At 37.2% G+C, this 576,716-nt stretch overlaps 2 protein-coding genes across 7 annotated transcripts; one reads left to right on the top strand and one right to left on the bottom strand.

The window, feature by feature from the left end:
• Positions 1-10,037: 10,037 nt before the first annotated feature.
• Positions 10,038-150,442, top strand: P3H2 (prolyl 3-hydroxylase 2). Its single transcript, XM_019743152.2, has 15 exons — positions 10,038-10,721; positions 118,544-118,696; positions 119,576-119,765; positions 124,935-125,066; positions 126,432-126,574; positions 126,941-127,030; positions 128,733-128,773; positions 131,191-131,285; positions 136,303-136,430; positions 136,989-137,084; positions 137,595-137,745; positions 138,626-138,743; positions 139,830-139,905; positions 144,811-144,951; positions 149,397-150,442. Exons 1-15 carry the CDS (start codon positions 10,248-10,250, stop codon positions 149,487-149,489), a joined length of 2,121 nt encoding a protein of 706 aa, XP_019598711.2. The 5' UTR covers positions 10,038-10,247; the 3' UTR covers positions 149,490-150,442.
• Positions 150,443-198,057: 47,615 nt separating this feature from the next.
• TP63 (tumor protein p63) lies at positions 198,058-419,941 on the bottom strand. 6 transcript variants are annotated; one of them, XM_019743157.2, is made up of 14 exons: positions 419,701-419,937; positions 339,537-339,665; positions 338,558-338,690; positions 275,332-275,586; positions 228,563-228,749; positions 227,376-227,491; positions 226,284-226,393; positions 225,484-225,620; positions 223,248-223,330; positions 220,483-220,619; positions 208,021-208,178; positions 205,672-205,816; positions 204,236-204,329; positions 198,058-201,277 (listed from the first exon to the last, which is right to left on the bottom strand). In XM_019743157.2, the coding sequence occupies exons 1-14, from the start codon at positions 419,709-419,711 to the stop codon at positions 200,981-200,983; spliced, it is 1,992 nt and encodes a 663-aa protein (XP_019598716.1). In that variant the 5' UTR covers positions 419,712-419,937; the 3' UTR covers positions 198,058-200,980. The 6 variants fall into 6 exon arrangements, with proteins under 6 accessions (XP_019598716.1, XP_019598713.1, XP_019598715.1 ...); XM_019743154.2 differs by lacking the exon at positions 419,701-419,937 and adding an exon at positions 419,404-419,570; XM_019743156.2 differs by lacking the exon at positions 419,701-419,937 and adding an exon at positions 419,404-419,570 and having other exon boundaries at positions 225,496-225,620.
• Between the last annotated feature and the right edge of the window lie 156,775 nt (positions 419,942-576,716).

The raw sequence follows: 576,716 nt of genomic DNA, 5'->3' as shown, positions 1-576,716 counted from the left end.
GTTTGAAAGTGATGTGGAGATTATTAAGTTAATTTTTAAATATAAATTGTCCTACCCCAAAACATAAATTGGTGCAGGTCGGTAAACTACTTACATTCTGAACTCTTCTGAGGGGTAAGGCTATAAGGGAATCAGATTCAACGGAAGAAAAGAATTAAGACATTGGTTTGGCCAATTATTCATTATGTGTTTTATTTTTTTTCTCCCAGTGGAGCCATGTCATCACTACAATTTGGTCTTACCTTCTCCATTTATCAAGCGCAGTGGGAGACTAGGGTAGCTGTACCTCAACTCACTATTTTCCCTATATCCTGTACTCTCTTCATGATTCTTTCCTGTGGGTAAAGGCAGAAAGACAGAAGGAAAAGGCACATGCTGGACAGACTGAAGCGGGGAGGTTCCCCAGGGAGCTGAGGCAGATGGATCAACTCTGCAGTGCCTGGAGTTGTTATTATGCTATGGGACGCCTCAAAACAATCACACCAGTCTCCTGCTCTACTGGCTGAGGCTGGCTGATAATTCCAGGCAAAACCAACAAGCTCTAAGTAAGCTGAGACTTTTATTGACCCCAGGGGGAGTTTGGAAATTTGCTTGGGGACCAAAGTTAACTTTATCCCAGAGGTAGATACAGGGAGAGGGGGAATAATGTTTTGGGGCACTACTAGGGATGTGCTAACATCATTTTTAAAATGAAAGAATCAGTGGATACTTAGAGCTAGAAGGGATCTCAGAAGTCTAGTTCTGCAACTTCCTTTACTGATGGGGTTAAAAGATGCCCAACAAGAAGTGAATTGCCTAAGGTACCACAACTAGTTCATGGCGCAGCCAGACCCAGATCCGGGACATTCTGATTTCCTGTCCAGGGTTATTTCACGTGCACATCTCTTTTGAAATCCATTTATTTCATTTACTCATCCAAACAGCATTTTCTAGAACACAGGAACAGTGCTGAGATCTAGTAAATCTCTTTCTTCCCAAGAAGATAAGAGGATCATTGGGTATCTCTTTGCACAGGTTTCCATTGGGCAATCTGCATATGGTCAGGTACCGCTGATAAAAGGTAATTTGGAAGTGAACACAGCAGGAGCGGGCTGATGTATCAGGCAGCTTGGTTAAGGAAACTGCAGGCAGGCACCCTATCAGGCTGATGAGGAACGGGTGGTCAGGTAATCAGGAAGCTGGAATCTATTTCCAGGGGTGCCAAAATGAGTAGTGAAGTCAGAATCTAAAGTATCCAGGTATGATGAATGACAAGTTCTCCAGCAGAGCCACGCTAGTGAGTTTTATGGGTTCTGCCAATGTTTCGTTTGAATGAATTCCCTAAAATCACTAGGACAAGCAAAATAATCAATTTTAAAGACATATTTCATGGCATTTCACTTTTAATAATTTTATTTTGATCACTAAGGTATATCGAACAGTTTGAAATGTTCTGGGGAGCACACTTTTCTTTATTCAAAAGGAAAACAAAATTGTTTTTCCTTCCTCCCAACCTTTTTCATATATATATATATATATATATATATATATATATATATATCCTTTTACTCTATAATTGATAGTAAATCATACGAGTTGTTAATCTTTGTATCTACAAATCAGACTTTGGTAAAAGATGGGGCACTGATGTTTTATACATGTTTAACATAAAAAATATTATATTCTACTATATTATATTATATAATTATTTTTACTTTGAAAGCAATTTACCCTAGATTTGCCACAGATGAGGGTGTTAATGAGATGCTGAGATTTCTGGGGTGAGGGTGGAGACCTCATACTCCATCACTTTGGGGTGGGCTGCTAGTATCTATCAGACACTAGAGCACAGAACAGAAGAATCGGCTCAACAGTCCTCGCAGAGGCACGTCTAGATGCTGTACAGAGAAGTGGGGATGCCAGCGTGCAGGTACCACAGGTCAAGCCATTCATGATGAGAATGTTGTTGGAAATGGTTCAAAATAGGGAAATGGTGACAAGTGTGGGCAAAGCAAAGTAAAATAATGAGAGAGGCAGGGAACCAGCACTAGAATTTAGGGGCTGATGGTAGCTGAGGCATTACTGCCTTAATACCTGACTCTTTTTATTTCCCTCTGAGCCCACCAGAAGGTGAGTCAGGAGGCTACCAAAAGAGGGCTGGTAAGTTGGCTAGAACAAAGTCTTTGCCAACAGGTGCTAAAAACAGTTCTCGTCTGGAGACCCTAACAGGAGAAGGATGAGACTTCGGTAAGTGGGCTCTGGACTCAGATGCAATTCCTGACTCCCTAACTTATTTGCTCTGTGGATTTTTAAACTTTTTCTACACAAATTATTTGTAAAGTTGGTATAATAATAGAGCCTTAATTTCTCCCCATCGTCAACCCGAAGGATCAACTAAAATCACAAATGTTCCCAGCTCAGAATCCTCAATTAGTGTTACTTGAACCTGAACAAAGTTAAAGTTTAATGCTATGAGGAAATGTAATAAAAAATCTCTACCAGCCAAGTAATAGCTTTATATTTCTTCTTGTGCTTTCTCTATTTGGTTTTCCATGTAGGTCCCCAACAAAATGTGGAAACTACAGTAGCCTATGTTTTTGCTGGAAATGGGCACATGATATGATTCATTTAGAAGTGGTCTTCCCCATTCTTTTCCTATGAGGCTGAGGCCAGAGAGGTGAGACCACCTACAGCTCTGCAGTAGCCAGAACAGGCCCCAGTGTCAGCTTGGGGGCCAGTCAGAAGCAGGGCAGACTAGATCCAGAAGGAAGGTCCTAACTACTGGTCTGAAACACACCGGCCAGACTTAGGGACACAGAATCTGCAAGCAGCAGGATGAAATTAAGCCAGGTGTCCAAGAACAAAGCAGTCAGCAGCAGGAATGGCTGTACGATCAGACAGGGTTCAAAAGCAGACAGATGAAGCTCACTCCCAAGGAGTCTGTCAGCAAGAACTAGGTTCTGATGCAGGCAAGTTACTGGTGTTAGTGATGTCTGACAGCTGGGAACAGGGGTTTGGTTTAGGAACAGTCTCAGAGCTAGTAGCAGGAATAAGCAGACGCTCCATTTGAGAGGAAGTGAGGTGATTATTCTAAGTAATAAGTAGAATGTTGGAGGGGAGTTGCTATTTTCCTCATCTGTGTTGATGAGGGAAATTCTAGAATACTGCTTCAGAAGTTCCCTAGGTTGGCCTGAGAATGGTCAAGTTTGATTTGAGGGTGTGGGTGGCCGAGTAATAGAAAGACCATTTGCTGCATGTTAAAATCCATACTCTCCAAACTTATTTTTCAGCAATAAAGGTAATATTAGGGTATTTGTCGCTTCCATTTTGGGGTCTACTCAGGTGATTCCAAAATTGAAGTTGAAAAAAAGAGAAGTGATTAATTATAAACTGTAATATCCCCAAAACAGTAGATGAGGGTTCAGTTTCTAAGACAAGGATTTTGTTTTTAAACCAGAGTTGAAGGGCAGCAGAGTAGGCCAAAAGGAGAACACCAGAATTCAGAACATGAATTCAGAACAAATTCTGCTTTGAAGCATTCAGGGATGGAGATGGGAAGGGAGTCTCAAAGACAGGCAGGCATGGGGGTAATCTCATAATGATGGATTACATATGCATACAGAGTAATTTTCTCTCCCAGAATTTCTGATAGGTAAGGCTTTTCTCTGTATCCAGATACAGCAATCCGGCATCTCTTACGTAGGAATGAATTAAGACTGATTTACTCCCATGGTCATGACTGTTTCTACACGCACTGCATCACCTATCAAATTGAGTTCACATTTATATTCTGCCTCCAATACATATGGTTACACACACACACCGTGTCCATATTTATTCTGCTGAAAAGTTCTATGAGTCTGTGACTCTAGCTGAATGAAGAACACGAAGCAAAGTTGGTGACTAAAGAAAAAATGTGGTCTGTACAAGTTTAACCAAAGCAGAATTTTGACAGGAGCTGTGAGGATATTTTAGGCTTATAAAGAGTCAGTGTAGTACAGTGGGAAAAGCACTACATGGGCTTGGGTCTTGGCCCTGTAATTTGCAAACTGGCCTTTTGGCAAGTCCTTTCTCTTTTATAAGCCTCAACTTGCTCACTAGTACACTAATGTCTTACTCAAAGAGACCCTTCAGTGTTAAATGGCTAAATGTTTGCGAAAAGAACTGGCCTGATACCCTGCACAAAGGATCTGCCCAATTCTCTAGATGTCAATCTGCCTTGTGTTTTCAGCTTAAATTATTTGGGGAATAATAAACATTCTTTATTTCACTTTGTTGTTGTTGTTCTTCTTGTTGTTCAACTATAGTGTAAGTCTCCCAAGGAATAAAGTTAGAATGCCTCCATGACAGGACTGTGGGGTTGGAGTGTTTGTGGTGTTTCGTTTGATTTGAAATTTTAAAGCTCAATCAGGAATTAAGGTAAGTACAGGGACAGCTATTAAAGAAATTGGAAAGGAACTGACAGTCCTGGAATTTGGCAGCTCCTGTTTGATTTTAAATGTAAGTTAAATATTAATTTTTCTAAAAAAACACTCTTCCTCCAGGGAGGCCTTTTTTTTTTTTTTTTTTTTTTTTTTTCCTCTCCCTCTCTTATGTTGACAGATTGTTGGTGGCTTGCCTTTTACACTAACTTATTTGGAGGAAAAAAAAAGTCTTTAGATGATCCTATTTGTATAAGAAAAAAGTCTTCAAAACAGCTCCCTTGTTGCCAGCATCAACAGCAGCTGAACAGGGTTGGATTGTTGCATATTGAGAATTATTCCTTTCATTTCAAAGGAATCAAAGATGTTTGGAGCAAGCAAGAGCCCTGGTTACACATGATCAAAATAAACTAATATTAGATTTGCTTATGGAAAGAGCTGATTAAGTCTGCTGTTGAAGTCTGAGTACACTTTTTATTGTTCCATGAGGATTTTTCAGGAAAGATAGGAGTCAGCTTTGAAAAGCTAAGCTGGTTTGAGGAAAATAAGGAGCATCTGAAGATCTCTTTCGGAATTCCTTCCTGCTGGAGATTCCTTAAGAGAAGTGAGCATGATGATGCTGCTGACTTGTAAACAGAAGTCAAAGGAAATTCAAGCTCTGTCAAGATTCATTCCAAATATAATAAAAAAGGAAATGTCTGAGTCCCTTTTCAAGTTTTTGGATGGGGTTCTCCAGTGCTTTGGCTGTTCTCCGAATTTGTAAGGAATGGGAAACAATAGAGAAATTACAGGCTCCCAGTTCATACCTATCTTAGCAGAAATTTTTCAACATCTTACGCTTCCAGTGTCTCCTTGTCTCAAATTATCATTTATTTCTTATTTTCATGCACATTTGTTTTTTCTCTTTAAAAAAAAATACAAAGCTGCTGTCATCCAGTGCTCCATGACATTCAGCGTACACGTTTTAGATTTTGGTATATAAAATTAAGCGTACTACTCCTGCCACTGCCTATATATGTGACCTATGGGTTAGTTTCCTCATTTGTAAAATAAGGGAATTGCATAAGACTTGCAGTGATCAAACTATGTCCTATCCCAAAGTTCCTCAACTTGTACACTGTTGATACTTTAGGCTGGATAATTCTTTGTTGTGGGAGGCTATCCTGTTTATCCAGGGATAGTTAGTACCATTTGATGCCAGTAGTACAACCGTACTCCCCTCCCCTGGGTATGAAAACCAACAATGTCTCCAGGTGAGAAAATCACTAACTAAAGCAGTGGTTCTCAAACACTGGTAGGTATCAGAACCCCATGGGGAACTTGGTGAAAACATAAAGGCCCAGACTTGATTCTACTTCAAAAACCAGGGCCTCTATGTTTTTTATGAGTTTTCTCATATACGACAAAGTGTGAGAACTATTGTTCACAGGAATTGTATTGAAGTGGTTCTCAAAGTATGATTCTTGCACCAAGAGCCTCAGTATCACCAAGGAACCTGTTAGAAATGCAGATTTTTGAGCTCTAGCCCAGACTCAGTGAGTCACAGACTCTGAGATGAGTCCCAGCTATCTAAAATATGGGTCAGGTAAAGAAAGTGTGCATTTTTGGCACAGCCAGCAAGGTGTTCAGGAGTGCAAGAGTGCCAGGAAGGACTGTCTTTTTCCACACAGAGTCGATACCAATGGGCAGAGCAATACTTGGAATCAACTTCTTGTCTCTTCATGATTCTTATTGATCCAGCCCTAAAAGGTAGATCAGATTGTTGTTCTTGTGGAGGGTAGAACTGAGGGATGGCACATCTCAGACTCATGAATGCTCCACAGCACCTGGAGTTCTGACTCACAGACTTACTCTCTCAGCTCTGGCATTGATTTCTAGCCCAGCAGTTCCCAGTCTTGGCTTTGTATTAGAACCACTTAGAGAACTTCTAAAAATCTCAATGCTCAGGCCATACCCCAGACCAATTAAGTCAGAATCTCTCAGAGTCAGAGCCAGTTATCAATAGTTTCACCTTCTCAGGTGATTCCAATGTTCATACAAACTCAAGATGTCAGTTGAGCACTTTCTATAAAGTCAGGTAGGGTTTGTACAGAGGGAGAAAAGGTAGTAGGACATGTAGAAAGTTTGAAAGCACATGACCAGTTGGGGATCAGCAGGAAGTTTGGTGTAGGTGCAGCCTGCAAGCTTTTCACTCTTTGCCAATGTCAATTGCCCACTAAGTTTTCCTAGATCCTTCCACCAGAAGCCATCTTTGCAGGCTCTGTATTTCTACAGCATTTTGAATCTAATATTATGAACTACATTCATTACCTTGTGTCATGCAGGGTGTCATGTGGGTTCTCTGGTCTCCCCAATAAGACCACAGGACATGGTGAGGCCAAAAAGGAACACCCATGGAGCCGTAAGTCGTGCAGGGACTCATGCAGGGTCTCTGGTCCTGCTCCCCACATAAGAGCACGGGATATGGTGAGGCCAGAAAGGAACACCCACAGAGCCATAGATGGGGGAGTCATACCACTATATTCTCGCTGGCAGCTGGGTTGGAGACACAGGAAGCAGGAGCCACACGATCTGCAATCCACCATCCACTTGTCTCTGCCAATCAACTTCACTTGCTAACTGCAATCCGCCGTGCTAACTGCAATCTGCTCCTGCTAGCTCAGACACCATCTTCTTGCTAGCCTCCATTTTCTGCTAGCATAGCTACAGCAGTTATATTAGTGGCCAATGGCTCACTGGTTACAGCTGATGGCCATCCAATCACAGTTGATGGCCATTTACTACCTGAGTGAGCACCTTTCCACATGAGGGCAAGAGTCTGGAAACTGCACTCCTGGCTCTGTCCCCACACTCCACCCCTACAGGGTCTTGCCTCACAATCTACGTGACAAGCGTCTTCTGCGAAGGACCCTGTGTGAGGAGCCTGGAGATGAATGCAATATCCTGGACACAGCCAGTCTCTCTAGACACAGCCAGGGTTTCTCAGGGCACCACCAGTCCTTCTGGGCACAGCCAGACTTCCTGGGCTTCTTAGGGTACCACCAGTCTCCCTAGGCACAGCCAGGGCCTTTAGGGTACTGCCACTCTCTCTGGGCACAGCCCAACTTCCTGAGCACAGCCAAGGTCTCTCAGGGCACTGCCACTCTCTCTGGGCACAGCCAGACTTCCTGGACTCAACCAGGGCTCTCAGGGCACTGCCACTCTCTCTGGGCACAGCCAGACCTCCTGGACACAGCCAGGGCCTCTCAGGGTACCGCCAATCTTTCTGGGCACAGCCAGACTTCCTGGGCTTCTTAGGGTACCACCAGTCTCCCTGGGCAAAGCCAGGGCTCTCAGGGCACCACCAGTACTTCTGGGCACAGCAAGTCTTCCTGGGCACAGCCAGGGTTTCTCAGGGTACCGTGCTGGAACAACAGTGGCTCTCAGCCAAGGTGCTTACATATTCTCAATGGAGGCCGGTGGAACCACAAAAGCAAACATCTGCCTGCACCCCAACAAGGGGTCTTCAGGCACCAGCCTTGCTGGTGGCCGGGCGAGACACAGGAAGCAAACATCCGCCAGTTCCACTACATGGTGGTACGTTCCCAAGCAAATAGTCAAGCGGTCCATTAAATTAGGGATGGAACCCATTTCCCACAGTCCACAGTCATTCGCCAGGGCTGCGCATTAGCCTCACAATGTGTGCCCTCTGGGTACAGCCAGGGTTTCTCAGGGCACCACCAGTCCTTCTGGGCACAGCCAGACTTCCTGAGACTGAGTGTTCAGAGGCACAAACTGCTCCACCGCCCTTCGGAGACCTTTGGCTGGCACCATACTCTGCTCACTGTGCCATTTGTCATGCAGGATGACAGGCGGGGTCTCTGGTCCAGCTCCCCACATAAGAACGCAGGACACCTTGTATCATAGTCCTTTATATCATGTTTTTCTCCCATACAACACTGTGAGCTCCTAGGAATAAGGACCCTGGTTTATTCATCTCCCCTTTCCCCCAGAATACTTACTTTGAAAGTAGGCATCCAAAGATGATATGTGTTTAATTGACATCTATTAAATGATGTGGAAATGTCACAGAAAGTAAAGATAATCTATGACAAAGCATCCACCCACAGCAGTACTCCCTAGCCTAGTGTGCTTCACAAGTGGATTGATAACTCTTGACTCCAAAGTCTTTATCTGAAAAGAGAGACAATCTCTACACAAAAAGTATTGACAGATTACCCAACTGAAAATTCTGGAAAACTGAACATCCAAAGTATTTAGTACACACCCAGTTCCAAACTGGAATTTTTCCATCAGTGGAATGAGCCAAATGAGTGAGGTTTGATGGAGAAAAACAACAAGAGTGTGATTCTTTGGTGTGCCTTGGCGTTACAGATCCATGTCTGCTCATGGTCAAAGTGGTCAAACTCAACAAAATGAATGAAGGAATGAGCATGAAACTCTGGCAACTCCTGGGCACAGTGGTGATTCCACACAAAAGCCTTCTTTGGGAAATTCATATCAAATACATGATACATATTGTTCTTTCCTATTGCCCTTCCCTCTCACTCACCATCCCTGTAGCCAGGGACTCTTTGGTAACATTGCTGCAGGCACTAGGAGACCACAGGAATGCCTTCAGGAGGCAGACTGGTGTCAAGGGTCCAGCACGTAAGCTCTCAGGAATCCTTCTGAGCGCCAAGCAACAAGAAAGAGGGGACACCTTGGCTCAGAAGGTATTTATGAGAGAAGAGAAGCAGAGGAACAAGAAAGGCTCCAGCTAGTCCTTTGGAGTCTGGCAGCCATTTCTGTCAGCTTTCCCATTCCTAGATTGATGGCCATTGCTTAAGTCCTGGGGGTACTGGATTTATTAAATTGCCTCTTTGTTCAACTCTTACAAGAATTTATATCTGAAAACTATTTGACGTGTTGCGACATTTGTCTGCTGTAGGAGATGCGGGAACTGAAGCTCTGTTGCACAAAGTCACACGGTGGGTAAATTGACAGAGGCAGAATTTAGGATCAGCTACTCCTTCCAGCAGTTCTCTTGGTCCTGTAATAAGGCTGGCAATCAGCACTGAGACAGGCGGGCTATTTGTTGCTCCTCCTTTGCCTCTACTGGCTGCTCCAATGCTGACACACACCTACAAAAGGTGGAATAAGGCAAGGGAAGGACCTTGGAAGGCAAGGGAGGGACCCTCCCTAGAGGAAGGAGCCGTAAGCTGGGATTGCCAAGGCCAGGGGTGAGACCTTCCTTTGCCTTTTCACAGGTCTATAAATTTGGAATAATCACTTTTCTCCTTAAGCCTCTGCCACTGGGCCAACTGGCCCTCTAGTGCTTTTCTAACAGCCTGGGATGGCGTTTCAGTGCCTCCTTTGCAAACTGTGAGGTCATGTACAAACTTCAGAAAATTATTAGAGTCCTAACGTCATTAGGCCGGATTTTCTTCCTCTCCAAGAAGGGAGTAATCATATCCACTTTACAGGAGGAACCTCTCGTGTAGAGCTTCCCCCCGGGCCGGCCTCCAGCGGCGCTCGCTCTCTGGCTGGCACTTGGGCGTACAGCCTCTGGCATCCCGGCGGCTGCGGCGGGGAGCCGGCAGGGCGCGCGCTGAGCGCCGGCCAGCCGCTCGCGGAGGCTCGGGCAGCAGGAGGAGCGTGTGAGCTGTGGGCGTCCCTTTAAGAGCAGTCGGCCGACCCGGCCTTCGCCTCAGTCCTCCGAGCGTCGGCGGTCACCTGGCGCTCGCAGGGCAGCCAGATTGAGGCGGGATCGGCGCTCTCGCCCGCGGAGGCGCGAGAAGGGGCCGGACGCCAGGAGCCGGGAGCGGTTTGGGAGCGTGGCGGTCCCGCGCCTCTCTGCGGCAGAGGATGCGGGAGCGCGTTCGGGTGCCTCTGCCGCTGCTGCTGCCGCTGCTGCTGCTCCCGCCGCCGCTGTGGGGGGGCCCCCCGGACAGCCCCCGCTCGGAGCTCGAGCCCGAGCCGGGGCCTCTGCAGCCCTTCGATCTGCTCTACGCCAGCGGCGTGGCCGCCTACTATAGCGAGAACTACGAGCTGGCCGTGCGCGACTTGGAAGCGTCGCTCCGCAGCCACCGGCGCCTGCGGGAGATCCGCGCGCGGTGCGCCCGCCACTGCGCCGCGCGCCGCCCGCTCGCGCCCCCCGGTGTCGGCCCCGGAGCCGAGCTGCCCTTCTTCCGCGCCGTGCTGGAGCGCGCGCGCTGTTACCGCAGCTGCGAGACCCAGCGCCTCGGGGGACCCGCATCCCGCCACCGCGTCAGCGAGGATGTGCGCAGCGACTTCCAACGCCGAGTGCCCTACAACTACCTGCAGCGAGCCTACATCAAGGTACCCAGAGCGCACACCTTCACACTCCCATGCGGCTCCAGGTGCTCGCTCTGGAGCCCTCCCCACTTGCTCTTGTCTCCTGGCCATTGGGTCTCCTTTAACTTCTCTGCCTCGTGTTTGCGCATCTAGATATCTGGTGGCCAGAGGTCAGTAACCGATACTAGATGCACCTGAGCAAGTCTTTAGCTCTTTCGGCATCAACTTCTCCTTCAAAAAGGACTGTGCTGATAAGATGATGTTTCAGGTACCCACACAGCACTACTGCTTCCTGAGACTTTGGCAGAGCTGGGTCTAGGAGAAGGTCCCCCGCTTCATCTCTGGGTCTAGTCTCACCCCCATTTCTCTGCTGTCTCCGCCCCCATCCCTCCTATGCACTAGTCTGCACCTTTTACTCTGAAGTTTAAAAGAAAGCATTCTCAAAACAGAGCTTAAAGTAGATTTGTTCTGAAACAAATTTCTCTCTCTTTTCCCTGCATCTGCAAAAGAAAAATAATAATAAAAATAAATAAGATCAAAGGTTAAAGAGAAGGAATGCGTGGAAGAGGTGAATCTGTGTGAGGCAATCTCACTAAAGCTTCCAGTTGCTGGAGGTAAGCATTGGACTGGGTTATTGGACAGCAGAGAACCGGTTCTCTCCTCCTGCTTTTATTTTTGTGTAGTCAGCTTGCCTGAAATTAGTGTCAGAATGTATACGGTATATATTGACATCTCCCCCACATCTACAATTTTGAAGTTCTATCTGAAGGCTTTCAGCAGAGAAAATTCAGCCTGTGTCCCTTACCCCGCCTCCACTGTCACTCACCTATGTTTCTCTGAGCTTACTCTTGTCTTCCCTTGTACCTTTTTATGTCAGTATATCAGTGTCTCTTCTACAGCTGTTGGAGAAGTGGCAGCTTTGGGGGCCGTTGGTCATGCTAGCCAATGGGGCAGGCTGCATTTCTGGGGTGGTGAAAATGCACACCACGTGCAGATATCCAAATGTCTTTTGCAGCTCATCCCTCAAGGTCTCTGCCCTCACAGGTGATAGGTCTCTTTGGAGATTTGCCGTTATCAGAGGAGTTCAGGACATCACAACTGAGACTGACTTTTAACCCCAGTGTCTTGCTAAGATGCTAGAATTCACTAACCTACTTACTATCTTGGGCAAGAAACAAGGAGAAAGCTTGAATCCTTTCCAGAATTTGTCTTTACTTGCTTGTGCCTGCTGACAGATTTGCTAAGACATGTATTAAATATAAATCTGATTTCTTTTGAATGAGTGGACAGTTTTTGGTAGTCTTACAGAAAGCAGTTAATGGTAGGCAGAAAGGGGACCTTGAGTATCTGACAGCTGAAGACACACTAAGCTAGTTCCAGAGCGGGATGTGGGTGGTCCCTGTAGCATACTCTTTTCAGGCGTCTCTGATGTGAGGTTGGCTGTCCTGCTGATAGTTCTGTCACACATCTTGGGCAGATTTTCTTTCCTCAGGTCTGGAAAAGGAATGCATATTCATGTTTAGTCCTATAAAAATAAATAACTCTCAAAATGTGGGTTTCTTTGGTTCTGTAATTAACCTTGCTTCACTGTGAATGTTAACATTTATCGATCATTCTCCTACTCCTGTCCCCTGGTTAGAGGTCAAAGAAGGTGAAGCAAGCTGTAGGTTTAACATGCCTCAAGTATTTGCAGTGAATTCATTACAGGAGTTAGTCATTTATGCACATCTCTGCGGGTGAACTACTAGGTGTGGGCTGATGAACCAACAGAGTTTTTAAAAGTTCTTTTAAAAATATGTGAATTCATGAAAAAAAAAACAAAAAAAAACAAGCATTACCAGCAGTGTTTTGAGAGCAGAACAAGTCTTGTACCTTCACTTCCATAGGCAACATTTCTTGGATTCCCCATGATTGATAATCTCTTATGGGATATTTTTACCCCTTTGGAAATTTACTTTTGATGGTTGGAGTTTGCAGGAATATCTTTGTGAACAGCAAATAAGGTGTATCATGGTTCTTCGCTCTCCTCCCCCATGAACTCCATAATTTTAGCCTTTATTTGGCTGCCAGGGAATTCCCCCCACCACCACACACACACAATCTTCTGAGAGTAAAGCAAAACTCTCAAATAATGACAGAGTATCCTTGGGCTCTGACAGGTGTGGATCCTAAAGTGTTCCCTGATGATAGAATGAGGAGTTCCCTCTATGCGCCTTGATATAATCATGATCCCTCATGTTATTGAATTACTTTTGGCATTAGTGATACAGTTTGCACTTGAAAAGGATAATCTTGGACCAGACTGAATCAATGAGGATTTTGCAGCCAAGATTTGAGAACTGTAAATCCTATAGTACAGTCAGCACTATCGGGCTTCCTAGAGATAAGGAAGTACAGTTATTCTCAGCTAGGGGGTTTACAAACTGTGGAAGCTCATGGGACATGGTACTCCCACACCCACCCCATCCCCCCAAATCCTGGATAGTGAGCCACTGATGGAAGTGCATCCTTTATGCTGGTGTGTTGGAAGGGAAGAATTGAAAATTGTGAAATGTGAACTGTGTCCAGATCAGTTTCTCATTTCATAGACAAGGAAATGAAGATTCAGAGAGGGAAAGGGGCTCACTCAGTGTCACATGATTTGATTTGATGAAATGAGTGTAGGACTGGGAATTGGGAGTCTGACCTCTGCCAGTAACTGATGCACAGGCCTGTGCTATGCCCACTGCCCCATGCCGCCACTTCAGGTCCCAGGGAATGCTGCTGTCCCCAGGGCTATCCTTCTGCCCGGTTTGGACAGCTCCTTGTCCTATGGGATAACAGACACACTGCAGTTATCTTAAGGCCTGCTCTGTAGGTTCTTCCTTAAGACCTGGCATGTCAGGAATCTGTCTGGACAGCTATGAGGCAACAGTTCCACCTGGCTTGTAGCCACACTGTTTTGTTTAAAGGCAGAGTGAGACTCTTCTAAGTTTTGATTTTTATTATTTCAGATTGTAAGATACATCTCATGATTCATAGCCTAAAAACTCAGATAAAGCTTTTATCATGGTGTTCTCTGCTGGGCAACCTTAAGTGGTTTCCCCTTAACTATTACATGAAGCCCACATAGTTTAATTCAGCACCCACAGCCTGACTCCTCTTAAACCTTACCTGCCGTTTCTCCCCTCACTCTGTCACCCTCTAGCCAAAGGGAACAATGGACACTTGGTCTTAGGTATCTGACACTTTTTCACATCTGGGCTTTGTTTATTCTTCTTTGGGAGGCATGTGGGCTCTGGAATGGGAAAGATTTGGTATTAAAACTTCAGCTCCTCAATCTCTAGCTGCGTGACTGTGAACAAATTACATAAACTTTCGGAACTTTAGTTGCCCCATCTGCAAAATGGGGAAATGGTGCGACTTACCAAATTGATATAAGTCAGGTTTCAGAGAAAATTTATGTAAAGGACCCAGGACAGGGCCAATTTCTCAATAAACACTGGAGACATGCTTATTATTATTATTAGTTATAATAGTAGATTTTTTTCCTTCTTTACATGTTGAAATGGTAACTGTACTAACACAAATATACCTATTTCTATAAGGCCCTCTTTCACTTCCTGTGTACCTCCCAATAGTCCATTTCTCCCTCATCTGAATGTCCACAGCAAGGAATTTGTTCCTCTAATGTCATGTTTCATTTTTAACCTTGTTTTGAAGAAAGTTGTATATTTGCTTATTACATATGTGAGTTCCTTGAGATCAAGAATTCTCTTAGTCATTTTTATATCTCCTAAAGTAGGAGTTTCCAGATCTGGATGATTATTGGTTGGATGATTATTATTAATTTGAGCATTAAAAAATGATTTAGAATTAGAGATTTAGGTTCAGTAAGTCTGAGTTGGGTCCTCAGTGTCTATATTCCCTCCAAATTCCCTAAACAGGGGGTAGTAACAGAAAATGCACAGTATATGTTTGTTGAATGAATAATAGCTTGGTTCCTTGTGCATGAAATACTGTTGGGAAAGATTTCTGTGTTGTGGCAGGAGGTTGTCTCATACTAGTTATTTGGTATCCTGGCTGGTCTGTTGTGGGGGAAAGTTACAGAAGGACTGTAGATTGTTTGGCTTCTCACTCTTTTCTACTTGCAGGTTCTGGCTAGTGCTGCAAACCTACTTTCCCTCCCCCTCCATCTTTTAGCCTAATTTAATTCTTATTACTTAAAAGCATGCTTCAGAGAATCCTTGATGCATTGTTCCTGCTTTATGTACATTTGTTGAATTGAAACAAACGAAGAGAGAGACTTTTTATCTGTGTGCTTTATAATCAGGATTACTTTAATAGTATCTGTTTTTCTCCCACTGTGCCCAGCCATTTAAGTAAAACAAAAAACAAACTAGTGCTCTTTATATATATATATATTTTTTACTTAAAACAAGCCTGCCCCTGCATGTTTTGTTTCTGAGTTGTACTTTGTGCCATTTGACCTTTGTTTTTCTTTTCAGGGTTAAAGGAGAACAAAAAGGAAATGCAATTAAGTTAGGCAATTCTATCTCGCTCCCAGGGTCATCTCGCTAAACTCTTTTTCTTGAACCTAATTTATTTTATAGTGGTTTCTAGAAAAGAAACAAAAAGTGAGCTGAAGGAAATTTTTCACTCCTAGTCTGCTTTATAAATTTCTTTCTTTTCTAGATGAATGCCCTAACAACAAATAATTAAAACCCTGGGCCACAACTTCATGACATACATCGTTAGTTTAGAATGAAAACCTTTCCCAAATTTCGTATTTAACTCTTTTTACCTAGATGTAGACTATGTGCATTTTGTACCCCCCAATTATTTCAAATAAGAGGTTGATTTTATGTCTTCTTGAAATAGTTTTTCTGAAATCGTCCCCGTGGTTATTGCTTCAGGGGATGAGGCTTCCCGCCCCCGATTGAGCCTGTTTTGTGCCTGAATCATCAAAATCCCTGAATCACCATATTCCTGCCCCACTCCTTTGGAAGGAGAAACCTGGGAGATTCTTTGTATAGCCAGCTCTTCGTTCCTGTGTGCTAAGGAGTTAGAATCTCAATTGTTTCCTCATGAGGGGTTGACCATTTGAAGGCCCGGTCAGCTCTTTATCAGTCATCCATTGCAGTTACAAATAGCAAGTGCCACAGCGGCTTAAAATTCAATTAAATGAGAGTAGCAACTGCTTACAAGTTTTCTCCTATCTCTGTCTGGTGAATCATGGATTCCTTTACAGGTTTTAATAAAGGAAAGTAATAAATTACGTGTCTCTCTTCACAGATCCCATCTTTGAGCATCAAATGTATTCTGTCACGAATATTACTTGCTCACTGACAACTCCAAAGGGATAGCCCTGTGGAATTCTTTTGGGAATGTTTGATAAAATGTCAGTTTGTTTCATGAGTGGGGCTTGAGAAACTCTGAAAGGTGGGTGAGTTCACCTAAAATGAAAACTCATCAGATTTAGTATAATAATAGTTCTTTTGTATTGCTAAGGAATTGAGTAAACTGTGGATTTCTTAGAATCACAGATCTTAGAGTTGGAAGGGACTCCAAGAAAGCATCCTTCTCAATTCTCTCTCTTCAGGTACAATACTTGCTTTGGGGCAGTGAAGTAGGGGTGAGAGAGGGAGGGATAAGGACAGTGTTTTGCTCAAGAAATGTGGTCTAGCAAGGGTGGGGAGTGGTAATTATTGCAACTATAAAAATGCTGTGGCTTGAAGGACTCTCAGAAATCATGAAGAAGTCTATCCTTGTCACTTAATGGCTGTTAATGCTGGCCTCTGAGGTTCCATGACAATCAAGGTGTATTAGCAAGTAGAGCTGGGTCCAGAATGTAGGTATTCTAACATACAGTCCAGGGCTCTTTCCAGACTCTGTGTAATGGACGTGGATACCTCCTGAGGGGCAGTCTGGTGAATCACTGGTGCATCTGAGAACTGAAATGGACTTACTTCTTTCAGAGACGGCCAACACAAGACAGAGCTTCCTGGACTGCCCCTCCCACCCTGCATTTTCATTCACATGATACATAGGCCACTCAGCCAAGAGTCACAGTTGTCTGGTGGAAAATTTTGCATTTCTCATTAGGAAAAATAATTTCTCCTGTCTTTTTTTCCATTTAGCTTTTCTCCTGTAATTCTTTTTCTTTCCTTTAATTCATTCCTCTTTTCCTGCTGTCTGACTTCCTAGCTATGTAATTTCCATGACACCTGGCCCTCATTTGCCAAATGGTCAGACACATCTTTAAAAAAATGATTTGGGGTCAGCCTTCTGAGTGGTGTGCTTTAGTGCTGCATGTGTGAGGTTCAGATTTTAGAACTGCCGAGGGCTCCAGTATTGTTGGAAGAAGCTGATTTCACTTGACTACACTCCTTTCTGCTTTACTTAATTTTCTATACTTATTTTCCATTTTCTCTTTCTCCTCACCCATTCCTTATCCTGTTGGTGATCTATGCAGTGAAATCACATCTGAAAAGTAAAGAGTTGAGGGGATCAGTAGAGGGAAGAGAAATTTAGGTAGTGGTAGAGGCAATGTCAGATTTCTGGGTCTAATACAATGAAGGCCAGAGAGATTGTTATTTAATTTGATACACAGACATAGGCATCTATTTCTTTGAAACTCTTTTTATGTCCCTTTCCTCCATATACCTTGTGTAAGACTTGTGCATATGTTGGGGAAGATGTTCCCTTCTCCTCTCCGTTCCCTGTTTTTCTATAACTGCTCCCTGCCACATTCATAGAACATTAGTGTTCTAACCATCCCATTTTACAGATGGGAAAATAAAGCCCGAAAGAGAATTAAGTTGTCCTTATTCAGCAATTTAATGGAAGAGCCAATACTGTGTTTCCCTGAAAATAAGGCCTAGCCGGACCATCAGCTCTAATGCATCTTTTGGAGCGAAAATTAATATAAGACCCGGTCTTATTTTACTATAAGACCAGGTTTATATAATATAATATAATATAATATAATATAATATAATATAATACCTGGTCTTTTATTAATTTTTGCTCCAAAAGACACATTAGAGCTGATGATCCGGCTAGGTCTTATTTTCAGGGAAAGAGGGTATTAGAATTCAGGAACCCTGAGTTCTACTTTTGCAACACTGCTGATGACCACTACTTGTCAGACTCACTTTGAAAATACAAACTCAACAATATTAAGGTAAAACACATAGCATGCCAATTTCATTATTTGCTAAGTGGAATAGACCCTGGAAACCAAAGCTCCCATCTTCTTACGCAGTATTATTCCTTGCAGTACTATTGTGCCCACAACTGGCAAAAAACTCAGAAATGGGAACCTGGTCAATGCTGTTCCTCAATAAACCTAATGAAAATGAATGAGGCAAGGAATCTTCTCTGGAGGGGAAATAAAGGAATAAGAGCCAGAAAGAGGGAGATCCAAAATGTCAGACTTTCCAGAAGTTCAGGGCTATCAGAACAATCCTGCTGGAATTAATTATCTGCAAATAATGGATTCAGTTTTTATGCAAGTAATGGGACACTACTGAAGATTGCAGAGTAATTATCCTGGAACTCTGGAAAGGAATGGAAAATAAAGCAAAAGATATAATAAAATAAATAAATCCAAAACAAAACAGGGAAACTGTTAACAAACCCTGAATCATAGGAAAGTTAATTGAGCCAATTTCGATTTATTCTTGCCTGAATGTTAAATTTTTAGCTTCACTCTGCCAAGATCAATAGGATTGCATGAAGAAATCAACACATAATTAGGACTCCAGACACAGTGAATTACCTTAAAACCAAATTTGGCTGTTTTAAAAATGATCTCAAATGATACCATCAAAGACTGATCCAGAAGACCATGCTAATTATTTCCCTACTGAAGCAAGAGTGATTTCTTAATAATATTTTTCAGATGGACTCCAAGATCAACAATAAGCATTTGATTCTAGCTCCTGCCACCAGGGACAGAGACTTTCACAGTCAGTCATTGTTTCTATAGGATTACCAAGGGCTCAATTACACAGTGCAGTCTGCAGTTTTCAGGTCAGTAGGCATTCAAGCCAGAGCCTCTCAACCTTGCCTTATTTGGGATGAATAATTCTTTGTTGTGGTGAGCTGTCCTGTACATGTTCAGATGGTTAGTGGCGTCCCTGGCCTTTGCCTATTAGGTAGCAGTAGCAACATTCCACCATGCTCCAAGCTGTGACGACAAAAAATGTCTCTATGCATTGCAAAATGTCTCCATGCATTGCAAAATGTCTCTTGGGGGTTGAACTCACCCCATGTTGAGAACCACTGATTTAAACATTTAGCCGTGTTTAAGGTTACTGGGCATTAAGGTTAGACAAGTGCAAATCAAGGTTTTAACAATATATGCTAGATGACAGTGTGCCCACTGATGAATCATGATATTTGTGATAAAGTTTGGCTATAGCTTTTTTCCCCCGATGGGGAAATGCATTGGAAATAGAGCCTCCCCTACCCACCCCCCTCTCTTTTGTAAAACTCCTGTTTAAAATAAAAATGAGGATAGGAGAAACAGAAGTGGCAAAATACTGATAATGGTTTAAGCTGGATGATGAATACTGTGGGAGTGTGGGAGTTATGATTTTTTTTAAGTTTATTAGTTTCATGTGTACAAAACACTGTAATAATTAGACATTTATCATTTATACCCCTCACAAAGTGATAACCCCCCTCCCCCAATCTACTACCCCTCTAACATTGCACACAGCCATAACATTTCCACTGTCTCTATTCCTTATGCTGTACTCCACTTCTTGTGACTATATGTATGTGTGTGTGTGTGTGTGTATATATATATATTTATGTATTAAATGATAGTTGACATTCATTATTATTCAGGTTTAGATTCAGGTGTACAACTCAGTGATCAGGTATCTATGGCATCCCTGAAGTAGAGCCTCTTTCTCCAAGATGCAAATCACTGGACTCATATTCCATCGCTGTCCCTCCCATGTGGCTGCACTAATTCAGTTTGCAGAAAAGACCAGAGGATCTGGCTTCTACTTATGGTCTGAAAATGATAGGGCAGGTTGCTTTAGCAATACAAACTAACACCTTTCAGTTGTGAACTCCAAACTCCAGAATTAAAATGTTTATCTTTCAACTTGGAAAGTACGCAAACCCAACATTTAAAAGTGATCCACTCCAACTCTTAGTTTTTTTGAGGTTAGCTGTGTATCACATACAGAGGGTGCCAGTCAAATGTGTACACATTTTAAGAAAAGAAAAAAAACTATTAATTGTAATAATCAATATATACCAATAACAAAAGATGAATACAAGTCTCGTTTGACATCTACAATTACAAGAGGTGCTCAAAGTGGTTACCATCAGCGTCCAGACACTTCTGATTACAGAGAATTACTGCTTGAGCAACGCTGACCGAAGTGTCCACTGGTATACATTTTTTGGCACCCACAATATATTCATGGAAAGCAGCTTGACTAAAACCCAGAAGGCCAACTTACAGAAGGCTAGAAAGTGGGGGAAATAAGAGGGGATCATGGAAAGAAGAAATGACGTAGAGATGTAGAGAGAGAGTCAGAGGGTGTCTCAATGCATTGGGGCTGCTATAACAGAATGCCGTAGGCTGGGTAGCTTATAAGCAATAAACATTTATTTCTCACAGTTCTGGAGGGTGGGAAGCGAAGATCATGCCGCCGGCAGGTTTTGTGTCTGGTGAGAACCCTACTTCCTAGATAACCATCTTTTCACTGTAACCTCACATGGCTGAACGGATCAGGAAGCTTTCTGGGGCCGCTTTTATAAGGGTACTAATTCCATTCATGAAGGTTCTGCCTTCATGATCTCATCACCTCCCAAAGGCACCACCTTCTAATACCATCAGTTTTGGGGGTAGGTTTCAACATGAGTTTTGAGGGGACACAAACATTAAGATCATAACAGATTATGTGGTGGCAGTTCAAGAATGTTTTGTTTAAAAGTAATGGAATTAGATATGGAAAGGACATAACTGTAAAGATTTATGGTATATTAGAAATGCCATTTAGAAAAAGCCGGCGATTTTTAACTTTTAGAAAGAAAAAAACGAAACAGAAAAAAAGGGCTAAAATAGAAAAAAAAAATCATTTGAAACAGTGACAATAGAACATTTGGAGAATTAGTTCAATCCAGAGTATAGGATGTTTTAAGGACAAATTGGATTGATCATATTGTTTAAAAGAATATATACTATTTTGAGGCTTGAAAAATTGATATATGATAATATATGAAATGATACCTTATAGGGAATTTTACTTTAATTATAGTTACAAAATATATCACCTCAAAGCTAAGTCCAAGTAAACTATAGTTTTAGTGACTTTTTAAGTTTGTTAAGAGAAATGCCATTTTGCCATTTCAGGTTTTTTTGACAAATCCTGGGTGTAGCTCAACCTTCCCTTTTACAGTTTGCCAAGTTACTTACTCTCTTATCAAAATAACTATTGAATTATTTTAACCCCAAAAGTTAAAAGCACATCAAGAAAGTCATTAAACTAATAAAAAAATCTCTTGTATATGTTCATGAAGAATCACACTAAAATAAACACCTATATAGGACAATGGTTATTTAGTCTTTATATTATCTTCTTAATATAATTTGTTTGCAAAAGAGATTATAAAGAAACCTGAAATGGCAAAATGACACATCCCTGGAAAGATTTAAAAAAAATAAATAACTGAAACCAAACATTAGGAGTTAGCTTTGAGGCAGTATGTTTTTTATAATTATTAGTGATAATAGATACTATTTATTGACCATTACTCTGTTTCAGGTATTGTGCTAAAAGCTTTATGTAAGTTTTCTCATCCAAGTCTCAAAACAAGCCTAAGGTACAAATCTTAGTTAATCTTCATTTTACAATAGGACACTGACTTAAAAGGTTAAATAATATGTCTGAGATCATACAGCTAGTAAGTAACAGAACCAGAATCTGAATCCAGATTTTTCTGATCAGAAAACCTGAGTTTTCAGTTACTTCTCGTAGGTTCGGTTTCGACATCTAAAAGCACTGTCCTCACAGAAGGCTATCCTTTTATTAGTTGTATGACACAGAAAGCTTACCTCTATGAACGTGGATTTCTTATCTGGAAAATAGGGATGATGGTCATACCTGCTTCACAGGGTTCTTGTGAGAATTTAATAAAATAAAAGATTGGGGGCTTACCTAGGTCAGTAGGACACAGAAGTACTCGTCCCTTGCCTCATGGTTTCGAGGCAGAGAGCAAGCTTGTGAGGGAAGATGAAAAGCAAAAGAAGAGGCAACTATATCATAATACACTAAGAAGATAATCACATGTATAGAAGGTCAGAAAATGTGGGACACACAAAACAAGAACTTGACTTGCGCAGTCTGAGCTACTATCTTGAAGTTTAACTCTCTATACCTCGGAGCGCAGACTTACCAGCCTCCTTTCACCATCAGGCTAAAGCAGAAATCCTCCTCTTAATGAAAACTTGGGACTGTTTTTTTTGCTGTGTTGAGAAAAGTCCTTTTGCTCTCTTCTCCGCGACATTCTCCAACCCTCTGATTTCACAATTTCCATGAGATTGTGGCGTCTCCTTTGTATTTTCCAAAAAATGGGACTCTGTTCAAACGCATTCCAAACCTTCTCTGTTTCATATTAACAGATAAAATCTCTTCCCACAGACCAACACATCTTGGGAATTTTAAACCCCTTTAAGCCTTTTCCCCACCCCGATCTTGAGTACACATGGGAGATGGCCTCGGTTTGGAAATCAACAAACAACTCTTCATCACAGACACCAAAAATGAGACTGCTTCCTGTATAGTAGTCAGGTAATGGGAGAGGAGATGAAATAAAAACGTAGAGGGTTATGAGTGTAGGAATCAAGCAGTTTAGGCTCTGGCCCTAGTTCTGTCACTAACATTTCTTTTTAGGCCTTGAGGATTCCATTTGGACAAGGGCGACATTGGACCAGATGGTTTATAAGAGCCCTTTTATCTCTGCCAGCCAGAAATTCTAAAATACTTTAGTGGACTGGTACAGAGAGCCAACAGTCTACTTATGGAAGAGAAAAATGATGAGGTCATAATGTAGTGAAAGACAAAGTAGAATGGAGATCAAAGGAGTTTAAAAGGTCACAGGAAAGGAAGGACTTCCAGTGTGTCTGGGGCTGGTACTCGTCTTTGGACAGCCAGCCACTTTTAAAGTAAACTTGCAAGAAGATCACACCAGTATCTAATGTGGTGGTACTTTAAGAGGTACAAGATAAACTGGGGAATGTTCAGGAAGGACAAAAAGGTAAAAGACTCGTAACTATGCTATACGAGAAACAGTGGAAATAAGGGTTAGTAGCCTAAAAAGAAAAGCTTTTAAAAGAAGTCATCTTCGGAGACAGTTAGTCTTGATCTTTATGGCACCGAGGAATGGAAGAGCTAGGACCAAATAACAGAAGTTACAGAGAACAAGATCTTGGCTCAAACACAAAAGACTTTCCTAACACTGGCATCTGTTCAGATATAATAAGGAATCCCCCAAAAAGGTGTTTGAGCATGAATCGAACAAATGCTTTAACAGGGAAGTTGCATATAAGGTTCAAGCACTAAAGTGATGTTGAAATAGATAAGATTTAACCTATCTTCCAGGATCTTATGAAATAAAAATGTGTCTTATAGCCACAGATGGTGGATCATTAAAGACTTTTTCATTGGGAAAACCCTACAGCTCTCCTCTCTAGCCTGCTTCTTCATTCTGGTTATTGTGATCTTAGATCAGAGTTACCAGAACACTCTTTATAAAATAACGTATATAATATAAAAAAAAAGAAAGAGACAAAGAAAAGTACCAAGGCCTTAAAACACGCACAGGAACATATTCACGGAATATTTAGCAGTAACAATATCCACATGTATGTTCTGCATCAGTTTTCTGATTTCTGGCTCAAGTGTCTGTGAGATAACATCTGAGAAGAATTTAGTTGTGGTTACAGAGGACCAATGGGGGTTTCAAGTTAAATGTATGACAGCTGATCAGAACATCCATGCTTAGGAATTGAAAGTGGGTACACTTCTCTTAGCAAGTATATTACCACATACTCAGGAAATCCAATTTCATTTACAGAGCCTTTGCAGAGCTGTTCTAATTTGCTTCAATTATATGCTATCCAGAGGCCAATTTGAGAATCTGACCATATTCTACTTGTAGTTCATTCAGGTCTCAAACCTTTTGCCAGTGTTAATTCTGGTCATTTGCACATAGTGGGTTTGCCCAGGACCTCACATTTAAAAATGTTTAAAGAATATTATATATTCCTAAGGAGTGCCTGCTACTCCTGAGGAGGGGGAGAGTGGAAGTCCAAGCTCCCTATGCTACCAGCTGACCAAAGTTGGGGGTCGGTGGGGGGCATGTGTGTTTATTCCCTTATGTTTGGCTGGAGTAGGGCAGGTGTTACCACAATTATGTCTATTCTGCTATGCCTAATTTTCCCTTTCCCTTAACTAGAGAAAGCATATTTGTTTGTTTGTTTGCAGGGGGAGGGGGGTCACTTTTATTTTTTGTCTGCTCCCTTTGGCATTTCCAGGTTGCAAGCTTCTCCAGAGTTCAATCTGGGATGTATATGGGAGACAAAAAGCAAACTCATTCACCACTACATTCAAATGCCAGGTCCCTCGGCCAGCCTGCCTTCTTCTTGCCCCCTTTCAGAGTCTCGCTGTTGTAGTTCGTCTAGCATTTTTAAGTGTACTTAAGGGGAGGTAGGGGAGAAATAAGTTTACTCCATCTTGTTCAGAACCAGAAATCTTCATGCAGATTCTTTAAATTATAATGATGCTGATGAATACAAGTTGAGTGGACTTGATCTCAGAACTCTGGATTAACTTTGTTACCAGTGCTTTATTGTAAAACGCTGCAGAAAACCTTTCTGATCGCTAATAAAAATCTTTAGTCAGCTTTCACCACCACGACATTAAACCTCAGTAGATCAACTGGACTATGCTATGGTTCATGTCAAGTTGCTAAGAGGTGTAAATATCCCAGCACTTGGGCTGAGCTGCCACCAGTCTGCCCTTTCACTTGTTTATAGGTCCATAGAGAAGACCTCTCGGGAACACTGTGATTTAACTCTTCACAAGTAAATGAATAATTGGTCATCCTGGTCCATTTTCCCAGTAGGATAGTTAATAAAGTTTTACCTACTATGTTATATACGAGAAACCAATTTAGGAAGCATTTAGAATAAGAAAAAAACCAAAACTGCTCTTAAGGTCCCTTTTCTCTTTCCCATTGTCCCAGAATAAATACGACGTTCCCATCATTAATATCTCCTATGTTCCAGGTTGCTCTGTATGAATCTTTAACCTAAACATTCACACATGGCTGACATCACTGTTTAAGTCTTTGCACTTGGTAGGAACTCAGTATGTTCGTTGAATTTGAATCGTCACTTCTAGGGGCATGAGTTTGTCCCTATGATACTCCTTATAATTAGGCATTAAGAAATGCCAGTCTGTGCACTTGATCATAATTTTTAAAGACAGCTCTTTCATGGGGGTGCCAACTTTATAAGAGAATGTAAGATTATGAACAGGAAACAGTATGTGAGTAGAGAGTTAGGAAACTGTCTTTATTTATAACTATACCACTAACTCTGGCCTTATGATCATGGCCCCTGTATCTCCATTTATAAAATGAGGTAATTGGAACATACAACCTTGAAAGTCTCTACTAGCTTTAATATATTTTAATGTTTGGCATAATATTTCCTTTGATAAACAAACGTATTAAATGTTACTAAACTGTGAAACTTAGCCATAGAATTGTTTGCTCCTCAATTTGGTCTTAAATCCTAGTAGCTTACCCATAACATTAAAATGTTTGCTATGTAGGCATTAAAATGATAGGCTTAGGCAATATAAATTACCGTATATATTGGAAAGGAAAGCCAAATGGGCAAGGCCTTTGCAATCACAGAAGCAGTCACCAGTATCAGTGTCCTGAATATGTTGATCTGGTCACTTAATTCAAAACCCATATCTCTCTTCTCTAACTTCACTGTTACAAGAGAAAGTGTTACAGTTGCCACACAGTTCTGCAGACTCCCCTCTGAAATGATGTAAGCTAGTGGTTAAGATCAATTTTATTCGAAATTTTCACTACTTCCTGTAATGCTAAATCAAGATCAGGATGTAAGTTAACACTGGCTGTTCTCTATGAATAAAGCATTTTAGGTATTGGCATTCCGTTGAGACCTCTTATTTGAAATGCACTATTTTTTGCTGCACACACAAAAAAATCAGTGCTCTGTTATCCATTTTGATTTTAACACATCAGAACCTACTCATGTGTTCTGATTCACACAATGTGATGAATCAAGCCAGAATACCAAAGTCTTTTCCAAGATGCTTGGGCTTTTAGTGATAAATACACAAGATGTAATTCTCATCCTCTCTGGCATATGTACCAATTGTCCAGATATGGTTCTTCTCTAAGGGTTTATCCAACTATAAAACAAAATATCATTCTAACTAAATATGTGATAGTAATTGTCCTTCCCCATTGTCTGTATAGTATTATGTTATGTGACATCCGATTGCAGAGTCATTTGAAAATAGAATTTCGCCAGAAGCTCATTCTTCTTTCTTTCCAATTATCGTATATGTTATTCATTTTGAGACTCTTTTTAAAATCACAAATTTAATAGTGGTAAACAACATCAGGTGAATTATAGAAAGAGAACAAGATTCAGTGCCCCTTGATCACTGAATAGTGGTGCACAGGAAACACCCAGAGCTGTCCGGCAGAGTGCTTCTATGACCGCAAGAATGTTCTGATTATTAAGAGCATAATGGGATGTCTCTGAAAATCATAATTAAATCTACATTTCAAATTAGTGTGATATACCCGAACCATATCACTTGCAAGTCTGAAATGGTTGGCACTCCATATCATAAGCCATGAACAATTGACATATTTTAAGAAACACTGATCTAGAAAGTAAATGAATGGCCTTTTATCACCTCAGCAAATCAAAGTCTCTGTGAAGCTGGGTTAAGTCACAAGGGTGTTGTGAGTATTTTATGAGAAAAGCACCTGGCTCCTCGGATAAGCACTCAGTAAACAGTAATTGTTACTGATGTTCTGTTACTGTCATTATTTTTCTAATAGGCTGTCGATCATTTATTAATCCATCTCACATCTTGCTTTTATGAACTAAGAAGAATGGTGACAATTGTTCTTTACAGACCTCATTTTAATTTTTAATTTTGTGGTTTGCTATTAACTGTACCCTAGTGTTATTTAAAATATAAGTGGTGTACAGTCTGATTATAAAACAATAGACTGATTCCAAAGATCTCTAAAAAAGTCTTTAACTTATTTGAAGTTCAGTTCCCCTTTCTGTAAAATGGGACTACGAGTGAAATTTACTCTATCTGTAGAACAGGTTTACTGTAAGGGTTTGAAGAAAGTATTTTGAAAATGTTTAAGTTCTATACAAATGTAAAAGCAAAATAATTTTTTACTCATATAAGAACATGAATAGTTTATACAATTTTTGTACCTATAAAATTACTATTATATATATTAATAATTATTTTTTTTACCGCATTGAATTCCTCATTTTACTTGAATGATGACAATATCCATACTGGCCATAAAGTTCAATATGACCTGAGAGTACTTTTCCAAATGCTTTTGAGCTTATATAAGTCAAACATGGGTACTGCAGACATAAGAGAGCACATGTAGTGGTTTCTTTCTGTCCTTGACATTTTTAAGATCTCTGGCTTCCTTTAATAAGTTCCAGACCCGTGCATGCCTTTATCCCTGGGGGGTAGGGCGTGAGGAGTGGAAGCTGTTGCTTAAAACAACAGTTGGAACAGGGATTGTTTGATAAAGCCAATGGTTAGAATATTTGCAACTTCTTGTTTTAAATTCCTATGATAATACCAGCTTCCAAAGGTTATCTGGCAATTTGTGGGAAATCTAGCAGCCATAAAAATTGGGCCTTCGATGAAGACTTTCTAGATAGAATACATGAAATAGAAAGAAATGAAAGAATGTGAGTGTGTGAGGAAGGTTTGAGCTGTCCCCCTGGTATAGTAAGGGGGGGCGGGTCTTGTTACTTTTCAAGTCACAACAGGCATGATCATTGGGCTGAAGTTATATCGGTGCTGTGCCTTCTTAGGGTTTTTTATTTATTTTTTTTTAATCACTAGCTTGTTTGTTTTATGAGTCAGTCTCTTATTGATTTCTTTATTGAACTGTACGTGAGAAGCCAGCATTGTTATTTCTGACATTTAAATGTATGGAAAGAATCAGTGTTGGAAAAATCAGAACATTTCCTTTGTTCAAGTCATGCAGCATCTCAATGACAGAGGCAGGAGGACATGTAAAATATGTTCCAGCACTCAGCTTCCTGAGCTGGTTCTCTTTGCTTTGGAGTTACTGTGAGAATTCGAGTGGGGATGAAGGTAATCAATCATCTCTCATGTTTGCATCATGCTTGGAAACGTGTGAAGTACATTCACACACACACATCTTCACTTTCTCATGAGAGCCCTGTGAGAAATCTAAAGTTCGATGGTTTGTCCATTCGGACCCTGAGAGAATGGCAGAGCTGTGACTCAGTGGAGTTTTCTGGCTCCAAGGTCAGTGTTCTGGCCAACATGTCACAGCTGCTGTCCAGATTTGAAGAGTTCTTTGTAGCCACAAAGCTATAAACTCTAATAAGTTTCCATTTCAAGGCCCTCATGATGCCACTGTTCTGTGCCTTTATCATTTTTAATATGTAGTATTTTTAAGCCAGAGATTATAATTCAGTCATTTTCCTGTCTCTTTCATATTATGGGAGCTTTTGGCCCCATTGGGTGTCTGTACTCACTGATCTATGACAGCCGAGGAAAGGCTGGATGTGAGGATACCATTTTCAGCCAGCAGCTAGTACCGTGGCACAGATGAATGTGGGATCACCCAAAAGCTTTTTCCATATCTGAAGTGGAATCCATATCATCTCTTTGTTTCTCGAGTAATTGCCCTCTGGGTAATGTTCGAGGAGTACTCCCAATTGTCCATTTCACGTAAAGGAAATGACAGTTGTATGGACCTAGATGATTTGTCCAGTTCTTGACATATGTTGGTGTTCCGTTTCTAAACATTCTATTTGTGCTTGGTGTAAACACTGATGTACAGTGCTGGATTTCATTCTCTGATCAGCTAAAGTACTACATGATTTTCAGAATCTAAGCTAGTACATTAAAAGAAATGGTTTTCATTACATGTGGTTTTTGTTGACATTGTTTTTTGTTGTTTGTTTGTTTGTGTCTTTTATGCTATATTTACATGTCTTTCCCTTGAGTTATAATGAGTTGCAAGTGTTTTTCTGTTTTCCCCTAAGTTTCCATGTTTTCATGGACTTAGCCCTCTCTTGTTGTTCATTATGTGGCCCAAGAGAAATTTCAGTGAAATCTCTGCTGTTAAACTTTTGGATGGGATATGTTGTTCTTTCACATTGGAGAATCATAAGCAAAATGTTAAACACTGTATCATTTTGAGGGGGTAATTCTTCATGTTTTATAGACTTGGAGAAAGTTTGGCTTTGAGACACAGTTCAGCTTCAAGCTCCTGTGTATAGCTTTGTAACTTTGGGCAAGTTATTTAATGTCTCTAAGAATCAGTTTTGTCATCTGGAAAATGAGAAGAATAAGTCTCAGTTCGCCTGTCTGAAAAATTAGCAACTCCTAGAAGTATTATGAAGATTAAATGAGTTAATTCATATAAAGTGCTTAGATATGCCTCGCAAGTCCTAAGCATGAAGCACACGGTAACTTTTCTGTTAAAACTAATGGATCACACTTTGGGAAATTCTGATTCTATTGTCTTAGTAAGTTTCCAGACTTGTGATATTGATTGTGTTTGGTTGGCTGTGGCAGAATCGACTTGATGTGATTAAACAATCATGGGTGATCAGTCAGGAAATCTAAGTAATTATGCTCGTCATTCCCTTTGTAGCTGCATGACTTTGGACAAGTCATTTTACATGTTGTCCTTATGGTGAAGAAAAGTGGCATCCTTCTGTTTGGTTGCCTTACTTTACAGGATTATCTGGGGGATTTATATATATATATATATAAATTTTTAATATATATATATTAATTGTGTAAGCATTTTGCAAACTACAAAGGACTGTACTGTATACATGTGGCTTCTTATTGTCCCTACTTTCACAATTCCAATTTGAGGTTGGGCAGAATGTCAAAGGAACCCAGTACCCTACTGTTGTTAGTATATTGTACTCAGGCACAACTAAACAGTTACATCAGGGCTCTTGACCTTGAGTCAGCCTTCCCAAGGCCACCATTGTCCCCAGTTCTTATGGAACTGTGCCAGGGTTCCATGGAAATTATAGGGAAAAGTGAATCAATAGGCTGTTTTACTTGGCTGCTAAATTTGGTCTACTGTTTCATAAATTAGGACACATCTGTCTAGAATGGTTCTTGTTGCCACCAGCAACCAGGGTCAGAGAACTGAAGGACATCAGATATGCAAGACAAATGGAAAATAACTTCCCAAAGTAATGCTTTTTGCAAGAATCCCATGGCTAGTTGCAGGGCTGAAGAAAGCTAAATAGGAGACTCAAGGCTTGAGATTTCCTGCATGTGACTCAAACCGGATGTGGATATGGACATGAGGATGTGGTCCAAGATTTTGCTTTCCTGGGTGGTAGGAATAGAAATCAGTATTAGATTGCTGATTAACATTTTTTGCAAAGTATGTAGTTCCACAGTATAAACAGTGGAACAAAGATTAATTTTCCAGATCAGCTCATTCTTAGTTCTGGTTTTGTAAGATGGTTAGCCATTGCTCTGTACCAACATTTGTGGAATTCTCAAAATTAATCTAAATTACTTTGGCTTATGGTACACAGCACCATTTTTCTTCTTGGAAGCAGAGGTGATAATGAAGGAAGGATGTGAATTTTTCATCATGTAAAAGGAAAGCTAAATAATGTCCGTGGAATCTTTCAGTGAACAATATAAACTTAATAGCATTTTATCTTCCATTTTCATGGAATTCTCATTGAAGATTAATGTGATGAGTTTTGCAAAACTTTAAAAAAAGCCACCAGCTTTTCAAGCATTGCCAAGGTATCTACTGCTAATCCTGGTGACATTGATATTAAACCAAAACAAAACAAAGCAGACAAATGCTCCTTGTCGTACAGTCACTTATTTTCTCACACTCTGTCCGTTCTCACCAGTGCCATCTGCTGATCTCCCTTGACGACTTCAGCTTCCCGTTTGCGGTTTCATCACGGTCTTTGCTTTTGTCCTGCTACCAACCTCTGTGAATTCAACAACCATGAGGACATTGCTTTAATAGTCTTCCTTTAATCGTCTCCAGTTTCTTTACCTGGCTTTGCTCTTACTAGCCATCTAGTGGTTCAGAACTTCCCATGAGCCCTTCCTGCCTATCTTTTATTTACCTTTCTGTCTGAACCAACCCCGTGGCCAGTCTCTAATTGTTCACTTGTACAGAGGCATATGGACATTTGCACTGCAATAAAATTACTGTCACTCTTTTCTTTAACTTTCTATCTTGTCAGGCTTTGCAGTACTCAACCCCTGTTCTCTGAACACTACAAATGAATGTCATACAGCCATGCCTTTGAGGTCTACTACTTATTTAGTAGTGTTTTAGGGTTTGGGGTTAGTGCTGTTTAGCAGTTTTCTGCTATTGATGCTCGATATTTTTTTCTCAGAGTTCACATTCAGAATCATTCATAGTCCCCAAATCTGTAATCCTTCATTCTGTGCATGAGTTTATCTCCTATATTAGTAAGATAAATTTTAATAAGGGATGAAATTTAGGGGGGGTGTTGGGAAAAGAGAAGAGAGGAGCATGTGTGAGACACTAAGAAGGTGAAATTAAATAGGCATTTGTATCTTTTTATGGACAGGAAGGAAAAGGTAAAAGAGGGGATCAGAACTGATCCAGAGATTTGGAGCCTGGGTGACTGTGGATTGTGATTCCATGCACAGAAACAAGAAATACCGGAAAGGAAGTAGAGTAGAGATGAAAGATGTGATTTTCCTGTACCACTTCTGGTCCTGTGCCCTTTTTAAAAGTCTAATTATTTGTGCTTAATTACCTTAAATAAAACAGGAAAAAATATTGCTTGAAATCAATTAGCTTTCAAAAAAGGGCACATACCAGAAAGACTGAAAAGAGTTCACGTCCTGGCTTCCAGAAAGAATAATCCTCTTGATACGTCAAGTTTAAGTGCGCTAATGTTAGAAAACTAGAACAGCCTTCTGCCTCTGGAAAAATGCCATCGATCTTTTGCCCTTCCTCTTATTTTTAAAAATAACCATGGAAGTGAGATGCAGCTCTTAATGGAAATATTCTCTAGATTTTATGTCTTGCCTTAAGCACCAGCTATTTTGCTAAGCTGACTGTCTCCTCAGAAGGTTTTGTAAGTCAAAGATCGACAGTTGGTGACACATGACAGGGGGTTATTTTAATAGCATCTTGCTCGGACTATCCCCCTGGCCCTTGTATACTATTTCAGCAGAAACATTCCCGCTGGGTAGACATACAGTGTGGCTAAGTCCTACTGGAAAATATTTTTAGTCCAAAACCTGACTGCACAGCCTTAATGACACCTGAGATCCAGGTTGTTCCTAACATAAAGCTCAGGTTCGAGTCTCTCTTCCCTTTTCCATAGCGTTTTCTTTAACATCACAGCTTCTTTGTAGCCTACCTTCCCCACTTCCCAGAGAATGTTAACACATAAGAAACAGGCACTGAGTTTCTAACTTTTTTTTTTGCTCTCATTCTGTCAGAATGCTGTTATCCTGTGCCAGTCCGTGTATTCTTTACAAACGTCACTTGATGTCATTCTTTTCACAATGATCCAAGTAGTCTATTTGTTAGGGGTCTGGCTTCTGTCACATTTCCTTTCAAACTTTAATAGACTGGTATTTTTAACAAAAGTTCTTGCACAGGTATGTAAAGCAGTGCTAAATGACGTTTACTGACATTGAGGTGCATCTTTTCCTAACCTAAACTGTCACCGGTGCTGCACCTCTGTTGTAATATTACTTCTTTTCTTTTCTGACCAGTATTAGACTGGGAAAGAGCCTAGGAAGACCTATTCTGTTATCTCATTAACTGTGAATTTGGGAGAAGCATGACATTGGGAGTAGGTATTCATTAAATAACATTACTGTTAAGGTAACAGATATGTTCACTTTGTGTCTTCACATGGCAAAGGGACTCTTAGAACCCCTTCCGTCAGTCTGGACGCTTTACATCAGACAAGAAGGCATTTAGCATGTATGCGTTTAATGTTGTCTCTTGGCAAACATTTCCTAAAAGACAAATTTGTCTCCTCAAATGAGAATTAATACTAAAGCCAACACACATAATTTTTTGATTACCTGCTTTTCATTTATTTATGGCTGATATTTCTCTTCATTTGCCCCATAAAAACCTCAATATTTAATTTATTTATAGAGTAAGCATCATATACTAAACATGACAGAATCCCTATGTTACAGGTTCACAGTTTTGGGAGGGGGCAGGCAGACACATATTTCAGTGTAAAAAGTAGGATGTGAGAAGAATTATGAGAGTAATTGTTCAGAAAGTAGATAACTTTAGGTGAGCCAGGAAAGCTTCTCTAGGAAGTTGACATTGAAGTTACGCCTTTCAAATGAGTGAGATGTCCCCAGACAAGAGGGGTAACCCTATAAAGATTTGGAGGTGGTTAAGTGCTCAATGAGGAATTCTACTGGGTGTATAGTCCATATCCTAAGGCAATAGATGGTAAATATTTTTTTGAGACTATAATCTACTCAGTAAAAACTGCAAAAATTATATCTATAAAACGCTCGTCTATTTACCAGATTGATTATTTTGTTTTCAGTCTACTTTATTCAACATGCATTTTTAGTACCTTTTATCTGATAGATTCCAGAAGGAAAAAAAAAAAAAAAAGAAATGCTACCTTCCAAAGAAATTTCCAATTATTTCAAGTCATAGTGATATTTATTCAGGTAAAAAATCATCTTTGATCTCACACAAAATGAGAAATGTAAAGATGCTGCTGGAGCACGAAGGAGGGAGCAGTTCTGAAGACTTACCCACAAGCTTTAGATAACTCTACCTACACAGATGATCCATTGACGTCATCTTCTTTCCACTTATGGCACAGACACCAGACCACAAGTCTTTTACCTCACCAACCACTGAGACCTTGCCAGGCCCAGCAAGCTTTCCCCATAAAGGACCCATTCATCATTTCTTCACTCAGTGACTGAAATGGGATGAGGTAGCAGGCGATACTAGAGCTAAATATGGAATCGAAAACCCCAGTTGCACTCGGGTGGTAGCTATGTGGTATCCAAGTCTTCTCTTACAGACCTCACAGACTGGACACCCATCTCGTCCTGCCCAGATGATTATGACTCCACGGGACTGGAAACCCCCAGCAGGACATCCAGCACTAGTCTGCCAGTTTCTGACGTGCTTCCCCTCACATGTCTCAGAGGCCTCCACGGCTTATTCCTATAAATACTACATCCCTTCCCTGACAACATAGAAGAAGGGGAGGAAGAGCATGGGACGTAAGGTCAGCCTTTGTGACCACCCTCTCGGGTCAGGACAGACCATCCACCCAGTCCTGCCTCTGATTTGGGGGCAGGAGCAGAAGATCACAAGGAGGGAGAGATTAAGCAGTTCTTAGTAATCTGTGTTGCAGTTGTTTCAGACTACTTTGGAATTTTTAATTAACTTCAACATCTCATTCACTCAGTTGGGACCTTCTTTGGTCATTTTGTATGTGTGGTGGTGGCAGGGAGATAAAGGGCTAGAGCATGTGGTGAGATTGTGGAGCTGGAGGGACCTTGGGGAAGACTTCTGGTTCGTGTTCCCTCTGTCCTCGTACGCCCTGAGTCCTTAGGAAGGGAGCTGCAGGTCGGTGTAGGTGAGGACCAAACACTGCCTGGAAGGAGGCTCATTCCGGAACATCCCTAAATACTGTGACACTGTGTTCATGGCAGCCGTGCAGGTAAACATGCTATCTAAAATGTTTCATTTTAACAAAAATGAATTTCGTTAATAAAGTTTTCTAATTTTAATTTTTTTCTTAGTTGCTTATTTTTTTAAAAAAGTAAGAAAATATCCAAGTACAGGGATCTTTCCACTCAGTCTTTGATGTTCTCACAAGTCCATAGTGTTACTGAGAGAGGAAGAAACAATTTCCATTTACCCTTTTTCTGAGCTTGTTTCATATGTTGTGTTAATTTTCACCCCAATACTGCCATTCCCAAGTATGAGCTAAAAGAAGGGTATGATGTTAGATGCAGTTTTTATCCTTCCATCCCCAACTCTGACTCATTTTGTATACCACCAGACCAGTCATAAGGGAGATCCACATGTTTTCTTTCCACATCAGCCATGTAGAAAGAAACACAGACTTAGGGCATACATATCACTTTGCAGGTAAATGGAGAAATATGGAGCTTTTGAGAGATGAATGGATAATCTGCTCTCTCTCCCTTCCTCCCAAGACATCTCAGCAGTGTCTAATGATGCCCAGTACAGTTATTTCATTCAGTATTGCTGAGAGATGTTACTCTACAGCAGGATTATCCAGATGCAACATTAGGCATATTAATGTTCTAAGGAAACAACATTTTGGTGATTCAAAAAATTTTAAAGGGAAAATACATTTTAAGGACCTAAGAAAGAACTCCTCTAAAAATGGTTTTAACTTTTATGTTTATCATCAAATGAGACTCGAGACCTATTTGCATGTGTTCCATATGGAATTTTATGTTTGATCTGTTAAACTTTCCTTGAACAAAGTCAAATTTAAAACCTAAATCATAAATTCTGATAAAAACTTTCATGGTATAATTTATGTGTTGAAGAGACATAAGGCAATCACTTTTAAGAACTCATGAAAAACTTGGAGCAATGCCTTTATTTCTAATACTTGTTAATGTGCGAAATATAATAAGGGATCTTTCAGATTAGTTACCTATGAAACTGTGGAGTGGTCCACTCTGCCTTTAATTGACAGTAATTTGGATAATTTTTGTCTCTATTTTTTTTCTTTTACTTCTCTGCCTTTCCTCCCCACTACTTCCCTACCCAAGAATAATCATCATACACAAAACTAATAAAAACCCACAAAAATTAGCATTGCTATGGCATTTCATAGTACTGAATTTGGTATTACAAATCAATTTCTCATCAAATATTGAGTTCTTACAATTTACTCACATCTTTAATTGATATTGAAGAACAGTGTAGATTGATAAAACATTGACCTTTCCCTGAAGGATCTTATATTAAGACCAATGATATAGATATATAAACAGGAGTGATAAAATTTTAAAAAATGCATATATAGAGGTAAATTAGAGTGTTGCTGAATATGTATAGGACATAATTTGTTCTAGCTGGTGGCATTTGTAAGCCTGTGACCTTATAAAAGGAGGTGAACTTAACTGGGTTTGGATAGATGAGTACAAATTTGCAGGGTATTCAAGGTAGAATAAATACAGGGATTATCATTTGAGGTTGCAGATTTACTTAGTACTACTACTAATTTGTGCAAGCGTAAGTTAAAACGCTCCTTAACAGATCTAACCTTCCTCACAAGTTCTCATCCTTCTGAATAGTGGGGTCCGATGTTGGGCTATGGAAAGGGAGTTTGCCAATTTATGACATCTCATCTGCTGGTTTCTCCCGTTTTGAATGGCTCAATCTTTGGGGGGGAAATATTCAGCCTTTCAGATTATTTCTTTCTTCCCCACGCTTCTTTCCAACATAACATCTTGAGAGGGTATTTGAGAGGGTTTATGTGACTTTTTGGTCGCAGGTTCTTATCCTCGTAGTGTCCGCTGGATCTGACCACTGGACTGGCATTCACTGAAGTTGGTCCCACTTGACCTTTTGGGAATATGAGTTTGGATTCATGATTTCCCTAGTCCTATTTACAAAACTGTGACATCTCTACACATTTCGATCTCATTGCATGACCTCAGGCCTCTACGCAACCACCATCTTATCAATTCTGAGGTTTCTTCTATGCAAGCAGGAGTTCTGGATCCTTTGTAGGCTGTATGCAGATGAGAAAACCAGGATTGCTGCAGATTGGGAGGTAAAGAGGTGGGCATCTGGAGGCCATTAGTGACCCTAGGCAGCACCCAGAAGACACTCATGCTGTCTAGGTAGTTCTTTCAAAACAACCTGGCTCTTTCCCCAGAGGTTCCACTCTAAGCTGGCCACTCTAAGCTGGCCATTCTCTTCTCTAATGCAGGGAGAGACTATTCAGTGACACCAGTTTGGAGACTCCAGTTGAGAGATAATAAGGTGCTAAAATGTGGCTTTGGGGAATAAGAGGAGACAGTGGGATCAAGATACCTTAGGAATATTAGAGTCAAACAGATTTAGTTTGAATTTGGGGGATAGGAAGTTAAAGATGACCTCAACATTTATTGCTTAGGTGATGTAGTAGTTAGTAAGGCCATTGATAAAAATAAACATTTATAAAGAAATGAGTTTGGAGTAGAATTTAGTGAGGCCAGTTTTGGTAATTGTCTTAGTCTGTTCAGGCCACTAATAACAGAATGCCATCTACTGAGTGGTTTGTAAACTACAGAAATTTATTCCTCCCATTTCTGGAAACTGGAAGTCTAAGATCAGGGCACTGACGAATTCAGAGTCTGGTGAGAATCCACTTCCTGGTTCTTAGATGCCTGTGTTTTTGCTCAGTCTTCACATGGTGGAAGGAGTACGGGATTCTCTGGGTCTCTTTTGTAAGAGGACTAATCCCATTTGTGAGGGTCCTCCTGCAGGACCTAATCGCCTCCCAAATGTCCCACCTCTAGATATTATCACCTTGGAGTTAGGTTTCAACATATACATTTCAAGGGACACAAATATTCCCTCTTCAGCAGTAATGAAGAATCAATTTTATTCAGATCTTTTTAGTATACATTACTGTATTCAATAGAACATTCTCATCTCTCAGCCTGTCCAGGAGAAAGTATTACTCGAAATTTAAGAATCACACTACTACATATTATTAATCTTATAAAATTACTGGGAATATTTAAAAGTGTGGATTTTTAAATTTGAGACATAAGTATGGTAAGGAGGAAGTTATCAACAAAATAAAAGTACACCACGTTTTTAAGATCTATGTTAATGAGTAGAGGGGGACATTCACAAACATTAAATATACCAATGATTCAAAAGTCAGTTTTGTACATAAACATTAGTATTCTCTCTCTAGATTTTCTAATCTGTTTCAAACAAAGGGTTAAACATAATTTCTATTGGATAGTGAAAAATGTGCTACAGCAGGGAGAAATGTAGTCAGCTCCAATAAGAATAACAAGTCTAAAGAGTCATTCATTCATTTACAAGGAGTGTGTTTAATCCATTAGACTGCTGGAGTTGCAAATGATTAGATAATTTGTGCAGGCACTGCTCAAGCAATTCGGACATCAGTCATTTTCCTGCTGACAACACTTTCGTTCTCTATTCACAGCTTGTATATTTAACCTCATATATGGAGAGACTTGTAGCATCTCAGGGGTTAGCTATTTTTAAGCATGTCTGTATCGACAGACATTGGTATGCCATCATTTTGGCCTTCGTGGTTAACATCATACTTACACTAAAAAACTCCAATAAAATCAACAGGCGTCACAAATGACTACATCATTAGACAATGCTGTATAGCAGAAAGAGCACTAGGTTCTGGCTCCTTCTCCTCCTCCTGACTTACTGTGACACCACAAAAGTCACAGTTCTTTCCTGGGCCTTAGTTGTTATATCTGTGAAAAGAGAGTTTCACCAGAAACATAAGAATAATCCAATATCTGCTCCTCAAAGGTCCTTAAATAAAGTCTGCCTATGCCCTCATTTGGGATGAACGTAATCGTAACTTTTTCTCCAGAACTGCATGGTATATTTATTTTTTAATCTCAATAAAGGCTGTGAGATAATTAAGTTCTTTCTTCAGATTGTGGAGACTGTGGCTCGAAAAATTCAATGGAGAAAAAGTTGGTCCTGAGCCTGTCTGACCCCAAAGCTTGTGTATTTTGAGTTGTTTCATACTGTCTCATTAAAGGAACAGAATAAAGGCATTTCATAGAGTTGGCATATTTCTATATATTATTTTTTTAACGTTTAATAAGATGTTAACACTGCAAGACCATAGATCAGAATACCAATTTTACTTTTAGCCTCCATAGTGATTCATTTATTCAGTTGGCATTTGGCTTTTATAGTTTTCACAGTTGGGCTTTCCTCCCTTTTTAATACACCTTTTAAGACTAAGAGTAAACGTAAGCCTTCTGAAGAGATAGAGAAAATTATAACAACTTTCTGAATAATTTAGACAGAAAATAATGCTGTTTATGTTTTAGATGATGTAAAATGCTATTTACATTTAAATGATGGTAAAGGTTGGTTAAATAATTCATCAGGTAGATTGCCATCCATGTTCCCTTTGTTAGCAGAGATCTCTAATTTTGGTCATCTTCCTGTTCTGAAGGAGTTAGTTTGAAGGTGAAGTTTGTTAGCTGCGAACACATTGAGGAGGTTTTGGTGTAGAATAAAGGAAGTGAAGGGTGAGGAATTCTTCAGGAATTCTCGCTGTATATACAGCATACACAACACACTTTGTCAGCCCCTTTGAGTCCTAACCTTCTCATGGGTTGATTCAAATCCTGACTCAGCCCTTTAGTAGCTGTTTGATCTGTGCTGAGTCACTGAGGAAAGACACTCTTTAAATTGCCTTCTCATTGACAATTCAAGTTGCTTTGACAAATGCTTTTTGAATTTGAGACAATTTTTCTTTTTCAAAATAATGAGCATGGAGCACATTACATAGGCTTGTAACCTATTAATTGTTACTATAATGAAAATATTCAAATACTCATTTTAAAGATCCAGCCAGGTTTGTGGCTAGTTGTTCATTTTCAAGCAAGCTGGTGAGTAACTTTGAATACGCTACAGGCCCAGTGGGAGCCACAAGCAGGGTTCTCTTATATGGAGTCCAGCATTGCTCTTGGGTGCAAACAGCAAAGGGGTAAAAAGGTTTGATGTTAATCCAAAGTGTTTCTGGAAGGCTGTACGGTACATGATTTGAGAATGGATTGGCCTCTGTGGGTGCCTAGGGAATTTTTATACTCGGTTAATTTTAGAGAAAATTTTATTTAGAACTTTTATTTAGAGCTGCTGTTATGCCTGTGATGGGCAGGCCACACCACAATTACACATTTTTAGAAGGGAGGAGCCTTTGATGACAGATGTAATTTCTACCCCCTCATTTTTCCCCAGTTAAAAGATTACCATTTAAAAATCCTTTCAAAATGGTTAGATCCTTTTTGCACTTTAAATTTTTTTTTTTTTCAGTCTCAAGATTTATGCAGGCTGTAGCTTTTAATGGAAAAGAACACACCAGACAGTTAAGTCCATTTCCTTATCCAAAATAGAAAGGGCATAGGACATGGGTTTTCCTCCTTTGATGTGAGGGAGACACACCTCCTCCCTAACACTTCTGATGACTTTAATGTTTCCTGCTGTTCAAATATCCTGTGAGCATCCCACCCTTTTTCTCCCTGTCTTTCCCTTAAAATATATACAATGTTTTGCATTTCTCAGGCCAAATGTGGTCTTGGATAAATTAGGCTGAAGAAGGAAGGTGGGCTGCAAATTACTTTTATAATTGACTTTTCAAAATTTTAGAAAATCAATTTTATCATAAGGGAAAGACCTGGACACCCCGGTTAGCTGCTAGATTTTTTATGAGTTTAGGTGAATGCAAGAAAGTTCCACGATTCTCTGCATTATGGAATTCTGCTTATATGCGTACATGAGGTGTGATCAAGAAATACGATGAATGTTTAAATTAAAAAATAAAAATAAAAAATTACAGTACAAGCAAGACACACTGTCGTTAATCTCCCTCCAATACTCCCCCCTCGCTTCGAATACACTTACCCCATCTTTCTTGCCACTTTCTGAAGCAGTTCTGGAAGTCCTTTTAAGTGAGTGTCTTTAATGGCACTGTCCTGGCTGCCTCAATGTCCTGAATTGATTCAAAATGTTTACCTTTCATGGTCATTTTGACTTTGGGGAAGAGTCAGAAGTCACACGGTGCCAGATCTGGTGAATAAAGTGGATGAGGACATGCTGTAATGTTCTTATTTGACACAAATTGCTGTATAAGAAGTGATGTGTGACATGGGGCCTTTCATTTCAAAAAATAGGATGAATGCTGCTGCTGAGTGCCATCCAATGGAAAGGCAGAGATCTTCAATATGGGAAGCGATGTATCGAACCTTAGTAACAGTGTTTGACAAGTTTCAACTTGTTTGGTGCAGTCAGTCGGGTGTGAGCTACGGTTGAGAGAATGTGTGTTTTAGCGTTCTCTGTAAATCAACCTCCATCATTACAATGCTCCACGTCACACATCGCTTCTGGTATGGCAATTTCTGTCAAATAAAAACATTACAGTGTGTCCTCATCCACCTTATTCACCGGATCTGGCACCGGGCGACTTCTGGCTCTTCCTCAAAGTCAAAAGGATTCAGGACATTGAGGCAACCACGACAGTGCAATTAAAGACACTCACAAAAGAGGACTTCCAGAACTGCTTCAGAAAGTGGCAAGAAAAATGGGGTAAGTGTGTTTGAAGTGAGGGGGGGTATTTTGGAGGAGTGGGGATTAATGGCAATGTGTCTTTTACTGTAATCATGTTTGTTTTCAATTTAAACATCCACCATATTGTTTGATCACACCTCAATATTCATTCACTTAAACTTGGAGTATTATGTTCTTTAACCAAAATATGACTACAAGAAAATTTCAATTTTTGTTAAAAAAAAAAAGTATGTATTATCTCTTCCTGAAAGTGCTTCTTCATTTCCTCTTATTATTCATAATCGTAGTGGGAACTACTCATTCTTGAGCATTTACTCTATGCAAAATGCTGTGCTAAGCACATCCATTTCATAAACTCATTTATTCCTGGTAAGGGTTCTGAGACAGGCATTATTATTATCATTCTCTTTCTATAGATGAGGTATCCAAGACTACGTTCTGCAAATTCATACAATTAGGAGAAGGCAAATTCAGGACTTGCATCCAGATTCATCTCACAACAAAATCAATGTTTTAACTATGAAATTGTTCAGCCTCTTCAACTGACTACCTTGAGTCTCATGTCTCAGAACACTTTAGCAATTCAGAACATTTTTGTACTGCATGAATTATGATTTTGTTAGAATGGGAGGCTGAGTGTTGTCATGTCGTTCTTCCTACCACCCTAATCCTATCATTGACTCTTTGAATCACTTTGATTTCTCTGCATTTCATGTTATAATTTAGAAAATGGTTAAACTGGATAGTAGTTCACTTTAGGAATCAGACTCTTTTCCCTGAAAAAATATGAAAGCCCTTTCTCCTTTTTCAAATCACTCTTTTTCTTTCCATTTATATTCAATTTCAGGTTTTTAAACATACAGCATATGACTCAATATAGGAAGCCCTTCTATTATAGCTACTTATTTTGGGATCAGTAGTAATGTGAAACTGTATGTTTTACATACTATTATGTACCAAAGTAAGAAAAATGAATCAGATCAAAAAAAATCTTAGACTTTTATTTAAATGTATAATACTTACTATAACCTCTATATTTATTTCCAGTTTTTCATGGGTCAAAGTATTTTACATACATGAACTTAAAATAACAATAAATTATGTCACACAACATATAAAGGCTTTATAGTTTACAGATTGACTTTTATTCATCATATTATTTGATAATTTCCATAGCTCTATGAAAAAGACAGGAATGTATATGCTTTTCCTATTATACAGGAAAATCAAGAAACTGAGGCACAGAAGTGCCAGTTGTTTACTTGGAGGCACTGCAAACATTAGATAGTCTAACTAGATGTGGGTCAGCCATAGCAATTCACGTAATGATGGTAATCTATATGCTGAACTTCTTTTGAAGTAAATTATTGTCTGTGTAGGAATGAAACATCAGCACATTTCTTTTTATTAAGAGGTTCTAGAAGGTGTCTGTGAATCCAACAGGTGGGAAGGCCATTATTTTTATTTCATTCTCTCTTATTTCTCCATCAAAGACATTTTCTGGGTAAATGTTTTTTTAATGATTTTCCTCCCAAGTTTTACAGAGATCATTTATAGTGGGGATTAGAAAAATTGCTCAAATTTAATGCTCTTCCAGATTTGTCAACAAGATCATCTGAGGGCAATGTGATAAAGACTAAAACTCTTCTCATGATACCCAGGTCCTTTGCACAATGTGGTCTTGCTTATATTGCAATCTCATTGCCCACTTTTTATGCTCATATCTTGTTCTGCAGCTCTAATCAAAGTAGTATTGGCATTGCTTGAATCATCATACTCAGTTATGGGTCTGTGGTTTTATTCATACTCTTTGCCCATCATGCCCTAACACCACCCCGTTAAATGATTTGCAAGAATGTATATCCACTTCCCTAACTTGTCCATGCCTGTGAATTCTCTTACTATTTGTGTTTTTTTCTGCTTTAACTGTAAATGTAATATATAACCTGCCTTTCTTCACTATATTTTAATAACAGTGAAGTTATATATTGACTAGTTTTATAGTCTAAGCACTATCCTAATACTTTTCATCTATTATTTAAAAGACCTATCACAAATCTCTGAAATTGTTATCAATATCCTCCTTCCCCACTATAGATGAGAAAACTGGGCACAAATCACACAGTTAGTAAATGACAGACAGTATTTTAAATTCAAATCTATCTGCTTTAAAGCCAAGGCTTTTCCCCATTAAAACATACTACCTTAAGTCAGTGAATTAAATAAGAGGAGGGTTCAAGTTCTTATTCATTTCTGTATACCAGTTCCTAGCCCCCTGTGGGGTCGTTGGTGGATACTCGGTTAAGAAGGTGGAAAGTGTAAGGCAAAATGGGCAGTGTCTTTCTTTGTCTTGGGACATATTGGACTGTCAATCCCAGAAAGATCAGTTATTAAGGAAATGAGGTGTTATGAGCTATGTACACATATCTATAGGGATGTTGTCAAATCATATCCTACTAACAAAATTTAAATTTATTTTTTGTTCATTTGTGCTTATATGCATTAACTCAATTCTCACAGTAATCCTTTGTGGTAGGTACTATTATGTCACTACTTGACAAATACGGATTATTGAGGCACAGAGAGGTTAAGTGCACGTCGATGGCCACATAGCTAGTGAGTGACTGAGCTAGGACTACAGCAGGTGGACATTTGGGATCCAGAACACGCCCCTAACCACTGTGCATGCAGCTTCCATGCAAACACTCCTCTCACCTTCCTGCACCTCCTAGTGAAGGGTCTAAGAGAGCTCTCTGACGGTTCTTTCATCTTTGGATTAAGAATTTCAATACATACACACTGGTTTCTTTGCTGCTTCCCTGGAAATGCAAAGTCTTAGCTTGCAGGAAGTAAATTCTGATCTTATCAAGAATACATTAAAAACAAACAAAAGTTTACATGTACAATCAGAGCTGAGGCTCTGAACCTATTTTTTCTTTCTGTAAAATTAAGAGTGAGCATCGTAACACTTGAAATTGCTATAGCCCTTTCCAGTTTGTAAATACATATACCAGTTGATCTTAGTTCCATGTTTCCCCGAGAGTAAAACCTAGATGGACAATCAGCTCTAATGCATCTTTTGGAGCAAATATTAATATAAGACCTGGTTTTATTTTACTGTAAGACCCAGTGTTAATATAAGACTGGGTCTTATATTAGTTTTTGCTCCAAAAGATACATTAGAGCTGATTGTTCAGCTAGGTCTTATTTTCAGGGAAACAGTGTGTATGGTCTCCTGTCTTATGGGGGCTATCATTGCTTGTCAGTCTCATTCGCTAGATTATAAAGCTATTACTATCTAATTTCCTCTAATCACGTGACTTTTGCAGGTGGCAATGAATGATTGTTGAATTGGAAGATGAACCAAAAGCTCCCATTTATTGAGATACTATTAAATGCCAAATGATTGACATATATTTTCTTCTTTAATAGTACTAATCATATTTGTTTTAATCAAATTAATCATAAATGCAATTAAAACCGCTAAAATGAGCTGTTTCATAGCTCAGACTACTGATTTTCTTCCATCTTTCAACATACATTTATTGAAAGGTTACCAAATACTAGGTCCTATTCTAAGCAATGAAGATACAAGGATAATTTAGAAATAAAACGCACAGATAAACAAAAGGGGGAAAAAAACAAACACCTTGATTTCTGGATTCATGGAGTTTATAGTCTAGGGACTTTGAGGGCTGACCGAGTTCCTCTTCCACTTAGGTATTTCTTCACCCTGCCTACCTCCAAAATCCAGTTCTACTTTATTATCTGTTTTGGAAAAGGTGGAGCAGGTTCAGAATAGCTACCCATCAAAACTTTCATGATTGTCTGGAGCTATGTTGGAGGCAATTAGAAGGACCCTTATTGATTTGCATTGGGCCAATATGAGCAGTTTGAACTATATGAAATTATTCAATTTAATGACATTTCGCTTTTCCTGGTCTCAAATAGTCTATCAATTACAATCAGTGCACTCTTTAGGCCCGGGGGGTCCTGGTGAAAGTTGACATTTGGATGATGAAGAGAGGATAAATTTCAGTTGTGTCATAATAGGAGCTTTGATCTTAAGTGAATAATGACTGGTTTTTCACAGGCTTGCTTGGTTGTGTCTCTTCCTAAATATGTGTCTAAAGAACACTTTTTTCTGTTTATTGTTAAAATTAACAGTTAATATAATAATATCTCTGCACCCTTTATTGTTTTAAAACCCTTTATCATTCATTATCATCTTTGTGTCCCACAAGAACACTGTGAGCTGGATATTTATATCCCCTTTTTACGTGATGTAATCAAAGAGGTGAAGAGGCATTCCTAAATTCACCAGTAGGTGAGGGGATTCCATGCTTTTTGTACCGGACAACATGGCCATCACGCAGACAGGTTCTGTTTGCTGTTGTGTGTCTGTGTGTGTGTGTGTGTGTGTGTGTGTGTGTGTGTGTGTGATTTGTGTGAGAGACTGAAAAGAGAAGAGAGTAAATAGGAGAGTGAGACCTAGGATGAGAGGGAAGAAATACAATTTCAACTGATTTTCCGGGTCTGAATCCAGACCTCAGACAACCATTGATGGCATAGAAGGTTTTTGGTTTGTGTGGACAGAGGATGAGAGGAAGACAACCATGAAAAAGAGCGAATCGCTCCAGATGAGTAGGCAGGGAAAATGTTCAGTGTTGCTAGGAGACCAGTTCTGCTGTTAGGCTCAGGAATGAGAACATTTCAGATGGAGGGCACTGGACTGGAATTTGTGTTTGACACAAACTCTTGAATCACGCATGCCACTGAGACTGAGTCAGAATCAGCCAGAGCTAAAAGCAGTCAAGAACGTTTTCCTACCTCTTTTTTGTTTTTCTTCCTTTTTTATTTTTATTTTTTCAGATATGAACTCCAAATTAAAGATTCAACCATGTATGGGATGCTTAGAAACTTTTAGTGCCATCCTGAGGTGGATGAGACTGTATTTTCAACCACCATTCAGAATGAGAAATCCTTTCTCTAAAAATAGTAAGTAAGCCCAAGGAGAGTTTTAACTTGTTTATCTTCAAAGTAAAAAATCATTGATCAAATGAATTGTCATTACTGAGTTAAAGTCAAAAACTCTTTGTACTGTTTACAGTAGAAGACAGCATGGTGTGTCCTTAACCTGGACTCAGACCTTGGTAGTGACCTGTGTGTTTCAGCAGAAGGCAGGGCAGCCTTGCCTACATCCTGTTTTCTCTCTGGGTTTTCTTTTCCTCAGGTAAATGAGGCCAGAATTGTGGATTCTAATACCTTATGAAATATTCAGCTTTATTTGATTCCAGAGCCACAGACAGGTGTCGCCAACCTGGATCGACTTCTGTTCATTCTACTTGGGTCACAAGGTAAATTGGGAGAGGGAGAACATATCGATCAGAAAGCAGACATTCTCACTTTACTGGGGCTCTAATGACAGCTGCCTCATCTTTGCTTGATTAGGGTAGCACTTGACTACATTTAAGAATTGCCCAGCATTCCATTTCCTAGAGCCAGAAAACTACTTCAGGGAATGTTCTGGCTTTTGATAGCTTATGGTCAAACACGTTCTCTTTCTTGTCAAGATTCCAGGAAGCAGGGAGCACTTGGCTCTTGAAATCCAGTGTGCTCCTGCCAAAGCACATACATATCTCAAAATTAAGGACACTGTCCTTAATAGCTTCAGTTTTAACGTGTGTGTGTGTGTGTGTGTGCGTGTGTGTATTTATATTTACATTTCTCTAAATATATACTTAATGTCCCAAAATGGGTGGAAGCTACTACTGTTGACATTGAAAATTGAGCCCAGGAAGACATAAATGCAAAGTTGTCCAAGAACTATGAACTGAATAGATGAAATAAAATCTGCTCAATTCATATCTAATAACCTTGCAGAACAACAGGTTATGTTGCTATGAGCAGTGTAAGACAAAACTGTGTTTAACTTTCTCCAGAGGATTTTCTCGAAAAGGTAGCTGATACATCTTCAGAAGAAAGACTTTAGTTTTGGAAACTTTAACGCATTCCAAAGTACAGACTCAGTCACAGTGTTCTTCTAATATAAACTCTGGATGATTCCTATACTAGTGTAAAGACTGACTACCTTAGCCTGGAATTCAAGGCTTCCAGGGTCTGACCTATTCTATCTTGCTTTCACCCTGATCTTCCACTAATACTTTTCAGGTACCCTAAGTACCAACCAAAACTCTTGTACTCGTCTCTTCCTTGGGACCTCTCCCTTTCATCTCCACGTGTCCAATCCCACTTTTTTCCAATACTCTTTTCCAATGCTGTATTTTTTAGGAAGCTTTTCTTGACCCCTGTAGTTTGGAAGCATGCTTTCCCTTCTCAGAAATTCCACAAGGTTTTGTGTGTACCCCTCTAGGTACATTTATTCTTTTCCACCTTGCGTGAAATTACTTGTTTCATGTTCTAGTTATCTCTTCACTACTAGTCTGTGAGCTCCTTGAGACCTGAGTCCATCTCTGTGTTACCTCTGTATTGGTGAAAGCATCACCCACGTTACATACTAATACGCAAGAGGGAACTGGATGAACAGAATCTGGAAGACGTGCTGTTTGTCAGGTATCTTCGTCCAGGATGAGCGGAGAGCAGCACTGTACAGTTAGAGGACGAATCCCCTCTAACCAAGAGGAGAGGTTTTAAAAAGAAGTGATTGTAGGCAGAACTGTTCTAATTATCCAGGTGCCTGACTCTCTGTGTATATTGCTCTCTCTATTGTACTTTCATATCTTTCTTTTCTTAATTTTATTTTTATAATGTACTAAAGGAGACTAAGAGAATTCATGAGGAAGTGAGATAAAAAGGCATGCAACAAATGGTTGACAATCAAAAGGGGTATTGGTGAAGGAGACAATAAACTTGCCTTCACTTGGGTGCTCACCCTCTCTTTTTGTCTTTCCCTCAGTGGTTGTAATGAGGAGGGATTGCTTCTATAATATTTATAGAAATACAGCTTTGTAAAGGTGGGAATTACATGGTGTTTTGAAAAGTTAGGAGATCTCTTTTTTGTTGCAGAGAAGGCTTCAGTGTGAGATTATAGGTTTAGAATCATATGTTTTAGATTCAGTCTCATTGAAATAAATTCGATTTTAAGATTAAATGGTCCACTTACACTTTGCCAATGAATAAATTGAAACAGAAAAAGATGGAATGATTTAGTTAGAGTTACATAGCTTTTGTATGAAGACTCACAGTTAAAACCCAGGGGTCCTGACTTGTAGACTAAGTGTCTTGTCTTTTGTTTGTGCAGTAGCATTTCTTAATCTAATGATAAATCCTTTACTTTATGATCTACTTCAATAGGTGACCCTTCTTCCAAAAAGTGAACTGCCCTTAAAAGTATTATTTGGGGGTGGCTGGTTGGCTCAGTTAGTTAGAGCACAGTGCTCATAACACCCAGTTACGATTCCCACATGGGCCAGTGAGTAGCTCCCTCTACTACTAGATTGAAAACAATGACTTGACTTGGAGCTGAGCTGCGCTCTCCACAACTAGATTGAAAATGACGACTTCACTTGGAGCTGATGAGTCCTGGAAAAACACACTGTTCCCAAATATTCCCCAATAGAAAAAAAAAAGAAAGTATTATTTGTAAGTTTTGTTTATAATTTTAAAAATTCAGGCAAAGTCCATACAGCTGCAGACATGATTCACCAGTCTCATTTGTAGCTCATTTGTGGTATGGCCTTAGTTCAAAAAGAGCAAAACTCTTTGGTTGCACTTGAAGTGTCTGTTTCCATTATTGAAAGCATATCTTCCTTCATACACCACTGAACCATTGGCTTTGAAAAAAAAATTCCATTTGCCATCAGCCGAGCCTTGGAAATTCTGGCCCGACTTTTTGCACTTGTCCTACTTTCGTTGACCACACTGCAGTTTCTGAGCACACTGTTGTCATCGTCCCTCAGTCATACCCACCAGAGCTGCTGTGGCAACCACAGTTTCCAGGCCAAATGACAGAATGCATTCCAGGCGTCAGGGATTGATGATCTTCTTACCATCTATGTTGAAACATGCCTGTAGCTGAAGAGGCGGGTCATGGTTCATTGTGAGAAAGAAGGTTTTCTGTGGCTGTCCAGCAGTAGAATGACATCTAAGCCATTGCAGCATTTCTTATCTGTAGCACCGAAGAAGTGGAGTGAGAGGTTAGAGGTAATGACCTTTTACATTTCATTCTAGCTCTGCTTTGATTCTGTTATAAGCAAGCCAGGAGTCAGTGGTTGGAGTTATTTTTAATCTTTTTGATTGAAGTATAATATACACACAGAAAAGTGCACAGCTTATAGGTGAGCATTCATTTAACAAAAACTATTCACAACTCAAAATTACATAATACCTGTTCACTAGTGCCAAATTCTGATAATCAATGTTTTCACAGGGTTGGATACAGGTTACTGTTTATATTGTTTCTGTATATATCATGCGATTTTGTTTTTGCTATTTTTACAGTGATATAAATGCAGTTTTTAAGTAGTACAGGAAGATAGTAACTCTGATATGTGACTGTTACAATAGTGGCTTAAGAATAATATTTACATTTTTTGGAATAATACATGTTCATTATAATTTGCAAAATACAGAGAAAGTACAAATAAGAAGTCTGAGTAATTGATACTCAGCATCATCACCCAGACCTAACAATTCAAAATCCTTTAGTATAAACCATTTCAGATATACACACGTGCACACACACACACACACACACACACACACACACACCACATGCACACATATATTTATTAATAATCAATATTTGAATCATATTGTGCATGCTGTCCTGTAACTTTTATTAATTAAAACATATAAAATGATGCCTCTTAAAATTTTAAATGGCAGTAGTTTAACTATTACAGGAATCTGTCATTTTACTGTGCTTTGCAGATACTATTTTTTTTTATAAATTGAGGGTAAGACCCTCTACCTGCAAGATTGCAACTCGCTGAAAGCTCAGATGAAGGTTAGCATTTTTTAGCAATAAAGTATTTTTAAATTAAGGTATGTACATTGCTTTTTTTAGACTGTGCTATTGCATACTTAATAGACTACAGTGTAGTGAGACATAACTTTTATAATCACTGGAAAACCAAAAGAATTCCTGATTTGCTTTGTTGTGATAATCACTTTATTGTGGTAATTTGCAATGGAACTCGCAATATCTTCGAGGTATGCCTGTATATGAATATGTATGATCTACTTAACAAACACTTGCTCTAGTTATTTGAGCTTTGTACAGTTTTGCAGTCTCATAAATATTGCTCAGTGCTTGTTGTATTTTCATCATTTCCTTAAAGTATATTCCTAATAATAGAATTGCTGGATTAAATAGCATGCACACTTTAAGACATTTGATATATATTGCCAAATCATCCTTCAGAAAGTCAGCACTACTTAATATTCTAAATAGCAATGGCTGAGATTCTGTTTCCTGGAAACACTGCCAGCTTTTTAGATTATACTTAAATAAAGGAAACTATGACAATTTGATTGATAAAATCATTCATCTTAATATGCATTTTTTGATTATCAATAGGAAAGATCTTGTAAAATATGTCTATTGATAATTGTTCATGCCTTTTGTCCATTTTACTGAGGAATTTTCTTGTTGCTGTATATGATTTATTTTATGGCTAAGGATATTAATCCTGCACATAAATTTCCTAGTTCATTATTGTCCCTTGAATTGTTTATCATCCAAACTCAGACCTGAGATCAGAAGAGGTACCTAGAACTAATTTGAAATAAATACTAAAGAAATAAATTCTCTTTTTCATCACTCTCAGATGACTCTTGCGAATTTGTAGCTTTTCTTTATGATTTCAACATGTGTCTCCCTACAAAGACACATGAATAATGCAAGAAATTGGTGACTGTGATCTTTCCTGGAATGGAAAGTAGTGAATTAGCCCAATAGTGCTTTTAAAATTCTCACTGGAATTATTTAGAATAAATAAAATTATCCTTTTTAAAACTTTTTATTAAAAATTCATAGTGGGTATCAACCAATACTTGCTCATTGATGATGTAATGAAGGATTAGTGAGGGATGATAGAAGTAGACTGGATTTACATGTCCCTAGAACTATAAGCAGATCTAACTGATTTACCAACAAAGAACTTATTGACTATTTTAAGTTTAATTTACTGTTTATTCTAGGTGACAGATTCCTTTTAGCGACTGGTACTGAAAGGTCAATTATTGTGGTTTGTAATAGGAGATTTCAAAATTAATGTGAGCCCTTTGAAGGATACTTACTTCAGCATTTACCTCATAAACATTTGGATACTTGTCTGAATGCCTAAACAAATCAAGATAGCAAAAGCCAATATCATGAGACTTTGCTTTAATTCATCATTTTTAGTACAAACATGTCATCCTGGAACATGTTGGTGTTTATGGAAGAAATTAAGTGCTTTAGATTTGATGGGTCTCTTGGAAGTTAGTGTGAAATGTTCTAGAATCCAGAATTAGAGCCAAGATTATCTTTCTAAAATTTCTCTAATAAAACATTTTCCTTGATTTAATTTATTCAGCCTTTAAATCATTTAAAACGACCTTGTGCAGTCTATGTGTAGTGTCATTATGATGTTCTGCTCTGGTCAGCATAAAGACGAATGAACATTTTGGACTCAATTAACAGGAGTGAATGAAGTGAGGGCATCACGTAAGCGTGAAACATGAAGCTGCATCATGTGGGAATCTGGGGCAAGTTTGAGGTAATGGAAATTCCTGCTTCAGGCAGACAATGTGTTTTTACTAAAGATAACTTTTTGTGAAGACTGGCTGTTAATATGGCTTGCTAGAAGTAAAATGTTTAATGTTGGAAGGGGAAGCAACTACATAGACAGTCAAGATTTATTGTCCTATAAGCTCTTGCCTCTTTGGGCACTCCCTCCTTGAATGGGGTGCTCTTGATTACAGCTCATGATTTTACTGGAGAAGAAAAATGGAGGCAACATGACTAACAGAAGCCCCAGGCTACTCTTTCAGAGAACACATTCCATTTTTGTAACTTCAGGAACACATTTAACATTCTTAGAAATCAGTTACCCCAAATTCAAGACAAGAAAGTTGAACCAGATGCTTTCTAAACCTCTTCTGCGTCTTTTAATGTATCACAACTTCTAAGAAAATGAGATAGATGTCATCAAATGAGAACAATCTTATCACCATCAATTCCACCAACCCACTAGTTTTGTAGATAGATAGATACCACTGCTTTTCCTCCTATCGATGATGATGATGATGATGATGATGATGATAGTATATAAAATAATCTATGTAAGAGTGATATGAGATCAAGATTTTTTTTACTAACCCTGGATCTCACCTGCTTCTCCTAGACTTCAAAAAGATTTCATGCTTGCAATGATCTTTTTTATTTCTCCTGAATCATCAACTTTTCTATAGTTACTGGGTGATTGCCAACAGCTCACAAACTTACCTTAATGCACCTATCTTAAAACAAACAACCTTGACCTCATTTTTCTTCAATCATCACAACTTTCAAAACGTGTCTGTACTTCCTGTCACTACCTCCTCTTCCCCCATTTTCTCGACACTCATACTAATTGAATTTCCATCTATACTACCCACTGACATGACACTCATCTATGTCCCCAGGGGTCCACATCTTGCTAGGGCCAGTGGTCAGTTATCTGGTTTCAGCTTTCTTGACCTTCCAGCAATATTTCCCTCTTAGGACATTGTGTCTTGGAACCCTTCCTTCCTTAGGCTTCCTTTCCCTCACTCTTTAGATTTCCCTCTATTTAACTGGATGTTTTCTATCTCCTTTGTTGGCTCTTCTTCTTCTATTGGATCTCGGAATGTTGCCGTGCATGGACCTTTTAGATAGGGAGAATTAACAGACAGGGGAAAGGCTGAGGAGGAGTGGGAAAGGAGGAAAGGTGAACATGTTATTAATTTTACAAAGAAGCTCTGTTTGGTTGGCGCTTAGGGTAGGTAAAGAGGAGATTTGCGTATGGAAGGAGCTTAAAATGCCCCATCAAATGTATAATCTCTACTTTGAGACTAGGAAAAAGTTTCTAGGGATTGTGATCCCTCAATTTTTTTCTAGCAATTGAATCAGTGAAAAGTCAAAGAATGATAACTAAGTGAGAATAATGACCTAATTAGGCCCCATGTTCAAGGTAGCAATTTCCTTTTATTAGAAACCAAAGTTTTAGACCCCAGAATAGAAACCAAGAGTGTGTCACCATTGACTTACTTATTCTTCTCTGTATACTTTCTCCCAAAGGTACTCTAGGGTCTGGGGCCAAACCACGTAGAGGCTGACATTCATTCCTTAATTCCCCAAACATTTGTTGACCTGCTGCTATGTGGAAGGCACTGATGGGTAAGGCTGTCTTGCATAACTATACCAGAGAATAGATTTTTGTTGGAACTAATTAAAGTGCCACCAATGAAAATACTGACCTCACTAATATGAAATCTTTTTTCCATGATTTCTCAAGATACCACGGGTATGGGGATGGTATATATAGCAAGAGATTAGAGTCATAATAGAGGATTAAATCTGGTGTGTGTTTTTTTCAATGTTTGCAGCATTTTTGGAAGAAGTATTAGAAATTATACTTTATTTTCAACTTTTTGGATACAAAAGCATCAACATGTAGGAGAACTGAAAATTATTGCCAAAGAAGAAAACATATATTATGGATATCAGCAAATGTCAGTCTTTCTACTGACCAAAATAGATGACCCTTTAAAGTGATAAGCCTTCTCACTCAGGAAAGTGTAACTGGCTTTTATAAAACAGTCTGGTCTATCCCTGCATCTTCATCCAGGAATACTGCATTGGTAAATTGAGCAAGCAGTAATTTTACAAAGAAAACAAATTTCCTACATTGTGTAATTCTATGTGTCTTTGCCAGGGCCTTAGAAATGTTGAAAAATAGGAAACTGTTCAGTTTTGACTTAGTATTTAGAGCAAAGCTAATTTACCAAATCTGGCATTTTTAAGACTCAACAACTTTGTGAGAGAGAAAGAGAGGGAGATAGGTTCTCACCATTATCTATATGTGTCCTGTGGGTGGAGCATACCTCTTTGTGGCCAAACCACCAGGAAACCTACAGAGTGACCAATGGGGTTGAGGTATTTGGTGTCTTGTAATATTTCAGAATATGGGTCAAGCTTAACTTGCCAATTTTCTTTCCAGTTCTTGCTATTTAGCTGTTGCTTTTAGTTTTGTTTGTTGAAATTCAACCAGGTTAATTTTCATCCTAAGGTCCTTTCAAAATGTTTGGTGACATGTAAAGTTCTAAGAGAGGGTTTTATAAGTGATTTATAAAATTTATCTTAGACAGCTCTTGTAAATAATTAAAAAAAAAACCTTTTTATCAGATACTTACGGGTGGGAAATCATAAGTAAGAAACTTAGTAGGTAAATGTGTCAGCATTATATGTAAATACTAAATACCAGAGAGTAATACAGAATCACAACTTATCCAAAAGAAAACCCTGGAGAAATGAATGATAGAAAGAACACTGAAGAGTTGTCTCTTTGCTTCTGTGGAAGATACATGGAGCTCAAGGTCCAGAAGAGTATTTCACCACCCAAAGTCAGTTCTCTTTCCATCACCATATGTTTGATCCCTTTTACCCTCATCTACCACAAATACATGGTGATGGAAAGAGAACTGACTCTGGGTGGTGAACACACAATGTGATATATAGATGATGCATTACAGAATTGTACACCTGAAACCTATATAACTTTACTGACATTTGTCAACCCAATAAACTTTAATTTAAAGAAAAAGAAAGAAAAACAAACAAAGAAAGAGGATTTCCCTGTAATTCATACTCCCCCTCCTCCTCCTCTTCCTTCCCATCTCTATTTATTTATTTTTTATTCAATAAATAGTTTTTGAAGCCCATATATCAGCCATTGTACTGGGTAAAAAGATGGATTCTACTAAAATCATGTCTACAAAAAGCTAAGAATCTGATAGTGGAATCATCTATTAAAAATGCACAAATTACAGTTAAATATAAACTACTTGTAAATATAGTGGAGAGAATCACTGTTTAGCCAGTGACTGTCAGAGAAAGCTTTACCCATAAAGTGACATTTGAACTGGATCTTGAAAAGTGAGAGGGGAAGGCAGTCAGAAGACATTCTAGGTGGGAGGAACAAGCATGAGCAAAAGCACAAATGAGGTGGTTTCTGTTTTTTTTATAGGGACCTCTGAATAGACAAGGCTAGAGATGTGTGAGACAGATTGTGCCACAACTGGAATGGCACATTAAGAAATTTGTATTGTTGATGGTAAGTCTGAAATTATTTTAAGCAGAGGAATTTCATTATCAGATTTGTTTCACAAAACTGTATAGATAAGAGATTGTAGGAGCACAGACTGATGGAAGACCAAATAGCAAGCTATGCAGTAGCCCAGAAAAGCTTTCTCATATCCTGGTGACAAAGGCAGCTATGACTACCAAATATAGCGGAGACGTTTTATATAAAATTAAGGAAATGGCAAAATAAACCAAACTTATTGTTTCTTTTTGACTATTGTTTCTTATGTTGACTAAGGTTTTGGCCAGAGAGAAAAGAGCGAGAGCCTTCAATTAGAATTCCATAGAAGCAGGTACAAATAAACAAATCTCTGGCTGTTATAAAAGAGAAACTCCTCAATCACAATGGCTTAAAATAGTAAAAGTCTATTTCTCATATGAAGTCCAAGTGGTGGTGGGTAGTGGAAGGGAGTACTGCTCCTCTGATGTCTTCAACAAATGGATTCCGAGGTCACCCTGGGTACTGACATTGGTCAGCCAGTTGGTAGGCAAGGGAAACAAAAGAGAGAGAGTGCAGGATTGCACGAGAGATTTTATGGGCAAGGCCTGGAAATAGCATATATCACCTGCATCTGTATTCCACTGTCTAACCAAATCTTGCAGCCTGAGTAATGCAAAGGGGCTGGAAAAATACAGCCTGCTTTATACCCAGGATGAAAGAGAAATAGTTTTAGTGAACAACCAGACAGTCTCTGAAATACTGACATTGCCTGTACTGATTCTGGGTGATACTTGACTCTTCACTGGGGCCATGCTTTCATGGAGACCCTGACATCTTGCATTCTGGCACTCCCTGCATTGTAGGCAGGGAATCCTCCAATTCCAGGGAGCCAGCCTACCAGAACCCAAGAGTAAGACTGTGTATGCAGAAGCAGGCTTGACCTTGAAGGTGGAATTCACCAAACAGCCCAGTCTCCTGTTTGTGCCTAATGAGCCTGCATTACATTTGGAATTTGTACTGTCTCTGAAGCCTTTGTTCTGTATCTGAAGCCTGGCTGGCAGCAATCAGGAAGGCTTATCTTTTGTCCTTGGTAGGTCATCCTATCACTTTCTCAGGTCAGGAAAATGCTCATGATACCGGGTTAATTTAGGGGGGATTTTCACAACTCTACAGAAGGACTCAAATTTTATCTTTTTCAAATGTATCTTTGTTTTTGTAAGTTTTAATTAAAATTTTTATTTGTTTACATTTAGGGACTTGTTTTTTGTATTATAAAAGAATTTTAGCATTTATTTTTTAACATAGTATGGTACAAGAAATTTTATGTAACAAATAATTACAAAACACAAGAACAGATACAAGGTACAAGAAATTTTATGTACCGATATCAAATTTACAATATTTATGCACCATAGAAGGCCAAGAACTCTTTGTCGTTACAAGTTCGTAGTTAAGTTCAACAAAACCGATTATCATATCCCAGGGTATTATTTTGCATATGGATATAGTTATTGATTTCTAGAGTTACACTTTTAACTCATAAGCATAAATAAAAGAATTAAAAACATTTGTGTAGATAAGGAATTAGTACTACCCATGTATAATGCACATCCTTATTTTTCCCTCACAAATTTGGGCAAAAAAGTGCACATTATACATGGCAAAATACAGTAAGTTAAATAAATAAATACATAGGTGAGTACACAGGGACTGGAAACATATGAGCTAGTAATTGTATTTATCTCAAGTTACAAAACATCCCCCTGCTGGAACCTGTCCTCAGCTCCACCTTCTCAATATTCATATCTCGATGTGATTGACTTACCTCTCTAGCATTGCTCTGTCTCTTGACTCATTCCTCAGAGTAGATCAGAAACGCAGTTACCTAAGTTCATCCTAGAATTTTTGTTATCGAGAATGTTTCTTCTAAAATTAGTTTAATTTGTATTTAGAGTGGGTTCAAATTTAACTGTTTCAGTAGCTATTTAGTTAAATATAAACATCCTCAAATCTAGCTCATGACAAAAAAGGAAATTTCCTTCACTCTACAGTGAAGGAAATTTTCTACAAAATAGTTAAGCAGTCAGCTGCTCCCCTGTACACCTCTGCCTCTCACTTCCCAATCGTTTCCCGGAGGATCTTGGGTGATGGATAGCTTGAGGTCCAAAGGCAGCTCGGAGGGCCTCTGTTGGTCTCCACATAGGCTTCACACACTACAAGAATAACATTAAATGTAATAATAACCATGACAATGGGTGGGAAGAGCCTTCCACACGTTTATATGTCACTGAACAGTAAGAGTGGAAACTTTATTGGCACACTATCATTTGAATCTCTGACAAAGCACATACTTGGTATTTAACAGAACAGTAAATATTCAAAGAGAGCATTTTAAACTTAAAATGTGAAATGGGAGTGTGGAAGCAACTGCAGATATGACTTTCAAAGTAACTTTTTTACCAAGCAGTGTCTGCTGGTTGTCCTATTCAGAGAGAACCATTAGTACAGCAGTGTGTCCCTAAAGTAATAGCCCAAGGCACTGATCAGAGCAAGAGGTTAGCAAAATGCCTTTGTCCCGAGAACATTTGCTTTTGCTCTTGGCGTCTTGGGAAGTAGGAATCTGTGCTCATGCATGGAAATGATTAATTCTGAGCCTCTCTGTGTCAGAATCACTGTTTATATTTCAATAATCCACGGCTCATGCTATCTGCAGACTGTCCATCACTGACTAACTAGAAGCAGCCTGTCTTTTAACAGTAGCTGTATTCCACATGTAGCACATTTTTCATAGATTATGAAACCATTTATAAAGGTAGATCACTTAACTTTAAAGTAAAATATCTCAGGAGCCTTTTATTGAAGAATTTGGTTTGAGCCCAACACACTGGCTAAATAGAAGAACAGCTTAACATAACATCTTAAAATACTAGGTTGGTGCCAAAGTAATTGTGGCTTTTGCAATTTTTGACCTTTTAAACTGCAATTATATTTGCACCAACCTAATAAGTAAAGGTCTGGGGAATGGAAGGCCAGAATTAAACATAAAATTGTTCAATAGGATTTGTACATAGCTTCCAACTACTGCCATCTCCACGTTCATTCTTGCTCTTAAATCTGGTGTTATCTCACTCTGCTATTCTCTTCTCACCAATTTATTACCTCAGGAATTTGCTCCATGTTGAAGTCCTTGGTGATGGTTGGGGTGGCAGGTAGGGTTGCAGCTATGAGGTATTTGTATTGATGGGGGAAGAAAGCACTCACTTGGAAGCAAGATATTATTAGCCCCATTTTATAGATGAGAAAACAGGGGCACAGAGATTAAGTAACTTGCCCAAGGTCACATGATAAAAAGAGCTAGTATTTCAACACAGTCTTGCTTTTAAAATATGATGCTTACACATGATAATAGTACCAGGGTTATTATTAATCAATAAGTGTTTACTGGAAACCTAAAAAGCCCATGACATACAAGTATAGATATTCTGCATTCAGTGATAGAGCAATAGGTGATGTATGGCTCACAGGGTTTCAGTTATTAGAGCTAATTCTTTTGAGTGAGACATTTGTTTTCTTTATTTATTCCATTTGAGTTTATTAAATGGGGCTATTTTGTGCAAGGCACTTTGAGACTAGAGGGTTAAATAAAATGATGTTTGTATCAAGGATTGTGGCAGAAGGGGATATGATATGTCATATACATATGAACAGAATTAGGAAGTACCAAAAAGCTGTGAGATTCACACAGAAAGATTAGGTATGAAGGTAATAGGGAAGGTTTTGAGAACAACGAGATGATATTACATAATTTTGAAGGACGGGTGGCATTTGAGCATAGTTGATATAGGATGTCTGTGATGAAGGATGAAGGACATTTTGGGCAGCTGGTGGGAAGTATACTTCTGCCTGACTGGTGCACATTAAGTAGTAATGGTATGCTGAGATTGCAAAATTAAATTGGCATATCATGGAGGACCTTGAAGAGAAAGAAATTCCATCCATCATTCACGGTGTCCCGAAGATATGCCAGGCATTTTGCATGCTTTCTCTCACAAGATTCCCACAGTCACAAATAGTTGTCTTTCTCTATTCTACCAAGAGAAAAACTGAAGGCTAGACAAAGGAACTTGCCCAAGGCCAATTGGGAGTATACTAGGATTCAAATCCAGGCTTGCATGGACCCTCATGTTGAGTTTCTTCTGAAGGTAGTGAAAAACCCTTAAAGATTTCTTAGAAGAAGGATCCATGGTGACTCGCACACAGTTGCCTAATGAGTAGCAAGGAGGCAAGACTAAGAAGTACTGGTAACCTCAAGCAGGGTGTTCACAGGGGAATGGAGCACAAGAAGTGGTCTACAGGGCATTGTGGGATAAACTCTGCAAGGCTTAACATTGTTTGGATTTTGCAGCAGTATAGAAGGAGGGTTAGGCAGACACAAACTAGATAACTTATTTCTATTTCTGACTACTCTGGTTAAACCCACATTCTTTCTCATCATCCTGCTGCTGGTCTTCCTAATTCCTAATCTTTTCCTTGAGCTGGTAGCCTCACTTCCATCTTATCACCAGTTTTGTTTGTTTGTTTGTTTGTTTTTGAATTAAAAACGTTGATCCTATTGCACTAAATAAAATCTAATCATACGCTCCTGGCATCAGTGGAATATGTGTTCTTACTGGACATCAGTTCTCCCACAGATGAGATTAGTACAGAGTAAATTCCTCAACACAGCATCTTGAGGACCTGGGGAAAGAAAGTGGTGGAAGGATTCTCAGGCAGTTGCGGGTGAACAGTCTCACTGTGTAAGTGCCCCATGATCAAAAACAGCGTTGGCTGCGCTAAGAGCCCTGAGTCAAGGATGGAGCAGGCTCTTAGTGTCCCATGGGGTAATAATTCCTGCCATCCTACTTTCGTCTTCCCTACATTTCTAGCATGTTAATAGATGGATTTGAGTTTCCAATTCACTTTTATTTCTCTGAAGTTTTTATAATTAGGTTCACCCATTTATGAGACAGTGGAAAAAAACAGTACCATATTACAGTTTGATGTGAAACCTTTGCTTTGCCCTTGGGGATATATTTCATCTCAGGAAGTAGAGATCATAGGCCATTGTGACTAAGGGACAGTATATCATTCTCATTCAGTTACTTAAAAAAAAAAAAAAGAGAAGGGATGACGTGACCAAAAGCATGGACAACTACTTTTTTTTAAAATGCCAGTTGGAATTAGAGCAAATAAGAGGGAAATACTTCCATGAGTCACTGATTAAAATATCCCAGAAATTTTTCTAAGTCTTATTTGGCATTGGTAGTCCCTCTAATTCCCATAAAATTATTATGTGAACTTGAACAGATTTTGTGTTCACTTGTAACTTTCAGAAACTTGAAAAGCTTTGGCTGCTGTATGAGTTAAAAGTTAGATAATGAACTCCCTTACAAATTGTAAACCTAATTTTAAAATAGGTACTCTAGATAGGATTTAACCATATACTTCATTTCTGGTGGTCGATACTGTGTTTTTCTAATGGCTACTTCTTTCCCTTAACTTCCGGGCATTTTAGGAACTCCAAAGAATGGATTTTAGTAAATTTGGTGTGTCCAAGGGGAAGCTTAAGGGCAAACAATTACAGCTACTTGTTGCAAAACCCCAGTATTTCTCACACCTTGGATTATACTTAAGTACAATGTTCTCATCAAAATGTTAAAATTCTTAAGTGACTTATATAAAGCCAGTTTTTTAAAGAAAGTTCTTGATTTTGGCTAAAATCTTAGTATCTCAGCAGTCCAAAATTTCTTTGAATTTTTTCGTCACTAACCTGTCACGCCTAGTAAAAATTTATCTTTTTTCTTAAGAATGAAACCATACCTATTAGAGTTTCCCAGTGTAACTTACTTAGAATCATGATGGTACACATCCATTTTACACCACTTAGATTATGAGCAGAAACCCTCACTCCACAGTGTGAAAAACAAGTCAGTTAGGCTTGTGAACAAGAGTATTCTATGAAGAAAGCCTGGTCAGGGGTTTTACAAGGGTACTAAGGAAAGTTCAAGGATATATTTGTCTTGGTCCCTTAGTTGCCATTCAGTTTTTCTTTCCCATCCAGAATGATGAGGCCAGCATTAGTGGAAATAAGTGGCAGGAGTTGTTGAAGGGTGTGGGTGGCAGATACAGCGGAGGTGAATGGTCCTAGAAGAGGTGGAGTAGGGCAGTGAAGTAAGCATATAATGATGAATGGAAAAATGTCACTTTTTCCAATTCTGGCAATATATACCTTTCTCATTCCCTTGGTCTTTGCTTCTTTTAAGATGACACCACAGCTGGAGATGCAGGGGAGGGAAAGTGACTGAAACCAGTGACCTTTCCAATTTTCCATTCTCCAGTGTTGTGCTTTTGATGCTTCCTGGTTCAACTATGCTGGGAGTGTCATTGTCTGGCACAGCTATGCCGAGAGTCCCTTACTCGTGGAGACTGTCTTTCTGTAATACATTTATTAAACACCGACTGAGCACCTACCACGTATACCAGCTTGTTAGAAGTATAGAGTGCACAGACCTGCTGCTCAAGGGGCACACAATCAGTGGGGAAGACAGGCATGAAGACAGATAATTACGCTATTGTGCAGGTTGGCGATAACAGAGGTATGCTCCCTGGGTTACAGACGCACAGAACTGGAAGCCACTGCAGCATCACTGGCTGCCCAGAAAGGTGATCCGGAAAGGTGGTTATCAAAACAGAACTTCCACGACTGGATGTGTCTTGTTGATAGCTAATAAGAATGGCTTTCTTCCCCAATCCATGAAGCTAATAAGACAGCAGGAGAAGAATGAAGCTGCAGTTTGTCACTATAAAGACTCTGGCAAAAGCCAGTTGATTTATCCCGGGATGAAATCTAGCCTTTGTAAGTTTCCTCTGTGTGGCGCATTCTCTGGTCTTTGCTCAACATCGTTTTATTGTGTGGGACAGAACACTGGGTGACCCTTTGCACAGGGTTAAAATAACAACAGTAGCTCTAGTAAAGGCTGAATTTTGCTGACCTTTTTACATTTTCCCTATAACTTGCTGTCTGCACCAGCAAAGCAGGGGGCCCTTCTCCTCCCAGCTTCCAACATGATGTTGAACCTGTCAAGGCAATTAAGTCTCTTTTGCTCTTTTAAATCCATGTAAACATGTCACTGTTTCCATTCCTGGTCATCCTCCTTCCTCTCACTCCCATCCTGTTACTGAGTTGTTTCTTGCATTCCTGAGTTCATTACTCCCCATTCAGAGCTTTGACCCATGTTTGAAACTCCAAGAGTGTGTCTGTTGCAGTTACTGTGGATCCCAGTTTTTGCCTAGGTTCAGGGCATGCTTTTACCTCCTGGGGAGTGGTCAGTACCCATTCTCTTCCCTGTGAGGTTAAAAAAATTGATCCATAAGAATTTGATAAATGTTATTTGTACACAGGAGAGTGTAGTTTATCACCATTTTAGTGGACAAGGAATAAGTCTTCAACAAGCGAATTACCAGACTGAGACTAAAATCTTCTATGTACAGGATACTTTGCTGGCCCCTTAAGGGTAGGTGGAGAAGAATATGCATGCTCCTAAATTACGTTAAGTTTGGAACTGCTCGGGTGATCTTGGAAATTTCCATACTCTCCCTTGTGCTCTTTTTTCTTTTTTTGTGAGGGCAGTTTAGAGGGGGGCCTCTCATCCTGCTTTTAATCTGCCCCAGCTGCTTCTCTACCTACTATTCCTGTCTTCCAAAGCTAGACCCCAAATTCTTTTCTCATTTCTGACTAGTTCAGGTTGAAGGTCAACTCTGCATTAGTGCTGGGAGTAACTGAGAAAGAGGGGAAGAACAGAGGGCAGCGCCTAATGGTGACCCTCCCATCTTCCTTATGCTCGGTAAGGAGGTTTATACCACTGCATACTTTTTCTATCCCTTCATCTTTCTCTTCACTCCCATGTTTCTATGGAAAGATTCTCTTAACAGGCACATTTTATTTTATTTTACTGAAAGGTAGATGAATTTAAAATTCCGCCTAAAACAAACACCTCACACCACACTATCTCTTTTTGCCCCACCCATCAGCAATATTGTTTGAATTTTGTCTCTTTCTGGAGGATCCTGTGAGGTCAAGTGTGGCAGCTGTTTTCTTCCTTCTCATCATGCACGTTATCAACCTAGATAGACCTCTGTTAGGACTCCCCAAAGGACCAAGTGTTTGCTTTAGCTAGGGGAGAGATGCGAAATTCCGTTCCTAAGGGGCAAGAGAAGGGACTAGATATGATGGAAGGGATGCCTCGGGAGAGAGCTGTGAGAGGGAGTGAAGAGTTCATCCAGGGCCTGACTAGGGATCAGAACTGGGGGGTTTCAGGTATTTCTGCCAGGACTTAGCCATCTCTCGCTCTTATTCCTAACCCTTAAGGCCAGAGTTTCTCAAACTCGCATGTGCATATAAATCACCAGGGTGATTTTGTTAAAATGTGGCTTCAATTCAGTAGGTCTGGGGTTGAGCCTGAGGTAAGCATTTCTAATAAGTTCCCAGGTGATGCCTTTGCGTCTGGTCTGAGGTTCACACTCTGAGTAGCAAGACTCTAAACTGCCCATCACTATGTAACAGGAAGCGGGATAAGAAGATATTTCAAGTCAAACTTTCCAAACTTTTCAAAATTGACTTATAGGTAGTGCCGAATTCCACCTCTTTCTGTTCCAGTTCCCTTCTCTCCCCCTCCCCCTTGTCTGAAGTTTGGCAGCAGCTTCATCAGTCCTCTCTGCTGTGAATGAACCCAAGTTACCCTGGGATGAGGTCACATTTTCCAAAGACATGCTTCTGGTCTGTGGTGAAGGGGGAGGGTCTGTCTGAGAGTTGAAGCCGGGGAAGTATAGCCTGTGTAAGAGAGAGCCCAGTCTGGGCAGAGCGTGGGTTTGAGGACATTCCCCAGCAGAGGAAGTGGGGAGGCCTGAGCAGCTGCCTGTGCTTTTCTAATCCAGTCTCCTGGCCTTACGGAAATAGACTCTGGCCTGGCATGTTTAAGGCATCCCCGTGGAATGACTGCAGCTAGGAAAAAGTCTCTGTCAGTTCTGAGGATACCTAGAAGCGGAGTTAGAGTTTAAGACTCTTAAGGAGGGATGAATTCACCTGGGTTATCACCCACACTTTCTTGACATTATGTTCCCATAAATATGGACCTTCAGAGTGTGATATTATGATTTATAAAAAATATGTGTTTGGTCTTTGTCCGAATATGGTTCCTGGCTCACAGCTCCTGAAGCCCTTAGAATTTCCTGTGACAAGAGTGCTAAAGGTGTTGTTTGTTATGTTAATGAAGCAACTTTTGGGAAGCCCTTAGGTGACCAAGGATGGGGGCTGGTTGGCAGGAGCACCACCTGTGATTAGAGGGTTAGAACTTGCAGTGCAGCTCCCCCCGCCCTGCACCTCTGGGGAGGGGAGAAGGGCTGGAGATTGAGTTCAATTGCCAAGGGTCAGTGACTTAATTATGTTTCTGTAATGAAAAAAAAAAGCAGGACAGGGTTTTCAAAGCTTTTGGGTTGGTGAACCATGGAGATGCAGAGAGTAGCACACCTGGCGAGGGCAAGGCAGCTCTGTGCCCCGTCCCATGTACCTTGTCCTATGCCTCTCTTCTATCAGTGTGAGTTGTATCCTTTTATAATGAATCAGTAAATCTAGTGAGCAAAACAGTTTTCTGAGTTCTGTGAGCGTCTCTAGCAAATTCGTCAAACCCAAGGAGGGAGTCTTAGGAACCTTCGATTTATAGCCAGTCAGTCAGAAGTATAGATAACAGTGTGGGCTTCTGACTAGCACCTTTATGCCTGAGCTCCTAACCTATGGAATCTGATGCTATCTCCAGATAGATGGTGTCAGAATTGAGTTGAATTGTAGGTCACCGAGTTGGTGTGCAAAGAATTGCTTGTTGGTGTGAGGGCCCTCCACACACACATTAGAATTTGTCTCAGAACTGAAACCGGAGGCCAAATGAGTCTGGGGCTTGTGCTGCCTGCGCCGCTCAGCCAATAGACTGACACAGGAGTTGGGCTATAGGAAAAGCGTTTATTATCAGAGCACCGGTGGTCTGAGAAAGCAGCGGGTTAACACCTCCCAAAACTGCTTTAATATTCTCAGACCAACTTGGGGCTTTTAAGGGAAAATCTGGGTGTTCCTCCAGAGGCCATGTGACAGTTCTGGGGTCCTGCATGGAGCCTTCCTTCTGGCCACGTGATTCTCTGGTGGAGTCAGCAACCGAGGAACAACGATGGGAGTAGCCTGGTAGACCATTGAGATTGTGATCAGTAAGCTTAAGGGTATTAATCATAAGTTTCGGGTAATTTTCTAAAACGGAACTGGTGTGACAGGGGACATTCTGAGTTCAAGCCACAGGGGGTGATCTATTGTTAATCTATAGGTAGGTCAAGGAAAGGTGAGGCCAGAGATGTGGAGAGGCCTCTTCTATGGGGATGCCAACTGGTCCCTGTTTCAGAACCATTTACAGAAAGTCCCAATATCAAATATTCTGAACAAAAAGAGAATATACAAAGATTTCCCAAAATTCATTTGAAAAGAAATCTAGTTAAAATTACATAATTTTTCATAGATTTTTATTGATCACCTGCTATGTGGAATCCCGGTGTTGAATACTTGAGAATACAGCTGTGAACCAAATGGAGGTGGTAGCTGCCCTCATGAGACTGCCTATAGCCTAAATGGGAGGAAACGGCCACTTAACAAGTTGTTTTAGTCCACTGGCAAGCCAGCAGGGGAAGGTAGGAGGGGCTGCCATAACACAATACCCAGGCTGGATGGCGTAAGCTGACAGACATTTGTTTTTTACTCCTGATAGGTCAGCCAATAAAGGAACACGCATGGTCAGGCAAGTTCAAGTTTATTAAGAGAAACCCTATTTTATTAAGAGAAAGTATATTGGGCTGAACAAAGACCACTACAGCCCAGGCTGCAAGTCTTTGTAACCTCGAAGGAGGGGGTGAGGAGGGTTTTATAGGGGCGGTGCTGACAGGGTAGCATTGTTTGAACAGAAAATGTTGACTGCCTGCAAACCAGTAGCTGTTTTGTGGCATTTTCTGTTATCGCAAGTTTGGCTCTGTCTACAGGTGCAGGCCAACAGACATTTTGTTTTCTTGCAGACATGGCTCTGTCTGGAAGTCAAAGTCTCTGAGACCCAACATTCAGAGACCTAACATTAAGTCAGGGTCTCTAACATTTGGAGACCTAACAACTCCCAGTTCTCGAGGCTAGAAGTCCAAGATCAAGGTTCCATCTGATTAAGTTTCTGGTGAGAACTCTCTTTCTGGCTTGCCAACAGAGCAGCCTTCTCACTGTCCTAACATGGTCTTTCCTTAATGTAGGGGGAGGAGAGGGGAGGGGAGAAGAGGGAAGGGAAAGGAGAGAGAGGAAGGGAGGGGAGAGAGGGGTTGATTTCTCTTCTTGAGAGAACAGGAATCCCATGGATCAGTGCCCCACCCTTATGACCTTATTTAACCTTAATTACTTCTTAGAGGCCCTGTCTCCAGATACAGCCTGGGCTTCAACATATTGGCAGGGAGAGGCACAAACATTCAATCTACAGCACAAATAAACACACAAATAATACCTAACTACAAAGTATGGGACATGTCCAAATGAAAAAAATATAGAGGCTCTTTTTAGAGCTGTGTTCCATGGAATTGCTTTATAAAGATTACTTTTATTATCTACCAAAAATATAAATCAGGAGAGCCAGGAGGATGAAACTGAGAATGACATATTGTATTCTGTATTTCCTTTTTGAAAACCAGAGTCTATTTTATTCATACTTGCTTCAATGTCCACATGGTAATCTCTGACTGCCTTCAAGAGAATATAATCGTTTCGTGAAATGTAACTATGACTGATGCCTGACTCTTGAAATGTAATTAGTAGATGCCTTACATATCTAAGTACTGGGCCTTTTGGTATTTAGTGACACTAGAGAAAGGGGAAAATAACACTGTGTATCTGGCAAGCGTTCATATCCCAGAATTTGCTTACATTTTGTTTTGCATTTAAAGTTCCTTATTACATGAATTGAAAACCTTTTTATTTTTGTGGTTGTTATTCAAGGAAAGGGGGTAGAATTAAAAACATATCTATGTGAATTTTAATTTTTCAAACTTAGTTTTACAAAAATCAGATATAATGTCGCTCTTTGGCAAAAGAAAAATCAACTTGAAAAGTTTTTAGTTTTTGTCCAAACCAAAACAAACTTGGATAAATAAGAAGGAGACTACTGGTCAGGAGACCATATATTATGTGCTCCTTGTTATTATTCCTAACTCTAAAATGCACTGTAGAAGCTTGTTTATGAGCACAGAGGTCAGTGTTTTCCAGGTCACCATGTGATACCTTGTTACACATCCCTGTTTATGTTGAGGAATGTGGGAGTCCTCTGATTGATTGAGGCCCCCTCCTTTAGAGAGCAAGAAAAGTGGATAACCCACTCCGAATGCCGAGGAAGGCCGGAGGGCTTAGAACATTATAGTTGACTTTCCCACTGTACTTCTTCTTGTGGGACCATACTTGGCGAATTGTGCTTAGTTTTCGGCTAACCATTTAAAAAGAATATTGAAAAAGTAGAGCTATTCACGATGAAGAATGAGATGGTAAGGGGCACACAAGTCTGTAATGTGAAGGGGGAATAATTAAGCTTAGTTCCTTAGTTCTGATCCATAATTTGGGTGGGGAAGGGAGATAAGGGCAGTACCTGAGAGTGTCTTCAGATGCCTCATGGCCAGGCAGGTAGAATCCATGTGGGGCTGCAAAACTTGGATTCATAGGTGAATATTTCAGGATCATAGAAATTGCATCATGTGAGGGAGGGCTTTTAAGCAGTTATGACTGTCCATAGATGAATGGGCTGCCGTGGGTAGGGGAGGGGGTAATGTTGGCCTCTCTGTAGGGGACCAATCAAAACTTCATGACTGAGTGAAGGCATTGAGGACCCTAGTGTCACACATCTGAACCATAAGCCCAATAGTATTATTCCAGTGCTGAGATTATATGCTGTATAAATTCCTTTTATATAAAACTCTTTAAAAATGCAAACTAACCTATAGAATAGAAAACAGATCAGTGATTGCCTCAGAAAGAACAGAGGGAAAGAGATGGAATACAAAAGGGTACAAGGTGATGGATATATTTAGGGGTGATAGATATATTATATTGATTATGGTGTGCATTCATGGGCAAATGCATATGTCAGAACTCATCAAATTGTATTCTTTAGTTTGTGCGGTTTATTGGAGATCAATTATACCTTAGTAAACACTATCTATATGCATGTATATACACACGTATACATGTGCATATGCATACACAGATACATGCTCACAAATACATATATACACACATAGATATACCTGTGTACACTTGTACACACAGGCAAATGTTCGTAGTCAAGTGAATAACCTCTCCGCCCTCAGTTTATATTAGTGCAAAATGGTGATATCATATTACCTCTCTTGTGGAGAAAGAACAACAGTGCTGACTGAGCACACAGCATTCAGTAAATGTTAGCTAAAATTATTATCCTTGTGGTCATCATTTTAAGCCTTATTAATTTGTTTATTCCACCTCTCTGTTTTTTCTTTGTTTTTGGAAGTGTCTGTTACCAGGAACAAAATTGTGTTTCCTGAAGATTGAGTATTTATTTATTTATTTATTTATTTATTTATTTATTTATTTATTTTTGGTTTCAAGATCTGACTCAAGGATGAATAGAACAAATGGAAGAAGCACCCTTTCAAAATGGCATTCCCAGGCCTGAGAGGGGAAAAATTTGTGCTCAGAAAATTTCCATCCTCCTCCACAGCTGAAATGCCTCTCTTGGCTGAAATGCCTCCCTCAGCATTTCTCTTTTGAACAGCCTTTCTTGGGGGATCCTAACCCAGCTGCAAGAATTCACTGTGGGCTGAAACCTGGCAGATTAAATCTTGGGGACGGACAGTGATTTGAAAGCAATATTTGTTCTCAAAATGACAAGCAAGTATTGCAGATTTTCATTATTTTCTGTGTTTCAATTAAATTGTTGGGGATTTTGCCGATCAGCAACTTTAAGGCACTTGAATTTACCAAGTGGAAGAGTTCTGTTGCTTCTTTTAATTTTTTAAAAGAAAGATTAGGCTATAACTTTCCAAAGTCAGCTCTTCTTTAAGTAAAATCTTACTATTGCAGCTGCTAAATTCCCAGGATTTGTATCTTTTTTTTTTTTTTTTAAATGAAGGAGCACAGTGGTACAGAAAGTTGAGCAAATTACTTAAGATTTTTCATATGAAGTTGCATTGTTTGAGCAAAGACTGAAATGACATTGTTTATTTTAATGCCATAAAATTCTATATCACCTCTTTTCCCATTTCTATTTTTTTGATGGAAAAACAAACAAAAACAAAAAGCTTGCTGTGTACTGGTTGCTTATCATCATTACTATGGTGCTTTTTCTCCTTCAGTTGCCTCCTTCCTCACCTGTCATTCAAAGTGACCGCTCAGCTACTGACAGACTACTTCCTTCAGATCCTATCCTGTATCTACATCAATTGTGAATAACATTATCCTGTTCCCACAACATTCTTAACATAACAATACTATTATTAATGTCATAGATGGTGAATTAATAAGAACCGCATTATCTACAACTGTGAGACTGCCTACTTCGGTTTGCAGATCAGGAAATCACTGCAGATTAATATCTTAATTAGAGAAAGCGTTTGACAGTATACTTCATTATATTCTAAATCCATGACCAACTAGAGAAATGTTTCCTGATTGGTATTATGTGTGTTTGTAACTGCTTGAAAGGATTTCTGTGGAATCAGATAGAGTTAGTATTAAATTGGAAGGAGAACTCTGTCCGGTAGTGAGCTCAGGGTACAACACCACATGCTCTTAAAATGATAAAATTTGCATGAAACTGAGATGACTTTATAAGGTAAGATAACTGAAAAAAGAAAACCAATTTATTGTACAGAAGAGTCTCTGTGATGAAGGGCAAGTGGAATCTAATGGACTTGTGTTCTCCTAACATTCCTCAGAAAACTCACACACACACACACACACACACACACACACACACGGCCATAAAATTTATGGGAAGGACTCACAAGTTTTAGAAAATTAATGGGCATCAATGATAAGATGTGTCTGCCAGACAAAAACTAATGAGATCTAGGACTGTATCTATCAGAGCATATCTGAATTTCTGTGTTCATTTCTGGCTGCCTTCTCTTAAAGAAGACATTCATGTAAAGAGGATTAGAGCATGTAATTTGACACATTTCATTCAAGAACTGGAGTTATTTATTTTTTTCCCTGCAAAATAGAAGACTGTGTGGGAAGATAATTGTTGTCTTCAAATATCTGAAGAGTTATCATAGGAAAAAGGGACTACATTATTCTTGTTTTTGTTCTTTCAAAGTACAAAAGCAGGAGCAGTGGTGGAAGTTATAGGGTTCAATGTTAGAAAAATTACGTTTGACTTAGATCTTTCTGTAGGACAGAATGGACTTTTTTGGAAAGTAGTGATTTTCTTCACGCAGGGAAAATTTAACCAGGGACTAGACAAACACCTTGGGTAAATTTAGACTATCATTTCTCACAGCATGCCCTGTAGATCACTACGTTCACAAAATATTCCACAAGGCTCTGAGCCAACTAGGTTTGAGAAACAGTATACAGTACATTGCTCACTGGAATATCCACAGGAGGCACCAGAATATTAGAGGGCCTGACAAGCCCAAAATAAGGAAACCTGTTTAACTTGGTGTAACCCAGCTGTTCTCAAATTTATGTAAATCCTAAAACTTTTCCACATCTTGTGGAACCAGTGTCCTTCAGAACACACACTGACACATGCCATTAAAGGAGGTAGACCTGTTGACTTTGATTTCATGAAACCATTCTCTACATATTTATTAATACATCCATGGGTTAATTTTTCTGTGTGTGCTCGTGCGCACGTGCGCGTGCGCCTACACCCACACACACACACCCTTGGAACATAGGTTTAATGATTAAATAATCCTTTAAAAATCCCAACTGCTTCAAGAAAACTACAATTCTTAACTTTCCCTCAGAGAAGTCATGAAAGCCAAATGTAGTCACTACACATCATCAACTGCTCATCAAGAGAAAAGTAAGGCTGTAACCCCAGAGCTATGTTTTTTATTCTCCCCTTTCCTCCCCTGCCATTTAGGCAAAAAGCCAATTTCTTGAAAGTACTGTGGGAGGGCAGGAGTAGATGTGAGAGAATACAGGTTTGAACTACATCTTAAACATCTGGTTTTATTTATGTGCAAGCACTATGTACAGAACTTAATTAATGTGACTGAAAATAACTGTGTGTCTATTGAAACATTAGGTAGGCCTTATGTATGTGTAGTTCTTTTTCCTAAACACTCTGACCCTCTTCCTCCTTATCCCACTGTCAGGATTTAGTTATGAGCAGGAGTTATGAAATGTGCATAGCAGTTTCTCTTCCTGTTTTCTGACTTTGCTGTCCTTTTCTGTAGTTTTCTTTCAAGAAACTACTACTTTGGCAGGGGTTGAAGACTGAGTCATGGACGGGCCCTTACTCACGTCTTCTGTAATTTGAAACCAGAATCTGAAGCAAATTTCAGTACAGCTATAACAAGCAGCCGTTTAGTTCTTGAAATGCTATCCACACTCATATGCACACACCTGCAAAGCTATTTTTCTTGTTCCTCTGGAAGGATCTGGGTCTGGGGGGACATGTAGATAGGAAACAACAAGGAGAATCCCTTTCCTGTCTCTTTTTTTTTTTTTTTAACTTGTGAATGATATGATACTGATCAAGAAGAAACATTGCTGCCAGAATATATTGCAGCTGATCTCCAGCTGTTGTCCCTGTAGTGCAATCAGACATGAAAAGTCTTCAAATCTGATAAGCTGCTCGAGGAGATTATCTGTGTGAATATTTTATGTAAATATTACATACCTCAGTAGAATAAAGAGGTAGAAAGTAATAGCTTTGAAATAAGCCAAAGACATGATATTAAGTTCCTCTCTCTCTCTCTCTCTCTCTCTCTCTCTCTCTCTCTCTCTCTCTTCCCCCTTAGTTATTAATATCATAGTCCATATCAATAACCTATCAGGTAAAAAGTGTCTCTAATAAAATGAAGCAAAATCTAGTGTTATTATTTTCAAACCATTTTTCTTAAATTATTTTTTCTTAAATTAGCAGAAGCCATTTTTTCAAATGAAAACTAATGAATAATTGTGATTTTTTTTTTAAAGAGCAGAATAGCAATAAATGAAGAAAGTTGTGTTGGTGGAACTTCCTCTTCTGTGTGCTACAGCTCCTGAGGTACTTCTAGGAACTCGGTGACACTGCTCTATAATATGGGAAGTCAGAAGGTCTATATGCATCAGGAAGGATGAAGTGAGCGCTCTGTAATAAAATATAAGGCAAATCTAGATCAAGACTCCCCCAAAAATAATCTCTTGTATTTGAATAACATGGAGATATATATATATATATATATGTATATATTCATTCATTCATTCTTAGGTCAGATTTCCAAGCAGCATTATACATCAGGATCACCTAGAGCTTTTAAAAACACAGGTTTCTGGTTCACAGCCCTGGAGGCTCTGAATTATAGTAAGTTGTTTGCTGGGCCTCAGCATCTGAATCCAAAAAATTTAAAATAAGCTACTTAGTAAGACTTGCTCACAAAAAGTGACTATTTTGTGCTCCCAGGTTTAGGAACTACTGCTCTAGTTACTTTTTTCCTCCCTACAAAGAGGTAGAATGTTATAGCCACTGCATCTTCAGTCCAACAGAGTCACTACTTACGATTGATAGCATGACGCTGATACTGGAGAAAAAAGATGGAAGGTTTAGTCTATCATTTTATTCTTAATGTGTATGAGTTTTTCTTTCACATTCTAGATCACTACTTATTGAGTGTCTACTATAAGAAAAATACTTACGGAATTTAAAAAAATGAGTAAGGTGAAATCTTGTTCTAAAGAGGAATGTAGGTTCAACTATCTAGAATAAAAACAGGCTATCTTAAGTACCACAGTAGACTGAAAATACAATTCTATGAGACCTCTATGGGATTACCTGTTCATTATTTGAAGAATTAGAGGGGTCTGGAATAAGTGGTAATTGAATTCTTCCTTGGAACTTGAGTAGATTTCTGTGCTGTGTCAAAGGGGATAGGTATACTAAGGATTTTAAAATAGAGGAAACCTAATGAGTATGAAATATGGAAGGGGTGATCATCTTAGAGGGGTGATCCGATGAGTAGGCAGATGGAGCTCCTTGTCAGAGAAGAAGCAAAGATGACCCTTAAGGGTGACCTTAGTCCAGTTTGGTTTCTTCTTGAAGGTCTTGGGAAGAAATTCCATTATGGAGATGGTAAGCATTTAGAAATCAGAGCGTGAATGGAATGTGGCCATGGTAGACATAATGAGAGGAAGATTTTATTCATTTTAAAGGAGTCTGGGAACATGAAGAATAGATACAATTAGGATGAGGATACTTAGATGACACTGAGCTGATGAAACCATGGCAGGTTGGGAAGACTGAAGATACGGTGGGTGTAACAAAGTGTATGGCAGGCACACGCTTATCCTGATGGCTCTGGCGGGTCACAACATGGCTGGATGATGTGATAGGGACATAAATACTTTTAGCCACAATGATTTTTAACTTCAAACAATACATAGAATTTGTCTTAAAGTGAAAGACATTTTTTGATTATTTTATTCTTAAAACAACTTGAACATTTTTTACTCTTCTAAAGAATAATGTGCACTCTTTGTCAAAGATAAAAATTAGAGAATAGTGATAAGTAAAAAGAGGAAAATAAAAATCATTAGATAATCTCAATGCCCAAGTATAATCGTTGATAACATGAGGAGGTATCTTTTCAGTCTTTTTTTTTTCCCTTGTGCTTATGAGTATTTGGTTCAAAACTGGTATTACTTTGCTAATACTGTTTGTAACCTATATTTTCTACCTGCAATATAAAGTCTTTCAATATTTTTAAATCTTCTTCTACACACTAATTAGAATGACTTACTAGGGTCTTATGATAGAAATTACTAAAATTTTCTTTAATTCACCCTAATGATGGGCATTTGGTTAGTTGAATCCCCTTTTTATTCAATTGCAAATGTTATTGAGGAAAATCTTTTTATATCAGTTTTTGTATTTGTATCTCATTGTTTCTGTAAATTCTCATCTGTGAAATCGTGTTACAAAGTTGATTTTTAGTTATTCGCTATTACTGATCACTGTGAAAGCTCTTCTAGCACAAGCATCCAGGACTGGAGTGACCCACACATCCAACATGGGTGAGGGCCCTGCAGCTCTGAGGCTGCGTTTGCCATCATCTGCCATGAGTGCATTTGGCCAGAAGAATGGAATTTGGCCACATTATTTCTGAGTCAACTCTTCTTCCTTTTCCATTCTTCCACATAATTAAATCCATGTTGTGTGATCACAGAAATGAGGGAATTATGTTTATCTTTACCCCTTTAATATTTTGGCACAGGTTATCTTTAAGACATTACTTCACAGTAAACGTGACATCTTGTATCAGTCAGATTCAACCAGAAAAATAGAATTGGATATATTTTAAGAGATTTGTTGAAAGGAAATAGCTTATATAATTGGGGGCTGACTAAGCAAGTCTGAAATCCATAGGGCAGGCCATTAGGAAGGGCATACTTGAACTCTTGGCCAAAAACTGAAGCTGTTGTCTACAGAAGGAATTTATTTTTTTTCTTAGGGAAGAGGGGATTCTCTTCTTGAGGCCTTTCAACTGATTAGCCTACTTAGATTACCTAGGATAATCGCCTTTACTTAAAATAAACTATTTATGGACTTTAATCACATCTACAAAATACCTTCACATCCTCGACTAGGCTAATGTTTGATTAGGGACTGTAGCCTAGCTAAGTTGACACATAAAACTGACCATCCGACTTCTGTAGTTCTTCTCTCTCTTTGCCTCTTTGTCTTTCTCTCTCTCTCTCTCTCTCTCTGTCATAATTAGAACTAGGATTTATGAAGGAATTTGGGGGTGGAGGGGCAAGAAATAAAATCCAGTAAAAAGGATAGCAAGTTAACGGGAAGAAGAAAATTTGAGGTGATTTTTTTTCAAATGCTTTTTATAACAATGACTGCCCTATTTTTCCTCGCTAAAGGAGAAGCAAGTTTAGATATCTTAGCTGCCAGGAGGCTTAGAGCTAAGCGTAAAGCCCAATTGCATTAATCTTCTCATTATTTAGAAATAAATCCAAGTTCCTTACCTTGGCCCACAGTGCCTTTGGTGACCTGGGCCTTGCTTGCTTATTCAGGCATACTTTATATTATTAGATTCCAGATAAACTAGCATATTTTTTCTCTTCCTCAAAGATGCTAAAGAGCCTTTACACTTTTTTCTTTGCCTTAAATACCTTCCTCTAAGTCTTCTCTCTCCTGGTTTTGTTAATTGAGGTCTCATCTCAAATATCACTTCCTCAGAGAGACCTTCAGGGTCACTCTATTTTAAAGAGTCTCATCCTCCCAATTTGCTCTGTCCCATTATCACTATCCAGCTTTAATGTTCATAGTGAAAAGTTACATCTATAAGAATCTTAGTGATTAACAATTTTCTTAGTTATATATCTCCACTTTATCTGCATCTTTGAGAACAAAGACTGTCATTTCGTTCTCCACTAAATCACAGGGGCAAGCCCCTTACCTAACATTTAGTAGGGCCTTACTACACACTTATACAATGAGTAGATACATTACAATTTGCTTTCCAGGTACAATTCATCATATATATATGTGTCAACTTAGCTAGGCTATAGTCCCTAATCAAACATTAGCCTAGTTGATGCTATGAAGGTATATATATATATATATATATATATATATATATATATATATATGCATATGTATATATATACATATATACACACACATACATATATACATATATATAGTTTATCCTTATTTCTATGTAACACTATATTTTCCTGTTATATACATTTTTATTGTAAGCTACCATAAAATATTCTTTTTGGAAGTTGTATGTGTACTCTACTGATAAATGTTTGCTATTGCATAATTAATCAAGTGTCCCTGGTGAGATGTCCTGTGCTCAAGTCCTGAATGGAATACAATGTACAATGTCTTAGGATTCTTACTGGGACCACAAGGAAAGCAAATGTAAACAGTATTCTGTGTGTGATTCATTCTGGGAAGAGGTATGGCAGCTGTAAGGGAAGTGAGAGCCCAAGGAATGTGCCTTGGCTGAAATCTTCTGTATCATTCGACCACGTTGGCTGCTCTGTACTGTACAATGTCTCCCACCTGGCATCTGGTTCAGCTGAAACTAATGTGTCGTGTTAGAATTATGAAGTGTGGTGAGAAAGCAGTGAGTATCTGGGGAATAACTTGTACTTCTAACTAGTTCTGAAGAAGCATTGGCTAATGATTTTCAAAACATCTCAGGAATGAGCACTTATTTCATTCCTTTGTGCTTTTGTTTTGTTTTTATTTTGAACATACTTGTTTGACCCTGCATGTATTTTAACAGATGTACAATATGCTAACTAGAAATAAAATAAAATGTAAACAATTTTCTTTTTGATTCTTGTACTTATTTGCAAAGTGTTTATTATTACCCAGAAAGTCCTGTAAAGCAAGATATTTCTATTGTTTGTTTTGATTTGAGTTCTCCCAGGAATTCATACAGATAACATTCCAAACTATTACTTTAGTAACAAAGACCTGCTTTTAAGGAAGATTGCTATAAAAGTTTGTTTATTTTAAAAAGGTATATTTTTTATGCCACTATGTGTGTGTTCAAAAAATAGAACCATTTTATGGGCAGATTATAATTTCAAAGTTTAAATATTATAGCTAGCAGATATTTTATGAAAAACGTTGCACTCCCCATTTTCTGTATTGCCTATATTGCTCTCTGGTTGGAATGACACAAACTTGTATAGATTATCAGAATACCATAAGGGCAGTTTTGAGTAATGGATTAGTGATTAATCCTCCCTAAGATTTCCGAGTTGGAAATATGCTGCATATAACTTTAGCACTCTGATAGTCATAAGAGGGTGTACAACAGGACAGGCAATAGATAACAAACATAATAGAACTCAGAAGATATAATGATGTTTTCCATGATTATCAAAATGTAATACTTGTGATTTATGATTGTTCTTCTGATGTGAGTGTTCTAGTTTCAGAGAAAGTTTCCTCAAATGTCATTTGCTTTCATGAAGACAGTCCTGCAAGAATGTAATTTTCTGCCTGTTTCTTAATGCACTAAGGCTACCTACACTGTCAGTAGTGTTTGAATTATGAAATAATTCAATTGACTGGGTTTTGTTTCTTTCTGGAAATTTCACCACCATAGATAAAGGCAGGCAACTTATTTATTTACATATGCTTACTATTTAAGTGATTGACCTTGACCCATATTCAGTAGCTTTGCTAGTGTTTATAAATTATGAAAGGAATGCCTTACCCAACCCTGAAGTTGGTTTGGTAGTTGGAAACCTAAAATGGTGAATGAGAAGAATGTTGCTAATGAAGATCCAAATTGCAGCAGGTTATTTATACAAATTTTTGGATCGCCTTTGGGCGTGGTGAAAAATTGTGATCAAAGGACTACCTTCCAAGTGTCCTGGCTTAGTGCTTCCTTGGGACCCTGAATTGGTTTTGTCCTGAGTGGCATGTCCTAGTCTTACACTGAAAACTAAATACAAGTCATAATAGTTGACACTGCAAAGAATGGCAGGAAACTCATTTAGCTCTAAGAAATGGGAAAATTTCACTTAGAGGAAAGATTACGTGGGAATTTGAGAGCTGTCTTCAAGTTCTGGAACAACTGTAAGGTAGAAGTGAAATGAGACTTCTTAGAAATAGCTAGAGAAGTCAGAACCAGTAGAAATGGGAGAACTTGCGAGGTTTACAGCTCAGCACAGTCAAACCTAATCCAATGAGCTCTTCATCCCCGAAAGAGATGGTACAAAGGCTGGGCAGGTCCAGTGGTAGTGCAGATGGTAAGGTATATGAGGAAGTTGGAATATATAAAGCCACGGTTTTGATTTCACACTTCTCCCAGGCCCTGCCATGTACTAAGTTTTTACTAAATTCAAAACATTGTCCTAAAAACTAGAAACATAATATATACATATGTTATATCCTAGTTAAACTTTAGATACACAAGTAAATATCATAGAGGCTTAGTATTTTGCCAGTAGTGGATAAAAGTGGATTTAAAGTGTGGCCTTGTTGGCTTTAAAACTTATTTTGTTGGTTTCAATGTGTTTTGTTTTTTTTTCCTCTTCTGTCAGAATGAACTTGCTGACTTAATAAATTAGATTACCCCATCTGCTTCTTCCTCTTCCTGCAGTTGCTGGAAAACTAAAAGAGATTGTGAGTACAGTGGAAAGAATGTTTTACTGAGGGTTTTAGCTCTGATTCTGCGATTGAACCTTGAACACACTTTCCACCCTTACCCAGCCATCCCTCAGGCACAGTGTCTCTGTCAGAAGGTCAGACTGGGTGGCCTGTGTGCTTCCTTTCAGCCCAAACAGTGTCACTCTGCAACTCCATGCTCTTCCACCTAACTCTGGGGGCATGACCGAGGACCGGACATGTTGGCTCAGGGTTGATTATCATTTTCCTCATCATCATTCCTAATCATGATATATAAATACTTGGTGGAAATCAAGAACAGTATAAGGGCTTGCTAGAGGTGTAATATTTTCTTAATAAAGATCAATTCCTATATAATGAAATTGTGCCAAGCTCTCATAGGCTATCTGCATTCTGCCACCTCCCTTCCACCAGCCTAACATAGCAGCTCAAGGAGAAGATGCTGAGAGCTGTGCGTTAACCATAGCAAATCAGGTCTCTTTCCACTCATCGCTCTGTGGCCTCATCATCTCCATTCATCAGGGTGTTCCACATGACTGCTTGGATGTTAGAGACGCTGCTTCCTTAATTTTGATATGTTTTTTGCTTCTTAGAAGGATGGAAACTGCCTGCTTTTCCATGAAGGCATATAATGAGCCTCGTATGGGATTTACTATAATTAATTAAAAATATGATCAATATAATGCTCTATCTTAACACACACACACACACACACACACACACTTTTATTCTTTTGTAATAGTGATAATATAAAAGTGACTTTGGAATTCTGTTTCATTCCATATATTTCCAAGCACTTTCCTATACTTATTCTCTCACAGTCCTTTATGAATAGGCCACGTGTCCGTTTCTGTTCTACTACTGGAGAATATTTTAGGAAAAAAAACTACATAATGGCTATCTTTAATGGTTTCATTTCAAGTTAAAATATCTATCTGCCTTCATTTTCAGCATTAAATGTGATCAGCTTTCTTTCCTACTCTGGTTTCCTGCCAAAGTGTTCTTTTATTTGAGGGACGAGCAAACATAAGGTTCACCGATTTTCTCCAGAATGTGGAGCTCATGGGACAAATTTTCACTGTGTCTTATTAAGAACGGTCAGCATGCTGGAGTCCCACTTACCCTTAAAAGGGAACAGTAACTATACCAATGTAAAATAGGAAGCAATCCTTTCATTTCAGGCCAAAAGTTTTAGTGTAGGGGCTGGAAATGATGCAAAATAGAAAATACAGTATTTTTATCCATAACCATTTTTTCTGAAGGAAGACGCTACATTAATTTTTAAAATCTTTCCTTACAAATGTGTTATAGTAACCTGCTACATTGCTAGTATAGCATAAGAGTTTGAAGTCTACTTTGATATACTTTGATATATCCCACAATACTCCTGTGAGATAGATGGCCGGGATAATTATTGTATATATGTTATCTTACAAGACAATGACATTTGTAGGATGTCCTGACCAAGGACACAGAGAGTAAATAAGTGAAAAATTTTGGAATCATTTCTTCTAATGCGTAACATTCATCTAATGCTTTCTGCTGTCTGTACTGTACTTTCATGGACATTTGAAACAAACCATATGGGCTGGGTCAGTTTAAAAAAAAAAAAGCATCGCATATGCCAGGGACCCCCAGCCCCCAAAACTTCAGAATCTGAGATTCCTATTCATGTCTGTTAGGTTAGTAATGCATCAGGGATCCTACTCCAGATAGGCCTTCAACAAACTAAGTAACTTTCCTCTTCCCTGTCCCTTTACTCCTCTACCATTGCTTTCAGACAATAGGGGCCAGTTTAGGGTAGTTTAAGCAGCTAATTACCAGATGACATTGAGGCAATTACAGACTTTAATCATTAAGGCAGTTCTCTTTGGGGAATGTATTTTTTGTGTGTTTGTGATTCTAAACTGTGAAAAACTAGTAAGAAAAATGAAGTGATTGCTTTCTTATATGTTGAGAAATTTCAAAAGGTTGAACTTCCCATGACCATGAATTTTAAAGTTCTGTTTACAGTATTGCTTTCCTCTTAACAATTAAAAATTGTCCTTGTGGCCAATAAAGGCAGATTGTGTCTCTCCCTGTCCTTGGGGCCATATAAAGCCGTATAAAAGCAATTGGAAGAAATTGCTTAATTTAAGTTTTAAAATGTTAATGGGGGGCAAACAATGACCAGACCAGATGTTGAGCTGCTGACCTAGGTCTTTGGGACCTTTCAGGTTGCAGAATAGCTATTACTCTCTTTAGCTTTTGCAAGTCAGGCATGGAAACTTTTAAGCAAGCTCTGACAAAAGTGCTGGTTTTCATTCGTAATTGCACTAAGTAGAAGCCAGCTGTGAGCCTCTCAGGACCCTCCCGCCCCCTCATTGGACTGAGATTTTTAAATGTTTTGCTGATTAGGCAGTAAAGTTTTCTTCTGTTCATTCCTACCCTCTTTGTGAAAACACACTCTTAATACGCTTAAAAGAAACAGGATATGGAATGAATAAATGAACAACAGATTTTAGTGCTTACCTAAAGGCCACACTACCCACCATGTGGAACTTAATTTGTGACTATTACATATTAGCAGTGTAATAGATGCTCAATAAATATTTGTTGAATGGATCACATATCAGCTCAGTTTTTGCCTATAGTATAATAGAAACATATCCAGTCTATCTGCAAGGCCCGTAGCTTTCCACAGATATTAATTCAGTTTATCTTAAGTTGGGGCCACTTTGTGTGAAGTCAACAGGCTAAAAGATGTGAATGATTTAAGTCAAAACCATCACCACTCCTGGAAAAATGCTACTTTGCATATTCATGATCATGAAGATGAAAGCATTGCCTTCTCAGGCAATGGATATGAATTGGTGTTTTTTTTTTAGTCCACACATATAGTGTCCTTAGATGATCATTCAGATAAGATTCCATGTGCAATATTTTGATTTCTAAGAAATATATATGAACTATATATATATCAAGTTGGACAAATATATGTATGTATATATATATATATATATATATATATACACATACATATATTTGGTCTTTGTCCATGGTTCATGGCTCACAGCTCCCAAAACCGTTGGAATTTCCTGAGTGTCAAGAGCAATGGGAGCATCCTTCACTATAATATTTGGTCTCCTCAGTCCCCGAAATCTCTTCAGAGCCATAAAGCTTAAAGGGGTATCTTGTTTTTCATAACAAACCCCTTTCCACCAAAACTGAGTTTATGTTAATGAAGGTGACCTTTGGAAAGCACCTAAGGATGAGGGCTGTTTGCCAGGGGAACCAAGGATGGATAGAGGTTGGAACTGTCAGGCCCACTCCCTAATTTCTGGGGAGAGGAGACAGGCTGGAGGTTGAGTCAATCACCAATGGCCAATGAGTTAATCAATCATGTCTATGTAATGACGCCTCCATAAAAACCCAAAGGATGGGGTTTGCGGAACTTCTAGGTTGGTGAACACGTGGAGATTGGGGGAGAGTGGTGAGCTCAGAGACAGCACGGAAGCTTCGAGTCCCATCCCCATACCTGTCCTCTCTGGCTGTTCCTGAGTTATATCCCTTTTATAATAAACTGATGATCCAGTATATGTTTCTCTGAGCTCTGTGAGCTGCTCTTGCACATTAATCAAACCTGTGGAGGGGAGTAATTGGAACGTGCAATCTATAGTCAGTAAGTCAGACACACAGGTGACAACCTGGACTTGTGATTGGTGTCTGGAAGTGGGCAGCCCGTGGGGAGATCAGGGAGTCTTGTGGGACTGAGCCCTTAATCTGTGGGATCTGACACCATCTCCAGGTAGATAATATCAGAATTGAGTTGCACTGTATGACACCCAGCTGGTGTCAGAGCATTGCTAGCTGGTGTGGGGGAACCCCTCCTTCCCGCCACCCATGAGAATTGGAATCAGAATCATTACAATATCTTATGAAAAGGTGGTTTACATTATGTCTCGATTCTGATGGAACAGGCTGATTTTCCAAAGTTACTTGCAAGTGGCAGATTTAGTAACCATTAGTTGGCATTCTCTCTTACAAGCCTGCAGCAACCTCTTTTTGCACACAGGTTTTGGACTACATGAGCAACATAATCATTTATAGCCCCAATAAAACTATTTAAATGTTCTGGCAGTGCCTTCTGAACATCTCCATCCCAGATCTTTCAAATCTTCCCTGGAAACTATAATTCCAAATATGTAGTCGTCATGTACTTAGTGGTCTCCTGTATGCCCTTTGATAAAGGATAGGGCAGATTTCTGTGCTGCCAGATCCTATGGACATTATGACACAGATACTGAATCACTACATGGAAAAGGATTGAAAGGCTGACTTTAATAAATATTTAGTGCATCTATAGTCACCATTCTCATTTCTTTATAGTCCAGTGAGTTTTTGTTCTGTTCCTTATTCCTAGAGCACATAGTACTCATTTTAGCTACATATATTATGTAAAGAAAATAACAGGAAACACACAACTTAATGCATTCACTTTATTTATTTCTTCCAACCAACATGTGCTGAATACCTTATATGCATGTTTCTTCTGTGCTCCCTGGTAGACTTGGAACTCCTGTAAGGCAAAGATGGTGTTTCCCTCATCTTTGTAAGCCTGGTTCCCAGTGTATTTCTTCATATATATACTGTGAGTTTAATACACTTTTACAATGACTGAAAGAATGGTTTTATCACTAGCAATCTATAATACATTTAGCTGGTAATCTAGTATCTCTGGGTCCTTTTTCCTTCTCTATAAGTGAGGAGGTAAGGATAATATATGCTACATTTACAAAGTTATGATATCAGAATTAGATGCTTGCCTTTTGCAAACTAAAGCACTCTTATTAAAATTGAATATGTGCTGTCATTGAACCGTGAATTGCTTTAACTACAGCTGGCACTGATGTTTGAAGGAATCTGAGAGGCCTTACTATTAGAGGAGAACTCAACCATTATATGTCCCATAAAATTTTTCTTCCTTATAATGCTCAATTGTTTAAAAAAATTTTTTAAAGTAAGTTCTAATGAAGCATACCAAGTCTAGTTTATTCTTCAGAACTTTTAACCTCTGTCATGTCCATAAAATGTGGCATATGGTTCTATTCAGGGTACGATAAATACTGTATGTATTTGGGAAGGAAACTATAAGGTATGTTTCTGGCTTGTTGAGAGGAAGAAATAAATGGCTTATTCAGTCATTTCTATTTTTGGTTTCAGTGATTAACGCATCCTAAAGGAACAATTTTCTTTAAGCTACAATGCCAGTTTCTATTCTAATTTCATCCCCAGAGTTTTAGATGGAATGTGAACTGAAAAAACAAACAACCAAAAAAACAGTTTTTAGCTTTTATTTTAGATAACTTTTTTTTTTTTACTCCCACTTATATTTTTCACGTTTTTCTTTTCACATTCTGGAATGAGCTCTTCTTGATTATATCTAGGAGGACATCCGAGGTGACTGAGATAACGCAGGGCTATGGCTAGGATTCTAGTGCCAGCGGGTGCTGTGTATCTTTCCATGTCCCTCGCTCACAGCTTCCAGGAGGCTCAGGAGCAATCAGGATTCCATGTTACTTCCAAGTCTTGATTTGCTGGTCTGTTAGGTACCAGAGATTAGCATCTTGTGAAACTGTCTGATTGTGTGTTGTATTCTTTCATGAGATGGTTAGTCAGGTGCAGCTACAAGGGGAGACACAGGAGAGGTCCAGGGAAACAAAGTTTAGTATAGTCACAGGTCAGAGAAAGACAGACAGACAGACAAAAACACACAATGAGAGGGCCATGTGGGGGCAGCATGTCAAGGGAGGCTGCACAACCAAGCAGCAGGGGAGCCAAGACAGAGTGAGGACCATGGGCTAGGGACTTTATTGGGGGTCAGGATGGAGTACCTATGCTAAAGCCGAGAGAGAATTTCACTGGTGTGTTTGAATGTTACTAGACCACAGTCAGGGCAGGGCAGGAAGAGGAACTTGTGGCATCTGGCTACCTGGTGGGTGTTCACACTCTCTTTGTGGGGCTGTTGAGGCAGCAGGAAAATAGGAAGTTTTAAAATTCATAATATACAGTGGGTGTCAACAAGGTTTGCTCTAATTTTATCTAAGTTTAACAATATCTCAGTACCGACTCTAATTCAGTTTTATTCTTCTTATTTCCCAGGATAGTTTCTGTCACCAGTGTGAACTAGCTCTTCTCGGGGATGTTCTTAGAGTTTGGAGGTCTTTGAAATCAGTGAAGAAGTATAACTTTGGCAAAGCCTGGAAAATGACTTTCCTATGAAAATAAGCAGTTATCAGGCAAATGGGATGCGTAGGTGTGAGAGCGTGAAGTATTGAGACTGAAGGAAAAGAATTGATAGAGAGTAAGAAAGTCTATTTGCTAAAATCAGAGTATCTTACTATTTGATGCAGACTCCATCCAGAGCACCGATTCTCCCTTGAAGTTCGTATTTTTGTTGAGGCTCAGGGGTCTATGAAGTCTATAAAACTGTATGCAAAATTATGTGTATATGAATGTCTCAAGGGGAGGAAACTAAAACTTATACTAGATCCTAAACATAATAATCCAGTAATATTAAGTATCACTAATACAGATTGTGACATAATTTGCTTCTGATAAGGAAGACAGCATGTTTGGTGGAAAGATCTTAGAATTGAGGTAGAAAGGCATAAATTATCGTCCTTAATTGTTTCCTTTCTAGCTGCGTGCCCTCAGAGAAATTACTCAACTGCAACATCTCTATCTCTACAATGGGTGATACTCCTTGCCCATCCTGAGAGTCAAATGAGGTAGGTTATATGACTGGCCAGAGTAAACAATAAAATATATAGGGATTATTACTATTGTGCTAAATTGTTTGGGCTTTTGCAACTGCCAGTCTATGATACTTTGTTAGTTGAAAACTATTCCATTACCAAGTAAATATGTATCCTTCCTATCTTGCCAAGGTTGCCAGTTTAGTTTTTCAAAGATTGATTATTCAGTTGCTAGATTTTCCATGCTTTTGGAGGCCTGCGTTTGTAAATGAGTCTAATACACCACATCTAATACACCATGGCCAATGCCTGGTCTACATCATAGTGGGGGCAGGGCAGAGAGCCCAACACTGGGGCAGGGCAGAGCAGACGTTGTTCCTGGCCTGTGTAAGATTCTACAAAGGGAACTTGAGAGAACTAATTTTGTTTTCTTTGAATAAAGGTCAAAGCTATGTTGAATAAGTGAGATTGAAGAAGAAACAAAAAGAAGAGAAATGAATGTGGTTTGACATTAGATTATGAGTTGAATTCCCTGCCTTGTTTCCATGCAGTCATAAGTCATATTCTTTCTGAGACTCAGGGTTACTGTTTTTAAAATGGAGATAAAAAAGAATGATCTGACAACAATATATTAAGCATGAAATAATTGTATCTGTGGGATTGTCAACTATAAAGTGATACACCACTTTAAATGTTATTAGTCATTAAGGAATAATCATTTCAACACTATTCTGACTGCAAAATAATTGGATCACTCATTTGGAATTCATTTTGATGGGATTTCACTAGTATTTTATTTGTTCAAATATAACACATGCGCGTGCGCGAGGTCTGACAATTAAGTTCGCGAACTTGTTGCAATGATGTTGCTAACTTTTTTTGATGTCAGAGGGATTATTCATTATGAATTTGTACCAACTGGACAGTTAACCAAGTTTACTATTTGAAAGTGCTGAAAAGGCTGCGTGACAAAGTTAGACGACCTGAACTTTTCACCAACAATTCATGGCTCCTGCATCACGACAATGCACCAGCTCACACAGAACTGTCTGTGAGGGAGTTTTTAGCCAGCAAACAAATAACTGTATTGGAACACCCTCCATACTTACTTGATCTGGCCCCCATTGACTTCTTTCTTTACCCAAAGATAAAGGAAATACTGAAAGGAAGACATTTTGATGACATTCAGGACATCAAGGGTAATATGATGACAGCTCTGATGGCCATTCCAGAAAAAGAGTTCCAAAATTGCTTTGAAGGGTGAATTAGGTCCTGGCATCGGTGCATAGCTTCCCAAAGGGAGTACTTCGAAGGTGACCATAGTGATACTCAGCAATTACCGTGTTTCTCTGAAAATAAGACCTAGCCGGATCATCAGCTCTAATGGGTCTTTTGGAGCAAAAATTAATATAAGACTCTGTCTTATATTAAAATAAGATGGGGTATAATATAATACAATATGATATAGGACCAGTTGTTGTATTAATCTTTGCTCCAAAAGATGCATTAGAGCTGATGGTCTGGCAAAGTCTTATTTTCAGGGAAACACTGTAGGTACGTAGCACTTTTTCTAGGATGAGATAAAAAACTTAATTGTCCGACCTCGTATGTAGTCTGTATGTATATATTATTTACTATTTGTTTCAGGACACATGAGCTATGTAGAATGCATCATTAATTAAGAGCAGTCTTCTCAAATGAGACATCAGAGACAAAATAAAAAGTGATAAAGTATTTGGGAGAGAAGGGAGAGTCATGTGGTAAAAAAGGACAGAAACTACCACTTAATATTAAAGAAAAACAAAGGTGGGAAGGAGATAGTGGCGGCAACTAGGACTTTTAGAAGTAAATTCCATTCTGAATGTGGAAAAATGGGAAGCCAAATGACTCAGAAGTACAACAGAATGATAGTGATTGCAACAGAATAGCGTAATTAGTAGGAAATACTCACCCAACTGATAACATACTTTCCAGGGACTCTTCACTGAAGTTTAGTATGAACTTCACTGAAGTTTAGTATGTACGACTTAAAATATCCTACTTAACAATTGGGTGTATATCCTGATGTACTGCTTGTTCCCTGCCCCCACTCCAAATCTCACTGCTAATTAGCAGCACATGTTAAGGAAAAACTCCAGTAAGACATTCCAACAGAAGATCTGGGTTTGCTTCAATTCCCCAAGCCCCCTCAAGCTCAGCGGATGGTTCTTGGCCATTCGCCTTTCGTTTAAATGGGAATAACTTAGGTTATCAATAGTGCAATACTCTACCCTGCTGTCTTCCAGTGTAAATTAGGGCGATTTGTTATTGGTCCGAAGTACGTCAGATCCCTCAGCAGTTGCCAGCCAAAAGACAATTCCGAGAAGATTTTATGAGAAAGAACGTGCTTTATTGCATGCCATGCCAGCAGCAAGGGCACACCTGGGGGGTGGAGGGAAGGAGTTACTTCCCCAAAGAGGCATGTCCCCTAACAAAGAATCAGATTTGTCTTTATTTAGGGACATCATGCATAAACATCAAGGTAAACTTTGTCATCACACATATAGGTAGGGACATTCCTCCCCATACACAGAAAGCATGTCTATATATACATCGCATGTTCAAAAATGGTGGGAAATCTCCACCCCTGGGAGGAGATTTTAGTATTACAACAACGATATCATGAGAAAGCTCATGAGAAGGCCAGTAGTCTGTCCTCCAGGCCACTTAGTCCAGTCCCAGTGGTTTGAGCCAGAGTAGTCCCCTGGTTCTGCAAATCATTCTGGGTGTCTCCCTGAAAAGACAGGTCTGGCAATAGTCAAAGTCAAGGATGGCATAGGCGTGGAAGAAAGTTTAACTAATTAAGTCTCAGCCCTCCTGTTAAACTCTTAGCAAATCACAGGATGTGGTTAGCAAACCTTACAACATTTAGGGTGATCTCCGTGTATTTACAGGTCACTCTAAGCAAAGTTATGACTTCTGAATAAATGTTGGTCTATGTTAGGCTACCTGCAAGGCTGTCTGTCTATCTATCTATCTATCTATCTATCTATCTATCTATCTATCTATCATCTATCATCTATCTATTTGTCTAATCATCGGTACAAGAGAGTATGATAACAGTACCATGTTTCCCCGAAAATAAGACCTAGCTGGACAATCAGCTCTAATGCGTCTTTTGAGCAAAAATTAATATAAGACTCGGTCTTATTTTGCTATAAGACCCAGTCTTATATAATATAATATAATGTGATATAATATAATATAATACAATACAATATAATAATACCTGGTATAATATAATATAGTATAATATAATGTAATATAATATAATACCGGTTATTATATTAATTTTTGCTCCAAAAGATGCATTAGAACTGATTGTCCAGGTAGGTCTTATTTTCGGGGAAACACGGTATGAATAAAATAGCAGAAGTAAAAGGAAACTCATAGGATCCTTGATGGGTGACAGAGAATCGATATGTACATAATAGCTGGTGGATCAAAAGGGAATGACAAAGAGGATGTCCCAAAAAATGGAATCAAGGATTCAGAACAGAAAATTTCTTTAAGACTCTGTAATCTTCAGGGAGTTATTATATATATTTAGTTTTTATATATATTTAATAAGCTTTATATTCATATAAAATTTGACAATTTTAATAGGATGTATAGATTAGCTTACTCAATTCCCAAATACAGTGGTGTGGGTTTGGGTGGGTAGGGTGTCAATTATCCTTATACCAATTTTTATATATAATAATCCAGAGAAGATAAAATGTTTCCCTAAAATCATGCAACAAATCACGTACAATCACGTCAGTCACATCAATGCTCAAATGCTGGTCTTCTGATGTCAAGTCTTTTGTTTTACCAACTATTCCTAACTGCCAAAGAATCAAATTAAAAAGAAAAAATTTAGTCATTCAGCCAAATATTTTCAAATAATTAAAATGTATTTTATTTATTTTTAATTTGCATATAGTAAATTGTACTCTTTTTGTGTACAGCTCTATTACTTTTGAAAAATCCAGAGTCAGTCGTGAAACCACAACCATCAATATTAAGATACAGAGCAGTTCTATTCCTCCCCAAATTTCCTCATGCTGACCTTTTATAGTCAACCCCTCCCTTGCCCCCAGTCCCTGACAACCTCTGATCTCCTCTTTGCTCCTCAAGTTTTGCCAATTCCAGAATGTCTATAAATGGAATCAAACAATTTGAATCTGGCTTCTTTCTGTTTTCAAATATTTTACTTGAGTGATTGGAATCACATGGAAAATATGTGATTATTTCCCTATTTTTATTTTTATTTTTTTTATATCTGGAACTGTGCAGTCTTGTAGAAACTGCTGGATTCCTATATTTATTATAAAACCTGATGTCCAAATTCTGAGACAAATCGCTGTTCAAATTCTACCACTTAAAGGCCTAAAGGAATACATACCACCACTAAAGATGCAAGTTAGGCTGTCGCTGTCTTTGGGTATCTCCATCATTATTAAATCCAACTTTCAATTGAGATTATGAGGAATAATTATTGATATGTGTTTACATACATCAACAACTTCCTTAATCAGCCCTCTGCACAAGTTTATTTGTAAGAAAGGTCTATGCATAATTTTTAGATGCCTTTACATCATGCAGAGTCTTATGTTGCCACTTGTTGTCATTACATTAAATCTTTCTAGAACATTGGGTTCAGTTTGAACATTGCTTTAGAAAGTATTTTGTAAGATGAGCTTGAAATTGTCTGGAGACCTTTTTTCATCTTCAGTGATAGAATATGAGTATTACTCCCTTGTGCCTGGGAACATAAAAACGTGAACTTTCAGGCTAGACAGGCTTCTGCAGTATTTTAGGGATTGCTTAAACCATGGAGATTAAAAGGCAACGTTTAGAGTTAGAGCCAAGTGTGTAGGATCAGCCACATCCAAATAGCATAGAGTGAAAGAGGGATGGTCTGCAGATGAAAAGTTGAAATGTTTCTGCCAGAACAAAACAGAATGGTGGCTGAGCAGGTAAAGCAGTAGGCAAGTGCTAAAAGCACCACAACAACTAGTGAAACAAAGCATCTAAGGTTTTCTCTTTACAGTCATAAATAGCAAAAAGGTTAAAACAAACAAAAAGACACACACAACAATCAGATTTACAGTCAGGGAGTATCAGAAAAGTACCGAATTGTACTAAATATTTATTTTCTTGAATAGATATTTTTGTATGAATTTATAATTTTTAATATGAATTTTTAATATTTATATGCTGGTTGTTTTAATTAATAAAAGGCTACCATCACATTATTGCTAGCTCAGTTAAATCACAGCTGCTAAGAAAGCCAAAACTGAATACTCTATCTTGGTGATTAGGTGCCCTCTGTAATGCGGTGACAATTAATCTGATTATAGACAATGTTTCCAGGAGAAAATAAGAAAGCATCGAATTCTGATCCTGCAAATCCAAATCCATTGCCATGTAAGCGCTAATGTTATGCTACTCTTTTCTCACGGCTTCTGAGTCAGAGTCCAGTATTTACTTTTATATGTTTGAGCCAGCCTGCTTTCTGTCCTTTCTTTCCTTTTTTCTTTTTTTCTTTTGCATTGTTACCTAAACCTTAATATTGAATTTGTATTCAAAATTTCTTGAGGCTAAATCATAGAAATGGTGGAACTGAAATCTTCACATGTTCCGGTAAGACAAAGAATTTAGAATCTCCCCAGAATCCTAAAGTAATCCAAGTATTAAATTCAGTATTTGAGCAGATTAATCAGCATTTTGACACCACATTGCAGAATTATAGTGACTTTAAAGTATTACTTTATCCTTGAGAATGAGCTATGTGAGCCAGAGAGGTCTACCATGAACATTTTTGGAATTGAAGAGATAACAAATAATTTATAAAAACCCACTTCAGAATAGAATGTGGGAAAGAAGTACATCCTCCATCACTTTGGACATAGGTGTGTGGGACATCGGCTCATGTCAGTTAAACAGTTTGCTATTTCCTCAAGAACAGGGAACTTGTCTTAACCGTTCTTGTATCCCTAGGTGTAGGTCTGGCATTTAATAGGCGCTTAGTAAATGTTTTTGAACAAACTAAAACAAAAGACAGCAAGGAAGAAGCATGGGCTTGGAAAAAAAGAAGAAAAGGAAAGAGGAGGTATAGCAAATGATATATAACAGCCTGTCAACACGAGATATTTAAGTTTCTGTGTGATCACAGTAACTGCCAGTGAGATTCAATACATAGCCACTGAATTTCTGAGCTTTCTTATCTGAAAAAGTAGTTTTTAGAAAACATTTCTTCTATATTTTGTTAAAATTTTCTTATTTTTTTAAAATAACTGGCTACATTTTAATATATGATCTAGTCAGTTAAGTACATTTCCTCTGTTCAATGAAATGATGTCATCTTCTTGACTCTCAACAACGATGGCACACTGTTGGTGGTGTTCTAAGACTTTTCATGTACCCCACCCATGTCCCCCAATCCATGTCCCTCACATGGATTAAGGATGGATTACTGTAATCTACATAGTGTAGAATTAGCTGGCTGTGATACACTTTTCTGGTTGCCTTTATGGAGAGAATACCATAAGGCAAGTTTATTCATCACTACTTCATAATAAAGTAGTATTTGTTTGGGGGTTTCTCTCTCCAGAGGTAAGTGGTAAGGATTTCATTAGGCATCATAGCTTAAAAATCACATGCCTCAGAACCAAGCTGCCTAAATTAGGATTCTATTCTGTTATTTTTAAGCCTGTTACCTTGGGCAAGTTCCTTTTACCTCTCAGTGCCTTAGTTTCCCCATATGTAAATGAGAAGGCCATAGTACCTACTTTATAAGATTCTTATGTGGATTAAATGAGTTGATGTTTGTAAATCACCCAATAGAACTCTTGGCTATATAAGGGAAGGGAACCAAAAGAAGGGAACCACTTCTGTGTTTCCCAATTGTGTTTATTTTTCCAGCAGGTTAAAACATTTAAATAAATGGTGTGAACTCTCTGAAGTCACCCAAATGTTTTTCTTGTTATATTAGTTTTTCAATCCAAATTTCCTATTATTTGGAAGCATGTCATGTTGAGTGTTGTTAGGCCTAGGTTTCCAGATGTCTGTAGAAGCACTGATGTTTGAAATAAAATTTATAAATTCTCTCCTAGCCTAAACTTTTTCATCTTATAGCTTTATACACCTAGAACATTTTCATTGAGCTCCTGATAAAGACCATACATTTCACTGATTGAAAAACCAGATCTGGATATTAGAACAACTAATATCTGTATGCCATGTTCAGATTACAAAGTTCTTCTCACTTCAGTTTGTTAACAATACTGTGAGGAAGGCACTGTAAGAATTCTCAAGAATGTAATTTTTAAGTAAATAGGCTAAGAGAAAGGAAGTCAGTAAGTGGATGGATGAACAAACTGACAGATGGATAAGCAGGTATAGAGGCATCTGTTGGTATGAATATTACAAATTTGTTCAATGTAAACTTTAAGTTTGGACTTTATTTATTTATTTATTTGTTTGTTTATTTATTTATTAGATGAGAGTTTACATAATCTAGGAATAAAATATTTGCAGAGAAGGGAAAGTTAACTTTTAGAAAAAGGAAATTATGAAAGAAAATATGTGTTTGGTTTGGATTTGTGGATTATAACAGTGTTGAAAATCTAATTGTTATAAAACCAAAACATCACAAAAAGGGAACACTGAAAACAAAATGAAACAGGCCAATTGAAATGTACTTTTCCAGGCTTAATAAATGCCAAAAAACAAACAGCGACAGAGGCAAACCATTGTTATTTTAATGAGCTACCAAGATGCATAAGGAATAGAAGCACTTTTATGCTTCCTGATTGTTTATTTTTCCAGCAGATTAAAACATTTACATAAATGGTGTGAAATCTCTGAAATCACCCAAATATTTTTATTGTTATATTAATTTTTCAATCCAAATTTCTGAGTATTTGGAAACATTTCATGTTGGGTGTTGTTAAGCATAGGTTTCCAGATGTCTGTAATTTGTCATTATTTACATCTGGAAGACTCTAGCCTGGTGTAAGGCTAAAATGGTTAGTTAGAGTCCTGAGGACTGAGGTTTCCCAAGTGACTTTGGGAAAATCATTTCCCCTTTCTGGGTCTCAGTTTCTTCTTTTATAAAATTGAGAGGTTTGGACTAAAGTATGCCTAAAACTCCATGCAGCTCCCTAACTGTCCAGTTTTCACTCCGCCATTTTAACTCGTGTTTTGTAGACATTGCTCCCTTTTGTTTTACATTTTTGCCGGAGTCCACTCTTCCTTATAAAATGACTCCTTAGGAAGCCTTGGGCCAGTTAGGCTTTAGGCACTTCAGCAGGCTTAAAATAATCACCATGTGTCTGAGGCAGCTGCCAAGCCAGACCACGCACAGGAAAAATCACCCCACCCCTGGATGGGCTTCACACTAAAGACCCACACTTAACCCTGACCCTATTTAACTTTGCTCTGTATCTGGGACTGATCAGACATAGGAGGCTTTCATGAAAGGGGAAAGCTCTGACTTTTAAGATGAGACCTGGAGGTCAGCCTGTTTAGCCATAAAATAGATGCTTCTGAGGGAAAAACCTTGAAGGACTCATCCTGGCTTCTTTGAAGTTACTGCTGACACTACTTGGGGATCCAGTAAATGGCTTAAAAAAAAAAAAAAAAAAAAAGGGGGGAAGAACAAAAAACATTGGATTAAGATGGAAAAGAAGGGGCAAATTTGGCTGTTAATGAAATTTCTTCCACTCTTCCCCAAAGGCTTATTTTAATTGATTTTACTTTTTCCTAAATCTCTTTGACTTTTGCATGATCAAGATGACATATTTGTGTGCTGAAACGTATCCCTGATTTCATGTGCAGTGCTGTCAAGATATCTGATGCAGGTTTCTTGACTCGCTACCTGTCTTTTCACCAGAAACCTGCTGTTGAATGCCTTACTTAGCCTTTCTGGAGGTGGCAGCCACCACAGTTGATGGAAAAAACTTTGAACTAAATTGATAGCTTCCTACTTTATTACAGAAGGAAACCAAATGTGAACCTTTGTAATTACAGTCCTCAGGGTTATGCCACCTCCTGCTGCCAGTGAACATAAGGACTGGCAGAATTGTGTCCGCTGGGCAAGGCATGCTAAATTTCATTCTCATCCATATGATTAACGTCCACTGAATGCCTACCGTTCCCAAAGCCTCAAGATAGCAAGAAACATGGCAAGTTCTTGTCACAATGGAGAGAAGACATACTTAAATAGAAATAATAATCAATTGTGGGTCTGTGGGTGTCTGTGTTTGTGTGTGTGTGTAAGTAATGTCACATAGATTTTTTTTCATTTGTTCCTAACGGTAACCCTTTGAGGTAGATCAAGCAGGGATTGTCATTGCTATGTCACTAATGAGGATATTGAAACTAGGAGGGCAATGACTTGACTGAGGTCCCACAAATGGAAGACAGATCCAGGTCATCTGTCTTGCTTACTATTACGAAGTGCCAAGGTAATAGTATTGGAAATGAGCTTGAGCATTCTGACATTGTGGATGTAGGAATAGAGGCACATTTTCACGTAAGAATAAATCAATAAGTCACTGAACCAATAATACCGTTTTTGTATTTTGACCATTTCTCAGTTCTGGAAACTAAGCATACCCTGTCCCGGTAGTCTGAATATAAAGCTTTCATGTTGTACTAATGGATTGCAAAGAAATATCTTGTATTGTGGCATAAAAATAGGCAGTTAGTCTAGGGGAAAATGTGGTTAAAACAACGTCAGTAACATTAATCTCCATTGTCTGAGAGGAGTCTATGTTCACAGACACCGGGAGGGCGAGTCCCCCTTGGATTTTTCTCTTCTCTGTTTGTCTAACTAGATTTTCTTTAAATGCCAGGTAAAAGAAAGGCGCTGTTGAATCTTCCCAGTTATTGAGAAGAATAGCAATACTCTTGGCTTTTTCAAGGGAGGCCTTGACCAAAATGTGCTCCAAGTCTCCCAGGTGTGTTTTGGACAGGGATGGATGGCATAGAATCCTGTAGTTTCTTCCTACATCAAGCATAGTGGCACTAAGATCTCCACATCGATTTCCACAATAGTTTGGCCCATTACCACATAAGGAGTTTGCAGATGTCTGTGTTAGAGGGCCATATAGAAATATTTACTCTGTTCTAAAATAGTGAACAATTTAAAGAGAGGAGTGCAATAATCTCAAGTGACACATGCAGAAATATATCCACAGACACTTACAGTTCATTCCCTTCTTATACCTATATAAAAATAAATTAGCAGTATGAAGTAATAGAGTTAGAAAGACCGGAAATAGTTAATTTACCTAAGCCATGGTTTTCTCATCTATAAAATGGGACTACTAACACCCACCTTAGAGTATTGTTGAGAAGACTAAATTAATGATAATGTATTTAAAGTGCTTAGCACAGTGGTACAATGTGTACTAATCATTAATATATCATTTATTATTATTGTTATTATCACTTTGCAGAAACGTTCATCTATATGCAAGGGTGATTAATTGGTGGGGAAATGTGAATAATTAGTTCAGCAAGACAGACCACAATGACTGAGAAAATCACTTAGTAGGTATCCTCTTATTAGAAATTACCTTTGTTGAGTAGAACACTTCCTTATAAAGTTTCATGTAATTCTCAAGTGGCTGCATGTAAAAACTTTCATTTTAAGAGGATGAATTCCTAAAGAACTATAGAATTGGGCACTGTATATCTTCATTCTCATGACAATTCATGAGAAAGATAAGCTAAACACATTTATTTCATTGACTTGTTCAAATCTGTTATACATATATAACTTAGGTTAATACATATGTGTATATATAGGGTATATGTGTCTATGGCATTAACAAGTTTCTCTGGCATTAAAGCACTGTTCTGCCCTCTTGGGACCAATTTTCACCATTCCAGTGTCTTAAATAATTTGGCTTTAATCACACAGACAAGATCATTGAAGTCAAAGAAATTTTTCAGGAAATAGACTATAGAGAGATATAATGGTCTGTTTGCCTCTGAATCCACAAACAAAGCTTGCTTCCTATTCCAAGACTAACAAGGGCCATAGCATCAACAACACTCAACCTCTCATACCACACGCATGACGCCTTGTGGCTTAGGGGTGTGGCTCAGTGGCAAAACACACAACTGTGTGCTGCTGGCAGTGAGTGTGCTAAGGAGAATTCCAGTGGAGAATTTCTTTTCAAATCCGTTTCCCATTGTCCAAGCTGTCTTTGGGACTTGTTTTGGATATTGTCAGGAGTCAGATATATTTACCGTGCTGTTGCTGGCTCCATGCAGTCAACAAATCTTTTGCATCCCATGTGTGTGCTATTTAGCCTCTGGAAATAATATCTCTTTTTGAAATATTACTTGGGATGATTCCCAAACTTTGGTAACTGGAGAACCAACAATAAAACAGGTTTTTTTTTCTTTTCTTTCTTTTTTTTTTTTTTCCCCCTTTCCGGAGAGAGCAGCTGAGGTGGCTTAAATTTATACTACTAAGTAGAATTTCACTACTTGAGTCATGGCTGTCTGATTTATGAAGGAAAAAGAAATCACATTGCCATATGATACACTCCTTCCTTGAGCAAAATCCTTCAGGATATGTGGAGACCACTCCTGACTGACAGAATAGCTGGAAAGGGATTAAGGAACTAATGCACAGAGAAGTTGGGGCAGGTTCCATGACAGAGGGTGCTGCCACCTACCTAGCTTCAGATCTAAGATATTGGTAGCCCATGATAAAAATATTCTTAAAGAAACATTTTCTACTGAAAGGACTCATTAACTCTGTGTATCCACTTATGAAGGGTTACGTTAGACCTATTTGGAATGGCTGTGACCAATGGATTGAAGACCAATTGGTAGAAATTCTAAAACAGATTCCAGAGAGCAAAAGACAAAATATTAGAATGACCAAAGCTAGAATGAGCTGTTTTGGGAGATGGTGACTTTCCTGTCACTAAGGTGTCAAGAAGAAGTCACATGACCATTGATAGAACTTTGAAGACTATTCAAGCACTGGAAGAGAAGGTGGGGGTTTGGCCAAGTTTGTACTCTTAAGGTCTTATTGATCTCTGAGATTCAATGGGAAAAGCAGTGGGAATATAATAAATTTATGTTAGATTTGTAATTTACACACTTGTCATCCTTTTCACAAATCACATTCCAGATTAAAAAAATAAAGTAGAAATTAAGCATTACTATTATTCCCATTATACACAGGAGGCAATTAAGACAAATTAAGATCTATCACATCCCAAAACCAACAGAAGAATAGTAAATCCCACCAATGACTTATATGGTGGATTTCTTCTCCCTTTAGGATAAATGAGACATTGACATAGTGACTGATGGCTAAGGTAGAGGATTGAGAGACAGAATAGCAGATGAAAGAATGAGGATATCAAATAGGAATGCGCCATCATGCCTGAACTGTAGGGAAAATACTCGGTCAAGAGGCAGAATGTAAGCACACCCCCTTCCCACTACTCCTCCCCCCCCCCCCCAAACATACACACAAACTTCTTCATCCAAACTTCCTCTAGCTATTTATTTCCAGTGGACCATTTATCTCCAGCCGTATCCTTTGGGCAGTTTCAGGCCAGGCAAAAATATAGCAATTATGATCTTGTCCAAAGCAGTTCTCCAAAGGTACTGACTGAACTTTAGCTCATTTCGGGAAAATGCAAAAGATTGAAGTAGTGAGGGCCCCAATCTGCCCCCTGCAGGATGAGCCCAGGGTGAGTATGGGGATGCGACACTAAACCAGATTCTAATGATACCAGCTTGGGAATGATCAGAAATGCTGGACTAATTCTCAAGTAGATCTTTTATTTTGAGGAGTAGTTCAAGGTTTGTCAAAAGAGGATGAGTAAGACAAGGATGTCGGATTCCTAGGTCAGTGCTATTTCTTCTTTAGAACACAGTCTCCTACTGGTAAGGAAGGAAAGTCCTAGGAATGATTTATTGTTCAGTGAGTGAAGGCAGATAGGGAGAGCCAAACGGTCTCTGCGTAAGTCTTATTATATACTGAAGCACCCTTTCATATTTTTAACAATTTAGCTGCAAAAGTGGATTAAGTTGATTACATTATTTATGTCTTTCATTCCAGGATTTATATAATCTAAATAGGGAAACATAGCAAGCTTGAAGTCATCTTAAAGATCATTTAGCCCTACCCTTTCATTCTACAGAGGAAGTAGCAGATTCATAGATATTGATTGACTTCCTTAAGGTTACTCCAGTAAGTTACCACCAGAGCCAGAACTGGAATCCATGGCTTCTGGATCGTAGTCTCACACTTTTCTCATTGCCTGAGTGCCTCCTTCCTCACAAGTCTAGAAAAGAAGTCCCTGTGGTTCTGAGGACATCAGCTTGAGAGCATGAAGTGATCTGCAGGGAAGAATGACATAGATGAGAATGATAGACTGAAAAGGTTCCCATGTTAAGGTCAAGGCACTGGAGAAGACACAAGACACCAGGAATGACAGAGAAGACAGTGAGCTCCTCATCTGACATAAGCCACAGAAGATGTTGTGGGCTCAGGGTTGGTGTCTGCATTCATTCATGTATGTTCACAATGTCGTGTTTCCCCAAAAATAAGACCTAGCCGGACCATCAGCTCTAATGCATCTTTTGGAGCAAAAATGAATATAAGACCCGGTCTTATTTTACTATAATATAAGACCTAGGCTCATATAAGATAGTGTAATATAAGACCAGGTTTGAGCTGCCTGAGGCTGCTGTGTGCTGCCGTGGGCTACCGTGAGCTGCCATGAGCGGCTGGTGGCCAGCATGAGTGGCTGGCAGCCGGTGAGAGCTGCTGTGAGCAGCTGACCAGCAACTGACTGCCTCAGCCGGGGGAGCACAAGGCTCATAATACCAGCATGGGCCAGGGAGCTGTGTCCTACACAACTAGACTGAGAAACGATTGCTTGAACCGGAGTTGGGAGGAGGTCGAAGAAACGGGGGGAAAAAAAAAGACTGGGTCTTATCTTAATTTTTGCTCCAAAAGACACAGAGCTGATGGTCTGGCTAGGTCTTATTTTCGGGGAAACGGTGAAAATCTCTCATCCAGCCTAATTTTGCTGTCTTCCCAGTCATCAGCCTCCACTGCAACCAACTGGAAGTCCTTTCTCAGTACATAGCCTGTACTCTGCTTTTGTCAGGTACAGTTACTTGACCCAGAATACCTTCTTCTACTCATGTTCAGCTGTCCAACTCTATCTGTCTATCAAGGTTGATCCCCATTGTCCCCTCCTTTACAGAGTCTTATTTCTCTCTCCTCAGTGATATGCTTTCTCACATAGCTGTACCCATTGATCCCATCTACTTTAGTCTCAGAAAGAATAAAAATTATTTGGATAAAATTAGAGAAAGTAATTTCAATGACAATGAAATGCAAAAAAATTATCTAACTTCAGGAAGACCTGAAGTGAGTATTAATTTATTCAATCTTTTATTTCAACAAGTCTTGGCTGAGTACCTACTCCTCATATCCAAATCACATCTTTTCTTCAAAGACTTACATAAGTATTATATTCTTCATGGATCTCTCCCTAATTCCTCACCTGTAAGTAATAAATGCTTCTCATAAATCAGTGATTTATTGTCTATATTTTGCAACCAAAAGTTTTTTTTGTTGTTGTTCTTTTTTTTCCCCCCTAGTAGACAGTAAATTACCAGAGGAGTACTATTTGTGGGAGAAATACTAATGAAAGATAACATAATTTTTTCCTATTTTTTAAAAAATAGGATCGAATCCGAGATTTACTGATAGCCTACCCACACTAAATTCTTGGTCTAAGTGCAACAATTCGTATGCAAAAATGATGAGGTGATGATTTAATTGACTCTTTTTTTTTTTTTCCTTCATAGGAGATTTTCTTAGCCATCAGTACTTGGCACCCAGGACTATTCCATTTACCCGCTGGTTCTGGAAAAAATATTTGAAAACACAGCAGCATTCAAAGCTAGGGTTGTTAAAATCATCATTTCCCTAAAGGATGTCAGAAGTCCTAAGGGGAAATATTTACAAGGAAAATCTGTTTTCTCTTTGGAATTTACAGATTTTATTTGTCTATTTTTCTCTTTTGACATGCCTCACTCTTGGCTCATTCCACGTGGCAAGAAGACAGATCCGGTTGTCTTTCCACAGATGAATCCATCATCCAGTAGCTGACTGAAATCTGTGCCTATTTAAATAAATGTCTTTCAGTTAATCAAAGTTTGCTAACAGATCCTCAACATTATTATTAATTTTAATTCTTAAAAAATACTTGAGAATGACTTACTAGTTCCAGCTATCAGAAGAGTGCTATAATTTTTAACCAGCTACCATAATTTCAAAAACTTGATGATGTAATTAATGGCACCTATTTTAGTTAAGTGTTCTTTCTGTGTGTTTCCATATTGCTCTTTTTTGCACTTAACTCACTATCTGATTATTGTCTGTTTACTTCCGGTAGCCCTCACAATGCTATAATCTATTATATTGATATTGATATATGCTGAGAGACACACTCATGCCCTGTGTGCCTATCATGTATATAAGTAATCGGTGACTAACCACAGTGACACATCAGGATTCTCAGTGAGTGTTTGATGAGCGGACAACTAACTACATGAATAGCCTTTTGTCAAGTTCTTATTGAGAACCCTGGGAGATACAGCAAGACAGAACCAAGACAAGATGGCTTTTAAGATAAGGTTTCTGCTCCTGGCCTAAATATGGCTTAATACCTACCTCACTGTTATTTTCAATTTAAAAATGTGATGTATTTATTTGCTAAGCCTTCTGTAACAAAATCAGCACAGACAGGTGGCTTAAACAACAGACATTTATTTTCTCACAGTTCTGGAGGCTAGAAGTTTAAGATCAAGGTGGCTGTAGGATTGTTTTTTTCTGAGGCCTCGCTCCTTGGCTCACATATGGTTGCCTTCTCACTGTTTCTTCACATGGTCTTTTTCTCTGTGTGCCAGTGCCCCTGGTCTCTCTCTCTGTGTCCTAATCTCCTTTTCTTATAAAGACACCAGTCAGATGGGATGAGGGCCCACCCTAAAGGTCTCTTTTTAATTTAATTACCTCTTTAAAGTTCCTGTCTCCCAATACAGTCACATTCTGAGGTACTGGGGGTTAGGGCTTCAGCATACACATTTTAGGGGATACAATTTAGCTCATAACATGTGGTAACATAGGAAAGACATTTATTTCTGATCGCTGACACATTAAATCCTTAATAATAGTAGCAGCTATTATTTAGCCTCTCTGAGCTTCATTTTTCTCATTGTGAAATTGGGATATTATTATCCACCCAGCCTACATGTAATGGCGACTTGAAATATACTTAATGTTAAATTTCTTTGTGAAATAAGTAGTAGGAGACTGTTGTTAATTTCAGGTATACGTATACATACTTAATCTCTTCCCCTTGAGAATATGCACATGTATCCAGGCATTTATTTGCTCTTAGCTTCTTTTCTATTAGAGCTGGGAGTTGGAAGAGTAGGAGTTCGGCTCCCATTCATCTTCCTTTTATTCTTATAGGTCTCAGCATCCTCGCTTCCTCAATGGAAAAGCACAAGGTTACTAACTGCCAATTCACATAGCCTTTCCCAGAGAGACTTACTCTGCTCATATGGGGCATGAGGCAAAGATTAAGGAAAGTGTAACCGAGTTTCTCCAAGTAGAGGCAAGTGAGAATTCCTCTAGTGCTTCATGGGAGTGTTTTCAAATGAAAAGAATGAATGATGCTTATATTATTTTGTAATAAGACCACATGTTCTTCTGGGTAGAAAGAGTAGAGGTGGCCACTTCCAGACGGAAGGCAATGTTCATTATAATGACCTGGCTAGGATTTCTCTCTGGTTGAAAATTGGACTTGCTATGGAGTCTTTAAGATATAAAAGGCTTTACATGAATAGAAAGTGGGTCTTTCAGAAATGGGACATATGACAATTTAGCACTTTATTGGCATGCCCGACCAACTGTACTTTTGGAGTGTGAGCACGTGGCCTGGTTCCATAATGCTCGGGATTCAAGTCCAGGTGGAGACATGATTGGAAGGAGTAGGGTATACTGGCACCTAGAGCTTGGTGGGATTGATCAGATTTGCCTATATCACTCCAGATCATCCTATGTTACTAGTATAACCTAGTAATCTAGACTTACTCCTCTCCAGTGAGATGGAGATGTTTCTGGAAGGGAGTCTCAAAAATCCAAGTCACTCCATTGCTTTACAGTTTTTAAGTGCTTTTCTAAATATGACACCATATGTGCTTATCTTCAAACCCATACTCCTTTGGCCCTAGCCCACTTTTTCAGTATTCTCAGCTACTCTAAACCCCCCTCTCAACATTTGTACTCACAACAAACTAATCCTCGCATATGGATGACAGTTTTTCTCAATGTCTTATTCATAGTGAAATGCCCTTGCTGGAACCTCTGCCTGTTGAAAATCCCATTCGTCCTTCACCGTTCATTACAGATGCCATATTCATAATAAGATTTCCATGAAAACTCTCCACATCCAAATCCACCTATTTAGAAGTGCTTTTTCCTACTTTGAATCCTTATAGTACAAGGTGTGATCAAAATATATGGTGAATGTTTAAATAAAAATTATTACAGTAAAAGACACATTGCCATTAATCACCCTCAGAATATTCCCCCTCCCTTCGAACACACTTACCTCATCGTTCTTGACACTTTCCGAAGCAGTCCTGGAAGTCCTCTTTCGTGAGTGTCCTTAGTTGCACTGTCATGGCTGCCTCCATGTCTGAATCATTTTGACTTTGGGGAAGAGCCAGAAGTCTCACGGTGCCAGATCTGGTGAATAAGGTGGATGAGGACACACTATAATATTTTTATTTGACAGAAATTGCCGTATACCAGAAGTGATGTGTGACACGGAGCGTTGTCATGATGGAGGATGACTTACGGCACATTTAAAAAAATTTCTTCTCTCAATTGTAGCTCACACCTGACTGACTGCACTGAACGAACAGGTTGAAACTTGTCACACAAACTCTTACTGAGGTTTGATGTGCTGCATCCTGTATTGAAGATCTCTGCCTTTCTATTGGATGGTGCTCAGCAGCAGCATTCACCGTATTTTGTGATCACACATCGTATCTTTTTACTTCTCTCATGGTCCCTTACTTAACCCTAAATTATAGGTATTTGTCTGATTTCCCACCCGTCTTTCAGATTAGCTACTAAAAAGGAATTGTCTCGATTTTCTCTCCATCATCCCTACCCACCCAGTACCCAGCACAAGACCCTTACTATTGGTCAGATTGAATTTAAAGACAAAGTGGAGTAGCCTGAGCCTCACGGTCCCTAGAAATACAAAGCTGATAGTACCCTAAGCAGATGAAGTGGGAATACTGGACTCCGTATGTGAAAGGTCATAGTGGCAATCTTTTTTTTAGTACAAACCAAATATGCAGCTGCTAAACTCAGCCACAATATAACATTTCAAGGGGAAGGAAGCCAGTGTAAACTTACAGAATGTGCCAAATCAAAATCAGAAAGCCTGAGTTTTTTAACCACTGAATATAATTTTACAATCTATTTGATATGATTTTCCTAGGCTGTGGTTTAGTTCAAACAAGACTCTTCATTTAAACACAATCGTAGTTCTCTTCTATACTCGTTAGCAGCCACTTTGCAACTTAATTTGGCTTATTCTGGGTGGCACGGATAAAGGTATTCCTCTGTGACTTTTGGAGAGAGATACTTGGGTGTCACTTTTTTTATATGCACTTGTCCAAAATGGTAGATTCTTCATCATTCTGCTGAATAAGGAGGATTGGCAATTAGACACTCTGAAGTTTACTAGAAAAATTACTAACTTCGGAAATAGAAGGTCAAGTGTGGGGGTCCAACACTTCTATTAGGATTCATGTGGCCCTGAGACCAAGTTCTCAATTACTCACGTAAATATAGTAGAGGAGGGACTCTTACACCAAATGATGTCTAAGGACCATTTCTTTGCATATCAGGATTCTGGGATCACTTAGATGAGGATTTTATAAGTAAAGCCAGTCTTTCATCTAAGTTAATGAAGTTTACCCCAAGTGCAAGTTGCCATATATACACCAATAAAGTAGAGCCTCAGAAAGCTGATTAGTCTTTTGAGCCACTCTGAAGCAGGAAGGATGGGTCTTTGGTCAAAAAAGTTTGAAAAATGTAATCTCTATTCATGGAAATTATCGCAATAGCGTATTAAAGATTCTAAAAGTATTACCCTAAACAAATATGTTTCATAATATATAATAGTTTATCTTATACTTAATTAACTATCAAAACTTGTTTTTAATATATATAAGTCTTATGACCATCCAGGGCAATACACTTCTTAGTTAGATAAGGGCTAACTACAAATCCAAAGACATTTTTCCCTGTCCTCTGGGTTGCTCTGAGTCATTTGTAATAATATATAAATGATTGTGTCCTTATTCTGGAAAGTCTTCTCTTGCTTTCTCTGGGCCAAAGTACCCTAAATGTACCTCAAGTGAAGACCTGGCCCATCACTCAATAGATCAACTCTCAAATCAAGGTTCTTCACTACTAAGAAGATACATTACTTTACATTCCTTCTTATTATATCAAACACAAACTAGTTCAAATGATGCTTTTCTCTAACCTAGAACCAAATTTTGAACTACCTAAAAGAAAATACTGATTTCCATTGTTATTTCCATTATGTTCCTAATTGACTGGCTTTGAAATTTTGAGGATGTGCTTACCTCTTACATTTCCTTTGGTTAATACTATGGGCTGAATTGTGTCCCCCCAAAATCAATATGTTGAATCTTTAACTTTCAGTGTGATGGTATTTGGACATGGGGCCTTTGGGAGGTAATCAGGTTTAAATGAGATCATGAGGGTGGGACCTTCATGATAGGATTAGTGCCTTATAAGAAGAGACTTCAGAGAGCTTGTTCACTCTACCATGTGAAGACACCATGAAAAAGTGGTCATCTGAAAACCCCGAAAGAGAGCTCCCGTAAGAACCCAATCATGTTGACATTCTGATCTTTGACACCAGCCTCCAGAAATGTGAGGAAATAAATATCTGTTGTTTAAGTCATTCAGTCTATGGTATTTCATTATGTCAGCCCAAGCTGACGAAGACAGTCAACTTGTTTTTTCTTTATGTGAGAGACAGAATTACATTTCCCAAGAACTTTCCCTCTTTTCCAGTCTCCCCTTCTTACCAGTTTATCCAACAATAACCAGGCTAACCTTTCCACAAGAGAGAGGATATCAAGTTGATAATATACCTCCATTCTCATACCATTCTTCCTGCTGAGAAATGAAAAGTATTTCAGAATTTTTGTTCCTGGTTCTGCATATAAGGTGCTTGGATATTGCCATTCCATCCTAGCAACAAGTAAAACAGATTGAAAAACTCTTTTAGGGTCCACTAAAAGAAGTGAGGACACAGTATTAAAACAAACAAACAAACAAACAATTTCTGCAAAAGACAGTGTCAAGAGAATTACAAGACAAGTAACAGACTAGGAAAAAAATATTTGCAAAAGACACATTTGAGATGAGGAATTATTATCCAAAATATGCAAAGAGCTCTTAAACCTCAAAAATAAGAAAACAAACAACCCAATTTAAAAAATGGGGCAAAGACCTTAACAGACACCTTACCAAGGAAGATATACAGTTGGTAAATAAACATATGGAAAAAAATAATCCGCCACATCATATGTCATCAGGGAAATGCAAGTTAAAACAATGAGATGCCACTACCGACCTATTAGAATGTCCAAAATCCAGAATGCTGATAGCATCATATACTGACAAGGGTGGGGAGCAACAAGAACTCTCATTCATTGCTGGTGGAAATGCAAAATGGTGGGGCTACGCCAGAATAGTTTGGCAGTTTCCTACAAAAGTAAACTGCTTTTGCCATACCATCTAGCAATGTCACTCCTTGGTATTAACCCAAAGGAGCTGAAAACTTATGTTCACCCCATAACCTGCATACGAATGTTTATGGAAGCTTTATTCATAATTGTCAAAACTTGGAAGCAACCAGTCCTTGAGTAGACAAATGGATAAATAAAATGTGGGTATATAGAGACAATGGAATACTATTTTATGCTGAAAAGAAATAAGCTATCAAGCCATGGAAAGACATGGAGGAACCTTAAATACATATTACTAAGTGAAAGAAGATAATCTGAAAAGGCACAGTTCTGTATGATTCCAAATGTATGATATTCTGAAAAAGGCAAAACTATGGAGAGAGTTAAAAGATTAGTGGTTGCCAGGGGCTGGGGTGGGGAGGAATGAATAGATGGAGGACAGAGGGTTTTTAGGGCATGAAAATGCTCCGTATGATATTATAATGACATGTACCTGTCATTATACATTTCTCCAAACCTACAGAATGTACAATAGCAATCATAAAATGTGTAGACTTTGAGTGATATGATGTGTCAATGTAGGTTCCTTAATTGTAACAAATGTACCGCTCTGGTTGGGGTTGTTGACAGTGGGTAAAGCTACACCTATGTGGGGGCAGGGAGCATATTATTAATCTGTTCTTTCCTCTCAATTTTGTGTTCAACCTGAAATTGCTCTAAAATAATTTTAAAAAGTCTTAAGAAAAAAGTTTTTCATAGCTACCTCCAATATTGTATTTTTTTTATTTTTCAAATCCTTTTTGGAATGATGCAGTGGGGATTTTCATGATTACACTCACATGCACACATAGATATATCTGTTTCTCTTTTCCCAAGAATAAAAATCAAAACACCTCAGTTTAGTGTTCAAAGATCTCCATAATCCAGCCCTGTTCAACCTTGCTTTCCATTACTCTTCAGTGTAGACCTTCCAAATGAGCCATGTCAGTCAAATTACTATTCTATAGAAACATCTGAGTCATTCCTATGTCTCCCCTTTCACCCTATTCTGCATCTGAGACGTCCACATGTTTTCTGTTATCCAAAACCCAGCCTCATTCCCACTTTCTCAATGAGGTCTTCCCTGAACCTTCAAGGTTACTGTGATTTCAAATTTTTCTCATTTTCTATGGTGCTGCGTTGCCCATTACCTACTCACTCTGTCCTCTAATCCTGTAGAACCATACTTCTTAATAGTAATAGCCTGTGTATACCTTGCCCTACTGAACTGTGGTTAATAAAAAGTCGAGGACCATATTGCAAATATTTGATATCTTCAGGGGGCAATCTATCACACTTCTTTCTATGGCACAGAGGTGATCAGTAAGCACTTAGTACATGGACCAGATATGCATGAACTCACCTTTACTTTGAAATAACAGGGATTCAAACCCCAAATGTATGTTTGTGCATGTTTTAATAAAAGATATAGATTCTGACCTTAGTCTTGCCACTAATTTTCTGTGCAAATCCTTCCTCTGCCAATAAATGAAGCAGTGGTACTATGTGATTTAAAGGGCATTTCTAGCCCTGGTTACCTGTGGTTAATTGAAGTTAGTATTCATAAGACCAGTGCAAGTGCCATCAAAGTAACAAAAGAATTGATGCTACCTGACATATTCAGTAAGGGGATTTTTTCTAAACTTTAACCTCCTCCCAAATTCAGATGGCACTTCTTCCCAGTATAGTCTGTTGGCTAAGGTACAGAGAAAATGTTTGGGTTTCTATTTAGCCTGTGTATATGGCAGGGATATTTAATTTACAGTTATAGCCTGAAGATTTTTATTGTGGCTCAATGCTTAAAACGTGCAGGTGTAATGCCAGAGGAGCTTATGAAACATTGAAAGAACTCTGTCTTCAAAACTGCCTCTTTAATAAGACCATGTGGCTTGTCAGGTTAGAGTACCCATCAGTCAGCTTGATAGCTTAAATACCTGAAGGGATCTTGGTCTCTTCTTTAAGTCCCCTTTAAGAGGGGTCTTTAGAGTGTAACTCCCTTTGGCTTGCAGCCATGGTGCATTCCTTTACATGAGCTGAAATGAATATTTTGAAATATTTTTTTGAAGTAAATCTTCCCACCCTTATAAGAGCAAGAGAGAGTTTGCATTTCACAGAGGAACATGGCATATTTATACCAAAAAGGTGCAAGTGGAAAAGCTTTTGTTTGCTTTTCTTTTATTTCTCACACTGGAATGGTGTGGGTGGAATATTAAATTTGTTTCATAAACACAAAATGGGATACCAAAAGGAAAGGGCAATGTTAGAAATAATAATGACAGCATTTTTCTGTATGTTCACTAAACCCTAAATCCCTCCTCCAAATCATCAATTTGATCATGCTATCTCCAACATTATCCTAACACTATTACAATTTTTAACAAGGCAAGGACCTATTTATTACTTCTTTTCCCTGACCCATATTCCTCCATCTGCAATCCACTCAGGAAACGTGGGCGCTTATGAGAGAAACAGGAAATAAACCCACGCTTTTATTTTCAGTCCTCTGGCTTCCCACTACTTCTTGCCTATGACAAACATTTTGTGCCTGTCACTTTAATATTTCACAAAACAATGTTGCAGACACACAAAGTGTGGGATTTTTTTCATATTCTCCAGAGCAGAAAAATCAGTGCTAGGTATATATTAAGCTATTTCACTGCTGCTTTTTTTGTTGTTTTCTAAAGATTTTTATTGAGGAAGGGGAACAGGATTTTATTGGGGAACAGTGTATACTTCCAGGACTGTTTTCCAAGTCAAGTTGTTGTCCTTTCAGTCTTAGTTGTGGAGGGCGCAGCTCAGTTCCAGGTCCAGTTGCCGTTGCTAGTTGCAGGGGGCACAGCCCACCATCCATGGTGGGAGTCGAGGAATCGAACCGGCAACCTTGTGGTTGAGAGGACGCGCTCCAACCAACTGAGCCATCAGGGAGCTCAGCTCAAGGTGCCGTGTTCAATTTTAGTTGCAGGGGGCACAGCCCACCATCCATGGCGGGAGTCGAGGAATTGAACTGGCAGCCTTGTGGTTGAGAGGATGCTTCCAACCAAGTGAGCCATTCGGGAGTTCTCACTGCTGCTTTTTAAAAAAATACCTTAGAAGCAGAAAGCCCAAATCTATAGTTAATTGTCATTCTGCAATGATATTTGACAAATACATTCAAATAATTGCAACTTTGTACAATGTGGGACGAAAAAAAATGTGATCTGGCTGCCGTTGGCTGCAGAGACATAATTCCGGTAGTGAACAATTAGGGAGCTAGCTGGCTGTTGGCTCTAGACGAGTGATGGCCAGATAGAACTTTTTTAATGGGTCACTAGGGAAAGACAACATTCATCTCCGTTTATCATAATGAAAACCAGGCAGAAGAAAAGTATGAGTGAATGATTAGAACGACAAAATCATTTTTATACCATGAGTTCATTGAGGACAACTCAGCCTGTCCCAGCACTAGCTTCTACCTGGTGGTATTATTCACGTTTGTATCATGTGCCCTTGTACTTAATGATCAGCTACTGCACCGGGCCCGAGCTGAGGAAAGGGTTCGTCTCCCAGCTTTTTGAAGAATTTCACAGTAGACATTGAGAAGACACGGAATAAATGACCATTTTTATTTGTGGCATTGTGAAGTGCTTTGCAAACTATACAGTAGTCTACAAGGGTAAATAAAGTCTTATTAACAACCTCACGAATAAGATCATACTCACCTCTTTGGGGATCACAAAAAAAGAGGAGAACAGTTCTGAGCTCGAAAGAGGGACGTTGGATTTCTATTTACTTTTCAAAATCAGACACGAATTTTATACAGGTTAAAGTGATGACTACTACAACAGTCATGGGACACTGGCAAAACTGGAGTACAAAATGAGTGACTTCTACCTTCCAAGGAAATTTTTGAAGAGGATTAAAGCCATGATTCCAAAAACAGTAGCAGGAAGCAAATGTCAGACAGGTCTTGGCACAGACCTTTCGGTAACCATTAGTCACCCTCTGCCACCTCAAAGGAGACTTCTGGACAATACTGTGTAGGTTAAGATGCCTGGCCTGTTGTTCATTCTTACCCTCGCCTGATGTTTAGAACCCAAAACAATAGGAACATAAAAATAAACCACAGACACTAATTTCATTTGATCCATGGCTGAAATGACTTGCCTGCATACCACTACAGAGAGAAAATTCTCGCCTCCTTCCTCAGGAGGTGTTGGAGTCTTGGCTGTTCTTTTGTTAGAAATTAGACAATACACAGATGGCTTAAGGGATTTCATCCAATTAACCACACACTTATTTTTTGGCTAATACCTTGAGGGTTTTTGTTTTTGTTTTTGTTTTTGTTTGTTTTTTTCCACAAAATTCAGGGACTTTTTAAGTAGTCCCTAATCAGAAATAGCAGTTTTGAAACCTCTGCTTCTTCACTTTAGTGTTTTCCTTACCCTGAAAGATGGTTTTTATTTGCTAGTTTTTATTTGCTAAGTTTGCTAGGATAAGAAATCTAGCAAACTTAGCTGATAGAATCTGTTGTTCCACTGAACTCATAAGGGTAACCTCATTTGACAGTGGCTATTCATTATCAGTGTTTAACATGAAGTTGTAAACATCAGATAATAACTTCATCAGAGCGTTTAGAAAGAGCAGGGGTCATTAATCAGGCCCAGAACCATAAGTAACTGAAGAAAAGAGCATAAGTGGTTTGGCAAAAGAAAGTGCTTTAAAAAGACATATTCTTCCTTTCCAACTTATTCCACAGAGGAAATGTTACTCTTTAGAAATGTCATTTCCCATCTAATCCTTACCAAATAGCCTTTTGAATGCTATAAATATTTACTTATAACCATGACTACGTTTTAAACTATCATTCCATAAATGCAAAGATAAGTTTATTTTCTACATTAGCATGAACAAATGAATTGTGAATGTGTTCTTTAAAGCTAGAAATTTCTAAATTTTCTGCATTGAGCTGTAAGAAAGAATTTTATTCCTAGAAACGTCCCTTGCTACAGGGGTTTATTTTTTGAATAAATCGCACCTTTCCTGTGTCCAAAAGGACTGTGAGTTACCTTGCGAAAGCAATTATTTGTATGATTAGATTTTTGAAATGGAACCATAAAAACTCAAAGAAAAAAGGGAAATATACTAGATTCAATAAAAATAAAATTTAGTTCTGAGCTTCTAGTAGTCAAGGCATACAGGATAACAGTATATTAGGTTGTCCTCAATGTCTGGTAAAATTAATTTTATAAATTTGTCAAGAGACAGTTATTTTCTATAACTGAGTTATTAACATAATCAATGCATGCGTCTTTTTGCAAGTTATATTAACAACGTAAAGGTAGTGCCATCACCAGAATTTGTGAAATAAGAATGCCAACTTATTTTCATATGGCTACTTTTTGATACTCTAAAAATCTGACTCCATTATATGGGAATGTTTAGAAATTTCCTTAAATAACATTGACTTCTTTTTAAACAGGCTGGATTGTACATTTGAAACACTATAATTAATAGGATTTAGTTTAATAATTCAAACTGCTTCCAAATTTTGTTTCAAAATTTGATGGGTCTTCGTTTCAAGAGTATTCTTTTAATAGGTTGTTTAATTTTATTTTAATTGAAGTAAACAATTTATTTACTTGTTTGGTTTTGTGAAGGAAGTTAACTTTGGTTTGGCAAAAATTTGAGGTAAATTTGGAGATGTTAGCAAGTGCTGAAATATCTACAAAAATGTCTGGTGTCACCATTATTCAGAAAAAAATAAACTCTCTGTTCCATAAAAGGAAGATGAAGTTTTTAGCCCATAAATTTTTAGTGCTTATTATGATGTACATGCTGTAATCTGGTGACTTACTTTCTCTTCAGCCAGTGTGTTTATGCTGCTAACTAGAATTTACAAATTCTTCTGTGGTTTAGAAACAGGATGTCTTCAGTCAGGATGTCTGCTTACATGCTTGTCAGTTGGTAAGAAACTTCATATGGGGTTAAAAATTCCCTAAAGTTGCTATATGGTGAAATTTAAGTAAAGACTCAAGGCAAAAATTATAGCACTTCATCAAAATGTAATGTATGACATAGGATGAATTCCCAAAGTAAGGGTGATGAAAGTAGAGAAAGAATTCCCTTCTTTATTGAAAATATTCATGTTTAAGTAGAAGAATGGAAATGACTTATTTCAGGCTTGACGTTTTACCCCGAGTGTACAAAAAAGGCTTCAGAAGATAGAAGGTGATCCTAAATATTCTATTTCAGAAGTACACAGTGTTCTCTTTGTTTTTATGTGCTTTAGAATTAATCTCTTTTTCCTTTCTTGCACATGTCTTACAAGCTGTTTCAAATTTCTTATTCAAAATATGTGTGCTTCATATTTCTTCTAATTCAGAAGAGAGGGAACATGTATAGTTTCCCTAAAATATGTTTGGAAATTATAGAATTGTTTCCTTTTGTGTTATGTGTTCTCTTTCTCAATTGAGAAGCATTGCTATAATAAGGATGAGCAAAATGGTGAGGAAGAGAAAGGAATGGAAGAAAAAGGGGGATCAAAGGATGAGGCCTGACAGACGCTGTCCTATTTTTATCTTGCAAAGTAATGGCATTAATCTCTAACCTGGATTACTGCCATGCTCTCCTATCTGCTGCCAAGGATCTATTCTCCACATAGCAGTCTGAATCATTATTTAAAAATGAATATCAGGTAATGTTTAAAATCCTTTAATGGTTCTCTTTTGCACTTAGAATAATATTAAAACTCCACCATCGCTTACAAGTGATCTATGCTTCTGCAACTCTCTCTCCTTAGTCTCACTTGACTTTTTTTTTTTTTTGGCATGACACACTCTTCCTCCTACTTCACTCGTGACTGGCTTCTCAAAATTTAGGTCTCAGCTGAAAAATCCCATTGCAGAGAGACCTTCCTTGACTAATTTATCTAAAGGAGTCATGCTTCTATTCCAACCCCCGCATGTTCTTACAGTATTGTTTGTCCATTTATTTCTTCATAGCACTTAGCACAGTTTGAAATCGTTTTCATTAATGATTTATTTACTTAAATCTTGTCTCCTTGGATGCAACTGTAAGCACCTAAAAAGTGGGGACTTTGTTTTGGCCATGTGTGTATTCTCATCCACTATGACTGTCTTGCACAGATTCAGTGCAACATAAATATTTGCTGAATAAGTGAATGAATGAAATAAAAAATCGGGGTATGACCAGAGTACCAGGCCTACGTGTGTTTTCTTGAAGGGGAGGATGGTGTATTGCAAAACTTCTAGAAAAGTTTTCATAACGGATAGGAGGAAGTTATGCTAGAAAAATAGGATGCAGGCCAAATCCTGGAGGTTCTTGAATGTTACGGCACATAGTTTCTGAAATCTCTTTTGTGGTCAATGAACAGTTACTGAAGATTTTTAAGTAGTCAGTGTGTACTTTTGCAATGTTCTTTTATTACTTACTGGCTATGGAAAACCATTTGTGTGTCAGAAGAGTCTCATTCACTCACCAGTGAACAGAGTAAGTCGTGAATGCCAGCAGGGTGTTGATTTAATCAGTGTTCATTTCTTTTTCCATGCAGCATGACTGCCACGTACAGTCGTGCTTCTGGGCTGGCAGGAGAGAATGTTTGTGTTAGTTCTTCACAGCCTGAGATAAAATGACCCAGTGCTTCTTGAAGGCATTTCTTACCACTGTTTCTCATATCTCAGTGGAACCGTTGGCTTCCTTAAAAGTGTGATACCATCTTGTTGTCAAATCATTTCCCTTTCCTCAGTTCTTTATTTTACAATTTATTTTTCTAATGCATAGAGTTACCTTCACATTAGTTATCCTCTCCTGTGGTTTGTTTTATTTTGGTCTTAAGGGAAATCCAGTTTGGAGCCTTTAAATGCAATCTGTTCTTTGTTTGTTTCAATGGAGCAGTGGGTAGATCCTTCCTTAGCTGAAACCTAGTACTTAAAAGGCCTTGTAATAATCTCCATCCAATAATATGGCATTGTGTGTAGCACACACATGTTCACCTGGACTTTTCCTGCCATTTCAGATGTGTGTATCTAATTTCTAAAATGGACTACAAAGATATTGAGCTTTCAGGTAAAATAATGGCCTGTTGTATAGAATCTGTCAGCCAGTTCTAGTTTCCTAAACTGGTTCACAATAATCTAAAAGCATTGCTGTTTCATGAATAAGTTTTATGGTTTAACTTTAAGTCATAGAATCTCTTTATACTTATATATTGGGGATGATGGTATTATATTCAGTAGTGGGTTATAAATGGGGATAGCACCAAATAAGCCAAAAAAAAAAAAAAAGTGGTCAAATTTAACAACAGAAACTAGTTTATCAACATTGTGTGACGTTTTTAAGAGCTACTGAAACACATTCATCGATGAGAATCAGCACTGGAAGCTCTCAGTGGGAATAATGGTTTCCCAGATGTTGTTAAACTTGTTTCTTTTTTTTTAGTATATTCTAGCTTATGAAGCACATAAACGTGTAAGAAAACTTTTGATTTGTGTGTAAAAGATTTACTTGTTAAAAGCTGTTTTTCTTCTCTTTTCTTAGACCTATCCTAGGCATTATCTACATGTAAAGTAGATGGAAAACAAAAAGATAAGTTATATGGACCCTATCCTCAGAGAGCTCTACTAGAAGAAACAAACTTAGGTAGAGAGAACACACTGCAGAGTATGTAAGTGTCAGGAAAGGAACAGGGATACGGTGATGCTGTAGTGCATTGATTACAGCTATAGGGTTGAGGGAAGGATTTCTTTGAGAATTTAAGTTTGGCCTTAAACAGGATATGTTAAATTTCTGTAAGAAAAGACCAAGGGACATTGGATCTCTAGGTCAGTGGAACAGCCTGAGCAAAACATCAAGGTAGGAAAGCAAAAACACATAATTATTGATTTATGTTCTATGAACTTTAATGGCTGGTGCTATTCAACCAGAGTGCGTTGGTTCTAATCTGTTTTGTTCATAATTAGAGTTTGGCTTTTAACCGGAGGCGGTTTCCACCAGACTTAAGAACATTACTATATTTTCATGAATTATCTGTCTGTGAGTTACAGACTATACGCATCATTAATGAGAGCATATTTACATCCTTGAAACTCATAGATCATTTATAAATTCTATTCTGTTGTTTATTATATTAGGGTTTTAGTGATTTCTGAATCATATTCATATATGTTATACAATTAAATCCTTCCAAAAACCTGTGTAGTGGGGGTTTATGAGCATTTTTTCTTTCTTTTGAAGAACTGAGGCACAGATACTTAAATGACTTTTTTCCAGGTTCACCTGATCAATAAGTGTAATCACACAATTTAGAACCTATTCTTTTTCCTCTATACCTATATACTTGTTACAATGTAGATGTCCATAAAATTCATATTTATCTGTGTTGTTATGTGAAAAATTGAGAAAATTTAAATTGAGAAAGAAACCAGATCCAAAATTAGTAATATATATATATTGAAATAATTATTTAAAGTTTAACATGTGCTAGTCTCTGTTTTAGGGCCTGCTATACATATTTAATTTGCAATTGTAAACATAGGCCTAGTTCTTTTTTTTTTTCCTCTCCATTTTTTTATTATTAGTGAGTTTCAGGTGTATAAAACAACATAATGATTAGACATTTACACATCTCACAAAGTGATAACCCCAACAAGTCTATTACCCATCTGACACCATATATAGCTATTACAATACCATTGACTATATTCCCTATGCTGTATTTTACATCCTGTGACTATATATAAGTATAAATATATATATACATATACACACACACACACACACACACATATATATATATATGTATATTTAATTATAGTTGACATTCAGTATTATTTTATATTAGTTTCAGTTGTATAGTGCAGTGGTTAGGCATTTATATAACTTAGGAAGTGAGCCCCCCAATTAAGTCTAGTATCCATCTGACACCATACATAATTTTTACAACATTATTAACTGTATTCCCCATACTGTATTTCATATCCCCGTGACTATTTTGTGACTACCTATCTGTACTTCCTAATCCATTCTCCTTTCTCACTCATGCCCCCAACTTTCTTCCCATCTAGCAACCATCAGTTTGCTCTCTGTATCTATGAGTCTATTTCTGTTTTGTTTGTTCATTTATTCTGTTGATTCCACATATAAGTGAGATCATATGGTATTTGTCTTTCTCAGTCAGACTTATTTCGCGTAACATAATACCTCTGGGTCTGTTCATGTTGTTGCAAATGGTAAGAGTTCCTCTTCTGGGGGCACCTCCACCACCGAGTTGTCCCTCCCAGTGTTCAACCACTATCTGTGGGTTTGGGGTCAGCCCGTTTCATGTCTCCCCCCTTCCTACCAGTCTCAATGTGGCCTCTTCTTTATATCCTTAGTTATAGGGGTTCTCTTCAGCTAATCTTTAGATGATTCTTGAGGTTGATTGTTCTATAATTTATTTGTAATTTTGGTGTGATCCTAGGACGTGTTTACCTAATTCACCATCTTGGACCTCCTCCCAAAATTAGTGATTTTGACAGCCAACATAATTCTGGGAGCACAGAATTGAAAGCAAAGATAAAAATATCAGGGAAAACTGATTTCAGAGAAGATTTAATAGAAGGAAGGCCAGTAGCTAAACATATGTAAATTAAAAGGGAAAGGGGAATGTTTTACTATTATTAGACAAATTTAAAGATGTCAGTTCTTGAAATAGGGCAGTTTATGTTTTCTGTGATGAAGACAAAAATTCTTTATAGATAATGAGATGGCAGTGACTGGGGAATTGGGAACCTCATACCTCTTTCTCTGTCTTACTCATACTTTAGTGGCCAGACTGTCAAAGGTATATTCAGTGGACTCTTATATGCCATTCCCTGATTTCATGTTTTCTTGATCAATAACAATGAGTTTTTATATCTTTATACTTTAAAACAGACTAAACAAAATTTAGGTTTACCATGAAAAAGACTACTAATGTGAATATTAATTTTTCTGATATGTGGCAAATCGATCCATCTACCGACATCCTCCATAACTAAAGCATAGGGCAAAATATCTTAAATTGAGTACATTTAATTCCAATTTGTTAAAAAAAAATGCACCACTGCATGCTACATAGAGAGCAGTGTATTAAGTGGCTTAGAACGAGATTTTTAGTGTCTATGTTGTGGTTATTAATTTTTTTTATTAAGGAGAATCAAAGTTGTAAGTTTAGAATCAAATACCTCAATCAAAGGAGTGTGGTAGAGCATTTTATGTGTTGTATTTAGCATCTGTCTTATGTGTTGGAATAACTTTTTCTAACTTTGTATTCTTCACATTCTAAAGCCTGGTAGTAAAGTTGTTGGAGTGAGCATATAGAATCCCATCCTTTGGAAAGTCATATGTTTGTTTATACTCCGTTGTCAGAATTAAAAGCAAAAGGAACAAGAAGAAATGAAGAGAAAATAAAAGACAAAAATGTTGAAAATGTGAATTGACAGCATTGACAGATTATTATTTTGATTAATCATAAAAAAAACACAAACAAACCAGAAGCACATAGATTCAATTTCCCAGAAAACAGATGGCTTAAAAGAGGGGTAGAATGAACTTGGAACAAAGCACATGTATCCGTTCTCACCAAAGCCAAAATAGCCACATATTTTCGGAGTCCTATAGATTAACCTCCCGCCCTTTAGGATGGAGTTTGAGTGCAGTGAATGTGAACTGGAACACAACCCTGCCGCTTTCAAGCTGTGAGAGGTTGGCCTGGTACCGAGCCTGGTTTAGAAATATTTGCCTTCATTCTGTCCTTTTTTTCTTCATAGCTTAACCAGCTGGAAAAGGCAGTAGAAGCAGCCCACACATTTTTCATGGCCAACCCTGAGCACATGGAAATGCAGCAGAACATTGAGAATTACAGAACGATGGCTGGCGTCGAAACATTCCAATTGATAGATCGAGAAGCCAAACCACACCTGGTGAGCTCTGCAAACCCCTGCCCGAACCATGTGAAGCTTAGTGCTCCTAACTTTCATTTGGCTCAAAGCAAATTGTGATGGCTATCTCAAATTGATTCCCGATTTACAATATAGTAACGTTTTTTATACTTTCAGAGTTCTCAGATGAAATATTGTAATTACCAGGGTTGAAAAATTTGAGAGACGATGAAAAGTAATTTAGAAAATCAGTATGATAGGGTGAAAAGTAGAATATGATATAAAAATCTGTAACCCTCTCTAAGCTTCAGCTCCCCCTCCAATACTTGTTATTTTACACATATGCGTGGGACTTGAAGATAACGTGAATTGTGCAGGTTACACTGTGGTTTCCTGGCTTCAAGTCCAGTGGTTCTTCCAGTGTACCTGTACTTTCAAATTGTTTTTGTTGTTAAGGCATATAATTATTTATTTAAGTGAAAGCTTACTTAAAATCACAGTAGTTGAAGTGGCTTCTTTGACAGTTGGAGACGTCACCATTATCAACATGTTGCCTCTAAGATGATTGAAGAAAAGGGTAGGAGAGGAGAGGAAGAAGGTTTTAGATGGGAGCCTTTTTTTTTTCTTTATGTTGGGATGGGCCTGGAAACAGTTGTCATGTCCACCCCACATTAACCTTCTGCATTTTGTTGCATGGCCCTGCTTGCATCCAAAGGGGTTAGAAAGTACAATCTTGAATGTGTTCAGCAAGAAATGAAATTGATTGGTGCCACAGAAGTTGGCTTGCTCTGTAAGTCCCTTCTCCTTCACAATTAGTTGAAGGCAGGGAAGTTAAGTCTAACGAACCCTGATATTCAAGTACCCCGTGGGTGCTCTTTGGGGGAAAAAAAAAAGATTTTTTGTTTGTTTGTTTCTTTGCAGGAGAGTTACAGTGCTGGAGTTAAACATTATGAGGTCGATGACTTTGAGCTGGCTATCAAGTACTTTGAACAAGCTTTACGAGAATATTTCAGTGAAGATACAGAGTGCCGAGCCCTGTGTGAGGGGCCTCAGAGATTTGAAGAATATGAGTACTTAGGGTATAAAGCTGGTCTCTATGAAGCCATTGCAGGTAAAGTTTGTTTTTTTCCTTTATTTATTTTATGATTACAGAAATACTACATGCAATCTGTAAAAACATTCCAACAATATAGAAGTAAGTATGTATTGTAAAAAGTGAAAGATTCTCATATATCTAAATCATCTACTTTCTATAGATAAATTTATTAGTTGAAATTTCAGTGATTATCCTCTAAAACTTTTCCACCATAATATCGAAATATGTACGCATTTATTTATAAGTATTTTATTTTTTATTTTTTATAAGAATAGAATAATACTATAAATACTAATTTCAGCATATTTTTGTTTTTGTTTAATGCTTAGCAATATGTTGTGGACTTCTCATGTAAGTACACGTAGATCTACTTATTGTATTTAATGGTTGCATAATGTTCCATCATATGGGGACAGCGTCATTTATTTGGCCAATCCTTTAGTGAAGAGTATTAAAGAATTTGCTATTTATCGTAATTATAAACGATGTGTACTTTTTGTATACTTCAAAGAATATTATATATAAAAATGTAATACAAAGTGGTATTTAAAATAGGTAATATGCATTATACATTAATTAGAGAGATTGGTAGTTAACCATTTATGGTAGGTAGGAAGTGAGTTCTCTGCTGCTTATGAAATAAAACACAAAAAATACATTCTAGCTATATGAATAATATTATTGTAAAAAATAAAACTGTTTGAAGAAAATGCAGGGGGTTATTTGTACAATACCGTGTTTCCCCAAAAATAAGGCAATCAGCTCTAATGTATCTTTTGGAGCAAAAATTAATATAAGACCCGGTCTTATTTTAATATAATATAAGACCAGGACTTACATAATGTAATATAAGTCCAAGTATAATATAATATAATATAATATAATATAATATAATATAATATAATATAATTTAATATAATATAATACAATGTAATACCAGGTCTTACATTAATTTTTGCGCCAAAAGACGTGTTAGAGCTGATTGTCTGTCAAGGTCTTATTTTCGTGGAAACAGGGTAGTAGGTGAGGAAAGCTCTTCTTAGCAAGACAAAAGACAAGCAATATGAAGAAAAAGATAGACTGTATGTAAGATTTATAACCACAAGAGATATAGTAAATCAAGCTGATTTACAAATGACAATAAAAAATTGCAAAGAAATTACAGGCAAAGAGCTAATATCATTAATATTTAAAAAGAGCGTGTAAATTATTATTAGTAGTAATTTATTTGTTATTTATTAGCAGTAATAATAACATTTATGTAGCAGTTAAAATATACAAAGCACTTCTTTATATCTCTTTTAATCCTCGAAATAACTCCTTGTGTAGATACTGTTGTTATTCAATCTCTTCTTCCTTTTCTAAATGAGGACTTTGTACCTCAGAAAGGGTAAGCAGTGTGATTTAAGGTGAAGCTGGGAATCAAGATGGCTTTTCTCACTCTAAAGCCCATGCTTTAAAGGTCTATACAACTGAGAAATGGGGAAAAGGTAATTTATTCAATAAGAAATGTTTAACAAATATTTGTTGAGTGCTTATTGTGTTCCAAGTTACCAATATATGAAAAACAATGTTCAGCTTCACATAAACTTGTAGAAATGCAAATTAATGAAGTTAATATACTGTTCCTAACTTCCAATGTGTTCTGCCTTGATAAAAAGCACCGCTCACCTGGTAGCTCAAATCAAATACCAAGAAGTTACCTTGCAATCGAAAATTTCCTTCAATTCCTATTCCCCTTTGATTTGTTACCAGACTTTGATAGATGCTACCTCCTAGTAGCATTTAAGGTTTCCTGGTTCTTTCCACCCCTTTCGCTATCACTCTGGTTTAGATCAACAGTATATTTTCACTAAACCACTGTGATTGTCTCCTTTCTGGTCCTATGTCCTGTTCGGGTTTTATTCTGTACCTGGACAGAGCAGTCCTTAAAAAACAAACAAGCAAACAAAAAGGTCTGCTCACAGACATGCTGGAAATCTCCCATTGGCTTCTATTGCACTTGGAATAGAACCTAAAACTTTTATTAAAGACTTTCATGACTGTACATTTGTGTGTTTTCATCCCCCCTCTTTTTTTTTTTTTTGTTCTCTCTGTAACCCATTCCTACTGCACTTCTTTTAATTCCTTGGATATGCTAAGCTCATTTCCACTTACCAACCTTCAAAATGGTCTTTTCCTCTGTCACTTGGCTAATGCCCTGTCTTGTTCAGTGCTTAGTCCTCACTCAGTGCCTAAGTACAGTAATTGCCAAATAGTGAGTGCTTAGTAAATATTTGTTAAATGAATGGGCTGAATGAATGAAGGGGATGACCTAGCCATCAATCATACTGCAGTTTAAAAGGGTTAATAATACTCCATATTTGTGAAATTGTAGGCCATAAATTGTTCAAGTCCTTCAGAGGGGCCATTGGGGAATAGCTCATTAACTTAGACGAGGAAGTAAGACTGAAAATCAGTGCGTCAAATGACCAATTTGCCATGCACTCGTTACCCCAAATCAACTCAGTTCCCCTAAAATCAAAACCAGTATCTGAATTATTGAGGATTTTTTTCCACAACATTGTGTTTCACTGGGCCTCTGCCAGAGCCATTTGCCTGCATTTTTGTGAGCACAGCTCATTTGAATGTCAGTCTCATGTGTGTTTTACATTTCAATTGCTGAATATGTCTCTACACTTAATCTTTTATTTGCAGATGGGCAGGCTTCTCCTTTATTATATAGTTCATAGTCTTGTGGTTTTGTGGGGATATATATCCTGCCTCCATTCCTATATTTGCCTCTATATCTGCCTCTACCAGTGGCCGCTTAAACAGCCTTGGCAAATGTTCTAGACCTAGTTTAGGAAAATTGACTGCCAATTCCCCACAGATTAACATTTAGTAATTTGCTCAAGGTCACCACAGTATGTGGGTTGCTGGAAAAGAATAGCGGTCTCCTAACTCAGGCCCTTAATACTTAACTTCTAACACCATGACCCCCACTTCCAGTAAATAAAAGTGATTAAAAAATAATGGCCCCTTTATTTCAATCCAAATATTATACATTATAGAAATATATAGTAAGTCTTCTTGGGAATTTGAAGCATATCCAATTTATTATGAGAGGTAAATTTTTAAAAGTATTCCCACACAGTGTCTTGGGTCTCAAACTTATTAAAAACATATTAATTGCACAACAACATTTGATATAGAAAAGAAGCAAGGAATACTATTACATAGTTAGTATTCTAACTATGTAAATTCTTGTTTGGTTCAAAACTGTCCTAAATTAGGAGTAAAACTGGCTTTTAGAATACAGAATGTATTTAGAAAGCCAGAATATTTGAATTTTAGAGTTAGAAGAACATTAAAAATTGGAGAAAAATGCAAATGGCTTCTGAATGCACTTATTTATTATTAGCAATGCTTGTTGAAAGCCCTAAAGGCTATCAAAATGTCACTTTTATTTTGCTGCTATTCATAGCTTGCTTTGAAAATACTTTTACTCAAATTTTGAGTTCTTGGTGGGTGTTTCCCACCTTTCCTTTTGCTTGTCATTTGGAATTAGGAGGAGTGTGTATTAAAAGGTAAATGGCCAATTAACTAAGAGAAAACAGTTGAGGGTTGTTTGTTGTTTTCTTAAGAAATAAAATAGCTAGCTATTTATTTCTAATATGGCAATCAAATAAACAGAACTCATTCATTCTCTCACATTCCCCCAACTGGAGTTAAGAACCAATGGATTGTGGGGATTCTTCTAGCTGTGTTACGTGGGATTTACTTGGCCAGGCTATATGGAAATTAACACATTTTCCTTCACAACAGAAAATTTATATTTTCTTCCTGTTGTGTTTTGGGCTCTGTCTTCAAGGTCATCCAGATACAAGCTAAGCTCTGCCTGACAGAGAACCTTATGAAAGGAGGCAGTTGTGGTAAATTAAATTGTACAGTCATGAAGTTAGATGATTTTATCATCATTCTCAAGGGAACCCACTCACTCAGCACAATCATGAATGAACTGTTCTCTTTCTGGAAAAGACTACCTCCATCTTCATTACAAAAATCAAAGCTGAGGAAAAATGTACGAAGTACTTTTTTTCTCTGGTTCATTAGCCACTGTGTTCCCTCAGCTCAGGCTATGATAAGCTAGAGCCCAGAGCGAAAGGGAGCATGAAAACCCCCACACTTTCAGATCTTGGCCTGTTTGCAAGCAGGAAGAATGGAAACAAAGAAAGGGAAACAAAAGCGAAAGAGGCAAAGTGCTTATTCAAATTCTTTAGCTTTCATCCTTCTCCTACCGTGCTTCCCCGAAAATAAGACCTAGCCAGACAGCCAATCACCTCAAATGCGTCTTTTGGAGCAAAAATTAATATAAGACCCGGTCTTATTTTACTACAAGACCCGGTCTTATATAATATAATTAATATAGTATAAGACCAGGTATAATATAATATAATACAATATAATACCGGGTCTTATATTAGTTTTTGCTCCAAAAGACACATTAGAGCTGATGGTCCGGCTAGGTCTTATTTTCGGGGGAAAACAGTATCTTACCAGTCCCTAGGGTATTAGGAGTTACAAATTTAAACCAATTTGTAACTAGGTAGAATAGGTTCCTAATCAATAGATGCAAAAGAATAATTTTGTTTCCTTTTTAGGAAAAAGTTGCTTGAAAATGTTAACAAGCAGAAAGTATTCCTTCATTTCTCTGCAATGAACTCCCCTCCTACAGGGTAGTTCCTTCCTATCAACTGGTCCTAAGGTAACCAGAATCTGAATGTCTGATCCTGCCTCCAGGACACTTCGGGCTATCTAAATATCCAAAGAGTAGCCCTGAAGTTGCTAAATATAAGAAAGTCAGCTGTTCATCTGTTTGTTTGTGGGGTGAAATGGCCTGTCACTTTCAGGAGATGTAGAAAAAAGGATACCTGGGAGAGAAGAGTACAATACAGAAAAAAGATCAGGAGCCAGAAGATCTGGAATCTGCGATTCATTCCTCTAGTGATCACCAATTAGGAGTCCGTGGCAAGTCACTTAAGTTTCTTTGTGAAAAGGATTTCTGGCCATGAAGTGAGGATAATACTGGTATCATTCTCAGAGTGTGGTGAGATGAGGCATGCCCTGTGGAACTGTGGCTCTGACTGAAGTCTGGACATTCAGCAGACTGGAGGGACCCACTTGTCGGCTCCTGTCTTCCAGATCATTACATGCAGGTGCTGGTTTGTCAGCATGAATGTGTGAGGGAACTTGCCACCCGCCCTGGACGCCTCTCACCGATTGAGAACTTTCTTCCCCTGCATTATGACTACCTACAGTTTGCCTATTATCGAGGTAAAGCGTGGGTGATCCGTGAAAGCCTTTGAGGGAGGGGCAGTATTGCTTATCATTGTAGAGTTTCTTATCTCACATCACTGCAGCTCAGGACAAGAAGAGCAGAAGGTGAAATTACAAGTGGGAAAATGCTGTAATAATGTCCTGAAAATTATACTAGACTGACATTTTATATGATTTTTTTTTAATTTAATGTTTCCAACTTAATTTAAAAGGTAATATATTCACAAGTTCAAAGACCAAATATCATAAAAAGCCTCCCTTTCTTCCTTTTCCCCACAACCCAAGTGCATGCCCTACAACCCACTTTCTTATATATCCCTCCAAAAATTTCTTATAGAAACAACACATACACACACACACAAACACACACACATACTGACTTATTTCCCCCTACTTATACAAAGAAGATAGCATATTATTTGCACTGTTCTCTGCATTGTTTTCTTCACTTAATAGTACATACCAGATTTTTTTTCAGTAGGTTAGACCTGTGAAATTACCATTTGCTTAGGTCAAATTTTGGTAATTTTGCATGGTTCAACCTAATTATATCAGTACGTAGAGATCTTCCTCAATTTTTCTTTACATCTGCGTATTATTGTACTATAATTTATTTCATGTGACTCCTTATTGATAAGCAGTCTATTGTTTATAATCTTTTGCTGGGATAATCAACAATTAAATGAATAAAATTTTACATATGTCATTTCACATTTGCAGATCAATATCTATAGGATAATTTTCTAGAAATACAATTGCTGCATCAAATGGTTTCTTCATTTGTGATTTTGATAAATGTTGCCAGTTTTTTCTCCACATGGAGTACATTTTTCATTGCTCATCAGCAGAATGCATTATCAAATTTTCAGATATTCCCCAATCCATTAGGTGAAAATTGATATCTTAGTATAGTTTTAATTTCCATTTATCTTATTAAGAAACCGAGAAAGAGATTGGACATTTTTTCTAATCTTTAAAAGCAATGAATAGAATTCGGATTACTGAAATTGGTCTTAATGATCATATTGTCAGACTCAGCACAAAAGTGAGAATTAACTCCTAAAATTCTACTCTGTTTCCCTGTATAAAATAATGTAGGTTGTCGACAGACATCTTCCGGTGGAAACTTTGGATAATTTACGCAAAACATCTAGCACCAAAGCAGACCAACAGTAGTACCTTTGGAATACCTGAAATTGTGTCCTTCCTTTTACCTGCCAGTATTTCTGATTAACTCTGCCTCACCTTATCTTCCCTCTTCTCGATGTTTAATGCTGACCTCTCATAGATATTTTGACGTATCCCTCATAAATTCTTTAGATTGACCTAGGCTGACCCTAATGCAAATCTTCCATCTTTCAGTTGGTGAATATGTGAAAGCCTTGGAGTGTGCCAAGGCCTATCTTCTACTCCATCCAGATGATGAGGACGTCCTAGACAATGTGGATTACTATGAGAGTCTGTTGGATGACAGCATTGACCTGGCATCCATCGAGGCCAGAGAGGTGAGACCAATGTCCTGAGAAGAAATTCCACATTCTGCTTAGGTGCTCTGGGGAGAGTTGGGGAAAATAAAACACTGCTCTTAAATATGTCTAACAATTTAGTGAAGTTTCTAGAAATCATTTTTTAACTTTAATTATTAATGCCAGAAGCATATTTTTCTCATATGTGCTAGCTTGTAAAAATCTGTTGAGATGGACACAATTTTTGCAGCCCTGAATATATTTTTTGTTTTGTTTTTTTCATTTTTTGTTTTTTTTGTTTTTGCTTATTTGTTACTGTCTAATGAAAACTACTTCCACTTGAACATTTATCATATCTCTTAACTGTTATTTAAATATAAATTTTCTTTCATTTTTTTTCTCTAGGACTTGACAATGTTTGTGAAACGTCATAAACTGGAATCAGAACTAATAAAATCAGCTGCAGAGGGTTTGGGATTTTCATATACTGAACCGGTAAGAGCCAAGAGGAAAGAGGAAATGTTTTTTAAAAGAACCATTCAATGGACATTTATTTATGCTTTTATTTCTGAGCCCCACTTGTTGAAGGTTCTAATTCCCTACTAAGTTAACAAAAACTGGGGAGGTGTAGGGAGTTATTTGCTCAATATAAGTGATAAACTTTAAAAGACTTTAATAGATTTCCATATCAATGAGATCCTAAGTCAAAAGCAAATATATTTCGGTAGATGTGTTTTGTACATAATGCTTTTGCCTCAGGTGTGTTTTATTTACTAAATTCTGGATGCAATATTTTGTATTTTTTAAAAACATTTCTCTTAAATATTTTAAACATTAAAAAGACTTCAAAAGAATTCAAAGACATTAAAAAGAATTCAATCACAATTGTACTTCCCAACGTGCTGACTTTTCTTTACTTGTTGCCTTTTCATTGTTGTTCATATGAAGACATACCTTTGGCAGAACTAGTACTATGGTATAGATAAGAGTTCTGTTTTGATTTTTATTTAAGAATCATAAGGAATCGCTATATTTTTACAGCTTCTAAAAATATTTTTTAGCTAATCCATACATAGAATTAATATACAAGAAACTCTTCTCCTGATGCTGGACATTTGATTTATTTGATTTGTTTTTGTGTTAAACTTAATGTATTACGCATTTTTCTCTCGGTAGAAATATACCATTTGAATAACTTCCCAAAATGGAATTACTCTGCCATCAAAAGATATGAGAAGTTTTAAAGTTCTTGAAATAGCTTTTATAAGAGTTTTCTGACATCTTTACTGCTCCTAGCAGTGTGTAAAAGTACCAGTTTACTACAAACATTTCAGCAATGAGAAATAACATTTTAAAACCACTGGTATTCATCGTATACAAAATTGTATATCATTATTGCTTTAATTTGTATTCCTTTTATATGACCAGAAGAAATAAACTTTTCATTTTTAATTATTTTATTTACTTTTTTAAAAGTATTTTTATTAATTATTTTTTCTCTAATTTGAATTATCTGGATATGCTTTTTGTTCATTTGTCTGTTGGTTACTATATACATTCTTTATGTGATTTACATGTCATATGTTTATAAAAAGCACTATTGGTAAAATACCCTAAAAAAAGTATGTTTTTTGTTTTTTTTTCTGTCTTAGTTATATCATGTTTTGTTTGCATATTTTAAAAATTAGAATAATTTCAGTATACCAATTCTAATGTAACATTCCTAATAGTTTTATCTGGTCCTACTTATGATTTTTTTTTCAAAACTGTGTTATCCCAAAAGACCCCAGGAAAAAATGACTTAGTCACTTTATTATCCTGTAGAAATGGTTAATCAAACTGGACTTGTTTGTTCGTTTTATTCACAAGGCATACGAGAGTAAGACTGAATGATCTTTCAAATGTCCTCCTGCCACCAAATTCTAAATCACTTTCTTGGACAAAAGATTGGATGCCCAGTATAATTCCATGCTATTTTTACAAAATCGACTTGTGTATCATTTTGTCTTTGCCAAAATTCAATCAACCTTAGCCTTTTATTAATTTTTTAAAATAAAAGACAAATATTGTATCTTTATATAATATGCAAGTTTCCTAACATTTTAGGTCTTTTGAGTGTTTTAAGGGTATTTTATTTCTGTAAGTGATGTTTTGGTGACAAAACTACTGAATTATTTATTTTTTTAATTAATAACAGAATTATTGGATCCGATATGGAGGACGGCAGGATGAGAATCGGTGAGTTCTCCTTTCACAACACCAACTGTTTTATTTTATAAATTTTTTCAAAGGTATGCAATTTTTTGTTTTAATTTTTAGATAGGTTATCAGATGGGAGGGGGCTTAGGTGAATGGGTGTAAAAGGGAAGGGATTAAGGTGTACAAATTGCCGGTTATAAAAACAGCCATGGGGATGTAAAATACAGCATAGGAAATATACTGTATTTTGCTGTGTATAACGTGCTCCCATGTATAATATGCACCCCTATTTTTGGTCCATACTTTCAGGGGAAAAAATCTTTAATTTTAATTTTTTAATTCAAATTTTTATTTGTTTACATGTATGTACTTGTTTTCTGTATTATAAAGGAATTTTAGCATTTATTTTTTAACATATTATGGTACAAGAAATATTATGTAACAGATAATTACAAAACACAAGAACAGATACAAGGTACAAGAAATTTTATGTACTGGTAACAAATTTACGGTATTTACGCATCATAAAAGGCCAAAAACTCCTCGTTGTTGCAAGTTCATCATGAGTTCAACAAAACCGATGATCATATTCCAGGGTATTATTTTGAATACGGATATTGTTATTGATTTCTAGAGTTACACTTTTAACTCATAAGTATTAATAAAAGAATTAAAAACATTTATATAGATACGGAATTAGTACTACCCATGTATAATGTGCATCCTTATTTTTCCCTCGTAAATTTGGACAAAAAAGTGTGCATTATACACAGCAAAATCCGGTAGTCAGTAATACTGTAATAACTATGTGTAGTGTCAAATGGGTACTAGACTTATCAGGATAATCACTTCATAAGTTATATGTCTAATTACTACCGTGTTTCCCCGAAAATAAGACCTAGCCAGACAATCAGCTCTAATGCGTCTTTTGGAGCAAAAATTAACATAAGACCCCGTCTTACTTTACTATAATATAAGACCAGGTCTTATAATATAATGTAATATAATGTAATGTAATACGATGCGATGCGATGCAATGCGATGTGATATAATACAATACTGGGTCTTATTTTACTACAAGACCAGGTATAATATAATATAATATAGCGGGTCTTATATTAATTTTTGCTCCAAAAGACGCATTAGAGCTGATTGTCTGGCTAGGTCTTATTTTTGGGGAAACATGGTATGTTGTATGCCTGAAACTAATATAGTATTGTATATCAGCTGTTTATTTTTAAAGAGAAGAAATACTTAGTCATACCTATTATAAGCAACTTAGCTCTATGAATAGGCAAAAACATATAATTTAAAAAGTACCAAACTGGGAATTAGGAGCTCTGGATCCTGGTCTCAGTTGTTCCTGTCATTTCTCTGTAGCCTTGAGTAATTTATTTTCTTCTCTGGGTCTCATGATTTTCTTCAAATTAAGGAATTAGATGAGGTGATCTCTGGGCTATACCTTCAGTGATTCTAAAGCAGAGAAAAGTAGATGCTGTTTTTGATTTATTAGTAGAATAAAACTATGATATTTTCTTGTCAATGTTGCATTCCCTCACTGTGTTTATTTGAAAGCAAGAAGCTCAGAAAGTTTCACTGCAAGGTAAAATGTTAGGTGTCAGTAGCTCAATCAGAAATGAAGATAACTCATTTGTTGAAATGATAGAAGTCAAAAGTTAATTTACATGTTATGAGCAGTATGAGGAATCACAGAATGTTGGAGTTACATGTCTGAGATTACATGGACTGCCTATTCGTTTTTTAATTAAAAAATAGGCCCTGATAAGGCAAAGGACTCTCTTAGAGTCTCTCACCGTGGGAGACAGGCAGGTCCAGATCTTCTTAATCAAAATATTGTGGTCCTTCACTAGACTTCAAGGTCTCAATCTCGACATGGCCTAGAATTATTATAAGAGATCCAAGAATGCATATGCCCATTTGGATTTGTTCAATCTGTGTGTATCGAAAGAAAATAATGCTATCACTTTTGTATTTGCAAAGTTTGACACAAACTTGTGTCTTCTTTCTTGGAATAGTCAACAACCTCTATAGTAGGACACAATTCATTTCAATTCAACCATTGTTTAGCAATGAATGCTCTATGTTCAAGACATAGTGCAACACTCTGAGGTTTATAAAGATGCACATGGTAACTTTTTCCTGCTTTGTTGGAATTCAAAAGCTAATCTTAAGGTGGTCAAGTTGTGGACATAATTAACTAATAATAAAAGTTGCTAAGAAGATTTAGAGAAGTGAAATAGAGCACACTCATTGAAGAAATAGAGAAGAACTTCATGGAGGCAGTGACATTTAATTTGATCTTGAAAGATAGGTAGATTTGTGTCCAACAAAAATATACAACATGGAGTCATAGACTACCTGGGTAAGGTATCCTTTGCCTTTGAACATTTTTATTCACTGGGAAATTGCTATTTCAACTTTTCCTGAATGAGCAGCATCCCTTCAGGAGTGAACATGGAGGGGGCAGAAGTTCACGGCTTGTCAGTGGGGAAAAAATCATCACCCAAGATAGACCGGGACCTAAGAGAGGGTAAGTATCTGTGCACTTTTACTCTTAGAAGGAGGGGAAGGAGAGGATGGGACTTGACCAGTTCTTATTCAGATCAAGGCAGAACCCACTTTCCCTGGAAATAAAGAAAAGGACTAAGCTATTACAGTTCATGAAATTCTGAAAGCAAGGCTTAAAAACAATGTTTCAGATTTGTTTATCATGACATTTGGTTCCCAACAAATGGGCTTCCAGATTTACTCCTTCATCTGTTTGCCACAGGAATCCTATGAGCCAGGCAGGGACTGTATAATCATTGCAGTCCTCAGTGGACTACCTGAGACTTAGAGAGGTCACATGTGAGGCTTAATTCTGTCACATGGTGAGTGAGTGCTAGACAGTGTGGACTGCTTATCAGAGGAACTGGAAGAGATAGGTCACATAGGATATTAGATTAGTTAATCCAAGATGCTTGAGGCACATATATCTGAGTTAGGTCTATGAGAGATAAGTGGAATTTAGGTTGAATTGACAAAGGTGTGGAGGGAGCCATTGTAAGATAAAACAAATAGAACAAAGACACAAGGGTAGAGAGAGCAGAACATATATATGCCTGCTTATGTAAGATCAAAATTAGTGGAAACATAGGTGGAGAGTTACCAAAATTAGTTTTTAAATAAAGCCAAACATTGCTATAATTATGAATTATTAGCAATAGTAGTACTAATTGCAGAAGTATCTTTAACAATTATTCTTTCTATGTTCATAATTTTTCAAGCAAGTTTACACACAATTCACTTTAATACTGGCAGCATTTCACGTGAGAAAAATTTCACCACTTCACAGGTAAGAAAAGTTTGACTCAGAGATTTGGTGACTTGTCCAAAGTCATAATATATTGAGCAGGCATTTGAACCCAGGCTTTTTAATCCAAACCCCATTTTCTCTTCTTCCCCTGATGATGAAACATCGAAGTGTCTAGATATCCAAAATGTGCCCTATTGATTAAATAATTGCAAGATAAAAAAGGTTTTCAAAAACATGCATTGAGAAGAAGCCTAATACTCCCTTTCCCAACAAGAAGCTTGTCAGCACATTCCTCTGGCTGATTTGAAAACTATTGGCTCTATATAGCGCTCACATTTCCCAGCCCTTTCCTTCCTTAGCTTCCAAGTCAGTTTGAGGCAGTAAACAGGATAACATGCTTATCTAATCTGACCTGGACCTCAGTCCATGGCCATAAAGCCCAAGCTGTTTTACAAGGGCCAGAGAGCTTCATGGTCAGCCAGAGTTCATGTTGTTTTTGAAGCTGAGAAATCACCCAGGAAGTACATGACCATCTGCCAACACTTTGCTGTAAAGACTTGGGAAACTCCAGGACAGTTGCCAAATTTCAAAGCACTATTTTTTTCCTGGCTACCAAAGTGTCTGATGTCCAGCAACTAACTAGGAAGACTAATGGGAATTGTAGAACAGAAGACACACAGGATGGAGAAAGGTCACGATTGGCTGGGTTATTCCTGTAGAACTTGCTTAATTGAATGTGCTAATGGATCTTAGGATGTTCTCTGGGAATCCACTGGAAAGCCTTCTGTACAGTCACTAGAGAGCGAAATAGTGTCTGAATTAAGAACAGTGCTAGAGGCCAACTTCCCAACCCAGGAAACACTTTCCTCTTAACCTTACTGAAAGCAGATGTCAGGGAGACAAGAAAGCATGCATGCTTCACAGAATAGAATGTATTTCAGCCTCTCTCATTTTCCACAAAGATGCTGTCATCTATTCTGGTTACCTAACAATAGTTAGTCATATTCATATTGGATAGCTCCCAAGCATTAACATGGGAGTGGCCCAGGGTGACTCCAGTCCATGCATGTCAACTTCCTAAAAACATCTGTCATTTATCCATTCTCCTTTTGACCACCAGTTTTCCAAAGGTACTGCTCGATAATAATTCCAGAGTCAGTAGGGTTATAGTAGAAATAACTTTGAACTTGGAATCAGGAGGCCAGGCTTCCTGGATTGTCTTAATCGAATGTGCTCTGCAGTGATGGATAACTAGAGACTCAGTCTCTCAGGGCCCTATGATCTTCATCTGGAAAACAAGGATAGCAACTTTTGGAGAAGATGAATGTGCAAGTCTTTCGTAAACTTCAGAGGGCTGTGCTCATATAACGGCTTGTTAGTCAGCATACCCGTCATGACTTTACGACATTGCGATATTTACGGTAAAATGATTCTTGCCATGAGCCCCAGGCAGAGAACACAAGGGAGTGTTTTCCTAGATGATCCCTCTTTATTGCGACTAGAGAGTGAGACCCAGGCACATACTTTGTGAATGAGAGAAAAATGAAGTTGTTTAGCCAAATCTCCTTGGGCTGTGGTTAAGAGTTGGCTAAAGCCACGGAATCAGGCCCCAGGAACCACAACTTATTGGACTACGTTTTAATTTTTATTTTAATGTTTTTCTCTGTCTGGTGTGCTACTAGTCATTTGTAGGCTGGCCAACTTGCATTTTTGAATGTCAGGGTTTCTTTTTCTTTTTTTTATTTTTCCTTTTGGTTAGTGAGTGGGTTGTTGGTTGTTTTTTGTTAAATGTATGTGTGGGAAACCTCTGTATACAACTATATGCTTAGCAGTGATTGTGTCAGCTATATGAAAGGCAGATTTCTAGTGTATATTCTGCCTGAACCTGTTAGGGTTTAGGTATTTAAGACTCCATTTGCATTCTGCTCCTTCATCTGTTCTTTGTATGTTACTTATGGCATGGTTGGGGGAATTCTCAATACTTCAATAGCCCTCTTTTAAATATACTCCATTATGCTTATTAAGATGTCTCAGTCAGAATTTAACACAATCTATCAGGGATATTTTACTAATATAATCATCATCATCATCATCATAGCAAACACTTATACAGAGCTTAAGAATCATAGGCATTTTTCTAAATATTTTATAAGTTTTAGTACCTTTTAAAGTCATATTTTTAAAATAAGCTTATTATATTTAAAATAATACACTCTGAATATAGAAAATGAGAAAAACATGGCAAAGTACAAAGCAACCTAGCTCCCTAAACTCTTGATCTGTTTTCCATTTCTATTTGAGTTTTATATTAGAAAATGCTTTTCAGTGAACCTACGAGTATCTTGTCTTTCCTGTTGAAGGAAAATCTATTTTTATATTTCTAAATGGGAGTGGAATTTCCAAATATTGGAGGGACTGCCTCAATTTGGCTATGAATCTCAATCAATGAAATAGATTAGATCAACCTTTCCCAGGCAAACTGTGTTTTATGGTAAGAGGTTCCATAGCGAGGAGCAAAAGTTTACTTTTTTTTTTTTCTATGAAAAAAATAGCACAAGTGTAGCAGTTTACAATAACATACATTTACTATTTCACAGTTTCCAGGTGGCAGGGGTCTGTGGATAGCTTAGCTGGGTCATTGCTTCAGGGCCTATCACAAGGCTTCCAGCAAGTTGTTGATCAAGGCTGGGGTCTCTTCTAAGGTGTGACAGAATTTGGTTCCTAAAAGCTTATTAGACTGTGGTCCCTACATCCTAGTTGGTTGTTGGCTGGAGGACGCCCTGGAGTGCTTGCCATGCTAGCTTGTCCAATACAGCCACTTGCTGCATCAAACTGCAAACTTAGAAGGCAATAGACTGAGTCTGCTAGCAAGGCAGAAGTTGTAGTCTTCTGTAATGCAATCACGTAAATGACATCCCATTACCTTTTCCATATTCTGTTGGTTAGAAGCAAGATCTAGGTACTGCCCACACTTGAGGGAAGCAAATGATATAAGCCTATGAATACCAGGAGGCAGTCATCATTAGGGTCTATCTTAGAGTATCTCTGCCTTTGGAAGGTAGGGAGGAAAGGAGGGAAGGAGGAGTGAGGGCAGAAGAGAGGAAGGCAGGAAGGGAGGGAGGACAGGAGGAAGGCAGGAAGGAAAGGAAAGGAGGAAAGGAAAGGAAAGGGGGAAAGGAAAGGAGGGAGGATACTGGGCTCAGTTAAGGATGAGAACTGCTACATAGTGTATCCATACTTAGGATATTCATAATGTCAGTTTACATATTAAAAGTCTAAGAAGTCCTCTTAAATTTTGTTTAACCCAGTACTTCCCAAGCACATTTAATCAAGAAACTCTATTTTCATTAAAAACTTTTCTGTAGAATGAGTTTGAGAAACATTGAATTCATCTAAAAGATCGATACCGAATTGAAAGCTTGTGGGTATATTCCTGGAATCCAAGAAATTTTGTATTTATAAAGTTCGATGACACTTTTAAAATATTAAGAGGGACAACTAGTGAGTCATCTGAAAAACCACATTATACCCCAGTACTGCCATGAGATTTCATACCTCAATGGGTATGGGTACTGATACCATCACATTGGCAGCAATTAATACTTCAATGGTTGAAGACTAACAAGAGATAAAGTCGGAGGAACTTATAAATCATGTATTAGGGCCAGGTGAAGGTTATAATTCATATGGTACACAAAGATTTTGTAGTCGTTTTAATAGAGAAAATCTGTGGTAGAATAAATGAGTCATCATATACTGAAAGTACTATAAAGAATGCTGGCTCAAAGAACCTGGGCCAGATCATCTACATACCCATGAAACTGAGATGTGTACATCATGCCTGGGGATACAGACATGTAATCAAGTCATTGCATGTGATGTTACAACAGAGGTAGGCACCAACGGCTTTGGAGAAGGTTGGGTCCAGTTGCCGAGAGAATTCTACAGTCTTCTCAGAGGAGAATGCTGTGAGATGCCCAGTCTGCTTTGTAGGCTCGTCACTGGAATCAAATGATACTATACAAATGTAATGTATTATCATGGCATTTTAGAGAAACCTGGTATTCAGACATCTGCCTTTTTCCTGAATCCATATTGTGTTTATCAAGTTTCCAAATTTGCCATTTGTCTTCTCGTTCCTAAATATTCCCAAGGAAACGGACTCTTCTGAACTGTGTATTGAAAGGCATTTGGTTGCCCCCTCTTGGGGACAGAGGCAACAGAAAAAAAACAGTGTGCTCTGTCCCTTCAGGTGGCCCTCTGCTCTATGAGAACATCACATTCGTCTATAACTCGGAGCAGCTGAACGGGACTCAGCGGGTTCTCCTGGATAATGTGCTGTCGGAAGAACAGTGCCGGGAGCTCCACAGTGTGGCCAGTGTGAGGACCCGGAGAGGGCAGGGGGACTGACTGTGCTGGCCTGGAGGGACCCTGCAAATGCTGTGGTTCTGGTCTCGCTTGAACCAGAGAACCAGGCCTGAAATGTCACTTTCTTTAAGAAAAGGACGTTGATTATGGAGGCATTTTCATAGCCTTTGGGTTGGGATGACTTTAGCTGTGTCCAGATCTGGATATAGCTAATGGATCTGGAGTAGTTAGTGGTTTAATTCCTAGGACAACAATCATCCAGCATGTGTCATGCCTGCCATATAAAGTCATGAGAAAATCCCTTTATTTTAATCAATAATTAACCAATATAGTAATCATTTATAGTCTACCTATTTCTACAAAAAGTGGTGTTATTTTTGTAATAAAAATATAGTGTAAATAAATATCTCCCTTTTGATTGGAAGAATGAATGATACCAGGGTCCTAGAACAAAATGGGGATGGTTCTGAGAATTGCTTTGGTTCTTAGCTTTCTGATAGGTAAGGCAGAAAGGGAGACCTAGCGAATTCATAGTTCTTGTAAAAGCATCTTCTTGTATTTTGCTTCCAGGGAATCATGCTTGTTGGTGATGGATACAGAGGAAAAACTTCACCCCATACACCCAATGAAAAGTTTGAAGGCGCCACTGTTCTGAAAGCACTCAAAGTAAAGTTTTAACTTCTTTTGGGTTTGGGTTCCTAAGTGTCAGTCCAAGACCATCTGTGAATGGCAGACACAGGCAAGAGAAGAACTTAAAATATGAGTATAGTCCTATCAGGACACTTGAACGGAGCAAGTATGAAATGGCACCTTGACTGTTTTGAATCCTTCCTCATTCCTCCATTCAGTCATCAATTTATCAAACTCAACAGTCCCTAAATTTGTATCTGACAAATAATATACAGCTCCCCTGCTCTCAAGGAGCTCATGATCCCATGGTAAAAACATACCCAAACAAGTAGTTTTCTGTATTGAAAGAAGTGTTGTTAGAGAGGAATGAGGGGAGTGGTATGAGAGAAGAGGAGAGAGAGTGATTAGCTTTTAATGTTCCTTCATTGATTAGGAAGGATTTATTTAATGGCCTATTTTCCTAAGCAACATCTGCAAGTATGTAGTGTTATTTTTCTAAAGCCCTCCAATCAACCCAGTGGTATCTTATGTTCTCCTTTTTCTTAGTTTGGTTACGAAGGCCGAGTCCCACTGAAGAGTGCCCGTCTGTTTTATGACATCAGCGAGAAGGCTCGGAAGATTGTAGAATCCTATTTCATGCTGAATTCAACCCTGTATTTTTCCTATACACATTTGGTCTGCCGAACAGCCCTGTCTGGTGAGATTCCAGAGTATGAACTTCTTCCCTTCTACCCACGATGAGATAAGAAAGAAAACAATGCAAAACAAAATTCTATTACATGTTAGACTAATGGTTTAAAAGAGTTCTAAACTTCTAAAACAAAAGAAGCTTACTAACTCTTATTTTTCCCTTTCCTCATTTTCTTCTTTTTGGTCCTTTAAAGTACCGGCAGACCATCACTCTGCCTATTTTTCCTTTCAAATCCATTTCTCCTACCTTTTTAAGTCATAATAGAATGCTTTTCAACTTTACATTTTACTTTTCAGGACACCAGGAACCTAGAAATTACAGTCTCCTATTATGTCCACAGTCATTGAATGGAAGCATAGAAAATGAAGGGATTGTTGAAAGAAATGTTTTTAAAAAGTCAGAGACCTCCCCTCACTCCCTGCTAGCATTATTTCTTCTCTAGATGTTCTCTTCTATCCCATCTTGAGTCAGACAGGAGGAACAATGTCACAGGACAAGACTTCCGCAATTCTACACTTGGGAAGTTTCAGCTGTATCAAATCTTTTTTTTGTTTACATTTTCCTTTCATCCTCCTCCTATTACTTCTCCACAGGAAGTACAACCCATGAAATGCATGGAATGTCTGTATGTGTATTTATATCAGATACCTTTTATAGCTGAAGCGGCAGGTGTGACTTGCCCACATTTTTACATCAAGTTCATATCAAAGCACAGCCAGTCTCTTGACTGCTCATCTAATGTTCTTTCATCTGTTCTGCTATGATTTCTGTCTCCTCAAATTTGCAAGGGGTACCAGCAATGGGAGAAGATAGTCAGACTGTCAGTTTTGCTGTCGGAGGTTACTGCACTCCTGCTTTCATTCTTCCCTGTTCCCTTTCCTGACAGGTCAACAGGATAGAAGAAATGACCTCAGTCACCCCATCCATGCTGACAACTGCCTGTTGGATCCAGAGGCCAATGAGTGCTGGAAGGAACCTCCTGCTTACACATTCCGAGACTATAGGTACAGCCAGCACCTGCTTAAAACCAAGCTTTTGTCCAACAGTTAGCAAAAGCCCACGGAAACGAGAAAGCTGATCTGTTTTGCTTGTCATCACATTCATCTCTATAAAGCAGAGATTCTCAAAAAATCTTTTGAAGCAGTTGCCATAACTAGGAAGTGACTTTATGATCTCATATTTTTGTCTTAAAAATACAAGCATGTTTTGTTGTATCCTATTTCATAAAATGTCCATTTTGTTTTAATATAAAAGTAAAGTTTATATATACATATACTTTTTTTTTTTTTAATTATCACTTGGCTTTCACTGAAACATAATCCCTTGTAGTATGTGTATCTCAGCCTGACCACACAGGGAGATGCATCTCAACATGCATAGAAATCTCATTACATCAGTTATCAATGTCTGCATTTTACAGATAAGAAACTGTAAACTCAGGAGGAAACAAAATGTTTTCTCTTATTGAAAGATGTTTTAGTGTTTAAAGAGATGAGTCAGAAGTTGTACTCACCATGTATATACTAGTATGTTAATTATTGCCACTCTGTTCTGTGCAGAAACGTTTATTGAGCGCCCCCTATCTGCAAAGGTAGGCTACACCCATTGGCGCTCTCCAGCCAGTTAAGGGAAAAATACATTCATTAGAGTGACTACTACATATAGGTTGGTACAAAAGTAATTGCGGTTTTGGGAGTTATTTTTAGCCTTTTAAACAGCAATTACTTTTGCACCAACTTAATAGTATAAAAGGGAAGAAGAGAGTCATTAAGTAGTGTGAGCAAGTTCAAAGGGGTAGATTAAATCTAGTTAGATTTTCCCTTAAGGAAGTGGAATATGAGATGAGCTTTGAACTATAATTAAAAGCTTAACGTAAGTGGAATAAATAAATACCCCTGAAGTACTTATTTATTTATGAGCCAAACTACATCTAACTCTTAAGGGTTAGGGAGGGTCAATTATTTCAATGTCTAATTCAAAGGAAACTTACTAATCAGACTTGTCAGTTCCTTACCAGTCTTCAGTATCCTGTGGTAATGTTGTTGTAAGGATATGAGCGTACACAGATCGTTTCCCCTTTCTTCTTATAGTGCTCTCCTATATATGAATGACGACTTTGAAGGAGGAGAATTCATATTCACTGAGATGGATGCCAAAACTGTGACTGTAAGTAAACCTATTCTTGCAAATTTGTTTAGCATTTTACATCTCGGTCTTGCCATTTTCCAAGGACTCGGACTGTTGAATTTCAAATATTTCTGAGCTCCAGAATTCAAGAGGTGGAAAGAGGCCCAGCAACTTTATACATTATAAAAATGTTAGAAATGGAACCATCAATAAAAATTTTCAAGTCCATTTTACAGATGGGTAAATGAAAGAATAGAGATATTAAGGATTTGCTCATCATCATGTAGCTAGTTAAGTTAGACTTGGAACCAACACGTTGGTTTTCTGATTCTTTGTTAAGTAATCTGATGGAAACATAAAAACACAAACTCCTAGAAAGGTCAGCCGGTAAAGGAACACGCATGGTCAGGCAAGTAAAGAAAATTTTTACTGTAAGAGAGAAAAGTATATCGAACTGAGCAAAGACGGTTACAGTCCGGGCTGCACACCTAAAGGAGGCTTGTAGCCCCAAAGGAGGGGGTGAGGAGGGTTTTATAGGGGCGGTGCTGACAGGGTAGCATTGTTTGAACAGAAAATGTTGACTGGCTGCAAACCAGTAGCTGTTTTCTGGTGTTTTCTGTTATCGCAAGTTTGGCTCTGTCTACAGGTGCAGGCCAACAGACATTTTGTTGTTTTCTTGCAGACATGGCTCTATCTGTCAGTCAAGTCTCTGAAACCCAACATTCGGTGACCTAACATTACGTCAAGGTCTCTAACATTCAGAGACCTGACACTCCTAAGTCACCCAAGCCTAGGACAAGTTAAATGATCCTACAGACTAGTTTTTAAGTAACCCGGTATTGTACATGCTTAGATTGAGCATTGGTGTTCAGACTCCTAGTTATCAAAGTTATTATATATGTGTACATGTATGTGTGTGTATGTACATACTATATATGTGTGTGAATGTGTGAGTGTATGATTGTGGCTGCAAGTAAACCCATACCTGCAAATTGATATGTACACGTTCACAGATGTGTGTGTGTGTGTGTGTGTGTGTGTGCACATGACATGCTTTGAATGAGATTCTAAATATACCTTCATAGGTAAAAATCAAAAGTTAAATTCAGCCACCATCTTCCAAAGCAAACTGGTACCTTTGGAAAACCAGCCTACAGAGCACTTATAGACCATATGGCCAGTATCTTTGGTCTTCTAGCCAAAGAGTGTACTCCATGGTAGAAAAGAAGGTTTTCCAATTGAGGGGATAATCAAATTATAAATAAATAAATCTCTTTCCTCCATACAAAATCTAAATAGTTGGAGCATGCATGTAATAAACTTTAACGATTTTGCATTATATAAGCAATTTCCAAAACCTTTTCTTAGTTTTATGTTTTTTTTCCACATATTTTGCAGGGTTTTTTTTCTTAATAGTGAAACAGCCATTTATCATTCATGACATACCACTGGAATATAAGCAGATGGTATTCAAAAATTGTATGTTACTGGGTGTAAAGGGAAAATCTGTGGGGATTCTGGTAAAAATTGTCCAGAAACATTGTTATAACTAAGAAATAATATTTAATGCAATTTAATATAATAAGGTATATTTAAAAGGCTATGATACTGAAAAAAGGCTTTTTTAGTAAAAAGCGTAAATATTAACATGGGAGTATTTTGATGCTTCGTTATCGAGGAAATTAAATCAAGAGTGATAGACCTGGTTGGAGTGTAAAATCCCTATACAAAATTATCAGTTTTTGAAGAGCCTCTGTGTGGAAAAGATTTGATTTCTGAGCTCTGCTAACACTAACACTGAGGTTCAAAAATGCAACTCACACAGTTACAAAGGGGGGAAAAAGTTCACAGGTGGTTGAAAAGATTTCTTTGCTTCTACTCCATCTTGTGGCCAAATTTGGAAATGCTCAGTGCTTCAAAGCAACTGAGCTTGGAATACTATGTGAATTAGTAATTCATTAATTGTTGAATGCACGTTAACTGGAATTCTTCTTTTTAAAGGTGTAAAAGCAGACCCTATTCTCCTTTAATACAGCTATCCTTTTAAGAGAAAGGTTTAACTATTTTGAAAATAAGTGAATCTGATCACTCCTCCCCCTAAAAAATAAAGGAAAAACAGATTTAAACAATGTTTTCACTCAAAAGCTCCAAGTTGGGAGAATTTATTTTCCCAAATTAGTTATACTTCAGATTAATGTATATGGTACAGTTTCTAGGGTGTGTTGTAGATAATTAGAATTATTGGGTAACCAGTCCCAATATCAAAGAAAAATGGACAGTTTTCCTTTTCAGCTTCCCCTTCTTTGACTCCAGAGGGACAAATGAAGCAGGGAAATAACCTAATTTGGGCTACACAAGGAAGTGAAGTCTTCTAAGTCCTTCATTTCTGAAAAATCTGAAAATTGTATAATTAACTGAATGATGGCTGGAGGTTTACATTTATTCAAGACAAGTCCAACACAAAGGCTTTTCCGATGTTTAATCATCCACTAGATGGAAAGCAAAAGGAATTTTCTTTTATCACACTTGGAAGATACATGGATTATTTCAACAGCAGCATTTATTTGTGAAACATGGGTATTTAGGGATTTAGGTTTCTCTGTGCAAGCTTCAAAAAGATAAAAGCTAATGAGTTCCATGTGCTTCATGAAAAATGAAATTCACTATGGAGCAGTGTTCCAAAAGTATGTTTACAATCATTTATCTACACTTCAGAACATAGTTTCCTATGGAAGCAGTGGAGTTTGTTTATTCCTCCATGTCCCTGATATATAACAGGTGAGGCTAAGATTGGTCCTAGAGACTTTTGGGGACCACATACCTATAATCAATTCCAACTGCTTCAGGCAGTTGATGGCTTCTTTTCCTAAACTTTTCCAAAGATCTTCATGTGTAAAAATTCGTTCCATTCTTCCAAGTCCATCAGAGAGAAAGCATTAAATTGTCTCCACACCCTTCATTTAGTATTGTAAGATGTTGTTGCCAAGATTCGGCAATCACATAGAAGCAATGGCAGCCGTGTGTGCTTAAGGGAGTCCTGACCAGCACCAGGGAACGAGCAGCCAGAAAACTCGAAATGAGATCCTAAAGCCATGTGTACAGGAAGGCTTTCCTATCCTACATCACATGCGTCCGGTATTATTTATTTTGCTGTTTCTATGTGGAAATATACAATTTCCTTCTTCAGAAAAATGAAATCGGATTGATACTGAGGGCACCAGTAACTACTGAACTCTCTCAATTTACATCAGAAAAGTCACATTGTTAAAGCTGTTTAAGAAAAGCAACTCTCTATTAATTATTGTAAATAGAAGAGTAACACAAAGTGACTGCTTTTCTCTGCTCCTCCCTTTAACACACACACACACACACACATACACACACACACACACTCTCTCTCACACTCACTCCCCTGCATCTCAGACTTTCTGATTCCTCCACGTACCCTCGACCTTCATGTGTAGGTCACACAGTCTGGGAGTATTTATATTAGGTACCGTGTTTCCCCAAAAATAAGACCTAGCCGGACCATCAGCACTAATGCATCTTTTGGAGCAAAAATTAATATAAGACCCAGTGTTATGTTATGTTATGTTATGTTATGTTATGTTATGTTATGTTATGTTATGTTATATTATGTTACGTTACATTATGTTATATTATATTAGACCAGGTCTTATACTATAGTAAAATAAGACCGGGTCTTATATTAATTTTTGCTCCATGAGACACATTAGAGCTGATGGTCTGGCTAGGTCTTATTCTTGGGGAAACCCAGTAGCAGCTCAGAATTCTAGGAAATTTTTCAAATATTCCTCCTGAAATTGGAAGTGCAAAAACTTAGCCTTCGCATTTTATGGTGAAGGAAACCAAAGATTCTTTTAAAGGGCATGCATCAACTCAAGTCAATTCAGAAAATAGCTAGTTAGAGCAGGCCCATGTTATCAAATAGAATGGTTGGTACTTTTTTTTTTTTCTTTTTTTTTTTTTCCTTTACTTTCCTAAGCTCTGCTCTGGAATGAGTAAGGTCTCTGTGTTTCTCAAGAAAGAAAAATGAACTCCACTTACCTAAGACACTTTTTTAAACATAGAAGCAAGGCCCCTCATATTCCGTTGCGTATGCTCACTCGATTTGGAGAGCTTGCTAGTTTGACCTTGTACCCTGGCTCAGGGCCCCCAGCAGAACCTCTTTTCCCTTCTACTCTCTTCTACCTAAATTTTGCTAGACATCTCCACCTGAGGGATGCACACGCTTGGAAGCACTGTGTCAATCCTTTCGGCCCTGGAGGCCGTGGATTGTGTCGCCTCCAAGAGGTAGTGTGTTCTCATGGCTGGAGATAATAAAGCAGCGGCTGATGACCACTGGGTAGGAATATTGTAATAGGAATTCAATTTTCATATGGGATTAGACTTGACTTTTAAAAATCTTTGTGTTGTGAAAAGTTCACAAACCTTAAACGTACAAGTAAAGAATTACAAAGGGTGGTCTCATGGAACCACTACCTAGATCAATAATAAAAGTTTACCATCACTTTAGGTGTATCCTTAATTTGTTTTTGTCATTCTACAAATATTAACTGTACATCTACCTTATGCCAGATGTTGTGCTAGTGCTAGAGTTAGAGAAGTAAATTAAAAGAGAGAGCATTTGCTTCATAGTTTGTCAGCTATCAACATAGCATGTATGCAGCGATTGCTGTTTACCACATACCGTGCCAGCCATTTGACCTGAATACTTTTATTTTCTCAATTAAATGTTACTGTGACCTTATCTTTGTTTTACAGATGAGATTGAGATAATCTATGTCTTTTTCAATCTCAGGATTCCATTACTCTTTGATTCAAAACTTGACTCAAATAATCTCATAGAAGGATAAAGAAAGGGGGTTGTAGAGATGTTCGTGACATAGGAATTGAGAGTCTAATTTTCACTTTCCTTCTCAGGCCTCTATAAAACCAAAGTGTGGGCGTATGATCAGCTTCTCATCAGGAGGAGAGAACCCACATGGGGTGAAGGCAGTCACCAAGGGCCAGAGGTGTGCTGTGGCTCTCTGGTTCACGTTGGACCCTCTTTATAGAGAATTGGTGAGTTTCTGACACATGCAGAAAGCCAATCAGATGCCCCGCTGACTGGCTTCAGGAACTTTAGAGATCATGGAAAACACGCAACAACAAAAACACTTTTCCAGCTTTTACAGAATATTTTCTCTCAGGTTTCTACCAGTGGCTCTGCTTTCTAAGCAAGAACAAATGTTCCTGTTCAGATCCATTACTTAGCATTTACGCATCCAATGTTTGTAGGGTGAGTTTGAGGGAAAGAGGAGGGAATATGAAGGCAATTCTTAGTCAGATGGGTTATAAGTGAATTATGCAGAAGTCGATAAATCAGTGATATTTGGCAGCCTCTAATGAGTCTCGATTGAACTTTATTAACAAATTGTAACATCAGGAGAGAAGAACTACTTTCTAAAGGTCACCAAGAAGACTGATTTGTTTTCTCAACAAATCATTAAAAAGGGCACTGAATAATTTATGAAACATATATAGAAAAGGGTGAGGGAACCTGAAAGTTCATTATTATTAACTTAAATGTTAAATATTAAAATATTGTTCTTATTATATTGGAAGTAGCAGAGGACACTTAACCTGGATAAGAGACCATGATTTCATCCTTCTGGATGCCCTTGGGCCGCAGTTTTAGTCTCTTTATCTGCGAAGCTGCAGAGCAATGAATTAAGGGTTGACGCCTCTGAGAGGAAAAGTTGGGCTCAGTATAAGGAATAACTTTGAAATGATCACTGCTGCTTAGTGGAATTGTCTGCTTTGGAAGTAGTAAGTTCCTCATCACTGGATGGCAGCAGTCAAAGCCTCAGCAACTGCTAGGCATGGAATGCTGAAATGGAAATGGAAATTTCATTGCAGGGACTCGACTTCAAAGTCTCTTCCAGACCCAAGTGTTGATGAAGCTATGAACTTCTAGTCTTTAAAATGGCATTCTATCCAACTTTCCCCTTTAGATTGTATCCAATTTGATGAAAAACTGTTTCAAATTAATTCTCCTTTCTCATATGCTTTTTGCCATCAAACCTAACTCACACAGATTTTAAGCCACATTCTTTAGCAATATTTCATACATTTAACAGCTATTCACAGAAGAGCTACTATGTGCCCAGGAAACTCTTCTAGGCAGGTCTTGGGGGTACAAGGTGAACAAAACATATTCCCTGACCAGCGGGAGCTTGGAGAGGTCAACAAAGAAATAGACAGTGAGAAGACGGCTGTATGAGTTCTGTAGGTGGAATCCAAGAAGACACATAAGCTCATTCCTAAAAAGGAGAATATGCTAGCCAGGCATAGAAAGAGAAAAGATGGTCCTGACTGAGGGGACAACACAGAGGGGGCACGGAGCAAACTCCTTCACCTGTAATCCCTCCTTTCTTTGCACTTCTCCACCTGCAAATGCCAGCATGCCCCACAGCACACACAGCCCCTTCTCTACTAAGGAATCTACTTAAGTGAAGATAACTTACTGAAAAATTGCCTCACTATTTTCTCTCTTTAGTGTTCAATTCAGCAAACAGTTAATCTATTTCAATATTTGGTATCCCAACCTTCTCTTCCAAGGTATTTTCTATTAAAATAAGCTAAGACACACACAAAAATTCCCTTTGCTCCTTCCTCACCAGGGAACATCAATGCTAATCTCCCCTCCTCAGTAGGGCAAGTAGTAGGAAACATCTCCCGTCTATGGGCAGTAGCGACATCTAGTGGCCACAGAAGAAAATGGCCAAAGCCTCTGAAGCAACTATGCGCTAGAGAAAATTTAACCTGTGACGCTGATTCCCAGACTTTCCTCCACGATAGAATCGCTTGGGGAACTTTACAAACTGCTGATATCAGGCTCCCACCCTCAGAAATTCTTGTTTAATTGATATGGGGGGCTGAATATCGGAAGTTTTAAAAGCTCTCCTGCTGATTCTAATGTGCAGCAAAGTTTGAGAGTCCCTGAATTCGGCACCTCTTCTTAGATTGAATCCCTGAGCAAACAAAGTCTGCTTATGAATAAATCATCAGAATTGGCAACTTCTGTGCTTGTTATAGATTATTTTAAAGTCAATTCAATTTTCAAGGAGTATTTAGCATTACAAATTCTTAAGGATGCCCAATATTAGAAGCGTCGCTTCTTGTATATATAGATCCAGCTTTTGAACTTCTTTCCTTTCAGGAGAGACCTGATTGAAACAGTCTCTTGCAGCAGTCAGATCTGAAAGTTTTGTGTGTACATCAGTTTGTTGAGCAACAAAGTTGTTCTCCCTGCATTCATAAAGCAGTACCAGGCATTTTACTCATGATAGCAATTTAGTTTTCTGTTACTTAGTATATTTGGTCCTTTCAGTTGCCCTTATATCAACATCATTTTCAATTACAAGCTCCTGAATAAAATGGGCTTAGTTTTCAAGTTGTGAAACACTTACTTTTAAAACTTACTGTGCTGGGTATTATGCTAGGGACTACCTATAGGGAATGCAAACTAGGCAAGACATAACCCCTATTTTCAAGGAGCTGGAAATCAAAGTGGAGAGATAATACAGGTGCCCGAGTAATTAAAACACAAGACAAAGTTCGTAAGATTATTAGAGGCAAATAAATGCTTGGTGCTCAGGATATAAAGAGGACACCAGGAATGCTTCATCAAGGAGACAGTGTTTGACATGAGTCTCAGAGGATGAGTGCGGCTTGTTTAGGGAGAGGCATCTTAGACAGAGGCCCCTTTATCTACTTCTACGTTTATTCATCAAGTAGAACAGAGGCCTTGCCAAAAGCCAGTAGCTTTTCAAAAAAAGCAACATTTCCTGCTTTCACGGAGCTTACCTTCCAGTCGAAAAAGGCAGACAACAGATAAGCAAAAGAATAAATAATTGAGAGACTTTCAAATAGTGAGAAATGATGTGTGGAAAAAAGAACAAGGTAACTAATTCGAGAGTAGAGGGGAGAGGGTGGCAAACCGAGGGCTCTCTGACACGTGAGTTGACACCTGAGTGATAAGAAGAAGCCAACTGTGATAAAGGCCTTGGGAATAGCATTTGAGGCAGAGAATGGGTTGCTGAAGTCCCGAGATGAGCGGGAGCTTGGAGTGGTCAAGAAACAAAGAAAGCCAGAGTGGCTGGAACGTGGTAAGCAAGATGGAGAGCCATCTAAAGGAAGCTGCTGAGTTAGCAGCCGTCAGACTCAATGAGCTGGTTAAAATATGAATTGTATCTAATTGTGGGGGAAGCCATGTGCCCTACCCACCCTGCCTACCCCAGTCCCAGGAGTTAAAGGATAGGAAAGATTGCTTTAGACTAGCGTACTTATAGAGAAGGTGAAAAAATGTGGAAGGTTTGCGATGCCATTTGGAGATGGACTAACTGGGCCTGCTGATGGAATGCCATAAGGGGTAAGAGAAAGCATACGATGTAATGGAAGCATCCACAGGGGCATTTAGCCTAGATTAGTACTAAGGAATTCTTTTGAGGGTTGTATTCAGAAACCTTAAGGTGAGTTAGGAAGTTGAAGTGTCAAGTGAGGTGAGAGGAGAAGACAGGTGAGAACAGTCTAAATCAAACAGCTCCTGATAAGTACACCATGAAGATTGGACCTGGATTTCAAGCAAGAGGAACCCATGCAAAGGTTGTGAGCAGTGAGCAGGAAAGTGTCCTGGTCATGATTTAAGTTCAGGGGCTCCATTAGCAGCATGTGGGAGTGAGGTGTAAAACAGATCAATTTGGAAGCTGCTGTAGCAATTGAATGAAAAGATTATGAGAGCCTAAACATGTGGTTTTCAAGTGGGAGCAGTTTTGCTTCCTAAGGCACATTTGGCAATATCCAGAGACATTTCGGTTGTCACAGCTTCGGGGGAGGTACTGCTGGAGACCTGTAGTACGTAGAGGCCAGGGATGCTGCTGAACATCCCATAATGCACCGCACAGCTCTCGCAGCAAAGAATCATCTGGTCCAAAATGTCGGGAGTGCTCAGGTTGAGAAATCCTGGCCTAAACTAAGGCAACAGTAATGTGCACTGAAAAGAAAGGGACAGACACAGGAGGTTGAAATAAGCAATTTATCAGATCCAGGAAACTATGGTTGGGCTTTTAGGGCAAATGAGTGAAACGGAGTGGTCTTCACTGAGAGAGGGCATTTGTAAAGCAGAACAGAGTAGGTCTGTGGGGAAGAAAAGGGTGAATTCAGCTTGGACATGGAATTGGAGAAGTGAGTTGGAAGTGTCTATAGGACCATAACACAGAAAGGGTAGTTAGCAGTTGACTCCGTAAGACTTCTTGGCAAGAGAGCAATCTTGGAGAGTAATTGCCTAGAACATAGGGAAGTCAGGAGAATGCCCCAGTATAGGGACGAAGATGAGGTTCACTCCTTAACTGGAGTTAGCATCCGTCCCACGTACAGATGAAAGCCTGGAAGTGTTTGGGAAGCATCTGCCCCTGGGATGATTATTATGCTTGTAACATAAACGTGTGACTTGTCTTTTTTTGCAGGAGCGAATACAGGCCGATGAAGTTATCGCCATCCTGGATCAAGAACAGAAAGGGAAGCATGAACTGAATATCAATCCAAAAGATGAGCTATAAAAAGTTGAGAGAGAATGTTCTATTAGATATTTATTTAAATTGTTAATCTTATGAGAACCTTTTTATTTTTGTACAGAGCCGTGGTATAACTTAACAGGTTGATACGAGTCACCTGATCTCCCTTCTGTTCCTAAGGATGTCTGCTTTGCCTCACTCAGTCTTGTCTGTCTGTCTTGGTTTATTATCAGTTCATCTCTCAAAGCTCAGTCACCCCAACACACACACACACACACACACACACACACACACACACACACTTCATTTGCTACACATCCAAAAGCTCAAGCAGGAAGAGTAAGTCTGCTCTTTGCGAAACTACAGCTCTCGTGCATGCTATAGTTCTAAAGTGAGCACGTGATTGGGTCTCAGAAGGCCTTTCTGACTCTGAGCCTTTCAGCCACATCCTCTCCTGGGGCTGATGGCCATGAGTTTGAGTCTGAGGGCCCTGGTGCACTGGGGTCTTCAGTGCCTTATGTATCACTGGCCTGAGAGTCCCCAGGCTCTGAGAAAGGACCACTCCAATGAGCACTACATGAGACAGAGGGGCCCATCCTTTCCAGGGCTTTGGTGGAGTTTTTGGCTCTGGTATTGTCACCAGAGAATAAACTTACAGTGGAAGTTTCAATTCACCCTCCACAATGCCACAGAAAGGACCCCCATAAGTTGTGTCTTTAAAAAGGTTGTTTAAAGGCTTGAAATAGAATGGCTCTTCACCCCAGTGACTTTAGAAGAACATCTTAAATCCCCCTGAATCTGGGCATGATTGCTGTGTCACCTGAGAGTGGATCCCCTGATGAAAAGGAGCGTTTTTGATCTTAAGTAAGAAAAATGGATTTCTGACGGATTCCAGCCTTCATTTGCATGGGTTTTGGTGGTGTTTCCTCTTTGCTGCTGTCCAGCACGTGGGCTTGTTTTTGTGTCTGATTTGTTTAATAAAGGGAGGCTTATTTTGATATCTGGTGCTTATTTTTCTTCTCCCAAATGTTTGGTTTATTTTCACATAATGGTTTGGTCGTCCCACAGGAACTTTTGGGACAACCCAGGGGGCAACATTGGGCCACAACTCGTTGTGCTGGCAGGTGCTCAGAGTCTGAAAGGAAGGTGGGAACACCGCTTTTGAAGAAAGACAAATGGTTAGCAAACAGAAGTGTTCATCCAGACAGCGTCTGGTCCTTGGCACCAATTCTAAGGAAGACATTGCAAAGGCGTTGTTTGAGCTGGGGCAGGGGCTGTTCTCGCCGGTGGGAGGTCACCTGCTTCTGTGATGGGCAGTGGTGAGTGTCGTAGCCCTTCAGAAAAGCAGCAAATAAAAACATTTGCTAAAAATCACATCTACTTTCTTCCATTTAGGATCTTAGTTAGTGGTAAGAACATTCATCCTTTGAGACTGAAAAAATGAGTCATGGTGATTTATGTGCTGTTTTCCGCCCAACATTCAGTTTGCATTTTCATCATGGGAGAGTGGAAAGAGTATTAGATTATAATCCCAGCTCAATCAAATATACCCTGCTGTATAACCTAGAGCTGCCTCTTTTCCTTTCTGGGCTTCAGTTTTCTTCTCTGTAAATGACATAATTAGTTATACTTGTTTCCAGAAGCCCTCAGTCTTGCTTTAAATACAAAATAAAGCTATAAAAAAGAAAAGGCTGATTTTGGAAACATTATCAAATACAATCAAATTTACTTCTACTAACATCTTGAGAATTATGAATGGGTTCATTATATGTATATGTGATTTTAAAACTTTAAACCCGATTTTAGGGCTAAAAGTTCCTGAGCTTTGAAAAGGTAGGTTGTTATTTGTTTGCTGTCTCGCTGAGAAGTGTTTGCTGGCACTCAGATTTGCTGATAGGAAAATCTGGGCAAGGATCTAATTTCTGTTTTCTGGCAACAAGGCATCAACAAAGAAAACAGTCTTTGGATCCTTGCAGTTCCTGCTTCCTGGGTGCTGTGGGTTCTCTGGGAGAGACAGGGGCTTCATGACTCTGACATTCAGCCCCACAGAAAGTAGGTGAAGGCCTCAAACACGTCCCTGTGGTAGATCCATATCTTGTGCCCTTTGTCGACAACAGAGGAGTTATTCCTGTTTCGTAGGTTACCCATGTTGTTTTACACCTGGCACATCACGTATACAGTGAAGCATTTATATTTTTAATCTGCCCCACATCAAACCGTGTATAATTTTATTCAAATAACTAGGGAGTATCATCAGATGGCTTTAAAAATTTAAGCTCAGAAATTATAGTCAGGGTGCTTTATAATCCCCCCATGGAGATGGATGGGAAAAGCCCGTTTGAATTTTGGTAGCTTTTAGAGCTGAAGGAGTGAAGGAGGCCATAGAAGTCACAGTTCAATTCCATCTTTACCCCTTGGAGGAGACTGACAATCAGAGGTCGGAAAGATAATTCCAGGATACAGAATTACAGCGGGCAGAGCCAGGGCTGCTGAACTGAGTAATGCAAGAATGCCTGGCTAGGGGGCTTGTGGGCGCTGGAATCCTGGCACAGGGCAGAACCCCCTAGAGGAAGACCTGCCTTTTTCCATTTGGCAAAGACAGCAGTTGCTCACCAGTCTATGGATCCGCAGGGCTGTGCCTGCCCAGAAGGGGTGCCTTTTTCTAATTCGCAAAGCAGTGCTGTATGTGCTTGAGGCAGCCCAGGCTGTAAAGCCCAATTTTTATGACTTCAAGTCTAGCACTGTTCATCTATCTCTTGAGGTTCTACCATTTACCTTGCTGACTATCCCACTTTTGTGTAAAAAGCCTAAAATTTTACAAAGCTTTGATTTTTTACCTATATGATCGCATTGAAATCTTATAACACAGAACCTGTTCACACACTGGGAATCCCAGAAGGTATTTAGGGCATGGCTTATGATGCTCATTTTGCAGGTGAGGAAATGGCGAGCACTGAAGTGGGAGCCTGTGGCGAGTGAGCTCGGAGTGTCTGTGTCTGAGGTAGAAGCACAGTCTTTTGAACAGAAGGGGAGAAAAAAGCCCCAGGGTTGTCTACTCCCTTGGCCTTCTTCCTGACATATCCAATATAAAACAATCCATTAATGTGAAGATAAATAGTTTGATTTTATAAAATCTAAACTTTTCCCCACTTATTTTCCTGGTGGGTGATGTCTGAAGGCATATTTGCCCTTTTGCTCTGAGGTACAATGAATATGAGTTGCATAATTCAATTTGATCAGTCCCATTTTTGAGCAAATACCATGTGCCAGGTACTGCTTTTGTGAAACTCACAAAAGGGAAGAAGATTCTAGTAAGGAGTCATTTTCCTCTCTCTCCAAGCAGAAGGAATCTTGAACTTAAATTTTCTATTGGGAAAACACTGAACAGGACAAAGTGATACTCTTGGATGTGTAACGTGCTTTATTCAGAGCCTAGAATGTAAGAGGTTTGGCAAGGAAATTTCAGCCTAATGCCGTCTTCATCATTACTGTGGACATAGCATTTTTTTGGAACTTATGCAGCAGAGGAAAAGCCATGGAATGAGTCAGTACCATTTAATAATACGTACCTATGAACTTTAATTGAAGTATAAATGCTGAATTATTTCACATAACAGCCACGGGGAACGACTCCCTCACTGACGTCAAGAAAGGAGGAATGGGGCCCACCTCACCAGTTCCGTATGCCAAAGAATTAAAATTCTGAGGTGACTGACAATGGTATAGTTGACAAGTGGGAAAAAAATTGAACTGTTCCACATCCAGAACTCTCTGGGAAAACAGGAGCCATTTGGCAAAAACCCCTAAACCCTAAGTTAGACTGGCCCCATGTTTACGATACCTCTCTACCTCCTGCCAAGAAGCCTGTGAAGTGAAATGACTTCCCCACATAGTCCCACAGGCCACCCGCAAATCCTCTATTCCCAGGTAATTTGATGTTTCCAACATGAGACATAAGGGCTCGTTTTCTTTTGGACCTGGTTAATTTCTTCAGCCACATTGAGACAAGTAACATCAACCACTGTTTGAGCTCACTACTGGGTTGGCGCTGCAGACTCATGCTGTCAGAGCTCCCACCTACCTCCTCCTCCCCTTGGAAAATCTCGATGTTTTCTGTGCCTGCTGCTGACCTCTGGGGCCAGATGACAAGTCTGGAACAATCTGATCATTGATCCTTGCTTGCTCTGCACTGGATGATGACATCAGCCAGGTGAAAAGTTGGCTTAGTGAATCATCCCTTCCTCAAAGATCTTGTTAAGACCCCACACACACACAAAAATAAACCAAACAAAACGTCCCTGCCCCTCTTTTTTCCTGACACACATTGCTAGGGAGGAAAATATGAATGTTCCATTCATTCAGTCTACAGCACACCTTTTCTGGCCACTTTATAGGATACACGTGGGGGGAAGGGGCACAAAAAGTGAACAAGACAAATCTCTCCCTCCCTTTCTTTGGTAGGCTACCTCAGAGGAGGTCGAGGATAGAGCAGAGTTGGACACATATGCCAATCTTTCTCCTAAGTTGTCTTCTGCTCTGGAAGGGCAGACCACCTGCTTTCTTCATCTAAGTCTCCACTTCAGCAATGAATGGGATATCATCCCTCTATGAGGGAGCTCTTGCCCTTGGCCTCTCTTGTCAGATTTAGTGCCTTCCCTCTTGATGGCAGTGTAATGGCATAGGTGCTGGAAAGCCTCGCTAGACCCTAGTATAACACTCCTCTGTCTTCACAAAGTTGATGTTTTTACCTTTGAATTACTACCTGATGGTGGGTGGGGATAGAAACGAGAACCAGACAAGAAGAATTACCTGCTATGTCTCATCTTTTTCCACTTGTAAGTCATATCCCATTGTTTCAAAGGGCTGTAATCAGGGTTGGCCTTTATACAGCTTTTTTATGGTCGTGAAACACTTGGCAATCATACGTAACTACACAATTATCTTGAGAGACACATCAGTGCAATCTTCATTTTGTAAACAGAGAAAATGACAGTCACAGGGAAGGTGGTATAGTAATGCTGTGGTCATTCAGGAATTTACTCTTCAGACAATTTGGAGTGGCTACTCGGTCATGGGTTTAGGGAGGTATTAAAAAAATGAGTTAGACTTTATCTCTTTCTTTAAAGAATTCAAAGTATAGTGGGAAAATGGATATAAACAAATGAAAAATATGAAATGAGGTAAATGCTGTAATGGAAGGGTTATGACAGAGGCAGGACACACAAAAGGCCATGTTCGGAGAAGGAAGTAGTTACAGACAGGGAAGGCTTTATAGAGAAGGTGACAGTTAAGCTGGGTCTTAAATGCCTGTTATGTCACCAATGAGCAGAAATGAGCTATATGACCTCTCATTCCACCACAGTGTCCTCAACTGAAAAAGTGTTGAATTTAAACTGGATGATTTCTTGAGTTCTAAAATGCTAAGCTTTCAGAAAAGTTGAGAGAGTTCATATTAAAGTCGGCATATTGAAGGTGGGGTGGAATGGGATCTTTACTACAGATTACTCTGGGAAAGCACTTTAATGAATGCTGCGAGAGTGCAAATAAATACCAGTTTAAAATACTGTTTTATTTTATTCCCTTGTGAGGGGGTATATTTCAGTGGGTGGGGTGTAGCCATCAAGGACCAGGCATCTTATTGGAAAGCAGAGGAACAGCAAGAGTCAGAGAAAGTGGAAGGGAACTCCATCATTCAAACGGAAGTCAATGACCTCTCCCATTTTCTTCTGCCCATGAGTCCACAATACATTTTTATTTCACATACACTGGAACCAGTCTACTGACTCAAATTCTTCCACTTTTATCTCAGAAATGAAAATAATGAGGATATTCTAGCCTACCTGATGATGTTCAGGTGTGCTGTTTGAAAAGCCTAAAACATTTGGTAAAATCAGTCAAGCTCTTGGTAAAACCAGAAAGGTACGTAAGGCAATCTCTTACAATGTCAAATAGGGAACAGGGTTTCAGATGCTTTGGGAATCCTTAGAAACAAATCAAATTACAAAACAAAACCAAGCAAAGAAACAAAAACCAAAGAGTTGACTAGAACATCATGCAATAAGTATCCAATGCACTTACTGTATTTGTTCGCTGTATCTGTTTTTGGTTTGTTCAACTTTGCAAATGCCTTTGAAAGTCTCAGGCAAGCATACCGCTTAGATTTAGAATAAATTATAGAGTTTTTGAGTCTTAGAAGCCAACTTTAAGTCCTCTGGTCACCAGAGTAATATTCTGGGCTTCCATCATGTTCTTGTCTTTAGCAACGTTTACTGAACAGACACCAGTGTTTTTATTGTAGTTGAAGTTCAGAGTTTTACGACATGTTTCTCTCACAAGATAATATGAATTAGAATTATACTTCCTTGAAATTAATATTGGCAATTAAATGAAAGCTATTTTTCCTCTCCCTTCCATGTCCAAAATAAAGGTGTAACAACATTTTTTAGCAGAATGGCATTCTGAGTAGTCTTAATTTTCAGTTCATTCTACCTCTAGCTACTTAGCACCAAGTAAAGAACAGGCATAAAGGCACTATTGGAACTCCCTTGACTTTCCTGGAAGAATGTTCCACTTTGCTTCATTGTTTAGCATCGTGGTCACTAAGCATTTCACAACGTCCCAGTAGACTGGACCAATATCCATATATAGGGGAAAAGTAGATAAACAATTTGACTTAAGTGGAAGTCATGGTAGATGTGTTTCCTGAGTAAAATGGTAAGTGGTTGTACTCTCTAAGGACATTTTGCAGTTCTGACAACTTTTTATGAATAGCTAGGAGGCAGGAGGAATTATTACAAACTCCCCAAGCCTCACAACCCCTCCACGCTCCAGTGGACATCCAGGAGGAGGCTAATGTCTTCAGCAAGATGGCTGCTACCACTGCTAAGAGCATGCCAGGGATGATTCCAGCTCTGTTCAGACATGCTCTGGTTTCCTCGCAGGGAGCACTTTGCGCCTTCTCTGAACTTCCAGGCTGCAGGGCTGAGCACAGGGTGCAGGTTTTTCTTCCAGACATTTGGCTTCTGAGTAATGTTTTTTTTTTGTCTCTAAGGGTAATAAAAGTACATCAGATGTTGCTCTTTGTACCATGAACTTTGCTTTGAAGCACCAGTGAGCCACTTCAAAGGTTCAGCACAGCACGGAGGAGATGCTTTTCCTGGGGACTCTGCCCTATCAAGTTGTGCCCATCAACTTGGGGACACATTGCCCACCAAGGCACTTCCCAACTAACAAACAGTTGTCAAATATGTCAAATGTGACAAACTGACATACTTAAGCCTCCAAACTGCACAGCCTGCAGAATCAGCATAGAATATACATCATGCTTTGGACTCTGTAGGGAAAGAATAAATAAAGCATGATTACATGCAGAATGATTTACAGATTAAATAGAAAGATATTTGAATGGCCTGCAAAGCTCAGCATAGAGTGCTTTTGGTCATTATTTATCTGAGGTCAACATTGGACTATTCAGAGCTAGTTAGACTGGGAAGATCAAGCCTGTGGTGGACACTCAAGGGACAGTCATCATCACAAAAAGGCTTTATATTTATAGTGCAGCAAACGATGGCCACTGCCAATAACTGATTTCAAGTTCGAAGAGGACTTCGAGAACATTTAGTCCAACAGCTCTTATTTGGAGTTGGGGAAACTGAGGGCCCGAAGAAATGTATTTCAACTTTACTACAAGTTACTGACGAGATCTGAACCTAAACCCAGGTAGCCTGACTCCTAGTCCAGGCAGAGCCCCTTCACGGGAGGAGTCACGGTAAATAGCAGGGGAGAGCGCAGGCCTGTGTCACCCAGACTTAGGGCCCCTGGCCACCTCTTATTTGCTCTCTAATAATGGACATAGTTCTTATCCTCTCATTTACAATGTCTTCATCTGTAAAGGTCTATCGATACCTATCTGATGAGTTGTCATGAGACTTAACTGAGACAATAAAAGGAAAATGCCAAACACATAGCAGGTAATCAATACAAGGCAATTGGTATTTTTACTATATTTTAGAATACCTAAAAAAAAGGAAAATGAATACATCTATGATTTCTCTAGCAATGTTTTTCCAGCTCTTGTGATTTTTTTCTCTTTTAATGCATTCTCCCATGAAGCATCTTGGAATCTTCAAAGTTAATTTCACACAGTTAGATTTAAAAATCATCTCTGGTCATAAATAATACATTTCTTGCTGGGAAGGGGACACAGGAGAAGAGAAACTTGTCATACAAAATTGAGAGGGTGCTTTATTTCCAAACTGCTGTCAATCACCAGCCTAAAAAGATGTCTAGCTTTCCTGCAGCCACTTTTTCTGGCCCTTCTGACTTCCTAGCTTCCCTTGCACGGGACCTTTCAGCAGTTTCTCCTAGTCCTCTCTATCGGCACATTGAAAGGCACAACAATTTTTACCTATTTCTTTTCCTAAGCATTCTTTCACTTGCTTTCCCACTACATAGGAAACACCGAATCATTGCTTAGCAGCAGAGGGCACTATCAGCATATTTTGCTTTAAGGGGTGAAAAAAAGATGTGCCCTTGTGCATTCATTCATTTAGTCATTCATTCATTCATTTTGGCGAGTCCTGATTTATCATCTATTGCGTGTTCAGCATTGAGAGGGGTGCTAAACAACCCTAGGGGTGGCACTTACAGTCCGGGTGGGAAGATTGCATGATAGAAGATGATATGCATGGTACATGTGTAAACACATAGGATGTATGGGTCTGCTTTGGAGGTTGTTGAAGAGAGCAGAGTTCAGGGCAGGCTTGAATAACAAAGGGAGATGTTCCTCAAATGACGAGTTGGATATGGAACAGCAAAAATAAAAGGGATAAAATGTAAAATGGACAGCAAAAACAAAGAGTCACGCAATGCCATGAGCATCAACACTAGAACCATGACAGCCTCTACTTCAACAAGTATTACCTTGACCACTTATAATAATTATCATGGCTCACATGGACGGACGCTTTCATAACCGTGATCTCATTTGGTCCTTACTGCAATCCTGTGGCTTCAGCTCTACAGGTAGGTTAACATAATTTGGCTAATGATCAACATTGAGGTTCTTAGAGGGAAAGTGACTTGCTTAAGGTCACAAAAGCAGTCTCTGGTAGTCCTAGGATCCAAAACTAGTTTTCTTCCCACCTAATGCAGCAGGAAACCAGGGCTCTTGTGACACAAGACTCTCATAGCAAAGAGTGTTTGGGATGCCGAGTAATAGGATAAGTTTCAGCTGTCAAGCTGGCTTCTGGTTACTGAGGACTTGACTGAAAAAGCTAGACTGCGGTATTAGCGCTTGATTTTATAAACCTCCAGAAGGCTTCTGAGGAAGAAATAGATGAGTGGTTATTTGCTGCAGTTGCATAGAAAAGTTGGCATATCAGGGATCAGAAGAAAAAGGATAGGAATCAGGGAAACCAATGAAGAAAATATTATAGGACTCAAGGCTGGCGTGGAATAAGGGGGAGTGGTCAGCTCCAACGGGGAGGAGATTTTATCATTGTTGTTAATTGCTGACACATAGAAATAATACAAAGCAGACCGACTTTAAATTGATTGGTTTTAAGTTTCCTACAGACAGCACACTCCCTGCACCCAGGGAGCTCTAATCCCACTACCCTCCACTCCCAAACACACACCCTTAGTCCATCACTGCCAAGCCACAATTTGTGGACAGCCAGAGTCAGGCTGGCAGTGGTGAGATATAAGAGCAAAGAACTAAGGAGGGAAATTTTGAAGAAAAAAGACTTAGTGGCTGACAGAATCACCAAGAAAGGAAGACAAAAATTATGAGTCTGAGATTTTAAAGTTAGGAAAATAATGTCATTAATGCAAATAAGGAAATGGGGAAAAAATAAACTAGTTTCATAGGGAACGTGACCTTATAGGACAGGAAGACTTCCAAGTAGCTACTGAGCACTCAGCTGGAATGATTTGATGCAAATTTATTTCCTACTCTGTTTACTGATTTCTTGCTTTTCACTTTCATCTGAAACTTATAAATGATGGAAGCTGTTTTCAGATATTTTACAAGTAAGGAAACTGAGGGTGGAGATAAAACTGTCAAGTTATTAGTGGTACCCTCCTTGCTTCAAACCCTCCCATTGAAATCAAAACAAACGGCTTGTTTATTCTTATAGCTCACAGACGTGTGTACGTGTGTACGTTGGAGCCCTGTCTACCCCCCCTACACGTTACCCTCTACTCCCCTTTTCTCCCTACCCCTGCCTCTCAGATGTGTATAGTCTGTTCTCCCTGCCTAGAATGCTCTCGTCTTCCCATCACCTTTTCAACTCCACCAGGAAACTCTCACAGTAGGGTGGCCATGGTCTTGTTTCCCAGGACTGAGAAGTATTAAAACCAGGACAGTCCACAGAAGACCTGCTGCTTTTGGTCTTGCGTACTTCTTCCTCTAAGAAGCCTACCCTGACCCGCTACAGCCTCAGGTTAAATTCCATCTGTCTGCTGATCAGTCCAGCTCCACCCTTCATTCCCCTTCAGTGACCCTTCTCACTCTCCTAATTACTGAGCCTTTACGTCCATCTCCCCTGCTATCACAGTAGCTGTCTTTGTGCCACCTTCATTCTCCCTACCTGAGGCCAAGCAACCATTATCTCTCTGCTGAATTATTGCAGTAGCCTCCTAACTTCTCTCCTTGCTGCCACCCTTGTTCCCGATCAGTGTATTCTGAACACAAAAAAACGTAAGTCAAATCATGTCACTCCTCTGCTCAAAATCCTTCTCTGGTTTTCCATCTCACTGGCTGAGTCATTAGGATGGCGCAAAGATCTGAGCCAGTTACTTCTTCTCTTACCTCCTACATACTCTCATCTGATCCAGCAGCACTGGCCTCCTTACCATTCCTAGAACACACCCTGCGTGCTCCTGCCTTGGGGCCTTTCCATTACTGTTGTTTATGCCTGAACTATTCTTCCCTCAGGAGTCCACATGGCTCCTCCATTACGTCCATCACGTCAAGATCCAAGCTCACCTCTTAGGAAGGTCTTCCATGACCTTTCTTTACACTTAAACTCCTGTAGCTGACATTCCCACTAACCCTTCCTGATTTATTTTTGCATAGCACTTATGGCCATCTAACTTTCCATTTATATTTCATCTAAATAATTTTTTCTATTGCCTGTCTCCCTCCACTCAGAATATAGTTTCTAGGACAGGGATTTTATTCATTGCTCCATTTTCAGAGTTTAAAATAACACATGGCATGAGACATAAATTCAGAAATATTTATTGAATGCACATATACATGATTAAATTGAAGGAGTGAACAAACACAGTGGAAAGGGCAGCTAACTGAGAGTCACAAGTGTTAGCTTAGCCACTCAGCATTTGGGTGATTTTTGAGAAAATTGCTTTCTCCCTCTAGTTCGTATTTTCTCCAACTGTAAAATAAAGGCATTGGACTCAGTCATCTTTAAAGATGCACAAGCACTGGTATTCTCAAATTCCAATAGTCAATGATAGGTAAGAACCAGAACCCAAATGTGTTATTAAACAGGGCTCAGAGGAAAGAAAACATTAACAAGGGAAAGAGAAGCATTGGCCAGTTCCAAATGAGGGCAAAAAAATGTATGTACAAGAGACATGAGATTTCTATATATGAGGAAATGCAGAGAAGGCAGGTGACTGAGCCAAGCTGACACAGACAATTCATTATAGGACTAGGGTTGAATTCAACCCAAGGATAAGTTGCCCCAGCAACCTGGAAAATGACACCAGGGGTGCGCCAATCCCCATCTGATTACAAAGCCCTGACTGATACAATTTGTGATTAGAACACTGCTTGGAAATCTCTCCTTGCACCCGCCTAATGGCCTCCAGAGTGGGTGGATTCTCAAATTAGTCATATGAGAACAGAGGGTTTAACAGAAGAGAGACTCTAGGCTATTCTAGGCGGTTCCATTTGGGAAAGTATCATCCCTTTAGAAAAGGGAATTAACTCAGGACACACACAACATTTTGTCTATCATATGTCTCAGGTGGGAGAAACATTTGGGCCCCCATCTTAGAGAGTGTACTTGGGCAGAGAATGGAAGGGGCTTGATTAGTCAACTACAGGAGCACTTCAAGTGCTACAGCGGCCACACCCTGAGTGCCAGGGACCAGACCGGTTATTCAACTTCTCCTGTACAGCTACTGTGTGGATACAAACTTGAGCCCAGTAAGGTCAGTGAGTTATTCTGTAGTAACCAGATCCGTGGTGTTGCAGTGATTATCAGGGTGATCTCCCTGGGCAGCTGTGGTTGAATAGGATTTGCTGTTGTCACCCTGTTTGGGAACATAGCAATAGCAAGTGTTGCAAATGTAATTGTTGCTGTTGAAATGTCCTCTTGGCAGCTCTGTGTGTGTGTGTGTGTGTGTGTGTGTGTGTGTGTGTGTACACCATCCCTCTCAGTCCTTCTGGGAACTTGGATTCTACCTCAAGGAAGTAACCATGGATTGGATTTAGATCCAGCTAGTAGATATCACACCCATAGTTCATGGCAGACATTTTAGTGAATGCTTTGTTGTGCTCTAACACTTTGGGAGCTAGTGCCATTGGTTCCATTTCACAGATAAGGACACTGAGACTCAGACAGTTTACAAAACCTGGTCAAGACTCCAGTAAGAGCAAGTTGCCAAGACAAGATTTAAGAATTTTAGGATTTATTGCCCAGACACAGAAACATTTCTTAAATAAAATCTTAGGAAGAATACCACTGCATAAAACAGAAAACATCAGGGCTGCTTGGTTTGAAACAGGAACCCTGTCCACTTGCCCCTCCTCATCTGCCTCTGTGGGCTCTCTAGAACTCTATGGGACACATTCTAAAAAGTCTGCTCGGTGAACTCTAAATTGTTCCCAGCTCTAAAGTGCTATGGATCTATGATTCTGAGAAGCTCCTGCTCATATCAGAGGCAGACTATCAACTTCTTCCTCTGAACGAGTATTGAAACTAGCTGGACCTCAGCTAGAGGAATCTGAATCCCTTCATTGTTTACAGAATCGTGGAATGTGAAAGATGAAAGAGACCATGTGCGTAATACAATGAAAATCATCTTAATTTTTATTGACTGGCAGAAGCCCAGAAAGAAGAAATGATTTGCTCAGGAAAGTCAGTTTATCCGTTGTCCTCTTTCTTCCAGAGAGGTGATATTTACAATGTGTAATAACAGGTATATTCTAACCAATCAGAAGAAATAAAGCACTGAGGCAGGGTTCAGGGGAGGCCCTTCAGGGTGGGCTTTACTCTATCAGTTGCTGGATTGTGAGGATGTCCAAGTATTCCTAGAGGAGGGATTGGGGTGGCCAGGGCAGCAGGGGGTGGGATGGTTCAGGGCTGAGCTGAGGGATGTGGCTATTTAGCAATAGCCTGGAATTATTTAATAACTGGCATAGCCATCCTGGTATACAATAGTGGATTATCAGTCCTAGCCTTTAAGTATTCATTCTGCAGAATACCCAAACTCGCAGGATTTTCTTGTAATTACTGAAATTATTTTAAGGTAACTGGGACTGTGTCCCACTGTTGATTCTGCTTCCGTTTCAGCAAGGGACTAAAGAATCAGGGAGGAGCAGAATGTCTGCCAGCCAAGTGTCACATCAAAGAATTCCACCCGGATCCACACAGGTGCAGATACCTGAGGGGCATTACCAGGAAGATAGGGCTGTCTCAGGTCATTAGGGTGACATCATCCAGCAGCCTTAGAGGACTTGAATCCCTTCCATGACTCTTGTCACCTCCTGTCTGGTGGTGAAAACCTCAGTTTGGAAGCCGATGATTATGCAAAAGTGCAAGGAAATGAAAAGGTCACATTCCTAAGGCAGAGACTTTCTCCGAGGTTCGAATACAGGTACTGAAGAGGAAGAAAAGGACTGAGGTCCCTGTTACCTTCAAGTGGATGCAAAGAGGAGGCCAAGGATGGTCCTAGAATTATATACTCATGAGATTCGAAGATGCCCTAAAGGTCACGTGGTCCAGCCCCCTGTCAAATCTTGAATCTTCAAAATGAACCCCAACCAGAAATGAAAGGTCTCTGTTCCTGAATGGGCCTTGGTTTCTCCTCACTTCCAGATCTTTCTACATATAGTTTCCCCAGCCTGCATTATCCTTTCTCTCTCCCTGTTGCTTCATGGGCCTATGTCCCACTTGCCTTCCAAGTCTCATTTCAGAAACTATTTAGATAAGGGGCTGCAATAGTTGTCCCTTAGAAATGTTTCTATAGCCACTGAAACTTCACACATGTGGCATTCATTATACTGATGTTTTTTCATCTCTGTCTGCCTCCCCAGTCTATGAGCTATAGTAGTGGAGAGACTGGCTCGGTTATGCTTATCCAGGAAGGCCTAATACAAGGACCTACCATGGAACCTAATGTAACACAGGCATTCAAAAATGTGGATGAATGAATAAATGAATGAATTGCTACATCTTGACTGCTAATAAAGTATTTACATTCATAATATTGTATTATCATTGAGCCATGCTTATAAAGATGGTAAGACTTTTTATGCTTTTAAGAAGTAGTATCTTAATTCCCATTCTGTGGGTGAGAAAAACAAGCTCAGAAATAAAGGAGAAAAAAAGAAATCCTGACATATATTTAGGACACATATGAGACATTCATTGTGCTGGGTACTGTCAAGCCTTTTATTATCTTTATCCTTATAACTGATCTTTGAAATTTTATTTTAATCACACTCTTATTTTTTTTTAATTCACACACCTATTTCTATTAATTTTAACAAACACATGGAGTCCTGTGGCTAGCACTGCAGTCATGACACAGAACTGTTCCATCCTCTCATGCTGCCCTTGGCAGTCATTCCATTCCATCCCACCTTTCTGGCAAACACTGGTTTGTTTTCCATCCCCATAGTTTGTACAACCACATTTTTTAACAAATAAATCCAAGGCTTAGAGAGTTGAAGCTTCTTGCTCAAGGTAAGTGGCTAATAATGGTCAGATTTTGCCTTTGAACCCAGACTTCTGATTCCCTGTAAAGATGGAAAGCAGGAGTGTGAAGCAAGGAAAACAGCTGCTTCACTCCCTTGCTTACCTCCCGCCTTCCACAGAGAGGGCCCTGTCCTTAGTGCTCTGTGAGAGGCAGGGCGAACACAACCTCATTACTGAAGGCAAATCTGATAAATCTCCACACCTCTGATCCTTCACGAGGTGCTGAGGGAAGACTGTCTTCCTACCCAATGGAATCATCTGAAAACCATTATGATTTGCAAGCTGCTTAGCAGACTATGGTGTAAGAGTTTGGTCTTTTTCCAGTTCCCTCACCTATCTCCAAGATGAGAGAGTTCTGAGAGGAGGTCACTGCTGAACAGTTAGCCTCTCAATTCACCAGCTTCCCCACCAAGGCCCGGGGGCCCTTTTCCAGACATGGGAAAGATAGCAGGTGAGCCTTGCTTGAACAAAATGGGTGCCGCTGCTAATTGGGTTGATGTAATTAACTGTCGAGGTTGTTCACCTGGGAAACCAGCCACGGTCTCAGCATGAGCGGCCTCGCTGCGCCAGCCTGCGGCAGCAAACACAGATCTTACCAGAGCTCCGATAGCAAACAGGTTTCCAGGCAGCTTCAAAAGTGGAGAGCTGGGTTGCTGCTGGGAGAGGGCCATTTCCCTGGGAGGTGCTGGCTTTGTGGGCCATGAGGGATAGAGAAATCATTTTATCTTCATCCTGCTTTTAACCAGGGTGGCAGGATATTGGTGCCACATTTGTCTAAAGATAATCTCTTTTCTAAATAAAAAAAGAAGTTACCTGTTTGGAGCTGAAGGGAAGATACGTGAGCTGTGATCCGCCCTGACAGATACAGGAAATAGCTATCAGCACCCTGAATCTATATCCCAGGCCCCACTGCAGCCCTTCTCCCTATCATGCTGAGACCCCACCCATTTATCTTTCTTCCCTGGAGGATTCCTTAGGAAATAATTAGCAATTCATGAGGGCTGATCTTTCCCATAAGGTGGCAGCCTTTGTGGCAAACGCCATCCAGCTCTACTACCCAATGACGTGGGAGCTGCTTATGAGTTGCTTTTCAGATCAGTAGCCCTGACATTTTAGGTGCAGGAGTCTCCAGAAAACCCAGCCTTCGCATCCTGCATTCTCTGCTCAGGGGCTGTGATAATGGACCAAACTCAAGGCTCTCACTGAAAACAAGGGATGGCAAGTAGTGATAAAGAGTATACAGGCTGTGAAAACCCAACTTTCTGGTCCAGTTACTAACTACACGGAAGATCTTAGAAGAGATGTTTAACTGCTACATGAACAATATCTTCGTCATCTGTGCAATGAAATAAATAATACCCACCTTACAGGGTTGTCGAGAGAATAATGCATGCCAGGTGGCATAAAGAACACATTTAACAGCAATCATTAGGATCGTCCCCATCATGTTATCACCATTACTCAACAGAGTTTAGTTTAAAGAATGTTTGGGTATTTTTGTAAATTATATACCTGAAATGTTCTCTGCCTTTTGCTGCCAATCCTCAATATGCTACAAGGAATGCTTCAGCTAATGCCCAGTCTATTCCCAAATGGAACGGCTGCCCTGAGAGCCTCCTCTTTCACCTTAAACTAGGTTATACACCAAGTAGTAGATAGGCGTGTCCTCTTTCTCCCTAAACCAAGAGCCCAGAGCCCAAGACTAAGCCAATGTTCCTGCTCTGACTTTTTTCCCACATCCTATCCTGGCCTCTCTGGCTCCCAGAATGAAAGTTCCCTCCTAAATAGAAAGCAGCTTCTAGCTAAAATAAAGATAGGGTTAATAGATCAAGAGATCACAGACCAGCAATGCAAAACTGAAAATCCAGAATCCTTTTCTTTTCCTCTCCCAACAGCCTTCCCAATCTAAAGGTGTAGGTACTGAAGGTGGCTGCCATTTCTCTGTCTGAGACCGGGCATTTTGCTGTCTCCTTCAGTCTTTGCCTACTTCGGGTGAAATTCCCTTGTCATGATGTCTGGGCATCAGAGAAAAGAGTGTGAGGCCCACAGAATATATGTGTTCAAATCATAAGATGTGAAATCATTTGAATGCAAAAAATTGCCTTTTACACTATAGATAACTTCTAGTATAAGAATGACATGATGTACTCTTTGGTTATTTCCTGGATCAGTGAGACAATCCCCTGGTCTCACTGTCTATTGAGCTTCCTTATCCCCTTCCCTTCTTAGACTTTGAAATCTTGGGCTGAATGAAAAAGGATATAAGACAGTTCCTTAAGTCATAGGAATCCTGGCAAAGTGTCTGAAGTTAAAGGTTAGTTTAGCTGGTGTCTTTGCTGATTAAATGTACATGAAATTTTCATCATACCAATACTTGGAATTTAAAGATCAACTTTCATCTCAGGGCTTTGAGTGAGCATTAACATTGACTCTGAATTCTCTTACCTGCTTCGGGGGAAGAGGGGAGTGAAGGATCAGGAGAAATTATAAGATATAGCTACGATCACACAGGAAATGATCAACCAAATATTTCCATTCCTTAACTACTCTTTCAGGCAGCTTACAGTCTCAGTCCCTTGCCCGTTAAATGAAGATCAGAATTATTCCTTTCTTACAGTATGAAGAACTGTGTTAAAATATCAAAGAGGGGAGCATTTGAGATCTTGCTCCCTGACATACGTCAATTTAGTTTAAATAAACTCTTAAATATACATGAAATACCTATAACTAACAATAGTTATTTTTTGTTTTTCTTACCACAATTTCCTTTTTATTTATTTATTTTTTTAATTGGGTAATATCGGGGAACAGTGTGTTCCCCAGGGCCCATCAGCTCCAAGTCATTGTCCTTTAATCTAGTTGTGGAGGCAGCAGCTCAGCTCCAAGTCCAGTTGCTGTTCTCAATCCTAGTTACAGGGGGCGCAGCCCACCATCCCATGCAGTAATTGAACCAGCAACCTTGTTGTTAAGAGCTCCCGCTCTAAGCAACTGAGCCATCTGGCCGCCCCTCTGGCAGCTCAGTGGCAAATCGTTGTTTTCAATCTAGTTGTGGAGGGCGCAGCTCCACTGGCCCATGTGGGAATCAAACCGGCAACCCTGTTGTTCAGAGCTTGCGTTCTAACCAAATGAGCCATCTAGCCACCCCAAAACTTCCAATTTTTAGCATACAATGATTTATTAATTTTATCCTAAGGAGATATTTTTAATTACATATTTTATAAGGCTGTATGCAATGGAATTCAAGTATTTTAAGTAGTCAAAAGGCATGACACATATGAGTGTTATTGCCATTCAGTAATTATGCAGCTCTCTCAACCATTCTGCAAATTCTTAGGCCTTGTGTCACACCTTTCCCTACACGACATGGGCCGTAGTTTCAAAACAAAAGGCCATAGTTTCAAAAGGTACTTGGTGAAGCATCCTGTCCTCTTCTAGTCATTTAAAGGCAAAGTCACTTAAGGCTGAGTTTCTGCACCAAGGCAGAATGTAACCAGAAGCTCAGTCATAGACTTCATATCACTACTTCATGCTCTTGAAGTCCAGGCCTGGCAGAATAAAGAGAGCTGATGGGTGAGGAAACATGGGGTGGAGAATAGGGCACTGAGTCATGACGTTCTCACCAGCTGTTAATTCTAAGGCTTCAGCCCACCTGACAGCCTTAGGCAAAGTCTCTTGGCCACTGTTTCCCCATTTGTGGCCCCCAGTGCTGACCAACCATCCCCTCTGGCACCTTATAAGGGAAAGCTAATGAGAAAACTCACCTTGCAGGAATGCTGTAGGGAGACTGTTCACAGGGAGTGAAACCACAGTACCCAACGCGCTGTGACTCAGTGGTGGAGCTGACTTCCAACACCCACGTCTGATCACTCTCGGGCCAAAAAACATGGCAAAAACATTGAGTTACATGGCAAAGGCCAGAGAAATGCGCATGGGGTCAGCCACAAGAGTAGTGCATGGCAATGGCAAGTCCTCAAGGTGCTCAAAAAAGTACTGGTTACACCTCCAATGTCAGGAAGAGCAGAGCAGAGGCCAACTGACTCACATACTCATTTGTTTGTTTTATTAGTGTATATTGTCTGCCCCTAATGTATCAACAGCTTTGTTATTTGCTATGGGGAAAAAACAAAGATAAATCAGGTATCCCTGATCCTCAGGTCTACTTAGAGGGAAAGATAGACCATAAAATATTAAATAGCTTATAATTTTTATAAGTGAAAATATATACCAAAGGGCCGTGGAATTACAAAGTCGGGAGTAGCTTTAGGCTAAGAAGGAAAGTGAGAGCTTCACATGGGATTTAGATCTGAGTTGGGTCTTAAAGAAAGGCTAGAAGTTTGCCACACAAGGAAAAGCATGCTAGTTAGAGGGACACATGTATATAAGTTTAAAAAAACAACAACAACAAAAAAAACTAAGGCAGAGTAAATGATCCAGCTTTTGAAAGTTAATTTTATTTCCAAAATATTCCATAGCTCCTCATAGCCATGTCATTCTCTTAAATTGTCATGGAAGTTTCACCTCTGTACCTAAAACCCACAGGAAGACTGGTATTCCCAAAGTGATCTGGAATATATATATATATATATATATATATATATATATATATATATATATATATATAGAGAGAGAGAGAGAGAGAGAGAGAGAGAGAGAGAGAGAGTAGGAGTTGATCAATTTAAGGTATCCTCAAAACAAAAAGAAAAAGCCCATGCCTTTTCAGTCAATGCTTCAGAAGCAGTCAGAAGCCCTGCCTAAGCTGGGTCTGGATAATTCTTCCACTCCATCTGTCAACTCAATTATTTGATACAGTTTTACACTAGGATGGCTGGGAACCACCCAACAGCCATCTGTGTGTATATGTATTTTTTTAAGGCTGTTATTCTTGTGTTTTATCTTTTGTTTGTTTTTGTTTTTCTTATTTCCCAACTTACCCTGGCTGTGGGTGTGTAAGGAGGTGTAAACTTTCCTGTTTGGCATCTTTGGGAGACAGTTATGTGCCTGTCAATACATTGTCTGTATTGCCTCCAGTCCATTGATGTTCACCATTTCTCTCCCTCTTCTGAGAATACCCATCATGAGCAAAGCTGTGATATCTTCTGCTCATTCTTCCTGCTTTCTGCTTATTTATTATTATCATTATCATTATTATTATTAAATTTTAGTTTAAAGGAAAAGGAAGTAAAGTGCAGGAATAACTGCTAAGATGAAAAGAGGTAGATACTTGGGAGGCCAGAATGTCTTTTTTTTCCTGGAGGTTATAAACAGAGAGGTAGAGCCATGACTGAGTGTGACCCATTGCTACTTATTCTCAGCAGATTATGGGGACATTAAAGTCCTACTCCCCTCAAGTCTTGAGATTGAGTTTTTAATCCTCATTTTCAGAGGTGAGAAAATAGGAATTCAGGGAATTTAAATGACGAATAGCAATGATGAGAATAAACTACAGATCTTCTGACATTATTCAATGCTCTTGTGAACTTGTAGTGTCAATGTAAGAAACATCCAAGCCTGTAGAGAATTTTTATAAGAGTTCATTTGAGCCAAAACTGATGACAATTGCTAATAAGCAAGATGTCAAATGTTGCAGAGAATGACAGTTTTGTCGTTTCTTTCATGCATTTGAAATTAAGGAATGTAAGGAAGATTACATGAAGGTGGGAGAAATCAAGGTGGAAATTGGATTAGAGGATGGTTAACAAGATTATGTGCTCTCTTGAGGATGGTTACTCTTATTTCAAAGGTGTGTTAACCTAGATGCACAAGAACAATAGACAGGGCTTGCTTAAGGCAAAGATAAACCTTGTAGTAAATATGTTATATGCCTGGGGCATGCCTACCCACCATGACCTGCCCAGTTAGGAATTCGTAATCTGATCACACTGTAAAGTTACTTTCTCTAGAACCCCCTTTTTTGTTGTTGTTTGTTTGTTTACAATCCCCCCCTTTAGTCATAAATCAATCCGAAGGATACACTGATGACCAAACTTTTAGTGGGGTAGTGTGGTCTCACAGTGCTATGAAGACTCATTCCTAGGAAGTCTCAGTATCAACATTGTCTTGTTGAAATGGTAGACCATTAGTGATGGGGCAATACCATAAACATGGGATGTGAGTTGAGGCTGAATTTTCCCAAAAAAGAAGGGCAGGTAAATGGAAGGCACACACGTCTTATGGCCTTCATTAAAAACAAACAAACAAACAAACATTCTGGATCATTTCTGTCCTGTGAACTATCATGATATGAGTTTTGTCATCTGTCTCATGTTTCTGTATTTTGCATCTAGTATAACACTTACATAAGCCGTAAAAAGAGTATTAAAAGTTATTTTATACATATTCAGTAATTAAAATGTTGGACTACATAGAAAAACTCAAAGAACAAGTATAACTATCATTATGACTAATATTGTTAGCACAGGTAAAGACAATCAAACAATTGGTTTCTGAGTTTAACATCAACACAAAGGTACACAGGCCTTGTTGATGTCTTGGGACAGCGTCTACCTCTGATGTCAGTGGCTTCTCATCCTAGAGGAGTCTTTGATGTTCTTTCTAGGAGAAGGCAATTGTCTGAGACAGGTAGATGTCCATTCACAGTTGGGTGCCGGACAAGGTCCCTTCCAACAACGTTGGAGCATGTCTTTTATTTGATGTCCCTTCCAAAAAACAAAATCTCCAGGTGGCTGTCAATAATCTTTAAAGTCTTTGTTTCCTGAAAGCTTGCTGTGAAAAAAAGTGGTTACCAATTTGACTTTTCCTTGAAGTGACTTTGTCAAACCTTGGCAATAGTGTAAGATGTCTCCTTTCCATAATGGCAGTTCATAAATTCCTTCATCTAACCTAAATCCAGCTTAAATGCACTACGATGCATGAAGAAATTTAAAAATTGAAAAAAAGGGGAAAGAAAATGAAGCAGTTTAACAGAGAGGCTGGAAGAACCAAGCAGTTGTCTTGGGTTTCCCACAGCCCCGATTATTCCTTTAATTGACAACCTTTGTTTACCCACATAATATGCCCTAGAAGTTTTTTATCACTTATTTTACAATGCTTCCCGTGCAATTTAACATAAAAGACAAATCTTTTGGGGTGTCCCAGAGGCCATTCTGGGACAACCCAAAGTTATTCCTACATATACTGAAATTTTAACCCTTAAAACCTCAATTTCCCATGAAACTTAAGAAGCAAGCAATTAGCATTCTTTAACTTGGAAGATGTCTGAAGACATTCATAACCTCTATAAATATAGGCTCTTTTTATTGACAAATGTGTTTCATAAGTGAAAAGTGGTAGATCTATGTTTAGTAATTATTTTTTTTTGTAAACCCAGATAAAATTATATATATATATACACGTATCAGTTTTTATTTAAACCAACAAGCTTAAACTAGCTTTTACTTACTAAGGATTACTCTTAGATGACGTGAATTTGAAAAGATTTTGAATTAGTTTCTATATTTCTGAAAATTTTACAAGTCAATCCTTGCAAGTACTTGCCTTTAAATTAGTTTTAACAATACCATCTGGTGGTAGAAAATTCTCTCACATTTACAACATACATAGATAGAAATACATAGACAGAGACCATTTAACTATGAGAAAAACTCACTCGTTATAAAATAACAGTGGATCTAAATATTGTTGTGTAGGCATTTATGATTTCTATCTGTCCTTGACAAGTCAAGTACCAAATGACCCTTTTAAAATAAGGACAGCTATTTTGAATGATTCAAAAGCATTGGGTTGACACCTAAATGCATCATAGGTTGATCCGTTTATCTAAATCCTGTTTTTCAAGAGACCAATTAAATATGCTTTCCATTTATTCTGCCTAATTTTATGCTAGCTTTTTCTAACTGTGCATGTAAAAGATTAACTTAGATGTATCAAAGGATTCTCATCTTGGCCATGTTAGTATTAATGGGAGGATGACGATCTTGGGGCTTGTGGGCCTCAGAGTCACAATTGCCCATGTTAATGTTAGTTTTTCCTTTGAGATCTGTAGAGTTTGAACAAACATCTAGGGAAAACCAGCCTTTAAGTGCATGTCTACACAGGAACTAAATGCAGCCGTTATCCTTTTAGGACTAGTTCATACCCTAGAGGAAATTTTTCCTCAGGTAACTCCAGAAAGATTCCTTGTCTCCTAAGAATACCTGAACCTGGGCCCATAAGAGCTTACCAGATGCCCCAAGAACCACGACATTTTCCAAGGCACGGGCCCCTCTCTCGGGATGAACCCATTTCAGGGTGCCTTGCCCTTGTCCCCTGGACTCCTGCCAGCTTCTCTGGGATTGGTTGCATTACTGCACTGAATGCCTCAGGGCAGCCATCTCTGCCGCTCCAAATTCTGGGATCTGCAACCATTGTTGTCCCATTGGCTATCTGGGTTGGGGAAGCAACTGTCCTTTCTCTTTTGGAACTAAAGAGAGTTTCATCTTTCATTTAACCAGCAATAATTTTGTTCCGATTCTCAGTAAGCAATCCAATTAAAAAGCTGAAATTAAAAGCAGCCACCCATTTTTATTCTCCATTCCCTGAGCAACCTCAACCCTTATTCATCTGAAGGATGTTCTCTAAGAGCAGCTCAAATAAAGTCAGGACCTGCTACTTAAACCAAGGAGGTCTGGGGTTTCAAGAGAAAACTCACCTAAGACAGATAGATGTCCATTCAATCCAATTCCTTGTAATGAGTCCGTGAGGCACAATGGGCCCTTGCTGGTACCTAGCACCAGTCCGGGTCTGCAGGGTGCTCCTGGGTGGGCTTTGGAATTCTGTCAACTACGCCAAGTAAATGTCAATGTTAGAAATGTACAAACCTGTAGAGAATTTTTATGGGTTTATTTGTACCAAAACGAATGACAATTACCAGGCAGCAAGATCTCAAGTGCTCCAGAGAATAAGAGTTTTGCCATTTCTTTTATGGATTTGAAATTAAGGAAGGAATATAAGGAAGATTACATGAAGGTGGAGGAAAGCAAGGTGGAAACTGGATTACAGGATGGTTAACCAGATTATATGCTCTCTTGAGGGTGGTTATGCTTATTCAAAGGTGTGTTAACCAGATGCATAAGAACAATGAACAGGGCTTGCTTAAGGCAAAGATAAACCTTGTACTAAAAATGTTATATGCCTGGGGCGTGACTACCCACCATGACCTGCTCAGTTAGGAATGTGTGATCTCCCTGTGAGGTTCCTTTCTGTAGAACCTCTTTTTTATCCACAGAAGTATACTACATCATACTACCTTCATCTTGCACAAAAGGGGGCCGTAGAGTTCCAAACAATAGTAGGTATTTTGTTTCAAATCTTAACATACTGGGACCGCTGTAGAAAACAGGACAACAGGATCATATTCCTTGGATATCCTGGTTTTCTGGATAGTAATCACAATAATCTCATTTGTGACAGTTATATAGTTCAGAAGGTGTCTTCTTCACTTAACACAACACTGAAAACTCCTAACACGTTAGTGAATCAGTATTACTAGTTCTATTTTACAAATGAGGAATGTGAGACTTAGAAACAGTATGTAAACTACTAACAGTTATGTAACTGGATTAAGGCTACATTCAAACACTGCTCTTCACGTTCCTTATATGGAATTACATTTTAAGAGAGTATGGAAAAGAAAGCAGCCATTTTGTGATGTTGCAATGAGAATTAATGGTGTGGTAGCAGTAGAGTGGGGTTGGAGATAATTTCAAGATTCCAGAACAGTGAAGGGAGTGAATTGTAAGACCAATGCTCTGATTCAGGTAAATATGAAGAAGCTTGAAGCAATGTTGCAGATCCAAGTGTCTTTGAAACTATCAGAAGGCTTAGAGTCATAAATAAAGTCTCCTGCCAGGTCCTTTGGTTCAACATGCTCCCTCAATCATATGGTGCTTCTTAATTTCAAGATAGGGTTGGGGATTAGGTGCTGATCTCTATCAGAAACAAACCATTGCCTTCTTTAAACCTAAATAAAATTTTTATGAGCTAAAGGACCTTATCTAGACTGGCGCCTGAATAATTTAATGGTTTTCTGAACTAATTATACCCAGAGGCATGTACATTGAATAAATTAAGTGAGATAAGCTATCCTTATCCTCGTGTTGGTCACACAACTCTTCTTTCCACCATCTTCTATTGCTGTCATCATTCTGGAAAAGTGACTCAGTCTCACCTGAAGGGAAATGGAACTAAGCAGTTGGTAAGGCTGATGACATGTGGTTTGTGACTAAGCATTCCCAGAAATGAAGGGTTGATCTTTTTCCCTGTGGCAAGGTACAGCGTGGCAGCTGTTTTCCTGAGACTCCCCTACTCAGTTGCCAATTTCCTTAATGAAAACCAGTTAGTACTTAAAGGAAGCTATTTTGAAAGACAATGAGAAAATGGCCATTTGACAGCTCCGCTCATGACCATCATAAAACATTGTTGATTTATGGTGAGAGTGCAGTTGGTACCAGAGAATCCAATGAATTGATTTTTCAGCAGTAATTTATAAATGATTGATCATTTCTAATGAAATTGAGCCATTCAAGATGGTAAAAATGCAAGGATTGATCTAATCTTCTGTTCTTGAACTTGGCTGTATGTTGAAATCACCTAGGGAGTTTTAAAAAATTATTAATTCCTAGGCAACAGAAATTTTGAAAGATCCCCCAGTTCTAATATGAAGCAGAGTTTGAGAACTAATCTAATACCTTTTTATTATTGGAATTATTAGTTTTCTTTTCTTTGTTCTTTTTTTTTCATTGAATAACTATTTTACCAATGATGTATTATACATGCTATGAATTTCAATTGTCATTAATGTCTTCTTAGTGCTAGTGTAACTTTGGTACCGAGGTGGACATTTTAGAGGCAGACTGCAACTGTGAGTGACAAACTGTTTTTCACATATTGGTTTCTATAAATATAATCATAGAAAACAACAATACCAGAATGAAAATTAGGGGCTATTTAATCCACTTGCTAAATTTTTAAATTATTTTTTTATAATTTTTTTATTAGTTTCAGGTGTACAAAACAATGTAATAGACAGTTATCATTTATATCCCTCACACAGTGATAGCCCCCTCCCCCATCTACTACCCCTCTGACATCGCACACAGCCATTATATTTCCACTGCCTCTATTCTTAATGCTGTACTCCACTTCTTGTGTATATATATATATATATATATATATATATATATATATATATGTATACATACATATAATTGTAGTTGACATTCATAATTGTTCAGCTTTAGGTATACAGTGCAGTGATCAATCATCCCTGAGGTGGTCTCCCTAATAAGATAAGTGTCCATCGCTACCCTACAGATTGAATTAGTTTCCAATGCTGTGGGGACAGGGTCCCAGAGAGCAGTTTCCAGGCTCTCGGCGTCACGTGGAAAGGTGCTGGCTCGGGTAGTAGATGGCCATCAGCTGTGACTAGTTGGCCATCAGCTCTAGCCAGTTAGCCATTAGCCACTAATATAACTGCCGTGGCTACGTTGGTGGGTTGGTTGGCAAAGAAGCAGTTGGCGGATTGTGGATTGTGTGGCCCCTGCTTCCTGTGTCTCCAACCTGGGCGCCAGCGAGACTATAATGGTATAAAAGCCCCATCCATGGCTCTGTTGGTGTTCCTTTTTGGCCTCACCATATCCTGCCTTCTGGTGCGGGGAGTGGGGCCCGATACCCTGCATGACAAATGCTTTTTTCTCACCTCTATTATTATCCTATTTTATTGTCATTACCACTTTGTGTTCTGGTCCAAGGTCACATAGCTAGTCAGCAGTCAGTGTCCTGATTCTAAGTTAACATCTTCTATTAAATAGCTGGTGTTCTCTGTGGGGTGAATGATAGACAACTGTTCAGCATATGTGTTCATACTTAAAAGAACATGATTGTATGAAAGTCAATCTTTGTGGAGGAATACTTGAACTCTGAATCCTTTTCAATGTTTTGTCAAACAGCCCATATTAAAAAAAAAAAAATCTACAGGGCAGTAGAGAATTGTTTCTAATGACTATTTGCATTAAATCCACCTGGGGAATCTTGTTAAAATGCAGACTCTAAACCTAAACTCAAGAGGACCTGATAGGGTCAGTCAGAGACGTGCTTGGTAATTTGCGTTTTAAAGCTCTCCAAGGTGGTCCCTTGAAACTAAAGAACCATTGTGCAGTGTCGTTTTCAAATGGTGCTGCCCATTGTCCAACTGTCAATCTAGTAATTACTTACTCTGGGATTTAGAAAAAGATTTACCAATCTGTTAAACCCTTTCTGCGAGTACTGTAAAGCGAGACCTTAGAACACTTCTCAAAATCTGGTAGTTGAGGCATTAGAAATATTCCTCCAAGATTTTCAATATGTCAGACAAATCTTGTAAAAACTAGAACTGCAGCAAAACCAAAATTAGTCTTTATATTGATATACAGGTTCTGGTTATGTAGCATCAAGAAATGTCCTATACTTCTTATGCAAAAGCATGATTGATATTTTCTATTTATTACAGAACAATACCGTGGGAGACCACAGATGTAGTGGAAAGTGTATTGATAGAGTTTATTGTCAGAGGAATTGAGCCATAGTTTCAAGACTAACTATCCATGTTACATTGGGTAAGTCACTTAACTTCTCTGATCTCAGTATTTTCATTTCCAAAAATGGATTAATGCCTGCGATTCCAATGTAATAAGATTAGTAAAAGTTTCAAATGATATGCTTATTATGAAAGAGCATCATTTAACTATTTAATTCTATAATTCTATACAACGATGATCTAATTCATTAGAATTTAATTGTTATATTAATTATATACAATTATAAATACCAATTAAAACTAATTAATTCTATACAAATATAAATATAATCATTTCATGAAAGACCCAGTGAGGTCTATTTTGGTAGCCTTGGGGAATTAGAGACTTACTTCTCAGTGGACCACTTTTTTTTTTCTTTTTTTGAGACAGATGTATATAAATCTTAAGAGAAAATTATTTTGATACTTATCAATATAGTACAGTGAACTAAATCTGGGGAAAATACTACCTAAATTTTTGTTCTGGGAGCAGTATATCTATTTTATTATAGTTAATCCTCATTTGTTTATTGACACATAATGAAATATTATGTAGTCACTTAAAAGTCATGTTTTCAAAGAATATTTATAGACATGCTCATAGTGATAAATGGGGAAAAAGCAGCGTATTTAGTTGTATATATAGTATTATGCCAATATTATAAGACCTATGAAATACAAATTAATTCAACAAATATTTTTCATCACCTACTATATATACATAATGGTGACATTTTCTAACAGTCTTTGCCATATGCACAGCTGTTGGATAAAATATATTTGATTATGCAATCATACCACAATTTGTTTGACCAATTTCTCCTTAATGGCTATTTAGATTGCTAACATTTGTTCTTGCTAATATCGTAGGGTGAGATCACAACAAAAATCCTCACTCATCAGGGCTCTTCACTGGGCCCATTGAGCCTATACCTCACATTAAGCAATAAGCAGCGCTGTAAAATGTGTGTGTGTGTGTGTGTGTGTGTGTGTGTGTGTGTGTGTGTGTGTGTAATATATATACATGTGTACTGCTTGGTATTACAAAATTATAAAGTTATTTTTAGTTAATGAACTATGCGTCTCTGTAAACAACCTAAGATGATGGAAAGAAAAGCATTAGTTAAAAGCCGCTATGTTGAGATATTGCCTAGAATCTGAAGAAGAAGAGTAAAATGATCCCAAGGGCATATTGAGAGAAAAATACCCTAATCATAACAGAGAAAGCCCAACTGGTTAAAATCTGGAGCTCAGCTTTTGGTTAACACTTGTGTCATGCAGGATGGCATGCAGGGTTTCTGGTCCCGCTCCCCACATAAGAACGCAGGACATGGTGAGGCCCAAAAGGAATACCCACGGAGCCAAAGATAGGGGAGTCACACCACTATATTCTCGCTGGCGGCTGGGTTGGAGACACAGGAAGTAGGAGCCACACGATCCGCAACCTGCCGTCCACTTGTTTCTGCCAACCAACCTCACTTGCCAGCTGAAATCCGCCGTGCTAACTGCAATCTGCTCTTGCTAGCTCAGCCACCATCTTCTTGCTAGCCTCCCTTTTTCTGCTAGCTTAGCCATGGCAGTTACATTAGTGGCCAATGGCTCACTGGTTACAGCTGATGGCCAACTAGCCACAACTGATGGCCATCCAATCACAGTTGATGGCCATTTACTACCCGAGTGAGCACCTTTCCACGTAAGGCCAAGAGCCTGGAAACTGCACTCCTGGCTCTGTCCCCAAAACTTGCTACATTAATGCTCTACTGAACTCCATAGATAAAAATCTTTGATTAAGCTCCTCCAAGATGGGGCAGTTTCATAAATATTGTCCTCCTTGAAACTCTGAGGAGCATAGCTATTTTTTGTTTGTTTTTGTTCATCTACCTATGAGCTGTGAGTTTCCTTAGACTAGCCTGACCACCTACAGGCAGCTCCTTTATTTGTCAGTTTAAAAACTGATAGCAGAATAGTTGAATGTCTTTCCTTTCTCTTTGTGGGAGTAGAAGGGAACAATTGAGTTTCTATACAGTTTGGGAGGTAAATCATGTGTGCTAAAAGGAAAGTTAAGGAATCTTAATTACCATAGTTTTAAAGTTCAAGTTCAATATATGGTTCTATGAATAAAAACAAATCATCAGTGAACTTTGTTATACATAAATATTTACCTATATCTTTGATAAGATTCTCTAGTAGATTCTAGAAAGTGAAAATTCTAGGTCAAGAGGTATGATCATTTTAAAGTTCCTTGCACATGTTGCCCAGCTGATTTACTGAAAGATTACACTTGTTACTATTCACATTGAAGTGAATAAAGTGCTCATTTGTCCTCACTTGCTACAGAAGTTAATTGTTGTCAATTCATAAACAGGTATCAAAAAAAAAGTTTCCTTCAAACCTTTTTATATAACCAGTGCAGTTTTGTCTGTTTCTCTTTGTAAAATTAAGTATGAAGTTCCTTTTATTTCCATCAGATGCCCTTCATCAAGTTAAAGCAATTGTCTTCTATTCCCAATTTGAGGACAGATTTTATTATAAGTGGGTGTTGAATTTGTGTCAAATGCTATCTCTGCATCCATTTAAATTATAATCTTTTTTCATTTATTTTGTTCATGTTATGAAAACCGTTGATCAAATGTCTAATCTTCAACCAATCTTGCATTCCTGGGGGAGGGCATTTAGTATGGTGTATTATCGTTTTAATGTATTCTTTGTTCAATTTGCTAATACTTTGGAGATAATTTTTGCATCTGTGTTCATGAAGAATATTGCTCTTTCAAAATTGTTGTAATGTTTCTTTCTTTTGATTACCATAGTATATCTTTGCTTTTAACCCGAGTCTTTATATTTAAAATGGGTTTCTTGTAGACAACATGTAGTTATATTTGTTTTACTTACTCTGAGATTCTATCTTCTTTAGTGATTTAGACCATTCACATTTAAAGTGATTATTGAGCGAGTTGGATTGAAATCTACCAGATTTTTAACTGTTTTCTTTTTATTGCAATTGTTTTTTGGTATTTTATTTTCCTTTTTCCTGACTGCTCTGGTTAATGATCATATATGATTTAATTTATCTCCTCTTTTAGCAAGTCTATTATACTTATTTAAAATTATTTAATGGTTGCCCTGTGTTTGCAATATTCATTTCAAGTTAAAATTCACACTATACCATTTCACATGTAGTGCAGGTATCTCATAACAAAGGATTCTCAATGCCTCCCTCCGATTTAACATTTTTGTCATCCATTTCCCTTATCCAGATGCTATAATTGCCCTATATGTTTGTCGTGCGCCATTTGTCGTGCGGGGTGGCCTGCGGGGTCTCTGGTCCCGCTCCCCTCATAAGAACACAGGATATGGTGAGGCCAAAAAGGAACACCCACGGAGCCATAGGTAGGGAAGTTATACCACTATGGTCTCACTAGAGGCTGGGTTCACCGGACATGCGACCTGCTGTCCGCTTTTCTGCCAACCCACCTACAACTCTCCTCGACTCTGCTCCTCTACTTTCCTCGACACTCCTCCGTAGCCGCAGCAGTTATATTAGTGGCCAATGGTTCAATGGTTACAGCTGACGGTCAACCAGCCACAGCTGATGGCCATCTACCACCCGAGCCAGCACCCCTCCATATGAGGCTGAGAGCTTGGAAACTGCTCTTTGGGGCTCTGTCCCCACAATGTTATTGTCATATTTTAAACAGCTATATGTTAGATCACTTAAGAAAAAGAAAAATATTTTATTTTACCTTCGTTTGTTCCTTCTGTGATGTACTTCATTTTACAAAGGTTTGGGAAGATTCACTTTTGAAGCCATCTGTGCCCAGAAAGTGTTTTGTGAGATGTTCTAAAATTACAACTTCATTTTTTTAAATCAAATCGTTACATTTTAGATTTTCTCTTTCTTCTTCTCTCTGTTTTGGTAAACTATGATCTTGTGAGTTTGTTCATTTTATTTAATTTATAAAATTATTGGTCAAAAATGTTCTTATTCTCTTATCTTTCTAATATCTGTATCAATAATGACGTCCCCTTTTTCTTCTTAATATTGATAATTTATACTTTTTAATTTTCTATCAGTTTTGCTAAAAGGTTTATCCATTTCATTATTTATTTCAGAAACCAACTCTTGGCTTTTTAATATTTTCTATTGCACTTTAGGTTTTTATTCATTAATTTATGTTCTTAATTTATTTTCTTCCCTGTTTTCTTTGTGTTTGTTTTAATGTTAGTTTCATAATGATCTAAGATAAAAACTTAAATCATGATATATAGTGTTTCATCTTTTCTAGTACATGAGTGTAAAGCCAAAAGTTTTTCTCTTATGCCAGTTATAGCTGCGTACTACAAGTTTTAATATACCACATATTTTGTATGTCAGTTAAAATATTTCATAATTTACATTGTGATTTATTCATTGACCCATGAGTTATTTAAAAGTACATTGGTTAATATGCAAACAGTTGAGATTTTTCCATTCTTGTAAGTATACTATGTAGTCTATTTTTCTAGTGAACATACTCTATATTATTTTAATATTTTGAAACATTAAGATCAAGTTTGTTAATTATGTAATTCAAACCTCCTCTGTTTGTACTGACTTTTGCCTGCTTATTCTATCAGTTATTGAGAAAAAGTTTTAAATTTCTCACCTTGACTGTAGTTGTTTCACATTTCACTCTATTATATTGAGACAGTGTTATTAGGTACACATTTATAAGTTTTACAATTTTTATTCTTATTATTCCTAATAATGCTTTCTGCCTTAAAGCCTACTTCTCCTGATATTGATGTAGTAACACCAGATAAATTTTGGTTGATATTTACAGAGTGTATCTTTTTCCACTTTTTTTATTTTTAACATCTGTACATATTTATGTTTAATATGTGACTCATAAATTAAATGTGCCTTTTTATTTTTATCTGATCTGAAATATGTAGTAAGTTTACAGATAATTTATCACTATATTTTTAAGTTCAAATCTATTATCTTTCTCTTCGTTTTTCGTTTGCCCCATTCTGTTTCCTTTTCCCTTTTTGTTGTCTTTTTTTTAATCATTTTTTTTCGGTTATCATTTCATTTTCCCATCTCTTGGTTCGTTAGTTATAACTTATTTTTTATCTCCTTTGAGTGCTTACCCTAGGTAATACAACATGATTTTTTAATTTATTAGTGCTTATTTTAAGTTAGTATTTTATCCGTTTCTCAGAAAATGTGAGTTACTGAGGACACTTAAATTCCTTGTCCCCATTCAGCCTTCTTGGTATTATTATCAAGTATTTTAATTATACATATATTTTAAACCCCACATTATATTACCATTATTGTTTTATACTATCAATTTTTGTAGTTGTATTTTATACTGTTGCTATTTTATGTATTTTACCTACATAGTTATCCCTCCCAGTGATTTTTCTTTTTTCCTAGTCACATTTCTATCTAGGATAAATTTCCTTCTTGCATTTCTGTTTGGGATCATTTTCCTTCTCCCAAAAGGACAGCCTTTATTATATCTTTTAGGGCATGCCTATTGCCAATGAATTTTCTCACTAGTTTTTTGAAAATTGATTTATTTTATGTTTAATTTTCAAAGGTATTTTTACTTGGTATATAATTTTAGATTGTGAGTTTTAGTTTTCAATGCTTTAACAATATCATTTTTTTGTCTTCTAGCTTTCATCATTCCTTTGTAGAGCTGTCTTATCCGTCCTTTACTTCTTTGAAAGTAATGTGTCTGTTTTTCCCAATGCTTTTAAAATTTTCTGCTTTTTTCTTAAAGTAGTTTTCCACTGATATGTCTAAGGTTGGTTTTGTTTGTGTTTATTCTGACTGAGATATATAGAGGGTTTTTGAATCTGTAGATTAATTGATTTTGTCAGTTTTGGAAGATACTTTTATTTTCTTCTGTATGTTTCACCTGGTGGGCTATTTACAGTTTTATTTTGTTGCTGTTGTTGTTGTTGTTTTTCTCTTTATCATTGATCTTATTCTTGGCCTAATTAGTAATTTTGGACTGAATACTTGATGTTATATATGAAAATGATTGCATGTCTGCATATATATATATTTTTCTCCTGGAGATTCTTTTCTTTTCTTTTAGGTCACAGAGAGATTATAGGTAGATCATCTCAATTCTGGAAGATATTGTGATAATTGAGGCTCAGTTTCAGTCGTTGTAAGGACTGGGCTATGTCTAGTTTCCTCTTACTCCTAACCACGTTATGTGAGTTATGCAATCCTTTGTTTCTCGTCTTTCGTTGGTTTCCTAGAAGTGAATGTTAATTTTCATGCTCAAGTACAATACTATATTGACTTTGCTTTGTATATTTGTTTCTTGTTCCTATAACAAATATTTATTTATTTTGTAATGTCTTGTAGCTATATTCATTATTATAAAGATTCTTAACTACTTTTTATAGTTGATTTACTCATCACTTATTATCATCTACAGTTTATTCACTGTCATTTATCATCACACTATTTGAGAAACAAATTGGGCCTATGAATACAAATTCCACATTTCCTGACTTAAAGACACTTGAAATCTAATAACGGGAGGATAAGCACAAAAACATGACTGAAATAGTAGAGAATAGAAAGGCTATGCAATAGTACATAAACCATGTGCTGTGGGAATGCAGACAGAGAATTAATACAGTTTGCCTAGAATGATGAGGAAGAACATGAGAGTGACATTTGAGCGGACACTCAAAGAATGAGTAGGATTATAGGAGAGAGCCATTACTACAGGCTAAGTTGACAACACGAATAGGGGTATAAGAAGAGAAAATCAGTGTATCTGAGAGAAGAGTCTGGTGAAGGACGGGATGTATTAGGTGGAGAATGTTATGGCAGTGTGCCGGGGGTGGGTAAGGTTGATCCAAATACTCGTTTCAAAGAATCTTAAGCCAGTGACTCTGCTAGAAACAGTACTAATTGTTATTCTTTGGTGATCTTAAGATTCGTGCTGGTTCTTTAATTTCCTCCCAAGTGATGTGTTTACTAAGTAAAAATCAAGAAACAATTGCTGCCTGCAGGGCTAAAAGTAACCAAGGAAAGAGAAACACACCTGCCTTTTTGGTCACCAGTACTAATATTTTACTTTCTTGGGTTTTGAATGGTAAGCTGAAGCCTGGGGTTGGAACAGAATGCAGGCCACTCTAGGGTGATGACTCAGGCTGACTTTTAGACTTGCAAAACTGAATGTGGGTGGTTTTGTTATGTAATCTTTTGCCTTAATCTCTCTGCCTTTAATGAAGTGCTTTGACTGTCTCTTTATGTGTATGCGTGTGAGACGTGGGACAGGCACGTAGTTTCTTAATGGAACATCATCAAATTTAAAGTCATGATTGAAAAATTGTTTGCCTTAGGTTAATAAAGTCCTATTTAGTTATAGAAGAAAATAAAAGAAAGTAAGGACAGGCTAAGAAGTTGGTATTATTTTATTTTAAGACTTTAAAGTCCAGAGAATAACTTAATTTGTCAAATTTGCTTCCAATTTTAAGTGAATTTCAAATCCAGAATTTGATGTACAGAGCTAGTGTTCACATGTGATGTTAGAGAGAAAATTTGGATATAAAGGGTAAAAAATACCGACTAAACAGTAATTTTGTTTACCATTTTGAAAGATAAACCTTTTCCCAAGCAGAATGCCATCATTTCAACTGTTTCTCAATATTTTAGTCAACATTCTTCAATGAAACATTATTGATCATCTATTATATGCCAGGTTCTCTGCTAGCCTCCAGAGATAGTGATGAGCACAAAAATAAAGGCACAATTCCTGATCTTTCTGAAATTAGAGTCTAATGAGGATCATCAGACAGTGGTCAAATAATCACACATACGAAAAAATAATTCCAAAGTTGAGAAAAATCTCTGGGGGAAAAAAATGAAGCACGATTCTATAAAAGCCAACAATAAAGGGATTGGAAGGAAATACCTCTACTCTGTGGGCCTCATAATTAGATGGCACACGGGGAATTGGTACTATGAGCTGCTTGGTGCTGTACACAGAACAGAATCTTAGATTCTTGTTCTCACTACAATTAGGGCTTTTCCATTATGTCCTGCAGGGCCAGAGGTTCCTAAGAAGTTCCTGAAGTGAGGTTTGTTCTTCTCCTATGTTGACTACCACCTTCACTAGTCCTTCGCTTTCCTCCAATCCATCTCCACCATGCTGCCAGAAAGACATTTCTAAATCTCAGCTCCTACAGTGCCTCACTCCTCACCAGCAACTTCTCAAATTTCTCCTTTATAGTGTTAGATTTCTCTGCTCCATATTCATATAAAATAAAATTTAAAGTCCTGGCAAACAGGTCCCTCCATGATTTTCCCAGGCTTCTACCAACCTTACCAGATTTGCCTTTCATCACTCTTCTCCACACCTCATGTACCCCAAGTTCCAGATTCAATTCATATTTTGTAGCAGAATCATTCACTTCCTTGAAACAGGCATGTGCTATTTCCTTTTTCTGGGAAGCATTCCCCACCTTCTTTACCTGGAAAGTCCCCACTCATTTTACAATATCCATGTCAAATGTGACTTCCTCATGGATGCTTTCTCCTACCCACAAGGCAGAATTAGTCATTTCTTTCTTGGTGATTCCTCAGCACTTTGTACTAGTTATACATGTCATCACATTTTGCTCTAATTATTTGTTTTTGTGTTACTTCGTAAGTCAAATTGTGAAATTTCTGACGGCGAAAAGACTAGATCTGATGTACTTCTATGATCTTGCTTTAGCTCCTTCCAGATGAGTACCTAATACTGTGTTTTGCATACATTAATATATGATTATGGAAGGAAAGAAGAGGCCTAGGGGTCCCTGATGTCTGCCTTTGTTATTTGTAACTAATTGATGGTCCTTAGTGTATTCCTAAGGCCTGAAGGTAGAGGGAAATAAAGGGTTCACATGATTATTAAAAGCAAAACTTTGAGGGACAAATTAGAGAGCTCTCGGATACTTAGGGTTAAGAATTGTCCCTAGTCCTTATGACAACTGCATAAATTATAAAATGTTGCCATTTGCTCAAGACCTTTATTTACTTCTATCTATTGAAAAATTGGCATTATATGCTGGTTTTGTTAGAACAATTTTTTTTTTTTTTTTTTTTTTTTTGCTTTCCACGATGTGTCACAAATATACAAGTGTATAATATCTATAGGAAAAGTCATACATTTGGATGCAGAACTCAACCTGCATGACTATATGAAATGAGCTTTTGGAAAGATGATATACTCTCTGTTATAAAGAAAACCGGATTCCTATCTTAAGAAAATTACAAGATGATCTTCAAACAGACACCATAATCATTATTATCATTACCAACAACAAATACCTACTAAATATCTAGAATATATAAGCAGTTGTGCGAGCCTTAGGGAAGACAAGAGACCATAAAGTGAAATTGATTTCTTCATTTGAATTCTCTTCTTTGTTTACAGTTTATTACTGCCATCTAACTTTGAATTTTTTGAATTAATTTATTCATTCTATTTTTTTCAAACAAAATCTCTTTGGGGCTTAGTGGTACTATTGGATGTAATTTCTGGCCAAGGAGCTATCTTTGATATTGGTTTCATGTACAATAAGACCAATGGAGGTGGGTAAGAGGAAGAGTCTAAATTGACTCCCAAGTTGATGATTTGGCATATGAGAAAAAGCAGTCTTTTCAAAAGATAGCTTAGCTCTGTCACTGTCTACTCAAAACTCTGCACTGATTTCCTTTCACATTCAGATGAAATAAAAGTCACGTTCCTTACCATGGGTTACTTGACGCTACATGATCTGGTCTGGTCTTGGCCACTGTCTCTGACTTTATCTGCTAACACTTGGGGCTTTCTTCACTCCACTGTAGCCACACTGATTTCTTCTTTCTTTAATATTCCAAGCATATTCTCATCCAGGGCCTTTGCTCTTACTATGAACTCTTCCCAGAACACTACTTTTCAGATCTTCCCATGGCTTACCCCTGCTACTCATTCAGGTCTCTGCTCAATTGTTCTTTCCAAAGAGGCCTTCCTGGACCATCATATCTATTAATAAGCTCCATCTCCCACCTAACCACTCTTATTATTTTTGGCCTTATTTCAGTTTTCCTGATTACATTGATCAGTAACTGACATTGTATTAGTTACTTACGTGTGTTTATTATTTATCTTACTAGAATGTAAGCTCTGTGAAGGCAATGTCTTTGTCTAAAACCTCTGTAATTCGGGGCCTAGAAGAGACTCTGAAACCTAGTAAAGGCTTGATAAATATTTGTTGAATAAGTAAATAAATGTTGCTATTACCATCATTATTAATAACAGCTATTTACCCATGAGCCATGACTGGGTTATTAAAGGCTGGACTTGGTTATTTCATTTATTCTTTATAACCACTTCCCTACTCCTTGAGTCATACCTAGGTGGAGTGACTTGCCAAAAGTTACTCAGCTAGTACATGGATGAATCAAGTTAAACCTGGAACTGCTAAGTTCCAATGGTATTGCTACACCATATAGTATATGTGGTAGCCACCATGCTGTTCCATAGTGTGTACATCAACGCATTAGCACAAGGCCTGCAAATCAGCAAATGAAGGTGACTCTGTTGAACACAGTTGTCCAAGTCAAAAGAAAAGTTGGGGGAATGTAGTTAATAGGTTAAGGCAGGGGTGTCCAAACTGCGGCCCGCGGGCCAACTGCGGCCCGGAATCCATTGTTAATTGGCCTGCAGCAAATTCCAAAAATATATTTAGTTTACTTAAATAAACCAGGTGAGGCAATACATACTTCACCTCGAGTGAGTGGCCCAGCTGTTTGTGTATTTTACCGCATATGGCCCTTGGTGAAAAACATTGAAAAAAGTTTGGACACCCCTGGGTTAAGGTCTAGATGCCCTCAGAACAATGTGCTTTGATTTATTATTTGTTTGCAGATTAAAAAAAATTTTTTTTCTTAAGTAGTATGTGTCCCAGACATTTGATATATTTCACTTCCAAGAGTGGGAAATTGTGGCTGTTTTTGGAGGACCGCTCTTGGTTTACAGGAGCCCTTTATTGGAAAACATGGATAGCTTGGAAGTGCCTGGGAGTTTACATACTCTTTGGACAGCTTTTTAGCAATGACCAATAGGTGCAGGATTACAAATATTAAAGCTCTTTGGCCTCAGGTTAGGACCTTTTTGAGGCTGCATGACATTCCAGAGTTTACTTTCAAGTTCAAGGTAAAGCTGCTTTCTCCAGAACTGTCTGACATTGTACCTTTGGTTGGCATTCTCCCCTTTCCTGTCTTGTTTTCCCCCACTCTTTTACTATTTTCCCTTGGACCACTTTGCAATAAATCACTGGTACCTTATGAATTTTTGTTTCTGGATCTGTTAGTGGGGAATGTAACCTAAGACAGTTCCCTGTTGGTGCAAATGAGAATACTTTGGCCACACTTCAATTGCCTTTTGATAGGCATTCATGCTGTTCTCTCCATTCACATTCTTCCCAGACTTGTAAATGTGAGATTCTTACTCACAGGTGCCAAGTGCTAAGGAAGACCTACTGTAACTCATTTCCTCTCCATATTCCTGGCTGGTAGACGAGGGAAGGGAGGACGGAGGAGCTGAGTCACTATGCTTCATTTACTTGTCTACTTCTTGTCCCCTAGAGCTTGCTTTCATTGAAGAAGCTTTCAGTGGGATTAACTTTTCTGTAAAAATGCATGCTGGGTCTCCTTTCAAGGCAAGCCTTTGGCCATGTTGAAGCAGCATGAATGAGTAAGGCCTTTGAAGAATACAGATATGTTTCTAGCTCTGATGGGACTGTTTCTCAAACTGGGCCCACAGAAATTACCTTCCCCAATGTCATTTCTGTCTCTGCAGTTGAAATAGTCTAAGAACAACAGTATATAGGTTCTCTAGCACAAGCTAACTGCATCAGATGTGTATGACTATAGGTCATATACAAATGTGACATTGTATGTAGGTTTCCATTCATGTCTCTACTTTAAGAAGCCACCTATTGACTAGATCATGACATCATTATGCCATTATGGTTTTGACCGTGATGTTCAGCACATAAGGTAGTGGAAATGCTGCCGCTTCTCTGACATTGCCTCAGATCTCACTAACCAAAAGCACCTCTTCTTCCTCTAGATCTTCCCAAGTAGTTCATATCACAATCTCACTCTGAAAGCCTCATAGATATTTGTTTGTGCTTCTGTATCTTCTCCTACCTTTATATCACATCAGAGAGCTTAAGGTATTCTTTGTTGGCACTAAATCTTTTCTCAAGAGGAAGCATGTCTCTGGTAAGCCAATGGCCAAAATATATATATATATATATATCCACAGGCTTCTGCCTCCTGGATGTGGGTGTATGTGTTCATCCCAAGGGAAATGACCCACTGAAAAATTACTTGTTCATTTCAAGACAGTAGTACCATGGGAAAAAGCTCTGAACTAGGAAAGACTTGGTGTTACTCCTGATTCTACCACTAACTAGCTTTGTGAACTGGGGCATGCGTGTAACCTCTCCAAGTTTCAGCATTCTCAACTATAAACTATAGCTGATAATATGTACTCTGCCTATTTCACAGGCTTGTGGAAATCAAAGAGCTAATTTACATAAAACTTTTTAGTGAATTTTGAATCTGTATATATATGAAAAATAGCAAGACATAATACTCATTTATGCAATCAATCTGAATCATGAGGCTTTTTACCAGATTTGTTTTCAGCTTTATTTTTCTTGGTAGTTTGTTTGTTTCTTTATTTATTTAAAACTAGAAAATTGCCTGTTCTTTTCTCTCATATTGACATCGTTTCTTCTATGTACTAAGAGATTAAAGAGGGCGTCTCAGCTGGGAAAGGTGTGGTGTGAAGGGATAATGCCATGGAAAATACCTATAGCTGTTCCACATACCTTTGCTTGTATCCCAGGGATTCCCATTAGTACCTCCCACAGCTTTTCCTTCCATGATACTCATTCTTATGGCCTTTTAATTTTAGCTATGTAATGTCAGTATTTGGTCAAGTCTTTGTTGTCTTCCTCAAATGGTGGTCTACCTCACGTAGAACTATATGTTTTTCTAGAATACTAATGCTAAAGAAAAACTTCTACTCTCTTAGAGATGGGAAAGACTGAGACCTACATGCCTTGTCCAAGGATTTATATAAATTTATAGCAGAGGGAGGATTGAGATCCAGGCTCTGGACTCTCCAGTCTATGTTGCTCCCACTCTTTGTAGTATTTAGAACTCCTCTCATTTCTATCCCTGTTATCTCTTCATTAGCCCAGATTTGAATTTCCTCATGCTTCTGAACATGAAGTAGAAAAAGAAAGCCTAATGTCTTCCTTCCAAAGTGTAGAAGGGTCCTTCTCAGAGAAAGCCCTTCTGCAAAACTTTAAGACTCAGAGTAGGAGTAAGTTTCCAGGATTCACCTATGACAGATATAGAAGTCTTCTTATTAAAAAAAAAAAAAAAAAAAAAAGATGAAATAAAATTGACTTAGAGACTATTAACTATGCTTTAGGCTTAAAAAAATGCTTTGCAGTTATTAACTCAGCTAGTTCTCACAACCAAGTAATGAGGTACCACAACGTCCCCATTTTACACATGAGGCAAACTAGGCAAAGAGAAGTTAAGTAATTTTTTCAAGGTCACCAGCTGGTGAGTCATGAAGTCAAGGTTAAAACATTGGGATCAGACTGCACAGCCTAAGCTCTCATTTACCTTTTTATTCAACACATATTTCCAATACACACTCTTCAAAGCAAAACACAGATTTTCCTGCAGTGGTGGAAATGTGACACAAATTGTTAGGCCCTGACATTCTTTGGCTTCAGGATATTGCCCATCTGAGAAGAACACTGCATCCAGTAATTCTAAGAGGTTCTAGGCTTAAAGCAAGAATTATGTATTTCTTGGGTCAAGGAGCAACTAGGTTTTCCAAAAGGAATTTTTGATAGGCAATGGAACTGTATATATATATATATAAATTTTCATTTAAGCAAAAAAAAATCTGTGTAGGCAGAAATGTTGTTAATCCTTAATCCAGGCTCCACAATGAACATTCATTTTTTTCACTCAAAACCAAAATTTAAAAAAAAAGAAATCAAAGCAAATGGCAGAGACAGCAGGAGGTGATTTGCATAGCCAAAACCATAAGAGCCATAATTGGTTCCAACACCCCTATTGTGTGAATTCCAGAGAATGCTTCAAGTCAGGGGTGTTTGTGGCTAAACAAAATCATGGGAGTGAGAAAACAGTAGAGCAAATAGGGAGAGAAAAATCCATTTATAAGTGGCACCCAAAATTATTCATTTCTAAGTTCCATTGAGAAAAAGAGAGTAATAAGAATAAGAACAAGGGCTTTGCTGTGGCATGGAAAAGAGACCTCTTCTAGGTAAGGGTTGGGATGTGTTGGACTGAAAGTGGGAAAGGAGGGGTCAAGGTCAACTGGTTCCTCCTTGCTATTGGCTAGTTGGATGCAGCCCTGCTGTGAAATGCTAGACAGTCCTAATTCCTGCCTGCACCTCAGTTTCCTACTCCATAAAATGAGGAACTTAGTCTACACAATTCCTAAGTACCTTTTGGTCTGCACTTCTAAGATAAGACTTTCTCAACCGTGAATTTTTCATAGTGACTTGCACAAACCAGACAGTATCAAGGGAAGCTGAGCAATTTTTTGGACAGGAAGCACAAAGGGAACCTTCCTAGCACCAGAGCCCATGTGATACCTCTGTGCAGACCTTTGCTGAGCTCAGCCTGCCCCATCAGATTCTCATACCTCACCAAAGTTTACCACCTCTGGTTTCCTCACCATCAATGCACTCAGCTCATTCAACACGAGGAGGAGAGGCTGGTATTACACAAGAGTACCATGGAAATAATTGGAGTGGAGTTCGTAAGAACATAGTCTTTCAGCCAGGAGACAGGGGAGCTCTTTTCCTCAGGGAAGGAAAGAATGCAATACAATCATGGGAGAGCGGCAGACATCCACCACTCCCACCACCCTCACCAAGGGAGGTCAAAGTGTTTCAGAGGCTGTGGTGATGAGCAAAGACTGTGGTATTGTACCCCAGGACAAGAAGTAATGAGGCTAAGGAGATGAAAGATGGAGGGGAGAGGCAGCCAAGCTATGTTCTCATGAATAGCATATTATACGCGGGAAGAAGAAGAGCAGTATCTAAGAAGACAGAACTCCCATTGATTGCCAAATGCTGATTGAACACTAGCCAGCGATGGGACTACATGATCCTTCTGCTGAGCCTTGGTGAGACTACATTTAGACGTGTCTTCTTGCCCTGCATGTGACTTGAAACTCCTGGCAAAGTGCAAATAACCCAGGTGCCCTATCCACTATAAAGGAAATTACCACTCACCTAGAAACATCAGGCTTGAGTGGCGAATAGAAGAGAACATGGGTGTCTAGGTAGAGAGGAAGAGAGAAACGGTCAGGGAAATGGAAGTGTTCCAAAAACAACTATCACATCATTTTGCTGAGAGTTTGTGTTGCTTATGAGTAAATCAGTTAGGGTGAAATGCCTTAGGGTCCCTGAAAAAAAAAAGGGGGGGGGGCAAGGGAAAAGGATGTTGAGATGCCCTGATCCCAAGAGTAGTTAATAGAAGAAAACACACACACACATACACACATTTCCCAGTGGCCTGGTGATCATTTGAACACCGGATGTAACATATGCATTTCCTGGGACTTTTCCTTCCTAGGTGAGGTTCCCAAAAGTTCTTTTACAACGTCTGTGTTGGATATTTACAAATACCAGGATTTATTCTAATATGCCAAACATGCTGACACCTCGATGCCACTACAATTCCAGAATTCTTGAGAAAAAACATTCTGAACATATCCAAAATGCATTTGGCAGGAGGCCCTGTGGAATGACACAGCAGAATTTCTATGCATTTCACAGCCCGGAATCTGACAAGGGGTTGATCTTTGTGTTCTTCTTTCATTCTCATTTGAAATTCTGGCTTTTCTGTAGGCTAGGTACTCTGAGTGCTTTCAAGTGCTTTCTCTAACTTTTACTCACTAATGGAGCAGAGTAGTATTAGAAAGGTATTGGTAAGTTGGAGAAAAACTGGGTACAGTTAATGCGAATTTAGCTACAAAAATAGAGCAGAATGATCAAGTCAGAGACAACAGTACCTAGAGTTTAGGGCTATAAAACTATTGTTCAAAATCATTATAATTTTTTTACAGATAAAATTGTGGTATTCCCAAAATTATAGCACAATGGTCAGATGAGTTAAAGTGTTATAAAATTCTTAATTTAGTATGTGTTGTTTCTTAAACCAATCTCTCTTTGCTAGAAATTTCTTCCCGTCTCTTGTCCTTCTATATCTAACTTTTACTCAAATTACAAAATGATGCACCTCCCAAGTCCATGACCTAAAATTATGATCAGAATCACAAAAGAGAAATTTACCTGCCTGTACTTGCCATCCACTTGGCACATAGATTCAGGATTAGTGTGAGGAGTTACAAATAGCATAAATTTCAAGCACACACCCAACATTGACACTAAAAGCACTGCGTTAAACTAATGAACTACTCTTACCTGAATATATATACATATATTCAGGTATATATATGTATATACCTGAATATATATATATATATATATGTGACTGTAATTTGTCTTAAAACTATAACCTCATATCTGCATGGCAGAGCTGTTTTATGTCATCCTTCAGCTCTCTCCTAAAAATATAACTGAAATAGTGACAAGTCAGGGGTTCACATCCCTCATTTTATAGATGCTGAAACTGAGGCACAGAAGATTAACCATCTAGCCCCAGTCACCAGACTTCTTTCAGTCCAATGTTCTTTCTATTCTGCCTCTTTCTCTTTCCATGAAAGTCTATACATCTGCATAACCATTTTTGGAATGAGTCTGAAGTACCACGAAAAGAGACAGTGTTGATCAAGTTCAGAAAAATAATGAACACTAAGGCTTTTATGGGTGTAAAGAGGATGCTGGGAAATATATACTCAAGGATGGAAGTGTCCTATGCTCTAGTTTATGTAGTAAGAGAACAATAGAATGTGAAAGAGAAAGAATTGTTGAAGGGAGAAGGAACACAGCCACCTGTCAATCTGTGGGTGTCCTGACTCAAGATTATGGGTATCTTCCCTGGGTCAGGAAGTCTCCAGTGTTTACCTGCCACTCTTGCACAGCCCTTTATTCCATAATTTTATTTTGCTATCAGGAGTGCCTGTTATACTGCTAGGATCCTTGGGTTACCTTCCTAGGCAATCCAGAAGGTGTACCCAAAAGCAGAAATATGATACCTGGACCTCAGAAATTCTATGCAAATTTTAAATAACTCAAGCATGTTTAATTGACATTGTCCTTGGTATTCTGTAACTATTAATACTGTGTATGTTATTCAGTATAACAGGAAAACATCATTACTTATCTGCTTTTAATCATTTAAAAATATTTTAGTAATTTTGTAAATGAAATACAGAATAAAAGGATAGTGAAAAATGACATTATCAAAACTTTTAATAAGAATTTTAGTATAGTAAGCCTAAAATTTGTTTCGTTTTCATGATTTTAGATGCACACGTACAGGCAAAATGGGAAATATCCTCTGAATACCATTAACTGCTCATGGGCGACATACAATGCAATATGAGATACAACCATCTTGAAATATTGATTTCAAATATGTTCCAGCTTATCATTACTTCCGATTCTTTATCTTGCATTTCTGTTATCAAAATGTAATACTTGAAAAATTTTTGGAACAGTTGATGGCTCATAATTTTGTTGAAAAGATGACCATATTCTTTGCTCCAAAAGTGCAAAATATTTTAGTTTTATATTTATAACCAATTGGAATGACCAATTCAATGAGTTAAATTTCTACATAATCTGTTTTCTTCCAATTATCTTTGATACACACCTATGTCTAGCATTTGTCCACTTGTGAAGCATATTGGGTAAATTTTGATGCATAAGAATCATTACAGTTAAAGAATACTGTCACATGTCCCTTTAGAAAAATAGGGTGGTCAGGTTCTTGCCCCAAAAATTTACATGGCAAAATTCCCGTTGAACAATTTATTATTTAACAGAAGCATATATCCTTTTCATCTTTAGAAACTATACTGCTTAACTACTGAGCCTTTTGTTTGAGAAAATTCATCTAGGATATAATCACAGGAAGACGCAGTCTGAGATTTAAATTACACAATGCATTTCACCTTTATCGTTAGAGTCCAAAGTGGCACTCTTTATAGTCATCTTCTGATTTAACAATTTTGAAACATCTTCCTCTGTCAATTTCAATCTCTTTGCCATTGTCAGGAGAAAATGACAAATTCTGAATTCTTAAGAAAACCTAAAGGCAGACTCTAAAGATAAATATCTCATATTATGCTATACCTTCTTGAAAGGTGATGTAATACTTTGAGCCCCACAGTAGGAAAACTGGATAATTATGCAATAGGAAATTCCTTTCATCACCCTCTAGGCTTCTCATGGTATCATCTTTCTAGGCCAGTTGTCCCACAGAACTATAATGAAAGCCACTTATTAATTTTAAACTTTCTAGTCAACATATAAAATATAAAAGAAACAGGTAAAATTAATTCTAATAGATTTTATTGAATTTGCGATATTATCTAACATGTAATCAACATAAAAAATTATTAGTGAGCTATTTTACATTCTTTATTTTTATTCTAAGTCTCTGAAATCTAATATGTAATTTGCACTTGTAGAACATCTCCGTTTTGAATAGCCACATTTCAGGTGCACAGTAGTCACATTTAAATAATGGCTACCATATTAGACAGCAGAGTTTTGGACAATTCCACCATTCTTCCTTTTTTAAAAAAATTTAGTCTTTTGTTTTTTTGGCTCACTGGAATTTGTTGGTAAGTAAAGTAATTCCTAGAATGGTAAGAAGAGAAAATGTCTCAACATATGGAAAAACAAAAGCACTAACTTTCCATACTGAAGTTTAGATTTAAAAAAGGACCTAACAGATCCTATGATAAATGCAAGAAATACATTTTATTCTTTTTTTTTAAGTAGTTTTGGAACACTTAAAACTCAACAATAAGAGAACAAAGATGTTGATTAAAAAATGGGCAAGGCCCTCACTAAAAAAGGTACGCGTACAAAAAATAAGCACATGAAAAGATGCTCCACGTATGTTCTCAGGGAAATGCAAATTAAAACAATGAGATACCACTACACACCTATTAGAATGGCCAAAATCCAGAACACTGAGAACACCAAGGCTGGTGAGGGTGTGGAGCAACAGGAACTCTCATTCATTACTGAGGGAATGCAAAATGGCACAGTCTCTTAGCATGACAGTTTGGCAGTTTCTTACAAAACTAAACATTCTTACCACACACTCCAGCCATCTCGCTCCTGGGTATTTACCCATAAGGAGTTGAAAACTTATGTCCACACAAAAACTTGCATACAGTTGTTTATAGCAACTTTATTCATAATTGCCTAAATTTGGAAGCATTGAAGATGCCCTTCAGTAGTTGAATAGACAAATAAAATGGTACATCAAGACAATGGAAGATTTTTAGCACTAAAAAGAAATAAGCTATTAAGCCATGAAAAAATATGGAGAAACCTAAAATGCATATTACTAAGTGAGAGAAATCCATTTGAAAATACGACATACTGTATGATTCTGGATATATGACATTGTGGGAAAGGCAAAACCATGGAGACAGTAAACAGATTGCCGGATGCTAAAAGAGGTTGCCAGAAGTTTTTGGGAGAGAGGGATGAATAGGTGGAGCACAGAGGACATGTAGGGCATTGAAAGTATTCTGTATGATACAATAATGGTGGGTACATGCCATTATGTATTTGTCCAAACCCATCGAATGTACAACACCAAGAGTGAATGCTATCACAAAGTGTGGGCTTTGGGTAACAATGATATGTCAATGTAGCTTCCTCAATTGTAACAAATGTACCACCCTGGCGGGATGTTGAGAATGAGGGAGGTTATGCGTGTGTGTAGTTAGAGGCTCTGCGGGAAATTTCTGTTCTATCCTCTCAATTTTTGCTATGAACCTAATATTACTCTAAAAAAAGTCTTAAAATTAAAAAAAAAAAAAGTTTTTTTTTCTTTCACTTCAGAAGACCTCTAAGAGAGAACAAAAGTCATGAAGTACCAATCATACATATGGTTAGAACTGCTCAAAAAAAGAAAAACAAAACAAAAAACAAAACAAAAAAACTATAGTTGAATCCAAAGTGCCTTAGTGGTATATCAAGGATTAACAATTCCATTACTTTTTATTTTTATTTTTATGGAATCATTGTATCAATCGTTTCATTTTGGGGGGAATCCATCGCCTAGATTTTAAGGAATGAGAATTGCAATCTTTTGGGACCTCTTATTTAAGCTGAACCTGCCACTCTATATGAATATATATATACATATATATTCATAAAGGGATGACATTTATACATAGGAAAACAAACTGATATCTTTAAATACTATATATTATATATAATGTTATCCTATAAAGTTACTTGTAAATCCAAGGTATTAAATTGCTTTAATGCCATCTAATGTTAGCTCATAAAAGAACGAGCTTTTTCATTTCTTTAATAAAATAAACCATTTTGATAGTAGATATTTTATTGTATCTATGTATATAATTGATTGGTGATGCTTAACACTGAGTTTAAAGGAGAACATGCCTAGAGCTCACCATCTGCAATTTTGTTCCCACACACAGCCAGGTAATATGCATCCCAGCCCCACAGTGCTGAGCAGGTTATGGCAGAGCATCACGGGAAGGTCACTAAATTAGACATCAGAAACATCTGCAGTCGGATTCCTGTTCCAAAGAAAACTCATTCTGACCTCAAAATATTAAATCTGTGAGTATTTCAGGTATCAAATGAAGATATCTTCCAGGTCTTTCCAACATCACAGATTGGCTAAAATAAGAAAATAATGATTATTTTGTTCTGAGATGAGAAGCATCGATATTTGAACCTCTTTTAATGTTTTCTCAGTATCTTTCTCTTCCTCGATGATTAAAAATAAAGCCAATGGATGGACGGACACACACACACTCCATCAACACCATTTCTCAATGACTTTTTATTTAATTTTTAATTTTATTGCATGTCTTGGCAAACATAAGTGACTTGTAGATTTGCCTGGCTCACCAAAAGCCCGTAACACAAAATACCAAAAGACAAGCAAACGAAGTTTTAAAAAAAAGTATCACATCTAAAGTACTTTTCAAGAACATTAATAAAGTATATAAAACATTTGATATTTACTTAATTTTTGTACAATTATAAAAATAAAAAAAAAAACCCTTTATCATTCAACATCCCACATACTGTATTAGGGTAATATTAAGAAAACAAAATGTAAATGGATTTAATGAACAAAGTTCTATTCTCCATTTCTGTTTCTAACCACCTCCAAACAAAAAACTATCCAGTTTTCAGCTAATTGCATTGAGCTGAGGCCTCAAGAACTCCATTCAGCCCACTCCTATTTGTTTGTCCTTAATATTCTCTTACCCCATTGTCCTAGCGACTCATACACTCAAAGAGCATTAAATTTCCAGCAGGACATGAAGCCAGTAGTTACACTTAGGCTTGGCTAATGGCAAACCTAAGAGATACAGTACAGGCATTTCTGAGTCCCTAGTGCCATCTGCATAGTGCTGAAATAGCTCAGAAGTCCTTATGTTTACTCAAATTCTCAGGACAGTAAAGAAAGCCTTTTGTCCTCCCAGCTTTGCCAAGGCACAGCTTTCACTTTTCCCCTTAATAGGTTTTCAAAGCTGCATGCTTGTTCTACAAATTAGCAGTGCTTATTATCAGTTAAGCACTATGAAACTTTGAAATCAAGGACTCACTCTCTTTAACATACAAAATAAAAATAATAATAAAAAACGATAACTTTCCCTTCCCCCATCTTACAATTATGATTTTTTTTTCTTATTTGACATTGTAGTCTTACTAACTGATGTTTCCATGAAAATATAAAAACAATAATAATAATAATAATAATAATAAAAAAGGTGTCAGTTGTGGTTCTTGAAAATCTGGTATTCCCAAAAGAAAAAAAGTAATTGAAACACAAAATATGCAATTTCACACGCAAAACATATATACACTTTTCAGATGAAACTCATACATTACATTTTAAAGCCATATTAGCCCTTTTGCACTTTAAAATAAAAATAGAAGCTTATGTGCAATGATAGCCTTTTACCAGAAAGTACGAGAGGATTTTAGAGCTCATTAGAATGTACAAACAATATTTTTCTTATAGTTGGGAAAAAAATGCTACAAAGTATGTTTCTGAAAGATAGAGGAGAATGTTTTCATTTACATGTTTTCCCAAAGTTTGAAGATAACTCTTTGTTTATGTGGTTCAAGCAACAGCTTCCATGGAAGGCTTATCCCCTGAACTGTGGGGACATTTTGATGCCTATGCACAGCCCAGAAGAAAGATGGATGGGGAATTGGGTTCTCACAGTTACTTTCCAACAAAGTGAAGCTCTTATTCATAGAAAAAGAAAAGTGATATCGTGATGCAACTGATGCCACAGAGGAAAATTAATCTCATAGTTTTATATTTTTCCAAATCACTACTCCTATTTTAAACCTTGAGGAAAGATAGATAAATAAGTCTCTACATGGCAGAATTTTATACAATATAAGTATCTTTAACAGAAACATTTACCAAACAGTATTATCTATGTTTCAAGAGGTCTTCCAAGAATTTCAGAATTTCAATTCATGGCTCACTGAGACCTCTTACTGCTTACTGGAGATTCAGTATTTCTATATAATACCTGCTTTTCCTGGATATTCTTAATAGACATTACAACTTCACTGTAAGAACTATGGCATTCATCCCAATCAACTCAACCTTAATTCTATCAAGGGTAACAAATATGTAATTGAGTTAGTCAAGCTACTAGTGTTAGGTTGGTGCAAAAGTAATTGTGCTTTTTGCAATTATTTTTAACTTTTAAACTGTAATTACTTTTGCAGCAATCTAATCAAATTTAGTTTTAAGGCTTCTATAATGGCAGCAAATATTTTCCCTATAAATACTAAGAGATCAGGTATCTGGCATTAAATTTGAGGGAATTGCTGATACTATCCAGATACATGATAATAGTTGTTTTTAAACTGGCTGCCATGGACCTTTTAAGAATTTTAGCTATGACCCACATTCCCCACTACCAACCAAAAGCAAAAGAGGACATTTCCTTCCTTGACTATGTGATAATGTGAATATGAACTTTTTCTTGTAATTGGATTAAATAACCCCAAAGTGAACCAGCATCACTAGTAGGGATGCCAGTAACATAAAATACACCAACACAGGGAATCATGTACATATGTATACAGTCTCACCCACATAATAAGCAATGGTCAATACAAGTGGATCTATCCACAGATTTGATGTGGCATGTGTTTCGCATCAAAAGAACTGAAGGGACATATACATCGTTGTCATTCACATGTACCATCAAGCTGTAAATATGTATTACCATACATGGTACCCCTTGAGAGAAGGGGAATATATATAGATAAGCCACCCAAAAGAAGTAAATTAAAAAAAAAATTGATAAGTGCAACTCAATTTCCTTTCCTTTAAATTACATTTTAAACAATACTCAATGCCCCCCACTCAAAAAATATATACTGTATATTTATATATTTATATATATAGTCTTAGACTATAAGGGTGAAAATGCTTTATAAAAGTCAATGAGAGATCTCTGCAGCCTAAGAAGATACCCACTGCTTTTTTGCTCACTTCTACCTAGCCATGACAACGTTAGTCCTGCAAGCAACAGATTTGAAGGCTTAAAGCCAGAATCAGAGACCAGCTTGGACAGTAGGTAAAAGGTAGCTTCTTACTTCTCCTTCCCTTAAGAAACCAGACTGAGAAGAGAAAGGAGATAGTGAGAATGCTTGGAAGGTCAAACAGTAGTGCCTTGTAGGGGGATGGGCAGATGGGAAGCGAATGGAAAGAGCTCACACGGCAGGGCTCACTCGCCCTCCTCTTTGATACGCTGTTGCTTGTTGCGACGAGCATCCATGTCAAAGTTGAAGTCATTCCACTCATCTCGAGGTGGGAAGGAGATGGTCTGGCGGAGAGTGAAGCGCACGGCGTCAATAACACGCTCACCCCGGGTCTCACTGGAGCCCACACTGACTGTAGAGGTACCACTTGGGGTCCGCAGGAGGTGGGGAGGGGACGAAAAATCGTGGAGCTGCCGGTGGTCCAGGATGCCCTTCCAGATGACATGTCGGAATTGCTCAGGGATTTTTAGACTTGCCAAATCCTGTGCGATAGGAAAAGAAGTCAGGGAGAATTAGGACAAAGAGACAATTGACATTTAGTCTATACCATTTTGTCATTTCCCAGTACTCTGGTTTAAATGACCTGAATTTATTGATCCCTAAATTGGAAAATGAAATTAGTTCTCCGATAACCTTTGGCATTATATGTAACTAAGCACAAAGGTACAGCCTTTAGGTGCCATCTCTGCTTGTGGATAACACTTTACTCATTCCCTACGGGTCTCACTTCTTTCGTTAGTAAAATGGGGACAGTAGTTAGATCAGAGAGCAAAAATCCAAAAACAAAAACATAAAGGTACCTTCCGACTCTCAAATCTACATGGCTCTAGTCACTAGAAGAAAGGTATTAATGGAATGTCACCAGTACTCAAATGAGGAGATGAGGAAAAAAAAGGTTACTATCAGGTATTGAACATTTTCTACGTGCCAGGCACTGAACTAATTATTTGTATTCCTGACCTCATTTAATGCTCAGATTAGTGGTAGATATTATTACACCTACTTTTAGATAGGAAAGCTGAAGGTCAGCGAGGTTGACAAGTCTAAATTTACACAAGTAAGTGAAGGAATTGGGGATGCAGGACAGCCTCTGAGCCTAAAACAGCCCTAATGGCCAAAAGATTTCTTGGTATTTGGATAAATTAGGGTATCAAAATGCAGAGTATATGCCTATGTTCTCTGGATGGGAGTAGAAGGCATTACAAATATGGTAGATTTTAATAACTGTGGTGGCATCTCTTACATTAATCTACATTAGCTCTTCTTCATTAGCTTGTTTCAGTGATGGCTCATATTTTTTTATGGAGCAGTGTGATGGGTAGAAAGAACATTGTGCTTCCTGTCAGAAGACCTTGGCAGAGAGAGTCTTCTTCTGTCACTGACTGGCTCTAGACCTTTATCAAGTCACTTATTCTCTACTGGCCTCATCAGTAAAATGGGACACAATTCCTTTTCAGGACAACACATATCGTGGACTCATATGTAAATGTGGATATAAAAGTACTTTGCAAAGTATAAAGCATACTCTATAAATCTTACCATTTGTATTATTACTGCTGTAGTAATAATATAATTAACCGATCCTTGCATCCTAGAAGGGATATTTAGGAAAACTCCCAAATTTAACCACATTCCTTTTCCAGGAAGGGACGCCAAATGATTTAGACTGGTGTGGTGAAACACGCTGAAAAAGCGGTGTCTATTTCCAGTAATGAGATGGCAGAAGCTGAGGTGAAGATGCAGAAATTAGATAGCTTCCAGTATTTCCCAATACAGAAATTTGCAGTGTGGGTAGCCCAATTTCTTATTCTAATAGAAGAATACATTATAAAAAGGGTAACCCACAAACAGGTAAGTGAACATAGCTCCTTCCCCTTCTGAAACTGCCAGAAGGTCCAAAACTCTTTGTAAACTAGGCTCCATTAATCTACATGCCTGGATAGATTTTAACTTGTAATTGACAGGTGAGAGAGCAGTGGCCCAGAGATTGACACAAGACCTAACCAACTCCAGCAGAAATGTACTTGTGGAGAGCATCTACAGGTCCTAATAGCCCAGGGAGCAGCCTAGCACACTCCCCAGTGGGGACAAGTTAGCAAACAGAAGCTATAACGGTAAAACTAATAGGAAAGGGACAAATTCACTGTTCCATCCTGTAGGGCTCTCATGCACAGGGCAACTCTGTTCTCTGTACTGAACGGACGTTATTGTAGTTATCTGAAACCTGTCAGAACTCACTCCTAAAGCTTTCTTTATAGTTTTCCCCTATAATTTATTCCAACAGGGAGCAGCAGCCACGGGTGATTTATGGTGTGTGGAAGGGTGAGGGTGGGCACAGGGGCAGCACAGCATATACTTGTCACCATGGGACTGGGGCATTCTCATGCTGCAAGGGCATCTCTAGTATCGGTGCTCAAGGGGGGTGGGGTGGGGAAGGTCCCAACTACAGAAGCAGAAGCAGAGGCAGAGTGTATCTTCCTCCACCAGTTCAAAGGGCCCTCTGGAAGCTGGAAGAGAGGATAGTAAACCCCAAAGACAGCAGCATGAAGGGCAGACTGGGAGGAAAATCAGATTGCCTTAAACCAAAACAATATGAGCTCCCATGTGAGCAATAGCTCAAGATGTACTGTAGGAAGCAAGAAAAGTCCCCTCCCATCCAGCTTGCTCCAAAAGACAAACCAAAGAATGTCAAAGCCAGAAAAGAGAGATTTTGAACCCGGTTTGGTGAACTGTGGCCCAGAAAAGCAAAGTGATAACCCCAAGTTCTCATTACTACTAAAAAGCAGAGTTTGGACTTAAAACCATGACCAGTGATCTTTCCCAATGATCAGGGATGTCTGGGCCTTATTCTCATACAACTGAAAAGGAATGAACTCCTCTCACTGAGAGGAACAGCTGAATTCCCCTTAAGGTCCTACTTTAAGGAAAGGCAGAAAAAGCCAATTCATAGAGTTAAAGACAAGAAGTTGACACCTCAGGGTTCTCGTCCTGATTCTGTCATCAACTCATCATGGACAATGACTATATTGTTGTCTCTCCATGTTTTAGAGTGTGAATAATATCACCTGCTTCCTGCTATCTTCCCTGGGATCTTACAACAATTAATGAGAACATCCAAAAGGCTTTCTGAATTCTTTAGAGAGTATAGATTTTTTGAGGTGAGAATTAGATCTCCTCTTTCTCACTCTGTATATAGCATGCATGCGATACACAATTGAGTGATCAAACAAGCTGAGGAAGATTGATTGCTAAGCTTCTCATATCTACAGGCTGAGGCCTGGGAATCTTTCTAATAAGGTCATGGATTCCATCAAAATGGCGGATTGGGGGTATGACAAAAACAAATTTTAAGACCAGGGGGATTGAACTACAAGGTGGATGTCACCAGAGGGAGGAAATGAAGAAATAAAACTCAAGAGAAAATGCTAACAGTTACTTACATCCATGGAGTAATGCTCAATCTGATAGATGGTGGTCAGCCCCTGGGTCGTGAAATAGTCCAGACATGATGAACAGCCCAACCTCGCTAAGAAACTGCAGAGGGAGGAGGGAAGAGGAAGGAAGAAACAGAAAAAGAAAGTTCACCCCAACTGCATTGGCGAGATAAAGGAAAACCCAACATTTTGCCCTGGGATGCCGTACAGAGGAGACTAGGGGCAGGTAAAATATATGTGGTCCTTGAATTAGAGGTTTGGGGTTGATTAGTAACTTCAACTTTAGGTCTATAAAAACTAAAATCAACTCTAAGGATTCCTGCAGAGCAGTGATTTTCAAATGGTGATTAAATTCTAAGGATTCTATATAAGTGCCTTAGGAGTCATTGCATGGAGTGAAAGAAAGGGGTCTAGTGGTCACGTTCTCAGCCCTCTTGCCTCCTGGCTCCTCACTTCAAAAAGAGTATCTCTACTTTAAGTGTTTTGTATTTGGGGGTTCTGAGAATGGAACCTGTCCTTAGGATAGGTTCATGAGACTAAGAAAATATTGTAGGCCACTATACTATCAAGTCATTAACGCTTTTTGATTTACGTCCTCTTCAGAATACAGACTCCCTTCTTTTTACTGCTGGTCTCAAACGGAGGATGCCAGCACCATCACAGAGCCAGAGCTGGGTGGAAGAAGCCATCCACTTGGCCATCCCTCTGACTGATACTGCCAGTTCTATTGCATCAATGACATGAAGATTGACACATATTATTCCAGCAGCTGAATGAAAGAACCATTCTACGCATGAAGCAGAGGCAGATGATGCTGCCCTAGGCATGAGATTTGGGCACCTACTCTTGCCTCCTTGGTATACAGAGCTTTCTGACTCCATGCATTTCTCTCTTCTTGCTATCTGAAATCCCCTGTCTCAAGTGTACCTATTTCTCATATAGCAAAGCAGCAGAGGCCATCAGGTTCTTGAAAGTCCCTGTCATTTTTGCTAACATCAAAATCTTTTTGGGGACATCCAACTCCAAAATAATGATCCCATGTTGGCTGAGAGCTATGAGGCCTAGAGAGCAAGAAAGGGAGCGAGATAGCAAGTTTACTGCCCTTTTGGGAACCCCAGCCCTGAGCACCAATTTGAAGGCCACAATTGAGAGTGTAAACATATGAGGGAGGAGGGAGGGAGCAAGTGAAGATGGAGGAACAGGCATGAAAAACCGAATGCCTATAAACTCACACTTTCACTTTTTCCCATATTGATTATACTGGTGTTCCTTGATTAAATATTGTTGACCACTCTATAGATCAGAGATAATAGAGAGGCTGAACTTAAAACATAGGGCTGCTTTCTTTCTTTCCATCTGTGCTATCAACTTTGGACAGTGTCCACCCTCCACCACCCAGAGATGTTTAGGACAGGCCCCCAGGGGCACATGCGTGGACTCACCTGACAAGGCTGCAATCTGTGGGGTACGGAGGTGGGGGGGTGCAGTGGGAGGTGGATGGCATGGAGAGTGGGGGAGGGAGGGCCTGGGTGGGGCTGAGTCCATTCATGTCTCCAGCCATTGGCATGTGGGTGCCCATCATAGGAACTGAACAGAAGCAGGAGGAACAGAGAGGGTTACTGCCGTCATCACGTACCAGCATCCTAGTGGTCCACATTGCCTGGTTTAATGTTACCAAGGGCCTAATATACCAGGCTTCCTTTTTAGTTTCATCTCTCACTACACCCCTTCAAGCCCCCTACATCTCGTTGATCAAAAGAATCACCAAACTCCAAACTAATCACACACCTCTTGACCTTTGTACATTCTCTTAGGACAATCTCTTCCCACTCCTTTCTGATGCTCTATCCAACGGCTCATTGCTCCTGATGTTAACATTTTCCTCCTTATATTTGCCTTCATGGGTTATATGACTATTTCCCTCACTAGACTAATCTCTTCAAACATGGAGATTACACCTTGTACCTGACTAGATCCCCACAGATCCTAGCACAGTGCCTGGCACAGAGCAGATGCTCAGTAAACTTAGGTAAGTGAAAAAATGAACAAATCTCTGAATGAAAGAGTGATCTTTCGAACATTTGCTCGAGAATAGGAAGATTTATTGCAATATTCATAGGAAACCATAACCTAATAAGAAAAAATGCAATAAAAACTCCCAGCTCTTTCTTATGGCCCATTTCAGGATTGTATTTGGGAACACCACCAACACTGATGGTTTTTTTACTAAATTATAAACTGTACACATTCACTTATAGAGAAGAAAAGCTTAATATCAATAATATTTATGAAACAAATTTTGTTTTCTGGTGAAAAAAAAAAGAGCAAAATAACATATCTACAAAAGACGAATGTAATTTGCTTCTGCTTCAGTGAATAGTAAGGTGCCAAAGGAGAAACTCCTCTGCCACTGCCTAGATAGCTAAAAGGAGCACAGGCCTATTGTGTCTTGTTGGCTTCCCCTCTGAATTTCCTGATGACAGCAGCAGAAAATTGTGAAGTATAAATAAGAAAAAGTAGGCAAACTGTGTTACACAAATGTGAAGGATCGTCAACATTATTACTGTTTCATCGTCCCAAGAAATAGTTAAGGACTTAAGATGTCACAAGAAAGCAAATAAAGGAAATATAAATGGTTCCTTTTCCTTTTATTGTCAAACTAGTAGACCTGTCCAAGGGTCAGGTTTTGAGTCTTAAAATGCCATTTATCACTAGAGAGAGAGCAGTCTGGCTCTAATGTGTTTATTGCCACATCTTCATCTCATTAAAATTTGAACTTGTGCCATCAGGCCATACAGAGTCCCACTGCTAGCCTCCTTTAATTTCTTTAAGAAAGTCCAATCTGTTCAAGGCAACAGTAAAATACAAGTTTGAAGGCTTGATAAAAATGATGAAAGATTTCAAAAGACAAAATTGAGGCACTGTTTTATGAGGATTACAGGATTCATGTACAGTATTCTGGGGTCCCGCATCCCTGAGGATATTATACAACCTTCTGCATTTTACCATCCTTTCTCTCTCTCTCTCTCTCTCTCTCTCTCTCTCTTTCAAGATTGGTATCTACTTTGCTAGATTAAGTTCTAGTGGACAAGATAATTATATTTACAACAAAACTATCCACTTGGAGGATCAATTCTCACATTGTCTCTTCCAGTTATACTTAGTTGTTACGAGGAATCTGTGTGTAAATAAATAAAAGGGAAACTCCTTTCTCTATATCAGTTCATTAATGACTATTAATAGAATAGAGTACACAAGTTGAGAAGACCAAGATATTAGGGACACAGAATCATAAAATGATAAATGTCCAGAGTGATAATTTTATGAATGGAAAACTAAGCATTAGAGCAGAGAGGTGACTTGTCCATAGTTATATAGCCCATATTGCACTAGAGTCTGGACTACAATCTATTTCTCTAGATTTTAAGTCCACCACACCATGCTACTTCCCACATGTTGGATATATTTCCATTTGACTATCTCAAAGGATGTAGGAGGTGAGTCTTCATCCATGTTGACAGGAAATGGACTGTTCTTTCCACAGAGATCCCTATCCCTACTAAAAGAACAGCCTTCTTCATCTCTACCAATGCACTTTATAATGAACCACACATCTCAAAAGCGAGAAAAAGTTCATTGTGAGAAACCAAGCCACTCAACTTTGATCTGTTCTGTCCCACGGTGCCCCTCACTTAGCTCTGAGCAAGCCTTTCCCCCTTCCCAGAGCAGAGAATTCCTCTGTCACTAGCCCTGCCAGTCCTTCAGTTGCCCCTAAAGGGAGTCGCGCTTACTGTTGGCTCCCATGCCATCGGGAATGGTGGTGGGAGTGAGGGCGTTGCGCTGCTGAGGGTTGATAAGCTGGCTCACAGATGGCAGCTTGTTCATGCTGTTCATTTTGTTCAGAGGTGGGGAGCTGTTACCGTATGAAGACTGAGACTGCATCGAGGTCCTAGGAACACAAACATTGGAATGATAGTGAGCACAGGACACTGAAGAGTGGGGAGTGGTCATTTACAACAGGTCTCAGATTAAAACATGGCTTTAAACTGTACACTTGCAAAAATATTCCTCTAGAATCAATGACAAGAAATTATCTGAGTTTCTAGCTGAAAACTTTTCCTGACTAGGGAGGGATCACAATGCTATCACCAAGTTACATTTTTCCTGAATGTGCAGAGTACAACGTTGAATATCTTCCTAAAGCATCTCTTTTGTGAGAGGGAACAAAATTGCATCCTCCCTTTACTCTATTTTTTTTTCTCCATCCCTTTCCCTTCTCTTGTCCATCAACTCAAACAAATTTAAAAATCAATCTGGGAAAAATAACTGAATGGAGACCCAAAGGCTTATGAAAGATACGGAGATGCCAAGCTCAAATGGCAACAGAAGCATTTCATTTGTAGTTTCCTAGGCCATTTGGGATAACACAGAAAATCATTACAAAGACAATCAAACAAGGTCTTTGGCAGCAGACCCTGCTTTTATGCAGAGGTGCCAACATGGAAACATGGTGTGTCATCTTAGACGTTCACGGGCCATAAAACAAGCCATGGGAATGCCAACAGCTTCTCTAAGCAGGAGAACCCTGGAGTCCAAACAACTGTTTGTTGATTTCCCATGAGTCTCCCAGGAGACAGAGGAAAAAAAAGTCGATTCAGCATAACTTCAATTTGGAAATTTACTAGAATTTGTTTGTCATACTGTGCATTATATTAAATGTGATGTTCCGTACTCAACTGCCATATCTGACTTTTTCTTTGACTACAGAACTAGTAGTGTCTACTAGAATCAGGGCAGGATATAAAGTCAGAAAATGAAAGTTTAAGTTTTCCTCTGGCGTATATTAGGAAGCTATAAGTCCATGTGCAAGCCACTAAACATTCTGCCTTTGTTTTCTCACAAGAAAACTATATAAACTAAATACATATACATTTATTGCAAGAATTATATGTTAGAGGTAGGAAAACTAATGAGAAATGGCCCCATATTTGAGAAGCTCACAGATACATGGGGATAATAACCCAACCTACCTTGTAAGGCTGTGGTGAGAACTGAAAAAGTTGAGGAAGAACTTTATAGACTATATGACATTTACAGTGAGCAAGTATTGCGTCCATAGAATGAAAATCGGAATTGAGCATGCGTCTAACCTATGATAGGAAAAAACTCTCCTACTAGACTTTTCAAATGAAATGTATTATTTTCTTCCTGTTTGCCTCCTCCTTGCTGCAGACATATTTATATTAAAGGAGAAAGAAAAAAGAAATATTTCCTTGAGTTTTGTTTGCATATGTATCTGGGTGTGTGTGTAAACACACAACTATATATAAAATACAAATTTTGAAGGCTCTATAAATGAACCAAGGTTCCAAACAAACATGGTATAATAATGTTTGAAAACATAATAAAAAGTGGTTCTAGCACTTGAGTAGTATGCTTGGTCTTTGAGGCTGCCACTCTGTTTTCCACAAAACAGGGTTAGCCTCAATCCGTATCACGAAGAGCCACAGCTAGGGGAATTCAAACAATATGCTATATACACATTTGCATAAATGTGCATGACAATTAATGGACAATTAACAATTTTGCTGCATATTACTATCTGTAAGGTAGGAAGACATTGCTTTTTCTCTTTAGCTCTTCTCAAGAACTTACAATTATAGATCCATGTTGTATAAACAGGTGTTTATATAACAAACCCTCCCAACTGTAAGATACTTCAGGTTATCAAGCTCTCCTTTAGCCATTTTCTGAAAGAGTCTCACATCCCTGTAGAGGAGAACATGGTATTTCAGGGCAGGAATGGGCAGAAATTATTACGCCTAGTATACAGATGGGTAAATATAAGGCTCTAAGAAAAAATGTGCCTAAGTCACACATTGCCAAATGGTGAGTAGAGAAGAGTCCTGGCTGCTAGCCCAAGAGTCTTTTTCTTTCATTCTGTGGTACCGTCCCAGGAATAAGATAGTGGTGTACATTAGGTTAGAATCAAGAAATAGGTGAAGTGGTAAGAGAAATGTGATAGAGCAGGGAATAAGAGATGTAGTAAAGGGAGCCCCGCCACCCCCACCCCAGCTATCATCAAATCTACTCCATCATGTCTAAGAGTCAGCACATCTGGACATACTTAAGGAAATCTGTAAGTCCATATCAAAGTGCAAGAAAGCACAACAAGCGAAGTGGCCAAGAGACGTTCTGCCAGGTGCTTCTTCTAGTTTTGCCATCACAAATTACCTAAGGCACATAGTGGCCCTGACTCCAGAGGCAGGTTGATCCTTTGTGACCTAAAGAGCTTTCTATCTTTCTCTCCCATTCCCCCAAATCAGTCAAATGTACAACAAGAAGTTATGGAATCATTGCTTGAACCATTAATGTCCACATCAGGAAAATAAAGCTATATTTAAAAGCTTTGCATTTTCCCTGGACCCTCAGTTACAGTAAATGACTTCTTTCAAATCCTGTTAGAATTCTCTTTTCCCTTTTCCTTTGTGGTCTTTATTTTGATCATTTTATTAATTTGTTTATTATAAGCCACCTAAACTATTTTTGAGGAAGGTAGATAAGATACCACAGATGAACAAAGAAGGAACATGAATTTTGGAGTCAACCGAAACATCTGGGTTTACCTTCTAGAACTGACACAAATTCATTGACTTTGATGATATGAAAGTCTCTTGAGTCTCATTTTCTCAATCTGTAGAACAGGCATTATACTCATTCTAGAAGAGTTGCTATGAAGATTAAATTAGATTATATAAGAGCCCTGGATTGTCCTATAATTTGTAGGTGCTCAAGAAACATTAGTTATCTTTCCTATCACCACCCACTCTCCAGCCTCAAATGTTTAATACTCGAGCATTTGGTCAAGGGGATGAAAGGTATCAGTTTATGAATTCACAGGTAGAAGTGGCAAGGATTCTTATTTGAGCAAATCCAGAAATTGGGGTGAGCAGGTAAATGGGAATGAGTCTAAAGAGGTCAGAAATTCTGAATGCTTTTCATTTAATGTAGAAGTGAGTATTAAAGTTACAAAGAGAAGGTCAGGATAGTCTGTTTAATATTACGTTTGCAATGTTTGACTTAAAAAGAGTATTAATTTTCTATGCTGTTGAATAGTGAGCAAGGCTGAATAAATGTGTGGCCAATTTAAAGGCCTTAAAGAACAACCATTTTTCCTCTTTTTTTCCTTTACTAATATAATGTCACAGTCCTTGAGTGGATAATCCCAAAGATTGATGATGAATCTGAACAGATGAAAAAGTGTTCAAGAACAACAGTATTTGTGCCATTATGATTTTCTTACCTCCCCCACCCACAACAAAACAAAACAAAAACACACAAATGAAAAAACATAGATCTTTTCAGAAAAATAGCAAGGTGTAAGCCTCAGGTTGTTTTTTTCTAGAGGCATACAAGATTTTTCTAGGAATCCAATACAACAGAGATACGGAAGGCATGTTTAATGTATCTGTAGCTTTGAGGAGAAATCCTGGTAAAGTCAAGTCCCAGTTCTTAATTCTAAAACCTTAGGCTTCTGTCTGCATTGCTAAAAATAAATTTCAGAATCTCAGACCTATAAGTAACCTTTATATCATCCAGGATTAGAAAGCCAGCTTCCTGATTTCAAGTCTAGTGACTATCTAGATGGTAGAAAGTCAAAATTCTTGAGAAGACACAAATTCAATGTCATCGTCTCCACCTTCCTAGAGATATCTAGAATTCCACCAAAGGATTCCTGCTTTTGCCTTATATCTTCTATTGCTAATTACAAAGTAACTATTTAATATAATTTGATGATATCTGAGGTAAATCTATTTCATCACACCATATCTGGAGTACAGACTCTGAGAGGGGAAAAGGGTATTGAGGGGTAGAGCAAAATACCGCTGGTATAAGGAAGGTCAAAAAAAGGAAAGACATTGAACATCAGAAAAGGATTGTTTCTTCTCTAAATTTTGCCCAATACTACCCTGCCTGTAACTTTTCTCTCTAGGTGGGTAATCTTGCTTCTAAATACAAAGGGCAGCATTTAATTTCTAGATAGATCAAGTGTAATTGTAAAATATTTTCCATTAGTTCAAACGTGTGCATTTATATAAAAGTCACTATAAACACATCAAAAACTTACATAAAAAGAGGGTGAAAAAAAACTGAAGAAAAAGCAAATGTTAAAAAAACTAAACACACTCATTACCCCTTTTATGGGATTTGCCAATCAAAATTATTAGATTAATTGGAAACATTTCGTAAATGTAACAAGGTCATAAGATTTTACTAATATACTTTTCTCTCAAACATAAAGATTTTTTTGTAGTATTTTAAGCTACTAAATTAATTATATTTATTTAGAACAACTTCTTTTGAAGCTTTTGAAAGCACTTAATGATCAGAATATATTGTTATTTCTTTCAAAAGAAGCATTAGACAATAGCTTCGACTAAGATTTCTGGATGAATATTTGTAATGCCTACATTACAGAAGTCAAATTATTTAATAACTTTGGATTTGATTTAAATTCCTTTTGGTAAATTGAGCAAGTTAAAATGGAATTCAAGACATCTTCAGAGATGTGAACAATTAATATTACAGTGCCTGGTCCCTCATGATGAAATTAAAAACAGTGGTAAAGTATATTTTCAAGTTAGTGTAAGCATTGTGATTTATTTTTAGGATTGATGATCTTGATACAGTGTATCTTAAATAAAATACCAAATACTGACACAGTGTAAACAGAACCAGAGTAACTGTTCTATTATTCCTATTGTTTAGACTTCCACAGGATACTTCAAACACTTAAATAAAAATAGTCTAGTATTTAAGAAATTTTAAAAAAGTGAGAGAGACAGAAAAGAAAAAAAACACTGCAAGATAAACCAAGATGCAAAAGTTTATTGAAAATTAAAATCACACATCCATAAAGCAACAGCCTCAATAACAAGAAATCATTTTTGTGGTGACACAGAATCAAGAGCTGAGGGGAGATGAGGGAGAAAGGAGATTCCTAAAGTCTTTATACTATTATTTTAAAATACGTTTTTAAAATGGAAAGAAATACATTCTCTAAATACGTTGAGCCAGAAAAAAGAGTCATCTAATTTTTCTATCTTTAATTTTTTGGCCAAGAGTGTTGATTTTAACAAGTGTCTGCTTGGACATCGCATAAAACTTAAGTCGCTTGAAAAAGGAGTTTGAGCAGGGTCAGCAAAATGGCTAGTTCATAGAACAGAGGGACAGGAGCTCCAATCAAACACAGATTTGGTGGGAGGGCTTTGAACTCCATTTTAGGCATTGAAAAATGATACACAACTGACTGGAACAATATTGCTAGGGGTGGTTTTACACTCCTATTAAATTAACAAAATAGGTTTACCTGCCTTGGTGTCTAAACAACAGTGTGGGGGGTAAATCTCCAGGGTTTCCATGAGCAAAGACTGTCACAGGCGCTGACAGATGGTGGCAGCGGTGGGATCTGACACAGCATTAATGAACTTTCTACCTACACATGAGAGGATGCTACTAATAATGCAAGTTCTCAAAAAGAATGAAACAGCATCCCCCACATTGGCTACTTACAGTAATTATCACTTCTCTGCCCAGCAGTACACTTGACACCTTAGTTTACCATTTGCAATATATTACTGCATGACCAGCATTGAAAGGGCCTGACTGAGTCTCTCAGTCACCTACAGTTTATTTATGCAAAGACAATAACAACTTTTTTTCTCCTTTTCTTAAAAAGACATCTTAAGTTTGAGACCTGCTCAAAAGCTTCTTTATGAGTTTAAGAAACACAACAGAAGGTAACAGAAAATGGTTCTAATAAACATCTTAATGCCCCTCTTCCCGACATGAGTCCTTTCCTCCCAAGAAACAACACAAAAGCTCACAAACACAGGGGTTCCTGACTGATCAACTCTAGATCTAAAGATATAGAATCTGCAGAAAATGTCCTTTCTTGTAAAGTTTTGAGTCCCTTCAAAAGATTTTCTCACTAATGGTTGTGTGCCTTTGAGCAGCTGGGTCTCTGAGCCAAAGTGTCTTTAAGTCCTGCTTACAAGGGCTAGATATGCACACATACACAAATTCATACATACACACACACACGCACACACACACACACACACACACACACACAGAAATACAATCAACACACACACTGAAAATACAGAGAAAGGGCTTCTACGGGTACACTGATGGGTTTGGGGGGTTGGAATGTCTAAAGAAGACGTCAGATTGTTTCGGAGTTTCTCTCCGGGGCTCCACAAGCTCACTCCTGAAGCAGGCAGAAAGGAGACTGCAGAGAGGAACCAGAGAAAACAAAAGATGAAGGCTTAGGACTTCATATATTCAAATCAACTGAATACAGACACACATCCTCCTACCTTCATGATCATAGTATAGATAGACTGGAGTACCCATAACGCTATGTTTGCTCCTTCCTCTTTATCCTCTTTTAAAACTACTCAGAGATGACATCTCAAGATTTTTATGAAGAAGGAATGAGACGTGGTGGTAATGAATCAGAAGGAGCCAAATCACCTGTGGAAATGTAAAACAAATGCATTTTCCCTGGATCCCTTCTGAGGCCAGGCGGGGGCCCAGGCATGCACATTTTTAACACACTCCACAAGTGATTCAGTTGAGAACTGAGACGAGGTAGGTCAAAGTGTTTAGCACAGTGCTTGGCATACTAGATTTGATTAATTGAGAAAAGGGAATGCAGAGACAAGAATTAATCTTTTGAAAAATGTCATCTGCCCAATTAAGATACCTTATTACTGTTTCTGTCTAGCTAACAATGAACTAAGAAGAAATATGATCTTATCAGTCTGGGGGCTGCATCACTGTGCATTTGTAAAGGACTATTAATGAGCATTTTGTATGTGACTAGATTGAGATAGATAAATATCTTAATCCTTCAGTCACAAACTTGGCCTACAAATGCACATATCAAACACATGAAAGCAACTTTTGCATAATTAAGAAATCAATTATGCCATAAAAATGCCAGGAACAGATCTCTTTATTTTGCTAAATGTTGTGCAACCCCCTAAACTGTTTGGAAATTGTTTCCCAACTGGCTTTTGAATCACACTTGGTTACTCCTCGCAAAGGAACAAAGCCACTTTTACTTGGTTAGGGGTGGGATTCAGTAAATCATATCACCAGCAAGAACTGAAATCATCTTAAAGAATATTCCACAACATAAATTAGTAGGGAAATAATTTACTGTCAACTAAAAACCTGTAGCTTTGACTTCTTGTTTGTATATTACATTTGGGGCTACTTGTGGAGCAAGGACTGACTGAGACAACGTGTAGAAATCATGCTTTAGTTATGAAAAGAGTGCCTGGACCATAGGGGTTCAAACTTTGACCTAGAACTGAGATCAATTCTGCAATAAGATGTGGAAACTTAGAAAAATGATCTAATCTATAAAACTTAATCTGATGTTTTTCCTCATTACCAATACAGAGCTAATAAATCTCTGCCCTGACAACTTCCTAAATAGCTGTGAAGTTAAAAAAGTAACACTGTGTGAAGCTTGGGCAGTTCTATGACCTATAAGGTAGAACCACATGAAATTGCCAATGTTCTTTTTTTAATCTATGAAACTGGCAATTTCAAAGAAATATTCTGGAAATGTGGAGGCTCTCTATTTCAAGCTTAGAAATACAATATTAATCACATCTAGTATTGAGATAAAGATGTGTCCTCTGCTCTCCTACATTGATGATCCTAAAAATATTCTCTTCTCCACCCTCAGATATGTGAATCTGAGGAAAAATTATCAACATTATTGAAGAAAAGCAGAGACAAATCAGCTTAAAGAGATAGGACTTTTCACTAAAACCACAAGGATAAATACCAACTGACTGATACAGAGATAGAAAAATGGGAGTAAATGCTTGCTTTAGTCTTATTATTACAACTTTCTTAACTAATGAAGTAGATCAGAACATTGCAAAAAGCTGTGTCTTCCAAATGTGATTCTCATCTTAGCTTTATCATGAACTGGCCATGAAATCACAGGCATAGTTCACCGGGACTCCGTTTCCCGAGCTGTGCTATGAAAAAATTAGAACTATGGTCTTGAAGATCCTGGTTTGCTCCAATATTCTCTGACCTGTAATACTAACGAGCCACAATCATCAAGTGATCATAAAGGAAAAGAAAACACTAAGGGCTCCTCAGTGGGTCATATATTTGTATTAAAATTAAAAATGAATCCATTCTGTAGAAACCCAAAAATAACTTTCCACAGGAAATCAAGAGTTAAACTAAGTAAAATTTTAACAGTGATGTTGACCTGAGATCAGGATGGAAGCCCAGGAGGATAAACTTCAGAACAAAAAAGAAAAAGAAAAAGAAAGAAAGAAAGAAAGAAAAGGAAATAGTATTTGCCTAAAGCACACAAAACAAAAGATTGCTAAAAAGGTCTCCAGTGGCTTCTGCGAAGCTGTCTTAAGAGTTAATGTCCCCTGAAAATATGAAGACAAGGCATCTAGTTCAAAAATGGGTTCAACTTGTCCTCCCACCAGATTCTGGCCTCTATAAACATAGCCCCCATGTTTATTTCAATGTGAGCAAGTCACTTAAAACCAAATTTATTTATAAGTGGTAAAAAGCCTATTTATACCTGTAACCATTTGATTCACAAAAACTCGGTGTAAAATGTATCCTTCATAAAGCCTATGATCATGAAGGTAATTGGGAAGAAGTTTTTGAAAAAGGAAAACCATGCACAAAGGAAAAGCAAGCAGAGAGAACACACGTAGTGAGAATCTAATAGAAACAATTAAATTGAAAATATTTGATTGCCACTTTGTAGAAAGAATTCCCTTCCCAGTAATTTTCCCTCTACTATAGAGAAAAACACAAAATTGATTCCTTACCAGCATAAACTTGGTACTATGTTTTTGGAAAGGAAATCACAGGCTATTGTAGGCATTTCCAAGCTGATTTATTCTTTTCAACTGATTGCCAGGGAATTAGATTTCCATTTTTCTTTGTCTAGTCATTCATGCTCTTTCTTGGAGATTTGCATGAAAATAAAAGAGCTGAAAAAAACTCAGCTGAAGAATACAGCAACTGGAGAATTTATATAGATGCATGTCGATCATTGGAGAGCCATGTATACATAATGTAACAAAGGCATAATTAGACCAAATGTCTATATTTTGCAAAGATTTCATTTTGCAGTCTGTTAGATTTCCATGCACAAGTTATCACATCTGAAGTTAGCTCTTATAGACTGTGAGATAATGACTCAAAAACATGCAATGACACTTGCAAATGGACACCCCAGGTAATTATGAGGCTATTAATTCCTCACTATTTATCTGTGGCCACACATGCAAAAAAGTAACCATATGTCTCTAAAATCTTTTAGGCTTTTTCAAATAACACAATTTTAGGATGTATTTTCTTCTTTGATGAAATAAATTGTTTTATGAAATAAGAATTATAAAGTAAGTTCCCTGTAGGTCAATGCCAGCCAGTCAGACAATAAGCATTGGATAGTTCATCACATGGGAACACCAGGCAGTGTATTCTCATGGATGCCATGTAAACAAACAAAAATAGCATGTGCCCCATCATCCTGGCTTATAAAGTCTCTAAAACTATGACATGAAGCTAGTCCCCTTATTGTATGATCTACAGAAGCTGTTTAAAATTGTCCTAATTTACTGGATGCTGAGAATAAATTTCCAGACTTTAGGATTCCAAAGGTGTCCTGGTTAGGAATTCACCACTAAATCATAAACTGTGGGAAAGCAGGGACCCCATCTTTCTCATCCCTATCCTTAATGCTTTCACATAACAGATCTTCACCGATACTTTGTTACATAAATCAACTCTGTCTTAGTTGATGATGGGGTTGCATCATTGACAATATTTTGTGTCTAGATGGGCGTGCCTAACTTTCTCAGACCAAAGAGATCTCTGTTAAAGACTGCTGTTTTGTTAGATACTGAAATATTACCTTAAAAATCACTTTTAAGATTTCAAAAAACTTTTTAATACTTCTCCATTTCAGAATATACATATTAGCTTCCAAATATTCTTAATAAAAAAATCTGAGCCTCAAGAAGCAAGAAAGGAACAGCCACTCATTTATTTAGAACAAGGATTGAAAATTACAGTGAATGAGCCAAATCTGGCCTATAGGTAAAGAATAATGTTAACATTTTTAAAAGGTGGGAAAATTCAAAGGAAGAAGAATATTTCATGATGTGAAAACTATATAAAATTTGAGTTTCAGTGTCTATAAAACAAAGCTTTACTATAATAGCCACTCTCATCTGTTTACTTATCTGTGGTGCTTCTGGGCTACAGGGACAGAACTGGGTAGCTGCAAGAGACCACATGGACCAAAGCCTATGATATTCACTATTGGTGCTTTACCAGTAGTAAAAAAAAAAAAAAAAGAAAGAAAGAAAGAAAAAATTGCCAACCTCTGAGCTAGATGGTCAGACTTTTTAAACCACACTATTTAATAGGTATCAGTTTGGCCTGACAATATTTTTCCTGTTAACTGGGAAAAAGACAGGAAAGAGGATCACAGAGCAAGTAGTTCAGCAGGATCAGCTACCGTGTCATTCCTCTGAGGTCATTCTGGCTGAGCCAAACATTTCCAGAGTGAACTGGAAGCAATTTGGGAGAATTTCTAAATAGTACAACATCCATATCTTAGGGAAGGCACTTATCCCCTCTGGGTCTGTAAATTATGTTGCAGGTCTGTTTCTTTGATCTCTGTTGGATGATTTTAGAACTAAGTTGTACATTGGAGTATATTAACGTAAATTTCTACCTGATCTCCTGAAGAATCCACAGGATTGGCAATGGGAATTATGTCGGCAACTCTGAGTTCTAATTCTCCTTTGGGAATCTCTGTGTCGCCAAGGAACCTCCTGATTAACCTTTCCACTCAGCCTTATTAAAACGCTAACCTATGATTTGCAAACCTTTCATGCTGAAAGTAAACGGTGAGATCCCTTCCAGGCAAAAAGGGTCTTAAATCCTCAAGGGGCCAAAATACTATAAAGAAAGAACACATTTCTTTTCTATCCCTCTTCCGCCCACCCCACACCCTGTAGTCAACAGGTGCTCAGAGGACACCTCCTGACTGTTGGAGATGCAGTCCAACCACCTCAACTGCATCTATGTTGATTAAAAAAAGAATAATAAGCCCTCTTTGTTATAATTTCCATAGTTCTCTCTCTATAGTAGCTAACAATATATCCATTAAAAAAAATACTTATTATAAAAATCAATCTTTGCCTTAGGCAAGATGGTTTTGGCTTCATTTCTTTTTGCCGGAAGAATAAAGTGAAATGTTTGAATTACTCAAATGGGCCCCAAAAGTATACATTTTAAATATATCCTCAAAGATTCTGGCAATACGTCCACCAGTACAGACACAGTATCTTAAGTAACCAAATACGTGATTATTTTTAAGCACAGAAAGTATAAACAGCAGCCTGACTCAACAACTTCTCTTCCTTTCCATAAGAGCTATTCTATTCTGGTTGGCCATAAAATAATCCACGTCATCAAAGATCCAAGCGTCAAAGTAAAAATTAATATATAAATAGACTGTATGTATGTGCGGTTCCAAAATCTGGCCCAATTTATGCAAAAATGTATTCCTGGAAGACAACCTGGAACAGGAATGCTAAAACATGGCGATATAATGCCACTTTGCCCTTCTGCATTTTCCCAATGATCATGCATGAGGTCTCATGCACGATCCTTCTCAACACGGCACTCAAGGAAGTGATTGATGGTAAAATCTATGTGCTACCCCTACCCTATAACAGTTTTCCCAAAAGTGGATTGTGTGCATACCAGGAGAGGTACAAAATAATCCATTATGATGAGGGAAGTTACATGTTTTTAAATATACACATTATTACTAGAATAGAATATGTATTCAAAAGTTTTATATTGGTAGATGTGTATGGATGAGGTAGAGGGAAGAAAACTACCTCCGTTACTGAGAGACTCTTGTCATTCAGCTGCGATAGTTTGGATTCAATTTCAGAATGCAAGCGGGATTTCTCAGAGGGAAGGTTGTGATAAGGAACACAGGTTATTGAAACTGAAAAAAGGTGTCCCGCACCAGCTCTTGGGAACCTGTGATGTTCAGCTGTCTCACAGCCTCTCATTCTCCATCACCCACCAATCACCCTACGGCGGACGGTCACTCGTACAAACACCTCCTAAAATGACACATTCGGCCCACTCACTGTTTCTGAAGTAAATGCTGGTGCTGCTGCTGCTGCTGCTGCCTGTATGTTTCAATCGTGTGCTGAGGAAGGTACTGCATGAGCTCCAGGGACTCTTTGATCTTCAACAGCATTTCGTACGTCTCACGGCCCCTCACCTAGGCGAACGAGCAGAAGGAGAGAGAAGCAAAAACGATGAACTGAAGAAGTACAAGAAGGACGGGCAACCCTTATTTTTCGTGGATTCTACATTGACGAATTCGCGTACGTGCTAACACTGATTTGGAACATGAAACAACACTCGTGGCACTGGGCGGCCCTTCGCAGACATGTGCAGAGTGATGGCACCCACGCGTGCTCCCCGCTGAGTTTGAACAAGGCAGTGCTCTGCCTTCTCGTTTCCGTGCTCGGGCTGTGAACAAGTGTGCTTTTCATGGTCTGTTCAGTGCCGCCTTTTTCACGTTTTCTGTTGGTGAATTTGCTGTTTAAAAGGGTGCTGGAGTGTAGTGCGGAAGTGCTGTCTTGTGTTCAGAGCGTAAGAAGGCTGCGATGGGCCTTATGGAGACTAGGATAGATAAGCTTCATTGGGGCATGAGTTATAGTGCTATCTGCTGTGAGTTCAATGTTAATGAGTAAACAGTATACATTAAGTAAGGTGTCTTTAAACAGAAACACACCTAAAACAGGTTATGTATTAACTAGTTGCTTAAAATGCTGTGACCAGAGACTCACAGAAATCCTGTATTTCCCCGAGGAGCAATGGGTCAGTATTCACCAGCACAGCGTGCACTGTGATTTTATAAAGCATAACTCTCACAAGTAACAAAAATCACCTGTAACTACCTCTGGAAGGACATGAGCTTTCAGCTGGGGTAAAAAGGTATTTCTCTCTTAAAGAGTGTCTATTAAAAGCTTTAAAAAGTGTGAGCAGGGCCAGGACTAGAGTGAGGCCAGCGGGGCACGTCGGGTATGGGCAGGGCCCTGAGAGTGATTGTCTGCTTAAATTTTGCACCCTAGGTACTTCACTCTCTCACCCCAGTCCCCTCCCTGGGTATGATGGGCAGAATTTGTCAGAATTCAGAAATGGAAAGATTTTTTCTATCTGTTGTTGGGTTAACTCCTACTCATTCCAGCTCTGGGATCACCTTCTCTGAGAAGCTTTTCCTAAACCTCACTCTCTTAGGATGAGTCTTCTGTCTGTCCTATGTGCTCCCACAGTGCCATGCCTCGCTCTACTGAAACAAATATTTTATTACATTATGCCTATCCATCACCTCACTAGAATACAACCTCTTTGAAGGTAAGAATTGTGTCATACTGATCCCTGAATGCTTGGGGTCTACCATATTTACCATTCAACAAATACCAACCAAATTCATGTTATACTGAGTGTTTTTGTTGTTGTTATTGTTGTTTGTTTGTTTGTTTGTTTTTCACACACTTTGGTTTGGCTAATTCTTCACTAAACATAAGATGTAACTGATTACAGGGTACCTCTTTCACTACTACAAACTAAAATTTTATTAAAAGACAGCTTTTCAAGTGGTTCCTATTTCAGGAACTGAAAACATATTGGTTTTTTGTTTGTTTGTTTGTTTGTTTTTGTTTTTTGAAGATAGTTAACCCTTGAACAACATGGGTTTGACCTGTGTGGATCCACTTACACATATTTTTTTTCAATAAATACACAGTCGGCCCTCCATATCCCTGGGTTTCATATCCACAGATTCAACCAACCTTGGATGGAAAACAGTATTTTTGATCTGTGGCTGGGACTCCGTAAGTGTGGAGGGCTGCCTCTCTGCCATTTTATAGGACTTGAGCATCCGCTGATTTTGGTATTTGAGTTGGAGGGGAGGCACGACTGTATTTAATATATCAGGATAATGTTTAAAGTTCACAGGTCAGATTCCATATGTAGCCTGAGAAACAAGACACTGTCTGATTGTTCTAACAGTAAGCAGTCTATTTCCCTGATGGTCGGGCCCAAAGGAGGTAGGTAAGGAGTTATGGCACACCTAAACCTGTTGAGTTGCTTTAGCTTCAATCCCAGGGTGGCAGCTCCCAGTCAAATCTGGCTGTTTGTCTGTCTCATGCCAGTTTAGATGGCATCAAGGGCTATACTGGTTACCAAAGCTTTGATGTCACTCTAGGTGGCAAAGACCTAAGGTAATACAAACTCAACAAACTGCAACCATAGTCTAACCAAGGGCACCTTAGGGACTTGAGAGGGCTAATGTTCCTTGTAGGAATGAACACCGGTCTTACACAATGATTAGAGTGAGTCTTCTGGCCATTTACATATTATTGAGGGTTCTGCCTTGCTTGGTTTTCTTTATATCACTTCCCTCCACGAAAAAATCGAAATCAATTCTCTATGATCATTGTTTGATCAACTTTGTGAAATCCTTCTGACAAAGTTTTAGTTCTAAACTGGTTTGGTCATGTTGTCGAGGATAACCTTACCATTTGTAAATAATGAAATACAAATTAATTTTAAATATTTGGGCAAGAAAGAATTGTATTAGGAGAGTAGCGTTGACTGGGTGAGTAGTAAGTAGAGGACCCTACACTATTAATATATTTTAAAACTATGGAGGAAATGGATAAATTCCTGATTTTTCAAAAAAAAAAAAAATATATGTATATATTTTCTCTCTTTTTATCTCACTAGCCCTTATCATCCCTTTCTCGTTGTCACAGATAGTCAGAATATGACCATAGAGTAGAAACTGATTCAAAGAAGGTGAAAATGAAACAATCATGAATATTCAAGGGAAACTCACTGGTAAGTATAAGAGTTCATCATCTGGGGATCTTCGTTTCTTGATGGATGTCATCTGGATGCCATGTGTGTTCTGACGAAAAGCTGGTGAAGAAAAAATGCAAGTTTCATCCTGGGAACATTTCTGAAGCAATAATACATTTACTAAACAGACAATAACACTAGCAACACCTGTGAGATTAGAGTTTCTTATTCTAAGCATCTATTTAATTGGTGATGACTGCTTTTACATTAAGTGCAAATCTAACAATAATGAGGCAGAAGGAGTGAAAGGAAGAAAGGATGCTGGGAAATGGCCTTTGGCTTCAGTTGTGCTGCAGGAATCCCTGTGTCTTACTGGCCTGTGTCTGTGAACAGCTGTTAAGGAAAGGAAGATAAATTGGTTTTGTGTTTTATTTTTCAGGTCATTTATCTTCCAAGGTGGTAAATGCATATTGTAGAGGTTGTCTTGCTAATGTATTCAGCCTTGTGTGTTCATGCATACCATGTTAATACATATATCGCATAACTTCTGACAAGCAGTCTCACTTTCTAGTATGTCAGTTTTCTCTTCAGTAAAATGTGTGAATTAAGCTCATAAATCTCTGTGATTTCCAGGATCCTGGGAACTACATCCAGGATCCAGGGTACAGAGATGATGCTTCCACCAAATTTCAGATAATTCATTCTCACCAAAATTCATTAATTTGTAGGTAACTGAGGTGCTGAGGAAAGATTATCCGAACTGTGTCACCAGGCTGACTCAAGAGCAAAGTTAGGGTGGAAATATAATTATTTATATTAGATTATTATATTTAACATTAAATTGAATACTTTATATCCTATGTATATATAAATAATATATATCATTTATATCAGGGGTGTCCAAACTGCGGCCCGCGGGCCAACTGTGGCCCGCAATCCGTTTTTTATTGGCCCGCAGCAAATTCCAAAAATATATTTAGTTTACTTAAATAAACCAGGTGAAGCAATACGTACTTCACCTCAAGTGAGTGGCCCGGCTGTTTGTGTATTTTACCGCATATGGCCCTTGGTGAAAAACAATGAAAAAAGTTTGGACACCCCTGATTTATATCATATATCTAAATCATACACACACACACACACACACACACACACACACACACACTTGATATTTTGAGAAATAATCAGCGAGATAAAGAGCCTAATAATAAGGGCAAATCATACTGAACAGTTAGAAGTTGATGGTGACTAGTTGTCATAACATTCTGTGGTTCTCTATAAAATGCAATATAATTTCTGTTTCTTCTGGACACTAGTAATAAAACTAAAACAGTTTTTCATGAAATAAATCACAGTATGGCATGCTTTAAAATATTTGTTTTGGTGATGTCAGGTTTATGCAAGACACTGTCTCGAATCAAATCTCACAAGTTAGAAGCACATGTGGATCAGTGGTTTTCACACTTTGTTGGCTGGAGGGCTAGGCCTCTGTGCCATGTGCCTCACGAGTGGTTACGAGTAGACCCTGGAGCCACAGTCCCTTCAACGAGAGCAGCTCTGCTTTCATCTAGTTTGCCTTGTGGCTTCCTTGAAATATTTCATTTTTGAAAAACTTTTACTGCTTAACAAAGCAAATGTGAAAACAACTGACCCAAATCATTAGCCTCACTGTAGATAACTGAGGCCCCAAGAAGGTTATACATGCCAAGATTCAATGAAACCCAGATCTATATATTCTCTAGACTGTGCTTTATGAAACATGTCCTTAAATCTCACTGTTCCCACAGATTCATGAGGTAAGCAGATGTATTTTTGGCCCTCGTGCTCAATAACAGAAAGATAAACTAATACCAATAGGCTAAGATACTGGTCCTCAAACTAGTTAGCATTAAAGTCACCTGGAGGGCTTGCTAAACACAGATTGCTGGGCCTCACACCCAGTTTCTGATTCAGCAAGTACTAACTTAGTACCCAAGATAGTCTTGGAACTAAGAATTTGCATTTTTATCCAGTTTCCAGATAATACTGATGCTGCTGGTCAGGAGTTACATTTTGAGAATTGTTGGACTAAGAAATCCTCACAATGATTATTTGCTTTTGTCAGGCTGTACTGCACACCTGGAGTCCATCTGAATACCTCCATCAATGCCATAGCTGTTCCCACTGGCTCTGGGGCCTCAAGTCATACTTGCCCTAGAGTCCTTAGAACTCTCCCTAGCCCCCTACCTAAAGAAGACTTAACCCTACCCCACTAGGCCACTACAGCTACTTACGGCGCTTCGTACCATCACCATTCTTTGTGCTGTCCGAGACTTGCTGCTTTCTTATGCTGTCTTCATCTGCTTTCCTGTCTCTCCCTGGGCAAGCACAGATCCGGGCCTCAAAGCAGCGGCGGCCCAGGACTTGCCCACTAGGAATTAGAGAAGAGTGGAGGAAAGGGTCAACTTCAAGGAGTTTTAAAAGTCCCCTGAAGTTCTTCCATTTCCATTTCAACCGCAGGCCATCACCAGTTCACCACCACCACCACCAGCTCAGTCATAGCTGCTTTGAGGATGGACCCAAAAGCACTTGGCAGAACACAAAAGTGCTTACATGTCACAAGCAAAATTAGTAAACAACATTCCATTTGTTCTGCAAAGAACCTCCAAGCCATTAGCTTAACAGCTGTATTTAGCTACATATTTTGAAGGAAACTTGAGTTAAGCCAGTGGATGTCTCCGGATAAAATCCCCTTAGGCAGCCCAGACTTACTCAAAGAAACTGTTAAATGCCTTGGGGGCCAGATGAAAACAAACACTGTCTAATCAGAAAGTATTCCTGTTAAATGTCAAGAATTCAGGTATGAAGTGACTTGCCTTCCCTGGTTTTTTTCCCTCTGTTTACCCACCTTGTTTTGTCTCCACTTTCTTAGATCTTTTATGTAAGTGTTTGCAGCAAGGATTTAAAACACAAAAGACAAAATCAAGGGTAGCTCTCTGCTGTACATGCAAAGGTAATGATAAAGCAAACACAATTTCATTTTGCCCTCGGCCCATGGTTTTTGCAGAATGACAATTCTGCATATGCCACTTACTCTCTGGTTTCCAGAGTAACAATGATTAAAATTGGACGGCGGTTCATCCCTCCAACACAACTGCTGTTACACATGAAATTGTACAAGACTGTTGTGAATTCTGTGCCAACCTGAACATGGGAGAAAAAGAGTCTATGTTAACAATCATTTGATCTAATAGTCTTTCTTCTCAGTTCTTCCTTCTATTTAAACAACTCCGCTTCTGATTCAGTGATGTGATTTTTTTTTTCTTTCTATGAGGTGAAGCTCTAACACCCATTGCAGATTCTTCTTTGCCTCGCCTCTTGGGAAGCTTAAAGCTAATGTTTGCAACATTGAGCTAGGCTTTAAAAAGTAATCATCTTTGACCCTATTCATTTGTAAGCTGATAGGTATCACCCAAACCAAAGTTCATCACATATGTGAATATCACGGTAAAGGGAGAGCTGAAAACATTACCCAAAATAACAGTGATGCTCCAGGGATATTGTCCCCATGTGGATAAAACAGTATAATATAAATTTGAAGGTACACTTTCATAAATAGTACTCTGGAACTTAAAAGGTCCTCAGCACTGAATCTAGTCACAAAGCGCTCATTTATGGAAGAGGCAACTCAAATTCAAAGAGGAAGAGTCACAGCTAAAGGTTAGCACAGCAAACCAAGACTCTGGTCTTACTACGCTAGTGTTCTGCTTTTCTAATCTGACACATGTTCACTCAGACTTCAGCTAAGAGATCCATGTCAGGGTCTCCCGTTTGTGGGCTAGTGGAAGAATACTGGCATCCAGAACTGGGGCACATTCGCTACCAGTTCAATTGCCATTTAAATTGTCTGGATGAGATAAGGTCATGCATTAAACTGATTGCAAGTCCAATTATTACCAGCCTTTAAGATAGGAACATGGGCACAGAGCCATGTTACCAAGTTAAGTTAGTACAAATTTAGGAGTTTTTAAGAGGCTAGAGGAGCAGTCTATGGAGAAGAGGAAGAGAAGAGATATAGAAAAGTTACATATTTGAGGACAATGACTAAGACAGAAATAGATGCTTGAAACACCCGGTGTCACCGAAACTAATCCTCTCCCAACTCAGCCCAGCCCTTATCTTTTACCTGGGGTGGCTCATAAGGTACCAGCACACTCTGTCTTCCTGTGATGGGGTCTTCTACATATTGGGCATGGCTGTTCCCTTCTACTCGAATCAAATGGCTAGGAGGGGCAATCTGTCCTGCAGAACAAAGAAAGGCAAAATAGTTAGTTCTTTACCCTCAAAGAACAAAACAAACAAACAAAAAAGAGAGAGAGAGAGAAAGAAAGAAACAAACAAACAACATAGACAAAAGGTTGATGGCATAAGGAATGGTTTGTTTGATAGAGGATATATACATCCTTAAAAATAGGAACAGATCCTGTTGCCAGATATCTAATACATGAAGGTGTCACAAACTTTACAGCAACAGAAAGGACTGGAATATTCATATATATATTTAAGGGAACAATCCTATATTTCTGGTGCTTAAGTTTAATGATTCAAGCTTTTAGAGAACTCTATGAATACATCTCTGATGGTATCCATAGAGGGGATTTTGTTAGCTTATAGAAAATGAAAGGAAAAGAAACAAGTTAACAATACTACTACTACTACTACTACTACTAAAATCAACTTGAGACATGCTGTCCAAAAATTGAGCAGCAAAAATAAGAGGCAACAGATGACAAGGACATAACTTAGCCTAGTCTTTTCTCCATCACAAGGTCTCCATCTTTAGACCTTTTTCTTTGATCATAAAGACGATAAACTTACTGGTTGTGTCATGCTAAAAGAGGTTGGAGGATAAGAAAAGGGAAGCCAGTTTTATAAAGAGTATAGGCATAGTTTCACAAAATTGTGACACTGGACAGCGTTCCAAAAGAAAGATGCTGATCCAAGAATGGGAAACCACAAACGTGTTCTTAACCATGATTCAAGAATGGGAAACCATAACAGTGATGACCAAATGCTACCTTGTTTTCCTTACACCTTCTCATTAGAAGAAAGAAAAAGAAAGGTAAGGAAGCAGTAGGGAGTAGAGAAGCAAGTTCAGGTTATCTAATAATGACTAAGATTAAATTAAATAATTCAATCACTGTGACAGCCACAAATTTATTGATCATTATTCTCACTCTGCCAGCCAAAGAGGCAAACTACCATCAGATTGCAGAGGTTGGTACCAAGTAAGTGGGCTCCCAACAAAAATCTGCACAGGATCTCTATTGTCAAGAAGCTGAGTTGAACACCACAGAATCCTCTTCTCCTTACCCTCATTGAATTCACGACTCAGCTCGTGGTTGGGGCACCGTTTCACCACCTCGGTGACATGCTCAGCTTTCTTGTAGACAGGCATGGCACGGATGACAGCGCCCTGAGGAGGTGGGGTCATCACCTTGATCTGGATGGGGCATGTCTTGGCAATTTGGCAATATAGTTTCTTCAGTTCAGTGGAATACTGCTTACAGATGGGCCAATGGTGGAGAGAGGGAAAGAACCAATAGGAGATATTGTTACACATCAAATCAGAGCAAGGAAATAATGTCTCCCTCTTCCAGCCTTTAGAGCGGCATGTTTACCATTGACTACTATATACATGATATCTAGCAAACTTATTAGAGTGAATTCTATTTGTTAATCAAGCTACTAATAATATTTTTCTACTTTAAATAAAATGCAATGTTTACAAAAGGTTTCACATATATCAAAACACATATATAGCATTATTTCCTGTTATTTTCTCTTTAGGATGAAGAAACTGGATCTCAGAGGGGTTTAAATGATTAGTACCATGAGCAGCTTCATAGAATACCAGAAACTAAATGGAAAAACAATATTCACATGAATTGAGCGATAGTAAACAGATTCTAATTAATCCTGCTCTTACAATGTTCTAGAGAGACTCATAGGAATTAGGGTTTATGGATACTTTTTTCTTTCCTTTCTTTCCTTCCTTCTTTCCTTCCTTCTTTCCTTCCTTCTTTCCTTCCTTCCTTCCTTCCTTCCTTCCTTCCTTCCTTCCTTCCTTCCTTTCTAAGATGGAATGTCTGGCAGAGAGTGAGACAATTTTATCCAAGGTCAACCAGCTAGACAACAACAAAGCAATACTTCCCCAAACTGCCAAACTTATCTTCTAATGTCATAGCCTAAGAGAATGTGAGATCTGGAAGCAGCCATTTGGTCCCATGCTCTCATGAGAAAAAGGACTGGCCTAATGTACACAGCAAATTATGGCAGCAAAAGGTTCAAGATGGAGATATTTTTACTCACAAGTGAGTGAAACTTTCTCCTTCCCACACTTCCTTCTGCAGGGAGAGGAAGTTCAATGGTTGGTTGGTCAGTTGCATAATTGGCAAAATAGTATGGAGAAAGCATGAGATGTAGGTCCAAATAGAAAAAAGAAAACCAAAGTGCTACCCCGTGTTGCTTTCCCTTCCCACCTCTGAACCAGTATAGAAAAATCTTCCTTCTAATCCTTATACTATATTAAACCTTAGCACGCTTGTTCTCTGGGTCAGTGTCCCATCACTTCATTCCTACTCATTCTGATGCTGGAGTGAAATCACCCAGACACTAGAATCACCAGCCAAGAATGGGTACCTAGTAACACTTACCCAAACAAAGGTAAACACACACACACAGGTTTCAATCATAAGTTGGCAGCAACATCCTTCCAGGGGAAAGACACGAGGAACAGGCAACAGAGTGGCAAAGAGAATTATTATTGATATGTTCCAACCCAACTCTGACTAAAAGCAAATATCCTACCAAAAAGTACATTTAAAAATAAAAGCTTGATCTTTTCCTTTTGAAATATAATATGGATTTAAATAATCTTTCTTTGTATCCCAAGTATTTCAGCATATGAAGTTTTCAGTTAAAAATTTCTCAATACTGAATTATATTGGGTAATCTGCTCTCCATGCCCACAGGTCAAGGATTAAATGCAGCAAAAGGGTTTTTGATAGCTTGAAAAACTAGAAGTATGCCAAGAAAATCAACCACAAAAATATAATTTTATTTTGGAAGCATTGATTAAAAGAAATACCGATGGATATTCTTGCTCTAGTGTTTTTCACCAATGACTTTAAAAACAAAAGACATCGTCTTAGGATGTATTAAGAACTCACTTTTGTTGAGAACTTCAAGAAAATAAGATGTATTTTCAGTTACGAGCGATATACTCTAACCATGAGTTTCATAAGATGAACCTTAGGAAAGATGACTGAAAAATAAGTCTGTCAGCTAACACCTGAAGGCAAATAAAGCATCTATCCAAGTATGTAAAGATTGCAAACAAAAAAAAAAGAATGATAAGTGTTCAGAGGAAGGACAGTTAAAAGAAACATTCCATTTTAATAACTGATATACTATAAATCAAACGTGACAGACTAAAATATAAAAGTACTAAGAATAAATGTAGGCATCATCAGGTGTTAATCCTTGCTCATTCTCAGGAATGGGAGAATGGAATCTAAAATGAGCTTAAATAATGATAAATAATAATAGCTTCACCATTTTCTGTGTTCTGTTGTAATAAATTTAATCCTCATATAACCCTAAGAGGAAGGTATCGTAGGTATAAAATCTCTTATCTGAAACCCCTGAGGCTAGTTGTTTCAGAATCCAGAACTATTTAGATTTTAGAAAGGGAGTAAAGTTCATATCGTATATATTATAAGCAGCTCCAAGAGGATTTAGGGCAGTGTCCCATGACCAAACCTGAACATTTCTGCAAAATTCAAGAATATTCATATCATCTGGGAAATGACTATAAAGCTTCAAATTCAAGCTGGATTTCACCACCAAATAAGTTTGGCACAAACTTATGAAATTAAAACAAACCAACCCAACTTTTGGTTCTCAGAGCCCTTTGAATTTCAGGATTGCAAAAAACAGATAATGGATCGCTATTTTACCTATTTTATAGAAAAGAAAATTAAGGCATAGAAAGGACTTGCCTGAGGTCACAGAGAAGAGCTAGTTAACAACTAGTATATAAGTCCGGCCTTGGTCCTGTAACATCTCTCTAGTTCATGGCTCAGGGGTGCAATTTTTTTTTTTTTCATATTTTCCTAATTCCCAACAACATGGCTATTTTTTGAATCAACTTAAAAGGTATACAATCATGCCTGACATTAAAATGAAGGTCAAAACAGTCTACTTAATATCAATAATTCCTCTGTATTTATTTCTCAGTATAATAATGTTTGCTCATTTAATGGCAGGGAGAGGCAGCATATGATAGAACTGAAAAAAACCCTGGACTTGGAAGAAGCCACCCTGGACCCTAGTACCAACTGTCTGTCAGGACTTCTATTACGCTGGGGAATTCATGAATAAGGTCCTGCTCTTTCATGTGGGTTATTAAAGCCCTTTGTGTTCTGTCCCCATCTTTTTCATTCCTTCCCCTCCCACACCAAACACACATATACTTCTCACCCCATGTTCTACCTATACAACCTCTTAATGCCTCAAACATACAATATACTCATATCCATCACCCACAATTCAAGCATGCTATTCCCTGTCTGGAACATTCATGTTTTTCCTTTATTCTCCACACCATGCCAGGCCAATTTAGCTATCAGTCCTCAGCTAGGATTGATGTAGTACTATAGACCATATTTTCCAATTTTAGTGATGAAGGTTTCATACTGACTAAATCTAAATAGCTGACCAGAGTCAAGACACATTGTGATTATTGCTTCTGGTTAAACTACTGAGCCTGCCATTCAGTTACTAGAGAGACAGAAGTGATATGGCATGGTCAGTGCTTTACAAAGCCAAGCTTCTGCAACTGGAAAAAACAAAAATAAATAAAAATAAAGCCAAGCTTCATTGTTTGCTAGTTGGTTCTGTGATGATGTTTAAATTCAGTCTCCCTGGCCTCTCATGTATTTATAATTCCTTAGACATCCCCAATTCCTCATTCCCGACATAATAGCCATCATTTTCTTCACCCATTTTCCAGGCTTCTGAAACATCACAGAAAACAGGAATCTGATTTATCCCCAGATTTTTAAATACCCTGGTGATTCAAATCAGCTGAGACTGCAAATTGGAACCCATTTGTCTTTTTTTAATCTCTCTCTCTCTTTCTCTCTGAGACTTCCAACACTCACCTCTAAAATGTTTCCCAACATTGATCTGAGATTCTCTAAGTCTAAGGCCTAATTTCATCTTTTGGGTGTATACAAGTATGCTTTGTTTTGTTTTAACCAGCTTTAGGGTGTAATTTACTATACAGTACATCAATTTTTAAGGTACAAGTTAATGACTTTTGACAATTGTACACACTTATGTAACCATGATCATGATCATGGCACAGACTATTTCCTTCCCTACCTCTTGCCTTTCCCCTAATCCCCCCTCATAAAAATTATCTTATATCCTTCGCAATTAATCCTCTCTACGACCCTTTCCCAATCAGGTACCTGCTTTCTCTCACTGCACTTTTACCTTTTTTAGAATTTTATTAAAATGGAACAATACAATGGAATATTACACAACAGTAAAAAAAAGAATGAAATCTTGTCATTTGTGACAACATGGATGGATCTGGAAGGTTTTATGCTAAGTGAAATAAGCCAGGCAGAGAAAGACAGATACCATATGGTTTCACTTATATGTGGAATCTAAACAAATAAAACAAAAACATACTCATAGAAACAGAGAACAAAGTGATGGTTACGAGGAGGGTAGGGGCAAGGGAGTGGGTGAAAATGGGAAGGGGAATATTGTCAATAACATTGTGACAAGTTTACACGGTGATTACCAGAATTATTGGGGGATTCACTTTGTAAGGTATAAAAATATTGAATCACTATATTGTACAACTGAAACTAATATGACCAATAGAAGATTATATGCCAACTATACTTAAATAAAATAAAAAAATTAAAAATTGAAAATACAGCATATAACCTTATGTGCCGGGCTTCTTTTACTTAGCATAATGTTTTTGAGATGCATCCATGTTTTTGAATGCATCAGAATTCCATCTTATTATTTAGTGGAATTACTTTACTTAACAATTCACCAATTATTTACAGTTTGTATTTACTGTATTTACTGTGAATAAAACTATTGTGAACATTCATATCCAAATCTTAGTGAGGACATGTTTTCATTTTTCTGGATAAATGCTTAGCGATGTGATTGCTAGGTAAGTGTATGCTTAATTTTATAAGAAACTGCCAAACTCTTTTACAATAAAGCTGTGCTAGTTTACATTGCCACCAGCAATGTGTGAGGGTTTCACATCTTTGTCAGCACTCGGTATTGTCAGTTTTAATGTCATTCCAGCAGGGATGTAGTGGTTCTCCTTGTGGTTTAAAATAGCGTTTCCCTGATTAATGATGTTGAGCAACTTTTCATATACTTATTTTTCGTATATTTCATTTATAATTATACTTCCATATAATTAAAATTAAAATGTATATATTTATATGCATTTTATATTATTTCATATATTTATTTGCTGTTTTTTGAAGTGTGTGCAAATCTTTCATACTTTATATATTTTAATTTTTTAATTGGGCTGCATGTGTTCTTAATTTGAGTTGAAAAAGTTCTTTATTTATTCCGGATAGAAGTCCTTTATCTGATATAAGTTTTCAAAATACATATTTTCTCCCAGTCTGTAGCTTGCTTTTTTTTACTCCATTTTATGTGCTTTTCCAAAAACAGTTAATATTGAAAAATTATCAATATTTTGCCATTATGGTGCACTTTTTTTGTGTCCTAAGAAATGTTGGTCAAACCCAATGTTAGAGGGGTTTTCTAGTAGAAGAGTTATAATCTTAGCTCCTATTTAGTCCTATATCTATTTGTAGTCTCTTTTCCTTCCTCTTCTTCTTCTTCCTCTTCTCTCTCTTCTTCATTTTAATAGATATTCAGTTGTTCTAATACCATTGGTTGAAAAGATTATCATTATCAGTTCCCCCTGTTGATTTGCCTTGGAATCTTTTTTGAAAATTAATTGACCATATGTGTTTAAGTCTTTCTAAACACTCTCTTCTTTTCTATTGATCTATATGTCTATTTATACATTGGTATCACACTGTCTGGATTATTCTAACTTTATTATAGGAAGTCTTAAAATCAAGTAATATAAGTCCTCCATTTTTGTTTTTCTTTTTCAAAATTGATTTGGCTATTCTAGGTCCTTTGAATTTCTATTATTAAATTTACAAGCAGTTTGTCAATTCCTACAAAACTGCATGGTAGAGTTTTGAACGAGATAGTGTCAAATATATACGCATAGGTCATCTTGGGCAGAATTCATACCTTAGCAATATTATGTATTCTAATCCATGAACATGATATCTATCTCCATTTAAAGGACATCTTTACTTTCAGGAATATTCTGTATGCAAATATTGTACATCATTAACATTTTAGACTCTTTCCTATGCATAAAATCACACACGTGATGTGCACACATTGACACACACATGCACAGTTACACAAACTGGGGCATATAAAAATGTTTGGCATCTTTTTTCATTTAACATATCATGAGGTTGTTCAAATTTAAAAATATAATTGTAAGTGGTTGCAATTATAGTATTAAAAAAGGGATATATTGTTTAACCATGCCTTTCTTATATAGTATAAATTTTACTCCAGTTTAAAAATATTAAGTAAAACACTGCAGGGCACATTTTAGTACAAAAATCTTTACTACATAAATTAGTTTTAGCTGGATCCTTTGAAACTGGATAATTGAGTCAATGCATATTTTGGTGTTCTCTGAGAAAAGTCTGAGGTCAATTTGAATTTTCTTCTTTTAAATCAAATAAACCACTCATTTCTCCTCAGATCCTTGAAAAAATTTGTTTATTTTGTTTTAAAAAAAGTGAAAATGTTTCTAAATGTATTGTTTTTTCTTTTCTTGAAGTTACTTGGAAATTGTGAGCTCTTTCAACTTAAATGATTAAAGTCAACTCAATTTTTCTTCCTTTTATTTTTTTTAACACTTATAGTTTTGTTCCTTCTGCTTTCCTTAATTTCAGTACCATGTAAGTCTTACTTTCAACCCCCATTCTCTATCCATCATGCAGTTTATATACTCAGACCCTAATTGTTAGCATCTTTTTTTCTTTTATTTGCATTCTGGGAAACAGTCTCAAGTTTGTTTTCTGTATCATGTCTATGGTGCTCTCGAGTTAATTCGGTTCTATTCTACTACAAATATTTTTAATTATTCTATTGTATTTCAAGTGTCCTTCCTTATCTCCTCCATTTCCCTTTTTAACTTATCTGGTCATTTTTTCATCAGAGGCTGCTGATCTAGATTTATTATTACAACTTTATAGTGCTTATGCTTTATTGCTTTGTACTGAAGAATATTCTAAACATTTTTTCCAGTTGCTAGGATGCTTTTGTTTCATTTGGTTCATTAAAATGATGTTCCCTTATACTTAGATTTTTTTTTTAAAGAAAAATAGGCTCTTAATTTGCTTCAGTAGTTTTCTATGTATATAGCAAGATATAACCAGAACTGGTATTTGCATCCTTCATGTCTCTTTGACATTTTTTCCAATTCGGTTCCATGAGCCTTTAAAAGTAATGAAATTGCTACAGGATTCTGTCAATAGCTTGAGTGTCCAATTTAATTAGGCTTTTTTATTATGGAACTCAAAACATTTAAGTGGAACGTTAAGAGTGCCTATATTAGAATCTGCTAATCAGTTGCCATTGTAAAGGCAAAATTATACCTGTTTATCTCCCCATTTGTGCATCATTCAGTAATTATGGAATGCACGTTTACTGAACACATACTACATGGTGTCAAGTACTCTGTTCTGCACTCGGAGCAGAGAGAAATATGATTTTAAAAAAACCTTGAAATGCAGGATCTTATGTATCCTCTCTATAGGATAGTCCTTGAAACATAAAATAAAATGAAAGAAAAAGAATACTCAGTCCTTACCCCCAAGTTACTCACAGCTTAGAGGCAGAGTGAAAGACAAACAATACAAATATACAAGGTATAGCAGAGATATGTAATACATGCTATGGGTTATAGAGGATAAGACAATTAACCACTAGCTAATAAATTCAGTATTTATTGAGAGAGTATTTTATTCAAGGCTCTGTTTTACATTTGGAAATTCAGCAATGACAAAAGCCAAGTCCATGTTATAAAGGTGCTAACATTCTAGAATAAACAAATAAATATGATGTAAGATGGTAATACATGCTATAAAGAAAAGAAAATCAGAGTAAATTTAAAGGAGATAGAGAGCCAGGAGCCAAGAGTTAAGGAGGATATTATTTTACCTAGGGTTGTGAGAGAAGGATTTTTTTGATAAGTTAATATTTATAAAAGATCCGAAAGAAACATTGGAGTAAGCCATGCATACACCTGGGAAAATAATGTTCCAAGTCCTGGAGACAGTAAGTACTAAGGTCCTGGGGTGAGTATGTCTGTCATGGACTTCAGTGTTACCAGAGAACAGTGAGCAACAGCTACAGCGGTAAAGGATAAGATGAGCAATCAGAGAGAATATGGGGCCCAGTCATTCAAGGCCTTGTAGACCAGGGTTAAGGACTTTAGCTTTCCTTGGTGTGAGATAGGAAGCCACTGGAGAGGTTTAAGAAGGTGGCATGATCAAATTTGCATTTTAATAAGATTCTGGCTGTTATGTGAAGAACAGACTTTATGGGTCAAAGATGGAAGCAGGGAGACCAATAAAGGAGTGACTACAAATAATCCAAGTAAAAAATGAGAGTGGCTTAGGCCAGTAGTAAAGTTCATGAAAAGTAGTTGGTTTCTGGATATATTTTAACCATGTTTGCTGATGGATTGGTTGGAGACAAGAGAGAAAGGGAAAAGTACATGTATTCCACTAAAGTAGAAAAGTTTCCTGGAGGTAGTGATATTTAAAGTAGGCCTTAAATCACAAGTTATTCACCAGCCAGACGATGCACCCAAGAATGGGAGAAATGGAGAGCCAAGAGGTAGAAAACAGGCTTTCCATGAAGACAGACTATCATGAGTATAAGCAAAGAGATGCCAGCTATGGTTAAAATATAGATGGGCTGGGAGGAGGAGGAGGACTAGAGCAGAAAGCAGTGAGGCTGAGTTAGGAAGGCAGTTACCCGATTCTGAGGAGCCTTGTATGTTATGAGAGACAGGCAGGTGGACTCCACCAGCAGGCAAAGAAGAGTCACTGAGGATTGTAAAGCAAGGAAAAGACCTAATCAGTTCTATGTATTAAATAAAACAAAGCTGCTAGGAGCAAGACTGGAGAAAAGTAGGAGAAGAGAGACTTATCAGGAACTATTCAGGCAAGAAATGAGGAGGGCCTAACCGAGGGTGATAGAATGAATGAAAAGGTGGAGAGATGGAAGAAATGTTTTGAACTTACAAGTCAGTCTTCTAGTTTTCATCATGAAAGATGTGCAGGAAAGCACCAGATGAGACTAAGAACTATTATTCATTAGGACAAAAGATGCTTACACAAATAATACCAGTTATTTGCTTATCCATTTTCTAAAATTAAAGCATAATGAATGAGAGTTAGTTTTAACACAAGACTACCAATATTCAATAGCAAAATGAGACCTGGCTTAATCAATAGACTTTTAGACAAACAGAAAAAAGGAAAGATAATTAGTTTTAATTCTAAACAAAGAAAATAAAATAACATGAGGTAACACTGGAATTAACAGGCCAATTTTGTTGTGAAAGAGGAAAGAGATTAGTTCTCAGAGCCAAGAGCATTGAAAGGGACTCTTACCCAACACCACCAGTAAGCAACATTTACTAGACTAGAGGTCAAAAGACAGGATTTAAATTCTGCCTCTTCTCTTTATTCCCTTGGTTTTTATGTAGTCACTTACCTTCTCATAACACAAAATAGAAAAAAACAAAACAAAACAATATATCTTTTAGAATGGAGAGAAAAAAATTTAGGTAAGGGAAGCCTTAATCAACTGGAAAGACCAACATAAAAGCCATATATTATGATTATTACTGAAGCCTTATATTTCTAAGATTCTCCACCTAAAGTATTTAATACAGCATAAGTAATTTTGGAAGCATTGTGAAAACATTATTTCAACCTGGTCAGGAAGTGGCTGTTGCCAAATAATAATAGTCTGCTGAAATTTGAATATTAACCATTTACAATGAATCACACAGTTCATATTATCTGCTAGTAATCAGTTCTAAACCATTTTATTAGATTCATTTATTTAAAAAAATGAATGAATTTGGTTTATCTGTTTCTACGCATTTTTAAAATACACATTCATATATCCATAAGTACATGTAATATAACTTTGTGTCCTTAAAACTTACTTAAATTACACTGCTCAAAATTTAATCTTACTAATCTATTTCCACTTCCCACATTTCAAGATTTATCCATGTTCTTAAATATAGACGTATTTCGTTTATTTTAATAGTTAAAAGGGGAGAGGACATTGAGATAGAATGGAAAGAGACCTTTATCTGTAACATTCTATGTAAAGAAAAGATTTGAAGCAATGTGGAAAAAAATTTTTAACACTTTGATAGATACTAAGGTACCTAAATTTATATACTGTTTTTTGGTATGCTTGAAATATTTCCTAACTAAGAATTTTAATGAATAAATTTAGCGTGACCAACCCAACTTGTGAAAGTGTTGCAGACTTACGATGTTAGAAGACAAAGAATATAGAAATAAAATGTTAAAACCCAAAGGGAATATTATAGCATATCCTGTCCAAACCTTCTTCTCTTCTTAAATTTCAGATAAAAAACCTAGGCTTAGAGAATGAAATTGGTTCATTGATTCAACAAATATTTAGTGAGCACCTGCTTCTTGCCAGGCTCTATTCCTGTGTCAAAGGGAACTAGCAGTATCCTTTACCCTAAGGGAGTTGGTTTAAAGGAAACACTGACATTAAATTATTTCTAAAATTGTGATATGTGTTTTGAAAAACAAGCAGAGGGAGACACAGCAAAATGTGGGGCTCTACTTAGTGCAGAGAGTCAGGAGGGCATTCCTAAAAAAGAAAATTATTTCTAAAGGTAGTACAACTAAATCTAGGTAATGTGGGCATGAAGTCAGATTTCCTTTCTCCCTGAAAACTAATACTTTTACAGCTACATCATACTCCAGTGACTGAGTGTCCATAGAAAACCAAACTGATATTTTAAACCAAGGACTTGGTTCTATGTTTCTATTATTGAGTTACCTGTTTCAAGGCATTTTTAGTTCAAGATAACATTGCAAAGCTTTTCTTAGAAAGTTAAACCAGGAAAAGCATAGAGATCATTTGGTTCAGATACTTCAGTCACAGAGGAGGATTCCAAGCCCCAGAAAGGAGATGAGACTTGCTCAAACACACTCAGCGACAAGGATCATCTTGACCCACAGACCAATGTTCTTCCCCATGAAGTCTTCAAGCTCATAGTATGGAACCAAAATGGAACTGGTACTTTTGGTACCAGAGAGAATTTACGTAACTATACAATATGAGTACAAAAATAAATATAAAGCTCAGAAGTTATCTAAAAACTAAAATATCACCAATTTTCTACAGAATTACAAGGATATATTCCATTATGCTCTTTGACTCAATATCACATCCTTTTGAATTTGATAAATAAGCTCGTCTAGGAATCGAGATTTTCTTCCCTAAGTTATAACTATATTCTCAGAATGGAATCTTGAACACAAAACTAACATTAAATGCCCACCAATGGTTTTAAGAACTGGTTCTACTCCATCTGGTCCTAGGTTTGGTAAATCAGCAGTGGGTTGTACTAAGGCTTTTACATATTTAAGAAAGACAGCACATGGACTTGTGGCGCTTTAAAGTATGCAAATCTTAATGTGAAATTAGAAAATGAAACACTGTTATAGAGAAAAAAAAATTTAAAAAGCACATGTCAGAGATTTAAAATTACTTCTAAAGATGGAAGTAATTGACCTCGCAAAAGAAGTCACAGATATCTGATACTGAAGAATTTCAGGCAACTCACCTGATCTCCTGAAACCTTGAGTTAATCATTCAAAGGAAGAAAGTGAGGGAGCTTTATTAGTGATCTATGCTTCTTCTTTTTTTTTTTTTTTCAACTGAAGTTTATTGGGGTGTCTATGCTTCTTCTATTTTGAATATTGTATGATCTGGTGAAAATTTGTTAGAGAACCCAGTTACCAGGTTCAAAATGGCAAGGTAAACTCTTTAAAAAGAATGTGAAAAACAAAGTGTTGATATTCTTTCTGACTTTTTTTATCAGAAATATATAAACAGAGTAGGAATCAACATATGTACTCATGTCTATGTATGAGTATTCATAGTGTGTTTATTCCTAGGTAAGTACTTGCCTATGAACAAGAATGAAGAGCCAATTTTTTTGTTGGGCTTCAACCAAATTGCCTGGCTCAGTCTTAAACATCCACACGGACAAAGTATTTCTACAGTGGCATGGAACAGAAATGCTTCAAAACTAACACATGAACTCTTTCGTACCATACAATACCCCTGACAAAAAAGAAAAGCAAGTTTGCTTAAGTTTTGTTTTGTTTTGGGAGGGAGGAGAGGGAGTTTGGCATATTGAAGAGTGAGCTGTTCAAAGCCAAATATCATGTTCAAATAAAATAATTCCAGGGGATTTTGGAAAACAAGAGTAAATTCAACTCCTTTACTAATAATATGTTGCAAAGAGAAGGGGGTAAAAAAAAGCATTCCAGTAACTACAACCTCACCGTCACCACCTGCCTCAATAGACATACTATATTACACACTCTTGGCTGCCAGACTGGTAATTCAGTATCACAATGCACAGAGATGCCAGCTAATATCAGCACACACCTGCATAATTTTTCAACAGCTTCCTTTCCTAAATGTGCAACAAAGACCCTCCCTCGCTGTTCCATCAAAAAGAAAAACAAAAACACCTTGACTTGCTCAACCGTTCGCAGAATAAATGCCGTACTATATGCAAATCCCAAATCCAAGGCTACCTTGACCCACAAATCTCCAGGAATATTTCCATGATACAAATAACCCACCTCACTACTCACTCCATGGTCAAAGAAAGTAACTGTGTAGGGTAGTGTCAATCCATCCTTTTGCTACAATGCCAGCTTCCAGGTAAATCCACATCTGGTATGCTATCATGCTAAAAGGAAATGTTTTAAATTCTTTTCTAATGTAATACTATGCACATTTTGACCTATTGGCCATTAGCCCACAGAATTAACCTTAGCATATAAAACTAGATGGAGCTGTGGCCCACTAACACTTAGGGCAAATTACCTACACTGAGGATGGTGGGGTCTTAAAAGGAGAGTAAAACCTAAACCAAGGCTGAAATACATCAACAACATTTATGCCCTTCTGCATGAATGTGAGTTGATTCAAATAAAACAAAATAAAAATGAGATTTACAAGTAATCTAAAAGATAACCATCATTCATTAACAGGAAATGCTAGTTGCACTTCTAATTTGTTTCTTAATTTCAGACAGTTCAAAGAATCCAAGAGGTAGAAGGTGGGGTCTCTGTTATCCCCAAAACTCTAAAATATTTGACAAGGAAAAAAAAAGAAAAAAAAGAAAGGCAAGCCCAAAAGCTGATATAACTCCGTTCATCCCAGTTTAAGCAACCAAATTCAAAGCCTATTAATTGAGAAAGAGTATCCTAAAACATTCAGTGACTTATTTTTATTTTATTTTCTAAATTATATTTTTGGGAATTGCCAAATTTAAAAAAATCGTCCTTTTTTAAGGGCAAGAGGGTGATGAAATCAGTAACTGGAATTGGGAAGAAAGAAAATCATACAAAACAGATGGAGTATTTATTCAGAGAGGACAAACTAACGTTCTGGCAACTGACTTGGTAGGAGGGAACTAATGGGGGAAGAAATGAGATACTTCAAAATAAAAATATAAGTGCCAAAACAATTTTTGATCAAGAGGCTTTGGAAAATTAACTATAAATACCCAATTCATTAAAAAAGCAAAAAGAGTCTTAGCTAGAAATAGCTAGACAGAGCTTCAGTGTAATCTGCTTGACATATATTGTATAACCTTATCATACATAATTGTAAGGCTAATAACATGCTACACACTCGTCTTCTATAAATAAAGTCACTCTGAGAAAGTTTTGTGCTCTACAAATAAAGTCACTTTGAGAAATGTTATGAATTTCACATCTAGGAAGGAAGTTTTATTTTTTTTAATTTAATAATTTAAAAGTAAGCATTTCAAAAGTTTTAGTCGTGCAAATAGACTCTAATCCAACACCAGGTTGATGCTCTATGATAGCTATGACGAATGGTGTTCCAAGATACCAAAAAACAAAAAGGGGGAGTGAATGCATATATATGGCTTGGGGGTGGCATGAGGGTGTTCTCTTGAGAAATCAACGTGAAAAGATTAGGTGAAAAACCAAAATATCATTCAAGAGCTAAATAAAGATACTTCCTATGACTAGATGACCATTTTATCACCCGATGTCTACACTGCACCTGTGTAATGGTGCAGAAAATATTGCCCAAAGAATTGTGGACAAGAAGTCAAGAGGACAGGCCTCTAGGCTTCCACCTGTCCACTGACTTCCTGAGTCATCTTAGGTGAATCATTTCCCTTCTTGGACTCCAACTTCTTTATTCACAACTGAGGCAGTCCACTTAGGACTCTTACGTACTTCAAAGGAAGGGGGACAGGTGCTAAGTGAGCTTGCAAACAGGTCCTGAGCCACCATATCCTACTGGATCTATCATAATGATCGGCAGGAAGCGATCCCAAAACCGGCCCCATAGTCGTCTGGCAAGGTATTCGCTTCTCCTCCCCGTCTCCCTTCCTGTCACAGTTGTCTCGCTGCCAGACATGTACGAATTGTGCTCTTGATAATTAAAAAAAAATCCTTCCTCCAAGCACTTTTCCTGATGGCCTCAGCCAAAGGGCCGCCTGTTGCCACCTGTCAGTTGCGGGGATTAATTACCTGAGCCGAGGCTGGGAGCGGCACATTCCTCCTAGGGCTGCACCCACAGAGGCTGACATCAAGCAGGTGGGCTGTCTGCTACCCGCTCACTGTGAAGACCAGCACGGAACCCACAGGGCCTGGCAGCTGTGCATATGAGGGGTACTTAGACTGCACCACAGAGCAGCAAAACCTTGGCAGGGACGGATGTGCCCTGGGACCTCGCTGGGCACCAGCCTGGAAGGCAGCTGCAGCCTGTCTGCTAGGGGGACAGCATTTTATCACCAACCTTGGGAAGGAGTGGGGGGTGGAGCCCTGCAGCCTCATTCTAGTTGCCTGAGGGTATGAATTTGAAAAGCCAGGTTAAAAAGATTTGACAGACCTGATTGGTAATTTTGCAACTTTATCTCCCCAGGAGGATAAAATGACCTTTTATTTAGTATCTCCTGTCAGTGCCACCCCCAGCCAACCCTGCTTGACCAGTAATACTGTTCGTAGTTAACTTCACATAGTAAGCAGACACTGGAAGGCATTTGTCAGAGTGACTGGTATACAGCAGTTGCTCAATGAGTGTCAGCTTACCTTTAATGTTTCATGAAGTCACAACAACAATGAGAAGAAAGCTGGGATGACATGACTTCTGTTTTACATGTGCAGAAACTGGGGCTCAAACATTTAAAGCGACATTCCAGTAAATGGGAGAAATGAGACTGGAACGTCAGGGAGTTCTTCTCAGTACTGATTAAATACCTCCAAACAACTGGCCTGAATACCTGACATACATGTGCTCCGTGTCCCTCAATAAAATAAACCTGGACATACCCTAGCAATACAGAAGGATGCAATCATCTGTGGAGTAAAATTCTTCTAGCAGGAACGGTGATGGACAGATTACTCTTACTCCTCACACCAGTGAACAGATCCACTTTACTCCCCCCCCCAACACACACACACACACACACACACACACACACACACACACACACACACATAAACAAAGAAACAGACTCACAGGAAAGGTCATACCAGAAGTCAGCAATGAGACGAAATTAGAACCTGTGACTCCTAACTTACGACCCCATGATCTTTTCACTGCAAAACATTCCTAAAGGTCTTTTCTCCAAGAAGGTGGTATTATCTGGGGGCAGGGTTGATGGCCACATTGGAGAGCTTCCCGAGAGCAAAAACTCTAGAGAGGGGACAATGTATGCCAACCATTGGTTTCCCTTCCACTGCAGAAGTGGCATGTCTAGCTGACTGGGACACACTCCAGGGCATTGCTCTGGGTTTCAGCCATCATTAACCCTTAAGGGAGAAAAAGCCTCTTCTTCCTTACTCCCCGCCCCCTCCCTGGGTAATTCACTGTTCCCAACGTCCTGCAGAGCCCTGGGCCACTACACCTGTCATTTCTCTCCCCTTGGGGCCCAAACCTGCTGGCTCCCCACTGTTTCCTTAGCCCCTTCCTTGGCATACAGAGAACGCAGCCTTAGGTAACAAAGGCACCAGTCGTGCCCGCCAGGAATACCTCCTTTTCTCTGGTCCTGGACACTGCCTTACACTGTGGCTCTCAAAGTAGGGGAGTCCCCCTGGGGGTTGTCCTTCTTCAACCTCCCCCAATGCTAGAGTTGAAGGTTATGGTCTATACTTCTACACATATTCTTGTGCTCTCATTTAAAATGACTCATGGTGCACAGTTCCTAAACCTCCAGTCCCAGCCAAAGGCTGCATCTTTCCAGTGAACTAAAAACACATTTAGAAACTACTCTTTGCTGGAGGCACTTATACCCCTAATCCTATGCAATGGCCCATGCACCCTTTGCAAGACAATACCAACATAGCTCTTTTCTTCCATTAGATTCATTGCTTGTTTAGGAGTTTCATTTATACATGAAAAGTGAGCCCTCTATTTTTAAATCAAGGTGATTTTTTTTAAATCTGTGGGATACTCTTTCTACTGGAAGGCTAGGTGGACCAGTCTTAAGACAAGAGATGGGAAAATATGTCTAGACAATATGGAGGGTAATAGCATCTACTGATTTCCTTAAATGACACCATCACTCACCCATCTGGGCAGTCCTTACCAATATATAGAGTATTTTCATGCACACAATACATTTAATTCTCAGCGAAGTCTATGAGAAAATCACCTGTATCCCCTTTTTGGCAATGAAGAATCAGAGGCTCAAGCAGGTAAACTAGGTTGTTCACAAAATAAGGGTAGAAGATGAGGTCAAACCTCTAATCTAGGTTTTAGCTTCAAATCCAGGGTAATTACTGTACATGTATGGACATCATATGGTACACTGTACGATGTATCCCTAAGCATTTATGGAGTCCTTGGAGTATTCAAGATACGGTACTGCATGCTAGGACAGGAAGGGGTGGAGACCAAGTCCCTACCCTCCAGAAACTTACCATTTGGGAAAGCTCAATAGATATGAATATTGCCTACATATGGCAGAATATAAACTTAAGACATAAATATAATGAAACATGAATACCAAAGTATTTTCTGGATTCAAAGTCCTAGAAGGTTGAGGGGCCTTGAAAATGTTTTATCACCTTACAAAGATATAGGCTTATAAATATTGCAATAAAACCCCTCCAAACCTTTATTGCATGTGCCTACCATTCTCTCTCTCTCTCTCTCTCTCTCTCTCTCTCTCTCTCTCTCTCACACACACACACACACACACACACACACACACACACACAGTTAAGCTCTGTTAAAAAGAGTTTTAACACTTTTTTCTTTTGAGAAGAAATATTAACTCAATTCATTCTAAAAACAATTGTATAGCTTCGAATTTCAGGTTTTAGTTGGTAGGCTGAATTTTGAATAGACATCTACAGTTTTGAGGATTACTGCATGAAAAGGAAAAATTTAGGATTTGTACCTTTTAATGAGCCACAGCATTTGCCATGCCTAATGTATGCTCAAATATTCTCAATACTGGGGGCTGGGTGATGCAGCTGTAGGAAATAGGATCTATGTTGGAGATACATATTTAAAGCTAAACTTATTGATACGATTACATTCTTTATGTCATATACCCTTTGTAGTAAACTGGGAATAGCTTATTATTATTCTCATTTGCCAGATACGTGAACTGAGACTCAGAAAGGTCAAATAAGTTGTCTAATCTTTTCCCGCTGCCAAGTGGCAGGGCCAGGTTCAACTCCAGGCCCCCCTGATGGCAGCATCCTTGCTGTAACCTGCCTGATGACAGCTCAGGGCTCTGAGGAAGAGAACAGTCAGACCCACTGCAAAGGCTTGGGTGCCTTTAGCCATGTGGTGTAGTCTTCCTGAGACTCAGGTTCCTCATCTCTAAGAGATAACATTACTACCCGCCATATGCTTCTCATGAGGGTTAAAAGCAAAGAGACCATGTAATGTTTACAGTCCAGTGCCGGGTCCCAGGTGAATGCTAGAGAAACAGCAGTTCTCATCATTCCATCACCGTGTTTAGTCTCAGTAGTCATGTCCACTGGGCAGCTTTACCGCTAGCCCGGCGACCAGCAAAATTATTTTAATGACACCAAGTATTTTCAGTACAAACTTCTAAAGATTAATCTTTGACTCAAGTACTAGCCACTATTGAATGGGAAGATATGTTTCTAGGGTGTATTAGGAAACAAGAAAGAGACAGGAAGAATAAAACTGGAAGGCCAGTTTTACCACTAGAACTGAAATTAATATAACTGGATTCTTAATTCTCCTTCCGACACTGATAATAATGCATCTTGTTTTATTGTTGTTATATTTTCTGTGTGTGGGGGCGCAGTACAGGTTCCACTTTGTGCTTCTATCTATACTATTTAAACTATAATCCTACCAGACTATCCTTCTGACGGGACTAAATCAGATTAGCAAAGAGGTGTAAATCTCTCCATGTGCGTACCAACAATTGTTGAGAATCTTTGTTACTCTGATATTTTATATCCTTCATTCCTTTCACGTCAGAGAAATGGATGCCCAGGTGTAGATATAATAGGATTTTAAAATGAGGGAAATGAGTAGCCAAATGGATTTCAAAACATAAACAGAGGTCAGGCTTGCTGATCTCCTTTTACTTACTGCATTTTTATTACACTTAAGGTACCAGGTGCTTTTAAGTCTGCTGCAATGAATTTGTGAAAATTTTAAGGGACTTTAAATTTCCTTCAACTACAGCTGTCCCTAAGGTTCCAAGTGAACAATGACAAGATGAATTTCTTTCAAGGCTACACCATCTTACAGGAAAATGGCTGAGTTTCTTCTTTATTACAGAGTAGTACAGGAAGTCAACATGCTGAAATACTGAGACCCTAGGGTTATTGTTAAGATACTGCCATAAAGGGAAGGTGTAACTTAATAAATTAGATCAGATTTGCTCTTTAATACCTCTAAGCCAAGTCTTAAACTTTTGCTCTCCTCACCCCTTTGAAATAAATCCTTAAGAACGAAAATAATTTTGAGATGTCTCTTTCCATGATTGGTAATTAGGTACCATGTGGGCCACCGTGTCTGTGTTTGCTGGAGGTGGGGGTCGGAGGTAGTGGGTGGGAAGAGATTCAAACAAACCCTTTTCTCTACTTGCAACTCCTCTTAAAAGCTTATAATGTTACTTTCTATTTCTTTATAGCTCATTTGTTTAAGATGGAAATGTGCTTCATCTTGCTCACTTTTTCTTCATTCTTTATCAACTTAATATTCTAATTAGCCCCAATGGGGAAAAGAATGCAACATGACTGTCTTAGTTATGCTATGGAGCCACAGAATATATCTATTAAAACACTTTAGCAATAACAAGAAAAATAATAAAACAAACCTGTTAAGAGCAGCTGCCCTTGCCAACAAATTTGAAACATTATCAGGAAGGACAAAAGAGGAAGGAAACAGATATGACACTTAGAAAAAAGAACGAAGGAAGGGAGGGAGGGAGGGAGAAAGGTGAGAGGAAGGATAAGAGGAGGAAGAAAAGGAGACACAAGAGGCTGTGGAAGACAAGTGTGACAGATCAGCTTGTATTTAAATTCATGTGCAAACTTTTTTGGTCACTTCACTGACCTTAGTATGATGATAGGGATGAAAAATTCATTTCTACTTAAAGAATGGTTGTTTGAGCTGGACATAGGAAGGTCAGTAAAATTCAGCACACTTAGTTAAAATTTAGTTTGAAAAACAATGACTCGTTTTTCAGCATAAGTATGTTCCACATACTGCACAGGGTATACTTATGTTAAAAATGTTTTGTTGGCTATCTGAAATTCATTTTTAACTAGACATTTTGGATTCCCACCACCACCACTAAATCTGGCAACCCTAACTGGGAAGGAGACATATTGAAAATTGAAATTTTCAAATTTATTGAATGCCACATACCCATCACCTATCTTCAACAATTATTAACCTTTTGCCAATCTTATTTCAGGACAAAGAGGATTTTGACAGTCAGGAATGACGGGAGAGAGAGGACTATTTTGGACAGAGGGAATAGCAGAAGACCAGGCATGGGGATAGAAAAACAAAACAGAGAGCATCACCCACATGGTAGGGCAGAGTGTATATTTGGAATCACAGCATACTCTGAGGAACACAATACTCACAGAGACAGAAGGCTCACTTCCTTATGCACCAAACTGGTGTGCAATCTCAAGAAGAGTTACATAACTCTTCATTTGAGAACTGAGAGTAATACCTGCCGACTTGACAGATTTATAATAAGGATTAAATGTGATAATATATACGTGTGTGTTTTGAAAAATAGAAAGCATTTTACAAACAGAAAAGGATTATTGTTATTAGTGGGAGATAGGGACAAAAAGGAATACTTTGATCAGAACATGACATGCTTACAGGTCAGTGTACAGTCACCAGCAATGGCCCATCAATGATCCTTGGTATGTGCTGTGTTTTAGAAAGAACTCTCTGCCTGACACTGAAGATGAAGAGCTGGGATGAGCAGGGATGGGGCCAAGTGCACCAGCTGAACCAGAGGTGTATGGGCTTGCCATGGAATGGGGGATAGTAAGAATAGGCATGAGAGATATTGTCAAAATTGAATCGGCAAAATGCCATTGACTCTTAAGTTTCTGGGGGGAGTGAGATGAGAGATAGTGGCATCATTTGTTTAATCAATGTCATTATATCTTCAGGTCACAGTGCAAAACCTTTTTGGTTTATCCAACCCTAGAAAAGGTATACTTTCCAAACATCTACTAGTTCCCAATGCTGGAAAGTATTTTCCAAACAATTCAATTTTCCTTAGGTGAAATTATCATTAATAAATGCTGATGATTCTTGTAAAGCTCCAACACTGGGCACATTCAGTTTCATATCATACGCCAACTGAAATAGGAAAATGTACTCTTAAAAGGGGAATTCTTTGACATTCTGATTTGCACATGTACATTTGATTTATCTCCTTAGAGGAACCAAGTGCAAACTATCTCTTCTTCCAAAACTGCCATTTTCCTCAATGTGGAATGGGATAGAACCAAGAATGAAATCATTTGAAAACAGCAAATACTCGTGGAAGTAATCTATTATCCATTCAACCAAAGGAATGTTCACTCTGACCACTTGCTTCAAAACTAGACCTGCTGACAGTAACGTCTGAATAGTAAGCCAAATCTTTCCTAACCCACTTATGGAACATCTTATACTAGTTGAAACCCAGATTTGCTCCAGTTGCAGGCAAACGGCTGCTAACCCAACATGAGGTAAGAATGTACTGCAATGCTTTCATTATGCTTATTATGTCTGAGACACCGGGAGGCTGGTACACATACACCATAGTCAATATTTCCATTCATTTTATCTTACCGGCCCCCTGATGAATTTCCAATTAGGACTTAGACCAAAAAAGTAAAAAAAAAAAAAAAAACTAAAAAAACTCAAGGTATTCCTAACCACAGGACTAAGGGGAGAGATCTGGCAAAGATTTCTTGTTTTAAAGGCCTTCATAACCTGCAATTTGTTTTTCTCCCTTTTAGTTTGCTAGCCTTAGGAGTTGAAGTTTATCAAATTTAACCATCCATCTGTATTTTTTCAGATAAGAAATGCATGATCCAGTTCTCAGTTCTCAAAGTTGAAAAATATGTATCTTTTAACACTTTAGCAAAAAAGAAAGGAAAAACAATTTTATGAAATCAACACCTAATTATTTTATTTGAACAAAATATCAACATACATATGATTTCCCCAACCCCACCCCCTACCCCCAAAAAAATGACCTAGCCTAAGCAGAGATTTGGGTGCAGAGATTTAGGAATTGTGTTTCTGATGGAAAAAAAAGAGTATGCTTGCTGTTTGGTGCACCAAACTCTCTCATCAAACCAGTTGGATTATGGTCTTAATCACCATCACAGATGAAAGCAACCTACAAATTCGGGAACCCACAGTCAAAGTACAAGGAAGAATGTGTTCTGTGGGAACAGAAGCAATATAATTGGGAGACACGTGTGCAAAAAGTACATGCAATAAAGGGACTTGTATTTTTGTTGGTTTCCAGTAGAAAGCCCTAATGGAAAATTCCTGATTTAGACTTTATTAGGAGGAGGAGCAACCCCATAAATTTGAATGGCACAAAGCCCACTCTTCCCCCCTCACTAGCAAGTGAGTAAGCATAAGAATCTATGTTTTCCAAATAGATTATTAACCCCCCCCCCCAAGTCTCTCCTCTCCAAAACTTAAAAAAGAAAAAGAGAAGAATCTGTCAGACTATCAAAGCATTGTCAGTGCCAGTAAAACACATCATTAAGGTGAGTAATTTTCCTGTTTACTTCAAACACTTTTTTTCCCAAACTCAAACCTGGGCAGGTCTGATCAGGTAAGGCTTTGGAACGAGTAAAAGCGTCCCCAATTTCCACATAAACGCTGCAGGCCATGGGGCAGAGGCAAGTCTCAACTGAGCACTCCACAGTAGTCAAGCTTCCCGGCGCCTCTGGTCTTGTCTCCCTCATACCTTACAAGTATCGTCATGTCTCGCAACCTGCAAAATCTGTTTTATCTGCAACACACATACACACATGTGCACACACATCCCACTTGTTTTCTTCCTTTTACCTGTAATTAATAGATGTACATGCTGAGCAATTCCTCGTCATAACAATTCTTTCTTTCCTGTGCATCTTTCAAAGTAAAATATTTTCCACATTGAATTCAAAGTAAAATATTTTCCACATGGAAAGTTCTCCATGTGAAGACAAATGGCAGAGCGTAAAGAATAATCTTTTCTAGTTGTTAACACTCTAGAGGTTTGAAATTTAGCAGAGATCTAACTTTTCTCTTTCTTTTTCTTCCTTCCTTCCTTTTCTTTAAAAAAAAAAAGGGAAACAGATACTATTGTCTTAATGAAACAAATGTTTCAAGATCTACCCTTCATACAAATATATCTACTAAGTAATTTGTGTTTTCCTTCTTAAAAAAAAAAAAAAAGGAAATTAGAGAAAATTGCTATCATTGACATCAGATTACTCTTTCAGAGTGGTCTGTTTCTAAGGAGACAGGGAACTGGAGTTAGTTTAGTCCTAGATCTATTTTGTCTATGTGGATAGATAGGTAGATCTCGAGTCGATGTCTCAGCCTATAAAAATAGGGTATTAAAAAAAAGTCCCTAGATCACTGGGGTATTGTGAGTTCTACTGTTTGCAAAGCACTTTGCATTCTTTGGGTGAGAGGTGTTGGGCTTGTTATTAAGACACTGCACTTACATAATCTTAAACATGCCCACAAACTGGGAAGGCTGTTTTCAAGCCAAAAGCAAAATCTTTTTTTATCCTAGAAATAAAGTTATTTACATACTGGTCTGAAAGACTTATTGCCTTCCACTCACTGACCCTGTTTTCTTCTTAATGCCATCACTATCATCACTACCGCTTCCCCCACCACACTTACTTTGTTTTAGGTAGAACAGGGAAAGGCAACGGAAATTAAGTAATGAGTAATACAGGGCTTACTTACACTGAGTGGAAGCTCATATCATTTCCCCATCCCAGGGGCAAAGTAAAGGAACCCAAATGAGGGAAGGCCTTAGCAAATCTGATCCATGTATTATATACCAATAGGGGATAAGGAAAGTTCCAGCTCACCTTTGCCTTTGTTCTCTTTATCTCATGAGAAGCACTTAAATTGTGGCAGGCAAAAACCACAGCTATAACATACGAACAGCTACAAAATAGTAAAGGTCAAGATACTACCAAGAAGGGCCCTTCTTTCAAGGGTCATTCATTCCTGGACTTTGAGCATAGCTCTGCTATTCATTTGCTGGATGACTTTAGGCCCAGAGAGGCAAGTCATTCTGCATCTGTAGAATGTGAATATTAATCACTTCCCTTGCAAAACTGCTGTATAAATCAGTTACTATAATGGGAAGTGCCATATGGAGTTTTGGGCTTGATGCTCAATAAAGGGTAACTACCAACTCCACCTCCATTGTCTCAATTTTAGAGTTGCTCATCAGTTGCCAACACCTGACACTATAATATCACACACAGGAGAATCAGCCTAATTGACATTCTGCCAGAGGTAAAAAATGAAGTCAAACATTATGTTTTATTAGAAAATGATGGAAGGGGCAAACAGCTTTTTATTTTACTCTCCCTTCCCATGTCGTGAGGGTAACTTGTGGTTTTAGCTGCTAAGCTGTCTTTAGCCCCATCCAGCTATTTTACCAAAGGACCAGAGCTACTGCACCTGAGCTATTTACTCAAGAAATGTGGCCCTGAGCAACCTTGTTGGCGTCAGGGCCTTGGCGCTACCAGTCGTCCATCTGCCAGTCTTTGGCGTTGACTGTAAGAACAATATGGCCCACAGGCCCTATGCAGAGAAGTCTCAGCTAACTTTCACGTCCTCCATCAGCCTGTCACTTAGGAAAACCCAACGAGAAGAAGAAATGTCAATATGCACATTGTCTGAAGATTCCTATCCCCTAATGAGAGAATGATAGCTTTCAGGGCACACACGTTCCAGGACAAAAATTAAAATGCGAGCCCTCTATGTTATAAATTCAAACCTACTACTTATCAGCCAAACACCCGCTTCTTTAATTATAGTACTCCTGGAATAGAGGAATAACATTAGAAATGGGAGGGGCTCAAACTGCACATTAGGAGCAGTTGCACCGCTATCGTAAAATGAACAGCCGGCTAGAAATCCAGAGACCGGCATCTAGTAGCCGGGAGACTCAGGCACCTCCCTTCACCTGTGAGCGTCTGTGTGCTCATCCTCCACAGGAAGATGACACTGAACTTGGAGTGCGGTGAAGCTCAAATGATTGTGTGGAAACGAAAGTAATGTAAAATAATTTCTACATTATAAATCTATAAATAAAGACGTTACTTAAAAGATAATGTAAGGAATACCCTCAAAGAGAACTGTGAAACTCTCTGCTTACTTACGCAATCCTCTGTTAGAGATTTATATGTAAGTTAATTGATTAGGTGGAAAATTAATAGTCAAGACACTTACTTAATCGGTTCAAGTGGAAATATTTAGTAGCCAGAGAAAGAACTCAGAGCCAAGGAATCTCAAGCAGCAGATCTAACGATCTCCCACGTCAAATTTACAAGGATTGTTGTTGTCACTGATTAGTACAAGCCTATTCTTCCATAACTAGACTCAGAAGCCCCTGTTGGTTTTCATTTCTGGGGAAGCTGGCAGCACTGGGCCTGGAAGGGGAAACCATGCAGACAACAGAGACAGGCTCCCTCCCCCTTTGAGTTAGCACTTCCAGCCCATCTCATTCAGAAAAAGCAGGTATGGGCACTTTCGGGTTTTTCCCATTTCCCTAGCATGGTAGTGAACAACTTTACAATGTTTCAAACCATACAGAATTCTACAGAATTTTTGTGTTTAAATTGCTCCAGACCTTATACGTGAGGTTCATTCCACTTTTACACATTCATTCCTTTCTTCCACTAATTGTTACTGATTGTCTATGTACTCTCTTACTCCTTCAAAGCCCCAGAGAAAATTTATCTTTACTTTTTCTTGTGATACATATTAATTTGTCTTTTATTATAATCAAAGGTCTCCATTTGCCTTCCCTGCCAAAAGACTATGAATTTTCAGGAGACCTTATCTTATCCATCTTCCACTCAAGTGGTAAGCATAATAAAACAAGAGCAATCAAAATTGCATGCTTTGTTAAGGGAAATGACATTTATTTAAAACAAGTAAAAGGAAAAGTGTACTTGAGATTAATAAAAATATCACTGAGAACTGAGATACAAACACATTATTATGAAAAGATGCTGGTGTTTTCAACTCCTGTTATTAAACTTGAAGTTTTTCACTCCAATAAAATAATGCTGATATCCAATTTCCAGATGGTTTCAGAATACATATATATTTAATTTGGTAAAATGGACTTTGTCCCTAACCCTTGCCATAAAAATGGGAGTTATAGTAAATCAAATTGAAAGATAGATGGGTTTTTTTGGTTTGTTTTTTTCACACCCACAAATTATCAATCCTTTGTAGTAGGAACTGTGACAGAATGTTAAAAGTGTCGCTCTTAAGTACAATTTATAAAGGTCTACCTTTATTCCCGACACAGATTCTCTTTGTCAGATCGAAAATCTGAACTCCAGATATGCTGAACTGTCTTTGTGTCAACAATAGTTTCCTACTCTCTCACCAAATCTCCCTCCCCCATCCTACTCTAATCCTAGTAAATGGCCACTTCCTTTCTTTCCAAAGGCCAAGAAAATGAAGGTTGACAGTGTAGCTAACACTTTTACAGTATTGATAACTCTCAAGTTGTAGAAATAGACATGCCTATGTAATAAATACAAATTTTCCCCAGAAAAATAGTTCATCTTGCATTAAAAACTTAAGGTTACATTTTGGTTTGCTAATTAAAGGATTAAATAGACAAATATTTAAAGAGAACTGTGAGAGCAGTATAGAAATTATTGACACTGAATTTAGTTATAAGTGAAATGAACTATTTTTCCAAAAAAGTTGTTCCAAACATTGTCTAGTTATAGCTTTAAGATAATGCATGCACTCTTCTCTAGCTTTTCCACTCCCTCCCTTAACATCTGGATCAGATAATCAGGTGGGGGAGGAGAAGTGAATTCTCTAAAAATTGACAGTCAGATTCTAATTTGTTTGCATGGATCTAGCTTTCAGAATAAATGCTTAAAGCTCTTAGTCATATTATATTTAGCATCAATTAGAGCAATCTCTGTAGTATACTTCTCAGAAAGAGTACGTTCCAGGCACTAGAGCAGGAAGAAACATTTAATTGATTTCCTGATTCCTCTTCTCATGAGTTTCCACTCAGGTTTTTACAAAGTTTTTTTCCTCTTGGTCCAGTTCCTATAGCTAGATTTAGAAACAGGGTATGTCAAGATTTTGAATCCTTCTTTGGGTACCGGTAAAAATAAAAACGGTTAATTAACAGTAAATATACTTTGTAATAAATTCACGACCTCTAATGTTCAGCAAAAAGAAATGAAACGATATTATGATTGAATTCACTGAGCATTCCTTGAGGACCATGGGTCAAAGCACAAATACATTTTTCTAGTTAACTGATTTTATAAAATAGCATTGCTATTTTTTTTTATCAACACACTTTTATTTTTTTATGTCCTATGTGAAAGATGCTTCCATTTCTTTGAGCCACTGCTAGATATATTAGTTTCACCGAGAAAAGGCCCAAAGTGCTCATTCTTATATATAGGATAAGAAACAGGAAGAGGCTTTAAGAATTTAGTCCAATACATGTCTTTCATAGATAAGAAAACTGAAGCCCAAAGCAGCAGAACGGCCTGGCCAAAGCCATCAAGTCAGTCACTGGCTCCTTGGGGAGAACTCTTCCTTCCTCAATCCATAAAACTTCCTCCCAGACATTCCCATGCAAGGCAGAGCCAGAGAGCAGAAAGTTCCTTTATCTGGCCAACTATAGACAAGTAGGTCCTCTCATATACAAAGCAGTAGGATAAATAGACAAGACTAACCCTAAGAGAAGAAAGTAAAGCACAAAACCTAAAACTCCCCAAACGCTGAGGAGCATAACATTTGAGTGTGTGTTACTGCAGTGCTGATAAGATGCAGCTCTAAAACAATTGTGTAGGAAATGATACTGTTAGGATGATACAAAACAACCCTAATTATGGGAAGCGGGTTTCCAATCTCTGAAATATCCACTGCAAATTGGCTCCCGACCCCACACTCACCCCCATTTCCCCTTGCTCTCATCTCTTATCTGAATTATTACAGCAGCCTCCCAATCAGCTTCCCTGCCTTTAGTCTTCCCACCTCTAAACTGCTGCCAGTTATCTTCTTCCAGGAGAATATGAAGTCATCCCTCCCACTCAAAGCCCTTCCATCTCTCCTCAATCCCTGCAAGATTAGAGCCAAACTGCCTAGGACGATTCCAAGCCTTTCTCAATCTCGCTGTGTGGACTTCTCTCCAGCCTCATTTTCTGCTCCTCTCCCGTTCTTCCAAACATTGCATGGTCCAGGCATACCAGATTGTTTCCGCTCCTACAGTGACACAACATGTTCCTGTCTGCATGCCTTTACTCACCAGAGCTCTACCTGGAGTGCCCTTTCTCTTTTTCCCCATTACATGACCCTACGCATCTTTAGAGAACCAACTTTAAGTGCCAAGTCCTCTGTGAAGCTTGGTAAATCAGTCTGTTTTCTGTGCTGCCTCACACTTCATTCAGACAAGGAATATTATTTGACAAATATTTGTTGAGACCCATTATATGTGCCAGCACTAAGTTACAGAGATGAAAAGACAAAGTCACTGCCTCTGAAATCTCAGGATAATTGTGAGATGGGCATGCCATATTCTGTGATTCTGAATATACGTACAAAGCATAATGAACATAAGAGAAGGAACTCCTGAGAAAGTATGTGTGTGGGGGGCTGGGGAGTGACAAGGGAAGACTTCATCTACAATTAAGGCTTCTAGTGACTTTTAAAGGATGAGTAGGAGTCTGCCTGGCAGACAAGGAGGGTGGTGGGTAGGGGGACATTCCAGACAGATTATAGCACCTGTCACACTGAATTACAGCTAGGTTTATCAGTTTGCCCTGATAGATTGTGAACTCTTTGAAGAAGGGCTAAGTTACCTATTAATATGATTACCCTACTGTGTCTAGCTCTAATAGTAACTGGCGTGATTTATTAAGGGCCTACTCAGTGTCAGGCACTGGACTACAGGCTTCACACATTACACTGTCAACGCTTTGCAAGAGCAACTATTTACACCTGAAAGAGGAGGAAATTGAGTCTCAGAGGAATCTGGTCTCTTGCCTCAACACTCCAATGTGTAAACTGTGGAGTTATGTCTATTTTCTTTCAAAGTGCAACCTCTGGTGCTCAATAAATGCACTTTGAAACTAAAGATGTGGTTCAGTGAATTGTAACACCTGAGACCTAATGATATGGGGTCTGCAACTTAGCTTCAACAAAGGCAAGTAGGGACGTGTACCATCTGTGGTACAAAACACATAAAGCGCCTGTTGAGAAATCCCATGAGAGCCATGATAAGTGTATACCTGGTCATCCCCGTTTGGCTGCGTAGTAATTCTGAAGCTTCTGAGAAGACGGAATATTTAACATTTTAAGAAAATCTATTTTAACACACTCTTTTTCATGTAATTACTGAGTTCTCCCACATAGCTGGTATTTCTTGAAATTATTTGTAAATAATCCTGTTTATCTTTTCATTGGGGTATTTCTCTCAAATCCATCTGTATGTCCTTCATACTCTATTTTATTAATATTTCTCTCAAATGAAAAATTGTATATATCTTGAAACACCAAGAAAAGTTAAAAACAGAAAAATGAAAAATAGCTAAAATGAAAAATAGGCCTAGTCTCACTTCCTAGAGAGACAAACTGTTAGCATTTTGGTATCTATACAATCATTTTTATCATGTTTATGAACACTCGGTTAATTAAGTTTCTGGATGTGAACTAATGCCTTTTCTAAGAAACTGATCAAATATAATCAACCCAGATTCATTAAAAGCTTCTGAATTTTCCAAGACTGAGGACACCACTGTCTTTGCTGCATATAATAGTTATAGCTGCCTCAGAAAGTATAAAACGATTTGGCTTTATGGGCAAGAACACTTTCATTCCAACATCCCTTTTAGAAGCTCAAAAGATTCATTTTACTTAAAAGAATCCCTACACTTTAAGTTTAGCAGTTTCCTTACTATTTTTCATATCATTCCCTATCCTTGTCTTGCTTGCTTTGCCTTTTATCCATGTAGCTCACGTCACTGACAGAACCAAAAGAAGCAAGAAGGGGGAGGAGGATAAGACAGGAGAGGGTGCAGGAGGGGAATATCAGTCCTTGTGAACTCTGAATGTGTACATTACGGCACATCCCAAAATGTGCGCCAAGAAGTAGATCACTGCTGTAAAATATCATTACTTTTTAAAGCACATAAATTTAAGAAGGTACATAATCATATCTAGAAAACAAGCACACAAAAAGCACCAGTAGGCTTCTCACTATCTCTCGCTCTCTCCCACAGACTATTTCCCATTATGTATATATATGGTAAAGACAGAGGACAGCCGGGAAGAGAAAATTAAAGATCTTCTAGTTTAATTGACATTGACAGTATTCAAGCTTATTCCCCCTTCACTGACTTCTATCTTCCCTTCTGTTATTTTCTTTTTGATCCAGTTTTGAGGAACACCTCCAAAAGCTTGGGAGCAAATATCCAGGTACTTTTCTTGTTATTCTTTATTCTTGTTAAATCTCTGTGATGAACATTTAAAAAAAGGAGGAAGCACAATTTCTTTCTGCCTATTGCTGAATTAATAGACAGATTCATATACCATTGCTGACATTCCTAGTAGATTTCTATCTACTTCATGTGGACAAGCATTTTTTGTTTTATCCCCACTGAGGACAGTGCTGGCATTGCCTACCCACCAGGAGGGTATACGTTTTAGCCACCATGCTATAAATACATACATTTATATGAAGAAATAACATTTTAAGGGGAATCCTCTAAAACTTTATAAACCTTTTAAAAATTAGACATGTTTGAACAGGCACTAAAACACAAACAAGTCTTGGCCCCATCTTACGCAGAATGGGCTGGTTACAGATGTTCTCCTGCAAGCTACATCTTGCCTATTACAAGAACATTCATCTCCCAAAGACATCATTTCACCTACTCTGCCTGCAGGAAATCAAAACACACAAAAAAATCACAGCGTTTTAAAAATATTGTTATTAACTCTTAAAGGAACTTTTATGTTCATTCTACATCCTTGCAGAGGAAATAGACCAAACATCTGACTTCCAAAACGCCACTATCTGATGATGACACGGATTGCTTTCCCCCTGCACAGACTAATGACGTGAGGGGAGTCTAACCTGCATCTTCATTTGTCTTCCCTACAAAACTGAGGCCTGGGCCAGCACTGAATCATAAGGCTGGAGACATTAGCTCATGGCAGTGATTCACTCATGAGAATTCTGACAAGGCCCTCTCCCCTCACCGTGCTTCAAGGGGGAAATCATTTCCTGGAAGCAATGGCTTAAGACCTAGGCACACGTTATTGTGTCTGTGATCAAATGCTGTAAAAAAGGTGCTGTTATCTGTATAACGGCAGCCACCCTAATGGGAAAATAACTGTCTCCATAGGGAAGCATGGCTACACAGCCCCGTTAGAAGAGCCTTGCCAAAAGGTCCTTATGTCCCACAGCCAGCAATTCCAATAAGTCCAAGGGAAGAGTGTGAATTCTTTTCTACAGGCTGCTTGTGTTTCTCCACAGGGAGAGAAGAAAGGCAGCAGAGTCAGGTGTGTGAGAGCTAGTAGGCTGCCTTCTTTTATTACCAGGGTACGAGACAACATGATAGGAAGTTTTGAAATAGGCTGGATATGAAGCCTATTTCTCATTCAACCAGAACCTTCAGCTTGGACCCCAGGTGAAAGGTTGTGGACGTTAATTTTGCAAGACCGGAAAGTCCAAGTCTTACCTGCTGTCTCTGTCCTAAGGCAGCAGTTGCAATTTGCATGAAGATAAACTTTGGAGTTTACAAACCACTTTCCCCCTCATTATCTCATTTGATCCTCACAACAACCCTAGAGGGCAGGCATTACCAACCCCCTTTTAAAGATGAGAAAACTGAGGGAGGTTAAGTGATTTGAGAAGGTCCCAGCTACAATATGGCTCTCTACCCTTTATTAACAGACCTCCTCTAGTAAGACAGTTAATCATTTCAGCTCCTGCCCTGGCTCTCCATTCCTATCCCCAACCTTCCTATGCAGCCCCTGGAAGCAGTGAATTCAGCCGCAAACAGTTGCCTTCTCCCATTTCTGCCCTTTGCATATTGAGTGCACCTAACTGACTGAGGGTTCAGCCCCATCATCTTGTGTCTGCCCTTCTGTGGTATTTTCCAAGCTGCTTCTCTTACTCTATTCTTTCTCCAACTAACTTCCATATACTACTGGATTAATTGACTTAATATACAGAACTTAGCATAATAATTCCTGTGCTCAAAGAATATTAAGTGTCAGGACACTGTCTGTGGGATATAGTCCAAATGCCTTAACCTACATAGACTGGCCCCATCCTACCTTTTAAGCCTTACTTTCTGCAGTGTCCTATATAAGACCATAGCTCCAGGCAGAAGGGTAGACTCACTGTCTCAGGAAGAGCAGAGCAGGCTTGCCTCTGCGTTTGTACTTCAATGGGTCCTACTACCAGTCTGGAAAGTCAACTCTTTTCCACACATAACCAACTGCCTGATACAGAGTAGGTCAATTGTCCTCCTCTTTCTTTCCAGCCAGAAAAAAACAAAAACAAAAACAAAAAAACTTCTCTTCTGGATGCACAGAATTTTTAATTCAAAGGGAACTTCAGAATTCATTCACTCATCTAAAACTTGAGTCAAGGGTCTTGCCTGCCTTTGTTTTCACACTCTCTAGTAGTTGAATGCTCTCCACCACTGGAGGCAGTGCATTCCATCCTTAGAGAACACTGACCATTCTTCACTTTAAGCTGGAAACAGCCTCCCTGTGACTTCCCCTCTTTTGTGGTAATGGTACCCTCTGGGGCTCTCCAAACAAGACTAGAATGTAACTAGTTTTAAGGAAGCAGGCTAAAAAGAAAGAGCTCTGCACAACTGATTAACACTGTCTCCAGTTCATAGCATGGGTACTAGTTTTTTGGGAGTTTGAGGCTATAATAAGTAAATACCCACTCTCTTTCAAAGCACATTAATTCATCTCAAAATTGTGCTTTTTAAAAAAATTGTTCAAGGTACTTGTAATCATAAGTATACATGGCATAGTGCTGGGTATAATTCAAAGCCATGAGATAAATATTACTCGTCTTCCTGGAACTTCAATTTTAAAAATACTTTTTTTTTTTTTTAACGAGGGGAGGAACCATTTATATTTAAATAATATATTTAGAACAAAATGCAAAATTGAAATAAATGTTACAGAAAAAACAACAAACAAACAGAAATTATATGTTTTCTACTGAACACTACAGATTATACAATCAGGATGCCCAAGGTAGACATTCATTTCCCTCTGCTCCTAATTGGGGTACAAGTTTTAAAGCACTGTTCAAAAAATATATCACTTCTACTACAAAGGGGGAAGCTAGGCACCAGAAGTTAGTCCCTCCGTAGAGAAGATACCCTATTATGGTTCCTGATGAATCTGTGAGTGGGGGCAGTTTTAACCTAAATTCTAATCCTTAAATTATGATACACCCTAATAAAAATCACCATGTACCAGGCAGGCATGGTGTGAGGCACTTTATATTCATTATATCCAATCCGACAAATAACACTACTACCTAAGATGTATTATCCCATTTAGAAGCTGCCGTAGAATAGAAAATGTGTCTTGCCCAAGGCCACATAGATAGGGACAGGTGGAATTCAACCCCAGGTCTATCTTGCCACAAAGCTTGAATTCTTTCCACTCATCACCCTGCCTCCTTAGGCACTTTTTTTGTCCTTTAGTAGAAGAGCCACAGTCCCTGCTTTCTGGAAGAAGCGAGGATATGCTGGAGAGCTAAGCACTAAGATAGTCACAATGTTTGTAACTTTCAGTCCTGCAAGAAAACTAAAAAAAAGAGAAACTGAAACTGTCTCTCATATTTTATAGGATTATATGCTTTTTATCACATCTTATTATAATTTAGTAGTTGAAAGACCATTTTCATTGTAAATCAGGAATTTATGAAAAAAGAGCATTCCCTATTTTGCTTAAATGTTTCAAAGCATTAAATTGTGTTTCTGAAATCTAAATTCCAATGTCAAATAAATTAAGAAAGCAATAAATTAGCAGCTAATCTATGCCCCACAACCATATGCCCAAGAGACAACTTCAAAACAAATTTCAAACCATTTTAAAAAAAGAAAAATTTGTTAGCTTGGAAATGCTTATAAGCACATCTTAGGAGGATGTAACCTCTCTCACTGTTCATATCACAGCATGGGAAGCATCCAGGTAAACGATATCTATTCTAATTCCTCCCTTCTAATTTACTTTGTTCTGAAGTATTTATTCTCCATGCCATGAGCATGGTTGACCCTCTTTTGAGACCAGTGACAAAAGATATCCAAGTAGCTCTTGTAATTTCTTTGGAGTATATGTGGATACTCATTATGCAAAGGCAAACAATGTCAGAACCAAATCTAAGCTCTGGGAGTTAGGTTGTGTTCTGAGTTAGTGGGAAGGAAAGCTTAGGTTCAAAGTTATTATAATAAAAGAATACTTATATCAGGTAGAAAGAGCATTTAATTTTTTTTAATTGCTTCTACATGAAAATACTGCTTCAATTACATTATGGCACTAACGACAAAGTTAAACCCCGCACCTAGCGAAATAAAACCATCATTACCACACATGGAAAAAGGGACTTAAATTTTTATGGCTTATGTTTATTTCACCAAAATACTACCAGATAATTATGGAGATCTTCTTTCTTGGAAATTTCAAAGCATTTTAAGAAAGGATATAGAATGACACACTTATCATATTCACTAAGACCACCTAGTACTGGGTATATTTAAAAAAAAAAAAAAGCACAGTTCTCAAAAAGAGTAAGACTTTCTAGATAAAAGAAAATAAGAAGTGCCTTTTCTCTCCTTCCTTGAAATAGCTCAGTCATTTCTCCTGAGAAGACAACTGAAGGAAATAAAATTACGTTCTTATACTTTGAAGCAAAAATATCCAGTTGACTATAGAATGCAGTAATCAAGCAAGTGAAGATTCTAGATTGAATTTGAATCTTCTATTGGAATTGGTTTGGCTCTTTTCCTCAATATTGATGTCCATGTCATGAAATTATCCTGTTTCAGAGCTACAAAAGTATCTTAGAAAACATACAACTAACATATTTCAAGTGTGTATGTTATATGTTTATAAAAGGATGTACTATTTTCTGACAAACCATTTCACTTCCTCGCTCTCCTATTCTTTCTTTTGAATATCCTCTTCCTCCTCTCACTCCTAATCCTAAAGTATCTAAGATGATAATTATACTTGAATTGGGGTGAGAGGAGATTCTATAAAACAAACAAAAAAAACACTTCCCATTTCTTGTACCTTTTAACGCCAACGTCTACAACAACGTTTGTGCAAAGAAAAGCATTATGACTGAAAACCACGGAGTCCTAGGCAAGAAATCGATTCTGAAATATGAATACATTATAGAAACTTGTATAAATAGCTGTATATTTAATTGCTTCTTGAGTAGAAAACCAGACAGGAAGTTCATATTATCTTCTGGTTCTACAGCTGAGTAAAACATCTTCCTTTCTCTAGACCTCAAGTTACCCATCGCCTGCCATTCTAGCTCTTACACCATAAAAGTGCACAGATGCACTACTGTTTGTTAAATTATATAATTCTCAGACATAAAACATAAATATCTGCAAAATCTGTATCTACATAACCAACGTGTAAGCTATAGTGTTCGAAGATAGATACATGTAGAATATAATCCATTACCAATGAGTATTATGAAATAACCTAAGCCTATGGATGAGTTATCCATGGTAACTCTTAAAGGTTGATGATTTTATTTTTAAAAGATTGGTTATAATAGTTATTTGCCAAGTGTCTTCCTAACTCAACGGGAATAAAGTTAGGCTAAAGCATCTTAAAACAACGTGCTTTTATTTATACTTGTATAATAACTTTAACATATTCTAGGCACTAAGACAAAAATGGATAAATTTTCTATGCATCCATTCTAACTGTGAAAGTATAGAAAATATTATTCCAAAATTTTATTCTGAAAATACCTTGTATTTTACCTGCTTTATCTAATTATTGACTAAACACCATTTCCTAAAAGCCTTACCCATTCATTCTATGGTTTTGTATAGAAAGGTTGGAAGAGGGAGTGTAGGTGATAAACTTGAATAGATAGTGTTTAAAGGCAAACACCAATGCTGCATCTAATACAAAACATGGGTGCTTAAATACCCCATTATCAATAAGGCAAAGGAATAGAACTCTCTCCACCAGCACTCCCAGGCTCTTTAATCAGCTGCCTTTGGGGACATTTTATCCTCTCAAGACACCTACGTTAGAGAATGCAGTGCTAGGCACACACAAAATTCATTACTTTCAATAAGATCCAGTTTTTCTTTTTTTTTAATAAGTAAAATTCCTAGTAATATCTTTAAAAAAATGATTCAATCTCTTAAAGAATGGTGTGCACTACAGATTTGTTTTTTAGTATCATTCTTAGCAACAAGAATCTAGTGGATAAGTATTCATTCTAATTTCCCTAGAGAAAATTTTGAGAAACATAGAATTATCACACATAAAATGCATCAAAATGCTGGCATGTCAAAATGTTAATTAAAACGTTAATTATATTAACAACAATTTTTGGTAAGTTTATAAAAACAACCATTAACGTTTAAGTAAACTTAATATACAGATGTTAAAGCACACAAGATATTTAAGCAAATTTTATAGGGCTGTGAGAATCATTTTGCTATTTTAAATGATTATAGTGACAGTAGTCAGAGTTTTGCTTTTATGACATAAAGTTAATCATATCTATGACTTACTTAATGACAATCCCTTGGTCAGAAGTGCAATCCATAATTATAACGTTGTTCTTATGGGAAAATGAAATTTGTTTTTTCAAGAATATGAAGTAGTATAAAAAAAAAAAGTAAAGGCAATTTATATTGTTTAACATCAGAGCTTTATATTCATAAATATGAAAATCTCAACACACAAGGTAGAAGGAAAAAAACAAGTGAAGAGGGAGAAAGTAGGAATCTCTCTCTAGTCTAAATTATAATTATTATAAATAAACTCATTTGTTACTCAACTAAACTAACATATTTGTATTTATATAAATATGTGTATTTATTTTTGCATTTTTAAGGAAAATAGTAAATTTTCTTCTAATGACCCCATCAAAATGATCACAATTTCAACTTTGTTACTGATTTGCTAAAATATTACCAATAAAACATTGAGATTCTAAGAAAAAAGTAACTGGTTAACAGTTATATGACCCAATTAAACATGTTTTACAACAACAACAACAACAACAACAAAAAACACTTTACATTTAAAAATACATATATCTGTACACACATACAATATATAACATATTTTCATCTCATTTATTTCTCAAGATTTATGTATCAATATTGTTTCATGTAATATCTGCTTATACATGGAAAAGCTCAGAAAACTGCTTGAATTGTAAACGTGTATATGATACAGTATTTAGATACTCATAGAGGGAAATCTAAAAATAAAAATCCAGGATAATAACATATTATGTTTTTAAAGCTTCATTCTCAGGCTCCTAAAGTACTTCATAAAATTTAAGCCTCACAGCAATCCTGCCAAGTAACTCCTCACTTATCATTGTCAATAGGTTCTTGGAACTGCGATGGAATGACGTATAACGAAACTAATTTCACCAAAGGCTAATTGATATAAACAAAAGCTAAGTTCCTATGGCATCTCATCAGTGTTATAACAAAACAATAAAATGACATTATTTGAGGATCTGCTATATTACAATACCCATTGAACAGATGGGTAGCAACTGAGAAACTTGCCCAGGTGACATTGCTTATTCCTCAAAAGTTGTCCTTCTGAGTCCTGTGTTGTAGTGTACTTCATGAACTACACGCTTCCCAAGCCTTTCAGAAGACTTCTCAAATTCAAATGAGGATTCTTATGTAATCATCAGTCTTCCTATTTGATACAACTTGGAAACTACACAAAGAGAACACCTTTTGAAACGGTATCCTCATCTTATTTGCCATATTTTTCACAAGATTTACTGCAGATGATACTTGTTAAACAGCATACAGAAGTCAAACAAAAGTAAAAACTAAATAAGTAACCCATGAAGGAACACCTATGTGATAAATTTGAACATTCAGTATTAACTCTGAGTAAAACAATTATAAATGCTGTTGCAAGTTCTTCAGACCTTTCTAATATAATAAGGTGGCAAATTATCTTTTTTCTTTAACTAAGAAATCATGATTCTTCATTATTAGATTAAAACTAAAAAGAGAAGTCTCATTCTATTTATAAAGTGAGAATCCCTCTCTAACTTACCTCACAATAAATTAGATCTAGGGCCTCTGGCTACTATCAATTTTCTTTTAAATTTCAGCTGAGGGGAGCCTGAGGATGGGGTTGCAATCATTATTAAAAACCACAGAAGAGATGGCTGCTAAGATCATTATCTTTAGACCTCCATGTGCCTAATTACAGGACCCCTCATTCTAAAAACCATTCCATGTCTACAAAACATCTGCAGGGCTTAAAAAAGTCTAAGGTTTTCCTTTCTATTTTACAATAAACTCTGCTTTAATCTGAAAGAACTGGAAATTGTTGGGTAGAAAGCTATGTTATCTCAAGTCTCCTTCCAGTCCCAGTGACCTGAGTAGAAATATTAATTGCTGATGACAGAAAAGTATGAGGATTTATTTTATATGCACATGCTTTTACTCATTACATGACAGCTGATTTTTAATACCTTTCATGAAAAAAATACATCTGCCCTTCTCCACCAGAGGGGGTGGGAACTATTCCAAGACTTGATCACACTACACTATGAAAATGGCTAATATTGGTGGAAGCAAACAGGAGAATGTGCAAAACTCATATATGGGAATGCGCCAAGAGCAACAATCCCACAGCAAATGGCACACATCATTCAGGGCTGATTTTAAGGGATTTCTTGTTTAGCTTAATGATACATTGTGTTTTTCTTGAGTCATTAAAAAATTCTTATGACATTATTCTCTGTTTATACCTCAATTTTCAGGTGGCTTTTTTTCCTTCCATACTCTCTATGTGCCAATTAAAAATAAGCCATCAGTTAGTGGGCGGAGAAAACTGATTTGAAGCCCTTTAAATCTCATTGTCCTTTTCTGATTACAGCTTTGGCCAATTTTATTTTTTTTATCTTTTTAATTAATTAATTTATTTTTTTTATTGGGGCATACGGGGGAACAGTGTGTTTCTCCAGGGCCCATCAGCTCCAAGTCGTTGTCCTTCAATCTAGTTGTGGAGGGCGCAGCTCAGCTCCAAATCCAGTCGCCTACTGGCAACCTTGTTGTTGAGAGCTTGTGCTCTAAACAACTGAGCCATCTGGCTGCCCCTCCAGAAGCTCAGCGGCAGCTCATTGTTTTTAATCTAGTTGTGGAGGGCACAGCTCACTGGCCCATGTGGGAACTGAACCGGCAACCCTGTTGTTCAGAGCTCGCGCTCTAACCAACTGAGCCATCCAACCACTCCCAAGCTTTGGCCAATTTTAGAGTTAAGTCACAGAGACTCATAAATACTCTAATGATAAAAAGAAGAACAAACAAATAAGATGCTTTATGCAAAGGATCCAACGCTGCATACCATTTTTTAATAAAATAAAATTTGTAGGAATGTGGAAATAGGAAAGTCATTTCCTGCAAGAAAACGAATTGAGAAAAATCTACTTTGACAAAGTAATGCTTGCTTTTTTGCAGGCAGGGATTAGTCTATAAAACTTTTGAAAAGGATAGAGAATTATTGTTTCTAAATAGAATATATTTACTAGTAACCTATGTCTTAGATGCTAGCTCTGATTTCCAGTTATTATATTTAAACTTTAAGTAATCATCCCTTGTCACTGTTAATATATTGCAAGGATGGCATTCAGTCTGCCTATTGTTTTGTTTGGTCTGTAGTGCTTTACAACTTTAAAAAGAATATTACTATCATTTAAAGACATGGAGATATTATATGCAGACCCAGGTTAATAGCTGGTCTTGAAAAATTAATATTTTAAAACCAGGCCTAATTTCACCATGACAACAGACGGGGGTCGCAAAGCAGACACCCCTGTAGACCGAGTACGTAAGCTTATTTTGCCACCATCCTTGCTTTTATCATTTGACTCACTTATGCTACCTCCCTACTCCCCAATGATGTCTGGGTTTGCCACCTCCACTATCATCAAAGTGATTTGTTAAAGGAAAAGAGTCTGATAATCAGATTCCTGTTCTTGATGGGAATTTTCATGGCAATTGATTTATATCAGGATCTTCCCCATATTAATCCACCATTCTGGGGAAGCAAAGCTACAATGGAACAATGACAAACTGAGTGGCTGGTAATACTTACAGAACCAAAGTGACCACTGCTAATGATAGCATAGTGAAGGAGGAGGAGGAGGAGGAGGAAAAAGAAAGAACAAGAAGAAAAAAGAAAAAAGGGGTTTTGCTATCAGTTATTTCTCTTAAGAGTCAGTAGTTACATCTCGTAATACTAGAAACAATAAATCATATCATTTTTTTTCTTTTAAATAGAAACTCTACGTACATTCCACAAATCACTTGGTATAATGTGGGAGGGCCATAAACATTAGGTTAGGTGAAACTGGCTTACTATAAATACATTAATCTAGAATCAATCTAAACAAATTAGGGGAAACGTGCTGATTAAGCTATTCTGTTCTGGACTGGGAACAACACATCGGTACCATGTCTTAAAATGGAAATTCATTTGTAAATCTAAAACCTAGAGCAAAGTAACATGACGCATCACCAAGAATCTCCAAGTACTTTATTTATGACATTCTTCCTCGATATTCTGAACTAAGAAATAGCTTGGATAATAGGTGAATATGCTCAATGTTATTTTCTTCATCATGGAAGGGGCACAAAAAGACACTTCTATAGGTATCTTGGGAGCTTTATATGACAGCTATGGCAAGAAGTGAAAATAACCTTACTACGATTAACAGATGTATCACTGGCAGGAGCCAAGTCTACTTACTGATTCCTCTCCCCTTATTCATCAATGAAATCTAACAGCCGCTCAACTGTAAGACGAGCTCAAGCCGCAATTAAAGGCTCCAACTTTGAAAAGTGTTTCCTTTGTGAAAGGAAGTTGATAAATCACACTCACCACCGAAAAGTTTGTCTGTACATCATGTTCTTTGATGAGCTATCCTTAAGAGTCTCAAGATTGCAGAGAGCCACGCAATGGGCTGGCTTGCATTCGGTTTCTGCAGAGCTGGCAGCCTTATTCTGGAAGTCTTACATTACAGGTAACCTGATGACAGGGAGGGTGGGCCACAGGCAAGCATGTCAGCCTGCCTGTGGAGCCAAGAGGAGCAAGCTTGCAAGACTGATATGCTGGGATCAATGAAACTCTCTGGGGAACTGGCTGTTCCCCTTTCACATGCCACTTCCCTAATCTTCCCACTTGCTCAAGTCAGATTCTTCAAAGCTCTGAACACGACATGAGGCTAGCATGATTAGGAAAGGCAAAGGAAGAATAGCAGGGACCAAATTCATGGACAGTTGGCAATCAAGGTCAGAATTGAGGGATACTGCTTGAAACTATAATTGTTTCCTTTAACTATGAGGGGGAAACAAAGTTTCTTAGTAGTTATTAAGGGCCTATTGTATGTTGGACATTGTGCTGATCAGTATGTCAGGGGGCCTGCACGCCAAGATCTTGGTGTCTATGAAGGAAGAAAGACACAGCAGCAAATAGCGATCATGTGTCCAAAGGCCAGGGTCACCATCTCAAAGTGAGCACAACAGGAAAAACAATAACCGGAGGATTTTCACTGTGTTTGCACACAGATAATACAGCGAGTCCTGGGTTGTGAAAAAACAGCTCTCAAACTGACAAAGGTGCACGAGTCCAATATCAAGAGAGACTGACACATATTAACAAAGAGGCCTCTTCACTAGAGCAAATGAAAACACTCTGCCCCCAGAAGTGGTGTCCTTACCGATCTCTCAATTCTCAAGTAGGTGCCATAGAAAGCTTATCTTTTTCTCACTCGCAGTGCCAAAAGCATTCCAGATCAGTGCTTGAGATTCTTTTAAATGGCCAAAGTATTTCATTATATGGACGTGCCATAAATTATTGAACCAGTTCTCCCCCTGGTGAGTACTTAGGCTGCTTCCACATTTGGCACAACAAATTAATGTGCTGACGTTTCAATAAGTGAGGTTCTGTTATCTTTTATTTAACATGTAGAATGGAAAAAAAAAAAAGGTATCCCCACAAATTAAGTGGCGGCTTAAAAATGAGAAATAAATGCCGTAAATCTTCAGGTCCTGAAATCTGGAAAGGGCCCGTCTGGGTGCTGGCTAGGAGGACCTGTATCTTGCAGGGCAGGCTTAAGAAAGGAGCACAGCCAGCCTGCAGAAGTCTGTCTATGGGAGAGCCTGCTATCATCCTATGTCATCTATTCATATATTTGGATAGTGGATAATATCACAGTCCCTGGGGAAAGGAGTATGTGTGCTAATAGCACAAAAGCAATACAGAAAAAAAAAAAAAAGTAGGAGACATTTTGCTTTGCATTCTTGCAAAGTATTACTTGTGCACACGAACCCTCAACAAAACTATAATAAACTCATGAAACAAGGGAATTTAAATTCAGACACGATAAGTACTTGTGTGCCTATGGCCAGCCAGGTGCTGGTAGGTGTGCTTACACATGTCATGTGATCCTCACGATAGAAAAAGTATTAACATGTCAATTTGTAGGTGAGAAAAGTAAGGTTTAGATAGATTTCATTGTTTAGGCCAGGGGTGTCCAAACTTTTTTCAACAGTTTTCACCAAGGGCCATATGCGGTAAAATACACAAATAGCCGGTCCACTCACTCAAGGAGAAGTACGTATTGCCTCACCTGGTTTATTTAAGGAAACTAAATATATTTTTGGAATTTGCTGCGGCCCAATAAAAAATGGATCGCGGGCCGCAGTTTGGACACCCTGAGTTTAGGCTGATCCCATTTGAAGCCAATAAATTTCAGGGTTGAAATCTGCACCTAAGTTTCTTGCCATTTCCAAATTATCATTCTGTCAGCTGTCCTATTACTGATGATTCCTGGCTACAATAGTAGAGCCGAACTCCATTAAAGCAGAAGGGAAGTTTTCATAAGTGGTGGCAATTACATTGTAGAAATAAGAAAGTCTGAAACTAAATCCCAAATTCAGTGTTGATTTGGGAGGACTGTGTGTGGCAATAGAGAATATGCACAGCATTATCACACGTCAATTTATTTCATTGGAAGAAGTTTAAAATAAATAGCATATGTTTTTACGGAACTGGAAATGGTCACGTTTGTTATGTAAAACATAGAGAAAGCAAAGGAAACATGCCTATATACTTTAAATGTATTAATTATATTTTGGCAATAATTCAGAGTAAAATCAATTTAAAAGAGAAAACTCGACACAGAAGGATGACAAGTGATAAAATAGTACTAAAAAGATTTTTATTAAAGAATCACCAGAAGACTATACAGTAAGTGTGGCCTCCTAATGACAGCTGCTTCTGCTGCTTCCAGTTTGTGGGTCATTTTAAAATGTAGTGGCTTATTTTGAAAAATTGCTTAAAAGTGCACTGATGCCTAAGAAATAGGTGTTGTGTAATATGGCATAAAATCATCCTCCGTCAGTTGGGCTTCAGCTCCATACTCTACAGGGCCTATGTGTCCCTATATGTCCTTACCTTCTGTTAATCAAGAGGGAAGACAATCTAACAGCCATGGAAATATGGCTGTTAGATTGTCTTCCCTCTCGATTAATAAATGTATGATAAAATACTTTTAAAAATGTGAGGTCTACTCATAAATGTGAGGATATGTAATTTGGTTCAAAGAGATAAATGCTTTTCTGTACAAGACACTGGTGTCCAAGGCTAAGAACTTGTATCTGTTTAGGTGATCTCAGCAGGTACTCAGATAGGATTCAAGTGTTCTAGATTTACAAGAAATGCACCCGGGCCTAAAATAAACTTGATTGTGAACAGGAAAGAACTTAATAAAGATATAACAACCATGTGACATACTAGTATCGTGTTTCTCCGAAAATAAGACCTAGCCAGACAATCAGCTCTAATGTGTCTTTTGTAACAAAAATTGATGTAAGACCTGGCCTTATTTTACTATAATATAAGACCGGGTATAATATAATATAATATAATATAATATAATATAATATAATATAATATAATATAATATAATATAATATAATATAGCATAATATAATAATACCGGGTCTCATATTAATTTTTGCTCCAAAAGGCGCATTAGAGCTGATTGTCTGGCTAGGTCTTATTTTTGAGGAAACAGGGTAGGAAGGACTGGACATCTAATTCAATCACCTTATTCTGTAAAATCTATAGGAGGGTAGATTGCAGACAACTGAAGAGAAACCTAAGAAGGACAAAACAGTTTAACCAAGTTCATTCATTAATGTCAGGCAAAATACCTGATTACAAACTATGTCCTTCTAAAACCTGTCTATGCTGATTATTTAATACCACCTTACCTTAAGGAAAGGGTAGGTTTCACCATACTCATTCTTATCCTCATCAGAGGCACAGACTGACTTCTAGGGAGATGAGGTTTCTTGGCTAAGGTCACAAAAATAATCAAGACGAGAAGCCTGGTTTTCTGGCTCCCAACCAGACCCCGTTTTCCATTACCACAGTGCCTACCCGCTTTCTCAGGGCACTGATATCACTGTTGCCATATGTCAGGAAACTGTACCAGTGCACTCCATAAAATAATGCTCCTTTTTTTAACCTACCATTTAGATAGAAATCTCCAACCTTTATGTGTAAGACAATTTACTTTGAGAGAGAAGTGTTGATCAAAGATGATTGAGGATTGTGCTAAATCTAAAAAAGGACCTCAGATTCCTGTACGAGGAGATGGTGAGGAAGGGAGGAGAAAGACTGATTTTAATGTTGTACTTGTATCAAGCTCCACCCCTAAGGGTCTTAAACCATTTTAGAAAAAAAAAAGATTAATCATTTAGTGGTGCTAATTTGCCCATCATCCCTTCAGATGCGCTCACTCTTAATATAGTGGAGCTCTGCCTGAAAATGCCAAACAAGAAACAGTTCGCCTTGAAGATCAGTGACGGTAAACATCCAGTTGGTGACCCCTATTCAAAAACATATCAGTGTTCCACTTACAAAATGGTTATTCTATTGTGTGTTTTTTTCAGCAAAAGATTACTTAGATTGATCAATGAATATTTATTTAAGGCCTATGGACTCTAAGTTTACTCACCTTTAGTGTCCATCTCCAGGGTTATTACTATAAAAGAGACTAAAGATTATGACACAATTGATAAATAACACATGGAGGAGAGATTAGGTTTTAAGTTAATACTTAGACTTTAAGGTTAAAATTTGAACCATGACAGAACTGCTTCTCAAACCATGAAAGAAAAACACTAAAATACATTTTTAGATGATTTGGGGACATCCTGATGTGAAATGGTGGGAAAAGGAATTTTCAATTTAGTAAGGGAGGGACAAATCAGAAATATAGGTCCGGCTACATAAAAGCCTCTGTAACTTTGGGGATGTCACGTAACCTCCACATTCTTAGGCTTTCCTCACTAGTAAAATGAGAGTTATAAAACGTGTCGTACCTAGCTCACAAAGAAGTGAGGTCAAAATGAGAACACATGTGAAATTATGTTGGAATGCAGTGTTATGAATGCAGATTATTTCGTAAACTCTATTCAACTGAATTAAAGCCTGTAATGAACTGGATACTATAACATAAAAGAGAAACACTTTCCAAAGAAACCTATTTGCCAAAGAGGGGGGAAAAACTGTTAAAACAATTCTAAAGCTACTTTTCTCAACAAGATGATGATATTTGGAAGCGTTTCTATAATCCATGCAAACATTAAATTGTTTGACAAACACGCATGCCACTTTGGTCTTGGGCATTCTTTGATCAACCAGTTAAAACCAGTCTTGTAGGTCCCCTCCCTTATATATTTGAGCTTTATTCATGTTATAATACATTACAAAATAAACTTTGAAACAGAATAAACATTCTTGTACCTTTTGAATTTTAAAAAATATTTCCATGTTTTCTTAGAAAAGTTACACATGGAAAGATATTTTTTTCAAACATTTTAAATTAGAATACTTTTGGACTAATTTAATGTTCTGATGTATAGTTTTAAAGGCTTCTTTTGGGGGAAAATGTTTTTAAATGTAACAAAAATATATGTATCAGTAAAGTGTGATTCATGTTATAGAACCAACATGTATAAATTAATTTAACCCTTCCATAATAAATGAGATTTTAATTTCTTGTTACAGATGCTGAGTTTGTGATTTTATTCATTTTTTAAATCACACCTTACTGTGACATTTACTTCTTCAAAATAATGAGACTAGTAACTATCCTACATTCTGACTGCAAACACATATCGTATGATTATGATAATTTTCTTTGGCATAATGCTTTACATTTTTCCTAAAACTTTCACACAAAGGACCGCCCAACAGCTCGAAGCACGCAAGAACACATCAGCTGAGATTGTTAGGAGCCAGCCAAGAATACAGGCCTTTGGTTCCCAGATCGGGGCTTTTCCCACGAATTGGCACTTTTTCTCTCTCTGGTTCAAGTGTTAAATATCAAAACCAAGAAGGCCTTAGAGGACAGGGAGAGATTTTCTACCATTCAACATGGATTTCTAAGCTTTGATGGGAAAAAAGTCCCTGGGGGGGGGGGGGAGGGGGAGAGTGCGTGTTGAAGAGTATCCTTGTACTTGTGGGTCAGGCTTAATGGCGTATCTATGGGCGCCTGGTGCTCTTACCGTCCAGGTGGCCGACTTGGCAGTACTGGACTGCTGGAAGGACACGTCGAAGCTGTGCGGACCCGGGTAGTCAGTGTTGGAGGGGATGGCGGGCGACGGCGAGAGGGCATCGAAGGTGGAGCTGGGCTGTGCATAGGGCGACGGCGCCGTGACGCTGTTCTGCGCGTGGTCTGTGTTGTAGGGGCTGGTGGACGAGGAGCCGTTCTGAATCTGCTGGTCCATGCTGTTCAGGAGCCCCAGGTTCGTGTACTGTGGCTGCAGGACACCCAGAAACCCCAAAGTTAGCCATTTAACCTGCAGATCACTGCTCCAAATAAAGGCATCATTTGGTGCATGCATTCCACAGAGTTCCACCTCAGGTCCCTAACGCTTCACTGTTGAGGTAAAATGGCCAGTGGGTGACACACAGAAGCAAGAGAAGTCTCAGGTGCTCGTGCGTGTGTCTGTGTGTGTTTGTAATGCTCTGCACAGATCACACAGCTCTGATGTGCAGCTTTTGGAGACTGTGGTCTTCTCAAGAGCATTTGCAAGTAGAAGACATGCTTCTTCACAAACAGGACAAAAAGTGTCAAGTACTGAGTAGCTGATTAGGAATTCTTTACAATAAATTAATGCTACTTGCTCTCTCTCTCTCTCTCTCTCTCTCTCTCTCTCTTTCTCGTTTCCTTTTCATCTGCAATGGTATTCAAATGAGAAAGACTACAGAGCAGATATGTTCTCAAGATGATTTAAGCATCAGATTATTGTATATAGGACATATACACTATATAGTCTTATAATTCTAAATTTTGTCCCAGGATATCAAGAGTTCCTCCCAAGAGCGAGTTTCATGAAGACTGGAGAGGCACGGATAGCAGGGTCAGGAAGAAACAACTATATATTTTAACATGCTAGTATACCATCTAAACACAACATAATTTTCAATGTGTTTTTTTTATATTTTTATTTTCTATGCAGCAGTTTATTCTTTTCCAGAGTAGAACATGTCTAAGACAAATGTCCTCTAGTTATAACTAAAATTCTATATTTGATATAACTCAGACGTACGTCAACTCATGTAGCTCCTCATCCAGATGCATTTATGTGAACGGATCTGAGCACTGAGGAGGTACTCAGTAAGATGTTTGTGGAAAGAATGAATTAGTTTCTTCTCATTTAACCTGCAAAATATCTTTACTGTATTACTACCAGAGAGGGGAAGCAATTTGCTCAAGCATTGGCTAATAACCAAAGAGTGAGGATTTTGAAACCCAACCTTCTGATTCTGAGTTCAGGGCCCTGACCACGCCATCACAACTATCAGCCTGGTCAGATAATTCAAGTCATTCATACACCTGAGTTAAAATGGATACATTTTCAGCAGGGACCACCAGCCTCTGGTATAGATTTCCCTTTGTGAAACATTCTGACACATGGAAATCTCATTGTTTCTACAAGTTAACAAAGGGAAGCCAAACGGAAAAGCAAGAAGAGGAAGGCCTGTGGTACATATTTTACAAAGGAAGTGAGTTCTCTGGCTCTTCAACTGAAACAGAACTCTGAGAGTCCCAGACTAAGTAAAACTATGGAGAAGAACAATCTCACAAAGAACTGACATTTGAAAAAAAAATAATTGAACTTTACATTTAATAAAAACATTTTACTAAACTTTACATATTTCACTTCACGTGGGGAGCAGAAATGGACTCTGCCATTCCATTCAGTCCAGAGAGCATCTGTCTAAATGTTAATGGTCGCATGCCCATTCCATTACATTTATACATTCACATTCCATTGCTGAATGCCACGTCCCCATTTGCTCTTCAAATAACTATTAATCTCTTTACACTTATCCCCATGCTGACAAGAGCAGCTGTTTGTCTCGCCTTCTCTCCTTTTGACTCCTATAGCTCCTATTCCTCTCCTCTCTTCCATCTCCAGCTTCCCCTCTTGACAGGTGCGCAAAACTGCAGGTAAGACAACTAGAGGAGAAAAAAAATAAAACCTGAAGCCTGTTCAAATGAGTCCACACCCCTGGCTAAATTAAAGCTGTTAAGATTTCAAAGCCCAAGGCAATAGCCTGGGAAGGGGATTGAAAAGATATTATTTGTGTTCAAGTTAAGGGTCAGTATACAAAGCACTCCTAAAAGTCCTGTAGGAATCAGATAATGCTCCCAGAGGCACGTGCTTCCCTACAGCAGTACAATTAGGGAGGCAGCTGTCCCTGACAAAAAGGACAAAGAAACTCAGAGAAGCACTTTCTCACTAGCAGTAAAATGTCTGTTGGGCCACCCCTTTCCTCCTCCTTCTAGCTACACAGAATGGAACTTCAGCTAATTGTGGGCTTGGATGAGAACAAAGAAACATGGCCCTTTGAATTTTTTTTCAACATATGTAAAGAGAAATGTTTTGGAACACAGCTTTAAAAGTCAGTGAACAAACACTCAGCGCTTCTCGAAGGACTTAAGAGAAATGGAAACTCCATTTACTTTGGAGGCACAAAGGAGACCCTGGACTGAACATATTGGATGGCACCAAAGAAGCAGAAACTGTATTCCGAAAGTCATTAATAGCACTGTGGGTGCCGATGGATATGTTTTGAATGCCATAATTTTTAATTCCATACAGTTCCAGGTGAAATATTTTACTTAACAACAACAGGATTTGCTTCCAAAGCTAATGCCTTAATTTATAACTAGATTTCTAAGGTTTGGGCAAAAAGCTACTTACTATCCAAGGTGAAAAGGAAAGCACAATTCAATTTTAATTTTTCCCAAAATTTAATTGACATAAACATAAGCCAAGTAGTATACTCAACCATCTTAAAAAATAAAAAAGCATAAAACCAACACTAGTAACTTTGAGTTAATTAGCCTAAAACATAAACAACAAACCCACCAAAGAAATAACTTTTTTATTGGAAATCTACTTGGATACTTTTTATAGCTTTATTTAAAAAGCAATGGCATAAACTTGCCATAGAAAATAGTACTTTAGAAGTTATTTAAAAAAAAAATTAGTGAACAACAACAGATTCTTATTTATTTATTTCTTTGATTTGAAGAGAGAGTGGACATGTTGACCATGTATGATTGGAAGCGAGGGCAGACCAACATTGCCAAGAAGAACAAGTGTTACACTGACAGGTCCTGCAAAATAATTTCAGGGCCTATTACATAATGTAAATGCAGAGCCTCTTGTTCATAAATTATTAAGAGTTCCAAAATGGTGATAGCAGAGAATTAAACAAAATGCAGGGCTCTTCAATGATGGCACATTCTGCATGCCTGTGAAGATAGTTCTGTGCCAGGTTAATGTGAATAATATTGGTCCTTTATTTTCCACCAAAGTGAAGCTGGTGGGGTCAATGGAGCAGTACTTGTACACCTTTTTTACTGTCAGCAATTCCATAAACACAGAGGGGGTAACTTGCATATGCTGGGATGCTAATTTAATGCCTATTTATAATGACAATTAAAAGAGGCTCAGAAGTTAGAACATGACACTTTTATATCAGTCACAAAAACTGCCCTTGGAAGAACTCTATGGGGAGTCCCATATATCCCATGTCTTTTTCATGAAACTATTAGACTACTTGAGGTGGAATAGGAAGTAGATCATTCCTTTCTAACCACCAGGTATCTTGATTTCAGAATAACCTTAATATACTCTAGAGTCCATGAACGAATGAATGAAAAATGTTTTCTCTCTATCTTATCACACCTGAAAAAGAAACCAGTCTTCTTTTACAAAATATAAAATGTAAAAATGAACGCAATTTGTCTCATATCTACTGTAAGTCTGATAAAGTAAAACAATCAATTTCCTCTAAATTCAAAGATGCTTCATTTCCTATAAAATAACTTAGAAATGGAAGACTCACTGCCTGGACCCAGGAAAAATACTAACATCTGTAGCTGTAATATATTTAGGTTCATCACAGACTAGCTGATCTGATCACAGAAAGGATGAAACACAGTTTGGTCACAGAGACTTAACATATTCCAGGTAATTACAGAACAGCCTGGGGTGTTCTGAAACATGAAGCTGGCATGATAAGTGTAGGTATACCCGGGGGCTGAATCTCAAACTGCTTGCTTTCTTATTAAGAAAAAAACAGTATAACTACCACTGCCAAATCTAGGAAGATTGTTTTCTTGTTTCTTTTTGTTTTTCTCCCCTCATAAATCCATTTGCATTCTCATAGCCATCTACAGACTGATGTATTTTTTTCATGAAAATTCCATCTGGCTACTTAGAATTAAAATGATAATATAGAAGATTAGATTTTTCCTGACTGGTTACTACTTTAAAAGTGTCCTATAAATGCAATCCCTTTAGTTTCATTTTATTTTTCTTTCCTGGATTACATTATTTAATTATCTTAAATTCTGAATATATTCTGGGCCTCAATTTTCTTCTCATCAGAAATAATGTATCGGTATATATTGCTGCAAACAAAACTCAATACAGAATACCTGGGTTTATACTTATTTAAAGTTGAGTATGCACTTACCTCCCTATAAAAGAATTTAACATCAGAAAAGGATTCCAGTCAAGTCATTTGACCAGTACAATGGAAACAGGGAGTTAGATATAACTAGTGTTTCTGAAAATCTAACTCCACCAATTTATCTGTACGAGAGAAATTTCATAAGTCTCTTTACCAGTTATTACTATCTGTAATAGCTAATTTATGGCAACAATAGCCAACAGTATATAGCAAGAGGTTAATAAAAACTGGGAATGAGTGCGAAATCGGGGATAGAAGAGGTTGCTGCTGGGATATATAATCATAATTTATTTTCCTCAATTCAAATGTTCCCTTGTAACAGGAAATAATGAGGTGCCCAAACTTCATTTGGAAGAAATTATATTTATAATCCTTCACTGACTCTTAAATGAGGCTAGGGAACTGAACATTCTTCAGCACTCCTTACATTCCTGAATGGATCCTCGTAATGCAAAAGAACTGTGAACTTAGATTTGGTGATGTAGGGTCTAAGTCCCCACACTGCCACTAACGTGCTGTATACCTTTAGGCAAGGTGTATGAGCAAGGTGTATGAACAACCTGGATCTCGGTTTCCTATAGGGAGATTGATTCTGATGAGCAAATATAAGGGTGAGCCAATTCCAACATTCTAATAGGCATGACCGTCCTCATCTGCAAAGCTCTTTTAAAATACCATGAGATTGCTTAAAAAAATAAAATAAATAAATAAATAAACAACACTTTTTCCTTTACACAGATTTTTCCCAGCCAAACCTAGAAATTTAAAATGTTTCAAACATACATAATAGTTTCCTCAGCTGATATAAACTTTCATCTCAGGATTCATGGAGGAACTTTTGTGAACATTCGAAAGCCCCTTCTGGGAAAAGAAAACTGTTTTCTTCATGACCCTGGCTTTAAAAAGCATTCATTTGATTATGCTCTAGCAGACAGTACTACATTTTCATCTACAAATATCAACAGGATAGTGACTTTTCAACAACCACTGCCTTAGGGAGAAATACTTGTGATTTTTTCAGTCCTCTACCACCTGCATCACCTCAAAGAATGATAGTTTGTTTTATGCTAGAATTAAACACAGTTGACTTACAGTGCTCCATTCGAGTTCAAGAAGATATTGTGTTATAATGTCAAAATAGTTTCTTTCCATCTTAAGAATGTATTTAGCATCACATTTTTCTCAAAACCAGATTTTGTTAAAGTTTGTAAAATTTTATTTCTTTTGTAGTCCAAATGATCCTAAAAAGTGAATGCTTGGAGGTGAAATATACTTAAAACTTGTAATAAATAAAACGTAAAAGCAATGCATTTAAGCATACACAAACCTAGAAAGATAGTAGGCACAGAGAGTTTACTAGAATGTTTTGAATGTTTTATGTTCTGACACAAAGAGTCAAGATTGCTTTGAGGACCAAGATTCCATAACTTAGGAGAGAACTTCCTAAAAGCCACCAATGCCAGACAATGACAGGTGAGACAATGACAGGTGAGACAAATAAATATGAAGTTGGCTGATCAAGTGGACACAATGCAAACAAATATTAGAACAAGTATTTGAAAAGCCAGGACGTGTTAAATGGGTTGAAGTTAAAACTCAATCCAAATATAGCTAAATTACACTGTTGAGAGCTCAATTAAGAAAAAATAAACTTTAAATTCTATGATTTTAGCAAGTACTCCCTTCTAGTAATAATGACAAATGAACGAAATTATAACCATGAGCATCTGAATTCCGAAAGAAACACATCATCATTACATACCGAGGAAGCACTGGGCTTAGCAAAAAGGTATAATTTCAATATTCAGTAATTTTTAATCCAGGTAATAGAAAAAAATATACAGAGTTTCAATTTCTTTAAATTGAACCAAGAGTTAGTTATTAAAATTGGAACAAAGATATGTTTGAGGACATTTTCAATCCTTAACAATCACTATTCTGATAGATTTATTTAGCAGGTAATATTAAGACAAGAAAGTATATAGTAATGAAAACCTTCAGTGAAGCTCAGGCCATTTATATGGAAAGCACACCACTTTAGAAGCTCATCAATAATACTTTGTTGGTTTTTAAAGTGGGTCTAAAATATTTAAAAAGAATTTTGATAATGTGTCTGTTACCCCATATCAGAAATTATGACTTAAAACAATGGGGTGATTAAATGTGATGAACATTTTATCACTGAGGATAGCTTTGCTCACCATTACCTGAAACTTAAAACATTTCAATTACAATAAAATAATAGTGACCATCAAGATTTTTAAAAAATATGAAACATTTTTAACATCCATATTCAATTCTCTGTATGAAAAGAATATTAGCAATTACCACTATTACTACTACTATTATAAATACTCTTTCTGAGTCCTTCTTAGGTCCGTTATTGTGTTCAAGTGTTGCATGTATTTACTCCTTGAATTCTTGTGAGCGAGGTGGCATTGTTATCCCATGTTTTATACATATTTTATAGATGAGGAAACTGAAGCTCTACAAGATTAAGTAACTTGCTTAAGGTAGTAAGTGACAGGGCCCAAATGTGAAACCAGTAAATCTGGTTGGAGAACCCACTTTCTTAAGCAACCTTCATTCTGATTTTATGTCAATCAGAGTCACTCAAATTTCTGTATGCAATTTTTATCGAAGTTATACTCAGTGTAAGCATACCTTTTCATATCTAAGGAAAATGTTTTCCATTGATTAAAACAGGATATCAAACTTTAACTATTCCTAGAATATGTGAATTGCAGAGTTAGAGACTGAGCTCCTTGGACTTGAAATTCACTGCAAATCTGATCAGGTCATTCGTAAGCTTGAGTACAGTGAGTGGGTTCCAATTCTCTTTGAATGAAGTTTCCAAGTTTTTCAAATGGCCTAGGCTGCATTATTTGAAACTCTCCCTTTTGATCACTAAAGAAAGATCAAATAGGCATTCCTTCAGTTTTTCAAAAGTGAAAAACTCCTTCAGTCCTCAAGCCTTTTGCACATGTAGCCTATTCCCCCACTCATATTGCAGGTTTTTGTTTCAATGTCTTTTCTCAGGAGAAGTCTTCTTTGCCCACGTAGCTATTCTTTGTTTCACGCTGTCAGAGTACTCTAACTTTCCCTTTGCATCATATAATTATAATTGAAATCAATTATTTGAGTTAATTTTTAATGTTGGATTTCTCTGCTAGACAATAAATTTATGAGATAATATATCTGGCATGTTTAGTGCTGATTCTCATATCTGGAAGTGTCTAAGACACAATAGGTGCTCAAGAAATATTTATTAAAAGAATTACATGCAATACCTTTCAAAATAAAAATCACTTTCAGAAACTATCTCTTTTATTCTAAGACAACTAAATATTGATTTTTATGCTGAAATAAGTCTGTCTCCAAATTGAATTCATCTCCTTATATTACTGCCAGATGAATGTTATAGTACATCTCCAAATAATCTTTGTGACCTTTACTTGGTGTTTTGCTTTTAGCTGCAGATTTTATGGGAACTAGTAGCAGAATAGCCAGTCCTGTCACTCACAAGGCAATGAGTAATGCTTGGTAGCTCACACCTAGTTGGGAAGTTTATTAATGAGCTTCTACTTCCTGAAAACAAACACATACACATTTTTGTGCCAAGGCAGTGTTTTTTACCTGACGGTCTAGATTTTGTTTCTAGTATATCTAGGTCAGCAATAATAATTCAAGTCTTTATGGTCATATAATTATTCACTACCTACCGATGGTGTTTGTGGCCAAATGCAGATTGCTTAGGAAAGAAACCAACCAGAAGAAAAAGTTAGAGAAAAACATTTGTTTCTGGTAGATAGGCCACCAAATTGGTTCCTCCCTCTTTAACTTCCATGATTTTCCGCCCAGTAACCCAGAATTCAGTTTAGAATAATGTCATAATTAAGGGCTTATAAATGTATGTTTTGAGAAACTGAGATTGTAATTTATCAGATTTACAAACCATTACTTGCAAATGGTCTGAATTCATGACTTCATTTCCCAGACTTGACAACACACACTCAGAGGTTGAAATACTAGTGTTTTTTGGTTTTTTTGTTTGTTTGTTTGTTTTGCAAAGGGAAAACTAAAGCATGAAACAACAGATACACTTCTGTCTTACTACTCTATACATATTCAAATGAGGAACACTGTTTCATGAGTTCTAATTTGCTTTTCAAGTTCTTCAGTGATTACTACATTTTTCATTATATTTGAGATAATTAAAGTTTTTAGTTATTTACTATACTTTTTAATTAGACATGGCGACTTATATAACATTGGATTGTTCCTTTCAGCTGTCACTTTTAACTGCAAAATAAAACTGAAATTTCCAGCTATGCAGAAGACATGCCTTACTTTGAAAGACACTCATCTATTCATTTCATTCTATTTAGCCCATTATGAAAGTAACAATCAATCAATCGGCTTAATAATTACAACAGCTCATTAGTGTCTTATTTGAACAGAAAGAAACTGGGACACCAGGTTTAAGAGCAAAATGACAAAGATTTCTCAGATATCCTTTAGTAATGACACCATAAAAAATAAAAGGAGAAAGTGTTTGCAAATGATCAAGCTATTCACCCAGTGCAAACCATCCACATCTCTGGTGATGACCAAGAGACATGCAGGGGACAAAATGAATCAAGGGAACAGTGTAGAAGCAAGCAAACACTTTTAAAGAGAGACTGCAAAGCCAGATAAAAATCCAATCTGTTCATTTTTTAAAAAAAAATCAAACACATTCTCTGTTCTCATGGGTAATCAATTAAGTGAAAGCAGCCCACACTTTACACTGTTTACCTCTGTTAGAGTACAAGTCATTCCTTACTCAGGAAACTGCCCTGTCTTTTAAAAACTTTCTTGCCACTTGAAGTATAATGGAAATAAATAAATACCTGGGCTCATTACAAAGAAGAAAAAAAATAAAAGACTTGCAAGATGTCAAGGAAAACCATATGATTCATTACATACATGTGAAGACAGGGCTTGTACAACGTATGCAATGGCTTGGCTTTTTGCACAGGTCAGTTACAAAGAGCCATTTTTGTAAGTATATACAACAGGCCATGTTGTTATCTGAAGATACCTCTTCAAGCATACCCCACGTCCTCCACCCTCCAAGAGTCTTCAGTTTAGAGCTGGGAGAAGGCATCTGGTCCATACAGAGTGTAATGAGGGAAGAACAGAGAAAAACAAGAGCTCATACGAAGGAGGGGTTATTCTGAATAGGGGGACCTGAGAAATTTTTAAGAGTGAAGTAGAACCCTAGAAGAGTATTAAAAACTAGCAGGGATTTGACCTGGAGATAAATATTTGGGGGGTGGTGTCGGAGTATAGAAAGAAGGCAGGAAAATGATCTTTGCTGAAACCACACTGTTCTGAATTTAAGCCTTTCAAGCTCTTTGGGATTGTCTATTGAAATGATTTCCCAGGCCTAAGGCTTATAAAGGGCGTTCTGCTTCACCCAGTGTTACCAATCTTTCTGTATATCTTGTAGAATCCTCAACCTTATTCTAGTGACAGAGTCTCGCATGGTCTATTTAAAAGTAATCAAGCCATTCCGAAAACATCTGATATTGCCCTTTGAGCGAGTAATGGTTTTCCTTTTAATTCTGACTCCATCAATAGAGTGACACTAATCCAGACTGATTTGAGTAAACAGGGCATATTCCCATTGTCTCTGTGATCTGAGAAAGAATAAACTTGAGAAAGATCACTGCCTGGATTGGAAATGGCCCCTTTGGGTGTTTTGCACAAGCTTAAAAGGAAAAAGAAAATGCTTGTACAGAGTTCTTTCCAAGGCAAGCACACTTTGGGGGTGGTAATTCTCATCGGGGTATTATACTAAACTGCATCTATTAGTGGCTTTAGCACCAATAAGAAAGTAGAACTATTTCTTTTGTAGTGTTTCCAGAAGAACTGATGAGAGTGTTTCATAAATTTCCGCCTCTGGCAACACACCACAGTTTGACTCAAAATTCCCTCTTTCAGCTTTTATGAGGATCTTTTTTTCTTTTTCTTTTTTTGGCCATTTAAGAAACACAGACAAGATGCAATTCAGTTCACAAGTTTTGCATGAGATATCAATTTACACTGTACACACATCCACTAACATTCCAAAAATGTTTCATTCTGGCCAGTTATTCCTTCACCTAGAACCAGCATATGCTTTACCTTAACACCACTTATTTTTAAGTTGACAGGTGAATATTATCCGGTGAAGCCATCTTAGCTTCAATCTGCTTGAGTTTGTCTTTAGAAAAGAAACTTAGAGTGTATAAATGTAGTCATTTATGAAACATGAAATAAAGAACTTTCCAATTTTTTTTTTCCTGGATAGAAAGGAATACTTCTTGACTAGTATAGGTGTGCTATATTATCAGTCCAAATAAGACAATCAAAAGTGAGGAAGTATAAAGTCTTCTGTTTCTGAGAAGACTTTATAGACACAGCATTTAACTACTTATTTCTGCAAAGAAGGTTTTGTAGCAATGGGGTATTTGTGGATATCCATTGCTTCCTCTAACGTCTGCACAACGTTAAAGGCAGGACAATTACATGCTAACATTTAATAATTTTCCAAATCCACTTTATACAAGTCCAGGATTTAGTTGGTGAGGTAGAGGAAGGAATGAGCTACAAGCTTGGACATCCCTTGTTTATCCTAGAGCCCAGATCTCCCTCCTACCCACTCCCTTTGACTTTCAATCAAGTCACTTAGTTTCTTTCCCCAAGAACCTACCCTCTCCTGTCCCACTATTATCTCTTTAATTGCCTACATTTTCTTCTTGGGTGAAATGGAAGCAATGAAGGAGGCTGTGGAAAGAGAGGCTATTAATATGGGTAAACACATGTCTTCCCCCAATATTTATGTTCAAATCTTAAATACAGATGTGTATCCTTGTATGAAATGAAATTTGGAAAAAAAAATTGTAGCAAAGATTTAAAATTTAGAAATACCAAGATCATGATTTTTGTTGCTGCTGTTTTTTGTTTGATTTCAGAGGTTATTTGTTTCTTAAATGGGACATTCATATTTGCTTCTGCTCTATCATCGCCCAACTAGAACTGGAAATTCTCATTTCTGGACATATGTCATATTTGGTAGATATATTGTGTCACACTTAACTTTAGGATTACTGTTTGCATTTAGAGCAGTGACCAGAGAACAAGATTTTCTTGTCCCAATTCTAAGATGACTGTGTGTATTTAATAAATAAAGTTGATACTACTTAACATGGAGAATCAGTCTGGGTTTTGTTCCCAGATTTGATTAATTTTAAAAAATGTAATTATGGAATCCCTATAAGGGTAAGTCACCTTATCTGTCTCAATAGAAGTCTAAGGAATGAGAACAGGAAAACCTCAACTTTACCTAACCCAACCAATCCTTTGGGCTAATTCTTCTCCCTCCCTGCATGATGCCACTTACCATCCCTGGAGCATACAGACAAAGTTTTCAATCTTGAATTCTGAACACTGCCCATGCTTTCGAAATACGCATGGGTTCTAGCTCCTACTGAGATAAAAGCCCGTATCACCTTTAGTTGCTATTTCTACAAAATATTTCCATTTTGACATATTCAATACAGATCAGTGTTTAAATCAACATTTTCTTTCCAAGTCAATACATCATGCTCTTTTATCTGGTCCTATGCAGTTCTCCTTGTATTTTTATTCATTTTTTCTACCCTCTACACAGAATGACCTTCTTCCCCTCCCCCCTTCTACCCCCGGCTAAATTCTGATCTTCAAACTATGTGAAATATGACCTTTGTCGAAAACAGTTTGAAGCCATTTCTCTGTCTTTGAGAACTTTTGGTGTCTTTTACCAAAACGTACCTTACCTTTTGGTGTCTTTTATACCGGAGTCATTTATGAACAACTTATATGCACTCTAGGGTTGTGAATGCTCGGAGGCCAGTGGCTGCAACTTCGTAACTTCTGTTTTCCTTATGTTGTCTTGCACCGTAACTATACTTAATTAGCTCTGTAAGTGTTAGGTTGTAAGGAAATACTTATTTTCATGGGGGAAATAATCTAAATGCTTTGTGGCTGAGATAGTAAAAGCACTCTATTTGGTTTACAGCCAAACTTATACGACTTTTTCATTAAGGAGTAAGGGGAAAATAATGAAATAAAGAGTGGGGTCTTTGTGTATAGGATGGCCATATACTTTGTCTTGTAACTAGAACACTTTTGAAAGTGAAAGTGGTACTATTAATACTTATATTTGTATGAACATACTTGCATAAATAAGGACAAACCAAGACCAAGGGTTCTTAACTTATCTATGGCAGGGGCCATGACTATTAAAGAGCTACAGGCAGAGAATACACAAGTCATAGGAAACTTTAGAAACAATCCATTTCTACCCTTTCATAGGTCCCAGAAAAATGATGGATATTGCAAAACAGGCAGACAATGTGCAATGTAGAGAAATGGGTTTTATATTTCTAGGCCGTCTTGAGCAAAGCCATTTATCCTCTCCAATTGTGCCCGAGAACAGCTCCCATTACACCACTGCTCTGTGAAAATCCTTCCATGGCTTATCATTGTCACTATATAAAATGTGTTATGACCCACCATGAGCCCACTCTGGCTTGCATTTCTAACTTTATTTCCTAATTCTTTCATACGTTCAATTTCATCTGAACTATTTAACATTTCTGAGCACACCAGAATTCACCCTACCTCTCTTCCTGTGCTGTTGCTTGTTTCTTCACCTGAAATTCTCGCTCCCTCTTACATGTCTAGGACTTAGAAAGAGCCACCTGTCCTTCCAAGTACAGCTACATCCCACATATACATGTTGACTTTCTCAATCCTCCTGCTTCAAGGTACTGTCTTCCTCTGAACTTTATATCATTTTCCTCACCCTTCCCATATGACACTGAAGATCTATCCTTTGTTATGACTGTATATATTCATTCCCCCATGAACTGTAATAGTCTTGGTGTAGGAACTGTTTCTTACTCATTTTTATAGCCTATGCACCATCTTATATGTAACCGTTGCTCAGTAAATATTTTTCAAAAAGAGTATGTCTGTCTTTCTTGTAACCTAAGTTTCTCCCCCTCAATATTACTATTCATGAATATTACAACTTCATTTAAGGTTTAAGCGAAAATTATAAAATATTTAGAAAAGTAGCACACTAATAAGCCACTACTCACTATTTTCTTGTGCCTCCAAAATGTGTTCATAAAAGAAGACTAGGAATATAATTTATAGTTTAACTTTTGGATCAACTGTTTTACTTTGATACCTCAATCCATTCTCTTCCAGAAACAAAATCCACTACCCTATCACATACCCTTTACAGGCAACTCAGTCCGCTAAATTGGCACTGGACAATAATGACGCATCAGTCATCTGATTTTTTTCTCATCAAACATTTGAAGGAAAATTATGAGTCTATTAGGCTTGGAAACATTTTTATCTTCAAAATAGTTAGACTTTTATGGCAAGACCCAAGTGATTTTTCACTGGGATGTCTTTTTGGTAGCTGTGTTTGCTCTTCCTTTTTTAGCAACATAAAACAATTAAAAGCTAAAAATGTATTTAACAAAGGATAATGTTTAATTTCATATTATTATGAAGGGAGGATTTTTTTACCTATCCCCCTCTATCCCACCAGCTCAGGTCCCACCCCCAAAAAATCATGTCAACTCAAAGAAAGCTTGGGTACATCTGTGGTAACATATTTCTCAACTGTTTGACCCATATCCTTCCTTGATAAACATAAAATCTCATGACTTCAGATGTATACTCCCTCCACAGGAAAAATATAGGACCTAAATTTGGTATATGCTCATTGTCCAAGAAAACTTCAGCAACTTTGCATTTAGAAAATGTATGTGGTAAGATGAAAGAGCACCGGTATTTTTTTGGTTGCTATAGCTAACCCAGGCATTCATTCATGCTTCCTACTGTACTCTCCATACTCCCGTTGCGGATCACTGCTCTTCTAAAAAACAAACCAAACCAAACATGCTTTTTCCTTATCGAGGTAAAGGATAAGTGATTTATTACCACCACTCATTTTTCCAATAGTAGTGAAGGAAGGTATGAGCCATGATCTGTGATCTAAGATCTCTTTCTCCCAGTCCCCTCTGGGCTTGAGGGCAACCAGTTGTAAAACATGAAGTATAATCTAAGACTGCAGCATGCAGTGGGGAGCACAGCCGGGCTGACACCTGAATCAAACATACAGCCTCTGCTTCTTACCTGCTGTGTTTCTATCTAAGGTGTTATACATCTCGGAAGCACAACATGGGAAAGCTTAAGCTAATACATTTACTATTAAGAGAAAAATCACTCCCATGGGAAAAATGTGATTCAGCCTTTGGAAACAGTATTAAGACAGGAAAGACTATTTCCCTTGACAGGCCCAGAGGACAATTATGGCAATGACCTGGACTCCAACAGCTTATACTGCTTGCTCCCTTACAACTTTTCTTTTTGCTCTCAACTATATTTGCACATCACTTCTTTACGGAAACTTTTTTGGAGCCTCTACTATGAATCACAGCAGCCATTTTTAGAGTGTATTCTATCTCTCCTTGGTAGTAAAGAGAAAAAAGTTTAGGTAAATGGGATTCATTTAACTACAGAAAGAAAAATCATTAATCTCAATTTCTAAAGAGAGGTGTTTCAATATCCTAGCCTTGAAGTCCCTTTTACTTGTAGAATGCTGTAACCCATTCACCAAGTACCTTTGCCTCTTCATCTAGAACCCTGGATGGGGATTTTTAATAAAAATGCCCTTCTAAGGAGGAGTTCGAGAGTTTCTCTCTCTCTCTCTCTCTCTCTCTCTCTCTCTCTCTCTCTCTCTCTCTTTCGCGCGCGCGCGCACACACACACACTCTTCAGTATTTTGGCAAGAAAATTGAACTCAAACTTAATCTGTGAAAAATTTTCTTTTTTTTTTTGAGCCTCTCTCTCCAAATCTGAGACCAGTCCCAGAGGCTGTGTCATTCCAAGCCTGGCACACTGGAGTGGTGATAGCTTGAGGCCTCTCCATTGTAACCCAAGGATGGAAACTTAAGCCCTGCCTGTTACATCCTGCCCTGTGTTCTCCTCCCTTCCGGACCCTTTCCTATTCTTTAACAGCTTCCCAAAATCCAGCTCTGTTTCTGGGGAAAGAATACAGAAGTTGTAGAAAAGGGGGTAGAGAAGAAACAGTGTTCTTGTACTCTTTTTGAGTTATCACCCAAAAGAAGTAACTAGCATATTAAATTTGAAAGTTATTTTGAAGTCAGAGAACAGATTATGGTTTTAAAATAAGTTTCGCTCTCTCAGGGAGTTACATGCCTTTTTATTCTTAATCTGACCAATTTTTAACAATTCTTATCTGATAATAGTAGATTGCCATTTCTGTATTGATAACTACTAATAAATGTTACCTTAAGTTGAGTCCCAAAATGTTTTAGTGTTTGTATTAAGTTTTAGGATTCTCAGAGTTATGTACTACTAGGCATTTCACATACTCAGATGTAGAACTGCATTTTTACAGAGGACTAAACATAACCCTATACAGAAAAGAAAGCTGTTCTTAACAATGGAATGGAAACCAAGCCCTGAAGATAATGCATAATACAAAGACTGGCAGAAGGATATAACATTCATGGCGGCAATATACAAAAAGATGCAGGAAAGTAGAGAAATTCAGCCATGTTTTTTTCATGGATATCATCTATGTACATTAGCAGCATTCCAACAGAAAACTGCTGCCTTTTTAGACCCTGACCACAGGTTTACCTAAAGTTTTCAAAAACTCAAACCCATGTAAAGGTATTTTCTTTCCTCATACTCTCACATACAAGGTGACTTTTTTTCCTCCATAAAAGTCAATAATTCCTACAGGTATCTTCTAATCGCAATATCTATGTATTTTTTCCTTTCATGAGAAATAACCATTTCTCTCCACTTTATGTCAACTTTATACTTTTCTTATAGATATCGCTAAACCAACATTTGCTTCTACCCCATTATACTCAGACACGTAAAGTCAAACCCCAGCCTGCTTGTAAATACTGTGCGTGAAATAGCTCATGAACAAACACAAAGTCAGATACTATACGACCGACGAATCATTTTTGTCATGATTAAAACTGGACAATATTGGATCAAATAGAAACAACAAGATAATCTTAAAAGTTACCTCTTTTTTTTTTTTTTTTTTTTTGATTAGTTAGTAACATTTTAAGCTAACTTTCAATATTAAAGTAAAACGAGAAACTCAAGTTTCTCCAGTGAGGACAAGCAAGCTGGCTGAATGTTTTTAAGGAAAATCGCCACTTCCTTTTCCTTCATTAGATAACTTGATATTTCCCCTGTTATATTTGCACAGCTCAGGTGTCTAGACAATTGCATGGTCCATATGACAGTGCAGGCCCTGCTTTGCTGCCCTTTGCTAGTTTCTACCGTTTGCAGTCTGCACCAGAAGGCTGTGTACTTTGTTTTCATTTTTTTAAGGCGCTTAATTGGAGTATTCCAGTCTACCTTTCCAAGCATTCACCTGCAAGCATTTTCATCCGACACACTGAACTCGCTCTCCCCACACTGCACCCCCCCATGTGATTAGTGTCAACACAGCTGCCCTATTCTGAGGAATGTAAACTAATATTGTTGTTAGACCTCCCTCAACCTTAGGAAACTTCCTCAACGTCTTACAGTCTCTTCAGGAGTTTTTTTTCTTATACCTTTGCCCACTGATTTCAATCCCTGAGATAAACTTGTTGAGGAGAATCAGAGAGGCAAACCATCAATTCCTTAAATAAAACACTCCACGCTAAAATACACACTGACATGTATGCATGTGTAAATATTTAATAATGCATCTCTCCAAAGAAGTTTGTCATTACACAGTGAAAGTCTAAGTTAATTACCAGACAATAGAGACATTATTGAAGTTCCCTCAGGATTTACATGAGTCTCTGGATTGATAGAATTCAAAAAGAAGATGGTTTTAAAAATCTCACCTGATTATTTTGAAAAAAAGCTTCATTTGCTTTTAGGATGAAGTCTGGAGACAGAACTGAGAATTTAACGGAGTTAAGACACAGTCAACTAATTTTTCTTACTAGTATGTGAATACTCAACAGTGGAGTCACTTCGGTGTATCTAGCAGAATGTGATCTGCTCTCTCACTTTGTTCTTATAAAAAGTGATTTTATAAACTCCTGAATAGTAGGTTTTTCAAATACATAACGCCACCCAGACATTTTTATTTTCTCCTACTTTTTCATATTCTACTTAAAGAATAAAAATCTTACCATCACCACAGAAAACATTAACCAAGAAAAGGAGATTACTATACACAATTTGCAAAAACTTTATATTGGGTGACCAAGAACCACATATATGTAAGCTTTTATTTATAATACAAAAAATCAAAAAGCATCTCTAAATGGAGAGCTAAAATTTGAAATCCTTACCTCACTAAATTGAGTCTGGGCATTGTTTTCCAGGTACAACATGTTAGCTGTAAGATTGATCAATGCCGCTGTCCTCTCTTCTGGCTCCAGGATTTTGCCAACCCCCCCACCCCCTCTGAGACCCTTACAATAGGAATCTACTAAGAAGATAACAGAACTCAAGTCCCTCTCTCTCTTTCTCTCTCTGTACATAATTTTAGGTTCCCTAATATATACCCAACTATAGGCATGAGGGGGCGGGACTCTTCTCTTTACCTGTCCAATCCATCAACTTCCACCTGGACTCCTCCACTCCAATGGAGTGAGGCCTCTCCCATCTCATTAAGTAGCTAGAATTCCTTATCACCAATCTTTAAAGAAAAAGAAAGAGAAAAAAAAAAAAAAACAGGGGAGACAGACAGGTAAAACTTTCCCTTGTCTCTTTCTTAAGAAAGTGCCCTCCCTCCTAAAAACAAAACAAAATCTACCCAAACAAACCACAAACCATACCGACACCAGGACTTACAGAAGGCATTTCAAAAAGTTATTTTACACTTTGCAACTGAAAAGTAAAACTTCAGATAATGCTTTTGGAAGGGTTATTTTAAACAAAACAAACACCTAAATGTGGATTACACAAAGTTAGAAATTAGTGGAAAATACTCAAATTCGTGGTTTTATATCCTCAATATAAAAATAAAAAAACACTGCCTGATAGCTGAAAAGTTTTCAACTTATTCTCCCCAGAGAAATGCCAGTGGTTTCATACAAAACTATGCCAAGATAAGCCACTTGATTTTTCAGAGCATGCTTCAATAGCAATTTAAACCATTGGTCCCGTTAACTTGTAAAAACAAACAAACATCCATATTATGTACAGGGAATACAAATCCTGGGAAATGTGCCCATTTTTTTTTTTTTAAAGCCCTTTAAAAAAAAAAGAAAGAATGCTTATTTCTATCACTATTTCTGGAGACATGGAATCAATACAATAGCTTATCTAATTGAATCTTTATTTTCTCTATTGTATTTAGGTTTTATTACTGTTCAAAGATAATATATTTTTCTATAAACAGGTAATAAATTACTAGTAGAAAAACTAAATCTTAAAGTGTGAGAGACTAATTAGCTTTTTCCTTAAAAATATATTTATATAAATACATAAGAACATTCATGTAGAATCTGGCCTTGGTTACCATGATTTAGTGAGGATGAAACTCACCCTGATGGTTATTCTGTGAGTCACTAAAATACTCACATTGCTGCTGAGTATTCTACATAATTCAGTTAGGTTTATATCTAAACAGCACTCCCCACCTCCAACTCAGGAAGCCAATATCCTCTGTCCTGCCTGCAATTTACAATTGGCCAAGTTACCTACAAGTGAATATTTAGATTTTTTCTAAAAATTAGAAGAAGATTAAAATAAATTAGAAGTCAGACTAGATTAGTATATCTATTTTAGAAATTAAGTGTGCAAATATATTCATGACCTTGGATTTGCTTCCTCTTTACTTCTACTTCCGTATTTATAAAATGCATGTACATAAAGGATGATGTGATCTTTGGGGTGATATTTATTTTAAAGCCTCTGAGTTACTGGTAAGAATGTTTCCGTTTTTTGCAGAAAATTCAGTAACATCATTTGATCTCAAGTGTCCAAGAGTATGACAACATTCTTTAACACTACAAATTTATATCAGACATAATATTCATTTCCTGATTGGAATATTGTGAAGATGACCCCTTACTATTTATAATTAACCAAATAAGCGCTGACAACAAACAAACAAACAAACAAACACACAAACAAACAAAAACCTTACAAAATGAAGTATAATTATTTGTACTGTGTATTTAAATTCTACACGACCGACAGCTTCAGGGTCAATAGTGGAAAGCAGATGGTCACTTCCTTGGAGCTGTGCTCTATTCCAGCTGTTCAAAAATTTGGGTGACCCTGGGAATCACTCAAGGTGCTTTTTAAAAACAGATTTCTGGATCTGACTCTTCAGGAATGTGGCCTCCATATCTGTATTTTATACAGCCCACTAGGCAGGTCTGAATGTGTCAGGCTTGGGAATCAGTGATCTAGGGTAAACTCCATTAGCTGACAAAACTACCCAGAAAGTCATTATTGGATTCTTGTTTTACGCTACTGGGGTAGTGTAACCATTTGAACCTTGAAATCTAGGGTTCACAGTCTCAACTCGTGATGATATTCTATCAAAATGTAAACAAATTTCATTTTTCACAAAGTCAAAAGATTCCCATTAGGATGTGATGGACTAAAGAGTCAAACTCCATCTATCTGCCACCTCAGCCTTCAGCTCAATCAAGTCTGACTATGGTCTCTATCTAATATACCTACCGAGATTGTGGACAACATCTAAGACATACGTATCTTATATATAAGATATGATACATCTGCCACGGCTACTTTGGGTAGTCAAAGGAAGAGAGCTCTGGGCTGGGGGTTACAGGAGTAACTAGGAGGCCAGGCTCTGTTCCCAGCTTTGCCTTTAGCTAGCTCTGTGCCCTTGGGGCAGGTTACTTAACCACTCTGGATTCAGGTTCCTCGTTTATGAAATGAGGGGCAGAACTAAATGATTTCTAAAGAGCATTACAAAGATAAGAGTCTCTGTCCAGAATTCACAGAAGTGATTGAAAGGATTAGTCACATTTTTCTTATTTTACTTGAATATTTGTACCTTAATTTGCTCCTCTCTGAACTACATAAACAAAGCAGTCAAGTTGCACATATACCAAATTGCTTAAATGACATAAAGAAAAAGGTATAATGTGTTGGGGGTAACTTGTGTTTGTTTGTTTTTGCTTTAAGATATCCTCACAACAACAAAAATTAGCTAATAATCTATTTAAATTTTAATTTAGCACAAATATTGCCATAAAAGAGCTAATTAAAGTACATCTGATAATGATTAATTTCAGAATTAGTGTGAATACCTGATATAAATATCACACATTTATTTAAGCAGAAAGTTATTTACTGCACTTGCCACAATACAATGCTTATCCTTGGATCTCAAAGGTTTAGTAATGTGCATTAATTTTCCTAACAACTTAGTGATGTAGGTAAGTATTATTATCCCTCTTTTGCAGATAAATAAACAAACTCAAAGACTTTAAGTGGCTTTCCCAAGACCTCAGGAGTCAGAAAAACTCTATTTACAGCTCATAATTTTCTATTCTCAGACATTTCCCTCAGATTTTTCACAGCTCACGGCCTCAGAATTAGATGTCAGCACTGCCCCATGGATGAAGATGACATTGCTATAAATCCAGTGTGCTGGCTGCAGAAGTTGCCCAAAATATGGGATAGCATGTATGTTTTCCTGAAATAATATTGTTAACATTTTGTTAAATACCCTTCTCAACAGTTACTTATGTAAGTGTTCTTTGTATATTAAAGATATTAACCTCATCATAATTGCTGCAAATATTTTCCTGCCGTGTGTGTGTGTGTGTGTGTGTGTGTGTGTGTGTGTGTGACTGGTCTTTCAGGCTTGTGTCTGGTTTTGTGGTTTGCTTTTTGGTATAGACAAATCCTATTTTTTCTACAGTCAAATTTTCACTTTCCTCTTATGACATTATTTTTCAAACCTAATTTGAAAGGTCTTTCCCAGCCCAACATTATAAAATTCTTCAACTATATTATCATCTGTTGTTATTACGGCTTTAAAAATTTTTCACATGTAAATCTTTTAACTCGCTGGAATTTATGTTGGTATGAGAAACAAATGAAGAAACACTTGCCACCAAAATTGATAACTTATCCTCATCATTTTATGAAATATTTTTTCTCTATGATTTGACATGCCATCTTTATAATATACCAGTCTCAATAACTTCATTTTATATCTCTATGTGAGAAAGTTAAGCAAGTATATAAATTCTTGGCACACAGAATATATTTGTTTGAAGCTCTTAAACCATGTTATGTAAGATTGGGTAGGGAACAATATGTATGGTACTTAAACTCTAGAAAGTAAAAATGGAAGTATTTTGTGCTCCAGGATCTACGAGTATGTCTGCACCCAATGATTAGGGGTAGGTGTAGAGGGTATGGAAAGGCTTAGTGGTCATGAAGCCAACGAATGTAGATAAGTGTTTCAGTGGGTGCTTTCATGAAGACCTTAGTTCTGTTGGATTGAAAGAAAAGTTAGGATAGGGGTGGATTAGGGTTAGGATTGGGTCATCAGTTATTAAAGAAAGATCGGTGACTTGTTTTCATAGCAGCAGTTGAGACTCCAAGAAAGAATATGCACCTGGTTCTTAACATATCAATCTTTCTATGCTTTAACCCCACATCTATCTGAGTGAGCTAGAAAAATATCCAACACTGTCTCCATTTTCTCCCTTTCCCTTTCGAGTCCCCTCACCATCACTTTATCTTTCCTAAATAAGACTGATCATGTCACTCTGCAGGATGCATCAATGCCAATGGGATAAAACCAACTATTTCCACAGGAGCTCAAGGCCTTTCAAAGTCTGGCCCCAAACTATCCTCTCAGCCTCACCTTCTCTATATTTGATTCTGCTTGCTGCATGGCCCCTGATGACCATTTGTGCCACTCTGCTCTGTCTAGTCCCTCAGTTTAAAATGCCTTCATTCTCTTTACATGATAAATTAAAATAGTTTCAAAATCTTTAAATGTCACCTTATGAAGAGTTCTCCAATTCTATAGCTGAAGTTCAAAATCTTCTCTTATATGAATGTGTATTTTAAAAGTAATAAAATACTACCTTACAATGCAAAAAGTTGTATACTTGTCTGTCTCCTCTACTAGGCTATGACTATTTGAGGCTGTAGTACATTTCTGTTCATCATATCACATTTAGTGTATAAAAGCTTGATGAATATAAGTTTAACTAAACATTTTAATTCTATAAGAAAGAACTTGAAAGTTGAACAGTAGATTCCTTACCCAAAGTATTTACTATGACACAGATGATTTTCCTGTAGGAATCAATGCACAGTATCTAACTAAAATAGAAAGAGGAAAAGAGGATGCTTTCAATCCAGGCACAGTACTTCAAATCCTCAATAATTATTTATCAAAAAGGAAAATTATCAGCATGATAAACCTGCAATAGTTAAAAAAAAAAAAAAAAAGTTGGACTTTTATAGAGCATGTGTGAAATTTAAGAAATGTTGGGACTTTCCAACTTCTGTAGCAGAACGTCAATTAGATTATTTTAATGCTAGCTACCATAAAGTTAAAGGATGACAAATAGAATATCCTGAGTAAAACTGAAAGCTCTAGTCTTTCCCAAGTTATTTCTTTCCCCTCTCACTTCAGATAGGTGAGAAGAATTAACATTTGCAGAAGTTATTGAAGGCCACTGAATTAATTCACTAGATTAATTTTCTCTTTAGTACAAGGCTAAATTCCAAAGCAAGATTTAAGATCACATCATTTTTAGGGTCACAAGCTAGGCTCTGAAAAATGTGTAAGCCTTATAGGCATAGAAGGGGAGATGAGTTTTATCCTAAATCCTAAGTTGTATTCAAGCAATAAGTTTTTGTTTGTTCATTTTGTTTTGTTTTTTGTAAACCTTTGAATAGAAGTTAGAATGGTGGGCTGGGTTTAGATTCTCTCTCTTTGTGTTTTCTTATGGGTCAGGTACTCTTCAAAGAACTTTATATAACAAACTCATTTAATTCTCATAAAAATCTATGATTTGTATATTGTTATTATCCCTATTTCAGATGACGATGAAGACACTGAGATACAGACAAATACTAAATGGTGAAATTGAGATTAGAACCTGTATATTCTGGTCCCCACATCCACACACTGTGCTGTACAGTTAGATAGTATGTTCATATCTCCTCCCACCAGTATTTATCCCTCCTCCAATGTCACGTCCATATCAGTCTTACAGCTCATTACCAGATCCCCAACTCTATGATTCTAACAACAGAATTTTAAGCACTTCCCCAGATTTAGATTTTGCCTTACCTTTGAAGGGCTCCAAAACAGTCCAAGTAAATAGGCATACATGTGTACAGAGATAGAATCATCACTCCTAACACTGCCATTCATTTTGCATTTTAAAAAGTTTAGATTATAAAAATAATGTGACATTTATAAACAAAACCTGAAAAATCAAAATAAGAAATAAATGCCACGTATAAGCATACCACTCAAAGAGAATTATTGTTAAAAGTTTCCCTGGTCGTTCTCCTATGTCTATATATGTATTCTAGAAACAAAATTAGGATCATACTCAACATAATTTTTTTAAGTTATCATAGTATTATAAGGATTTTCCCATGTTAAATATTCCTACAACTAAAACTACTGGGTCAATGGTTACACAGTTAATTTACTTGTTAGGTACAGAAGCAAGTTATTTTCTAAAAGGACTACACCAAATTGCATTTGTCTGATGATAAGGACCACAGAATTGAGGATTATCTTTTCCAACTTTACAACAAATGTCTTATTTTAATATGAATCCCTTTGATTGCTAGTGAGACTACAAGTATTTCAATATGATTATTAGCCCTTTGCATTCTTCTTTAAATGATCTATTAATGTTCTTTGCCTTCCCCCTAATTCCTATTCCATTGGAGTAGCAGTTTTTCCTTGTTAAAAAAATATTAACACTTTGACATATTTGTCATATATTTTCCGAGTTTGTTCTTTAGTATTATACATATTGAAATAAGAACTCTGATTACTTTGTTACATGAAACTAACTTATTTAGTCATTTATCCCAGAAGCTAGAGGTAATCACTGTTAAAATTGTGGCGTATTCTCTCACAGAGATACACATTCCACACAACACTGTGTGTTTTACAAACTGTACATGTGATAGTATATATTAAAGGTAAATTTTGTTAAATATGTATACTTGTGTTTATATAAATATGTTCATATACCTATTTTTAAAAATTAACCTATTAATATAACTGCATACTCAGGTAATTACATGTTGTTGTTGTTTTTTAAATACTATGTTTTAAAATTGCTACATAATCTTATTGAATTAATTTAGCCATTTACCAGTAATTGCATTTTCAATTTGCTTCTATTTTTAAACATTATAACCTTAAAGCAAAAAGTATTACATTATTAAACTACATAATCAGAAGTTTAATTATTCAATTAAAAGATAGAAATAATTTAAAGGCTAATAGATACTACTACATTGATTTCCAGATATTATACCACTTTTTGTTTAGACCAACAATGTAAAACAGCGCTCACTCTACCACATCATTCACAGATACTATTATGTACAATATTTTCACTATATTAGACTAAAAACTCACAAATAAAATGAACTTACTCCTATTGCTATTATACATTAGTCATTAGGGTAAAAATACACTTCTCCATTCTCATTGATTGGTCAACTTTGGAAAGAGCAGGTCTTTAAATCAAACCAACCTGTGGTTGAAAGCTGTTGTGTTTAGTTAGCTTCTCTAAATCTTCATCTGTAAAATCAAACTATCATCACATATCATAACATTTAACTTCCTAACCAACTCTATAGCAGTAATTAGTTTATGATAGGTTTTAAATAGATTTCAGTACCCTTGTATCATCTTGTTTATTCATATCTGTCATTTTAAACATGTCTACTAAATGCCTTCTATAAATTCTTATTTTTTTAAACATTGTATCTTCTAGTGTTTCAATAGATAGTCTGATTAAAACAATACTTCGTCCCTTTCCTTTCTACTTACTGCCACATCTTCCAAATGGCTGTTGTCACAGTAGGTGGTCATCAATGATGCAGTCAATTGCCAGCTTGAAGTAATGGAAAGAACACACAGAAACCTGGGGTCCAGTTCTCACCTCCATGATTTTGAGTTAGTCCCTTTTGTTTAATGGATAATGAAAAAATATTCACTCAAGCTAATTGTACAGCACACTACCTTTCCTTCTGGTTCCACACTGGGATGTTTTCCAATACAATACCAGCTTTTAAATAATTGACCCTACTAAAAACCATAGGAAAGACCACCTAACTTGTCTTTTTAAAATTAAGTTTATTGGGGTGACATTGGTTAATTATATAGGTTTCAAGTATACAATTCTATAATACATCATCTGTATATTGCATTGCGTATTCATCACCAAAAGTCAAATCTCTTCTACCACCATATATTTGACTCCCTTTACCCTTTTCTACTTTCTCCCTCTCCCCTCCCCCTCTGGTAATGACTGAACTATTGTCTGTGTCTATGAGTTTTTGTTTGTTTGTCTTAGTCATTTGTTGCTTTCGGTCTTATATCCCATATATGAGTGAAATCATATAGTTCTCAACTATTTCTTTCTGATTTATTTTGCTTAGTGTGATAATCTCAAGATCCATCCATATATGTTACAAATTCCAATATTTTATGATTTCTTATGGCTGAGTAATATTCTATTAAGTGTATGTACCATATCTTCTTTATCTAATCATCTATCGAAGGACACTTGGGTGGTTTCCATATCTTAGCCACTGTGGATAATGCTGCAATGAATATAGGGTTACATATATCTTTAAGCATAAATATTTTCAAATTCTGGGGGTAGATACCCACAAGAAAATTGCTGGGTCATATGGTAATTCTATTATTATTTTTTTTGAGGAAACTCCATACTGTTTTCCATAGCGGCTGTGCCAATTTATATTCCCACCAACAGTGTATGAGGGTTCCTTTTTTCTCCACAGCCTTTCTAACACTTGTTATTATTTGTTTTGTTGATGATAGCCATTCTAACAGGTGTGAGGTGATATCTTTTTGTGGTTTTGATTTGCATTTCCATAATAGCTCATGAAGTTGAGCATCTTTTCATATCTCTGTTGGCTGTTTGTATGTCTTCTTCAGAGAAGTGTCTGTTCAGGTCTTTTGCCCATTTTTTAATTGTATTGTTTTTCTGTTGTTGAGTGGTATGAGTTCTTTATATGTTTTGGATATTAGCCCCTTATAGGAGGTGTTGTTTTCAAATATCTTCTCCCATTCAGTTGGTTGTCTCTTTGTTTTGTTGATGTTTTCTTTTGCTCTTTTGCTGTGCAGAAGCTTTTTAGTTTGATTTAGTCCCATGCATTTCTTTTTTATTTTACTTTCCTTCCCTTAGAGGCCAAATTCATAAAACCCTCTCTAAGACCAAAGTCCACAAGTTTAGTACCTATGTTTTCTTCTATGCAATTTTGTTTGTTTGTTTGTTTTAGGTCTTTGATCCATTTTGAGTTAATTTTGGTGTATAGTGGCAGATAATAGTCTCGGTTCATTCTTTTCCATGTTGCTTTCCATTTTCCCCAGCATCATTTATTGAAGAGGCTTTCTTTTCTCCATTGTATGTTTTTGGTTTCTTATCAAAAATTATATATATATGGATATATTTCTGGGTTCTCAATTCTGTTCCATTGGTCTGTGTGTTTGTTTTTTCTGCCAGTACAATGAGGTTTTGATTATGTCACTTTGTAGTATAATTTGAAGTCAGGGGTGCGATACCTCTGGCCTTGTTCTTTTTTCTCAGGATTGCTTTGGCTATTTGGGGTCTTTTGTGATTCCATACAAATTTGATGATATTTGTTCTATTTCTTTAAAAAATGCCATTGGGATTTTGATGGAGATTGCATTAAATCTGTATATTGCTTTGGGTAATATGGCCACTTTAACTATGTTGATTCTTCCAATCCATGCACATGGAGTATCTTTGCCTTTAATGATCCTGCATATCCTAAAAGCCAAGGGCTTTGGGTTAAGTTCTGGCTCTGCTGTAAATGGTTATATCACCTGAAGCAAGACAGTTCCCTTCCATCTTGCCGTTTTTCAATCTGTTAACTGGACTTAGTTTTGTTATATATTTAGCATCCTATACTACTGTGAGTCTAGGTTCCTGCGAGTCCACGTGTGTCTATTTAACTATGATCTATATTTCACTATTGATGAAGACAGACAACATCCCTATCAACCTAATTTCTCACATCTTTTCCTCATGGTACCTTCTTATTAAACAGCCTGTGTGGCAGTTGGTTTTATAGACCAATTGATTTCTATCAAGCTTGCAGACCTGGAAATTTTATGCTTCATTTTAGTTCCTCAAATTTTCTCTCTTCAGCAAGGGTGCCTCATTCTTCCTGAAGGCTGTATTTCAAGGCAACTCAGCTTTCTTTTTTACATAAATCCTCTTCCTCATTTCAGGGGGAAAAAAAAATCCCTAAGCACAATAAAGAGGATATGTATTTACTTTGAGGTCCTGGATGAACTCCGGGGGGTGGGGAAGAACAGATTTTGCCTCTTTTAATTCAGACTCTTAGAGAATAATACTATCTTCTCTGTGTGACAACTGGCCATGGAGGAAAAAGGCCTGTGTCTGGAAACTATTTCCACTCACTCTAAAGGTGGGATGTAGGGGACCTTGGCCCACAAAAAATAATAAAGACATAAAAATAAGTGGCTTACTGGTGTCATTTTTGTCCTGAGTAGAGAAAAAAGTTAAGTAGCCATACAATTAGAAAGCAGGGCCTGTGAAAGAAGGTTTAGAGGTGAAACCTGGGGATTCTTTACCAAAATAGAAAACCAAATCTAACTTCAAGGGCACTTGCCAATGTTATGGTAACCCCCTGAACAGTTTTAGTTTTAAACTATTCTATACTTCTGTCTAGGATAGTCTTAATCAAGTAACTTCTATTGAAAGAAAAAAAAAGTCCCATTAATGGGCAAAGAGAGCTGCAGTAGTTAGGAGCTAATAACAAGAATATTAGGATACGTAGCATACGTTGCAGCCTAAGAGCATATACATCATGTATTTCATAATTTTGCAGTTTTGCACACCCTCGTTCCTCTATTCTCTGACAGGAAAATTCAGATACGTTCTTGAACACCATATAACTTGTTATCTCCATTTTAGTCAACATTTGGGTGTCCGCTATACACCCGGCATTGTGCTAGCATCTGCAGATAAATTTTTGTCTTCCCTAGGCAGCCAGTTGCTTTTGCCTCTAATTTTTTATCCAATTCTGAGGATACCTATATCATGATAAAACTCATCTCACTACTTTTAAATTCCGTTTTCATGAATACCACACGAAAATATGAGCTCGAGGGCAACGGTGATGCCCCATTTATCCTGTACTTCCTGAAGTTTAGAACGTGTGCAGAACAGGCACTTAAATTCTGTTTACAAGATGAACATTCTGGTTTGACCCATAAGATATGTCTGTAAAGCAGACATGACTTTACTACACTCAATTTTCAGAAAATGGAATCTGGTTACAGAGGGGTTAAATGTTATATTCAAGTTCACACATAAACTATGCTTAATGCTGCATGCTCTCCTATTCCACCGAAGTTGCCCTGTCGCAGAAGAGATCGCCCTTTCTCATGCAAGTCCCAATAATGGGCAGGAATTCAGTCTTAGAGCAAGTCAGTTTTTTTGCATGATCTGCAGGAGAAATAAAAGGTCCTATGGCCAGAAAGGACTCCCAAAGATATTTGTTTCCCTTTAGTAACTTAATGTTGATCTCCTGAGCTTGCTACTGTTGCAGACACAATAAACTGATTTAGTTCCAGCTTCCCAAGCCTGATTCGCAACTTGATTAAAAAGTGGTGCAACCAAGTAGGTGTGCCCCTGTGACCTGAGTGGTTAAGCCAGATCTTCTGGCCTACAGAGGCCAGTGATTTGATTTTGTGAGAAAACTTTATCTACATTGATGGTTAACTGGACTACTCTGCAACAGTTATCACAAAGAGATTAAAAATTGACTCAAGAGGAGTGCTGCATCTAAAAATTATAGGTTTGCTGGGTGGTGAACACACAATGTGATATATAGATGATGTATTACAGAAATGTACACCTGAAACCTATGTAACTTTACTAACAATTGTCACCCCAATAAAGTTTAATTAAAAAAAATATATAGGTAATTTCCAGCAAAGACTGAAATTTACTTTAGGATTAAAACATATGTTGCTTAAAAGTAGAGAGAAACTAAGTATTATAGCCTCCTAATAACAAAGAAGAAATCATTTCTTCAGATGGAAACCAGTACAGTTGTGTTCAAATCACAGAAAGAACGTCTGGCAAAAAATTCTGAACACATTATAAATGATCTGAAGACACACACACACACACACACACAAGGAGCAGCTGGCCCCAACAAAAGGAACAATAAATCTAAGGAATTGTTTGCTAACTCAGTTGCTAAGTGAATGAAATGGGTATACAACTTCATCTTAATCAACTGTTTATGCAATCTTCTTTAATTATTCCTTTTTATTCACTAGCTTTTGTAATTCAGATAGATTCTCTGCAGGGTAAGGGGGGCGGGGTTAAGCTACAGTGTCAAATGTCTGAGTCTATAACAGTGTAAGTGGTGTGTCCTGAATCTGTAAGATTATCATTAAACCAGAGCACAGATGCTTCAGTCTGAGCATCTCTTTAAAAGATATATTTATCTTCTTGTCTCTCAACTCATTCCTCCAGTGGACTACATTCTCACTGGTCCAATTTTTATTTACCAATCATTATAAAATCTTAGTCATGGTCAATAGGTAGAAGATTAGTTAAACTAAAATTCATGCATGATCTTCAAACATTAGACACTTTGCTTTTGTTCTCTACTCTTACTCTTGAGAGGGACAAGTCAAAAATGCTTATTGGTTCAACTCACTAGGCGAATTTTCAAATTTGAGTTTTACCTCCTCTCTCTCTCTAACTGGGGAGTCTAGACAGAAAAATCCAGGTTAAAGTAAATAGGATCTGATTAAAAATTAGTTGATTTGATTTGATTCCAAGGTCAAATCATAGATCTATTTAGGATATGTTAATGCTAGAATGGATATTAGAGACCACTGGTTAGAGAGCATTTTATTTCTTCACACACACACACACACACACACACACACACACACACTCACACACCCCTGCATACATACAGGTGTGTGTGTGTGTATACAGTATCTGCCCTCAGACTTCCAATAAAGTGGAAGAAACATACTAAAAAAAAAAAAAAAAAAAACTAATACATTTGCTATCAAGGTAATATAATATAAAATAGTAACTAAACTAAAATAAATGATAAATGTTAAGTCAGAAGTAACAGTTCTATGGAAACAGAACAAGTGATTAATTTCCCATGAAGACATAAGAACCTGAGTCTTTATGGCTCAGAGGATTTTGGAAGAAGAGGAAGAGGATGAAAACATTCCTAAAATTAAACAACAGCATGGGCCAAAAACAGAGACATGCAATTATGTTTTCAGAACAAAAACACGGACGTAGGTGAGCATGGCTGGAACATGGGAGACAGAAGATGGAGTAGGAACGATATATTAGAATAAGACTAGACTGTGGTGGACTTGAATTCTCTTTATCTTTTTTGTACTTAAGGTAATTAAGCCTTTATGATTTATAATTTATCATATAACTTCCCTAAAGGTAAAGGTCTGAAGTAGATCACCTCAAATCTATGATTCTATTTTTTTAACTCCTTGGATTAAATATAGAAAATCTGGGTGAATTGAAAGAATATTACAAAGACCCTAGAATTTGAGGGACTGTCTTCTGCCATTGCTATCACCTGAGATCAGTATCAACTGTTCTTCTCTGTCTCATCCTCCCCAGAGCTGTGTGCTTGCCATGTCCACCCAACTGTCACAACAGTGTTTGCCCTCTGACCTTCAGCAAACAATGCACAGAATGCCTATTTAAACGGCTGGATGCCATATCCTTGTTTTTTTTTTTTTTTTAAAGACTGACCTAGAAGCCTAATTAGAGAGTTCAATGTTCTGCCCATCTGGGGCTGACATTTACATTTAGATCCACAGGCTTGGAAGATTCTAACCAAGAAGGGGCTGGTGAGGTTCTCAGGATAATTTAGGAATTCATACACAAGGACCCATTTCTTCATCATTAGTCTTCTATGAGACTATAAGTCTCAGTGGTTAGCAGTCAATTAAGCATTTGTTCATAAATGATTTTCCCATTCTTTCCTAAGATTATAAATGGACACACCCATAAAGACAGTGCTTTTTTTTCCTTCTTGTGTCCCAGCAAGAATAGCAGGGAAAGGAGAAAGGGCCCTGCCATTCTCTCTGGAGAAAAATGTGGTATTCCAAAGATAAGGGATGAAAGAGAATGCCTGGCTTATAGTGATGATAATATGAGCAGTAATTCTAAGCACAGGTAAAAATAGAACCAAAGAATATTACATCATTAAGAGACTTTAGAAAGCACCTAACCAAACACTTTCATTTTAGAGACAGGTAGTATAAAAACGCAAAAGTGGAAAATAGATGCTTTGCAACTATTTTGTGAACATCCAGTGGCTTTCCTCATTCTTAGTATCCCATGCCTACTTGAAAGGATTGCATCACCCATTACATTTAACTATGAGAACTACACATTTACATGTGTTGCCAAGGGTTGTATTCCAAGGATACCAGAATTGCATCTCATGCACCCCATTGAATCACCTCAACTTCTGCTTTGAAATCTGTTAAGTTTTGGTTGCTAGGACAGATTTTCTAATACACACATTAAGGTACCAGTAAATGCTAACCCCTATTTCTCTCTGGTGAAAAGTGTTTCAGTTCTAAGTTTAGGCCTTCTAAAAGGTAAAAGAAACATGTGAATTCAATGAGAAAGGGAAAGTTAGACATCAGTCAGCAAACGATGCCAAGAAGTTTCAGACACTCAAGGAAGTACAATGGGGTCACAAGTATATTGCATGACACCTTACAAAAGCCTGAAGCAAAGGGCACACCCTAAAAAAATTGAAAGACAAAACTCAGTGGAAACAAGGAGAGCAAAAAGTGACATTAGGATCTAGAGAGTTATATAAACAGTAGTTCTCACTTTGCGCTGAAAGTATGGATGGAACTTGGAATCTAGCAAGACGAGCAGCACCCTCTAGGTTTGGGGTTAAAAAAGGAAATAAGGCTGACTTAGGAAATAATATGTTTGGTGTCTTAATAAAGCTTATCTATTAGGTTAAATCAAGTAGACTGAGTTCATAGCAAATGACTTTTTTTAAAATTTTATAAGCAAAGCAAGTTATGAATGATACATTTTTTTTTAAATTGGGGAATGTTGGGGAACAGTGTGATTTTCCAGGACCCATCAGTTCCAAGTCATTTTTTTGTTTGTTTGTTTTTTTCAGTCTATTTGTGGAGGGCGCTGTTCAGCTCCAAGTCAAGTTGTTGTTTTCAATTTAGTTGTGGAGGGCGCAACCCACTGGCCCCTGTGGGAATGTAACCGGTGACCTAGGTGTTATGAGCATTGTGCTCCAACCAACTGAGCCAACCGACCACCCACCGGCAGCTCAGATCCAAGTCAAGCAGTTGCTTTCACTCTAGTTGTGGAGGGCGCAGCTCACTGGCCCATGTGGGAATCGAACCGGCGACGTTGGTGTTATGAGCACTGCGCTCCAACTGAGCCAACTGGCCGCTCTGAGCACATGACTTATTTATGTGCAGTCTTTAACTTGATTTTTGTTCTGTAGGGTATAGACTTGCACGCAAAACAGCCGATTGAGTAACTGGGCCTTAAGGATATATTTGATGACAGTATTAACTATTTTGCACAGTACTTCATAGTAACAGACCAATGTGCTATATCTGATGGTATATTGGAAAGCACTTTGAACTTGGCTTGAAAAGCAGTGACTTCACGTCAAAAGGTATACCTGAAAGTCCTGGTTCTGACAGCTGCTAAGTGTGGCATTAGAGAAAACGTGAAACTCCATTTCCACTTTTATTAAATGGGGTCCCACCAACTACATCACCTCACTTTCAAGGTAACTGTGAGGACTGTCAAATAAGATAAAGTGTTTCATAAACTATGAAGTGGAAGAGAAAAATAGAAAAGATTAAAATAACCAGGGGTATATTGAGATTGCAAAAGCAGTGCTACATGTAGTATCTGTATTCTCCTTATCACAACCCCTCCCCCAAAATACACACACACAAACGCACAATTTCTTTCACATTTTATCTTTCATTATCTCAACTTGAGATCCATCAGCTCACAAAAGAATTTAGTCACAATGAAAGATGGCTGTGGAGGTACTATTAAGTATACATAGTTCTTTTTTATCTTCTGCCAAGTATGACATTTGTTTTAAAGGAAGTGCTGTTTGTTAAAAGAAAGCAAATTTGTCTTTAGACAAACCATAAAAGCAGAAACATCTAGCCATGAATTAAGTGGTGGGGTTTTTGTTTTTTGTGTTGCTTTTTTTTTACACATCCAGTGATATTTTTCTAATCTTCAGGGGACACAAATTTGATGAATCTGTGTTCTCTTTCCCTCCTGCGGTTATGCCAGTTACTTACATATTGTAATTATGGGACTAAAGGCCAGACTACTTGGGTAGTTAGACATGATGACCTTTAAGATCTCTCCTAACCCTAACATTTCTATGATTAAAGAGAAAAAATAGATAACACACACCCCCTAATACATATACACACAACACAGTTAAACTAACAACATAAAAAAAGGGCAGAGATGAAGATGATTCAACAACATTTTTAATGTCACTTAGTATTTATGTTTGTTGGTTTAATGTCTAGAAAATTATACTAGTGTTTGTTAAATAAGGAACAAAGTTACCTACAAAAACACGTGGCCAGTGTTGTTCTCTAACTCTCCAAGGAATTAGCTTCTGAATTTTGAGTCATGGTCTTCGAAAAGGAAACAATTTTGTCTTAGCAACTACCCTCTTTATCTGAATTAACAAGATGTGCACAAAATTAATGAAGGCATACTCAAAGAGATCTCCAACTGGGTCCATCAACCTTATTAAATTCAGCTTCACTTCACAATGGTTTCTTGGAGCCATAATGTCCTGAAGCTGTCAGAAAGATTTACGGTCTAAGGACTTTGACCTAAAATAAGATTTACAAGGGAAATTTTTGAGGAGTGAAATAAATGTAAGAATGAGAATTACTCAGAGGGAGTGAGTGAGACTGACACAATCAGAAGGGATTAAAACATACAGTAAATGACTTAGCTGGTACAGTAGGAGTTTCTTTTTTCAGATCTAAACATTATAGGGGAAAGTGCATATAGAACATTGCATCAAGATCAAGATAACTTTTAGAGTGATTGCTTCATATCCTGGTGGCTTAGCTTCCCAGAGAAAGGTAAAAAAAAGTCTTTACCCCTGGTCTTTCTCTGGAAGTCTTTTCACTGATTTATCGATCACAGAGGAGGCCACCGAGTAAAAGGAGAGACCCATTCTCTCTTTACACTGAGAAGCCTTGATGTTTGAAGATACAGCTGCTGTCAGATGCTCAGATAAAAGACACTAAGTGCAAAGTAGTAGTATTATCTACTTATTACCCCACTTATCTGCTTATTTCTTCCTTGAAGTCCTACTTCTGTAGCAATATCAATCACTTCTCCGGCAGCTTGTCTCACTACAAAGGCACGATTTGATCCCCTGCTTAGCCCTCCAGAATCAGCAGACTTGTGCAGGACTAATTCATTACACCACCAAAGCTGCAGGACAAGATTATCTGGGGACTGGGGGTGGCATGCTCTTAGAGCACAATTCTTGAAAATAAGCCAGAAATTCAATCTACCTTTCCATCAAATATGATAGTCTAGGCACTAAACTTGGCAATGAGTAAGCACTGAACACATTAGAGGAAAACCTTGACACTTTCTCCAAGTAAATATGAGCTGCATTAGGCAAAATGTCAACGTGAGAGCAGCTATTTAATTAACATTAGCCAAAAAAAAAAGTTTGATAGTCTCAAGTTGGTATACATTGATTCGTGAAATATGGAGTTAGTTTCAAGAGATATTTATATACATACTTGAATTTTTAAAGGAAGCATCACTTTATAGTGGATAAAATCAGGAAACTTGGGTTCTAGGATGGTTCCTTGACCAATTGACTGCATAATTTAGGGCTTGTTACTTTACTTCCCTGACCTTCAGTTTCCATATTGATATAAAAGCATTAGCTACTAAAATGGTCTCTAAAGTCAGTTTCAAACACTGACATTCTAAGTGAGTGAATATAGTGTCAGGTTACAAATAAAAACAAGCTGGCTTTGCATTGAATTCAAAATAGGTGTTCTGCTTGGGAAAAGCAACGTAAAAGTTTGGGCCAGGGACAAGAAGCAAATTAGCAGACTGTGTCTGTATGAACTCCTAGATTCATTATGAAGGTTTGTTTAGTTAACTGTCTTCATTAGCTGCTTTTACTATATCAAAGGAGTGTTTCCAAACCCTTACAATTAGCCATGTAAACAAAAGCACAATTTACCATTTCTCCATACTAAAAAAATAAGGTTTCTGATATACTATCAAATCCTACTGAGAATAATATCCCAATTAAAACCATTAGATTGGGCATACGAACATTAAACGTGGTCGGGTACAGAGAAAGGTTTCAACACATTTTAAGAAGTGATTCCATCAATGAATTTGCTGAAAATCGATGAGAACTGACCTATTGATCGACATTAACAGACATTCCCCAGACATTTTCTGCTTTAGTTAAATGAGAGCCATGATCTCACTTTCTGATAACCAATCAATCAACCAAACAAACCTTTATTCAGTCCTTAAGCAATATTGACACTACTGTGTATGCCCAAATAGTCAACTCAGGAGGTGTAAAAAAGAGATTGTAATATTATTAAAAAGAAGATAATCATGAGTAATTAAAGAAAGTAAGGGTGAGGAACGCTGAAAGACCAATCAGGTGAGCGATGCTGAAAATAGCTTTCACAGTTAACATTATTGTAATGTCACCTGCAGGTAGAGTATGAAACAGTGTGAAAGAACATGTATCTTTGAGATCCTATTCTTTCAACTTGGAGCTCCAGAACAAGAACCATACGAATTGTTTCAATTGTCAACAGTATAAAATATTACGAGTGCCTTTTATTTAGTAATAGATACTAACTTGTGCACTAATGAAGTTAAATGGCTTTTAATAACATTTAATTACACCCAAAATCCAAAGAGTTAATATACTTAGAATGACATGAGATACATACATTGCACCTTGTTGTGAAGATCAAAGGTGATAATAGATGTGAAATAGCTTTTTTAAGCTGCAGAAGGTTATTCAAATATAAGATATATCGTTTATTTGTTTTTGATAAATAGGCATCATTTTCTAAATCCTTACTGCAGTTGGTTTTGATTCATTCATTCAGAGGAAAACCTCTGACATAGAAAATGATTTATACAGTGGAAGTGTCTGGTTAATTTCAAGAGAAAACTTGCAACATTAAATGTTTTCTCTTGCCTAACAATTTTTAGAGATGACTTGAATTAGCCTCTTCAAATTTGCATAAAACTCAGAGAAAAATAGTCTTCAAAAGAAAGAACAGCCTGCTAGGCACAATCCTTTTTGATAATTCCCCAAATGCCCAAACTTCTGCTGCTTCATTTTATTGCAAATCGCTTAATAGATGTCAAGGAAGCATTTTAAATGAATATTTACACATTCCAGATGAACAAAAAAAGCAATAGATAACATAAGGGAATGGCAAAAAATCCGACAAGGCTGGCAAGAAAATGTTAGAAGGATTGTGTCTAGTTTTCAAAACTTAAATCAAGACAATGGCAAAGTAGAACTGATCAGATTGCATTTCATTTTTTTTTAACACTTAACACCTAGGCTTTATTTTAATTTATTCTGAATCATAGACAGCATGAACTAATTTTCAGTCACAGTAGTAATATTTACTTCTTAAGGGTCATTGTCTTCTGTATTCTAGTTAGGTACCAGCTATGGCATTAGGGAGAAAAAGAATTTATTGGAGCTATTTGTGTTTCCTCTGTGGATTGGATGAAGATGGAAGTGTTTTTTTCAGAGAAAAATACTGGCGGGGGAGGGAGGAGGTCTCTTTGTCTGTATTTATACAATATTTGTTTTTTTAATCAGCTCTGAAATTATGTCTACACTTTTGACTCTGAAGATAAGCTGATAGGATTTTAAAACTTTCTACCCCAAAGCTTACACACACACACACACACACACACACACACACACACGCACACACACACTATTACAAGTATTAAAAAACTCCAAATAGCATCAGTAAGCTAATTTTATTTTTAAAACTTACTAGGTAAAGGAAGGAAAGGAAAATCATTCTAGGCAGGGAAAACAGTATTAAGGAAAAAATAAAAAAGCTTATGTTAAGAAAATATTGGCTGGAGCCAAGGGTAGGTTCAGAACCAATGTGGGTGGGTGGGGACATATGGCTGAAACATAGTTAGTAGCCATATGGTTAAGAGCATTTTCTTTCTCTCTTTTTTTTTTTTTTTTTTTAGTTATCATTCACTCTCAATCTTATATTAGTTGCAGGTATACAGTCTAATGGTTAGACATTTATAAAACTTATGAAGCGATCCCCCCATAATAAGTCTAGCATCTGCTTGGTACCATACATAGCTATTATAATATTATTGACTGTATTCCCTATGTTGTACTTTATATGCCCATGCTTATTTTGTAAATGCCAATTTGTATTTCTTAATTCCTTCACCTTTTTCACTTAGTCCCTCAATCCTCTTCCCATTTGACAACCATCAATCAGTTTGTTCTCTATCTATAAGTCTGTTTCTGTTTTATTTGTTTGTTAGATTTCACATGTAAGTGAAATCATATGGTATTACTCTTTCTTTGTCTGATTTATTTCACTTATTAGAATACCCTCTAGGACCATCCATGTTGTCACAAATGGTAAGATTTCATTCATTTTTATGGATGAGTAACATTCTACTGTTTATATGTACCACTTCTTTATTCAAGAGTTTGTTGATATGCTCTTGTTGCTTCCATATCTTGGCTATTATAAGTAATGCTGCAATGAACATAGAGGTTCATATATCTTTTCGAATTAGTGTTTTGGATAAATACCCAGAAGTGAAATTGCTGGGTCATAAGGTAGTTCTATTTTTAATTTTTTGAGGATCCTCCATAGTGTTTTCCATGTTTCTGCACCAAGTTGCAATTATACCAACAGTGCACAAGGGTTGCCTTTTCTCCACCTCCTAGCCAACACTTGTTTGTTGATTTATTGATAATAGCCATTCTGATAGGTGTGAGGTGATATTTCATTGTGGTTTGAATTTGCTTTTCTCTGATGATTAGTGACATTGAGCATCTTCCATATGTCTATTGGCCATCTGTATGTCTTCTTTGGAAAAATGTCTATTCAGGTCCTCTGCTCATTTTTAAATTGGATTGTTTGATTTTTGGTGTTGAGTTGTATGAATTCTTTATATGTTTTTGGATATTCACCCCTTAACAGATGTTTCATTGGTGAATATCTTCTCCCATTCAGTAGGTTTCCTTTTTGTTTTGTTGATGGTTTCCTTTGCTATGCAAAAACTTTCTAGTTTGGTGTAGTCCTATTTGTTTATTTTTTCTTTTGTTTCCCTTGCACAGGGAGAGATAGCAGAAAAGAAAAATATTGCTAAGAGCAATGTCAGGGTTTACTGCCTATATTCTCTTCTAGTTTTATCATTTCAGGTCTTACATTTAAGTTTTTAATCCATTTTGAGTTTATTCTTTACGTGGCTTAGAAGGTGGTCCAGTTTCATTTTTTTGCATGTATCTGTCCAGTTCTCCCAGCACCATTTATTAAATAAACTGGCTTTACCTCAAGTTAAATTCTTGCTTCCTTTGTCATAGATTAAATGACCATATAAGAGAGGGTTTATTTCTGGGCTCCCTATTCTGTTACATTGAGCTATGTGCCTGTTTTTATGCCAGTACCATGCTGTTTTGATTACTATGGCCTTGTAGTATAGTTTGATATCAGGTAGGGTGATACCTCCAACTTTAGAACCAATTAACAGAGTATATTAAGGGCCACTTATTATGTAGTCCCTGTTAAGTTTTCTGGGGGCACTCAGAAGACTCCGATTATACCACTTCCTTAAGGAGCTAACAATTTAATAAGGTGAGTCAACTCTAATTCCAAACCACTCAAAAAATGCTTGCTGATCCCTAAATGGTGCCAGGCTTTGTAACATGTTTTATAGAAAAGAAAGTAAAGATTGCTGCATTCATGGAGCTCCAAGCTTGGTGAATAATGTTATAATTTATGAATCAGTTTGTAACTCATTATTGGAATATAATCAATGGAGACAAATTTTCAGCATTTAAAAAATTTAATCAAAAATGTATTCAGCACTGCAAAATTTAGTGTATAAAGTGAGTAATCAATTGGATGAGATCATTCCAATTCAGAAAAAAAAAATAGCATTAATATAAGGACACTTATGTTCCTGATGAGCTTTCATTGAAGGTGCGTGACACTGAAGGTCTGACAACCGAACTGCCCAAGGTAGCCATTTTGAAGGCTAGCATGTTGGAATGTCTACATGGGTTCAGTCAATTTACAAAGTTTTACTTTTCTTTCGATACATCCATGTCAGGGTACATAAACCATCTCTTGTGTACAATATTTATTATAATCCCATTTTTACTCAGAGACCATATTATTTTATCTATTTGATTGATTCTAAACCAATTATTATGCTTCAAATGAATATCAACTAAGTGGGAGAACACCAAGGAAGGATCAAACATAGCATCTACATCCACCAGGTATATAATCTCTAATACAAATCGATAATATATCTGGTTTTTCAGACAGAAATCACAGCAAAAATACACATATAGGTAACAACATCCATAACATTTTTTTACATCCAACATTCTCAAGGGAATTGACTAGAAATAACATTGAAGGAAATATATTTTTACTTTACCTTTTACCCACAATAAATTTCTACTCTGCTATTAATTTATTGATTTCACTCTTATGGGTTATTCTAGGAAACCTTTGATATGTAGGTCTAGATAGAAATCTAGGTCTAGATTTGCATATCAGTTATTTAGATGATTTTATAAGTGAAGAAACTGAAACATAGGGTTAGTGACATGTGTCAGGTCACTCGGCTAAATGGTATAGAATTCATGACCAGAAACTAGGTCCCCAAACTAGGATCCTCTCCCTGTACAACAGTCTCTTCGTGTATAGACTGTACAGTCTGTAGGGATGTTTGAACCAAAGACGTTTATCTTCTGGTAATTCAGACATAACATAATGGCTTGTTTCTATTGCCTGTCAGACAGTTTAGTTCTCTAGACTCTACGTGGTAAAAATGAAGACTCATGGTTTTCCAACCATGAGCTACTGTTTAGCTGAACTCCTTGATAGATGAATCAAGGCTACTTTCATCATACTGTTACACAGGAGGAATTAGAAATTAAAATCTAACTTCAAATTTGTCAAATGTCAAATGATTCGGGGAATTCCTTCAAAAACAAAACCAGCAAAGAAAATGCTTATTTTATCCTTCACCATTTAGATTTTCACTGGATAAGGCAAAAAATTCACTTCTATAATACTATGAGTAACATCTCATCTCCACCGCACATATTAAAGGATCAGCACTTTTATTCCCCCCCACCCACCCCCCCCACACACACACACACTGAATTCAAGTCACAAATTATCCCTATTTAGTTAGGAAATATACACAATCAGAATAAGAAAGTGTTATGTGAATCATTGCCACTCAGCTTTTGGTAGGACTAGGTAGGCAACTGAGTAAGAAAAACAAAACAAAACAAAAAAACACACCTCATGACTATCTTGGTTTATTGCCCAAGACACTATTATACAATGAAGAAAAGTTTTGAAGTACAAAGTCCATAATTATTAAATTCTTCCCATAGATTAAGATCTTTTTATATGTTTGTATGAAGGCAAGTTTTGTTATATGGAAAGATTTGTGCCAATCCGTAGTTTATATCTTTTGTTTCACGTTGTATTATTCGTGAATTTAAAAATGGCAGCAATGATAACATACACTTAATATTTTCATAAAATCTCCCCTAGGCTGCAGGATAAGGGATTGAGGAGATGTGTGTGTGTGTGTGATAAGGAGGAAAGATTACATCAAGAGAATTTAATTCCTGTCACCCCAAAGAACAAATGCAACCAAGAAAAAAGTTCACTTTAAAGGAGCAAGGCAACTGTTGCCCTAATTGCTTTTCGTTGTTGTTATTTCATGGTGGGTAGGTAGGTTTGCTTGGGCATTTTTTTAACGAAAGAAGAGATTTCGCACTATTTTTTAAAAAACAGTGCAACATTTAGCACTATATTTTTAAAAAACATGATTTATGCTTTTAGAGAGGTTCATTTTCAGAAATCTGAATGAGGAGACAGTCTGTAGAAAGACATTCCAATGAACTGGTTAGGCAAGTAGTTGTTTGGAAGGAACACTGCCTCCGGACTTGTGAAGAAGATAGAGGTAGCACATTAGAGGAGGGAGTGGGAGAATAACAGAAGGAGTTAGTTACTTCTCCTTTCACCAGCTCCAGACAGTATTCATATTTATGACTAATCTTTATGAGTGCAATCCCTCACCGCCCACCTCGCCTCCACAAAAAAGCACTGATTGGAACTATTCATTTTCTCAGATATAAAAATGTTGCTCTTGTGTTCTAATTTTTGCAAATCCCCCTAGTCCCTTTGCCCTAGAGAATAGTAAAATAAGAAAGAGAATCACAAACTCTTTAGATTCCATGCCACATAGCTGTTATTCAGAACAGGCTTTATTATATGTTTCAAACAGGGCACATTGGTGTATTTGTGCTTTCATTAGTGTTTCTGGAAAATGTGTTTGCCTGTCTTATGATTCCATAAAAGCTACACTAAGACACAACAGGAGTCCGAGCAAGACCAAATTAAGAAGCAAGTGAATGGTGATTTATCTTTTACAGAGGATGAGAGAGATGAGTAATCACCTAGTCCAATTTCATGTTTTTACACATAAGGACACTAGGACCCAGAGGGGGAAGTTATTTGTCCATCAACAGAAAGCCAAATACTGACAGAAGCATGAGGACTAAAGCCAAGCCTCCTGATTTTCAGGCCAGTTTTTTTTTTTTTTTTTTTTTTTTTTCACTAAACCTGATGACTGCTAATGTTTGAGTGCCTTTCAAATTGCAAGAAATAGTAAATGTGCAAAGCCTTAAAGTTAAAAATCTTAAATTTCCTTCCTATGCCTAAGCACCTCCAAAGAGGTTAATGTTACATGTGATGTGTTAATTCTTGAATCTCAAGAAAAAGAGACAACATACTGGAACACATTTTTTTCCCAGTATCAATTATTCGCAAAACACATTTTTTTCTCCTCCATATCCTTCTTCGTTTTCTTTCTATGCTATCAGTTTCAAGTACCTGTGTTGTCTCTTTTTTAAACAGGCTATTGCTGAAAGGCAAATCAAATATCTTGGGTGACTGTGAGGTGGGCTTCACCCATTTAATTCAACAGCAGAAATGGTTTGTGCTGATCTTTTCATTTAGGGCAGCCAACATCACTAAAGCCATGATGCTACACGAAAGTTCAGTTTATAGGAAAATCATTGTGCTATCCAATCCAGACATCTAAAAGAAAGGGCTATTTTTAAAAGCCACATTTTACAAGGCTATCTAGTTCTAATTTTTGAAAAAAGGAGCTAGCAACATCATTGGAACAAAGTGTGCTTAACTCCAAGACGAATCATGTGAGTTTAATTTCTAATTTAGTTTCTGATTCACTATTCTGTGCCACAAAGTCTAATACCTGCTCTCTTTCTACCTCTTTAAGAGGGTGTGGTGAGAAATGCTTGACTAATATCCATTAAGAGCTCTCAGCTTCTTGGAAGGATGATAAGTAAACACAATGAAGTAAGAACAGTTTTTTTTTAATCCATAGGTGAATTATATGTCTTTTCTAAACACAAAGAGTAACTTTGCCAGACAAAAGAGACCAAAATTAAGCTCACATCCCTGCAGACAATATACTTCTGATAGGCATTCTACTCAGCTAACCTTTATATCCACAATCAAAGTAAGGGGTTCACACTGCACAAACTAAGAGTGACACACACACACACACACACACACTTTTTGCACTTTACCTTTTACCAGATGAAGACTCCCATAATCTCTCAATCTAGCTCCTGGTTTTATCAGCCTTTTTTCATATCTACATTCTGGGAGTTTTATCCACATGGTCCTACTTTCCAGTTAATTTGATTTTCACCTTTATCCCTCATTAGGTTGTAAAGGGACTCTCATTTTCATGTCTGGTCCTACTCTAAGAACTTGCACTTACTGTGTTTCCCTGAAAATAAGACCTAACTGGAAAATATGCCCTAGCATGATTTTTCAGGATGACATCCCCTGAACATAAGCCCTAATGAGTCTTTTGGAGCAAACATTAACATAAGACCCGGTCTTATTCTGGGAGAAACACGGTAGTATATTCTGAATAAATGTTGGGGAAGGAAAAGGAGACAGTGAATAGGTCTTTATCTGACAGGAATAGTCCTCCACAGAGACTTAATCATAATTTCAACACACCCACTTCTTTGGACAATAATCACGTGACATGGCACAGTCTGAGATCATATGCGTGTGCAGGTACCTCCACGTTTCCCGCCACCCATCCTCTAGTTACCCACATTCTGCATCCTGTAATCAGTTCAGCAAGACTACTGGGTTAAAATGCATTACTATTTTCTTTGAATGGACCCCAACTCAATTATTTGTCTATCCCCATATTTCTTCTCTAGTCTATTGGGTTCTAGTCAAGCCAAACTGACCCTCCTTCTATTACACAACTTACCAAATTCTTTTCTACACTTTATTCAGAGTTTCAATCTGATAGCCCATATATATGTTCTATGGTTTCAGGGAACTTAAAAAAATAATAATAATAATAATTTGCATTACTTTGTGAGCCAAGTATTCTCCAGTTCTCTCTAAGCATCACGATTTATTTGCTGTTCTCTTACACTGGCTACTTCACGCATCTTAGCCTATTCCCTGACTCACTTAAATGGTTTTCTCTGCCTAGAATTACTTTGCGCCCTTTGGTTTCACATGGCCAATACCTATTTCCTGAGCTTTCAAATAGAAATAATCATCAAAATTCCTGCTGTTTATATGTGAGGTCTGACAATTAAGTTTGTGAACTTGTTGCAACGATGCTGCTAACATTTTTGATATCAGAGGGAATATTCATTATGAATTTGTACCAACTGGACAAACAGTTAATCAAGTTTACTATTTGGAAGTGCTGAAAAGACTGCATGAAAAGTTAGATGAAAACGACCTGAACTTTTCACCAGCAATTCATGGCTCTTGCATCACAACATTGCATCAGCTCACACGGCACTGTCTGTGAGGGAGTTTTTAGCCAGTAAACAAATAACTGTATTGGAACACCCTCCCTACTCACCTGATCTGGCCTCCAATGACTTCTTTCTTTACCTGAAGATAAAGGAAATATTGAAAGGAAGATATTTGGATGACATTCAGGACATCAAGGTTAATACGACAACAGCTCTGATGGCCATTCCAGAAAAAGAGTTCCAAAATTGCTTTGCAGCGTGGACTAGGCACTGGCATCGGTGCATAGCTTCCCAAGGGGAGTACTTCAAAGGTGACTATAGTGATATTCAGCAATGAGGTATGTGGCACTTTTTCTAGGATGAGTTTGAGAACTTAATTGTCCGAACTCGTATATCCTCCTCTGGTACTTACTTTCTATCTTGATGAGATTTGTTTGTATGTCTACATACAAAATGGGAAATCTTTGGTAGAAGAATGTGCTCTTTGTTTAATCATAAACTCCCCAGATTGTCTTAAATATAGCCAGCATCAAATGTTAGTTAGGTGCAGGACCACTGAGCTACTTAATGCCTAAGATTTATCATTCACATAGGGTATGATATAAATATTGTCCCCGAAGTTACACAGCCCAGCAGTCACTGCTGATGACTGAACTCTGGTCTGTTGTTCATAATGGGTACCCATTTATTGTCTTTTTATTTACTCCTCAATGGGTAAACAATAAATATTTTCTTGGTATGATCATACAGATCATTTATAATCTAGCTCATTAACTTCATATCTCTCTACCGACTCTAAGTTATAGGTAATGATAGACTTAACTCTTTTATTAAAACTTTGTACCCCTAGCAGAGTATCGTGAACTTAGTAAATAATAAGTTCTTGATGAATTTACAAGAATATAAGTTTGAAATTTTAGTCATTTCCCATGAACCATCACTGCAGTTAAAGAAATCAAGGTATGAGAACCTTGTTTAACAAGATCGCACTGATAAAGACACATAGCCAACTACTTAATACATAAATTTAATTACTTCTTCTAAAATATTATATTCTACCTTTTTGTGTGTTCTAAATGACATAACCCAGTATACCTTTTCACATGTTTTAAGATGAGTCACAGCTAGAAATATCTATTTTAATGTAGAGACTGGCCTAAAAGTTTCTTCTCTGTCATTATGGCCGTGTACCCTTGGGCAAGTCTCTCCCCATTTGAAGCCTGAATTTCCCTGCCTATAAAAACATCAAGGATTGAAACAGTGATTCTCAGACATCAGGATCACATGGAGAGCTTATTGAACGATTATTGCCCTCTCTCTATAGCTTGTGAGTCAGTAGATACGGAGTAGAACCCAAGAAACTGCATTTCTTGGCAAGTTCTTAAGTAATGTTGATGCTCTGGCTCTGAGACCACACTTGGAGAACCACTGAAATAAACTATCTAGGAGACGACACAGCTCTGACTTCATTATCGTCTTAAGATTCAAACCTAGGTATATCAGTAGTATATCCAATTCCAAAGCTTATGCTCTTAATTATTACACTGGAAAAGGGAATGATTTTATAATGTTAAGGTTACTGAATGATACCCAAATAACTAAAATAAAATAATATTTAGTAATTCAAGTAAAAATATTTACTATAAGTCCTATAAAAAACTAATAGACACAGAGAATACCAGCTTTCAAAATAAATCTGCTTCAAAATTTGCTCTTAGTTTGAAGGAAAACCCAACTTCATCTAGTTTCAAATGGGAAAGGATAATCTATTCAGATTTTATAGCATGCCAGTATATATTCAAATATTACCTTCCTTTTTGGAAATACAAAAATACAACCCTATGTAAATTATGTATTTTCCTGCATCAGGAATTGCTGTACTTGGGATTAATAATTGCCAGTTTCCAGATTTATCATGTTCTAATGAGCAATAGCAACTACCATTACCACTGAGAACAGACCACATGTAAGGAGTTGTGCTAACTGCTTTACGTGGCATACCTCAAGTCTCGAAACAGCCTCTCTATGGCATGTCACCAACATCATTACCTTCACTTTGCAGATGAAGAATCTGAGGCTCAGAAACATATCATAATGTAGCCAATGTCATCCAAATGGTAAATGACAGCGCTGGATAGAAATGCAGGCAACCATTGACCTCCAGAGCCTGAAATCTTAATGACTATCTCTGATAGTAGATGGAAAGGCAAATCTAGAAATTTAGAAATTTGGGTTTAATCCTGACTCATGCACAAACTCTACTGGAAATGTTGAAGAAGTCAACAGCAATCAACTTGAATCTTAGTTTTCCCTTCTATTAAAGAAAGGCTGAACTAGAACTAGATCATGCATAAAATTCTTATGTCTAATATTGTAGAAGTTTTCAACTTTTGTAGATTAAAACTATATTAAATAATGTGGTTATTGATGTAATATATCACTTCAAACAAATCAGATTCTCCTTAAGTCAGCAACTAAGATTTCAACCTGATCAGTTTTTTTTGTTTTTTGTTTTTCTTTAAGGAAGATACAAGGTCAGAATCAGCTCCCCTGTTTCTGCTAAAATCCCTTTCTGTTTATCTGCCCTCTTCAACTTTGTCATTCTGAATGCATACAGTCTGAACACAGTGTCTTGAGTAACATTGTTGAGGTTACACCAAAGACAGGTGTTAGGGGAACTATTTCCCTGGGGCTATCATTTCCAACTCTCCCTCCTCAAAAACAGAGGGAGAGGATAGAAAGGTTTCTTTTCAGATTAAACACAGTGACTGCAAACACCTTCCCCTAGGCAATAAATTCTCTGCCAGTGAATGCTGCAGTTTACCCAAACACCAAAGCAGAAAGCAAACAGCCCCTTTTGTGAGGGAGGAGTTGTCACCTGTCAAGTGATATTTGTGAATTTCTAGAGAAGAGAAAAAAAGAAAACCCTGTCCCTTATTTTATTAAGCAGACTGTTTGTTCAAGGTTTGAAATGCATACTTGTGTTTAAGGTAATGTCTCTGGCTTGGCACGCTTGAAAAAAGTGGTGCCTTCCGATTGGCTACGCTATACAAAGAACAGAACAGAAAAACAATCTGCTCGTCTGGGGATACCTGAAGTCAGTCTAAACTGACTGGATATTGAGCCACTTCACAAGTAGCATAAGTAACTACAAACTCATTTTCCAAAAATTAGAGTTTTTTTGCTGTGCGTAATATGTTTTGTTTGTTTCAGAACTAATACACAAACACCTATTTGGCATAAATTATGGTTGAACTGTTGTTTTAATGGCACTAGTCTATAAGTAAGGGCTCCAGAGATACTAAAGCAAGAGTTAAGAAGTTCTGGATGGAAAAGGAGAAACGTTATATCCATTCCCATGTTCAGGGCTAATCCTAGGGGAAAGGTTGGAAACATACTTTGTCTATCCCTCTTTTACCACTTCTTTCGTCATATTGTTCCCATCCCAATTAGGCCTGCCAACCCCACTCATAAATGTTACATTCTCCAAAATGTCTTACTGAACTCTAGTAAAAACTACTATCCCACCCATGGATTGTAATCAAGGTATATCAAGAGGGACTATTTCATCTTGATATGAAAATGACTGGAAACTCCTTTAGCCACCTACAAGTATTTGCATTTTTTTTGAAGACGAGATTGTATAATCAAAATTGATTCTGAGTCAATAGACATTTTGCATGGTTGGTGGGAGTGTAAACTAAGAATAAAAAAGGACTCATGAAAAGACACTTAATAAGTATCAATAACACTGTGTTCATATACTATTACTCAATAATTGAACTTCTGATTATCTAGCATAAAATATTTTGTATATAAATATTCTTAAAAATCTATGAATAGAATAACAGTTAAATAAATCATTATATATCTATATAAAGATATATAATTCAGCAATTAGAGGTGTTTTAAAGATTAGTAAATAAGTAGAAAATGTTTACCATAGAATGCAAGAAAAAAGAGATTACAAGATTTATACAGAACATGATCCATATCTGTTTCATAAAATCTATTTCTTCTAGAAAGGAACTGGAAAAAAAAGATGAAAATGCTCATAATTATTAACACTAGGTAGGAATTATATATGCTTTTGATACTGGTAAGATTTCTTTTTTAATTAATATGCATTGCTTTTGTAATCAGAGCCATTTATTTTTTTGTATTTTACTATAAAAAGTAATACTTATTCACCTACTTCACAGAGTTTTTATGACAATAGCACAGACAATTGATAAAAATAATACATTTTAATTGACTGTATATTTATATGTCAGGAACTTTAAATGAAACAAATTAGATAATGAAAATTACCATTGAAGGATGACATCATAGAAATGGCAGAGTGAGGAAAGCCTCTTGACATCTCCCCTGGAATTTACAACAAATTGAAGAACTATAACTCCACAAAGGACTCCCTACACAGCAGACAGACAAGACTAAGAGATGCATAACTGAAATCATCTAAAGGTGGGCAAATTGGGCAACTAGGGGAGGAGGGAAGTAGAAAGTGCAGGACACGTGACGCACGGGTGCAGGGTACAGACTGGAGCTCAGCACTCTGAGCTCCCTGCATTCTAGAGCTACTGCAGCCATGGGAGAGAGAAGAACTCAGACTATTAGCATTCCCCTGATGGCCCAAAGTCCCGCCTGAGTGATCAGCATATAGGCTGAACACAATGCTTACGGCAGAGACCTTGGAGCAAAGACTGAGGGAAGAAGGGTGAAAACGGAGGTTTAAGCTCTCACTGCCAGGCAGAGGATGGAAGGCTTAGGCACTGAGCCTAGCCGACCCCTCCCACCCTCCCAGAGCTCCTTGCACCCCCACCTACCCAGTGCTAGAAGCTGAATGTGGCAGTGTCAGATCAAAAGAACAGAGTATTTGCAGTTCTGAGAACTGTGGCCCACAGCCACAGACTCACAGTACAACTAGTTCTGGTGAAGGACAGGAAGTCCTGGGTGGAGGACGGATTACACAGGTGGTCACCATTTCTCACAGCCATCTCTCACAACTCACCCCACCCCCACCCCCTCCTATCTGGGTGGATCTCTGAAGGACAAAACAGAGACACTGAAACACACAGGCCCTGAATCTGGTGCAGGAGGAGCTTCAGAATCAGAAGCTTTCCACATTTCCCAATGGAGGTGGTGCCCTGAGACCCAGGCAACCTGATCACAGAGGAGAAGCCCACCTTCCAGGGAATCCCCCCATTGTGTGAGAAGCCAGAATATTGCAGATAATATATAACACTACAGTGTGAGAGAGAATTAAAGGCTGCAGTTGGAAAGGAAACAAAGCATTCTACCAACATCTACTGGAAAGCAAAGGAAAGACCTCTTCCTACCAACCTGTTGCAGAACCCACTTCTGTAGATGCCTAGAAAGAGAAATAATAATTCACTAATTGCTATGAATAACCAAGGTAACAAGACAGCTCAGAAAGAAAATGAAGTCTCCAGAAAATGAACTTAAAGACATGGAAATATGTGACTTAAATGACAGAGAATTCAAGATTGCAATTGTGAAAAAACTCAACGAAATGCAAGAAAACACAGACAGGCAGTTTAATGCTCAGAAACACAATCAAAGAACAAAATGAACATTTTAACAGAGACTGAAATTTTAAAAAAGAACCAAATAGAATTTCTGGAGATTAATAACTCAATAAAATAAATGAAGAATGAAATAGCCAGCTTAGGTAATAGAGCTGACCAGATGGAAGAAAGAATCAGTGACATTGAAGATAGAAATCTGGAAATGATACAAATCAAAGAAAAGAGAGACTTGAGAGTTGAAAGAAATGAAAGAACTCTACAAGAATTTTCTGACTCCATCAGAAAGAGCAATGTAAGAATAATGGGCATACCAGAAGGAGAAGAAAGGGAGACGGGAACAGAGAATACATTCAAACAAGTAGTCATCGACAACTTCCCAAACATGTGGAAAGAACTGGATCCTTGAATCCAAAGAGCAAACACCTAATTACCTCAACCCCAACAGGCCTTCTCCAAGGCACATTGTATTGAAGCTGTCAAAAATTAACAACAAAGAAAGAATCCTCAAAGCAGCTAGGGAAAAGAAGACAGTAACCTACAAAGGAAATCCCATTAGGTTATCATCAGATTTTTCAGCAGGAACTCTACAGGCCAGGAGGGAGTAGACTCAAATATTCAAACTAAAAGACAGAAATTATGAGTCAAGAATATATTCAGCAAATATGTTTTTAGATATGAAGGAGGAATAAAGACCTTTCCAGACAAACAGAAACTGAGAGAATTTTCTAACACATGACCTGCACTACAAGAAATACTGAAGGAGGCTAGTCAAACAGCATAAATAGGGATAATTTGTGACAACAAAAACATACAAGGGGAGAGAGTAAAGGTTTGAACTGGCATAAGGAAATGGAGAAAGTAAGCATGCTGAAGAAAATGGAATACTCTAAATATCAAACTTTCTTTTACATAAACTTAATTGTAACCACTCAAAAAAAAAAAAAATCCAGAATTGAATTATATAACATAATAAAAGAAGAAACAGAGGGAAAAATCATAGAAAACTACCACATTGAAATAACAGACAGCAACAAAAAGGCAAAGAAACAATGGAGACACAGTGCCAACAGAAAACCAAAGATAGAATGATAGGAAATCCTTATATATCACAAATCACCCTAAATGTAAATGGACTGAAGTCACCAATAAAAAGGTACAGAGTAGAAGATTGGATCAAAAAACTAAACCCAACCATATGCTGCCTCCAAGAGATACATGCCAGCTACAATGACAAATATAGACTCAAAGTGAAAGTGTGGAAATTGACACTCCAAGCAAATGCTATCCAGAGAAAAGCAGGTGTAGCTATAGTGATATCAGATGAAACAGACTTCAGGATAAAAAAAGGTAACAAGAGACAAAGATGGACATTTCATAATGATAAAGGGGACTATACAACAAGAAGACATAACAGTCATCAATATTTATGCCCCCAATCAGGGAGCACCGAAATATACCAAGCAACTACTAACAGAACTAAAGGGAGAAATTGACCAAAACACAATTATAGTGGGGACCTAAATACATCACTGACAGCTATGGATAGATCATCCAAAGAGAAAATAAAGAAATATCAGCCCTAAATGTCACATTAGATGAAATGGACATAATTGACCTTTATAGAGCATTTCATCCTAGAACATCAGACTATACATTTTTTTCTAGTGTACATGGAACATTCTCAAGGATAAACCATATATTGGGACAAAACTAACCTCAACAACTTTCAGAAGATTGAAATCATACCAAGCTTTGAAATTGGATATCAACTGCAAAAAGAAAGCAGGAAAAAACACAAATATGTGGAGATTTAACAACATACTTTTAAAGAATGACCAGGTCAAAGAAGAAATAAGAGGAGAGATCAAAAGACAGAGAGAAACAAATGAGAATGAAAATACATCCTACCAAAATTTTTGAGATGTAGCAAAAGCTGTTTTAAGAGGGAAATCTACATCGTTACAGGCCTATCTCCAGAAACAAGAAAAATCCCAGATAAATAACCTCATGTTACACCTTAAAGAACTAGAAAAAGAAGAACAAATGAAATCCCACGTCAGCAGAAAGAAGGAAATAATGAAAATCAGAGCAGAACTAAATGAAATAGAGAACAAAAAGACAATAGAAAAAATCAATGTGACAAAGAGCTGGTTCTTAGAAAAGATTAATAAAACTGACAAACCCTCGGCTAGACTCACTAAGATAAAAACAGAAAAGAAACAAATAAAATCAGAAATGAAAGAGGGGAAGTTATTATGGATACCACAGAAATGCAAAGGAGCATCCAAGAATATTATGAAGGACTATATGCTACCAAATTCAATAAACTAGAAGAAATGGACAAGTTCTTAGAAACACATAGCCTTCCTAGGCTGAATCACAAAGAATTGGAAAATCTAAACAGACCGATCACCAGTAAGGAAATTGAATCAGTCATCTGAAACCTTCCCAAAAGCAAAAATCTGGGACCAGACAGCTTCACTAGTGAATTCTACCAAACATTCAAAAAGGATCTAATACCTGTCCTACTCAAACTCTTCCAAAAAGTTGAAGATGAGACAATACTCCCTAACTCATTTTATAAGGCCACCATTACCCTGATACCAAAACCTGGTAAGCACAACACACAAAAAAGAGAACTACAAACCCATACCTCTAATGAATACAGATGCAAAAATCCTAAATAAAATTCTAGCAAATCGAATGCAACAATGCATTAAAAAGATTATTCATCACTATCAAGTGGGATTCATCCCAGGGGCACAATGATGGTTAAACATACGCAAATCTATCGATGTGATACATCACATAAACAAAATAAAGGACAAAAATCATATGATTGTATCAATTGATGTAGAAAAAGCATTTGACAAGATACAACATCCATTTATGATTAAAACACTTAATAAAATAGGTATAGAAGGAAAATACCTTAACATAATAAAGGCCATATATGACAAACCCTCAGCTAATCTCTTAATTAATGGTGAAAAACTGAAGCCCTTTGCTCTATGTTCAGGAACACAAGTTTGTCCTCTATCACTCTGCTTTTCCACACAGTATTGGAAGTCGTAGCCAGAGCAATCAGGCAAGAGAAAGAAATAAAAGACATCCAAATTGGGAATGAAGAAGCTGAATTGTCACTTTTTGCAGATGACATGATGCTATATATAGAAAACCCTAAAGACTCCACCAAAAAGCTACTAGAAACAATAAACGAATACAGTCAAGTTGCCAGCTACAAAATTAGCATACAAAAAGAGTCCATTGCATTCCTGTATACTAACAATGAAATCTCAGAAAAAGAAATAAAACATTGTCTTTTGCAATTGCAACAAAAAGAATAAAATACCTAGGAATAAACTTAACCAAGGATGTGAAAGACCTATATACTGAAAACTATAAGATATTTTTAGAAGAAATTGAAGAAGACACAAAGAAATGGAAAGACATTCCATGCTCATGGATTGGAAGAATCAACATAGTAAAAATGGCCACACCATGTTTCCCTGAAAATAAGACCGGGTCTTATATTAATTTTTGATCCAAAAGATGAGGGCTATGTTCACGGAATGTCATCCTGGAAAATGATGCTAGGGCTTATTTTCCAGTTAGGTCTTATTTTCGGGGAAACATGGTATTACCCAAAGCAATATACAGATTTAATGCAATCCCCATCAAAGTCCCAATGGCATTTTTTAAAGAAATAGAACAAAAAATCATCAGATTTGTATGGAACCACAAAAGACCCCGATAGCCAAAGCAATCCAAAGAAAAAAGACAATGCTGGAGGTATCGCACTCCCTGACTTCAGCTTGTACTACAGGGCAACAATAATCAAAAGAGTATTGTAGTGGCAGAAAAACAGAACACACAAACCAATGGAATAGAATTGAGAACCCAGAAATAAACCCACATAAATATGGACATATAGTTTTTGACAAAGAACCCATAAACATACAATGGAGAAAAGACAGTCTCTTCAATAAATGGTGCTGGCAGAATTGGAAAGCCACATGCAAAAGAATTAAACTGGACTGCTCTCTGTCACCATGTACCAAAAATTAATTCAAAATGGATCAAAGACCTAAACATAAGACTTGAAACAATAAACAGCACAGAAGAAAACATAGGTACTAATCTTATGGATCTTGGGTTCAAAGAGCATTTTATGAATTTGACTCCAAAGGGTAGGGAAATAAAAGCTAAAATAAATGAATGGGACTACATCAAGCTAAAAAGCTTCTGCACAGCAAAAGAAACCATCAACAAAATAAAGAGCAAAATAAACAAACCAACCAAATGGGAGAATATTTTTGCAACAACGTCTCCCATGAGGGGCTAATATCCAAAATATATAAGGAACTCATACAACTCAACAAGAAAACAAACAAACAATCCAATTAAAAAATGAGCAGAGGACCTGAAGAGACATTTCTCCAAAGAAGACATACAAATGTCCGATAGACATATTAAAAAATGCTCAACATCACTAATCATCAGAGAAATGCAAATAAAAACCACAGTGAAATATCACCTCACACCAGTTAGAATGGCTATCATTCAACAAGACAAATAGTAACAAGTGTTGGAGAGGCTATGGAGAAAAGGGAACCCTCATACACTGTTGGTGGGAATGTAGATTGATATAGCCGCTGTGGAAAGCAGTGTGGAGGTTCCTCAAAAATTAAGAATGGTATTACCATATGACCCAGCAATCCCTCTCCTGGGTATCTACCCCAAAAATCTGAAAACACTTATCCATAAAGACAAGTGTGCTCCAATGTTCACTGCAGCTTTACTTACAGTGGCCAAGACATGGAAACAACCAAAGTGTCCTTTGATAGACAAATGGATAAAGAAGTTGTGGTACATAAACACAATGGAATACTATTCGGCCATAAGGAAAAAAGGAAGTAGTATCATTTGTGACAACATGGATGGATCTTGAGATTATAATGCTAAGTGAAATAAGTCAGACAGAAAAGTCGAGAACCATATGATTTCACTGATATGTGGTATATAAACCAAAAACAACAAAAGAACAAGACAAACAAATGAAGAAACAAAAATTCATAGACACTGACAACAGTTTAGTGGTTACCAGAGGGTAAGGGGCGTGGGGAGTGGGAGATGAGGGTAAGGGGGATGAAATATATGGTGATGGAAGGAGAACTGACTCTGGGTGGTGAACACACAATGGGATTTATAGATGATGTAATACGGAATTATACACCTGAAATCTATGTAACTTTGCTAATAATTGCCATCCCAAAAAACTTTAATTGAAAAAAAAAAAGTAACCATCACAATTCTCTCAGGCCCATGACAGATATTATGTATATGCATACAAATGAGGAGAGAGAGGCTCATGGATTATCAAGTTCACACAGGTAAAATTGATAAAGGCAAAACAACCCATGTGTCTAACTACCAGTCTCACGCTGTAATTCTGATGTAAGTAATAAATCATAAGGCCCTATATTGAATAAGATAGTCATCAAAGTTAAGGAAAAAACAAAAACAATAACAAAAAAACACCACTGAACTCTAGTGATTTTCTGGAAGACCAGAAAAGGGGGAAGAGAAGATATGAGAGAAGTAGGGAACTTGCAAAGGATCAACAGAATACACAGGAGAAACAAAATGAGGGTGGTGATGGTGGTGTGGGGTGGTTCTGAAAGCCTGAAGAAGACCAAAGTAAGAAGAAAAGGGAAGAAAAATAGAGATGGCGTCTTTAAAGTGAGCTCTTGTATTGATGCAAGACTTAGAGTTGGGCAACATTGTGTCTGGAAACCAAGACACAGAAAGTAATTGTTCTTTGTATGACGTATCAGGAATCACATCCTTTCTACTTTTTAAGCCAGGCATCCAAGGAGGGAGATTTAGAATGTTTGGGTGATCCACACAGCAATGCTGTTAACCAGCCCCTTGCAGTCTGAGTGAAGTGATTTACTGAAAAATAATTTGCTCACAGATTATGACATATATATATATATATATATATATATATATATATATATATGTATGTATATACACATATATATAGTGAAATTTATCAGATAAAGATTTAAAACTATTAGCATATCAAAAACTACTGATGTAATTCTATAATACTTAAAATATATCTATAGGTGTGATTAAATTAAGTTATATGTGAATAAATGTAAATATACCAATTAATTGACAGAGAGTGCCAGAATGGATTAAAATAAAGGCAACTATATGTGGTGTAGAAGATATTTCAAATATAATGATAAAAATAAGTTGAAAGTAAAAGGATGGAGTAAAGATTTACCATGCAAACAGTAACCCCAAAAAAAGTAATATTAGTTATACTAACATAAGTAAAGACAAAATAGACTTTGTAGCAAAGTACATTATCATGGATAAAGAAATATTATATAATAATAGAAGGATCAATTCAACAAGATGTAACACCCTTAAACATGACGTACTGAAAAACAGAGCTTCAATGTACAGGAAACAAAAATCGACAGATTTGAAAACAGAGACAAATCCATAATTAGAGTTGAAGACTTCAACACTTCTTTCAGTAATCAATAGAAATAGTAGGCAGAAAAATAAGCAAGGGTATAGAAGAATTGCATAATATCATAAATCAATTAGAACTAATTGATATTTACAGAACATTCTACACAACAGAAACATATCACACAGTCTTCAAATGCGCATGGAACATCTCTGGATAAATCATATACTGACTCATGAAACAAACTAACAAATTTAAAACATTTGAAATCATACAAGGTATGTTTTCTGACCATAATGGAACTAAACTGGGAGTCGGTAATGGAAAGGCAACAGAAAATATCTAAACACTTGTAAATGAAACAGCATGCTTCTAAATACACATAGATCAAAGAGGACATCTCAGGGGTATTAGAAAATATTTTTAAATTAACAAAATGAAAATACAATGTATCAAAATTTATGAGATATAGCTAAAGCAGTGTTCAGTGGAAAACTTATAAAAGCAAATACTACTAATATTAGAAGAAATATCTCAAATCAATAATATAAACTTCAATTTAAGAAACTTGAAAAAGAACAGAAAGGAAATAAAAGAAGACCAGAAATAATGAAGTTGAAACCAGAAAAACAGTAGGAAAAAACAGTAAAATCAAAAAGTTGAGCTGGTTTTTTGAAAGATCAATAAAATTGATAAACCTCTAGCAAGACTGACAAAGATACAAGTTACCAATATCAGGAATGAAACAGGAGGGTATTACTGATCCCACAGACATTATAAGGATAATAAAGAAATACTCTAAACAATTCTACTTACATAAATTAAAAAACTTTGATGAAATTAACCAATTCCTCAAAAACCACAATTTATGAAAACTTACCTAAGATAAAACAGATCATCTAAGTAGTCCTATAACTAATAAAGAAACTGAATGCATAATTAAACGGTATCATAAAAAGAAATACTTGGACCCAGATGGTTTCACAAGCAAATGCTACCAAACGTTTAATAAGAAATATCAATTCTACATAATTTTCCCCGGGATATAAAAGACACTGCATACAAAGCACAAATACAGAAATCACACTGAAAATCATGAATAAAAGGTTGCCAAGATGAAAATAACACATCATAACTAATACCATCTTACAATGGTAGGAGGGCTTAATCCTTACTTGCTTTAAACTGTTAATTTCTTTCCTATCTAAGTCCAAAACTTTAGTCTACAGAATTAAATTTGGTCCTATCATCAGTTATTATGAATAATACTTCAATGAATCCTTCATTTCTGCGTGTGAAGAATGTCTATGTGCATGTATGTGTGTGTGTGTTTCTGCATGTGTGTATGTCTATATGCATGTATGTGTGTGTTTCTATGTATACTTGTTTTTTTTTTGTTGTTGTTGTTTTTTGTTTCTTTATAAATTTTATTGGGGAATATTGGGGGACAATGTGTTTCTCCAGGGCCCATCAACTCCAAATGGTTGTCCTTCAATCTAGTTGTGGAGGGCGCAGATCAGCTCCAAGTCCAGTAGCCGAGTGGCAACCGTCCTGCTCTAAACAACTGAGCCATCCGGCCGCCCCTCTGGCAGCTCAGCGGCAACTCATTGTCTTCAATCTAGTTGTGGAGGACACAGCTTACTGGCCCTCCATGTGGAAATTGAACCTGCAACCCTGTTGCTCAGAGCTCATGCTCTAACCACCTGAACCATCTGGCTGCCCCCATACACTTGTTTATAATTGAATCATTTTGTGGGGAAAGAATCCCTGAAGTGGCACTTATGAACCAAAGGATAAGTACCTTAAAGTTACATACATTAGAATGGGCAAGTTGTCCCCAAAATATATTGTTAATTTACACTCCCACCAGAAGTGAAAAGATTGACTATTTCGCAATAATCTCACCAGCACTGGATATTATCAATCATTTAAATCTTTGCTGACCAGATAGATAATAATCTCATTGCTTCAATGTATAGAGTTTTTAAAAATTATTATTATTAGAGAGGTTCAAGATTTTATATCTATTAAACACCTGTGAATTACTTATACTTTTTGCCAAAGGGTGGGGGGGTGGATTTAATCTTTTTTATTATTATTAATTTTCAAGTATTTAGTTTCTTAGGGCTATTAAACATTAGTCATGCATTGTAATTTTTAAAATTTACGTCTTTATGTAAATTTCTCCTTTGACAAAATTTTCAATCTTTTAAAACTATTGAGTTTTACATTATGTTTTTTTAATAAATTATTTTTATAACAGTTACCCTCAGTTGGACTACTTTTTCCTTTCCCTGTTTTAATCAATTTGACTCACATTTCAAGGCCTAAATAAAAAAACATTTCTGTAACATATTGCCAGTCTTTTGCATGCACAACAAACTGTTCCTTTAATGTGACTTTAAAATATATATACATCTGAGTAATTTTCATAAGTAATTTTATATACATTTGCCTTTCTGCTATATTATGGTCTTCTCAAGGCTCAACACTATGATTTGTTTATTTGTATCACAAAGAACTTAGCATACAGCAAGTGCTAAGGAAATGCTTGTGGTTAGATCTTGTATATAAACTTGAAATCTTATATGAATCTTGGGCCATATAAGGTACAGGACATTATGCTAGGTGCTGTGGCACAAGCCTTTCCAAATACTATACACATACTACCTGCTCTTTTGAAATGTAGAGCTGGAGACTCTTTGTTTATATATGGGATGCTACAATAAGAATTTACAAAAATAGATGGTTTTAGATAATTACTACTCAAATCACTAGGGAAAAACCCAGTTCAACTAAACAGGGCTTCCTTTAAATTATAAACAAATGCAAAAGTAAGAGTTATATAGTTTTCATCAATCATTCTAAGAGAACATTTAAGTGTTGCAATCATTATCCACCTCTTGAAGATATGACAGACATGCTTAGACAGTTTACAAATAATGCGAAGCTGAGATATAAAGCCCTATGTCAGACAACAGAATCAAAAGCCAAAAAGGGTCTTGCTAATCCAATGCAGCACATTCTTCAGTGACATTAAAATCCTTCTAATGGAGACAGCACACACATTCTCCACAATCCAAATTTCCTTTATTAATAATTAGAGCAAAACATGATCCCATTTCATGACTAGTTGCTAAGGTGATGGGTGCATCAAAAAATCAATAAAAATGGGATGACATTCTCGATTTCAAGATTTCTGTCTTTAATTATTTGACATGTCATTTCCTGTCCACAGATTCATATTTCTTGCATAGTAAACGGATGCTTGGCTGAGATCCCTTTTTTTTTTTCAATTATATTCAAGAGGAGTGGAATTTATGTGTAGAGTTTTGGAACTATTAGCTATTAACCTATACACAGAAAACGAAACATATGCTACCAAGTAGTGGAAGAAAAGAGCCTCACACCAGTTGCAGCAGCTGTCAGTTTAAAAGGACTAGGGATCTCAGAGGATCCTAGTTCTTAACTTTCCAAACTAAAACACTAATTGTAACAGTCTGAGAAAGTCCACCATTTGCCACTACTGTTCCAGAGAAGTATTGTTATCTAGTCCCATTTACGTGGCTTTCACACGTGGACATACATGAGGATGTTGGAATAGTTGTAAGGCAAAGGTAGACCCAGGGTCCATATAGAACTATAATTCATTATCAATGTTTCAGTTCTTTGGAGACCAAAATAAGGCAGCCACAGATAGGTAAGTTTTTATTTGTTTGTGTTTTGTTTTGTTTTTACTTGTATATTCCTTTCAATACAGTTGTTTCCAAATTACCTATTTTGTTCCCCCCACTGGGAAAATGCCTTTTCCTTTTGTTTCCTAGCTTTTGCTGAATCATTTTAATCCATCATTCCTTATGAATATTTCTACCTTGGGTCTTATTTCCTAGTTTCTTGTTATCCTCAATTTAATCAGGTAAACAATTTCAAGCTGAAAGATGCTAATAAGTGATGGTAAAATTCTGTTTCATCATTCCTAATTACCAATGGTTTCCTGTGTCTCTTCAGAGGAGGGAAAAGTGTAGAGACTCTCTATTATATGACTAACCCATGGAGGAAGAGTGGAGGTTTCTCCACACACCATCCGTAACATTCACACAAAAAGAAGTACTCAAGAAGAAACGGAGGTCAAGTTCCTCTCAAATGCAATACCTTGGAGGAGCAAAGTTCTTTTGGACAAGGGTGTTTGAAAGAGAACTTTTTGACTTCTTCGATAACTTGCAAGTCTCATTTTGTTTGACTTCAAAAATTACTGATGGCTTACTATGTGCCACTGTAACAAATACAGGACATGGCAAAATATGGCCCCTTTCCCCTTTAGAGAGAGAGAAAAAAACAACTATAATATTGTATAACAAATAATATGACTAAAAATATACTTAGGTTGCTTCAGAGTAATGGTCTCTAATTCACACTAGTGGAGAACAGTGATACGGAAAGATTTCCCAGTTAGGGTAGGACAAACTGGGTGCTGCGGGATGGGTAGAAATTGGCTAGAGAGCAGGAAGAAAAAAAAAGGATATCCTCAAGGAGAAAATCTCTAATAAAACAAAGAAGCAAGAAACAGCATGACACTAAAAAAAAAGAAAGAAAAACAACCCACATACTTCAGTATGTGGAAATATAATAATAGGAACTGTAAAAGGAAAGGCTTGATCCTCAGTTTTAAATTTTACAACCTCTGCTTGCATTTATGAGTCCAAGAATCATAACAGAAAATCCCTGGAGAGAATATAAAAAGATAGGTTTGCCTAAGCAGGTGCTACCCCTCAATTTAAGAGGTAATTTTATTTAGTGAATTAGGGATATTTCTAAGTCACTGTCAAATCAGAATTTATACATATTTATATTCAATTATAATACATTCCAAGGCCTTTAATGATGTGTCCCTTGGATTTATCTGTCAGGTTCCTTTCACTAGCTCAAGAATAATTGAGAACTGTATCCATATTAGAAGGAGTCAGTGAGAAATAATAATTTTCCCTTATCAGTATAGCAACAAAGCCTTAGTGTATTTACAAATTTACATCTTTCTATTTTGGGTTATTTCTTTTCCCCTTTCCCCACTTCACCTTCTCCCATTAATAGTACAATCCATATCAAAAAGCATATTGCAAAAATTCCAATAAAATCTTGTATTAGGCAAGAAAGGTAAGGCATACCAAACATATACTCAAGTTCTTTCATATGCACTATTCCTTGAAATAAAGTAAATTGCCCCCGCAAAGACAAAGCATTTCATAAAGCACTCTCTTTCATCACGTTAGCAGACATTCTATGAAACCCTATCTTTCTAGCTCTATTTTTCTTTCCATTTTTCTAGAAATATTTTTTTGTTTGTTTTTGCTTTTAATTTTTATAGAAAAAGCAGCAGAACTTGTGTGGTAAATGAATGATTTAAAAAAAAGTGAAAGAAAAGAAAACCCATCAGCATTATGGATTGCACAAATATAGGAAATTTCATCTAAACATCTCAGAAAAGTGTTTTACTTTCATTATCCCATTACACTCTTTAGCTGTCTGGGAGGTGTGTGGCATAAAAGTTCTCACAATTTTGTAGATGAGAAACCGAGGCCTAAGGTCATGAATGACTCAGTTGTAAAACCAAAGAAAGCCTGTTTTATGTATTAGTTATCTTCTTTCCTCTTATTCTATTATCAGGTACTTCAATCTGTGTGCTCGCATAGAATTTACTTTATCCTGTTTCATTAAAGAAGGACAGTTCATTAATGAAATGAAGAAGGAAAGAGAAATTTTGCCACAAAGGAAAGCACTTTGGATAGAATTCAGATCTAGATTCTGGTTCTGACTGTAAAGCCTTGGGCAGGTACCATCCCCTCTAAATCAAGACAGACATGAATAGCAATTCAGATAAATGATGTAGGAATTATTTCCAACCACCTTCCCCACCAGTGGAAACATATGCATTATGGAGAATTGAAGCAGACAGAATCCGCAAGCTCCTAATTTTCTCTCTGCTGACCACATTGACTCACTTTCAATGGCATTGCTCATTCAGAGACATCTGTCTTTTCATATGCCATAAAAAAGACAGGTGTAACAGAAATGTGGATAGCACGCTGACAGATTAAAGGGGAAGCCCATGTCACTCACCCACATGGGGTCACTCAGGTCCGAGTCCTGCATGCGGATACAGTCCATGCTAATCTCAATCTTGTTTGTTGTGCCATTTTCTGATGGTTCATCTACAAAGTTCAAGTCAATGGGCTGAACAGAACATATGGGCCTAAAATAAAGGAAAAACAAACAAAAAAGTGTGTTAGACATGGAAAGGGACTAAAACATACTCATCCAGTTGGTAACAAAGAGCTCTTTCTGTTTCAAAGTTGGCAAGGCTCATTGGTTGGAGTCAGAAACCCTATGATTGAATCCTGGTCCAACCACTTACCAGATGTGTAATCACAGGCAGTTCAAATCTAAGCCTTATTTGTAAAATAGGAATCATGAACCCTGCACTCATCAAGGAATTACTAGGTAGAACACAGGGAAGAACAAATGTATCCGGGATATTTTTATTAAACTGTCCTCGATGCTCTTATATTCATTCACTTTCCATTTAATTACTAATTTATTCAATCCAGATCTTAAGAAAAGAGATACTAATACTTCTCCTAGTGAGGCATAAATGACCAACAAACTTTACTGTGTTACTTTCTGATGGGGTGTTTGCACTGTAACAGTAAACAAGTCTTTAAGTCAAAGGAATAGATTTTGAGTATCAGGGAGTCATTGGGGAAGTTATTAGGGGTTGGGCAGGAGATCCTTCTGATCTTTCAATTACAACGCCTTGAAATAATATTGATCTTCTAATGTTGGAAAATGAATAAATCTCCACTGCATTTTGAACACAGAGATACCATTAGAGGAATAAAGTTTACCCAACAATAACTGGTTGTTACTGATTCTGGAAATATGCCATACTAATGCAATATTTTGACCACTCATATTTACTTATTTATACTAATTCAAGTATAACATACATACATATATATGTGTGTATATATATATATACATATATATGTGTGTATATATATATATATATATATATATATATAGCTTATTTGATACTTACTGTTCCAGAAAATCCCAGATATGCTGGAAAACCTCTGGACTGAGAAATTCACTTGTCTGTGTGCTCTGGGACATAGTGGACCGATAATAACTTTCTTTCCAAGAGAAATGAGCTGGGGTTTCTACAAACCTTAAAAGGACAAAAATAAAATTAAGATTATATTTTCTGTATTTATGATACAAAATACTTAAATTGAAACATATTTGATCAACAAGAAAAATCAAGTGAATCTTCAAAATCATACAGGTATATATGTAGTAGCAAATTTTACAAGTTGCACAACTGTGTTTCTTCAGGTAGTATCATGGATACCATTTTGCAATAAAATCAGACAATCATGTCTTCTATCAAAGCTTTTTTTAAACTAATAATGTTGTTACACTCTACACTTCTACTATTCAATCTAAGTTCTGCAGATTTCAAAAAGTAAATAAACATTCCCTCATTAAGTCTGACAGCAAGTCTGACCTATTATTAAACCCATTTTATAAATGTCTTCACTGATTATCTGCCCATTAAGCCTCCAGCAAGTAAAATAGTAAAATCAGAAAACAGAAGCAAGTTCAGAAACTTAAATTTCACCCTCAGCATAATCACCCCCCTCATAACTACCATGTTAGTATCATGCCCAGGGACAATAAACTCAAGTTTCTGGACCTAGACTTTTTTTTTTTTTTAATCACTAGTTACCTACCTTGATGTGTGTGTGGGTGGTTTTTAATTGGAGTATGGAATTCTAGTTAGACTAAAGGATAAGCAAACATCTGAGTGTGTTGCAAAATGAATCCTATTTCTGTTTTCTTTATTTGGTTGCTGGATCCTCAAGTTTGCCTTTATGTTAAAAAAATAGAAATAAAAATAACTTAGATCCTTATATACATAAAGGAAAACATCAGCGCTCTCAGGTCATGATTTTTCCAAATCTGTATTTTATCTACACAGAGCATCTTAGTATGTGGTTCACTGTGATTATCAGTAGACTAATTTTACCCCAGGATGAAATTAGCAAAGCTCTCAATCATTACTTTTATTGTTAAAAAGAGTTAAATAGTGTACTAGAACAGTTAATCATTTTAAATTTGCAAATGAATGCTCTGGTCTAGTTACATAACAGAAAATAATAGCATTCTTTGAATTTATTGTCCATGATTTCAAAGCTATATGGAGAAGCACTTTCATTTACTCGAGTCAAACATATATAGAGAATCTATTATTTGCCAGGAACTATAATGGGCACTCGTACTCTAGAAGGCCATGGTGCAGGAAAACAAACCTCTAATAAATGTAATAAGAGTGTGTATAACACTGTAAGAGAATACAGATGGAATCCATCATCTGATCTGATGGGTCAAAGAAAGCCTTAAATAAAGAGGAGAAATTAGCCAGGCCAGGTAAGGACTAAAATTATAAGTGAGCAGCTTATGGTATTAGCATAAACAAAATACTAAAATGGAAAATAACTTGATGTACGAGTATGTAAGCGACTGTGTTAGTTTCTTTGTTCCTCCATTCCTATCCCTGTCCTACCCCCTTTTCCTACTCATTCCAATCTTGACCCCAAGCTAGTCTTCACAATTCTCTCAATTACCCGGCACCCATGACCTATCCAGTGAAACAACAGTAATGATGCTTTTACCTATTCTTCTTCTTTTATCTATTCTTCTAGAGTGTAAACATTTGGGGAGGAGAATGCTGGGAGAATAAGTTGAAGAGTGAAGTAGAAACTTGAATGCTATGTTTGAAGCTCACATACTTCAATACTTCTACTAGTATCAAAGGTTATTTTTTGCAAGATATTTTTAAATGAACTTTTAAATTTTGAGATCAGTGTAGATTCACATGTGGTTGTAATAAATAATACAGAACAAGTCCATGTATCCTTTCCCCAGTTTCCCCCAATGGTAACATCTTACAAAACTACCACATAATACCACAACCAGGAGATTGATATTGATACACTCCACTGATCTTATTTAGAAATTCTTAGTTTTACTCGTAGCTGTCTGTGTGTCTGTGTGGGTGTTTTTGTATATATTTAGTTCTATACAATTTTTTTTTTAACACATATGTAGGTTAGTGTATCCACCTCTACAGCATGAAAGGATTTAAAGTATGAGATTGACACAAGCAGAATATGCTTTATGTTGATACTTCTGAAAGTTGTATAAAGGAAGGATTTACAGCAAATTAGTTTATGGGCAAAATGGTTATTTAGGAGGTTGTCGCACCAGTCCAGGTAAGACAGTAGGATGATAGCAGAAGTAGGGATGGAGAATATGGGTACAAATTCAATAATTAGTTAAAAAGCTAAATCAAATATTGTTTATGTTACTAATGAAGGGAGAAGGAAGAGTCAAGGATAAATTCAAGTTTCCAGCTTTCTTGAACTGAGTAGTTGATGACTCCCTTAACTAATCAGTAAATATGAATATAGTAGGAAGATCTGGCTTAAAGAGGGAGAAGAGATGATGAGTTCCATTTTAGCATGCTGAGTTTGAAGCACCTATGAGATATATAAAAAGGAAAGTGGACAGTTGAATAAACCTTAAACTTTAAGACAAAGAATGGGTCACAAGTTTAGAAGCAGAAATCCTTATCATAGGGTAAAAATGAATCCATAAGAGTGGATACAATGAACTATGCAGAGAATGTGCAGAAAGGAGAGGAGGAGCCCTATTTGGAGAATCTAAGAAGTAAGAAGTTTATGAAAAGACAATGAAAAGTTTATGGCATCTTACAAGCCAGTGGAAAAACATTTTTAAAAGAATCAACAGTATTGAACGTGACAGAAGGATCTCGGAAGATTAAGACCTGAAAAATATTTACTAGGATTGATCCAAGGAGATCACTGGATCCCTTGACAATAATACTTCCCATAAATTAATGAAAGCACAAGGAAAATTTCAGTGGTGTGAGGAGTAAATATGGGTGAAAGGAAAATGTTCTTTTGATATTATTGGATGAGAAAAACTTGAATTGTACTGAAAAAGATAAAGCAGAAAGGAAGTATAGAGAGAGAAATTTAAGATATTGGAAAGAAAGAGAATGGCATGAAGGAGCGTCCTAGAGGAGGCAAATAGGAAGGGGTAAAGGGTGTAAGTTGAAAGGATGTCCTTGAACGTAAGCCGCTAAACCCCTCATTCTGGGATGAAATAAAGGAAACAAATTAAGTGTGATATAAATGTGTTTACAGAAGACAGCCGGATGGCCTCAGTTTTCTTAATGAAGCAGTAGGCTGTTGAAAATGAGGGAATAAGGCATTGAATAGCTAGTTGGAGGGAAAAGATGAGGGTTTGTAAATGTGGGTGAATTTTCCATAATTCCAACTTGCACAGTTCTGTGATTCTCTCTGGTTTATACTACCTGAAAGTGGTACGAGAAAAACAGATAAAAGAACCATGACTACTGCTTCACTGGATAGGTCATGAGTGCCAGAGAATTGAGAGAATTGTGAAGACTAGCTTGGGGTAAGATTGGAATGAGTAGGAAAAGGAGCTAGGACAGGGATACGAATGGAGGAACAAAGAAACTAGATGTCTCTATGAGGTCAAAAAGTGCACATTTAGAGGGAACAAAGTGAGAAATTTAAGCTGGTGGAGATAGAAGTGCGAGTGGGCTACCAGAGTTTATGATGTCCCCGGTGTCCACATCTAAAAACAGAAAAAAAAATATATATATATATATAACTAGAAGAGCAACTGAAAATATACTACTTTTAAATTGAAAGCATAAATTAATTTTATTTATTTTCTTTTTGGAATCGGGGCAAATTTGTTTTGTATACTGCCAACTAGTGAGTGAAAAGAAACTGAAAATTAATGGATCTAATACTGAACTGAAAGTTACAGAGAATAATTCCATGGATAAGTCTTTTGGATATGTTTGATTTACATTAAACATTTTCTCCAGATAAAAGTGAAGTAGAAGAATGTGGGGAAATATAAGTAAAAGCAATTCCTAACCAGTGGCAAAAATGGAGGTTAACAAATGAACAAATCAAACCCCAAAATGCAAATAAACTCTCCATGAATTGTCATCTACATGGACTCACAAGTACATCCCGAATATTCGAAGACCTAAACACTATGATTGGTGTCCTGACAGCCAGGTGAGCACTAGAAGGTAAACACAGAACAGGAAGTAGAGTCTCATCAATAATGATATTCATTGTGAGAGAATCAATACCAAAAAAAAAACACTAAGTTTTTAAATTGACCAAAATTTAGATGTAGTTTCTAAACAGATTAGTAGTTAATGTGACCTAGATCTTAAATAAGAGAAAGTATGAGACTGATTCAAAAAGAAAGGGTTAGAGGGAAGGAAAGACACAGTGACTTTATCTAAAGCAGAAGAGAGAAAAATGCTGTTGGCTCCACAGTCATTTATATCTATTTCCGCACGGAAGTTCTGGTTTCTCTCTGTTCTTACGCTGCCATTCCTTTGTTTTATATTTTCGCTCTAGTTTTCCTCTTACTCCTAAAAGACCTTTCCTGTATTTCGGATGCTACCACTAATCAACTGCTAAGCCTTCGACAAGCCTCCCAGCTCCAGGAACTTGAGCTTCCTTGACTGTGACCTCTGCTCTACAACCTCTCAAAAGTCTCCCCAATTCTCAGTGCTTTCCTTCCCACAAAGTATACCATGGTCCCTTATTTGAAATATCGTCTTTTTTTTCAAACTGTCTGGATCCTTAGTTGGATCTCGTCCATGCTAATGTATCCTATTTTAGTCATATAACAATCAATCTACTGTAGAAGATTTTAACTAACTTGAGGGCAAAGTTCATTTCTCTCATCTGTGTGCTTCTTCCAGTTTGGTACCTCCTTGAAGTTACAGTAGAACATCAGTTTCGGAGTGAGACAGGCTTGGGTTCAAATCTTAGCTCTACTTTTGACATACTGTGAGGCCAAGGTCAAGTTACTTACCCTTTTTGTACATTAGTCTTTTCAACTATGCTTCCTGCATGGGGTGGTTGAGAGGCTTACTTGAAATGATGTGCTACACATTTTCTATACAGTGCCTGGTAGTCAATATTTGTATCTTGATACAAACTTGATACAAATTGGCTATATTTGTATCAAGTACATAATTTGTACACAGAACATACTTGCTAAGTTGAACTAATTAAATAGTGTATTTAATTAAGTTCTGTTAAAGATGTAAAAGTATCACACAAAAATAAAGTAATTATATTAAACCTGAATTATTTTTCATTTCTCTCCAGTTCAAACCATTCTCCCTCTATCTGTGCCCTTGGACCAAAGTAATGCCTCCATGATCTCTCACTTTTCTCTAGGTCACCTTTGCATCAGGCTTATTACATTAAATTGGTCAACTTCCCTCCTCAAGGACTCAAGCTTTAAGGGGGTTATATTACAAAGATGGAGGTGAGGTTTGAGATAGATCAGTGGTTTTCAAATTGTATTTCATGAAACCCTAAGTTTCCGATTGCTTCAGTGTGTTCACCACATGTAAAGAAATGGTTATTCTAGTTGGATTCCAGATGCCACCCCCACACACCCCTTCTTAACACCATGAAGTCTAGATTTTGCTTGTCTCAGGATTCTAAGCAATAGCTCATAGGAAGAAAGGGTTTAATTAAAAATCAATGATCTAGGTTAGAGGATCTTCAAAGTCTCTTCTATGCACACTCAGCTTCAATTCCCATTTTCAGAATAAATATGTAAAATATTGAGAGAAAGGAAGGAAAGAAATCAGCTGGTGCCATAGGGACAGGAAGAGTGAGATAAATCCTACCTACCTTCCAACGCTTTGCCTTTGGGTGAATCTCAGTATCAGTTACTCATAGAACAATCACTCTGTTCAAATGGTTTTGTCAAACCAGTCACACCCAATGATAGAAAGCCTGAAGTCAATTCTTTTTTCTTTCAGCTTGTTTTTCTTAGATTAACTATCCTAAACTCTTTGTATTAACTCAGGGAAAAAAGAAAAGGAAAAGAACCTTATCCTTTGTAGAAATGACCTGAAAATACAAAGGGGTGTCTGCTAACCGTCTGTATTCCCTCTTGCTCTTCCTCTTCTGCCCAAAGTCATCACTCAAACTTGTCTTACATCTAAGTTCTTTCAGTGCTCCTGAAAAATTTCTAAATCTCTAAAATTTCAATTCAAAACAACCTTAATTTTATAGGTGGATTTTAAAATTAATAGATCTCAGAGATCACTGAGCTCAATTTTTCTTACTGAGAAGATGAAAAAGCTAAAATCTAAAAAGAGCCAGTTCACTCCAGCTATATTGTATTCAACATAGGTCCTTACCCACAGCCGCGTACAAACAAATTTTTGCATTAGACACTAATTGTCATCACGAATTCCCCAACTCGTGGCCTCTTATAGCAGTTTCCAGACTTACCATTTTCTGTTTAAAACCGCCTTACTCCCTTTTAGAACATCCAAACTTAAAGTTATAAAACTAGAAATATATTTGATTCTATACAAAATACCCGAATTCACTTAACAAAATAAAACAGTATTTAGTAGTGATTCAGACCAGAAGCTCATTGGCTGCTCCTAGATTTTCTGACTCAAAGACCCCCTTAACAGGGTCAGCTGTTCTGCTAGAGAGAATGTGCCTTCAGGAATCTCCATGAGAGGAGACCTGGTGGGGCCCCTCACCAACTGTGCTGCCGGTTGGGGTCACAGATGATTCTAAACCTTTGAGGACCTTATAGAATTTCAAAGTTTGCTGTACCCTTAGAGACTGTCTAGTATTGGTCCCTTATTTCATAAGAAAAGGAGGCCCACACCTGAAGAAATTACCCTAGATACATTGTTATGCTGAGTATTGACTAATGAAAAGAGATTTAAAATTTCTGGAGTTTTCCAAGGCAGTTGTTAAGCAAAATCATTATTATAATTTATGATTATATCAAACTTAAATAATCTTCAAAAATAGAAAATGAATACTTAAAACTGATCATTTCCTAATTATGTTTCTATTATCTGATTTTGAAAGCCATTTTAAAAATACTATAGTAAACTTATTCAGATTAAAAAATAAAATCCTGTCTGTAAATTTATTTCAATTAAATGTTTATGGGCAAATGATTCAAATACACACACACACATGCATACATATACATATATATATACGCAGACATATCACACACACATATACATATATACTTACATATATACACATTTGTGTGTGTGTATGTGTGTGTGTGTGTGTATAGAGAGAGACAGAGACAGAGACAGAGACAGAGAGAGAGAATTTATTATGTGAAAGGCTATGTGGGAGATTTACTAATGAATGAGACATGTTTTTCTGAAAGTTTTTCAAGTTTAATGCTGGAAAATAACACCTTTAATGTTTGTCTAATTTTTACCTTTTGTTATAACCTTTTGTGCTCCAACTCTTAATTTCTCACTGGACTGTGACCTTCTTAAGGGCAGGAAAGCCAACAGAGGTCATTCATTTTGGTTTGTGCTCTATTTTCTCATGATTGGCAGGAAAGGGTTGCCACTGACTGTGATAAGATTTTACTTCACGAGGCCTGCTTTTCCAGTTTACATGACAATTTTTAGTCTCAGAGAGAATAAGGAAGTAGTTTAACATCACTCAGCTAGTAAATGACAGAGCTGAGATTTAAATTTAAGATTCTAGGGCTTCAAAATGTATGCTTTATTACATTACATGTATGACTTCTAATTTTTATTCATCATAAAAGTTGAGCAATATGAAGTTTTCATAGTTAGATTTATTTCCAGTAAAAGAACAAAATATACTACTAATTCTGTTTCACCATAATAGTTATCCTTTCCCTTCCAAGTAAGCAGAAAAATCGCATGGGAAAACTAGCACTAATCATTGAATATTACAGAATATTTGGCTTTTCTACATATTCTCAATGTTACCAGAAGTAGCTGACTCTCAAATGCAGTGTTAGTTAAAATGACTGAAGTCACTATTGTTCCCAAGGGGATTAGAGCACTCAAATTCTCTGGGAGTGTCCCCAGTTCTCAGATAAAGGTGGTTCAAAACTCTAAACATGGGCTCATCTACACCTCGTTTTTTTTCTTTCCTTCCTCCCTCCCTCCCTCCCTCCCTCCCTCCCTCCCTCCCTCCCTCCCTCCCTCCCTCCCTCCCTCCCTCCTTCCTTCCTTCCTTCCTTCCTTCCTTCCTTCCTTCCTTCCATCAATCTATCAATCCATCAAATTATTGCTTAAGCCTGTATTACCAACCTCTCTGGATCTTATCCAGAACAAGTCTTCTGGTTGGCCTCAAGAGCATTCCAAATCACAGAATCCCTTTTATATTTTTAGTTCAGGAACATTCCCACACTTTCAGTTTACTCTGTTATTATTATAACCATTATAATTATTAATAGTCATGTTTAGTTTTAAGGATGCCTAAGAACACCTTGATGCTTTTCAGTAAATTGCCCCTTTATTGTACCCAGTAGTTCCCAAGAGCCCTGGAGGAGTAAATTCATTCATATGCTTGAAATAAATCCCCCTCCAGAAAGTCACTCACACAATCTAAATCAGGGCCATTAACAACTTTCTTTTGTTAGATGGAATTCTATTCTTTCAACTTCCACCTAGAGAACAGTGGGTGGAGAGAGGTCTCTCTGTTAGTGAGTGATTTTACAACCTTGCTGAGATGGAAGTAACCACCACAGAGAGCTACACATCCTTTGACAGACAACTCAGAATGTTGAATGAACTCGTTAGAAATTGAGAAAAGGTTCACTTCCCTCAAACTTCCAAAAATTAGTCTGATTCATTTAAAAAAATAATCTATTTGCAGTGGCCTTCAACTTTTCTCATTCGGACCTATTTTGGGAATCCGGTCATAGCAATGAACAGTCTCATACAATAAATACAAAGAAAAAGAAATATACATACTGACACACAATGATTGTGTTTGATTTTCAAAGATTTTATAAGCTGCCTCCACACTTCCAAACCAAGTCCCACAGCTGGAAGCCAAGTTAAGAATCTGCAGTATAATTTTTCATCTGGATCAGGTATAGCCAAACTATCACCCATGGGTTAAATCTGGCCCGCTGCCCATTTTCATAAATATTTTTTTGACCTTTATTATGTATTGTATATTCCTGATTTTGAACTACAAAAGTAGAGCTGACGGAGTTGCGATAGCAACCATGTGGCCCACAAAGTCTAAAATATTTATTATCGGGCCCTTTACAAATACAGGTTTGCCCCGCACTGAACTATATGAAAAACCTTCTAAGATTTTAACACAAATTATAGCTTGAATTAATACTGTTTGAAGTTGAAGAAATTTTCTCTTGGACAATTATTGTGGAGTATAAAATAGGAGGGAAATTATAATTTGCTCATTATAGACCCTAGCGAGTGATAAGCCACTTGGAAATCAGGTGTGAGCCTGAAAATAAGAAGCAACCCTATACCAATTAAAAAAACAAGAGGACACAAAGATGCACTCCTCACCCTGGATGGATGCTCACCAACTATTATCTGATGATTTGTTATATCCAAACACTAGAAGATGATCCAGTCAAAGGTTTTCTTTTCTTGACTCAACACACACTTTATTTTCTATTGTTATTCTTATGTACTTTGTCCTCCCCATTAATATTTTACCACTTTAAGTATGGGAGGATGACCCAATTTGTAGAGCATATTTCACACATGTAGTATCCAATACTTTATTGCTACATAAATGATTTACACTTGTTATACTTTAATATGAAATCACTTTCATATTTATCTCATTTGATAGTCATATCCTGAACCGTGTATCATACTGAACAAAATGAAGTTATTTGTAAGACAAAAATGGCCAACACTAGCAAGCTCATATGATTCACATTCATAGACTGGGTATTACTGTCAATATTCTACAGCTGCATAACTGATTAAAAGATTGGTTAAGATCATACATTCCATCAGTAAGTGATACATCCAGATGTTGAGCCTCATTCTTAGGAGTGATTAGCTGAACAGCCTATCAAGAGAGTAACACTGAGTGATATTTGTATTGAGCAACAGGAGACATATACTTTTTTAAATATAAGTTTGCTTCATCTGTAGCAAAATAATTTTACATTTTTATTGGCTGTGTATAGTTAACTAGAAAAAAGTAAATACGGCAGGAAGCTGCAGACTCATGAAACAAACTCTTTGGAGCAGAAAATCTCTCCCCCTCCCCACATTTTTTAAATGATCTTTTGTGTTTCCCTTACTTTGAAGGGAACCACATATATTTTTGCCTATCTTAGTTCCATTTGTTCCAAGTCTTCATACTGAAGTAGCTTAAATTCAAATATTTTAAATGTACTTCTTTTTTATCATAACAGAAGGTAACATTTTGGTATAAAAACAGAAGTACTTGAACATTAAAAATTAATTATCTCGCTATTCATGAACAATTTTATTTTATTAGATTAATTTTTATATCTATGTACCTGATCTTCACAAGTCCCTTCATTTTCTCTGTTATCTTTATTCTATTTCCTTTTGATCATGTTTTACCCTTTTTACAAATGGGTTTTACAGGGTTTATCTTGTGTATAAAGTTCACATTACCTTGTTTATTTAATTTCTTGGCATTTGATATAACATTTATACCATGCTTCTTTCAATAATTTGTCCTGGTTAATTTTATTCTAAGTAAATTAAGTAAATTAAACATACAAATTGATTAAGGGGAGAAAATATAGTTTATATAAAAAGAAATCACAAACTTTAGAGATTTTTTTTCAGAACGAGATCTGACACCTGGTAACAGATGATACCTCACAGCAATGTCTATTTAATTAATGGACCACACGGATTTATTAAGCAACATATTTATGGACATCGTTATGAAAAGATCTAGGAGACAACTGAAAGACCTCCCATCTCTGATCATCTTCTACACACTTCTTCTCTATATATTTTAGATCACTTATTTGAAAATGTGTCGTATATTTACTTGTCTACTGTCAATTTCTGTCACCAGAATGTAAACTCAATGGGCGCAGACTGCCTTGTTCACTGTTGCATTTCCAGAGCCTACAATAGCACCTGGAAGTACTCCATAAAGCTTGTGAATAAAGAATGTGAGCATGGAAGATTTTTGTGGATTGGAATCCTCCTGTGTGTATTTATCGCTATCCTACCCTCCAAAATAATTCCTAACACTTCAGTGTTTGTTATTGCCTCAGCTACACTTAGGACATGTGAGGAAATTATAGTTATAAACGATTAAGAAACCTCCACATTATAGCCTCTTGAAGACAGAAACTTACATGAATATACCGTGTTTCCCCGAAAATAAGACCTACCTTGACCATCGGCTCTAATACGTCTTTTGGAGCAAAAATTAATATAAGACCCAGTATTATATTGTATTGTATTATATTATATTGCATTATATTATATTATATTATATTATTATATTATATTATACCTGGTCTTATATTCAAATAAAACCGGGTCTTATATTAATTTTCGCTCCAAAAGAGGCAAATAAGACCGGCTAGGTCTTATTTTTGGGGAAACATAGTATCTGTACATCCTTAGACATAGCAAAATTCCTTACATAATAATGGGGAATTCATAAACATTTGTTGAATGAAGGAATGAATGGCCTTAGTTCACCCAGACTAGCAGGATTAGCATACAAATACAGATTGAATGGACTTTCAAGCCTTTATTATTTCTGATAGAATTACAATGACTTCTGTGAGGAGGAAAGTGAATATTTTGCAACAATGAAAGAGACAGAAAAAATTTTAAAAGCCAAGCACAACAACGAAGAGACAAGTACACCTCAGAAGTTCCTGAGGACTTGGGTGTGATGACGCAACCCAGTAAATAAAGTTCCCAATGGTGATCCTAAGTCATTAAAATGGCACACACTATTCTTGGCTAAAAAAGACAGCAAAGTATGCCTTATTTTCAGAAATGCCTACATTCCAATATAAACATAAAAATAAAATGTTATTTAAAGAGTATATATTTATCTAGAAAACTCAGCTACCGAAAATGACATATTTCCTAAGCTCCCCCATGTGGACAACTTATTTTTACTAAATCATAATTGCACTTTTTTTCCTTTCTGATCATGATCACATCTTGTCTTATAGTACAGTTTCTTATTTGCAGTTTCTACTGAAGTGGTTGGTTCTTGGAGATAAGAACCTCATTTATCTCAATTTCTGGCCTTTGTGGCTTCATAGCTTAGGGTACCTACCACCTGAGACTACATGGATGTGAAGGAAATGTTTGTTGCAGGAAATATTTGGAAAGCAGAGTAGAAATAGCAATGTCAATATCTATACTAGAAACAACAGTCAACATTTCATTGCTTTTATGAGCAAGGTACTCTGCAAGTCACCTGACATGCATTAATTTTCACAACTTCCTATGATGTTGATACCAATATTATCCCATCATACAGATAAGAAAACTGAAGCCTAGAGGTAATTTATTTCCTCAAGATTACATGGTAACTGGCAGGATGGTGACTCTGGGGTCTTAAAGATTTGGCGTTAGAATCTCTAGTCTGTTATTTACAAAGTTAATGACTTTGGGCATGTTATTCAGACTCTCTAAGCCCCAATTTCCATATCTGTAACAGTGAAAAAGAGACTAATACCTATCTCACATGACAGGGAAGGCCTTGGATCCTTAGCCAGCAAGCGAAGAAGGTGTGTCCCTCTTTAAAGTTCAACAGAATCACCTGACCCACATTTGGAAAATACGGAGTCCCCGTCCTTACCTCCAAGAGGCTGTTTTCAGATGATATGGAGTAAGACCCAGGAATCTGTACTATAAAGAAACTGCATATGAAAACACATGGCTTTGGGATTCACCTGAATTTAATACCTTGGAGTGTTTATCAAAAATAAAGCACCTTGATAAATTTGCATTCCCCCCCCCCCCCCGCAAATATCTATCCTCAAATCGGCAAGGTATTATCACAGTCTTGTTCACTAAGATGCCTGTTTATCATATAATGACAGTTAATATTATATAACACATAATACAGGCTAGGCATTTGTTCTAAACACTTTATGGATATTAACTCATTTAATGCACCCCACCATCCATGATGAAGTTAGACTACTATAATCCTCATTTTATAGATGAGAAACTGAGGCACAGAGAGTTGAAATATCTTCCCCAAAGGCCCACACTAAGTAAATGAGGAGAGCAAACCCAGCATGCTGGCTCCAGAGTCTGAGCTCTTAACTAGTACACTGAGCTGACTCTCCCGGGGATGGACAGAGGTCGGAGCCCTGGCTTACAGGAGATTTTGGGCAAGTTCCTTTGTGAGGTGAGGAGACTGACTCCCATGATCTCTAAGGCTCTCTGGTCCAAAGAGTCCATCACTCATTTTATAGAAGGCTTGGCCTTGGTACCTGATGGGTTAAGGCCCTGGAATTGCTGAGAGTAAAACACACTTCCTCTTATAGCTAGAACTGCCCCATTATTACTTTTCCTTTACTTGCCAATTCAAAAAGCTTCCTTCTGAGTCATTTGTCCTTCGCCATTTCTTCTTGCTGAGAAAACCAAACGTACTTCAGTCTGGAGACCGTAGATCTTGTCTTAGCAGATTTCCTTCTAAGCCCTGCTGTTCCGGAGTGCTTTCACCTGAGGCTGTTTGAACCTCATTACTTGCCCAAAGAGGCCCATCAGCTTCTTGCTCCTCCTTTTTTACTCTCTTCATGAGCACTGGCACTCTTCTGACCTAATTGATCCTCAATAACATCTCTCCAAACTGTTCTCCTTATCTTTCACTGTTGTCCCACTCCAGGCTTGAGCTCTCCAGGCTCTTTATAACCTCATATTTCTCAAACCTGGCTACACATTAGAAAACCTAGTATGCTTAAAATACACATGACTCAGCACTACCCCAAACCAACGAAATCAGAATTTTTAAGAGCGGAATCTGAGCAGGAGTATTATTTTAAAATGTGTAAGTTCCATGAGAGATTCTAATGTGTGGCATAGTTAAGAATCACAGTTGTCTAGCTCTGTGATTCTCAAGTGGGAGGAGTAAGTAAATCAGAATCACCTAGGTAGCTGGCTACTACTGACTTCCAGGGAGGGAAGTCTGACCATGTGAAGCAAATAAGAAGATAACTTCCAGGTGGTTTGGAGAAGCCCCTTTATGAACCATGGCTCTAACTTAAGCTCTAAAGAAAGATGGGTCACTACACCCTCTTGTCACTCACCTCGGCACAATAGCCCAAGTTGTATCACGGTGTTCTGAACCAAGTTATTATTTCTAGTCACACAGAGCAATGAAGAGGATAAAGGGCTTGACTGTCAGATCGGTATTATTTTTCTCTGTCTGGACTAACTGGCTAGGTAACTTTGGGGGAATCCCTTTTCCTCTAAAGGCTTCATTTTCCTTTCCATGTAAAAGAAGGTTATTAGATTACTAGATAATCACTAAGCTTCCTTCCTATTTTATTTTATTCTACTATTTTGAGTCCCCAAATCTATTGTTCCTCAACTGTTACACAACCAGCCCCAGTTCTTTCTGCATTCAACTGCCACCAGAAAATGCATCTTGGCAAACCTATTCCCAACCCCTGGTGAAGACTGCCCATTGCAAGCCAATACCATGGCTGCAAAGACTTCTTCAAACTTCCTCACTATACCAAGATCTATTGCCTAAACTTCAGTTTAGGCCACTGAATCTCCACAAAGATCTTCTCTGTCGGTGTCCTCTGATAGCAGCCCCGTCTGATAGCAATCACTTTCTACATTTCTGGGCTTCCTGTAGGAAGGCTGCCTTTCTGAGCATGGTTCAGAGAGACGAACTTGGTTTATGGACAGGCCCTCTGCTCTCACCCCTCCAGCTGTCCAGTGATGCTCAGAGGTGGTTATAGTGTGGTTGCAGTGTGGCTCCCGGAGCCTTTTTATTTATTTGCTTCCTTTGTCTTAGTGTGAGATGGCTGTGTGTGTTAGGGGGTGCTGGTTGATGAATGTGTAGCAGAGAAGTGGCAGTGAGGGTCTTGCCTTTTCCCCTCTCTGTCAGCTTCCAGCCCTTTAACTTAGGAGATGCACTACCTAAAGGTGTTGGAGAAAGGATGGGCTCTAAGGCCACTTACAATGGTATTCTTTCTAGGTACTGGGTGTAAGTGTGCATGTGTGTTTTACATGTAATTGAAATATAATTAAGCTAATAATGATAATGAAGATAATAAAGGCAATATTTGAAAGGATAAAAAATAAAATCAGGAATGTTCAAGAGTTTGATTTGCTCTCCGGTGGCCTAGATGCTCCCTCTTTGCCCTAGTTCTTTGAATTTTGAATCAAAGAATGGAGGAAACAGAAAATGGAAAAATTAAAACAACAAAAACAAACAAACAAAAACCTTATAACTAAAAAATAAAAAACAAACTTAGGAAGCCCCTTTTTGTCAATTTACAAGATACAGTGCTCTGAATAAGAGAGGACAAAGAAAAAATAAAAACTTTTGTGGGTTGAACTTGCTTGGGCATGGGGATTTGGATCAGGAGTTGAGGAAAGAGAAATTGATAAAGTATAATGTATGTGAAAATAGGAAAGAAGAGTAAAAAAAGAAAAAAAAGTGTTACACAGGTTATGAATTGGGTCTTCTATAAATTCCTTCTAAAGCCAAAAAACAAATGAGAAAATGTTTAAATGGAATTAACTGAATAAAAAATTCCTTTAAGTTTGAATTGATTATTTTCTGCTTCTTAAATGTCATTCCACTTACAGAGTAAACCCAGGCTGGTCACAGATTCAAGGGTATAAAAAGCATGATCATATTAAAGACATTTATCTAGATTTCAAGAAAAGAGATTTCAAAAATAATTCATAGAGAAAAGGAGAGGCATAATTTCATTAAAAAGAGTCTCTCAAAGGAAATTTGGCTCAAGAAAAATGCAAGACTCTCATCTAAAACAAGGATCTACAAATCACTATCACAAAAACTACAATCGTCTGTTTCTGTAAAAGAAGGTTTTTGGAGCACAGCTATGCTCATTTGCTTGGGCACAGCTATGGATGCTTTTACAGCACAGTAGAAGAGTTGAGTAATTAGGACAAAGACTATGTGGCCTGCAAAGCTGTAAATTTTTACTATTTGACCCTTTGCAAAATAAAAAGAGTTTGCTGACACTGACCTAAAAAATAAAATTTTAACTGCACAATCTTGAATACTTCAAATTATAAAGGAAAGACTGGGTACGTGTGATGGTCGGTCAGGAGGAATGTTTATAAAAATTATTTGGGGGTATAAAAAGATTTCTGATAAATGATAAATTAGATACAAAAAAAGAGCACATATGGAAGTACGAAGTCTCAAGGGAGAAGAGACTGATCCTGATGGATGCTATAAGAACAGATTAGGAAACTTATAACTTGGAAAAAGATGAGCTTTTCCCAGTAAAGCTACAGATTGATTTTAAAATAGGTGATGTATGAGACTGTTTTTAAAAGTTACAATTACTAGGAGCAGCATAACTTCCCTAAGAACATGTCCTCTTACTTCCACCAAACTAATTCAGAGCCCTGTTTTCTTTTTCAAAAATTTTTTATTAAATTTATTGGGGTGACATTGGTTAGTAAAATGTAGGTTTCAAGTGTACATTTCTATAATACATCATCATTACATTGCATGTGTGTTCACCACCCAGCGTTAGTTCTCCTTCCATCACCATATATTTGACCCCCTTTGACCTCTTCTACCACCCCTTTCCCCCAGAACACTGTTTTCTATGGATGGTTTCTCCTTCTTGCATGATGGGTTTTGTCCTTGCCACTGTTTCCTTCTGACCATCCTCTTCAATTTTGGCAGCTGAGAAATCTTCCCTTACTCACACAGTCATTTCTGTGGCTGAGAGACATCCAAGTTTCTCACACACAACATTTAAACAGGAGACATTCAAGCATCTAAATCTTATCTATATTCCCATTTAGCTTTAATATGCCCCTCTCCAAAGGTATCAGCAACAGCTGATTTTTTTTAAAGTAAATGATTTAAGATAAATTTCAAGTTATTTCAACCTGCCCCCCCACCCCCCACAATCCAGTCTCACATTCAGTTTCTCTAACCCCATGGAAAATCAAATAACTTTTAGTTGACTAACTTTAAAATGTTATATGTTTCTTCTCTAGTAATCACTACATTTCTAAATGATATGGCAAGGGTCTTCATTCTTAGTCTGTTCAATGTTATTTATGCAGTAGTCTTAGGTTTATTTCCTTATAAATATTTTATTTCATAATAAACATAACATCACTCCTATTCCAGGAATCTATGTTCTCTTCTTCAATGGTGGCTCTCTGGTCATTGTGGAGTCGTCCCTGGGAATTCCCTCCAGACACTTGGTGGTCAGTATTCTGTAAGTCTACTCCTAGTAGATACTTATCACAGATACTCGTAGTTTATTCTGTTACAGATTAGCACTTCCTGTTGTTTGTTTGTTTGTTTGTTTTCAATATGCATTCCCTGTTCTTCAGAGCATCCTGTAATGTTGTTATCTGTCTTTAACAATTTTTCAGCTTCCTGGAGCCTGAGGAAAGCAGCAGATTACATAGCAATCTTTCTCCTTTTTCACATTATCACATGCCTTAACTCTATCCCTTGCATATAATATGTTCCCTAGTACTATGTCTTCCCTTTCTAAGCTTAGGGTAAAGAGTGACTTTCGGAGGCTGGATCTAATTTCAGGCTAAAAGAAAAGAATAAAAAAAGAAAACAGCTCTAAAGAAAGAGGCTTATCCAGTGTTGAACAGATACCCTTAGGACTAATTCTCAGAAGCAAACACCAGCTCAGGGATTAGATAAACATGGTTATTTTTGATTAATGAAACCAACCTCGTTTAAACAGGATATTTATAACTCCGATTTCAGATATTCTGTAGGCTTATGAGGTCATGTTATTAGTGTATTGATCTTAGAAAATTTTAAATTCAGTATATTTGTATTTAAAAAGCTATAGCTATAGCTGTCTAAAAACAACACAATTGTTCTCACTTCCCATTCCATCCAGGTCCTTCTAGAAGTCAGCTGCTATCTATAGTTCTGTTCTTCCCATCTTAATTATCAAAAAAGCGTTATTTATTTTTCAATGCTATTACCTTTGTCACAAGTATTACATGACACCCTCTCTCAAATAAATAAGTTATTTGATCTGTGTGAAAAATGATATTTAGTACATTCTTTATTATGAGATGATCTGCAGTTGGTCCAGATAACAGTATGCATTTGTGTGTTGAGAAGGTTATTGAATAGTTGTAGTGATTATTTAATTTCAGAGATGCCAAAACATTGGAGCAGCTTGAGGGCAGAAAACACTGTGCATGTTTGAGCATGTATACAATTACTGGGTGTCATCAAAATATACAGTGAATGTTTACATAAAAAAAGTATTACAGTAAAAGACACATTGCCATTAATCCCCCTCAAAATACTCCCTTTCACTTTGAACAAACTTATCCCATCATTTTTGCCACTTTCCGTAGCAGTTCTGGAAGTCCTCTTTTGTGAGTGTCTTTAGTAGAGCTGCCGTGGCTGCCTCGATGTCCTGAATTGATTCAAAACGTTTGCCTTTCATGGTCATTTTGACTTTGGGGAAGAGTTGCACGGTGCGAGATCTGGTGAATAAGGTGGATGAGGACACACTGTAATGTTTTTGTTTGACAGAAATTACCATACCAGAAGTGATGTGTGACATGGAGCATTTTCATGATGGAGGATGAAATGGTTTACCCATTTCTCAGGCATTTTCTACAAGTACGAGTAACATCAAGTTGATGTTAATTGTGTTGTGTTTTTTTACCTAGATGGAATTGGATAAGCTGAGTTTGTACCCAGGAACACTACAATGAACTCTGAATATTATATGGGCTTATTAGAGAATTTAAGAAATGATGTGTGTAGAAAATGGCCTGAGAAATGGGCAAGCGATTTCATCCTCCATCATGATATGCTGTGTCCCACATCACTTCTAGTACAGCAATTTCTGTCAAATAAAAACATTACGGTGTGCCCTCATCCACCTTATTCACCAGTCTGGCACCATGCAACTTCTGGCTTTTCCCCGAAGTCAAAATGACCATTGAAAGGCAAACGTTTTGAATCAATTCAGGACATCGAGGCAGCCACACAGCGTAACTAAAGACACTCACAAAAGAGGACTTCCAGAACTGCTTCAGAAAGTGGCAAGAATGATGGGATAAGTGTGTTCGAAGTGAGGGGGAGTATTCTGAGGGGGATTAATGGCAATGTGTCTTTTACTGTAATATATATATATATTTTTAATTTAAACATTCACTGTATATTTTGATTATACCTCATATGTTTCAAGAAGTTGTTGCAGTTGATGTTGTGAATTGGATCTAAAGATACTTGGAGATTCTGATAGCACTTGTTTCCTTCAAGAAAGAGTTATGATAGGTAAATTCATTGAAGAAATTTTTAGTAAAATAGATTAGTGCCAGAATGGAAAAGGATGCAAATGAGATATATATTATTTTACTTGGGGTCATTTTCAAATGTTTGGTTATAAAATTAAGACTATTATAAAATTTTCCAGTCCTGTCATAGAAAGAGCTATAGATTTCTGTCATCTCCACTGTGTTTAGTGATGTAAAAGATGAGACGTTCCTTCTCTGAGACCATGCCAATGTTGGTACTAAATAAGAAAAAAGAGCGGCAAATTCTCTGTTTTTAAACAAGATTGTGGAGAAACGATTCTCTGATTTTTTAAAATTCAAATTCAAAATAAGGAACATAAAATGTGCAAATTGTCACATTGTTTTCATAATGTGTCCAAAACCAGTGACTGAGAACCTGAAAACTTTTTATGATGTAAATTAATTACAGCAAAAGGTCTTGAACAAATATGCTATTCGTTAGGGGTTGACCTCACTCATAAAAGAGCGGATAAAATATATATTTCATAAAAGGGAGGGTTAGACATAAAGGGAGGTATGTAATACAATTAAAGAATCCAAAAGTTAGACATAAAAGGGTGGTATGTAATACAATTAAAGAATCTAAACGTCCATAATAGGAGAATTGAGCACTGATTAGGAACATGAATTTTGGAATCCTGGTTGTGCCACACTATAAATGTTTGACCTTGAGCAAGTTACTTCACAAGCCTCCTAAACCTCAGTTTCCTCATTTGGAAAACAGGGATACAAATACCTAATGCATTGTGTTGCTGTAAGAGTAAAGTGTCTACTGCAGTACCTGGCAGGTACTCAATAAAAGGTACTTAGTGGTTATTACCTTTAACTGTGGTCTAAAGTTAAATCCTCATCCCCCTGAGAATGATGAGACTCAGGAATTACAATGAGGAGCATGGTTCAGTTCCTGGGAGCCTCAGTATTCAAGGAGACTTAGAGTCAATTCTCAGACAATTTTATAGTCTCTTGATTTTTTTTTTTTTTTTTAATAACGAAAGGAAAACAAACTAAATCACTTCACAGAAAGTTATACGGTGATAAGTTTTTACTCTTCCACTCCAAGATTCATTGTGGTTTATGTACAGTACCCAAATTTTTCACATGGCTAACTGCTCTAATTTTTAGCATCAGATTTATATACCATGGTGGCTAGACCCAAAACCACCACAGGCATGGTGTTAGGCTCAGAACTTGTGACCTTATTAAGGGTATAGAGTCATTTACCATCAATGGCAGTATGAAATTGCAATAATCTTTTGCTGACATGTACACACCTAATAACTAGGTCTTTATGTTGAGCAAGTCATATTCCCTAGAACAATAGTAGCTCATTCATAGAGACCCAATGTATCCTCCCTGAGAACTTCTGGCTGACCAAAACATAATCTGCATGATCCCTGTTTAAGAGTAAAAGCTAAATGCTATAATAAATGCCATAATCTCAAAACAAATTCCGCAATCAAACTTTATTTCTTACTTACACAGTCTTACAAGGGTATTTGCTTTCTGGTGGCTCTCCTGTGCAGCTTTCCTAGATGTTACTCAGAGACCTAGAATCTTTCCATCTAGAGGCTGGGATATAGTCTGGGGCTCAAGAACTTCCTCTGGGTCCTCCCTATCCAGCCTATAAGTGAAGAGAGGAGGAGATGGGAAGGGAGAGAAGGGAGAGAGCAAGAAAAGGATGTTTGGTAATCTTAGGAACTCTAGAAGTAGCATGCAGCACTCCTGCCCGTAATGCATTGGTGAAAACCAACCTACATGGGCACATTGAACTTCAAGGAAAGTCAGAAAATACAGTCAGCTGTGCCAAGAAGAAAACTAAAACATTTTGGTGAACACACACCAAAAATCTTTCTTGGATATTTTTGAGTTTGGGTTTTTCGACAGCACTGGAAAAAAAAAATCCTTCGTTACATATGTACGTGTGTGTGTGTGTGTGTGTGTGTGTGTGTAAAATTGACTCATTAGTTTGAATAAGCGTGCTGAATGAAATCTTTGGGTGTTTTTTTTACCCCTTTCTCTCATATTCCCTTCTAAGAAACCAAAGACCTCTCATTTTGGAGAGTACAGTACTTCAGAAAGATATAAGGATGATTCCCAACCAAGGGAAATCTACCGAAGTCCGTGGTAAACACAATGAGAGGGAAAATCTTGAAAGAGATGTCTCTAAGACACCAAAGAAGTCACTCAAACCGTACTGAAGTGAACAGAAAGGGAACCTTTTAGGATTCCCAGGCACTTGATTACAAATGCGCATCTTATGAATCCTCTGCCAAAGCAGGATTTTTTATTTTATTTTTTATTTCTGTACTTATCCTTTGAATGTTGATATCTCTGCATTTTTCTCTGGTGTATTTTATGGCTTGGGCAATGAGCCTACACTATCCAGAAGAAACCAGACTGACACTGAACTTCTGCATATGTCTCTGGAAGCTTTCAGGACAGGCAGAGCACCAGGGTTAGGCGAAAACACTGGGAACATGACCACGTTTCTAAATGTCATGGCAGGAAAGAAATGAACCCAGAACTTGCAGGGAGAATACTTAGAAACTTAGAGAGACATTCCACATTCCAACTTATGAGTGTCCTGTGCTGTCATACATTACACAAACACACACACAATTCCATTTACATGGTGTCTTCAATTTGCCTATGGGTAACAACAATATACCACTGAGTATCAATGAATAGCCCATTTAAACTGGAGAGTTTGAAATCAAACTTTATACCCAAATTGTACTCAGGTGTTAAATGTGTTAAGCAAAAATGGAAACTATTAAACACATATTTTGGAGAGAATGAAGACCAGGCTTTAAACACTCTTTCCATCATGAACAGAAACTTCTCACTAGATCAAATATTTCCTAATTACTGATTTTTAACATTTTTTAAAAAGACTTAGAAATTGATTTGTACTTATATTATTATCGGCTTGTTTATTAATATAATTTAATTGTAAATATTATGAAAGCATCAACTGCAAGTATGAAAAGGGATATAATTTTTTTTCTGGAAATATACACCTAATATAATATTAAAAAATTAATAATTGGCTCAATTAGTTTTAGGTATATAATTGTAATTTCATTGTTCAACTGTGGTATTTATACGAGTATTTTTTTTAAATATGTTGTTTTATATCATCCTTCAATTTCTGATCTTTTAAAAAAAATGTAAAGGAAATAAATCAGAGATGTGAGGCTTGACTTTCTTGAAAGTAGCAACTGATCAGTCCATTAAGGGTGGAGCACAATTAAGACTGCCCCCTAATGGTTTGGGATAAGATAAACTTGTTTCCAATGAAGGAGACACTTCAGGAAAATGAGCTATTTATGCAAATGCTCAGGACCAAAGGGGAAGTATCAAAGGCTAGCCTTCTTCCCTGCTCAAAACCAGATGCTAATGTGTAGATTGTTCACTCAAGTGCTGATAAACAAGCTCTTCCCCATTTGTTAAAACAGGTTAGTAGTTTCTCTGTTCATTCAGAAAACATTTACTGAGTACCTATTACTTGCCAGGCAGTGAGTTAAGTGCCAGAAATACAAAGAGTAAATTAAATACTAGGAGAGCCCACAGAAGGTAGTGGGGATGGAGACGGAATGGTCAAGAAACCCATATTAAGAGCTAGGTTTCTACATTTCAATATAATCTGACCTTTAAGCCAAATAATCAAGAATTCCAATCCTGACCCGTGTCCCTATGCTATGGTGGTCTGAGGAATTCTCAGACAAACCTAGCTTTTTCTTGGAGCTAAAAGATGTGGCAATAGTGGAAACCCCAGCACCCCAGAATTCATTCATAGACCTGCCTGTCATTTCACATCTCAGATATCTTCTTCAATGGCTCCTGATCAAGTGTGAAGTCCAAACTCAATGTTATGGCTTTGAAGATATCGATGATCTGACTCTAATCTCATCTCATAATAAAATATAATTCATATCCCAGTCTTCATTTCTAAAACAGTTCTTGCATTTTATGGCCTCTCTCTACTTACTTTTCCTTCAATTAAAATACTTTTTTCACAATTATTTACTAATCAACAACATAGCGAATCTTCACATCTCACCTCAAATATAATTCTTCAGAAATGTTTCTTATCCTTTCCCAGTCACAACAGATCTGTCTTCCATCATACTTTCATGGCAAACTGCTAGCTCTTCCTGAATTCTACTCTGTGCAATAGTTAGTTGCTTATATGTCTGTCTCCACTCCTTGTAGTTGGAGACAGGGGCAATGATGTATCACTCGACATCAATACCCACCACTGTGCCTATTACAGTGTTTGTGCAAGTATGTGCTCAATAAATGCACATTAACTTGAATTGCTCTATATTTTCCTTGTCTGGAATGGGTACTGAAACTCTCCAGAAAAGGGCAACCTCAAGTTCTGCCCACCAGCTAGCTATTACTTTTCTTCCAGGGGCCCCCAGACCCTCTCCACGTTGATCCTTTCTACTCTTGCTCTTCCTCTGTCCGCCCACCAACATCCTGACCAACAACCTCCTAGGACAGAAGCTCCATCAATCTACCTCTCTTCCTTATATTCTTTATTTAAGCCCTGGGATCACAAATTCCAATGCCTAGAAGGTGCAAGGCACATAACATAAATTGAAGAATCCAGCTGGTGTAAGATAAAATGTAGATGGGCCCAACTGGAGACAATATGCCTGCATGAAGCCAACCAGATTATTATTATTTTTAATTACCAGACAAACAATTCTATTAGTGTTATAATAAGTCAAGTCAAGGCTACCACGTCAGGACAAGACAACATACCATTCTGATATTCTGCTAAACTCCATTTTCTGTATCTTTGTTTGCTTTTTTCTTTTTTTTTCCCTCCACCAAAGTACCTCCATTTATCTATCCTTCTAGGCCTGGAGCCAATGTTACTTCCCCCTTGAAACTTCTCCAACCCACACAGGTGGATTTTGGATTTTTTTTCCCCCATGTTCCCACTGTACATTTTTAACAACCCTAGTATACCACTCATCAGAGCTTACCCTCACACTAGGTCTAATAGTGTATATTACTGGCCTTGTCTTACTTTTGTTGTCAACTTCTACTTCACTCATCACAGCCCCTTGGATACAAATTCTCCACATATATTCTTGAGTTAAACTCATGTCCCTTTTATCTCTCCCCTGAGCAGTAGCAACTGGGTTTTTGGCCCTAAATTCCACAAGGCAGTTTTCTGAAAAGCACTACAGCCAAATTGTGGATGGGAAAATCTATGTTTTAAATGATACAGGTAATGATCCCTGACTCCACGAGAAGACTAATGGCAACATCAAGGTCAGAAGCCTTAGCTCTGACAAAGCAAGAACCACACCATGTTGCCTTAGACATAAGCATCCTACCAACGTGTCTACGTCATATTTTAAACTCTCCAAGAGAATAGAGAGGCACTATAATTGATGAGTACACTCTTGATATTGAACTTATTTATAGTTTTTGGAGGGGCGGGAGGCAGTTTAGTGAGTGTGCTGTTAAAACTCTAGGAACTTGGCAGCAGCCAGTGTACAGGAATTCCCCCTGCTCTGCATTTTAACACTGCTGTGATTTGTAGACATCACTATTTAATGAAGCACACAGCTGTGCACGAAGAGCAGGAGGTGGAGTTTGGCAATAAAGGGCCAGCAGGAAATTTGGCAATCTTTGTCATCTGGAATTTCCCTAACTCACAAGCCACCCCTCCTTCCATGGCTCTCCTCTAGTTCAGCCTTCAGTCACTCTCTGAAACAACCATTCTAATTACATAAACAGCCAAGCAGAGGAATTGCAGTTTAAGTCCTGCCCTTGAATTCATCTTTAGCAAGTATATTTTTGTTAAGTCCAGGAAGCAGAGTTGGGCAAACAAGCAAGATAAAATAAGAAATGATCAACATCTTCAGCTAAAACTGTAATGGAAACATTGAGGGAAGCTAAAAAAGAAATAACTTTGGGTAATAGAAATTATTTTTTTAATTAAATTAGCCCTGACCTTTCCTATTTTAGCGGCAAACAGAAGTCTCCAAAGCAGCAATTGGAAACATCTTGTGGTGTCCTGTAAAGTTTTGCAACTGGGTTTAAATCCTAGTTCAGTAATATACTGATCGTGAGACACCCGAGCAAGTTATTTGGCCTCTTTGAGTTATATCTTCCTCCTCTACAACATGAGGATAATAGTATATACCCAATGGGGCTGTTGGGAGGATTACCAGAGACAGTACATTTATAAGGACTGGTACCTAGGGCCACTCAGTGTATGTTTTCTCTTTTCCTTTTCTTCCTCACCCCTTTCCCCAAACACATGCGCAGATCTTCATAGCTTAATATTATAGTATAAGTCCAGTGAAAAATAGACTACTTTTTAAAACATAATAGATTTAAGTAAGTACTTGATGTCTGTGCATCTTGCTGTTTCTTCTGCTTGCTATTACACCTTCTTGCTAGTCTTCACACAGCACATTCTTTTTGCTATTACTAAGTAAATGATATGATGACACAAGTGTCTTTAAAGAATCCAAAGCATTTATTGATACATATATTTATCCATTTCCAAAATATTCCTATAAAGTATAAGCAAGGTCACAGGTATCTATTTTATGGATAGAGAAAATGGGAACAAGTGTTAAATTGCATGACCCAAATCTTGAACGGAAAAGTATAATCCTTGAGTTATATAATAGAATTCTTCACTGTAGGTTTCCCCTTACTACATTGCCTCAAATTCTTCTCTTATAAATCAAAGACAAGGCCAACGATCCACAGAAATATTTATTAAAGATATCAAAATAAATAAATGAATAAATCTGTAGTTCTAAATAAAGCAACAACAAAATCAATGTTCTAGTCATTTTTTCCATTAACAATAAATAACAGAAAGCTCTATTTAGTAAAGACAAATTTAAAATAAAGACAAGTTAAAGTTTTAACATTATACTTCAGTTTTAGATATTTGTCCCTATAATGGAAAAACAAAAGAAAAAGAATAAAACAGAGAAATAATGAAAGTATTAGACAAAAATATAATCTTGATATTTTCTTGTGAAGGCTTATAAAGTAAAGCTGCAAGTAATTCATGATTTCAAGTCTTTTGGGGAAAAAAGTGTATTTTGATTAAAAGTAGGAAAGCATCACAAAAATTTGTTGTAAAAAGAAATGTAAAACCCCACCAAAAAGTAGGGGGGTAGTAGTTTATTCAATGTTGTATCTTCTTTGTTTTCAGTAAAGCCAAAAAGTAATTAGAGGCTTAATCATGTAAAAAATATCCACACTTCAGGTGAATTTTAAATTTGAATTATATATAAGATATATGCTTACTATGCCAAAATAGCTAACTTAAAGTTAGTCCCTTAAAGCATGTTTGCTGACTACTATGCTATACTATAGTGGATTAAAAGTGATATGAAAGAAGAAAAGTAAAACAGGCCTAAAACTAAAGAATTCCATGGGGGCATGTAACTACATGGGGGTATATACTAACACATACCATAAAAACTTACATTCTAGATATGTGAGATGATTGCTTTTTGTAGAAACATGTGAAAAAAATAAGTTGGCACCCTAAAATTGATTGAACAATGGAAAGGTTCATAACTCTACTGTTTCATCAGTATCTCTGTACCACAGACCAATTTGTGGGTCTAAGAAGCCTACAAGCAGTAATCATATTTTAAGCACTTTAAAGCACTAAAATTTCACTTTAAAGAGTGAAATTTCTCCTTCCCTGGCATATTCTGTTATTTTCTAGCAGTTTAAGCAAGGTTCATTGTAGTCTAGTAGAACAGTGGATAATAAAAGACTCAGTGGATCATTGCATCTCTGAGTGCCAGAAGGTCTTGGGGATTGAAGCCCTTGGCCAGTCTGCTCCAAATACTGTTGTACGTGCTCCCATTGTAGTCTGTTCAGTTGTAGTCAGCAAAGATGCTTTAAGGGGCTACTTTAAGTTAGCCACTTTGGCATAGTACGCATATGCTATCTGAATGAATCCTCCAAGATTAGAGTTACTCAGGCTAGAGAAGACACTAAGCAACCAAACTGAACACTGTTACATGCCATTACTCAGAGTTTAGATTTTGATATAAAATGTTCAAGTGACAGAATCAAAAATCAGATTCTAACTATTGAACAAACGAAGAAACAGAAAAAATAATTGTGGTTTCTTTTAGACTTTTGTTCACAAAACAACAAGTTGATTTCCTTAAGTGAATATATTTCATGTGACTACCTCCACTGGCAGAGAAATCATTCGCTGAAACTTGTTCCAAATATGAAGTTAAAAGATTACATACAGTTATTTGAATTCAATGATAGTATATCATTTTTGAAGGCTGCTTTTACGAGTATTTATGTCAAGGCTGCTTTTAAAGAGTATTTATGAAAGCACTGATCAAGATGATGAAATCAATATTATGGATCATAGCTAGCTTAAGAAAAGAAAGTGAGAGAGAGAGAGAGAGAGAGAGAGAGAGAGATGGTGGTGGGGGAGGAAGGGCGATAGATGACTGAAATGAAGTAAGTCTCAATGGAACAAATGGAATATATCAGATCCTATTGCGTATAGTATGGGTAAGTATTGTTTTATGAAACTTTGTGGTTCAACTTACAGATACTTATGTGTCTATGCATGTATGCATATATGCACATTGCACATATGCTACATAAACAGCATGTTTTTATTATGGCTAGTGATCAAAAATATAAATAAAGAATAATTAAGTTCAATTTTTAATTAGCTGTGTCTACTTATATAAGTATACTGAAATAAAAAAATTAAAAATAGGCTTTAAATTTGCCTTACCTGTTTTTTAAATATTTTATTATTTTTATTGAGGTGTAATTTACATACACTGTATTTGTTTAGGTGTACAACATAATGATTCGATATTTGTATATATTGCAAAATGATCACTACAATCAGTTTAGTTAACATCTGTCACCATGCATAGTTACAGGATTTATTTTTCTTGTGAAGAGAACTTTTAATATTTACTCTATTAGCAATTTTCAAATATACAATACAGTATTATTAAGCAAATTTCAAATATATAATGCAATATTATTAACTATAGTTGCCATGTTATATATTACTACCCCATGACTTATTTATTTTATAACTGGAAGTCTGTACCTTTTGAGTCTTTTCACCCATTTTGCCCCTCACCTCTACCCCACCTCTGGTAACCACAAATCTGTTCTCTGTATTTATGAGCTTGGGTTTTTTGTTTTTGTTTTTTCAGATTTCACAAATAAGTGAGATCATATGGTATTTGTCTTTCTCTGTCTGACTTATTTCACTCAGCACAATACCCTCTAGGTCCATCCATGTTGTTGCAAATGGTAAGATTTAATTCTTTTTTAATGGCTAAGTAATATTCCATTGTATATATATAAATATGAGGATACATACATACATCTTTTCAAGTTAGTGTTTTCATTTTCTTTGGATAAATACCTAGAAGTAGAATTGCTGGATTGGTAGTTCTATTCTTAAGTTTTTGAGAAAATCCCATACTGTTTTCCACAGTATTAGGTTGGTGCAAAAGTAATTGTGGTTTAAAAGGTTAAAAATAATTACAAAAACCACAATTACTTTTGCACCAACCTAATAGCTATACCAATTTACATTCCCTCCAATAGTGCACAAGGGTTCCTTTTTCTCCACATCTCCGATACTTGTTTGTTGATTTATTGATGATAGACATTCTGATAGGTGTAAGGTGTTATCTCATTGTGGTTTTTTTTTTTTTTTTTTGCATTTTTTGCATTTCTGATTTTTAATTTATAATATTAGTAGTTGTAATACTTATAATATTAGTATTAATATTCATAGTATTATTATGCTTCTTAAAAGTAATAATTTTCCAGGGGTAATGATCTAAATTTCAAATTGGAGGCATTCTATTATCAAGCTTTTACTATGAAATAAATTATATATATTATATAAACATTATATATAATATAAAAGAATAAAAAATTTAATATGCCATAGCCAGCCATAAACACATCCTGTGTCACAGGAAACATATATTTAGGGTTGTTTCCAATGAAAAAATTTCAAAACAAGTAAAATATATATCTATATACTCAGATAATGAGTACAGACTTGTTAATAATAGCAAAAAGTATATAACTCACCTAAAATCAATATAAAAGACTGTTTTTTTTTTTATATGCTGGCAAATCTACATAGCACAATATTACATTCAGTCATTGAAATGATCACTCTGTGGCAAATTCAGACAAATGTTTATATGATACATCTAAGTAATACATTTTTATCTGTGCTGTGATTATAACTATTCAAATATTATGCAAACATCTCACTAGATATTGGAAGTGAACAGGAAAATAGGAATGTTTCATTTGCTAAAGTGATAAAATAGTAGATGCTTTTTTAAAAATTCTGTTTTTAGCTAATGTTTTATCATAAAACTATGCTATTAAAAATTATCATGTCTTAGTATGGTTCTAAAATTGATCAATGTTCACAACAATTATCAGCAAAGCTAAAATGCTTCATTCACGTATACATCACCAAAATCTTAGGAAAGTGAATTACCAAGAGAGTGCTTTCAAGGACTCTCCACAATGAAACAAAATGAAATAAGAGTACATACAGTTTGTGGATCATTTTGCATGTAGAAGATATTATGCAAGATGTTACGGATTGCTCCTCCTGGGTTTGGGGGCCCTTTGGGGTTTTCCATTGAAGTAGTAGGAGTCTGGGGTCAGTACTGCGTCTGCTTGAGGCAGTATTTCAAGCCTTCTCTCTGGTCTTACCTTTGTCTGTTAAACAAATGGTGATAACCTGTATTCATTGGTCTTAGATTCCTTTGGGTTTCTCCTGGCTGACATGCAGGATCTAGGTAATTCTGGGCCTAAGTTAGGGGTGTTCGATGGAGGCCAAGTACGCCACATTGGACGCATGGCTGGACACCCCAAGATACTGACAGCCCACAGGCAGAAGACTGGAAGAGTCTCTAGGGCATACAACAGAATTAAGAACTAAGGTCACAGTGGCAAGCTGACCTCTCTACTTTCTTGCCAAAATAATGTTTGCCATAATTGTCATCCTTTGTGCCAATCGTTTGTATGGGGGAGGGTGGAGCTAAAACTAGGGGGAAATTGTAAAACATTACAATGTGATATAGAGATTTTCTCCATATTTAAAAAGCACATTTCAGAGCAAGGTAAGAGAAGCCCATGCCTTGGTAGACATGGTGTCTAAATGGGCAGCATGGAATTAATGAATTCTTTCTTAGTTCTGCAAGGAAGGTCTTATCAGGTATCCCAGGCACTGAAGCGTCACAGCTACTGTTAAAGGGCTTCTGGAATTGTTAATCCACACTACACTGCTATTTTTCCCCTGATATGAGCATTTTCAAGTGGCAAATGATCTTGTTTCAGGTCTAAACCAGTGTTCCTTTCTACTTTTTGACATTAAAAGAAACTTTCACACACCTGGAAAAATCCCACATACTCCTAAGAAGATTTTCTTTTACTGAGGGTCTTGAAAGCAATAGGCTTCTTTTCAGTTTTCCAAATATAAAATTTTATCTTATATTAAATCTGTTTTCATGAACTGTACATGCTCCCCAGCCCACTAATGGTTCTGATTTAACTTGAGGGTGAGAGTCACGGCCCCTCCAGGATTGCAACTACGCCACAATGATGATACTACTCTTGGGGTATTGATATTCCTATTAAAAATTAGGATGTCACCATATGGAATAATTTTTATGAAATGGTTCATTACTTAACGTAATATTGATTATTTGAAGACCTATATATTACACACTAACTAGAACTCATGTTCTTAACACTTGTTGAGACAGGTGATTTACATTTGGTTGACTTCATGGTCCCCTTTTTCCTGCCTCAAAGTCCTAAAAAAAATAGTCACTTAAATTTTGAAATAGTCACAGAAAAATCTGTTATTGTGAGAACATTTTTTTGAGAAACTGAGATAACTACATCCTTTTATTAGCTCAAACTTATTCACCACTTACTACTATATACTAGGCAATGTGCATTATTAACCCTTACTACCAATTAACCCTTATTACCCAGTTAACCTTTCTGCCACTCCTATGAGGAAGGTTTCATTACTATCCCCATTTTACATATGATGAAACTGAGGTACTGGATAGTTAGGCAATTTGCCTGAAACACACACCCAGAAAATGACAGAACTGAGACAATAACCCACTCTGATAACATAGTCCAAGCTCTTAAGCCTACACTATACAGCTTCCCAGACAACTTAGGGATGGAAAAAAACCTGGGCTGTCAATCATTAACTAATATTTTTAATGACCACATGTTACATCTAGAAACATTATAGTGATGTGGACAATAATTCTGGGAAGTCATATAGCAGGTAAATGTAAATCTAAAAATCATAGCATTTTACAAATATTTGGAACACTAGATTTCTGTGATCTTTTAATTTTCCTCTTAAAGAGGAAAAATAGTCTCTCCTAGGAATTTGTCTAGCTGCCTGGATTTATCAAAATTTATAAAGCTTCCATGGAGAAGGGATCTTAACCTCTTTTATGCATTTTACTCTTTTAAAACTTAAAATATTTTAAGCATTTTTGACGTGCCGACATTGTACAAAACTCTAAGGAAATAAAAGCCAATGACAGGGTCAGAAGTACAAAAATTTACGTATAATAAAAGTGACACATGCTACTTCCTCATTCAATAGGAAATATGTATTGAGTGGTTCTTCTATGCTGAGCACTATACAAAGTCCTGAGGAAACAGAGCTCTGGACAGAAGAGACCTGTCCCTCCGTAACCTTAGAGCCTAGTGAGGGAGACAGGCATCAATCAGACAGTAATTGCTCTTCCAGGACTCTGACAAGCGTGTGAAGAAAAGAGCGCACATTGAATGCATACATTAGGAAGGCCTGAACCTGACTGATATCAAGGTGTTTCCCTGACATGGTAACAATTAAACTAGGATCTAAACAGTGGGTAGATTTATTATTATCTGTGTTGAGCTGTCTGGAAAGTTGAAGAAACTGTGTTATAAGCTGTGGGTGGCTTCACAAGGCCAGTGATGAGAACTGGGTTTGAAATGTTAAATCAATATTGCCACATAGAAAATCAGAAAAAGAATACAATGGGAGGAAAAATAGCACGAGCTGAAATGACCTCCCAAGTTAACCTTTTAAAAGCCAAAGCAGTACAGAACGCCCCCCGCCTCCCTCCCCACAGGCACACTCCTGCATGCTGACCACTTTCCTGTCACCACTGTGGTTCTTTTTTCTTCAAGCCTGTTGCACAGGACTAACCTAATATGTAGGTAGAATCCGGTTGGTAAGTGGAAAGAGGATATATGTAGCTTGGATTTCCAAATATAAACCAAGAGAAATGTTCTCAGGAACAGGTACCAACAAAGTGCCTTCAATTCACACCAAAATGTGATTATCTCAGGTCCTTTCCAGTGAGTAAATTTTTGTTAGGGATCTTGAGACTGTCCACGATCGTGGTTCCTCCGTTAGAGGCCAAGTTAAAGTTGCACAACGTGTGGTAGATTGGCGGCTGGAGACTTGTGTTTCTGCCTTAGTTCTCCCAACAACTGACCTGTGTGACTCTGGATCAGACATGATCTGTGGATGAGCCTCTGCTTCCTTCTCTTTTGAGAACAGAAACAAATGGCAGAGCTCTAAGTTCTCCTGTGGATCACTGATGATTGTGTGACCAAAATATAGTGTCGGTGCCCTTTCTGGCTCTTCTCTGCCTTAAGCTGTAAGAAACTACTTTTATTTAAAGCTGTAAACTGTAAACAATCCTGCTCTCTGCCTCTCCTTCAATCCCATCGTACGCAAACGCTATTTAGACTGGCAGCCACCTACTTATTCTTTTCCTTTTCATATTGGCAGACCTTTGGATTGAGCCCCATGAGACAGTGGCAGTGAAAGAGGTTTATGAATATAATGTAGGCTTTGGAATCAGCCCTGGTTCCAATTCTGACTGCATCACTCACCAGGAGACTGGAAGGAAGTTAGCAAGTCTAGTATTTCTCATCTGCAAAATGGAAATGACAGAGGCAACTTCTTTGTAGACTGCAAAAGGATGAAATGTGAAAATACACAACACAACGCCTGACGCACACTGTCTTAGTCAGTGCTCAACACCTTTGTTAATGATGTGATTTATTAATTCCTGACTGTTCTTTATACATCCATTATTTCCAATATTATCAATACCATTTAAAGACAGAAAATATTTAGTGTACTTTACAGAAGAGAAAAGAAACAAGAGTTCGTTATTTTCCAAGATCGCATTTCAAGGGACAGAGCTAAGACTCCAGCTCATGTCTGTCCTTTTTGCTCTACTCAGTCCTGATTCTTTATCTAGTTAAAAACAGAGTAGCAGCCACCGACAAACCCCAGCACTGCACAACCTGGGCTTTCTCCTTTGGCTCTTTCCCTGTGGCATCTGCCCTATTCGTTACACCCTTGGCATGGCACAGGCTGCTGCCTTGGGATCCACGCAGGGCAGAAAGCTTTGTGGAATGCATTGTCAGAGTTCTACTTATCTTTGAATGAGAAAAGAATTTAAGGCCCTAGGGAAAAGGCGACTTACCAATCAAATCTTCCCCTCAACAAGTCAAGAAACAATGGCGAGATAATCTATGACAGCAAGGAAAAAGCTCCCTAATGCTCTAAAGTCCCAGCGAGGCCCCTGGAGGGTTTTAAATCTGAATCATTTTGGCTGAGAAGGAAGTTGGTTTCAAATGAACTTTTGGAAAGTTGAGATTCATTGCATTGTCAATAAATCTTCCCTGCAGTTTCTCTCTGATGTTTCACATTCAGTTAAAACCTTTAATTCTCCCCTGGGAAGCTACTAAAACAACAAGAGACCCATTGGAAGCTTAGTAACCAACCCATTAATGCAGCTCCAGAACCAAGGGACCTCGAAAGTCCAATTCAGCAGGACTAATTCTCAAGCACAGGTCCCAACTGCAAATTTAAGGAAAGTCTTTGGCTAACCCTCAACTGTACAGGATGTCTAAGCCTCCATAAAATAATGTACTCACACTCAGGAATTTCAAATTTATAGAAAAGTTACCCACTTATACTCAACTTATTAAGAGTAAGCCATGCATGTGATGTTGATCTGCATGGGAAAATAAGACCAAAACAACAACAACAACAACAACAAAAGCCTAGCATTCAATCAAAAGATTGGATTCAAAGATGCATTCAACATGACTGTGTGCCAGGTGTCATCACCCCTGCTTGCAAAATGGAAAACTGAGTATAGAGACAATGAGCAACTCATCGAGGACACTTGTCTAGTAAATGACTACAGGGGGTTGGGCTCCATCCTGGCAAGTTCAAGTATAGGCTTCTTCCTTCTGGGTTTTGTGAACTTGTGAACGTTTTTTGGTTCAACAAACAAGCAAACAAAACTTTTATTCTCCATAAAGTAAATATTATCCAAATAATTATTGGCTTGTACATTCCCTGCTCAGCTTAAAAATTATGTATGTCCTCATGTGACTACAAATCAATTCTATACCCTTATCTCTGGCTTCCTGAAAGATGTTTCCAATACTCAGTTGGCCTTTCCCTTGATCTCGCATTCATGTTGGGCTTGCCTCACTTAAATATCTCTTCTATCCCTCTCCTTAAAAGACTCACTCATTCATTCATCGTGATTTTGAGAAGGACCAAGGGAGGGATTTTCATAGCCTTCACATGCTCACAGAAACAAACAAATTCTTAATTCCTTTTTGTCATAAGTAACTCGTTAGGGGCAGTTACTGAGTTTGAGAGTCCTCTCCTTGTAACACAGAGGCTTTCTTGAAATGCAATGTCATGATAATGATAGCAATAACAATAACAATCAAAAACATTTACTGAGACTTATTCTGTTCTAGACGTCAACTACTTTTATATACGTTTGCTCATTTAATCTTTACACTAACCATATGAGACAGGTACAATTTATTTTATCTTTTTTACAATTGAGAAAAATGAGTCCTGGAGAGGTTTAACAACTTACTCTAAAAAGCTAATAAGCCAGCAGCAGGAGCGAACAAGTAGTTTTACAGTAGATTAATCTCTAGAGCCTTTGTTATTTAACCTCTTTTATTATAAACTATAATATCTCTGAACTTCATCTTACCGTTATATGTAACACAGTTCTCATCTCTAGTTTCAAAGTCTATCTCTCTTTTTTTAGAAAACTTGGAAGCCAATCTTAACTACCCTTTATCAAATTATCCCTGGAATATTTAGAGCGTACAAAAGAACAATCTTAACGTCAAGAATTGGAGAAGTCGGTGCTACTAGAGATTCTGTTTCCAGTTCTGTGTGCCAACTCTTTCCATTACAGCACATCAGTATTAAGATACAAATGGAAGGTTTATCCCAACCACACCAAGGTGCATAAGACATGTTGTGTCATAGCTGCCCCATCAATAATTTCCATTGAATCTCTGTTCCTAAATGGTGATGCTGCATTCGAGCCATGGTATCTACCTACCTACCCCACACAGCAATTCCTGCATTTGCAACTAGAAAATTGCCATGTTGTTTACTGTTCTTCACCATGTGTGGCTTCCATCTCTCATCTATAATTTGAGGATAATAACAATGCTTAAGCAGCAGTGTTGTGGTGAGAACCAAATGAAGCAGAGAACTGAGGAACACCAAACACTGTGCCTGACCCACAGTAAGCTGTTCAGTAAATGCTTGTTGAAACAGAATTTGTGAATGATGGTACTTTGTTTTCATTTCAAAAACAAAACAAAACAAAACAAACAAAAGCAAAAATAAACTTATTACTTAAAATGGAGACATATCAGAAAACCTTCCTGCTAGTTTTTTTCTATTCACCACAGTGCTGTTCCTGCAGTTAAAGTTTAACAACCTCAATTAGAAAAATCAAAAGGATCATCTTTAGGAGCCTTTGGGCAGGCATTTAACCTCCAGTTATTGCACAACCTGTTGATCCACCTTTTATCAAGGCTCATCAGACACTTCAAATGTCCATGCAGATTAAGCTACTAAGAATTCTTAAAGGTATGGGGGATTTATCCACTCAGCACTGCCATCAGACAAGTGTTTCCTAGTCACCAAACAGCATCAGCACACATAACTCTTCTATTTCTAAAACAAGATACTTCCAAACTGGGATGATTTAAACAAAATTTCTTTAGTAGCTAAAACTCAAGTTGGTAAACATTTATGTAAGGTATCATACCTCAAGCTTAATTAACTACTTCACATTAAAATACAAAATAAGTTTCTTTTCCTTTTTGCTTTAAGGTCAGGAGATGAAATTCAAATTTTCTATATAATAACAAAGGTGATTTTCAATAAAATCAACACTGATTTACCTAAAGCTATGTCAAAATATCTGAATTTATAGTTTTGCAAATTTAGAATTTTATTCACATACATAATAATACAATTTTATTTATTTATTTATTTATTTATTTATTTATTTATTTATTTATTTATTTTTACCCAAAGATGTCAAACCTATGTTGATGAAGCATAGATATGTCTTACTTTCCTAATATTTAGTCATTCTGGATTTTTTACATCACTGTTGTGGACAAAACAATGGACAACTGGATGATTAATTAATGGTATTTGAACTCAAATTCAATGTTTTAGACTCGTTAGAATTCAGTTTCCAGCTTCTTCTCCCAACCCACCACAAAGTAGGAAGGATATGTCTAAATTTTGAATTTGGATATTTTTTGGTTAAAATGTCATATGAATAAAGTTCATAAAATATTTTCCAGATAACAAGGTAAAGTGTAGTATTTGGAGACTTGCACACAAAGAGTAATTGCTTTGAATCAGGAGGAGTGTGCTTAAATTACTTCTTAGTTTTGTGATCTGAGGTAAATTTTAACCTAGCCTGCCTTAGATTTTTCATCATTAAGATAATGGTATTTAAAAAAAAATATGAATTAAATCTATTGGGGTAACATTGGTTAATAACATCATATAAGTTTCAGGTATACGACTTCATAATACAACATCTGTATATTCCATTTTTGGTTCACCACCCAAATCGAGTCTCCTTCTATCACCACATATTTGCCCTCCTTTACTCTCTTTGTACCTCCCCACCTCCTCTGGTAACCATCACTCTGTTTTCTGTTTTTATGAGGTTTTTGTTTGTTTGTTGATTTTTGTTTTATATCCCACACGAGTGCCATCATATGGTTCTTGTCCTTTTCCATCTGACTTATTTCACTAAATATGATATTCTCAAGATCCATCTATGTTCTTGCAAATGGCAATATTTCATCTTTTTTATGGCTGAATATTATTCTATTCTATATATGTACCACATCGCCTTTATCTAGTCATTTATTGAAGGATATTTAGGTTGTTTCCATGTCTTGGCTATTGTGAATAATACTGCAATGAACATAGGGGTATATGTGTGTGTGTGTGTGTGTGTGTGTGTGTGTGTATATATATATATATATATATATATATATATATATATATATATTTATGAATACTGTTTTCAGATTTGGGGGGTACTCAGAAGAGGGACTATTGGATCATAGGAAGCTCTATTCCATATAATTTTTTGAGGAACCTCCATACTGTTTTCCATAGTGGCTGCACCAATTTACATTCCCACCAACAATGTATGAAGTTTCCTTTTCTCCACGTCCTATCCACCACTTGTTATTTCCTGTCTTATTGATGATAGTGATTCTGACAGGTGTGAGGAGGTATCTCGTTGTGGTTTTGAGTTGCATTTTACTTGTAACTAGTGAAGTTGAGTGTCTTTTCATATATCTGTTGGCCATCCTTATGTCTTCTTTGGGAAACTGTCTATGCGGGTTCTCTGCCCACTTTTTAATTGGATTGCTTGTTTTGTTGTTGAGTTGTATGAGCTATTATATATTTTGAATATTAGCCCCTTATTAGAGGTACTGTTTGCAAATATCTTCTCCCATTCGGTTGGTTGTCTCTTTGTTTTGTTGACGGTTTCTTTTGCTGCACAGAAACTTTTTAGTTTGATATAGTCCTATTCGTTTATTTTTGCTTTTATTCCCCTTGCGTTTGGGATCAAATTCACAGAAACCCCTACGAAAACAAGGTCCATAAATTTAGTACCTATGTTTTCTTCCATGTATTTTATTGTTTCAAGTCTTGTAGTTGAGTATTTAATCCATTTTGAGTTTATTTTTGTGTATGGTATCAGGTAGCAATCTAGTTTTACTCTTTTGCATGTAGCTTTCCAGTTTTCCCAATACCATTTATTGAAAAAGTTTTCCTTTCTTCATTATATGGCTTTGGCTCCTTTGTTGAAAATTAGTTGCTCATACCTTCCTAGACTGAACCATGAAGAATTAGACAACCTACATTGACTGATTAGTAGCAATGAAATTGAAACAGTAATCAAAAACCTCCAAACAAACAAAAAGTCCACAACACCATGCCTTTACTGGTGCATTCTATAAAACACTCAAAATGATTTAGTATCTGTCCTTCTCAAATTTTTCCTTCCACAAAATTGAAGAAGAAGCAATACTTCCTAACTCAATTTATGAGGCCAACATTACCCTAATACCAAAACCAGAAAACACACACACACACACACACACAATGATTACAAGCCAATATCTCTGATTAACATAAATGCAAAAATTTTAAACAAAATACTAGCAAATTGGATACAACAATGCATCAAAGGCTAATACATCATAATCAACTGAGGTTCATTCCAGGGATGCAAGGATGGTTCAACACATGCAAATCAATCAGTGTAATACATCACATAAATAAAATGAAAGATAAAAATTATATGATCATATCAATAGATGCAGAAAAAGCATTTAATAATGTACAAGACTCATTTATAATTAAAACACTCAATAAAATGGGTATAGAAGGAAAGTACCTCATAATAATAAAGGCCATACATGACAAACTCTCAGACAATATCATACTCAATATTGAAAAACTGAAAGCTTTTTCTCTAAGACTAGGAACAAGACAAGAATGGCTACTCTCACCAATGTTATTCAACATAGTGCTGGAAGTTTTAACCAGAGCAATCAGGCAAGAGAAAGAAATAAAAGGCATCCAAATTGGGAATGAAGGAGTAAAACTGTCACTATTTGCAAATGACATGATTCTATATATACAAAAACTCCTAAAGACTCCACTAAAAGACGATTTGAAGCAATAAACAAATACAGTAAAGTTGCAGGATACAGAATCAACATACAAAAATCCACTGCATGCCTATATACAATGAAATATCAGAAAAAAGAAAAAACAATCCCATTTACAATTGTAACGAAAATGATAAAATACTTAGCAATAAACTTAACAAAGGATGTGGAAGACCTGTGCACTGATAACTATAAGACATTGTTGAAAGAAGTAAAGAAGACACAAAGATGGAAAACTGGGTGTGAGTAATATAGAATCTCCCTGTACTATCTTTGTAATTTTTCTGTAAATCTCATATTATTCTAAAATAAAAATTTCATTAAAAATTGCAAAGAAAAAATCACAAGAACTGAAAGATTCACTATTGTGTTGATTTTATTTAATTTCTTAGCCAGTTTGTTTCTCACTTCAATATTCTGGAACATAAAATAACATACAATGTTTCACAGTGTCAGATACTGTGAGATATACCTCTTTTAAAGCTTATATGTTATATAAGCTTATATATATATATATATATATATATATATATATATAAGTTTAAGCATCTATAAGACAATGGAGCATAATAATGCTCTAACTTTGATGGTGTTCCTTAGGTATCAGAAATTGTTCTAAGTAATTTTCATATTTCCATTTCTTGAATCCTCACAACAAACTTGTGAGGCAGGTATATATTATCATTATTCCCATCACCTACATTTTATAAATGAGGCCACAGGCATAGGCAGGTTAATTAAGCTTTGCTAGATTATATGGCTAATGATCACAGAACTATCATTTACCCTAGTTCCAGACCCTGTGCTCTTTACCAGCATATTGCACTGCTAACTATTTTTCCATGTCCTCAGTTATTCAAGTAGGCAAAAAGCAAAAGCTTAATTTTTATGAACATTCTGTTACCTTTAGATTGGTACTAATTCAAGATAATTGTCTCTATCCATATTTCATTCAGTGATTCCTTTTTTGATATACATGGTATTCCACGCTTTGTAAAACAATTTGCTAATTACTAATGCAAAACCATATTTGGATTTAGCTATAACCATTCCTCAAATAAATACTTATGTTTCAGGTATTTCACCAAGTTTAATTCATATAGAAAAACCACCATGCCTTATTTACCTCTCTCTTGGTTTTAATGTATGTATACTTTAAGGAAAAGCGTTTCCTAAAGATGTCCATTCCCGAAAATCCAAAATTGTTCTGAGGATTATGTATGTATAAAAGAGTAACAAATATTTAATGGATTAGTTCAAATAATTTGAATAGTTAGTTGAACACTAAAATGTGTATACTTTATATAGACTATACTTTATAAAGACTATAAATGCACTTTGCTTGCATTTATAGTCCTTATAAAACTCTCAAGTCAGAGGAGCAGCCATCTTGTCTATTCCTACTATTTTACCAATGAAGCCATTCAAATGGATGCTTGAGATACGTCTTTAAGTCAAAGATGGCATATAATAGGTACCTGTAACATAGCTGAAAGCAATGTTTTGTTGTTGTTGTTTTTGAGGAGGGTAACTTCATATATTTTCTTTTGTACATTTTTTTTTTGAAATTCGTCAGCCACTCATAGGTCGGAGTGGATGCTGCTCCCAACAGCTCAGTGTCTTGGCCTTTTGCAGTTGTAGATATTTTTCTGACTCAATGATTCTGTGGTCACCATATTCTCATTCTCCCATTGTTCAATTGTTCAAAGTCTCTTTTCCTTCTCAAATTCAGAAAGAAAATGTATTTATATACCATTTTTATGTTTTTACTGTATTTCTTTTAAAAATAATACAGAATTTATTTTCATTTATGGAATGAAAAAAGTATATTTTTTCACCATGGCCATTGCCTAGTCTTAGCCTATTGCGCTGTCACATTCCTTTTGGAATGAGGTGTAACCTATATTTAAAAAAAAAAAAAAAAGAAAAGAAAATGAAAGCATGGAGAGGAAGAGGAAGTAAGTATATAAGACAAAATGTAAATATGAAACAAAATACAAAGACAGGCAAAGGAAATTAGAAATAGAGAATAGAAGGAAGGAAAAAGGGAAAATAAAGAAGAAAGAAAAAGAAAAACCAAGAGCATATGTATTTTAAAAGCAAAATCAAGAAGTCTTTCAGAAGTATTTTTATTTGTTGAAGTGAATGCCAAGTTCCTAAAGAAACAACTTTAAAAAATCAAACTCATAAACACAGGGATCAGATTTGTGATTGTCAAAGGTTGGGTGTAGGGGGTGGAAGATTTGGGTGAAGATGGTCAAAAGGAATAAATATCCACTTATAAAATATGTAAGTGCTTGGGATGTAATGTACAACAGGATGACTATAGTTAAACTAATATTGTTTTATGCATTTAAAAGTTGCTAAGAGACTAGAACTTAAAATTGCACTTTAAACTTATGCAATGTTACATGTAAATTATATCTCAATAAAACTGGACAAAATGATAATACTAATATGTAGAGATGAAGTCAGGTAACTTTGTTAAACATTCAGTCACCTCAGTATGAAATCATAGTTTGTGTTTATCAGTCAAATAACAGAGAGTGCTAGAAATGATGCTCTAGGGTAAAATTATAGATGCTCCTGAAGATGACAACCCACAACAATAAAAAGAAATTGAGTTGTGGCAGAAAGGGTTAAAAAAATCTGATTCAGTGATTCTGGTTCCACTCCTGTATTAACAGCTTGACCTTAAGCAACTCACTTTCCATCCCTGGTCTCAATTTTCACACTAGAACATGAGCGTCTTGGGTGAGATGATCTATTTGAGTGATTCTAACTCTGACGTTCTACATTTCTATTAGTTACTCAATAAAAACAAAGACAAAAACAAAACACAACTGGCCTGTTTATATAGTAAATAGCAGTAGAAACCCAAAGGACAATAGCAGAACAATATAACATCTGATGATGTAGATACCAGAGGAACTAATATACACTCAGAGTTCTTGAGTGGGATGGTTGCTTTCCTTTTACAGATGAGAACCCTGAAACTTAAATGGGAAGGGAATCATGTAAACCAGCGATTCTTTACCAGGAATATTTTGTCCCTCAGGGATTATTCGGAAATGTCTGAAGACATTTTTTGTTGTTATCGCTTGGGGAATAGGCATACAATTGGCATCTAGTGGAAAGAGGACAGGGATGCTTCTAAACATCCTACTATGCACAGAAGAGCTCCCACAACTATGAATTATCCAGCCCAAATTGTCAACAGTGCCAAGGCTGACAAACCATGAACTGTCACACATAGCTTAGTTTTCTTTCTGTGTGTCTGGCAATAAGGGAGATTATATTAATACACATACTGTGAATAATTTAAAACACATTGTATTTTGCTTGTCATGATGGAGCAGATACTCAAAATTCATGATAGTGCTAACTCCAGTTAACTTTCCATTATATAACACACTGGGTTCAAGGGTGGTCAAACAAAGATCATCGGAACAAACTTCAAACATGTAGAAATGTAACGGATCACACCGAAAAATTAAATATACCTCTAAAATAGTTTTATAATTATCAGAAACTGCGTTAATAGAGGAATTCTACACAAATGAGTAACACCTACACTGAGTTGGTTACTCAGTGTGGCAGGGAAATGGCGAGATAGAGGAAAGGAGGCGAGGCTTACCATTTACATTGGAGATGAAAAACCCAAGAAGTTTCCCTGATAAAAATATAATGATACAATATGTAAAAGTTTAGAAAATTGCCTCATCTGTTTTCAATATCCATCCCACTCTCTTTTTTCAATCCTCTTCCCCAGAAACTGCTAGGTAATAATATCTAAAGCTAACCATTCATATAAATATTAATTTAACAAGAAGATAAACTGTAGGGAAGAGTTTTCCAATAATTCAGGACAGAAACTCCTCCTGTGTAGAACCTTAAGGTATTTCTTTGACAAATCATAACTGCCATGAAGAGCAGATAATCTAGGATATACTTATCCTTTTGGGGGTCTCGACTCTTGAAAATCTAAGGGAAGTTGTCAGTGCTATCAGAAAAATGCACACATTTACATACAGTTTTGAAACACTTTCACATACAAACAATTCATGGAAACGCTGAAGGCCTATAAATGGATCTCATATTCTTTAGATGAAAAATTTTTGTTTTAGAACAAGCTCTACCACTAAGTAGATGTATGACCTTGAACAAGTTAAATGAACCTCAGTGTCTCCACTTATAAGGTAGATTTGTGGGTTAACCACTGTGTCTTTCTGTTTCTGATGGATACAACAGAGTACAGTGGAAGGTATTCCAGGATTCAGAAAACACCATCTGCCGTTGCAGATGTGTGATTCAGGGAGGCTTACTTCTCCTCTCTGGGGTTTTGTCTCTGTAATTGTAGAGTGAGGAATGAATACAAGATGACCTGTAAAATACTTTCAGCTCTAATGTTTTGAGATTCTTAACTCAGGGAAGAGTTATGTGGGGCAGGAAACAGCTTTATCTTCCTAATAAGCATGTAGTGCTACATTCACCTGTTCTAAACAGAAACCCTGCCAGAGCTCCTCTAGCCACCACTTACATAGGCAAGGCCTCGTGCTTGCTCTTGGCTAGGTCATAGGGTGTGACAGGGAGTAGGAATGCTGTAGCAGTGGATGACAGATTTTTGATCAGCTTCCTTGCGGAGCTTTGTGGCCATAAACCCTCCCTCTCCCCCCAGGACTGAATCCTATCAGCAGCCATATCTTCACTAAAGAGCACTGTGATAAGGACTCAATTGGGTTTTGGGAGAGAATGGGTCAGGAAGTAATTTCAGAGCTAGAGGAAACTAACCACTGTTTCTTGGATATAGGGGCGTTGTAGCCAATACTTTGAGTGTCAGACGCGTGTGTAAACAGCATTCTCTTTAGCAACCAAGTGTCTGTCTGCAATCAAGGAGGTTTCCCCAGGCACTAAAGGACCAGAATAAATCTTTCTTATCTTAAGAAAGATCACACCCTATAGTCACATTCACTGAGAACATTTCTAAATGTTTGCGACCTGGAGATATAGAGACTTGAGTTAAATTATATCCCTCTTCTAGGTCTGAAGTTACTTGTCTCTACAGTGGGCGATGGCGGGGGGGGGGGGGGGGGGGGTGCAGCAGGATGGAGGGTGAGTGGAGGATTAGATTAGACCACCTCTAAGGCATTTTACAGTTTCAAAAATTTTCGACACACAATGCAATATATAGTTGCTGAATTATAGAAATGTACACTTCAAACCTATATAACTTTACTAACCAATGTCACCCCAATAAATGTAATCAAAATTAAAAACAAAAGACTTCTCATGTATTTATCTCAAAACCAAAATATATATATTTTTAAATGCAATCTTCCAACCCCCAATTCTTTTTAAGGAACTAGACATTGAATCTTATTTCTGGTCTTTTTGATATAACCATTGCGTCACTTTGCCTAATAAAATTGCAGAGCTATAATAGATGAAGCAAGTTGCAACCTTTCAGACCCCAGTGCATTGAGGGTTTCTTTGAAATGAAAAGGAAATAAAGAGCAATAACACTCTAATCTTGATAGACGTCCTTCCAAAGAGATCTACAGTTGTCTGCTTCGTGGTTTATATGTTCATTCAGCTAACATGCGTTTTTTTGGACACCTGCTACTTTCCAGAGCATTGTGAATAAAGCATCATTTCTGCTCTCAGTACCCCGATGGTAGAGTAGAAAATACTGGGGAGATGATAACACAATGCTCACAGTCCCTCTAACATAGAGTTTTAAAATTTGCTCGTATGTTAAAGGAAATCTAGTGCAACCACCATTTGAAGCTTGATATTTCTGTAGAATAGCCCTGCCATTTTGTTGTCTAGGTATTCATTGATCAACTCAAATAACTGGGAGTCTCACTATTTGTTGTAGCAGTCCATTTCATTTTCATTTCCAATTTCAAATTACTTCAAAATTATACAAGAATGGCCCAAACTAGGTTCCCAATTTACAAAAGATGTATAGTTGTCAATGAATGGAGAGCTGGGAAGGGGCCAGAGTCATGCAGCAGGCTAGCATCAAGGGTAAAAGACAGATTTCTGGGTCAGAGATGAGATACTACAAACCAGTCAAGTACTTTTCCATTTCTTGTCTTGGTTTTCCCATCTCTAAAAAAGTGAAAGGGGTGGATTGTGTAAAAGGAAAGCTTTGCATTTAACTGAACACCAGCCTAGGAAATATCAAAGCATTTCTGTTTCATCACAGCTTAATGGAATAAAGTAAACCAGTAAGTGACCATGAACTTTGAGTGATCCTGGTTCTCCAGACTTTATTAAACCTAACCGAAGACTCTTTCTTGACCAATGAATGATGAAACTTATTTTGCCCATCTGTGTAAAGACCGATAGACTACTTCTCCCTTATTCAGAGTGGGAATTTTCACCCCTTTATTAGCTCAATCACCAGGAACCTCCTCTTTCTAGCACTTAAAGACTGACATTCCCCTCAATAAACTCAGTGAATGTTTTCACTGGTGGTATGTTCCCTTACCTGGAAAGTTAGTAAACTTTATAATTATTTTTCAGGTCTTGGGTGTTTTTTGATGAATTCTTTTTCAATGAGGTAGTCTCTAAGATCCCATCTAGTTCTAGCAGTCCATAAATGTTTGCTTCTGAGGGAGCCACAGTCAAAGCAACCTGCAATCCAGGATGTGAGGGTCTGTGGTCCCAGGGAATCAAGGCCATTCTGCTGTGCTACCACTCAGTTTCTTTGAATGGCATTACCACCCTGCCTCTGCATGAGCTCTGTTGCCAGCCCTCTTGTTTAGATTACTACTCACTCACTCACTCACTCACTCACTCACTCACTCACTCACTCACTCTCTTGCATTCCCAGCCTGCGTTGAGGAGAAGAGGCAAAGACTGGTTATAAAACATATTTTGTTAGTCTAATAAAAGAAACACTAAGAGTTTGAAAATATCTCTATAAATAAAAATTTATATTTAGTTGATTAAAAAAAAAAAAGAGTTTAGGAGACAAACTCAGAAATTGGTGGCTGGGATGGATCTGGCCCTGGATGCACAGAGGACACACTCTTACCTGATTTCCTTTCCTCTCTCGGAAGGACTAGTCAGTTTTATACCTTCTCTCCTGTCGTTCTACCACAAAATCAAACAATTTAGAGACTGTCTAGCCAAATTCTTCATTCTATAGGGGAAAATCTGTAAACATGAAGTATAACATTTAAGGCTGCAGAGCTACTTAGTGCAAGTTCAAGGCTGCAATGTAGGGTTTCCAATTACAATTCCTAAAGCGCTGCTCTTCTCACTGCTCCTTTAGCTTTCTTCGTTCTCCCTGTTCATTTGTGTTTTAGCTGGTCTCATCTTTTTTTTTTTTTTGAGTTCCCATTTTCTCCAGGTTGTTGCTTTTTTTGAAGGAGAAATATATGATTTCTGATTCACTTCTCAATCCTTTAAAGATAAGAAGACCCCTGGGAATATACAAATACATTAAATAAATATTGTTCTAAAAATTCTAATTCTATAGAAAAACAAGCTGAGAGAGTAAGAGCTTTCTTTTCCTTCTGTCCTCTTTCCTATCCGTCTGTCTTTCTTTCATTGAACACAAACTTACTGAAAACAAACTACAAATGAGTCCTGGAAATAGACCCCACTTGGGTTATTATACAAGATATTTATGCCTTTAGGGAGTCCACAGGAAATGATGTACTACAAGAAAGGTTGAACATAAGCACTACAGGAATTCAGAGAGAAAAGACCTAAATGTGGCTAAGACCTAAGAGGTGGGCTCTGGAAAGCTTCATCTTGACTGGGCCTCAGAGAATAGAAGAAGCCAGGGTGAGAAGAAGAAAGGCAGGAGGAGTGAAAAGAAAGTAACACTAAAGGAGGAAACTGCTGAAAGTATTCAAAACACACTGAGGCACAGGAAGAGAACCTTGCAGGGGATCACACTGGGAATATAAATGGAAGAAGAGACAAAACCAACATTTCCAGTCCATTTGGCTCTTGGACTTTACAAACTCGAACTCATCCAAGCCCCTTAAAATCCTCTTCACCTCCTTTTCTCCCCCCCTCCCACCCCATGCAATCCCCTCCCCTTCGTGGAGTCCTTTCTGTGTTATGGCAATCTATTCACTGGTTCCTATCTGTGGTTATATCGAAAATAATCTCATATATTTTTATAAAATTCTTATCATTCTGTTGACAAACTGTTTGGTTCTCCTCATTTCTCTTTTGCCTGGGCCTGTCATACTTCATGATCTTTCTTATTATCTCCTGTATTTATTTGTTTGATTGTCTTCATTACATACATAACACATTAGTACATTCTCATCCTAGAAATTCAAATAATACAGGAGATTGTAGAGTAAGACATGAGACTCCCGTTTGTCCACACTCTCATTCCTCTCCTTAGCATTATTAACAAATATTTATTCTATTTTGACCTTTATATCCATATTTCTTTATAATCCCATTCCCTGAGAGTAAATAGTTGTGTAATGCCTTGAGGATATGTAGATTGAGTCTATACCCCTCACCATTACCCACCAGACAGCACAGTTTCCTTCTGTCCTAATCTACCCCCACCTCATGTCATCAGCCTTGAACACACTAAAGCACCCACAATTTTCAAAACACAGCCTTATTCATACTTTTATGCCTACTTACGTACAGTTCCTGCTTTCTGAAATTTCTTTTCCTACCATTTTTGCTTTCCTCAAGCAGAGCTGTCACTCTGTATTACCTTCAAAGCTCCCTGTCTAGCTATCCACCACAGCATTTATAATGTGTATGGCAATTGTTTAATCAACTATCTCTTTTCCCTACAGGATGTTACATTTTTGAAGGCAAAGAATGCATCTTGCTTAGCTTTGTATTCCCGGCACCTAGCGAAGTACTTGGCATACCATAGGGACCAAATAAATGTTGAATTATTCCAGAATGGAAGAATGAAAAATGAAAGGAAAACCTTTATTTTGGGTAATATGTCCCTATAGTCATGAGGGGTTGTCAAAATTCTAGAAGACGACCACACCACGCTATGAGTTCTCTTTCACCCACTCACACACCTCCCATATTACAGTCATATGATTTTTCACCAACTGCTTTACTGCAGTTGTTGAAGTACAGATGTCTAGGATGTAATCAAATCTTGTTAGTCCCCAAAACTTTGAATATAAAACTTTACTGAATCTATTTTTCATCCTAGGTGACATGTCTGAATTCTGCAGATTTCCCTCTGGTGAGAACACTGGGCACTTTAACACTTTGAGAGCAGGTGCAGAGTTGTTGTTATTCCAGGTCATGCAAGACAGAGATTCTATAAATTCAGAAGTAGTGAGCAGGGGTACAACCAGCGGGCTACTGCGATGACTTCATGTTCAAGTATAAAGAGGAGACTGTGTTCCCAATGAAGGGACAGAGGATGAAGTCATCCGCTGAGCTGTGTTTGGGAACTGAAGTTGTCCAACTATATGGTGGGATATTCAATACGCTACATCTGAGAGGGGATGGAACTGATTCACCGGATGCTGAGAAAGAAATAAGCCCTTTGTGTTTTAGAAACAGCATTTCTCCGGCTTCCTACTGTGTCTGCTACTCTGGCATCTTCTATTTTAGCAACTGAGTTCTCCAAGATTTGACTCAAAAGGAACCAAACAAATTGAGCATATGTTATAAATTATCAAAGCATTTCACAGATGGTAGGGGTTTCTCAAGGCAGCAAAGGGTAATGGATGTGGCTTTGTTCTAGCTCTGCTGCCGCCGTAAGGGCTGGTGAAACATAATTGTTCTGTCTATTTTCTTATGAGTGAAATAGAGAAAATAATGGTGTCTATTTCATGGAGTTGTTGTTCATCTTAAATGAATAGATACATATAAAGCACATAATACAATGCCTGGCACATGGTTATCTAATATAAATTAAATAGGATTATGTTTATAATCAATAAGGTTTGAGCCATAGCAGTAAGATAACCCTAAGCTGGTATCTCAGCTTCACCAGGTAATAATAGCTCCATGGATCTGGCAAGTTAATTAACTGCTAATCCTGAGTTTTTTCACCTTCACAATGGAAATGATAAAAGCATCTAAATCATATGATTTGAAGATTAAATGAAATATCATATGGAAAGTGCCTAGCATGAGTCCTAGTATATTTGAATGCTCATTAGTATCATTTATAATACTCTCTATGTGCCATTCCGTAACTGAGTCTCCAGGGATCCAAAGAGTCATCTCTAAGGATCTCAGTCTAGTGTGGGAAGTGAAAGGATGGATTTGGGGCAGTGGGGTAAAGGGAACCCTGGAACTATGTAGAGAGGACTATAAGGTCACATATGCAGGAATGATGCTTGTGTTACTCTTGAGTAGGCATTTTCAGAGCAGAACAAGGGTGAAAGGCGTTCTAGGCAAACACAATTTGCTTAAAGCCATAGCAGACATTTTATTATTGATTTTCTTTAGGTTATTTTTTTTGCTATTATAAGTAATACTTCAATGCACAACTTTGCACACATTCTACATCTGATTTTTTCCTTAGGATTAATTCTCAAGTAAAACAATTATAACAAATGGTGAATGTTTTTAAGCCTTTTGCAAAATAGTGTCCTATTTTCCTCCAGGATGATGTAACAATTTAAAATAGCAATGTAGGAAGGTACCCACTTTCTAGAAACCTCTATAACACTGGGTATTACATTTTAAAAAGAAAATAAAGAAATTTATTCAGCATAAAATGGCAGCTCGTTCTTATTTTGCCTTTCTTTAGTTTCTGGCAACATTGAGAATTTTTCATATATACCTTGGCCATCTGCAGTCTTTCTTTGGGAAATAACCTATTCTTTGTTAATTTTGTTAATTTTCTTTTGGATCTTCTATTTTGCATTGATATATGAATATATATATTAAGGATATCTCTCTGCCACGTATTGAAACACTATGCCATGTATTGAAATATTTCCTCTAGTTTGCCTTTTCAATTTTTATAAGATAGTATTATTTCACTGTAGACAATTAGAATTTTATATAATGAAATCGATTGGCTTTTTCCATTATAATTTCACCTTTGCTATTGCATTTAGAGAGGACTTCTTTAAATTCTGACAACTACAGGGACTCATTTTTGCTTTGTTTTGATTCTTACTTGTTTAACATTTCTATTCTCTCACTGGCATGAGCACTAATGATCTCTGATTTATACCACTAAGTAATAGGATCCACTTATTGGATTTTTATTCTGTTTGAGTCATTTGTCTACTCTCATATTCTTATTTACTATTAAATTTTACTGGATTATATTTTAATATCTGGTAATGAAAATTTGTTGTTTTTTTAAAAAATTATTTCTTGGTCATTTACTTCTCCAGATCATTTTGTCAAATTCTAACAAAATAAAAGTCACTAGAATTGTGATTGGAATTCCACTGCATTTCAGGAATCAGTGGAAGAACTGACATTTTTACATTATTCAGTATTTCCATCAAGATACTGCTTATTTTTACATTTATTCAGGTCTACTCTGTTTCTCATTGAAGTTTTGTGGTCTTCTTCACATGTGTGTGTTTCTTTTCTTATGTTCTTTCCAAATATTTTGGTTTTGCTATTCTAAATAAGATATTTCCCATTAAAATGTTCACACGATTCTGTTGATACATGGGGAAGCTGCTAATATTTAAATATTAGAGTATTGTTTTCTAACCTACCTAATTACAAACTAAAAAATTACAATTTATACTAATGGCTGTGAAGGGTGCAGAGTTTTTTTTGGTGAGTGTGTTAATGGCCACTGGCAGGTTTTTGGCTCCGTTGGAGAAAGGGAGTTGTGGAAAGACATGCCTATTTGTTCTTCAGAACTAATGAACAAACCAGAGAGTTTTTTGCATAACTAAATCTCTGTTTTCAGCATCTTAAATAGGGGACACTTAGGAGATCAGAAAACAGATTTAAGTGGTATTACAACTGTAGGCTGTAGTTGGTTTCATTTCCTTTGATGCAGCCCACCTAGTCCAGTGGTGGGGAGAGAGGATTCTTTCATTTAACCTGTTTGCAAGTCAAGATTGATTCAGGCAACCAAGCAAATAATGTGGATACAGACTGTGTATAGTAATGGAAAAATTATGGGTTGGGGATATGGAGGATGTTTCTGACTTGTATATTAGTTATGTAACCTGAGTTAACTAGCACTGGCAATCTGGACATTGGAAGACTATGGGGTTAGATTATATTTCTGATCTCTAAATTTCTTTTGAGTTCCCTATATTTTCTATAAAGTTTTGAAAAATGACCTATGGACAGCAATTCTTGTTTTCTATATAACAATTAAATATTCTAATTTATTAGTTGTCCTTTTATAAATATTTTTCCAGAATATATTATCTACTTCTCAGCATTAGTAAACAAAACCTAACCTGTGTTTTCCAACTTGGTGTCACAGACAGCTTCTTCAACGTGACATCATTATCACCTCAGCTCATCTCTGATTTTAGCCCCACCACAGGGCAGTTCCTTGCCAGTTCTGATCCACCACACTGATTGAGTCTCATCCCAAATTCATTGTGTGTCTATTTGTATTCTCCTTCAAGACCTCTGATGCTACAAGAATCTGCTCAGCCTAGTGCAACCACAGCCTGGATAAGCAGAGTGTTAGGGGATTTAATGCTTCCCAAAATAATCTTCAACTAATGAGACTGTGGAAAAATACTCTAGTCTTCATTCTGCTACCAGAAAATTCTGGGAGGCATTCTGCATATTTCTCAGGAAAGTGTGATGGAAACCCCCAATGCCCACAGCAGTAACCTTGATAAATAACTTTATATTGACTCTTAACTTCTTTCCTATCTTATTTCCTCTGTTCCTTTAGTTTTGCTTCCTGGGATCATCACCCAGATAAGCTACCATCAATCAACTCTTTGTTTCAGTATCTGCTTTTGAGGGAATGTGAAGTAACACCCTTGAGATCATTTCAAATAATAATGACAATTGTGATTTTGGAAATATGAAAACTTAGGAAGTGTGGTCCAGAATCCAATGGGCCCCATTTGAAATCTTGGAACATGCTATTTCATTTTCTTAGGAAAAGAATCCCTCATTGGTATCCCTCATATTGGGCCCCTTGCCACCTCTGTAGAGATCTGGAATAAAATAGGTACTACTGTGTTTCCCCAAAAATAAGACCTAGCCGGACAATCAGCTCTCATATAACATAAATACTGGGTCTTATATAAGACCAGATATGATATATTACCGGTCTTATATTAATTTTTGCTCCAAAAGATGCATTAGAGCTGATTGTCCAGCTAGGTCTTACTTTTGAGGAAACAGGGTAGTGTATTTAGTATCCACATATTGTTTTACAACTTCTTATCTTCACAATTTATTGGTAAATACAGGGCTAAAGAAGCCTGGTTTCTCACCATTATGAAAATTAATCTTCATTCATGATGTCAATTTTATTTTATTGCCTTTATTCAAAGCCTCGCCTATGATTTCTTTATTGCTAAAGCAATAAACACAAGCATTTCTGTACCTTATTACACACAATAATTACAATAACAAAATTATTTCCATTTGCTGAGCTTCAGTCATGTACAGGATCTATGCCGATTACTTTACATATTATATTTCTAATCTGTTAACACACCTGCAAAGTGGATTTTAGTAATGAAACTGAGTTTAAGCTAAGTAAATTGCAGAAATAGAGCTGTTGATGATGGAATTGTGAGATTCTTTTATATCCAAGAATGTCAGACACTAAAACATATGATTAAATTTCTCTCATCAATGTTTCCATATAGTTGTCTATCTTTTGTTAAATTCATACCTAAGTATTTTGTGGTTTTATTTTTATACTATTATAAATAATGTTTGTTTTTCCAGTGTTTGTTATTGGTATACAGAAAGAAAAGGGATTGTTTTTTGCATTTATACTATGTGACCTTGCTAAACTTATTTATTGTAATAGGCTGTTTTTGTAAATTCCTTATGAATTTCTTTGTTTATGTTTCTAAGCTTTATGATTTATTTTATTTATTTGTTTGTTTAGATGTGTCACCATGACTGGTGCATCCATAATATTGAATATAACTGGCAAAAGAAAACTTTCCTTTTTCCCCACATAAGAGGAAACAATTCAATGTTTCATTAAGTAGGGTGTTAGCTGAAGGTTTTTTGTAGATGGCCTTTATTAGTCTGAGAGAGATCTCTTCCTTCCTAGAGTTATAATAAAAGTATGTCAATTTCTTTCTCCACATCTGTTCAGATGGTCATATGATTTTGTTTTCTTTTAATCTGGTAATGCGATGAATGAAATTGATTTTCAAATTTTGAATAAACCTTAAATTTTTGGGGTGAAATAACTAAGTCATTATATGTTGTTAGTTTATATACTGGTAGACTTGATATACTAATATATTTGTTAGGAAGTTGCATCTATGTCCATGAGAGTTATTGGCATGAAACCTTCTTTTCTTTTCTTTCTTTTTTTTTTTTGGGGGGGGAGGGTAATGTTTTTACCAAATTTTGGCATCAGGGATATGCTGGCTTCTTCCAATGCTTTGGGGAAAGTGCTTTCCTTCTCTATATTCTAAAATAATTAACGTAAGATTAGCATTATTTCTTGCTTAACTATATGATTGGATTCACCCATGACACCGTGGGGTCTAGAGTTTTCTCTTTAGGAAGGTCTTTGTTAACAAATTCAATTTATTTAATGAAATTAGAGCTACTCGAAAATTTTTATTTCTCTGTGAGTCAATTATGGTAAGTTACAGTTTTTCAAAGAATATGTCAATGTCATCTAAGTTGTTGAATTTATTGGCATGAAGTTGCTATTAATGTTCCCATATTATCTTTTTGCTGTCTTTAGGATCTCTTGTGATAGCCCTTCTTTCACTCCTGATACTGGCTTTTGTGATTTTTTTTTCTTAAATAGACTTGCTAGAGATTTAATAAGTTTTATTAATTGTGTGCAAAGAACAAACTGTTAGCTTTGTTTAATTTCTTGAATGTCTGTTTGCTTGTATCTGCATTTTTTCTTTCCTTTTATTTACTCAGGCTTCACTTTGCTCAACTTTTTCTATCATCTTAATTTAGGAACTCACACTGTTTATTTTAAATCTTTTTTTTTTTCTAACATAGATGTTAAAAGCTATAAATTTCCCTCTACACTACTTTGACTGCATCTCAATTATTTATCATTTCTGGTGCTCTATTAATTTCTTTATCTATAGGTTCCTATCTTACATACTTTCTTTTTGGCTTGAAAAATTGTCTTTAACATTTTTGTTATTAATGCAGGCTGCCTAACAGCAAATTTGCCACATTTTGTTCTTCTGAAAATGTTTTATTTTGCTTTATTTTCAGTTAATTTTGTATTTTCCTTTGGCTTTTTAAAAGATGCCATTCCATTGTCTTACGGCTTCCATTTTTCTAGTTCAAACCCAGCCAAAACATGTATTGTTTCCTCAATAAAGTTTTTCTACTTTTTTTGGTGACTTTCAAAGTTTTTCTTTATTTTTGGATTTTATAAATATATTTATGACATACTCAAGTGTGGTTTTCTTTGTATTTTTTCTGCTTGATGTTTTCTTGATTTCTTAAGGATTTGTTAGTGAATGTTTCTCATGAAATTTGGGAAAATTTTAGTCATTACTTATTTAAATATTTCTCTCACCCATTCTCACTTTCTTTTCCTTTTAGAATTTTAATTAAACTTTTATACTATCCTTTGATATTGCCCAATATGCTCTTGAGATGCTGTTAATTTTTCTTCAATCTTTTTCTTTCTTCATATTGGATAATCTTCTTTTTTTTTTTTGCTTCAAATCCATTGATACGTTTTTCTCCTATCTTCAGTCTTTTCTTAAGCTTATATGGTGGATTTTTAAGATTTCAGTTATGGTACATTTTACCTGTAGATTTTATATTTTGTTTCCTTTTATAGTTTTCTTTTCTCTGTTTAGATTCCTCATCTATCTATCATTAAGACTATACATTTCCTTTTACCCCTTTAGATTACTTATAATAGTTCCATAACTTTTTTGTTTGTTAAGTCAAACACCAGAGCTATCTCAAAAGTCTGTTGATATTGACTTTTATTCTTCTCTTGTAATTGTGTTATTTTATACTGAGTATTCTGGGTGATATGATTTAGATATACTGGATTTTGTTATTTTTCTCTGAAGATTATGGATTTTTGTTCAAATAATCAGCTCAATTACTGACTAATTGAACTCATATTCGCTTAGTTTTATGCTTTGTTAGGACATAGCTGTGTAGTGCCTAAAGGGTTTCTCAAGACCCTCTAACTTGGTGAGATTTAACCTACAAACTCTGCATCTTCTCTGGATATTATCAATTATTAGTTTTAGCCTTAAAAAGTAGGTACACAGTAGACTTTACTCTAGGACAGGAGTCAACAAACTGTGGCCTGTGGGTCAAGCAAGGCTATTTTGTAATTAAAGCTTTATTGGAACACAGTCACACTCATTCATTTACATCATCTATAGATGTTTTCATATCACAAAAGCAGAACTGAGTAGTGACGACAGAGACCATATGGAACACACTTCAAGAATTTTCCTTCTTTCAATGATTGCAGGCTTGCACTACTTGTTGTCCAATGCCTGAAAACAGTTTTCTCATATATTTCGCCCAATGTTAGTGTTTATACATGCCCACTAATATAAGTTACTCTACTGTTACCTTAAAATAACAAATCCAGTTTTTTTGGAAATGCACACGACTGAGCATACACACGAAAACATTTGCCTTTAATAGACATTGAGCCAATTATAGTATTGCACTGAAATTCTGTTACTAGAGAGCTATCCATTATAGAATAATCTTAAATTTAGGATATTGCCATTCTGTTCTACCCATATGCTACAACGAATGTCTTCAGCTGCCCCCCAGATCCCTGATATCTCACAAGATAAAAAGGCAAAATATTAAACAATATTGTATTATCTATGGCTATTTTACCTATTCCAAAATATTTATTAATAGTCATCATCTCTCTCTTTTTCTCCTCTATTTCTCTCTTTCCTTTACTAGAATATTGGAATTCGGAATGTAGATTGACTTTGAACACTTCTAATTTTATTTATATTGTTAGAACATACAACATTATGCTTAGCATAGACATCTATTGCACTACTCTCTGTCCCTCTGATGCATAGAAGGAATGACCACCCCACTCCCAGTAATCATTTTTTTGTACTAGCTGGTGTTACTGTTCTGGGGTTTTTGAGTTAGAGTGTTTATTTCTTGCTTACTCAATTAAAATGGAATTTCTGTGTTAAAGGGTCACGTTTTCAATAGCATAAAATCAGATCAGTAGGTGCTTCTATAACTATTAGAATTTCCAAGAATTGAAAGAATGATGTGTTAATTAAATGCTACTCATCAGCTTATAATTGGATGCAATGTTTACTGATACTATGTTTGACAAGTATGTTATGGCTACAAACAACCTCACAAAATAAAGTCTTCATAAATATTTGAATAACTGGATTCTGATGTCACTTCCTTTGCTAAGGAAAACTGTATTTATTTTAAGTTAGATATCAGATATTCATCATAGATATTAGTACTCATAATTATATGAATACATATTTGGGGTGTTCATACCTTTTTAAAAGTTTCTTTCTGGTTTTGTTTTGCATAAAGAACCAAGGTTCAAATAACACTATCATATACTGGAGGCTATAATTAAGTCAAAGTTGTACTTAAAATTAAAAATAAAAAAAGACAAGCCTTTAAAATAGAAGTGCTAATAAGACCTTAAGTGAACTTTCCTGTCTTGGCTGTAGAAATTAACTGACTTTTATCTATAAAAAGGGTAATTGGTATATTAGTTAGGTTACTTTCTGCTGCAAGAAGTAGATACCTCAATTAAAAGTGGCTTTAAAATAATGTATTTTTTACATAACAAGATACCTGAAGTGTGATTCCAGAATTAATTAATTCAGTGGTTCGATAACATCATCAAGGACTGAAGTTCTCCTTTTCCTTCCCTGTCATCTTCAACATGTTGGCATCAGTATTCAGACATGTTCCCTCATAGTTTCTAGTAACTTCCAATGGCTGCAAGTATAACATTTACCCCATTCCCAAGTTGCTTAGACTCAAATCTATTTGAGATTTTTACACAGAACGTACCAAACTGGGATCTGATCTTATACAAAAGCAACTCAACATAAACACAAAATTATAATATCAAACAAAGCTTGACTTTGTGACATTCTTCTATTCCCAGTGGTATGCTGATACATGTTTAACAACTGATCTCTTGGGGAGAAAGAACAAAAAACTTGAATTGTAGCATATGTCAATTTCCATAGTGTAAATACTTCCATTATGGTCAATTTTAAACTAGGAAAATAATGTCATTGAATATAGAGTTGAAAAGAGAAGAGTAGTAGCACTCTCTTATAAGGAGTAGTTTTACCTCACAAATGCAATTAATATAAACCTCAAGAACATAGATAATAGTAAAATAATAAAGTTGGTAAATTTTTATTATGTTTTGCTTTCATTTGTAATGTCATTTACTTAGTTATAAGTTTATATACTTTTAAAATAAAATATTGTCTGTGTTTAACAACTGTTGCAAACTTCCTGAAAATATAATAACCAGCTGTTCTGAGCAGGTATGAGCTATGTCCATCACACCACTGTCTCCCCATCAGCCATCTCCCTTCTGATTTATTAAATGTATAGCTTTATACCATGTGCACACATAAAGGATTACGTATTTTATTAATTGTTATACAAAAATATTACTATTTCATTCATTGTAAAAGTAGGTAAAACTTTATATTTAATATCCAAGGCAGAAAATTAAGCAATAGTCTAAGGACACTAAAATATTTATAAACTAAAACAGAACTAAAATGCATAATTAATAAAGGCTTATTGTCCCATTTTCCTGATATTTGACCAAGAGAAACTGAAAAATAACATCTTAAATAAACTCTGGGGCCAGAAGTCTTGAATTCTGAGTCAATATGTCACCTCCAAGCTTTGGTTCCTGTGTGATCCTGGTTAAGGCATACTGCATCAAGGTATCATTTTTCTCAGACACTTGGGAGGCAATACCCAATAATCTGAAGGTCTACTCTAGCTTTCAAGTTTGTCTTTTCTTTTTTTTTTTTTTTTTTTTTTGACTTTGAGTATATGACTTAGAGTATATCTCATATAACCTTAATTTTTCCAATTTATAAAAAGAATGTGAGTAATGCGATAGACCCTCAATAAATGATTTGTTGAATTTATGTTGACTAACATTGCTGGGTATTTGCTTTATTATTGTTGTTGGTGTGTCAATTATTGTATGATATGTCTATTTTTCTCCAAAATCTCCAAGTTCTATGGGGAAGGGGTAAAGCAGGTGAAAGAATACCGTCTTGGGGGACAGTCAGACCTGAGTCTGAGTGACAAATTTGCAACTTACTAATTGTATAGGCTTGGAAAAGTGATCTCTCTGAGTCTCCATGTTGTTAGGTCTTTAATTAATTAAACAATTAAATGAGCTAAAGTACTGAGTATGCATTCAAAAACAGGTGTATAATATTTATATCTCTATATATCTATATATAAAATGACATATATAGTTACATAATATAATATATATAGTATATATAGTATCTATATCTATCTATTTATATGTATATAGATATAGATATATCTATCTATCTATGTATATATATACACACACACCCTGTTTCCCTGAAAAGAAGACCTGGCCAATCATCTCTAATGCGTTTTTTGGAGCAAAAATTAATATAAGACAGGGTATTATATTATATTATATTATATTATATTATATTATATTATAGAACTGGTCTTATAGTAAAATAAGACCGGGTCTTATATCAATTTTTGCTCCAAAAGACGCATTAGAGCTGATTGTCTTGCTAGGTCTTATTTTTGGGGAAACATGATTATCTGTTTGTCTGTCTGTCTGTCTATCTATCTACCTCCCCACCCCACCCCACCCCCGTATTCAAAGTACTTAACATTGTGCTTGGCACATATTAGAAACTTATTGCTTGCTAAATGCATAAGTGAATGAAAGAATGAAAATGAAAGAATGAATGAGACATTCAAATTATGAAATAGATATTTCAGTTCATCTTGCTTAGATTCTTTTAGATCTATACCAGCTCATCTTTGTGAACCGTGAGGAATAGTGTAAAAGCTCTAAGTTGAGATCCTTTGGTGTTTTTATAAATCCATTCCTCTGAATCTTGATTTCCTCCACTGATGAAATAGAGCTTAAATGACATAGACCCCATGGTTCTGGCCAATGTTGAAGTCCTTCCAGACTCTGTCCTATACTGTTAACTCTAATCTTGTATAGAACTCAAATGGCGTTTTAAAAAATCAGTTTGGTGCTTACTAGTATTTATAAACATTAGTGAAGAGTACCACCTTCCAGGTCTTCACAAAATAAATAATCAAATTACAAAAATCAGCACGGCAAGAGGACCTTAATCATTTTATGGGTAACATGCTTTTCAAAATTTGGTCAAAACTCTAGGTAAATGGATTGTTTTTTGTTTTGTTTTGTTTTAATACTTTCAGTACTTGAACTCTACTTTCTTCTTGTCTGAATAGTTTTTTAGAAGTCTGCTATAATTCTTATCCTTGTTCCTCCACTGGTAAGGTGACTCTCTCTCTTCCCACAACCCACTCAGTTTCTTTCAAGATTTTCTCTTTGTCTTTGATTTTCTGCAATTTAACTATGATATTCCTAGGAGTGTGTGTGTGTGTGTGTGTGTGTGTGTGTGTGTACATGTGCGTTTGGTTTTTACTATTTATCCTGCTTCCTGTTATCTGAGCTTCTGAGATCTGTTCTTTGTTTCATTAATTTGGGAAAGTCCTTAGCCATTGTTACTTTTAATATTTCTTCTGCTCGGTTCTATCTTCTGGCAATCAAGTATGTTAACACTTGCTATTATCTCATAGTTCTATTCTACTTTTTTTCACTTTTAATTTTTCTCCTTGCAGTTCAGTTTGGGAAGATCTACTGACATAATTTCTAGTTCACTACTTCTTTCCTTCATTCCCTAGCTGTGGGCTACTGATGAGTCTACTCATGAGCTCATAAAAGGCATTCTTCCTTGTTGTTATACTGTTTTTTTGTTTGGTTGTTTTTTTGTTTTTTTTTAATTGACTTTATTTTAGGTACACAGAAAAATTGAGCAGAAGGCACAGAGATTTCCCATATATCATCTACTGTTATATATGCATAATCGCCCCCACTGTCAACCAGAATGGTGTATTTATGACAGTGATGAACCTAAGTTGGCACATCATTATCACCCAAAGGCCATAGTTTACATTAATGTTCATTCTTGGTGCTGTACATTCAGTGGCTTTGACCAAATATATAATGACATGTATTCATCATAATAGTATGATATAGAGTAGTTTCAATGCCCTAAAATCCTAAGTGCTCTGTCTATTCATCCCTCCCTCCCCAAAACCTGGACACCACCGATCCTTTTAGTACTCCCATAGTTTTGCCTTTTCCAGAATGTCATATAGTTGGAATCATACATTGTGTAGCGTTTTAGATTGGCTTGTTTCATTTCGTAATATGAAGTTAAGTTTTCTCCACTTTTTTATGGCTTGATAGCTCATTGTTTAAAACACTGAATAATATTCCATCATCTGGATGTACTGTAGTTTATCAAGTCACCTACTAAAGTACATCTCGGTTGCTTTCAGTTTTTGACAATTCTGAATAATGCTGCTGTATTCATTTGCAGATTTTTACATGGACATGAGTTTTCAACTCATTTTGGAAAATATAAAGGAACACAATTGCTGAATTATGTTGTAAAATTATGTTTTTTTTTGTAAGAAACTGCCAAACTGTCTTCCAAAGTGGCAGTATCATTTGCATTCCCACCAGCAATGACTGAGAGTTCATGCTGCTCCACATCCTTCCTAGCATTTTGTGTCGTCAGTGTTTTTTTTTTTAGCCATTCTAATAGATGTACAATGATATCTCATTGTTTTAATTTCCAATTCCATAATGACATTGTTGAGCATCATTTCATGTGTTTATTCGCCCTCTGTGTATTTTTCTTGGTGAGGTGTCTGTTCAGGTCTTTTGCCCACTTTCTTATTGCTGAGCTATAAGAGTTTTTTGTGCATTTTGAATAACAGTCTTTTATCAGCTGTGTCTTTTGCAAATATTTGCTACCAGTCTGTGGCTTGTTTAGTCATTTTTTGACATTGTCTTTCACAGAGTAGAAGTTTTTCATTTTAATGAAGTCCAGCTTATCAATTATTTATTTTGTGGATTGTGCCTTTGATATTACATCAAAAAAGTAATTGCCATATCCAAGGTCATCTAGATTTTCTCCTATTATCTTTAGGAGTGCTATAGTTTGAGTTTTACATTTAGATCTATGATTACATTTTGAGTTTTTGTTGTTGTTTATTGTAGAGTATGAGGTCTGCGTCTAGATTATTTTTATTTTTGCATGTGGATGTCCACTTGTTCCAGCACCATTGGTCAAAAAGGATATCTCTGCTCCATTGCATTTCCTTTCTCCTTTGTCAAACATCAGTTCACTCTATTTATGTGAGTCTATTTCTGTGCTCTGTAATCTGTTTATCTATTTCTTCACCAATAACACACTGTCTTGATTTCTGCGGCTTTATGTTAAGTCTTGAGATTGGGTAGTGTCAGTTCTCCAGTTTTGTTCTCCTTCAACACTGTCTTTACCATTCTGGGTCTTTTGTCTCCCATATATACTTTAGAATCAGTTTGTCAAAATAACTTCCTCGGATTTCGATACGGATTGTGATGGATGTATAGGTCAGTTTGAGAAGAACTGGCATTTTGACAATATTAAATCTCCATTTCAATAAACACAAAATATCTCTCCATTTATTTAGTTATTCTTTGATTTCTTTCATCAGTATTTTGTAGTTTTCCTCATATTGATCTTGTACATATTTTGTTAGATTTTTACCTAAATATTTTATTTTTTGCATTTGAATGTAAATAGTATCATGTTTTTCACTTCAAATTCCGCTGTTTACTTCTAGTAGTACATAGAAAAGCAATCGGCTTTTGCATATTAAACTTATATCATGCAAACTTGCTTATACTTGCCGATTAGTTCCAAGAGGTTTATTTCTTCCTTCCTGATCTGCATACCTTTTATTTCCTTTTCTTGTCATGTGTCAATTACAACTTCAAGTACGATATTGAAAAGCAGCAGTGAGAGGGGACTTACTTGCCTCTCTCTGATTTTAGCAGGAAAGCTTCTAGTTTTTCACCATTAAGTACGATGTTAGCCATCAGTTGTGTGTGTGTGTGTGTGTATAGCCATCAGTTGTGTGTGTGCATGTATAATATATATATTATATATATTAATATACATATATATTAATCAACAGGACAAAGGTCCATTTATTCTAGTTTGCTGGGAGTTTTTATTATGAATGAGTTTTGGATTCTGTCAGATACTTTTTCTGCATCTATTGATATAATCCTGTGATTTACATTAGCCTGTTGATGTGACAGATTACATTAATTGATTTTTAAATGTTGAACCATCCTTACATTACTGAGATAAATCCTACTTGGTCACAGTGTTATAACATTTTCAATTCCTACATTTCCTTTAGATTCTTTCTTAAAATTTCCATTTCTCTTCTTATATTATTCATGTATTTTTGCACGTATTTGACTTTTTCTATTATGAACCTTAATATATTAGTCTCCTGTTATATAAGTCCACTACCTATGCCATAACTGAGTCTGGTTATGATGATTATTTCGTTCTTCATATTGTGACTTTTATACCTTTTACGTGCTTTAGAATTCTACATTGGAAGTTGAACATGTAATAAGGTAATAAGAACTGAAGTAAGTCGGCATTTAATGTGATTATTTATATTAATATAACTAGAAGTCAGGCTATGATTAAAGTTCGCTGTAGGTATAGATATCAGAATCTTCAAATTCCTCTTTCCTATCTTTATCTCCTCTTTTGACTTTGGTCTTTCTTGTGTGAGAATCTGTCCCTTGCAGCTCTTTCAGCTGCAATCTACTACTATTATACTAGAGTCCAGTGGTGTAGTGGCAAAGTGTTGGGGAGGGGAAAGGTCCTATAGTATTCTAATTAAATCTCAGTTTTCAGTGGGTCTGTATCATGGTGTTCGTCACAAGTGTTTCTCCAATTTATTCCCTCCACCTCCTACTCCCCTTTCTGACTGCAATATTCAAACCTATTTCCTTGAAATCATGTCCCGTGTTGACTATGTTATTTTTCCTAAGACATTAAACCTGAATGGGGCATGCGTGGGAACATTCCCAACTGATGAGCCCCTGACAAAGTCTTTTCCTCTGGATAATAACCTTTTGGTGGTGTTGTGGAGAAAAATCTCTGTATAATTCTCTTTCCTCCCCTTCAGTGAGGGATCTAATTCAGATCCTCACATTAAGAACCAGCCAGAGTTTCTGATAGAAGCCCAGGAAAGTATGGGTCTCCCCTAAGACTTCAATTCCGAGGTCTCTCACTGTTAAGACAGTTGATGAAACTTCTAGTACTTCATCAATATTACAGTTAAATATTCCTACCATTTTATGGCTTCTGCTGCAGTTAAGCAGATTGCTGCTATATCTCTCTGAATTCATCTATCTCTTCAGATTTTATGATGACCATATATCTCTCAATCTCACTTCTCTGACAGATATAAGAAAAGTTATTTACTTTTTTTTTGGTCCAGATTTTCCTTGTTGTAAGAGAAGCGGTGACAAACTCTGAGAACCTTACTCATTAGAGTCAAAACAGAAGTCTCACTAACATTTTTTTAAAGATTTGATAGTAACAGATGTCTCAATTTCTAGTTATTTGTGTTCCAATAGACTAAAAGTAGCTTTAAAAAAAATCACTAATGTTCCTTTCATTCCCACAAATTCTGTGAGTCCATGAAGAGATTAGCTATGGCATTTCTTCCTAACTGATAACCAAGGCTTGACATTACTACAAAAGTTATTGCAGGGTGTTATAGTTCAAAAGCTGTCTCATGATCTTCCCACTCAGGTGTTCTCAGAGGAATGCAAATGCTAAAATTTGGCTTCTCTCCAGTAACCCAATTAAGATAACTTCCAGCTCATCAAACTGAACAAAAATTATATTGAGGGCATGTGACAATGGAAAATAGGAGGACATGGCATGAAAGAGATGGGCCAGGAAATTTTATGTTGAAACCTGAGTGTTAGATATTAATATCTCTGTACATAAGAGATTCCTAAATAACTAGGTCATTAATACAACTATGAAAAGATTTTGTAATTTCTAGATTTTTTAACTTATTTATTCTTTTGATCATTTCTTTAGGATATTTCTTTTTTAGATACTTTTGTAAGAACTCATTACAACATTGGCATATCTGAGAACCCTAGTTTCTCACAAGGAAAAGAATAGCAATATCATTGTTTCCCACAAAGAATCAGTTGAAAAATATTTCTTAAAATTAGTTTATACATAATATACATGTATATATATATATATATATATATACCAAAAATATGTGCACTTTTTATCCCTTAGCAAACTTCCTTAATAGAAACCTGAGATAATTTTATGTTCTAATATCAAAGTCAGTAAGCAAAATAATTATGAATTGATTCTAAGATTAAACCAATTTTCTTGTTATATAGCATGTAGAAGAAAATATAACTTATCTTCTTCCACATACATTTCAGTTTAATAATCTATATTTTCATTTTGTCATGAATGATCCCTGTCATTTGTTTCTTTGGAATGGTTAATATGTTTTTTAAATTAAAAATTTGGTGTTAACATTCTTGTACTTAAGTAAATGTGTATTTCACATGTTTAGTGGAGTACTTCAACTGTTCTTGTATTTAAGACATCTTGCTGGCAAATGAGTCTTATGCTTTCCCAGCTTTAGCTAATAAGCACAAAGTTGTCTCACAAATAAATGGAAGATTAGGCATATAGCATTTATTATGAATAACATAAACACACATAAAGAGAGGATCTAATCATCATTTGATTCTTTAATCTCTTCAGTCTTAGTGGAGGGTGGGCTGAAATTCAACCATTTCTCCACCAAACACAAAGGACCACATTAAAGACTTGAGATGCTTCTCCCTAACACACTCCTTTGGTGCTAAAATAACAAAGACTAAAATTACCAGTTTAGATTTAATCCCCTAAAAATATAGAAAACTAGACAAGCATCCTATAATAAACATAGTTTAGTGCAAAAGCTCTAAGAAAATTAAACACTCAAGGAAATTTTACTTAATAATTACAGCTCAGGAAAGCTGACCTGCCATATATCTAAAAAGGTGTAGTTTTAGGTACATTGAACAGAGGCATCTAAAAATTAGTTTGAGTATTATGATCAACAACAATGGTGACCAGGAGGTACCATGATTTGAAAAGAAAACTACTTGTTTTGATTCAATCAGTCTAAATTTAGTAGATAACTCTACTGAGCAGAGTTTTAGGGGAATTGGATAGTTTATAACAGTGACATATAATGGAGACAACTAAGAAATAAGATCGATTGCCTTTTCTGAATAGAAGAAAAATATAGTTGATCTCTTTGGCAACATCACCAAAGAGACAGACTGATGTCTGCTAAAACTAGAGTGAAATATGATCAAACATATTAACATATCTAAAGGAAGAATATGCTAGTGGGAGGGAGGAGCATTTGCTGGTCATTGGTCAAGGCTGAGGAATATTTTGACTGTTGGGTCTTTCACTCTGTCTCAGCACATGTATATTCTGATCCAAGAACATGAGTCTCTATAAGGTGCTTTCAGTGGGTATATCTTTATGAAGTTAGCTGTAGGGAGATGAATGCATCAAGCTTCAAGTTGTCCATCTACCTACCATTTTTCTGCTATGCCATATTCATCTATCAACATGCTGAATCTAATTTGGTATCCCCCAACAATGTGTATACAGAAAAAGAATATGATTATCAGCCAACAGAAATGTATTCAAGATAATGTCTCTCATTGTAAGAGGTAACACATTGGATTTCTTATTTTTCATATATCAATTAATCTCTGAGTGTATTGTTAACCAAGGAATTGTTCTTGGGCTGATACATCAGGCTTCTAAGCTTTCAAAGTTGAGAGATAGCTTTGGATTGACACATACTCACTCAGGTAACACCATGCTGTGGGAACAAGATGCCCTTCTACAGATGACATTTAAGCCTGAAATAAGGTCCATCTCTACAAACTTCAACATATCCATTTGTTATTTTTTGAAATATATCCTAGATACTACCATTTTTTACCACCTTATTACAAAGCACGATTAACTCTCATCTAGATCAATAGCCCCTAGACTTGGTCTCTAGAGTCTGTTCCCCACATAGTACACAACCAAAGTGATTCTTTAAAGTATAAGGCAAAACAAAATCCTTGTAAGAGAAAAGAAGAAAACATCCTTCTTTACAGTCCTACTCCCTAACAATTGATCTTATCTCCTATCTCCCTGTTCTTGCTCATTCTGTTCTAGCCACTCTGATCTCCTTGCATTCCCTCCCTGGAATTATCTTTGTCTCTCAAATTCCTTCCTTATTTTCTTCAGATCTCTACTCAAAGGTCACCTCATCTAAGAGAACTTATTAGATGACCATCCCATTTAACACAGTATTCCTTCGGACTCTGTCATTCTCTCTCTATAGCCCTGATGTAGCCTCATTTTTATGCAGAAAATTTTCACCACTCAACATATCGTATGCTTATTGGTAGACTGAAGATATAAGTCCATGATAAAAGAGATGCATTTTTGCTCACTGGAGACTGGAATAGGTCATGGCACATAGATGGCACTCAGTACACTTTTTAAATGAACAGTTGCAGGAGAGAAATAGTATGTAATAACAAAAAGCTTATTTGATTAGCTCCCAGAAACCTAATCCTCCCTTTGTCCTCAATTAAGCATCTGCGTGACATTCAACAAGTCACTAGCTCTCTACCTTCAGGTTCTTTATCTACAAAATGCAACTAATAATAGCTCTATGGCTCAAATACTATATGTGAAAAGGTTTTACAAGGGATTTGAACAACCATGAGGGATTTGAACAAACAAGACATCCAGGCTTACGAACAGGATAGGTGGCAAAGTATAGTGAAACGAACACTGAATTCTGCATATGAAATGCTGACTGTAAGTCCTGATTCTCCCCCTGACTAGCTCTGTAACCTTGATTCAGTTACCCAACCCTTTTAAGTCTCATTTCCCTGACAAAAAAAGAAAACTTTCTCAACAAAAAATGTTCACTCATTTTAAAGAAATTGTATCTTGGTCATCAGAAGTATTATAAGCAAATAAATATATTTTTTATTATTTTTTCCATAATCCATTCAGTCAACAGTTATTTACTGAGCACCCATATGTGCCAGGCTCTGTTCTAGATGTTTGGAATATACCAGGGCACAAAGCAGACAAATATCCTGTCCTCTTGTTGCTTACTTTCCAGTGTAGGAAGACAGGTAAACAATAAACAAGGAAGTCAAATAGTATTTGGAAAGTGGTGTGTATTATGTGAACAAAATAGCAGAGTAAGGAAGTGGGGATTGGAAATTAGTGACAGTTACAGAGAATATCAAAATAAACAAGAAAGTCCCTCCCTCTGAAAGTTGTATAGGCAGGTTCTCAAACTTCAATGTACATCAGAATCCCCTGAAGACTGTGTTACAATAAAGAGTGTGTTGGGCCACAGCTCCAGGTTTTTTCATTCATTAGGGCTTACATGGGTCTTGAGAATTTGCATTTCTAACACATTGCCAGGTACTGCTATTGCTGTGTCACCCCTGAGAACTAGGTTAGAGCAATGCTTCTCAAATTTAATGTATTCATGAATTCACTTTAGTTCTTGTTAAAATACAAATTCCCATTTAGTAGCACTGATGTGGGCCCCCAGTATCTGTATTATTTCATGCACTACACTTTGAGTAGTGAGGATGTATTAAGTGAACAGAAACTTGTAAGTAAACATGCACAAAAGACATTATGAAATAAATATAAATGAAGACAACCCTTGAGGAGGGATTGGGTTTTCTCAGGGGAGGTTTTAAGGGTATGCCGAGGGGACAGAATCAGTGCAGTCTAAGGTGTGAGAAACATGAAGGGACAATAGTCTGTGACCAGAAAGGGAAGTAAAGATAGTACGATTTAGGACTGGAATAACTTCAAGTAATGAGGCAGTCTAGGACATAGTCGTGTGAGTTGGTAACTGAAATGGAGTGGAAATTGGAGTTCCTTGAGTTGAGGAAGTCCAGGAACTATAAGAGTACATTGTAGGAAGGTTATCAAAGGGATATTAGAGTACTCAAAGAGTTGGCAGAAATAAAGAGCAACATGGAGCCAAGTTCCAAAGAGAATCTCCTAAAGATCAGTGAATTGTCATAAAGTTCAGTAAATCACTTTGATGGTAGAGATTTCAGAAAACATGAGATTCTTGAGTGATAGTGGATAAACAATGATCTGAAAACAGCAGTGTTGCGCAAGAAATATGTTTGTTTCTTCTCTTGGCCCTCTACTGAAGAACAATGGGCAATATGGGTGTTTTCAGAGAAAGAACAGCTTTCAGTTAAGCCGATCTAGCAGAGAATAAAAGGAAAAAAGTCAAAGATGGAGGGAAAGTTTGTTCAAAAGATGGTGGCAAGTCAAAATACCACATTGAAAAAAAAAAAATCACATTGGTGGAGTGGAAATGGGAAAAAAGTGGGATTGATCTGGATGGAGTTGAGAATATATGAAAGAGAGTTCTATCTAAATGAGCAAATTTCAATAACAGAAATTAGGTAATGAGGGATTTGTGAGTTATCAACAGCAAAGGGGTAGGAAAAAAAAAAAGATAATTAAAGGAGAATTTTTGAAGTAAGTGGTACAAAGTTTCCAAATTGGGTAATTCCAATCTCTTGAAATTGAAACCGTGTGTATAAGGTCCTAGTTACTCTGACTGAATCTCGTTTATTTCCAAAGGTAGACTAGATTGTCCTCAAATTCAGCTCTCTTGGGTTGTATTAATGGTAAAAATGATAGTTGGTAACATTTTCCCTCTTTAGATTCAGACTGTTTTTCTAGAATGTTAAATTATTAGTTTTTAGGGTCTCTTTCATAAGTCTTCCTTATGCTTAAAAATTATTCCTATATTATTTACTGAGAGTTAATTAAGGCACTGACCATTAAAAAGAAACCACATTGCAGAAATCAGGATCCTACTCATCTCTACTATTGTCTAGCTATTTTACCCTGGGCAGTTTGCATAGCCTCTCTGTGCCTCAATTTCTTCATCTATAGAATAGCAATAATTAGAGCTACTCCCTTTACAGTGTTTGCTATGTGCCAGAAGCTGTCTTAAGCCATTTATACAATGAACTTGTTTAATTCTCAAAGCAATCCAGTCCGTTAGCCACTACTATGATCATGCTCATTTATGTGTGAGAAAACAGACACAGAGAGGGTAAGTTAGGAGATCTAATAATTGGCAGAGAAAATTGACCATGGCACACTTCCCCAAAATCCAGTTTCTTAAACATTATACTATTATCCCTTGGTTAGCAATACATACTAGTAAATACCTCTTGAAGTGGTTTTAAGATTCATTGTGTAAAATTAAATATGTAAAGTGCTTAGAACAGTTTCTGACATGTAGTGAGAATTCAATAAATAGTAGATATTTAGCTTGTTTATGTCTCATTCTCATTTTCTAAAAATACAGGATCAAAAGTTGAAATCTTTTAAAATTAGTAATTTTGGTTTCTGTAATTATAATTGTAATTGCAGTTAATAAAAAGTGCTAATTAAAACCACAAGTTATTTTATAGCTATTAAATTAACAAGATTTAAAAATAATATTCAAAGCTAGAACTATTTGGCAAAATACACTGGCGTGCCATTTTAAACAGTAATGTTTTCCAGAAACTTAAAAAATATATACCATGTTTCCCTGAAAATAAGACCGGGTCTTATATTAAGTTTTGCTCCAAAAGATGCATTAAGGCTTATGTTCAGAGAATGTCATCCTGAAAAATCATGCTAGGGCTTATTTTCCACTTAGGTCTTATTTTCGGGGAAACACGGTAGGTATAGCCTTTTATTTGCCAACCCTCTCACTTCTTAGGTGGGAGCATATCGTAGAGGGAAACAGCAAAAGTTTTTAAATCAGGTAGTCCTGGGTTCAAGTTCTAACTCGGGAGAATGCAAATACAAAGAGGTCCTTCCACTTACTGGTTATGTCACCTTGGTTAAATTAGTTTACTAATGATGAACTGATGATGAGCTCATTATGCAGTTACTTATACGATAAATGCAAAAATACATGACAAATGCAAAGTTCTTATGTAATTTATATAATAAATAAGACATTGGAATTATTTTATGATTATAACTTCTATGTATAAAAAATCACGGACCTAGAAGATGACATGGAAAACAACTGTTTTACCAGATTCTGTTGTTGTTGGCTTCCATTATTGTTGAGGACATGTCATTTGTTTAATAACTAATTTTTTGATATAATTAATATGAAATCACAAGTACACTCACCTGAACACGTTTCATTTGAGATACCTAAAGTTCTCTGACATTTGTTTCTACCTGAGCTTCTAAAGTCTTCCATTACCTCTAACTTAATTCAGATGATTCTAGAATCAGATTTTCTACAATAAAAATAAGTGCTTAAAAACTTAGAATTTTAAAACTTCTTATCATATATCCAACATCTAGCATTTAGTAAATATTTACTGATAATTATTGAATCGTTTTAGAGTTTAAAATAAGGTTGAACTATTTTCAGGCATTATTGTTTTTCTTTTTCTATTCTTCCTTGTCACGCCAAACAACATTATTTTTACATTTATTTAATTATTAGTTAATTTACAAAACTCCTTTAAAATATGCAACTCAGATAAACTAGATAATTTTTTCCCTGTAAAATCCAAAAGTCATATATTTTGTCAGTTTTGTTTATGTGTTTTTATTTTTTTATATTTTGTTGTCGTGATTTCTCACGTTTGCTTACAAAATGCCCTGATTTTACATTACCAGAACCAAGCATGGACTGGTTAAAAAAGAGTGCTTTGTGATATTTTCAGCTTTTGCCTCCCACGATGCAAAAAAATACAGAGCTACGAAAGAGAGAAAGACAAGAAGGAAAGGAAGCAGAGAAGTAGAGAGAAAAAAATGAGCTTTCCATTTTACTGCTTTGAAGGATTTAAGACTTAGAGGTAAGATAGTATATAAATTTTGTGTAGTATGATAAGGTGGGATGCAAATGCCAGATAGAAAGGCCAGTAGTGTATCCATAGACAGCGCAGCAATGAAGACTTTTGCTTAGTGACAAGACATAATTCCGCATGAGATTCTGTATAATGTGTGTCAGTGCAAATGCAACATTTAAGATCGTCTACATTCATACCAGTACCTCCCCGAAGATAAGTCATTCATTCATATTTCAAGTTTTTGTGAGGAAATCTCAGTTAAAGCCACATCAGCCTCTATAGGACACTAAAAAATAGATTTGTGATTTTTTTTTAGATGCGAAGATTTATCCTATTTAATAGAATCAGTTGTGATGCTGAAAAAAAAATCTTGAATAGAAGTATTGATGCTCATAACTTAGTTTGAAAATCCTGTCAAGCAAAAAGTTTTCATTCATTGCCTGAGATAAGACAAGAAATTAAAAAAAAACAAAAAAACAATAAAATGAAACATGCATCTTATTAGCACTTTTTATTTAAAGGAGTATGTAGTAGCATGGAAAAGTTGGAAGAAAGTAAGTTTGCTCATCGAATAATTTAATAAATATACTATATTTATGTAGTTCGAGGTAAATGGCAGTATTAAATTCAAGCACGAAAATGGACGCTTCACAGAGACAGAAAAGAAAAAAAAGCCAATGATGAATTTCAAACAGAATATGTAAAGCTTGGTATTTTTAAGATAGCTCTCAAACTGGACTACTTTGAGGAAATATCACCATATGATGGGAGGATAAGTTAAATGCAACCTACCATCTTAAGGTATAAGATACTTTAGAAGCAAAAGTCTCTATGGTAATACTGTGTTTCCCCGAAAATAAGACCGTGTCGTATATTAATTTTTACTCCAAAAGACACATTAGGGCATATTTTCAGGGGCTGTCTTATTTTTTCATGTACAACAATCTACATTTATTCAAATACAGTCATGCCATCTTCTTCTGGAACATCATCATATTGTTCTAAACGCGTCCGTCTGGCTGACGATCTTAACTGAAGCTTATTTTTGGGGTCAGTCTTATTTTTGGGGCAAAACATTATTATTCCTATCATGAATTTATATGTAATATATTATTTATTTCAATATACACCACATATGTAATAAAGGTTTCATTAAAAATCTACTCTAGATATTCATGTGGCTAATTAAATTATCACACCAGCTTCCAATTTTGTACTTGTTGACTTAAAATGCTTTATCAGTCTTAACATTATTATGACACTGGTTTTGCCCTCAATTATGAGAGAGCTGCCGGTTTGTGGAACATGAGAATGGGTGGTTGCTGTTCAACTTGGCAAATTAAGTTTGCTCATTTGAAACAAAAGAAAAAGTTACTGAAAATTTGAAAGTGGCAAGGTCATTTTGAGCCCTTACATTGCTCTTAAACTTAACGATTTCATTTTGAACTTCAAAGAATCTCATTCACAATAAAAAGAGAGTCAGATATAAGTGGAGAATGGAAGGTAAACAATGATAATAAGAATAGACAATTAGTTCTCTCCATCTAAGTTATCCACAAATATTATGGCTTAAGGTAAAACAGAAATGTTAATAACTGTCATTTCCAAAACCTTGACTAACCAATAAGTACACATCACCCCATGTCCATTTCTCATCCGATTTTAAATAGAACAAAGTGACTTTTAGAGGTTGGGAAGTGCATAATTATATAGACCGGAGTCTTTGGACTTTGATCATAATTATAGTGCTTTATCCATCTATCACTTATTGCTGGAGGACTATTCATTGGTGAGTTCTTTAAAGAAGATAGAAACCCTGTCAGGACAAATTTGAGCTGCAAAACAGCTAATCAGAAACTTGGCTCTCTTAACTTGAAACAGATTGAAAATTGCCACTTTAATCTCACAATCCACTTGGCTTTTAAGTACAGCGAGTACACGAAGTCTCTCTTTGGGAAGGCATGGGTCTGTTGTTCCTATGACTGGATACTGTTTTATGAGCTTTTATTGGTACATTCAGTCCATATTTTCCTGACTATAGGTAGCAGTTCTCAAAATTGGGTTTGCAAACAAACAAATCATCTGGGGCGCTTGATAAAAATGCTGATTTTGCATTCCTTCTCCTTATCATCAACTTTTTCAAAGGGAAGCATCGATGTAATTGTAAACCTAAAATTAACTGGGAACCTTACAGCACCTGAAGGTCTGGAGCTGTTTTCCCAAGAGTGGTCTGAGAACTACATGAATGAAAATTGTTCTTTGTTTATAAAACAATTCTAAAACTCAACCTAGACTTATCAAATCATAGTCTCAGGTGTTGATATCACATCTCTCTGAATTCCTGACATCAGAAGTGAACATGTATATCACTGTGGCTTCCTGAATCTGAACTTTGGCCTCATACTTTCAGTTACTAAGAGTCAAATATACCTTTGTGTAAAGCATTTTGAGAAACTTTAACTGATGCTAATAACAAAAATCACCCTTTCAACTTGCAGCCTCCAGGTTGGGTGGTTTGCACTTGCAGTCTCCAGCCCAGGAGCTGGTGTGCTTCTATCCTTCCTTGTACCTCTTTGTATTATTTCTGTACAGGTAGTTCTACTTCAGATTTCCTGAGGTCTAGAATTGTCTCTTACTCACACCTTCTACCTTCCCCACTCAGCACCAAAGAAACAAACAAACAAATAAAATCATGGACTACTTTAAACAAACAATCAAAACAAAAGAAGTTTTAGTTTCCATAGCTACTATTTGGGGATAAAAATCCTTTCCCTGGTGAATTAGTTTCCTAATGTTGCTGTAACAAGTTTCCACAACTGTGCAGCTTAAACCAATACAAACATATTATTTTACAGTTCTGTAGGTCAGGTCTTTTCAGGCTTCTAAAGTCTGCCAGTTTCTTTGGCTCATGATCCTCTTCCACCTTCAAAATCTGCGGAGTCTTTTCTCACATCATATCACTCTGACTCTTTCTCCCACTTCCACTTTTAAGGACTCTAGTGATTACATTGGGTCCACATGAATAATCTAAGATAATCTACCTATTTTAAGGCCAGCTGATTAGCAGCATTAATTCCATCCGCAATCTTAGTTCCCTTTGCTGTGTAACAGAGCAACTTGAAAGGTTCTGATGATTAGGATGTGGCTGCCTTTGGAGGCGATTATTCTGTCTACCACACCAGCCCACCTTCCAGGTGGATATGACACTTAATGTTTTGGAAAATACTTTGTTAACCATAAAGTTCTATATAGATCTAATACAATGTTATGTTTTATGGTAGAAATAGCAATGAACTGGGAGTCAAGACACTTGAATTCCAGACCTGGTTCTGCTACTACTCTGTTGCATGATTTTGGGCAAATCACTTAACCCCTCAGGGATTCAAATTTCTCATTTCTAAAGTATAAGAATTAGGAGACACAGGCCAAGATTATGTCAAGGCCCATAATGATCTTTGTTCTCAATTTAAAGATGATATAGAGCAAAATGGAACATAAGGTATGCCTACATGAGGACACAATTGTTGCTGGGAAAGGACCCCCAGTCTGCTGTTGATCTACCCACATAAGAGTAGGACTGAGCAAATACACTAAGGGGATGAATTTCAGAGTTTAGCTGGGTTCATATTTAATTCTCCAAAGTCTTATCTGTGAACAGTAGATCAGAGTTTGTTACCTGCAACTTATCTTATGAGAAAACTTTGATTTCAATAGCTTAAGTAATTTCATGACGGTCACATAATCATTTTGTGGTGGAGTTAAGACTATTATCCAGATCTTGTGACAAGTCCTACATGCACTCAGCTCACACAGAGCTCAGGAGCAGCATACAGAGATGTAATGCATCATAATTTTGGCTGACCACAGTTGGTCATAAAAGTCTTTTAAAACTTATTCTTGTGAAAATTGTAAGGATTTAAAGCAGTTTTTCCCTGGTTACAACTGGTGGATACATTAGTCCCTGTTGATAAATGGTATCTTCATATTTCTTTATGAAATAATTCTTCCTGTCCTCTGCCTTGCTTCATTTCAAATGCTGATATAAATATTCACAGACTGTAGCATGTTGGCTCATTCCTTTCAGTCAGATAGAGAAACTCAGTGATTATGGAAATGGCTAAAATTAATAAATTGGCCTTACTAAAATCAGGTTTGTTTATTGAAGTGGATGTATACACCCTTTATCTTACATCAGAAAGTTTATTATCTATGTTATGTCAGTTTTTTAAAGTCTTCATATGCACATAACACTATGGGCATATTTTTATTTTTGAACTTGCCAGAATCCTGGCAGCAAAAAGAGCACAGGAAAAAAGAGTCAATGAAGAGAGTTTAATGAAGGGACTATTTATCAATGGATAAGGGATTTGGTATGGCTTTTTGGAGTTAGCAGTGACTAGGGATGGTTATCACTCCTAAGCTAGAAGGTATGGGAGAGTAGGGAACAGTTACTGGAAATCAAGACACCTGGACCGAGGCAAGACCTCTGACAGGATCTGTACCCTTCTGTAGAAAACCCAAAAGGGACATGGCCAGGGAAACATCCCCAACTTCACTCTCTCCATATCCTTCGATCTCCTGTTAGAGGTTCCCAGGGGTTGAACCCAAGAGGAAACGAGAGGAGAAATGAACTGTCATCGCAATATTTAGAAGGCAACTTTCTGGGGTATAGAACAAGAAGGAGGAGGATGGAGATGGATGTAACGGGGCAAATGGAGGACACCCAACAAAGAACTACACCTGCCTTTACGTGATGTTAATGAAATGATCTTCCACTATAAGTTCACTGTCACCACCCTTCCTTTTAGGATATATTTAGAAAGCACAGCTAATAAAGTTGACCTTTAAGCTAGTAGAGCATAAAATTCACAATCGATATGTAATTTGTACAGGAAACACTTCCTACTCATCCATTCAGTACTTTCGCAGTTTCAGCTTCTTGTGAAAGAATTTCATCTGTCTTTTAGTAGTACTTGGTTTAAAAAAATCAATTTTCAAAACATTTATTTTTTTAAATGGCAATTCTAAAAAATAAAGGGATTCAGAAAGGCCCAAATTATAACCTAAACAATAAATGAACAAAGATTTAGCTTCTACATTGATAATTTTAGCCTTATTTTAAGTATTTATATAATAAAAAATAAACAAATGGAACTCGTCGCATAAAGTTTTTATTTATAAGTGAGTGGTAACTTACCGATTGACTCTTATTTATTTATCTTGCATCACTTCATCTATGTTTCAATATTTTTATTAAAATAAATTAGTAATAAAGTGACAAGATCTAATTTTGTTCACTTTCTCTTCTTCTTTTCAGAACAGTTTTTGCAAAAACTAAAGTAAATTAGCTTCAACATCAGAGAAAAACTAAACGTCAATATAATCAAGTACAAAGGAAAAAAGCAGGGGGTGAAATCTCAATTTTAACTTAGAGAATGATTGTCGTAATACTTTCAAGTGTATATTAAAATTGTGGGGTTTTTTTGGGGGGAATGGTATTAGTATTCAGTAATGAATGATAATAGCATCTCTCATTTATTCTGTTAGTGATAAAAAGAAATTCCTCCAAGCATTAAGGTAGCTTGGAGTTAAAAATAACAAGATATCCTGTTCTTTCTTTTTTTGAAAGTTCTTTCACGACTTCTTTCTAAAGACAAGGTCAAGAAAATGACAAATTTAACTATGTAGATGACTATGATTATGGAATGATTAAATTTGGTCTATCTTAAAATAGATTTTGTAAACTGAGAACAACAAAGGTTGTCCGCTAAGCAAAACCAACTCAAACCCATTCACTCATTAGGCATCAAAGTGAATATTGTGTGTTTCTTGGTTTGACAATAATGGTATCATAGATTATTCACAGTGATCTTTCACTTATTCATTCATGTATTCACTACGTAGTACAGACAGGAAAGTAGTGCTAATTCAATCCTTAAAATATGACAGAATAGTTAAAATATTTGAGGAAAATATAGCTGTTATTAACGTAGAAGTATTATACTATAGAGTCAAATAAATGAACATTACAGCCATATCTTATTCATTTTTGTATTTCCGGTGCTTTACTCAGAATAGATGCTCAGCTACATATATTTTATTCTCATTAATATATTTATGCTCATTAATATACATATATATGTATGCTCATTCATTTATTTTCCAGTTTTTATTACAAATGGGAAGTACATAATCTTGCCTAAAACAATTCATTAGACAAATAAATGGTCCTTGGTTACCCTGCCCTGCAATCTCACAGCTCCCCAACATACTTCCCTCCTTTCCCCAAAAGGGACAATCACCATTATTAAAGCTCAGGACATTCAGGAAAATTTAAAACTATGTTAAAATACTATTATTATTTTGAATTTCACAATCTGTCAAAAACTGAGATGATATTTGCTCCATGAATTAATAGTTTGTGGGGATAATATGAAAAACAATTTCCTCATTTACTTATATTCACAGGCCTCTCTCACCAATCACTAGAAATGCCTCTAGACAGAGGTGTATCAGATTAATGTGCGGGTTGCTAATCAATAGAAAAAGTTGCTTCTAGAGCTGAGGTAGATCCAAGTACCTACTTTTAAAAAGAGGCCCTCAAACGGGAGCATTATACGACTAATGTTTCATCCGAATTATGCTCTTAGAAATATTATTTCAAAAGATTTTTAATGGAATAGAAAAATTTTGAGGCTGAAAAATATTTTGAGAAACATCTTTAGTGTTTTATTTAGTGTTTAAAATATTTTGAGAAACATCCTTTAGTGTTTTATTCTTTATTGACCCTATCCCCCACTCCAACTAAATCTAATTTTCAAGTTATCCAAGAATATAAACTCCAGAGCCATTCATTTTTGCTAGTATTGTTCATGGCATATAGCAAGACAAGACTCAAACACCATTCACATTTCCAATTTCCACCTGAAAGACCACAAACTTACTTCCTCTCTTTCTTTCCTTTTTCTCCCTCTCTTTTCTTTCTCTACCATTCCATTTACCTTTCTGCCTTATCTTCCTCTTCTGCTTTCTCATACAGCTCACCAGAAACCACACAAAAAAGAGAAGCAAAGCCTACATAGTCGGCCTTAGTGTTCCACATGGTGACAAGTCATATTAATGAAAAAAGCTCACATATCTTCGGTAATTGCCTCGGAAATGTGACAGTAACTGAGCCCTGCCCAGAGCCCACTCCACTTCTGGTATGAAGCTTCAGTACCGCCGGTGGTGAATGACAAGTTAACCCCTTTGAACCCCACCGTTTCAACACTCAGAGGACCTCTCTCATTAGTCTTATAAAATAAAGTACGAAATTCCAACATCAAATCTCATGCTGTTGAATTAACAACATCACACTGCTACCTACGACATGAATATCTCCCATAACTTTATGACTGGAAAAACACTGTTCAGATTTCATTTACCAGTTTAAAAATAGCAAACTCTAATTTGAAACACATACACACATGCATCGTGCATGCTCACTAATATTCCTTCTTAGTGCTAGGCAAATGTTCCTTCCTATAAACATAAGTAAAATTCAGTATAATCACAAGTTTTAAAAGTCAGATTTGTCAAAAGGTGATGTTTGTTATGAAACAAATCCAGAAGAAAACATTTCTTAAAGGCAAAATGACAAGCTATAATCTCCTTGGTATAACAATGACTATTTATCTGTTTTTAATGTATAAATCAAAATTATTCTGTGTTTATTTTGACTTGGAAATCATCCATAGATGATCCCTGTCCAATGAAATTTCTTCTTCTTGGGTGGATGAGTGCTGAGCAAGGCAGATAACAGATTTTAAACATCTTAAAATGGTGTGTGTGTTTTTTTTTTAAAGAAACCATGGTAAGATTGTCTTCAACCTTTGTCACTTTATAGATCCAGACATGAACTAAAAAAGATAATTAGAAAAGATACACACAGGCCACTTTAAGTCAACAGAAAGTCCAAAATAATATCACTGTGCTCATGAACAAGGAGGGGTTGCTCTTTGTACATGGCAGAAACAGTCATAATACACAAGGCACTCAATTAAGTTTTGATAGAAGTTATGTCACGTTTAAACTCACCGCTGGATGTAAGGGTCGGGGCAGTACTGTAGTGTGGCACACCGTGAAGTTTCAAAATTCATTTCCTTCAACTCTCTTGATATCAACAAGTAGAGAACAATTATATAACATATACACATATACCTGTGTATATATAGATATAAAGCCAGGAGGCTAAAAGCAATAGGGTCAAATGCTATCAGACATAGTTTAGACACTTCCCCCTTCACACCCATTTGCAAAGGGGCGGAGCGTTCCTTGATCTCAGCCAATGAGATTCATCAAGCAATTAAATCATCAGAAACAGTCAAATCTTACCAGCTGGGCATCCTCTCTAAAGTTGTTCTTCCCCCTCTGCCACGGCTTTAGAGTCCTTGATGTATAGTGGCCACACTTGTTGGCAACTTGGAGGCATCTCTGAACTTCTGGTCTCTCTGGTGATTGGATGCTGGCATGAATGGCATCAGAGTTTAATTTCAGCAGCTTGCACTTTTGTAACAGAACCGAGTTGATGAGTGTCCACCCTGCTCCAGCTAATTAATATTTCATTGTGTCTTCAGACTGATTTGATTTGAAGACTTCTGTAACTGCTTCTGGAGCTAAATTGTTTACAGAGCTGCTTAGGAAGGTTGTTTTTTAATTCATGTCCACCTCCCCCCTCACCCTCACCCCCCTTCATTCTCCCTTTCAGCCAACCGCCTGTTGTGGTCACAATCTCAAATAGCAAAGACAGGGAAATTCCTTGATTATATTTAACCTAGAACTCACTCTTCCTCTCAACTAAGAGAAAGAGATAGCCATTCATATCCCCTGAGAAGATTTGCCTTCTCCAAATGAAGAAAAAAAAAATATTTGTTGAGTTTCTTAAAATCCTACTTCAAACATACACATGCACACAAACACATACACAATCTTCTTAAGGTGATATTAAAATGGAAAATAATATGTTATTTTAGGCTATTTTGCAGTTTATAAAATTATTTCAAATTGTTAATGAAAGCATTCTAACTGATTTCAATTTCTATCAGTTTGTCTCACTCTCATCTGTGTCACTGTTTTTGCTAGTTTTGGTTTTGCTTTGATTTAATCTACTTGGGAGTAAAAGTCTTTAAAATGTTCATATATTAAAAATTAACATAATATCAGAAAAGTCTACATAAAGAATAATTTATTTCCTTTTGGAACACAGGCTGTAAACCTACCCTGGTTTTGTGATTTGGAAATTGAATGAAATATGATTCAGAAGCTAAATTAAAATAGCCTCCAACAGGAAAAAAAAAAAAACAGTTTGTGTGCCCAAGTGTCACTAACATGGCAAGTTCACATCTCCTATTCACCCCCTAATCAGAAGTCACCTGTGAACTGGTGACATCAGTAGTTCTCAAAGTTGTGAGACAAGCTAAAGTTCTTTTCAGAGGAATTTGACATTTCCTTATAAGAAATTTGAATTCAAAATGTATTTAGTAAAAAAATATTTTATTTGTTGTTTCAGCCAGAATAGGAGGGAGAAGCTATTTAAAACTTGACATTCTCTTCCCTTACTTAGCCTGAGAGTGTCTAACATCTGTGAATTGTGAAATTCACAAACATGTCAGCCTGAGCCCCAGCCAAATCAAACAGCTTGTTCTACAAAATGTGAAACTTGAAGTGAAGATCATTTCACTAATTAATTATGGATTTGTTAATTGGAGGTAACGTGTTTGGCTTTATTCCTTGCTATTCAAAAATACAGATGACAGGAATATACAAAGTCTTAAATTGAAATGACTCAATTTCCTGTGACCATGGCCAAAGACCTTTTCTTTTCCCATTTATAAAACAAGAGCAAAATAATGATCTCCAGGGCAGTGCTATTCAAATGTTAACGCACCTGGGAGTCACCTGGACATCTGGTTAATGCAGATTATCTTCAGCAGGTCTGGGGTGGGGCCTGAGGCTCTGAATTTCTAATGAGCTCCCAGCTGCTGATGATACTGCCAGTCTTTGTATCACACTTTGAGGAGCAAGACCCAGTGCTCTTCTCAGGCCGGATATGTACTTACTTCCAGGAAATAAGCAGAACTCTTCTAAATATCTTAAATCACCAGCAGAATCTCTAAGACTCCCAAATAAATTATCAGTTTGTAAACATACTTGACGTGTTCTTAAATTCAAAAGGTTTATAGCCTAATTCATTTATAAAGCCATTTAAAATGTACATCCCGACATCAATAGTTGTTATTGAAAAATCCTAAATTTACTTAGCTAAGAGGGACAGATATTAAATGGCAAAAATGTTTATATAAATAATTATGAAAAATATTGGTTCCTGTTGCATTGTGGAAATAAAAGCAGAGAGTTACCTCGACGAAGAGCAAATGGAAAACTTTCTAGAATTCAACAGCACACAACCTGGGAAAACAAGGGACAATTATAATTACCATAATTGCCACTTCTGTTTATATTACATTCCTCTTCCCTCAGGGGACCCAGATTACTATACATATGCATAAATTATTTCTTTGGTGTACAAGTTAGATTTTTTTCCAGCATCTTAAGTCTTTTAGACAGAGACTGTAATAGAGGAAGTTACACAGAAACCTAGGAGAAGGCAATTGTCTTTATGACCATAACCTACATGTTTGAATGATGTTTGTGAAGACTTTTGATTTGTATGAAGTTGAGGAGAAAGTTAAGGGCGTAGGAAAACAGCAGCATTTAGGGCTTGGAGCTCTGAACATAATATAAGAGAAAGGAACACTTTCTTCTTCCCAGATCCTAGCAGCCAAGATTGTGTAGTCTGCCACACACAGGTATTCAAAACACAAACCCATCTCACTACTATCCATGTGAATTTCACAACTGCTTTTTTTATGCACTCTATCCACTAGGTTACATACTTTTCTGGTTGCTCTCCTGTCTTGGATAATATTTTGCTCAGAATTTCTTTAAACCCCTCTTCGTATATCCACCTTACAAATCCTTCAAAGAAGAGGAACCCTTTCTCATCCCTTCAGATAAAAGGAAGCTCCCCTACCTTGGATGTCCTGAATCATTATATATGCACTCCTATAAGGGCAACTGCTACTTTCTTTCTGAATTTGAGCTATTTTTGCTTCAGACCTGTCATGGACCAGGAACAACTTGAGGGTGGGTTTGCTATCTGATTCATGTTGGTATCTCCAGGGACTAGCAAACTATGGTCCAGTGGATAAATAATATGTTTATACCTTGCAAAATTCATCTAATGATAAATATTATAAGTGATTAAAACAGAATTTCCATCAAACACTTGGCCTTTTAGAATCAACTTTATTGAGGTATCATTTACATACAATGAAATTCCCTAATTCTGTAAGTGTTCAGTTTGAGGAGTTTTGACAGGTCACATACCATGTAGCCTTCACCACAACCAACATATAGACTAATCTATTACCCCAGATAGTTCTTCCATACCTCTTTGCAGTTAATCTTCCTTTACTGCTGGCTCTAGATAATCGCTGTCTTGCTTTTGTCATTATGTACTATGTGTATATTTTCTAGAACAGCATTATTCAATAGAACTATCTGTGATGAAGGAAATATTCTGCATTTTCACTGTTCAACATAGTAGCTACTAGCAACATATGGCTAAAGCAACCGAGGAACTAAAGTTTTATTTTTATTTAATTTTGATTGGAAGAGCAGGTTGAAAAATGAATGTTGGGAAAGGGCTGGAACAAGGATAGCTTCAGAGAGCTAAGTAACAGAAATTCAGTCACTTCAGAATACCACAGAAGGAATAGGTCAGACCCAACAGGTTTGTTTGAACTTGAGTTATTTAGCTTAAGATTCAAATTCTCAGAAGGAAGATGCCATTTTTGGCTAGGACTTCTTGATCAATAGTCCCACCAAGACTGGGGCAAAAAGAATTTCCAAAAGAAAATAGAGGTTAGTAACAAACAAGGACAGAGCAATAGGTATAGGGCAACAGATAACGGCAGATTCTAATAGGAGGGGCTAAAAGTGGATGTTTCCACACATTCCTTAGCGCTCTGGCTGTCTGTGGCTCTGTGATTGGAGAAGCTGAATTCCTGTTTTAGGGTAACGGAACCTCAGGGCTTGTCTTCTCCAAGCTATCCTGACTGACCCCTCTTTTATAACACGGGCATCAGGAGAGAACCTTTTAGCACAGGACGTGGTGAAGCAAATTCACGATGTATCACTCAGATCGAAGGGACTAAAGAGTTTGGTAATTTTTAGTTTTAATATACTTTTTCTGTACATATCTTCAGTTCAAACACATGATCTTTATTTTAGAGAAGTGGAAACCAAGTTCTGTTTTGAGGGGATCCTACTAATTTTTCCAATGTTGTGCTCTATAAATCTGATATCTGCTGAAGTTGGGCATCTAGTAGGATTAAAGCCGGCCCTAGAATTTAAGTGTGCTGGATTATGAATATATATATATATATATATATATATATATATATATATATATATATAGAAAAAAGCAAATACATTACAGGCTTAGTCATATGCTTCTTCTGATTTGAACTCTACCTCCTTATATGATGAAATCTGGAATTCATCAAAAGAAAAAAAATAGATAGTTAAGCTAACATGTCAGAGTCTACTGAGAAGAAGGAAGATGCTTCAGGGAGGTGTCTGAGGAAAGGGACACTCTCCTATTCAGAGGGCATGCAAGGAAACATAGAGGGCAATTAGGGAGGGAGGAGGTTGGCAGTTTCCCTAACAGACAAACCTGATACCCTCCAAGTCACACCCAGTGTCCAAAAGCAATGTGGGTGGGCTTCTTTTCCAGACATCACTGAACAGCTGTGTGTGGGCTGCTTCTTACTCCCACCCCTCCTTTACTCAATGCCTACATGAGGGAGAGATAAATAAGGAGACATAGGAAGTCCTTATTTGGCACTTTCCAGATTTTTTTTTTTTTTCTGAACCATTTGTCTATTGTAGATATGATGTTCCTATTTCTAAATGTTTTGATGTGGACTTTTTAAAGTGAGGAAATCTCTTATAATCATGGTTCAATAACTGAAATGAAGAAATAACATTGATAAAATATTATCTTTTCTGTTCACCTTATTCAGATTTTACTAATTGTCCCAATAATCTCCTTTATAGCAAGAGAAAATTCCAAATTATACACTGCATTTGTTAGTCTCTGTTTCTTTGGTGTTTTTTAATCACAACAGTTTCTAAGTCTTTATGATTCATAACATAGATATTTTAGAAGCGTTCAAGAGAGTTAGTCTGTAGAACATACCTTAGTTTAGGCTTGACAGATGTGCCCTCATGATTAGAGTTGGTAGAAACATTACAAAAGTGGTACTGTGTCCATCTCAGTGCATCATATCAAGAATTGCTTGGTTTTTAAAGCCCACCAAAAGGTTTTCCCCAGGCCTCATTTCAGAAGCAGAGTTTCTGTAAACCTTATAAAGTGTAAATGTCAAGGCGTCTTACTTGCACATTCCCTTCTAAGGTCATGGGAACTACCTTAGCAATATGTTTGCATAGTCATTATGTTTCTGTAAAATAGACAAATGTGAGACATTCATCGCCTTCCATGTTACATAGAGTGGCCGTGGGATGTTTAGGATCCAGCCAAGGGTCAGTTGAATGGGGGATACTTTTAGTTTGGGTTTGGGGAAGGTAACACTTACGTGGTTTGTAGTTATGATTCAGTAAAGTTAAATTAATGCATTTCTCTTGGTGCAGAAATGGCTTCCAAGAATCCTCCTGCCCATGGAATTGACTCACTGGGCATCATGTCGTTGAAGACTCAGGCTGGAGGTTATATCACAATATGGATATCCCTTACAATAACTGTCATGGGAAATGTGTGAATAGTAGAGGACAAACAGAGTTTGAAATGCACGAGCCAGAATCTAATCTGGAATTTTTTTTCCTCCCTTTATCAGGCATACAAAAATTTTAAGCATTAAATACTGAATATAATCAATATTTAATCAAAACCCAGGTTCTCTCCTATCTATTACTCAGCATATACATTATAAATGCACCATACTGTCTTTGGTCATTTATGATGGGAGATACATTAAATAGAGTTTATCCTTATACTTGTGTTTGTAGGAACACGGATGGCCATGCTGCAAACAGCAAGTGTCTATTAAGCTTCAGACTGGGGCTTGCAGAAGATAGGACTGTGTATATGATGTTAAGATTCTACCCAACCCTAAGAGTCCACGATTCTATGACTGTAAACTGGCATGATACATTTACATATTTTTCTTTTATTTATCTATTTATAAGAAATCACTTTGTTCCAGAATGATTTGAGGTAGCTTATGAAATATATACACTTACAAGAAAAATAAAAAGTACGTATGCAGGATTACCAGAGACTGCAGAAGTGGTAAATGGAGAGATGTTCAATGGATGTAGAGTTTCAGTGTTGCAAGATGAAAAAGTTCAGGAGATATATCGTATAACAATGTGAATATGAACAAGCTATACACTTAATAATAGTTATGATGATACATTTTGTGTTGCGTGATTATTTTACACAGTTAATTTTTTTTAATTTTAAAAATGTATGTAGATAAATGAGGAAATCAATAACCAGTGGAAACATTAAGGGTAAGAAAAATAGAAGGAAACCAAGGACAGTATGTTTTCATAAAGTGTATTACATGAAGTTTTACACTTGTGCTAATGATGAATTTGTGAATGTCTGAGCAGCAAGTGTAAGGAGGAATTACATGTAATTCTTTTTTTTTTAATCCACAATAATAGCTTAGACTCTTGTTATGCATAGCGTATTCTGGGTACAAAATATATATCTGTTAAAATAATAAGGGAAAAATGATAATTTATATTGAGTCTTCCAAATAAATTGACCTTCAGCTTCTAGTCTTTGAATCTAATGCATTTGTTTGATTGCTTATTACGAATAAATGACAATGAATTGATGTTGTAATGAGACCTGAATTTCTACTGCTTTCATTATAGAAATTCTCTCGAAAGACTCTATAGCACTTATTGATTTGCTGATTGATTAATAGATTAAATATGCATATTCCTTGAGGGCTTCCTCTGTGTGTCCATCACCATGCTGGGTGCTGTGAGTAGCAAGTGGATCAATAAGGTACAGTCACTGCGCTCAAATAAATGCACTCCCCCAGGAGAGTTCAGAATAATATTCCTTTCCTTTTTGCCTCCTTGGCTTCATAGACAAAAGAATAACTGTGGCATAGCCATGACCCTGAGTTATTGATGACCAATTTGCCCACTGGGCTTTTGGTTTGGGTTATCTGAATCCTGATTAATACTGAGGAGATAAGAATACATTCACTAGAATTCATGAAGCAAGTGTGTAGGTGGGAAAGAATAGAATGTAGCATTCTTGTTTACTTTCCTGTGGTTGAAGCCCAAGAGAACAGCTGTGGCTGAACTGTTCCCTCAGACACACATTTGCATATTTGTGCCTCATTGTTTAATTACTGATCATCAGGAAGTCGTAAAAGCCATCATTTCTGGAAGAGAGGGGGGTGGGTGTAAGCCAAGAAAACAAGTCCCTATTTGTATATACCAAAAACATGGCGTTATTATTTCTTAAACCACAGAGAGCATTTCTGGTACGTAGCTTTCCGAGATGTATTGTTTACCTATGAAGCACAGTTCCCAAAAGAGGGGCTGAGATGCATTTAAAAATGGCTTTTTTTTTTTTTAAATTATCTATACTCCAAGTTAAAAAGTAACTCACTTACTTAGAAAAAAGTCCCAGCAAACAAATGACTTAAAAATAGCCAGGCTTTGTCTAATGGTTTCAGTTTTACAGAATACTTTCACAGACATTATGTCATTGGAGCCTCCCAACTGTCATGTAGACAGTTTGCATGAGGAAGCTAAGATGCAGGCAGCTTAAGAAACAAACTCACCATCACAAAAGCATCCGTGGCAGTGGCCAGTACGACCCAGCTCATGCCTATGGTACTCCAGGTGTTATGCAGGGCTCTGGGAAAACAAAGGTAAATATAACACAGTCCCTTTCCTCCTTACATGACATCTACAAACCCAGAATTTTTATAGTGCTTGGCATTTACTAAATATTTTATGTTCACAATCTATTTAGAGAACCACTAACAGCCCTAGGACTTAGTCAAGTTAGGTATGATCATCTCCATTTTATAGAGGTAGAGATATTTGGTGACTGGATTAATCACTTCACCAGACAGTGGCACAGCCTCGATTTGAACTCAGGGAAACCTGTTTCCCAGAAATTATTATCACACATTTGATCCCTTAAAAGATTCAGAATACAAAACAAAAAAAAAGATTCAGAATACGCAGTCTGCATTTTTCTATCTTAGAGTCCCATGCATGATCTCTAGCACATGTTTCTCAGTGTTTTTTTCTCCTGGTCCACTTAGCCTGTGATCACATAAGAACCACAAATGCCAGCCCCCAAAGGAAGGCATGAGCTCATGACAAGCGCCCACATTTGGGCCAGCAGTCAAGAATATTAACTCTGCTTATTTTGAAATCTGGGTCGTGCACACTGTTGAAGCATGTGGGAGTGGAGGCACTGATAAAAATGCTTCTGTGGGATGAAAGCAATTCTTACAGGTGTCCTTTCAGGGGACTCCACATGGGGTGACCCTTGAATGAGTCTTGTTTATAGCAACGTCTCTGTGCCAAGATTCTAAGGAGTGAATTTAAAGTACAACTGTGGAGGAATAATATCAGTCTGAAAACACAACTACTCTTAGCAGTCTTTGGGTTGGTAGCACACTGTTTTCTGTTACTCAGCCACTGATCTATTCAAACTATCTTGTTCCTATTCAATATCTCTCATGTTATACTTCTGAACAGAATAAATAACGTTCCCATGCACATAAATGACCATTTACATTGTGATACTGATTGCAAGAAATACGGTTTCAGAGTAAAAATCTTTCTTTTTCTTATGAGACTCTGAGGACACATATAGAAAGAGAAATGTGTGGAGAGAGAAATAATAGATGCAGTGATTATATTTATATATTGATGTATGTAAACATGTATGTATATATGTGCAAATATGTGTGCATGTGTATGTATCTGTATTACATATATGTGTGTATACTTATGTATAACATGTGTATATATGTTTCTAGTAAATATATAAATATACATACACAATATCTATATACAGAGAAAGTATTTATTAGCCAATTTTCTCCTCTAGTTTTCTTCTTTTCTTTCTAATAATCAAGTTACAAAATTAAGGCAAAAATTATTAAATAATTACATTTAAAAATCCCCTTGTGGAAGAAATAAAAGAACCTAGGCAGTGTATTCTCATGGTGTGGAAACATGTTTACGGACACTGTCACAAAGGCAAAACTAAAGAAAGGAAGTTCATAAACTCTGATAATAATTATTTCTTGGTTGGGGGAGGTTATGGAGTGCAGAAAGTATTTTCTTGATAACACTCTTCTGTAGTTTTCAAATATTATACAGTGAATATGCATCATTTTTATACTCAGAAATACCCATAAGAAATAACCATTAAAAATACTTTCCTATAGAATTTATCTCTGGAAGGTGTTCATAATAGAGGGGTGACACATTTGTGAATAGATCTAAAAGAAAGTGTCTCAATTCCCTGATGGATGTGGATCTAAATGGAGAATTCCTACTAAGGAATGGGAATGTCTGATGCTCACCGTAATTTGAAATATACCCAGAGTGGTGTCAGAAATTGAATGAATTCAAGAGTTTACACGGGATGGTTGGATGAAGGTAGAATTGTGTGAACCAGAGTCTCAAAATCAGGGTGTCGTGTCCCTTCTTGAGTTCTCCCCTTTATATATCATTGGCTTAAGGGGGGGAAATGGTTCTTATGAGGCATTTGTGGTACAGAGTATGGTAGCCATGGGAATACACTACTGAGCTCTGCTGAAGTGAGACAGAATTGACTGACAGCCGCAGCCAGGGCTCCTTCCATCCACATTGCTTTCTCGCTGAGGCCACACTACCTCCGGGCTCCGACTTGCCAAGTACTGAACCTGGTGCGGCTCCTAAATCAGGCCCATTCTGGCAACACATGACACACCTCCAGTAGGTGATTCTGACTCAAGAATGCCTCATTAGCCTGGCCAAACTTTTCTTGAAACTATACTTCTTGAAACTCTTGCTGCTGAATTCTCCTTTTCCTCTTGGTTTCAGAGAGAGTATTTATTATCCTCTGAGGTATCCACCTCTTCTTCTACTCCCTTCTTCTTTATCCTCCAAATTTATTCCCTCTAGTACATCTTTTGCACATCTGATCCCATCTTGGCGTCTGTTTCTCAGAAGACACAAAGTAATACAAGTGGTCCTAAGAGATGTTCAAGAATGAAGATAGAAGTTGGGTATTTAAGACTGACTCACTGTCCACTCACCAAGCAAATAAGATGGTGTCTAGAACTATGCAGAGTATGGATGTTTTCTAGTTCAAGGTGGGGACCAATTGTTACAGATTCCACTGATGTTGACCTGAGAATACATCCACTATAAAGGTAAACTTTTGCAGGTTGTAAGATTCAGGCTTTTAGGAAGATACAGGGGCAATGCCTAAAAGGAAGTAGAGTTTTATGATCACTACTAGGTTGTATTGACACTCTGAAGAGGGATATTGAGAAACTGAAAACTCTTGACAAGCAGTTAACGTCTAAGTATGAAAGCCAGATGGCCTCTTTGGTAGCTTACAAGGAGATGAGGGCCTCTTTGCAAAAACAAACAAAGCTAAGCATCAGACTGAGAAGCTGATGGAGTCACAGAGCTCAAGAGACATTTGAATGCTTAGTCAAGGCTGCTTGGAAATACCTAGACCCTGAAATGTGGCTTAGGGACTATGAATGAATGCCTCCAATCAGTTGGTTCTGTAGACTCTTTGTTTTAGTCAGTTTGGGTTGTTACAACAAAGTATCACAGATAGGGTGGCTTATAAAAAATATACATTCATTTCTCACAATTCTGGAGGCTGGAAGTCTGAGATCAGGGTCCCAGCATGTCCAGGGGAGGGCCCTCTTTCAGACTGCAGACTGCCTGTTATGTCCTCACATGGTGAAAAGAGCTAGGGGGCTTGGTAGGGTCTCTTTTATAAGAACATTAATCCCATTAATGAGTGCTCTAGTCTCATGACTTGATTACCTTACTAAGGCCCCACCTCCTAATACCATTAAATCTAGCATTAGGATATTAACATATCAATTTTAGGGGGAAGCAAACTTTCAGGTCATAGTACTCCCCTAAACCCTCAAAGATTATAGAGATGCACTCTTTCTTAGTGAGCGCTAGCACTTCCTTTCACTGGAAGATACTTTAGACATCTTTCCTGGGAAAGCAATAGGTATCTCAACTCAGGAATGACTTTATCTCTGTTTTTGTCTGCAATCCCCCTACATAGGGCTAAATCCCAACAGAACCTAGCTGGCCATGATAAGGGAAAAAAGAAAATATATACCAAAGGAATTACCAGAATTAGCTACCATGTATCAGCAAAAGTCAGGGAAATGTACCTGGGACTGGATTTTGAAAGTACTTGATTGAAGGGAATGGAATATAAGACTACATATGAAAAAGCTTATTGACTTGGGTACTTTCTCATGACATGAGATTTAACACCCTGGTAATTCACTTGTAAATAGCTCTTAGAAGTCTGGAAAAGGTGATGATCAAGGACGAGTGAAGAGAAATTGCACGAGTTTTCCCAGGCAGATGGTAGACACGTTAAAAAGAGGCTAAGATAAATGGATATGCAAGAATAGATATATAACATGAAGCCAGATCTGTCTGGGGAACATGTTAGATGGGCAGGCAGAGAGGACACATTATTCTCCAAGGCCATCAGAAACGTACTGTAGAGAAGAGTAGCAACATCATGAAGAGGCTCAGTGCTGGCTCTCCTTTGCAGACCTGAGTTGGTGGTAGGTGAGACAGTCACAGAGCTGGGCTTGTTAACATCCATGGCAATAATGCTTATCTACCCCCCAAGGAATGCAGGCCAGAAGTTGGCACTTATCTACCAGATACCAGGAAGTCATAGTTACCGTAATGACATCTGCAGTGCAGCCAATGGGGTTTCACCCACAGGGAGTTGGCTAGTAGAACATGAAGTACCTAGAAACAGAATAAATGGTCAGCCAACAAGAGTTCTACTTAAACCTACAGCTATAAAAAGGAAGAATGGGGGGAGTGGGAGGCTGAAGATGGTCACCCAACACAAAGTCACAATCCCTTGCTTGATTTGTTGACTGGAGTTATTTTGTTGTTGTTGTTGTTGTTTAGATTTAGAAGCCATTCACTGAAGAGGTAGCAGGATCCCTGAGAGAAAGAAACCTCTAATACTATGGCAAGTATATACCATGGCAATTCCTTCAGGCTTCCCTAAAAAGACCGACAGCCAGGGCCAACTTCAGGGATGTGCACTGAGCTCTGTACTTAGAAGGTCTTCTCAAATGGTTTAATGCTGTGTTGTGGCCATCTTGAAATTCTTAATAATTTTAAACTTGTGGTCTCACATTTTTATTTATATTGGACCCCCACACATTATATAGCCAGTCTTGCCTGCAGCTATTGACCCGGGTGACCGTACACTGAGTAGGGAGGGTCTGAGTTGACATTGATATCCAGAGACCTTAAGTATAATCATGGTTTCCTGTTAAAGTGGGAGCTCACATCAGATAACAAATGGAATTCTGGTTAAAATTCAAATCACAGTGGGTCCACTGTGTCTGGAGACCCACCCACTGGTCATTTTCCTATTAGCCAAGTATTCAATTGAAATTAATATTTGGGTATCCCCCACTTTTCAAAAGTTTGCATTACCCGGTGTGCTTTTACAAAACACCTACACTAACTAGTACCTGTGTTACCAAATCCAAAGAGGATTTTCACTTTTACAAAAAAAGACAAAAAGCAAAAACAGCATTTAACATTTGTTTTGCAGTGAGCCATTTTAGAGGCAGTGCCCACCAAGCAGCGAGAGTGCCCCCGCCAAGCTCCTTCCTGGGAAATTACACTCAGCGTCTCAGCATCATGCCATCAAAGCACATAGGATCTGTGCTTTATCTTGATTCATTTTGTGCATCTATTAATATTAGCAAGATGTTTCCTTGGGTATCAGAAAAGCCTAAGAGGGCTTATAACAGTGTTATGCTTAGCTTAAAATTGGATGTAACTAGCATGTTTGGTATGATTTGGTAGGTTGTTTTGGGGTGTGGGAACATTCCAAAATGTTTCCATATAAATTAATGGTAATTGCTTCTTTGTGCCATTTCAGCTTAAAAGGTTTCAGGTATCAGGAGCACTTGGATATCAGGGGACACCTGTATTTTGCAGTTAGCGTGATCCCCACATTGAGTTCTTGGCCTATGGGGTAAGAGCTACCAGAGTGGGAAAGGTCAAGCAGAAACCTTTGCAACTGCCTTCTACTCACTTAGCCAAGGGAGTAAATGAATAGCACTATCATATTCCAGGAAGGTTGCTGATTAGTGCCATCACTTAATAGCTAAAATGTATGGAATAAGGGTGGGTGGAGCATCCTTATTATATCTTTGTTTAATTTCTCAATGTAGCCCTGGAGAACTCAGATGGTACCTGGAGATGCAATGCAGACTCTTGAAAGCTTAACTGAGCAATAGCCCTGATTGCAGCTACTACACCAGAGGTGATATCTTTCCTAGGATAGATTAACAGGTCTCAGGTAGGTACTTGATATACATTCATTGGCTTGGTCAATGTGTCCTTGTTTATTCTGATTATAAAGGAGGATCATAAACAATTTACGCCTGCATAGGATATTTATTTATTTACTTATTTACTTACAATTTTGCCTCAGGGCTATGTTAACTCTTCTGCTCTTTGTCATATTGCGGAATAAAGATATCTGGGCTGCTTGGTTAACCCACATAATATAACACTAATGCGTTATATTAATAACATACTAATCAGGCAGGACAAATAAGAGAGCCTTGTTGGAGGCCATCATAAGACACATGTGCTCCAGAGGAAGGGAAGTAAATCCTGCAAAGATTCAGAGTCCTGACACTTTAGTGAAGCCTTTAGGGATCCAGTGGTCAGGAGTTTGGCAGAATTGCTTTCCAAATTAAAGAAAAATTGTTGCACCTTTCATTCCCTACCACAAAGAAGGAAACAAAGAGGTTGATAGCCCTCTTTGGGTTCTGGAAGAAAAATATCCCATGCCTAGGAACGGTACTGTGGCCCATATACGGGGTGACAGGGAAGACCTCAGGTATCTGGTAGAAAAAGACCCAGCAAGCCCCACTTGGAGAATCACAATGCAAATGCTGATAGTCTGGAGTAAGTCCACACCACCCACAGAAGACAAAATCATAAGTATTTTGCTAAAACAGCTCCTGATATTACTGGGACCTGGTGGCACAGAGAACTTGACTGGAGACACTAAATGACCATGTGTCTATAACTGCACATTATTAGCTGGGTTATTTCAGTTCTACCAAATCATGAATTCAGCCAAGAATCAGTTGAGCAAAAGATGAAAATGGTCCACCCAGATCGGCCCAGGCAGGCCCAGAGCTTGGTCAGCTGCATGAGCAGATAATTCAGAACTTCTGTCACCTACAACAGTTGTTCTAGCAATCCTCCTCTACTTTGCACCTGAGACCAGCTGAAAGAAGTGGAAAAGTCTGTCAATACCCTTCATAACCAGCTACACTCATAGCTGAACAAATCAGGTTTACTGTTATACCGAGAAAGAAAGAATGTGTATGTATGGGGCTTCTCAGTGAGAGAGTATTAGAAAGAACTTACTATAGAATTTGAGTGTGTGTTAGTATATTTGGCATTGGTTCAAGGAATTGCAGCTCTGCTATGTATGCTATGGATGCCATCAGGAAGTGAGGCGATTCTATGAGTCGGAATCTTAATAAATCTTATCTATAAGATGGGATGAATGAAGTGAAGCTAAAGCTATAATTAGGTAATTATAGATTTTACTATCACATTTTAACTCCTGTCAGAACTCAGGAAAGGAGATCAAACAAGTAAATAAAAAACAATTATGTAAGTGTGTTAAGTGTCATTAAAAGAGCCAGAAAAAAAAGCAAAATTATGAATCATGGGAGAGACATGCAGTAGTGGTGGTGGTAAACCTACTGTAGATTAAATAGTTGGGAAAAGTCTTTCTGAAGAAGTGATGTTTAAACTGAGATCCGGGGCACAAGAAGGTGTCAGGATCTGTGTGAAGCGGGGGAAGAAGGTGTCAGGTGGAGGGAACAGCATATGGATGGCTCTGAGGAAAGGAAAAGCTTGAAGTATTTAGATTGAAAGAAAACAGTGTGTCTGGCCCAGCGTGAGCAAGGAGGAGATGGAACAAGAGGAGAGTGACATGTGGAGATGCCACCAGCCAGATTATACCAGGCCAGGAAAGGAGTTTGGGTTTCATTCCAAGAGTCATGGAAATTTTTGGAAAGGTTTTACAAAGATGTAACTGATTCAATTAACGTTTTAAAAAGATTATTCCGTCTTGCCTGCGGAGAATAGACTGGAGGTGGAGAAGAGTGGACCAGGAAGATTAGTTAGGGAGGTACTACAGTCACGCGGATTAGTAACAATCCAAATCAAGGTCATCACCCAGCTTTGTGAACAGGTTACATTGTCTATCCTTGAGTGGGAAGTAGCTGTGTAGGTGGATGACACAGCCTCTCTCTTACATCTAACATTCCAGCGTCTGAAATTTTAACTCAGTTCCCAAAGCATGTGTGGTGTTTCATACACATAGTTCAGCAGGATCAGCATAGGCATAACATTGAGAGTTTACCCCCCTGGGCCATATCCTCTCCAATATGACCCCCAGTATCTTCTTATCTGTTGAAAGCCAACTTCTATAGTCAATTTCAGATTTCTGGCACGCCACATGAGCCTCTGCCGCTAGTCCCATACTGAAATGAGCTGAGAGCTAAAGTAGTGAAGGAAATTAAAGTCATGTGTATATAATTGTCTGCCTGACAATTAAGTTCATGAACTCATCCTAGAAAAAGTGCTACATACCTCATTGCTGAATATCACTATGGTCACCTTCGAAGTGCTCCCCTTGGGAAGCTATGCATGCACCAAAGCCAGTGTCAAAGCAGTTTTGGAACTCTTTTTCTGGAATGGCCATCAGAGCTGTTGTCGTATTACCCTTGATGTACTGAAAGCCATCAAAATGTCTTCCTTTCAATATTTTCTTTATCTTCGGGTAAAGAGAGAAGTCATTGGGGCCAGGTCAGGTGAGTAGGGAGGGTGTTCCAATACAGTTATTTGTTTACTGGCTGAAAACTCCCTCAAAGACAGTGCTTTGTGAGCTGGCGCATTGTCATGATGCAAGAGACATGAACTGCTGGCGAAAAGTTCAGGTCGTCTAACTTATTCACGCAGCCTTTCCAGCACTTCCAAATAGTAAACTTGGTTAACTGTCCAGTTGGTACAAATTCATTATGAATAATCCCTGTGATATCTAAAAAAGGTCATTGCAACATCATTGCAACAAGTTTGTGAACTTGTCACACCTTGTATGTCTGGAAACATAGATTTTCTTACTAAGGGATGAATGCAACTTTAAAAAGGAAAACATGTAAGTTCCCACTTAGATTTGTTGAGCCAGTAAAGTTGCTTGGGGTGCTGGCCGTACAGGGCAACACTTCCCCAAGGAACACAGAATCCTCAGGAACATTTGTTAATCCTTGGTTTAGCCCATCGGATTATTCTTTAAAAAAACCATCAGTGAGTGATAAGAACATACCCACTCCAATGAAAGCATTATAACTTGATTCTTATTGACTTTCTAGTAATGATTTCACTTCATTGAATATTACTGTTTTTCAAGACAACAAAAAAGAAGGATTCACTTTCATAAACTAGGCTCACGATTTGTTCAATGCTACATGAAAGTCACCTGTCATCCATGCACAGAAAGTAGTCTAAAGGGAGTCTTAAAGAGATCATTACACTGTATACTAAAATGATTTATTATTTATGATTATTTTTCATCAGAAATCTGCACTTAAATGATTATGAACTCAGAAAATGTGAGAGTGCAGTGGTACAATCAGGCTGGTGGTATCTCATCTAGATAGTAAGTGAAGGGCAAAGAAAAAAAAAATCATATGAAATGATAGTATTTTTGTCTCTGAATCCTAAGAGTGAAACCAATTATATTCATTCATTAAATCCATACTTGATGTTTCAAATTTCAGGGAAAAGGCTATTGTATATTGCTGTGAAGTTTTTAAAATGTACTCTTTAAATTTTAATATTTAAGTGCTGTGAGTTTTTTTTTGGAAAAGATATTAAAATATTCTTATTTATAATTCTGACAGAATAATCAGGGCTTAATATTTGGGAAGTAAATTATGACATTGCTGATTAGTGTTCTAGCTTCAAGAAAAAAAACAGGATAAAATACCGTCAGTGACAATTTATGTAAATAGCTAATAATTTGTTTGGAAATGAGGTACAAAATGAACCAAGTCAAGTTATATAAACAGCCAAAGAAAGTAAAATATATACATTTTTTGATATCACATGCACTCAGGGAGTTTGATCGGTCGTGATCTAAAACCTGAATCATTGCCTTGTCTCTGACCGGGAAAGACATTGTGGCCTCAGTAACACTGATTTATCATGTGTCCAAGAATTCAGGCCCATGAGCTGAATGAAGCGTGAATCACAAGGAAACTGGTTTCTAGTACTCTGATGACGGATGAGTTGGGAGGATGAACACTAATGAACTGAAGTTCGTACAATGGACTCCACCCATTGTTCCAATTCTTTGCAAATCATCCTTATTCCATGTGATGTTATACTTAAATGTCTCTTCCAAAGGCTTTTCAGGGGTTTTCAAAAGTATAAATATCATGTCCTCCTAACACACACACACACACACACACACACACACACACACACACACAGACACACACACACACCTTTCTCCTCTGCTTTAATTAGAAGCTAAAATGTTATTACCACTATAAATTATTTTATCTTAAAACCCAGGTTATAGTAGTTAATGAACTAATACGCTAAGAATTTGTGTGAGCAGAGAACTTTATATCTCAAGCAATTTAAGACCCTTTCCATCTTTTTATAAGGGCTAACCCTGCCAAGTCCATTGTACTTTCTTGATGTCAAATGAAGCTTTGAGTTATGTTTGCTAGCTTTTCATTAAATTTTACCACTAAATAATAGAGTATGAGAATTATGAATTTTGAGAGACTGGATATGACATTCAAAAATATTTTATGTTCATCTTAAAAACCGTATAAATAAATTAAAGCGAAACCCATAATCCTGCTATCTGCTTTTTTATGTTTTGGTGTTTTTTTCTAGACTTTGTTTAAAGGCATAGGTATATATATATATCTTCAAAAGAGAGAGAGCTGCCAAAGCATGTCACTTTTGGTGTATTCTATTTAATGGAGCAAGTCACCACATCCAGCCCTCCCACTCAAGGGGAAAGAATTATACAAGTGTGTGAATACTAAGAGGTGGGAATCATTGAGAGATAGTTTAGAAACTTACAATTAAACAGCTATTTTATAGATTCTAATAATTTCAATATTTAAACTCTCTGTAGGTTTAAACCAGCTGTTTTATTTTTACTACTTCTCACTAATGCTGCTTTGTTTCCTTGTATGTTTTGTTATTTTTGACTGTGAATTGTTTTTTGTAATCTGTTTTATTCGTGGAAAAAAGTTTATTTTGAAGTCTGGAATGAAGGTGAATTTCTCTGAGAGGACTTGTGTTTGCTTCTATCAGGTGCCTCTGAGAATTACCAGTCAGTACGTAACTAAGTTTTCATCTTGACATGTTGGGATCAATAAGGTAGTATGAATTTAGGCTGAAAATTTGCATAAGACTTAGCCTAAGATTTCTTATTATGAGTAGTGATATTTTCTTCTTCTATTCTGTGTTTAGGTTTGTATGTGACCTTCGATTTCTCTTAATGGCATCTGGGTAAGAGGGGATATGTTTATTTTTGTTTCAATATTTTGTACCGTGTATAGACTTTGGTACCCCCAATTAATGTCAGGATGATATCTTTGTAGACTCCTTACTTTGGGTAGATATTTAATCTCCTGTTTTTTATGCCCTTTCAAATTATAAAAAACAAAGCTCAAGTTCACCCTGGTAATAAACACCCCCAGAGTGAAATTTGCCTTTGGTACTTCGTCACATGTCAAGGTTCTTACCTTCACCTACTGCTTTTTCTAGAGGATTTTTTTTCTACTTGTCCTCTAGGTCATTGATGCATTTAAGATTTATATTTTTTTCTAAAATACTTAGTTGTTTTCAATGGGATTTTATCATTTCCTAGCCCATCATATTACCAGAACCAGAAGACTTGAGGATTTCTAATGTTTCTTAATTTTACTGAACAAATATTTATTATTCAGATATTAGGTACCAGTATTTATAATGAACTTTGGAAGATAAGTCACTGTTCCACCCTCAAGGACCTTACCATTTAGCATGGAGACAATTATTCAAATTGGGCATAATACCATGTAAATTCCACAGTTGAGGCAAATATAACTATGGGGACACAGAGGAAGGCACAAATAGCGCAATCACAATAGGACTCCATGGAGTGTATTGGCTTTCATATTTTAAAGGATAACTTAGATATTTTTGCATTTTCTCCAAATAATAGTAACAAATCTTCTAAATAAAAAAACACACTTCTAATATAAAACTTCTGGTCAAATTTAAATGAAATGGTATATTGACCTGCAATGAGCAGTGGCTTACATTACAAGTCTAAGTTTCCTTCTTGGCTTTAGAATTAGTAGGCAAGGCAGGCATCTGTGTTTTCATTTTATTTGTAGGAAATTGAGTCACTGGGGAAAGAATGTAATACTAGAGCCTGGTCACCGGCATGATTCCATAGGGAGAGAAATTGGGTGTCAGGAGAAGTGTGCTCAAGGAAAACCCTCCTGCTTACTTGTTGGGTGGCTTAGAAGAAATGATAAATTCCCTTTGCTTCTCAGGTAAGTAAAACTTGTAACATGAATTTATGACCTATCTGAATCCTAAGATTTTTAAAGGCTCAAATAAGGTAATTAATGTGAAAATTTTATAAAGAGCTTTACAAAATGTAAAGATGGTATTCAAAGTTTTGTTCCATAGTGTTTGTTTTTTTTTTTTGCCTATGTAGTAACATAATAAAATATAGGTAAATTAAATGGCTTATTTTCCAAACTCAATCCTAACATTTTCCTCGCTCACAAGCAATCTAAATATTGCTAACTCATGGTTAAGGTTTGGATTCTTGGTAGTCTAGAAATCCCATTCCACCATGCTCTTAGCCAAGACCTGTTTGCATCTCCCTAGAAGTTAGCTTCAGTTAAAGATCCAAGGAAGAAATTTGCAGAGGCCTAGGTTTCCCCTTTACCCATCCAAATTTGTGTGGAAAATTTCCAGTCCTCATTCTACTTCTTAATTTTTACCAAGAAGGCTCTTAATTTGACTGGATGAGTAAGGAGTTGGAGGTGGTGGTGGTGAAGAAGACTGAGAGCATATTAAAAAAATCTATCAGATACATGAGAGCTAAATAGTAGAAGTCAATGAGTATCTGTCTGCCAAACACGTTATATTTACTAGCTCTAATTCTTTTATCCACCTTGCAGTCTACATTTTATTTGTTCTGGTTCAAGGATGAGGAAGATGAAACTCAGAGCAGTGAAAACATTTCTCCAAGGTCACACCACAATGAAGTGGCTGATTTGAAATGCAGATTCAGGACTCTGATCCCAAAGCATTAACACAATGTTTCCCTATGATAGTAAAACAATTTTATCTTTTTTACTAATTCTTTCTTAAGGGAAATAGATTTCTTTTTTTCAAGTGCTCTATTAACCAATTCATTCAGTAGCTGACCATTTACTTTAAGATAAATTATTAGCAGGGAGTTGGCTGGAAAGTTAATTGTTGGGGCTGATCTGAGAAAGAGAAAGATAGATTTTTGTTTTGCCTCGGGCTTCTTTTTGTTTAGTTTTTCTGATAGGGGAATGAAAAGGAAACTATCTTCGGTTCCAGATGAGGACTGAAGTACTGAGTGATGTATTTTTGTTACAGAAAACTAGTTTACAATTTAAAGGGAAAAAATATGTAGGTGAAATGCCTAAGTAAATCAGAACTTGGGGGGGAAGTCCTGAGACTTCAGGAGTGAGTCTTTGACCATGAAAGCAATAATAACTATAGCAAACTAAAACCCTCAACAATGACTACCTGTTGCTTACAGGCAACTTCAGTGGTTCCTGGCAAAAGAGAAGCACAACTCAGTTTGAGTCATTAATCACTCATCTCCTGTGGCAAATGAAACAAAATAAAATAAACTCTCAAAGGCAGAAACCCTTCTACTTCCCCATGCTTCTCTCAAGAAAAAACTAGAATTGGTACCGTAATAGCATATTTGCCATAGAGGAAATAGGTCTTATGGTAAACTTCGGGGGAAAAGTAAAAAAAAGAAACACCATAACTTGAAAGGCCCACATTCATCATGTCGTCCAACTTCTATACCTTATAGATGAGAAAAACAGAGGTCAAGAGAAAGGCAGTGACTGGCCTGGCAATACCCAGGGAGTCAGAATCTGAGTTGGGATTAGCACTACAGCCATCTGCTTCTAGCCCGGCGATGGTTCCACTGCTGAATTATTGCCTATGTAGAAGGAAAGAGAAATACACATTTAGCATTTAAGGAATCAGCATATGTGACTCTCCTATATAACTGGTTTTCAACCTTCTTGTATTCCTAGCAATTGAGCCCTTGGTAAAGAGACTCTTCTTTTACATCAGAGGTTTATTCTCCAGCGATTATTACTGGTGCAGCTGAAAAGCATGCAAATGAATTCTTAACCCAGGAGGGTATCTATCACAGCATAATAGCTCTGTGCTATTAAAGAGAAGCATGTGCCTCTATTTTAACAATAAAATGTTTATCATTAAACAGCAGACTCTATAAGCAATATAATTGAAACAGGGTAATCCAGAGTTTGTGAATGGAATTTCTGGTACGAAAAGAGAGTGTGTGAAATCAGCATCGTGATGCAATAGCCATTCCCTGCAGCCCAAAGAAGAGGCTGAAAAGCACAGTCAGAGAGAGTTAATATTTTCTGGCACGGATGCATCACTGACTGCACAAGGTGATTTCACTGTGCGTTATACTTTAATTATAACTGCGCTGTAGCCATCTGCTCCACTTCATTCCCTAATTATAGATGCAAAAAGCATTTCACAACTCCCACCCGTAAAAAAATAAAATAAAAAAAGATCTGAGGGATCTCATGGCAGGCTTGCTTTGAGCGCCTCCCTTTTTTCTTGGCCTATGGACTCTCCCTTCAACGGTGCATTTGGGTAGACCAAGAAAGTGCTTGTGATGCTCTGATCATCTCAGCAGGCCTGGGGTGTCTGAGCTTGCCCCATCACTAATAATTCTCTTCTGTTATTACACACAGTTTAGCCAGCATTCCCTATGCCATGATTCTATGTGACTCCCTGTTCACATATCTTTTCCTATACTCCGCTCCATCAAAAAAACATTTTAAAATTAGTCATTGGATTTATTTTATTTTACTTTATTTTACTGATCTCCAGTGCTATGATTTCTCCTTCTGAGAACCTTGCAAGAAAGCTGTTACTGTCCTTCTTTTTAGTGGAGAGGAGAGATTTATAAACTTTAAAGGTTTTCTTTAAGGTGACACAGTGGGCCAGTGGCAGAACAAAGCTTGAAACCACATCTATAGATAACAATTCTCACTCTTTCACACTCATTACTGTCAGGCATCATCTAAAAGTGTGTGCTAGAGCCAGCTCACATTGTCTAAAAAAGCAACTTGTAGACAATACTTTCCAATTTTATGTTCAGTGACTCATGTTGCTAGCTTGAGGTTGGTCATGATGGGAGTATGAAATTGATGCCCACTATAGGTCAGAGGTCTTCCTGTTTCTCTGAGAGTCAGGTATTAATCATTTACCAGAATGCCATTGAATATGGGAAATAGATCTGTGTATTCTCAGAAAAAAAAAAAAAAAAAAGCGTAATTTGGAGCACAATGCCCTCTTCATCTCTGATCTTGAATAATATGAGCACGAATACTACTCATGATTGAAGAAAAGCTATTCAACTAAACTTCCTCTCACTCCTCGTTCAATATTCTAAATATAGGGTAGTCACTGATAGAATGAGGGCTCTTATTCAGGGTGGTAAGTTCAGAATTTTAGAATGAACCCTTTGGCTTTAAAGTTTTCATGGTTTTAAGAGCATTCAGCAGGTTAGAAGCATAAGTGTCCAAGAAGGCTCAAGATGACACAGAGCAGTCCCAGAGTAGGAGGCTCCCAGGAAACCAAAGGTCTTTTGCATCTGAGTTCACTCCAACCAGGCGTATGACATACGTAAGGGAATGCTTTCCAGAAGCTACCTTTGGGCACCTCTGAAGAAAAGTAAATGACTGCATGTGGCTTTTTCTAGTGTACTAAAAGAGAAACAGTTTAGAAATTCTCTATTTCCCTCTCACAGAAAAAATTCCTAGACTTTCACAAAAGCATAAATTCCAGCTAGTCACAAGATTGCAGTTCAAATCCAAGAGCAAAGATTGAAAAGAAAGAAGGATTTAAAACATCAACTATGGGACCAAAAATAAGTACTGACTTTCTAGGCAGAAAGTGAAGCATAAGATTTTCACTCAACATTTAGTGCAAATCTCAAATCACAAAGGAATAGAAGCACAACACTAAAATTCAGCGCTTGTTATACTGGTTAGAGATTCAATTAAGTTCTCTATATAGCAAAGGCAGCTGCATCAGAGGCTATATATGCTTCTTAACAGACACTTGAATTTATATATGTGCTGATCAAAAAAAAAAAAAAATATATATATATAGTGTGTGAGTGTGTGACTTCAAAAGTACTTAGTCAAAGCTGATAGGGAGATTAAGTTCTAATATACAATTGCCAGATTCTGCACATGTGTTTTGGAACCCTTATTGGATCTACCTTTGGAAAGTCCCTAAAAGGCAAGTTTATTCAGTTAATACAGTACTATCCTGATGGTCAGTAATTTTAGTAGTCCTAGATTTGACATTAATTACAATAAAAGCCTTAGAGAACATCTGAAGCAGGGAAAAGCCGTATAAAGAGGCCAGAGAGCGTAACAACTAAGAGAACGGATTTGAGAACTGGACTGCCTGGTTTGCCACCCACCTCTGCTACTTACTAGCTGTCAGACCTTGGGCAAATTATTTAAACTTTATGTGCCTTAGTGTCCTCAGCTATTAAATAAGTACACTAACAGAACTGTATTCCTTTTAGGATTATTGTACTAAAAAATCATACATGTAAAATATTATCTAACATGTAGAAAATTTTCAATAAATGTTAACTTTTAACCCAGTCTATCTCCTTATTTTACAAGATAAAAAACTAAAGCTTAGAGAGCTTGAAAGCATTATTCAAAGCCACATGGCAAATTAGAAGTAGAATTGAGATTAGAAACCATGACTCTTTTCCATTGTTTTACTACCTCCTTCAACAGTAGTACATAGGTTATTTGCATTTATTCAATTAAGCAAGTGTTAATAAACTCTTCAGGGTTTGGGGGTTCTTTAAGCACTTTATCCAATACAAAAGTAAACGACAAATTTAATTCTCAAACAAGGTCTTATGCCTCCAAATGGATTGCTTTTAACTGTTTGACATTCTACTACTTCTCAATTATGTGTCTCACGAATGGCAGCTTATCCATTTGTTTGTGAAATAGGAAACATTCCTATGTCAAGCCTAGTAGCTGAAGAGATCCCAGAAAGCTTATGTATATAAATGACATGAAAGTGTTTGAATAATTGTCAAGGAAAACAAATCTATGCAAAAGACAAAGAAGAAGAAAGAACAAATGAAGCACAAAGTTGGTTAAACACTTTTCAAATCCAATATTTTAGCCAGACAACGACAACGCCAGCTACCAGAGATTGACATGGAGGCTTACTCTGTGTCCCTAGAAAGAGGAAACTCTCCTGAAACAGCTATAAAATAGGAATTAACACCACATAACCTATTCATGGTTTGGCTTTGGCAAACTCCTTAACTTGCAGCCCTGCAAACAGCTCATGAGGAAGCAGCTGCCAGGCCTCCTTGAACAGTAATGTCACTACCGCTATTACTGCTGCTGTGGCTTATTGTTTTGGCTTCCCATCATTATTCACTTCAGGTGTTTTTCCACCGCTGAAAGAGTATTGATTCATTAGTTTCTCAGAATACTCCAGTTTTAAAATGAGGATGGTGGTTGAAAAGAAGTGAGAGGACCTCTGAGAAATCAGGCAGTGGTTGTAAGTACACTGTCTTCATAAATCATGGGAATTGATGGGTCCAGAGAGTTCATAAAGTCTGAAATTCAAGGTTATTGATTACCTTTCTAGGCCCAGATGGATGCTGTATGAGATGGAGGCTGAGAACTGGCTGGGGAAGTACGAAATTGGTAAATTGATCAAAAGCTAAATATGTAGGCAAATTGTAAAAACAAAGACTAGGAGAACAGAAGCTGAACGAGATAATTATGCATACAAAGATTTAAGTAAAGATGACGGGGGGAGATAGACTGAGATCTTGGGGAGGTGAATATAATGTTGAAGCGAGTTCCAAATTTGAAGACTGGACAGCTGAAAGAAGGTCAGAGAGCTGGAAGGACTCAGAGATATGCTTGGGTATTACCCAAACCAGTTTAAGCTCTTCAGTTTCTATTTTGCTGTGGCCTAGGTCACGGTACCCCATTCAAAGCCTTAGTAGTTATACCTCAAAACCTTGGAAATCTCTCCAGGATCTCCCTTCTACTTGGTATCTCCCAAGAGCTGGTTCAGTCTGGAACTTCCACATTCCATCCCATAGATGCAGGAAGCTCTATGAGTTTTGTTTCTGTCTCTGTCCATGCTATTCAGATGGATGTCTTACCCCTGAATATGGTCTTTCAGATTCCTTTGACTTTATACACCTCAGACCACAGGCAAGGCTGGATCAGTGCCCTCCATATCCTCTGAAATTCTGGTTTAGGTTCAGCCCTCTAGTTCTCACTAGACAAGATTTAGATGGACATGGAGGTTTACCAATAGTATTGCTATAGCTATTTGGTATTCAAGTTCATATCCTGCTCTCAAGGTGCTATGTAATGCTTCACAGTGTTGAAATAAGCTTATGTACTATAAGACCTATGTTTACTCCTACTCCTGTGTAGATTAGATATTCTGCTTTGACTTTATAGGATGTGAGGTCCATAGGGCTTATTGCATCTGTGGTTTCATGTCTTTCACCTGTTTTGAAAAATAGTAGGAATCTCTTCCAATATTGCCTATGCTTATCTATCTATCTATCTATCTATCTATCTATCTATCTATCTATCTATCTATCTATCATCTCTCCTCTCTTATTCTATAATGATAGTTCCAATTATATGTTAGATTTTCAAAAATTGTGTCTCATACACACAATTTCTTAGATGTTTTTCTTTGTTTTATCTATTTTTTTCTTTCTTTCGGTGCTTCAATCTGTATATTTTCTACTGAACTGTCATTCTGTTATTTCGCTTCTAATCTACTACCAATCCCATCTACTGAATTTGTAAGTTCAGTTTAGTATTTTACAGTTCTACAATTCCCATTTGACTTTTTTATAAATTTTAAGTTTCTGGTGAAATTATTTATCTTTTCCTCTATCTTCATATATATCTATACACACATATATATATATATATATATATATATATATATATATATATATCCTAGTTATTTATAAGTCTCTGATAGATACATTATGGCTCTGTTTCAATTATCAACCTTTTTTTTTTTTTTTTCTCTAAGGTTTTGGTCATTTTATTCTGTTTTTACCATGATTTGTAATTTTTAATCTGATTTCAGATATTTATTTTCAATTTTAATTAGATTTTGAGATGGTTTAGGAAAAATGCTACTTATGAAATTTGTTTACTAAGCAGACATTTAAAAACCAGTATCAATGAAGTAAGCAAACATATAAGCCGGGAGTGTTGATATGGTTCTGTGAATAAGCATCATATTTGGATCTGAGTTTCCAGGCAGCCTAGGCAAAAAAGGAAACATCATCCAATACAAAAATCTCATTATCTAAAAGGAGAGAACGTATATGCTACTTAAAGAGGAAATATAACTTTTTATATTATAAAATTTTTAAGTAAAATATTTTATGTGTAACTTTCTATAAAGGTTTTATCTAAAATGCTGAAGCAGTTTCTTACAACCTACATTAAAAGCCAAGGTGATGTCATGCATAATAACAGAATAGATATACATTTATGCGCATTGACACCAGATGAAAATAAGCAAACATTTACTAAAATCAGAAGGATAACATAAATTTCTATCTTTTTCTTTTTTTATATTTTATTTCTTATATCATTAGAAATATAAATAAAATATAAATCATGAATACAAATTCATATTTACTTCATTGTGCATTTAATTTTTAACAATAATATCTAAAGGCATTGCAGACATTTCACCATATATATATATAAAATTTATATTCATGATTTATATTTTATATATATATATGAACACTAGTCTGATAAAGTTAGAAACAAATATGTAGGTAGACTGTCATCAAGATATAAATGTATTGCTAACGGAAAGATTATATAGAAAGGGTGAGGTCGAACTTTTTACATGTCATTCTAAGACTCTCTTGAATGTTAGTAAATACACCTGAGTTTCTAACATAAGTATGCTTGTGCTTATTGAATGAGTGGATGGGTGAATGAATGAATGAATAAATACATGAAAATGAATGGATTTTGGCCCCAGACTTTAGGACAGTGCTCACCTCACAGATGGAGTTAAATGACCCCAGCTGTGAGACTGGGAAAGCTTGGTGGGTGATGAACCAGGCATCTCAGTACTCTACTTTCCAATTTCATCAGCATCTTTTATAAGCCATCTGTAACTGTAACGTTACAGTGATACCTCAATTAACAAAGCCTTTGGAACAAAGCTCCTTTATAATCAAGTTGGCAGCATTTACAATAGCTCATAAACATGCAAAGCATGCCACCATGTGTCATTCAGCTCAGTGACAATGTACCAATTAAGCTGCATGTATGCACATGGCAAAATACTGTTGTGCACAGCTATCATTGGCACACACAGTCAATAGACTGATCCCAGTATGCCTGTGGTTTTGTTTAGCTTGTCCTCTCCCCTTGGCTTTTTTTTTTTTTTAACCTGATCTCTTCCACTTTTAATGGCCATATCTCCTCCTTATTCAAGTATCTGATGTTCTTCTATTCTTTGGCTCCTTAGCCAGACCCTATCATAATAAACAAAGGAGGTCTAGTGGATAGCTACCCTGTGGCTTGTCTGACTGATCTCAGTTACTTCTTGCATTTATGCACTAGGTAGTACGCATTCTATAACCATACCTTCTAATGGTGCTGGGCCTGGATAACAAATGTTTTAGAAAGAACACTGGAAAAGCTTTGCATGATCTATGTCATGAAAGCTCCATTGCCAACTCCCATGTTCCTCGGCAGTCAGTCTTTTGTGCTGAGCCTTAGTTTCCACACTTACAAAATGAGAAGATTGCTGACCTATAAGGAGTCTTCCAGATCTAACTTTCTAGGATTCAAAATCCATAACCAAAAACAGATGGAGAAAATTAACTGTCTCTCTCCCATATCAGAGAGTTGGGAGGAAAGAAAATGTAAATTCTAGCTGATGCTGTGTAATGGTTCTGAGTCACAAAACAGATTTCTTTGATAATATTTCTCTTGAAATATAAACAATATTCACTCTGAGATGCTTTGTAGTTCCTTAGGGGGGAAAATAGCAGAGAATTACAAAACTAAGTGGTATGACACCACTGCTATCTTCCCAGAATCTGGACAGAAGTTTCTAGAGTCAGGGATTCACCATGTTCTAGAGTCAGTCAGATACACCATGTTCTTTTCTCCTTGCTTCTGCAATCAAGGAAGCACGTATCAGGATGTAGCCTCATCAGCCTTTATCTCTGAGTTTCTGTGATGAGTATAGGTTTATTGTCCACTCACTTCAGACACATAGAGTTAGAGAAAAAAGTGTAGGATTAAGCTACTGAAAAACAAACAAACCAGCATGAAGTGTTATGAAGTATCAAACCCAGCTTTCTCCCACTTGGGTTCTCCTGCCACGCTACCAGCCCCAAGCATTTAGGAAAATGGAAGAATGAAATCTAAGTACACTATTTGGTATTACCAGAATAGTTTTATTGGTATGGCAAGGCTGGCATTTTGCCTATAACTCTTCAGAGAGAATATACCAAGGGCTGTTTTTGAGCTTAGAATTTTGCTACCATGATGGTGAGGAGCTGAAAAGATAGGACATATATTTTCATTGATGCTTAAATATATAAAGATATTATTTCTTCCTTTCTGGTTATTCTGCCTGTATAGCATTCTGGAATCTCAGATTGATAAAGACCTTATGGAAAATGTTATCTTTTTTTTTCCTAATGCAGAATTTTCCACACCCTTTGAAGTAAAACCCAGCTTTGCCTGAACATTTTCTTTACTAGGAAACTCACCTCTTCAAAAGGGAACCAGCTCCATTTACACATAGCATTGAGTCTAATAGAGTTATTTTCTCTATGTTAGAGGGTAATATGCATCACTGCAATTTCTACTTAATAAAATTCCTAATCCTACCTCTTGGGGCCACATTTTAATTTTTCACCCTTGATAGTCGTTAAAATATTTTAAGACAGCAAGCAAATTCCCTGAAATGATATTCACTGAAACTTTTCTTCCAAAGAAGGAACTTGAGTCACAAAATTGATTTACAGAGGAGATAATAATGATGGCACGTGAAATAATTTTCAGATGGTCACAACATTGTTATTATTACCATTCAGGGCACAAAGAAGCATTTCCCAGGTAGGAAAACAAGCCACATCTAATACTTCAAACCTTCAAAGGGACAATTAAACTACTCTGCATTTGGATCACATCTAGAGAGACAAAAACAAAAGGGTGGGTAATGTATTAGAAAAATCACAGGTGAAAGGTTTAGGGTTTTTTTTTTTTTGTTTGTTTGTTTGTTTTTTACAGAATCATGTGGTCACACACACACACACACACACACACACACACACACACACACACAATTACAAATATAGCCTACATTTATGGTAGCCTGTTTCTGAACAGAGGAAGTATAGTGCAGTGGTCAGACCATTCCAAGGGTATATTTCTAGCTATCATGGCTTTCAAGAAAAGCAAACATCCTGGAGGTGTTAGGAAGAATTTGGTTAAGTGGGTGAGGTGACAAAATCATGTCTTAAAAAATTGGAGTGAAGGCTTTTTGAGGATTTTCAAGTTGAAAGAGAAAGAGCTCACAGAGAAATGCAAATGGCTTCTCTGGCAAAGAGGAATTAGAACTAATACTAGGGAGAAAAAGTTTCAGGAAGGAAAAAATAAGATTCAATATAGGAAAGAATGTATACACAGCAGGAACCATCTAACAATATATTAATAGGATATCTCAGACGGTAGAAAAGATGAGGCTGAAAGTCCATAGCTGTGGATGCTTTAGGGCCTATTCAAGCATCTGATGAACATTCCATCTTAATTGGTCTTTTAAATATAAAACTTGACCTCAGAACAAGATGGCACCTTGAGATATGGATTTGATGTAGTCTTAAGACAAGGCTCATCTAAGTAGGAGAAAGGGTCCTAGACTAGAGTTCTAGTTTGTGCTTTCCATGAAGAATTTTAAGCAAATTACTTTTCTTTTCTGGGCTTGTTTTTCCTTCTACAAAAGACAGGAATTTATGTCAGTGGTTTTCAAACTTAAAATATTACCTGGAAATATAAATAATTAAAATAAGTTTAAAAAATTCTTTAAATGTACTTCAGTTGCAGTAGGGATGTGTCTCTGTTCTCACCAAGGCTTCCCAAGGCAGCCTCCATTGGGGCATTTCACAATTCCTTAGACCATCTAAGCAGCATGGATTGTAAACCATCTCCCCACTGACCTCTGAGAGCATAAGATTTGTTGTTCTACGTGTGATCCAGGATTTCCTAGCTCAGAAAACCAGGAAAAAGATGAAGGACTTTGAAAGCCATCAAGAAAGTTATTTCAGGAATTGAGATATTTAGTATTCATTCAGACACAGTCACCAGAATATTTCCTGTGTCTTACTGTTTCTGAGGCTTTGTCTATTCTTTTTCCTGAGACTGGAATATATTCCCACTTTTTTGCACTGACCCAAATCCTATACACTATTCAAAACCCACCTCGAATTCCCTCCAGAAAGATTTCTTTAACCAGCCCCTCTCCCCACTCCTTTGCACTTTCTTGGACCCCTCCATTAGATATGTTTGCTTTGTCATCCCAAAGGATCTGTGAACTGCTTAAGGCAGCACAGTGGAAAGCGCTTGGGGTTAGGAGTCATAGCTTTTCCAGTTGCTAATTGTGCAACCTTGGGTCAGTGACTGAACTTCTTTGAGGTTCAGTTTCCTCATCTATAAAATGGGAGTGGGTATACCCACTTAGAAGAGGGTCCAATGAGATAATGCATGCAAAACTCCTGGCACAAAGGAAAAAACGGATGAGTTATTAATTCCGTCCAACACTTTCTTTGCTGCAGAGGAAAGGAAATTTAAGCATTTCTTGGGGGACGTTCTTTTCATTTTTTTTATTTTTTATTTTTTTTGTGTGTGTATGTGTGTGACTTAGATATCTCTACTCCCTCTCTTCCTTTGATTCAGTCATTATTCAAAATTTAGAAACACTGAAAAAAGTAAAGAAACTGGCTAAGTAGGGAGGAGAGAGTAACCTCTTTCATTAGCAGTGCTTTCTGGACTGCCTGTTTGCATATCTAATCTAATTTGATCCTCACAAACCACCCTGTGGTGGATATTACTGTCTTTCATTTATAGCTAAGAAAATGGAGGCTAAGGATTAAGTGACTCATCCAGAATCACTTGCTAGTTAGAGAGGAACTGAGATCCCCCAATTTGGTCCTTTCCTATTCCAAAACTCATGATTTTTCTGCTTTGTTTTGCTGGACTCTTCTTGGTTTTTGTCCTTGGGAAAATCTTGATGCTTCCTTTTAGAGTGGGTGCTAGAGAAGAGGAGGTGAGATTTCACTCTATATCAGAGAGAGTGAAGAGCTGCCTCACCTTGCAGAAAACAGTTGGCCCTATCCTTGCGTCATTGGTGGGAATCCTTCCTGGAGAAGCTGCTCTGGGACATCAAGATTTACAGCCTCACCTCATGGGAATAACCACGTTTCTCCCTCGCTCTCAAAGCCTGTGCCTGAGGAGTAAGTTAAATTCTTTTCCAGGGGAGTTCTTTATTTGTTCCAATCTTGCCCTTACTTGTCTCTAGATCGATCCATAGCTCACTCTTCACCCACCATACCCTGGGTTTTGCAATCACCCTCAGGCCTTTTGCAGAAGTCATGTTTCCTCATGGGGTTATCTCCAAAGTTCATTAAGGGCTGTTTCCCCTGGCACACCAATTATGACGTCCCCTGAGCCCTTGGCTGAGATCTGCAGATCCAGACTGATCACTGAACTAAACCCGGGCAATCCAGCAGCCCCAAATTTGGGAGGTCTGGGTATAGGAAAACCCATAAAACTCTTGATGCAACGCTTGCTGACAGACTTCACCTACCTCCGTTCACCACACACCCAGCTGCCCGCATCTCAGCCTGAAATGGAGTGCAGAAGAGTCACGCACGTGCTCCTGAAGAACTTGGCAACTTCCCTTCAATCCCCAGGGCAAGGTTGAGGATTATGCATAGCCGATAACTCACCGCTATGGTTGTGCTGCATGAAGGCAACCATTTTAGGCCAGGGCGGGTTTCTTCACTCCAGCTGGATTCATGACCTAAGAACAGAATGCTGGCTGCATTCTGGCCTTAACAGAAGTTCGCTGACCTTCATTCCTCTGTGTGAAAGATAGAAATATGCTTAGGAGCTTTTAACAGCAGATCACCATTAGCTGCTTTTTTGTCTTAGTTTAGTTGGGAAAAAAAAAATGGCCATCTGAATTAGGATTGAGACAAATACATAGCCTCTGCAGGAGCCACTCCCTCCTACAACTGCTCTGAGAACTGCATATAGATGAGGAAATTTCAGACAAAGAGTTTTGGCAAGGAAGCATCAAGACAGCTCTTTCTATCTGTCCAACATATTTTGCAAAATTGCAAAGAACAAAAAATTCACCAGGAGTGCTGGGGCCCTTGCTCTCTAATAAAAAGGAGGTTGAGAGGTACTTTTCTCTGTATGCTATGAGACAATATGGGAAGTAGGATTGATTGCTTGGGTACCTACTATTTGCCAGGCATTGTGCAAGGGGCTTATGTATTTGCCTCATTTCGTCCTTACAGCAACACGTGAATTTGGTATTATAACGACTATTTTCAGATAAGGAAATTGAGGCTCAGAATGCCAGAAAGTCAGTAAGGACAAGAGTCCAGATTCAAATCCTGCCCCCTCTGACTATAGAGCTTCTTCAACTACTCCATGTTGAATATGTATCCATCACATTCTCGATCTCTAGTCCTTTGTAATCCATTGCATTCCAGGTTTTTCAGGAGTCATTGTAGTGATCTTATACTGAGACTGTATTGAACTCCATTCATATTCCCTGTACTTGAGAGGATATACTAGAAGAGAAAGCAGCTGAGACCCTCTCTTTGAGAGGTTTCAAAACTAGTTACGGAGAACTACATGAGAGAAATGTGTAAGTAGGTTTAGGATTGTGGGGGGGAGATGCAGACTGGCCCTAAATGCCTAGGAGACACTTTATAAGGGAAAGAGGACCACAGGCCTTAGGAAGTCTTCATGGAAGAATTAGAAGAACTGAATGAGTGAGGCTTCTCTTAGGCAGAGCACTGGACCTAAGGAAGATTGTGGGCCAGCTTATGGATCACCTGACTTTGCTTCCCCACAGAAAAAAGAGATTTTTTTTTTTCTCCAAAGTCTTCATTTTGGATTGTAGAGAAGTCACAAAAAATGGTCCTGCAGGGCACACCCACACTCTTCAACACAACAGTGTCATCCACTCTCAAGGTCTTACTCTAGAGACCAGGCTAGGGCAGACAGATTACTGGAGTGGAAAGTGGGCCTCTCCTGTTGGCTCAGCTGTGTGACCATCGTAAACCTTTTCCTTCACTGGCCCTCAGTTTCTCCAGCAATAAAATGGGCCACTAGATGGATAGTTTGTGAGGTTGCTTCTAATGCTGGTATGCCATAGGTACTCTCTCAGAAAACTCATGTATTAAAGGATAGCGGTATGAGCACTGGAAAGAGAGTTAGGAGCCATTGGTCCCAGGATTGGCCTGGCCCCCTAACTAGATCTGTGATCTTTGATAACTGCTTTTCACTTTCTTGATTTAAGTTTTCCTGTCTGTAAAATGTTCAAGCTGGAGAAGTTCTATAAAGTCCCTTCCCACTGTGACATTTAATGAATGTAAGTATCCTATCTTCAATTATTCCTACTAAGGCATCCATTTGGATTAAACAAAAACAAAAACAAAATAGACCTCCTGAAGGCACCAAATTGAGTATTTGATGTTATTCAACTAAATTGGTTTTGACTGGAATATAGCATCTTTTGCACAAACAATGACTCAGAAAATTAATTAGCCTTTGCTTTAATTAAATAATAATTCTGTTTAATGCCAATTAAAATACCACATCTGAGTCAATTCACAGCAGCAAGGTATGTTTAATGCAGGAAACATGCTCCTTTGCCATATGGAACTGAGTTGATGACTGAATGCTGGGGCTTTTGATTAGCAGATAGGCACCCATGGTCTTAAACCATAGGACGAAAATTCCCAGAGGCCATGGGTGCTGCCCACTCTGATGAAATCTTGCATACCTTAGCTTTCTTTATTAGATTATTTTGCAGGTCTTATTATTAGCATTAAAGACAGAGAACAGATCTAATAACAGTGCTGAATTGTCCAGATGCATTTTCAGAAGCCAAACTATTTTGACCAGTGCAGAATCATTCCAGAAAACTCCAGTTATGGCTGGACCAAAGAGACTTTTTGACCTCTCTGAACTTAAGTATGATATCACCCATTAGGTTCCTGCATAGCTGAGATAGTGGAATCATTGAATTATAATAACGATAAAACTTTCCCTGCTGTTACAACCAGATACAATCTTTCTCTCCTTTGAAACAGCACGACTTAGGTTTATGCTAGTTTAAGGCAGCCACCATATCCCATATTAGATGTGTGTGTGTGTGTGTGTGTGTGTGTAATTGTATCATATCCCACTTTGTGTCTTTTCTTGACTTAATAGCTACATTAATAAAGGCTGCTTTTTAGAAAGCAATTTATAACATATATGATTGCTTTATGCATTAATAATACCTTGGAGTCTAATAAGAACCTTGGAACTTTGGGCAGGTATTATCGCCCCCTTTCATTACAGATAAGAAGCCTGAAGTTCAGACAGTTTAAGTGGTCTGCCCAGCTTCACACATCTAACCTCCCTTTTACCCCTCTGCTTAACTGCCTCTAGATACTACTCTCAACATGGTAGGAACTCAATAGGCACCAAAAGGAAAGCATGAAAAATGTTCGTTTTCCTTCCTAAGAGCAGTCCCTCAAGGAGCATATAATTTTATGACTATATGAGCAAGATTTTCCCTGTTCTCTCTCCATACAGCAGTCAATCTGATGTAAGACCTAAAAGAAATAGCCAATGAGGAATTAAACAAAACTTTTTCTCCAGATATAAAGCCAACTGTAGTTGATTAAAAATGGCCACAGAACACCTATGGTTGTCTACCCCCTGAAAGATGGAGATTAATTTCTTCTCTCCTTGAACCTGGGCTGGCCTTAGTGACTTGCCTGGCCGATAAAGTTGGCAGAAGTGATATTCTGGGACTTGTAAGACTAGGCCATAGGAATTCTTGCAACTGGCCCTCCGGAACATTTTCTCTGGGAGCCCTGAGTTGCCATGAAGAAGATCAACTATCCTGAAATCATTATGCTGGTAAGGTCATGTGTAGGTGCATTTGTTAATCGTCCCAACTAATCCTAGCCTGCCAGCCATCACTGCCAAGGCACAAGACATGTAAATGAAGCTGTCTAAGGGACTCTAGACCAGTAACCTGCCAGTTAAATACTATCAAATGACTTCAGTTACTGCCACGTGGAGAAGAATTATTGCTCTGCTGAGTCCATTCCAGAATTCCTGACCCACAAGACCATGAGATATAGTTGCTGTTTTAAGTTGCTTAGCTTGGGGGTAATTCGTTCCTCACTGGATCACCAGAAGACCGAAGCATAAAGAAATAGGAAAGTGGATAATGATAACACCATGGAATGTGCTGTTTGTTTCTCTAGCAAAATTAGAAGCTAAAATTGACAAGTCATGACACCTTAACTACTACTTCTCCCCATTATTCCAAAAATCAACTGTCGCTGCCCAAGTCAACCCCCCACTTTTCTTGCTCTCTCTTTATAAATTCAGTAAACCTACTGCAGGTACCATATGTTAAACTGTACGAGCTAGTAAAATTGAGCTTAAAGCCTCCTATGGTACAAAAATGTATGCATTCATAATTATAATAGAAATAATTGCTACAATGGCTAAGTACATAAACTATGGAGTCAGATTAGTAGGATTGAAATGATTACTGCAGCAATTTCTAGAAAATGATCTTGGGCCAATTTTTTGCCTCTTGTAGCCTAAGTTTCCTCAGCTCTGAAATAGGGAAGCTATAAGGAACTATCTTAAAGATTTATTTTAAAGATTAAATAGATAATTATGTAACAATTATTAACTGTAAATTATTATTCAAGTATTTCAACACACTATATATGCATTTGGGACATGCAAAAGGCATAGTGAAAGCATCGAGGAGGGTCATGTGTCCTCATGGCGTCAAGAATAATGGAGCTAACTGAGGTTTGGCATACAGAAAAAGCAAATTCATGCCTGAAATAGATCTCTTTCCTTGTAGGACAAACTGCTGGCCGTTCTTGTGTGGAAGGGGCCCGATGGAGTTAACTTGGCACCAATGGCTGCTTGGTCTACTGGAGGAATAGACGTATTAAGGTGATGGTCTCGCTTAATGACACTGACTATTCAGAGGCAGCAGTAGCTAAATCAGCCTTGATAAGATAGTCTGTGCTGTTGAGCCCATATGTAGACTTCATCTCTGTCATCACGGTCCCTTTCTTCACGTGACTTGTACCAGCTCTGGAGTGGTCAACGACAAAGGCTGCCTAACTTCAATTGGCCAAGTTATTTGTGCCTGCTTGGTTGTTCAGTGCTTCCTTAGGCAGTTTGGTGGGCGTTAACATGACATGCAAAAATATTCAGACTTTGTATCCACCCTACATACCCAGTCTATACTCCAGATCCATACCCTAGATCCCTTTTCCCCACTCTTCTTGATCACACAGCTAGGCCATTGGACACTACCCAGGGATCCATGTATATTCACTCATTGGGTCACATCTCCTTCCACATAAAATGTGTATAACTAGGTTCATTGCTCAGCTCTGTGCATTGATAATATTTTTCTCTCAGCTATTTTTAAGGGCTACCCTTCAGTGTGGTTTTAATGAAGCACTGTCTATTTTTGGTACATGTTTTTGTACCCCCAAAGCAAGCTGATCCACTTGTAATCCAAATGTGGGTTTTTTCCCTCCTCATTTAGGATCTCCTAAATGATCATAAGTGCAAGCCAGAGGAGGGTCACTGCTACAACTGTGTGAGTGGCACGGAAACTTGAACCACATACCCCTTCTGTTTACCCTGTCCCCCTCCTGCTCAGGCTCAGTTCCACATATACCATTTCCAGTTTCTAAAGACTACTGCTGGGCCCATCTGACTTTATTATTTGGTGGGTAGCTGAGAACATGGTCAAACATTCTTTCTCTACCAGGGAGCAGTAACATGAGAAGAGCTATTTTTCAAAGGACATGTAATTATCTACGACTGATGGCCTTGCTTCAGAATCCAAAGGTCCTGTGGTGCAATTCTCTGAGTGGAATTTGCTCTAAGCTCCGTACTGTATCTGTTCCTACCACTGACACTTCCAACACCACAGAGTCCACTGGATCCTTTGGCCCAAACAACAGGGCTGATTCTTCCATGGTTTGAATCTGCTACAGAACCCTTCACTGCTCTAGGTCCTACTCAGGGCTGACAGACTTCATGTCACTCAGTATACGGGCCAGAGTGGTATTCCTAGGTGGATAATATTTTGGGTTCAGAACACAAAGAGGTCGACAATATCCTTCTTTATAGTATGGGTTATAGATGCAGTATTTTTTCTTTTACTTCGAAGGGGATATCTTGCATAATTCTAATCAAGCCTACATTTAGGTAGAGAGGGAAGGAAGGAAGGTTAGGTGGGTCTAGGATATAATGTATAACATGGTGATTATAGCTGATAACACTGTATTGTATAATTGAAATTTGCTAGGAGAATAGAACTTACATGTTCTCACCAAATATTGTATACTGATGGATGTGTTAACTAGATGGGAGGAATCCTTTTACAATGTATGTTATATCAAATCATCACAATATACTCTTACAATTGTTGTCCATTATACTTAAAAAAAAAAAAGGAAGATTAAAAAGAAAGAGGTATGAATTTTAAGGAAATTTCGAAAAGGCTGTTAGGAATCCTTCAGGAAAAGTTCCTCATCAAGGAGTCCTTACCATCTGGGGATGGCCTGCCTCAGTGTCCCTGCAGAGTTCAGCCTTTGGCTGAGAGCAGCTGTAGGAAGTATAGTGTCAGTGTAACTGCTGTATCAATGTCAGAGTTCAACAGCTGAGGCCTAGGTCATTGATGCTGTCTCTAGTCAAAACTCAGAAACAAAAATATCTCTTATTGTTACATTGATCCTAATTGAATCGAATGCAGAAACAGATACTAACACACATTAGCATACTATGACTGAAAGTAACCCCTGCAGCAAGAAGTGTTCCTATATTTGTGGAAGAACTCTCCCAAATCCCCTGGGCTTTTTCTAACAAAAACCTACACTCTAATCAACATCAGTTTTTGTCATGTTTGGGAGACAAGTAAAGGAAATATATTATGGAAATTCCGTTATAAAAAAGACAGGTAGCACTTCTCACTACTTCCAAGTTTCTCACTTGAAACTCATTTCTAGAAGCAGGCCATGACAGTCTTTGTACCATAGTACAAGAGTTAACAGATGTTCCGTAGAGGGTCAGATAGTGAATAATTTCAGTTTCGCAGGCCATATACTCTCTGTTGCAACTCTGCCATTGTATTAATAATATAAAAGCAGCTGTAGACAATATACAAACAAATGGCCATGGCTGTGTTCCAATAAAGCTTTATTTACAAAAACAAGAGGCAGGCCAGATATGGGCCATGTACCTTAGTTTGCCCATCCTTTCTATCATGGAAAGGGATCAAAATTTGAGGCTCACACTTCCTGGTCTTAACTCTTCTAATCAACCAAACATCACCCTGGAAAGGTTATTTCCTCCCTTAGTTTCCCCATATGTAGCATATCTCTGTGTTTCCAGCACCTGGAACAATGTCTAATGTATGGTAAACAATAAAAATTGTTGTGCCAACAAAGGCATAACTGCATGATGGACTTTGGCTGGATGACTGCCACTTTTTTTCCAAATCTAATATCCTCTGAAAACATCATCTAATCTAGGTAGGTAAATTTATTTCCAGACTTCTACAAATCATGGATTTTGCATGTTCTCATCTAATGAGATTAAACAAAAATGCGAAGGGTTCTAGTCATCTAAATCAAGTATGTGTGCATCTACATTCAAGGGCATTGTTGAAGAGTTTGAGATGTCTTCCTAAGCTTGCCAGTCATTCTGACTGAAAGGAATGTCAAAGGGGAAAAAGAAAGTGCAGTTTGGAAATCAACAAGATTATATGTAGCATTTGACTTTGCATCCATGATCCTGTGTTTGGTGATGCAGACTTTAGCTCCTTTGCCATGAGCTACAAAGCAAGTCCACCTCCATTTTTCTCCTTTGTGACAAGAGCTCTGCTACCAAACTTTTATCCATGTCATAAACAAGGTGTAATAACTGAAACGTCAGATGAATTTGAAGAATTCTGCTGTAGATTTAAGAGAACAAAATCATAAAATATGAGAATGGCAGGGACTTATATATCATCTAATTTTCATTTTGTATTGAGGAAAAAAATTCCAAGAAACTCTTTAAAAAGATTGTACATCAGATCAAGTATTTCCTCTATTTAAAATCCTTCAGTGACTTCCTAATCATTCATTCACTCAAGAGATGTCTGTCTAGCATCTGGGCTATGCAACTGGAGATTTTGTTCTGCACAAAACACATTTTTCCTTCTCTTGTGGAACTTTCATTCTGGAAGGAAAGAAAGATAATAAACAAATCATTATAAAATATAGTTATAAATTTACAGACAAGTACTGAGAATGAAGAGTGCTGTATAAAACAGATGGACCATGATTCAGATATCTAAGCTACAGTCTGAAGGATGAGTATCTTAGGTAAAGACTGGCAGTAAAAGCATATAAGTTAGAAGGGATAATAGCATATGAGAAGGTCTTGATAGGAAAAACGGAATTTGTTGGCGTCTAGTAACCAAGTATAGTATGTCAGAGTGAGCAGAAAAGAAGTATAAAATGAGGTTAGTGAGTATAGTGAGGGGTAGACCATGCGAGATGTGAAGATTTTACTCAGGATGGTAATCCAAAGAAGGAATTTTTGCATGAGAGTACGATGATCACATTTGCATTAAACATGATCTCTGGCTACTTTGTGGAAGCCTATTAGAAAGAGGTAAGATTAGAAGCAGGGTGATGAGTTAGGAAGCTATTGAACTAACCCAAGACAAGATGATGGTAGGCTGGACTAGGGTCATGGCAGAGGAGATGGAAAATCATTTAGACATCTGGGATATATTTTGAATGAACAGGGCTTGGTGAATCATTGGAAATGATGACTTATGCTGTATAGTACCATATCTATATAATATGACACAAGGAAGGCAATCGGGAACAATTTGTTGATTCAATGATTAAGGCTCAGAAACGTGAAGTAAGGTCACATGGTCAAGAAAGACAGAGCACCGTATGTAACCTAGGTTTCCCATCTCTCATTCACAGGCATTTTTCAGTCTACTCTTCCACCTCTCCACCAGCAGAACTTTGACATGGTAGTTCTCCTATGCAAATGAAAACTTGTAAAGTTGTATATCAACTGAACCTAAGTTTGCATTCTGTCTCTATGACTTGTTATATAGGTAAAATTTTCAAGCTCTCAATGAGTCAGTTTCCCATATGAAAAAAAAATGATGATAATTTATTAAACAAAAATTTACAAGTGACTATTTATTGCCAGACTTGGTTCTAATATTAAGAAAACAATAGGAAAAAAAAGCTGTCGAAATTACTTCTATCATGGAGTTTACTTTTCTTGTTGAAGAAAAATAAATGTGCAAGTTATGTCTCTGCTCCATCCCCGCCCCTTCTATGCAACACAGGGGATTAGAAGACAACATATCCCTTACTGCTTTGCCAGATGACATCAGGCTAGGTTCTGTAAATGAGCGGCATTCATGGAAGATTGGAAAGTTGAGGGCAGAGAAAGATCCTTTGACCTTGCTTTTAGAAGTGTGTCACACAGAAGCAACAACAACGATGACCAGTGTGTGTTTGGATTCATGCCTAGGCAGCAATCTCTAGTGCACTGTATCAAGGAGGGTCCATTTAGGAAATTAGGAATCACTGTACACATTTCCTACAGACAAATTTTATTATGAGGATTTGGTTATTAAAAACATCAAAATAGCTGGAAGTTTCAAAGAGAAAAAAGGAATTTATCCAGAGATTAGAAACTACCATCTCAACGATTAGAAGAGCAAAAAGGAAAGTGTCATTACCCAGAGCAAATGTACCATCCATGTTAGCTGTGTCATGGATGCTGCTGGAGCCCCCACTGTTGGTGTCACTCCTGTTGGAACCTCTGCCCCTGCTGCTTTGCAGGAAACTAAGGGCCTCTACTCCAACTGACATAGTAGGTACCCCAAGCACAAAGCCTATTGCCATTTTTGTCCCTAAAAACCTATCCAAGAGCGCTATGTCACTAATACTGCTGGTGCTGCTGTTGCTGTTTCTGTTGGCATCACACTAGCTGGGGAGGTATCCTGGTGCCCACAGTGACTGCCATGGATGCTGTAACTACTTGAGGTACGGTTAGACACAGAATAAAATGGCTTCTCTTTGCCTTCTGTGCTCCAATTTCCTGATGGATCCTCGTCATGACAGAATATATCCAGAAGTTTCATGGTAAGGAAATTTTGGAAATACAGTTTGTAAGCTTTCAGCCTTTTGCCATTTAAAGGAACAAAGAAAGGCAGAAATGAAACAATGAGCCCGTAGACACATAGCAGTATCATAAATAAAATACATAAGTCAATTGTATGCTATGTTAGAAGATAATAAATGCTATGGAACAATAAAGCAGCGGAAAATGATAAAAATTATTATGGTAGAGGATGAGGGAGCAATTTTCCATAGCTTAAATTGGGCTTAATTGAGAAAGTGACATTTGGGCCCAGACTGAAAGGTGTGTTGGAGTAAGCCGTGTTTCAGAGAAGAACACCCCAGGGACAAAGAGCATTAAGTACAAGGGTCTTGAAGCTGAAGTCCCCCTGGAGCATTAGAAAAACAGCAAGAATGCCAGTGTGGCTGGAGCTGATCGAGGCAAGATGGTTTGGAAGGACCTGAGATCAGAGAAGTCATGGGGATGGGCAGGAGGCGGTGAGATTACATCAGACTTCGTAAGTCATTGTAAGAATTTCTTCTTTCACTCTGAAATGAGAGCCATGGATAAGTTTTGAGCAGAAGAGTGATGTCTGAATATTGGTATAGTAATTTCTATCTCACAAACCTGCTGTAAAGATTAAACTAAGTAAAGTATAGTGCCTAACCAAGTATAGGGAGCACAGTACACAAGTTGTTGCTAACTCACTCCTCAAAATGAATTCTAGAAATTGTAAATACATTTTTGATGGAATTTGCGTTACTCTGATCCTTTCAATATTCTTCGATATGCAAATAGCTCCTCCTTGCTCCAATTCCAGAAGAAGAAGACCATGTGAAGACAGAAGAAGACAGAAGAAAGTCATTGTAAAGGTTAATTTTATGTATCAGTTTGAATGGACTAAAGGATGCTTGGATAGCTGGTAAGGCATTTCTGGGTGTGCCTGTGAGAATGTTTCTGGAAGAGGTTAGCATTTGAATGAATGGTAGACAGAATAGACAAGATATCCCTCACCATTGTCAGTGGGCATTGTCCAATCTACTGAGAGCCTGAAGAGAATAAAAAGGCAGAGGAAGGGGCATTTTTCTCTTTTCTTGAGCTGGGATGCCTATCTTCTCCTGCCCTTGGACACTGGCATCTTGATTCTCAGGCCATTGGACTCAGACTGGGACTTACCAGCGTTAGCTTCCCTGGGTCTCAGGCCTTTCAGACTCAGACTGACTTATACCACCGGCTTTGCAGCTGGTTTTCCAGCTTGTAGATGGCAGACCATGGGACATTTTCACCTCCATAATTGGTGAGCCAATTTTTATAAACTCTCAATCTCTCTCTCACTCTCTCCCCGCCCCCCCCCCCATAGGTTCTGTTTCTCTGGAGAACCTTCACATAGTCATTTTGCTGAAAGATTAGACTATAGAAAAGTTATAAAATACAGATGACTATTTCAACCTATCAACGTTAGGAGCTGAATTGTATCCCCACCCCCCACAAATTCATGGTGGGGGGGATAATTCATGAAATTCTAAGTACCTCCAAATGTGACTACCATGCTTCCCCAAAAATAAGACTTAACTGGAAAATAAGCCCTAGCATGATTTTTCAGGATGACATCCCCTGAACACAAGCCCTAATGTGTCTTTTGGAGCAAAAATTAATATAAGACCCGGTCTTATTTTTGGGGACACACGGTATATTTGGAGATAGGGACTTTAAAGAGGCAATTAAAGTAAAATGAGGTCATATGAATAGGCTCTCATCCAATTTGACTGAAGCCCTTATACAGGAAGAGGAAATGAAGACAAGGGACTCACAGAGGGAAGACCATGTGAAGACAGAAGAAAAACATGACCATCTATCAACCCAAAAGAGGGGTCTCTGAATGAAACCAACCCCAAGGACATCTTGATCTTGGATTTCTGGTCTCCAGAAGTGTGAAAAAACACATTTCCGTTGGTTAAGCCACCCAGTCCGATATTTGTCATCGTAGGCCTAGCCAACTAATACAATCAGATAACTATGAATCTTGTTCAGAAAGCTCTTGAATTACCTCCTTATGAGAGGCTTAATAAACTATCCTCAAATGCCCCAAATCCTTTAACAGGTAGGTTTATTTATTTTTTCTCCTGACTATTTAACTTTTATAAGTATCATATAATCCTCTTCTTGAGAGACTCATAGTCTAGAGTAGGACTCTATCGATAATGAGTCAAGATAGATTCAATTAAGTGCCATGAAATATTAGGTTGGTGCAAACATAATTGTGGTTTAAAAGGTGAAAAATAATAGCAAAAACCGCAATTACTTTTGCACCAACCAAATAGTTGTGTATGAGGTGCTACAGAGCTCCCGAGTAGGAAGGGAGCATTAGAGGGAAAAGTCTTGAACTGGAACTTGGAATATAATAAAGACTTTAATCATAAATAAGAGTGTGGAAGATACCTGAGGCATGCATGTGCAGAGGTATTGAAGTGTGGAAGCATATGTCACCTCAGGGAGGACAAAGTTTCTGTGTGACTGATACCCAGAATGCAGAAAGGGAAGAAGAGATATTGGCAGCTGAGTTCGGAATGAGAACAGTTATTTTTCGTGTTTTCTTGTTTGTTTGTTTGTTTTGTTTTGTCTTGTTTTCCTCCAGAAAAAAAAAAAAATGGAGTCTTTAGAAACTGTGTTGGAATCTGGCTTATAGAAATCAAGGAAAAGTCAGGTCTTTCCAGGAGAGGCTCTTGGTAAAATTTTAGGAGAGTCAGAGTCTGAAGAACACCAAACCTCAAACTTAGCTTTGGCCATCGACAAATCCAACAATCTACATGCATATTTACTATAATTGACACTATTAGTGGCCACCTATTGATCTTTTTTGTTTTCTCCAAGTTAATGATGGACACCTGGACATGGGACTCTGCAAACATATGGAGAAAACATAGTGGCAAAGAACATGGACTTGGATTTGGAAGCGCCTAGGTTCAAGACCCATTTCTGCCAATACAAACGATCTGATTTGACTTGACTCAGTTTTCTTATCTGTAAAATGGGTATGACAGAATCTACATTCTAGAATGGTATAAGGCTGAAATTAAATGATGAATATAAATTAATGTATTTTCTACCACATATTAAGCAAGCATACCTGCTCAGGTGTATATTCCAGCTCTAATATTTAACCTGTGTAAACATGGCTAGTTATTTAAATTCCTCATCTATGAGATGGACATAAATAATAAAAGTACATAATCCATAGGGTTGTGAGTATTAATCAAGGTGATATATTGAACATTCTAGTGATTAGTACATAGTAACAGATGAATAAATGTGAAAGATAGAGTTAATCATAGTAGTGATAATTATGTTTGATGATGATGAAGGCAATGTACCGTATTTCCCCAAAAATAAGACCAGGCCTTATATTAATTTTTACTGCAAAAGATGCATTAGGGCTTATGTTCAGGGGATGTCATTCTGAAAAATCATGCTAAGGCTTATTTTCTGGTTAGGTCTTATTTTCGGGGAAACACGGTAAATGTGCTTAGCAGAGACTAGATGTTTATTTAATCACTGAGATTGTTGCAGAAGTTCTGGAAGTTGTAGAGTAGTAAGCAGAGGCCATCCATAGAGGCAGTACAGTAAAACCCTTGAAATTGCTTTTTATAGAATGGCTCAAGAATGACTGATGAGGCTATTAAACGTTGTGTATCAGGAGGCTTAGACGTCCCTCGCTCCCAGGTGCAAGCAGGTTTCTCACTCTTCAGAGTAGCCTCTCATTGACCCTATTAGTTGATATTTGCATTAGTATATGTCTAGGAGTCTGGTCAGGAGGCAGTAGCTAATTCACTGTCTTGTTTCACAGGGGCAACTAGAAAATTGTTGTAGGCAGTTAACCTATCAAAGGAACCATAATGTGCAACTCTTGGGCCTTTCAACGAGATTTCAACAATCCAATGAGAATCAAAGGATTGCTAAACCACTTGTCATTTAGAAATTAGGTTCTTTGTCATCTCACATTCACATTTTAGCCAATAACTATGACTGGTCATTACCAGTGAGAAACTTTATAAATCACAGAGGTTTTTAAAATCTGCATTGCTCACTAACTTTGCTGTTTCCTATAGAAAAGAGAAACTGAAAAAGGAAAGCAAGGGGAGCCAATTACATATCCCAAGAAATACTTCCACAAAATTTTGACAAGATTTTTCAAAATTTAACCTGCCTCAGAATCACCTGGAGGGATTGATAAATACAGATTCCGGGGCCCACCCAGAGATTCTTATTCAGAAAGTCTGGGAATGGGACCCCAGAATTTGTATTTCTAACAAAGCCCCAAGTGATGCTGATGTTGCTAGACCAAAGTTTTGAGAACCATGGCTCTAAAGCATTGGCCTTCAAAGATTCTGAAGCATAGCTCTTAATAGAATTTTGAAAAATTGTCTACCTTCTTTCACATTTTAAAATTTACATTAAAAAAAATCACAAGTGGAAAAGTTGCAAATGTAATACTTTTCAGAGTATTATAAATACTGACAATACAAATAAAACTATTACTTTTAAACAAAAAGTTTTAAATGATTTCAATAGAAAATAAATACCATAGTGATTTGATGTACAAACTCATTTTTCAAAAAATACATGAGCAAGTTTTTGCTTAATATTTGGAAATAATATCTCATTCTGTTGTCTCCTTTCAATCATATACTCATGCCATTGCCCTCATAGAATTTTATCCTCTTGTTTACTTGAAAGCCTTCATATGATCACCCAGTCCTACTTCTCTGCAAGATAACATGTGCATAAATTTAAGCTTTTTTTATAATGCCCTATGGACATTAGACTTCAGTGCCAAAATATTACTTCTGGATTAAGTTATCATAAGTATTATTAAAAAAACAATCAAGTCAATTAAAGTAGACTTTCCAATATCAATATTTTCAATTATGTCTTTGTTTTAGGATCCCTGAGGATTTTTATACCTTTGGGCAATTCACCATAAGCAGATGGAGCAGAGGTTTCCTTTAGTTGTTAGTGAGAGAAAAATAAGTATAAGAGGCAAAGTGATGGATAAACTACCTGAAATTCTAAACTCCTGAACTTTTCTTATGGAGAAAGAAGGAATGTGGATATTGAAAAATCTAGAAATTGATTTGCTTAAAATTCTTCATTCTTTGTGTCCTTTATATTGCGTTGTGCACCCCAATGGGTACTTGAACCCCAGATTGATTGAACACTCCTGCTGTCAGTTTTCACTTTTTACTTCTCACTGACATGGGGTTACATGTTATTTTGACATAAACAACCATTCTCTCTGCTTTTTTATTCATAATAATAGTTATAACTAACATGTGTACTTCACTTCTTAATTTATATCAGTTTGATATATATTACTTAGTTTTTATCCTCACAAACTTATAGATGTGTAGCTAAAGCCGATATTACTGTCCCTAAGATAAAAGTGAATTCCCAATGCCACACAGCTTATAAGTAACAGAGCCTAATTTTAAATCACCTCCAACTCTAATTCCATGAATTTTAATTGCATTGCATCAAAGCCAGGGTTTATGTGGAAGGTGACAGGATTTGATACTCTTCCTACTCAACAACAGAGACTACTTAGATTTTCAGGGTGAAGGCCTTGAGTTTCAGAGAACAGAAAAGAGTTAAGGCTGGGAAAGTACAGGTGAAGCAAACAAAGGCTGGAGAGCAGCCACCAGAAACAGAGCAGAGCCGTGACCATGCTGCTCCCATCAGCCCAGGGGAAGAGCTTGCCCCCCCAGCCCATCCTTTGCTGCTGACCTTTACATGTAACCTTATAAATATTCCTACCTTCCCTGAAAGCAGTAGTGCAGAGGGATGAGGGGCACATTGAGGACAGTTGAAAAGTGCTGCTGAAATGGCAAGGCTGTCACACCAGCAGATAGGTTCTGACATTATAAACTTTTAAATTGACATCCACCGTCAGCTATCCCCACCCCAGACAAAACATCGTTTAAGGACTGAATGTTTGTGCCACTCCTCCTCACCCACTCATATGTTGAAGTCATACTTCTAAATATAATGGCATTTGAAGATGGAGCCCTTAGGAGGTCATTAGAGATAGAAGAGGTCATGAGTGTGGGGACCTCAAAAAGGGGTCAGTGCCCTAATAAGGAAAGACACCAGAGAATTTAATCTCTCTCTTTCTCTCTGTTGGTACACACCTTTGGGCTTCCAGAACTTTGAGGAAGCAGACTTCTGTTATTTAAATCACCCAGTTTGTAATATGTTGCTAGGGCATCCCTAACAGACTAGGACAGCATCTTCACTTAAATACTGAGTATGGAGTGGAAGCATTGCATTAACACAATCTATTACAATGTGAAATTTCTAAGAACTACCTTAGATCTTCTACAGAGTTTGTTGTTGGGATAATTTGTAGCACATCTGTAATATTTCTTTGTTGCCATTATCCTGTTCTGTAATCAGCTTCTTCAAACAAACAACCCAGATTTCCTTCAAGAGGCTTGATGAGCCTCTACTATGACTACAGAAAGACTAATCTCATGACAGTGTGAGGACGTGTGCCATTTAAGATCAAGAGTTTTACAAACTCAAGAGAGATAATAAAGGCCTAGATAGTGAAAGATGCTGCAGATATGGAAAGAAAGAACTAATTATGGATGGCATGGTGCTGTTAGCATTCACAAACCTTGGCTATTGAAAGGGTGTGGGATAGTCCCATTGATGTGTAGAGGTGGTGATTGAATTGAATGAAAGTTTGAATTAGAGTTAAAGTTGCTTTCTTGGCTTGAGTTTACTTGTTGCCAGAGGACTGAAGAGCTATTCTCACATTTGCTATTTCAGGTGACTGCTCATTTCTGTCTTCTGTCTCACTCAGGTAGCTGTGTATGTTCCTCTTGATATGGGATACTCAGAAGACTAGGAAAAGCTTATACTCTAAGCATGTAACACTTGTCAGAAGATGGAAGTATGTTTGTAGTATAGTGTAATGCAGCTGGTCTTGTATCAGAAAACTCAGCTTTGTGTCTTGATGCCACTCTTGACCAAATGTCACCACAACCAAAGTTCACAAGATAATGGTGTGGGTGAAATAAGATAATGAAGAATAAAACTATTTGCAACATGTCAGGTACTGGACAAATATTACTAATCTTTGGAACACTTATGATATATATATATATATATATATATATATATATATATATATATATATATATGTTTGTTTGTTTTTAATTAGAAGACAATACAATTTATTTGATAGAATAGGACAAATGAGTAACATAACCCTAGGTTTGGATTCACTAGGAATTATTGAAATGAAAGTGGGCTTTCATTCTTCAATTAGTTTTGACAGGTCACCCTATCCACTCAATAGATGCTCTATACCTAACAACAGTAAACTGGAAGTTTTCTGATTTAGGTTCTTTCAAGGGAGGTTTACTAAGAATCGTAACATGACAAAGTAGTAGCACTGCTTTGAAAGAAGCTGAGAGCATCACTGCTGGCTCCAATGAAAGGGTGCTGTGGCCAGCCACTCCTTGTCATTTTTTTCCCCCCTCAGGGTGCTTTTCTTTGCCTCCCAAGAGTCAAAACAATGGTAACTGAGAAGCTGGCATCAGCATGAGTGACAGTAAGCGTTTCAAGACAGCTCATTGATTGATGGATGGATGATAATGAATACTGTCTAAAAGAACAGAAAACTATGTTTCTTTTTTGAAGCCATTCAGATTTGGACAACATAGGCCAACTATCAGACATTTCTAAATATAATTTGCATACTATTATGTTGGTGCAAAAATAATTGTAGTTTTTGCAATTATTTTTAACCTTTTAAACCACAATTACTTTTGCACCAACCTAATATTTCCAAATATGCAAACAATGATCAAACCACTGCCCACCAGGAATCACATACAGTAATAAGTGTCAAAGTAATTCCAACATCAGACAGCTTCTTTTTTCACCTCCACAGATGACACAAGTTCCAGTTGATAAATGACATTAAAAAGAACATGGGTATGCAAATTCTAGCTAATGATAATCATAGCAAAATTTCACACAAGTACAGTAATTTCTCTTACTTTATACTATTGTAAACACCATAGCTGTTGGCTAGAAACTGTACCTTTAAGACCACACAATCCAAAATTTCATTTTATTATATGTGGGGAAACCGAAGCTGAAACAGGGAAAGTCCCTTGGCAAATTGTCGCCAGAAACATGGCTAATTTTGGTCCCTGTCCTCAAAGTCCAGTGTTCTTTTTGTTGAGCCATGCTATCAGAGAAGTTCCCAATGGGATACAGATGTCGCACTCAAGAAAATTCAAAGTGTGCTTACCCTCAAAAAGAATAAATATAAAGGTGTAGGTGGAGTTTAAGGGGATCACAAGGGAGTGCTGAAACTGAGAGCAGCAGCAACGGATGTGTCCCATTCCAAGACCCAAAGAGTAAAGTAGGGAGTGAAATTCACCTGGAAAAAGATGAGCAGCTGCTTTAAAAAGAGCAGGTGACTTTCTGTGAGGGGGCACAGCCAGCCTGAGTGAATTTCACAGGATGTGGTCACCAAAGAAATGAAGAGGCTCCCTTCACTCTTCTCTGCACTTCTGACTTCCTACTGGGGCTCCTTACCGGCTGAACCCAACTGGAAATAGAAGGCATGCTGATGTTGTTCATAGAATCAGGCTTCTGGGCAAAAAGCAGGTGGAGAGCAGATATAGAAGGAGAGATGGATGATGTCTGGCACAAAAGCATGTGCTATCATTTCACAATATATATGAGAGGGAGAAAAGACACACAGGAAAAGAGCTAAAAAGAAATTAGACAGCAGAACACAACTACTGAAGGCAGGCTAAAAAAAAAAAAAGCTGTGTGGGGGACTTATGGGAATTTCCCATTGACCATCTGCTCTTGAATGTGTATGGGGGAAATTCTAACAGGCTTTAGGATGCAGGAGCTAGAATCAAAAACAACCTTTAAAATTGCAGCTGCAGTTTATTTTTATTTGAGCAACTCGATACACATATTTCAACCCATGGGAAGGCTTGCTGGCTGGAACATACAGGACTGCAAGAAGAACGTCTAAAACTCACAATATCGTGGTTCTGTCAGGGTATACGTTGACAACCACCTTAGAGACTTCCCATACCAGAGAGAAAAGTAATTATTTAGAATAATACGAAGTTTCATTTAAATAAAATTTTATGATATCGAACGTGTTTCACTATCCATCATATCCCAACAGTCCTGTGAGACAACTGAATCAGGTATTTTTACTCCCATTTTATAGAGTGGGGAATTCCAGGCCAAAGAAGTGATAACCACAGCTAGGGGGGTGCCTCAAATACATGCCTTCTCATAACAAATTCAGTGTTCTTTGCACTCTACTCCACACCTGCTCACTGCACATATTCACAGCTTCACGGGGTATGATTTGACGTTTGAAAACTCTGATTTAATCAAGTGTTAAACATAGACAACGCTCTGTACACTTTACCAGTCTCACCCATGATCCTGGCAGGAAATTGGGAGTTCCAGTTAGCAATTTGCAGCTTGGAGACACCATTTGGAAATGTGGGAAAAACTTATTTTGGGTGTCACAATGACCAGGGCATGTTACTCGCATTTAGTAGTGTCAGCCAGGGAATTCAACCATTATCCAATGCATGAGTCAATATCGCACAATGAAGAATGGTCCTGTCCAGATAAATACCAAAATCCCTCTCTATGAGAAACACTTCAAATTAGATTGCCCCTCTACAGTTAGCCAGGACTCTATCTAGATAAGCAGTTATTAAACTTTACTACACATAAAGTTTCTGCTGAAGCATGTATAGAATATGCAGATTTCTGATCTCACCTCTAAAGATGCTGATTCAATATGTGAGGTGTGGCAAAAATCTACATTTTAAAATGTGTACTCCATTACATAGTCTGCAAATAATGCTGCGTGAAACTGGCCCAAGATCAAGAGGGAGCACACCCCATAGGTTATGACCACAATATATATATATATAATTTAATCTCACAGTCATCTAACTTCCTCTAAGTCATCTATCCATTAGCCCATCTATCCATCCATCCATCCATTCATCCATTCATCCATCCAGCCAGCCATCCAGCCATCCATCCAATCCACATTTCCATTCAGTTCTGACACCTAGAACCTGTTTTTTGGTGACAGTTTTCCCTGATTACCTCTCCTATCTTCTGTCCCTTGATGTTCTGACCCCACCAGTTAAACTAGAATATCTGCAGCAATGTCCTAGAGATTAGAGATCAATTTTTCTTAAAACACCCCAGCTACTTTCCATGTACATCCAAGTCAGAGAACCAGCAGTTTAGACCTTTGCTACTCAAAATGTGATCTGCATACCAGTACCGTATACATCATCTGAGGAGCTTGTTAAAATTCAGATTTAGATTCGTTAAGCCTAGAGTGGGGCAGAGAGTCTGCATTTCTATCAAGGTTCCACATGATGCCTCAGTCTCTGAGACCCCTCTCTCAGTTTCTAACACTGAACCCTATACTTGGGCTTAGATCTTACTCAACCTCAGTGTTTCTTTCTCATGCACTGTGATTGGACTGAGCCTCCAAGTCTTGAGCTCAAGAACGTTGACTATAAAAATCCTCCCATCTGATCTCAGCCCTGCTGAGGACCACTCCAGGCACTGTGTGAGGCTCCCTAGGCAAAGAGTTTTATGATCAATCCAGTAGCCTTGCAAGCCACTACAGATTAGCAAGCAGCGCATCTTGGATGTGCTCTTAATGCTTCCTGATACAAACTGCCACCCTGTCAATTGCCCAGCCCAGTCTCTGGACATTTGTTGGTTATGTTTCCTATCAGTATCAATCTGATGATTATCATACCTCTGGCTGCCAGCAGAAGGGCCAGGAATGGAAGGAAACTGGAGATCTCTCCAGTTAGTTTTCAATATCCCAGCCTCCCAATCCCAATAAACAACACTCTTCATCTCTTCCTTGGAAAGTTCTTGTCATCTCTGTCCTCAAACAGGACTAGGGTATAATCCCCTTCCAGTGCTGTTTCCTTTACAGGGACTATCCTTCCTTATGAATACCTACCCATCATTTAAAGCCCTGTTTAATGTAACTTGATTGCTCTTAATGATGCCTTTGTTAACAGATTCACCTGAAGACATTATGAGGAAACTGTTCATAGTATAGGACACAGATCCTATGAAATATAGGATCATTTAGATGCAGAACGAGCCCTCTCAACATCTTAGCCAGCAAACTCCATAGTCTTAGTTCCCAAAGTAACTTTTGTGTTGGGACTTTCATGGTAAATGTACAGAGCCCTCTTTAGGATACTCTTAAAGGATAGACGTATAGAGATATTTTCAGTATGAGATGTCCCGTAGTCAAATTCTAAATTGAGGTCAGAAGCTTGAGACATTTTGCCCAGAGATGCCAAAGAAAGACATAAACCTAGGAGGTCAGGCTGTCCCAATCTTTATAAGGAGATGTAAATGAGAGAATGTGGTCTCCCTCACTGTCATTCACAACCTTTCACTTGGGCTGGAAAAGCCTCTGTTAATATGTTCAAATAAAACCTTCCCCAGGGACCCAGTCACAGCAGAAATGCCTGTGGGTAATACCCAAACCCAGAGTCACATCCCCATTAAAATGATTCAGTTAAATGAGTCAGTCTCTCTTCTAGTTTCCACACCAAGGCACAGAAGAGTGCAGCCACCCTGGGGCTGCTCCCGTCAGCGCAGCAGTTGCATAGCCAGAAAAAGTGCAAACACAAGGAATTCTCCTCCTTCCAGGAGTGCCTTCTTAGGTCATACTCACCACCCTGAACTGCTTCAAACGCATCTCTAAGGGAACCAGCTGCAATTCCAAAGAATCCAAATGCTAACAAGTCCTTGAGTCACCTGGATATGAAACTCATGAAGTGCTGAAGTAGCGTAGAGATGGATTTTAAAATTCTATTATACAAGTAATGTATGCTCGATGCAGAACAATTAAATCCTAATAAGCAAAAAGAAAAAAAAAGAAAGAAGAATAAAATAAAAGCTTAGTTAATATTTTCTAGTATATCCTCCAATATCTTAGTGTGTGTATGCACAATATGTATTTCTGTCAAAAGTGATATAATACTATATTTAATTTTTAAATCTCTTATTTTTCAACCAAGATTATATATCATCAAAATCATTCCATGACAGTTATTAATATTTCATTATATATTTTTTGTTGCTTAGTATTCTGTATGTATATAAATAGTTTAACCAATTCATTCTTCTTAGACATATAAATTATTTAAATATTATAAACAAAGGTTATATTTAGTTATTAAATAGTATATATGCATATTTTATATATGCGTATATACATACATCATTATAAATAAAGTTGTGACAAATATTCTCTTAGCTATATCTTTCCACATGTCCTTAAGTACTACTTTAGTATGAATTACTAGTAGTGGAACTGTGAAGTCAAGAAAGAGAGAACACTCACTGCCAAAGAGCCCTCCAGAAAGTGTGTGTCAGTTTACTTCCATCAACAGTATTGGAGAATACCTTTATTTCCCCATATCACCTATTCCAAGATTATCACTTAAAGATATTAAAATGTAAAAGTAAATAATGATACCTTATTTTAAGTTTAATTGTTATTATTCATGAGATCATTATTGTATGTTATTGGCTATTTGGATTTCTTTGTGAAAATTCTGTTTATGACTTTCACCTATTTTTTCCCACTAGAGTATCATCTTTTTCTTATAGATAAAGTAAAAATTATTTATAGATTAAAGTTACTAACTCTGAAATATTCATTGCATATATTCTAGTAAATTATCATTAGCTTTTTAATTATGTGAGTGATGTTTCTTATACTACAAAAGCATTGCCTTTTAATGTAGCAAATCTATCCATCTGTTCATATATTGTCTGCCTTTGGTGTTTAATTTATTTAACAGGATACTTCTTAAAGCTGGGGAAAAAAACCTAGAAAACTGCTATTTTAAAAGTTAAATATTGCCCTGTTTTGAGAAAATGACTCCAGAAGACTGATTAGTTGTGAAATGTAAATAAAATACTTTTATTGATAGTTTACCTTTTATGGATAGGCAATTACCATCGGAGGAAAGTGAACTGGAATGTACAATCAAATAACTGGAAGGGGCCAAGAATAAGATGCCCAGGAGGGAAACCTCTGAATAGGGTCTGGGTTTATGAACTCTGAAATTAGCCCCGTGATATACTACTAAACGTTTGGCAGTTGGCTCTCTGTGGGAAAATGACTGCATATTTTTGTGTATTTAAGTTTATTACAAATTTTAATGATATAATGTTTACACAGCACAACATTGACAACTAATAATAAATGTATAATAAAGTATTTCTTCATTGGTTTTGCTAAAATCTTGTATAGTCAACTCATGTTTGCAACTGATGAATGAATAGTTTCAATAAGAATGTTGGTTGATAGTTTTGTTCTTGTTAATGTGTAAGACAAAGTGAAACAACAAACATATTCCTCACAAGTTTCGTTTGTCAATGACCAAAGCAACTTATTTGCTGAATCAGATAACAGATTTCAGACACTGGAATAATATTTCCTCAATTTTGGGGGCTAGTCACAATATAATCACATGATAACACTTTTAATCTGCGTTATTAACATTTAAAAATAATTTTCTTAACCATCAGCAAAACAATATACAAAGCCTTGATTTGTAGTATTTGCTGATTTTTGTGGTGCAAATACTCCCACCATTGCCTATTTCAAGTTATAAACATGATGACACTGAATATGGAGTTGAGAAGAGATGTAAAACTCAAGAACACAAAAAATAGTAGATGTAGTAATGTAAGAAGCGATGAATTTTGAGTATTTGTTATCTTTGTTTTTAATATCATTTAATTGCTAGAGTATATAATTTAATTTTGAATAATAGCTGGGGTTAGCCATAGCTTATAAAATTGTCAAACATTTAACAATTGGCTTTCATGGGACAGTAGACGCTAGCTCAGCACTGCACTGATGGTAATTATGTATTCATTTTCTAGATTTTTGTTTCACGATTCATATCAATTGTTCTGAAGCCTTCAGAAAAGTCTTCTTGGTATCAAAGGAAATTGAAGGAAGTTTCTGTGACAAAATTTGGAGTTAACTGGTAGAATGTAAGTCACAATTTCCTCATGTTGCTGGTTTTGAGATATCAAGAGGAAGAGAGTATCAATAATCTAGTAGTACCTGTGAAAGGTAAAGCTCAAATTTATGGATCATCATTACCAGGGAATTCCCTGAATAATCTATTGTTAGCTTGATTTCCCTGCCATCCAATAACGTGTGAAGTTTAGGGTTTGTCTCTGATAATTATCTGCAAGAAAGAAGTATGCATTTTCATGAACAGAAATTAATAATTTTTATTTTGGTATAATTGACATGCAATAAACTACACATGTTTAAAGTGTACAGTTTGTTAAATTTTGACATAAACTTCACCAAAATCAATATAATAAATACTTCTTTTAATACAGGCTTGGCTGAGGGACTTTTTCCTCACTCTGACTCATTATTTTTCTACTCAGCCTTTCCTGCCTCCCAACCCCCAGAGCTACAGATCCATAAAAAGGCAGGAGCTCTTTTTAGAGCTCCTTAGCAGTGAGATAATTTTTCTCATTTGTGTTTCATGTCATCTAACCCTTTCCTAGTGCCATTCCCTGGGGAAAAATAGATCCTGGGAAGCTAGCTCTTTTCTCTTTTGCCTCTTGACTGCACTGTCACAGTAAGTGAATAAAAACTTGATTGTTATTTTAAGTTTGGCTTATCTTCCTAAATGACCACCTTAGCATCTGGCAGCTTGACAATCTATTACTCATTTTTATGCCAATGCCACAACTTTTTATGTCTATAGCATTATAATAACTTTTGAGATCAGGTAGAGTTAGTCCTCCAACTTTTGTTCTTTTTTTTCAGTCACTTTGGATGTTATAGGGCCTATGCATTTCCATGTGCATTTTTGAATCCATTTTCCAATTTCTACAAAAAAATCTTGCTAGGATTTTGATTGAAATCTATAGTCAATTTGGGAAGAATTGAGATCTTAACATTATAGAAGATTCTCATCCCTGAACATAGGATATCTCTCCACACATTTAGGTCTTCTTTAATTTCTTTCAGCAAGGTTGCGTAGTTTTCAGTGTATATAGGTCTTGCACATCTTTTGTCAGATTTATCTTTAAGTATTTAATTTTTTGATGTCATTATAATTTTCTTAATTTCAAGGTACTTGTTCATTATTAGCATATAGACATAAATATCTATTTCTATATATTAATCATGCAACCTGCACTATTGTTAAACTCATGTATGAGTTCCAGTAGCTTTTGTAGATTCCATCAAATATTCTAAATAAATTATCATGTTTTATATCATTAAAGACAATTTTACTTCTTCCTTTCCAATCTGGATGACTGTTATTGTTTTGTTTTGCCTGATCGCTCTGCCAGAGCTTCCAGGACAATGTTGAACAAAATTGGTGAGTGCAGAGAGCCTTGTCTTGCTCTTAATCTTAGAAGGAAATCATTCCATCCTCCGCCATTAAGTACATTACCTGTAGGCTTTTCCTAGAGGTGCATAGCAAGTTCTCTTCTACTCCTAGAATGCTGGGAGCTTTGAATCAGGAATTGATTTGGGCTTTTGTCATTGCTTTCTCTGCAGCTGTTAAGATGATAACTTGTTTTATCTCTTTTTAGTTAGTTAATATGGTACATGATGTCAATTGATAAACCTGCCTTGCATTTCTGGAATATAAATCCCACTTGGTCATCATGCATTTTCCTTTTTATATAGTATTGGCTTGGATTTGCTAAAATATTGCTGAGAATTTTGGCATTTATCTTCATGGGAGAATATTGGTCTGTAGTTTTCTTTCTTGTAATGTCTGTCTTGTTTTCGTATCAGGAGACTGCCTATCCCATTGAATAAATTGGATACTATTTCCTGTTTTTCTAATTTGTGAGTTTATGTAGAACTCATATTAGTTACTTCTTACATGCTTGGTAAAAGACATCTGGGCCTAGAGTGTCTTTTTTTCCCCTCTCAGGGACCTGTTTTTTATTTGAAATTCATTTTTTTATTGAATACACACACACACACACACACACACACACACACACACACATTCAGATTATGCAATGTATTCAGATTATGTATTTGTCCTTCAGTGAGCTTTGGTAGTTTGTATTTTTCGAGGAATTTGTCTTTTTCATCTGAGCTGTTGAATTTATTGGCATACATTGTTCATACTGTATCTTTGTTATTCTTCTAATATCTGCCAGATCTATAATAATGTTATCTCACTCATTCCTGATATTGTTAATTTGTGTTTTCTTTCCCTTTTTCCTGACAAGCCTCGTGACAGGTTTATACATTTCATTGATCTTCTCTAAGAATTAACTTTTAATTTTATTAATTTCTCTACTGTTTTTCTTATTTTTGTTTCATTGATTTTTGTCCTGATCTTTATATCTCCTTTTTTTTCCTTCTCACTTTAAACTTAAGTTGCTCTTCTTTTTCTTAATGTTAATGCTGAGGTCATTGCTTTGAGATGTTTCTTCTTTTATATTATACACTTTTGTGCTATAAACCACTATGACTGAGTATAGATTAGTGATCTTACAAATTTGGATATTTTTTTATTTTATTCAGTTCAGAACACTTTCTAATTTTCCTTTTGGTTTTTCATTTGACCCATGGTTATTTAGAAGTGTGTTACTTATTTTCCAAATAATTGGAGATTTTTCCAGAGTGTTTCTGTTATTAATTTATAATTTAATTCCACATGATCAGAGAGCAAACTTTATATGACTTGAATTTTTTAAGTTTATTGATCCTTGTTTTATGTCTCCGAATATGGTCTATCTTGGTAAATGATCCATTCTGCTGTTGTTGTGTGGAATGTTCTAGAAACATTATTTAGGCCAAGTTAATTTATAGAGTTATTCAAATAGTCTATATCCTTATTGATTGTCTATCTATTTATTCTATTAATTATTGAGAAATGCAGCGATAATAACTATTTTCATATTTTTTGTGTGTGATAATTCTATCATCTGTACCACTTCTTGGTCAGTTTTGATTGATTGATTTTTCTCTTCTTTATGGGTTATATTTTCTTGCTTTTTGGCTTGTGTGGTAATTTTTTACTGTAACTATTACCTTTTTTTGGTACTGGATAGTTTTGTATTCCTAAAAATACACTTTGGCATCGTTCTGGTACACAGTTAAGTTACTGGAAAACAATTTCATCTTCTTAGGTCTCATTATTAAGCTTTGTTAGGTGAGACCAATGCAGCACTTAGTCTAAGGTTAATTCCCCCTTTCCCCTCTACTGGGGCAAGACTCTTCTTAGTAGTCTTATATCCCTCTGAATTATGAGGATTTCCATTCTGCCTACTGGGAACAGACACTATCCTTCTGTGTAAGCTCTAATTACTTTTCCCTGTAATACTTTCAGATATTTTTCCAGTGGCTTCAAAACATTTCCTCACATGCATATGCTAATCAGTGCTCTGCTGAATGCTTGAGGGGAACCATCGGCATAGCTCCCAAGTTCTCCTTCCATGCAGCCCTCTCCTCTCTGGCATTCTGCCCTGTGAACTCTAGCTTCCTTGGCTTCTTCAGACTCCATCTGCTTAACTCAGGGAGAGCTCTGAGCTCTGCTTGGATTTCCTTTACTGAAACCCAGCTTGGAAACTCTCAAGGCAGTAAGCTAGGGTAATTATAGGGCTCACCTCATCTACTTCCTATTTCTCAGGGATCACTGCCCTTTATTTCTTGATGTCCAATGCCTTGAGTGTCAGTGTTTTATATATTGTGTATGTTTTTGTTGTTGCTGTTTCAGGTGGAATGGGAAATTTAGACTCTGTTACTCTGTTTTGACCAATGACAAAGCTGAGAAATACTAATTGTAATGTCATTTAAAAATTTTTATACCCTTCCTTCTTTTTCCAGTGGGATGATATCGTTGGTTTATTTTACTTTCTCTGTTGTAACTGGTAAATATTTCGAGTGCACAGAAATGTAGAGGTATAATATAATAAATACCCATATACTTTCTATCCAGAATTCATAAATATTAAGATTTTCTCATATTTGTTTAAGATCTCTCTTTCTTTCGTTCTAATTTTTATTTAAAAATAAAATAATATGGATTCATTTAAAACCAATCCTTCCCTCCTTTTCTCTGCAGAGTAAAATATTGCCCTGAAGTTAGTATATATCTTTTCAGTCTATACCCCCTTTTAATAAATGTGTGCATTCACTGTCATTTTAGTGTTTTATGTGTTTAAAAATTTATATAAATCATATCCTATTATATGAATCATTCTCCAACTCACTTTTAATACTAAGCTTCAGTTTAGAAACCTATCTATATTGATGCTTTTTCATTTAGTCATTTTATTTTAAAAACTATATAAATTTTATCATACTGCCAAATATTTTGGTAACTGTGATTTTATTTATCTCTTCCTCTAATTAGAATGGCCAATAACCACTCTCTCATCTACACTAGTCAAAACCAGATTTTGGTAGTTCGTGTCCTAGCAAGATCACCAAGACATAATAGACTATCATTTTGCATATTATTAAACAGATGCACTCATTTCCTCTTTCCTTCTCTCTGTCCTTCATTTCTTTCCTTCCTCCTTTCCTCCCTTCCTTTCTCTTTCATCTCATTCTTTCATTCCTTCCACCTCTCCACATATTATTTCATTTATTTATTAATAAATTCAATTTTTATTCTCAGATTACATAACCTGACATTTTTCTCTTACTTCCCTGCAAGTGTACTATATTACAGACTCCTGGACTAGTCTCGCCTTTCCCCAAATATGCTCTGAATTGGTATATCCAAGGTTTTGCTCAGCTTAACTTAGTATTCTCTTTCTTCATGTCTCCTTGTCCACGCTACCTCCTTTCTTCAAGGGCCATTTCGATGTCATTTTCTCCATCAAGTCACTTTGGGTCATCTCGGCCATAAAAACTTCTCTGTATTCCATGTATTTTATATCATACAATGTAAACAACACGATATTTCTGGATTTGATGCTAAACTCTGTCTGCAACTCTCTTGTAATGTCAATCATTCTGATAACTTTGGGACCCAACGATCTTACGTATGGGGAAAATAATACGCAATCACAAAGTGTTATGTCCGATCAAAATAATTAATATGGAGATGCAAAGGCTGAGGAAAGTAGGAGATCTAGCAGTGTCCTCTAATCTGCCCATTTAATTTGAGAAGACACACAGAAAGAGAGAGAAAGTTCATATGATGACCATGAAGAGACACGCCCCTGCTAATTCTTTGGTCAACTTCACTTCCCAAGTACCCTGGATTTTATGAGCATCTCACTGGGCTGCATGTGAAACTTAGGTTTCTAAGTTTGCAAACACTTAGTGCCTAAATGTAAATTAATGGCTTCATAAGCCATCTAATTAAAGAAACAGCAATCTTTTCCAGCTCTGGATGAAAAATTGGGTGCACTGGATCTATGGAGAGACAGAAAGCTGGTCTCTAATCTTATGGGACTTTAAAAGATAAATTTCAACTATGAACGATTTCAGACTTTAGAATAAAATCTCTGCACTAAAATGCCCTATCTCTGTCTTGAGTGAATTATTAAATGTGGAGAAAAAGATGAGTCTTAAGATTTCCAGTTTCTGGCTTGGGTATCTGGGTAGATAATGGTGCAATTATTAAATATAGAGAATACATAAAGAGGAGAAGGTTTTAATGATGTACTAATAAGGAAAAACAAACAAACAGATTCATGGATACCTCTTGGTTCTCTTCTTGGCAACAGGAGTTTTCTTGGAACTGCCATCAAAGTGACTAAGCTCTAACCACTTACTTTTTTTTTAGTTTCTCCATTTAGGTTTGAAAGAAATTGGCCAAACCTAACCCCATCAACTTTGTTAACTCAGGGGGGAAGAAATGTTATGGTCCAGGCAATCACTCCAATCTACTTTAGGAGAGAGGATAATTCAGTTTCCACACCTGTTAAGTTAAGGTCCCTTTAGAGGAGATATTCAGGGAGCATTTATTTGTATGGATCTCAAGTTAAGGAAAAAATCAGAGCCAAAAGCAGAGATATTAAAGTTGATAGCATATAGAAATCATGGGGAAATTTGAGTTTTGTGCAGACTAAGAAAAGGGCTGCAGATAGAACGCTTGAGAAGATTTTAAGAAGCACGTAGAGGAAGAGGAAGAATGATGCCCAAGGAGACTGAGAACAGTGTGAAAGTTAAAGGACCTGCGAGGGCGACAGTGCTCATAGAAATGAAACAGGAATCCAGGAACTCCTCCATTCCAGAAAAGTATTCTTCCTTTGAAATTTTATAACAAAATAATTATTTCAGATGAAAAACGTCATTGTCTATGTCCCAGGAAATTCTATCTAGAGAGCACTCTTAAAAGTATTATTGTCAAAGACACAGAATAAAAGATGATGGAAAACCCAGGTTTTAATTTCTTTCTGTTTCCTCAGATTCGAGTCAGCCATGGGCATTCTTATATCATCCCTTCTGGATTTTCTCTTTTGTCAAATAATCACAAGGGAAAATCAGAGTATATAAAAAGGCATTGATAGGAGAGTATGAAGTTGAAATGTTTTAGCTACAGCATTGGTGAAGATTTTGAACAAGGAATGGGCATCTGAGAGAGTATAAGACTCTCCAGTGGAAACCTTGGAGAATTCATATATAGCTATGGAAGAAATGTCTCATCAATTTAAAATATCATGGGTTTATTTTTTGTGTGTGTCTCTAGAGGATGAGAGTGATGTGGATAAGATTCTGTTGATTATTTATACATAAGGGATGGGCAGTAACAATTCTGATTTAAACATTGTTTTCCTACAGAAAGTGATAGGCATTTAAGAACATAGTCTTGGCTTTTTGTCACAAATTTGGTGAGAGAGAAGTTAAAGTACAATCAATGAATCAGTTTTCATAAGTAACTAGCCAGTTGGATGACTTTAACTACCCGTGTGCTTTTGTTCCTCATACAGGCTTGCCTATGTCAACACAGTCATGTCCGTAGGAGAAAATCGGACATGATCAACATATTCAAATGGATGAAAAGAAAGCAATAAAAGCTCAACCAATCAAAAAATCTCCAAATACAGTGTATATACTAGAAAGAAAGAAGAAATACTAATATTCACTCTTAAATTCTAGCTGAATGTGGGATGAGTGAAAAACCTGACTACTCCTACGAAGTACTCAGATAAACAGCATTTTTAAAACAAAACAAAACAAAACAAAAACCTGCTTTTCAGTTAGTGAAACAGTTTTTTTTTTTTTTTCTATTTAAAAGTTAAAAATACTTTGAGACTTATTTCTTACGTTGGTGGATGGGAGAAAACCTTGTCACATGGTTAATTTTTTGCCTCAGAATATCCTATAAGATGTTGTGATGTTTTGGAGAATCGATTTTAACCCATAACATATACTAAACAGTATCATATAATTTCATAATGGAGCACTGTCACATTACTTTGATGTATACTAAATAAAGGATTATTGATAATTATCCTATTGACACCAAAATAACTTTTGAAAACAAAGGTTTTGAAAGCCCACAGCTAACCATTAGCTAATATTTTACGTAGATATTTATTGATTAGCAATTTTGTGTCCTCTATCAATTGTAAGTTTGATTTGGGGGGCTGAATCCCTTGAAGGGAGCATTTAGTTTACCTTTTGTTCTTGGCTACAATAAAAATATTAACCTTTCCCCCTTGTCTTGCACATACTTGGCCTTGGATACAGAGTGAGAGATTATGGAAAGTTCTCTAGAAATCCATGTCATACTTGGAAAATAATAAGTTTATATGAATCATATAATGGATATGCAACACATTCTTTGCATAAAATAAACTTCTATAGGTGAGAGAAGATAATAAAAGAAGAGTTTTGTTTTGCTTGTTTAGCGTCACACAGCCAGTAAAGGAGAGAGCTGGCACTCAACTCCCTGACCAAGTGACATGATTCCTTGAATCACATTGTTTTGCTCAGCAATCAGCATTTGTTATTGGCTTGCCTTCTTATTAGCATGATATAATAATGGTAACAGCAAAACAGCATAGATTCCAAAGTCAGAAAAACCTGGGTGTGAAACCTGGCTCTGGCGTGTATTAGCAATTTGACTTAAGCAAATTATTTACATGGTCTGTATCTCAGCTTCTCAACTATAAATTTCTTAATTTTAAGTGATAATATTTATTTACCTCATAGAACCGCTGTAAAGATTGGGGTAATGTGTGTGCTCTGTACAATGACCAGCACACAGTAGGCCCTCAACAAATACTAGTTTCCTCTCTCTCTCTCTGAAAACAAAATATTGTTTGCCATTCAAGAAACTTGATTGCTAGCGATAGAAATCCAACACAAATCATGTAAGATTAAAAAACAACAACAAAAGGAAGCATGTATTGCCCACATAAATTGTAGGAGAAGCAGGCAGCCTCAGAGATGATTGTAACCAAGGGCTTCAGGACTGCCAGTGTTCTCTCCATCTTTGCTCTTGCTTCTTTCCTCTCACTGTCCTATTCATTCAGATCATGTCATTCTTCCACTTTGTTAGAAATATGACCACTGGCCAATCCTATGTCACATCTTTCTGCTTTTCCACCATAGAAGCACTGAGACTATTTCCCTGTTCTCAAATTGAAACACCCAGTTAGTCACTCTTCTCCAGGACTAATCAGCTGAGAGAAGGAAAGCAGCATTGCATTATTGCTTCAGCTTGGGTATTGCATTCCCGTCCCAAACCCTGAGTAAGGGACTTGGGTCAGCATTGAAGCACTCACTATGAAAACACAACCAATCATAATGTTGGATGAAAGAGCAAGTTGCAAACACAGAAAATGTGACACCAAGTATCTAAACTTTGAAGACACAAATAATACTGTCATATTATTACCTATTTTTAAGGACAGATATACATATATAGTAAAAGTACAACAGATAGATGGAAATGGCACACACCAAATTCGGACAGTGGTTTCCTCTGGGAAGAAAGTTGAAGAGGATGGAGGAAGGAGAAATCTCAGTGTATCTCTAAAATTTTTGCTTTTACAGAAAAAAGAATGGAATGAAGGAAGGAAAAGAAAGGAAGATGAGAGAAAAATGAGAGGGAGAGGGAGAGAGAAGGAGATATGTGTAGAAACTGTAACAATATTTTTTAATTAAGCCAAAGTCTCAAATTTACACTGAGGGGAAAGAAGGAAATATAATTGTATCTCTTTAAAAAACAAAACAAAAACCTAGAAGCAGTTTCAGAAGTGGTGAGAGAAATGTTGGTCAAACATTAGATGTTCACTATATTTCAGTTCTCATTTAGTTTCTTCAGGCTGCTTTGTTTCTTAAATACAGCACAGGTAAGAAACAGGATGACCTTGCCTCCCTGGCTTTAAGCTATTACAGACTCTCACTGATACAGTCATACTTCTTATTCAACAAAGAAGTTCCTTTTTTTTTTTTTAATTATACAAAGTACTATACTGGGTATTGAAATAAAGCCTGACTTGTTGAAAAGATGTTAAAGTAATCAGTAATCTCTTGAGACAACAAAAAATGAGACTCTCGGTCATCAATTTCTAAAGAATAATAAACAATCTTCCTTTGTGTAAAGATCTGGAGCCAAGTAAATATAAGAAAAGATACTGTCCTCTGATTATTATTATTTGAAATTTACTGCTGTATGCTAAAAGAGAGAGAAAACAAACAAGGCCCTTGCTTTACCATGGAAAAATAACAAAAACAAAACAAAACAAAACAAAAGAAACAAAGGGCAGTAGGAATAAGGCTTTTATGTGTGTGAATGAGCATCTATATCATTTGCATGGTTTAACAAAATGTTAGAGGGGCAACAAGCGGACGGTAAATTTTGTGCTTACAATGTGCATAAAGAAACTGATGCTCTTCATTTTAAGCAAACATGACAAAAAATTATATTAACTAATGAAAGAGGTATTTCTACTTTTTAAAAAAAAATCGGTGCTATCGAAAGACCTAAAGTAAGATTATTTCTAAAAAAAGTCTTTTTAATGCATTGAGTATTACTTAAGGAACAATTTTTTGGTCATTTATTATCTGTTCAGCTCCATGGACACCTACATACTTTATGTTCTAAACTTTAACTGCATAGACAAACAAAAACTCATAGACACAGACAATAGTTTAGTGGTTACCACAGGGTAAGGGGGGTGGGGGGTGGGAGATGAGGGTAAGGGAGATCAAATATATGGTGATGGAAGGAAAACTGACTCTGGGTGGTGAACACACAATGGGATTCATAGATGATGTAATACAGAATTATACACCTGAAATCTGTAATTTTACTAACAATTGTCACCCCAATAAATTAAAAAAAAAAATTCAGGCAACGTCAGCTCTGCAATGGAGGGTTAAAGCTGATAGAGCTCACTCTGTGAAGGCTCTGGCATTGGGACAGATAGAGAGGAGTCAAGAGACTACACGCTAGGGATCCATCCCGAGTGAAGGCATAAAGGTGGAATGAGCATGGTAGTTGTTCAAAAGCCTATTAAAATACAACTCGATTTACAGGAATTGGACATACTTACATTGTGCTAAATATACTGACTTTGTTTAGTGTATCTTTAAATATGATGAAAGGATTATAAAATGTGTACAATGAGCAACTGGTTCCCTCCCATGTTGTTTACTCCATGACTTGTGAGTGTGCATTGGGGGGGAGGGTGTCACAATCATTTAGAAAAGAACATCTCTCTGCCTTTCTCAAGGAGATGCTTGCTGGTCTGCAGTTCCAATTTTGGACCTATATTCCCGTGAAACTCATGATAGATCTTGTCCTGAATTGCATATCATTGCAATTGCAAACTCTTGATGGTCAGGATGCAGAAATGGTCAACTTCTCAGAGGAGGGCTCAAATATGTTTTTTTTAACTTCTCTTCTCTCTCTCTCTTCATAGCCTAGCACGGTGCTACACTGATGGTATATATTAATTCAAGTTTATTATATTGATTGATTGATTGACACAAAGCAAAAAGAAACAAGAATGATTTTGCAAATTTCCTACTGAAGGAGGAGATTTCAAATCTCCTACTGAAAGAGATCTTCCCTTGGCATCTATTATGCACCGATTCAAAAGGCTTTCATTAATGGACATTACCACATAGCAAAGCATTTTGTAATGTGATAAGGGGACTTTTGCTTCTAAGACACCTGCTTGGATGCATCCCAAGCAGATAGGAGCTGGATGTTACTGCTGCCAATCTGAAGGGAGCTTGTAATGGATTAGAGTTTAGATACCAAGGAACAGGTGTCCTTGCCATAAAATTAGTGATAACTATGAACCAGAGCGGTTAGAAGCTGAAAGAGTCTCTAAACAAAGTTTGGATTTAATCTAGGCAAGTCTTATGGACCACGTTCATGGTGTCAATGCAATAACTAAAAATGATGCAGGGAAGATGATTAGAGGACTGGAGTTATTAGACCCAAATTCTATTCCTGATTTTGGCATGACAATGCTTTTTTGTTATGACAGAGTATTCCAGGCTCATCTTCCACATGTTTCACCCCAGAACTGAATTACCGCTTTCTCTGAAAATCCCTGGTTTCCTTTAGTGGGAAATGGCATTTCAGCATCACAATTTGGGTACCAGTAATATTCAAGACTACTTCACTGGACTTTGTTTCTAGTCCTTTTTAATGGAAAGAACTAGGAAATATACATGTATTTAAAGCAAATTGCTTCACGAGATCATACGAATACTTGCAATTCAAATTCAGGATTACAGAGTTTTTACTTATCCTCTTCTGTATTATGTTTGCGTCTCTTTTCTCCCAAAATGAGAATCCAGGTTCTCATTGACATAGGAGCTGATAGAAATAGCATATCCCACAATTACTCATCTCCTTTTCCTTCATACACACATAATAGTCTCAGAATAACAATACTAATGCTACCACCAATATAATTACTGAGGACAGGTAAACATGGTTTGCCTGTGTCCTCGCCATTCTTTCCCATTTTTTTATCATTGTGTCATGTCTATTCTGCCTGAACATATAAACATATTACCTACTATAAACTCTCATTCAGTCTTACTTCTCCTAGTAACCATGTATTTAATTGTCAACCCCAGTACTTATGCACTGTCTTTTTAATCATTTTGACTTTCTGAAGTTTGTTGTCGAGCACTTCCTTAGAAATTGCTCATGTTAAAAACATTCCCTGAGTTCTAAAACATCAGTCACTTTATGTTTGCCTTTTCTACATGACAAATGCTAGATATAAAATCCTTAGATTATATTTTCTTGAGTATCATAAACATGCAACAATTTCCTTTATTGCAAAAAGGTCCCATTGAGGATTACATGTTGTCTTTAGTGTCACTTGTCTTTAGTTCCTTTCAATCTAGAACAGTTCCTCAGTCTTTCTTTGACCTTTCTAACATCGACACTTTTGAAAATAAAATGCATTTTTAATCTACGTCTTTGGGTTTGCCAGTGAATAACTGTGTTGTCTTGGAAAGTTAAGTTCTTCATCTAGAATATCATTTTCTTTATTTATGAAGGGTTTGGACACCATTACATTCAAAGCACTTTCCAGCCTTAAAATTTCTACGATTTGTCATATGCTTACTCTCTCCCACTATGCTGGTTTCATGCCTAAATCTAGTCATTCAGATTACAAAATAAAAGTTTGTAGACAGTTAAATGTGCATCTGTTCAGACTGCCAGAAGGTACCCTCAGTGGCAGATCAGTAGCTTCCTCTTTGAAGGATAACATACATATATCTTTGACCATTTCTCAATTAAAAGAAGAGAATATCAAAGACAGAAAGAGACAGAGTTGAGTTTCATAACATAACTGGGTCAATAAATTTAAGCCCAAGAGACTAAAGGCACTACTGAGAATTCAGAGCCCGTTGACTGCAGCTGGATTCCAGATAAACCTTTTACATGGCCACTATACTCTTTCTTCCAGAGTTTGTTTCAACAGGAAATCTTCATATCCTGGGGCAAACATGAAATCTAAGAGAAGTCAGCCCCCCCCACCCCCCCCCCCCGTCTCTTCACCATTGATTAGTTCAAGGACTCTTCAGGGTACATTGAACCTGGATGCCAGAAAGGAAGCTGCCTCCTCTTCAAGTAGAATGCCTTCGTGGCCCTTCACCTTGTTTGGGCACCAGTTTTATATCAAACAGTGGTGGAAAGCAAACAAAACCATTTCTCATAGCTGCTGGCTTCATTTTACCAGACTGAACCTGAAGCATGCTATCTTGTTACAGCTCTTAAAAAAAAAAAAAAAATGCAGACTAAGTCGAATCAACCCCAACCCACACACACTCCCTCAAATCATAACATGGTTAACTCAATCCCAAGGTGGTCGAGTGGTTTAACCACAAATATCCTGGTGGCCTGTGAGCTGACTCTTAGTTTACACAGCTGAAATGCAATGGCTGGGGCCCATGGTTAGCTCAGGAAAGCAACGATCTGTAATGATTGGATGCCCACTGTGGTCAAAAATGGTCAAATCTGCCTTTAGGCAGATACAGTGGGGTGGGAGAGATGACTGGGCAAAGAAGAATAGGCAAAGAAAACAAGAAGGAAAAACAGTCATCCATCAAATATCTAGTACCGGAAATTTCTACATTGGGTGAGGGTAGTAAACAGAAAGTAAATACAAAGATGAATAAGGCATGAATATTATCCTCTAGGCTATCATGACACAAAGTAGAAACTGCTAAGTATAGTAAGAAATAGAAAAAAAAAAATCTTACAGGAAATGCATAATACCAGGTGCTACTGCACCATCAGTAAAAGTATAGCAGAAGGAAGGGAGGAACGAAAAGAGGACAAATAAATAAGCTTAATCCTGGCTTCAGGAGGGAAAATGTAATTTTAGTGAGAAAATTTTATACTGGGAAATTTATACTGAGAAATAAAAAGAATACTGTATTAGATACCCTAAACTGATGAACAGAAAACTGAGTTTGAGTGCAGTTCTTTAAAAAAAATATGTATGCAGCCAACTTGTTTGAAATAAATTGTTGTGGCTTTGTGTCACACTGGGTAAAATGTTTCATTCTCCTACAGGAGAAAGATAGACACACATACATGGGTGACTATCACTCAGAAACCAGCAGAACTTGATTTGTTTCAAGAAGCAGCCCTCCTTATCTCAAAGGTGAGGTTGACGCCTAACCTCCTAAGCGTCCAGCCCCAAGGTGTCAATAGATACATTACTTCACCAGGTTAGGCTATGACATTCACCTTTCTGGAACATACCTTACATTTGCTTGCTTGGGGACTGTTCATCCTACATCACGCTGTGGGGACTCCAACACTACCATCTCTGTACATCCAAATTGTACCTATCCTTTAAGGTTTGCTCCATGGTCACATTCTCTTGGAAGCTTCTGTGACATTCCAACAGGAAGTAATCATTATCTATTCAAAATTCCCTTGTCTCTGCCTTAAGCCCCTTAACATATACTGCCTTGTTTCATAGCTTTTGTACATGTCTTATCTTCTCTATAAAGCCAGAAGGACACAGGACCTGTCTTACTCATTTTTACCCACCCAACACCAATCTTGACTAAAAGGGACCCCACAGAAGTTCAACAAATTTGATAACAAGTGAATAACTATGCTGATGTCACAGAGTGAATAACTTTGCTGATTATATGACCAGGATAAGATAGGTTGTGCTGATGTACAAATAATTCCAAAATTCAGGGACTTAAAACAGCGAAAGGCTGTTTCTCATTCATAATGCAAGTCCACTGTAGATTTATTGGAGGTTCTTCTTTATGTCATTCTGACTCAGGTATGTAAGCTGACAAAGACTTTGTTGTCTGGAGCACCATTAGCTACCATGGCAAACGGAAAGAAACATGAGTCAAGTGCCAGTTTGTAAAGGCTTTTGCCTGGAAGTGACATATACATCAATATGATCATATTTCATTGGCCAAAGCTAGTCAAAAAAGACTTGTCTTATTCCAAGAGATTAAGGAAATGCAATTATATTATGTACCTAGAATGTTCAGTGAACAGCTCTAATGATTGCTAACATGATCGTAAGAAACTCACTTTCAGTCCCCAAGTTTGAGTTTCTCATTCAACAGATATGAGAAGATGGTAGCTCCTACCAAACACAAATTCTAAAATAATTTATCTAGACCACTGGAATGGAAATCATGGGATCACATCTTAACCATGTTCTATATTATAGATAGATAGATAAACATTTTTTTTTCAATAAAATGGACCTAAAATCCATTAAATTTACTGTATATGTAAAGCCGTATGCCACCACTGGAGATAGAGTTATTACTGTTGTTAGGAGTGAAACACTAATTCAAGCACTAATTATTCCACAACTAATTCAAGAAGAGATAAAGATGAAATGTCTTGGGAAGTTCTTGAAGTTCCTGTATTTGCTTACAGTGTTTTTAGCTACACCCATAGACCACTGTCTTCATCTATGTGTTTCCTCAGAGGCTGACATAGTTCTGCTCTGAAGAATCTAGTCTCATTTTAGAACTCATTACCCTTCCCCCCACCTTTTAACCTTTTAATATATTGGAAGTTCTCTGAAGATTTATTTTGTAAAAAAGATTCTGCATTCCAAAAGTGTTAGCACTGCTATTCTAAAATGTTGCATAAGGCTAATCAATTTCTTAACCCAAAAGGGTCATAAGAAATATATAGCGGCAAGATATATAATAAAGCAGGCTGGAGAGTTTCGACAAGGAAACTGGCTCTACTTTCTTCTTTTCTGTTAGACTGAGTTCCAAGTATAGGCCTTTTGAGAACCGGTGGTAGCACTAATGTGGGCCGTAGGTATTCTGAATGGACCCAGTGCCATATCACTTTAATGAGGTGGTTCTACAACTTCGATTTCATAAACCATAACAACTAATTCCACTAGTACTATTACTACTAATACTAAGCATCATCGTCATCATCATCATCATCATCATCATCATCGTCATCATCATCATTGTACAACAGGCTTGGCACACAGTTGTAACTTTGGAGGGTGGGGGACAATTGCTACCAGATACCCCATAGGTGTTCAGGGCCTCAGTCAAATAATTTGATGGGTGTCTATCTATATAAAGAATTTGATTTTCAAAAATATGTTACAAAATTTTTTGGCCCATGTCAGGTTTAGTTATTTATCAATGAAAATTAGAATACTGAACAGAGAAGTGTTACTTAATACATTTGCTTATTCTTCAGCCAGTGTGTCTGGAAATTCTCACACTAAGGTCTAACTCTTCACAGAAAATGTTCAGACTCCAAAATGGAAGTTTTAATTATTGTGAATATCAGGGTATTGATAAAGACTTGTGCTTTCTTTTCTTGTCACCCAGACCTTCCTGGGAAGGAAAACAAAAAGGAAAAATAAATCTACATTACCATTACTCTCTCAGCAGAAAACAGTCTTTTTTCTGCAGCTTCATTTTCACCACCTAGACCACTTCAATTCATCTACATGTGATGAATTACTTGTGTTCTTTTAAACCTCCCTGCTATCTCACTGTCCTGAGTGAGAAGATTCTCACAGTTCTAAATGGAATGTTTCTGAACAAACTCATCAAAGAAATAAGAAATGATATCCTTGAGCATGCGTTTTTCCCCAGGCGCCTTATGTGTGTTTTGGTCATCTCATCATCTCACTCTCTTGATAACACTTGAGATGGGCATTATTATCCTCAGATTACAGATGAGGAATTTGAGTGTAAAATAATTTATTAGACTAAGGGAGGTCTGCTTTCCCTACTGGACAATTGCATTTCTAAGGTCTTTACCTGCTATTCCCTAAATTTTAAACTGAGGGATTACAGTCAGTTGCAAATAAATATAAACACATACAAGATAACCAACAATTTATTAACTACTGGAGATAAGTATTACCACATCTTTTTGGTTGTTTTAATGTAATTCAGCTCTTATATAGAGTGCTATATTTCTATGTGAGTATATGTTTCTGAATGACAGTGAAATTCCTGGAATAAACTCTATGTCACACAATGGTAGATGAACCATAGTCAAAACTGAGTTATACAAGTGACTGAGGCCACATTGAAGTAAGCTGAAAGCCCATGTTTGTTAAAGGGAATCAATAACATATTCTAAAACCCTTCACAGAAGATGCCCTATTACTTAAACTGTTAATGTTTAAACGCCTACTCCTGAATTATAGAAAACAAATAAAAGGTTGGAATTTGAGTAACTCAGACCTACGTTATAGGGAGAAGCAGCATCTCTCTGGATATCCAGAAGGTGCCAAAAAAAATGTATATACATTTTAAGAATGGGAAAAAAAAAAACTATTAAAATTGTAATACTCAATATATACCGATAACAAAAGATGAATACAAGTCACTTTTGACTTCTACAATTACAAGAGGTGCTCAAAGTGGTTACCATCAACATAATTTTAAGATAGTTTTTTCCTTTCTTAAAATGTGTATACATTTTTTTTTTGGCACCTTCTGTACTTACCATGTATATTTTACCCCTGACTGGGCCACTCTTTTCTCTCTTTATTTAAATAAGTTCTCCACAAATATTTCCATGGCTGGAAATAACTTTTGAATCACAATTATATACATACATATACAAGCACATGCACACATGTACATATACACACAGATATATACCCATATTGGATTTCAGTTAATTCCTTAATTTCAATCACCTTTATCACTTTAAAGACAGTTTAAGCATGTGGCCATAAGATAGTCAAAATATAAAAATGCTAAGTTTACTTTCCATATAGAAGATGGAGGTAGGTTAAAGAATGTAGAACTTTGACAACAAGTACCTTTCACATGGACAGCACTTTACAAAGAGCTTTCATTTTCATTATCCCATTTGATCCTTATAATAGCTGATCAGTAAACAAGAGAGATGTTATTAATTCATTTTAAACATGAATAAACTAAAACTCAAGATTCTTGTTGGATATAGATTCAAGTCAATACAGTCAGAACTGAAATCCAGATCATCATGACATAAATCCTGCATATTTTCCATAATTCTTTTTTAAAAAGTTACTACGATCCTGATCTATATCTGTATCTATATCTATAGCTATAGCTATAGCTATAGCTATAGCTATAGCTATAGCTATAGCTATAGCTATAGCTATAGCTATATCATCTATTACTCTATATATCTATCTTTCTATTATCTGGCTAGTTAACCTTATATTTTACTACATTTGAGATTTGTCCAAGTTACTATGATGCTTCTGTTTACCCATTTTGGTAGAGAAATGGCTTCACGTTTGTTTGGAATCAGAGACCACTGACTCCCAGAATTCTACCCATGCCCCTCAGGACTAGAAATCTGTTCTACTTTCCTCAGTTACTGTGATGCATTCAGCCCACCAGTGTTATACAGAAAATTTAAATACAAGTCTTTAATTTAGCAGATCCACCCACAAGGTTCCAGAAGCTTAAGTCAGCATGAGTCTTTGGGAAAATATCACTGTGGAAAAAATAGTACATGTGAGGAAAACACTGTGAATTGAGAAGCATTTGTTTTACAAACTACAGATGCAGAGTGAAAGAAAATGACATCTCACTTTGATATTAAGCATTCCTCCATAACACATCCATCTGTAACATGTTTTGCAGTCACTTCCCTGCTAAACCTCTCAGCACACAGATTTGCACATGATGTACAATACAGCTGACCCCATTTTACAGATGGAGAGAATAGAAACACGGAGAGATTAAATGAATATCTCAAAGTTTCCAATCAGCTTTCTGACGTCTGCCATTGGACAGGAGTAAATTAAGTTACACAAATCCTTCATTAAAACTGAAAAAAGGAAACAATACTGTTTCCAGGTTTTCCCTTTAGAAGGGATTTGTTGACTGACATCTGACATTTTTGTGTAACCAAACCACAGTCTTTAATAGGTTGTATGTTTATTTGGGGTACGTTTGGGGGAAGGCAGTGTCTTGGTACTGCCAGTGACATAAAACTGATACAAATAAGCTGAACAAAATGGCTATTCAGAAGGGGGAAGCAGTTTTATAATGGAGGAAATCTTGAAATGAGAAACAGAAGACTCAGGTTTTGGTCATGGCCCTGTTTCTTTAGGCAAGATTCCTTATTACTCTGAGCTTTCATGATCTCCTCTTTAAAACAAAGGCATGGACTAGATCAGTCGTTCTCACAATATGGTTCTCAGGCCAGTAACATCATTCTCAGGCCTCACCCTTTACCTACTGAATGAGAAATGCTGGAATTGGGGTCTGAAATCTAGTTTTTTAAGCCCTGCAGGTGATTGTGATGCTAAAATTTAAGATAATTGGATTGGAACATCTCCGAAGACCTTCCAGCCCTACGATTCTGAATCTATCATGTTATTGATATGAAGAATTGTATATTTTCAGATAATTTTAAGGCTATTTTGGTCTCTTCAAAACACATATTAAGTTTCAAGCTGTGCAAAGAAAGCAGGTGTTAATCTTCTCTATTTTGGTGGCAGAGAAATTGAAGTGCAAATTTCCAGAAACTATAGGAATCACATATGAGGGAGCGTCGTGTAATAGCGCTTGTCTCCCAAATAAAAGGCACTTATCGTTTTTTTCTGCAACTCAAGTTTTGTAACCACAGTTGACCACAACAGAGAATCAGTAGACATGGAACTCAGGGCTATTCTCTCATTTACTTAATGACCTTGGCAAGATAGTACCCCAGTGTGCCTTGCAGCCCCTGGGTAAAACACGGCATAATGTTAGTTACTGGTTTCTACCTCCCTAGAATGTTAGAAAGATATATGAAATAATGCAAATCAAAGTTTTTGTAGTTCCTGAGTAGCAAGATCCAATTTAGAAATATTTCATATGTACAGGTCCTACAGTGAGGAGCCTGAAGTAAAAGCCTTTGAAATTTCCTAATTTGCTTAATCGTACAGCATAACATGTAGTAGGTGATGGGCAAATGCTCATTGGATCAGATTTGTCTGTGCAGATTTCTGTGGAAGATATTAAAGAAACAGTGTTCTATTCTAACTACAGAACATGGCAAACTGGACTATGACCAGGGTAACTGGACTCAGAGATATTCCAAACTTTGTCACAAGAGGAGCACAAGAAGAAATAGCAGATGTTTTTTCCAAAGAATAAACGATATTGGTGGAACAAGATGGACATCTTTACATAGCTGAAGAGCAGAAGGTCTTCCATTTAGAAAGACAACATGGAACAATGGATACAAATGACAGGAAGAAAGATTTCTTATTCTTCTCCTGCAATAGTGAGTTTCCTGGTACCAACATTTGAATAGATTGAGCAGACTCAGAAGATAAACACAGTAGAAGTGACTTAAAAATGTTGAAAAGATAATGCTGGCAATTGAGTTGGAGGAGGAAAGAATCTGGGAGGTGGGTTACATGCTGGTTATACTCTGTTTTCTGCTCCTGAGCCTAATTCATTGGTTACGTGCTGGTTATACTCTGTTTTCCGCTCCTATGCCTAATTTCATTCTCTGTAGTTGTCTGCCATATTCTGTGCCCTAGGAAATCAACCTCCCCAGACTTTATCATCTGGATATAGTCGTACTTCAATTTCAGGTTGGCTTTGCAAAGTGGAACACACAGGTAAAAGTTTGGAGGGTGAGAGAAAGGAACACATTATGTATTCTTCAATTCCTACCACTACATCCTTACATCTGTGAGGGTCGGACAGGGTAGGCCTGTTAGAGGAACCCTCTTCTGTATTCCAACCCTTGTCAGATCCCTGTCACATCATTCCTTCCCTGAACCCCTTTGTGCCCAGCGTGGAAACCACGTGAAATATTGCTAACCTGGGATGCTTTATCCCTTGTTGGTCCTAATAAAACTGTGTACACCTATACCAACAGTCCATTCAGTAAACTCTCTTCAGTTACTCTGTGGGAATGCCATCTGTTGAGCTGGTTGCCTCAGAGCAGGGGTTCTGAACCTTTAACCTGCACCAGACTCATCTGGAGAGCTTGCTAAAATAGAGATTAGTAGGCCTCACCCCCAGAATTTATGATTCCCTGGGTCTGGGTTGGGTCCCAACAATTTCCATTTCTAACAAGTTCCCAGGTTATGGGGATGTTGCTGTTCTGGGGACCACATTTTGAGCATAATTGCCTGATAGTGGTTCCTAAATGTAGCCATTCGTCAAAACGACTTCCTGAACTACATGAAAGTATAAATTCTTGAAACCTCCTCTGGATCTACTACAGAACCTGAAAGACTGGAGTCCTGCAATGTGTATTTCCTCAATTTTCTCAGATGATTATGATGAAGTTGGATTATTTATCCAAGATATTTCGAGCTCTGAAATAATGAGAAGGTGAAATATTGCCTATTCTGTGTTTTGGCTTAAAGGTAATGAGAAGGCTCTGACCTTCCTGAGAAAGGAACTGGAAGCTTGTTTCACCTCTTCCTCCAAGACCCAGTTCAGCAGCTTTAACTTTGGAAAGAGGTAGTTTTTATGAATACTGCAAGGTATTTTCTTCTGTTCACATCAGTACCTGGCACACCCCTTTAGAGTGTGTTCTCCCATCACACTGAATTTGCATGATTAGCTCTTGTATCTGACTCTCATAGAAGACAGTGAGCTCCTTGAGGACAGGAATGGCCTCATACCAATTTTGAATGACTGGAATTTATCACTTAGCACATCGTTGCACTATAACTGAACAGCTGGCCTGGCACAGAGTAAGTGCTAGGGGTGGCGTAGGAAGAAAGACTGTTGAATAAATGAATGAAATAATGGAATGAATGAATAGATGTTTTCCTTCCTCATCTGTTCTATTATGTCAACACAAAGTAAAATAAACTTTTACTTTGCCCTCCAATGCTGATTTTAACAATTTGCTAAAACAGAGGGACATGAACCAAGTTGAATGGCCTCATAGATCTTTTCCGTCTCTTAACTTCTTGGTTCAACAAGTAATTGAAAAGAATCAATCTCCCACTGACTGACAGTTTTGACAGCTGCTGTTCTCAGGACGTCAATGTAGAATCTGTTATTCTCCTTACCAAGTTAAAACTGAACAGAGACATATGCACTGTCAATCTCACTCCTCTGATCTTGCTCCGGGTCCCCAGTTCCCCCTTCCTGCCCTGTTTTATTCTTTCCCAGTCTGTGTCAGTGAAGTACTTTTAAATTCTGAGCAATTGTGAAGCTCCTTTGCCCTGAGCTAGAAGCTGGATTAGAGCTCATCTTCTCTGAGTATTATTACAGCACGTTTACAGTGGAGTTTCCAGCTTTGCGAACTAATAGGGCATCGTGAATGTGAAGCTGTTCAAATAATAAACAAATCTTTTCTCTATGCTTAGCCAAGGGAAGTGGATATTAAAATGAATAAGAGTAATAATAAAAAGCAAGCTAGCAGCATGGGTATAATTAAATTGAATAGCTCACACACAAAAAATAAAGCTCTGAACACTGACTTCTTCTGGGACACACCCCAGTACACCCAGGCCTCACCTCAGAAAGGTATGCACTGCTTGTCATCCTAATGTAAAGCAAACACCTACACTCAGCCTCCTGTCTAAAATCGGGAGATGGATTTGGCTTCCTGAGTCACAAACTCTTCCAACTCTTGGGAGAAAAGAACAATTATTGTTCCTACCCTCAGTGTTCAGGAAATGAAAATGCCATTCCTTGATGACTGGCACTTAGGATGAGGACCTGACACAGGGGTATCTGATTTGTATTCATTGTTATAAGTGCATTTGCATTTGTGCCAGAAAAAGTAGCCAGCAGCATGGTGAGGACATTTTGACCGTGGATCACTTGGGGAGCCCGTCCTTCCAAAGAATTCACTGAGAAGGGCAAGCTCTGAGCGAGCTCAGGCACTATGGGTGGGGCTGCTGCCATCTGCACTTTCTTCCCTGGAGCCATTCAAAACCCCATAAAGAACCAGTCACCCCAACTAGGTTACGCCTACCTTCCTTTCTCAGGGAGCTCTGGGTCCAAGTCACCCCTAGGATGAAAATTAGGAAGTATTTTCTCATTACCCTTGGCAAGGTGAGCTTGTGAGAGCACAATCTGTAGGTTATTTATCATTTGGAAACTTTATACATTCATGTAGCCTTTTTCTCCCAAAAAAGCCTATGTACACAGAGGCTTCTCCTAGGAGACTTTCCTTCTAAGGAAACAATATATTGACCACAAAATTAATATGTGCATAATATGTATGATTTGTTTTTAACCTCAGTAGTTTCTCTTGTTCTTTACTTTGCTTTTCTGCACTTTTAGGAGTCACAGACCTTTTATCTAGAGAAGCAAAGTGGAAAAGCCTACACATTCCCACTTACCTCTGTTTTCCAGTTGCCTTCTTTCACAGCCCTTTTCAACCTGGAAAAAAAAAAAAATGTCTCTGAAGTGGAGTATGGCTTAATAAGGATTTCCCCTCCAACCATTCCGTAATCAGAGCCAACTGCTTGGTCTTCAAGCAACCTCTTCCATGTAAAAGAAGATCCTTCAGAAAAAGGACCTTAAAGGTCCTCTGCTCTAATCCCTCATTTAATTGTTGGTAGAGCAGAGAAAGGGAGAGATTTGTCTGATATCACTATGAAAGTTTATGTAGCATCACTTCAAATTCTGTTAGAAGTTTTCTCTTTTTCTCTTGTGTTATACTTGGTATTTACAACATTAACTATATTTATCATGGAATTCTGAAATTCGAAAGCTTAAAATAAAGCAGGATCAATAGCTCATAGTATTATGTAAATCTTCCTTACCACGCGAGTGATCTTGACAATGTACTTGCCTTCTCTAGGTCTACGGTGTTTCCCTGAAAAGAAGACCAGGTCCTATATTATTTTTTGCTCCAAAAGACGCATTAGAGCTTATGTTCAGGGGATGTCATCCTGAAAAATCATGTTAGGGCTTATTTTCCGGTTAGGTCTCATTTTTGGGGAAACACGGTATATGTCCCTGTTCATAGTAATGTTGGAGCAGCCGTATTGAATGTACCTTCAAGGTTTAATGTTGTCTGTTGTATCCTCATGACTGACGATTATGAATGTGACTAGGATACTTCTAATAGTATGGTCAAACAAAAGTCAAAAAGTTAAACAAGAGTGGAGCTCATCTCCTAAAGTTAAACAAGTTAAACAAGTGTATTCCTGCACACGGTATTAGAATAGATGTATTATGTACACAAGAGGATCCCTAAGAGCATATTGGGATGACTGCCTGAACAACTCATCTTACATTACGATTTATTTCATTGTGTGTAGGGTGAAATGAATAGAAATCCTAGACTTAGAATTTTGAGTTCTGTTTTTTTTATCCCAGCTTCACTATTTAATTTTACTATATGCCTATGGGCAAGTTACATAACTTCAATGAGCCTCAATGACTTGATCTGTGAACTGGGAGCAGATGGTAGGATAGGGAAGGAGGAGAGATTTTATATGTCATTTTGCTAAGAGTTCTTCTAGCTCTACCATTCAGTGAGATAGAAAATCTGATATAAGTCTCTAATTATGCACATTTTTGTATATGGAAACATCTAGATTATTTGGACATTAAAGGCGAAAACTGAGGGTAAAATGAGGCAGAGACATTGGCGGCAACTGTAGAAGCACCAGTGAGTTCCCTCCTTTCCTGGTGAAGTTGTGTGTTTGTTAGGAACAGGGGAGCAGCATGGATGGAGGCAACAAGAAGCCAAGAGTTAATGTGAATCCTCTTTTTTGGGGGGACTTCTCCTTCATCCTTCCTATATTTTGAACGTGGGTCCCTTTAAAACCAAAGAGCCCCTGGACAGCCATGTTGGTGTTCCTCATATGAACACAATTATATAGAAAGCCTGAATCTTATGAGGTCTAGCCATAATTTTACAAACTCTCAATTTAAAACAAATTAATTTATATTGCATTACTAGTGATTTTAGTTAATGATTGATTTTTTTAATAAAGGAGAAAAATCAAAGGATAACATATAAGAACTTACATTTAGATATCAAGTTATAGTTTTACAGTGCTGAAAGAAAATTTTTAATAGAAAACCATAAAAATACATTGAAAAGGTAGAAGAAGTCATTACCCAAAATGACTCTTTTTAGTGAACATCATATAGATGCAGTAACAAAAAATAAAATGTGTCCTGGTTTCTGGCTTCAAATATAACACACATCAATCAGCTAATAGCTCTTGGGCACAAGGTCAGCATTAGCAAAAACTAGCTTGTTTAGAGAATTGCCACAGAGTCACATTTTGCGACCCATGCACACCTAAGTGAACCATCAAAGAAGTGCGTACTAAAGAATTTTCATCGCCAGGCCATACTAAAGATTCACTGATTAAGATATTCTGGAATGCTCTTCACCGCTGGAATAAGTCACCTTTCCAGTATAAAAGACACATATGGTAAGGAGATATCCTTTCGGCAGAAGGGTGTGGCACTTCTCCACTATTTTCTCCACAGTGTTTCCTCCTCTCCCAGCCATAGTCACACTCCTTGTGACAAAACGGCACATTCTGATTTGGTGCAGAGGACAATGGATGTCAGCACTCTGTATTTTGCGACCTAACTGCCGTAGATTATCTGATTTACTATGTGACTAGCCTGAAAATTACGTAGATAATAACAGAGCACAATTAACTACACATAGGTGTTTTAATCAACCACAAGTCAACATGTGTGGTCGAAAGACAACTTATTTGCTTAATGACCTTGAGGAAGTTACTTCCCGACTCAGGGTTTCAAAGGGATTGAACCAGATCAGTGGTAATGCACATTGGACACATATTAAAGTCCCCTGGGGACCTTTGAAAACGATTGATGTCCAAGCTGTGGCCTGAACCACCAGAAAATCAGAGTCTCTGGTGTGTGTGTAGGGGGGTGGGCATTGGTATTTTTGAAAGCTCCCCAGGGGATTCTGATATGCAGTCAAGGCTGAGAAACACGGATTCCTTTTAAAAGTGAGCAGGCAACGGTATCAATGACAAGCAAGAATCAACCTTGGGGACCTGGGAATTAAACTTTAAACCTTAGACTATAAAAGGTGAGAGTATTTGGAAAGGGACATGCATGGGCATACTTATCACGGCCCTGCCCCAAAATGTTGCCCCTGTTCAGATTACAAGTTGAAAAATCCAGAAACTTCATAAAGTCTTGCAAAGTTATTCAATTTGTTTCAGGAAAACCAAGATTGCCACCTTCCATGGTAACATTCAGACCCTGAAGTTTTTTAGTTTTCTGTGAGTGAGGTTGCTTGAGAAATAATATACCACCCACCAAAATAGCACCCCAAAAGTGCTATTGCCTCATTCTGGCAACAAAACCTGTGTTTTCCCTTAGGCCTTGCTTCGTAGGCTGGAGTTGCCATGGGAAGCGAGGCTTTATTGGGATGCCAGAACAAACAGGCTCTGAAACCACCCCAGCATAACTTACAGAGCTACCTATAAATCAAAGAGAGCCCTACGGTCAAAGCCACTTACACACACACACACACACACACACACACACACACACACACTCACACATACACTCTCCTTGAAAAATATTACAAAGGAAAAGGTGTGTCAGGGAAACCCAACTAAAATTATTGCACGTAAGTAATAATAACCGAAATTTATATGTCTCTTTCATCCACAGTTCTCAAAAGACGCAGAATGTGCTAAGATTACTTGTCTTTTGAAAGTTTCCCAATGTTATGAAGAATAAAAGAGGATGGATTCTGTATATAAAATCAGGAGGTGAAAGTGACTGTGAAGGGTCATCTATTCCATTCTTCTGGTTTCAGACATAGTTACAATGAAACCAAGCCATTTCTCTCCTTCCCTTTGGCAAAGTCACTTCTACACCATTGCAGGGTATCATCTTCCATCCACTCTATTTTTCTCTAAGGGACTTTCTACCAGAGATTGTTCTGCTGGGACATGATTTTAAAGTAGTGTCTCCTATCATAACATTCAATTGCCAGTGTGGAAATTTAGGCAGGTTAACTACTATTAAGCGGGCCACCTCTTCCCATTCTCCCCACCTATTTGGTTTTCTTTTTCTTTTCTTTCTTTCTTATGTATGTATGTATGTATGTATGTATGTATGTATGTATGTATGTATGTATTTTATTTACCAAGAATGTCCATTCTCCCACTAAAGAGTGAACTCCTTTGACTCACGGAAATAACAGCTTACCTTCCTTAGAAACCTAGAACTATCCAGAAAACCTTGATATTTAAAAAATATTTCTATACCTACACCATATTTCTGACACGAGTGTCTAAGCCCACATGACCCTGCTCTACCATCTATAGAAATGCTGGAGAGCTGGTCACGATCCCCAGTTAAAAGGAGCTTAGTAGATATTAGTTCTCTCCACTTCTTTTCTATGGGTAGTTCCACTTTTTAACTTTACAAATGCTAAATTGAAATGTAAGACTAAATTTGGAATCCTCACGAGAAAAATTAAACTAAAGAATCCCTTTTCTTTTTAATGAAGATTATTTTGTTGTTTAAAAGGCGAGGACATTTGCAGGAAGGAAGATCTCCCACAATGTGATGGTATCTCACTCCTGTCACCAACTTCTGCGATATCCACCCTATTTACAATGTACAAATTCAGCCCTGCTCAGAGGTCTGACATTGGTCTAGTCTCTAGCCATGAGGTTGATTTAGGTCTAGTTCAGTACTCTGCAGTATTACCTCAGGAGACACTCATTGCCAGCCTAACCCTGGCATTGTGCCCTTGTGGTAATAATTCACGTTTTGTCTCAATTTTCACACCCAGTCACCATCATAACTTAAGTCCCTGTCAGAGTGCTTGGGCCTGATTTACTTTATTTGTAACTTGCTTAGCATACCATCCTCTCTAAGACTGTCTTCTTTTGTCATCTCCCAATTACAAGGATGGGAGACAATACAGAGCTAGTGACCACAGAAGGAGGGAGCATATGGATGGGAAGCAAACTTGGGATAATTCCTGAGGAAAATCGCAGACTCATGCTTATGTTTTTATTCTCTTCTCATTGTGCCTGGCTTTTGATTGGATATTAGTAAATGTTGAGCTTAACTAGAATGTTAAATCTGAGATCTGGTGTGCTTTAAAAAAAAAAAAGATTCACTTCTTTATATCATCTATGAATTGACTTAGATCTCCTTTTATGACTTGTTCTAACTCAATTTCTCCAACTCAAGAACTGAGGCAGCTATGGTATAGGGAAATATATTCTGCACTTCTTGTCTGAATGAGTTTCCATTTTCTATTCGTTGGCAGAGAGATGTTGGGCAATTTACTTTACCTCTCTGAACTTCCCATTTATTCATAGGGTTTTTATGAGTTGTGAAAGGTGCCCGGTACTATAAATATGCAGGCTGTTTTCTCCTCTCTGCCTAATGTTATGAGAATAGAGTGATAACTCATACAAAATCTTAAGTACTTCCTCAGAAAAAACTGTAGAGCAATTTTGGGAGTCATTTACTGTCAAATCACAGCCACTAAACCCTAGTTTTACAATTATTCATATAGTGCAAAGGTTTGGTAGCTGCATTTATTTCTCTTATGTGCACTTTTCCCAGGTCTTTGACCTGACACTTTAGCTAAAATGAAACTTCAAAGGAGTCCTAAGCTTGTGGGAGAACTTCAAAGGTTTCCTGCAAGGTCAATTAGCACCTATAAAATTTATCTCTGTTGTCATGAATGGCAATTAAACTAAAGTGAGGTCTAACGAGGACTGATAAAACTCCCTCCTGGGATTGTTGTTATTTAAGTGGAAAATAACCCTTAACTCTCTATCTTGAATATCCAATGTGTGATTAGCTTAAGATTTATTAACTATTGTAGATTTCAGGTTCTATTTATGATTCTTTCAGAGCAGGAGCTTTGTTGTGTACCTTAACACACATAGTTTAGGCACCTGCTGGCCATTAAAATAAGTTGGCAAGACTTCCTGATGAAATGAGAACTGACCTTCCAGATGTATGTGAGTTCTAAAGGCTTCCAAAAATCAAGTAGGCACATCAACAGCCAGTAGTATAGCATACTGTCTAGGTCATGGAGCGGGACTGAGAGCAAATCTGCCATTTTGTAGTTTCTTGATATTGGGCAAATTCATTCATTAGTCCACCGGTGACTTTGTTTCCCCCTGTAAGATGGGGCTAATGATAGTACCAATCTCTAGGAGCTATAGTGAGTGAAAAGAATGACTACAAAATACTCAGTGGTCACTAGTATTGGGAGAATATGTGAAAAGATATTTTTATTAACAAAGACAAATAATATTTAAAACCAACGGTGACTTTTTTTTTTTTAAGTTTGAATTGCTATTATGTTTAAAGGATCTTTTCTTATATGAATGTCGCACAAATTATCATGCAATCATAGGTATCTATTCCTACATAATGTGGCTAAAATGGTTCACTACGCAGATTTTTGCTTTGTGTCTTATTTATGTCTTCTGATTACAAAATTAGCACATTCTAAATCTGTTTTGGAAGATCCAAAAAATATAAAGGAACACACAAGAAAACTTCACCTATATACAATTACTCAAATACATCTGTTATTTTGTCACATTCTCTTTTAAACATTTTTTACCAGCAGGAATACTTACTGAAATACAAATAAACACAAGTATTTGGGGCTTATATAGATGTCTTTGGTATATATGAAATTTCTGATAAATATAAGAAAATTATTGGTTATTTTTCTCATAAATATTTGGCTCATTTTATTATCATTTCTACTTTCTTTTGATGCTTTTTAGAGCAGTATCCTCAACCCTGGCTGCACACTACAATCCATCCAGGGAGCTATAGGAACAGACTAAGGTCCAGGCTTCACCCCTGACATCACAAGAGGAGCTGGGGTAAGGTTAGGCATTTGTGTTTTTCAAATCTCTCCAGGAGATTCTAACTTACAGCTAAGAATGAGAAGCACTGCTTCAGAAGGACTGAATTCGTCCCTGGGCTCGCAAAGGCGACCCTTTTTTCTATCTGAAAACAGTGGTGACAAATTTTCTTTTAGGGCTGCTGCCCTGCCAAACCAATTTCTCCTTAGCGTCAAAACTCCTGGAAAAGCCATCAGAACTCTGATCCTCGACTCTTTTGCTGGATTCCTGTCTTACCCTTCCTTTTTTATTACTGTTCTTTGGAAGGTCACAGATTATCACCTATCAGTATATTTAATGATTAAAACTAAAAATCAGTCTTCAAACTATTTTTTTCCTCCACAGAATTTTCCTGTCAAATTCTCCACCCCAAAATTCTCATTTCTTGTTTAGCTCCCTTAACATTGCCCTCTCCTGATTTACTAGGCAGATTGATGTCATGCAAGGAAAAAAGAAGAAGAAGAAGAAGAAGAAGAAGAAGAAGAAGAAGAAGAAGAAGAAGAAGAAGAAGAAGAAGAAGAAGAAGAAGAGAAAGTGTTCTGAAACAAGATAGTGGTGAGTTTGGGTCTCAGCCCCACCACCTACTACACTATGGAAGCAATGAATGAGTAACACGATGTAAGTCCTTGTGGTTCTGCGTAGCATAGCTTAGAAGGAAACTTTGCTTCCCATTTCCCTCCTTTACCTCTCTTTCTGCTCCTTTCTTAGAGAAGATGAATACTTTTATTCACCAGAGTCCCATGGGACTGTTTTCTGGAGAGAAATTCCTGCTGCTGAGAGGGGAGCCCACTAGACTCCCGGCTCACTCTTGTGGTGAGGATGAGCCACACCACAAACAGAAGGGGGAAAGAGAGGAAAGAGTAAGAACATTTCTGAAAATGTCAGTGTGTGGTGGGCTATGGAAATTTCTCTGTGGCCACTTCAAGAGAACATACTCTAAAAATACATTCATTTTTAAGAGTTTTAGAATTGGATTTGTGGGGTTGGTTTGTTGGTTAATTGGTTGACTGGTTTTGGGTATGGGGGAATGCGTAGGTGGGCAGAAATGGTCTCAGAAATATTCCTCTTCTCCCCAAAATAGATTTACTCCAAGTGTAGTAATCAGAAGAGTTAGTATTTACTGAGAACTTACTAGTGCTGCTCAAGATTGGTAAACCTCAAAATAGCACGCTAAGGGAGGATATGCTCTTTAGTAAAAGAAAACTACTTGTGTTTCCCATGTATGTACCATTATTTCCCACTCCCAAAGTCCTTGCTTATGCTTCTTTTGGAAGAAAAAAATAAAATAAAACAACACCACAAAACCCTCCTCTTCATGATCTCTTCAACTACAAATTCCAAAAAGACTTCAAGTCTCAGTGAAAATGTACGTTCATTTTCTGAATGCTCATAACCATCGACCTGTAACTCTTCTGATATAATCGCTTTTTTAATTTCAATTTGAGTTCCACTGTTTAATGTTTTATGTTTCTGTTAGACTATAAACTGCATGATGCACTTTTACAGTAATGGTTAGCACAGTGCCAGGCACACAGTAGGAGTAGGCACTCCATTATTTTTTTTAATTAATCAATGAATATACTCCCAGTAGCCCACAATTGTCTTTCTCTTGTTCCTTCTTTCTCTCTTTTCCTTTAATGAAGATTATAAGTATATGGATGAGATACACTTATAGACATTAGCATTTATCCTGATAATAATGCTTATCATTGTTATTCTAGTTTTTATTACTTAATATTAAACAACCGTTTCTATATACTATTTCTTGAAAGTTATCAAAACAAAACATTCCTCTTAACTTTGGCTAAATCAAGTGGGAAAAAAAAGACAATTAAGGGGTCATGAGAGGAAAGTTTCTGATATTGTCTAAAATTGTTGTCTTTCATTTTATAAATGAAAAACAAATATTCAAAAACACAGAATTTGGTGGGAAATAAAGTTCCAACTTCTGCTCTTTTGGTATTTGATATTGTTGAGACATATGACTGAAAACAAGACCTTTCAGAGTTAATAATCGTATTTAATAATACTGAGTTCTTAATACTGAGTTATTTACACTAATAAGTCACTTTGCACTTATGCATTAATAACTTGGTTTTAGCTTGAGGGACAAAACACTTGTTTCTCTAGCAACTAGCAGGACTTGGTGATTGATGAAGAGCTGACCCAGACTGAGTCACCAATACCCTAGATCCTTTTCAGTATGTATAGATACTCACAGAGGCTAGCCCACTGCTTTAGGCACTGTAAGCACTCAGTAAATAGTTATTGGTCATATATATGATAGAATGAGTGAGTGGAATTTATCCTGGGTACACACATTTTGAAGGCAAAGCAAAATAAGTCTAATCACAGCAAATCTTAGCATACGCGTAACAAGAATATACACCTACAGCACTTAGGCTGTGGGGATGGGTAAAGGCTGCTGTTCTGTCACTGAGTACGACGCTCTGCACAATTAGACTGATTAAAGGAAATTGAAATGTCCAGTCAGTCTCTACACTCAGTGTGTTTTTAGTTAGGTTCTTTGAATCATCATGTGTGACACCAAGGATGAATCTAGTACTAATGCATGAACACAAGAGGGCAAAAATTGGATAAAAAACACTTATTGAGCACTTACTGTAAACTGATTAAGTATAGCATGGATTTCATGAGACAGAGTTATCTAAAAATAGAGTTGGCTGTTTTAAAAGATAATACGTTTCCTTTTACTGGAAGCATTTAAACCAGATTCATGTTCAAGTTCCACCTCTTCCAGTAAGTATTCTGGTTACACCCATTACCTGGATCCTAGACTTTCAATGATCCTGAATCATTCATTTCGTATTCTCCAACTTATCTTCCTGCTTCTTTTCTTGCCCCCTACAACCCATTGCAGTTACAGTAGTAATTTTAAAATGTGAAATGCATCGTAATTCTATTCAAAAATATGTCAATAACTTTCAAATACACTTGGGATAAAAACCAAACTCCTTACCATGCTCTGCATGGCCCACCTGTCTGATCTCATTCCTTCCACCCTCCTCCATGTTCACCATGTTCCTGACCTTCTACTCTTCTTTGAACAGGCCATGCTCATGCCTTCTTCAGCCCCTTTGCATGTGCCATGTCTCCTCCCCTGAGAGCAATGCTAGCTCCATTTCAACATTCAGATCTCCAGCAAAATGTTTCCTCTACAGAGAAACCTGTTCCAACCACTCTCTCTAAACTATGAAAGTCCCCAATTGCAATCACCATGTTTTAACCCATATTCCCATTGTATTCTCTTCATGGTCCCTATTACCACTCTAAATTACTTTATTTATCAGGTTACTTGTTACTTTTTTTCCCCCCACTAGAATGGGTGCTCCATGACAGCAGAAGCCTTGTTTGATTTTTCACAACTGCATCCATACAAGCTAGACTAATACCTAGATGCATAAAAAGGGGGGGGGGAGAACCAAGGAAGGAAGGAAGGAAGGAAAGGAAGAAGGAAGGAAGGGAAGAAGGGAGGAAGGGAGAGAGGAAATGAAGGAGACAGGGAAGTTAAAAGGTGTTAAACTACCTGCTTTAAGCATTTCATGTTTTACCAAGCATGTATTGTACATTTTAGTTTTCAAAGGTTTTATGTGAATTTTAAAAATTAATAAACTGACACAAAATCCAATCCAGATTCCTTCTCATCCAACTTGTCTTATTTGATCACTCTGTTTTAGAGATGGAAACATTGAAAGCTTGTGCATTTGACTTGCCCAAGGTCATGTGGCAGAGCTAAGACATGTTCTTTCCACTGCATCACCATGGAATTTCTTAAACACTCCAACCAGACTTACACCTTTTCTCCAAAGAGAGCAGGAGAGAGTTCAGAGTCCTTATTTTTAAACCTGCATTAAATGGAAACCTTTGTAAGAGCAGGTGGTGGTAATGCTATGAATCTGGCTCAGCAAGGGAACACTGAGGTCATGATATTTTTCACATTTAGTAACTTCAAAAATATAGAGATGATGTAAACTTCCTAAGACTTGTTGCCAACCTAGTGATACTGGTAACTTTGGGCAAGAGCTTGTGTCATTGGTCAGGGCAGGGACGTTGTAGCCAATGATGTCTCTCTAGTCAAGAGAGATGCTCTGGTAATACTTTCAGATGGTTGTCTTGGATTCACATCCGACTTACAGTAACACTTAGCAAGGCTGCTTAAATTTCCTATTAGATACATGACAAAAATATCCTATGATGTGAAGAAGCTGCTAAGACCAAATAGTACCTACTTCATAGAGTTGAAAGATTTAATGAGTAAACACATTTAATATGCTTTGCAAAGACATTGGCACTTCGTAAGTGCTCACTAAATGTCATTATTTAAAAAAAAACAGATTGAAATGAGAATGATTTGAATGTTGATTTTCTGCATTAAGTTGGGCTACTCACCACTCAGTCTATCCTGAACTCTGCTTAAAGTAACCCATTCTCAATGGAAGAAACACAATCATAGGTCAGACCTGAAAGGGACATTCATAATGATTAACTGGTTACAAATGAGGTAACTGAAGCAAACGAACACCACCATCACCACCAGTACCACTGGACAGAGAGACTTAACCCGGGGCAGTGACAGACTAAAATTTGAACCTAGATCTTTTTCTCCCTAAAGCATTGCCTTCTTCTCTGCCCCAGACAATGTCTATTGCACTTTTCATTTGGCCCGGTTTTTAAATTTCCTTCTGCATTAAAATTCTTAGCTTCTAAGGATAAGACATATCGCTCTACCTTTAGACTAGAGGCCCCCAGTAGGTTTGCATTTATTCTATCTATCCTATTAGAAGACCTCATGATGATAATATATATATATATATATATATATATACACACACACACACACATATCTTCTAGATCTAAAATACACTGTTAAAGATGGCAGGGAAATAGGTAAAATAGTTAACATCCAAAATGATTGTTTAAATGACCCTTTAAAAGATAAGTATCAATCATTTTGAGTTGTGTTCTGTATAATATTTTGTTCACAAGACAAACCACCCCCTGCCCAAAGGAGATACTGTAAAGGATAGATGATTTTAACCTTAAAAATGTTTTAATAGTAGTTGTGTTGCAAACATACCTAAAATTTGGGGAAATTAACATTTTCTTCTTATGGTAAATGATCCTTGGGTTAATTGTGATTGGTAGCCTATAGTTCGTCATTTCATAAACAAGTTTCCATGAATTTGTAATTAAAGATAAGAAAACTGAAAATTAATTGCTTGACTTTACTCCAGCAATATGCCCCTGTAAGTTTCTATATTTTTTTCATAAATCAACGAATTTTTACTATTAATTTGCATACAAGCTAAAGGTGTTTCAGCTCTATTTAATTAAACTCCAACTGACATTTCATCTTTAAAAGGAAAACTAAACAATTAACTTCACCTCTATGTAGATGGAGGTAAACAAAAGTGATGCTCACCCCTTGGCTATTAGTGATGCCTGCTTCCATTCTCAGAAATTGATCTTATCCATGGAGTAAAAAGAAAAGAAAAGTGCATGGGCTAAGAATGAAAAACCTGAGTTGGATTCCTCTCTCTGGTGTTTTGTATACTCTCTGATTCTTAGATAAGTCACTTCCAGTTTCTGAGTTCAGTCTCTCCATCTGTAAAACGAGGATGGAATCTGCTAGACCATTCAACTCTGTCTCCCCAATAAGTCAAGGATCTGTCAATAAACACCAAAAGGTTTAGAAGAGGGCACAATTACATTCCTCTGACACTCCCACGCACCTCTGAATGACTTAGCAGCAGAAAATAACCATGTTCCTCTCAATGTGCATTTAGCTTCTTCCAACTCTGAGCAGCTGGGCAAGTAAGCAGATGTATTTGTGCTACTGCAGAAGAAAATAACAACTTTCCTGTACTCAGTGTTTCACTGAGCGATAACAGGGATTTTTTTACTTCCACATTCTAGTATTCCCTAAACCCTGCAAATTTGCATGAGCATTTATATTCTTGTTGGGGTTCATTTCCTCCTTTTAGTACACAGCCAATGTGGAGTCCAACTCCTCGGTCTCTCTGACCTGGATCACAAAAATAGCCTTCCAGTCTAGGCTTAGCTTCCCTTTCCCTCAATCTATTCCCTGTCCCAGGTTGATCTCCCCAGAACAAAAATGTGGCCACGGCCTAGATCTGCTTAAACAGTCAATGGCTCCTATTGCCTTTAGAAAATAATCTAAATTAATTGGCTTTCTGTTCACACGACTTGGTCCCAACATATCTATCCAATCTCAGCTCCCTCTCCACTCTCATCCACACATCCAATACTCTACCTCAAGGAAACATGTGTTCCTCTGGAATACTACCACGCTATATTTACTGAGTATTCTCGAAGTGTCAGGTGCTTTTACATATATTATCTCTTTTAATAAAAGAATACACTTCAAGATAGGTATTATTATCTCAGTTTTCAAGAGTGCTTTAGTAATTTGCCCAAGGTTTCTCAGCTATCAGAGGGTGAGCAGGGCTCAAACACAGGTCTGCTTCTCCATGCTTTTTATACTTTCCTATGCTGCCTTCCCAAAGACACCATACACTTTCACTTATTCACATACACTCTTCCTCCATTCTGGAATGTTCTTTCCATTTCTACCTTTTAAACACTGCTCATTCCTTAGACCTATCTAAAATGGGTCTATGCATACTCTGTGAATATTTTTTGTATTCATCTAATAGAATAAATATTCTCTTCTCTGTTCTCCATTATTTTGCTTATATACACACAAAACATTATGGATAATAGTAGAGATATTTATGTGCATGCCTTAGACTCCTATGAAAATGTCAACTCCTGAAGAGCAAGGGCCATGTTAACTCCACAGCTGGCATTTAGTACAATGCCTGGAATTTGGCAGATATTTACTAAAAGTCTTTTGGAATGAATGAATACATAAATAAATAAAAATTTTCTGTTTTATCTTTATTATGCTCGTTTCTAAATTTAGATCTGATAGATATACAGCAAAATCAATCACTAAACAGTATACAATACTTGGGATTGGCACAGAAAGAAAACTTACAAAAGAGCACAGATTAAACTTCAAAAATAACTAATTTGTACTCAGAAACGTTATACTACTCATGATAAAACTGATTATTTGTAAAATAAACTACAACCATTTTCTTGTAAATGACTAAAAAGATCCCATTCCTACTGATACTTTCGTTAAAAATAGACCTTTTGTCTAAATTGCTCAAACATTAGTAGGCTTCCAATCTTGGAGCAAAATAAACTTCCAGTCTTTCTGCGGGGATAGGTGGTGATATTTTCTCACATGAACTCATGGCGAGGCAGAGGCTTGGGTGTGTTCCAGAGTGAGTGCCACATTTTTAATTTATTATAACAATGAAGACAATTACAAAGATATAAGCACATGGCCCAATCTAAGGCTTTTGTGCAAAGCATAACTGCAGTCATTCAACAAGACTTTCCAGATTTAGTCAGACATGCCTATTTACCGATTAATGGGGGTTGGGGGGCAGATCTCAGCAATCTAACATGCCAAAAAGATATCATTTGTACAGAACCGACTAACTATTTTAAGGAAAGTAAATACAGGCAAATAAATACCAGTAAACTTGTTTCACATTTCTGAGATAGCACTAGTGAAAGAGGAAGCTTTCTTTTGGAAACATTTGTTAAACACACAGAGACTCACGGGCCTCATTTCCTACATGTCACTCCTTTCTAGGCCCTCCTATCTCTTCCATAGTGGAGAGGCAATTGCTGCCGCCATAACCTTCCTGCCTCTTCTTTGTCACTTTGGGTTCAAAATAACACTCCTAAAGCATAGGTTGCATCATGTTACATGTTTTCACGTGTATCTAAAATAAACCATCATCTAGAATAATGGAAAAAAAAGCATTCAAGTCTGATTTTACTTTAAGCTGGAACGCCTTACCCCATCCCATACAACTCCTACAATCCTGCATTCTTCAAGGCACAGCACAATTATCACTTTCCTAAAAACAGCATCCCCGTTTTAATTCATATGAAACCTTTCTCTGAATAGCCATGACTATTTTGTTCTGTGTTTTGTGTTGAGTACCTTGCTTATAAAATGTAAAAGCCCCAAGGGCTGAAGCTATGTCTTATTCATTTTTGTGTCTTCTAAAGCATTATGAAGTGGCTAATAAGCGCATGTTTATATTTACTGAATGAATGACTGAAAAACAAGTGGAATTTTTTTTGCAGATAAACGTAAGAAAAATTTAGGCATGACCGCCCTTTCCTCATGGGAAAAAAATTCCTGATCTGAAAGTATAATCTCAATAAAGAAGATGTGAGTCAAGTTTGTGGAGAAATATAATAAAGCTGCAAATATTAAGAAGAAAGAAAGCACACCATAGCAATGGAGCACATTCAGGGTTCTAAATGTGCTTTTGTATTCTGCTGGTTCCTGGTGTCTTGTTCAAATCTAATTTTATAGATTCAACAAGTAAGGTTTATAAAGATTTAAACAACAACAACAAAGCAGGGTATAAAGAAAGATGAACTTCTTGGATAGTAAAATCATTAGCAGTGGTTGCTGGTAAATGTTTTTTAAAATGGTCTTCCTATCTCTCAGAACTTTGGGGGCATAGCATCTTCAGAGTTTCATGTTACAGTTGAAGAAGCAGGTTCAGAGAGATTAGCTCAAGTAAGTCCATGGGGCAGTAAGTGGTGGAGAAACAATGTGAAAGCAGGAGTTTGACATTGGAGTTTGACATTGGACTTGTGTTATAATACCTTGACTAAGCTACTCTTTCAGCTGACTCTTCTGTGAAACAAGAGGATCCATCTGTTTTCTTCGCTCCTCACAGAAGTAATCTAAGAAAGAAGCGTAAGACTTTTCCCCAAACTTAAAGCCTATACAGAGGCCTATAATGTTGGAATGTATTCTTGAAATTTTGAGATATATCTTTCATATGTATGAGATCTGATTACCCAAGATGTAGTTTAATTCAGGCTAAAACATTTTAAGTTGAAATAACAACATCTTAATTTTGCAATGGCTCATTATATTTATATACTCTCAGATAAATTGTATTTTTCCTTTTTTTTAAAATTTTCTTTTAATTTTTTTTTTTTAGGCACTGATATGGATAAAGGAAGGGAAGCCAGCAATCAGGTCTGACTGAAGATGTTCCCCCAAGACAGTTGTCAGTGGAGCTGAAATAAGAATCCATGACATTCAAGATTGAAGACCAAAAGTTATTAGTTTCAAAGAGCAATGTAACCAACTCCACTTACTAAGTCTATTGCTTTTCTCTTTCCCAATCCATTGGTATTTGATTTTATCTTCAGTTAATTCTTCTTGCTCCTTTTCAAGTTAATTTTATTGATGGCTTTCTAACTTCTTATCTTTTATGCTTGGTTGCTTTCTTGATTTATAATCAAGCATTAGAAATAGTCTGTCTTTGAATGTATTTTTGGCTCTGAATCATGAAGAAATTATTGTAGCTATTGTGATATATGAATAAATGATAATCTGTGTGATGTAATATTATGTAACACTTAAAACACTTCTAAATATTTTTTATCACATGAAAAAAGTTCTAAACCACTTTATACAGCATTATCCCAATTTTTAATGTATGTTTTGCTTAAAATACTTCAAAGATACTAATTGGTATCCTTAGCTTTAAATGGTGGCATTATAGCCGAATCTTATTTTCTCCCTTGTGACTTCATATTTCTTCAATTTTTAAAAACATGATTAACACGTATAATCACTTAAGAAAAACTGTCATCATTTTTTTTTCATTTTTCTGAGATGATTAAGACAATAATTAACATGTATAGAAAATGCTTATTATATTTTATTAAGTTAAAAAATACTATTAAATGTGTACTTTGTTTTCAACCCTGGAAAATTTAATTACATAGAAAAATATTAGAAGGAAATAGACAAAAATATAAACTAGTGTTTACCTAATTGAGGAATTATGGATTAATTTTATTTTCTTAAGTACATTTCCAACTTTCTGCAATGAGATAAAATGGACTATATTAGAAGAAAATAAGAGATAGATGTCATTCATTATAAAGACTTACCCCACAAGAAATTTTTTTTATATACATGCCCACATGACCTCTAGGCTGCTCAAAGAAAATTCCAACTGCTCTCCTTGCCTGTTTCCTTACCATCTTCCATTTTATTTTTCACACTACTGATAGGTTCTTAAGAATCACATTCCATCACTTTCTAAACACAGGTCTTCCTTGATTGGAACCCTTCAAAGATTCTTCACTCTCTATGAAATGAAGTTTGAAATTTTTTACATCAGCCAGCAAGCTCTCCACTTCTAACCCAAGTATGTGCCTATGATTACACTTTTTCTTTTTTTTTCCTCTTAACAAATTCTACATTCAGGTCAAACTGCACACCAAATTCAACTCCCGGTTTGCAAGGACTTGAGTCCTTATAAGAATAATACTATATATTTTTTAATAATATAATTCCCCACTCATCATGTAATCAATCAGAGTTTCCCAGATCCTTCCTGATTGCCTCAGCTGGAATAAACAACTTGCTTAAATATTTTAATGGCCTTTATATTATACTGCTTTCAATTATAATTATTCATGTTACTGATATATATTAAATGCCTATATAAATGAACAGAATTCAGTATGTGTATATGTCCCTATTAGTACTCTTTGAAGTCTTGTGTCTTATCCAGTTCTGTCTGCTCACTGTCACTATTATATGGTAAGAGCCTGTAAGAGGATTAAATGGAATTCTTAAATAACCCTGTTATTTTTTAAGTCATGCTGATCTGGTATGCCAGAAGTCCAAGTTGTTAATTTTGTTTTCTGTGTTTATTTCTAGATTGGAAAATAGTTACAAACTTGAACATTTAAACACCAAAAGTGTACAACACTCTTTTTCTTATTTGAGGGCTGTGAGGAGTTGAGTCCATTCCATGAAGCCAAAACTGATAGAAAAAGCCTCTAATTCAGAACTATGGATGACCACGGAGGTGAGAGTTTATTGTGTGTTTGGGGGAAGTGTGCAGGCGCCATGAGCAAGTCATCATTATAAGGACAGAGGACAGAGCCCCGTGGCAGAGACTACAGAGAAATGGGCAGTAGGAGACTCTGGTAAGTCAGAAGTCAATCCTGAGCAAGTACCCAAGAGAGTGCTTTTGCCCATGGCTGCCTTTCACATGTTCCCAAGGCATGATGTGCATGAGAGTTATAACATTTATAGGGTCAATAACAATGTGGTCCCTTCACATTTATTTTCCTTTTTTCTCTTTCTTTCTTTCTTTCTTTCTTTCTTTCTTTCTTTCTTTCTTTCTTTCTTTCTTTCTTTCTTTCTGCATATTAATAATGAGAGGCATGAAATTTTATAGATTAGCATAACAGTTTTCAATACTGAATAAGCCTGCCCCAGTTGAATTAAAGCTGGTGTTTTCTTGAAATTTAGATATGTGTTATTAATCTTGGGGGTCAGCATAAGAAAAAAATTACAAGGGTGTTTGGTACAAAATATCAGACACCAAAATGGCAAAGGATGGGTAGGTAGCACACTGCCTTGGACATGGTCATCCTGACCTATTCTACAGGCAGAGTCTGACTCTGCCAACAGATACTGAAGGAACAGATTTCTGTAAAATTCTCACACTTCAGCACCTCTTTAGAATCCATGACAAAGGACTAGTAAGAGAAGGAATTCCCCCTACTTCTGCATTGAAACCAACATTAAATTAATGCAAAGAGCATTTCAGACCCATTGGGTCCCTTGAAACCAGCGGTATATAGGTGATGGCAGAGGGAAAGGTGGATCTTAGGGAAATCCAACAGGTCTCCAGAGACTGTGAAAAAAGAATACATTCGCAGCTTCACACCTTCAACGTTGCTAGGATAGGAAAGGAAAGTAGTGACAGGTGTGCTGTGATGAAGCAAGCCGAGTTCAGAAACACAAATGAGAGATAGTTCTTAGAGGTTCCTAAAATAACGGGGGGTGGACTTTGAAAAGATTTAGGTGCTGTATATTGGAGACAGCAAGCCTTAATTACTAACAGTGGTGTCTTTAGGCATCTGTTCAAAGTAAAGGATATAGAGCCAAAGAGTTTGCCTTTGAAAACTGCTCTCTAGCCATCTGGTAAGAGACAAGGTATTTCGCCTCACTAAGCTGTGCTTTCCTCCTCTGTAAAACATACATGGGAATCTACTCTCTGTGTTCATTAATTTGCCTTGACCCATAGTCAGAGCAGTTCCATTTCCTCCCTTACATCACAGTCCTCTGTCTGACCTCATCAGATCCTTCTGAAGGAGCAGGAATTGTTCATCTGATTGGTCAGAACATGAGAAGGTCATTGGGCAGAATGACAGTGTCATAAAGTCAGATTTCATAACTTTTCTCCACTCTTGGCATCCCTTTCAGAGGCTGACCATACTCTGTGCTTTGTTCCAGCCTCTATTCAAGCTGAAGGCTGGGTGAGTCGACACTGGGTGTGCTTCTCCTAAGCCTCAGGCCCAAACTGTGTTCTTCAGTCCTATTTCAGAAGAGTTTTCCTTTGTGTGCTTTCTGAGACATTAATAAAATCAGTACTTTCTTTCTTATTTGGCTGCTAATTCCTGGGTGAGTATGCTCTTTGGCTGGGAACTCTGGAGAAGAGAAAGGATGAATGGTAGATTTGGGCACCAAACCAGCCACACCCTAAACCACACCCAAAATGCATCATTGTGCTTTTTCATAGGATTTTGGAAGGATTAAATAAAAGAATGCATGTAAAGAGCTAAACACAGTCCCTGGCATATAGTACCCACTCAATAAATGTTAATTATTAGTAGTAGTACACATGGATCCCAAATATTTGCCACTGGCTATCTGTACCTGAGCATATATCTCCCAAGTTTTGGGAAAATTGCTCTGGGGCCACACACTTAAATGTTTGATTGGAAGAAACCAGAACAAAATAGGTATTCTAAGCTTACTGTGAATTTTTTCCCCTATGGTTCAATAAGGAAGCAAGTTTTTTTTTTTTTTTTAATTCTCTCTTCTGGGAGAGTTCACTCTTTGGAATATTCTGGTTATGCACATAAGTACTTACTCTTTGATCTTTGGGTAGTCAATACTGTTGAAGGGGTATGAATGCAAATTCCTCAGACCTGCCTTGACATATTTTGTTTAATGAATCATGAAAGTGGGGTGGGTGATACATATCTTGTCAAAAACCTTTTCTTTCTACATTAAAAACCCCTTTTATATTTCCTCTTCAAGGACTGAAGACCAGAGGGTAAGTGACTGATACTCAAGGAAAAGATCTGGCAGAAACACCTCCGAAGAGTCGATCCTAGCAGTGTGGTAGAAGGCCAGAAGCTGAAGAGGGCCCTGGGCAGCCATATCCGCCTTCTGATGTGATTGGCAGGTAGGCTTCAGGAAGCGTAGTTTTTTAATACCCAATATTTAATTTCCCATCAAGGCTTTGAAACTCCCTGTTGCTATCTTCATGTGTTTGGTAAATGTTTTGAGTCTCATGCTCAATGCTTGGGGAATGGCAGAAGAGGCACATCAGGGGAATCAATAAGGGAACAGGACAAGTAGTACACTAAAGTGTTTGTGAGACTGCACGGGTGAACCAAAGAGCTGACTTTAGCCACCATCTTGATAACTAGAACATGAAAACATTTCCAAGGAATGCTCAGAGGTACTTCTAGGGAGGGAGACTTCTCAGCAATGTAGATTAGGGCATCTTTTATTACCTTCAGATAGAACAGGGTGATTAAAAAGGATAGATAACTTGAGCATTACAATAGAAACCCAGAATTGCACAGCATAGGCAAGCTTTTGGAGAAGTGGTCCTGTTCTTGCATCTTATTCTTTCTGACCTTTACTGTGTCTTCTTCACTCTCTACGTTTCAGTGTCCTCCCCAATAAAATGAGGGTCAAGGTACATTACCTCAATACTATTGACTACATTATTTTACATTCAATCAACCATCCTATCAAACATTTCTATTTATCATGTTCAGGTACCAGAAAACACAAGGATGAGCAAGACAGGATCCCTGAACTCAAGGATCTTATACGAGTATCGAACGCATAAGTAGATGATTTAAATCCAGTGTAACTGTGTGCACAGGGTGCTTGCTATAACAACATGCAGAGGGGAGGGTAGCAATCCCAGATTGAGGATGTTAGATATAGCTTCCTAGAGATGAGACGAAAACCTGATTCTCAAAGCTACCTCAGATTGTTTATTTGATTCACACATTCCCTTTTCTCCATTTCAAGGAATATGATGAGTACAGAAAAGAGTTATTTTTGCTGATAGCCTCTCTGGCACAAATGCAAATTACTAAAGAATAGATTGCTAAGCAGTAGGAGCTGTGGAAATATATCTGTGGTATCTGAGAGACAGCTTAGTGAAAGGCAATGGGTTTGTTTTCAGTAGACTCAAGTTCTACTTCTGACAGCCACTTACTTTGCCATGTAACCTTGGACAATTCAGGAGATCACGCTGAAACTCCTTTCCTTCATCAGTGAAAAGAAAATACTACCCTTGATTGCCTACGCCAGAAGGCTGTCATGAGGAATAAATGAAGTACTGGATATGAAGGTTTTTTATAAGATATAAGGGAGTTTCCTCATTGGTGGGAAATACACTCTGAAGAGTCTGGCTCTCCTTTAAAAGCACAAGCAGAATGGCGGGTGCAGGGCGGCCCTGTTGCAGACAGGCAGGCAGTGTTTTATTGGACTGAGAGTTCCTACCAAACACCTGAACGAGTGGGAGATCGTAGTCCTAGGACAAGGACTGTGGAGAATGATTTCCCCTCAAGCAGTTCCATAGACCTATATGTCATTTGTGTGTCTGTGGAACAGGGACAGCAGTGGGTGAAAGACAAGAAGGAAGGACAGTGTCAGTAAAGGTCAGGGTGTCACCCATCAGCCATAGTGACAGCTGTCAGGGCTCAGAGGGCTACAGAGCTTGATGAGGACGGTCACAAATTTGGTTTCAGACACATTCCCGAGGCTTTGCATCACACACCCAGGATGGTGGTCTTTGCTCATCTAAGCTCATTCTTCTCCTCAGCCTCCCGGAACGTGTGCTTTCCAGGCTGCTGGATCTGCTTTCCTCCCAGAAAGGATTACTCATCTGTATTCTCACAGCCATGCGTCAACACCAGGGAAAGCGTCTGCCTCCCTGCTGGGTCAGCGGATCTCCAGACCCACAAGTTATGAAACACAGAAACTCCACAGGCAGATTCCCTGGAAAGCGGACAAGGTTTGTGTGGCATGTGCCTTACACCCTCAGTACCTAACACTTTATGTCTTACTTGCACTTATTTAGAAAAGCAGAAAACATGCTAGAAAGGGTGCTGGACTTTGACCCACTCACCTCAAATCACCTGAAGGAAAGGGACAGTAACTGATCTTAGAACTACGAGCTGCTGGGTGGCATGCTAGGATAGTTCCAAGATCTTTAAAATTTACCCTCGAAGTCATACTTTGAGATGGATAGTCTTAACACTGCAGTTCAGATCAAGGAACTGAAGCAGAGATTAGGTAGCTTGCCCAGTGATTTAATCATCCAGTGATAAAATGTTGAAACTAGAAATCCAACCCAAATCAGGGCCACTACAAAGTATATGCTCTTGGCCTCACCCTCATCCAGATAAGGAGAGTGGCAATTGTGTCTGGGGCCCCTTCTATTTCTAAAGTTCTATGGATCCTTTTTAGCCATGTGCCCTGGGAATAAATTGTTTCATTTTCTGAACTGTAAAGACTATTTATAGCTTGCTATCTGGTGTGTCCTCTCTTCCTGAGATTCATTAGGTGCTTTAAAAATATTAGTCTAATTGAACTGAGTTTTCAAAACGTCATTTTTCTTCATGTCTAAAATGATGATAATGGTCTTTTAATCACTAGTCCTAAGAGGTTGTTATAAGGCTCAAATGAAATCCTGTGTTTGGAAGTACCGTTTTGAAATATATTATTATAGCATTGTATGGAATATATTATTGTATTATTGTATATAATGTGCATGCATACTGATAAGTATATGCATTATAGCTATACTCAATGACTATAATAAAATGAACACTCAGCATCCAGAATAAGAAAGAGAATATTGCTAGAGTTCCAGAGGAATCATTGTTCTTTCTTTCAGTCACTACCACATTGCCCCTGACAATAAAGGTAAATATTCTCTGCTTTTGTATTATACTTAAATGGAATATGACATATGTCTTATTGTGTCTGGCTTCTTTCACTCAACAATCTGTTTATGAGAGTCACCCATACTTTTGGATGTAATTTCAGATCTCTTTCCCATTGATGTATGAATATAATGTTCCATGTGGGTTATACCACAATCTATTTGCAGTCTACTGATAGGAATTTTCAGTTTTTGATTATTATAAATAGTGTCCCTATGAGCATTCTACTATATGTCTTTTATGGATATATGAATGCATGTGCAATCAAGTATATAGCTAGAAGTATGTATATGTGTATTTTTATCTTTAATAGGTACTTTGCCAAACAATTTCCCAAAGTACTTTTACTAATTTATAGTCCCATTAAAACTTTAATAATTGAAATATCTTAAAATTAAGAACATTTATTCATCCGAAGATACCACTAGCAGAATGAGAAGGCTAGTCACAAATCGGAAAAAATATTACAAATAAATATATTTGACAAATGACTTATACCCAAGATACATAAAGAATTTCTGTAATTCAATAATAAAAAAGACAGAAGCCATATAGAAAAATGGGCCAAATATTAAAACATGAAAAAATAGTCAACAACATTAGTCATCAGAGGAGTGCATCCTGAAATACCAATGGAATAATATTACACATCCACCAAAATGGTGAAAATTGAAACGCTTTTAAAGTGGTAAGTCTAAACTATCTGACTTTAGGGAGCCGTAACTTCTCCTAGAAATTAACTACTGTATTTAGGAAATGGAGCAAGATGAAGGAAAATATACAGACTTTGGTGGGCATATTAGTTCCTTAAAGGAGACCTCCAGCTAAGCAAAGGCAATGTAAGTAAAGTTCGGGCATTTTTTACAATTCAGGTACCCCATGAAGTGGAGTCTGAGAAGGAGATTTTTGTGTCTTTTTGTGAGATGGATATTTAGAGCACAAAGCTAATTGGGTGTGCTCTTGGGAATGATACAGGTAGAGGATCAAAGAAAGCAGGATTGGGCACAAGCAGAGTTGAAGGGGATCTTGTCATACTAAAGGCTTCAGTCAGACCTACGGGAAGCTTTGGACCTGGATTAACCATTCAGAGGTGCCCTAAATTAGAGTGAGGGGCCAAACAGTTATAACTCCACTTTCAACCGTCATTTGATGACGGTTTCTTATAGGAAGAAGGAATGAGGAACTTGTACCTAGCGGGCAGTCCCAGGAGAGGGTCTGAGCTGGGAGCACTTAGCTGTCAGCATTCTCAGAACCTAGAGGAATGAATGCTTTAGTCCTACAGGGTGGCAGAAGGATAACGTGAGGTATGTCACAGCATCTGTGATGACTGTTACCTTTGATATGTGAAGAAATGAGTCTCCCAATGTAAGCTTCACAAATGGTTCCATCACTTGAGGGTTGGAAACTGGGTTAGAAATGCATGTTAGACTTCTGCCAGGTCCCTTATTGACCTTGACTCCTGTTAGCTATGTATGTAAGTGATATCACCAACATGTTCGCTGGGGGTAGCTTTAACCCCTCGTCCCTGACACTAAAGGAACAATGAAAACATTTACTAAAAGGAATAACAAAAGCACAAATTCCCAGAGCATACTCATAGTGACTTCCTTTAAAAACAGCCTTCTTCCCTGATTCCTCTGTTGTGGTAGCCCAAGTTTTAAGAACAACCAGGAAGGCATATGTGCCAGCATTGATTTAAAAATTGTATGAATTCCTTCAACCAAACCAAAATTCAAAAACTTAAATAAGGCAAAAATTCTTTTTTAAAAAAGTGATCACATGTAGGTTTCCTAGATTATTTCCGCTCTTGCTCATATCCATTGCCTTTAGTCATGTCTTAAATAGGAAAAATAATTTAATTCAGCTATTTTGCTGAGGGTTATTTTTCACTCCTGTTTTCGATCAAGACACTAATGTTGTGAAATCACAGAAAGTCAGATCTAGAAAGAAGCTTATATGTCTTCAAGTTCTATCCCCCATGGTACAGTGGAGAAAATTCTGACCTATATGACAGAGTGGCTTGACAACTCTAGTCCCAGAATTGGGAGCAGAACTTGGGCTCCCCTTTCTTCCTGACAATGAATAGCCTCAGCTTTTGCTTGTCTGAGAAAAATCATTATTTCTTCCTCACATTTGTAGCATACTTTCTCCAGATACAGAATTCTAGTTTGGTGGTTTTGTTTTGTTTTCTCTTTTCCTTTCAACATTATAAGTATCATTCCATTCTCTTCTAACTTGTTCCTTGAGAGAAAAAGTTCCCCCAACCCACCCACCCTTGCTTATTTCAAGGTTTTCTCTTTTACTTTGGTTTTCTAAATTTGAATGTGATATGCTTATAGGAATGTTTGGATACATGCTTGTTTGTTTGTTTATTATTTATTTTGTTTGGGATTCTCTGAAGTTTCTTCATCTGTAGTTTGGTGTGCCTGTCATTAATTTGGTAAGTTCTCAGTCATTATTACATCACATTTCCCCCCCCCCCTTTTCTATCATCTTTTTTCCTCTGGTATTACAGATAGTATCTCACAGTTCTTGATTATTTTGTTATTTCCTCCCTCCCTTCCTTCCTTCCTACCACCCTTCCTTCCTTCCCTTTGAATTTCAGTTTGGAAAGTTTCTATTTGCCTGTCTTGAAGTTCACTGATTCTTGAACAGTGTCAAGTTTACTAATGAGCCCTCAAAGGCATTTTTCATTTCTGGTATGGTGGTGTTTTTTATTATTATTTCTAGATATGCCTTTTGATTTTTATCTCTCTACTTATATTACCCATCTGCCCTTGCATGTTGTCTTCTTTTTTCTTAAAGCCACTAATATATTAATCATAGTCATTTTATATTCCTTATGTGATAATTTCAATATCTGTGTCATATCTGAAGATGGAACCGAGGATGATTTGTCTCTTCAGACTGTGTTTTTTCTTGCCTTTTGGCATGTTCCAAATGCTGGATATCTTTATCGAGTAATAGAGACTGAGATAAATAGGTCTTTAGTGTGAGGATTTCTGTTAATCTGGCTAGGAGTTGGGTTGTATTTAATGTTTGCTGTGTCTATAAGTGCCAGAAGATTCAAATTCCTTTAGTGCCCTTGTTTTTGTCTCCTTTCTTGATGTTGGGCTTCCTTAAGTACTCCTCTTAAGAGAGAGTCTGTGTCTTGCAGCTTTTTAAGTTCTAATCCACTGTTATTATACTGGAAGCCCCTTGGTGTGGTGATAAGGTGTGTGGTAGGGGGGAGTGTTTGATAATCCTGTGATTAAAATCTCAGTCTTTTAGTAGACATATATCTCGGGTCTGTGACCTTCACAAATATTTCCCCAGTAGTATACTTTTTTCCTCTTTCATCCCCTAATGCCTTCCCTGGCTACACAGCATTTTTAATCCACTTTCTTAAAGCCATAACCCCTTTTGAGTATATTTTATTACTATATCTCTTAAGTGAGATAGAAAATTGGAAGGGACTAGAGTGAGAGGAATTCCCTTACTTGAGTTAGAATAAAGCTCTAGAAAAGTCCTTTCTTCTGAATGGGAGCTCTTTGTTTTGAGGGTTCTTGCTATATTTCAAAATAATTACTGTTACTTGTTGAATTGTGTTCCCCTAAAAAAGTATGTTGACTTCCTAGACTCCATTACCTATAAATATGACCTTATTTGGAAAAAAAGTTCTTTGCATATTTAACCACGTTAAAATGATGTCATTAGGCTGGGTCTTAATCCACTATGACTGATATCCTTATAAAAAGAGGAACATTTGGACTCAGACATGTACAGAGAATACCATGTGATGACAGACGAAGAAATTAGAGTGAGATAGCCACAAGTTAAGGATACTAAGAATTGATGGCCAACACCAGAAGCTAGGAAGAGGCAAGAAAAGATTATTCCTTATAGATTTCAGAGAGAGTATGATCCTGTTGACAGCTTAATTTCATACCTCTAGCCTTCAGAACTATGACAGAATAACTTTCTGTTGTTTTAAGCCATATCCATTTGTGGTACTTATTATGACTGTCCTAGAAAACTAATCCCATTACTCTTCTTCTTCTCTTGACAAACCCATGAAAGGATCTTTCTTGAATCTTCACTATGATGATCTTATTGAATTTCTGGATGCAAAGCTCACCATAGTGTTTGGATCCCCCTAAGACTGCACAGCCCAAGGGTTTCTTACTTTCATGCTAGTCCATGGTCAGCCTCCAAAAGTTCCTTAAAATTACCAACTAAGAGTTTCTACAAGTGTATGGCTACAGGAGACGCTGGTCCAGGTAAACAGAGCTTTGCTGGATCTCTCTAGATGCACCTGTCTCCAGATATCAGTCTCTAGATAGTCCTGTTACCTCAGTTCTCTAATGGGTCTAAGAAAAGTCACTGATTTTTAGTTTGCACAGCTTTTGTTGTTGTTGTTGTAATGCTTTACATGTCAGAGCTGAAACAGAAAGTTTAGAAAGCTATTTAGAATTCAAGATCTGAAATCTAGATGTACACATTACTATTAGTATGTCACTGGTTCTAAGTCATTATATATGTATATTTCCAGTGTATACATGCAGATCTAAAATTATTCATTTATTGTATTCTTATGTTTACCTTACATTTACCTTTATTTTAATGAGTGTTTCTTGTAGGCAGCATATATTTTGTTCTCTTTTTTATCTGGTCAGACAATTTCTGCCCTTCAATTGTAATGTTTACATCATTTGTTTTAATATTATTACTAAAATGATAGATTTTTAAGTCTATTACTTTGCTGTTTATGGTCTATTTTATCCCTTTGGATTAATTGAATTAGTTTTTATTTTATTATTGGTTTATCAGGTATAGTGCTTTTGCTTGTTTGTTTTAGTAGTTGCTCTGGGGATTTCTTTCTTTTTTTTTTAGTGTTTATTTTTTTATTGTTTTTATTAGTTTCAGGTGTACAAAATAACAAAGATTAGACATTTATACCCCTCACAAAATGATAACACCCCTCCAAGTCTACTACCCCTCTGACATTGTATATAGCTGTTGCTATACCATTGAATACATTCCCTATGCTATACTTTACATCCCATGAATATATATACATCATACCATGAATACACACACACACACACACACACACACATATATACATATATTTAACTATAGTTGACATTCAGTATTATTCTACATCAACTTCCGGTGTATAGTGCATGTTCAGGCATCTACACATTCTATGACACGATTCTCCTGATAAATGGGGGTTTCAATATGCATTTTTAATTCAGTAGTTTATCTTTAACCAACAATATACCATAATGTAATGTATGAACCTTGTAATGTTATTGTTCCATGTCATCCCCTGCTATTTATTTTCTGCTATTTTCTAAACATTTTATATCTACATATTTTATAAACTCTTCAATATATTGATATTATTTTCTCTTTAAACGATCATTTTTCATTACAATAATTAAAAATGACAAAAAAGATTTATGTTTACCAAATTAATCATTTCTAGGTTTTTTATTTCTTTGTGCATATCCAAGTGTACTTCTGTCCATAATTATTTTGCCTGAATAATTTCCAGTAATATTTCTTGGAGCGCAAGTCTGCTGACAATGAATTCTCTCAGCTTTGTTTTTCTAAAAATCAGGCTTAATTTCACTTTCACTTTTGAAAGTTTTTTAATAGATATAGAATTTTAGATTGATCTTTCTTTTAATTCTGTTGCTCAGCACTTATGCTATTTTATTATTCTCTAGTTTCCATTATTTGTGAAGATCAGTCTCTAGAAAATTTTTATCTTCAGTCTTTTGTATATAAAACCTCTTTTCCTCTGGTTTCTTTTGAATTTTTCGTCTTAACATTGGTTTTTAAGGATTTAATTTTGATGTCTTTTGTTGTGGTTTTCTTTGTGTTTATCCTGCTTGGGTGCTTATTGATTTTATTGAATTTGGGCTTATTGGTTTCATCAAGTTTGGAAAATGTTTAGCCATATTTTTTCAAATATTTTGTCTACCTCCCTACCACACTCACACATTTGGAGCCCTAATTATATGTGTTTTAGTCTTCTTTATATGTCTTATAAATCATAATGCTTTATTTTTTTTAATCTATCTTTGTGCTTAACTTTAGATAATTTCTATCACTATGTCTTCAAGTTCCTGATCTTTTCTTCTGCTGTGTCTAAATGGTTATTTTAATTTTCAGCTCTACAAATTTAATTTGGCCTTTTGTTCTTACATTTATTTCCTCATTGTGCTCATGTTTTTGTGTCATACATTCTTAAACATTTTATATATATACAGATATTTTAAGATACTTGTGTAATAATCCCATTATCTCTGTCACTTTGGGTTTTTTTATGGACTAGTTCTCTGGTGATTGCTCATATTTTTCTGCTTCTTTGTATGTTTATTAATTTCTGCTTGAATCTCAAACATTGTAAATGTTATGTTTTTGAGTGTTTGAATGTCATTATTCTTAATGAGTGTTAAAGTTTGTTTTGAAATGTAGTTAAATTACTTGCGAATCAGCTTGATCCTTTCAATAATTATTTTTAAGCTTTGTTAGGACAATTCTCTGGTAACCTTTATTTTAGTGCCAGTTTACTAAGGTATAACCTTTCTGTAATCTGATAAATCGCCAAGGTGTTCAATTAGTCCTCTCCACTTTGATCTTTTTTTTTCCAGTAACTATTTTCCAAGCCTCAAGAGGTTTCACCCTACAAGTGTAAAGCAACGGACTGAAGGGATTCTCATGAATATTTCTAGAGTGTTTTTATTGTATAAGTCTATCCTATATAGTAATCTGATCCATAGATTTTAGACAACTCAACTTTTCTGAACCTTCTTGTGTTTTTTTTCTCTCAGTAGGATTATTTTCTGCTTAGGTCTTCTCTCCCTGCACCATGGTCAGTCATGGCTTACCATATTTTTTTTCTTTTCTCTCAGGGTCACACTGCTGTGCTTTCTGAGGTTTAATGTCTGAAAATAGTTATTTTGTATTTTGTCTAATATTATAATTGTTTATGGAAGAAGGGAAAATATATCAGTTACTTCTTTGGAGCTGGGAAAGGGAGTCAATGAAGTAGAATTTTGAGGCAAGGGAATACTCATAAATACTCATAAATTCAGACTTATTACTGTGTTTCCCCAAAAATCAGACCAGGTCTTATATTACCTTTTGCTCCAAAAGACGCATTAGGGTTTATGTTTAGGGGATATCATCCTGAAAAACAATGCTGGGGCTTATTTTCTGGTTAGGTCTTATTTTCAGGGAAACATGGTAGGAAAACTGGTCATCAGACACCAACATGTCTCCCCAGTGAAAAACAAAACAAACAGGTTAAACTGACTCCAGTTATCCCCAGTCCAAGGTGTAGCACAAGTAAATGCTATGGAAACACAGGAAAAATATAAATGAACCCCAGCCAGAACAATTGAAAAATCTCCATGAAGTGGATAGTACCTAAAATGGGCTTTTAAAAATTGAGAATAATTTCAAGCAAAGAAAAAGAAAGTGAAGCATGTGAGGTAAGTGAAACAGCCACAAGTACAGTCAAGAAATAGGAAAACACTTGAGAAATAACAAATAGTTCAAGATGTTTAAAACTCAGGGTGTTGGAAAATGAATTCTTTAAAATACATGGGAGTTAGGTGGAACAGTCTTAAATTACATACTAAGAATTTTAAATTTTGTTATTATTAATAATTTTTTAAAATATTGTTTTTATTAGTACATTTTATGTGTTAAGCTGTGTTTGTATTTATTATGACATAACAAACTATGCAAACTTAGTGACTTAAAACAATGCATGTTTATTATCTCAGTTTCTGTAGGTCAGGAATCTGGTCATGGCTTAGCTAGGGTTTTACAAAGCTGAATTCAAAATGTAAACTAGATAGGGTCCTCAACAGAAGGCCCTACTGGAAAGGAACCTACCTCCAAGATCACTCAGATAGTTGGCAGAATTCATTTTCTTGCATTTGTAGGGCTGAGGACCCCATGTTTTTGTTGGCTGGAGAATGGAGACAGCCCATGCCTCCTAGAACTTACTCATAGTTCTAATATGGAGGCTTACATTATCAAACCAACAAAAAGAGTTTCTTGATTAAGTCTGTTAGCAATATAAAGTTGTATATAATGTAATGGAATTATGCAATGGGCATCTTTTCACCTTTGTTCTATTTCACTGGTTAGAAGCAAAAGTCACTGATCTTATTCACACTCGAGGGGATGGGATTACCTAAGGGCATGAACACCAGAATCAAGGAGCATGGGGGGATGTCTTAGAGACCAGCCATCACTCACACATACGGCTAAGAATGTTAAACATATTATTTCAATCAATACTTACAACAAACTATGATAAGCAAGAAGTGAGAATTATACTTAAAATAAACATATTTGTGATATGTTCCCTGTATAGGTATTATCAATCACGTAAGACACATTATAGCTTTGCATTTTAATTTAGTATTCTTGACAATTTGATTAATTAATATGATACTAAATTTAGTCATTTCTAAGCCACTGAAGATATGCCTGTGTTGTCTTAGGTTTTCTACAGTGTGATGCACTGGGATAAAAAGTTCAGGGATTTTTGCTCTGCTTATAAATATCACAATACCTCCATTAATTAGATTATCATTATTTTAGTGCTGAGGAAATTGAGATACAGAGAAATTAGGTAATTTTCTCAAGGTCATTCAATTAGCAAAGGATGGAGTTGGGAGCCAAATCCAACTCTGTCTGCTTTTTCAACCAATATGCACACTGCATCTCTAAATATATTTTTCAGGGAGATAGACTTGTGCAACTACACTCTTTAGAAAAGTGAACGCTGCAAAGGTGTTAAAAGAGCATTGGATATATGGAAGACATGGACTATGAGTTTCACAAAGGCAGAAACCATGAAGGTTTTGCTCACCACTGACTCCTAGGTGCAATGTGTAGTATAAGAACAGTTTTCAATAAATACGCATTAAAGAAAATAAGGAAAGAAATTAAAACATTGAGAAGAGAGGTGGGAGTTATCTGTAGCAGTCTGACTTATTTAGTAGGATATAGTGATACAACTCTTTTGACCAATCCTGGGAAGAAGAGTTCAACAAAATTTAAAATCCTAATTTTGATTACCAAATAATATGCACAGTTTCTTACTTTACCCCATCCCAGGTCCTTACTTTTGCCATGAACCTCATCCCATCTCTGATATTACCCTAAGTGTAACCAGAGAGGTAGTAAGTCTGAAATATGGAGGTGGAAGGTAATGGAGAGAGCTGACTGCATTTGTAACTTACATCCTTTTTTTCCCTTTCTTTTTTTCTTTCTTACTAATAGAATCCCTATATCACTGGGACCAATAATATACACAGCCAAAAGACCAAACGTTCTAATTTCCATCACAGCTAGAGTGGCTATGTGAATAAGTTTTAGCCAATGAGATATAAGTAAAAATTGTTGAGAAGAATTTATTGGAAGTTTCCATAAAGAGAGTAGGACAGACATTTGGGAAAAGCCCCTATTTTTTCATTTTTTTTCTAGCCTGCAATATGGATAGAAGGTGGAATATCCAGTGAATTAGCCTAGGCTAATCCATGAATTAGCCCTGAAGGCAGACGTCATGCAGTCTGGATTCCAAAGGATGGTTCCTGAGTGACTACACAGAAGACCTTGAATTTTTGTATAAAGAGAATAAGCTTCAATTCTGTTAATCCTTTGAGATTTGGGGGTTGTTGTTGCAATAGTTAGCCTACAATGACTAATTCAGCTGAATTAAAAGAGTGGTGTCAGAGTCAAAGTACTGTGTAACATAAGCATATCAAATGTTATAGTAGGAAGGCTGAGCTCTGAAACAAATTAACACTATAACCTAAGGGAAATAACATAATCTCTTATTTTTAGTTTCATCATTGTCAAAATGTGGGGGGGAACCTCCTACACTGGAGGCTTATTGAAAAGATTAATTGATATAATTTTTATGCAAACCATAAGCAATTATAGAAAAATTAGGTACTAACAGTATAAACAAGAAGAAATGAGAACCTGAACCAGGGAATGGAAAAGAAGCAGTGCATAGAAAACCCACTGCAAAGGCAAGCTGGCCTACTTAAACTACCCTGAAGTGACTTGCTCATGGGTTCATTCTGCTTAAATTATTAATTTTAAAAATGTTTTCTGGCAGACAGCCTTTATTTCTTTGATTTTCTCTTAAAGAAACTTAGGGAATAATTAAAAACAATTTTACATGACGTCGCTGTTCTAGGAAATGTTGCAGGTTGCAAGCACCAAAGCATCTGTTGGCATATGTACGCTCAGGTTATAGACGCTACAGCCTAAAATGGATGTGCACAGGCACAGATTACCTGGTAACCATGGCAAAGGCAATTCTGTTTGCTAAATATTGCCAATGGCCAGGGAAATGAGTAACAGTCACCAAATCCAGAGTACTGTCTCATGTCTTTGTGTCTCATGTCTTTGGTGATATCTAGCTGCAAACAATGCATCATTGCCCTCAGAATGTGAATGGTGGCCAAGAGAGACAATTTAAGTAAGATTTTGCTTGAAACAAAAGGTTCTGGATAATGAAAGCAGGTAGAATAGTATATAACTTTCAACTATATAAAACAGCAAAAGGGATGTGTATCAGTCAGATTTCCCAATACAAACAGAATACACACACACACACACACACACACACACACACACAAGGTCTGACAATTAAGTTTGTGAACTTTCCACCGTATGTTTACACTGTGTGTGTGTGTATGTGTATGTGTGTGTGTGTGTGTGTGTGTGTGTGTGTATAGATATAGAGAGAAATGTATACACATTTTAAGAAAGGAAAAAGCTGTATTAAAATTGTAATACTCAATATATACCAATAACAAAGGATGACTACAAACCATGTGTATACATTTTTTTTGTTTTGGGCACCCCTGGTATATGTATATCAGTAAGTCTGAAAGCCTGAGAACCTGGGGAGACAATGGTGTAAGTTCTAGTCTGAGGATGAAGAACACTCATGTCTCAGCTCAAGCAGAGAAGGGGCAATTTCTCTCTTTTTCTACCTCTTGTTCTATTCAGACCCTCAATGGATTGGATGATGCCCAGTCACATTGGGCAGGGCAATCTGTTTTATTGAATCTATGGATTCAAATGCTACTTTCATCTGGAAATATTCTCACAGACACACCCAGAAATAATGCTTAGCCACATATCTGGGCACCCTGTGACCCAGTCAAATTGACACATAAAATTGACTATCATAGGAGACTTATGACTTCAGATGATAAAGACCTTTACTGTAGCTCTAGCTTATTATGCTTAGCCATGGCTGTAAGCCCCAGGTCATCATGGCCCTAAATTCTTGATATTCTACTCTGAATTCATATCTTCTTACTGAGCTGTGTTATGTTCCATCACAACATAAACTCAATATACCTAAAAGTGAACTCATCATGTTTCCTGGATTAGTCAGGTTGTGCACAATGACAACAAAATCCAACCCAAACTGGATGGAGACCAAAAGAAAAATAATAGACTTATGTAACTGGAAAGTCTAAGTAAAGCATTAGAAGCAGCTTGATTTATGGGCTAATATTATTAGACCTGATTCTTTCTCTATTTCTCAGTTCTATATGGGCTTCATTCTAAGGCAGACTATACACTTGTGGGGAAAATGATAGGTGGCAACTCCGGGCCTACATACCATTCCTCAGTAATGTCAACAAGAATATAACACTTTTAAAAAGTCACATAATTAATGTAACATTCAATGCAATGAAATTAGAAATCAATATCAGACATAAAACTCCCGACATATTAGTAACTAATAAACACAATTCAAAATAAATTATAGATCAAATAGTAATTTCATAAATATTAAAAGTAAATGATATACTTCTGTTTCAGGTTAGGGTATAGAAACTTAAACATTCCTAACAAGTAAAACACGCTATACATTCTACAAATCAGTGTTTTTAAACTTACCAAAAGCTTGAGGGCATAAAAGTGACAAATAAATTAAAATCCTTTCTAGGATAAAAGAGAATCTCTATTATTTCCATGTCTGGTAAAATGGCAGAAGGTGGAAGATTCTTCCACAGTTGAGACTAAATACACTTGGTGTTTTTTTGATATATATATATATACCCACCCACAATATATTATCATTTTTGTCTTAAAAGTCCTTCAAACAAATTTAAAGATAAATGTTTATGTAACAAAAAATAATAAACGTATTTCATATTGCCCTAGACAATTAGCTTTCTGATACATTTAATTCCTTCCAAAAAACTGGGCTTCTATCTGGTGTAATTATTTCCCAATTTCATAAAGAAATTATTTGTATCACTTTGTGTAGTAGCAAAATAATAATAATAATAATAATATATTATATGTTTTATAGTACATATTTTATTCACCCAAAATAAAGGCATGAAAAGATTGAGAGAAAAATCAGGAACAGATGACCAAGATAGTAAACCTATACACGATCATATTAACAATTACATTAGTCATGAAAATGGCAGCGAGCGTGAGGTGAGCCTCTGGAAGTCTCCCCTGGAATTTACAACAAATTGAACAACTATAACTCCACAAAGGACTCCCTGCGCAGCAGACAGGCAAGACTAAGAGGCGCACTACTGAAATCATCTAAATGTGGGTAAATTGTGAGAGCAGGGGGAGGAGGGAAGGGAGAGGTGTGGAGATGGGGCTGTGCAGGTACAGGATGCAGACCTAGCTCAGTGCTCCGAGCTCGCTGCATCCCGGAACTATAGCAGTTGCGGGAGAGGGAAGAACTCAGACTGCAAGGGCTCCATTTATTGCCCACAGGGTTGAGGGGGCAGCATATAACACGGCTGAACCCAATGCTCATGGCAGAGACCTCAGAGCAAAGACTGAGAGAAGAAGGCTGAAAACGGTGGTTTAAACCCTCACAGCCAAGTAGAGGACAGAAGCCTTAGGCACTGAGACTAGCCGCCCTCTCCCTACCCTCCCAGAACTCGCCCGCCCCCACCAGCCCACTGTTAGAAGCAGAACAGTAGCATTATCAGATCAAAAGAACAGAATATTTCCAGTTCTGAGAACTGTGGTCCGCAAACATGCACTTGCAGCCCAACTAGTTCTGGCAAAGGGGAGGGAGCTGTGGAAGGAGGACTGGCTGCAGTGGTGGTCGCCGCCATTGCTCTGGGCCACCTATCACAACCCACCCTGCCCCTGTCCCCACCTATCTGGGTGGATCGCTGCAGGAGTAAACAGAGCTGCTTAAATACACGGGCTCTGAATCTGGTGCAAGAAGAGCTTTGGAACTTCAGAAGCTCTCCACATCCCCCCACGGAAGCAGCACCCTATGACCCAGATGAACTGTTCACAGAGGAAAAGCTCACCTTCCAGGGAATCCCCCCATTGTGTAAGAAGCCAGAATAGTGCAGACAAAAGATAACACTACAGTGTGAGAGAGAATAAAAGGCTGTAGTCAGGGAGAAAATAAAACATTCTACCAACAAGTACTGGAAAACAAAAGAAAGACCTCTTTCTATCAACCTGTTGCAGAAGCCACTCCTGTAGATGTCTACAAAGAGAAATAATAAATCAGTAATTGCCATGAATAATCAAGGTAATGAGAGCTCAGGAAGAAAATGAAATCTCCAGAAAATGAACTTATAGACATGGAAATATGTGACTTAAATGACAGAGAATTCAAATCGTCATTCTGAAAAAACTCAATGAGGTGCAAGAAAACACAGACAGGCAGTTTACTGAACTCAGAAACACAATCAAAGAACAAAATGAACATTTCACCAAAGAGATTGAAATTAAAAAAACAAAACAAGAAACAAATAGAATTTCTGGACACTAAGAACTCAAAAAAAGAAATAAAGAATGAAATAGCCAGCTTAGGTAGTAGAGTTGACCAGATGGAGGGAAAAATCAGTAACACTGAAGATAGAAATCTGGAAATGACACAGATGGAAGAAGAAAGAGACTTGATACTTAAAGGAAATGAAGGAACTCTACAAGAACTTTCTGACTCTATCAGAAAGAGCAATATAAGAATAATGGGCATACCAGAAGACAAAGAAAGAGAGAAGGGAACAGAGAGTATATTGAAACACCTAGTCGACGAGAACTTCCCAAACTTGTGGAAAAAAACTGGATCCTCAAATCCAAGAAGAAAATAGAACAGCTAATTACCTCAACTCCAAAAGGCCTTCTCCAAGGCACATTGTATTGAAGCTGTCAAGAATTAACAACAAAGAACGAATCCTCAAGGCAGACAGGGAAAAGAAGACGGTAACCTACAAAGGAAAGCCCATTAGATTGTTATCAGATTTTTCAGCAGAAACTCTACTAGCCAGGAGGGAGTGGAATCAAATATTCAAACTACTGAAAGAGAGAAATTATGAGCCAAGAATAATATATCCAGCAAAAATATCTTTTAGATATGAAGGAGGACTAAAGACCTTTCCAAACATACAGAAGCTGAGAGAATTTTCTAACACATGACCTGCACCACAAGAAATACTGAAGGAGGCTATTCAAACAGCATAAATATGGATAATTTTTGACAACCAAAACATAAAAGGGGGTGAGTAAAGGCCTGAACTGGAATATGGGAATAGAGAAAGTAAGCATGCTGAAGAAAATGGAATACTCTAAATAAGCAACTTTCTTTTACATAAACTTACTTGTAACCACTCAAAAAAAAAAAAAAAAAAAAGAAAAGAAAAGAAAAATCCAGACCTGAAATATATAACATAATAAAAGAAGAAACAGGGGAAAAAAATCATATAATACCACCACACAGAATCAACAGACAACAACAAAAAGGCAAAGAAACAATGGAAACACAGTCTTACCAGAAAACCAAAGATAGAATGATAGGAAATCCTCACATAACAATAATCACCCTAAATGTAAATGGACTGAACTCACCAATAAAAAGGCACAGAGTAGCAGATTGGATCAAAAAACTAAACCCAACCATATGCTGTCTCCAAAGACTCATCTCAGCTGCAAGGACAAGCATAGACTCAAAGTGAAAAGGTGGAAGTTGACCCTCCAAGCAAATGGTATCCAGAGAAAATCAGATGTAGCCATGCTGATATCAATGAAACAGACTTCAGGATAGAAAAGGTAACAAGAAACAAAGATGGACATTTCATAATGATAAAGGGGACTATACAACAAGAAAACATAATAGTCATCAATATTTATGCCCCAATCAGGGAACACTGAAATATACCAAGCAACTATTAACAGAACTAAAAGGAGAAACTGACCAAAATACAATTATAGTAGGGGACCTAAATACATCATTTACAGCTATGGATAGATCATCCAAATAGAAAATAAATAGTGAAATAGCAGCCCTAAATGACACATTAGATGAAATGGACATAATTGACATTTATAGAGCATTTCATCCTGGAACATCAGACTACACATTTTTTTCTAGTATACATGAGCATTCTCAAGGATAGACCATATATTGGGACAAAACTATCCTCAACAAATTTAAGAAGATTGAAATCATACCAAGCATATTCTCTGATCACAAGGCTTTGAAATTGGATATCAACTGCTAAAAGAAAGCAGAAAAAACCACATATATCTGGAGATTAAACAATATACTTTTAAAGAATGACCAGTCAAACAAGAAATAAGAGGAGAGATCAAAAGACACATAGAAACAAATAAGAATGAAAATACATCCTACCAAAATTTTGGGGATGCAGTGAAAGCAGTTTTAAGAGGGAAATTTATATCATCATCGGCCTATCTCCAGAAACAAGAAAAATCCCAGATAAACAACCTCATGTTACACCTTAAAGAACTAGAAAAAGAAGAACAAATGAAACCCAAGGTCAGCAGAAGGAAGGAAATAATAAAAATCAGATCAGAACTAAATGAAATAGAGGTAAAAAAAAAAAACACAATAGAAAAAATTAATGTGAGAAAGAGCTGGTTCTTTGAAAAGATTAATGAAATTGACAAACCCTTGGCTAGACTCACTAAGATAAAAAGAGAAAAGACACTAATAAAATCAGAAATGAAAGAGGGGAATTTATCATGGATGCCACAGAAATACAAAGGATCATCCAAGAATACTATGAAGGACTATATGCCTCCAAATTCAATAACCTAGAAGAAATGGACAAGTTCTTGGAAACATATAGCCTTTCTAGCCTGAATCACGAAGAACTGGAAAATTTGAATAGACTGATCACCAGTAAAGAAATTGAATCAGTCATCTCAAACCTCCCCTAAAGCAAAAGTCCGGGACAAGATGGCTTCACTAGTGAATCTACAAAACCTTCAAAGAAGATCTAATACCTGTCCTACTCAAACTCTTCCAAAAAATTGAAGAAGAGACAGTACTCCCTGACTCAATTTATGAGGCCAACATTACCCTGATATCAAAACCTAGTAAGTATAACACAAAAAAGGAAAATTACAGATCAATATCTCTGATGAATACAGATGCAAAAATCCTAAACAAAATTCTAGCAAATCGAATGCAACAATGCATTAAAAAGATTATTTATCACGACCATGTGGGGTCATCTCAGGGGCACAAGGATGGTTCAACATACGCAAATCCATCAATGTGATACATCACATAAACAAAATAAAGGACAAAAATCATATGATTATATCAATTGATGCAGAAGAAGTGTTTGACAAGATACAACATTCATTTATGATTAAACACTTAATAAAATAGGTATAGAAGGAAAATACCTTAACATAATAAAGGCCATATATGACAAACCCTCAGCTAACATAATTAACGGTGAAAAACTGAAGCCCTTTGCTCTACGTTCAGGCACACGACAGGGCTGTCCCCTATCACCTCTGCTTTTCAACATAGTGTTGAAAGTCCTGGCCATAGAAATCAAGCAAGAGAAAGAAATAAAAGGCATCCAAATTAGGAATGAAGAAGTTAAATTGTCACTCTTTGCAGATGACATGATATAGAAAACACGAAAAACACCACCAAAAAGCTATTAGAAACAATAAACAAATGCAGTAAAATTGCAGCTACAAAATCAATGTACAAAAGTCCATTGCACTCTTATATACTAACAATGAAATCTCAGAAAAAGAAATTAAACAACAACAACAACAACAACACAATTTCTTTTGCAATTGCAACAAAAAGAAGAAAATACCTAAGAATAAACTTAACCAAGGATGTGAATAAACTTAACAAGGATTTTTAAAAGAAATTGAAGAAGACACAAAGAAATGGAAAGACATTCCGTGCTCATGGATTGCAAGAATCAACATAGTTAAAATGTCCGTATTACCCAAAGCAATATATAGATTTAATGCAATCCCCACCAAAATCCCAATGGCATTTTTTAAAGAAATAGAACAAAAAAATGATCAGATTTGTATGGAACCACAAAAGATCCCGAATAGTCAAAGCAATCCTGACAAAAAAGAACAACGCTGGAGGTATCACACTCTCTGACTTTAGCTTGTACTACAGGGCAACAATAATAAAAACAGCATGGTATTGGCAGAAAAACTGACACACAGACCAATGGAATAGAATTGAGAACCCAGAAATAAACCCACATAAATATGGACAGATAATTTTTGACAAAGAACTCAAAAGCATACAATGGAGAAAAGACAGCCTCTTTAATAAATGGTGTTGGGAGAACTGGAAAGCCACATGCAAAAGAATGAAACTGGACTATCTGTCACCATATACCAAAATTAACAAAGACCTAAACATAAGACTTGAAGCAATAAATGGCATTGAATAAAACATAAATACTAAACTTATGGACCTTGGGTTCAAAGAGCATTTTATGAATTTGACTCCAAAGGAAAGGGAAGTAAAAGCTAAAATAAGTGAATGGGACTATATCAAACTTAAAAGCTTCTGCACAGCAAAAAAAAAACTATCGACAAAATAAAGAGATAACCAACTGAATTGGAGAAGATTTTTGCAAACAGCGCCTCCAATAAGGGGCTAATATACAAAATATACAAGGAACTCATACAACTCAACCAAAAAAACAAACAACCCAATTGAAAAATGGGCCGAGGACCTGAAGAGACATTTCTCCAAAGAGGACATACAAATGGCAAATAGACATATGAAAAAATGCTCAACATCACTAATCATCAGAGAAATGCAAATAAAAACCACAATGAGATATCACCTCACCCCTGTTAGAATGGCTATCATCAACAAGACAAATAGCAACAAGTGTTGAAGAGGCTGTGGAGAAAAACGAACCCACATACACTGTTGGTGGGAATGCAGATTGGTATAGCCACTATGGAAGGCAGGGTGGAGGTTCCTCAAAAAATTAAGAATAGAATTACCATATGACCCAGCAATCCCTCTCCTGGGTATCTACCCAAAAAATCTGAAAACATTTATCCATAAAGACAAGTGTGCTCCAATGTTCATTGCAGTTTTATTTACGGTGTCCAAGACACGGAAACAACCAAAATGTCCTTCGAAAGATGAATGGATAAAGAAGTTGTGGTATATATACACAATGGAATACTATTTGGTGGTAAGAAAAGATGAAATAGTACCATTTGTGACAACATGGATGAATCTTGAGAGTATAATGCTAAGCGAAATAAGTCAGACAGAAAAAGTAGAGAACCATATGATTTCACTGATATGTGGTATTGTGGGGACAGAACCCCAAAAAGCAGTTTCCAGGCTCTCGGCCTCACATAGACAGGTGCCTGGCTCAGGTAGTAAATGGCCAACTGTGATTGCATGGCCGTCAGCTGTAACCAGTGAGCCATTGGCCACTAATATAACTGCTGTGGCTACGCTAGGAGAAGAGGAGAGAAAAAGAGGAAAAAGAATGGGGGCTAGCAAGAAGATGGCGGCTGGGCTGGCAAGCGTGGATGGCGGTTTACGGACAGTGTGGATCTAGCCTCCAGTGAGAGTATAGTGCCGACAGAGAGAATATAGTGGTATGACTCCCCCATCTATGGCTCCATGGGTGTTCCTTTTTGGCCTCACCATATCCTGCGTTCTTGTGTGGGGAGCGGGAGCAGAGACCCCGCAGGCCGCCCCGCAGGACAAATGGTGCAGCGAGCAGGGTCTCCCGCATGACAAATGGCGCAGCGAGCAGGGTATGGTGCCGGCCAAAGCTCTCCAAAGGACGGTGGAGCAGTTTGTGCGTATGAACACCCAGTCTGAGGAAGACCAGGAGGAGCAGCTGCCGGAGAGCTGGACCCCCGTGGAGGGGTGGGAGGACGTGGACGGTTCTCCCACCAGCACAGGAAAAGCCATGCAGCTGCTGCAGAGATGGAGCCCCGTGGAGAGGTGGAAAGATGTGGACGGTTCCCCAACCAGCACAGGCCGGAGAAAGCAAAGGTCGTTGCGGCCCTGTGGGCCGGGAAGTTCCTGCTCAGGCAGCCCGGATGCAGGACTTGTCCCAGGAGGTAACGCTTGCTGAGTCCTCCGTGGGAGATGAGGGTGAGGTCAAGGTCGTCCCTCACCCCCAGGACAGCCCTGGCGAATGACTATGGACTATGGGGAATTGCCTTCCATCCCTAATTTAATGGACCACTTGACTGTTTGTTTGGGAACTGTTGTTAGTGGAACTGGGGGATATTTGCTTTTGTCTCTTGACTGGCCGCCATTGAGAATATGTAAGCACCTTGATTGTGAGTCGCTGTTGTTCCAGCAGGGTACCCTGAGAGGCACAGAGAGTGGCAGTGCCCTGAGAGCCCTGGCTGTGTCCAGGAAGTGTGGCTGTGCCCACAGAGAGTGGCTGTGCCCTGAAGATGCCCTGGCTGTGCCCAGGAAGTTGGGCTGTTCCCAGAGAGAGTGGCAGTGCCCTGAGAGCCCTGGCTGAGTCCAGGAAGTGTGGCTGTGCCCTGAAGATGCCCTGGCTGTGCCCAGGAAGTCGGGCTGTTCCCAGAGAGAGTGGCAGTGCCCTGAGAGCCCTGGCTGAGTCCAAGAAGTCTGGCTGTGCCCTGAAGATGCCCTGGCTGTGCCCAGGAAGTCAGGCTGTTCCCAGAGAGAGTGGCAGTGCCCTGAGAAATCCTAGCTGTGCCCGGGGAAACTAGTGGTACCCTAAGAAGTCCAGGAAGTCTGGCCGTGCCCAGAAGTACTGGTGGTGCCCTGAGAAACCCTGGCTGTGTCCGGGAAGACAGGTGGTACCCTAAGAAGTCCAGGAAGTCTGGCCGTGCCCAGAAGCACTGGTGGTGCCCTGAGAAACCCTGGCTGTGTCCGGGAAGACAGGTGGTACCCTAAGAAGTCCAGGAAGTCTGGCTGTGCCCAGAAGTACTGGTGGTGCCCTGAGAAACCCTGGCTGTGCCCAGAGAGCCTGGCTGTGTCCAGGATATTGCATTCACCCCCAGGCTCCTCGCACAGGTCCCCTCGCGGAAGACGCTTGTCGCGTAGATTGTGAGGCGAGAGCCTGTAGGGGTGGAGTGTGGGGGCAGAGCCCCAAAAAGCAGTTTCCAGGCTCTCGGCCTCACATAGACAGGTGCCTGGCTCAGGTAGTAAATGGCCAACTGTGATTGCATGGCCATCAGCTGTGGCTAGTTGGCCGTCAGCTGTAACCAGTGAGCCATTGGCCACTAATATAACTGCTGTGGCTACGCTAGGAGAAGAGGAGAGAAAAAGAGGAAAAAGAATGGGGGCTAGCAAGAAGATGGCGGCTGGGCTGGCAAGCGTGGATGGCGGTTTACGGACAGTGTGGATCCAGCCTCCAGTGAGAGTATAGTGCCGCCAGAGAGAATATAGTGGTATGACTCCCCCATCTATGGCTCCGTGGGTGTTCCTTTTTGGCCTCACCATATCCTGCGTTCTTGTATGGGGAGCGGGAGCAGAGACCCCGCAGGCCGCACCGCAGGACAAATGGTGCAGTGAGCAGGGTCTCCCGCATGACAGGTATATAAAACTGAAAACAACAAAAGAACATGATAAACAAATGAAGGAACAAAAACTCATAGACAGACAATAGTTTAGGGGTCACCAGAGGGTAACCCTTAAAGAGGGTAACTCCTAAAGGGGATGGGGGGTCTCTAGAAGAGGGTAAAGGGGGTCTAATATATGGTGATGGAAAAGGAACTGACTCTGGGTGGTGAACACACAATGTGATTTATAGATGATGTATTACAGAATTGTACACCTGAAATCTATGTAGTGTCACTAACAATTGTCACACCAATAAAATTGAATTTAAAAACAAGGAAAAAGAAAACAAACAAGTCAAAAACCCAATAAATGTTATTTTTGAAAAGTGACAAAAAATACATCAAATGTAAAGAGACTAAACAATTAAAATGCAACGATTATCAGATCAAATTTAAGAAGTGAGACCCAACTGTTTGCTGTTTACAACACTGTAAAGCTATAAATTTATCCCAAATACAAAAAAGTACAAATCTAACACAATTCCCAAAAGAAAAACAATTTAAACGAAATATGAGAAGTTGATCCTAAAAGTCATATAAAAGAATCAAGATCTTTAAAAAGCTATGACAGTTTGGGATAAGAATAAATATGAAGGACATATCCTATCTTTTTTCTAGGTTATTTAAATCTACAAGAAGGATGTGTTAGTATTGGCTAATTAACATAATCCTGATGGGGGTTCAGAACCTACATAAGGAGAAGTCTGCTGGAGTGGGGATTAAGGGCCTGTTTTGGCAGAACAAATCAAGGTGGAGAGTGTATGAACCTGCTTTCCATCTCCCCCTTTTTCTGTTAAACATTTAAGTGACATAGTGGCAATCACCTTGCAACCACGGGATGATAAGCATGAGGAAGAAAAGACAGCATACTTAGGATAATGCAACAGAAAGATGGCTGAGCCTAATTTTCTTGATTGCATTAATGATCTGCAAAACCAGTGCTAGCAATGCTTACCTCCAGATTTCTAATGAGAAAAATAAACCTCAATTATGTAATCACTGTTATCAAGAATTTTTTGATTGCCATCATACTTATTTCTAACTATTCTGACTTCTAAAGAGAACTGCAAATTAAACAATGGTAACTTTCAGTTCCCCTAACATCATATTGACAAAATTAATACTTTGATAGTGCCAAAGAGTGAAGCAGAGAAAGCAAAGTGATTCTCATGCTGTGTAAGTGGGTTTGAAAATTGGCCCAACAACTTTGGAGAACAAATTAACAATATTTAATAAAGTTTAGAGTCATGTATGTCCTACAATACAGAAGTTTATCCACAATTCTCTGAAGTGACACTCTCATATTTATGCAAGGAGATATGCAAAATATGTTTATCACTGCAATTCTCGTAAGAGTGAATAATTATAAACCTTCTATATACCCACCAGTCAAAGAAACATTTAAGTAAAATTTGGCATAGTCCTACAGTATGATAGTAGTCAACAGTTAAAGTAAATAAATTAGATCTATATGCATCAGCATAGGTAAATCTTGAAAATAATTTTGCATTACAAAAAAGTAATGTACAGAAGGATGCATACAGAAAGATACCATTCATGTAAATTCTTAGAGCACACAATCATTATGTATTGTTTATAGACACACAGATTGCACTGAATTGCTTGTTTCCCTAACTTTTTTCTTTCCTTCATAGTAAAAGAAGTTTCAGGTGGATATGGCCACTAAATAGACACTACATTTTTTTTTTTTTTTTTACTTTTACTATGAAGAACATCAAAGAGCTTTTATATATGTTGGAATATTTATTGATATTAATCATGTGCAAAGTTAAAATTGAGACATGAAAATGCATTTATTTCATTAAAACAAATGTTTACTTCAATGTATTATTTTATGAAAAATAACTTTAAAATAAATTTAGTGAAAGAGTGGCACTCTTACATTTTTAAAAATCCTTTTAATGTCTGACTTCATTCAAAACAAGTAGAACCTTATGTCTGTTTCTGCAGACAATCTATAGCAATGTTGTTTTTACTGATGTACATGAAGAAAATTTGTTCTCACACAGATACACAATTGGAAAAAAGGAGGAGGTTATAGACACCTTGAAAGAATTCCAGGAACGCAGATTGCCCTTTGAAAACTGCTGCCTTAAGAGACAATGAGACAACAAAATCTTCTGGATCAAAGTAGACTGCCTACCCTGGGCCCTCCACCTCCCTATCAACTGCTATGTGAGAGAGAAATAAACTCCAATTTCCTTTGAACCACTGTGTTTTGAAGACTCTTGGTTACAGAAGCTTAGTTAATACCCTATGTAATACACAGAGAGATAAGCAAAGTATAAAATGTGATATGGAAATATATATACCCACCACAAAATGTAATTTGGAAAGGGTACAAAGGGACTCCAAATATATCTGTAATATTTTATTTATTTCAATCTGTACCTACTGTATTTGTCATGCTCTCAAAGGACAGAGGTGAAAGTCTCAAAATATTTCTTTGTAATCATGAATTCATTAAGCCTTATTAAATAATATAATTCTAAAATTATACATGGATTTTGAGAGAAATTAATTAAGACAAGAAAAGGAAATGTGCACACATAAATGAATGCATGGGAAGTCTTTTACATTCTATTATATTTACCCTAATTTTTTTAAGTAAGAAGCATATTTTCTTAGGGTTGTCATGTTAACATACTCGTACTCTTATGGTATCACCAATTTATTTGTATACGAGTATCTGTTTTAATCTAAAGCTTCCAAAGTAATTTATAATTAATAGTAATCACTTAATATTCTAGGCATTTACAATTTGGAAATCGTGTTAACATCCATAATTCTATAATATTAACAATAATTCTGTTCATTAGACGGCAAGAATGACTAATATGATGGGGAAAATGAGACCTAGGAGGCTAGATAAAATGACATGCTCAACTGACAAAGGCCACATAGCAAGTTATTTTCTCCAAGCAGCTGTCAAATTAATTTTTCATATTAATATCAATTCTCAAGCTGCTTCATTTGAAATTCCCCAACATATTTCCCAAACACTTTCCATTAGACAGAACAAGGTTGCATGCCACTCCAACCCAATCACTGGAAAAAGAGAAAGACCAGCAAAAGCTCTTAAGCCTTAATAATCAAGGTCCATCCTCTGGGATTATTGAACGTTGGGAGCCACCTTCCTGAGTATGTTGCTACCCCAAACTCAAACAAAAACAAATTCTGTTTACCAAAAATAAATGGAAATGGCTGCTGGGTGGGCAATCTAACATTATTCCATAACAACCATAATGTACTTTTATTTCATTTTAATACTTCCTTTGTGCTAGATGATGTCAGGTAGAGAAAGTCCATGATGCAGATGTTGTCTTTTAAATATGTGAATGAGGAGAGGACATTCACTGCTTGAATTGCGTTCAACTTTCTTTAGCTCCTTTGAACACACATACCTATTTATATTATATACATACTAGTGTGGCTAGGATTTTGCATAAAAATAAGAGACATTACACTCATTAGTTCAGTGAAATGTGATCCTCTGATCAAAAATTCTTTGTGGGAAGGAATTTAGTCTATTGTCTTCACCATTTTATCCTGGAGTCTCAGCCAGTGCCTTACACATAATATGTACTCAATATGTCTTCTAAATTGTTAAATCTTGTCATTTTATACCATTTCTCATCATGTATTAGTCCCTTCTTGTCTCCCTTGAAACACTCCCCTTTAGACTGAAAGCTTTGTTCCTGCATAAAATGTCAAAGGGATAACTGATGCTTATCTAGAACTGATTTTGTGCCAAGCATTCTTCTATTTTATTTATAATGCATGTATATTCCCCCTAGGTAAATTAATCAGAATAATCACCCAGAAAAAGCCCCAGCCATACGCAACCTGGAAATCATGAAGCTAGTAATCACAGAGAGAAGAAAACAAAACATCCTACCAAAAAAATCCTGTATATATGTTACTATCATAGTGAACAGATAATACAGAAGAGAAATAAATGTTACTGAGAAAGGTACCCTTTGCATCTCAATCCATAAGCTCTGGAATCCACCCCTCCACACAGTGATTTGCGTCCAGAAAACTTAGTGGACCAGGCAGAGTTACCTCACACCAGACACAGGACACCCATGGCTGTGGAAAGTCCCTTGAAGTCACTGGAACATACACAGGAGTGTGTGTCTATGGATATAAATATAAAATGCTTCACTCACCTCGGCCCCCAAAGCTGACCTTATTTGTCAGTGCTACCTTGGCTGGATCTGGAGGGCAAGGAAAGAAGAACATCTTGACCAGCTGATGCTTTGACAGATGCAGGAGAAGCATGTGTGCTAAAGCTGTGGTGGGAACTGGCATGCTGTGCCTGCATCTCTACCTTTGCTGCCCTCAGATTGTGGTGGGCAGATGAAGCCATACTGGCTCAGAAGGCCGCTTTCTCCAGGAAGTTCCAAACACTTTCTGTTCTTGCTTTTTCTCTAGCATAATTGTTCCTTGCAAAAATAACATGATCTCAATTTTTAAAATAGAAACTGGAGAAGAACTAGAAATCATAATCAACACCACCTAGCACAATTATTTTAGCACTTCAAAAAATATATATATGTTGACAGTCTTTTTCCTATGCTTTTAAAAAGCGAATTGTGTTTTGTTTCTATCTTTTTTTCTGGCCATTAAACAGAAATATGGAAAAATGCCTGTGCTACAGCTAAGGTGATCATATAATGAGTTCAATCCAGAACAATCTTGGGAGCTAAAAGGGGAGATAAAATTAATTATACAAAATTGTGAAGTGTTAATTTATTGGCCAATAAATTGGTGATATATCGATGTCAAAACCTATTTTCAAATATGAAATTCACTCTAAAATCTGTGTACTTTAAAATTACATTTGAAGTTTTTTTTAAACTTCTTTATATTAATTATTTGAACTCAACAACCTAACCGAATGATCATTGTTTATGTAAGTTCACACACTTTACTAATTTTCTTAGTTGTATGTTTCGGATATCATGGCACTAGTGTTTTTTTGAAGAATACATTTTTTTCAATATAATATTACACTAAAGTTTTTCAGACAATTAACTGAAATATTTCTTCAAAAATGTATTTTACAATTAATAAATTTGAAATTATTGACATTTGCAATTAAATCTCTCTAGACATATTTTTATTGAGGAAATACTCTCTTCGTGGGAGTTGAAATATTTGATAAGCTCAGTGCAAAATCTGTAAAAACTAAGATATTTTCTATCCTAATATATTTCATATAAAATATGTAAATATTTCAGCTGAAATACCTGCAAAGATACTGTCTTTTGCCTCTATTGAGAATATCTTTCTTCAATAAATATTTTTATAAGTCAAATCTCATTAAACAAGTTATCTTTTTAATTTATTTGAAAGTTTCACAATTTATACAACAAAATAAAAGGACTTCTCGATTTTATTTCTTTCTAAAACAGAATATAAATGTATCCAATGTAAACAAGAGCTTCATTAAAAATCTCTTTTTGCAAGTTTACATTTTCCAAAACACAACAAAATTTTATGATTCAATTTTTTACACAGTGAACTTTTATCATTTGATTTCTTTTTTTCCTCTCTGCTTTTACAGGAAAAAATGCAACGCTTCATGTTTTTAAGCTTTATTTTCAATAATTACATTTATCTAAAAGTTTCAAAGTTGTTTTTTTTAAATTGCTTAATTTGCTGAATACTTGGATTAAAAATTTCCAACTGATTTCAAATGAAATGCAAACAAAATGTATAGGCCTCATTTACAAAAAGTTCAATGCCTTTGCAGGATACTTAGGTTTATTTGCAAAATAATCATAAAAATTTAAATATTTCAAAATTCAATGAATGACAAGCAGTGCAAAGAGAAAAATGCACAGATTATCTTGCTATAGTATTTTTTTTTCTATTGAAGGTCAGCTTCCTCACAAAATTCTCTATCAAAAGGAGGCACTTCAATTTATAAACATCCCTTTATTATGAGACATGAAGGTTAGGTGAACTTTGTTACCATGGTAAGCAATAGTGTAATGAACAGATCTGTAACTTGGCACATTTACTCTCAAGAGCTAGTTCATCCTCACTGCTTGCATAGTCTTGGAAGTGGCACTGGGCTGAAGACAGAAGTTCTTGAGTGCTGTAGGTCTAGCATGCTAAGAATATGAAAGCAGGCCATTGCCCTATGTCATTGGGTTTCCCTATGCTTAGTAGGGTATTTCTAAAGTGATCCCTACACCTCTGCACATCAATAGAGTTGGTCGTCAAAGTGAAACCTGGTGCCTGGTTTTCTTGATTTCTCTTTTTCTCTACAGTCATTGTCAGAGAGTGGCAGGAATTGAGCTGTCCTCTTTTCCCCCTTTTATATGACCAGTATCGTCCTTAAACAAAAAGTTATGATCAAGTCTTTCAGGCTTCAAAGTTGAAGTAGGAGATGGGAAATTCAGAAAACAAACTTTCTCTTTCTTAATGAGCTTCACTGTAAATCCCATTATTGTCCTGTGGACATAGAATTCCTATGTTGGTTGCCAGAAACTGAATATTAACTTTCTGTCTCTCTTTCTCTGCATTCCTGTTATACCAATCCTAATTACTCTCTGTACTTCCCCACTCTGCATCCCCATAAATGGTAAAGGAGTTATTCAGGCAGACATGGGTGAAAGTCAGGAATATGAGAATACAAAAATGTATATGAGATATACATATTTATGTATTTCCAAAATGATTAACCCCCCCCCTTACAATACATTATTAAAGAAACAATTAGTGGGTCAAAAATATGTATGTAAGAACATTGTCATCTGAAAATATTGACAAGTTGAATTACAAAATAATTTCCTGTTTCTACAAGCTATATATGAGAGCATTCGTTTCACTGTACCTTTATAAGGATTATCATTTTGAAAATTTTTGCTAACTTAATAATCAAAGAATAATCAAGGAGTGATCTTTAGATTGTTTTAGCTTTTTTTTTTTTAATTCTAACTTCTCTAATTCTGCTATCACGTAAACTTGAAATCATGAGAGAGGCAATTTAATGACGTGATTTAGGGATGTCAGATGGTAAGGCACTCTGCAAAATCAGTACTGAGAGACTCTTCTTACTGAGATCAACAGCTTTTAAATTACATTTTCATTTGAAAGCAGGATGTGGTTACCTGGGCCACTAGTCTGACTGTTTAGTAATGTGACAATCTTTCAGATTTGCTTAGCTCTTTCAGACTTCCAAAGTTGTTGCTGTTTTACATATGTAATGTTCATTTTTCATGAATGCTATGGAGTATTATTAATTCCATTTTACAGCCCAAGTGAGACCGAGGGCTCTTAAGTGATTTACTCCAAGTGGATGGAAAGAGCAGAGCAGTGTAGGTAGTAGAAGACCTGTCTACTGAAATTCTGATTCTACCACTGAGGGTTTTGTTATGTCAGAGAATTTCTTAACATCCCCAAGTTGCTTCCTTGTCTGTCAATCAAAAATTAGAAAAGTTCTACTCAGGGATGTAATAAGAAATTAATATCTCGATGCTTATGAAGGATTTTTCGTTCACAGCTGGGAAGGTAACAGCCAGTTAATGATTATTCTCATTGAACAAAGCAGGGCTCTTTCCACTGCTTTAAAAACAAAAAACAAAAAACAAAAAACAAATCTTGTGTAAATTTAGAGCAATGACTGAATGCTTTACCTCTTGTTATATCAAGGACAGCAGAGGTAAAGACAGAGCAGGTATTTTACATTTAAATTTACTTCACGAAATAACAGAATCATAACAAGCAAGAACGATATAAACAATACGTTTTAACCTCTCTATCTACATAAACAGGTGTGGAAGGGTAAAGAACTCTGGCCCAGAGTTCTTCAGAGAGTAAATCGCAGATTTGCATTTATTTTAGAACCCTGGTCCCTGAAATCAGATCCAGGCTTTCAACACAATGTGTGTTTTATCCTTCTCAAACTGGGCAAGAAGAGCCATAGGTTTAACCAATGAAAAATAAAGAGGCCTGCCAAAATTCCAGCCAACCCTGCACATTTATTGGGCATCTACTGAGCGCCAGGGCCTATGCCAAGTGCTCTGGGGGATAGAGTTGAGTAAGGCATGGTCACTGCTCTCTCGTCAAGTGACGGAAGCAGGCACACACACAAGTAACTTGATTCCAAGGCAGACTGTGATAAGTGTTATCGTAGATCCGTGGAGGAGACAGGTCACACGACTGGAATAACATAAAGTCAGGCCCGAGGCTTAGGCCATGCTGTTATTTAAGAACCCTATCAGGTTCATCTCGTAGCTTGGCGGTGGTCCAGAAACCCTGTAGCTTTTTGTCCTGGGTGTGCTGGGTCATAGGATGCTTCCACCGCCTCTCCCTGAGTCTACTGTGAAGTCTCCTGGAGACTGAGCGTGCATAAAGGCAGCTGGAGGGCGAGCTTTGTTTCATGTTTAAAAGTAAATGATCCTAGGATGCCTGGAATTAGCCAAAAATGGCCTGCTTCAAGGTTACCTCTTTTCTCTCCCAGAGTGTCAGGAGGTGCCACACAGCAGAGCCTCCAGTTTTCTATCCACTCAGGAAGTGAACAAAACCCAAACTATGAAAATGTGTTTATTTTTCTAGGCAGTTTTTATCTCATTCAGCTTTGCCTTAGCTGTTTGCATGTCTGTCTCCCAGACAGGGGATGTTGTGTCCTGGAGGACTGAACCCCTCTGACTCACCTCCCTTCTCACTGCACCGAGGGAAAGCTTTATTGTAGTAAATATTCAGTGAAGTTCAGCTGAATTGGATTGAACCTCCTACTAGTCCTTAAGTTCTTCCTCATTTCCCAGCTTGCTGGCAACTTTTCAATTCTCAAACTCAGAATTCTCAAACTCAGAATTAAAATAGAAAGGAAAGAAATGAGACCTTTTCAACTAAATACTGCACTGTATTACATAAATTGAAAAAAAAAAAAAAAAAAAAAGCAAAAGTAGGGAGAGAAATTAACTTGCATGGAAAAAGGAAAGAGGATTTAACTGGAAGCCCAGAGGTCTGAATTCGACCCCTGGCTCAGTCTAACGTCAGACAAGCTGTTCCCTTCTCTGAGCCTCTGTCTTCTTGACTGACAAGAAGCCTGAAGAGACTTATTGTTAAGATTTTGTTTATTTTGAGTGATCTATCATTTTACTTGGTTATTTTTTATACTACTGTAACAATATGGCATAATTTGCAATTTATAAAATGTTTATAGGTGTATTATTCATATATATATATATATATATATATATATATATATATATATAGCAAAACTATGCTTTCAATATTGCAATTCTGTAACCAGGGACCAGCTATACTGAAGAGAAGGCAAGGAGTCCTCCACTCAATGCTCTCTCTGAAGCAGCATTGACCTCTAGAGCCTACTCTGGCTGAGATCAGATTCCTGTGGTCACACTCTGATCCAAACCAACTGTTGGGGCTTTGGAATGGGCTAGTCACTGGTATAACTGTACCCAAGAAACCCACAAATCTGTGCTCCTACACATGCTGGCCAGACCCACAAACCAGAGCTCCAGGAAGGCTTCAGGCAGAAGAGCCTTCTCTTTTCTGTCTCCTTTACTCGGACTTCACTGTCTACCTCTCGTGCACACTTATGGTTTCAATCACCACCTAAGAGTGATAATTCTCAACTCCGGAATTCTCACCTGAACTGGGTTTTCAGGTCCTAACTCATTTTTGTAACTAACTAATCAATATCTGCATTGCGTCCTTGAAGCTCAATGTGACCCCCTCTGCCGGTATTGCCTTCCATCTTTCTGACCTCTCTGGCTTTGCCAACATCCGCCTTGTTAACTTGGCTCATTGTTTCCAGTTCAGCTCTGATTTCTCCTCTTGGACTTCTATTACTAATCACTGGCTGAATCCCCCATGTCTTCCCCTTATAATATCTACCCCTGTAATACTTAGGTCTCATCAGTGTTTACTTAGACAAATGCTTAACTTTCTAAAGTGTCCTGAGCTATTTCACCATGCCTATGCTCGTTCCTAATCATACCATATCTCTAATCAGAAACCTCAGAGATTCTCTATTGCCTACCACATGGGCCATTTTCTTTAAACACTGGTGTCCAAGGACTTCCATGATCTGGCACAATCAACCTATCCTGCTGTATGTCCTGCCACTAAGTGAACGGTGTGCTATTCTCTGTGCCTGCCTCCCATCCCATCCACCCCACAATGCATACGCCTTTGTAACATGGTTGAGTCACTAAGTATGTCCGCCCTACTTCTCTGTGCCACTCTTATTGAAACGTGATTCCATTCTCCAAGGTGCAGCTTGAATGTCTCCTCTCCCATTACACTTTTCTCAGGCCACAAATGTGACCTTCATCTTTTAAACTCCACAGTCAGTTTTGCCTTTTTCCCTGTAAGAGGGGGCACTGATCTTACTCTGCCTCATTATTTGGTCATTTGTGTACTTATTTGTCCTTGATCTTCTGCTAGACTCAGTAACCAGAAGGCGAGGTCTGCATTTCACTCACTAGCATACTCCACGGTGAATGAGAGTGAATTGGGCTGGACCAGAAGCAGGTCTATGTGAGTGGCACATAGACAAGCAGGAAGAAACTGCACAGAAGACCAAGGGGCAGATAGCTTTATCAAGTCAACTTCTGAGTTCTTGATTTACCTGTGGAAGCACACTTCCAGAATTGTGTTTGGTATCAGGTTGCCTATCAGTGCATCGCTAGGGAATGTGACACACAGCAAGAAGCTCAATGCAATTTAAATGGTATGGGGTTCCAGTGAGGAATCAAAAAGAAAAGGAACAACAAGGAGAAGAAAGAAATCAAAGGCCATCATGGTTTTTTATCTGATTTATCCTATTATTTCAGCCGGGGTAATATATTAGGTTGGTGCAAAAGTAATTGTGTTAATTATTTTTAACCTTTTAAACCACAGTTACTTTTGCACCAACCTAATAATTATAGCATGGCTACCTTTCACAAAAATGCCATTTTTATCACAACCAGAGAAATGCTAGAACTGGGTGGAGCTTAAGAAAAAATGAAATTGGTGCAAGGGAATAATACACTAAACCATAAAACTCAGTCAGCAGCCGAAGCAGGATTGGGATCATTTATCCTAATATCTAGGGTAACCTATATCCTATACTATGATGGTTTTAGCTATCTTTACACTGACTTTAACTACACAAGAATGCAGAGGGCCAGTGTATCTGTATTTAAATAGTATTGATCTTGGAGCAATGATTGGATCTCCAAAGCTTATCCCAGGGTCTCACTTCACTGTTGCCAAATCATATTAGACCTAACTGTTTGCATGTCTGTCTCCCAGTCAGGACCTGGAAGGTCCTGGAGGACAGAGCCCCACGGACTCACCTGTTTATCTCATAGCACTTTGAAGGTGCTTTGTTTATTAAATACCCAAGCAATGGTCAGTTGATTTGATATAACCTTCTGCTATTCCATAGCTCTTCCCCATGTCCCAACTTTTATTATAGGCATTAAAGGGTCTCCAACTTGAACTTGCCAGGTAAAATTCCTCTTGCAAAATACTTAAGTTGTTCTGTGCATTCCTAATAGTCATTCAACCCCACAGCACAATAATCTGGCTCCTCAATCCTAAAACTCTGGCCTTTGGACGTGAAGAAAGCACACTGTGCCTAGCCAGCCCTCTGCACAGGGACAGTATGTGCCCTGGGCCAGGGCCTGGGCCTCCACCCCAGCAGCTGCACCCTGAGCCAGGGGACCAGGAGTATGCCACCTGGTGCTGAGCCTCTCGTTCCACCTGACAGGAAGATGGTTTAACCTTTCTCTTGCACAATGCACTGGAGGCGGAGGAGAAAGGCAGACAAAAAGAACCGGTCAGGTTCATTTCATCAGCCTTAGCAGCAGCTCCTCGATATTTCTTTGAGAAAAGATGTTGGCAGCTTAAGCCCAGCATGCTCAGGCAGATCCGTTTAACAGGACCTATGAGCGGCCTTCAGTCTCCTCCTTCCTCTTCACCTTTCCTCTTTCTCCTGGCCCTAGGCAAGAACTGCTTTTTTGGGGGATGGGTAAATTGGATGGTAACAGAGAGAATCTACCAATCTAATTTCAATTAACGCGCACTTTTCTTCAATAATGAGTTTTCAACAGTCCAACTTTAGAACTAAGTATGCAATGCATTCCCCCTTCCTTTTAAAGAAATGTTTTGTTTTGTCTTGTTTTTTTTTTCTGGACACAAAAGTAATATGCTCATTGTAGAAATTTTAGAAATTGTATTATAAATGTGCATGTATATATATATATATATATATATATATATATACACACACACACACCGATATTTAATCGATCATTTGATATAAGTAATCTATAACTTTTTACTTAAATATATATTAAAATAATTTTTCATGCTAGTAAATTTTCTTTCACAGTGTGATTATTTGGTCACATAATACTACATTATAGAGCTATAACAAAGTTTATTTAATTTTACACTACTGGACATTAGAGTATATTTCTTGGGTACTGTATACAACACAGTGATAAATATCTCATACAAAATCTGCTGTGTATAAATCTTTTGTTGTGTTCTGTTTCTACTTTGTGAGGTACAACGCTGATCTAAATGCTCAAATTTAGCCAACAGATCCAAGATTGGACTGTGGGATGTTAGGGAAGCACAGGAAGAGTGAAAAAGGAAGGAACTGAAACTGCAATTGCCAGTTCTCTGGGCTCATTACAGCCCACAGTTTTCTGTTGCCAAAACTGTCTCTTATTAAAAAACCTTCCCTGAGACTGTGAGACTTTAATTGATCCATAGTTTCACTTATTCCTTAATTGCAGTCCTAAAGCACACAGAGACCCGTGTAGACCAACCCAGGTGCCCTGTCAAGGTCAACCAGCATAGTTCCACAGGTGAAAGTAATAAAAGTGATTACATTCTCTATTTTTATTCATATTTAGACCTTAAAAAGGGTACGAATAACCAATCCACAGCAACACTTAACAATCGTTTAGCCACTTTTCAGCCTTTTATTATGTAGATCAACTTCATTTTCTCAGCAAGAAGAATCTTTCCTCAGAAGAATAAAATGGGAAGGGAAATAGAGGATTCTATTCTATGGACAAGAGTGAAGAGCTAGATGTTCACAAGTTTTCTCTGCTGCATCACCATTCCTCAAATACTTACTGCAACCGCTTAAGCCAGACATTATGTTAGTTCCTATAGGAAATAAGACTTGAAGAAGAAAATTTTTACTATTAAAAAGTGGAACTAGTTGAGGAGGCTAGCAAATAGTGAACTACCTGACAAGAGGATTGGTCTTCCATCACAGAAAGTCAGGGATGATTGCTTACTGGTGCTTTGTCTCTGTTGATTCAAATTGGGAGGGGGGCAAGTCCCAGATCTTTAATGTCATAAGCATTAACTTAATAAATATGGGCAAGGAGGGAGCACACACCTTTGACACCTAGACCTAAACTTCAAGAATTTACCATCTAGTTAGATAAATGATAGACTTATACATAAATGAGGAGTTATTAAAGGAATTATATAAGCAGCAAGAGTCAACATTTTAAAAGACAAAGGTAACATCTCTTGGGATGATCAAGGAGGATTTCAGGAAAGAAAATGGGAGGAAACTATACTTTGAAGAATTTTTCCTTCATTGCAGTTCAAGTAGAGTTGCTAGGGGGATATAGAATTGGAATTGCAAGGATAATCTTGCAACAAGGATTAGCCTTGCAACAAGAAAAATAATACAATGGACTTGTACTCTACTTGGTCTTCTCACTTCACAAATTTTTGATAAGTACCTATGATGAGTGAGAAAATATGTCAAATTCTAGTGATATGAAGATTCATAAGACACGGAACTCTATTCAAGTTACGCTGAGGGGAAGACAATCATTTTTGTATTCTGCTTTACACACCTTATTCATTTATATCATTTCAAGCTAAAAAAAGAAAAAGTGGTAGAATTGGTATTACTATCACTATCTTGCCCATAAAAACAAAACAAACCATAACAACAACAACAAACCTGAGTCAAGGTTTATTACTTGCTCTAGATAGCACAGGGCCCCAAACCATTCTATTTATCCTGTATGACAGCTACTGCTGCAGAATGTTTTGCACAAATAAAACTAACTTTAGGTCTTCGATCATCCATGATTAGCTATTCAGCTTAATAACTGTACTGATCATTTTCACAGTTTATTTCTTAGATATTTGTCTTTCCCATATTTTAGAAATTCATTATTCCAAGTTAGGTAACAGAGGTCCCAGCATCTGGGAATGAATTGTCTACTTTCTATGACATTTACTACCAAGGAGTTGGCTTAGCTCGTTAGTAAGCTCTGCATAGTTTTCCATGTATTTTCATTCAATTTTGTACTGAAACATTCATTTTAATTTTTTCCAACATTTCATAACTTTAAATAAGTTTCAAACTATTATTTTGATATTATTAAAATATATTAATGTATTGTATTTAATCTATAATATAAATCTATATTAGATATATTAATATATATTAATATATTGCTAGTAATAATATATAATATGTATAATATATTATTATATCCTATTGTGTTATATTAATATGAGTGATTTTAAATATATACTTTTATTAAGTTCTGATAGAAATTAAATAACTATAAATATATTTTCCATATTTATATGAAAAAACGAACAAGATCTATGATTTCCAATGATCTGGTAATTGTTATAAAATTTAAAGACAGACAGACATACAACTTTTAGGGAACATTTTTGGAGAAACCATTGTATACTAGGTATCTTGCTGGGCACTTTGTGTACCTTTGATGCCTGTAATTCTCAAAATAAGCCTCTAAATTTGAAGTAACGGTCCCTCCTTTACAAATGAGAAGGGCTCTCAGAAGTATTTATAAATTTAGATAAAGTCATATCTGGCAAGTGGGAGAAACAGGATGTGTCCAAATGAATGACTTTTATCCCAGGATGGGAAAGTGGAAAAAGGAGACGTCCATGACTTTATTTTCTTGTGTTGCTTAAGTTGATCACTACGACCAATCTAACACTATGAATGAAATGTTAGCAAATCCTCTGCCCTCTTTGCCTATTTGCCGATAGGGCTAAGTTTTGGAACTTCATTATGGAAAAAGTATAAGTCCATTGCCACTGTAACAAACTTCATTTTTCTTCCTTATGGATTTGCTTTAACATTGCAACTGTTTTCCGCTGTTCTTATGCAAATGTGGAGTCTTATCATCTGGACCACCAGTAATCCTCTCCTCTCAAGCTCACATTTCCACCCCCACAATGTACTCATTTTCAATAAAAATAATTGTCCTAACAGAAGGTATTTATGAGAATTCCATCTCAAATAATACTGCTGCTTGAAAAAAATGGCATCGTTCTTTGGGTGAATGTACAGGATTTTTGCAAACATTATTAATAACAATACAATGTCACACAATACTAGGACATAAAGAAGAGGACATAATGTCTATCATTTATTAAGCATACCCTCTACATTTTAGGCAATTATCTTTTTTTTTTTAATTTATTGGGGTGACAATTGTTAGTAAAGTTACATAGATTTCATGTGTACAATTCTGTATTACATCATCTATAAATCCCACTGTGTGTTCACCACCCAGAGTCAGTTCTCCTCCCATCACCATATATTTGATCCCCCTTACCCTCATCTCCCACCCCCCACCCCCTTTACCCTCTGGTAACCACTAAACTATTGTCTGTGTCTATGAGTTTTTGTTTCTCATTTGTTTGTCTTGTTCTTTTGTTGTTTTTGGTTTATATACCACATATCAGTGAAATCATATGGTTCTCTGCTTTTTCTGTCTGACTTATTTCGCTTAGCATTATACTCTCAAGATCCATCCATGTTGTCACAAATGTTCCTATATCATCTTTTCTTACCGCCGAATAGTATTCCATTGTGTATGTATACCACAACTTCTTTATCCATTCATCTATCAAAGGACATTTTGTCTCACCCCTGTCAGAATGGCTATCATCAACAAGACAAATAGTAACAAGTGTTGGAGAGGCTGTGGAGAAAAAGGAACCCTCATACACTGTTGGTGGGAATGCAGACTGGTGCAGCCGCTATGGAAGGCAGTGTGGAGGTTCCTCAAAAAATTACGAATAGAATTACCGTATGACCCAGCAATCCCTCTCCTGGGTATCTACCCAAAAAATCTGAAAACATTTATCCATAAAGACACGTGTGCTCCAATGTTCATTGCAGCTTTGTTTACGGTGGCCAAGACGTGGAAACAAGCAATTATCTTTTAATCTTCACAGGTGGGTATCACCAAAAAGACAAGGAAAGGAAGCAGTATGAACTTAGAATTAACTCACGCAAAGTCGTACACCTAAATTAGTGGTAGAACCAGCTGCAATGTCTGATCCTAAAGTTAGAGAACCATGTATTATTGATAAGAGCTTAAAGTATTGCTTGATTTTTCCAAATTTCAAGTTCCTCTCCGTTAAAAAGAGAGCTGTTAATAGCTGTCCTGCCTACTTTACAGGTTGCTTGAAGAGATCAAAAAAGTTAATGGATGGAACTGAGAACATTTCGCACAACGTATAAAACAGTACAGAAATACAAGATTTTGTCAGTCTGTCTAATGTATCTCTCTCCTTTTTCATTGAATAGATAGATATTTATTAAGCACTTATTTATAATAGGGATGTTCTAGACTTTGGGACTATGCTCAAAGATAACCAAACATATAATTCTCAAGAAAAGTTTGACTTTCAAAGGTGAATGTGGAGAAGTAAGATTGAAGTCTAATGAAGTTATGGAGTTTTGGCTCAGAATATCTATTCCAATTTTCTTCTAATGTGACTTCCCTTTCCCGTGGAGAGCAGAAAGCCAACACAAACATTCTCCAATTCATTTTCAACTGGTGATACAAGTTTGACTCAGGTCTCACAGCAGATGCAATCATATGAGACTTGCAATCTGAACTGAGGTTAAGGATTTACTGGGCATGTACTTTATCAATGTGGATTATAGCAGATGTGGCATGGTTCTGGAGATAAACTCTCTGAGGCTTGCTTAGTTAGCAAAATGGCTTCTTGATAGTAGAAAAGGTGGCATGATGTGGGACCCTGGAGCTACCGGCATACTGACAGTTTCCTGATTTTGCACACAATGTTTCTGGATTGGAGGACAGTGATTCTGTTCTGGAACCAGTAACTGTAGCTAAATTAGCAGCTTAGACTGAGATAATAATAAGGGATGCCTCCTGATTTGACATCATGGCAGGAGAAGCATCTCCTTTAGCAGCCTGGCTCCGTAGTATACACATGAGAAAATAGGTTCTGTAATCTCATCCTACAGATTTTTATTTAACCATCTTAATAATTCTGACATGTAATAAATATTTTCATTCAAATTGTCCAGAGTGAAATCTGTTCTTTGCATCAGAATCTTGACCAATATGAAATCCCAAAGAGAAGATTCAGAACACATAAAAGGATAGTTTTTAAAGGCCATTTTTCAGAAGTCAATCAACTAATTGAGCTGAATAACAATTGACCCTGATAGGAGGCTCCTATTGTGGTCTTTCTCTTTTTCACTCCCAGTTATTTTCTGCTTTTTTCTTCCTATTCTTCATGTATTGCTTTGTCATTCAGAGGAAAAGTAAGAGTAGACTGTACATTTAGCTACAACACCTGCAAGGAAATGTTCTTTTGAAATGCAATGTCGTATTTCTAATTTACATTGTATGATTGCTCTTCAATATGATGCAATGATCTTTATTTAAATCAAACTCATTTTCCACTTTATCCTCAAGCGTGCATTCTCTTACTTTTTTTCGTTAACTTAAAAAAGTAATCACTACTGATAATGCATCTCTCTTTTAATTGAGTAGGGGCTTTAGTACGTAAAGGCTTTATTTTTTCTTTGATACAGTCACCTACCTTTCCAAACAGCACTGGGCTATAGATTAGTTTCAAGTTCAGAGTAAGGGCCAAGAGCAATCTATAGTTAGCCTTCGGTGTGTCTTACAGACCTGTCCCATCCCATTCATGGTGGCTCATCTTGAATGAGGTGGTTGTAGTGTTCCAGACTAAGGGCACTCATTTCTCTTATCTATAAAATGAGAAGACTGGACTGGATAATTCATGTGTTTCATTATTTAAGCACCATTTGTTGAAAAGTACCAACTGCCAAGTCATATGCTTACAGTTAATGTTATAGAGATGGATGAGACTATGATTCCTGCTTCAAGGATTGCAACATCTGTTGGGGGAGACAGACATAAGCCAGTAATAATAACTCAATCTGATGATCTCTAATGACTCTTCCACTTAGGAGTCAAATGAATATGTTTCTCTTTTCCTCTTAATGTGTGTGTACTTGGGTACACACACACATCCTCATATAGGAGCAAATTAACTGCAGAAAATTTCAAGCAGAGACAGACTCCACAGAGATAATTGTTAATTAAAGAAGGGCTACCATAGAAGATATAAGAATAATAATATTTGTTCACTGGATTTCATTTACAAATACTTTGTCCTTTTGGAGAAAGGTTAACTATGAAAGGCGTATAAAAGCCTTGATGAAATTGAGTAAACCGTAGAAAAAAAATATTTCCACTTAATTTCATAATTATTGGGTCTTTTCTGAAGTCAACTATATTCTCATGCAGAGCTCTACTCTGGGACATCTCCCACTATCAGAGCAACTCAAGAGGTAACTTCCTTTGATGATTTTTTTCCTGGCTTGCAGAAAGAAATTTGAAGATACTCTAAAAACAACCACAGAGGAAGATGGCAACTCTCAGGTTTCAGACTCAGAATCCCTAACTGAGTTGTACCTTTGTTACTTACTAAGTGTCTGTGTGATCTGAAAAAGGGCCCTAGGCAAGTCACGTGATCCCTTTGGGCAACAGTCTGTTTATTTGTTTGTTTCTTTTCAATTGAAAAATGGTGACCACTTTTGTCTGCTTCATAGAAGGATTGGGAAAGTCACAGTACTTACAGTCTTTAAAGAGGGTCACAGTGTTAGATGGGGTTATATATTTTGGGAGGTAAAATGGGAAAGAGTGATAAGTGTTGGGAATGGGAAGTTACAATAAATAACATAGCTGTATCAGTTCAGAGCTATAGGGGGCTTAGAGGTGACTTAGTTTATTATTATTTTCACTTGTCATATCCCAGATGACGAAGAAAGCCCATTAGAAGAAATACTAAGTAAGATTTGTGCCGTATTGTACTTGCACATATTCTAGCCAAGTACTAAGCATTAGAAGTAACAGTCATACAGATATTTTATGAGTTCAGAACGGTTTGGGTCAGTGACTATTTCAATGATATTTGTTTTGCTTTGCTTTGTGTTTTGATATTTCTATTGTGAGTACTTTCATACGCAACTAATTCACTGGGCAAGTCTAGATTTCTGGATTTAGTTTTCTGCTCTAAAAGTATACTCTCTCAGAACAAACTAGCTCTCAGGGCAATGACACATAACATTAATATTTTTTAAACTTTAAATCTGTAAACATATGTTTTGGAAATATCCTGGCTTCTGCATTCCGATGACTATAGATTTCCTCCACCTTCCTTGAAGCTTTTGTCCTTGGAAGATTGGTATCTTGGCTCTGTTTAGGAAAAGAGCCTTCTTCTAAACCAAATGACGCATTTCCAACCTGCCCTCACTCGCTCTCCTCATTCACAGACAATTTCAAGAAGGAAAAGTTGCCGTGGTTGTTAAGAGACAATTATCCATGGTGTCCCCCATTTCTGTACTTCCTCTGAGCAGAGACACTAATTATCCTTCGTCCCAGAATGTATTTTCAAGGATGTTCAGATGATGAAGAGGTTTGAATAAACATGATAGTGTCTCTTTCTCAGCAAAGGGAAGGTGGGTTTACAGGCCATTATAAAATATCCAAATTCCCTAAACTCAGATTCCTTTCCTGTAATGTGTCCAAGTGTGTGTAGGTGGCACCTGGCATTCTTTTTTCTGCCATTTGAGAGTTGGGCCTTAGGGAATCAGTGCAAAATTGCTGACAGGCAGGCTGCTTCTCTTTGTCACTGACCTACTAGTCTTGTGTATTCTACCAGCATCCGTCCGTACACTGTGGCAGGCTAACGTGTTTTTGTGCACGTAAACTCTCAGACTCTTCCCAGCTCTCAACAGTAGTTATCGTGGCTAATTCAGCAACAGGCCTTCCATCCCACTCCTATTTGATAAAGATTGGTTTACAAATATGAATGTGATGCCAAACTAGTCAAGGCAATGTGAGGAAAAATATGAAAGAAGCCCTCCTAGAGCTTTCTAAATCAAAGAGGAAGAGTGGACAAATGCAGTTCTTATAAAACATTTCAGCCACTTTGCTTCAACTATGGAGATGACAAAAACCACACATGAAAAAATGAGGGGACAAAAATACTGAGAAAAGGAACCAGCCCTAACTTGAGCTGCAGCCAATCCACCCAACTGCTACTTTGTCGGAGAATATATTTCCTTATTGTTTAAGGCAATTTGCTTCAAGTTTTTTGGTTTACTTTTATTCAAATGCACTCTGTTGATACTGTAGCCTCTGAGCAACCTCTTATTGACTCACTATATATTCCCTCTTTGACCAACTACAATGAGACTTCTGCTCTACCATTACATGGCCATTACTTATTTTAGTTAGTTTCAATTTTTCTCATGATATACACACAGAGGAGAGCATAGAATTTATATGTAGCGTTTAAAAATTAAAAATAAAGCAAATCCAATTCACCACCCATGTTAAGTAATAAAATATTGATAGCCTCCCACACAGGGGACTCTCTACACCCATGATTCCTCCCTGTCCCCCTAGAGATGACCACTGTTCAGAATTTTGCCATAAACATTTTCCTGCTTTTTAAAAATAGTTCCATCTCCACCCAAACATGCATCCTTACGGGAGGCATGTTTAGCTTTGCTTGCTTTTGAACGTTCCATAAATTGAATTGTAGTCTATGGATTATATTTGCCTAGCTTCTTTGTCAATTTCTATGTGACATCCATCAATTTGTTGTGTAAAGCTTCTTTTTTTTTTTTTTTTTTTTCGTTTGTATTGTTGCATACGATTCCATTGCATGTACTTGTTTATTCATGCTACTATTCATGGGCATTTGGCTGTTTTTCATTTGGGACAAAGAATAAAAATTCTGACAATCACATTCTTGTAAACATATCTTAGCACCTATTTCCAAGATATTTTCTAAGTTGTGTAATTAAGGGGGAATTTCTGGATCACAAAATGTGAATATTCTCAAATTTACTATACGATGTCAAATATTTTTTAATGGCATACCAACTTATATTCTCACTAAAAGTATATGAGAGTACCTATTGTAATGAATTCTCTGCAACATTTGGTGTTGTCCAACATTTTTGCTAAACAATTGAGAAGGGAATCTCATTGTACTTTTAATTTGCATTTTTTGTGATTGCTAATTGAAGATTTTTTAAATATGTTGTAGGCCATTTGGCTATGCCCTATTGTGATTTGCCTGTCCATTTTTTCCCCCATTTCTTTATTGTCTGATTTTTAAAGTTTATTTTTAGTCATACTTTATATATTCTGGGTCCTGGTTCCAGATACTGTAGTACCAATATCTTCTTTCAACATCAGTGACTTCCTTTTATTTCTTTATGATATTTGGATGATTTAAGTTTAAAATTTTACTATAGTCCAATTCATCACTTTTTTTATGGCTACTACGTTTTGGAGACTAATTTAAGAGATTCTTAAACTAAGGTCATGAAGATGCTCCATGTTATTTTAGAACAGCTTTAAAACTTTGACTTCTACATGTAAGATTTTAATGTACTTGAAATTAATTTTTTTGCATGTCGTGTGATAAAGGGCAGCCTTTTTTCTCAGCACCATTCATTCCTCACTTACCTATGATGCCATCTCAGTTATAAATCAAGTGTCCATTTATGTGACAATCTGTTTCTAAATTCCTCACACTGTTTATTCAAAGGATGATGAGATCATCAGTCAACATAAAATAAAAAATATAAAGCTGTATTTATTGTTTACTAGAGCAAGGGAGAGGTCTATTCATCAAGAACATTGTATGAGAAGAACAGACAGCTGATCTTACTTAAGGTTTTTGGGAAGCATGGGTTTTGAGAAATTTAAGTGAATTCACATAATTTGGACATGTGTGATTAACTCAGAAAAGACTGTTATTGACTGGTACTCAGATGTGGGTTCATTGAAGTCGGTCCATCATAGATTGTCTGATTTTCAGAAGAGAGGGGTGATACTGACTGCTCAGCTGGCAAAAGTGCATTCGCTAAGGCAAGTTATTGTTCATTACGTTTTAGAACAAACTTAAAACTGATTCAGATAACTGCTTGTAACCATGACTAAAGAGTAATCAATCTTTCCCTAAGTTTGTGGAAACTTTTTAAAACATCATTTTTATTGTTCTATTTGTCTAACCAGTTACCAATACCACACTGCGTTAATTACTGTAACTTTATGATGAGTCTTAATATCTGATACAACAAGTTCTTCCATTTTATTCTTTTTTGTTTAAGAGTGCTTAGGTATTCTCATCTATTGTACTTCTGTATAAATTTTAGAAACTATTTTTTAAGCTATACACACACAAACTAGTGATTTTTTTTGTATTCTATTAAAACTCCAGATCAATTTTAGAGAATTGACATCTCTGTAATATCGACTCTTCTAATATAAGGATGTGATTTATTTTTTATTTTTTATTTGTTGATGTATTTTTTCATGTCACTCAAAAATTTTATTATTTTCTACATCTAGTACATTTTTTTGCTAGCTTTATTCTCAGGTACATCATATATTTTTACAATATCGTGAATGGAATATTTATATTCCAACTTCTTATTTCTGGTGAAGTTTTGCAATTGATTTTTGTATATTGAGTTTGTAGCTAGCAATATCACTAACTTTTCTTAATTTCATCATTTATCAATAGAATAGTTTTGGAATTTGCCATGCAGACAATAACTTTTTTTTTTCTCCATTCTTATTCTCTTAACTTTTATTTCTTTACCTTGTCTTTTAATTCACTGGCTAGGACCTCTAGTACAATATTGAATAGAAGTTGTGATATTCAGAATTCTGCTAGTCACATTTTAGACTACATTTCCAAGCTTCTCCTTGTAATTACAGGTGGACATATGACTTAATCTTTATCAATGGAATTTGGAAGAAATGTAGCTACTTCCAGCATTTATCTATCAAGTCATTACATGTGATCCTTCATTTCCTCCCTCCCCTTTTCTACCTGCTGGATGGAGAAAACTCTGAGAATCTGCCACTATAAGATGAAAGCCATAAGCTATAGGATGAAAGTAGCATAGGTACCTAAATGCCATGTAGATTGCTACTTCATTAGGACAACTCACATTGTCACATAAGTGAGGATTGAATGTTATTGTTACTCACACTTTGGATTAATCTGGTATATCAACTAGAAAGCATGTATTTAGTTAATTAATTTCAGTCTTTTCCCCTTTCTAATATGTGCATTTTAAGGCTAAAAATCTCTTTGTAAGAACTGTTTCAGCTGTATCCCATAAGTTTTACTATGTAATGGTATATTTTCATTTGCTTAGTTCAAAAAACTTTCCATTTTCCGTATAATTTATTATTTAATTTATAATATATCAATGTCTTTTTCTTTTCAAACATGAATTTTTCTATTTATCTTTAAGGTATTTAATTCTAGCTTAATTATATTGTCTTCAGATAACATGTTCTGTATGTATTGAATCCTTGAACAATTGTTAAGTTCTGTTAGCCAAATTAAGGTCAATTTGTATAAACACCTGTATGTATATGTACTCAGGAAGGATGAGTGTTGTATAGGTATTAGATGCAATGTTCTATATGTCCTTTAGGTCTTTTTTGTAATAATATTGTTTACCTATATCTTTATGGAGTTTTGATCTGCTTGATCTATCCACTACTCAAAGAAATACATTAAAATCTCCCATTGTGATTTTGAAAATTTTTTTGTTTCTCTTACAACTCAGTTGAGCTTCTGCTTTCCATATTCTAAAGCTCATTTGTTAGCTGCCTATAAATAAAAACAATTACAACTTCCTAGTGAATTAAATTCTTATTATTATTAAACAACCCTCTTTTACTCTAGTAATGCTTTTTGCCTTATATATACTTTATTGTCTGATATTAATATTATTGTTTTTCAGTTGGTAATTTCCTAGTATATCCTTTTCCATTCCACACTTTCTACATCTTCATGATATGTGTGTACTCATAAGACAATATTAGCTAGATCATTTTCTAACTTAATATGATGATCTTTGTTTTTAATGGTATAATTAAATACATTTACATTTTAATGTTTTTATTAATACACTTTACTATCTTCTTTCATCCTTTGTATTTGCCCCACTCCTTCACATACTTTCTCCTTTTTTACTTTCCTTTGGATTTTTGAAAATTATCTTTTGCTAATTACTTGTTTGAAAATAAATTCATTCTTTTTCTTTTCTTTTAGTGGCTATTGAAAAAATGTATCATAATTAGCATATCAAAATTTATTTTTAAATAATACTATTACCTCTTCCTGAATAGTCTAGGACCTTAAAATTGTTCCTTTCCCATTCCCCCGACTTATATGTTACTGTTTTAGCATATTTTAATTGTCTTAAGAAAACTGAAAATCTCATGATAATTTATTTTCCTAGTCCTCACTCTTGTAATACTTCTGGACCCTGGCAAAGATGAAATTCCTGACTACAGGACATTGTGTGACCATGCAGCCAGAGCTGTCCCTCATGAGCTGGGTTTCATCAGACTCACCAAATCATGTGGTCAGATAGATTTAATAGTGCCCATTGTAACATGTAGATTTTATACCTGTTATTCGACACTAGCAGGTTTAGAGGACATGAGTAAACTGTATGAGCAAATAGCTCAGAAACCCATGCCCGTCACCACTTTTGCACCAATACTTCTCCCTCCAGTCACACCTCTGGTTGCATGAGCATTTTTATGACCCCCTGATAGAAAAGAGAAAAAGCTGAACTAGGTTTATTGATAAGTTGGTTCCATATGTAAATGTAAGCTGAAAATGGAAAGTAGCTGCATTAAAGCTTCACTCAAGAGTAGAAATGAAAGATATTTTCAAGAAAAAACCTTTTTAATGAACAGCATTTTGGGCTAGTTTACCTAGTCACCAACACTGTATAAAAAGAAAGTAGTCTGAGGTAAGAATATATACAGATTCATAGTCAGTGATAAATGATTTGGCTGGTTGGTCAGAAACAGATATAGAGAAAGATTGAAAGAGCAAGATGAGGGAATCTGGGGGAGAAGCTTGCGGATGTACATACAGGAAAGAACAACAAGTGTGAAGAACTTTGCATTGCCCACCAGATAGTCCCTATCACACAAGAGTCAGTAAACAATCTACTAGATAAAATCACCCGACCCATTGACGTCAGCCAGTTATTCATTGTCCCCTCCCACCCCTGCACAGTTGTACAATGGGTTCATAGAAAGAAAAAGAAAAGAAGCTATGAAAGTAGGCTTGGAAGCAATGGATGGACCCAACAGTATGGACTCTTCCTCACCAAGGCTGATCTAATGACCCTCACTATTTAATACCCAACATTCCAGAAAAGGAGACCAAAGCTGAACTCCAAATATAATTGCTTCCTTTCAGGTGACGAGGTCATTACTTAGTGGTGATTCCATTTTGGAAAATGCAGAATTTCATATTGATTGGAATTGACACATGTGTAAGTATGTTTTCTTTTCCTCACCGAGATCACTAAGCAAGGGATTACAGAGCATCTGATCCATGGATACTCCCACATGGCAACAAATCATTAAGGACCCAAGGATACATATTTGCAGCAAATACATACAGTAATGGGCACATGATCAGTGGGTCTACGACATAATGCATGACCCAAACACTGATGGCATGGTACAATCATAAAATGGACTTTTTGAAGACATGATATACCAGCTTAAAGATGATATCTGTAAAGTTAGGATGGCCTCCTTCAGGAAGGAGTGTATACCTAAATGAATGACCATTACATGGCACTGCCTCCAGTAGGTAGAATACAGGGTATGGGAACCAAAGAGTGGAAGTAATAGTAGCCTCATTTATCATCACTGCCAGTGACACATTCAAGGATTTGTGCTTTATGTATCTGCAACATTAACCTTTTAAGTCAAGAGAACTTCAGTGTCAGACAAGTCGCTATTTAAAAGAAATGGTAGACAAAGAAGATATCATCTCTCACAGTTTACAGTGATTGAAAGAAAATTAAAATACTGATAATAATAACAGTACAGGATATTATAAATGCACAGAGAAGAGGCTTCTAAGCCAAATAGATACGTTTTTTCAGTGGTCAAGGATGAGATAGGAATTGAAAGAGAATTAGAAAAAGCAGGAAAGACTGCCAGGGAAAGGTAATGATTGAATTAGATTTTGTAGGAAAGAAAGCAGTTAATTATCCATATGTGTAGGTAAAAGTCATTCAAGCAAAAGGCAGAGAAACTTACTCAAAGACAAGACATACAGATTTCTAATTCCTGTAAGTGAAATGGAGTTGCAGAGGGAAAGGAATGTGCCAGAAGGTCAGGCGACAGAGGCAGACAGATGACAAAGCAGAAGCCTTTAATGCCACAGATGCCTGGAGGCAATAGGAAGTCATCAAACGGTTTTAATCAGGAGAATGAGGTGACTCCATGTGTACTGAGCAAATCGAACTAAGAACTCCCATTCTTGTATACCTTGTCCTCGGCCCACTCAGAAAAACAAAACAAAACAAAACAAAACAAAATCCTTCTTTTGGCAGTAAACTCATATTTTCAAAAGATTTATAGACTTCTGGAGAAATTCCAGTGTAATGCTTCAAGTTCAGAACGCACTGTTCTTTGGAGAGAGAGAGAGAGAGAGAGAAACAATACCACCACCACCACCAACAACAAAAAGCACTTCATTTTTGAGAGTGAATTTTTTTTTTTTTTTACTTTTTTGGTGGGGAAAGAGATAACCTTAGATTTTTGGAAAATCAGGCCCTGACTACAGAGGCAGAAGGTATAATTGCTTCAATAATGATCTGCTTTAGGAACCAGATTTTTCCATTAAGAAAAGAGGACAAGAAACACTACGAGAGAATCCGCCTGAGCTGGAGCACTGGGTTTCAGTTCTGCAAAGATTCACACATGAGTTAATTCAGGGGCAACACTTCGCTGAGAGATTGCTCTAAGGAAATAAACAAACGAACAGACAAATAAATAAGATCTCTAAATGCACTTGCTAATCAGCTCTCAGTTAAAAGTGACTCCGTTTAGGGGGCCGTTAAGGAACGTTAGCCCAAGGAGAGCACTTTCTCAACTCCTTTGGAATTTCAGATCTAAAGCCAAGAATGCATTAAAAACCTGTCCCATTGAATATATCCTCCTGTATGTGTGCCATCCTTCCTTTGGACTTTTATACTGATCATGAATTACTCCTTTCTTGGTGCTCATATAGCCCTTTTTTCATGACCAATCTTTGTGTGTCTTAACTCAGGGTATTATGAACACACTAATCATGGAGACTTTTCCATGGATTGTAAGAAACTTGACATTTTAGTCAGAGGGATTTTGAATGCCAATCCTGCCACTTGCTAGCAGCCAGAAGCAATGGAACCTCAGTGGGTCTCAGTTTGCTCATCTGTGAATTGGAAACAAAAGGCCTCTGACGGAATGTCTTTATTGCGTTCATCTCAAGCCAGACATTAGAATCACTTGGAGAAGTTTTTAAAAAAAGACTTTTGACAGGGTCTCATCTACTGAGATTCTGATTTAATTGACCAGGACATTAGCATTTTTAAAAAACTCCTTTAGCGATTCAAATATATAGCCATATTGGACAAATGCTGCCTTAAACCAAGCCATTTGGTCTATATATCATAGAACAAGCACAAAATAAAACGGATATTGGGCCTCGTGCACTGCTCTTCACACTGACTAATGAACAGATCATAGAGGGAGACCAGAAGCTCTCTCTCATCTGTCTGTGGGTAGCAGTAGAGTACCCCAGCAGCAAGGAGGAGAGGAGGACCTGCACTTCAGACTAGCCAAGCTTCATGAACCGGAGAAGAGAATATGAGAAATAGAGTAAGGAAGGAGCTGATGCCTTTACTACACATGTGCTGGTAAAACACTGGGGCGAGCAGACAAAAGACCCAGAAATGCTATTCCACCTGCCTTTCTGCAAACAATGATCCCTGGCAAGAAGCTTTTTCTCTTGCCTGGAGGCCTGGAAAAGCATCTCATATTAAAAATGGGAAGTAATATGTTGTGACTGTTTGCTAGGAGTTGAGAATTTTGCGAAACACATGCACTGAGTTTGGTCTCCTGCATTTGTCTCTTAAGGGGACTCTGCCAGCTTTCCACGCAATTGAAAGGACTGAAAAGTAAAGCAGGAGACTGTAGAACAGAATTCTTCCTGTCTGCCACACACTGAGATCTCTCAGCCAGTGATTCTCAAACTGTAGTGGGCATCTGCATTACTTGGGAGACGTACAATTTGCCATATACAAAGTCACGCGATAAGCTTAAGTTTTAAAAGGCAGGAATCAAAATATAATGGTAAACCAAAAAATATAAAATATAGCATGCAGAAATGTAAAAATGCCAATTAAATGTAGACTCCCAAGTCTCACCTCAGAATTCCTGATTCAGAAGGTCTGTCGAGGGGCGCTATAGCCTGCGTTTCAGAGAAGTTCGCAGGTGAAGTCTGAAGCTGCTGGTGTGGAGAACACACTGGGAGACCCAGTCTCTAGGGCCCTGGGACAGCGAGCACCCTCTAATGGGTTGTCAAGGGCCAGATATGTTTGCTCCCAAATCTGTTCATGATTGTCTTTCTAAAATTAATTCAATTAAATATTAGGAAACTCATGAAATACAAAAGTAAAAGAGTCTGTTGTTGTTTTCTGAAAGTTAAGTAGAGTATTTTGGAAATACCCCATAAAGAATGTTGCTTACAAAAAAAAAAAATGTTTTCAAGTTAGTTGCCTGTCAGGTGAGAATGCTGGAGAATTGGGAGTGGAGGGTAAGGAAAATTACAGAAATCTTTAACTTCTGTACTCAGGGTGTTTCCAGGTATTCTGTAATTTTTTTTTTCCTCCACTTTAAAGATATTGAAATTGGAAAAGGCCTTGGAAATACATCAAAATACAATTGAGTCAATTTGTATGTATATGCTTTAAATTTTAAAAAAAAAGTTTCTATAAACCTTCTGAAAATATGTGTATATTTTTATTGTCCTCTTTAATTTATATATTTTCTTCATACACATATTTAATTTATAAATCAGTGGACTAACTACTGACACATGTAATACTAAATTTAGATCGTACTAATATTTTGCCCCTGGGAACTGCAGAGATGTCCTTCATTTTAAGGACTAGAAAATAGAAAAATAAATTAACTTGGGAGGTATGAAAATGTTCTGTAGCAAAAAAAGAAAAAGGAGCCTTTTTCTGAGGACTTGGAAGAAAAAATATTCACACACACACACATACACACACACACACACACACACACACACACACACAAGCATGTGGTATATCTCTGTATCTCTGGCTACATCACAAATACTTTTACATAGCATTTTTTAATGTAAATTACTTCTTTTTCTATTCCCCAATATTTAATAAGGTATTTTTTAACATTTCAACATGCTATGATTTTATATTTGTTTAATATGATACAGTTTATCCTTTAAATTATTATTATTACTATTACTATTATTATTATTATTATTATTATTAATGACCCTTGGATACTTCAGAACGCATTGTTTTTCTTGTATTCAAAATTGGATACAAAGTTGTATAACCACACTTCAAGATCCACTCTTCCAGGGCATCTAATAATGCTGCCTAATAATTAGCATTATCTGAATTGTTGATACCTTGTTGTACGGTTAACTTACAATGTTATATTAAAGTCTCTTGTTACAATAGTGTCCTGTTCTCCCTGAAAAACTCCAGGTAATTCTTAAGGCACCAAGTAACACATTTTTTCTTCCCTGAGCCCCTCTACTAGAACTTACTTCTAGTTTAGTACTAATTTATGCTATATTGCAAATATTTATATTGCACATATTTGTTTATAGCTTATGATAAACCAAATCCTATATCTCATTTGGGTGAACTTTTTCCTAATGTTTATTTAGAAGAAGAAAAAATCAAAGATAGTTTTTAAAAATTATGAATAATTAGATTAATGAGAGATGGGGTAAAACTGTACTGGTTATTAAAATATATTATAAAGCCATGATGTAATATTATCACAAGAATAAATATTTCAGTATAACCGAATAAGTTATCCAAATATAGACCCCATTATAGGTAGAAATATTTTCATGAAAAAAAGAGAGGCTTTGAAATTCAAAAGTAAGGAAAGTATTAATCAATGCATGGAATGGTTGCCATTTGGATAAAAATAATTCAGATTGTTTTCTCATAATGTAAATGCTTTACCTCTAGACTCAAACAAACCATTAAAATTTTTTAAAAACTAGAATGGAATCATGGTCAAATATATGGAGTATATTTCATGAATTCATATAGAGAAATGGACAATAAATGTTAAACCATTTAAATTTTTTGATGGAACATTTTTTATATGTTTAAAGTAAAAAAAAAAAAGAAAAGAAAAAAGCAAATAAGAATAAAATAACCTGGGAAAAACAGTTTCTGAAAATTTGACAGAAACAAGTGATTGTTGATAAAGACTTATGAAAATGAATATTAAAAAATAGGTGCCTTAAAATCAATGGGGAGAAATAAACTTATAACAAAAGAGAAAACAAAGTTAGCTCACAAACATCGAAATATATTAATCTTACCAGTAATCCAAAAGGCAAATTAAGATGAGATATAATTTGCAACTAATAAACTAAAAACACTTTAATAGTGCATAAAATCATTCAGTGTCTAGTGAAACAGGCACTTCCTTCAATTCCTGTTTGAACTCTGGGAAATAAATTTCAATTATGCATAAAAATATTCATTCATAGTTCTTTACATTTTGGGAAAATAAACCTAAATAATTTAGTAATAAATGTGGACTTATAAAGAGAAAATCCTAGCTGTACACCCAATATTCCTGTTCTCTCTCCATAGGGTAGAGTGTTACTGAGAAGTGACTTCCCAGCCCATTTCTCATTGAGATGGTGCCATACGGCTAAATCCCAGCTAATGGAATGGAGGCAGAATTAATCTAAACTACTCCCAGTGATGGATAGACTTTGGACATTCAAAGCTTAGATTTCCATCACTGGTCATAAACTTAAACAAGTTATCCAACACTTTGTACCTCAGATTTCTCATCTGTAAAATGAGCTTTATACTAGTGCCAACCTCACAGTGTTAAGAATTAAAAACAAATTAATTAAAAAAATGAGATAGAACATAAATGCATATTAAATCCTAGGTCGGTGTCAAGAAATCAGTAGTTGAGAGAAGTATAAGCATTGTCAGATCCACCAAGAATGCCAACATAGGGTTTTATCCCAGAGCACATGTTGTCTTTCCTTGGTCCACACAGTGGGCCATGGGTTCCAAACCCCGGGGAGACTCAGCCTTCCCAGGTTATGCTCTCTCTGCTCCTGAGAAGTCAGGACAGCCGTGCTGAGATCATTAGACAGTGTTTACAATGGTGTGGCACCTGTGCTATGATCCTGTAAACACTTTCAAGGCCATCTGGTCACCATGGACCCGGGAAGACCATCACCCTGACCCCTCCAGAGAATGATTTGAAAAACAAAAAGTCATCTGGTCTCAGCTTTCCAGGGAGTTTCTGTGTGTAAGGTCCCTGAATGTGAGATGTTATTTACATAAACAAAGGCCTGTGGCATGAAACAGAGACAGGAATATAGCCAAAATAAAACCTCAAGAAAACACCTCTATTTTCCAGAACATATATTTGCCATAAAGTAACCAGTATCTTTTAAAAAATTATTTAACAACCACTTATCCAGCACTTAGTATACCAGGTCTAACAATTAAGTTCGCAAATTTGTTGTGACGATGTTGCTAAACTTTTTTGATATTAGACGGATTATTCATTATGAATTTCTACCAACTGGACAAAAAGTTAACCAAGTTTACTATTTAGAAGTGCTGAAAAGGCTGCGTGAAGAAGTTAGATGACCCGAACTTTTCGCCAACAATTCCTGGCTCTTGCATCACAACAATGCACCAGCTCACATGGCACTGTCTGAGAGAGAGTTTTTAACCAGTAAACAAGTAACTGTATTGGAACACCCTCTCTATTTACCTGATCTGGCCCCCAATGACTTGTTTCTTTACCTGAAAATAAAGGAAATATTGAAAGGAAGACATTTTGATGACATTCAGGACATTCAGGGTAATACGACAACAGCTCTGATGGCCATTCCAGAAAAAGAGTTCCAAAATTGCTTTGAAGGGTGGACTAGGCACTGGTGTCAGTGCATAGCTTCCCAAGGGGAGTACTTCAAAGGTGACCATAGTGATATTCAGCAATGGGGTATGTAGCACTTTTTCTAGGATGAGTTCACAAACTTAATTAACAGACTTCTTATACAGAAGGCATTGCTCTAAGAATGCTACACATACTAACCCCTTAGTCTTCATAACAAACCAGTGAGGGATATCCTCTTATTACCCACATTTCACTGATGAGCTTAGGTACCCTGTCAAAGGTCACTCAGGTGATAGTGCAAAAACCATAATTCAAGCCCAGACAATATGACTCCCTAGTCAGTTCTCTGAGCTCCTTCCTGCCTGTCTTACCATGCCAACAGAGAGATGCTGATTAATGCTGTTTTAATACTGCGTTATATTAGTGTAGCAGAATTTTAAATTTACATAAAGCAGTCACAGTGATTAGCCACAGATTTTCACCATAGTCCCAGGAAGCAGATACCACTGTTATTAATTCTCATTGTACATAAGAAGAAATTGAGGCTCAGGGAATCAAAGTAACATTCAGAGGAACACATATCTGAAATTCAGAATCTGGATATTTGACTACTGATCCATTATTCTTTTCTTCACTATACACTAGTTTTCTCAATTCTCTGTTTTCCCTTAGGGAGAATTTAAAAATCAGTTGTTTTTTTTCGCTTTTTTTTTTTTTTTCTTTCCATTCCCTACAATGTTGGCAGAGTGATTAAATCAAAGAGATGGACTTTATTATTTTTAAACCCAGAACGTTAAGCAATTCTCAAAATTACTAGGAATGTTTGATTTCAATCTTTTCAGGCAATCCAGTTACTTATTAAGAGGCAGGAGGGCTTCTGAAGCTTGACACATTGTCCAGGATGACTGGGTAGAACATGGCGGTCCCTGCTCCCCCTTCATCTTCAGCCAGCACGTTGGATTGCTCCTTTGCCAGCTAGTGAGGCAGGAATGCTGGGAAGTATAAAGACAGGAACTCAAAATTTGGTAGAGGAAACTCTGGGCTGCACAAGAGGGACCCTGGGTTGAAGTCCCATACGAAACAGGATGTACTGGGGCAGCCTCAGCACATCACTTCCCACGTTAGACCTCAGTTCTCCCATCTGTTGAGAATGGGTTGTATACTAAGTAATTGTCGAAACCCCTCCTAACTTCCCAAATTCTTTAGTGGTCTGAGTTCTTGCTCTGTCTTTTCATGTGATTTGGGGCACGCTGGGATTCAGTTGTCTCATCTGTAATCTAAGAGTAATGATGTTTATCCTGATTATCTTTCTAGATTGAGGAATGCATCAAAGGGGATTCTAAATACCTACAAATGTCTTTAAATGCAAAACATGTTTTAGAACAGACAAATACTACCATTAACTAAGTAGGAAAAAAATCAACAACAAACTAATATTTCAGCAAGTAAAAGCATTGCTACTGATCTTCATAAATGCTTGGACATCTGGTGAAATACTATCCTCAGCTGTTTAAGCGCCATCTTCTTGGGTCAAATTTCTCTCCTCTCTCCAGTCCATCTGCTCACAGCTTGTCATGATAAACACTTCTGAGTTACAAAGCAAAGAGTACACAGCAACAAGAGAGGGACAGTGTCTTGGATGTTAACTAGACAATATTATTAGAGCGAAAACAGCAGC

This window comes from Rhinolophus sinicus, linkage group LG01 (genome assembly GCF_036562045.2).
Source record: "Rhinolophus sinicus isolate RSC01 linkage group LG01, ASM3656204v1, whole genome shotgun sequence".
NCBI classification, from domain to species: Eukaryota; Metazoa; Chordata; class Mammalia; order Chiroptera; family Rhinolophidae; genus Rhinolophus; species Rhinolophus sinicus.
This window is presented reverse-complemented; position numbering and strand designations above follow the sequence as displayed.

Coding starts and splice junctions, on each gene's coding strand:
- TP63 (XM_019743154.2), bottom strand. CDS start 419,522: ATGTGTATATGTTATATAATTGTTCTCTACTTGTTGATATCAAGAGAG. Junction 225,621..226,283: donor GTTACTCTGGAAACCAGAGA/GTAAGTGGCATA, acceptor TCTAATTCCTAG/TGGGCAAGTCCTGGGCCGCC. Junction 223,331..225,483: donor TGGTGATGGTACGAAGCGCC/GTAAGTAGCTGT, acceptor TTTCTTCACCAG/CTTTTCGTCAGAACACACAT.
- P3H2 (XM_019743152.2), top strand. CDS start 10,248: ATGCGGGAGCGCGTTCGGGTGCCTCTGCCGCTGCTGCTGCCGCTGCTG. Junction 137,746..138,625: donor CTGCCGAACAGCCCTGTCTG/GTGAGATTCCAG, acceptor CTTTCCTGACAG/GTCAACAGGATAGAAGAAAT. Junction 144,952..149,396: donor ACCCTCTTTATAGAGAATTG/GTGAGTTTCTGA, acceptor CTTTTTTTGCAG/GAGCGAATACAGGCCGATGA.